The following is a 576,716-nucleotide window of genomic DNA, read 5'->3' as shown; positions in this document are numbered from 1 at the left end:
CATATTAGTTTCTCAGTACTTGCCGATGCTTATTAATTCTAAAGAAATAGTTTCTCGCCATCTTTTCTTTGCTTCTAACCGGCATTATCGTCTCGGAGAATTGTATTTCGTGCTCTAAGGGTGGGGCATGTTCTTCTAATTTTCTATAAAGTTTAACCTACAGATGAGCTTGTCACCGAATGTAGATTTATGACCCACAACGCGAAGAAAATATTAAAAGATAATTAATTCTCTTAATATGGTAAATGAACCAGTCACGATCACAGTGCTCCGCTAAATTTATCTGCCGAAAGTAAGTTTCTGGTATTAGCATTTTTATTGACATTCCACCTTCTTCCCCACAAATTATGCCTGAAGGAATAGGAGAGGGAACGGTGGTTATGTTTTCATAGTAAATGTTCTTGCGTAACTGGAGGCGCTGTTTGGATCATAAGGGACGAATATATATGCACGTGCTGTGTACAAGTTTGCTACCATAAAAGGAATGAAAGATACAATCGCTTCACAACTGGAGGAAGGGGGGGGGGAATAAAATTATACAATTCTTTACTCCACAATCACTTTCATCATCATCACGAACCATGGGCTCACTGTCCGTTGATGTCTGATGCCTGCTTCACTATCTTCTTCCACCTTTCTTTGTCCAATCCCTTTACGTTCTCACAAATCTCGGTTCCATCACACTTTCGTAATGGACTCTTCTGCCTCTCATTCACTTCTTTTTACAACGAATAGCAAGCCATGCACTTGGATCGGAAACTTCATTAGATCGTGAGCACATGTTTATTCACTCATAATCATCTAGTTGAGAGCACAAGCGATTTAATGAGAACTGGGAATGGCGAAACGAGTTCAGTGAACGATCTATTGGCGTGCATTTAATTCTCTTTGCTTGTGAGCAGACGATAATTTATTCAGCCAATAAGTTGTGTTCATTTATAAATCATTGCTCGATTTCAAGGATTTAGTTCAACTGCATTTAATGTTTTGTCACTTTATAGAAAATATTCAAATACGTTACGTTACGTTCAACAACAACAACAAAAAAAAAAAAGTCTGTGAAAGGATGTGTAGTTTTTCACAAAATTATTTCCCCCGTTTATATTCTATGAAAAGAAAATATAAAAGTAGTAGTCAGTAAATAAAAGGCGTTAGCTGATTTATTTTATTTATTTATGTTCTGAACCAGTTTTTTTTTTTGTTGTTGTTTTGTTCAAAAGCCCTTCTACCGGGTATTTCAAGGACTTTTTAATTTTTTTTTTTGATTGTTTCTTGCAGGAAAAAATTTTGAATTCATAATACGAGAATGATATCGATGTGTTTATGAGTTGTTTTTTGATATTGTTTCCTATTTATATAGGAAACAATATAAAATTATTTTATATTGTTTCTTCAGATTTCTGCACATAAAAAAAATGTAATTCTTATAGTATTAAAAAATTAAACTTGTTTTCCCTGACGGTATGCATTGAATTCTAGAATCAAAGTGGCTACTTTGAAAAATATAAACTTGTCCTATTTCACGAGGGCAGCCTTCCATGTTAATAATATTTCATGTTTCCAACAGAGTCTATCTGCGTAGAAAAATGGTTTCAGAACTATTCGCTTATTTATCAGTTGAGGGCTGTCCAGATTGGCCGATGATTTCTGCACTTTAACTTAAATTGTGCACTGGGGAAAATTATAAAAGGGGTGGGATGAAGAGAGGAGGAGTTTAAAAACAACATCATGCATAGCAGGGCATTATACTTAAGTAAAATAGGATACAAATTCTTGTGTTTTTAATCAAGCTAAAGCAAACATAAGTTTCCACATATCTGTCAACTTTAAATTCTAACATATCGACCTCGAATGACACCGTAATCCTCCAAGTTAAATTAAATTGCTAAAAGTGTTGCTTTAATTTCATAGGACAAAGTCTACAATAACAATTCAGCGACTCTTCAGCAGGACATGAAATGGAACCACCTAAAACCAACTCGAGTTGGTCGCAACAAATTTGTGTACGTCTGTGAGAGTAAAAGGACAGAATAGGGGAGCGGATGTCGATTCCATTTACACTCATTTGTTCAGAGTTCACGGAAATTGCTACTCTAGTGAGATGAGAATTTGGTCTAAAGTCCACAGTCTGCAGTCAAGAGGGAGCTGGTGAAAAAACTGCACTTGAAGCCTCACCTTCTCCAACTGTTACAGCAACTATCAGCTGCCGATTAGGTCTAACGGACGGGGTTCTTTGAGGACATAATCAATAGATTTGAACTTCATGGGACACTAGATGGCAACTTCGTTTTCAGCGATTTGGCTGCTTTCCCTATTGGTCTATCTGTGGAAAAGTAAACAAGTAGAATGCTTACATCTGGAGACTGAGCATCCGCTTTTCGTGGTGGACGTTGTGTAATATGGCAAAAAGCAATGCTTTTATGAGCTGTCAAACACAAAATTTCTGCTCCTCCTTACTGTTACATATATGAACACGATGAACAATGTTCATAATTCCAGGTGATGGAATATTTCTCATAGTTGTTCCATTTCTATCTTTCATGAGATCTAGAACGCATGCAATTGCATGCGATCTGGGTAGTAGCAAGCACCCATTACTTGCAACGTAGATCAAATCAAAGGTCATGCAATTTTTCTTTGAGAATACATCAAGTATACTAAATGTTGATGCCATAGTCCTGAATGAGTTTGGAAAACGAATTTTCGCTTACATGGGAAGAATTCTATTAAAGTTTGAATTTGTACATTCGAATCACATACTGAACATCAGTCTATTAAACTTGGTGCATTTGCAGAAGTTTTGTTTATTCTGCACCAGAATTTGTAGAATAAACCCTCGAAAATGAACCCCATTTCTTATTGCTGAAATCAACTACAATAACTCTCTCTTTGTGTGTGTGTGTGTGTGTGAGAGAGAGAGAGAGAGAGAGAGATCTTCATAAATTCTCTGTTTTTTTTTATTCCCCATGAGAGCAGGCAGTACTTCTTAGTCCCCAACTTTTATCGATGATTAGCAGCCGATCTTCACCTATGTCATTGGAAGATTAGTGCGATCTCTGGCGGACGTGCATGGATAAAATCTACACAAGATTATGACTGACAACTGCTGCCATCTCATCACGTGTCGCTAATCCTAACTGGTATTAATTGGTATTATTATTATGTGAATCCATGAGTTCTGTCGATTTTTCTGAGGTTTAGGAGATTTAGACGGTTAAAAACTTTAGTTGATGGAGGATTAAACCATGATATTTGCGCGAAAAAGTTATCCTGAGGCTATATAATTACCCACTCACCCATACAATCCTACAAAAAGTTATGGCACAAAATCATTTAATGTCTGCTAATAATATTATGCGGGAAGATTTGTGATAGTCCGATGTACTGTACGCACGTGCTATTGGGCAGCAGTTAAACATTTCCAGCACCACTCATGAGCCCCGTTTACAACCAAGAAGATCTAAAATGTCAACTCACAGGTGTTCATGCTCTGCGATAAGCCTGGTAAACTCATGTCACTCATTCATCAAACAGGAATTTCTGTTTGGAGATGGGAGTAGCCACAAGCAATTTCCTAAATGTTTCCACGACACGTAAAGAACTGCATGCCATGAATTTTAGAGAAGCGTTGCAGTCCACAAGGTTTCTTAACGACAAAAGCTTATGTTATGGGCTGCATAATACACACCATCGGCTAGCATTGATCAAGATATACAGAACTGTGGAGCAGTGGAAATAACCATGGAAGAACAAATCCTGTTACTTCCACTTTCACTTCCACTCTAATGGACGACTTTGAGTATGGAGGATGCCTGGAGAATTCATGTTACTCGGCTGTATTGTCGTAACAATGAAGTTTGGGCGGTAATGTAATGATATGAGGTTCTTTCTGGTTGTGTGGATTATGTCCATGATCTTAATGTGAAATCATGACTATCTATGATTACAGTCTCTCTTGGACAGGCTTTTCACAAAACAACGATAAAATGGCAGTCAGTTTCCAGTAGCGAAATTGGACACTCTCAACCAATGTTCTGACTCTCTTCCCCAAGGCACTCTATAGTGTGAAGGTCGAAATTCAGTGCACCTCATTCTAAACTTCACACTTCTATTTCCTCAAACCATGTGACCATGTTTCTTGGTATAGAATGGCGCCCGATCATGTTGATACACAATTAGGTTGTTTTCATGAAACCGCGCCACACGTAGACAATATAAAATCCTATCAAATGTCAATATAACGTAGAATTCATATTTCCCCCGGTCATAATAACAAGGAGATCCGAGTGCTAAAGTAGGAGAACATCATAGGAATACTCTATTATGCCACGATATACTCTGGTAAATAATATTCTGGCGATAAAATGTCATTTACCATTAGGTAGTAATACCTTCATCTGATTTGAAGTGTATCCTGACTCGGCACTCCTTGCCACAGTTTTTCATGTTTACTATCCAATAAGCTGAACTATACACTACTCTATTTGAAACTAAACATAGTTTCGGATAATGTTGGGCATGTAAAAATTGGCCCGTCTATAGAAACTATGGCCATGGATTCAGTTTTATAGCCTCAATTTATACCAGAGCAGCTGTGAATATCTTGAATTCCTAGCTGTGTGTGTGTGTGTGTGTGTGTGTGTGTGTGTGTGTGTGTGTGTGTGTGTGTGTGTGTGTGAGAGAGAGAGAGAGAGAGAGAGAGAGAGAGAGAGAGAGAGAGAGAGAGAGAGAGAGATGCGCCACTTTTCCTAGCACTCCCTCCTAAATGGCTGTTTCCTTTTGGCATCATGTTTCTATTTTTAAATTACTTCAGCCACAATTAAACTTGGATGCTTCAGTTGTTTCCCCAATATAAGAACAGTCGTTTAATGTTGCGTTTATCCACTGCTATACTACGTGATTTATATTGTCCCAAATTATTGAAGAAAAATGGGAGGGATCCGTATATAATTTTCGAAACGTTATTTTTTTTAACACGTTGAAAAATGAAATCATTTATTTTTATATTTATTGTCCTCATATATGACCACGAACTTGTGTGAAAAATCTCCATATATATTTTTTTCTTTGTGTCTATTATAGACTCTGAAAAGACTTGTGGATTGACGAATACCAGTAATGGTTACTTTAAATGAGTTGAATAAAAATCGTTATTGCAGTATTTTTTTTTTTAAAAAGGCCCAAAACCGAAATTTGGATTCAAAATATTAAAATGATATTAACATTAATATCATTTTCTTAGTATTAATATCGGAACATCTTACTGAAAACGTAAGCCTAATTGAGTATAATGAGAAAGACCAGACAATTTGTATCCATCCCAATTTGCGATGCATACAAATTTTAAAATACCTTTAACAAGAAAAAATGAAACAGAAACCAAAAGAAATGATCCACATTCTTCAATGACATTTTTTTCTTTCCTCTAACTGAACATCTTAGGAAAAAAAAAATAAATAAATAATAAACAAAAACACGCTAATTATACGGTTTCTGCAAGAGGGTAGCTGGTCACAGCACACGCGTAAGTTGGGTTCCTGTCAATTAAGATTAATATATACTTTATCCTGTTAATGAAAAGGTATTAGTGACAAATACAGCGCTTGCTACGTTCATGCTATGCATGCTATTTTCATATCCATGTGTGTATGTGTGTGTGTGTGTTCCTCGGCTAGCCTGTTATCGGCAAAATGAGAACTTCACATTCCTGTGAAAAAAAAAGTAAAAAAAAAAAGTTGATTTTCTAGGCTATCTTGACATTGACCGATTCAGCTGAATTGGCAGCTACAATTCCTGCCAGGTACGGACCTTTCGTTACAAATCGGTCAGTGAGAAGGGAAAAAAAAGATAAAAAAAGTTGTCGAACCGGTCAAGTATGTATTACAACTAATCATTTGGCCCCATCCATAACTGATGCGTGTGAGTATTAACTGGGTGTCATCGGAGAGGGAGTTAAATCGGTTTTCGGGCTGTACCACAAGTAAAAAGCTACGTATCTTGAAGGCTAGTTTACAACCATGTGAAGGAGAAAAGAATATTAAAGGAGAAGCCTCGCAAGTGCATTAAAAAAATAAATAAAAAGAGAGAGAGAGAGAGAGAGAGAGATAATATTCGAGTCTATAACACACCTTTTGATTACGTAGAACACTGGACAAAAATCTGCTGCAAATAAAGACATTAAACAAAGGGGGAAAAACCTCCAAACGTGTATAGAGTGAGTTGAACTTAGAGCTAATAAAAAATTTCTGAAATCAACCATGAACAGCTTAACACCTCTTAAAAATTACGTGTGTGAAGTCCAAATCGGATAATCTTTTAATTTACAATAATACGCTTACTTTTGCTAAATCAACAACTTTACCTCCCCTCTCTTTTTATTTTAGAGCAAATCATTCGCAATCTTGTACTTATGATTACACTAAATAAAGAAATATCATTCTGTTTAATAAAATAATACAATCTTTCTGCTTATATGATAGCGCTGGTATAGTTCACATTTAAAATATTTTTCATATCTTATTATTTCAAAGACAAATTCATTTTAATATTTCAATATATATATATATTTTTCCCCTCCCTTATATATATATATAAGGGAGAAAAGAACTAGTTGGAACTGTAGTATATTTTAAATTTTATTGTTTTATTAGAAAATTCATGTCCTATTCGGTATAAAGTAATGAAATGTATGTGGCTTCCCCCCCTCCTCTATTGCAAAGACTTTCCGGCTGTGTCAATAGTGAGCAAGTACCATATTAACAATGGGCGATTAACCAATAGTATAACTAGGACATCAGTCTCTCTCTCTCTCTCTCTCTCTCTCTCTCTCTCTCTCTCTCTCTCTCTCTCTCTCATGATATTACCCACGATTCAATGCGACAACTGCAGTGTTTGAACGACTTCCATTTCCTATGAAATAAAATCGTGCCCTGATCAGTACTGAATTTTAATCAAAGTCATCTTTGAAAATAATTACTAGATAATAACCGTAGCATCCGGGATACTTCTGTAATAATTTATTCATCTTTACGTATGTTGTAAAGATGAATAAAGGATAAAATACGTGGCATTTTCCAGAAATAGACATGGACTTTCCTGCTTAAACGTTTTTTTTTTTCCTGTTTAGTACACGCATTCTCCAACAGATACTGTTTTTTTTTTTTAGTTTAAAAATGGTATAACTTCCTCGTTCCAAAGAAATACAAGTACACAGTTTGTATCAAGTTAGTCAAATACAATTTAGATCTTTCCACATTATATCATTGTAAATGTATTCTTTTATTCTAAAAACTTTATAATTAACACAATAACACATCTAACATGTCTTAATATGATGGTTATGAAAAAGTTCGTGGATTTTTTATAAATAATATTTTTGTAATATACATTACAATACTATGGAGTATATTATATGCATGATATCATCTTTTGTTTATTCACAACGAACATGGTCACCTTCTAAATATTTCCCGTCGGCATTCACACATTTTTTTCAACGCAGGTAGAGAATCTACAAACAAGTTTGGAGGAGGGTTTTGTGTGTGTGTGTGTGTGTGTGACCTCTCGAACAGCATCCGTTCATTTCAGAGGCCACCTTTTTCATTGATGATAATCGACCACTTGAGGTTTTCATTTTTTGGAAGAAAAAGAAGTACTAGAGAGAGAGAGAGAGAGAGAGAGAGCTATGGAGTGCGGATGATGTTGCAAACATGTAACACCATCTTTTTTCACGTGTGATGACCCAAGTAATAACCTGTATATACTAAAGAATTGTTGCTGCAATAGCCAGTACTGGACTGTTTCGTCATACAAAAATTTCTTAAGATGTTCGGAAACACTTTGTACCATACATACCACGTCTCTCGGCGATCGCTCTTGAAAATTCGTAATGACAGTGTCTACTGAAGACAGAAAGAATGAAATTTATGTCTGAACGTTAACTACAAAATTTTGCATGTGGTTAAAAATCTTCATTCTGCTATAAGAATATTTGTTTGTTTGTCACCCACATTTTAAATTCAAATATATTCTTGAAATGTTTGAGAAAATATTTCCTTCTCTGAAGTACATTATGCTCAGATCGTACTATATATATAAATATTGTCGTCTGTTCGAACAGACGTTATTTTTGTTAATCAGGGTTAGTCACTCTTACACTACCCTAAATACTGAACTCGATAAAGTGTTCAAGTTCGCTTGCAGCTGAACTTAATATAGAGAGAAGTAACTTGTCTTAGTCATTTTGTGTTGACAGTAAAGACTTACGTTCGAATTCCCCTCCCCCCCCCCAGAATTGAAAGAGCCTTTATAAGGACTTTTCAACTGAAGAGGGGTTAGTCTTATAGGAAAGTGGAAGAAGATTTTACTCTGGAAACTATGGCTTTTCATCTTGCAAACAAGTGAAAAACACTTGCAATTAGCAGCATAAATATACTGGCCTCGCAATAAGAACTCATTTTATGATACTTATTGTTATTACATTCTGAAATAACCTTTCTTCTCCGGTTCTATTGATCAGTTTTCATTTATTATTATTCTTCATCAAACACGGTGTTCTCAAGAAACCAACTTCACTTAAAAGTCCTTTAACTAGAATATGGACCTGTCCAAAACACACACACACACCGTGCAATTAATTTGCAAAAGGTACGAGGGTATGTCTAACTGAACCTGGAAATGCATTTATATTTAAATACATTTCCAGGAAGTTTCTATATACAAATTAAATTATATATATATATATATATATATATATTGAAAGCACAGTTCATCGTACTGTGCTTTTCATCAATATATTCACGGTCTCCGCATTCACCACACTCGGCCAATGCATTCCAATCAATAACCACTCTCCATGCAAATACCTGTTCCTCACTCCCTTACTCATCCCTTATACAGCTTTTAGGAATGACTTGTTGTTCTCCCCAGTTATCCCACCCACATTCTATGAAAAACTTCCTCCACATTAATCTAGTAATAATCCCTTAACAACTTATATGTCTCAATCATATCCCCGCCTCCTCCAACTCCTCAGATCCACCATCAATTTCTGTAAATTTCATTTTTTTTCACTCTGTCTTCATACTCAACATTTCACAGACCAGAAACTACCTTAGTGAATCGTCTTTGGGCTCTTTCCAATGCTTCTCCATCCTTTTGAATACCAGGAGATATTTTTGCACAGTAATCTATGTGTGGCTTGATCAAAGCCTTATACAATGGAGCCATCATAACATCCTTACTTCTGTCCACCAGTGTCCTCCGCATCATTTCCATAATGGTCTGCACTGTCCTCAAAATTTGAGCAATGCGTCTCAGAAATTTTAGATCCCTGTCCACAATCTCTCTCCGCTATGTCATCCCCTCTACTTCCTCTGAGACATTCCGCCATTTGTATACTTTGCATCCTGTCTATGCCTCCCAAATTTTAAAACCTTATACTTTGCAACATGAGACTGTTAACCCCACTTATTTACTCATTTAGGCAGTGTATTTAAGTCCTCTTGCAAAGCCACAGCATCTGCTCTACTTCTTCCCAACTTCTTCATTGGCAAATAACTGCATATAACCATTCAGAACTGTCCCAGTATCATCCCAAGTAAATTGTAATAAAGTCATATGAGTAAAGTAATAAAAAATATACAATACACCTTTAAACGTCTCATAAAGTTTAAAGGTGTATTGTATATTTTAGGAAATATTTTAAATATATAAGAGGCTTTTTCATAATTTTTAAGTAAAATATAAGTTAAATTATTATTTCATAGAGAAATAAACAGATGAGTTTGGAGAAAAACTGAACGGCGTATCTATCATCAATCATCAAAACCTTGTTTTCGATATATACTGTATACAGGGTGTTCGGGATAAATTTGACATATTTATAATTAATTATATTTTTCCGTAAGTTACATGTATTAACACACACTTCTCTTCATTTAAAAGTTTGGACCCTTCTTCATTCACATACAAGATGTCAGAAAGGATGGATAGCTGGAACCCACCTGAATCATGGAAGAGAATAACTTGTATCATGATGATTCGTGCCCGCCATCAAAATAAGGATATTACGACTGCTGCCCAATGCTCCCTGAATACAGTAAAAACAATCAGGCATGAACTAGAGACTTGCAATGGTGACTACGAGGATGTAGCAAGAAGAAAGATCCCTAGCAGACGATCTGATTGCGTTTGTACAGCAGAATTCCTCGCAAATCTGCAGGAACAGGTGTTGAAGAACCCTGGCATTGGAATTCGGGCTTTGTTCGTGGAGTTGCTAACTGTAGTCAAGCCCTGGATAACAAGGGTAGCCAATGGTAGGCCGTATGTATGGCAGCAGGATTCGGCCCCTTGCCACACCTCTGGGAAAAGTCAAAAATGGTTGTCTGAAAATTTCTACGACTTCACCAGTCCAAATGTTTGGCCTCCAAACTCCTCAGACCTTAACCCCATGGATTATTTTGTATGGGGCGCAGTTGAAAAAGACACCAATCGCACTTCCAGTAATACAAAAGCCCAGTTAATGGATAAAATTAAAACAGTTTTTGCGGCCCTTCCCAGGGAGACTGTAGCATCAGCTTGTTCGAGGTTCCGAAGCAGAATTGAAGCTGTGATCGATGCTAATGGTGGTTATTTTGAGTAAATCTTGTTGATAGTATTGTAATTAACTCTGCCTGTAATGTTTTTTTGTCAATTCATTAAATTTAATAGATACAAAGAAGATTTTCTTTTTCCTTACGAAACTGTCAAATTTATCCCGAACACCCTGTATATACGAGAGAGTATTGATGCATGAAATCAATAGAGAATACATTAAGATGCAATTATATTTATGTTACTTGTATATTCTCGTATATACCGTTACACTTCTGAATCCATACATTGAAGCATTTAAACTGATGAAGGGAGACCGGAAATCACAGGTGAGTAACCTCCGTAATTTCGTAGTGGTGTGGAAGTAATGGGCGGTTGTCTCTCAACTCCTGGTACTAGTTGGATGCTTGTTTACTTTCATTTGGTTCCGAGTGCAGTGTACAGTCGCTGCCAGTTCCGCCCTCTTTTGCTGTGTGAGTGAGAAAGCATTATCTGAAAGAACAAAGAATTTTTGTAGATGTTAGAAAGGTGTTTGGGTCAATCCAGAAACATTCTGGCGTTCCGAATATATATATATATATATATATATATATAGTTCATTCTTGCTCAGTCATTAATGCGATACAAATGTGTTCTTACGACCTCGATAATAGCATTTGATAAGAGAGAAAGAGTTTTCTTTATTTGTTTCAGTTGTCCAATTCTTCAAAGACGCTAGTGTTCCATATAAAAGTGCCTTACCAGTTAGGTTCAGTTGCGTAATGGTTACATTTATGTAGAAGTGGCTTATTTAAACTTTTCCGGGGGAAAGTGGGTATGTGGTGATGGTGAAATGCAAATTGTAAGAAATTAATAAACTAACAATAGATTTTGTTTTATACTGATGATACACATTACTTAATCAAAGAAACGCTGTACATTGAAAGTGTGGGGGCTATAATCATAACATGTTAAAAGGAAGTAAGAAAGACTAAGTGGCATATTTCAGTATACAATTGTTTAGTTCTATAATGTAGGTCGCTATTCATTTACTTGATACGCCTATGGGAAATGTCCAAGTGGTTCATAAATAGGCTCAAAACAAACCAGCTCTTCACAAATAATCAGGCAACTAAAAAAAACCCAATATATTAACTTTTGATATTCTCTCTCTTTCTCTCTCTCTCTCTACATGCGTATCTCCTATATTTACGCGTTGAGTACACTGTTTAGAATTACACAGTTGGTTTCCAAAGGTTTAATACTCCAATTGGCACCCTGAGAATAAATAAATGGAAACTTAATCCAGAATATCAACAGTCTAGTCTTTGATCAAAAAGTCCTCCTCACTCTCTTAAACAAAAAAAAAGTTATCTTTTTTATCTGATAAGTAAATTAATAAATTAAGTTATATTTCCGTTTAAATCTTATACATGTATTAGTTATAATAAGAGAAGACCATCGCACCTTTTAATGGAAAGCTGAAATAGCTTGAGAAAGTTCCATGTTTGGTCTCTAGAAAAGAGTTTCCATGTAAAATAAATGTAAAAAAAAAATTAAAAATAATTTTAATAATAATCAATTAATAAATAAGTAATACATTAAAAATAATTTTAATAATAAATTAATAAAAGTAGAAAAATCCTTAGTCCATCACGGTACTAATATACTATAGGCTTATAACCTTCAGCGAGTGAGTGTCACATAAAAAAACGACAGAAAATATCCCTGCACATAATTAATTGTCTAATGAAGTTCAGTACGATGGTATTTCAATATTTTAGCCAGCACAGTGTAAATATTAATGAAAAAAAAAAACTTAATGAAGTTTAAATTAGGGAAAGATTTGGAATATGAGTATACATCGATATTTATCTATACATATTCTGAGAACTCAAGAAAGAAGTTTTTCTTCGTGAAATGAAGGTGAGCGGCACAGAGAATAACCTATGCAATAATAACGAAGGCAAGCACTGAGTTTTAGGGGAAACTTGCATACTATAAGGTGGGCATTAACTGGTTAGACGTATGGGTCAGCTCAACCCCGATGGTGACTTTCTTCGCCAGATGCCTTCAAAATACACCTTTAGGCTTCTTAAGAATCCCCATTTCTCCATTAAAGGGTGAGCTTTTAAGGTGCAAATGGCGCTTAATGACAGCGGAAGGCGGAAGTAGAGGTGTTATTGTCGAGCCATACGTAAGAGTCTAGTGATGTAATCATGATAATTGCGGTGACACTTACAGTTATCGAGCATGATTAACTTCCACCCACTTCCGCAAAGATAGATAGATAGATAGAGAGAGAGAGAGAGAGAGAGAGAGATTGTTTGGAAGAAAAGGACCTGTTCATAATGTGGTAAACTTTCTAAGGGTGGGTCGCGAGGTAACGTTCCCTCCATTCATGTAAGAGCCCATTTTCGCTGCACCTGTCCCTCTATACGCTTGTGGTCAGATTTTTTATTATTATTCACATCTTTGTGAGATCATGATTAGGCTCCTTAGAAGTGATTGGTACACAATAAAATGCTTCAATACTGTCTAGAAACCAACAGACAAATTTGCTTACAATTCTAGTTAGTTACGAGTCTGTGGAGAGATCTTCACAGAGTCAAAAAAAAAGTTCTCCCCCTTATGATCACTTTCTCACTCACTCACTGTCTCCCATGGATGATTATAATTATAATGGCATCGACCTGTTCCCACTATGAAAATATATATCACCAAATCATTTGATTTACATCAAACATAATTTTAGTATATAACTATTATATAATTCAATTATTGTCATATTTCATAAACAATCGAAATCTTTCTTGATGTAGCCGAAAATTTCAAAAATAAAGGGAAAAATAAAAATAAACCCGCAGTTAAAAATCCTCAAACGTCTATTTTTTTAAATAACATTAATAATAATACTTATCATTTTTGTTGTGTTCCATTCGCCTAATTAATTCATTCGATCTGCAATGAATGAAAAGTGAAAAGAAAACAGTAAAAAAGAAATATAAAATACGGCCTGAATACAATGCAGATATGTAGCTTTTAAAAGAAACCCTTAAATAGCACATAATTTTTACATTATAGCTATGTGCACGCAAGCGTATGGTCACGATAAAGTCAACAAATGTAGGCTATTTATTTATTTAAAGAATGCAGTTTTAATGTAGTTCATCGTTTGCTTACACCTTTTATTTCATTCTAGCTCAATATTTCATTCTATTTTTGTTTATTTTTTTGCATTTTTGCACAGCTTTTTACGCACACAAATGGAATTCAGTTCTTCATCTTAATAACTAAATAAACCTAGATTGTGCTGAAAGCTAACAGCAAGTTCTACGTCTGCGCAGATACAACAACGTCTGGGTAAAGTTAAAAAGAGAGTGTGGGATCGTCTGGTATTTTTAAATATAAAAACAACAAACCAAGTGATCGATATAATAATATTATTGATAAAAATATTCCAACTTCAGAATCGAATAGATATGTTAACATAGGGCAGTTGTTTTTTAATTAGGTTCAGTTAATTAAAACTAAACATAAAGACGTAGATCGAAAGAAGGAAAAGACAGGTAGAAAGAATTGAAATTTATGCAGCTACCAAGGAATAATTACCTGAGTTAGCATGTGATGGAAGATCCCAGAGGTTTGAGACTGCAAAATATTGTGACAGTATCAATTATGATGTGGCTATAACCAAGGTGGCCGCATTGCCATCAACAGAGATCATGCGGTCTTTGCATGATCACTGTTGATGGCACTACTCCAAGCAGGAGAAGTGCCATGACATAAGAAACCGAAAGGGTCTGATGCTTGTAGGGTATGGAAAATAGTCAAGGGGTCTGAAAGAAGTAGTCGTAGAAGGATAAATCAAGGGAATTACATGGACGAGTAGTATCAGTAAGCAGGAATTACAAAAAAGAAAAAAATATATGGAGGAAATTTAAAGAGAAAGGCGATCAACAAGCTCTGAGCTGTGTGAAGCACAGAGTACGAGAAAGAGCAACGGATAATTGCACAAAGTCAGTTCTTTCGGCATGTGACAACTAAAGGGAAGAATGGATACGCTTACATATTCTACCGTTACTCAAATTCAATATTTCTTCTGCTCCAGTCACCTCCCTACCATAAGCATATGAAATCATTGAATTGCTGAGTGATCACTTCATAGGTCTAACATCCAGTGGAGATGTTACAATAACAGATGCAATAAGGGCTGATGTGGAAATAGATGTAGATGAAGTGCAGGTGTATAGGATATTATAAGAACAGTGATTGCCCCTATGGGGTTAAATGGGATATCACCTCGCAGTATTATTGAGAAGGCGCTAGGGAATAGTCAGCATTTGACAAGATTGTTCAATAGGAATCTCAGTTCTGGTAGGATCCCAACGAAGTAGAAATAGGAAAAAATGGTTCATTAAATAAAAGAGGCTCCAAGATAGAGGTAGCAAATTATGGATTGATGAGCGTCTCGAAGTTTTGGCCAAGGTATTGGAAAAGTTGGTTAATGCCAAAATTCAGGAATGGATGGATAGGATAGGATAGTATAATGTTGTATGGGGAGCAGCACTTTTTTGTGAAGGGTTAGACATTTATTCACTGTTTTTTAACAAAGTAACAGCTGAGTTGGATAAGGGGACGGATACACACACTAATACTGCTGGATCTCTGTTATACAAATTGGAGCAAACGAGTGTGGATGTGGATAAGCGGGTGGTTGGTGGATAGTTACCAGAGAATAGTTTATGGAAGTGTAAAGTCTAGGCGAAGGTGTGTGACTAGCGGTATGCTGCAGGGTTTTGTACTCGGGCCACTGCTATTTAACTTGTACATTGATGATATAGTCCGCGCGGTTAGCCTAGTGGCTATGCGCTTCGCAACCATATGCTTGGGGAAGGAGTGTCCTAGGTTCGAATCCCATCGACGACGCGAGGAGCTTAAGGATCTGCCATAGCCAAGTTAGCCAGTCTTGGGCGTGGACAGCAGGTTTTTTTCCCGCCAGTTTATCTGGGATTTTTCATCCCGCAAGCAGGCAAACCGGTCCAGTGAACACACACGGATTACAGTCAGGAATGCTGACCCAGCCATACGTCTGATTCGTCAGCTATGCCGGTTCCGGCGCCCGGATAAAATTTGGGGGGGGGGGACTGAGATGGTGCCGTACCTCCCCGTAAAGGGGACTCACAGCCGTGTATCATCATACGATTATTATTATTATTATTAATGATATAGAAAATAATCCGGGACGTAACATTTAGTTGTTTTTTTTCTGCTACTGCTGATGATGATGACGACATAGTTACTAAAGATGATGTATAGATCTTGCAGATGATTTAAATAGACAGTATGGGCAAAGGAGAGGGACTATCAGTGGCAAAGTGTAAGGTTATATGCACTTTGGACGAAAAGATCACCAGCTTTTTACTACGTTCGTGGAAGTGTACTACAAGAGGTTATTTCATCCCAAAATGCTTATGGCTATGTATTTTGGGGTGAGAAGATTTCCAGCTTTGTACCGTATTGATGAAACTGTACTGCAGGAAGTTAATGAGGCTAGCGATTTGGCCATAGCGGTGAGTAAACGTTCAGAGGACGTATTGCCAAAGCGGCTATGATAGCTCACCTTTTTGGCTATTGTATACAGATCTGATCACCTGAGGTTACTGGGTAATGAGGGGAAAGAGAATGCATGGAGGATCCAGAGATGAGTGACAAGATGGTGACAGATCTATGGGATACTTCTTATCAGAACAAACTGATTTGTAGATTACAGAAATCGATTGCATAGCGAAAAAAGGGTTGCTATTACAGAGATATAAAATTTTATAAGACTGTTACAGAGAATTTTTTCAGTACATACTGGATGAGAAGTAAGGGGTCATCCCTGGAAATTGAGTAGTAGTGTAGTTAGCTAGGACGTGAGTACTTGATTTTGCTTGGAAAGAGTGACGAATAAGTGGAATAGTTAGCCAGAGTCAGTTGTGAGTAGTGGGCCTCTCTCCCCATGACTCTATTATTACACGGGCATCTTCCATGGAAGATGCCCGTGTAACAATAATAATAATAAATCCGTATTTGTAGCCACGCTACTGCAAACCAAAGGCGTTAAGAATTGCAATTTGTGATAGCATAAATAAATGTCGAGAACTTGCCGATTCAGCAAATGAAAGTGTGCAGAAATATCACGCGACAAAATTGAAAAGATTTTCATTGCATTTTTATTGCGTTTCAAATCGTTATTAATAACTGATTTAATAGTTTTTTTAATGAGTGCAGTTTTTGTATTTGTATTTATAATGTGATTTTTCTGTTGAAATCGTTTTTTTTTTTTTTCAAATCGCACTTATTCGATGTATGATAAATGTCTGCACATTTATTTATTTTTTTCGTTATTATTACGCTTTTTTTAAGGTGCTTGACTATCTTTAGAATGGTTAAAGAAATATTTAAAAATTCAGGCTAAAACGAGAATGATGCGAAACTTTTGAAAGCCTCTGCAATTTCATCCATCAAACGGGAGGTTTATTTTTAAACTAATCTGTACACTATCTTCAAGCATTCACCGAAAGCAGCAGCAAAAATAAAAAAAAAAAAAATAAAAAAACTCACGGTGTGAAAGTGTCTTTCACGGCGTCTAAGATATCGTTGTTCTGGTTTACGGTGCAACAGACCGTCCGTCTACCTGTAGATGTCAAGAATAATTTAATGTTCAGATAATCTGACATCGTGCATTTAGGAACTGTAATCTGAACTTTGCAGAATGGCTGTAAGATGGAAGTACTGGTGTTTGTAATTTCCACTAGGTGGGTTAGAGAAATTATATAAGTCTACGAGTTATATATATATATATATATATATATATATATATATATATATATATACATAAATGTATTTTTTTTAAAATGTGGCTCTCATCCACGAAAGGTTAGTTTAACGTACCTGTAGTACGTTAGTACCGTGGGTAGGTACTAAGATATTTCTAATGATTTATTTATTTATTTAATTTATTATTATTTTTTTTTGTATTTTTATTTTATTTTAATGAAATTCATCTCTCACCTAAAAGCAAATATCCATGCCCAGGGCGGGATTCGAACACTCATTGATAGTATACTATCACGTGCAACACTCATGTACTAAGAAATATGTGACAACAGTAAATATGTTTTTATATATCAACAGTTGAGTTTACTGTAGTAAAAAAAAAAAAAGCACAAACATTAAAAGAACATAACCAACACTTTTCGCTACTTTAATATCATAGCTTCTTCAAGAAGACAGTCATACAAAAATAAAATATAAATAAATAAACAAACTAATAATATAAATTTTAAAATGAGGCATGATTACAAACAGTATAAATAATATAAACAACACAAGTCTCATCTTGCAAATGTTATATTTGTCATTAGTTTCCTCATATTGCTTTCCGGTTACAAAGTTTATGAAGTTATTTAATAATAATCAAGTGAAAAACTTCATTAGATTTTTTAAAGCGAATTGATAAGAAACGTTTCTCCATTGTAGCTGTATTTCTCTCCATATGCGGTTTGTAGATGAGGCGTATGCAGGTAAGCTGACTTTTCGTTTCGACGATCAGTGATATCACTATGATGTGCTTTCCCTAATCGACTTTCTACTGGTCTGACTGATGAAAGTGCAGAAGTAGTGAATTTTCCAGATAACTGGATATTTCCATAAAGGGCTATTATCTTTTGGAGATCTCAAGAGGCTGCTTAGTTTCTGGATAAGCAACTCTAATATTTAAATAATAAAGCGAGCGATACGAATAAAAATTCCACCTACATATGAATGGTTGATACCATTGAATTCTGATAAATTCCACCTACATATGAATGGTTGATACCATTGAATTCTGATGCAAGTGTATTAAAACGTGGCAGTTTATCTGTATACAATAGTTTAGAAACTGATATTTTAGATATCCATTAATGATAAAATTGCTTATGTATGATGACTTGCTTTCTTATGAGGCAATAATAAACTGATAATGATGATGCTAGATTTTTGTATAACGTGAGGTAGAGATTTATCACGAAGATAGCAACTAGTTTAAGTAAGTTTATTTCTATTTCTATGCGGTCTATTTCTTTCTCCCCCTTTCCTATTCGATTTTAATATTATTTTTGATAACGTTAGCTAAGGAAATGAATATTAACATATGTAATATATTGCGTGTATTCTTCTGACCTGTTTGCCTGTTTTGCGAGAAGAAAAATCCGAGTTTCCGAGAGGATAAAATTTTCTAGGATAAAATCCTGGTAGAGGTTCGTCGAATTCAGTGATTCGAATTCAGGTCTTTCCATCCAAACGACTATATATATATTTATATAGACAACAGGTCAAATTTTAATTTTCGCAAACTATATGCGCACTTTTTGTAGCGAACATATTCCTAGAACTGAGAAACTTATATCAAGACAACAAATGTCTTCCCTTCAAAAGCAAGGAAGATTTTGCATGCGAAACCGAACAAGATAATCAGAAATTCAACAAATCATTCCCATTCCGATATGCGTCTCTGTCGACACAATGTTTGTATGAAGTTTACCGGAAGAAGAAGAAGAAGAATAAGAAGAAGAAGAAGAAGAAGAAAAAAAAATGAATAAAAAAGTCTTCGGCGAAGCCAAAATCCCGTTTGTTCACTAAGCACTTTTCCAAACAAATAGAAGCCAATTTGATTTGATGGGGTCAGTAAATTAGCATACCTCTTTTGATAACTGAATAAAATTTACGTTGATATAAATGTTTTTACGGACGAATTGCGTATGCATTTCTGACAGATAAAAACACATAAAGAAATGTGGTTCTCAGTCAAAAAGACGTTCATAACAAAGAGTTGCGCATCTAAAGGAAATCCACTTGAATTTTGAAATGGCTGCTCATAAGACAATGCGAGAAGTATTTCAGGATTGAGACAGTGCGGGATTCCGTTTCCATTTAAACCAAGCATGCTTCCGTCATATCTAAGAGAGAGAGAGAGAGAGAGAGAGATTGTTCACTAAACAATGAAACAAGCTTCTGGTTAAGGTTTTTTTTTTTTTGCTAAAAAATTAAGCCTTACGGATTTGACAAATTTCATCGAAGCTTACTTTTCCTTCTATGGGCAGAAGAGTCATCACACAATTCACAAGTGGCCTTGAAGCCTTTCATTCAAAGTAATTGTCAGTTGTTAGTAGTCATCGAGATTATAATAGTGATGTGTGTTGTTGGAGATTCAGTCCACGTCTAAAGACGAAAATTTGCAGTATTCAAAAGAATGTTCAAAAATAAAACTAGAAGAGAGTAAGAGCGTAAAAAGTGTCAACCACTCATTGACAGCTATGGTAAATATAAAAGTCATCATAGAGACTTTTTTGAAGTATCCGGGAAGTTTTTTTTTCCTAGAAATTTGTAAAGTTAACTTTAATAAGTCGGAGGACATATATGGTGACCATTCTCTCTCTCTCTCTCTCTCTCTCTCTCTCTCTCTCTCTCTCTCTCACACACACACACACTTGCAGAATTGAAGGGTATTGCTGATGGGTTCTGTTCAGCTGTGCCCAAACGTGGTCTCTATTTAGGCACATAGCATTATCCAAATGTGTTATTTATGTTTGGACGTTGTCCTTTTGACTATTCACTTGACCTTTAACAAACTCATATAGTTTTAGCGAGCTAAAGATCTAGTAAGGTATTTAATAAAATTTATTATTTTTTTTTTACATTTGTTATATCTTTAAAAATTTTATGTACGAAATTAAAGTTACACACGATTTAAAATAAAAATTAATTACTCGAGTCCTTCATAATTTGACGAAATACATAACATACATAGCCTTCGCGTCTCATGTGTCAACTAAGGCACTGCTAACAATAATGGTTGTTAAGCCTCGATGTGAGACCATCAATCTCCTTACTGGACGCATGAAGTGGCTCAAAAAGAATTCCAGGTTCACACGTTATGTCCAGTTTCAACCATTCAGTGTTGAAATTAATATTAAAAATGCCAATGATATGATTTTCCCACCAAGAACGTATTTCCCCCAATTACATTATTTAACTCTATGGAAATATGTCATCATTTATGATTTGACTATTTTCCACACATGCAATCTTCCTAATCTTTTTTTAAATTCATTATTAGAAATAAATATTGTATTTGAAAACACAAATGATTTAAAAACAAATTCAGATTCATATACAAATTCTTTTAGTTGATATTGGGCTTAATGATGTTGGCAATAAGACTTACTTGAATCATTGTATTACAATGTATTCAATTGTGGTTTGCACTCAATCTGAAATAATTACGAGTTCCGCACCTCTGCATCGCCACAATAAACAATCGAGTCAAAAATAAAGGCTTTCTTATCTTTATCTGAGATGAAAAATTTTTTTCATCTCACAAAAAAAAAAAAAAAAAATCTTAAACGCTCTAGACGTTTAAGACTGATGTCTAAATCCTTGGCAACCACACCAAAGAATCACTGTTGTCAACTACGTGGGAGAAGTCGCAGTTGTCGTCTTCAGTTGATGATCGTGGTACCGATGAATAATAGTTTTTTTGCGCCCACCAGGTAGCGCTTCTTCAGCAGTGAACAGTTAAACAGAAATGATATTATTTTATTTATTTATTTTTTTGGTGTTTTTGTAGTCTGAGAATTCCTGAAATCCAGGCGTTGTTCAATATTAAATGTACTAGAAATGGGAGTGGGGGAGGAGGAATATCATCAGTGTATTTAAATAGCTACGCTTCACTCTACTTTAGCAGTTAAGACGCACCTAAGATCTATATATAAAGATTAGGTTCATTTGGGTTTGTTGCAATTATCTTGACCTCCGGGAGATGTAAACATGCACTTAAATGTAAAAAAAAAAATTAAAAAAAAAAAAACCAGCATGGCAGTGCTTCCTGCACTGAGACCAGTACTCACGAAACATCCGTCAAACTGACTCGCTTTACTCTCGCCGGTCACATCATTAATCAAGCAGAGAGACGTAAACAAACATGACGTCACACTGGGGTGTTTCTACTTGTGATGGCGAACGGCGTGAGTCACCAATTATATATACATACCTGGTATATCGATAGGCGAGTCTGATGACATGCAAGTATCAAGAGCGAGATTATCTCCAAAAATAGGCTTTTCATCTTATTAAATTTCTTTATGATTTCACCGTATTTACATGGTTTCTCTTCCTACGCTATTTTTTTCTAATTTAGGAAATGTGATATATATATATATATATATATATATATATATATATATATATATATATATATATATAATTGCTTAATGTTGTTGCAAGCTCATTGATGACTGGAGTTTGTTACTGACCGACTGAATATTCCTGGTAGAAATAGCACATAATTTCCGATTTTTCTTCAACAATTGAGAAATAGCATAGGATTTATCTCTTCGGGTCCTTGTGATACATCAATTCTGTGCAGGATGTTGTGATGATGTGACTCGCATATGGTTATCTGCTAGTAGAAAAATAATTAAAAAAAAAAGTAATGTTGTGTTGTTGTCGTTCGTATGGTTCCGTGTAGAGATTTGGCAAGCTAAAATTTCATGGATGAATTTGGACCAAACCTTTTTTATATTCATAAATGAGTATGGAAAAAAATATTATCTAGACGGTACTGAAATAAGTTCAGTGGATCGTAGAAACAGTATAAAAATACAAATAAAAAAAAAAGATAAAAATACAAAACCAACCAAACAAACAAACAGAGATAAGAGTGTGTGATAAGGTGTGCAGAATCAACCTTTTATATCTGCTATTTAGCTTCACTTTAGATCTTATTAATATTCTTTCTATAATCAGATTTTAAACTGCAGTAATTCTAAGCATGACAGTAACGATCTGATCGTAGGCCATTATTTAAAAATAAATAAATAAAAAAGAAAAGAAAAGAAAAAGTGTTATTTTATAGTGACACCATTCTTTGTCACAAAAACTGAACAACACTTAGAGCCTTTTTTTTTTTTCATAACGAAAACGCGAGTTTTAATCTAGCCGTTAAAAGAAATCGATCGTAGAATGCTTATTATTTCAGAAAATATTACGAGTATTAGAGTTTAAGATTACGAGTTGGCGTCAATCGTCTATCGTCTTCTCGTTCCACTGCTTCTAAAATCATCGATAGCCATGGGCTCGGTCTTCGGTGACGAAAAGGTTGAGACGCCTTGTTCGAGATTTCCAAAAAGTTAGGGCTAAAAAGAGCTCCAACTTCTCCCTTTGAAGAATAAAAAAAAAAACTTTAGAGGATTTATTCATTTATTTTTCTGTACGAACAGTCATGAAATGCATGAAATATGCAAATTTAAAGCACTGAAAATAAAATTAAAAAAATAATAATAATTAAAAAACTATGACTGTTAAATGTTTGCTCATGCTTCAACTTTGCACGTTTCATTCTTGGCATAACGCCAGCAGAATAAACAGTAACAGCAATGGTAGAACTACGGTTTTATTTAACAGAATTAAACTCACATGATAAATATTTGTGCAAAACGTTTGATTAAACAAACCAATCTAAAGAAATTACTGCAAGACAATAACGGACAGACACAGTATCCTCCTTCGCTAAACTAATACCTGATACTTTGCTGTTATGAAATATATGGATCGAAAATACAAAACTGATTATTCGTTACAAAAGCAACAAGAAGACTTTTTTCCTTGATAATTCTAAGGGTGTAGGGGGGGGGGAATTATAGATAACCCTACTAGACAATCATGCAAATATTAGAACATCTGACTCTCTCTTGACACGTCTATCTGTAGGGCTACCTGCAACAGGTCCACAGAGCCGACGAGGTGGAAAAGGAGAATTGCAAATGGCGCATGTTTAAAGCCACATTCCTGCACGTTGCTGGGCGACCAGATTCACAGAGTGCAAATGACTGTGGGAGGAACTCCCTGAATTCTATAGTCCACTATCAAGAGTGGGTAATTAATATCACAAGATGCCAACGTTCTGTTAGTTGTTGTTGGTCGATAATAACACGTGCAGCTTATCGACACAGATAGATCATAGTCAGGGCTGATTAGGGGATCAGAGCCGACGTTTTGACAGTTTCACCTGTGCTATTTTCCATAAACGCTTTTCCCTCCTCACCCCCTACTTCGTGTGAGACAACAGGTTGTCGTGTTGCTGCCTGTAATTCCATGAGAACTCAGTGAACTAACTGTTTGGTTATTTGTCTTCGTCCGCCTATACCTGATCACAACGAAATATTAGCAAATGGACACTTGTCGATTAGGTGAATACCTTAGAGAACAGACGCCCGGAAGTCGCCATTGTTTCTGTCTACGATTCTCTGAACAAGTGCACATTAATCATAAATGCATCGAACAAAAGTTATAGGACTGGTAGGTTATTTCACTTTCACCTGCCATATTGTTAGTATGAGTAATCTTTTTCTTTTTTTTTTTCTTTTTTGCTTAGTCATCGGTCAAGTTATTTGAATTTTTCAGTATGTAGGACCCCATATGAACAATTTTCCATACACTTATATTCTGCTTTTTAACTGTTTCTAGCATGCTGGAGATTTCTCTAAGCCCATCACCAAACTTTGCCTTTCCGTCCAACCTGCGAGCCAGGAGGATAATAATTATATACCACTGCATTTTTTTTTGTATAAATTTAATTAAGAGAAGACTCAAGTGCATAGCAGTAGACCTAATTAATTTGCTTGTTACAACCTCTTACAAATCAATCATTTTTGGTAGTTATTTTTTCGAACCCAGGCTTGATGTTTATTGAATGATGGTTTAGGTTCTCTCATGTTGACTTATGGCAGAAAAGTGCAATTTTTTTTTTTTTTAGGTAGCATCCACAGCTAGAAGTCATCTTAATTTCGATGCATCTTTACCATTAATAATTATAAAAACTAAGTTTATACTAAAATTATCATTTTAATGAATATGAAATTAATTTTTAAAACAAACTAACCTCGTAATAATTAAAATCATCTGAATTCGCCAATTTAGTAAAATGAAATTTTAATTTATTGAATCAATTTTTTAAAATCAATTTTTTAATTCATAGTTTTGGAATGAAATTTATAAAAGGCTACTTCAATTCGGATTATTTCCAGTCAGAGGGCGGACTGTCTCATCATTCTTCCAAGTGTATTGCTGCTGTTGCTGCTCCTTCTCCTCCTATTAATAAGAATGTGTGCGAATATTATCACTCAAGTTGAACAGAGGTAACACTGTAACAGCAATATGAGCCATCCCTGTAATTAGATACACAGCTGGGATGACTGACTGGACACAAGCCGATTTGGACGCACTTGATCGTAAAACACGAAAATTAATGACAGTGAATCATGTCTTGCACCTACGTAGTGATGCGGATCGGTTATACGTAGCCAGGAAAAGTGGAGGACGTGGTCTTTTACAAGACAAGCAAACAGTAGAAGAAGAAGAAAAGTCAGCGTTGAATGATTACATCAAGGAGAGCACAATTGAAGCTCACAAAGAAAAAATAGTGAATGTAGTAGATTCAAAGAAACAGCACATGGAGAAAGAATGGTAAGAAGATCAGAAGGTTGGAAAAATAAAGCATTCCATGGACAACATTTGAAAGATATTGAAGGGAAGGTTAACAGTCGTTTAACTTGACAATAGCTTCACCAGAGCAACTGAATCGCCAAGTCTGTAGCAACGCCCACCATACATTTCATTTTGTTAGCTTCCACTTCGCACCAGATAGCTTCAAACTTATTGCTACGTGGGACATTATTACCATCAATGTTTTGTTGCATTTTTATGCTAACTGGATCGTCTGATATCATTAGTAGTACTCTCCTATCTCTTCTGTCATTCTTAAAAATAGTATTCCCATTACACTCGATCCCAGTTACCAAAACTGTTGAATACATCGTATTCAACAAAAGCAACGAATTCACAACCCCATTTGTTTGTGATGCTGCTGGCATCTGTGTATGGACATAACAAATTACCACCTAGCATATTCTTATAAGCTAGATATGCACTCTGTTTTGGCCTTGTTGCAGAACTGTCTCTTTTACCTTCCCAGGCATACTCAAAGATCAGAACCCAAAGCATATTTTTCCACCCTTCGGCAGATATATAACCATGTTCTAAGCCATTCACATCTTTATCATGTTTGCATACCATAGCTGAACTTTGACACACACACATACACATTTTCTCCATTCCTTCCTTGATCATGTTGTTTCCCTGATTTCCGCATTAGGTCTCATACCAATAAGTAAGTTTTCCGGGCTCCTGATGCCAAATGCATTCAAGTGCAGGCCTTCCCCTCTTAACAAGTCTTTTCTGCCATCAAGCACACCCCACACATCTAAAAACTCGCATCCATTTCTTCGACACAGCTTGCACGTGGAACTATTTGCTATCATTTCCCTCATTAACTCAGTACTATCATATCTGGGTAGCAAACCTACAATTTTTATTCTTTCAAATTTCTTTCTCGCTTCTTCCAACGGACCTTTCATATCGTCTCTGATACTATATTTGTCGCTACTTAAATTTTTACCAGAACTACCATCTCTTTTACTTTTCTTTTCTGTTTTTCAATTACGTTTGTCATATCTTTTATTTTCACCCCCGGGAAACTAGAAGTAATGACTCCCTCGGCAAGCTTAAATTTTAAGATTGAATCGCCACATCACCTATTCTTTCTTTATTTTAATTGACATAACTGCGTAGATGCAAAGCATTATTCATTGTCAATTAATGTTCGTGTTTTATGGAACACGTGCATCCGAACCAGCTTGTATCCAGAGAATTATTCGTGCTATATATCTGATTGGGACGATGCATGTATTTATTACTGTTAGTGTTGAGGTTACTCATTTGGACTCGAAAACTTTTCTGACTCTTTTCAGATATTCATAACTTTTTTTTTTTTACTTCACAAAATGTTGTTTGTCTCAAGAATTCCTAGGTACGAAGGTGTGCTGAAAAGTTGTGATAATCACCATGAAAGAATTGAGGTAGAACAATATAATTTACACATTATTTTACATATTCCCGACAAAGTGTTCTACACTTGTAACAACACTGCTGCATCATTTGCAATCCTCTGAGAAAAAAGTCTTTCCCTTGTTGCACAGACCGGTAAATTTTGTTCTTTTCAAGTGTTTCTTTAAATTTGAGAATACGAAATAGTCAGATGGTGCCAGATCTAGTGAATAGGGTCGGTGAAGCAGACATTGAGAATTTAAGTTGTGCATTATCTGTTGGGTTTCATGAACAGTGGGAGCAGGTGTGTTGTCTTGCAAAAGCAACACGCTCTGCTCAGTTTCCTACAGGATTTTTCCTTCAGTATCTCCTTCGATTCCTTCAGCACTGTTGAATAAACTGCTACTGCAACAGTTTCACCTTTTTTGAGGTACTTCGTAAGGGATTACACCATCCATATCCCGAAAGACAATGGCAAGAACCTTCCCTGCTGACGTTTGGGTTTGGAACTTCTTTGGCCATGGAGAACCTTTGTGTCTCCACTCCATTGACTATTGTTTGTTCTCTGGGTCATAGAGATGAAGCCATGTTTCATCAACAGCCAACGAGCCTGATTTCTCAAAATAACCCCAAATCCCTTGAGATAACAACACACGTTCTCTCCTTTGGTCGCATTCAAACATTTGGGGACCTACTTCACTGATAGCGTGTGCATGTCCAGATGTTGGTGAATAATGACCCCAACTCGTTCCCTGGATATCCCCAGAGTCTTTGCAATATTTTGGCTGGTATTCGTCTATCATCAAGGATAATGGCATTCACTGCATCGATGTTTTCTGGTGTGATCGCTGTGGAAGGTCTTCATGACCTGGGAGCATCTGTTATCTCAGGATGCCCAGTTTTAAACTTGGCAATCCATCTCACAACTGCTGAATTTGCTGAGGTACAGTCCCCTAAAGTCTCACACAAAGTTTAGTTAATCTTAGTTGCGGACTTTTCTTGCAGCACGAAAAACTTGATGATGGCCCGCACCTCTGTCTTCGAATTTCTTCAAACCTCTGACATATCTTGTTATATATCCTAAAAGAAAAAGAACAAATTAAAGGGTTTTAAGATATGTTCGTTCTTTTGGCTATATCAGTTGCTTTAATATCATTTTTGTTCTAGGTGTTTATCAGAACTTTTCAGTCCCCCCCCTCCTCGTATTTGTAGGATTTATTCTGAGACATATTTTTGATCTTCTTTCCATCTACAAATGTAATTGCTTTGATGTCTGTTATTTTGTCTTGAACTAAAGAGAGTGTTGCACATTTATCAAGTCCAAATTACGTACAAATGTTTCAATGAAGCATTTAGATCCCATGTTGAGCGACCCAGTTTCTCTAGGTGATTTTATATGTCGTTTAAGATCATCCATGTATGACAAATGTGAAAAATATCACATTCGTCATACTTGTTTTGATATTTCATATTCGAAGTCAATTTATTAATAATAATTCATAGTTATTAATAATGTAATTCATTAAGTCCCCGGTTTTTTATTGTTGTTGTGCATTAAAATTCAGACAGACATCTGTAACATAACATAACATGCCAGACACAACTCTAGTTGAACAGCAACATGAATGGTTAATTCACGTAGCAATACCAGAAGATAGCCGATTAGAGAAAAAAAAGTCCATGAAAAATTACTAAGTATCGAGATCTGTAGATTGAAAAAAAAATCAACGATTATGGAATAAAAGGGTAACAACAGTTCCAAATATCATATGCGCGCTAAGAGTAATAACAAGAGTATTTATGAAACATCTGGTAAAGCTGTCTCCCAGATATAACACCATCTCAACTCCAGAAAAACACACTTTAGGGACATTTCACATTTTACAACGATATAACTTAGTCTATTCCTACGCCTTTGGATAAGGCCCGAATTGGACCCATTTGTTAGTCAAAGATTCGATTATGCCGTTAAAAGTTTTTTAACAACTTAAAAATCTGGTTACTTAAGAACAAAGAATGGCAAATGTGATTTATTTATGTTATGGGAAAAATTAACACATAAAATAAATTCAGAATAAATAAATAATAAACATAACGATGAAAATTTAATAAAGATCTACTCTCCTTTTGGACAGCATTACTGAAATTGCTACTCTTGAAAGCAATTCTAAATAAAAAAATGATAATAAAATATTGACTACCGCCAGCGTTTGGCAAAAAATAATAATAATAAAAGAAAATAAAAGAGAGGGATGCCACATTAGCATTCACATCTCTCCATCCTCTCATCCTGCACCTTTAGTCTTCAGTGTTCACAAAGAAGACGTGACCAATTCTTGACGGTAGAGACTTCTCTTTCCATTCATTTAAGAAACTATTAAAGGATCTGACAAGATAGTTGTCATCTTTCATTAAAAACTATGAACACTTAATTTCTGCCATCAATAACATCGATCTTGATGATATCATAATGAGTTTTGATGTAGTGAATTTGTTCAGCAACGTCCGGGATGATGAACTTTTCACGTTAGAAGTAAATGTTCTTAAAAATAGATTCCTTAAACATTGAATAAGGTGGATATTTTAAAGACAGTTACATTCCATATACAAACAGAACTCAGAACTAACTCCTGAGTTCTGTTTCGCAGGATTGCCACTCTTTCTCCATTATTAACTGGTCTTTATATGGAAACATTAGAGACGTAAACCTTAGAAGAGTATTATTCTCTCAAAAATAAAATATGGGTGAGGGATGTCAATGAGGTTTCCCTAATTTAGATCCACGGACAGTAATCACTTATTTCGTTTTTTTAGTTTTTCTAGCTCAACAACAACAACATCTTAAAATAAAGTGAATTAGAGGCAGATAGTTCGCTTCCTTTCTGATTTAAAACTAACGAAAGGATCCAGAAAAATCAAAAATTTCTATCCTCATAAAACCGATTTGTACTAATAGAAATCATCATATCTCTTCATGCCACTCCAAACCTCAAAAATTAGGCATTATCTCGACATTAGGAACGAGAGCTCGCTGTCTTATTAATGATGAGAAAGATTAGCCAGACTCTTTTGAATCATGTTTTCTCATCATCTTCAGTCCAAATTCCAATTACTAACACTTTCTTACATGATCTGTAATAAAAGCACCATCTCTGGATTCTTTGCTAGTTAACGAGTTCAACGCGCCGAACAGATGAGGAAGTAAAAGATTTTATTTCTCTTCGCTATTTTGGCTCTATTTCAGAAATTAGTCAAAATCTTTGAGGAGTACCAAATTAAAAGTGTTTTTTTCCTTTCTTCCGAATCTGGTCACTATTTCGATCCGTTAAACCTGGACATAACCCTCCGAAATATTCAGTTTATCGCCTGTGGTATGGTGTAACTACAATTCCATTCTACGGACAGACAGAGAAATCTACTGAACAGCGCATCGAGGACAACTCTGTCATCATACGTGTTATCTTTAACTAATCCCACACAATGCCTCTAAAGAAAAACACTAGGCTTCACGGAATGAATCAGAAATCTCACACCGCTGTTATGACAAATCTGGGAGTCAATGAAGATGTACATCTTGTATACAATACTGTAGTTGATTATAAATATCAGCTGAATGTTTCGTAGCTATGGTCAATCAAATATGCAAACAAGATTTCAACGTGCACAACAATGGGTACATGCTCACCAATCATTTGAATTATCGCAGTCCAACATAATGCCGTATTTGCTGTTACCATGTTAATCTTTTACTGTTTGTAAGATTGCCTCTTGATATTTTATGTTTTTTTTTTTTTTTTTTTTTTTTCACACGCGAAGTCTCATGTAAACGAAACTAGTAATAGTTTTAATACTTAAGTTGTTTTGTGTTTATATGAACACATCACCAAGTTCCTTCTCTTTTTTTCAACATTTGTACATTTGGCAATCTTGTATTATAAATTTTAAGTCTTTTGTTATGTCAATCCGACATGAGTGGGTTGATATAAAAATAAATAAATGAGAAAGGAAGCTGCCCGAAAAGGAATGAATAGAAAGAATGAATGAACAGAAAGAAAAATTTCTTCTATGAGTCCAGACTTACAGAAATTTGATCTGGAAAAGATTGTTGAATAGCTGCTGGTTGCTTTTAGGGGCACTACCCTAGTGTGAGAGTAAATTCAGTGGTTATACGGATTTGTGATTTGCATAATGTTAATAGTTCATAATTAAAGTGATGCCTTGAGGGAAAGCAAAAACAACTAATTTATTGGATGGTGAGAATGCGATACTTATATGTTTATGCCCAAGAAACAATGGAGGTCCGAATTATCGTAAAGAAAGAATTTTTGTCTTCTTCAGGGAGTTGGGGATTGTCAAAAGAGTAAGGATCAGAGATTATAATTTGTATCCGATTTCACTGAACATCACATAGTATAGCTCAATAATTAACTTTTATAAATGAATATTAAAACTTTCTCTCTCTCTCTCTCTCTATCGGAGATGCTCATGCAGTTACCGGTAGATCTTTCAGGTTTAAGTTTAATTCACCGAAAGTAAACCGTCTGCCATCTGTGTTTGAGTACGAGATGTGTATTCGTACGTTCCCACACATTCTACTCTATTCACTACAAGTTCGTAAATGTCGATTTTTTTTCCTCTTCTCGTATCGTGTCGAAAAGCAACCCATCGGATGTACAAGTGTGAAAGGTTAATTCAATAGAGTGCCGTCAAAATAATTAAGCTTAGCTAGCACGTTAAACAGGTTATTTAATGGTGGCAATTTTGCGTGAGTGTACAGCCATATTATAACCCAGAAGTGGAAGAACAAATCGCTGAGGCCAGTTAGCCAAAGTTCTTTCTGGGGTGGAAGTTACTGCTCGCTCAGGTGGCTGAGATAAAGTCGTTGCCCTTAAGATACCCACCTGCACTTCGCTAAACGTGGGTTTACGGTGGTTGTAAAGCGGCGGTAGATGAATGGCTGGGAATGTGAATGAAAGGCGGAGATATTCTTTCCCCCTAACCCCCACTTGTCCCTGTTAAGGGGGAAGCACGATTGCCCCTAGGTTAGCCCCCAAGGCTTACGGCCAAAGACCGAGATGTTTGCGGTATTTCTTTGAAAAATGCCGCGCGCCGATGCGTTTTCCCCCTCTCGCCGCAAGAGGGCACGGACATGACGGCAGTATTTATGGCATCCGTTTATAGGAACTCAGGAAACAATGTATCACAAGCGCTGTTCGCAAAATCTCGAAACTAGTTTCGGAGGGACACTGACAGGGTTAGCCTGGGGAACGCCTAAATACACGAAACTATACTGAACCTGAGAGAGAGAAAATCTCATTTGCCTTCCCCTGAAAAGGAAGCTTCTCCCATGTACTCGTGTATGACTCAAGTGCTAATCGGATTATGAGGAGAAACAATTTTTAAAGGAGAAGACCAAAGGCCTTCACCAATTAACATTCATTTTCACATCTTTTATTGATTCCTTTAAAGCGTTTCCAAAGATAAACTAGCACGTAATTTTTTCACGTAAAGAACTTTAAAAGCTCACGAAACTTCGCCAATCAAAATCAAAACATAAAATTGGGCCTCCAGTGTTGCTAACGGAAATGGGAATATTTTTGTCATCACTCCCTCTTTTCTTCCCCAGGTTACTCTACAAAAGGATGTTAAACTGTCTGCTGCAAACCTTATTATGAAAACAGGAAGCCACCCTGGCATTTCTGACCACATTCCAGACATAACATGATCTAAGTTCCTTCCGAAGGTTTGTCCGACGTTTCTACTAAAATTACTCCGTCTTGTGTTTTATGTTCATATACAATACTCAACATTAAGACATAAAATGCATCCTCAACTGAATAAAATAAGCTGTTTTAGGCATACCAGAAATGAATTCTCTCCTCGGATATTATCGGCTTCGCATTTTTTTAAATTTGTTTAAATAAATTATTTTTATAAAATAAATTGTTCTGGAATATTGCGCTACCTTCTCAAGTATTTAAAATTAAGTAATTTTACACTTTCTAGATTTTAGAAAAACAAGTATTGTTTAATGCTTCAAAACAATATTAATTAGAACAGACAATGTTTGAGTTCAGTTTAATAAATTTCTGTATTTTTAGATTAACAATAAAGATTTAGTATTGCTTTTTTTTTCTTCGAAAGACGAGAACAAATAAAAGAGATTTATGTTACGTGAGATGATAAAGAAAATCTACCCTTCAGAATTAAAAGGTAGATTTTCTTTCAAGTGAGGGGATTTAAATTAAGGAGGGCAAAACCCGGTCCTTCGTAATTAAAAATCTGGATGATTAGTCCACTAAAATGAATATAAATACCATTTTCAGTTTAAACAACAAAAAAAAGTCGGTTTTCTGACCCATTTTTTCCCCTGAGAATGAACTGCATGCCATTGACCCTCGCCTACGAATAGGGATAACGGAGTTCAACTTCTTCCTGGAATCGTTTAAAAAAAAAAAAAAAACGTCGCAGCACGAATTCTTTATAACATGTGATTTTATTCTGATCATGTCTACTTAATTCCTAGTTTCAAAATCTGAAACAAAAATAAAAAAAATAAAACAATACAGAAAAGGTTGACGTTAATCGCTTCAGCTGAAACTGAATAAAACAACAGACGGAGTATATACATTCATCAGATTAACACTGATTGATAAGTTTACATTTCACATTTCACTCCACCAGGGGGAAAAACTTAAACTTACAACCGTATGCAAAACAGCTGGCTGTTAAACAGTAGCAGCCTGTACAACTCTTGCACTTAGTAATTGTTAAATCCAATTTAATTTGTTCCGATTAATCGAAACGTTATTCATTTTTCCTTCTCTCTCTCTCTCTCTCTCTCTCTCTCTCTCTCTCTCTCTCTCTCTCTCACACACACACACACACAAAATTATTAAAAAAATAATAACCATCAGTTACCGTGTAATGCTTTTATTATACCATATACCATATATCCACATACGATATTAGCGATTGCAAAATTCTGTATTCAAGTTGTAAAATTATCGTTATAAATGTTAGGTCTTGAAGCGGATTATTCGAAAAGAATGACCTTCCATATCCCAAAACCAAGTCGCTGTGACCAGAAGTGGGGACCGGCACTTACAAAGAGATGGCGCAATACCCTTTAGGTCAAGGAATCTATTATTCGTTTAACAGGTGGAAGGTTTTTTTTTTTTTTTTTTAAGTTCTTAACAAATTCATTAGCCAATAAAGATAAAAATAAAATTGCAACTGTATAAAATACAACTACAATTTTAGAGCCACTTGACCACGGAAACTACCCTGACCTTTTAAACTACTTTTTAGTGTGAGTGAGGGAAGAGAAAACCCAATGCATTTCTTTAACATCTGGAAATATCTTCGTAATTAGCTAGTAACATTGTAAAGTTATCCTATCTATGATATGACGCAGTAACTGCAGTCTATCATAGCTTCACAGTCGATGTAAACAAACAGCTACAAGCTCGGATCGTTTGGAAAAATTATTTAAAAAAAAAGTTTCGTTGTTTACATCATACGAATGTCTTTGAAATAATTAAGGGAGAGATTAACTTACTTTAAAATTTTCAGTAAAAATTCCCCAGTTTGTAAGTATCCCCGGAGAATCTTGAATCATTACTTCACAAATGAACTTAATTCTGTGTCATTCTTTCGTTCCTATATTTACATTGTACTCGCTTTGATATCCTAACAGGGAAACATTCTTTTTATTTTTAACTTCAGCTGACTAATACAGATAGCAGGGTGTCGTGCCGGGAAAAGTAATGACCAATACATAAACCAGTGACAACAAATTGCTACAATAACGAATCGTATCTCCGTAGTGACACCTGATTAACGTATAAATATTAAACAAACAGGTTTTTACTTGGAGCTACCAGTTTCGTGCATTTGTCTATCTTTATTAGTTATCCCGATATAACAGGTATAGCAGACGAATCTCATTTTCATTCAATAATAGAAAGTTGACGGCTAATACCAGTCAGTGATTGGGTTAAATGCAATAATTGCTAATACCAAAGTTTTGAAAAGGCAAGTGAATAAAAACATGAATGTGAAGTGTGTGTTTACATCCACTTAATATCTTCAAATAAACAACACTTCCTTTTGTATTGGGGGGGGGGGGGGATGAGGCGCGAATGTTCCTTTAGTAACTTGGATATTTAATGTTATAAAATCTGGTCTAATATGAGCATATTTTCTATTGCTCTTTGGTAACTTACTGTGTATATTTGGTTTCTCAGCGCCCTCTTTATTTAGATCAAAATAGTCAACATATTACTTAAAGAGTGATTACTTTTAAAATCCCCGTCTCCAGCTGCAAGAGAGAAAAAAATAGTTTATGTATATTAATAAAAAATATATTAATAAAAATCTTAATATTGTTAGAAACATATCTAATTATTATTATATTGCGTCTCTAGATATATGCAGCCTAAGCATTCGCCTCTCCAGAAATTCGTCACGAAAAAATATGAGACTGAACATCACGTAATACTGATACTATATCTTTTAAAACGCTGCAATGATAGGGCTATCACTAATACGAGAGATTTACATGCCAAATATGTACTTTAGGTCTGTACGATCTATTAAATGAAAGCTGATCCCTTTGTAAGTAAGTGTCTTATACCAAAATATGTTTCGTCGACCGTCTTTAACATAAAGTTGTTTTATGATTAACGACCTCATCTTCTAGGTGGAAATGTCTAGGTTCAAAAATTATCCACCAGGTGGTGAGTGGACTTTAGATATTTCAACATATGAAAATATGATTAAGGCGAACAATCACAAGAAACGTGATTGTTGCTAAAACGAAGTTTAAAAAAAAACATTCAATTTAGAAAAGAGATTTTATATTTTTCCTTAATTAGTGAGGGAAAGAGTTTAAAAAATTTCGCTAATTTTAATTATACTCTAATCAGTATCATTAAAAGTGAAAAACAAAGAACGCAATTATTATTATTTTAAAAAAAATAGAAAAAAAAATATCAAAAGCTATTATCATTAATAAGCAACTCAATTATAATAAAATATATATTAATTAATATTTATTAAATTAAAAAGTTAAATACTTTTTAACGCAGACGCTAGCCAATATAATTTTGTACATGACGAGTTTAAATAAATAAAAGCCATATAGTTACTTTAAGGTTGTTACGGTAGGTGGCATCATGCTCATGGTTTACTCATTATCGGCTGTAAATTATCCACGTAGTTAGCAGAAAACATTTTATTTATTGATGCGTTGCCGCATTCCTAACCTGTCGTGACCCCTTACGGCAATTTGCGAAACTCAAATGATATTGTAATATGCAATAATTATGTAGCCGAGATTACATAATTTAACGAACTTCTGTAAGAAGAATCGAATGAATAATTGCAATATTTTTTATGCATTTATCAAGAACAGAATGGAATAATAATGGAAATGAGTTCTCTTTAAAAGACGTGTGATTTCTTTTAACTTCCCTTTATTATTTTTTTTTATTTGTACTTCCTATTAAAGAAGCCTCAAGCTTAGTACATTGTTTTTTTTTTCTTGTTTTTTTTTTTACATTTTTTAAATACCAAATAATGGCAATGACATCATAGCGGCTTTTAATTAAGTTTATTTGTTCTAATTAGCTTACATGTTCGTAGCATGATTATAGAAGTCGGTAAGACCTTGTTGACAACATACTGAAAAATTATAGATCTAAGAAAAGAAATATTGAAAGATGAAAATTGGAGGGAGCGGGGAGGATATACAAGTATTGGAATGCTCAGACAGTGTGCTTCTGTATCTGTTTATTTTTTCTTTTTATCAAAATTAGCAGCCTTCTTCAAACCATTTAATTCTGGGTAGCATTTCTCATTATTTAGCTATGTATCAATCCTGTCCTTGAAAATATTTATGGGCTCTGCGTTCACTATTGCCTCGGGCACTGCATTCCAGAGCTCACTCCAACTTGATAAGGGGGGAGGGGAGGGATAGAGGAAACTCTTTTTTGTCATGAATACGAATGCAGTCACTGCACAATTTATAGGTGTTCTTCTTGCCTCTTTGTGTTTTACGTCTGCGCCAAATGTTATGGATATTTCGCTGTCATACTACTGTTGTAGATGTCTATCAAATCTCTTGAAACCTTCATTGTATGCTTTGGATATGTGACCGTCAGCGCGCTTACATGGAAGTATGTGGCCTAACTAACTTTAATAAAGTTAATCGAAAAATTCAGTAGATGTAGAGATTGGGGAGATTTTAGGGGAAAGAAGAGGTGGTTTCTGTTAAAAGTTGCCGAAACAGGAAATAACCATCAGAATTCTTTTCCGTATCTAAAGGGGGTTTGGACAAAAAAATTATGAACATTGCAACAAATTAAGCTGTCGTTTTTTTTTTCTTTTTCGTTTAATAGTGTGCGAAGGGAGGGGGGGGGATTGAAAGCCATGGCATTATCGCCACATTCCCGAAAGTGATCAACAATTCAAGAAAAGTTAAAATTATCGTGAGAAGTGCGACTAAACTACATAAATGTTTAATTTACGAAAATATTAACATCCTCATATCGGCGATTGGTATATTGTATTAATTGGGTTGACAGTGACAGCTCTACAGAGAATCGAAACAGTGGCTTGTTGCTAGTGCTGAATATCACGGATCGGTGAAATTATTTGGATTTACTGATTAATTTTATAGTATTGTAATTGTATTCTGGCACATAAGAAAATATCCCCTGCCAACCAAAATATCCTAGAGATATTTAGGGGGATTCGGGTTGTGCCGTTCCACTTGACGAAACAGTATCCTCACTGATTTAAAAGATTCTTTTAAATTGGATATTCAGTACCGTTTCTTGTACGGAAGAGTTAGAATAGAAAGACTGATTGCACAGAAATACCCACCGATACAAGTGGTTCTTGCCGATACATAAGAGTTTGTGTTGTTAGAAAATCTCACTGCTGCAAACTGTTGCCGTCCACCGATGATTCTTTCTACACTTTTATGATTTTTTATGGTTAAAAACAAACAAACAAACACGCAAATGCTTCCCTATGCCATGTTTACAGGCTACACGTAACCTCATAAAGGATAAATCCTCAATGACCCATTGTCCGTAACGCATCGAGGAGTTATAGTGGTCATTATTGCTTTACAAGACAGGCTATATGGAATCAATTATTATGCTGTTATCATGAGGATGAAAAGTGGGAGTGATATTGCTGAGCACTCAGAGTTTAAAAAGCTATTCATACCATTTGTACATGAATTCTGATTATACAATAGTATAATCAGTGTTTACGATTTTCAAATGACATTGCTAATTGGTAGCTAAGCTGCATCTTTTACTTGTCACTTGAATTAGCTATCTCTTCTCTAGCGAACCGTTCAAGATTGAATATATATACACTGCTTTGAAAGAAGTCAACGGACACCCCCCCATGGGCAAGGTGCATCGTACCATGTAACGAGTCACGTGTTTGTTACAGGTATAAATTGGAGGAATACGATGCTCCTAAGTCAGTGCAACTGTGTCAACAGGTCAATAATCAGTGATACCATACTGAGATGGAAGCGCAGGGAGACAACTACAAATGCTACCCGCAGTCGACGACTAACCATACTCACAGAACTTGATCGTAGGGTGTTACGAAGGATAATATGTAAAAACCGCCATTCCTCGGCCGACACGTTGATTTCGGAGTTTCGGGAATCGACTGCAACACGAATCTAAGTAAAAACATTCAGAACCGAGTCTCACGACATGGGTTTCTATGGTAGGACCACAATATGTAAGCCCCCACATTACCTAAACCAACATGTAGCGTCGTCTTCAGTAGTAAAGAGCGTGTATAGTGGGACATGGAAGTTTCGAAAGTAGTGTTATGAAGCGACGAATCACGCTACACCCTCAACCGAACAGATGGATGTGTGGGAGTTGCGGATGTCCGGTGAACGTTAATTACCAGAGTACTTAACCCCAACTATGAAATTCGGAAGTGTAGTGGTATGGTCCTGTTTTTCCTGGTTTGGCCTTGGACCTCTGTTTGTGGTGTCGCTCCGAACTGAACTCCGAGAAGAATCTGAACATTCTGGATAATGTACTGCTTCCTACTTCGTAGCGTTTCTGAGGAACGTTGTCTCTTTCAGCAAGAAATGCACCGTATCACAAGGCTGCTGCTTTGCGTGGTTTGTGGAGATAAACGTCACCACACTTGACTGGCCTCCACAGAGCCCTGATCTGGACCCCTATTGAACATCTATGGGATATACTTGAGCGTTGGGTGAGATCAACGGACGTCCGCCCCACAACAGTCCAGGACCTCATTACATGACTACAAGAAGAATGGCCCAAAATTCCCAATGATCGCTTTCGTATGCTTGTGAAAAATATTCTCCGTAGGATTGCTGTAGTAATCGCAGCGAAAGGAGGTCCTACTTAAGGTGGACGCTATGGCTGTTTGTTACTCACAGAGTGGTTTCCATTGACTTCTTTCCAAGCAGTGTATAGAGTTACTTCATGAACTTCGATGATGTATTTCAGCATTCATGTATTAAAATTACTTATGTCAGTATGTTTAGAATTTATGACGTTTAGCCATTTATCATTTTTGTTTATGATTTAAGTAAATAACGCCATCAAGAACTACACAATTTATTTCCTTCACTTATTAAAGAGAAACCAAAATGTGTAATTCATACATGGCCACATTCGAGAACTTTGGGGATAATTTGGGTTCCTCTTCTCAACGACGTTGGGGAGAGGAACCCAAATTCATCAGTGCAGCGGGAATCCAAACCACAGGCTGTTGGTCGGAGAGAAGCGACGCTATCCTCTCGTCCAGCTAAGCCAACGAAGTGTGATGAAGAAATAAATAAAATTAAGTAATGCAAAATTAACGACTTTCGTCGAGATTTTTTTGAATTATTAATAAAAAAATTAACGTTTTCCTACATGTCAGCTTTGATGTACCCTCTCATGAATAAGCTATTAGAAATTTAAAAAAAATAATAATAAATAAAAATTAGGTTGTAATTTTTTCCCCAGAGTGACGTTAATGAATCCGTAAAACACGGCTTTATTTCAGATTAGCATCTCTGCCATTATTAAAAGTTCCAAACTTAATTTCCTCCTTACAATTTGTTAATTTATATTCATTGAAGAGAAATAATCGATAATATTTATACCATCTCCTATTTTCGTCCCATATAACAGACAAACCATACATGGAACACACACGCAAGTTATCAGATAATATATAACTTTAGTGGCTTCGAACGTGATCGTTTCTTTCTTAAGTAATTGCACGAGTAATTAAGTAATTGTATGAGGTAAGTAATTTATAAATATTTGTTAAAATAATTATGAACGACTATCGAATTTACATCACTATTTTGAGTACTCCTGGTCTCTGGAGTCCAGGAGTACCATGTCACTGACCTCATAAGAGCCGCAATACGATTGCTCGTGTGCGCACATACACAAACTTCATTTATTCAGACAACCAGACAGCAGACCCAAGGTAATCGAAGTATTCTGGGAAAGATTTCTACGAAAGAGGCCAAGTTTCATTTACATTGGTATTGTATTTAAGAACTGCTCTTAACTGTACTTGACTTTGCCCAATGACGATCTCAAAGCTTCATAATAATTGTTGTATTAGTAGCACGTGTTTTTCTTCATACATAATATGTACCGGAAGCAAAGAGCAAACTCTTATTTTACGTGTCAGTAATTGAGGATGTTCATTAATCCAGGAAGTCTGCGAAGAGCTGGCAAATGACACCTGCACGGCGTGACGTTTTGTGTGTGTGTGTGTGTGTGTGTGTGTGTGTGTGTGTGTGTGTGTGTGTGTGTGTGTGTGTGTGTGTGTGTAGATTGTTAGCGTGTTATATTTCGGTCCTGTATTTGTGAACAGGCTGTGGCTAATGATTCTCGCAAATAACATTCCTGTTGGAAATTTTTGTAGCGTTCCCACATTCCTAAGCAAGGTGTGGTGTTGACCGACTTCCTGCATATTTGCAATTCCACAACCAAGTAGGGGCGTCGAAAAAAAAAAAAAAAAAAAAAAAACTGGGAGTTTTTAAAATTTGAGAAAACGTTTAATTCCGAACAATAACTGCCGCTTAGTTCCCTAATTATCAGCGCCATCTACATTTGGAACGAAATACGGAAATGTGCTTTGTAGAAAATAATGCCGAAAAAAAAATCGTATACTAATCTTTAATGCTAGTCTTCGGCACAAACTAAAAAAAAGCGTTTAATTATAGTGGAGTATAGCAAACATGTGAATCAATGAATGAAAATTTTCAATTATTTCATGAGTGACATCAATCGGTCGGTGCGTTCAATGTATGGCACTATCAGTGAGCAATCCCGCTGTTAAAGGGTACTTTCCTAGTTGGAGGAAATACTAACTATACCTACTCAGGGTAGGTGATATTTCGCCCAGTGAAAGACCAACATTTTATTTACTGAGGACCTGAAGTAACTAATGCTATGTTTGGTCCCAAGAGCAAAGGTTCCAGCTCTTTCCCACCAATCTTCTAACATTCAATGTCAATGTACCTTTCAAGAGATGCCAAACACACTGCAGAGATCCTTTAACTCCCCCTCATCTTCGAGAGTACAGCAGTAAAACAGTTCTGCAGGTTGGCGCCAGATAGTGTACGGGACCGAACTTGGTGATGGCATTTAGGTGGCTCTCCCGATTAACTGGTGAATAGTCTAGCTGACGTTTGCACTACCAAATCGTGTCAAGAGGGAAGCCGTATTCCGGGGAACTATTGAGGCCACATTATAGCATGGAGATTGGATAATCTATGTATGTGCAATATGCGAGTGTCTGTCTCTTCTCACTGTATGTTTCCCTGCTCTTTTTCTCTTTACTTCTTAAAGACTAACATGACAGTAACGCAAACAGATTTAGTGTTGATTGAAATAAAATAAAAAAAATCCAAAACGTCTTCAAAATTAAAATAATAATAATAACACTCAAAATCTTACAAAAAATATATTCCATATTCATTTCAACTTCACGGCGTAAACGTCAACTTAAAGGATGCGCATCACCTACACACATCCAAACCAGATCTCCCGATTCATTCCAAATTACTGCCACAACACTTACAGTCCATCTTAAGTGTCCAAACTATCTCTGTTCCTTCCGGAACCACCAGAGGATTCCCAGTCTTGATTCTCCTCTTTTTGATCTTCTCTGGCTTAAGAATTCTTTGCTACATTTATGTACGATTCAGTGGCGGCCGGTGAAAATTTTAAGTGGTGGTGCTGCATACACAAAATTAGAAAAATAATTAATTTTTTCCTAATCAGTAACCAATTTTTTAGTAAGTAAATTTACTTATTAAAAAATTGCTTTGTTAAAAATATTTCATCCTCACCGCGAACACACACCACTAATAAAAGTTTCGTATCTCACAGAAATAACGCGCGCAAGCATACAATTTATCTGTAGCGACACTGCTCAACCAGCAGTGTCGGATTCACTTGTTACGTGAAGTGACGAGTACAAACGAATATCGGCGAGTCTAGCCGGAACTGACCGAACGTGATAATTCAAACACTGCGTTAGATCGCAGTGCATTTGTTTCGTAATCTAAAGCGTTAATCGAACAATTCCAATTATTAACTATTCAATCAATGTCGAAACATAAGTTGTAACTTTTAACATGTATTGCATTTATATAATGTTGTATGGATTGTTATTATTTATAAACACAAACGAAATTTATTTATTTTTTCCCCTTGGGGGTGTTGCGGTGGCGCAGTGCTATGTACAAGCCACTGAATCCAAATCACAAAATTTTGCTTAATTTTATGATTTGGATTACTACTAAAAGGCAGAGAAGAGTTATTCATTTGTATTCTATCGAAGTGTTTTGTCCCAATTTTGCCACTCCAAATAGTGCGATATAAACAACTTGGAGATGGCCCTACCAATTTTAGTATGATCCAAATTACCAAAATATTCAATGTAATCTGTCCAACTAAAGAATGTTATTTATTATTTATTTGTTTTATTTCAAAAGAAAAACTTTCACGTTCGTTTTAATTCCCAAAGACAGAGTGAGCAGGTGGTACTTTCTAGTCCAAACTTTTTTTTGGGAAATGAGCAGCTTATCTCCACTTTCTGCATTGCCAGAGGAGGTGAGTGCATTTTCTAACTGGCGCGCTGATAGACGTCTTGCTATGCTTAACGCTTGAAAAAAAAAAAAAAAAAAAAGCTTTGGGAAAAAAAGTTATATCAGAGACTGAAATAGATTCTATAAGGTTTTCTTTTTACCAATCTATCATAACGGAAGCTACAAATGAGAATGCCCAGCACTTCTCCCCGTCTTTTTTTTTTTTCATAATAATAATAAATATTATTCAAAGATGATTCCTTGTCACCATTGCTCTTCAACATTTCTTTGTCTATGATTCTGAAGAAAACAAACCTTGGATATGAAATTCCTAAATGTAATATTAAAATTTCCCATCTCTTGTGTATGGATGACTTGAAGTTATATGGAAAATCGGCCCAGCAAATAGACTTTTTACTGAACACAATTCGTATTTCCAGTTCAGGACATCAAAATAAAGTTTGGTTTCGATAAATGTGCAATTTTATCTATTAAACGAGGAAAAATTAATGATGATTAAAATTTTTAATTTTGATCAGGAGAAATATATAAAAGCAATTTCAGCTAACAAACTTTGTAAATAACTAGGAATATTAGAAGCCAGTGATATTCTCCACTCGAATGTTAAACAGCAAGCAGCAGCAGAATATGCCAAAAGAGTCGGAAAAATTCTGAAATCATAATTTAAATCAGAGAAATGAACTCTTGAGCTATACCAGTGATCCGGTACACAGCTGGCATAATAGATTGGACAAAAGAAGACCTGGATAAATTGGACTGCAAAACTATAAAATTAATGACAATGCATCATGCATTATATCCACAAAGTGATGCTGATCGGCTGTACCTACCAAAGAGAATAGATGGACGGAGTCTGCTGCAAGTGAGACAGACTGTGGAAGAAGAAATTAGCTAAAAAGTTACATCGACAAATGCTTCAAGCAGTTACACAAGAGGGTCTTCTAAAAGCAACAGGAAACAAATCCAATTAGAAAAAGGAACAGCAAAATAAGCGATATGTGCACTGGAAAAATAGTCCTTTGCATGTCTAGTTTCTTCGAGATACTGAGGACAAAATTGACGTGATCAAGACGTGGCGATGATTACAATATGGATATATTAAAAAAGAAACAGAAGGATTTATTCTAGACGCTCAAGAACAGGCATTACAAACTAATACAATGAAAGCAAAAATTTTGAACATCAGTAATAACAGCAAATGCAGATTATGCGATCATAAAGATGAGACTGTAGAACATCTCATCAGTCCCTGCAGTAGGATAGCTGAAACTGATTATAAATTCCGCCATGATCAAGTGACCAAAATAATTCATTGGCATGTATGCAAAAAATATGGCTTTCCTACTTCTGATAACTGGTGGCAGCATAAAATAGAGATAGTATTAGAAAACGAAACAGCAAAAAATTCTCTGGGACTTCAGAATACAAACTGATCGGCATTTGGAACACAATAGACTTGATATCACAATTATCGAACATCGACAGGTTTGGATTATTCGCGGTACCCATCGATAACAACAGCATCAACAACAAAGAATTGGAAAGAATCACTAAATACGGCTGAGAAGTTGAATAGCATCGTGCAGAATTTTATCTGGCTGTACCATTTTTATTTGACTAGCGAGCAACCTGAATTTAATCTATATAGAGTGAGTGATATGACATCGAGATCACTCTGTACCGTTTTGTGCCAACGTTTCTAGTTCTAGTCCACTAATTAGAGAAAAATGGCGGATAAGTTGGTGTTTTCCTCCTGGATACCCTTATTTTTTTACCCAGCAACTGTAAAGCGACCATAAAACTTGCACCATTGCACACATTCGGGTTTAAGATTTCAAAATGACAAACGTTTTCTACCCTACTCTCTTGTCAATGTCTTCCAACTCTTCGCTAGCCAAGAACTCAACTATCGGTGATGACTATGGATAGATATCGGCTTCTTACTGATTTCCATAAGTTGGTGAGTGCTAAAAGAATTCCGCCTACTCCTTTTGAGGAATAAAAGGCTTTAGAGGATTTGCTTTTCAATTGTTTAGTTAACTCATTTAGAACTATTTAATTACTTAGTGTCATCAGTGGTGGACTAAAGATCTAAAAATGAGTTATTTTCATTAATGGATCATATTTTAATAACATCTCCGTGTAAAGTTATAAATCAAATTAAGTTGAATGCGGTTTTCAGTAGGAATTAAAATGCACGTTCGCGTTAAGCTCATGGTCATCAATCCGTATACAAGTGAAAAACAAAGTAAACTATAAGATTTAGCAAACCATAAGCATTGCGTTGAAGAACTGGGTAGTTTTGTAATTATCATGCATTGTATTGCGCATATAATTCTCAGAACACGAAGTAAGCTCCCATATTTTAATGCAGGATGTGCTTTCTGATGATATTTTCAAAGGTTAAAGAGGAAATGACTTTATCACGAACGTTGAAGTCCTGTGTCATTTATCACGAAAATTTTCAGCGAGACGTGTTTAAAAGAGCAAACAAACAAACAAAGAGTTGAATGTAATCCGCCATGAATGTCTGCCACAAAAATAATGTGACAACAGTAAGTCAACATACGGGGGAATTGAAGAAGGCTGTTAGCAGTCACAGCTTCAAAGGTGTTAGTGACAATAGCTTTGTGCTGTTGGCGAGTTGGGTCAACAGTACCGGACGTGAGCAAGGAGTTCGCAATGAATTGTTGATCTTTGTAACAAAAAAGGAATGTGTTTTATAGCACACAACATTATCTTTTTAGCAATCTTATTTTAGAGAAATTCCCCTCCTCCTCCCTTCTTTCGTCTGTACTTGGTAAATACGAATAGTCAAATGTTATTACAGCTTTTCTCTGTCATTATTTCGTTCCAGTGGGATAAGTTTACACTACAAGATCTTATTTAACAAACATCTGCCATCTTATTGTCCACTTCAGACGCAGCAGTCGACCTTTAAAACAAATACACAGTTTAAGAGCCTGCACACCTGTAGTGGTGTGTATACGTGTGTTTGTTTTCGCTTCAAATCTACCTCATGGAATAAATTATTCAACATTTATCGACTTAAGTTCCACCCCTCTCTTTAACACGTTTAACCAACTATTAAAAGCTCACGTTCCAGAACATATTTTTAAGTGTTCCAAAGGGAATAAAAATGATGTTAAACTTGGTTTATTATCTAGATATACAATCTAAACAGTGTCGTTTAAAACCAATCATAAAGAAAATCAGCAACCATACACGTACTTGCTATATAATACTACTTATGCAATTTCGTTTTATTTTTTATTTTCATTTATTTATTTATTTTTAAATTCCCTTCGATTCAAAAGTCGGCAGATATTCATATTGGTTCTCAAGACTCAAAACTTACAGTGCATTCGATATATATATTTTTTTAAAAAAAAAGAAATACCAGCTCAGCTATGGAAAGCTAGAGGCATTTTCTTTTCTCACCAATCAGCACTTACTCTTATTCCCAGCAAACACAATCAACAAAAATGATTGGAGCAATCATAAAACGATGGGGTTCGTAATAGCATTTTTATACAATAACAATTTATTATAACCTAGAGTTTTTCGTTGAGCTTAGATTGAACTCGGAATTTTTCACTTGTGTACTTTCACTTGTGAAAGACATATTTTAAGAGTAATCCTAAAATACTTAACTTCATTAAATCCTATTCAGACAGAGCGAAATTATTATCAGCTCGAATCATTTTGCCGTCACCAAAACTGCTAGAAGAAAATCCGATATAAGTTCGATCGTAACTGTCGACTGGATGGCCTTTTTCCAGTTAGTTGATGCTTAATACGGCAAGGTCCTACTTGCCGTATTAAGGGGTATTAAAAATCAGGTTTTTAATCCCGCATCTCAAAACTTCGGCCATAGAACCTACACTACACGATTGCAGACAATAATACGAGTGTTAGGAATGAGGACAACGAGATGACGGCAGTTGTTTGCTGTGCTCTTTATTTCTCCTGATTCACTGATAGCTTGAGCTCACAGTCAGTGAAGACTGAATAATGGAAAATGGCTGCCCCTCCGTTTTCAAAAAGTTAATTGGGACTAAAGGATCACCCCATGTTTGGGAAATAAAAGGCGTTAAAGGATTTATTTTTTAACCGTTTTGGCAATTAAAACGCTTTTTTTCAACTATTGAAAAAACCAAAACTGAACTACATGGACATATTTGTGAGTATGTATCCTAAACCTGTCATTTCATTAAATTCCTTAGAACCACCAGTATGAAGTACTTACTCTATATACATTAGTCCCATTTTGCCCCTGCAAGTGGTCCGATTGAGAGATTGAAACCGAAACTGAAAAATTTAGGATAAATTTGAGGGTTCTAAATACCAAGTTTAATGAAACCCATCTGACCAGTCAGAGTCTCGAGATACCTATACATATAGGTATTCTGGAAAAAAAAAGAAAAAAAGTCATGTGACCGATATGACGTTACTGATACAAATTCAAATTGTAAACTGTTAAGGAGCTTTATAAACGTATTTAGGGACTTTGAAAAACATTATTAGTACCAAATCGTATGACTTAAAAACCTGCTTATCTCGAACTTTTTTCCCAAAATCCTTAGTACCTCATACATTCATATAATTATTTTTTTGTGTTTTAAGTGGCATTCTTTTCGTACATGAACTTTTTTTTTTTTGTGTGCGTATGTTGGGGAGGTGGGGGATTATGACATACAGAATACAAAATACTTCCCTTATTTTGAATGTGAACTGTATTTAAAACATTTCTCATGTTCATCTAGATTCTAGAGGTTTAAAAAAGTTATTGGATCTAAACAGCAGCCAGTAAGCCTAGTAAATATGCTGTGATTAGTCTTAGTAATAACAATGAGCTGATCGCTATCTTCCATTATAGTCCAATTACACTAACGAACTAAAGCTATAATTAACACAGAAGGAGGTAATTAGTGAGTGAGTTAAGTTTCCTATGACACCTCTCCGACCAGTACACCATGCTAAGTAGCCATTCTCGTGTGAACTATTACGGAAACACGTAGCAAGGGCAACGAAGGATGACTGATATGAGAAAGGCTAGTTACCAATAAGTTATCGGTGATATAGATGATGTTCTTAAGAGAACCAAGTTTAGAGTCTGCTCACGATTAAGAAGCATGAGTATAACATGTTTATACTATTCTTGGAAGATTAAACTGAGACTCGTTTTTTATATATATTTTTTATTTTATTATTTTTTTTTTACATTATTGGAATTTGTTAATTAGCTGATTAAAAAAATTAGCCAGTCATGCTATTTTCCCAAATGACATTTAGCGACTTTTATTCCCTACGTAGTCCACTTTTTTTTCCCTCTTCTTTTTTTTTTTTTTTTAATTTCTTAAATGCTGGTTCTTGTTTGGCGAATATGTCAATGATCAATATCTTCTCCAACAGATAGGAAGAGATAGTTTCCCACCTTGTATTTCTACCTCTCATCTCCAATAAAAGGCGATTTCACTCTGCACTTTTTATAGCAATTCTACCCCCACCCCCAAGAAAAGTTGGAAATCTTTTGTTGGGGGGGGGGGGGGAGAATTGCTACAAAATTGCTATAAACCCTGCTCCAGACTAAGCATGGAACTTTTGCAAACCACTTCAGGCTTCCAATAAACAGTCGCGCACTAGGAGACGATAATTGGCAAACTTGCAAGCTTTCCTGGTAGAACAACCCTACGTTTTTTTTTTAATTTTTTTAGTTTTCCTGGGAGTTTTTCTACTTTTTTTTAGTAGAGTAAAATTATATTATCTTATTTTCTCCTATATAAAATTAGCTTATGGAAAGAAATAGAAGTGTATTATTTCTTCCGAAGTTTGTTCTAGAACACAATCTACAGGTGACCAAATCAAATTATTATTATTTTTTAAATTACTTTTCATAAAAGCCGTTAGCGGATTTTTCATAAACATAAATATTTACGAATCTGTCATAAAGATAAAACAGCTATGACGATATATAAAATCATATCTTTAATTATTTTGAAAGAAAAAAAAATATATGATTTTGATTATAACACTAGAGGTCACTGTTCTTATTTAAATACTGTAATGTCTTATCAAGTGATAGATATGCATCAGTGTATAAAATAATGTTGCAAATTTCGTATCTATTTAATGTTCGTTGGAGTGGGTGCTTGTTGAAGAGAAGGCATAATTGAAGCAAAAACAGTAAATATAATTAGTATAATTGTCAAATTCCTTACTTGTAATTATCATTTTGTGATTTTACTTATATTACTAACGGCGTAGCAGTAAGACTTTTCTGCGCCGATTAGGCCTAAGGATGTACTACTACTTTTAATGTGTATGCGTTTTTCTTAGTCGCCTCCGATAACTGTTAGCTAACGATGATTTTTAAGGCATTCGAGCGAAAGTACCGTCAATTGTTCTGATACTCTAAAAAAAAAGAAGAAGAAAAAAAAAGCACGACCTTTCGTTACGGAAAAGATCGATTTTTTCTGCCTTTTATCCAGATATCGACTAACTCAGGAACTGACCGCTAAAAGGCTTAGAAAAAGATATTCCTGGGAGGTGATTAGAATCGAACCTGTTACCTGGTTATCTAGCATTGCGCTACCGATATACCGTTACTTTTGCCATAAAATAACACAGGCATAGTTTTTAATGATGTAAATAACAAATATAATTAGTTTTACACATATTATGTTGTATTTTATGCATTAATCTTCTTTGTATATCTTAATATTTATTCCCAATATGTATTAATTTATAAATATATTTTAGATGAACAAAATAATTATTATGATAATTATTGGAAAACAACTATTTAGAGGATCTGAATGAAATTATTGTTCCTAAGAGAAACAGGAAGATGATGATGATGATGATGAAGATGTTGCTACTAAAATGTATGGAAACGATTGATCTAAGGCAGTGATTTTCAACCATTTTCATAACACGGCACACCTAGACTAATTATTAAAATTCTGCGGCAAACTAAAAATATATTCTTTTAATTTTTTTGATGATCTGGCAAAAAATAGGCATAATTTTGATTGATTTGCACACACAAGAAGATGGAAGACCAGACACTAATAAATAAATGCGCAAATTATGACATTATTTCTTTCAATTAATTTGTTTTCATAAATTTCGCGGCACGCCGGTTGAAAATCGCTGATCTAAGGCTTAGATCAGTCGACAGACCAATGGCTTAGATTCTAAGCCATTGGTCTGTCGTGTTGGGAGAAGGATTACGCCACCGGAAGCAGTGGCCTGCATAGTAACCTGTGAGATTATTTGCGTTCATGGAGCATTTATTATTATTATTATTATTATTATTATTATTATTATTATTATTATTATTATTATTATTATTGCACCTTCATAGAGTCTCAGGACTCATTGCTGGAGGTATAGCTGCTTATTATTCCTCCCCCATATCTTTATATGGAAAAATGATATGTAAAAATATGGGGAGGGGGAAAAGAGATTAGAGTCAAATTACAAAATTTGCAAGTTTTGTTATTCAAGGCATTAAAGTGCGTAATTCTTATCGAAGAATACCTTATTGCAGATGCATTGGCTTAAAGGGTTACTTCTCCGAACAATTTCTAGCATTTATAGCTGAACATGCACCAAAGTCAGATAATATCAGAAAAGATCTCAAAGAGGTTCAACGTTCCCCATCGCCTCGTTGTTAGTCCTTTTCGTGTTTTTTTTTTTTTAATTATTTTTTTTCAGATCTGTTTCCTTGTCCATGGAAAGCGCATTATGGCTGGGTCATTCTCCTTCAACAACCTTTCATTACTGGTCACTTTACAACCCAAGGAAATCTCGTCGGCAGTACCAGGAAGTGGATTTAGTTTCCCCGTTGAATTCGATGTAATCTCAATAAATGGTTCATTCAGATACCACCCGATGGAAATCATTATCCTCTATTAATTATTGGGATGTCAAAGTGCACATTTTCCCCTTTACCAGTCTACCATCATCTTTTAACGATGTGCTATCCTCTTTTTTGAGTGAGGGGTGGGGGGAGATGTTTTGAGAATCCAAGTTAGTTTGTGTTGTTAGGTCAGTCTACAGGTATATATATTTGGTAGTGTAATAATAGTTCGACGAATCTTTATGGTTATTTAATTATGTTTCTGCATTTACATACAGTGATTTGCGTTGTATTCGGTTTTATTATTGTACCTGCGCATTATTGTACTGTGTGAATAAATAATTCTTATTATTATTACTGCTGACAGCATTAATATCTTTATATTGTAATATCATATCATATAATATCAATTTATTTACATCATATTCTCAATGCTTATCAACCTAAGAGAGGTAAAAAACTTTTAGGAGTAACTCGTCTAGTTCACACAATGGCTGTAATACATCTTAAAATCATTCTCTGGTATTGTAGTCACTACTCTCCTGGTGACATATTCCACTCGCCACAAATAAAATCTGCTCTTCACCCCATTATCTATTTTCTCCTAGTTCTTCTCCCCCCCCCTCGCTCCTGTCATGTATTGAAATATTTTTCCCTTGTATAACTCCCCCTCACCAATGTCTGCAAAAGCAACCCTGAGTTTCATTAATCCAAAGTATTCTGTGATTAGGCAGTTAATCTTTGCATAGCTTGCTGTTTGTCAATATCTGTATTCTCCGGTCAGTCTGTTTTTGAGGGGTTTGGGAGAAATCCAACCAAAAATACATCTAAGTCAGAATTTGGTTGGGGAAGGTTTTAACACCAATAACAATTGAATGACTTAAACTCAAGTTGACCAGCCCTTATAATTTTTTTTTTCCTAAATGAGATTTTAACTTACGTTTTTTTTTTTTTTTTTTTTTTTTTTTTTTTTTTTTTTTAAAGCAAAAGAAGACAACACCGTTCTTGCGTCTGTGCTATGAAGAATAATTTCATCTTGTGGCAACCAATTTGAGAACAGAGTTTATGCTGTTGTTTGGGTGCTATTATAAATTTTATTCTTGGACTAATAGTGTTTATGTCTACGGTAAAGAGAATCATTAGATGAGTAGTTGTGTTAATTTGATTAGTCAAAGGGGCATCAGTCAAAATTAGAAAATATATACAACAGTAATAATTTATAGTTGTTAAGCTTAATATAGGGAAAAACGGCTAATGAAAGTTGCAGTTTCATTAAAGTCAATTCTGAGTAGTTAACAAAAACTTATTTTTCATCAAAGCATTTTTTTTTTTTGTTTGCTTTAAACAAATTGCTAGTCCTTGTTTTTAAAGAAAGCGTATTTCATGACAGTGAATGAAAACAGCCAAATTCTCGTGAACTAATTATCACATCTAGCAGCAAAACTACTGAATCATTTCGCTAGGTATATTTCCATAATTACACACATCTTTCATTTTTAGATTATTTCGTCTCATATAGAATGAAGCGATTAAGGTCTCCTATTTGGTATATCCCATTAGTCTTACCTGTATTTTGACATACAAACATAAAACAAGTCATCATGGAGGCCTAAAGTGACTTGACTATTAGCTTAAACGGTATTAACATTTAAAAAATGTTTCTTAAATAATGCAAAGATGGAAGACAAAAAGTTTTTAAATTTTGTAAATTTTCACTGAATCAGTGATTTTAAACTAATATAAAATTTAATGGCACATTATTTCAGGTTTGATTCCGGTGTGATATTTTTAATTAGTGTTCCACACAAAACAAATTGCTAATTTTTTTCTTTCTTTTTCTTTTTCTATTTGATTTCATCTTTCTTTTCAAAATAGGTGGGGGGAGGGGATTCCGTTTTCCGATGAATAGCATGAAAATCCTTTCTTATTAATACATCCAAGAAAACTTTACTTCAGCTGAAACCAAACAAATTACAGCATATTAATCTTTCTTTTGTGAGTTGCTACAAATTGAATGAGTCAGAAAAGGGTTGGGAATCACGTAGAGACCACCCATCGAGGGTGAACTGTAGCACTAGTTAATTAATGTGTCGTACAAAGATATGAGTGGGGAAAAATTAAATTCCTTTGGTGTTTAAATAGCGCCCGGTTCATTATCTTTTGTACCGTTCTTTCGTATAGTTTGTATGTGAATATCAAGTTTTGCCTGCCCCTGGTGATATATGACTCAATTAGCTGGCGTTGGGGTGGTGGGTCTATAGTTGAGCAATAAGTTAAGTAAATATCTTGGTAAGTTTACCGATCTGAAGAGTGAAGGTAAATATTGAATTTTTTTTTTTTTTAATTATTATTTCCTTTAGGGTTAGGAACCGATCTAGTCGCATGTTAAGTGAGGGTCGTTAACCTGAAGCACTATATAAGAAGAGAGAGAGAGAGAGAGAGAGAGAGAGAGAGAGAGATTTTTATTCGCCGTCGCTGAAATAGCGGTAGTATAGGATGAGTGAGTGTGGTGTGGTTTTATATGTTACTAGGGGGGGTACGTCCCCCCTGGCGCCTACGGCGCCGAACCTCCCGTGTTCCGGACTGGTAGGCCGGTTCTCCTTGAATTCTGATGACTCGAATTTTGAAAACTCGAAAGGAGGTCCCCCCAGCGTCAAACCCTCCAGTTCCGAGCTGGTAAGCCGGTTCTCTGAGCTGGTAAGCTGGTTATTTTTTGGATCAGATGCTCGGAGCTTGCTCCACCTTTGCCGCGAGTTGCCCCTTCTTGTACTATTTCCGAGTCGCCTTGTTGTTGCACTACTTCCGAGTTGGCCTCATGTTGCACTACTTGCTAAGACTTGAAAACAGCCATTTTTGTTCAATATTAGCTTTGTCGTATATATCTATAAAAATAGCGCAACGTTTAATATTTTTCTATTTAAAAAAAGATATATTATTTTCCTCAAATTTTTTATATAAAAATAATTACACTACCCACACCAAATTATTACTATTATTAATTACTATTAAATATATATTATATTAAATATAATAAGAAGCCGGACAAAAAACGTGACACAAAAATGTTTCATAAAGATAAAAATGCTTATCATTTTATATGTATAGGGTAGATTAGAGAAATTTCCCTTTCAGTATAGAGGGGTACCTAACTTCTTTTTTTTTTTTTTTGGATACCGACCAATGTGTGTGCGCGCGCGCTCGCCATTTATAGATTTATTATATAAAGATTGGAAAAAAAAAAACGACACGGGATCATAGAAGTGATAAATAAAGTGGACAAAAATATAATACAGTATTAGTATTATATTACACTCCCAAGAAGTCCAAGACATCATCGAGGAAGGTTTTTTATTCTACTAGATCTACTTCACACACAGTACCGTCGACAGGGTGTAACATAGAAGCAGCCTGCCTCACGGCGCGGCTTAATAAGGGCGCTCGTTCAGCCATATTGCGGTAGGTGCCGTCGCTACGCTAACAGGAATTGTTAGCGTAGTTAGTGTAGCAAGTGCGGAAAGACGTTTTTTTCAAGCTTAAACTGATTAAAAATTTTATGCGAACAGCAATGATCCAAGAAAGATTGGTCGATCTAGCAACTATATTGATAGAGGTGGACATAGCTTATACTTTAAATTTAGAAGAGCTTATAAACACAGAGCAAACATTTAATTAATATTATTATGTAATCGTTTTGCATTAATGTTTCTCTTGTAATAAAAGCAAAATAGCAATTGTAGATTTTCTTATATTTTTGTCTTATAATTTTTGTCTTATAATCAGGGGAGATATTTAATTGGTTGCCTCAGGGCGCAATCTAATCTGGTGACGGCACTTCACACAACACACCGCCTCCACCTTACTTAATCCACCAACTACACACAACGCCATCTACAACCGACCACCAGTAGTGTTCTCCTGGCCAGTTTGCCCTGTATGCGGAATGAAAAATCAGTACTTCCGGGAGAAAAATCCCTGCTACTTCTGCATTGTAATATGTAATTTATATATTGCATTTATAACATAATAATTATAAAATAGAGGCAATGAGGAATTTAATTATAACATATTTAGCATAACATTCCGATTAAAAAAAGATTAATGTGCAACTTTTGCTAGAATTTTTTTAAAATTTCAGTACATTGGATGGGACCGTAAATTGAATATACCTGATACACATTCAGTTTAAATATATATATATATATATATATATATATATATATATATATATATATATATATATATATATATATATATATATATATATATATATATATATTTGAAAAAAATAGATTTAATGACTCATGGACCGAGATAACATATAAAGATTTTAATGATAAATACTACTAGTTTCGGCATATATCAGCCTTCTTCAGGTATTTATAAAGGAAAGGAATACTAATAAACATTGAATTATTTAAACAAACTGTAAATTACAGGTACAAATTGCCTCACATAATCGATACATAAACACGTTGTATTTTTCAAGTTGTTCCAACTGGCGTGCCATTGTTTGTTGCAATTGTGCGTGCAAGTTCACGTGAACGTCAATATTGAATAACTGCAGCATGGCTATCTGGGATGTTATAACGTAAATTATTATTTAAGTGGACCGGGTTCAGTAGGATTTCCCTTGATTCTACGATTTTCCTTTCAAACTCATCTTCACAGCGAAAAATATTTTCTGATCTATTCCAGCATACAGAGTGGCTTTGTTGGTCATCATTAGGATTATTTGAAAAAAGAACATGACTGGATAACGCAGTTGCATGAGATATTTTGTATGAGATGTCTCTCTTATGCTCTTCTATGCGTTGTTCAATAGATTTGTTAGTTTGACCAAAGTATGGGATATTGCAATCACACCACAATTTATATACTCCAGGGTACTTAAGGTTGTGATGAGTAGGTTTTGGATGGCTGATTAGAGAGCGGATTTTTGGAAGTGTGGTGAAGAAGGTCCTGATATTATATTTTTTAAGGACTTTAGCTATTTTCTTAGAGACTGTGCTAATGTATGGAATGGAGATGCTACCTTTAAAATTAATAGTCTCTGTTGTGCACTGCTTAGGAGGGTTCAGAAGAAATTTCTTAATTGTTTTTTCAGAGTATCCATTTTGTTTCAAAATAAGAGTGAGGTGATTCATTTCTTTTTGTAGTTCATCTTGTTCATTTAAGAGAGAACGTGCTCTGTGTCCTAAGGTAGATATAATTCCAAGTTTTTGTGGTGGAAAATGATGAGAAAGATTATGCAGATATCTATTGGTATGCGTAGGTTTTCTGTACATAGAGATTTTTAATCTTTCAGAGCATCGTGTAAGCATAACATCCAAAAAAGGTAAAGAGTTATTATTTTCTATATCAGCAGTGAAATCTATGTCGAAATATAAGCTGTAACCTTTAACATGTTGTACCTGCATTTATATAACGCTGTAAGCATTGTTATTATTTATAAACACAAACAAAATTTAATTTTTTCATTTTTTCCTTGGGGGTGCTGCAGTGTCGCAGTGCTTATGTATGGGCCGCCACTGCATATTTACCAAGAAGAACATACTGTATTTATTGTACTCATGTTGAATTTAAGTTTTATTGTTTAATATTGCTTTGGAAATGCTTCTGAATTAGAGTAAATTTCAATTTTTGTTCCCTATTTTATGACTTTTCAAAGTTATAAGGGGAAAAAATCTGTTATTTATTTTTCTTGCGAAATTGGTTTACTGTAATAATATTTTTTATGTATATAAATGTACTGACGATTTTTCAACTCTATCTAATACCGATTTTACTGGCTATTATTATACTCCTAGCAGTTTGTAAAACAAGCCTTTATATTTAGCATATTAAAAAAATAGCCATCAAACTATTGCTCCATTTACCTCATCTCAAACATTACGAAAACAATGGATAATATCATAAACAGTTAACTTCTTCATTGTCTGAAGGCCCACCAATTAGTGGTCATCAATATAAATTTGCAGTTCTCCTCCACAGTAGATCTAGCCAACCTTGCCCACCTTTAGACATAAGCTATGGAAATGTTTGGAGAAAGTCATGCGGCTGCTCTTGAAATTTCCAATGCATTTGATCCTGTCTGGCATGAAGGTATTCTTATCACATCTCCTTCTTTTGGTCTGCCTTCTGCCTTTGCAATTGCCAGTGTCTTCTCTGATCGTTCACTCGTGTTATGATGGACGGCTTCCTCTCTTCGGATTTCTCTATCAACGCAGGAATATCCTTAGGTTGTGTACTTTCACTCAACTCTTCCTCTTATACATAAATCACCTCTCACTAACCTCAAATCCTATTCATAGTTTTGCTGATGACAGTACGCTCAATTCCGTTTCTTCAAACATTCTAATGTTCAAACATTCTATTGATTCAATGCCCTACTGATTTTCTTGCCATTCTCCAATGAAGTGAAGACAACCTGGTAAACTTCGATAGTATCAAAACAGATTTGTCTTGTTTCTAGTAGGAGAGATCTCACTTTACTTCCCCTTACCTTTTGATATTATACCTCCACTCAAGCTCAAGATCAGATTTCTGTTTTCGGTACTCTTCTAGCCATTTTGCGCTTATTACATCCATAGCCTTCCCAGCATAATAATAATAATAATAATAATAATTCTAGATGCTATCATTTTCTCATCGACTGCCTGTTTATTTAATTTAATGGCATTTAATTTTTTCTCTCTTATACTTTTTCTATAAGTATTTTCATAGACTCTGGTCCACTTAACTATGCTACTGTTCGTTTACTTTTCTCTAAGCATGTGAACACACAAACACTACTGATGCTCATGTTTGCAATAAGGCCTTGCGGCTTCTCGTGTGTGGAAGTGCTATATAAAAAAGAGAAAAGTGGCCTACCTGCTCATGACATTGATAAAAGATTACAATCCTCAAATAATTTTTTTTTAATTTTTACTTTTTTTTTAATTTTAATAATAATAAAAATTTTTATTATGATATTATTATGATACATACATTACATGCATTTGATTACATATGCTGCATACTTGATTACATATTTTTCTTTTAAAAAGAATTCAATAATTTTTTATTATTAAAATTACGATTAATATTGTGATTACATATTTACAACACATAAGATTACCCATTTACAAGTTTAAATCTGTTTTTTTTTTCTGTACCAATGAAATTCGTACAGGTTTTTTTTTCTTTATTCCCCCCCCCCCTATATAATCTATTAATCATCATCATCATACGTATCAACGTATCAAGGATTTAGGCCTAGCATGGCCTGTTCCGGCCTTAGAAGTCATCGTTGAATCGTTTAAGAGGACGTCCTGGTTTTCTTTTTCCTAATGGCTTGTACTTTAAGGCTTGTTTTGGTAATCTTTCTGTTTTCATTCTTTGAACGTGTTCCATCCATTTATGTTTATATTTTTTAATTTTTTCTATTACTGGTTCTTGGTTTAATTCTTTCATAATATCTTCGTTTCTTTTGCGATCAAATAGGGTATACTTCGCAGTTTTTCTCATAAACTTCATTTCTGCTGTTGTTAATCTTTGTTGTTTTATTGTTGCTTTGTTGTTAGTCTTTTTGTTTTATTGTCCAGATTTCGCTTCCATACATTAAGACCGGTAAGGCTAATGTATTGTATACTTTTAGCCTGGTTTGTTTTTGAACTAGGTTTGGTTTAAATATAGAGTTAATTACACCTGTTATTTTTAAATATTTTGCAATTTTTACGTTTATATCTTTTTCATATGTGATCGCACATCCTAGGTAGTTAAATGAATTCACCTGTTCTAAGATCTTGTTATCTATTACTATTTTAGTTCTTGCTGGATCTTGTCCTTTAAAGGCCATAGTTTTTGATTTTTCAGTTGATATTATCATACCATAATCTTTGGATATCTCATTTAGATCTAAAATAGCTTTCTGTAGTTTATCTTCAGAATTTGTAATTATTATTTGGTCGTCGGCAAAGAGGAGAGTGTTTAAATTAACTGTAGGAGGAAGTTTAATTCCTTGATGTAAATTTTTATTCCATTTTATTATTATTTCATTTAAGTAGATATTAAAAAGAGTTGCTGAGAGGGGACATCCCTGTCGGACCCCTTGGTTTATCTCTCTCGTATATGATAGCTCGTGATTTAATCTTATTTGTATTTGATTATTTTCATATATACTTATGATAGCTTTTAGGATATTATTTGGTATCTGATCAAATAGGGTATACTTTGCAGTTTTTCTCATAAACTTCATTTCTGCTGTTGTTAATCTTTGTTTGTCTTTTTGTTTTATTGTCCAGATTTCGCTTCCATACATTAAGACCGGTAAGGCTAATGTATTAATTAATGCATTAATTAATATTAATGTATAATCTATTAATAACAATAATATAATACAACATTTATCCGTTTAACAATGAGTTATATATATTTACAATTTTTATTTTTTTATTTTTATTTTATTTTTTAGTATATTTAAGCGCTGTAACTACAGTACTGAAATGTGATATATATGGGTTTGGATTTCTTTTTTTTTTTATATATAATCTTGGATGAGATATAATTTCGCACCTTTCATCCTCGAAGCTTATTTATAAGCTTATCTGAAGATGAAACCAGTTAGTTAGTTATTATTATTTATTGGTTTGTTTGCTGTGTTGGGAAGTTACGAAATCAAACCTATTACACTGCAGCCATTGATTGAGAAATTCGCGCACGCCACACACACACACACACATGATGACTTGGAATGACTTGATGCATCTTTCAACTGGAAGCCTGAACGAATATATTGTGTTTCATTAAGTTTGTATGGTATTTTGGGTGCGTGTTTCTTGTTCATAGTAGTGGCGCACCCAGAGGGGGGAAAGGGCTCGGGCACCCCCCAAAGAAAAGGAAAAAACACTAGAAAAATTTCCAAAAATCTTTTCCTAATTAAAATTCATTTTTTTATTTATGTTGTGTGCTACTTATGAATTAGCGATCACTGCAGATGCTCAGTTATAGGTCGTATGCGATGTGTAGTGTGTATTCACAAAACGTCTACTCAACTCTCTCCCCCCCAAAGGTTAAATCCTGAGCGCTCGGCCCCCCTCCAAGATTAAATCCTGAGTGCGCCACTGGTTCATAGTATGTCCTTGGAGCTATTTTCAGGCTATTGTAGTTTGTAAGGTTTCTGTATTCAGAAGGTAATTTGTTTATCATGTATGGGATTGTAGAAGTTTCGTGTGGACTTTCCCTAGTGATTATTGTATTTATATGTGATATAATTTAGTTGTCTGAGGTCTTGTTATACGGTATATATTTCTGACTGTCCTGTAGTTGGCATCGAAATAATATTTTAGCAAAGCTGCATAGTGACATAAGTGTTTTGCTGTCAGTATTTTGTGTTCTGACATTGCAGTGTATATAAAGTCGTTATTGTCTCTTTGTTCCCAAAAGATCAGTTTTATCATTTTGTACTGTAACGACATTAATCTATTTAGTTTGTAGGGTGCACAGAAAGCATACGTTGTTATAGCGTATCTTAGTATACTTTGGCATAGTGCTTTGTATATTAGGCATGTGGGAACTGTCTTTTAACCTGTAGAGTTTGCCAGTTATTGTTCGGAGTTTGTTGTGTAGATGGTTTATATGGTTATTGCAGTTCATATCTGCATCGAAGTAAATTCCAAGGTATCGTATTCTTTCAACCCGAGTGATTGTAGTGGTTTTACTGTTCTGTATGTTTTTTATGTTGGAGAGTGTATGTTGGATGGTTATATATTTGTTATCAACTGGTCGAGTCAGTGGATTTCTGAATATCATTAATTTTGTGTTATCTCAGTTTAGGTGTATGGAGTTTTTGGTGAGCCACTCTATGAGCAGATTTATGTCATGTTGCATATTTGTTTCGGCTATGCTTGCGTTATTATGGATGGATATTATCGCTGTATCGTCTGCGTATTGGAATATCTTACCTTTGAGAGATAGCTGATTAATATCGTGCGCATAAATGTTGAATAGAGTTGGGGAGAGTACAGCTCCCTGACGCACTCCACAGGTTACTGGTAGCTCTCTGCTTCGGTTTGACCCGGTATGTGTAATATGCTTTCTATTTTGAAGGTAGTTTGTAAACCATCTGTACTGAGGCGCATCTATTCCAACATGCTTCAGCTTTTCTAACAAGGTTTGATGTGTGAGTGTATTAAATGCTTTAATTAGACCAATAAAGACTAGCATGGCAAAACCGTATTGTGTTTTGGGGATAATATGAAAGTTCTCTGTATATGCTGTGAGTTTCTTCAGTACGATCCGCTCCATAATTTGATTGATAATTGCTAATGTTGCTATGGGTCTGTAATTGCTGATTAAATTTCTTTTTCCATGTTTGTATATGGGTGTGATTATGGTGGTCTTTAGCATACTTGATATCTGTCCTGTTTTAAATATTTTATTTATTAATTTTAGTAGGATAGGGCCTAAGCTAGCTGCATGTTGCTTGATATCCTTAGGTCTTATACCATCAATTCCTGGCCCTTTATTTGGTTGGATTTGATGTATTATAGAGAGAAGTTCTGCTTCTTTTATGGTTGGGAACCATAATGTCTGTTTTGATTGTGGTCCAAGTGGAGGATCACGTTTTGTGATTGGGGGAATATTTCTGTGCAGTTCTTGGATGGAGTCTGCAAAGTATTGGTTAAAGTCATTTGCTAGTTGTTGGATGGGTTTTGCGTCTTTCATGAAGCTGTGTTTTATGGTTTCAGAGGCGCTGGTGTTTGGAGCACAATCTAGCATCTCGTTGATCAGATGCCAGGTTTGTTTCATGTTGTTTTGTGCAGAGGTTAATTTGTCTCTATAGTAGTTTCTTTTTGCATTTCTTATTTGTGTTGTAAGGCGGTTCCTTGTTATCTTATATTCAGTTTTTAAAGCTGCGTTATTTGTATATCGCTTTAATTCTTTCTACAGAGCGTCTTTTCTGTGTATTTCTAGGATTAAGTTTTGTGTTATCCAAGGATTTTGGGTTATTCTTGAACGAATTCTGACTTTCTTTGCAGCTTTCTTATATATTTCCTCCAGTGTGAGTTTAATGTTGTTGTATAAGATATCTGCTGAATCTGATACCATGTGTTCCCAGTCGGTTTTTCTTATTTCGTGGTTGACTATTTCTTCGTCTATTATTGTTTTGTGTTGCTTTTCATCTGTGAGGCATTGCATGGATATTGTCTTAGTGTGCAGATTTAGAGCCATGAAGTAACGATCTGCTACTTTGCACTTTATGACTGATGCAGTGTAACTGTTTGGTTAGGTTATCCTACTAAAATGCTCGGATGTTTATATGATCTAGACAGGAGGCAGTGATAGTATTTCCGAATATTTCTTCTCTAGTACATGATGTTATTGTTGGTATTAGGTTATACATGGATAGTGTGTCTAGGTATTGTACAGTGTTGTTCTGGTTTTCATTTGCAATATTTATGTTTATGTCTCAGATTATCATTAGGTATTCGGTTGAGCATATTTCTTGGCGTGAAAGCCAGCAATTGAGTTTGTGCAAGAATTTTATCATGTTTAAGTTTGGTGGCCTGTAAATAGCACTTAGTATTATGGGATGCTATCTATTGGTGGTATTAGTGATTTCGATGCAAAGGGTTTCAGCTTGCTCAAACTAGACAATTTCTTTTGCTGTTAATTTATGTTCGATAAATATTAATATTCCACCCCCTCTTTTTGTTTGGCCGCATGATCTATGTTGTTGGAAGCCTGGAATTTGGAAAGCAGTCGCTTCGTCATTAGTTATGGATACTTCTGTTAGGACTAATATATCAATAACACCGGTGTAATTCCTCAGATAAGCCTGTAACAATAACCAATGTTTTCGGATGCTTCCGAATAATAATCATCACAATAATTTTTTAAATATTTATTCTCTTTCAAATAAATTATATGTATACAAACGTAGATAAATATAAATTAACACTGTAATACAAACGTTCTTTACTATAAGTAGAAATTGATATATGTAAACAATAACAATAATAATCTTATTGGTTTTCGAGAATAGTTCACACCGTGATACAAAAGTTTCATTGTTAAATACTTCGTTTTTGTTACGGTAAATATAAGTAATGCATGTAATTAATTAATAATAATATTATTATATATTTGTTTTGACGGTGACAAAGTTTATTATCCTCATCACACGTATAGAATATTTACAAATATACAATTCAAGTATTACTATCACTTTTCTGTTCACTACAAATATTTAGTACAGAATGTTAAGTAAATAATGTTATATAAATATGCATAAATATGGAAAATAATAATGTATTTTCCATATTTTTCACATATTTACAATTATTCATTCAATGTGCTAAGAGATGTCGTTTTCTTTTTAACGATATTGATTATGGAATACTTTTATATAAATATACATAATTTTTTTCTGAATTTCATCATTTACATTTATATTTCAATTTACAGTTTTCATTTTATTTCACAATTGATATTTACAGTTTCTTTCTTTAATTAGAATAAAAAGCCAAAAGGCTAGTTTTCTGGCAATTGAATAGATATTAAATATCTATTCAATTGCCAGAAAACTAGCCTTTTGGCTTTTTATTCTAATTACATAATACAAGCACACCTTTATGGCATTCGTATAGTGAAGGTATGTAAGTTCTTTTCACTAAGTTTTGATATTTTCTAGGTCTACCTACTCACTGATGAGACCTCAAAAAGGGTTGAAACCGGTCTGGGTAGTGATCTCCCCTCATAATGTAATGACAGTATTACATCTCCTAGGAGCTGTGTCTTACATTATGAGAGAATATCAAGAATAGTGAGGGAGCTTGCTCCACCTTTGCTTCGAATTGCCTTCGCCGATAGTTTTTCGGCATTGAAACTCATAGATCGTAGTTATCGATCTTGAGTTTCACTTACTGGCTATATAAAAATATAAGATTCTTATCCATTTAATATAGTTTCTTTCTTTGTTAGCAGCAGAGAATGCTGAATGGATTAATTTCACGTTTTTGCATTGCCATTTTTTTTTAAATATATCGATGATGATGATAATAATTATGTGTTCGTACAGACTATATATTTATACAATTCACATATTGTGTTTTTTGTTTAGCACAAATATATATTATAAAATACATTTTTAGATGAATGCACATACTATCAGCAACAGAAGTAGAAGTAATAATTTATCGTTATTATTAAGAAAATGAACATGTAGTAATCAAATTAGACGTTAATAAAATATTAACGATAAGTTTAGTTCTAAAGAATGCTTATAATTGTGGACTAAGACAAATTGTATTATCATGTGCGCAAAGGTGAGTGAAGTACGTATATATAACAAGAGATGAGACTTATTCTCATAAGAATAAATAATATCATTAAGGGTCTAGTACAGGGATAATGTTCTATAGATGATATCAGTTAAGGTAATGTGATCCTGATCGCGATGACGTCTTGTGGGAGGTTTTATGTTTTGACTGTTTGTTTCATATTGCCATTGTCTGCAGAAAATTTTGTAGTTGGTTTCTTGTATGTTTAAATAATAATAATAATAAAATACAAACTGATCGGCATATGGAACACAATAGACCTAACATCACAATTATCGAAAATCGACAGCTTTGGATTATCGATATCGCGTCACTCACCGAACAAAGAACTGGGGGAAAAAATCACTAAATATCGAGATCTGGTATTCGAAGTTGGCTGGGTGTGGCTTAAACACACCAAAGTCATCCAATAGTTATCGGTACAGTTGGTGCAATTTCATAGAAGCTATCCAACTATTTACAGCAACTAAACATCAACGAAGCGACCCCATATAATCTACAAAAAACAACATTACTTGGAAAAGTCCATATTTTACGGCGCTACCTGACAGACTGTGCTTAGATTCTTCGGTAGAATCTGAATTGTTCTGTCATCAGTCAAATTGTTGTTTAAATGCTATTTGTTTTGACTGTGTATCAGTTATGTGAATAAAGTAATAATAATGAGCATTAGCATAATAATTTAAAAGTTTAAAATCAAGTTATAATATGTAATTTCAATTATATTCCTTGCTTTTCTATATTGCTGATTATGCTAATATTTATTTATAATCAAAGAAATTATTCTTGCATACTGTCGTCTTACTATGATTATATTTAGAATAATTGCTACCCATCCTCTCAAGTCTTTTATTCTAAAAGGAGTAGACAAGGCTCTTTTAGCCTTAACTTTTTGAAGATCAGTAGGTCACCATCTCCACTCTTAGTGTGACTGATAACTGACTCAATGATACCAGTGATTTCATAGGCATCAGGGAAGAGTGTACTGCAGGTAGTCCCTAACCCTAGTACTGTCTATTACTGTTTGAAGTAGTTTAGGAAAAGATGATTATTGATGATTGAATATTTTTTTAAAAAAAAAGGGTGAACAAGAGCAAGGAAGCTGAGTCATCTCGGCCATTAACAGGAAGTGCCATATAAATCTATTGCAAATTTTCTTTGGTAAATTTCACGATATGTTTATATGACATTGTCCTTTAAAGAAGAATTTTTACAGATTTAAAACAATCAAACAGATCAGGACTTCCGATCGAGTCTGGTAGACACGGTGTTTTTCTAAAGTGAACCCAAATAAATACTGTTTTCACTTAATTGGAGTAACACTCATGTTTACAAGAAATCTAATAATTTTATGAATGATTTTATATTCATGAGTTATCTGTAAGTAGCTATTATCGTCATAACCGTGCTAACGTAGTTTTAAGTTAATCGAGTTCATTTGGCCAGTCAAGTATACTAATTATCCGAAAATGAATTTCTTCCAATCTGTTATTTCATTCATTTTTTTTTCTCTTACCATTTTCTTTATTTAATTTCAGAGTTTTCGATTTGACATTACCTTGGCTTAGTAAATATAACACTGTAATAAGTTACATTCCATCAAAGAGCCCTCATAAATGTTCTTCGTTCTAGACAGGATTCAAACCCGGATATTTTCTATGAAATTGTATACATTCATCTTTAATTTAATTCCATTAAAGCATACTCTAATTAATGCCACATAATATTATCCATGCATGTTTCAATTTCCATAGCATTTTTATTATCCTCTTTCATCTTCAATAAATTCAGAAGAAAAGTAGAATAGTCGCTTTTTTTGGATAATAGTTGCATAGGTTCATAACAGAAAGTTAAACCGTTCTTCCTTTGTGTGTGTGTGTGTGTGTGTGTGTGCGCGCGCGTGCGTGCGTTCAGGCTTTACACGTGTCCTTTAAGTTTATGAAGTTGTTTTCAATTTATAATAACATTCCTGCTGCTGATAAATCAGCAACGTGACCTTCATACTATCAGCATGTTTCATTAGATCAAATGACTGGTACAGACAAAAATAAATGATATTCTTGTATAATGTTCAGTAAAGGAGTTCTTTCTTTTTTTCTCCCACCTGCTATATTTACTATTTTGCTTTTTTTTTCTTTGTGAACGTTTCTTCATTTTTTATTGTTCTTTCAATTAAATATTGTCCATTATTTTTCTAGAAAAAAAAAAGATTTTTGTAGCCCACCTGTGATTATTTCCAAGCCATTTCATTAACTCAGCTGCCTGAGACTTTTTTAAGTTATTCCCAGATAAAGAACAACATCATAAATATTGGTTCCTGTGAGGCACCTCTTCTCACCGAGGTCGAGACAAATATCATGCACAGTGGGGCATGTTTTAGCATTCTTAAATGCAATGGTGTTGGGAATCATTATACAAAAACATATGGTAATATGTTATGGCAATAAAGTGCTAATTGTAATGTCAAGAACGAAGTTACAATTCATCAAGTATTGAGATCAAATAAACGCTAATACGTTATGTGAACAGGAAAGGAGCTGTTTATAGTGCTGCACACGTACCAAATCATTTGATCTTTGGCCTTGAGGGATAGCTTTTCTTAACTACAAAATTAAGGTGTATCTTCCCAATCAGGTCTCTCTCTCTCTCTTTCTCTCTCTCTCTCTTTTCATGTTTTGAATGCTTATTCCTTTTTTTGTAACCCAATAAGGTATAATTACAGCGAAATAGAGGGTGTATCTGAAGTATGGGACTGTCGATAAACATAGTAAGAACACAGCTCCTTTTACTGTATTTGTTGGCAAGCCTACAGAGAATGGATAGATGAGCGACAACACCCAGCACCGTCACACCATAAATGGTGAGAATCGGAATAATTTGGGTTAACTCATCGGAACATTTGAAAAAAAAAAAAAAAGTAATCATAAACGAAAAAAAAAAAATTCCCTCGCATGACTTAACTGTTCCTAGTTTGATTAATGACAGAGAGTAGAGAGAGAGAGAGCTTATAGCTGGTTGGATTAGTGCCGAAGTAAGTACGTTAGTATGTATGTGTTCCTAAGGCATCCAATTATCAGACGACAGATATCTGTTTCTGTTTTAAAACAACTGTGTGTAATTCATTTTTAACATAATCTAATAATTGAAATTGTTCTAAATGTTATGGAAAGCCGAAATAATAAATTTTAGTTAACGTTATTCTAAATAGCCTCTGTAGCTCCCTCGTTAACGGTGATTTCCCCTTCTTTGGAAAAAACACCGGTTCGAATCCCGTCAAAAAAACGTGAGGGGTATCTACATGGATTTTTCAGATGAAGGCAAGTTTGTCTTATACTGAGGAAGTACGTTTCCTCAAAATTTATTATTATTATCATCATCATCATTATTATTATTAAAGTAATAATAACAATAAATTGAGTATAAATGCCATGTTAGTTTAAAAAAAGCTATCTGGGGAGATTTATCTATTTAGGGGAAGAGGGAACGGAAATAATCGTGCCTTACCACTCCTTCAAAAATTGCGTTATGTCCAAAACAGGGAGACAAAGTGCTGCTGTTTTATATATTTATCAGCATTTCTGGTGTATATCTTAAGTTATTATGATAATTCAACACAATTATTATTACTAATTTTATTAGATAGCTTATATTGATATTGGTAATTATGTCTTTATTACTATCTGTTTTCAACAGATATTTTATATTATTATATAAAATAATATATAATTTTATTTTATATGTTTTATATTATATTATTTAAATTATGTTTTTTATTATTAAGTTACTGTTAAATAAATAAAATACAATAAATAAATTCCCTAAGTAGTTTTTTGAAGATCGATATGCAGCCAAATTCCACCTTTCCGTCACTGATAGTTATTATTGATAAATTCATTGGCTATCAAAGATTTCGCTGGTATCTAAGGAGAAGATTACGCCACACAACTGCTACCATTTCCTGATTCCTAACCCTAACAGTGCATGCTATTTTCTGAAATAATGTGAGATGTATAGTCGATTTTCTTGAATTGCGGCGTTGGGGTGGGAAAATCCTACCTGTTCCAAAGATTGAAAAACTCGTCAGCCGACAAAAAACAAACAAACAAAAAGCCATAGAAAAAGTTCATGTAGTCAGCGACTATAATAGTACTTGTAACAGTCTTTCTTCTGTGTGTCTAGCGCTGGAAATAGGTGTCTGAGCAGCCTGAAAATGGGATTTGTTTTCAAACACCATTTTCAGGCTGCTCAGGCACCTTAAGTTCAGTTAAGTTTTTCACGCGAATTCCTTTTACAAAGGTTTGTAGATCTATTGCACATTTAGTGGAATAATTGGAAAATCCGTTTCCTCAGTTCTTAAGACCAAACGTGGAACTTTTTCAAGCCAGTTCATCTCTCCAACAAACGGAAATGATGGTCTCACACTGAGTGATGAAAATAGTCTGTACATTTTAAGACTTTCCTAAACATTTGTGTCACACCGGTATTCGAACTCAGATCCTGTTGATTGGCGAGTAGAAGCACTGCTTATTTGGCCAACCAGGCCAGTGCAATATTTGTATATACGAAAACCATACTTATATGTGGAAAATATGACTTCTACATTGGATAGTCTTCAATAAAGATCAAAACCGGTCTGGTGACCCATCCCATAAACTGTTACACAGGGTTTCTCAAACTGTGTTCCGTGGAAGGTGAATAAGTGTTCCGCGAGAAGTTCTGGCATTTGTCATTTAAGTTTTCTAAGCATTTTTCATGAATAAACATTTTATACTGGAAATATTCTGAGGAGAATAATATTTGCGAATATGTCGAAAAGCTCAGACCCAGAACGCCTAATAACATCTGTAACATCTGTGTATCGTTAATTTTCACACATAGAAACCTTTCAACATTTGGGAAAAGGGAATACCGCCGTTTATGACCGGTCTTAAAAATTGCCTGCAAGCGGATTATAACAATGGTGGCATATCCTCTGTTCTTAAAACTGAAGGAAATGACTTCTGTGTAGCAAATGTCAGTAACCAAGCGCCATATTTTTAAATGTGGAAATTCGTGGAAATATTCACGAATTATCGTTAATTTTCACACATCGAAATCTTTCGACAATCAGGAAAGAGAATACTGCCGTTTATGACCGATCATAAAAATTGCCTGCAAGCCGATTACAACAATGTGCGGCGTGTTCTCAAAACTGAACGAAATAACATCTGTGTTGCAAATGTCATGACCAATCAGCAAGGAAGTATAAAGAAAATTTTTCCACTGAAATTGAAGATCAAGGTAGTCTGTATCCGGTTCTCATATCTATTAATACTGAATACTTTCTTCGCAAGTTCGTATTGCAGTGTGCAAGTACTTGTTCTGAAACCGGAGTGCCGTGATTTTTTTAAAAGTAATAGGAATACAGATTTAAATTCTAATATGAATAAGAGACAAGGCACTTTGTTTAATTTTGGTATTAAGAAATCTCTTATTGAAGGTGTTTGTGACGGAACAGATAGTGAGTCATCAACCTCAAGCCTACAAAGCGATCTCCAGGATGTACAAAAGGAGGGGAAAACTACCAGCACACAGGAGAAAAAGTCTGCATTCACTCGTAAGTACTTATAATAATATTATAAATATATTTGGTGATCAGAATAGGATATGCAATGAAAATCAGCACAAATTAATTTAATGATGGCTTATTGAAGCTTTAATTAAATCAATTAAATTAAAGTCTAAGTGATGTTTAATTAATTATTAATTAATAATTAATAATAAAACTCAGCTAAATTACCAATTAATTATTAATTAATACATTACAAAATAACCAAGATGTTTCGTGAAATTTTCAGGATTTGTGAAGTGTTCCGTCGTAGGAAAAGTTTGTGAAACCATAACACATGGCAGTATACACGTCAGAAAGGTGTTGTGTTGTACTTTTATTCGAAGTATTATGAAGATACTTCACACTTTTGTTTGCTCACGCTTCGGCTGTTCCTGTCTACGTTGAAACAAGAATATAATTTCATGACAAAAACAATATATTGGTGAGAAAGTAATGATCATCACAACTCTAAGAGCAAATGTCCCTTATCCTATAAGCTGTTTCCCAATCATTGCTCCCTGAGTTAAAAATCTCCATAATTATCACTTACCTGTCACTCACTAATCCTCTCTCTCTCTCTGTTTTGTTATAGGGCAGGATTTCCTGCCCTATAACAAAACACCATTAAATATCTGCCTTCGTCATATCAGAAGATTGTAACCGTAATTTGACAATCTTATGCTATAGTAATGCTTCTTTGTTTGTTCATTTTGATTCTCCTATATGCGATTCTTATCGGGATCTGGTGCTAGTTCTAATCTTTGTCCTCAGACTTCTTCAACCCATGAGTGGGCCTGTTTGTTGTTCATTAAGTAATGTTCTGGCACAACCCTATAACAGTTGTGAATGTCCTGAATTTCGGGTTGGGAGAACTTTATCCCTTTCCGTCAGCTTATGTCATGCAACATAAGTAGTCTACCTGACTGTTTATTGGGTTTCTTTTCACCATCACGTTTCCGTTTTTTGATGTCAGCCACTGTTGACCCCTTAAGTTGTAAATGTGCAATTGACAAACTGATATAACTAATACAGTACCATGATAACACCTCTATGTGAGTGAATTAAATATAAACTCATTGTCGGTATTGTGCACAATTACAGACTTTTAACATACTCTACATTTGTTATAACTATGTAATTTTTCAGTAGAGTGGATATTTTTTTTTTTTTTCAACATAATAGTGTATGCATGTACTGTATATTTAAAGACTCCGTCCCCTGATTGCAAGGCTCTGTCCGTCCTGCACATGTTTTGACATGTTGTCTCGATCAAAGGTTGATCAATTTTTGCTAATACGTATTTTCTTGATATTTGAAGGTACCAGTGGCGCACCCAGTGAGGGGGGGCAAGGGGCCATGCCCCCCCCCCCCCCCCAAGGTGAGATTATGGTGGATTTTTGGAAACTTTTTTAGAAAAGTTTCCAAAAATCTTTTCCTAATTAAAATTCATTTTTTTATTTATGTTGTATCTTCTATTTCTATACTGTGTAATAACTATGTTATAAATAAATTATAAATTCGTTTTTTCATTGTTAAACCGAGAACTTTTCAGACCACCCTCGTATATATGTTGTCTCCATCTTGAGTAACCTTAGAAATTCATCGAAAAATTAATGGTGAACTGGTTTTTTAATCCGTTTCGTTTGTAATGAATTATCATACAATGAACTGTAGTTCGAGAAAACGTTTTATTAACCATAATAAAATAATAACCATAATAAGTGTTAGTACCAACAGAATATGATAGCAATACTTGAATTTTATTTTGTAACATTGTACTGTGCATTGAATTGTATTGTGAAATATTGTCATAATTATACAAGTTGAATAGTATTCTTCTTCTACGCGTTATTCCCGCTTCCTATGCAGGGTCCGCGTGTTACTTTAGATGCGACTTCTTGTTAGTACTACTCCCAACCGATCCGTCGCCTGGTCTGCCGCTGGGGGGGGGGTATATTTTTGACTGTAGAGGCGTATGTTCACGGGGCCGGTTTGCCTGTTTGCGGGATGAAAAACGCCAGATAAACTGGCGGAAAAAACCCTACTGACCGCGCCCAAGACCGGCAAACTTGGCTATGCCTGAGGAAGATCCTCAAATTCTCACGTATAATTTATATACGTGATGTGAATAATAAACATTAATAATAATAATAATAATAATAATAATAATAATAATAATAATAATATTTCTATACTAATTATCATGTATTGGCGATCACTGCAGATGCTCAGTCATAGGTCTGCGTAGTGTGTATTCGTAAATCGTCTACTGAACTTGGGTCCCCCTCCAAGATTAAATCTTGAGTGCTCCCCCACCCCCAAGATTAAATCATGAGTGCGCCACTGAAAGGTACTCATGTTTTTCACAGCGTATTCGATCTTTCTTTTAGTATTTAAATTTCTTGTTCTTGGCTCTTCTTCATTTTTGTCTTATCATATTTTCAACAGAACGTCTCTGGCGTTGATTTTCTTGTTTTAAGTTGATATTCTATTATGCAAATGAATCGATGCGATTCTTTTGCATAATTTTATGGAGATGTTTTCATTTATATGGGCATCGTTTTCGCATCGTTTTTACGGTTTTTCTTAGGTCATATTTTCAATTCACCTACAAAATCGTTTTTATCGATAACGCTTCGAGACGCTACGCACTGTGATGACTCATTTTGCAACTGTCAATACTCGTATTATGACCGACTGTTTGTTGGCTATAGCGCGTATAGTTTACATACTCAGGATCGTCTTTTATTTTTCACCAAACATTTGACTAGAAAATTGTGTTCGAAATCCTTATTCAAGACTCGAGATTATGGTGGGTGTAGTGAATGTACGATTCAAGCTCATTATGCGGTGGAAACATAATGAACTTGAATATATAGGACATATATAGACAATAAAGTTTGTTGTTATCTGAATAATCATATTTGCATCAGTATTCGAATGGACTCTCCAAAATAATTTACATTTCATTTTCTTTTCTATTATTTTTAATATATGAAACTACACTATGTTGACAAAAGTATTTGGACACCTTACGTGCCATGCAAATGTCAGATCCTACCACGTGCAAATATTCAAGGAGTGTCTGCTTAAGTCTGGTAATAAAAAGTGAGATGTTCTGCATCCTGGACAACTGTACATCCTCCTATTATCTGTACATCCTAGACAACTTCATGCTTCCGACGTCGTGGAAGTACTTAGGCAGTGATCCTTGCATGTTTTAGCACGACAATGCTCCGTGTCATACTGCACTGCGTATCCGAGATAGGTTTCCACAAAACAACGTTGTACTGTTGGACTGGTCAGCTCATAGTCCCAACCTCAACCCCATCGAACATCTCTGGGACAAGTGAGAACGCAGAATTTGTTCCAGACCACAGCGGCCGTCATCAGCATCAAGAAATAGGACAGCTTTGCGTGAGGAATGGAAGCATATTCCTGTTGCGACGTACCAGAAATTGGTTGAAAGCAAGTCCCGAAGAGTCATTGCTGTCATTCAGGCCAAAGGTGGTCCCACTCGGTACCAGAAATATAATAATTATAACGCTTTTTTTTTTATCACAACTAGGTGACCAAATACTTTTGTCAACATATTGTATGAGCTTTTAATTCATTACACACGCGTTTTTCATTATATTCTGAAACTAGTGATATCAACATTTCGCCATGTTTTGATGTTCATGAAAACATACATGCAGCACATGTAAAGAGACGTTCTAAGAGTTGAACACAAATTAGGGTTAATTTCTTTCTCTCTCTCTCTCTCTCTCTCTCTCTCTGTCTCTCTCTCACGAACCTCTCTCTCTTTCTCTCTCTCATGAACGCCCCTCTCTACACACACACAAGCACGCACAACGTTATTTGACTTCTGTGAGAAAGATTTTTTTAGCTCAAGATCCGACAAATCACTTGCCTTGAGCTAGTTTCAACTACTTCTGACCGGATAGTAATCCACAACGCACAATACGTAGCACATAAAAAAATTCATAGAATTCCTCAAGTCTTTGTAATGAAACAGATATATATATATATATTATTTATAATCAAAACGAGTGATAAAGATGCAAAGACTGGCACAGTGTTACGAACAAAATAGACAGATTAGCAAGGTATTAATCAACCATCGTTTCAAACCTAAGTCTAACATTCTCGGACTAACTTGAATTTCATTTCTGGTAAACTCTCTTAAAAAAGAGTGTTAATCAAGGATCTATATCTTCAGGATAACATTGAAATTCTAATCGAATCTTGCATTTAAAAAAATGAAATAAAACCGTGAGATACAGAAAAAATGAAAAAATGTTGTAAATCAGTTTGCTATAAAAGGTAGCAAAAAAAGTTCATTGCAATATACAAAACCTAGTACAGAGAGAAGAAAAACAAACAAAAAAGTTTTAATTTCTCCTAAAAAACCACAAACTTTTAATGAAATACAGATAGCCAAAACTCGATCAAACTTTTTAGCATGGTAAAAGCTAGAAACATGACAAGCAGCGCCACATGATAGTTGCGGCCGAACTGATAATTACAGACTAAAGCATTACAGTAGCTAACTGATGAGTGAGCTACCTTGATCGCAGATAAGAGAGGAACTAATGGATGAGATGCAAGCTGCGAATGCGTAATTTTTAGTGCCAGGTGTTTCGAATGCTTTGGGGTAGAAATCATTAAAATGGGAGGGCAGCTGATCCTCTTTGTAAAACTGATAAATTGCTAATTAGAAGGAAAGCATAGTTGCAATGTATAAATCAACCATTTTTTTTTTTTTGATAACCTGGTATCTTACAGTTTAGATAACTCTATTCTTAGAATACCTTGAACTTCTAAAAGTCAAGGTTTTTTGGATAATCGGCATATTGCTGATTCACTAAATATTACATGGCATCAACTAGAACATTAGTTGAAGTGAAATCTACTCCAGAATACTAAACATGGTTATAAAAGAAATGAATCAAAAATTTCGCATTTAATAACTAAATATAGAAGTACACTTTAACATAAGATAACTAGATATTTCTCTCTCTCTATTTGTAGTACTGACAGATATGATAAAGACAGATAGTTACACTTAAAGGGTTTTATAGGATTCATAGAGGTAATTTTCATCAGCAAGTGTGTGGGAATTACGTTTTTTTTTTTTTTTTTTTTTGCTTGGAGAGTAGTAAATGAATAGAATGGGTTGTCCGAATCAGTTGTGAATGAATTCAAAGCAAAGTGACAGGTATTGTGCGAATAATGGTTAGTGTTTGGTGATATGTTACTGGGTCTCCCACGATGAGTCTACGAAGTCATCGCGATGGATGCCCGTATAATAATCATAACAACAACAGCAGTAATGTTACCAGTGAGCTATTATGCTCTGTTTATTAAATAAAGCATACTATTATTTCGCTTCGTAAGTATATTATTGCTCTCATGGGAACATCGAAACCTAACGTCACACTAACCTTAGTTTATACACACTGTATTTCGTACACTTGCAGAGATGGTCCACCCAAGCATGACGCTACATACATTTAAAAGGATTTATTATTATTGTAGAGAGAATAAAATGCAATTTAAATATAAGTTTTATTTTTAGAAGGTAAGGGCTAAGTTTTCTTTAGTAGATGATTTGATTCAATCTGATTTTGTGGACGCTCGTAATATCTGAGGATTTTTTTTTTTTTTTGGCAAAAGAAAAAATGTTTGTTTTTTTTCTCATTTTCTCCTGCTCTTAGTATAGCAACATATTCATTTATCATGTAAAAAAACCACCGAATCTCGTAATTATGCAAAATTCACCTTAAGGCTATGTAGCCAGTGTAATATTAGGTGTATTAACTGCATGTTCTCCTGCCAGTTTTCCTATTTTGCGGATCGAGTACTATATCCTTTGTCACTATATGAGACCAGCTCCTCGCGTCCTAAACGCAATTTTAACGCCAGTGGGGGGGGGGGATATTTAAAAAATTTACATAGCATTTTTAAAAGAGAATTTGATTTTTCAGATTAGAAACTGCGACACTAAAAATGTACTGAATTTCACCACCAAAGACAACTTTAATACTTAATTTTTGAATTAATTTCAGAATGTAGTAGCATGGATGGTATTGATATTATTTGTAATTTGCAGGGGCGAATTCTCCATGCTTGCTGCGCAAGCTCATTAACTGAGAAAGAAGTAATATTTATTTGTTAATAAATGCATGCATTTATAAGCATTCCATTTAGGCTTTTATTTTTGTAGACAGAAGACGTCTTAAGCATCCGCGGCAATAATTGAGCTTTGCGTTGTGTATCGAGGGCCGATGCTTGCTGGTCTGGTTAAAGTTACTTTGGCTTGTTCGGTTGTCGGAGCTTCCAGGTCCTCGCTACAGCACTGTGATTTCATGCGCGAGCATAGCCATTTCCGCTCCCTTCACGTCGTCTTAAACTCAAGGACATACGCAGTCAAAGTAGCTCTAGCCAGCGAGCTTCAGCTAGCCTTTACAAGTGTGCGTGTTGCTTGGGAAAATTAAGTTCCAACCAACTTTTTATGACGATGTTATTGACCGGTTCATAAAGAAGAACCGTAGAGTAGAATTTGTATTCAAGTAGCTAAATTGAAAAAGATAGAATATTATTTGTAAAATAAATGTATTTGTATGATTAAATGTATACATAAATTTCTAACTATACAGTTTTAAATGGTCAGTAATTCATTTTTCCACTAATCAGACTTCAATCACACCTCTCACTCCCTGAATGATAACAAGAGCAAGCGTGAATTTCAAGATCAGCATTCGCCCCTGGTAATTTGTCATTTCTTGAAATAACCCTAGACAATAATATATTTTTAATGAGACTTTACTAAATATTGTAACTTATAATGTATTAATACTTATGAGTTAGATAATATGCGAGTCAAAACTCTACAGAGCCAACACAGAAGTTTCGCAAGCTTCTTCTGGTTTACAATAAGCGGGGTAGTCGTCTTACCCGGAGGACGATAATATTTTTTACCTAAAGTTTTTCTTTTTTTTTTTTTTTTGATTTTCGGCCGAAGCAACTAAGACCATTAAGTAAGTGATTGTCTGTTAAATGCGTGTGTTCTTCTGGCCAATTTTTGGTTTTGTTATATGAACCCGCGTTTTACGGGAGGTAAACCCCTGCCATCTCCGTATGAGACTGGCTAACTTACCTTCAGTAGAAAAGCGCCCACCTAAAGACTTTCATAAGTATTCACATCCACAATGAAAGTCGAACCCATTGTCTATGGGTTTAGCAACAGAGACACTTATCCACTTTGCCAACCAGGCAGGCAATATGGAAGTATGGCAGTAATCCTGTACAATAAAAATCTACATTCGCAAACGTATTATTGTTCAGTATTGTCATTATTATTATCACAGTATTAGAATCTCGAGTTTTTAGGTAGTTTCGCGATATGCGTAAGCACCAGTGGCGTTGCTTGCCCATTTCGGTTGGGTGTGCTGTCGTGTGGCTTATGCAACCCGCGCTACAAAATTCACGTCAATTTAACATTTTTATGATTGCATTTTTATTGATGTGTGAATGTTTTAAAAGCGCATAGGGCATCAGCGCTCATCTTAATTGGTCTAATGCAATTAATTTTAGGATAATTTGAATATTTTAATGTATCAATTAATTGTCATAACCCAATCTGAGTGGGGAACAATGTATTTGTTTCTAAATATATTAGAAAACGACAATGAAAGAGATCCTTAAAGTCTAGACATGAATAAGTCAAATTTATGATGGCATTGTTGGATCCTACTTCTTCTCAATCTATACTTTGGATCCCACATGATTACTATTACGATGTTCTTAACTAATTGATAAGTTGTAAGTTGATTTCTAACTCAAATATAAAGAAAATTTATATTTAAAGACTATCTATCCCAATGGCTTTAACAGGCCTTTAAGGCCCACAACCTTCCAAGCATGCTTGGATTTCGTAACCGAAATACGAGGATAGAATGGTCACTCCTATGCCTCAAGGTATTCTTGACTGTATCCCTGTGTGTTCAAGGGTCCGGTTTGCCTGCTTGCGGGATGAAAAACACCAGATAAACTGGCGGAAAAAACCCTACTGCCCGCGCCCAAGACCGGCTAACTTGGCTATGGCTGAGGAGGATCCTTCAGCTCCTCACGTCTCCGACGGGAATCGAACCTAGGACACTCCTTCCCCAGCCATATGGTTGCGAAGCGCAAAGCCACTAGGCTAACCGCGCGGACTATATTTAAAGACTGCGCCACTTTATATTTGAATTAGTTCAAGAATTGAAGATAAACCAACTCTCAACTACCCTTCCTTTATATGTTGTTATTATATATACTGGCCGAGTATATTTAACTTACTTAATTCACCCGCTTTGGTTCGAATATTTAATGAATGGTGCAGTAAAAGAGATTCAGGCAAAATACAACTTTAGATAAACAAAAACAAACATTTAATTTAGAATCACAAATAGCTAACTTAAATTTAGCTAACTTAAATTCAAATCAGTAATTAAGATATTACAAACATTTTAACTCCTCAGGTAAATTCGATCATTCAACTCATACAATGGTAAATCTGTTATCTCTATAATACAGTCTTCTCACAGTTCCTTAAGTTCCAAATACAACAAAAATTGCAGTAATACCTCTTCACAAACAAACACTTTTAAATTTACACTTTAGCTAACTTCCTCAATAGTTATTGTTGGTATAAGGAAATTCTAGGATGAAACTTTCACACTTTTCTGTATAGGAACAGTAACGTTTGGAATAATCTTACCGATAATCTTTTTCTTCACCTACTTCTCATTAAAATAATCCTTCTAAGCAATAACTGAATTAATCATCGGTCACAATACACATAAACAAACGTTGTTGCATAAAGTACTACTGATCACTCATGAAATAAGGCAACACACAATAATTCCTTAACTTGAGGTTTTATATGCACATTTGTTCACTCTTCCGGCATTCAATTATTTCTTTAGACACTACAATTCTAAACCCAGCTAACGATAAACTTCAATTTTACAGGCTCTATTATTCTCTAGTTACTCGATGCTTTATTTCAAGATTCTGTGTGTCCTTGACAGGTCGGCCCTGAAATTATATCTCAATTCAAGTATCGCTAATTAATAGTCTCTCAGCTGTTTTCCGTAGCTATAATTGTTATTCTACAATTTATTAGCTAACTGCTTCTCGACTAGTAGGCTTTATTAGCTGCTTGAGTGACTTGCCGACTCGCTATTATCGCACTGTGATTCCCGAATGCCGAATGCTCCGATTCCAACCTAATGCCAATCCTCTCCTTTCTCTCTCTCTCTCTCTCTTAATCTATCTAATCTCTCTATATTTTCAGCGTTCTTCCCTTTTTATATCCATTCTTCCCGCCTAAATTATTCTCGTGATTTCTTTCTAAAACTCATAATTAAAAAAAAAAAAAAAAATTACGAGGAGAGGAAAAGAGATTTGTTTTGTTTGCAAAGTATAAATAACTAACCAATAATAAACAGCCACTATTGGGGGGGGGGAGAACTAATAATGTTGATCAGATGATTCTCTGGTGTATTTATATCTTGCTTCGTTTTCTAAGACTCAGTATGCATTTTATGCAATCATAGGATACGTAATATCCGATCATTATCGAAATTATCCACACTTTCGGGAATCCTACATTCATTAGGTTTTTTTTTTTTTTTTTAGTGTCAGCGGATCTTCCTTCTTATCAATAATGGATACCTCACATATGCTAATATTTTGTTGTAGATCAGCAACTTCTTATAATACAGAGAAGTGTTAATTTTAATTCAGGAATAGATAAATTTTTACTACGTCTGTTGTTTCTGAAGCTTTCCAACCTCAACAGTTGCTATACTGCACAATCTAGAAAAAACAAGTCACTTTATTTATCACTAAATACACTAAACAGACATTTAACATCTGTGCTATATTTAGGAACAGTTAGTGTAATTAGAGACAACTCGAACGACACACGTAATGGAAAAAACACTCCGCTCCCGCAGACTGGTCTGCACATGCGTCAGACTCAATAACCAATCACAGCCACTAAGTGCTGTTGTCTCAGCGCTCACCCTACCTCGCCTTCTGATATGGTTTTAAAATCACTGGAACGCTAAGAATTTGATCCGCCAAGGAATCACAATTGTTGTGACAGCAATGTTTAAGCGTCGAAAAGTGTCCTGTTCATGAAGAATTAGTATATCGTTTTAATTTTAGGAATCACGCGAAGCCAGAAAATTAGAGGAGTGTCTTTATCGGGAATAAATGCAGAAATATAATATCGGTGATAGTGCTATTGAGTGGATGTGCACCACACACCTAGCACACCCGGAATATTCGTCTCTGGTAAGCAAGCACCTATTGGATGCATTTTATTCACATCTAGTTGAATGGATTTTATTGATTGATCTTTGGAATCCTTACAGCTCCAATATTCAAGAAGGTTATAGTTCATTTATTGTCATTGTAACATCTAATTTAGTATCCTAATTTGTATTTTGTAAATTGGTCCATAAACAAAAATTTTGACAGTTTTACTTTATTTGTCAAGCAAAATTAATGTTGGGAATAACACTGCTGTTCTATTGGCTAGCTCTTAAAACATAAATTATCGGCTAATGAAGTTTTTGCCTTAACCAATTTGTAGCATGAATTAGATTGCCATACGTTTAATTGGTCTTTAAATTATACTTATCCTGCATTGTTCATCACGTTGTGAATTTTAATTATACCTTTGTAACTGACTGGGCAAGGATTTAAAGTATGCTCTCCAGAATGGTTATTATTCAGGATCAGGATAAGCAAATCCAACGTGAACAAGGTGAGACAATACTGTTGTAAAATTGCAGTCTTGAAATAGGTATAAGAGTTTGCGCTTTGAAAGCGGAAAGCAAACGATACATTGAGCATGCGCGAACTACGTCATGTCAGTATCCAATTGCTATTTGTTTTGATCACCTTGCTACTGTTTTTATTGTAATTGGTTCACGTACGTATACAGTATATTGTATCTCGTGCGCTTTACCTTCTGTATAAGAATATTGTTTCTTTCCGAAGTGTACAAGTAACCGAAAATTAAGATAATTTTTATAATTTATTGGTATGTTTATATTTCTAAGATGTACAGTACATTTCAGCCCGCATTAATTAGATACAAACCATAGCCCTAGCTAAAATTATCTTTTGTAGCATCATATTTTGTAATTTGGAAGATTGGTGGTCCTAGGTTATCATTTCACTCAAATAATTTTGAAATTGCGAATAATGGAAACATAATAATTGTAAAATAAAAACATTTTTTGTTAATTATCGTTAGAACGGTTACAAATGAAAAATATTTCAACACAGTATCTCAATCAAACGATAATCACTCTGAGTTAACAGCTGATATGTTTTGTATTACACGATTCAATGCTTGTGCCAAACGATTCTAGTTTTATGCGCATGACAATTGATTTTTCTATATCATTTTGTTTCAACGGCGCAAAGACGTGAATTTCTACAGTCCAATAGCGTACAATGCGACATCTTTATTTGCAAACACAGGCTCATTGTATGTCTTACGGGCAATGCCTGAAGCAATAAGGAAGTCAACGAAACCATTTTTTTTACCCCTAGACGCTACAATATCCTTTTGTTGGTCGACAATAATGCTCGTTAAGTTCACACAACAGGGACTGCTTTCTTGCTAATTAAAGTACTAACAACCTATTCTCTGATGCTGAAGGGCCTATTTTTTCCCCATAGAAATAGTCCTTTTTTTTTTTTTTTTTTTAAATTGGATCTGTTTTCTTTACAAGCGGGGAGGTCTTTTCTAATTTTAATTATGAAAAAAAATTAAAAATAACATAACAATTTCGCTGTAATGGATAATAAAGGAAGTGAGTGACACGCTTAATTTTACTATTCGTCTCCAAGAGACTGAGAACGTAGGCTGACACACCGAATAAATTGGTATTTCACGTTCGATTCTAGTTTACGGGAAAAGCAAGAGAAACGAAGGTATGCCGGGTGGTGGAAGAGGTTGGGGGGGGGGGATACCACTGAAGAATTTGGCACTGGAAAAAAAAATATTCCTATAAAAGGGAGAATAATTACGATATGACATGCTCACAGTTCGATGGTACGCGGATGGCTTTGACCGTATGATGTTCCGAAGCATCTTGCTCTTCAATTTCCAGGAAAGCAGATCATCACCAGGTCAATCGTGTTCATGAGGGAGAGAGGCGAGAGTTCGTGCCACACCCAACGCTTCAGTCAAGAAGGTCATTCTTTTATCAGCTCGGAGTCATTCCAGTATACGGAGAGGCTGCGGTCGTGTCAAGTCGTAGGTCGATATTTCTGTGAGAGGGTGATGTTACGATCTTATCTGTTTCCCCCCCCCTTTCTCCCCGCTATTCTCCCTGATCCCTGTCTGCATGGGCGTGCCATTGGACAGTCATCCTATGGCATGTAATTAGGGCCGTTCCGATGTTGGGTAACATTCCCCTGGGTGTCGGCGACATGCATGGTATGCGGTCGCCAAGAATACGGAGTACGGGAGCTGCGAGGGGTGGCCACCTATATGAATGCGTTGGTAATGACAAGTATTTGTGTAGTGAAGTGGGGATTGGTGAAAATGCGTGAGATGCGCAGATGTCGTTAGAGCCGCTTTTTATTTTTCTTTCTTCTTTTTTATTCTTTCTTCTTCTTATTATTTTTTTCTTTCCCGAAGTCTAAACGCCACTTCAGCTCAATGGAAAGCAAATGAAAGGTGTTTAGAGTTGTTCAGTGACCTTGATGACCCCTACCGCCATTTATCAGAAGCAAATCATGCGAAACAATAATTAAATCGAGGGCACGTAGCAATGCTGAAGTCAGTCTTGCACCGAATGGTTGAAAATGGTCGTGGGATTAAAATAAAGGTGTGTGTGTGTGTGTGTGTGTGTGTGTGTGTGTGTGTGTGTGTGTGTGAGAAGAAGATGAAGTGGATAGTGGTCTGCAGTATGACTAGGGTTAGTGATCTCACAGATCACTAACCCCAGTAATCTGTTATTTATTTTATTAATTTAGTGTACAGTTTTCATTCAAAAATTGACTTCTTATCGATAAGAAACCATTTTTCGACAAGAAGACGTTCGATTACACATTCAAACTAAAATCTTGAAAGTTTTATCCAAAAATAACAAAACAACAACAACAACAACAAAAAAAAAAAAAAAGACCTGGGTTCGATTCTGGTTGTGACGGGGAATCCTTATTATGAGCTTTTTCAATTGAAAGGTGAGTTAGCCGATTTTATACAGTAGTAACAGGGTTTTTCATTCCGCGTACAGATAAATCGGCCTTCAGAACACACGCAATTTATAGACAAAAAAAAATACTGTTGGTGATGGTGATGATGGGCGATAGATGGCGTTGATGATAGTAGTGTCGTAGTATCAGTGGAGAGGGTTAGATGTATTTAGCGAAGTAGAGTAGAATGGCCTCCCAAGATGAGTCCTTGGACTCCCTGGAAGTGTCACGTAATAATGATAATAATATAATAATTTTGTTGAACTACTCAGAAAAATTGTTAGTTATTCATCTAAAAATTTAAATATGTATATACAGTGTATATATATATATATATATATATATATATATAAACATACTATAGGTTTTTATTTTCTTCTTTTTCCTCCTTTTATTGTTCCTGTTTGGAAGACGTTCAAGAAAAGCAAGCCAAAAGGGTGGGAGAAATATTTCACTGCAATCAGCTGACTCGAGATAAGTGTTTTTCTATACGCTCCTCTAATTTGTTACGACTCTTGGCAGTTCTTATTTCTGATTGACAGCTCAAAGCTATAGCCAAGACCTATATCGTGTCTCATAAGGAAATAAATAACAAAACACGCTATTAGAATGTTAATATGGAAAATAAAACGTGTTTTTTTTTTTGTTAAAACGCGCCAGAAGTAAAATAGCTTAAATATAATGTCAAACTCATAAAAGAAAATTTAATGCCGAGAATGTTTCTTATGCGAATAATAGAGCAACTCGAGCACATTTCTTGCGTTTGGACAAATGTTGATTCTCCTTTCTAGAAAAGATGGTGTTTATTTCGGTGTGAATTACAAAATAATAATAATAAATAAATAACAAATAAATAAATAAATAAATAGAAGTTATATTCGGTTTCTTAATTCGTCTTAAAGAAAACTTAACCGCCATCTATCGGGATGCAGCGAACTACTACAGGTTTTTCTATTTTAATTCACTACTTATCTTTAACAATAAATAAAAATTCGACTCCCCCATTTTTTACGGTTATGCCAAAGCATGGTTATCTTAATGTTGTTCATTGATTAAAAAATGTCAATTAAAAACGTTAAAAAAAGAATATGAACTGCCAAAATTCAAGTAGTTGCCTATTTTGTTATATTTACAATATGTAAAAAAAAAAAAAATTAAAAATGCACAAACATCTAAAAGTACTTACATCGTTTCCGCTTGAGTGCCGTTGCATGTGTTCTTTTTGGAAAACCAATAATCTCCCTGTATCGATCCTCGATTACCATGATGGACAGTGAATAAATTCACCCTGCTCAATTACTCCCCGCACCAAGAAGTTCAGATGCAAATGAAGGAAGTGAATGTTCAGTGATATCCTAACCTAGTATTATGGTATACACCGCAACTAGTTTCTTATCATTCTGGGCTCGATTTTCGTGCCCCCCCCTTCCTAAACTATTGAATGTCGAAATTACTTTTCAATCATCACAATTCAGCAATTTTCCTTGGATGTGATTATGTCCATCAACTTGGATATATTTTCAAAAAGTCTCCTTCATACCACTGAGTATATGAAAAGTATCGAAGGCTTCTTCTTCTTCTTATCCTTCTTCTTCTTATTATTATTAACAGACTTTTAGGAAAGCAAGGACTCATCAGGTCGACCACACATCACTCACACCAGCTGTCGTATCTTGTCTTACACTCATTCACGCTAGGTGCACTCAAAAGGCAAGCTGTTCCACTCACACACTGCTTTGTGAGAGAAATTCTAGCTCTCACCACTTTCTTAACTGCACACAAACTCAACTTGCACAGATGTCTACGTGTCCTCTCCCCACCTTCCATATACCGAAAAATTTCATCAACCAATATACCATAGCATCCTTCGAAAAGTTTATAGTTCTCTATCATATCACTCTCCTTCCCCTGCTTGCTGGTGTTTATCTGCAGTCCGCATATTCACAATTTCTCGTCATAAACACTCCGTAAACACAATATTATCTTTATAGCTGTTCTCCGCACCTTCTCCACAACCTCTTCATCTTCTCGAAAGTTAGGAGACCAAATCTGCACACAGTAGACCAATCAATGTCTTGTAAAGAGACAAAATAACTCCTTATCCATATCCGTCAATGTTCGTTTCATCGTCGCAATTATCCTCTGAGTTGAATTTGCAAGCTTTGCTGTGTGACCTTTGACCTTTAACTGCTTATCCACCATAACTCCGAGATCTGTAGCTTCATCAGTTTCCGTAAGTATAATCTCACCAATATAATATGCCGTTGGAAATCTCATCCCACACCATAGCGCATCCTTTGTACACTAACTAACATTGAAATGACAACCCGTTATTATTTACCCACAGTTTTCCGGCCTATTCGAGTCATTCAATAAGTGCTATATCAATACTATCCCTGATTACCCTGCCTATTTTGCATCGTCAAATAACAATCGAACATCTATCAAATCCTTCCCAATGTTATTGACATAAAGAAGGAATAACAATGAACCAAGGACTGATCCCTGAGAACATTAGATCACCTTACATCTGGTAGACTCACATACTCCATATGCCACTTTCTGATACCTGTCCATCAGCCACACGTTTATCTAAGTCAATAGTTTATATTCCAATCCTATATCCTCCAGTTTAGTCAGTTTAATAGCCTTTCGTGTTTTTATCCTGTCAAATGCCTTAGACTTTGTTAAGGCATTTGATAGGATACAACATGAAAGCTGTATTATAAAATATGAGAAAATTGTCAGGCATGACCTCCCTTTAGTAAACATATGCTGCTCATTGCAAAGTGTGTGTGTGTGTGTGTGTGTGTGTGTGTGTGTGTGTGTGTGTGTGTGTGTGTGTGTGTGTGTGTGTGTGTGTGTGTGTGTGTGTGTGTGTGTGTGTGTGTGTGTGTGTGTGTGTGTGTTGTGTGTGTGTGTGTTGTGTGTGTGTGTGTTGTGTGTGTGTGTGTGTGTGTGTGTGTGTGTGTGTGTGTGTGTGTGTGTGTGTGTGTGTGTGTGTGTGTGTGTGTGTGTGTGTGTGTGTGTGTGTGTGTGTGTGTGTGTGTGCCCTCTGCATTTTTAATGAAACAAAACTACTTGTAAGGTTGTTTTGAAAGAGCTCAGCACGCTATCTTTCGACTCATGAGGTAATTTATTTTTATTAAAAAAACGTCTTTTTTCATGGCAGTAACAGATCTTTTTTTTTTTGTCTTAAAATATGAATATAGTGTTTTGTTTCTATTTCTAAATGCAGAAGTGCTTGTTCCTGGAGCTAATAAATTATATTGATAACTTCGTAATTGCTTTCATCTGATGAAGATGACTTCCTTCCAGGCTAGAAGCAGAAGGTTAAATCATCCGTGAATGCCGCAGATGTCTTGTACTGATGTTTGAGCAAATGCTCAAATCTAAAGTGCGAGGCACTAATCTTGTGATAAATTTAAGTTTAGGTATGAAAGCAAATGCTTTTTAATATTTTCTAAAAAAAATCCAGATACGTTCGTAGCTAGATTTTAATACATCATATTATACTAATAATAATAAACAATGTAATAATAATATAAATAAACAATAAATATAATAATAATAATAAATTAGAATGAATAAACCAATCAATAGAGATTACCTTACATTGCCCTGGTAGACCAAGGATAAACTGGATCACCGATATTAAGAAAGCTGCTAAGATCAACAGCCTTCAAGATCTTTCAAGAAAGACTTTATTAAGAGAAGAGTGGAGAAGATGGACTCATGAAGTGCTCAACCTGTCTTGACGGAAGAAGAGAATCAATCAATAAATTAGAGAAATGAGAGAACCTAAGATCTGTGAGTGTAAGAACTCTAAGAGACAGAATTTTTTTACTTGATATAAAATAGCTTTAATCCCCATGTCTTCATTCATTCTCAACCTATTGCTGATACCTTGAGTTGCAGTAGTAGCAAAAAAGGGCAATTCAGTGACAATAATTGAAAATTTTAGTGTTATTATGAATTGTTCATTATAAGATATTCCAAAAATACTTTGTAAAGTGTACATATACATAATATATATATATATATATATATATATATATATATATATATATATATATATATATATATATATATATATATATATATATATATATACAGTATATATATATATAATGTTTTTTATTGGAACGTTCAGTTCCAATAAAAAAAGATTAAATTTGTTGATAATATATGAAAATAATATGAAAACGATATGGTTTCAGATGAAACCATAACGCCATCTATTAGTCACGAGGCAAACTATTATAAATTTTTCTACGTATGATGCATAAAAATGCTTCGGTGTTTTTTAAAAGTATCAAAGTATCGTCATAGAAAAACTGTTTTCGATAAGCCTTTTTTTGATACCTGAATCATTTGGGACATAAGTTTGATTTTTTTTCTAGAAAATATTTAGGCTTTAAACCATGCCACTCAATAAATTCAACTTTAGAATTCCTAAAATTATATATAATACTTTATATATAATTTTACAAGGGTAACCTAGATGCCGATTTCCAAACGGTTTGTGTAATCCTTTAAACGCCTTTTATTTCTCAAAGTACACGTGACACTTTTTTAACTTAAACTTCAAGACTTCGGGAACGAGAGCGCGGCAAACAACTGTCGTCATTTCGTGTTCCTAAACCTTAATTGACATTTTTACTAAAATAAAGAGCCAAAAGGCTTCACCTCGGCGATGAATTATCTAAATTGAGCGGATATTAAATCCAACATCATTTCAAAGCCGAATACAGAAACTATAAAATTTTAGTGCGAAAATTGACAAAAGAGCTTGCGGGAATACATCGCCGCCATACTACGAGTTGCCTTAGGCCAGGGGTGGGTAACCTATGGCGCATTGCATGATTAGAAGTGGCGCACTGAACCCCACAGAAAAATTTAAAAAAATGTTGTATTCGATTTATATATATATATATATATATATATATATATATATATATAAACACACAATTAACCTACCACTGAATTCTAGAGTGCGCACTTATTATACTTGTTTGATCTTGAAGCAACAGGCACTGGCAAATGCTGACATGCGTCACCAGTTACTCAATCAGTTTACAGCTGACTCTCTCATAACGTTCGATGAATTTCTGATTCGATGTGAGTGAACAATTCTGTGTTTTCGAACTTATATGTTTTTATTAATAGTTCTTTAAGTTTAAGATAAGATTTCTGTTTTCATGAAGGCTTAATATAGTTCTGTAAATTTAAAAATATTTTTTTTCATTTTGAACGCGTATGTCAAGTTCTTGCCCGCTCCCCTAATTTGCTGATTACTGAAACCTGCAATTATTCGGTGTATTTGTATGTGTGTGTTTTTATGTTGTTTTTTTTTAATACAATATCTTTCCTTTTTATTTACGTATAGTAGATTTATTCCTAAAATTTAACTGATCATCAGCAAAGCTTTCGTAATGAGGATGTTTGGGTTGTGTGTGTGATTGCCAGCTGATCGACTGTTTATCAGTCAGTTTATCAATTTTATGGCAGGAAGCGATCTCATATTTCATTGGACATAATATATTACAAGAGAGAGAGACGAAAACACTCTATGAAAAAATATATATATAATATTTTTAAACTCATAGAATTGCATTAGGCCTTCATGAAAACAGGAATCTTATCTTAAACTTGTAGAACTGTTTTTGAATGTTCATAATGTTTAAAACCATAAAATAATTTAAATAAATTATTTAATAATAAGCTTTACTTTTTGAAATATTTTTTTTTTTTTACAGTCAGTTACCCATTACTTTGCAAAAGAAAATGAGTAAAAGAAAAGCAGAAGGTGATAGCAAACGCCAATTTAATGAACTGTGGGAAAATTAGTTCTTATTTAAGCACTCTCTCAGATGATAGAAGACATGATCTTAACAGACACTATAGAAAACATCAAGCTGAATTAGAAGAAAAACTGAAGTTAGTTTCTGGGTCTGAGTTGCGGAAAGAATAGGTGGTTAAGAAAAAGGAAGAAATAAAAAAGAGGCAAAATATATTTGTGAAACGAAGTTGTGAAAGTGTGGCAATGCTGGAGGCGTCTTATGAAATTGCCTTTGTGTTGGCTAAGCCAACACAAAGGCAATTTCATAAGACGCCTCGAAAAATTTGCAAAATGTCTTGGTGATAAGATTGTTGTAAGAAAAGTAAACCAAATTGCTCTGTCCAAGCAAACAATTACAAGACGCATCGAAGAACTTTCCCATGATGTTACTGAGCAATTAAAAGACCATGTTCATGCTTGTGCTTTCTTTTCTTTAGCCTTGGACGAATCCGCTGACATATGTGATGTAGCCCAATTAAGCATTTTTATAAGAGGAATTGATGGTAATTTTAACATCTTTGAATAACTTATCTGTCTTGAGTCACTTCATGGAAAAACCAGAGGGTCAGACATATTTGACAAAGTAAAGTCATGTCTACAGAATCAACAACTAGATTCTAGTAAGCTCATCAGTGTTTGCACTGATGGAGCACCCTCAATGATCGGTAGAGTTTCTGGGACTGTAACTTGAAAGGTTTTTAGGTCGTTCTCTACTAAAGTATCACTTTATTATACATGAAGAATTTCTGTGTGGAAAAACTCTAAATTTGAGGCATGTGATACCAGTTGTAAAGTGTGTGAATAAAATTAGAGCAAGAGGGTTAAACAGAAGAGAATTCAGAGAATATTGTGAACTGCTAGATATGGAATATGGTGATCTCATCCTTCATTGTGAGGTGCGCTGGCTTTCTAAAGGACAAGTTCTCAGTAGAATTTGGAAGCTGAAAGAAAGTGTTTGTAATTTTCTGGAAGAGAAGGATGAGCTGCATGAGGAAAAAGCCCTGTTGTGTGATGAGAAATGGCTATTTGATTTAGCATTTTTAGTTGATGTTACCAGCCACCTCAGTTATCTAAATTTGAAACTGCAGGGCAAGAACAAATTGCTTCCGTAAATGACATCAGTGCATTCAAAATGAAACTAAAACGGTTCATCTCCCAGTTAGAAAATGAGGATTTAAGTCAATTTCCACATTTAAAAGAACATAGTGAATCTGTTGAAAATAATGGCAACTTTACAGAATATACTGAGAAACTCAGATTATTACAAGAGTCCTTTAACATTCGTTTTAGCGACTTTGCCGAAGAAGGAGACTGCATACTTGCATTTATAAATCCCTTTTCACTTACTGAACAAAAAATCTTAACGATGCCTATAGTAACACACAAATGGAACTTATTGATCTCAGAACCAATTCTTTATTGAAAATGAAATTTAATGAACTTCCATCACTCCCAGATGCTTCTGATATAATTAATTTCTGGCGATCGTTGCCCTGTGAACATTTTCCAGAACTGAGAAAATTTGCTCAGAGTTATGTCTGTCGTTTTGGAACTACATACAGATGCGAACAAGCATTTTCATTAATGAAAATGATTAAGAACAAAGTACGGTCGCGACTGACTGATTCAAATTTGAAAAACTATTTGATGCTTTCTGTAACCGATTTAACTCCAAACATTACAAACTTAGCAAAAGCAAAGCAATTTCAAAAGTCGATAAAATAATTAATGTTTATCTTGTCTTTATATGAAATCCTTTTATTTAAAACTGCTAAAAGTGTCTATATTACCATATATATAATAAATCATTTTATGCATAACTGTTAAATATATCCATATTACCATATTTTAAAAGCGCTGAAAAGTGGTATAAGTTTGTATGACGCATCTTAACTAAAAAATGAGAAAATTGACGATTGAACTATAAAAGGTTGGCCACCCCCTGCCTTAGCCGAATCTTATAGGAGCGACGAACACTCAAAGTGCCCGTATATTTGCCTGCTATTAGTTCATTTTGATAAGGTTTCACTAGGCTCACAGCTGTTTCAAACCCATTGCTTAGTTTCTGACAAAAACCAATGACTGGTTTTCGTCAGAAACCCCAAGTTCTTCACACACTGCATACCTCTGCTTTATACATTTTTCCAATATTCCATCACCATGAAAGTTAGCGTAACAAATTATAATATCACAGCAGTTAAAATTTCCCACAAAAACCAAGAAAAAAATTCAAAAAATATCAAAAATGTCACAAAAATTTGAAAAAAAAAAAAAAAAAAACTACACATAAACTTCACTAATATCCAGGGTCTCAATTTTTTAGCATAGTGATGTTCATCGCCACCTACAGGTCATCCTAACCAATTGTTATTCATCATGGAACCTCATCTAGCATCCTCTACAACTACATTATGCATGCTGCCTTCTGTAAGAAGGACGAACTGTTGCTTTTGTCAGGTCTGATATCTCATGACAACAGTTGTCGCACCTGGAATCCCGTTTATATGATCTGCATTGGTGTAAGATATTATTGCCCCACTTTGTTAGCTTAGTTTCCCATCTTTTGCAATTCTCCTAATTCTCATGGCTATAATGAATTTTTCATTATTTATCTCGAAAAGAAAGTTTATTACATACAGCCTAATTACCCAATCAGTGAGATCAGTGCTGTAACGAGAGTGGCGTGACGAAAGAGGCGCCCGGCACGGGCGCAACTAGATTTGGGGCGCAAAACGTATAACATTTTTGTCATTTTTAGGTTAGGGGAGGTGCAAGTTAGACACTTGCCACAGGCGAAATTTCTTGGAAATTTCAAGAAATGAAATTTCCAAGAAAGACTATCTCACTCAGTAACGTAACCAAGGTATGAAGTGAGATAGTCTTTCTTGGAAATTTCAACATTCATAATTCATGTTGGCTCCCCCTCCTCTAACTTCCTAGACCAAGCTGGAAGAGAAGTTGAATTGTTTGCCGTCAGTTATGATCTAATGTAAATCGTGTAGCAGTCTGTCAAAATACCAGATAATCCTCATCATTCTCCCGACACCCTAGACTTTTTCTTCGCCAGCTCTATCTCTAAATAACGCTACTGTTGACGAGTTTTCTTCTTGGCAACTCTGATAATGACCTTATCATTCTTTTTTTTTTTCCTTTTCTGTTTTTGTTTTGCTTAGTTTTACAGCTCCTCCTCCAGGCCAATCTTGGCCTCCTCTTCTGGTGCCAAATGGAACGATCATCAAGATTTCTGTGCTTCTTTTCATGGTCTGATTATCGTTTTCTCCTGATCCATGCACTTGATCAGATTAATTAACTGAAATTATTCTTGCTGGAATGAGCGCATTTAATCTTCACTTAACCCCCAAACCCCTGCTCCTTATCCTAGCCCTGAGTTTCTAATAAATGTGCCAAATCAGCTCAAAATAAAAATTTAGGTTAAAAAATTAGCTTCTCACTCAGCTTATACTACAGCCCATAAGAACTTTAAAAATAAATAAATAAATAAAACAAATCCAAAGCAGACTTCGTAAGAGTTAAATACAACAAGGTTGCCTCCTACTCAATGGCAGTGCCTCCTGGTCCCTTGACAAGGCTGTTGTGCAAAACTTACGATACCATGCTTGCACCTCTTTGTTATCCTGATTGTACTGTACAATGTAACGTCTCCTAAAGGTAGGACACCTCTTGGAATCAGTATTTTCCTTCTGGTATTGAGGCCTTCTCTGCAAGCTGCTATCTTACGATCTCCCTCCTATTCTTTGTGATTGGATTGCCAGTGTCCTCACTAAGTGTCGTGGTGGATGGCACTCTTCACATTTCTTTATCAGTACTTCACAACTCCATCGATGTTGGGAAGAGCTGTGAAGAGTGATAAGGATGTTGTGACTCTGTGAGGAATGGAATAGCGTGCCTATTTAGATCATATGGTGGATTACCAATTCAATTTTTGAAGTGTAAGGTTTAAAATTTGGAAAACGAGGATGGGATCTGTTTGTGATATGATATTTTGTAGGAGATGTACCTGGAATGACTATAGGTCAGAAATTAAAACGAGTCCACATTAAAAAAAAAATTCAGTACAACTAATTATGGTAATGATGAGAACGATGACATTGCCATGTAGAAAAAATAGGTTATAGCCTAGATGGCGAACCTATGGCACGCGTGCCAGAGGTGGCACGTCAACGATTTACAGGTGATATCCTTTTATACGTTTATAAATTATTCAACTTTTTGTAAATTACAATACGTACAAGTTAATTTTTGTTTTACATGAGACGTGCATATGATTGGTGCGTTATTAACAAAAGATCACGCGATCCAAAGACAAAGGCAACCGACAATTGTCGAATTGAGATGCTAATTCTCTTCAACCGAATTCCATAACGTCTGAAACTGTCATAACAAAAGTCACTATATATTTTTTAGTTTTAATACATTCACGACGGGGTATCGTTTATCGTTCCGACAGAACTTCTCATTACCTGCGGGCTCAACTCACACCAAGTTTCAACCCTTGGTTAAATTTTATGGTTGCTTGTTTGCGTTTGAGCCGGCAGGCGAACTGACACACTTATTATATGGCATGTTTCAATTCGGGGTAGAATTTTATTTGAAGTTAGCCTTTGTGAGCTGTCATAATGACATCCAGAATTTCAAATGCAATCAAACAAACACTTATTTCATGTAATTGAAAAATTGGAGAATAGCTTTTAGTTAGATACTGTGTTTTGGTGCAACATATACTTTTGCTTGAGTTTACACAACATAGTTTCTGTGGGAGGGGACATGTGATTCATTAGTTAGCACCGTTTTTATTCCACCTGTCTCTAATTGCACTATTTGTTGAGAAATATATTACACAAACTGCAAAAGCTTCTGTACCTTATTTAGGGATACAATAAAACTACACTTGTTTTTCTTGCATCTCCAGTATAATGGCTGTTGGGGAGGACGTGTTGTTAGCCGCAGGGATCGAGTTACTATCGCCTCGACGTGAACATGTTCAAACATTTTTCGTGTGCGAGGTATATGCAAACTTTTTAATCTATTTTTTTTTATAAAGTAAAATCAGGGGTGCGAGTTATACGCGAGAGCCAGTTATATTCGAGTAAATACGGCAAGCATTTCGCCGACAAGTTGACATCCTTCTGCTGCTTCCCCCTGCTCAGCTGACTTCTATGGTGAGTTACAATGCAGAAATATTTTTCTCACTACCGTTTTTTTTTTTTTCAAACCAACATCGTTAAAATCAATTTAATAATACAATAATCAAATTTACACTGAATAATAATATAAATTTATATATAAATAAATATTATAAATTAAATAAAATATTATTTATAAAATTATAAATAATTATATATAAAATGTTATATATATATATATTATAAATAAATTAATTTTCTATTAATTTACTCGAATATAACTGGCTCTCGCGTATAACTTGTAAATTTTTGGCATGTGCACGCGCACATAAAAAGGTTCGCCACCGCTGGGTTATAGGATTCAGATTATTTCCTCAAGGTTATAGTTCTACTGTATTAGGACACATATGGTCTGTTTTGTGCGGATTTTATTATTGCATAACACCCCTAGGGAGTCCAAAGATTCATCGAGAAAGGGCACCTGCTCTACAGCTCTCCGTCTCCACCAACTGCAACTACATTCATCATCTACACCAGCGCCATCTACTGCCGACTACCACCACTCTTTCCACAGACAATCACTAACATCCATGCCCACGGGGGGGGGGGGAGATTCGAACCCGTAGACTTTCGGCTGGAGGGCGGATACGCTAACCACTCGGCCAACCAGGCCGGCAAGATTTTACAAAAAAAAAAAAAAAAAGGTGAAGAAATTTTCTAAAGGATTCAGAGAAGAGTTAATTAAGGTTTTTTATATGAATTCTATCCATGCAAGTCTGTTAGCCTGTAGTTAATATTGTTTGGTATTAGTGATGAAGCAGCTAAGGTTACGAGACTATTGTATTATATCTCTGTTAATTGAGTGTGTATTCTATTAGTCGGGTTGCCAGCAGAATACACACTTGTATTTTGCTGGCAACATTACTTGTAGTTACGGCGTGCTTTTCCTTCTGAGTAATGTACTGGATAATCTTGAGCTGATCCTGTGGCTTCCTCTCTTGAGAGGGTTGCAGCTGATTACTAGGGAGATAATGACGCAAGGTGTTTTTCCGTTGCCTTCCTTGCTGTATTTATGACTGTGTACTGGTACGTCCTATGTTTTTCTTATTTATATCTTCCCTTTCTATCTTTCAATCACTATTTTACTTCTTCAGATATCGGGCCTAATATATTTACCTCTAGGATTGTTTCCTCTTCGGATACTGGCAAATTTATATTATGCTACGCCAGCCAGTATCCTATAGCAGAAAAGATCCTTACTCAGGGAGACAATACTAGATTCTGAGGCGCTCTTACACAATGTTTTACTTTAATACGGCTGTATAGATTCCGACATGATATTCCAATAAATCATGTTTATTGGAATATCAAAGCAAAATACACTAAAGAATTTTATGCATTCAATTCATCTTAATATTAAATAAGGAAACTCAAAATAAGGAAAATATTTAATTTTTTTTTTATTTTACAGTTATCATTAATTGATCGAATCTGAATTCAAATCCATTCGCTGATTAAACTTTAATTGATTTTTTACCATAATATTTTTTCATATACCGTAGAGACGAGTTTTGAAAACAAGAAATAAGAAAAGCGTGTATTCTATCCGGTACAAAGCAGCAGAATAGGACAAGATACATTTCTACGTAGCAAGGACTTAAAAAACTAAGAATGAAAGAAAGAAAGAAAGGTAGAATAGAAATAAAGAAAAAAAAAACGCACCTATAAGTTGAGCTGAGTTTTATGAGTCAAGTGTAAGGAGTGCTACCCGGCAAAGTATCCGTAAGCATTTTCAGTTTATTTATGGACTGTGCTTGCTAACAAGACATGGCGTGTTTCTTTTAATATTTACATCTTTAGACTGTAAAATATCTTAGAGATAAAAATGATAATTAACTTGGTCATAACAATAAAGCGACTGTTTAAACATAAACAGATGTTGGTAAAAAGTTTCTCTGTTTTTCTAATACAACATCGCGAAGTGGCAACTGAGAAAACTGCTTCTGCCAGACTATAAACCAGTAACTAAGTTGGGAAGTAGCACCCAAAGAATGATGTATTGTATACATCTAAATAACATGCAGCGCTATCTTAGAACCATAATTACAACTTGCCGCTATACAATTAGGAGTCATTGGGTGCTTCATTCTCCTCCTTCTCGTGCCGTCACGTTTGACGGAGGTCAAATCGCATTGGCCACAATGAAATGAGCAGAATAATGGCCTTAAAGTTTTTTTTTTTAAAAAAAAAGGAGTGAAAAAAAGGAAAACAAAAAATTAATTTTTGTATGTTGGTTGACTCTAAGATAACCCCGTTTTCTGTTCTTATAATTCATCATTGCTTAAATAAATAATCTTAATCTTTGCCATTGACGTAGTTATAATTGACGACATGCAAGGTTGCTGACTTTTGTTTTGTGGTTTGCAATTGCTCTTTTGATTTAAGAAAACAATCTAATTCTTCTTCTTCTTCTTCGCATTCCCAAAATTTCCCAGAAGAATAGCATATGATTCCAATGCTTTTATAGATTTCGTAGCATAATCTCTCCACGCTAAAATTATAATTAACATTTATTAGTTGATTTACTTATTTAAAATTTGTTAATTTACTACAATTTGCGTCGTTGTATTCCTTTCAGATTTTTATTCATATGCAAAGGTGTTACATTTTACTTTTTCTTTGGATTTTATTATTTGCATTGCAGATGGTGTGTGTGTGTGTGTGTGTGTGAAGTGCAATCGTCTATTGAAAGGAACACATTTAAAAAAAAAAATCTCCTTTTCATTTGAACCATTTAAAATACTTTTCGTCCTCATTTTGATTTGTGTATAATACTGATTTTTTTTCCCCTTTCTAAATGAGATTGTTCATGTCTGTAGATTTTTATGTCCCGGAATATCTAAAGATGCAGTTTTTACTGGTCAAAACCTAGGACCATTGATTTTGCTGCACAAGAATCAGGATTATTTCTCTGTCGCAGTTCATGATGCAACCTTGCTCTCACCCCCCCCCCCACCTCCCTCCCTTGTAGACCTGAGAAAAGGAAGTGTATAAATTGCACTTATCTTTTTTTTTTTTTTTTTTTAAATAAAATAAAAATAAAAATTGAACATTCCATTCTTTATCAACTTTTCTACTTCTAGAAAAAGTTGTTTGAACTTTTTCTGAAAGGATTTCAGGGTGATTTCAGGTTAGCAGCAGTAATTTACCTTCTACAAAAAAAAAAAAAAAAAAAAAAAAAAAAATTCTGAGTGTGATTTTCAAGAAGTAGCTAGCGACAGGACTTTTGTCTCCTAGTTCTTAATATTTTTTTGTTTCCTAATAAATTAGCAACAGTTTTTCTTACTTTGCTTTTTTAACTGTCTGTGCAATTATTCCAATGTTAAATTATTTATATAATCTGCCTTGAAATGACTTCCCTCATAAGAATATCAGGCAAGGAAGAAGCATGGCAAGGATTGTATTTTCATACATCGAAAGGCAGAAAAGCGACATCTTAATTGGGGAAAAAAAAAAAAACAACCGTGTATAAAAATTTTGTTCCCTTCCCCTCAGATTTGTCCCATGCCTAGCGCTAAATTCAGATATTCCTCGAAAGAGGTGATTTTTGCCAAAAAAACCTAGTTATTCTTGTAAATATTAACTTTTTTCATGTCGTTTTAAACATCTTTAAGCTGACGCCTGTTGCTCTCAAGAATAATTCTCAAGAAATATTTAAATTGTTAAATATTTCTCATTCTTGAATTTAGGAATGAGAATTATATAGAAAATTTTCACTTTCACGTGCGAACTTATTAAAAAATAAACGAAATAAAGTGCTGCCATCTGGTGTGTATTAAAGAAATATATGACAATTGGAGTTGTACAAGATTTTATCACAATGATCGTTATTATCGTTAACGGATATAACCGTAATATTTAATATAACATATAATACTGTATTATATGTTATATATACTGTATCATTGCTGTTCCAAAAGTATCTAAAGTTTATTTTTAAAATTAAAATAGCTGCTTATAGATCGCTGGAAAAAAAAAATTAATACTATTACAGAAAAAAATAATAATAATTTCGCTATATATATAAATAATTTCGATATATATATTTAATAATATAAAATGTATATCTGTATGCATTGTAAATAAATTTACTAAACTAAATTCATGTAAAGGACATAAAAGCTAGTCGTATTCAGAGCCGTAACGAGGTGGAGTGAATGAGGCTCATCCTGAGGGGACATAAAGTTAGAAGTTTAACAACTTATCCAAAAATGATAAAATATAGAAAATAAAATTGATTTATAATTTTTTTAGGTATTAATGTTTAGGGATGCACCGTTTTTGCATACAATCCCTAAATAGAAATAACTGAGAGATATTATTCAGTTACAAGATGTGTACAATTATCATTTACTTATGGAAACAAAAATATCTAGTTGCACAGTTACGATTAAACATTTTGTGGAAATTCCTTTAACCACCATCACCCATAAATTATGTTAGACTTTTTTTTTTATTAAAGAACTTTTGATCCCTTTTTTTCACATCTGCTAAGTATTATAGAACATCGATTCTTTCTTCCTCCCTCATGTCAGAATTCTTACTTGATGATGATGATAATAATAATAATAATGAGTTTGATGAAAATATTTTCCTTTTAGATATTTAAATAATTAAATTAAATTGACAAATGTCCTTCAAACAACTTGCCTTCACTATCACTAGTTTAAGCCTGGCACAGGCAAGCGGGTTTTTTTCTCCAAAGAACTCGAGGTTTTTGTCCCATAAACTCAAGAAAATCGATCATAGAACCCACACTATTTCAGACATTAAACATATTGTGTTAAGGTTAGGAATCACGAGATAGCGGCACTTGTTAGCCGTCTCTTCACTGCGTACCGTTTAAATTAGTGACAGCCTTAGGCCAACCATCTGTGATTGGCTACCAGTGGAGATTGAACTGCCAACTCAAGCTCCAAAAGTTAGATGGGGCTAAAACGGTCTCGCCTACTCCCTACTCAAAAGCCAAACACTTGTTTCATTGTATGTAATAGTGAATTCTATGGTGAAATTTTTGAGATGAAGGATTAAAAATCCTTAATGCCTGCGCCAAAGATCAACTACATTACTGTCCGATCACATGCGAAACCCGCGGCTGGCACTGTGCCAAAAAGAGTCAATTGATGTTGAAGGGGAAAAAGGAATAAGGCAATTTACGAATTCGTTACTAGAACGCGAAATCACGTGCTTTATACATAAAATTTTCTAACTGTTGTACAAGCAAAATAGTTACCACTTTAAAAACTAGAATTTTCATAAAAGAAAAGCTAATTTTCCGACATAATAATAATAAACACTTATCGTCACACATGAAACGCATTGATTACCCTATTATCCGAATGGGTTCGCCTTCTGCCATGTGCAGACGTGTCGAGGGGTCTCGCATCTGTGGTCGCACAGTAACTTGGAAATTGACCGAAAAAGATCCAAAAATAATTCCTCTAGTTGGAGACACTATAATAAAATGTGTAATTTTTCCCTTTGTACGGCACAGCACTGTGGAATGTCATTTCCACAGTGCTAGGCTTCACTGGCACTCTTTTATTTCAAACAATCCCTTATAGGGAATAGACGAGGCCATTTAACCCTATCTAGCTTTTGGAGAGTGAGTGAGTGGGCAGTTCAGTCTCCACTGGTAGCCAATCAGAGAGAGCTGACTCATGACTACCACTTATTATAAGCGGCCACCGATGAAGAGCTGGGCAAACAAATGCTCCCATCTCTTGGTACCTAACCCTAACAGGATATGTTTGTTTGAAATAGTGTGGGTTCTACGGCCGATTTCTTGAATTTCCGGGGATGTTGTCCGAAGGGAAAATCGCTTGCCTGCATACTCCCATTGGAGGATAAAATGTATTAGAGAAGGTTGATCATTTATCAAATATGTAATTTCCCTTCGGACAACCCCCACGATGCAATATAAAGAAAAAAGTTTCTTATAGGTTTGATTCTAGTCAACTAGGGATACTTTAACAAATGAGTTTTTAGTTTGCAGAATGAATGAATGAATGAATTCTCGATTTTAATTAACTCAGAAAAATCCATCGTATAACACATCATTTTTATAATAATATAACTTAGGATAGGACCACGATATGGCAACTGTGTTTTGGTTTAACTTTTGTCTATGTATCTTGTAGGGATTGCATTAATATCTTTAAGAACGTGGAGACCAGCTGATGAAGGTTTCCCATCAAGCAGTTAAGCCTAAAGATTTCCACTTACTCTGTTCTGGAAAAAAAAGTTAAATTACATTAATAAAGTGTAGAAGACATCGCTATATGGCCAGGAGTGCGGGCCGCTCAATTGTTTAGCACCTTTCCTCCTATTTTTTTTTCCATTTTTCTTTAGGGTAGAGGCTAGTATTGTGTATAGTTTTAAACTTTCTGTGAGCTATTTTTATTTTAAATTTCGTATATTTGGATACAGCAACGTGTTTCTTATGACAATGTTAGTGATTCTTCCCGGCAACCTCACCCAGCCCAACGGCTTCGATGCCATAGTTTTTCCTTGACTTTAACTCTTTGTGGATATCTGGACTTTTCCCTGATTATTGCCTGCAAGCATACAGCGTCACCACGTCAACTGAACAGTTAATTTCTACAACCAAAATGGAAGACAAAGGACTCCCTGCCTATCATACTATTCCACTGCAAGAAGGAAAAGCAATGGCCTTGGAAATAGCAATAAGATCAGTAACTCTCCCTTTTTGTGTGAACATAGTAGTTGATGTGAAGCTAATATCTTGTCGTTGGATAAAACAGTGTTTCAACACAAAAACCCTGCCTTAGAGAATATGAAACCAAATAATACTTCAGAGTGGCACACTCAGGATTTAATCTTGGATAGGGAGGGGTAGTTCAGTAGGTTAGTTATGTCGTGTCTTCTTTTTCTATACTACTTATGAATTAGCGATCATTGCAGATACTCAGTCATAGGTCGTATGCGAGGCGTGATTTGAGAATACACATTACGCATCGCACACGACCTATGACTGAACATCTGCAATGATCGCTAATTCATAAATAGTATAGAAATAGAAGACATGACACAACATAAATAAAAAATGAATTTTATGAGGAAAAGATTTTTGGAAAATTTTCTACTGTTTTTTTTTCCTTTTTTCTTTGAGGGACGCCAGGACTCCTTGCCCCCCATCCTGGGTGCACTACTGTTTCAGAGAGAGAGAGACTAAGACTACCACAGTGACCAACATTACATCACGAAAAAACGTAATTGTTATTTTTGCCACAAAAGAAATGGATATAGATTTCAGTCTATATGTGGCAAAAATAACAATTACGTTTTTTCGTGATGTAATGTTGGTCACTGTGGTAGTCTTAGTCTCTCTCTCTCTCTGAAACAGTAGTGCACCCAGGATGGGGGGCAAGGAGTCCTGGCGTCCCTCAAAGAAAAAAGGAAAAAAAAACAGTAGAAAATTTTCCAAAAATCTTTTCCTCATAAAATTCATTTTTTATTTATGTTGTGTCATGTCTTCTATTTCTATACTATTTATGAATATATATATATATATATAGACTGAAATCTATATCCATTTCTTTTGTGGCAAAAATAACAATTACGTTTTATTACAGTCTATATATATATATATATATATAAAACCATTCACGAAATTCTGCAGTCATCAAATAAGTCAACAGAGACCACTCAAGATCAGACAACTCGATCGACTCCATTTCTCAGAAGAAAGCCCTCCATATCAATCTATCCCTCAGGCTATACAAGCACCAAGCACTTGAAACACAACTATAGAAGCCCTACTCAGATAACGGCACACAAAAAATTAGTGGAAGCATCTGATACAAATATCATACGGTTCCACTAAATATGCTGGGAATGTTTTGCTTCAAGATATGAGCTGGCGTTTCGTTCATCTCGGTTATCCACTTGCAAGACTGCAGCATTACAGAAGACCCAAATGAAATTGCATTTGAAGTACTCGGGGACTCCCATAGAAGCCATGAGAATACTCAAAGGAAAGGAAAAAACTCCAACCATCTAGGAAACCTAGAATATAAGAGCTGAAAACAGTCACTACCAAAAAAAAAAAAAAAAAATCCCCAAGTTGGATGAATTGCGTCAGAGCTCTTTCAGGTGCTCTAGGAACAAATTGGACCACCTCTTCTAGCACTGACTGCAAAATGATTTCAGAAATCATAGCAAACCCAATGAAGCCAGCCTTACCCGATGTTGTTGGTTACTATCAAATTTACTCCCTTCTATGGCATTCAACCCATGATAACTTGCATCTAATCAAGGACCTCATCCACATTACTAATATTCACAACAAGAACCTTGCAATAATTAGTCCTGACCAAGAAAGAACTTTTGACAAGCTTGAAGAGTATTCATTTGAAGTCTTCAGATCATATGGAGACAGTATTGTATAGACTGGCAACTTATTGTATAGAGGAGCATTCTTCTGTTGAAAGTAAATAACCATCTAACTCACAGATCTTACGTCTAAGGGAGAAAACAAGGCTGTCCTCTTTTAGGACTCCTCTACATATTCGGAACTCTTCCTGGAAAGATTATACAACAGTTTGTTATCCAGGTGAAACCAAGTACTGGAGCTAAACTGGATAATTACTATAACAGCCTGGTTAATGATGATGTTACGATAGTAACCCAACACAAGGAAGAAATAAAAAGCATTATTAAAACACAAACTGCAGACAAAAGCCCTAGGAAAATAATTAAACTCAAGAAAAATTAAAGGATTATGGATAGTGAACTTGAAATTCAGAACTAACTCCTCCATCAAATGGAACTGATCAAGTGAGAGGCAAAAATACGTGGAATCTACCCAGGCAACATCCCACCAACAACATTTAGAACAGAACAGAACGACACAACTGCTTCAACAGTCTTGGAGAAATGTCAATATTTATAGGCAATATCTTAACTCGGGGAAGAGCGATTATCATAGATAAGCATTAGTAGCACGCATCGAAAATACTTACACCATCTGAAGACTTCTTCCATCAAATTAAATCAGCACTTACACGTCTCGTATGGGACAAAACAAATTAAAACTCCTGAAAACTATAGGTCATCCCACAAATATGATCATGGCTTAGTCTCTCTTGAACCCAAAATTAAAGATTTCAGAATAATCTTTTTCAAGACTCTGCAGACAACACACACCTAATTACTGTCAAGTGCTGGAAAAGATACGATGTTCACATACTAAAAGGCTCATATCCTCCAGATATACTCACAAAGATTCCTTCTCAAATAAACTTGATATACACCAAAACTGGACATGATATTCACTTTGCTGCATGGAACTGGGCATGAATCAGAACCATTGGAAAAACCTAGTGGAAATCCTTGAACATTTACCAATAAACAACTAAAAAAAATGCAGAGCATCAACAAGAGAAAGTATGAGCCATTAAAACCTTTCCTGTCCTCACAGCTGCGCAAGGCATAAAAATTTCACACCAGCAATTACACTTGCCTACATCTCCTTTCCAACTGAAATCACCTGGCACCTCTCTACTTCTATATCTACCAACCACAGGAATATATATCGCTCGATGATTTCACTGCATCCAACCATCCCATCTATATCTGCTTTTCTTCCACCATCTGTTCCCTCAAATTTCTGGTGGAACCTCCCATATGAGAATGCAAGCACCAAAACCGATATTGAAATTAAGTCTGCAGGAGAGGCTGCAGCACAACATTCTGCCAACGCCAACCAAGTTGCACTAATTCAAACTTATTGACTCAAATCATTGCATTTACCGCAACCCGTGCGAAACACTTGACTACACATACCTTGACTTGTTCTGCAAACATGGGTATTATCAGATATTCCCTGGATTCATCCTCTACTACCTGCAATCAGTCACACGATCTAAAAACTACAGGCGTTTGCTCCACACATACTGCAAGTAATACAGATATGCAGCTGCCACTTCATTCCTTTCCTATAAAAGCCACATCTCCAGTTTCTATCTAAAATACACAAGAAACAATGACCATCCTTCACTCACAAAAAAAAATCAGCTAACGCCTTTTTGTTCCGGTATAGGGAGTAGGCGAGTCCGTTTTTTAGCCCTATCTAGCTTTTGGAGACTGAGTGGGCAGTTCAATCTCCACTGGTAGCCAATCAGAGATAGCTGGCCCAAGGCTGTCACTAATTAATCGGCACGCAGTGAAGAAGGCGGCTAGTAAGTGCCACCATTTGGTGGTCCCTAACCCTAACACAATATTTTTAATGTTTGAAACAATATTTTTAATGTTCGACGGCCAATTTTCTTGAGTTTACAGGACGAAAAACCCGAGTTTCCGGGAGAATAAACCCGCTAGCCCGTGCCAGAGATCGACTAACTCTGGAACCGGTCGAGAAAAGGCTTAGAAAAAGTTCCTCTAGTCGGCGACTAGCTTCGAACGCCTTTCATCGTGCAGTCAAGCGCTGTAGAGTGCAAACGTCACTTCTACTGAGCTACACATTCAGGGAAAATCTCAAGTACAGCATATGAGGAAAACTGCACAGCAGACGCGTAAAATGCCACTACCGCGGCCGGCACCGCCACCACCACCACCACCACAGAGAATGAGGAACTCTATCTCGGTTTGCAGGAAAACGAAACCCAACTGTCATCCTTTTTTTCAACATCGAAGAAGGCGATACGATCTTCATGCAGCGAGCCCATCATATACAATCACAACGAAAATCATAGTTCTCATAAAAAAATCGGTTTATCCATAATTAAAATTATATTTTAAAAACTAATACATTTAAAGGAAAAAACATGTAATTTTGTATATATGTAATTAACCTTTTCAGGAATATGTTTCCTTGCCAAATATAGATAATCCGTTTCGCTACACCTAACCAGACTGTGTATTTTAACAAGTTGAAATAAAACCTAGCGCTATGAATACAAACGCCATTTTCTCAAGGCTGCAAAGCATACACTATCTATCAATGATTGTTCGGACACTTTAGCAATTTGCAATTGAGACCAGTCCTCCTAGCTCAGTCGGTATAGACGAAGCCGTTTGGTCGGAAAGACTTAGATTCGATTCCCGCCAGTGAATCGAATCTAAGTCTTTCCGACGTGAGGAACCTTTATCTGGTCGAATGTGAAGAATCTTTATCTGGTCTGTCTCTTTCGACGAAAGGTGAATTAGTCGGTCTCATACGTAGGTAGGGGCGTTTCACCCGGAAACTCGGGTTTTTCGTTCCACCAGAACAGGCAAACTGGCCCTGTGAACACACTCATCTACAGAGATAGGACACATTGGGAGGCATAGTGCTAACCACCTTATCCTCGGGACGGGTATGGTTTAGAAGGGGCTAAGGATAGTTCCGTAACAGGTCAATTGAGACCAGCAGGCGAACCCTAATGTCGGGTATGTCCGCCTTTGTATTTGATCACCTCTTGCACCCTTTGAGGGAGATTTTCCACCAATTTGCGGCAGAAATCAGGTGGAATTTGTCTCCATACCTCCATCAAAGCAGCAATGAGTTCTGTGACAGATCGAGGACGTGCTGCTCTTGACCTCAATCACGTCTCCTGTTCCCTTTGAGAATAAAAGGTAGAGGATTTATGTTTATTTTTTTATCTACTTTTATATATAGATTTGATGTATAGATTTTTAAATGAAAATTCACTTTTTTTACTTTGTTTCTTCTGGATGTTAGCTGCTTCGGTCCTCATTGAATCCTGTATAATATAAAATTAATAATAATATAAAACTCGTATAGCAGAGTACATAAGTTCTTTTCGCTGTACACTTTGGTATTAATTTGGTCTAGCTACTCACTGATGAAGCCTCAAAAAAGGCTGAAACCGGTCTGGGTAGTGACCTCCCACCATAATGTAATAACAGCATACATTTCCTAGGAAATGTGTTTTTACATTATGGAAAATACCTAAGAATAGTGATCAGAACTTTACCGACTTTGCTGCGAGTTCTCCGGTATTGTACTACGTACTAGGGTCACTTGCATTAGCTCACGTTAGTGGTCGCCGATACTTTATAGTTTACTATTTTCGGCATGAAACTCTCTGATTCCAATCTTTGAGTTTCTTATTCGGTTTTAAAACAATGTGGGATTTAATATTCCCTTAATTTAAATAATAATATAAAATCTTTTTGAAAATACTATTGCACCCGAATTGATAGCAAATACGATGTAAACATTGACTGAGTCGCCCTCTATATTTGGGATCCTATCCGTACATATATAATTTTGTTGAGCTCTGGTGCTGGTATTTATGTTTTAAATGTTATAGCAATTTTCGCTACTTCCGAAAAATCCTTAATATTGCACCTGGTGTTCTAAGCAAGATTAAGTCTCCGGGAATATGAAAATTCGAGTGCTATATAGCTTATAGAAGTTAGGTGGTTGTGAAAGGTGTTCGCTTTATTTTATGTCATTTACCATAAAATGATTTCACGTAACATTTTACGGTGTATACATATTCGTTTATGCGATTATCGTTTTTCTAAGAGGTATAGTAGCCTCTGCAGTGGTTTTACGATAATTAGATTTCAGGATGGGCTTGATCAAAATATGAAATACACTGAGCTTGCTCAGTGTAGTAAGCCATTGGGATCATGTGTGTTTAAATTTTTAAACTCGAGTTTCATTTTATCAAATCTCACTTTTATTGATAGGAATGCTCATGTTTCCTGGCCTTTATACATTTCGACTAGAAATCGCAAATTTGAATGGCGTACATGGTCAATAGATAAATTGCCAATCGAGTGGACAAGACGGCCGAAGCAGACACACTATTTGCTTTCAGGTATACTCAGATAAATGCATTAATAAATGTTGGTTATAATTTGAAGATGCTTTTTTTTCCTACTTTCTCTTCTATAGCACAATTCTGTGGTGTAAATTTTATTACTATTACATATGGGCACTTCAATGGGGTCCATAGAATGATTACAGGAGGTCCATTACATGAACATTAACCATCAATACCTGTACAATACTTCTCATATTTTGACTTGAAATCATTTACTGATAAAAGCACACGCAACTTACTCTGGCAATCTATTCACCACTCTCGAAGCAATAAATCTTAATTTATTGAATTTCCATGAATGGCCTCTAGTTTTACTCTCATTATTCATGCACTGAAATATTTTCTCCACATCAATCCTCTGTCCTAGTGGGATCTTCTGCTGTCTTTCTGGACAACATTATATCTGCACTGATCCCACTTCACAGCAAAGCTGTGTGCAATAAATTTTGCACTAAAGATTCTGCTACTGCCAAAGGTGCATGAATATATTCCTACTTGCAAAGTTCTCTTCAGGCATTCTAGAGCTATAGCAACATCTGGTACTGTCTCAAATTCGACACCTCCTCTTTGAGTTATGGAAGCTGCACTCTGATGTGTGTGTGTGTGTGTGTGTGTGTGTGTGTGTGTGCATGCGCGCGCGCTTCTGTTGGATTCTGAGCCATGTTGGGAAGGAAAATGAAGCTGCAGGTACTGTGGGGGAGGCCAGCTCGTTTCTCAAACATCCACCATCTGCCTCTACCATACACAGATTATTGGTAGATTATCAGACAAAAACTTCTATCCCAGTGGCAGCTATCTTGGAACAGAGAGAATAATAATAAGCTCTACAGAATTGAGCCTGAAATTAAATTATGGCAGTCTAGCCTGAGCAGGAGTTGAACACAGGAAGTTGTTCTCAGGGGCGAATTCTCCATGCATGTTGCACAAGCCCATTAATTGAGAAAGAAGTAATATTTATTTGTTAATAAATGTATGCATTTCTAAGCATTCCATTTAGGCTTTTATTTTTGTAGACAGAAGACGTCTTAAGCTTGCGTGCCAATAATTAAGCTTTGCGTTGCGTATCGAAGGCAGATTCTTGCTCGTCTAGTCAAAGCTACCTTGGCTTGCTCAGTTGTAGGAGCTTCCAGGTCCTCGCTACAGCACTGTGATTTCATGCGTGCGCATAGCCATTTCTGCTCCCTTCACGTCATCTTAAACACAAGGACATACGCAGTCAAAGTAGCTCTAGCCAGTGAACATCAGCCAGACTTCAGCCAGACTTTACAGGTGTGTGTGTGTGTTGCTTAGGAAAATTAAGTTACAACCAACTTTTTGTGACTATGTTATTGACCAGTTCATAAAGAAGAACCTTAGGGTAGAATTTGTATTCAAGTAGCTAAATTGAAAAAGATAGAATATCATTTGTAAAATAAATGTTGTATTTGTATGATTAGATGTACATAAATTTCTAAATATATAGTTTTAAATGGTCAGTAATTCATTATTCCACAAATCAGACTTCAATAACACCTCTCACTCCCTGAATGATAAAAAGGGGAAGTGTGAATTTCAAGACCAGCGTTTGCCCCTGGTTGTTCTGCCTTTGCTCCTCTTAGGTCATAGTCATCTCACCTGCTCCTTCCTTCTGAGGGGTGATGACATGCCTATGTGTGAGTTTGGCACTGTTGACTATTCACTTATATTTTAATCAACTTCCCTCGTTTTGCCAATCAGTGCAGTCATTATTTTAGCTACTTTTATAATCTGTGTTCATACATACTCGGGCAGATTTTATCAAACTCATCAACTGTCAGCCTGGTTAAGTTTTTACAGAGTATTAATCTTTACCACCTCATATAAAGTATATACTTTTTAGTTTAAGTTATTGTAAATGTTTTTAAAAGTCATCAGATTTATGTACATTAAATGATTTTTAATATGTTTATACTTTTTTTACATCTGTTTTATACACATCTTTTACACTTGTTTTTCTGCACTGATTTTATGCTGCTTATTAAATAGTATAGATTCTAAAAAAATGTTTCATTTATGATTTTTGCTATTATTTCAACTTTCATATATAGTTTAGGCCAATGGAAGTCCCTTATTTATTACACATGTTTTTGGCACAGTATGACCATAGCAGCCCTTTTGCCATTAAGCCTAAAAACAAACAAACATCAGTCCTATAACTGCTCCTCTCAACTTATGTCTCTATCATATCCCCCCCCCCCCTTATCTAATGATCAATCAGCCTCTCCTCATATGGAAGCATCACATAGACCTGCCACCATCTTGATTGCATCTCTGTCTCTGTGGTAGAGTGGGGGCAACGACTTAGCAGAACACATTCCATTGATTTGAAACGCTGCCCAGAGCCTTGGTAAAACACTGTGAGATTCCAGACTCTCTGGCAATGTCAGCAAATGTGCAGTCTTTTTCAAGCTTTCCAATAATTCTTTCCTGCCTGCATGAAATCATCTAGATGTCTTTGAGACATTACAGGACGTCAAGTTTGCAACTTTATTCCTTCACGAAAATAGCTTTCTTCAAACACAACTCACATAGCACAGTATTTTGCCTTTTATCCTGTTGAGTACTACCACATGACCCTTTTGCGTGTCAATAGAAAAATTGAATATGTACCTGCCTTCTACTCGAAATCATCAGTTATACAAATTGCCACAGGCTGATTTGTTTGAATTTATGGTTGTAATCTTCAGAAATAGTGTTCGTCCTTGGGTTTTGGACACCAGTGTATTATGGAAGCAGGTATTTAGAACAGCCCCAAATGATTTTTTTTTTGTTAGTACATTATGTACTAGAAGGTTTAATTATTCTGTAATAAAGTAAAAGTAACTGTTTACTAGTAAATTCTCAGCATATCCAGATAATGTTTGAGTGACTGAGTTGACTGATTACTGATGAAGTTGGTTGTGGGAAGGAGGTTACTAGCTATGTCACAACTTGAAGACAGGTTGATCATTGAAACATTCTGAAGTAGTATTATTTCTTCATTATTTAGTTATATTTAGAGTGAAAATTTAATGGCTTGCAGACAGTGATATACAGATTATATAGCCCTCTATATTGTGCCAGTAGTAGCATCAGCAGAAGTAAGTAAATAATAGTAATAAAAAAAAAAGCATATCAAGTTACTTAAATATAAAGAGCTAATAAGCTTCATTTCGGCAATGAAAACATTACTTAAAATAAGGGGATATTAAATCCCACATAGTTTTAAAACCAAATAAGAAACTCAAAGATTGGAATCGGAGAGTTTCTTGCCGAATACAGTAAACTATAAAGTATCGGCGACACTAGCGTTAGCAAATGCAAGTGATCCTAGTACGTAGTACAATACTGGGCAGCTCGTTGCAAAGGTGGAGAAGTTCAGATCGCTATTCTTAGGTATTTTCCATAATGTAAAAACACATTTCCTAGGAAGTAAAAACACATTTCCACACATCCTAGGAAATGTGTTTTTACATTATGGAAAATACCTAAGAATAGCGATCTGAACTTCTCCACCTTTGCAACGAGCTGCCCAGTATTGTACTACGTACTAGGATCACTTGCATTTGCTAATGCTAGTGTCACCGATACTTTATAGTTTACTATATTCGGCAAGAAACTCTCTGATTCCAATCTTTGAGTTTCTTATTCGGTTTTAAAACTATGTGGGATTTAATATCCCCTTATTTTAAGCATATCAAGTATTGCATAGAAATGTAGAAAAATCCTTATCTACCTAGTATACTAATTTGTGGTTATGAATTCTTTTGACTTCTCATCCTCCTCCCCCATTTTTTTTTTTAAATCATAAAACACCTGCTTTGAGTTCAAATTCTGTTTATTTATTATATTTTTGTTTTTAATTAGGTGATCAAGTGGATACACTTGGACCTGTAGATTTAAATTTGCCAAAGCCAGGTTTTGAACTATCCAAAGAACTTAAAACGTTGAGTATAAAGTACATTTATTGAAAATATGAAAATTTCCATTTATAATGACACATCAGCTACACTAACCAGTTCATTATATCATTATTATTTAATGTGGTTGCTATTCTGTAAATTACATATTTATTGTGAATTAATTGCATATTAACATATGATGTTTCTTCACAGAGCAAATGAAGAAGTAAAGAAAATTTTCACCCTCCATACAGCTTCAAAGGTGCATATAATTTCATTACTTTTTTTATAATTTACCATTTATAAAATGTTAATTTGTAAAAATGAAATGTAAATTTGAAACACCATGAGTCTAAAAAGTAAAATTGTGCAGATATAATCTAAAAAGCAACATATTCATGTCTCACGTGCTGGCCTAGTTGGTAAGGTGGTTAACATATCTGCTCCCCAACTAAAAGCTAAAAGGCAGCAGGTTCGAATCCTGCCATGAGTATGGATGTGTGTGTGTGTGTGTGCGTGCGTGCGTGCGTGCGTGCGTGTACGCGCGCGCGATTCTTTAGGATAGGATACTACACAAAAGCTTGTTGCATAAACGGGAAAATATGAGAGTGGAATATGACATGTTGAAGTGGTATCAGAAAGTGGTATATGGTGGGGGGGTGAATATGCCAGAATTAAGGTGACCAATGGTGTACCCCAGGAATCGGATTACCCACAGGAATGCTATTGATATACAGCACTTGCAGATTGCTTTGAATAGGCTATAACTGGATAAATAATGGCTGTGATTTCATTGTTAGTAAGTGTAAAGTTATGCATTTTGACATGATGAGATTTTGAATGCCATATTATATTAGTGGGATTATGCTTGGAGAAAATTTAATGTAGTTAAATATCTCTGAGTTATGGTGGATAAGAATTTGAAGTTTAAAGTTTGCAAATACAACTCAGAGGATAATTGTGATGCTGAAGTGAACATTGGCATGTAAGGATAAAGGAAGTCATTTTGCCTCCTTACAAAGCCTTGAAATAACCATACCTGGACTACTGTGCACATATTTGATCAAAGATGATATTGGGATTATGGATGAGGACAGTAGAAAGAGAGGTGGGAGGGTGATATGATAGAGAATTATAAACTTCTGAAGGAGTATTATAGTTCAACAGTTGAAGTTTTTCATCATGTGAAGGTGAGAAGATGGCAATGAACATCCATGAAAGTTTGCCTACAGTTAAAGGGGTAGCAGCTGGATTTTTCTCTCACAGAACATTGAGTGAGTAGAACAATTTGCCTGTTGAAGTATCAATACATCTAGTGTGGATGAGTTTAAGAGAAGGTAGGACAGCTAGTGTGGGTGATGTATGTTCCCCTCCATCCCTCTCAATGAGTACTTGACTCTCTGGAATTCTGCAATGATTAAATTATTCCACTCATCATTATCCCAATGCATTTACAAGATACTATCAAATTTTTATTTATATTTTAATGACTATCCTAATGCTGCTCAGAATGTTAGTAACCCATAGCATATTGTTATCAGCACTTACAAGTGCTGATAACAATGTGCTAGGTTTTTATGTAGTTGAGGTCTCTGTTAAGTACATTGTACAGTGGCGTTTTAACTTGGTCATCTTGACAAAGTAGAACTTTTCTTCTTGGCCACTGAAGCCAACAGTGATGGCAGTTAATAAACCCACACTTTCTTTAAATCACCTGGCAATTTGCAAACACAAAATGTAGAGCTACTAAACAACCTACAGTCTGTGTTGTGTGGCAAAACTTGAATTTATACTTAAAATGATATTACACATCATATGATTAAATGGAATGAAGAAAGAAAAAAAAAAGCTCGTGTAAATAAAACTAAGAGGATCTTTTTCTATCCCCTGTTGCAGGAAATTATTTTATTACATTACCCTTTTATGACAGTTTGGAAGTCGTAAAGGTATTTCAAACACTACATATATAAATATAACATTAGAATTGCTACGAATGTTATTTTGTCTGTAGTTGGTGGGATTAGTGCGAGGTCCGCTATTTCTGGCTACCCATTTTATGTGTTTTTAGTTTGGCTCCTCTGCTTCTTAAGAAATAAATGTCTCATTTCTCATGAACCAGTCCATGTATGAAGTGAAAACTTCCACATTTCTGATTCACATACTTTAAATCAATCATAGTTTGGATCTCATTTTTGTGATAAATTTCAGGAGATAGAAAGATCAGGAAAAAAAAAAAAAAGTAGCTATAGTTTCAACACTAAACATGAAGATATATGTTAAATAGTTATGTTTAACATTAAAATAGTTATATGGTTACTATTTCAGAATGAGGAATTGAACATCGAAACTTATTTGTGCCTGTTGTCCCAGAGAAGGTTCTACTAAGGAACCTTTGCGGTGGAAGAATTTTTTGAGTCATTAGAGAAGGCAGTTGACATAAAGTGAAAAACTTGTCCTTGGAGATTTAAATAGCAGAGTAGGAAATTAATATCAAACATATAGCAATGTTTTGTGAATATGGAGAAAAAAGCCAAAGCTACTAATATGGTAAGTACTTGCTGGATTTATGTTCAAGACTTGGAGTAGTCATTACTGATAACATTTTCGAATATAAAGATGTGCACATATTCACATGGAGAGAAGACACAAGAACTATCTTATCGATGGTTGATGGTGGTATCTTCATGCTGATTCAGAATACAAGAATCACTTCCTATTTGAAATAGGAAGTGATTGCCATTTGGTTTGAAGCAGGATAAAAGTGAAGATCATATAGAAAAGAAAAAAAAAATTTTAATTAAAATATTTGAAAACAAGAACCAAACCTTGCAGTGACAGTGGCAAATTCTGAAAAAAATATTGATTCAGTCAGGAAGGCATGTGGTGATGTTTGTAGTGATAGAAAAATCCAAACTTCGGGATTGAATCAAGAAGTTAGAGATGGTCCTGTAAAAGGAGAAGAGGAAGAAAGCATATCAGAAGTTCTTGCCGAGTAAGTCAGCAGAATTCCTGAAAGAATATAGACATTTTTAAAGCTAATAAATGTGGCTAAACAGAAATCACAGGCAGACAGACAGTTAGAATACAGATGTATATATTACGAAAGTAGCAAAATGTTCTTGGGGAAAAAGCTTAGAAATGGAGAAAATAATATTGTAAAAGGCAATCGAGATGATAAAGATAATATAAAAAGATGATAAAGATTATATATTTTGAATGATTGATAAATGAAAAGGATAGTGATGGAACGGTGGAAGAAAATATTCAAGAGGAATGCAGTTTGAAATACACATCAGCACGCGAGGTGGGAAAAAAAAAAAAAAAAAAAAACCTCGTACAACTTAAAGATGCAGAAGCAGAGTAGATTATTGCTATATTCTTCATGGCACATAAGACCAAGATCTGTTTACTTCCAGATAACTATTCTTGTTCTGCTAATTCTGCTTCTCCCCAGGTTTCCCAAATGGCCATTCTTCTTTCCTTTTATTTTCTGCCAAGTTAATTTAACTTTTTTCCTTTTGGAATTCATGTCAAAGCTACTCTAGGAATCTCTGCCATCCATTCTAATGTTGGATCCTACTTCTTCTCAATCTATACTTTGGATCCTATATTTAGTTATTATGATGTTCTTAACTAGTTGACAGGTTGCAAGTTGATTTCTAATTCAAATATAGAGAAAATTTATATTTAAAGACTGCGCCACTCTATATCTGAATTAGTTCAAGAACTGAAGAAATACCAACTCACAACTATCTCTCCTTAATATATATACTGGCCGAGTATATTTAACTAACTTAATTCACCCGCTTTGGTTCGAATATTTTATGAATGGTGCAGTAAAAGAGATTCAGGCAAAATACAACTTTTGATTAACAAAAACAAATATTTAATTTTATAATCACAAATTATACACTTAAGATCAAAATACTAAATAAGTTATTATAAACACTTCAACCTTTCTGATAATACTGTCATACAAACTCAGACAATGGTAAATCTGTTATCTCTAATACAGTCTTCTCACAGTTCTTTAAGTTCCAAATACGACAAAAATTGCAGTAACACTTCTTCACAAACAAACACTTCACTTCAGCTAATTTCTGAAATAGTTACTGTTAGTATAGGGAAATTCTAGGATGAAACTCGCACACTTCTCTGTATAGTAATATTAATGGTTGAAATAATCTTACCGATAATCTTCTATCTTCATCTACTTTTACACTTTTTACAACTGTAAACACTTTAAACAGTAAATGGCACTCATTAAATAAATTCTTCTAAGCAATAACTGAATTAATCATCGGTCACAATACACATAAACAAACGTTGTTGCACAAAGTACTACTGATCACTCGTGAAATGAGGCAACACACAATAATTCCTTAACTTTAGGTTTTATATGCACAGTTGTTCATTCCTCTGGCATTCAATTAATTCTTTAGGCACTATAATTCTAAACACAGCTAACGGTAAACTTCAATTTTACAGCCTCTACTATTCTAGTAACTCCGTGCTTTATTTCAAGATTCTGTGTGTCCTTGACAGGTCGGCCCTGAAATTATATCTCAATTCAAGTATCGCTAGTCTAATTAATAGTCTCTCAGCTGTTTTCCGTAGCTATAATTGTTATTCTACAACTTATTAGCTAACTGCTTCTCGACTAGTAGACTTTATTAGCTGCTTGAGTGACTTGCCGACTCGCTATTATCGCACTGCGATTCCCGAATGCTGAATGCTCCGATTCCAACCTAATGCCAATCCTCTCCTTTCTCTCTCTCTTAATAATCTATCTCTTAATTAATAATATTTTCAGCTTTCTTCCCCTTTTATATCCATCCTTCCTGCCTAAATTGTTCTCGTGATCTCTTTTTACTAAAACTCTTTTCAATAAACCTTCTCCTCACGTTCTGTTCCAAAAACATGCTCGCTCACTCACATACGTCTCCATGACAACGAAACAAAATATAATAAAATTGAGGTATTGCATAACGCTAAACTTCTACAAATAGGAATAAATAAAGAATATTTACATTTCAATTAATGCGCAGTTAAATTATCAAATACAAACTCTTATAATATTAACATAGTAATAATTAAAATAGCTTAATAATATTTAATACAGTTTTTTCATTATTAATACATATCTTTGATTAAATAATTAGATATTAGACAAAATTAAAGTGGTTATATGAGAATATAAAACTGTAAAATAAGTTGTTTACATTAAATAATATTTACAAGTCTAGCCTTTGTGATGGAAGATCATGTTGGATTCCGAAGCAAATAATAATTACTCCAATCTCTATATATTCAGAATCCAACACTAAGCACATGCGATAGCTTAGTCCACGTATGTAATTCATCATTTGTTATATGTTGGGCCAAAATAATATAGCCTTAACATTGCTATTGAAGATCTTTATTTTGATTTTATTATAATATAATATTTGGATGATTTCCATATATTCAATTTTCTGAAAGCAATATTTGCTTTTGTCAATCTTTGCATTATATATCTCTGTCAGTTCCACCTTCAGTATCAACATTAGCTCCATAGTACATATATGTCGGTGTATAAGATGACTCTCAAATGCTACAGAAAAACACTCAAAATCATGGGTCGTCTTATATGGCAAGTATAAAAAGGGAAGCCTAATTTCTTGGATGAACATTTAGATAGTTACAATATATTGTTATGTAAGAAAATAGGCAGTGTTTATAAGCAAATCAGATTAATTTTTTGTTACATCAATTTATTTAAAATATTACAATAGATGTAAGTCTTAAAAAAACAAATAATAATTATTAACCTCAATTTACATATTAATTTTCTTCATCTGTTGAAAATAGTTCTTCAGATTCATTGTTTAAATGATCGTCATATGGATCCCAGTTCAAATCCGGTGAATTGATTTTGGTTTCATTGTCATCAGTATCCCACAACAGATCATCTTCCATACCATCCATAAAATTAGAGATACCACACTTTTTAAATGATTTTATTACAGTCTCTACTTTTACTTTATTCCATTCTTTGATCACAAAATTGCACAACATATCAAGTGATGCAGCACGCATAGATCCACTGTTTGTAAATGATTTTTCAGTCAACATCCAGTTATTCCACTCTTCTCGTGTGTGATCTTTAAATGGTTTGTTCAAGTAGACGTCTAGTGGTTGCAATATAGAAGTTAAACCACCTGATATAACAGCAATTTTTATGTTATTTTTTTCTAGAAGACTTTTAGTATCTTAGTTAAATGACTACGAAACATATCCCATACTAATAAACTGTGTTTTTTCATTATACTGCCTGGTCGCATGTTCCACACATTTATCCATAATTTCACACCATTTTTGTCCATTCATCCTTTTTCATGAAAGGTTTAGTTTTACGTTTGAAGATGATCGTTGGTTTTAACTTGGTTCCATCAGCCAAACATGTTTGGCTGATGGAACCTTGTTTTTTCATTGATGGAACCTTGTTTATTCATGACCTGTACTTTGAACTAGCACACTTTTACTATCTTTAGACTCCACTGTTTTATTGCTTATCATATCAAAGCTCATAGGAGTTTCATCCATATTTCCAATATTTGACAGTAGAAATTTATGTTTTTGTCTCAACTAAATAATAAATTTATGGAAACCGGTAAGTTTGTGGTCAAGATCTGCTGGTAGTTTTTGAGCAATTTTTGTTTTTTGTCGTATTACCAGATTTTGTGTGTTCATTTTGAAATTCTATACTTTAATCTGGTTAATGTTGACCATTTTAGTGCATATGCTCTAATCATATTTCTTGTAACAAGATAACCATTCTGCCTTTGTTCGAATACCTGAACAAAGTGATTTTCCAGTTGCGGCCATCGAGTAATCTCCATTCTCATCGCACATTTTTCCTTTGGCAATTTTTTTAAAATATCTTCTTTCTTCCTCCATTCTCTTACCATCTTCTCGGTTCTGTCAAACTTTCTTGCAGCAGCACAGTTATTAGTTTGCTTTGCCATTTCAATTACCCTTATTTTAAATCGAGCTTCATACTTTCTTCATTTTGTTGCTGGTTCTTTGATTTTAAATGATAACAATTTTAATAATCCTAAAATTTAAAAAAATAAAAAATGCAAAATTCATAATTAATTAAAATTGGAGCTAATCACTTTTAATTAGGTTAATTCACGTAAATACTAAATCTATGCTATGCAAAAAAAAAACAGATATGCATAGATATAAAAATAATGGATATAACAACAATACCTAACATTGCATTAATACAAGAAAGAAGAAATTGGGGGTTTGTCTTATACAACTAACATAAGCTTAAAACCTAAAAATGGCCTAAAATTTAGACCTCCTCTTATACGCCAGTCGTCCTATACGCCGACATATACGGTATTTAAAATTCTTAACTTCTACTGCATGTTGATCAATTTTTATTTTTATGACATTTGCTGTTCAATTTAAAAACTTTGGTTTTAGTATATTTATTTTAATACCAACTTTCTGCATAATCTAGATCTTCCAGCTGTGATTGGATTCTGTTTAATTCCATATGGAGGTATAAAAGTTTCATAGTGGCTGCACTGCATAATTCAGAAGGCATGCTCAGAAGCTAGAATTCCAGGTGATTAGAACAAGGTTCCCATTGTACCCATTTCTAAAAAAGAAAAATAAAAGAATGTGAGAATTGCAGAGGAATTTCCTTACTGAGTGTTCCAGGTAAAATTTATGCAGGCATACATGAGAAGCATCAAAAAAAAATTGTGGAAAGGAAATTTGAAGTACAGGCTGGGTTCAGGGCCAAATAGGAGTTGTCGAGATCAGATTTTCATTTTAAGACAGACAGTCAAATATAACAAGGATCTGTATTTAAGTTTTGTAGATCTTCTGGAAAAGTATATGACAAGGTGCCAAGAGAAAAGCTTTTCAAAATGCTACAGTTATGTGGCCAGCCTGGTTGGCCAAGCGGTTAGCATACCTGCTCTCCAACCAATAGGTTGTGGGTATGAATGATTGTGATTGTCTTTAGGTGGACAATGAACTTCATTGCCCAGTGTGAGACCACCACCCCTACTTATTGGAGGCCTGAAATGGCTTGCAAAAAATTCCATGTGTGGTCTCTAGAGCGGGGTTTCTGGACCTGGTAAAAATAAAATAAAAAATATTACAAAAAAAAAGTATATACATAAAAAAAAAATGGGAAAAAAAATCCATAGACCACCCACAGTACAAATGTACTACAGGTTTAGAATAACCTTTGTCGTGAGTGGTAACCACATAAAGGAACATATCAAGTAATAGGTAGTACATGTTTCAGTTGTAAGTCAGCAGTTCAAATTGAAGGAGGTACAGGAATTCAGTTTGATGTAAAATCAGATGTAAGACAAGAATGCACATGATGTCTGCTTTTATTCATCATCTTTATGAATGACATTATGAAAGAAAGTGATATCAGAATTGGAAATATTCAACTTAACTCTTCATTTTATGTTGATGATGTTATATTTCTTCTATATAAATCCACTTGGAAGTCTTCAAGATTCTTTAACTAGATTGCTGATTGCTGTAACAAAATTTGGCATGAAAATCAGCAATAAAAGAAAAACCATGAAACTAGACATGGAAAACATGCTTTATAAGGTTTTCCATCTGTGGAAAACTTTATAGAACAAGTAAAATATTTCAGCTATTTAGGCACAATTTTTAGTGAAGATGGTCCATTAAATATGGATCTGGACAATAGATTTAGTAGAGATGGTATGGGGGAGAGCCACTTTCATAAATTTATATGGAGTAAGAGTGAAATTAGCCAAAGTACTAAACTAGCAGAATGCAAGATGGTATTCTAACTAGTTTTAACTTCTGGATCTGAGAGTTGGGTTAATAAAGCAGTTAATCAAAGACTGGAAATGCACACTTGAGAATTATGAGAAATGGGAAGAGATGGGTGATATGGATGTTAGCATAATGGACTTCAGCAGCAGTATATCAGAAGCAAGTGAATGCTGCCAGCATATTTGGAAGGTGATGATTAGATGAGTGAATGGCAAGCAAGAATAGGTTCTCTGAGAAGGGAGAGAAAGAGAGTGGTACTGAAAGAAGTGGAACATATAAAGAATGAGTTCAGAAGCATGAAAGAAGAGATTAGGAGACCTGGCAAGTTTAGCCGATGTAAAGCAAATAAGAGTTAGAGTGAGAGAGAAAGATTCATGGGAATGGTAAGAGGGGAGAGAATATCAGAAGGAAGTAGAGAGAATGAGTAAAAGAAAAGATAGTGCAGGAGTTAGGAATGGAGAGATGACAGGAAAGCAGGTAAGTGAGAATGCAAGGAGAGGGATTCAGGTGAGCAAGGAATGAACGAAGCAGTTAGAGGTATAATGTGTGGATTCAGTGATTTGTGGAGTGCAAAGTAGGATGCCAGAGGAGTGCTTGCCTGGAGTAACAGTAGACAGTGCAACCTTATAAATTAAAGATACCAAGAAATTATATACTTGGTTTAATCCTTTATCCAAGTGCAAGCAAACAAAGTTTGTACCTGAAGTATTTTCAGGACTTGGGCAATTCGTATATAGAGGCAATGACTTCACATCACTTGCCTTAGTATCCCATAATGCAAAGCACATATCTTTGCAGACATGTATAATGCTATCCATTATGGAAAGGGTCACTACTCAGACTGATTTCAACCATCATTGAGGTCTCATCAGTGAGAGCCAGACCCCAGAGGTGATACTAAGCTTTAAGTAATGTAGAAGTCATATTACAAGTTGTCCTCTATATACAAGTTGTCCCAGTCCTGAAAATACTTCAGACAAAAATTTGAACCTTGATAATGTTTGCTTACACTTGGATAAAGGATTAAACCAAGTATATAATTTCTTGGTATTTTTAATTTATAGTATAACCAAGTGGAAAAACTTGGTCATAATTAAACTCAAGTCTTATATTAAATACCATGGACTTGCAGAGCATGTGATCAACACTAAGCATAGAGTTCACTGGAACAAGACGAGGCCTTCATAAAAGTCATTTTCTCATGGAACGTTGTTATAAAAAAACGTGAAACCTTACTCTATTGTCCTAACTTAAACAGAGCCGATGGTCTATGTTTAACCCCTTTATGGAAGAGTACAGTTGACCCTTGAACAACACGGGATTGGGGGGGGGGGCGCCAATCCCCTGCCTTGTTTGAAAATTTGCGTATAACTTTTGACTCCTCAAAAACTTAACTACTAATAGTCTAGTGTTCACCTGAAGCCTTACCAATAACATAAACACTCAATTTAACATATATTTTGTATGGTATGTATGTATTATATACTATATTCTTACAATAAAATAAGCTAGAGAAAAGAAAATGTTATTAAAGAAAATCATAAGGAAGTGAAAATACATTTACAGTACTGTACTGCATTTATCAATATCATAAGTTTACATCTGTTTACAAGATGAATTGTATGTCTGTCAGTACCTACATCAATATTTTTTTATATGATACAAAACACTGTAGATATTATACGTATTACTAACACTAGACATCAAAAATGAAAAGATAATGTGAAAAAGAACTTATTCATATTTATTTACAGGTATAATGGTTTATGCATTGATAAGGAAGATGCAGCTATATGATTGCTTTATGGTAGTGCAATCGATACAATTGCTTTGCAGTAGCCTAACCTATATATATATATATACTAATGAATGAATTGTTATAATTTTTTATTTTATGCAAATTAATTAAACTAATTAATAACAGTTATTTTATGCAGTTATGCAGTGGCCATGTATGGTCTGTAAGTGTTTGAGTAAGTTTTGATACATTTTAACTTTTTTTATAATAGATTTGTGTATATTTTGTGGTAGTAAATGATAAAATAATAATAACAATAAATATACATGGACATCTGGGGTGCTCAAGGGTCAAAGCTGTATAACTGAGAGGAGACCCCCACTGAGAGAAATGTGGAGAACCGACCAGGGCTTCTGACCTAATGTCCAATCACCTTCTCGTGGTGCATCCTGTTGGGTATCTACTTGGATACTGAACGAACGAGGATGGGCTGGCAATTTGGGATTTAGCTGACCAAATTGTATTCTTATTGGTTAAACAAAAATAAAAAATGATGGTACAACATGACAAAATTTCATGCTGGCTGGGGCGTCGCCAAGTTAAAGATCGGTACTATCAACATAAGAAGCCTGAATGGCAAAGAAATGGAGCTAGCTGAGGAATTAGATAGGTACCAGATCGACATAATAGGGCTGACTGAAACAAAAAAGACAAAAACTGGTGTGATCTTTCTGAACAATAAATACAAAACGTTATATTCAGGCAATGACAATCAAGGAAAAGAAGGAGTAGCCATAGTATTCAACACAAAATACGAGGCTAATCTTCTTGAATGGCAGGCAGTTTCAAGTAGAGTGATGTGGGCAAATATGAGAATGGGGAACTGGACAATGAGACATATTTGTGCCTATGGTCCCACAGAAGGTTCGACTAAGGTAGAAGTGGAGGAATTTTTTGATGCTTTAGAAAAAGCAACTGACACAATGAAAGAGGAAAAGTTGGTCCTTGTTGGGGATCTGAATAGCAGAGTAGGAAATGATTGTCAGACATACAAAAATATTTTTGGAAAATTTGGAGAAAAGAGCAAAGCCAATAATAATGGTAAATGCCTGTTGAATTTCTGCTCAGGAAATGGACTGGTTATTACTAACCCCATGTTCCAACATAAAAATGTGCACAAATTCACATGGGAGAGAAGAAGCAAGGAATAAGAAAAGTCTCATTGACTATGTTATTGTTGATAGTGATGTTTTCTCCCTGGTGCAGGACACCAGAGTGTACAGAGGATTTGAAATTGGAATCGATCACTATTTAGTCTTGAGCAGGATAAAATTGAATTCCATATTGAAAAGATTAACATGTAAGAAAGTTTTAAAGCAAATAGAAGTTCAGCAGCTCTCAGATGTGAACTGTAGACTAACATACACAAAGATTATTGAAGGAAAAATGAAAGAGTTTGAGAACAGGAACCAAACCTTGGAGATTCAGTGGCAAGCTTTGAAGAAAACCCTGATTGATTCAGCCAGAGAGGCATGTGGTGAGGTTGTCTACAAGGATAGAAAAATCAGAACTCCATGGTGGACACAGAAAGTTAAAGAGGCAGTGAGGGAAAAGAAGAAATCATATCAAAAGTTCCTGGCAAATAAGTCAGCTTTTGCTCTTAGAGAATACAGAGACAAATGTAAGAAAGCGAAACACTGTGTAAAACTAGCTAAACAAAAGTCATGGGAGGACTTTGGCAAGAACATAGAAAATAAATATCAAGAAGGTAGTAAGATATTCTGGAGGTTGTTGAAGAAGCTTAGAAATGGAGGAAAGAGTGCTGTAAAAGGAGTTAGAGATGATAAAGGTGACATGAAAACAGGAGAAAAAGATATCCTTGAAGTATGGAGTAATTACTTTGAAAAATTGCTAAATGAAACAAGCAGTGATAGCACAGTGGTAAAAAAACACTCAACAGGCATACAGTCAGGAAAACATATCTATACTTGAAGTAGAAAAATCCATCAAAGGCTTGAAATGTGGAAAGGCAGCAGGAGTAGATGATATTTGACCAGAAATGCTGAAGTATGGTAGTATAAAAGTTTTACAGTGGCTGCACTGCATAGTTCAGAAAGCCTGGACAGAGGGACAAATTCCCAATGATTGGATTTGAGTTTAATAGTGACCATATATAAAAAGGGAAATAAAACCGAATCTGAGAATTACAGAGGTAATTCCCTACTGAGTGTTCCTGGCAAGATCTATGCAAGTATACTTGAGAAACAGTTGAGAAGAATTGTGGAAGAAAAGCTTGGTGAAGAACAAGCTGGATTCAAGCCAAATAGAGGCTGTTAGGATTAGATCTTCACTTTACGACAAATAGTCGAGAAAGTATGGGAATATAACAAAGATCTGTATTTAAGTTTTGTTGATCTGGAAAAGGCATATGACAAGGTGCCAAGAGAGAAGCTATTGAATACGCTACAATTATATTGTGTCAATGGGGCATTATATCAAGCAATACTTGGTCTGTATTTGAGTTGTAAGTTGGCATCTGGTGTGAGACAAGGATGTACATTATTCCCTCTGTTATTCATTATCTATATGGATCACATTATGAAGGAAAGTGGTATTAAACATTATATCAGAATTGGAGCTGTTAATATTCGCTCTTTGCTTTATGCGGATGATCTTATACTTCTGAATAAATCCGCTACAAGTTTGCAAGATTCCCTAACTAAATTGAATAACTGTTGTAATAGATATGGTATGAAAGTCAGCATTAAAAAGACAAAGACAATGAAAATAGGTAGAATTGTTGAAAATGTCAACTGTGCTGTGAACAAGGAACCTGTGGAACAAGTAAAACATTTCAGCAACTTAGGCACGATTTTTAGTGAAGATGGTAAATTAAATATGGAAATAGACAACAGAATCAACAAAGCTGGTAGGAAGTCAATTGAATAAATTCATATGGAATAAGAGAGAAATTAGTTGGAACACTAAATTAGCTGTATACAATCAGTGTTCAAACCAGTTTTAACTTATGGATCTGAGAGCTAGGTCAGAAGTAAAACACTTGACCAAAGACTAGAGACCACAGATATTAGAGTCACGAGAAAGATTAGAGGCGTGAACAGATGCCATCAATGGCAATATCATATTAAAAGCGAGGATATTAGGAAAGAACTTGACATTGTCAGCATCCAGGAATGCGTTAGCAGAGCTAATCTCAGGTGGTATGGTCACTTAAACAGAATGGGCGAGGAAAGATTAGCAAAACAAGTGTTCTCTGCCAGGTTTGCAGGAAAACGACCCACCCAGAGGAAGACCAAGATATAAGTGGATTGATACAGTACAATGTACCTTAGACGATAGAAATATAAGATCTGATAATGATAATATTGGAGTCTTGACAAGTAATAGACTGATTTAGAGGAAAATTGTAGATAGGAAGTTAGTAATGATGCGATTTTTTTTCATGTAGTACTATCATATCCTGTACCATGATGATGGACATCTGGTAATATAAAGAACTGCATAGACTATATCATCATAAACAAACAATGGAAAAGATCAGTAAATAATGTACGAACATTAAGAAGCTTTGATTTCAACACTGACCACGAAATATTAACTGCCAAAGTGAAGATAAAATTCAACAGGAAAAACAATATCAGAAAAGAAGAAAACATCAACCTATCAAAACTAAAAGATAGCTCAAGCAGAAGTCAATTTTTAGAACAGATGTGCTTGAAATTAAAACCCTCCATCTTCCACAACAGTGGAAAATACTGGGAAGAAGGAAAAGAAACGGTGCTATCAATTGCAAAAGACACTCGAGGTACCAAATCCAAAATAAACAAAGAGTGGATAGCCCAAGAAATCCTAGCTACAATAGAAGAATAAAGAGAGGCCAAGATACTTACAATTACAGAGCACTATTATTATAATTACTATTATGATTACTATTATTACACTATTATTATAATTACAGAGCACATTAAAATACAGAGCACTAAAAAATAAAGTTGATAACCTGTGCAAAAAAGCCAAAGAAAAATGGTGAAGAAAAAGCTAAGAAATGCCAAGAAGCATACCAACAAAATAACCTAAAAAGTCTTCCATGACACTATAAGAGAAATTACAAAGGAATTCTCAGCAAAAGCAGTAACAATGATAAACAACAAGATGACTGAAACTGGGAATATTGAAGATATAAGAAAAATTTGGTCAAACTATTTTAAGACTATCTTTCACCAAGGAAACAAAACTATATTACCAACAATAGAAAATATCAACCACCCAAAAATTTTACAAGAAGTTAGATATGCAATAAAACAGTTGAAAAACAATAAAGCACCAGGCATTGATACTATCCCTACTGAACTGTGGTCATATGGAGAAACACATCAATAGAATATTTAACAACCCTATTCAATAAAATTCTCCAGTCATCTGGGATCTCTCTCCTGTTTGTAGTATTTTATTGATCATCCCAATATACAAAAAAAGGAGACAAAAGAGACTGCAGAAATTACAGACCCATCAATTTACTCTCCCACACCTATAAAATATTCATGAGAATTATACAAAATAGATTTAAAAAAAAAGAAGCCTGGAAGATCTTGCTCAAGGGAAGACTCAACCCATCTTCCTAACTTTTTCTTAATTTTTCAATATTTCTAAATTATGTTGTTCATCTGAGAGTTTTTTCAAATTATCGAAATCTCAAAAAAAAAATTTCCAATATATTAATTTAAAAAACTGCGTATAAGTGGACTTATGCAGTTCAAACTCACGTTCAAATGCCAATTGTACTTTTTAAATCTATTAATCTTTCTTAACTTTATTTTGTCTATGTATGAGTGGGTGTGAAAAGCTCTGATAAACACCTAGATATAAACACCTGATATTAAAGCAACTGACGTAATCACAAGAAAGAATGTACAAGAATATAAGAACATAAGTTATCTTCAAAACTCTGCTACTAGTATGTTCTTTCTTGTGGTTATATGAGTTGTTTTTAATATCATTTTTGTCTAGTGTTTATCAGAACTTTTCCAGATCCCCTCCCCTTGTATGCGCACCCGCACGCACGTGTGTGTTTTTAATAAGTTAGGAAATTGACCTTCTTAGTTATCTTACATTAGCTACTCAGGTGGTGCTTTTTTAGAGTTGCCTTTCAGTGATCTTGTCCTGATGATGCCTATGATGCTTAGGTGAAAATTCTATGTTAATAATGTTTTTTTATGAGTTTCCTCTATTTTCATAATTCAGTTTAATTAATGATGAGGATAATATCTGTGAGGGTCAGCATGGATTAGTTAAGGTGTGCTCAAGTCCAAGTAATTGCCTTTTATATTAATGTAACAAGAGTGATTGATGAGGAAAAGGCATATACTGCCTTTTTTTTTTTTTTTTGAGTTTACAAAGGGCATTTGACTGGGTGCCGTGTGATAAAGCTAATAGTATATGGGTTTAGATGTCAGGATAGTGAAATGGATTGGGTGTTGGCTCTCTGATTAGATATCAGTTGTGTACGAGGGAGCAGTATTAAGGGAGCTGAAAGTTTCACAGGGCTCAGTATTGGAACCTGTATATAAATAACATTGTCAGTGTAGTGCAGGAGAATATTCAATTGTTTTCTGATGATGGAGTTGGGAGTTGGAAAGAGTTATTAATAATTGCGCAGATGTAGTAGATCAGGAGCCCTTCAGGAGGATTTGAATAAGATGGATAGATGGGCAAATGAATTGGGAGGTATCATTTAATTCAATTAAAGGTAAAAATCTTGATGTTTGGGATCCATTGATAGGATGTTGCATACTCTATTGATGAAACTGTACTAGAGGAAGTGGAGGAGGAAGAGGAGGCAAGGGGCCTTGGGGTGATTATTGATAGAAAGTTGAAACTTAGGGGACATATCAGTGAACATAAACCAAATGATTGCTTCAATACTGAGAAGGACTCTGACCAGCAGTGGTAGAAAAGTGGCGTCCTGATCAGACCTTATCTGGATTATTGTGCTCGGGTTTGGTCACTGAGGTTTGAAGGGAATAAATTAACCTTGGAAAAGATAGAGGCAGATAACAAAAATGATAAGGCTAAGGGTTTGTGACTGCAAAATTTTGGTAGATACAAGAAGAGGTGATATGATTGAGACATTTAAACTGTTGAGAGGTAGTTACAAGGTTGACACTGGAGAGTTCTTTCATATGAAGAAGAAAGGAAAGGAGTGAGAATCCTTCCCTGGAGTTTATGAATGAAAGTGCTAAGTAAAAGGGTGGAGATATCTTTTTTGCAAGGAGGGTGGTTAGACAGTGGAATGTATTGCTTGATAGGATAGTAGGAGCATATGCAGTGAAGAAGTTTAAGGAGTGATAGACTTTGTGTTCTATAGAATGAGCCTCTCATGATGATGATGATAAAAATTAGAAGGAATTGATGGCAGAATTATATTAAAAAATGAAGATATTAGGAATTCTACATATTTGGGATGCATGATTTCATATGAAGATGAAAAGGACAAACATGAAAATTATGAAATACCTAAAATTAACAAGTGTAATAATTCTGTGCTTAAACCTAAACTGGCACAAAAACAGACTTGACTTAAAGCTTATAATATACTAGCTGTACCAGTGGTGCTGCTCTATGGAAGTGAAATAAAACATTTAGATAATGAAACAAAAAGATAAGCAAAGATTAATAGCAACTGAAATGAAATTTATGAGAACAGCAAAACATATCCTGTTCGATCATAAAAGAAATAACGAAAGAATTAAACCAGGAACCAATAATAGAGAGAGAAATATAAATACAATTGGATTAAGTATGTTAAAAGAATGCAAATGGAAAGATTACCCAGACAAGTTCTTCATTATAAACCATCAGGAAAAAGATCAGGTTGTCCATTGAAGAGACATGCCAATAGTTTCTGAGGCCTGAACAAGCTATAATATACCCTAATCTTTGAAGAACATTATGATGATCATAAGAAAGGAAGTTGACATCATTTAGCATTCAAGAATGTGTGAATAGAGCTAATCTTAGGTAGGATGGTTAAACAGAATGGGAGAGGAATGTTGGAAAAACAGTTGTTGGATGAAGATGACAGGAAAAAAAGGTCCAGGGAAAGACAAGAATCTAGGTGGAATAGTGCAGTAACAAGTATGTTATAAGACTCAAATATAAGATTTCATGATAATAGTCCTGATAAATAACAGAATAATCTGGAGGAAAATTGTTGATAGGAGGTTAATAATAATGTATACTTAATCATATAATACTGTCATATTCTCTACACACTTTGGGAGTACATATTAGGGAAATCTGATGTTGATAAAAAGAAATATAACCATTATATATATTATGATATATATGGTTATAACCATTATATGCCCACATGGCATGAAAGCCTTTTTGGACGGCACTTGGGGAATTTCTTTTGCAATTATATGGATTTATACATTTCTTACTTATTTATAATAAATTATTATATTTCTATAATATACTAGGCCATTATGATTTGATTTGTGCTAGATTTTAAAATTACTTTCTTTAAATTTCATTTTTAATTCATTGATTATATTTCAGAAAGAAATGTACAAGGTGAAAGAAAATGAACTGATTGCACAAATTCAGCGTCATCCTTTAGACTTTCACTCTCCGGAAGTTAAAAGTATGTATAACATAAGCAAATTTGCAACTATAGAAGACTTCTTTAATGAACTAAAATTTTTAGTATGTTCATTTTTGTTTTGTATTTCATCACTTAATAAAAAACTCAAATTTTAATCTTTTTATTCATTGACCAGATATTAATAAATGATATACACAAATTGTCAACACATTTCACCAGCTATCTATTCTGTCTGGCTTCTTCAGGACAAGTATGACGGTACACACTAATGTTTGGTAGTAAAAAAGAAGAATGGAGTAACACAGTCAAATAAATAAAAACTGACACGTAACATCATAAGCATAGAGCGTGGTGTCTCAGTCATTGTTTATTGAGCGTGTTATATAGTTTTTAGCGAAATGAAATTCTGGTAAGCTGAGTGAATTTATTAGGCTTTTCCAGGTGTCTTTCAGAATCATTCCTTGATTTCTGTTTAGATTTTATTCCGAACAGAGTAAAACTGTGGCTTCTTCGAAGTTTCTACGTTAAAAATCATCTTCTATATAAGGCATGGAGCTGTTATCCCAATCGATGGTGTGGTTAGAGATCGAGAAGTGATGGGCTAATCCTGAAGTATCTGTTCTGTTGTTCACGTCCCCTATATGTTCTATTTTTCGAATTTCCAGGCTTCTTGATGTTTGGCCTATGTAATTAAATCCACTGGAATATAGAATGTTTTATACACCTGCGTATTTGAGGAAGGCATTAATGTCCTTAGGAGATCTTAAAATGTGGCATATGGTTTTGACAGGTTTGAGAGCAATTCTGACATTGAAAGACTTCAGGAGTTCGGCTATTTTTGTTGAAACTCAGCCTGCATAAGGGATGATGATGAGCGGTGTATATTGCCTGACAGGAGGTTGTTGCTGTGGAGAATCTTTTTGATTATATTTTTTGGGTAACCATTGTTTACTAGTGTTTGAGATAAGAGAGTGAGTTCATCAAGGAGATCTTTTTCTTCTGAGATAATATTGGTCTCTCTATTTTTAAGCATATGTATTATGCTGAGTTTTTGCGCAATATGGTGAGACGATTTGAAGTGCGGGTAACGTCCAGTGTCTGTTGGTTTTCAATAGATTGTGAGCTGGATTTGTCCATTCTCTTGTTTCTTTATTGTGTATCTAGAAAAGGCAATTGGTTATTCTTTTCTAGCTCTAACGTGAACTTTATTTTTTGGTGGAAGGAATTTATTTTTGTAAGGAAATCAAATAAGGTAGTTTCTGTGCCTTTCCAAATTATGAAAACATCATCTACGTATCTCCACCAAACTAACGGCTTTGGATTTACTTTGGAAGGATGTCAGCTTTTAGTTTTTCCTTGAACAGATCAGCACAGGGAGGTGATAAGGGACTGCCCATGGCTAAGCCATCAAGTTGTTCATAAATTGTGTTATTCACTTTGAAATAATTCGATTTGAGACAATGGTGAAAAAGCTGAACTGTGTCATGTGGATAGAGATTTTCTATGATCTTGATAACTTCTTCAACAGGCATGTTGGTGAATAGCAAAACCACATCTAGATTAGGCTTGCAAGGATGTCTGTTTTTAAGATGGTGATGCCTTTTAATTTTTCAGTGAAATGCTTAGATTTCTTTATGAAGGAATCTGATTTTTTTTAATATCTTTCAAAATACGGGCTAGATATTTAGCTAGTAGATATGTAAGAGAATTTCTTCCGTCAACGATTGGGCAGAGCGAACTCCAATTTTGTGCACTTTTGGTGCACCACATAAGCATGGCGTCAGTGGGTGTAGAGATTTCAGGCTTCATTGCAAGTCCGAAGACCACCTAGTCATGTTCCGTATTAGGATATTAGTCTCTTTTTGATTTTTTAAAGTTGGATTGACATCTAATATGCGATAGGTAGACATGTCTGAAACTAACTCAGTGATCTTTGTTATGTAGTCTTTGGTGTTCAAAATAAAGAAGTTGCCTTTTGGATGATTATATCTTTGTTCTTCTTTAGGTTTGAGAGGCCTTGCTTCTCAGGAGGAATTATATTAAGTTTTGGTGGTTTTGAAGTTGAAAGGATGATAGTGCTTTTTAATCGGATATCATTTGCTACTGTTTTCAGAATGAAGAAAGTGCATTTTCTATGTTGCTAATAAAATCAATCTTTGGAATGTGATCTGGAGTGATAGCGAAGTTGAAGCCTTTCTACTTCTAAGCCCTTTCTTTAGTATGTCGGCTTCTGGTTTTGATAATGTGTAGTCTGAAAGATTGAAAATAACTTTTTCATCCGGGAGACTCGGTCTTAAGTTGTATTTTCTTTTAAAGTCTATTGAAATTTTTAATTTGCGATTTTTTACTAGTTAGAAAAACCTTGTTAAAACTATTACCAGAATAGCTTACCAGAATTGCATTTCGCTAAAAACTATATAACGTGCTCAATAAATAATGACTGAGACACCACGCTCTATGCTTATGATGTTACGTGTCAGTTTTAATTTATTTGACTGTGTTACTCCATTCTTCTTTTTTACTAGCAAACATTAGTGTGTACCGTTATACCTGTCCTGAAGAAGCCAAACAGAATAGCTTGCGAAATTGTTGACAATTTGTGTATATCATTTATTGATATCTGGTCAACGAATAAAACAAAGAAAAAACTCAAGTTTTAATCTTTTGTGTGTGTGTGTGTGTGTGTGTGTGCGCGTGTAAAAATATAAATTTTTCCCTTTTAAATCAAATCCCTAATGAGATATGATTGTAATATTTTATTTAAATTTAATTATATTAAGTATTATAATTGTTATATACTTAAAAGAATGAGTACTATAATGTATAATATAATGTTTAAAATTTTAAATAAACTTTTATTATATGATTGCTGTTTTATACTATCAAATGTTTTGCTGCTTTAAGTGAAATGATGTCAAAGACCACTTTGATATTACATAAGAAGCATTTATATAAACGTTTGAAAAGCACTCCATGAAATTTCACTCTGTAGTAATTTTTATTATGTCAGATCTTTCTGAATCTTTTGAGATTTGTAGCTCGACAATTTTTACATCGGTCCACACATGAGAGTGCTGTGTGTTGGCAAGTGGATAAAAGAAGAAAGGACTTTGTTAATGTGTTTCTTGTTAAGACCTGAGGGTTGTAATCATTTGGGAAACTATGGGGAAGATTGTTCTGTAAAGTTCTAGGGAATGAAGGGGAGGACGAGAAATTGGTTTGGTGAGTTTGATGCTGAACTGTGTGTGTGAGAGCCAGAACTGCTCATGTTCATATGTGATTAGAGGAAAGTGGAGGAATGGTAGTGGCCAGTTCAGTGTGAATAGTGCCCATGGAAATACCTATAGACATTAAAAGAAAAATGTTAAAAGAAATTTTACAACAGTAATTTCAATTTTGTTGCTTGGATTACTGTTGGTGATTGAAGCGTAAAAATGGCATCCACTGCGTGAGCAGCATGAAAATTTTCAGAACAGTTTCATATGCCAAATGTAAAGGATTTGTGGACTATGAGGATGAATGAAAAGAATGAGAGTGTTAGGGTATGTGAGAAGTGTGATAACAGATGAGGATTCAAAAAAATGAAAATAGCATGAAGCATAACAGAAGTAATTAAAAAAAAATGGTAAAACTATTAGTAATGAAAATGGAGCAGTACTTAGGCAAGAGCTGATAAAAATGAAGAGTGAAATGAAGTGTGTGTGTGTGGTGGACGAATTGAAAATTAAATACCTGATGTGGAACATTTTCCACTGAAGAAGCAATTGACTGGTGTGAATGGGAAGGGAGAAATTATTAAGATGAAGACATTGTCAAAGAAAGATTGTCACATTTTGCCTTCTTACATATGTTTAGATCAGTGTTTCTCAATGTGGGGTGTACGCCCCACATGGGGGCAATTAGAAAATGATGTTGCATTCGTCACCTCATCACTGATATACTCAAAGCATTCACCATTGTCGGCGAGGGGGGCATCAAAATCTTTGAGGCGTTGAGGTGGGGGATGATCCAAAAACATTGGGAAATACTGGTTTAGATGAAGTGTCAAGTTTTTACTCATATAAAAGTAAAGAAGCTGAAAAAAAATAAAAATTCAGTCAGAATTAATGTATGGGGCAGTGCACAAGACATGTTTGCCAGTGGGAAGGCAGATCACTGAGGTGTTGCATATCAGAGTTAGTGGTAGTTGTGTACATGAATGACTTGGAAGGTGAAAAAAAAACAACGTGGAAAGGGATCTGAGGAAATTTTTGCAAGAAGTAAAGAATAATAGTTGCTGGAAAAGCAGTATGTTTCCCAGATATGATTATGATGAGTTGGGAAGGTGAGCAGAGATAATGAATATTAAGATGGCTGAGTTGTATGAGACAGAGGATGTGCAATTTGTGAAAGTATGGAGCACATTTGAAGGGAATTTGGAATGATTTAAAGTTGCATGGACTGCATTCCAGCTTCCCTGCAACTTCACTTTGGTGTTAGTGTTGGATATTTGAAGTAATTGCTGTTTGCTGAGAGTGCACAGACATGACAAAAGATGATAAATTAAAAATGCCAAGAAAGTATATTCTTGGTTTCATCCTTTATCCAAGTGTAAGCAAACAAAGTTTGCACATGAAGTCACTTCACGACTGGGCTACTTGTATATAGAGGCTTATGACTTAGCTGCCTTAGTATCCCATAATGCAATGCTTTATCCTTATGGACGTATAATGCTAAGCATTATGGGAAAGGTCACTGCCCAGGACGGTTTTGACTTTTATTGAGGTCTCATTAGTTGGAGCCCGACCCAGAAGTGATACCAGGGTTAAAGTAATGCAGAAGTCATATTTCCTGGTCGTGAAGTGACTTCGCATGCAAATTTTGTTTGCTTACACTTGGATAAAGAATGAAACTAAGAATATAATTTCTTGGCATCTTCAATTTATAGTATAACCAAGTGAAAAAAACTTTCAATCCATCTCTAATCCAAAGTATTTTAGTAATAAGGTGTGATACCTTTTCTACTTGTATATGGAAATATTATATATATTATAAATCAGATGTTTAGTCAATAGAGCTCAAGTATGTTTTACAGATTCTCTTCTAATCAAAGAACTGTTTACTATCAGAACTACCTTTATCTATAATAGTTATAATGCAAAAACTATTGAAAAAATAATCAGTAATTATGGAAAAGTATTAACCTTTGTCTTAACCTGCCTCAAGAAGAAATTACCAGAATTTGTATTCTATATGTTAAAGGACTTTCAGAAAACACAGCGACCACTTCAACAAATTCACATTACAAGTCTCTTTCCATCCAGTTCACAAACCTAATACCTTCCTTATCTCACCTAAGGACAAAATATCCTCCCCTTTCTTATCCTAAGTTTTACAGAATCCCCTGCTCTTGCAGTTTGTTATTATGGGCAAAGTGGTCGTTCTGCACAAATTCATCTTGAAGAACATCAGGAATACGTTTCACTTAAACAACCCAACAAATCTAGTTTAACAAGCCACATATTTGAACAAAACCAGTGTTTTACATAAAAAGTTATTTTCTTCTGGAAAGACTAATCAGGGAAAGTTGTGAAGCACACATTCACAACCCAAACATGAACAAAAATGATTGCCTAAAACTTTCTCAATTTTGGGATATTATCATGATTGATACTTATTATTCATGTGTTCCTTAATTTGTAATTAATTTTTTGTTTATATTTAAAAATAATTTAACTAAATTTTATTGTAATTTATTTTGAATATCTATTAATGCAGATAGAGTTGTTCTCCTGTACCCGATAGTGCACATAATATTACGTGCTTTTTCAATTGAATTGTTCTTTTTTTTTGTGTGTGTGTTCCTATAATTGTATTGATAATGGCTATGAAACTTAGCTGAAAATTTTACAAATAAAGACATTTAAATTAAATGTGATTCCAGTAATAATATTTTATGATGAAGGATCTTTCTTTTATGGATCTTAAAGGCATTTAATAAACATTGCCAGTGCTTAAGAAGTTCACATAGTATGTCTTTTGCTGACTGCTGCGAAATAAAATACCTCATGAGAAACAGCTAGTTATGAATGTGTTACTCTCTGTACAAAGCTTGTAATTTTATAATTACAAAGTAATTTCCTAAACTGTATTAGAAATTAATTTTTTAAATATAATAAAAAAAATGCTCTTTTGCAGTTGCACGTAAAACACTGATGATTCGGAAAATGAGAGATCATTTGGTGGAATTTCCACATGTAAGTACTGTATCATAATTTTGTAGAGTTTTATCTTCATAAGTTGAGCACTATAAATTCCTGATTATAATGGATGCTCAAATGTTAGGTTCATTTTCAAAGTCCATAATAAAAGATAAACAATTTTTGGAATATACTTGAGATATAATTGTATCCTTATAAATTTTGTAACATGAAAAATGTACAAATCAGGTAAACTTTAATTTTGACTATCCTTTCCATTTAATGGAAATATAGTATTTCCTTAATTCTAACCATCTTTGAACTTTTTTTATTTTTTAGCTCCATCTTAGTTCTTCTGTGACTTGACTAAATAAATGCTAAATTTAAAACTTTAATTTACAAAATACTTCTGTAAATATAACAGAACCATATTTAATAACTTGCATTTTGCCTTCTTACATATGTTTAAATGAAGTGTCAATTTTTTACTCATATAAAAGTAAAGAAGCTGAAAAGAAAAATACATAAAAGTTCAGTCAGAATTAATGTTAAAGTGAATTTATCCTTATATATTTTATAATAATTTCAGAGTAATGCACAAATAAAAATAGTTCTGAACTTTGAAAAATATTTATTGATTAATATATTACAAACTATATATTGCAATAAATTCTTAGAATCTATTCTATTAATGAATTGTGGTAGATGTAACTGCAGAAATTCAGCCACCTGTTATTTGGAGTACAATCAAAGAAAAGAAGAGGTGGCCGAATTTCTGCAGTTACATCTACCACAATTCATTAATAGAATGGAAGACTTATACTATGAGATTGATTGATGATACATTGAATTCCTATTCAGAACAGGAATTCAAGACAGGTAGTGCACAATAAGCATGGCTGTTGAAGATGGGAGTCTCTTACCATAGTGGAGGAAGTAGTGATAATAATATGGGTCTATTACAATAAGCATGCAGTATAGCGAACACTATGCTTACGAAACATTAACGAATTACTGAAAAGTCCCTGCATAAGTCCAATAGAACCAATGATATTTTAAGCTAGTTACTATAAGCAGTAAAATCATACTATCATATGACATCAAACAGTCAGTAGACAAAGGAAATTCTGAGAAATTATACATTGATGACAGAACTTTTTTTTAATATACCTCCTATCCACATAATGTTGTAAATCTATAGTTTGAGTGTTAAGGATTTTTCTATTTTTTATTAATTTTATATATATTTTTGTATTTTTATTTATTTTTTACATAATCCAGAAACCTTGCTCTAGAAACCAACCATGGAACTTTTTCAAACCACTTCAGGTAGCCAATAAGTGTGGCATTGGTTTTGCATCAGGCAATGAAATTTATCTTCCACCTGAAGACAATCACAAAAACATCATGCCACAACAGGACTTAAACCTGCAGTCTGTTGGTTGAGAGCGAATACGTAACCACTCAACCAACCAAAACAGAAGAAAAATGGTGGGAAATTCATACACTGATGACAGAACATGTAGAATTAGCGAGAACCAAACATATAGAACCAACCAAAGTGAAAAAAAGTACAAATATGCAAATGATAATGGGAGATGTATAAGAACTAGAAGATTGTGATATAAAAATGAAAATGCAGACATATATTATTATGTCTATTATTATTATTATCATAGTATTGTACATGTGGGATATTAGTTGACTTTTCAGCAGTTTGTTATATTGGTGTTTGCTATAGTGAGAGTTGACTATGTGTAGACTGTGCCATTAAAATCAAAAATTTAGATTAAAAAAATCGTAGTTTTATTCCTAATGGATAATAGGTCTTTCAAACTCAAAATGAACTGTTATCCACACAATTAAAGAAATACTGTATATTATGCTACGTTTCTTTAATTTATGGTTGCCCTCTAGTTGATAGAATAATGTAGGTAAGGGAAGTCGGCAAGATAGATCCGTAACCTCAGGACAAGGATTAGCTCTGAAGACCGGGTTGGGGTCCTAAGTGGGTATGGCACTGCACTACTATTGGACGAAACTGTCAAGTAATGGAGCAGTTGAGCCTGGACCAATGTTGAGGTGTTCTCATGAAATGCATCAGCTGTGCAGCATGCCAGATGGCCTGTCTGGTGCGACCATTTCAACCAGCAACTAACAGCTGACTCAGAACTGGCACGGACCAGGGGAATCAGACTATCTAATTAAAACAAGGCAATTTGATGGGCGTCGAGAGGTGTTGCTGCCAATGTGCTTTCTGGCCAGTGGCTTGAGTGTTTAAGTGAAAGAATATTATTCAAGGTTGGGGCATACAGTGGGAGTAAACATGACAGTCCTTGAGGTGGACATTTCTCAGACATGTCAGGTAAAGCCCTGATTCTGTTGGTTCAATTAAGCCTGTGTCTGGAAATTCTGGTGGATGACAAGGTCTGGACTGCCTCATTGAGGGGTTCTGTAGAGAGAATGCTAGAGTGCTGCTCTTAGAAACGTGGAGTTGGTAACCCACCCTGGCTTACCTGTGCACATCACGGGAAAATTAAGATCAGTGCTGAGGACTGTTATGGTTGGGATGAGGTGGAAGTGTGCCCATAAAGATTCTCGCTGTGCCTCTATGCACGAAATCTTAGAGATTTCTTTCTGACTCTCTAGCAATGGTGAACTCGTTGAATTGTATTGGTGGACATGACGGGATGAGCCCACCACAAATGAGTTACTCTGAAAATTATGTTTATGCTCTGAAAGTAATATTCCCAAATAGGAGTAGGTGGGGATATAGCAACTAGAAATAAGATAGATTAAGATGAAATAATGATCATATGCTTGGTAAATTAAGAAAGGTACAGATAAGGTGCAAGTTCAGCTGGCCAAATCCATGGCAGCCCTATCTGGCACTGAGAGAATAATATCAGTTTATGCCAGCTGTCCATCATTAGGAAGCTGACTTGTTTACATCAGCTGTGCCAGTCTCTTTTCCCTTCTCCTTAATCAGAATAATACTGGCTAATGTTCATCACTTGTATTCCCTCCTTTGTAATTGGAGGAGACCAATTATGACTGGCTGCTGAAGTTTTCAGGTTATGTTTGATTTTAATAGTACAGCCTACACATACATAGTTTATTATGAAGATTTTGGTAAGTTACAGTAAGCTAACAACATTTTGAAATTTAAATGCTAATTCTGAATTTTCTTTTTTATAATTTCATTATTTTGTCTTTTTTTTCTTACATATCCTATTATTGTTTACATTTGTACTTTTCATGTCATATTGTGTGCTTTTTATGTGGTTCTTGCTAATCCTTTGTTGTGTTGTCAGTGTATGATTTTCTGCTATTTCCTTTATGTATGGTTATTGACAAATTATATTCTTGCACTGAGAGAATATCAGTTTATGCCAGCTATCCATCATTAGGAAGCTGACTTGTTTACATCAGCTGTGCCAGTCTCTTTTCCTTCTCCTTAACCAGAATAATACTGGCACAGCTGATGTATTCCCTCCTTTGATAAGAATAAGATAAAAGAGAGAAGAATTTAAGAGAGATAACATAAGAGGCATAAAAACTTTTGTACCTATATGTGTCAGCATACTTGGCACAGTCAGCAACCAGATCCATTAAGTTATTTTGTCCACTTTTCCATTATGTGCTCTGAACAATTTTCCTGTCATACATAGCTTGTAGTCTTTTCATCCCAAAGTACTTAACCTTATGTTTTGCCATGCTTTAACTGATAACCATTATTCATTGTCCACATTATTAGTCTAATCATCCTGTAGGATCAATACATAATTTTTAATATCTGGCCTTCCCAGTATAGCACATAGCAAACAACTAGATTTTCCCCCCCCATTCATTCTCCATGGCATTCTAAATTAATCAATAGATCAAGTATGGAGTCCTATAACATTCTGTTAGTTATCTGCCTTCTCCTTGATTTTACACCTTCATACAGTAATATAGGATGGAGTAAGGCAGCCATCCTCTTACTCCATACATTCAGCTTCATATTCATACCCATTGGCTGCATTTTGTTTAATGGGATCTGTGTGGTATCTTGTCAAATGCTTTTGCAAAGGCATGTATTGTGGTCTAGATTTAATTTACTCACTTCATTATAGAAAGTGAGTAAATAGGCAAGAGCTACCTTTTAAAAATTTGCTTTCTCCTTTTAGAGCATCATATTCCACTGATTCCTGAATTCTACCGTTAAAAATTTTTTCCAGCAACTTAATTATTACTTTAGAAATACTGATTGGGCTATCATTTATTACCTCTGTTTTGGAGTCTCCTTTATATAACATCCTCTTTTTGCCCCCTTGCAACTCTTCCAGTGCTGAGACTGTAAGATTCACAATAAAGTAGAGTGGACTAAGGTTAGGGACATTCCACTTGCTGTGACATTGGTTGGTATCGCACAAGCAGTGCTTGTGGATTTGCTGTCAGTAGAAAACTAGTGAACATAACCATGCGTCACTCTAAAACTCTGATGGAAAACATTTCATTTTGCATAAAGAACATTTAGAAACAGGTACATCATTGTACACTGCATCTCTACATCATTGCAACTAAAATACTTGATATGATTTTCTGCAGATTTTATTAACTAAGCATTGAGTAAATGAAAAGTTTTGCAAAACTGATAAATGCATTTTGTTTATCATTACTGAACTGATTTTTGCCGTTTCTGATACCTGGCTGTCGTGATGTCGTCAACCATGCTTTCACAGTGATTGAAAATACGGAGTAGTCTATAGTGTAGTCTGTAATGTGTAGAACAGCTGATGGATGTGGGAAGAGAAAAAGGCCTTATGTGAAGTTAAAAAGAATAGGAATGTGTGAAAAGAAAAGGAGTGTTTTCAAGAATTCATACAAGGAAGGAATATTGTTTTTCTGTGTTTTACACTGTTATTGAAAGTTCACATGGAAAAATTAAATTACCTAAAGTAGTAAATGTGATTTTGAACTTTTGTTGTTGATACTTGAAAAATCATATAATGTTATTTAGATCTAGCACATAGAAAGACAGGAATGTTCTAAAATAATTGTTCTTCTCATTCATCACTAGACAGTTAAAGCTTATGAGTACAGTTTGTTCTGCTTGAACTGTGTAAACATTTGTTGTTGTTTTGAGTTTTCCTTGAGAAACCTCCACAAACAGATTGCCCAAGAATTGTTTTGATCTGGAGAATCTACATTTTAAAGTTTAAGGTCAAGATTTAACTATATAAATTTTCTTCTCAGACAATTTTATAAATATCGTTTACTTTCACTATAGCAAACTTGTATATACCACAGGTATACAGTCAGTCCTCTATTATGACGTATGCAACTTACAACCACTTATACTTAAAGCAGTCCCATTATAATGTTTACTGAATATCACCTCACTCCTATAATACATGGACTAGGGTGTTATTGTTGCTAACAAGGCATATTGTTTAAGAAATACTTTTACTCAGGCTAGTGCTGCTATTGAGGAGGGGAAAACTTTCATATATGGGAGTGAGTGTGTGTGTGTGCGAAACTTTCAATTTTTTAAGCACCTATATTTTATATAGATATTTTTAAGTATAGTTATAAGTTATTTTAGTTTTTGAAGTAGTTATGTGGGAAAACTTCAGAATGGGGGAAATGGACAATAAAACTTATCTCTGCCTATGGTCCCACAGAAGGGTCTTCTAAGGAGGAAATAGAGGAATTTTTTAATCATTACAGTAGGCAGCTGACATTAAAAAAAATGGAAAAAGTAGTATTTGGAGATCTAAATAGCAGAGTAGAAAATGAATCCCACCAGGCATATAGGAACATTTTGGGAAGTGTGTTCTCTATTTGGCCTCATGGCCCAGACACGTTAGACTCCTTCCTCAGTCATCTCAATAGTCTACATCCAAGAATCCAGTTCACTATGGAAAAGGAAAAGAACAATTGTTTATCCTTCCTAGACACCTTAGTCACACGCCTGCCTAATGATACTTACCTTCACCGTATACAGAAAACCCACACACACAGGCAGATACATTCACAAACTCTTCCACCACCACCCCTCTCAACAATATGGCATTATTAAAATTGTGGGCTCTCTTACCAAGAGAGCCCACAATCTTTGTTCCAGTGGAACCGCCCTCACTAATGAGCTTAACCACATACACAGCACTTTCCTCTCCAATGGCTACAGCGATCACAGTATCAAAAAAATAATCAACTCCTCCCCCATTCCCCTTCCTTCTCTTCAACAAGATTTTAAAAATGCCATCACCATACCCTACATCCGTGGCACATCTGAAAAAATAGCCAAGATACTAAAACAATACAATCTACACACAGCATATAAGCCCCACCGCAAACTGGCTACCCTTATCCGTTCTACGAAAGATCAGCTCCCTCCTCTCTCTCTGCCTGGAGTTTACAAAGTACCCTGTTCCTGTAAGCTGGCGTACTTTGGACAGACAGGCAGATCAGCATCCATCCGTCTAGAGGAACACAAGTCTTACATCTTCAAACACAACTATGGCCATTCAGGCTTGGCTGACCATGTTTTGGACACCACCCACAGAGTATCATGGAAGAAAACCACCATGCTCCACCACAGCAAATTCAAGAAAGAGAGACTTTTCTTAGAAGTAGCAGCAGCTCTCAAAACCAACGAAATCTCAATAAATATGGGTGCATTAAGCTTCCGAAGATTTGGGAAACACTCATCACCAGAGTTCCCACCTTACATTCCAGGCCACCTACTACTGCCCTTAGAGGGCGCTCTACCTAGATAGGACTTTAGTGTCACCCACGTGGTTGGGCTTAGTATTGTTTGTTATTTGTGCATATGTTACATTAATTTTTTTGTAATCCCCGTAGATGTCCTAATGACTAGGACGAAATATAGGAAGTATTAAAGTCTATTTTAATTCTTTTTGAGTGTTGTAAAAAATCCATTAAGCCTCCAACATGAGGAATGCAAAGAAGAGTAAATATTAATACTTGAGGTAGAAAATGTCATCAAAAACTTGAAATATGGAAAGGCAGCTGGAATAGATGATATTCGACCAAAAATGCTAAAATGTGAAGGTATAAACGTTTATAGTGGAACAAATTGGCAGAAAGTATTTGCCTCTATTAATGAAATTTTGTTTGTGGAAATGGAGGTTTGGATGTGATTTAGCAAAAGTAGGCAGAATGATGCAAGCTGCAATTGCCTGTTATTAATTTATGCAGAAAAGAGAAGATAAACTGTGCAGACTAAGTTGGATGTAATGCACAAATTTTTAAAGAAACCTATTCCTGCTCTTATCTTGGTCTCCAGAAGATGAGTCCAGATCTTTCATATAGTATGGTGAAGAATAATTTGTTGTTGACCTGGTTTTCTCTGTCTCCTCTAGTAATTATCCAATCAATAAAGTTGCAATTTGAAGAATTACTCTTGCACCATGTGTTTCCAGATGATTATTTTATTGGTGAATGCAGAAAGCACTGTACACTCATGCTTCATTATTTATTATATGTAGTCATTTTATGTTATAATTTGTACATTGTATTTTTTACTATAAACAAAGGTAAAATCAATTAAAAATATAACAAAACAGACCTACACATTTTGGCACTCATGCATGTTAATATATCCTTATGGTTCATGTAGTGATTTTTAACTTGTGGGAGGATTGTTGGAACAGAATTGTCATAAGTTGAGGACTGACTATAGTTTTAGATAAATTTTTTTAGCATACGAATGTATCTATTAGTCTTTCATCAAGAGTAGTTTGTTATATGAAAATTTCTGTATGGAGTGTTCACTGTAATATCAGAAGATATTGTGTAGCTTGGTGAATAAAGGGGTCTTATTCTATATAATTACATTTTTTATACTGCATTTTTACACATATACACACTATAATAATAAAATGCTAAAAGATGACTGAAAATTTATCCTAAGTTGCAAGTGTGTACACACTGAAACACCAGATACATAGGCCTGGGGGATAAACACCTGTTTAGTTTAAAAAAAAAAAGAGGGGGGGGGGATTGATTTTCTAAAATATTTTTTCTTCACAAATGTTAGTAGAGAAGGGGTAATTAACATTTTGATGCAAGTGCATAGCAGGATCTTTAATAGGATTTAACACTGACCACTCAGCCAAATATTCACTCAGGATTATAGTCAATCATAAAAACTGTGTGTACATGACTCTTTTCAAGACCCCTCAAGGACTTTGTGATTGTCTTTAGGTGGGAGATGAATTTCATTGTCTAGTGTGTGAAACCACCATCCTACTTATTGGAAACCTGAAGCAGCTTGAACAGGTTCCATGTTTGTTCTCTAGAGCAGGGTTTCCAGACCATGAAAAAAATGTATACATAAATAAATATACAAAAAAATACAATAATTTTAAAAATAGGGAAGGAAAAAAAAACAGCTTGCTCACAATATGAATGTATTGTAGATGTTAAAACAAACTTTGAGTGGAAGCTACATGAAAAAAAAAGTTTAACCTAGAGTTTTTGGTATAATTTTTTTTCTAATTTTGTCATCAAAATGATCTTCAATTGAAATGACTGGACAAATGTTAATAGTGATCCTAAATATCAAATTCCTTTAAGACAGAGAACATTATGTTGCTAATAAAAATGCTTCAGCTGCAGGAGGGAAACCTGCAATGAAGCTTACTGAATTATTTTGCAAGTAAAAAATTATCCAATTATAGTTGGAAAGTATTTCAAATTTTGCTAAAAATGGAATCATAATGAGAAAAAGAAACACCTTATCTAACACTCTTGAACATTGGACTAATACTACCTAACAAACTTCTGTCCTACACTAAGCATTATGCCAAATGAGCATTAGAGATAGTGAACTCTTACAATTGCTTAAAAATTTTAATCTGTACCATATATATTTATAGTATGATTAAAATTGTTCAGAGTAAAACTTTTTATTGTCCATATTTCCATATTCACAATTATGCTGTCTGTAACAGTGATATTCAAAGAACTCCAGTAAATAGTACCTTGTAAAAAATCTGTCAAGTTCTTGTTTTATTAAATACTGACACATAATTTTGACAAAATGAAATTATGTTTTTGACATAAATTTTGTCTATATTGAAATGACTTGAGTAGTTTTTATAGATCCTAAATACCAAATTTCAAATAAATTCTACTCAGCCAATGTAGAATTATTAGTTTGAATCATTTGTTAATAGAAATATGCTGATTAAAATAAAAAATGAAACAGACATCTTGTACATATCCTATGCCAACAATTTTTTTTTTCCCCTTTGTGCTCCTTGTTTATCAGTTAACACTCAAATCCTGACATGGCTTGCCACTTTAATTTGTTAGTTAACTATAATCATGATGATTTACACTATTTGTATAAGGTTAAGTAATCCTGTTATGGATCAAGCCGTATTAGATAAATATCTATTGCCAGCCTGGCTGGCCGAGTGGTTAGCGTTGGTGGATTGTGAGTGGTGGAAGCAGAGCTGTAGAGTAGATGCCCTCCCTCGATGAGTCTTTGGACTCCCTGGAGGTGACAAATAATAATAATCTATTTCCCTTAATTTTACAGGTTCTATGGCCTATATATTTGGCCCTAGGTGTATTGCATTTGATGTTTCACTATGCTACATATTTGAAAGGTTTCTTTCTCTTTTTATATATGTATTTTATTAACATGGAGTTAATAAAATACATATATATAGGTAGTATACCATCATAATATCCCGTACACCCCTTATATCAGGAATTTGATGATATATTAATACCCATGAGTTCTAAACAAAGTGCATTCAGTAATGGACAGAAGCCTAAAAAGGCCAAGAAAAATGATTTTTAACATGTGGTTCAATGAAAGTATAATACATAAGGAAACAAGAAACAGATCAGAGGGGCAGTGCAAACTGGTGGAATTTTTAATACTAAATACATGGCTTATATATATAATAAATATGGAGAATGAACTGTTCATTTGGATTGAAGAATGGCATAAGAAAAACTTGCCTCTGAACATTGGTATGATTTCTGCTAAGGGGCTCTCATTCTTTACAACAGATGTAAGCAGCAAATCCCTCTGGATCAGCACCACAGAAACCACTTTCATTCTCAGCAGAGGCTGGGTCCAGAAATTTGAGAGGCATTGTTACCATAATGTAAAGATTACTTTGCATTAAAGCCTACCCTGGTAACTCAAGGAGCAGGAATATAAACCTTGTTTTCGATGCTGATGAGACTGCATTATTTTTGGAAGAAGATGCCTCAGCATACCTGTCTAGCCATCAAACAGAAGAAGGCCAAACAAGAAGTCTTAATGTCAGCCAGTCCTGCTTCTCCATCCTTTAAATCCTACCACTGACAAGTATTGAATCCTGTGGCGAATACTAAGGTGCATGCCTTGTTCTTAACTATGTAATAAGATTTTGATACAGTATTTTCAAAACATGGATCTAAAATGTTACTCAATGTTACGCAGTTAAAGCCTGCTAAATGCATTTAAATATTTTTCTGCTAATCGTAAATGGTTGCATAAGTGTTTAGAAAACATTTTGGGCTATTTGGACAAGAGTATAGATTTTCTTGAAATTTCATGTTTCGGAAGAAGTATTGACACCTTCGAATATGGAGACCCAACTGTGTGTGTGTGTGTATACAGTATATATATATATATTTTTTTTAAAATAATTTTTTATAATATATATATATATTATTACTTTTATATCTGTTATCATTGGTGTTATTCTATTCATTACTATTGTATCATAATTTCATTTGTACTACTTCAATGTAAATAAATTTCAAGCTATCTTTAAAAAAAATTTGTATTAAAACTATAGTGATCCTTCTACTCTCTCTCCGATACATATTTAAAAACCTTAAAATATTGGGTCAAGTCTGTTCCAAACACTACAAAATGTCTTCAAAGGCAGAAGTTAATATCTGTTTTACATATATGTAAAATTAAATATCTTAACCATGTCAATCAAATGGTTTGATTGAAATAATAAAATTAGAATGGCTTGACAGATTTTTGTAGGAATTCCAAATACCAAATTTTAGAAACCTTGGTAGCTTGGTCATTTTATGAAAAATTACACATGGAATTGATTAATGATTTTGGATTTATCATTCGGTGATGCTTGATCCCATGACTGCAAAAACTTGACACATTAAATATTTTAGATTATATTATTTGTGTATTAATTTTATACTAAGATTGTGTTTTTTCTTTTCCACCTAGGATAAGAAAGTGAAACATGCGTTGAATACTTTGGTAAGTAAACGAAATAAAGCTTTGAGATTAATGAGAATGCACAACATTGACAGATTTGATTGGCTGATTAAGGAGCTTCAGATAACATATACACCTCCACCACTTGGAATAATTCCTGTTAAATATACCCGCAAAGGTGAGATACGTCGTTTAATACAAGAACATTGTGATAAAATAAGAAATGATAAACTGAATGCATATCGTGAAAAACTAAAAGCACAACAAGAAGAATTTTTGAAAGAAAAAGAAGAAACATACAAATGGATTGCAGAGCAAGAAGCGGCTCTAGGCCTGACTGAAAATAAAAATTAACATGAAAAGCTGTATTATAGCAATAATAAATTATTACTCTAAATCAGTGTTTTTAAACTTTTTTTTGACTGCAAACCACAATGAGAAATACATTGTTGTAACCTGGTACACAAGTTTCATGAAACAATACATGCCCTTATTACTCATAAAAACAAAACATATCAAATGATTTTATTAATATTTAAAATACAACATAGGGGAAAAAAATTCAATACAAAAACAAATTTTTCTATTGCTATTGCCAATAAGTTTTCTTATTTCTTACTTCTTTCCATGTGAATTTGTGTGCATTTTTATGGCGGAACATGGTGTTAATAACTAGTCCATGTCCTGGAAATTCAACAGGTACTTATTAGCTTTGCTCTTTTCTTCCAATTTTCCAAAAAAGATTTCTACATGTCTAACCATTTCTTACTCTGTTTAGATCTCCAATAAAAACCAACACTGCTCCTTTTCCACAGCCATTTATTTGCCTCTAATGCCTTGAAAAATGGCTCAAGTTCTTCTTTGATAGTATATTTCACTACCTTTCTGATGTTTATCTGGAAGATAAATATCAGGAAGGCAGTAAATCCTTCTGTTGATCCATAGGCACAAATAAATCTCATTGTCCATTTCCCCATTCTGATGTTCACCTACCTCGCTACTGCCTGCTATTCAGGATTATTCTCATATTTAGTATTGTCTGCTAGATATTCTTGTCCCCTTTTCATTCCATGAATATAACATCTTTGCTCAGATAAATCTCACCTGTTTTTGTCTTCTTTGTTTTGGTAATGTCTATCATACCAATCTGGTACTTATGTCCAATTCTTCTGCTAGTTCCAATCTTGAACTCTGCTGATGTTGAGTTGGAGTTTGTTCCAGTAAGCTGACTTTTCACCCTGGTGCCTTTACAAAAGCAATGGGTAGGAGGTCTTGTTTAACCAGGCAATGCCCCAGCCATCATGAAATTCTGTCATGTTATACCATCATTTTGGTTTAAGCCAATAAGAATACAATTTGGTCAGCTAAATCCCAAAATAAAATCTACTAATAGGATACACCATGAGGAGGTGAGAATTGGACATTAGGTCTGCAGCCTTGGTCAGCTCTCTGCATTCTGCTTGAAATTGGTGGCACATAGGATATATTGATGTTTATTGTTGTTTCAGGTATGTGGCTACAGATATATTCACTATACGGTATATAAGTTGCCATATAGTAAACAGACAGGTGAAACAGACAGGCTGACCTTACCTGGTGTGAGACCATCTTGTTTTTTAAAGTTCTTGGGAAAGAAATCGAAAAACCAGAATGCAGAAACCAAAAACTAGGTTCCAGATTTCAGAGATTGCATTCAGTACTGCCTGCAATAGTCCATCTCAAAGGGAGATTCTGGCGGTGACACTGGTTGTGTATATTTTCAGAAGTGAGGAAACTAGGAACTCTGTAATCTGCAACTAAGTAAAGCCGATACTTTGTTTTACAACCAATCTAAGAGGTTACTAACATTGGGAATTGGCTTTATATCCTGCAGTGTATTTTGACACTCCCCTAATGTATGATATGCTAAATCCTATGACCTCTTCTGATCTTGAATTAGTAAATTTGCATTGGTTGATTGTTTTTTGAACAAAGACTTTTATATCCATTATTGATGAATCATCATCATTGAATTCCTGTTATGTACTCTCAAGGGGTGTACAGGATATGATAGTACTACATGAAAAAATTACATCATTACTAACTCCCTATCTACAATTTTCCTCCAAATCAGTCTGTTACTTGTCAAGACTCCAACATTACCAGATCTTATTTCTATCGCCTAAGGCACTTTTTACCATATCAATCCACCTATATTTTGGTCTTCCTCTAGGTCTTTTTCCTGCCAATCTGGCAGAGAATACTTGTTTTGCTAATCTTTCCTCGTCCATTCTGTTTAGGTCACCATACCACCTGAGATTAGCTCTGCTAACACATTCCTTAATGCTGACAATGTCAAGTTCTTTCATGTCATTTTTGATATAACATTGCCATTGATACCATCTGTTCATGCCCCTAATCTTTCTCAGCACTCTCATATCGGTAGTCTTTGGTCGAGTGTTTTACTTCTGACCCAGCTCTCAGATCCATAAGTTAAAACTGGTTTGAACAAACTGGTATACAGCTGATTTAGTGTTCCAACTAATTTCTTTCTTATTCAATTGACTTCTTACCATATCAGCTTTGTTGATTCTGTTGTCTATTTCCATATTTAATTTACCATCTTGGCTAAAAACCATGCCTAAGTAACTGAAATGTTTTACTTCGACCACAGGTTCTCCATTCACAATGCAGTTGACATTTTCAGTGATTCTGCTTATTATCTTTGTCTTGTTATTGCTGACCTTCATACCATATCTATTACAACAGTTATTCAATTTAGTCAGGGAATCTTATAGCGGATTTATTTAGAAGGGTAACATCGTCTGCATAAAGCAAAGAGCTAACATTAACACCACCAATTTTGATATCAGGTTTAATACCACTTTCCTTCATAATGTGATCCATATAGATAATGAATAACAGAGGGGATAATGTACATCCTTGTCTCACACCAGATTTAACATTAAACCATCTTCCTGTACATCCTTCAATTCTAACTGCCGACTTACAACTCAAATACAGACTAAGTATTGCTTGATATAATGCCCTATTGACACCATATAACTGTAGCGTATTGAATAGCTTCTCTCTTGGCATCTTGTCATATGCCTTTTCCAGATCGACAAAACTTAAATACAGGTCTTTGTTATATTCCCATGCTTTCCCAACTATTTGTCATAAAGTGAAGATCTGATCCTGACAGCCTCTATTTGGCCTGAATCCAGCTTGTTCATCACCAAGCTTTTCTTCCACAATTCTCAACCATTTCTCAAGTATACTTGCATAGATCTTGCCAGGAACACTCAGTAGAGAAATACCTCTGTAATTCTCACATTCAGTTTTATTTCCCTTTTTATATATGGGTACTATGAGAGCTCTACTCCAATCATCGAGTATTTGTCCCTCTGTCCAGGCTTTCTGAACTATGCAGTGCAGCCACTGTAAGACTTTTATACCTCCATACTTCAGCATTTCTGGTCGAATATCTATTCCTGCTGCCTTTCCACATTTCAAGCCTTTGATGGCTTTTTCTACTTCAAGTATGGATATGTGTTTCTGACTGTATGCCTGTTGAATGTTTTTTACCATTGTGCTATCACTGCTTGTTTCATTTAGCAATTTTTCGAAGTAATTACTCCATACTTCAAGGATATCTTTTTCTCCCGTTTTCATGTCACCTTTATCGTCTCTAATTCCTTTGGTAAATCCTTAGAATTTTCCCCTAATGCAAAGCATATTTCCTTGCGGAGATGTATGATGCTATGCATTAAGGAAAACCCATACCGGTTTCGACCTTTATTGAGGTCTCGTCAGTGGGAGCTAGTTTCTGGCTCCCACTTACGAGACCTCAATAAAGGTCGAAACCGGTATGGGTAGTGACCATTTCCTTAATGCATAGCATCATACATCTCAGCAAGGAAATGTGTTTTGCATTAGGGGAAAATTCTAAGGAAAGTGGTCAATACTTCACCTTTACAATGGGTTGCCTAGTGTTGCACTTTGTGCAGCCGCAAACTTGACTTACTTGGAGAAAAAGGATTAAAAACCTAGCTTATAAAATTGCTTGGTATCTATAACATTTATTTTCTATGTTCTTACCAAAGTCTTCTGATGAATTTTGTTTAGCTAATTTTACAGTGTTTAGCTTTCTTACATTTGTCTCTGTATTCTCTACGAGCACAAGCTGACTTATTTGCCAGGAACTTTTGATGTGCTTTCTTCTTTTCCTTCACTACCTCTTTAACTTCCTGTGTCCATCATGGAGTTCTGATTTTTCTGTCCTTGCAGACAACCTCACCACATGCCTCTCCGGCTGAATCAATCAGGGTTTTCTTCAAGGCTTGCCACTGAATCTCCAAGGTTTGGTTCCTGTTCTCAAATTCTTTCATTTTTTTTCTTCGATAATATTTGTGTGTTTTAGTCTACAGTTTGCATCTGAGAGCTGCTCAACTTTTATTCGCTTTAAAACTTTCTTATATGTTTTTCTTTTCAATATGAAATTCAATTTTATCCTGTTCATGACTAAATAGTGATCACTTCCAATTTCAAATCCTCTGTACACTCTGGTGTCCTGCACCAGGGAGAAACCATCAGTATCAACAATAACATAGTTAATGAGACTTTTCTTATTCCTTGCCCCTTCTCTCCATGTGAATTTGTGCACATTTTTATGTTGGAACATGGGGTTAGTAATAACCAGTCCATGTCCTGAGCAGAAATCCAACAGATATTTGCCATTATTATTAGCTTTGCTCTTTTCACCAAATTTTCTAAAAATATTTTTGTATGTCTGACAATCATTTCCTACTCTGCTATTTAGATCCCCCAACAAGGACGAACTTTTCCTTTTTCGTTGTATCAGTTGCTTTTCCTAAAGCATCAAAAAATTCCTCCATTTCTACCTTAGTAGAACCTTCTGTGGGACCATAATCACAAATAAGTCTCATTGTCCAGTTCCCCATTCTGGTATTTGCCCACATCACTCTACTTGAGACCGCCTACCATTCAAGAAGGTTTGCCTCGTATTTAGTGTTGAATACTATGGCTACTCCTTCTTTTCCTTGATTGTCATTGCCCGAATATAACATTTTGTATTTAGTGCTCAGAAAGATCTCAGTTTTCGTCTTTTTTGTTTCAGTCACCCCTATTATGTCGATCTGGTACTTAACTAGCTCCATTTCTTTGTCATTCAGGACTCTTATGTTGATAGTACCGATCTTTAACTCTAGGGATGTTGAGTTGGGACGTGTTTTAGGATTTGTTCCAGTAGCTGACTTCTCGCTGGTTCCCTGGTGAAAACAATACCTTGTTTAACCGGGCGACGCCCCAGCTGGCATGAAATTCTGTCATGTTGTACCATCATTTTTTATTTTGGTTTAAGCCAATAAAAATACAATTTGGTTGGCTAAATCCCAAACTGCCAGCCCATTCTCATTCGTTCAGTATCTAGGTAGATACCCAACAGGGTGCACCACGTGAAGGTGAGGATTGGACATTAGGTCAGAAGCCCTGGTCGGTTCTCCGCATTCCTTTAAAGGCTATGTGGAGGTCTCCTCTCAGATATACAGCTTTGACCTTTAAGCACCCCCTATTGATGAATCTTGTATTTTATTTTATCTATTTATTTTTTGCAGTACTAAACTATTAATAGAAAATTATTTCCACGCTATATAACCATACACTCTAACATTAAATAAAGCCACCTTAGCATCTCAAGTATGCTTCAACCTTTGTGATTGCTGAATTATGAATTATGGCCAATACCCATTTATGCAATACTGCACTTACTCATACAGTGGTTTCAGTGACAAGATGCTGCTTTAAATTAAACTATTTAATTTAGTTTTCATAGATGCAGCTTGCCTTGCATCTCTCTGTTTCATTGTTTTGCTATGAACTGTTTAGCAACAACAACATAAGTTATGATTGCAGATAAAAACCAAAGTAAGAATACTGATGCATCTAGTGAAAAGAAAACTCTTAAACCTGTTATGTTAGATACTAAGGTCAAATTAAATTTTGTGATGATAGTATATTGACGCTAAGATGTATGGTCCATTTCACTGCTGTTGTTTAAAAGAAAGATAAAGTTCTTAGTGAAGTGAAAAGTGCTACACTAGTTAACTTCCCTACCAGCAGGTGGATGAAATAGTGAGACCAAATTGCACTTCTTATCCATGTTATTCAACGGGTGTTACAGAATCTTATCCAGATTTAGCTGGACATCTATAGACGTCATGGCCAGCTGGTGGGTTAATACTGTGGTTATCCATAATTATATGTAACAATCTTATTTCCAAAATAAGAGATTTTCTATTTCGGTACAAGTTTTTGCAAAAATTATTCTATATTTTTCATTTGTATAATGACACAAATAATTTTTATGATGTCAGTTGCTCACATACTGTATGTGATTGCTTAAAAATGTTACCTGAAATGGGTAATGGAAGAAATGATCTGTTAGATGACAGTGGTAAGAACCTAATATGCTGTATGACTGGGTGTGCCTGTATGTATTTACATGCTCAGCATCATGAATGACCTCAAATACTAGAGATCACATCAGCATTACCTGAGTCTATCATCTCTTTATGATAAAGAAGACAGCAAAAGAAAACCAATATCTTGCTGCCATATTCTGGGATGAACAGGATTTTATATACACACAGACATACATGAGGGTGGTCTGAAAAGTTCTCAGCCTCGACCATAGATGGCAACATTATTGGCAAGAGATTTTTTATTTCTATGTTGGTACATCTGTCATAAACATCCATGTGAAATTGCAAGTCATTCTATCAAGTAGTTTGTTTTATACAGCTGTCTGAAGCAAAAGTGTTGTCTATATCCCTTGAAATGGATAAAATTGAGTATCGTGTGGTTATAAAATTCTTTGTAAAAGAAGGTTTAACACCAAAAGAAATTCATTTGAAGTTCATAAAAGTTTATGGACACTCTTCTCCTTCATTTTTGACAATTAAGATATAGGCTGCAGAGTTTAAATGTGGCTGTACCAGCCTTGAAGATGATCCACGTGAAGAACGTCCAAAAAGTGTAACACCACCACCAGAATCATTGATCAAGTGCACGATACGGTATTTGATGACCGGCAAGTCAAAGTGCGTGAAATTGCTGAGACTATAGGCATTTCAAAAGAATGTGTAGGATATATTTGCATGAAGAATTGCATATGAAAAAGCTTTGCACAAGATGGGTGCCATGCTTGCTCACAGCAGATCAAACTTGCATGAAAATCTCTGAACAGTGCTTGGAGCATTTTAACAAGAATAAAACTGATTTTGTGTGTCAATTTATTACTATGGAAAGACTTGGATTCACCATTACACACCAGAATCCAAACAGCCATCAAAACAGTGGACAGAAGCCGGTTGTTCAGCACCAAAGAAGACAAAGTCGGTTATATCAGCAGGAAAGGTTATGGCACCGGTGTTTTGGGATGCTAAAGGCATTTTGTTTATTAATTATCTTGAAAAGTTTAAAACAATAACCGGGGAATATTATTCTGATCTTTTAACCAGACTAGATGAAAACATTCATGAGAAAAGATCTGGTTTGCAGAAGAAACAAATCATCTTTTTTAGCAAAAAATCAAGTGTTTTGGCAATGGGAAAATTAAGGGATCTGCAGTATGAATTGTTGGAACATCTACCCCATTCCCCAGATTTGGCTCCCTCTGACTTCTATCTCTTCCCAAAACTAAAACTCTTCTTTGCTGGTCAGTCTTTTTCTTTGAATTAAGAGGTGATTGCAGCTGTAGAGGGGTATTTTGGAGATCTTACTGAGAACCACTACAGGGATGGGATGATGGTGCTGGAATAAATGTATTAGTCTTAAGGGAGATTATGTTGAAAAATAAAAATAATTTTGAAATCATAAATTCGTTTTTTCATTGTTAGGCCGAGAACTTTTCAGACCACCCTCGTGTGTGTGTGTGTGTGTATATATATATATATATATATATATATATATATATAATCTGTATACTGGAGGTAAAGGGCACTACGTTCATTTTTTTTACAGAATTGAGTTTTAGGTATATTTTAATGTTTTGTTTCATGCTCTTTTCAGTTGTGCAAAGCACTATCACCTGTGTGTAATAATAAGTGGATTAGCTAGTTGGAAAGGGCACGGCACTAAGTGGACAAGTAGCAGTTTACTTTGGATGCATAAAAAAATGGACATAGTGCCCTTTACCTCCGGTGTACAGATATATAAACTGTTTCATTCAGCCATGCTGTAAAACTAATAATCATGAAATAAAAGGACTTTGCTCTTCCCCTTATCTTCATTACAGAATCAGCAAAATGTCTCAAAATTAAAAACCACCTTTGTGCTGGTAACCAAAGTACAGTCCTGAGGTATCCAGGTATTTACTGACTTTGATATAATTGTAATTCCATATTACAAACAGAATTTCTTAGAATAACAAATGGATCAGATCAAGCTTCATGATCTTAAGCAATGATCAGTCTAGAAAGCATGAAGCGGAATGTGCCTCAGAGATCTTGCAGATATTAGAAATTATGCTCAATCCTACCCATTTCACCAGAATCTTAGCAGTAAAATTGGTTTATAACTCAGCAGTGATTCAGTTAATAGCATATCATATACGTACTCAACAGTGCCACAAACACACAACAGTTTTGTACAATATTCTTATTTGCAATAATCATGGTTATTATATACAGGGTGATTATAAAATAACATGTTCAGAGCCCTCTAGCGAGTAATGTATTGGACGAAACACAGCAATATTCGGTAGACGTACACAGTGGAACATGGGGATTCAATTTAACGAAAAAAAAGAAGTACCAAAAATCAACAAGGGAAATTTTGATGCTGTTTACCAAGCAAAATGCATTAATTTGCATTATCGCGTTTCTTGTGAGCGATCATGCAATAAAAGGAAAGCCTGTGAGATTTCGAAAAGCAGTTCGTAGACGAACTGCTTTTTGATGCCTTACGTGAGCATGCTTTGTTAGTCAAACTTTATTATCAACGGAACAATAATGAGAGTGCTTGTTTTCGTGATTTTTGGCATACGAAAAGGACTGATTAGCATAACAAACTTACAAAAACTGATTTGGCGATTTGAAACTACTGGAACTCTAGCAGTGCAGGTAGGCAGGGGATGCAAACCAATCAATCAACAAGTTGCAACTGCTATTGTGGAACAGATGATGAATGTGCAGGGTACCAGCAGTGCACAAGCAATATCCCAACAAACGGATATCGCATACATAACAGGGTGGAAAATACTACATCAGATGTTGAAGTTTTACCCCTATAAAATCAAGTCATGTTCAAGAATTGTGCCCACATGAATCGACTTATCTTTGAGATTCTTAGCACGCATGGAGGTGGATGATGCATGGCCGTGGCAGATTTTATGGAGTGACGAAGCACACTTTTATTTGAATGCCGATATTAACACACGCAACTGTCACATTTGGGCTGCAACTAATCAGCACGTGTCTGCAGATGTCTATCCACTCGCCCAAAGTCACAGTGTGGTGTGGATTTACGGCATCTTTTATCATCGGTCCATACTTTTACAAGGAAAATCACATAAATGGACCAGTGACCTGTTCTGTCAATGCTAACAGGTATGCCAATATGCTACAGAACTTTGTGGTTCCACAACTGCAGCAAAGAGGATGTCTCGATTCAACCATCTTCATGCAGGATGGTGCACCACCCCACATCAGACTTCAGGTACAGCATGTTTTGTGACATTTCTCTGACAGAAGAATCATTAGTCGTGCATTTCCCACGCCATGGCCACCGAGATCGTCTGATCTCAATCCTTGTGAACTTCTGGCTGGGGGGATTTCTTAAAAGCATTGTGTATCAAGGACATGTACCTGATATTCCAGCTTTGAAAGATCGAATGTTACACGTGAGACAAATCTATTCCGATATGTTGCGAGCCACTTGGGAATTTTGCAGTTCCCAAGTTCCTGGAACATTAGAATGGTGGTCATATTGAACCTCATTTGTAATTAACAATAAACATCATGAAATTGATGTGCTGTCTCTCATTTGCCATTTAATCATTCATTAGTCACACCTACAAAAATTTGGCAGCACCAAAATTTCCCCTGTTGGCGACTTTTGGTACTATTTTCCCCCCGTTAAATCGAATCCCCACGTTCCACTGTGTACGTCTACTGAATATTGGTGTGTTTCGTCCAATACATTACTCGCTAGAGGACTCTGAACACTGAAGTTATTTTATAATCACCCTGTATATAGTTTCAATCTGTATTTTTCTGAATCTTATTTTCTGTAGCTGAAGTCCTTGCATAGAAGGACAAAAGTTACTGTTGCTGTTAAAGTAATACTTAATTCTTTTATAGTGTTTGGCATTAATCAACTACATAAACAAAAATGACAGGAGGAGGGATACCTCTGATAAAAACAATTGTGGCATGAAGGCTGACTATATATTATATATATTGTTTATAGGCTTGAGGAGGGATGTAAATGAAATGTAATGAGTAATTATTATGGAAGATTTTAAACTAACCAAACAAAAATTGGAAACAAGGAAGATGTGGACCTGAAGTTTGTGTTTCAACAAGGTAATCACTATGGGAGAGTGATCATATAGCTTTAACTTGGAAGGTAATTGAGTATATGGATTACAGAGCAAGTAGTGTTATGACAAGATATGGATTTTTGGTTGAGAAGGGATATGTAAAACTACAGAGCAAGTAGTGTTATGACAAGATTAGAAGGGCAGCTTGAAGCAATACAACAGTTGCAGAAACTGTATGGGAAATGATTTATTCTTCAGAGCTGTCAATTAAGATGGTTATCAATAACTTTTCTTTAAATTTTTTTCAGATATGAAAAATATCTTAATATTTTAAATAATTTGTAGTAATACATGGAAGGCAAACTATTCTATATATACTGTGATGTGAATCTTTCCATATCAAATAAAAAATAAATATCATTTGTTGAATGTTCAATTAAATTCTTTATTTTTCAGATAAATTTCCCAAAAAAAGTATTTAATTGTAAATTAGACAATTTCAAAACAACTTAAAATTTCTGCATTTTACAGATGTCCCTCTAAAATAGATGTTAAAAGAGTAAGCCCATCTGCTCTCTCGTGTATACAAACAAAATATTAGAACTTGCAAATAATACATTAATGACTGCACAATGGTTTATATACATTTCAAGTTGTTTTACTTTCAAAAATCGGATAAACATGGATATCAAAATAATTTTCAGAAATATAACTTGTTTTACAACTCTTTGTATTAAAAACTGCATATCTAACAATTTGCAAATAACACAGCATGTTAAAACATTTAATACTATTTACAACATTCTGTATATGGCCATGCAAACAATTGTCAAAATTAACATCGGTATAGATATTTTTTGAGTTCTAAGTTATCACAGAGTAACTCAGTGAGTGACATATTACCATGGAAGTGTGTGTTTGGAATGCATATTGTGAGATAGCATTTACATCCCTTGTAATTTGATTTACAAATCCAGGAATACTTTATTTATAAAGAACTAACAAGCACCTTCTGAATAGTTTCAAACATTATTTATCTAAATGTGCTAATTAGCAACACTGTACATATTGCCATTTCTTATATGCAATAGTGTACACAATCATCAACACCCTAATTCTATGCTATGCACTTTGAATTAAAATTGCTTTAAAATTCATTTTTTAAAGACTAGACTAACATTTCTATAATATCCAGACATTTTGTATACATATTTAAAATATAAGCAGTGATTAAATGCATAATTATTTAATAGAAAAAAAAAAAGTTATATACAAGTTATATATATCTGCTGCTCTTGTGTAGTATACATAACTGAAGGCCATTTTATGTTCTTTATCCCAAAAAGCTTAATTTGCAAATTATTTTTCTTAATGTTTATATGCATATTACATTCCAGTATTAGCCATTCAAACACCTCTTTTCTTAAAAGATTTTAGTTTTGATACCTTGATTGAAAACATCAAAATAAACAAGCCACGTATGTTTTTTTTTATGTTGAGCCCATACATGAAAGGTTGGTTGATCAACCTATAGTACATTAGTACCATATGTATAAATTAAACACGTGTTATAATTTCCGAAAAAGTAATAACTTTTTCTTCTCTCAAAACTTCAAACGAGATTAAACTTTAAATTTTAGCTATTTATAGTACAATTTGCTTGAACAAGTAAACAAGCTGTTTACTTGTTCTTGGAATACTAAGAAAATGATGGAGTGAGATTGATAGGCCACTTGGAAAGAAACTGAATTATGCATGGCCGTAATTGTTTGAATAAGCTACAATTAGTAGGTATCTACTAATGCTCATCTAGTCCAATCCTTTTAAGGATTGATGTGGTACATTAACTGTGCCACAGAATGTACTTTTAAATTAAATTAGTTTGGCCACTAACAGAAAACTGACAGGCTGTTCCCCCCCCCCCCCCATACAATTTAATTAAACTCCAGTGGTTTTTATTACTTCAGATGTTCTAAAATAAAATACTGTCACTCCTCCCACCTTGAAGATTTTTTTTTAAAGATTTTAAGCCTTATCAGTGTTATGGGGGAAAAAAGGTTGTTTACTTGTTCTTGGAACACTAAAAAAATGATGGAGTGAGATTGATAGGCCACTTAGCATATCAATCCATAAGAGAAAGAAGAAAACTTATTAAAAAAAAATTATTATTATTTATAGTTAATTTGAGGATTTTGTGTATCACAGTTTCTTAGTGCTGGTTTGATCATGTCATTTTCAACTTCTAAGCTGTTGTAAGCTTTATCTGAGAGAAATATGCAGAGGGTCCAGATTATCTACAACATGAGCTGAAATTGATGAAACATAACCAGATTCTGATAGCATACATTTTTCTGAGCCATATGAGCTAAGTATGTGAATGGCTCAGCAAACTTGGCTACAGTTTGCATTCAGTGCATGACTGATAGCTGTGTATTCAACTGTCTTATGACTATTCAGTAATAAGATAAATAATCAGGGAGTAGGCAAGGCCTTTTAACCCTATCTAGCTTTTAGAGACTGAATGGGAAGTTCAATCTCCACCAGTAGCCAATCAGATAGTTGGACCATGACTATCACTAATTATAAGTGACAACCAATGAAGAGATGGGCAAACTGCCAGGATATGTTACTGTCTGAAATAATGAGAGCTCTACAGTCGATTTTCTTGAGTTTAAGGGATAAAAAAAATCCGAGTTTCCAGCATAGAAAACCTGCTTCCCTGTCTCAGAGATCAACTAACTTGGAAAATGGTCGAAGAAAGGCTTAGAAAAAGTTCCTCTAGCCAGCAACTAGACTTCAACTTAAGTCTTTCTTCATGTGTCCTAGCACTATAAATGCAAATGTCACTTCCACTCAGCTAACAGAATATGTTACTATCTGAAATAATGTAGGTTCTATTCGATTTTCTTGAGTTTACAGGACAAAAAACCTAAGTTTCCAGCACAGAAAACCCACTTACCCATGCTGGAGATCGACTAACATGAGAACTAGTTGAAAGGCTTAGAAAGTCGACAGTAGGACAAACTTTAGTCTATCTTCATGCAGTCTAGCACTACGAATGCAAACGCCACTTCCACTCAGCTACACAGGTCCTTTTTTTTCCCCCCAGTATTAACATATTCTTTTTTTATTTTTTTAAGTGGTTCCCACCCACAACATGCAATTTTTCGCTTCCTGCATAAAACTCACTAATGCCAGCGAATCTTAAAAACATTGTCATCTATATCTTATTAATTGTATATTCCATTATTTCAACTTTTTACCATCAGAACATTGCCCACCTTTGAATGAAAGAACAGTTTTATGACAGGTATGTAAGTCATAAAATGGTAACTGCAAATATTAGTAAAACTTAGTCCGAGATGCTTGCAGACAGGTGCTGATTCCTAAATGTAATTATAAGGAAAGTCCACACTATATAATGTTAAGTCTAATAATGGGGGAGCTCCATATTTGCAAACATCGTTACGTGCCCTTGGAAGAATTTTATGTGATTTCGAATACTTCAACAAAATGTATTTTAAGAAATTGACTGAAAAATGTAAATATCTCCTGTTCTATTTAAGAATGAATGTATGATGCCATTTTGAGAAAGTAGCTTTCATAGCTCAATTGATATCAAAAAGATGTCCTCAGCTGGAAAGACTTGGATTCAAATCTTCTCTGGAACACAAAGAACCTTTATCAGAGCATTCAGCTGAAAGTGAGTTAGCTGGTCTTGTATAGGCAGTTGCAGGGTTTTTCCCTCTCTCAGAAACTCAGGTTTCACCCCACAAACCAGCCAGAACACGTACCATTTACAGACAGGATTGACTGCCCAATTGTAAACAGGTTTAGAATAAAAACTGGGCTCTGACAGGCCATTGAGCCTGACATCCAAGTGAATGGGATGGGAGAAAATAGCCTTTGAAATATAATTGATTCTAGTACACAAAATTGAAATGAAATTATTAATATTAATCTAAATACAGTATTTAACTTCTGCTATAATGAGTTATCACTACACCAATAGAAAAACCACATTGCTGTGTATCAGGTGAACATTATTTATTTACTGTGTGAATCCATCAACATAAGACATGTATTTGTTTGATTTTGGTTTATTGATTTTTTTTAATATTAAATTTATTGGTGCTCTGCATTCAGAAATTAGATTTTAAAGTCTTCTAGTCCATAAACATAATGGAACGAGTATAATTCAGCCAGCTAAAGAGCAGAATTAATATAAACGTAATCCATGGGATAACATGGATTACGTTTATATTAAAACTTTCTTAGCACTTAAAGGAGTTCCACAGAATATAATTATTTTAAAATTTCTATTATTTTTACAGCTATTATCTGGTGACCCCCACAACAGCAGCAACTGAAGTTAATATAAATGCAAATTAAAGTGCAACTCAGCTATCTCTGAATGGTAAACTGAGTACCGAAGAAAAAATACCTAAAGATTACATTGAAAAAGTTAGAAATTCAGAAAATAATCTCTTTGTAGCACCATTTACTAAAAAGGACCTAGAAGAAGCCTTAAAACCAGGAAAAACCACTGGTATAGATGATATCAGAAACGAGACCCTAAGGAATTTGGGCAAAAAAACAACAGTGGTTGTTTCCGCTTTTGTTGGAAATTTGCTAAAATACCCAGCATATGGAGGCAAAAGTAATACCTATCCTGAAACCTGGTAAACCTGCTGAAGATCCAAAGAGCTACAGGTCTATAGCTTTCCTGTACTCAATGCTGAAGCTGTATGAGAGGTTAATTTTGAAAAGATTAAGTCCAGAAATAGAGAAAGTGCTGATAAAATAACATGCAGGGTTTAGACCAGGAAGATCATGCACTGGACAAGCATTAAACTTAACAGTTTAATGAAGATGGCTTTGAAAGGGGGATTAGCAACAGGAGCTATATTCATAGATTTGACAGCAGCATATCACACACTAAATCTTAGAAGGCTTTTATATATATATAGTCAAAATTTATAGCATGACAAACAGCTATCAGTTAGTGGAGATATTTAGGTCGCTGCTGTTTAGCAGGAGATTCTTTGTTGAATTTCAAGGAAAAAAAGAGCAGATGGCATATCCAGAAAAATGTGCTCCCCACCCCCCTCCTCTTCAACATATATATATATATATATATAGGTTAGTCGTTATTAGTATATATATATATATATATATATATATATACTAATAACAACTAACCTATAAACCCACAGTCAAGAACCTTATATGAAGATGACTAGGCAATAGCTCATCAAGCAAAATCCTTTGATAACATTGAGAAATAGCTCACACAAGAAACTTGACACTTACTATAAGGAAAACCAAATCCCAATAAAACCCAAATGTGTCTTTTCCATCTCAATAATAGGGAGGCAAGGAGAGTTGAATACAGAATGGAATGGTGTGAAATTGGTCAATTATCCATATCCAACTCACTTAGGTGTTACACCAGATAGGACCTTAAATTATAAGCGACACATAAAGAAGACAGCAGCTAAAACTCAAATACATAATAATATTCTGCACTGATTAACATCATCTTGGTGAGGTGCAAGTCCACAAGTACTGCACACCTCTGCACTGGCACTTTGCTTTTTGACAGTCGAGTATGCTAGCTCTGTTTAGAAAAGATCATCACATATCAAAATTATTGACAAGGTTCTTAATGAAACATGTAGGCATTACTGGCTGCCTTAAGCCTACAAAAATTGAATCTATACTCACTGTTTGGTATTAGACCTCCTCACATCAGAAGGACAACACAGAGTAGATATGAGCAAAAACAACAACTAAATGAACAGTATCCTTTGTATGGACATATTGCAGTACATAGGAGGCTAAGATCAAGGAAAAGTTTTACTCACTCAGTGGTGGTTGATTCCATAAAAGTTACAAGGTCAACAACAACAATGTGGCAAGAACAATCTCCAGAGGGCTCTGAACTTAAACAAATCTCTTCCTTTGGCTTACATCTAGGCTGGAAAAGACGGAACACATTGCATAGACTTCGTTCCAGAATGGGCAAATCAAAGAAGAATATGATCAGATGGGGCTATACAGAAATGACAGCTGCTCATGTGGTGAAACACATGGAATATCTTCTGCAACTGCCTAATAGACATTAATATGTACCCAAGAAGATTTAATGCAGTGTAATGAAATAGCTTTAAAGTATATTAGTCACTGGATGAGTGAAATTTGACAGTTTGTTTTTGTGTAATATTTTATGCAAGTAGCATATTTATGTCACTCTTGTTTTTTTTATGTCTATTCTTTTAAATGTATGCTTTTAATTATTTATATATATGCTCTTAAGTTTTCTGTAGTTCACACACAAAATAAATAAATTTATCCTTTTTTTTTTTTGCATGGGCATGTGCTTCAGTTGGTTAGGTTCTGTGGTTTGAGTGGGCAAGACTTACTGAAATAGAATATTTTTCAGTAAATGGGAAAATCATTACACCTAACTAGTCCTATCTGGAGAGCTACCAACAACAGATGATAAAGCAGTTCTGCATAAGTTACACAGACACAGTCAAAAAATTGTTTAAGATAGATTAACTACAAATATTTCAATTCACATATAGTGACCTTTAATGAGAAAGAGTTTGGCTATTTCTGAAGGCGAACAGCATAATGTTTTGGAGATTAAATGAGATTGATAAGATTGTTTAGTGATGACCATATGCTAGTCGGGCAGGCTAGGTGGATATCATACCCACTCTTCAACTGACAGGATGATTTACTCCTCGTATTTGTATATTCATGATATAAAATAGTATCTTAGAAAAAGGAAATGCAAGATCTTGCAAAATTTGTATCCTGGTGAATAATTACTTTGCAAGAAATTAATAATAAGTTACAATAATGTAATCTATGCAGTACTATCATACAGTATAACCCTTGAGGGTATATATATTAACAGGATACATACCGGAAATGATTATATAAAACATATAGAAAATTAAGTGTATGAGAAATTCACATATATTTTTTTTCAATATACGTGAATTGAAATATTTGTAGTTAAATAAATATAATATCAACATTATCAGTGGTATTTTTGAAGACAAAAGCAGATCAAGATATTACATTTACTTGTGGATTTTGGTATCTTGACCTGTTTAATTCCCTCTGAGGAGGAGGAGGAGGAGATGAAACGGAACAAACTTCTGAATTAATGTAATTATAGTAGGTCAAAAATGTATTACTTAACTGTACAATAAATGAACAGTAGTTTTATTTTTAAAATACAACTACAGAAACTAAAATTTGGTTTCAACTTTCATTTTATTAATTACAGTATTAAGTATTTAGACAGGTCAGCAGTAGTCAATTTTTCTCTAAAATCTAGTTATCACAATTTTAATGGGAGTAAAATAGATGTGTGTGTGTGCATAACAGGAAGTTCTAGAAAAGTAAGCATTAAATTTTGTTAGATCATTAAAACGCTTTTAAAGCAAAAAAAAAAAAAACATTAACAAATTAAAAATGGTTTGGTGAGTTCTCCACCTGATAACCTTTCAAGATTCACTTCTCTATTTGCATATAATTTTTTTTTTTCATTCTGTCAAATACATTTTGGCAGAATGTTTTTTTCTTGCTGATGAAGAAAAAAAAAAAAACCTACTTAACAGATCCCAAAATAATTCACTGAATTATATTGCTAATAAAAACAGAATCATAAGAAAGCAAATTATAGATAGTACTCCCTAGACAAGAAATATTTCCTTTCCTGCATAAGTATAGTAATTAAAATGTCAAGAAAAATCTTTCATCAAGACAGCATTTTATTTTTTTTAATGTGAATCCCATCCACAAATGGTCGAAAAAAATACCATACATTAGTACTGTAGGCAAGCTTGTTGGTTGGTAGAATTATTTACACACAATAGTTAGAAACTGTTCAGAACTGAACTATCAATGTCTGCTGGTTTTGCTAGAACTATCACAATGTCTGTGAAAAAACTGACATGGTTCAAAGAGCTCCTCCAGTGACTGACAATATTCTCAAAATCTGAATGTTAAGTTATAGTACATTTATGAAATTTTTAATATATTTTTGCTTATGTATTCTAGACATAATTTTGTGTTTCCTAATTTTGTCACCACACTTGGTTGGACTTAGTGAAACCAAAACTGAAATAACTCAGTTGATTTAAATGCATTCTAAATACCACATACATTTCATTAAATTTCATCAAGCCAGCGTAATTATCAATTTAAATTCATCTGCTAAATTTTGCAAATAAAAAAAAAAAAGATCTAATCAGAACAAAAACTGAACCACAGGGACACTGCCTTTTGTATCCTTGCCAATTTCAAATGAAGCAAAATTTCCACCTCTTTCTGATTTGGAGATTCCAAATGTCAGTCAAGTCCAGCCAGTCAATCTCCAAATAATTCCTACACTTTCTTAATACTTGTGATTTGATCCATCAAATGATAGAAATCACAGGTATTAATTATCTGTAATAACTATCAGTATCTTTAAAATGCAGCTACTGATATACATGCAGCATGTTGATATATTTATACCCAACTTCTTTTTTTTTTATTATTATTGAACATATCAAAGTCATGAAATCAATGTATTTATGGTTAAAACATGAGACAAAGAGTCTGGGATGTAGACTAGGCTAATTTATTTTATTTTTTTCAAAAGTCTTTTTGCACTTGACTCAGTCTGAAAATCATAAATTTGCCTTGCTTTCTGCAATGATTGAATTCAATTTTTTTTTTGTTTTGTTTATGAAACAGACCCACACAGCAGTATTAAATAAACTGTGCACTTATTAGCATTTTCTGACTTTGTTGTGAAGTTTCCTAGTGAACAGTGTCAATGCAGATGAAGCAGAGTGCAGTGATAGTTTCAGAATAATTTAACCAATTAACATTTATTAGCAAATGAAAATTGTTTATGGGAATGAGTGGTCAACATTGATATGGTTCACTGTTTGGGAGGATGTAATTCTTGATACTACTTTCTGAATGTATCACCATTAACTCAGAGTGCTCCATTCAAAGCTGCAAAAATGTCAGAGTTCATGAAGACATTCAGCAACTTCCTCCAACACAGCATGCACAGGCTTTCCCAATCTCTTCAAAGATTTGTCATGAATTTCACTGTCTTCGGTGCAGCCTAGACTTGGTTTCATCTGACTTCCATCTCTTCCTGAAACTGAAGGAAAATTTGAGAGAACATTGCTTAAATTATATGAGACGAAGACTGTAACTATCTGAATGTTGAGAAATAATTGTATAAGAAGAATGAAATTTAAGGAGATTAACTGTTTGTTTAATGAAATATCTAATTTCATTTCCAAAAAAGAAAAAATATTAGGAGGCTTCTTGGCTCCTCTGTTAGAATTCAATCCACTTAGCTTGCAGGTATATAAAAAGTCCTAAACAGGTTTAAAAATCAAATTGTTAGCCTTTTCTCTCTATATATTTTTAACATGCAATCAACTCACTGCAGTAAATACCATTATAGCAAACTTGTTCAATCTCTGTATACATTTAAAAAAAAAAAAAAAAACAGAACTACTAGGCTGGTTAATGTTTTAACCTTAGAACATAATAGTTGTAAAACTTTTTCTGTTACAAATTAAATTACACTTGACAAGAAATTATATGCTTATTTAACCCTTTTACCCAAGTATAAGCAAACAAAGTTTGCACGTGAAGTATCTTCATGACTAGGCTACTTGTATACAATCCCATAATGCAAAACATACTTCCTTTTGGAAGCATAGATTGCTACGTATTATGGAAAAGATTACTATGCAGACCAGTTCACCTTTCATTGAGGTAACATCATTAGGAGCTAGACCAAGGACGATATTGGAGTTAAATCAATTCAGATGGCATATGTTTTCCATATTCAAAAAGTAAAAGTGTATCACCATATTATTAAAAGACTCTGGATAAGAGACAGATTGTAGAAAGTTTTTTTATGATACATGATGTGCAAACTTTGTTTATTTAAAAAATATAATTTCTAGTTTGGTATAATTTACAACGAAGTGGAAAATCTTTCTACAACTGTCTCTGATCCAGATTATACACTATCTTACTATTTGGATATGGAAAATATAACTTCATTAATATCACTATATCTCCTGTGGTCTAGCTTTCACTGATAAGACCTTAATAAGGTTGAATCTGGCCAGGTAGGAGAACCCTTCCCACAATGCATAACAAATACATACCTGAAAGGAAGAAGTATGCTATACATTATAAGATACTGAGGCAAATTGAACTGAAGTCAACAAGCAGTCTTGTCATGAACATGCTTCACACACAAACTTTGTTTACACTTACATAAAGGATTAAAACAATATAACTTGTTTAGTGTATGTTAACCAAAACAAGAAGTGTGCAATGGCTAGACTGACTTTGTAGAGATTGATCCTATTCATTTTTCTTTAGTAGTCAATGTTATTTACAAGTTTTTTAGTCAAGTGCAACAAGACTGTTTTTCTGAAAATTTATGAAACCATAAATTGTATATGTGTGTGTGAAGGAGGGAAGACAAGACTGAAGAATTTTTTTTTAATCAATTCATGTATAGCATGTTAGCAGAATTACTAAACAACAAATGAAATGATACAGCTTGAAAGTGTTTAATCAACATAGTTCAATCCAGGTGCCAGCAATCTGGAGTAAGCGAGATTCTATATATAGTTTCTTTGAACAGATTCATTTGACTTTACCAGTAATACTGATAATACATGAAAGTGCATATGTTGTCTAGAGAAATACAATTTATAAAGAAAGTGCCAAAAAGGCTTCAACTTGGCAATAAAAAGGAAAGATAATAAATATTATTTTATACTAAGTAGGCAAGCAATGTTCATCTTTGAAAGTGAAGACATTTTAAGAAAGGGCACTTTTCTTCCTTAGTTATGTTTTACACAGCGAGTTCACTGAAGAAAAATAAATATTTTTCTTCAAACACAGGGTATATTATATGGATTCCACTTGTCTGACCAGAGATTTCTAGATCAAAAGCAGTAAAAAGGCAAATAGATGAGCTCATGGACAGAGTTCATGTCTTTTAAGTAGTCCAATACCATGGCAATTTATGCTGAAAGTTGCATTTAGTAAGGCTTTTGATTTGTTTCAAAAGTAAACATTTTCCCCCTCTAAAGCTATAAAATCCACAGCTTTGAAAAGTGTTTTTTCTTTTTTTAAATGCAATAATTAAGTCAAAGGATATGGTTCATTTGATAGTTCAATAATAACAGCCTATGAGATCAATGAATCCTTAATCAAAAATACTAATAAAATACAAATATACAAATTCTTGGGCATGCCCATACTAGAAGTTGGTGCATTAACCAACTTCTGGTATTGCATTATGTAAGTTTATCTTCAGTTAATCAATAGCTAGACTGACTTTGTAGAGATTGATCCTATTCATTTTAGAGGCAATGAAAGCAACTCGGACCAAATGCAGAGGTAATATACAAAGGCAATGAAAGCAACTCGGACCAAATGTTATATTATCACAAGTACTTGACCACTTACAAAACTTTTTGTTTCAAAACCAAACAATGTTATTATTATTATTATTATTCAGGCCTCCATGGAGTCAAAACTCATCGTGGGAGGTCTTTCCTAAGAAACAAGGTCTATCAAGACTCATCAAGGGGAGGTCCCCCCCCTAAGAAACACAAAGTCTATCATACCACTCCTTAAACTCATTGACCGTTCTCGCTCTCACCACTCCATCAGGCAATGCAGTCCATGGTTCAACTACCCTCCATGCAAAGAAACCACTCCTCACCCTCTTGCTCACAGTTTCCTTTCGTAACTTCCAGGGATGGCCTCTTGTCATCACTCCTTCTCACTGTTCAACCAAGCAAAAGAACTTACCAGTGTCAACTGTGTAACCACCTCTCAACAGTTTAAAAGTCTCATGTTTGCCTACTTGATATAAAATAATATATATTTAGTATCCTTTCTTTTAAGAAAATGAATATATTAACAGCAATTAATGTATCTCCATTATTGCTTGGCACAACTATCAACTACTGAGAAGAAACAACTGCACCTGGCCTCTTTGCTTCATTTATGCTGTCCCAGATGGACAAGCCAAGTATAGTGATATCTCTATTTAACCTGCAAATAACTAAATCTTCAATTAACTGACCTCTTGAAAGAGTTGGTGCATCAACCAACTTTTGGCATAGCACCATGTAAGCATACCTTCAATTAACGTAGGCAATCATTTGACCAGGAAACTAATTTCCATCTGCAGTCAGATTACTGCCATTACAGTGTGTGTGTGTGTGTGTGTACCCAATATGTATACAAGCACAGGATTTCAGACAGTATTTATATCCATGCATGCAGTGCAGCCAAGTCCTGAGAAAATGTCCCTAAACATCACTGCCTTTTATAAATAATACCATCAGTGGTATTATTTGTAAAAATGCCTCTCTACTTCACCTATTATTGTTGTAATGGTGTGGTGAAGAGGAATATAAGGAAAATGTCCAGTGAAATGCACCACTAGAATGTCTTTTGAACATTGAGAGTGTGAGAGTCTGATGTGTTGTTCATTGTGCGAGACTTCCCCCAACTCCATGACGTCACCTATTATTGTTGTAATGGTGTGGTGAAGAGGGACACATGGAAATTGACAAGTGAAATGCATCACCAGAATGTCTTGTGAACACTGGAAGTTTGAATGAGTTTGAGATGCAATATGCGTTGTTCATTGTGTGAGAACTCCCCTGACTCAATGAAGGTTGTTGAAATAATATATCCTTAGTATGTGTGCATAGAACACTGTGCTTATATCTTGCAGCTAATTACAGCCAACATTAAAATCAGATGCAAAAATCTGTCATTTTCAATAATTAGCTGCCATTCGTTATGAGTGCAGACGTGAAAATGTCATCAAGAAGAAAATCTTTTTCTGTTTTTTCACTCAGTGAACTATGACAACCATTAAGAAGAAAAGAGCATAATGTGGGACGTTGTAGAAGTAGAACATTAGAGCAGGAATTAATTTATATCTTTAAATTTTAATATCACTGCATGCAATTCAGATGGTCTGTATTATTTTTTTTTCTCTTAAAAGCCTTGTGATGCAAAAAATTACAAAATAAAGTTTGACAGAAAGAATATGCAGCTGTTAAATTAATATAACAAACATGTATATGAATATTTCAAAAACCAAGTGAAATATTTTCATAAATTAAAATAAAAAAATCATCAGCTTACCATCAAGGCAATTAAAATACATGGCAGTCTACGAGCAGCATTTTTCTACAGCAATCAAGTAACGTAACTTCGTTAGAAGTTACACAACAGTAGAAGAAATATGCTATCTTTTTCACTCTGTCTCTCAACTTTAAGCTTAACTCAATGTATTTTAATATTCATTACTTTGGATAGATGTTGGATACTTGTTTGACAAAATAATCACACACCTCCTAACAGTGTGAATTAAATGAAAACAAAATTTAATAAAATTAGAATTATTATTTTTTTTTTAAGAAAAGTGAATAACTAATTTAATATGAAGATTATTAATTTTAAATTAAAAAAATTTTGAATTTTAAGCAAAAAAAATGTGCCAGCATTCTGTACTGTTGGGTATTACCAGATAATATGTAGCATATAGCAAAAATTCATAATCTGAACATTTTTCAAGACCTTTAATTTTTAGAGGTAAGTTAATAAATTTACTTAAAAAAAAAAGCTCTTTCTGAAGAAATTGCAATATATATTTTTGATCTGGGTCTGGAAAAAAAATATATATTTCAGCAATTTTTTCCTCAAATATATATATATATAACATATCAAAACTACATTAATACAGCAAATAAAGAATTAAGTGTTATGTAATTATTTTCAAATAATTTTTATATCACTTGTTTAGTTCAGAGGGTTTGGCTTAGAGACAACAAGAAAAATGGGTTAACATTAAATTTATTTTATGAAACAGCACAATTTTATAGATCTCAAAATAAGCAACAAAATCATTCAACATATAAAAATCTTACATAAAAAGATGTACCCTTGGAAGTTTTCTATAAATTATTTTTCTAACCTCAAAACAAACATTAAAAATCTGAAATGGAAATGTTATATGTATACCACAGCTCCTTGTGAGATTTTTTGCAAATGCAGCAGCATACAAATGCATATCTTATATACTCAGCATAAAATTTTCATAGGTGTTTCATAATAGAAATATCTATGAAAGCAGTGTTGTTGAAAGTATAATGTTATTAGTATAAACACATTTAAGTGAGTTCCATATAAAAAAATTGTCTTATATAAAAATAGTTGAATGTACAAACTATTTATTGGCAATTCAAGCTTTTTTTTAGCATGAAATTAAAGTTAACTTAAAGTGAACTTTAACCAAATTAAAAAACTAAAAAAAAAAAAAAAAAAAAACATTTGTGCACACAGAAGTTTTTGAATAAAATATTCACTGGGATCTAATCTGAATAATGCATTCCTGTAAACACATTTAATATCATCAAAGAGCAGGAACTATGTCGATATAGTTTTAATGAAAATTAAAAGTACCACCCATTTCATGGATGTCTAAAATTGAAAGGAAGAAACTGCAATTTTTCTTTTTTCTCCTTAAACAGTAAGAGTCAAATTGTTTATTAAACTATTAAGAAATAATTGACCTCAAATGAAAACTGAGTCCAGAACTATGCTCCAAAATAAAAACTTAGAAGGTTTGACCATATAGAGAAAAAACATTAAATGCATTAATTTTACATTTGTTTGGTATTTCGTTGGGTTATATATAATATTAAACTAAATAGCAGTAGATTTAATTAGATCACTGAACTTGACTTACAAAATACTATTTAAAGAGCAAACATTTTAAAACGAAAATAAAACATTCAATAATAAGAAAATTTATTAGTCATTAAAATATGAAAAATATACCTACTCATTTCACTGGCTAAAATAATGATGGCTTCACCAGAGCTTAATAAATATCAAAAATAAATAAATAGTTCTCAAAGTTGACTAAACATTGAAAAACTTAAAGGAAAATAAATTCATCTAACAAATAAATGTAAAATCATGTGGCACGCATTAGCTGTCTGCAGTTAAGTTAACGACAGAAAGTGATTGTTGGCAAAATTGAAGTCTTTATTGTTAAAAGATTTAATGAACAATTTCCATATGTCACTCAGATTTAAATAAAAACTTTCTTCTATGGTTGAAATGCTCTAATCAATTGCATGGTGGTTGGTATTAAAAGTTTGGCTGGCCAGACCAGATCTAACTAACTTTTCTTTTATGCTCAGCACCTGCAACATGTTCTATTCCTTCTTTCTCACTTCAAATCCACAGCTTGTCTGTCTGTAGGCTATACCACAAGCACATGGAATTCTATATATATCCCTGGATATTTGTAGAAAGGTGTGCTATTTGAAAAGGGATACTATTTTAATCAATAGACTACCAATATATGGAACTGTGATCGAGTCTCTATACTGCAATATTCTGGTTATTGAGAGAGATAGGATTCAAAAATAAAACCCGTCAACTGTTTTTTTGGGATAGCCACTGAGAGCAAAAAAATTTCAGAGTCTAAAGATCTTAATTTTGTATAATAGAAACTGCTTGCTTCTTTAGGGTGTGGATTATGCTTAATATTTGAGAAGGATGACAAAGGGATGAGGCATAAAGATAATGTCCTGTATGTATAGGCTTACAATACAGTTCAGGAGTAACACCACTGTCTGACTTTTGAGTGACATACAGAAATCACTTATTAAATCTTTTAACATCAGAGACTTCAACTTCTCCAAAATCATCTTCTGTCATTAACTGCAGAGAGCTAATGCATGCCACGTGATTTTATGTTTATTTGTTAGCATGCATTTATTTTCCTTGTAACAGTCTTGCAGTGTTTAGTCAACTTTGTGATCTATCTATCTATATATTTTTAATGTTTAAGCCCTAATGCATAACCAGTAGGTGTATTTTTCATATTTTAATAACTATTAAATTTCCTTATTGTTAGAAAATGCTAATTTTTATTTATTAAAATAAGCAATAACTGTTTATGTACTGATAGGACGGCCTTAAATATACACCTACTTTGTTTAATATTATATATGTGCATAGATATTAATGTGTGCACACACATTATATAATTGATGCTAGTCAAGAAGGAAACAGTTAATTATAATTTAAATTAAATTCAAGACTATTTCTGAAAAAAAAAAAAAAACAGCAATTAAATGCAGATCAGCATATCTTGTCTATAATACAATACAGTTAGTTGCTTTATGCAATATATACAGTGCAAACTATGCAACATGTCATTATTTAATTAGATTTAACATATGCTTCTCCCCTCCTCATAAACAGAAATAATCACAGCTAATTACAGACAAGTAGAATATTCAGTATTATTTTCATGATTATTAAAGACAAAATTTGAGATATATGAATAGGATTATCAGAAAGATAATATATATTTTACTGCTTCTGAATTGGAGTAGTTATTTTTTGTCCTCTCTTAAAATATAAAACAAATTAAATTGGTACAAAAGGATATGATACATAGCAGCTATTTAATATAATTTAAAACCAATCAAGAAAATATTGAATATGTTTTTTTTTTTTTTTTTTACAGATAATAATGCTGACCTCTGTTAAATGAATGAGATTGAACTTGATTATTCAGAATGAATTATTCAAAATAATATTTATTGTTATATCAAAATTTACCTTAAGTAATTTTAAATATATTATTCTGCATTTATGAAACCAAATATAATACTTATGCACGGGAAATATTTTATGTAGACATTTCCAGTTGCAATTAGTTAACTTAGAAGTTAATTCTACATGCAGACAAATTTCATTAAATTTGGTTATGCTGAAAGATGAGTTACCTGCTTAAGAGCACTTGGATTTGAGCAAATATGGTACTCATTAATGCACTTTGCTATTCTTTAAAATTATAGCAAAATTCTTTTCCTGATATGATAAAATGGTAATAACATCAACAGGTATTTAATGTAACTGTACTTGAAAAGCACATTTTTGCAATTATTCTGATGTTTTCTTTGTAACATTAAAAAATGGTTCACTTGTTTCTTTTTAATATTATCACACTTAAATTTTAATTTATATGCAAATTAATTTTGATAAAACTTTGTTTTGATTGACATCTTTAGAAGTGTTAGTTTAACCAGTCATTTCTATAGTAATGCATTTTCCTTCCACATTTATCCAAAATACATATAAATATTAAAAATAAGTTACCAAGATTCACTTTTAATTGATGAATTTTACATAAAACATTCTATGTTCAAAATGGCTTCTTTTTAATTTTCAGCCTCTCCAACTTTGACTTTTTGAAATTAAAAAAAAAGATTACATGTGAATTTCCCATAAAACAAATTTCTTACTAATGTTATGAATTAAAAAAAAAAAAAAATTATGCTGAGAGAAAACCCAGTAAGAAACTCATCCAGTAAGGACTATTTATCATGCAACAAGCAGTTGTATATATTATCACTTAAAGCTTCAAAGAAGAATTCTTAGTGTACTGCATAACAAGTGTTTTATTTTAAGCTGTAATAAAAGTTGAGTTTCATGCATAAAAAATATACATTGCAACAATTATTTATAACCAGACTATAAAATTAGAACTAACAAAGTTATCGGGCTTTCTAAGCTATGAAACCTAGAGAGCTGTGTCTAACATATTTTGTATAGGAAACATGTTATTAAAGTTGTAATTTCAAGAAAGAATTTTTAAAAAAAATCTGTCATCTTTCCTGCAGTGATTCAAATACCTTGCAACACACCTCACTTGAGTATGTCTCCAGTTTTGATTGATAATTTTTAACGTACAAAAAGCATCATCACTTCACAAAGAAGTCATTGCTGGAGGACGGGCATATGCTTTAGGGATAAAACCATATTTTCTAGTTTTGGGAGCATAAGCCCACAACCAACCATCAACTGTCTGGTTATTTAAGTCAGCATACACCCAGTCACCCCTTCTTACACTTAAATCATCTGGTGCTTGAGCTTTGTAGTCATATAACATTACTAATTCGCTGCCATGGAATCTCAGATCTTCTGGAGTGGGTGCATTTGCATGATGATTCCCATTACCAGTTGCTGCTGAGTGATTCTGGTTGTTGGCATTTGAAGGCTGAGGATTGACATGATCTAAAAATAAATAAATAAAATAATGACAGATACTTTTCATAATAAGCCACTGTCATCACAACTTTTGTTTTTTGAACTAAATGACACTTATAAAGATTAAAATTTAAGAAAAAATTACATGAGATTTAGTAAACATTATTTTTTTTAAGCTATAGGTGGTTTCAAGTTTAATAAATAGTATAATATGAATAGAATCTGCTAACAACAGGCTGTACTTTCTTCTTGTCCACTGTCTTCTTGAGGTTTTAGTTAACTATAATCACCTGGTATGAGAATGCCACCTTGCTTATTGGAGGCCTGAAGTAGCTAGCAAATGATCACATTTGATCATAAGTATGTATGGGTGGGCTACCTGTTAGCCTACTCACAGTATTAATATATTATAGATTTCCAACCTTTGGTGGGTAGGATAGTCATTATTGTGAGATAAAAGTGCTAAATGAAATTTATACTTAATGCATGTACTAAAACATAACAGTTCACTTTGCTATAATTTGAAAAAGTATGGTCATTGGGGAGTACTTATCCAATAAGCACTCTTATCACTTGAAATAACTGTTGTGAAACAAGTTTTCATGGCACTATTTGACACAGCAGAATAAACTGTCTTAAGCTTTGCAGGAACATGAGTGAATGATGATTGCATGAGTGAATGTATGATCAAAGCAAGTACTAATATTTTGTCACCTAATCTTTTCACACTCTCAAAAGAAGAATAGAATCCTTTTATGCCAAGTTGTATGATGACTCCCAAGAGCCCAAATGGAATAGGAAGACATATGTCCTGATGTTTTAAAAGAAGAGATTCAATATACAATGGGTAGCATGAGTAATCGAAAGACACCAGGTGAAGATGAATTACCAATAGATGTTCTGAAAGCAGGTGGTGTACCAGTCATTACTATGCTAAGTAATGACTGATACATCACCTAGCATGTTAAGTAAAATTTATACATGCCTAAGACAGAAGAGAATACTGAAGACTTGGAACAATTCTATCCTTATTATAGTTTTTAAAAAGGAAGACAGAGAAGATATTAAAAATTACCACCCTATCAGTCTCCTTTCAACAATATACACAATTTTTACAAAAACCATTAGCAATAGAATTCAAAACAGTCTAGATTTTTGACAACTTCCAGAATAAGCAGGATTCAGAAACAATTTACAGCACCATTGATCATATGTAATAAGACAATGGAAAAGACAAATGAATACCAAAAACTCTTACGTCTAGCATTTATTGATTTTGAAAAGGCATTTGATTCAATCTCAACATGCTATTATAGAAGTGCTTAAAAATCAAGGAATTGAAAAAACTTACATTGATGTATTTAGTCATAAATATAAAAATTCAACTGCCTCTTTAAAATCAGGAGCAGATATGAAATTTCCTATAAAAAAGGGGGGGTTAGGAAGATGCCATTTCACCTAAATTATTTACAGCAGCCCTAAAAAAAATTTTAAAAACCTCAATTGGAAAATAGAGAAATTATGGTAAAGAACTAAATCATACAATTTACTGATGACATTGTTTTTTTTAGGAAACTCTGTAGAAGAACTTCAACAAATGATCACTGAATTGAAATGCAGAAAGTAAAAAGAAAGGACTAAATATAAACAAAGACAAAACAAAAATAACATATAATAAATACATTACCAAAAAGCTAGTACAAATGGAATACCAGGAAACTGATATAGTAACCTCCTATGTTTATCTAGGACAAAAGATCACAGTAAAGGGTGACAATAAAGAAGAAATTATATGTAGAATTCAACTTGGTTGGGCAGCCTTTGGCTTGTAGCACTGAAAGGAAATATCCCAACTTGCCTTCGACAGTTGTATACTTCCAATCAAGATATATGGAAGTGAAACACGGACTTTGATTAAAAAAAATTGACCAAAAAGTTGAGGAAAATGGAAAGATCATTACTAGGCATTACTGTTCTAGATAAAAAGCACAATACCAGCCATTAAAAAATCCAAATGGCAGTAGGCAGGTCATATTGCAAGAAGTAACACTCAAAAATGGACAAAGTTGATATCAGAATGGTATCCTAGAGATGGAAAGAGAGCTACAGGAAGACCAAAGAGAAGGTGGGAGGATGACATTAAAAAAGATGGCAGGAATTCAGTGTCACAGAAAGGCTCAAGACAGGAATGAGTGGAGGACTTTATCCAGCAGTGGGCAAAAAATGGCCAATGATGATGATGATGCCAAGTAAGTGGCATACTACCTGCCACTAAGTGGTGGTTAATGTATTCATTCTTCAACCAAAAGGCTGTGGGTTCAAATTGCACCATGAGTATGGATGGTTGAATTGATGTCAGGTGAATTTCATCATCAGGTATCAGACCACTGTCTACTTAATGGAGGCCTGAAATGGCTAGAAAAAGTTTCATGTTCGATCTCTAGAGCAAGTTTCTGGACTTACGAAAAAAATAATTAAATAAGCTTTAGCCACTTTGGTACAAATGTACTATAGGTTCACAATCTTTTGTAGGAAAATCTAATAAATTTTCCATTTCAGTTAGCATTAATAGCATAATGGTCTTATCTGCAATTTTTAAGATTTCTTTGTCTTTTAATTGGTTCGTGAAATGCAGCAATGCATGGGAATCTTTGAAAAAAGTGCTTAAATGAGGTGGTATCTGAATGTATCCTTAAGTGTTCAAAGAATAAATAGGTTGGGAGTGAAATGGATGTGCAACCTTATTAAGCAAGAGATTCACAAGAAGTTGATGTGGAAAGAATATTGTGAGAATAAGAGTGAGAAGAGTTATGAGATTTATAAAGCACAGGCCAAAAAAGTAACGAGTACTATGAAAAAAACTAAATCAGAGTACAAAAAGAAATTGGCTATGCAAACTAAAGGCAAACCAAAATAATTTTATCATTATGCTGCAAGCAAAAGAAAAATTGAATGTGGAAGAATAACTTTACTGAATGCAGATGGTACTTTAGTATAAGAAGCTAATGAGACTGTTTAATTAATGAGTGCTCACTTTGTTAAGATATATTAACTAGGTGTATGTAACATGGTGCACAGTGCTACTGCTACACTGAATGAAGAGTTACAGGTGCATGAAAATGAGGTTGAAGAGCTGTTGCACAGCCTGGATAAAAATTTGTCAATAGAGAAAGATAATATCGCACATTTGCTAAAGGAATGTTCAACCGAATTGGCTAAGCCTTCCTCATGTTTGTATAACTTGAGTCTCAGGTCAAGAATGATACCACAGGAATGGAAGGAATGTATGAGAGTTCTATTGTACAAGGGTGGTGCAAAAACTGATGTGTCTGACTACCAACCTATCAGTATCTCTGGTGTGGTAGTCAAGATTTTAGAGAAGATGGTAAGAATTTGCATAGAGAAATGGGTAGACAAACAAGCTATACTACTCTGCAAGGAGAAGCATGGGTTTACTAAAGGTCATGTTTTAGCAATTTGTTCATATTTTATAAATTTAACAATGTTATGGCCGAGATGGATAAAGGGAATGGATACACTATGATAATGTTGGATTTTGCTAAGGCATTTCACAGGATATCACAAGAAAAGCTGTTGCATAAGCTGGAGAATATGGGATTGGAATATAAACTCTTAACTTTGATCAGTGGCTGGTTGACAGATATCAAAAAGTGGTATACAGTGAGTGTGAATCTTCCAGATTTAAGGTGACCAGTAGTGCACCTCAGGTTTCAATCCTTGGGCCATTTGTTGTTCAATCTATACATTAATGACATTAGGAAGGGTCTAACAGGAGATGTGCAATTGTTTGCCAATGATGCAAAGATAGACAGGGCAATTAGAGATGCTACTGATATCAAGTACTTTCAAAATAATTTGAATAGGCTGGAAATTTAGGCAAACGAAAATGGTTATCAATTTAATGTTAGTAAGTGTAAAGTTATGCACTTTGGCATGATGAGATTTCCAGCAGCATATTATATGGCAAGTAAAGCATACTATATATATCACCCCTCTGATATGACAGAGGTCTATAAACTTCTAAATGGGTATTATAGGATATCATCTGATGAAAATTTTCATTATATGGAAAGTGGGGAGGCATCCATGGAAGTTAAGTTTGTTTGCAGTCAAGAAATGGATAAGAACTAGGTTTTTCTCTCACAGAGCAGTGAGAGTGGAATAGTTTGCCATTAGGAGTGGGTGAGTGTATCTCGTGTGAATGAATTTAAGGGAAGGTATGATAGCTAGTTTAGGTGATGACTTAAATCAATGAGTCCTTGACACCCTGGAGGTCTCAGGTAATAATAACAATAATAATATATATTGTGCATTTACAAGGTGGACAATAATTCTTTGCAGGAAAAAATAAATAAATACACACACACATCTAATTTTTTGCACCATATTATAATGAGTCTGCATTAGAGTTTTACTATAACATGTTACTATAATGTTGTAGATGATAATTTTTTCAAAGTTGCTCAGAAATGCATCACTGATGGTCAGATTGATACACGAGATAAAACCAGCAATGAAAAATGAATATTGCAAAACCACACAATCTTATTAAACATTTTACTGTATTTGCTTTTCAGTAACATGTTAATTCTTCTTCTTCTTCTCTTTCGTCTAAGACGGGTTGAGTCTTCTCTTGAGCAGGATCTTCAGTCTTCTCTATTCCTTGCTGTTCGAAAAAGTTCCTTATATGTTCTGCATCCTGTTTATTAATTTCAGCCAGGTAATTCTTGGTCTTCCAGGTCTTCTTTTTTCAGTTGGAAAAGTATTGATTAGGATGTTAGGAAGTCTGTCTGCATCCATACGTACAGTGTGTTCAAACCATCTCAGTTGTTTTCTAATTTTTTCTATTATTGTCTTTTTATACAATAGTTCTTGTCTGACTGTGATGTTTGTTTTCTTTTCTATCCAACTTGTTCTATTTATTTTTCTTAAGCATTTCATTTCAAATGCCAGCAGTTTTTTCTCCTCTCTTTTTTTAACTTTATAAAGCGTTGTTTATTTACCTTTATAAAGCATTGATACTTCCACATTTGGATTACTGTGCTCAGGTCTGGTCACCTGGATTCCTTGGAGATGAGGAGGCTGTGGAGAGGGTTCAGAGAAGAGTGACCAAGTTGGTGAGTGATATAAAAAATGCTCCCTACATTGATAGATTGAGAGCTTGTGGATTGCAGAGATTGGTTGATAGGCGAAGAAGAGGGGATATGAAAGAAACATTCAAATTACTAAAAGGTTTTTATAGGATTGATGCAGGGGAAATGTTTCAGCTGTGTGATAGTGATGGAAGAACAAGAGGTCATCTCTGGAAATTAAAGAAGAGTGTGGTTAACAAAGGTGTCAGAACAAGGTTTTTTGCCTGGAGGGTGGTGAATGAGTGGAATTCATTGCCTGACTTAGTTGTGAGCTCTTCGTCTGTAAATGAATTCAAGAAGAGATATGACAGATATTGTTTTGCTAGTTTGGGTCTCCCGCGATGAGTCTACTGACTCCATGGAGATACCCGTAATAATAATAATAATAATAATAATAATAATAATAACTGTCCACGCTTCTGCTCCATAGATGACTGTTGGTATAATTATTGCTTCATATAATTTGATTTTGGCTTGCTTCGATATCCTGTTTGTTTTCCAGATTTTCTGTAATTTTCCCATGGTGGTCCATCCTATCGGTATTCTGTGTTTGATTGTTTTGAGTTCATCTATTGTTTCTGTTAGTTTTGATCCAAGGTATATGAAGTTGTCTACTTGTTCTATTTGTTCTCCGTTTAGGGTGGCTGAGATGGTAGTTCTGCTTTTTTTTCATCATTTCCTCCCTATTTTCATCACTTTTGTCTTTTGTATATTTATTGTCATGTCATATGTTTTACAGGTTTCGTTTAGCTTGTTGATCAACTTTTGTAGTTCACTTGGGGTTCTTGAAAGAAACATGTTAATTACCCAAGGTAACTGGGGGAGATGCTAGAACATGGATAATTGAAAACCCATTTAATCCAAATTATGTTTTATTGGGTTAAACACACAAAAAAAACTATAACATCCTTGTAGTCTGTAAATATGAAACTGAACATTTTTAAACTTATTCAGATAAAAAGTCCATGATTTTTGTTTGTTTTCTTTGTAGCATTAATTTTTGTTTTATTTTTCTTATACATCCATGAATAATGCAATGTTATTTAAAATATTGTAGTAATGACTTCTGTTATTTTATGAATCTATTTGCAATTAAGAATTAAAAAAAAAAAAAGAAATTTGTATGCACTACAAGGACCACAGTTAATCTGACTCCATGGATAATTGAACCCCAAACAATCAGCATTTTACTCTAACTACACTTACCTTGGACAATCAACAAATATTAACAATAATATTTCTAATGGAAGTAGCTGTGACCTGAATTATTTTAAGCATATCAAGATAAAAATCATTAAACATAATTTTCGTATCAAGAAAGATTAATTTTTTTAAAGTCATGTCCATCTATCTAATTAAACCGACCCCAGGGATAATTGAGCACCAAACAATCAGCCCTTTACCTTGTAACTACGCTTACCTTGGACAATCAATAAATATTAACAATAATATTTCCAATGGAAGCAGCAGCTGTGACCTGAATTCTTTTAACCATATCAAGATAAAAATCACTAAACATAATTTTCATAATTTATCCAAATAAGATCAATTTTTTTAAGTCATGCCCATCCATCACTACAGCAGAAATTGGAATATACCAACATAATACAATATAAAGAAGATATGCAATTTAAGAAAAAATTAATCATATATAACATACAAAAATCAGGGAAAACAGATATGCAATATAAAATATTTATAAAGGAGTAAGTTTTATCTAGCAATGGCCACTACTTAAGGGCCATTGCTAGATAAAACTGGGAGGAGAATTCCATGTGGCCTTTTAATAACCTTCTTATCTCTATTTGTTCATGTGCTCAACACTCAAGTAACACTTGGAGCTATTTTTTCAACTTTTGCAATATGCTTTTTGAGCTTCAACTCTCTGTTCACCATCAATATAATATACAGTATGCAGTCTTTTCATCAAGCCATAACCATACATTTTGTCACATTAAACTGACAACCATTATCCTATGTCCTAATAATAATATAATAAATTTAGTTTAATCCTTTATCCAAGTGTGAGCAAACAAAGTTTATGCCTGAAAGTATCTTCAGGACTGGGGTAAGGTGGTACAACACCAGGGCAATTCCTTGCAAAGGTGGAGCAAGCTATCATCACTCCTATCTCAGTATCTCCCATAATGCAAAACACATCTCCTTGCAGATATGTCTAATGTTATACATTAAAGGAAGGGCCACTACCCAGACTAGTTTCGACCTTTATTGAGGTCTCTTCGGTGGGAGCCAGGCCCAAGTGGAGATACCAGCCAGAAGCATTAGCAAGGTCATCTCTACCTATAGGAGTTGCCAAATGGTGTGCACCTTTTTAATAAATTACTCTGGATTTAGAGAAAGATGTTGAAAGTTTATTTTTCACTTGGTAGAATACAATAAATTTAGTTTAATCCTTTATCCAAGTGTGAGCAAGCAAAGTTTGCACCTAAAAGTATCTTCAGGACTAGGGTAAGGTACACCAGGGCAATTCCTTGCAAAGGTGGAGCAAGCTATCATCACTCCTATCTCAGTATCTCCCATAATGCAAAACACATCTCCTTGCAGATATGTTTAATGTTATACATTAAGGGAAGGGCCACTACCCAGACTAGTTTCAACCTTTATTGAGGTCTGTTCAGTGGGAGCCAGGCCCAAGTGGAGATACCAGCCAGAAGCATTAGCAAGGTCATCTCTACCTATAAGAGTTGCCACTTGGGCCTGGCCCCCACTGAAGAGACCTCAATAAAGGTCGAAACTAGTCTGGGTAGTGGCCCTTCCCTTAATGCATAATATTAGACATATCTGCAAGGAGATGTGTTTTGCATTATGGGAGATACTGAGATAGGAGTGATGATAGCTTGCTCCACCTTTGCAAGGAGTTGCCCTGGTGTTGTACCACCTTACCCCAGTCCTGAAGATACTTTCAGGTGCAAACTTTGTTTGCTCACACTAAGAATCTCCAACTTATAATAATACTGATGAAGTTCTCATCAAAGACAACAGGCAAAAAGTCTTGGTTTAGTGTCTTAAGTTTGGGGAAGATTTTTTTGAGCATGTTTTTTTTTTTTTTTCCCCCAGGGCCCAGCAAAATTGGTCTTTTAATCACATGTATGGGGCAGTAATTCATCTTTCAAACTTTTTTTTCTTAAGCCACTTAAACAAATTGTTATCTTCAATGCTTTCAGAAGCAGTGGAGTCCAGGGATTTGCAATGATGTCTTATCCCAATTAGTCACCAGCTGATATTAGGTATCCTGCATGTGATCGGAGTCGGACAGTTGAGGCAAACAAAGGGACACAGAAATGGCTTCTCTTTGCAAAGGCCTCTCAATGAAGCAATGCTTATTTCATATCCACATCTATAATTACGCATATAACCATTTAAAGAGAGATCAGTTTGTGAGCATTTTTAATTTGCAGCTCCTGCTTATATTGCTAGTCATCCATTTAATCATTACTCAGTTTATCCTCCTGACCCTGAATATGCAATCTGATAACTACTTGCTCAAACAATCCCTGACCACTTCAAATGCACTAATGACATTCATTCTATGTAGTTTCTTATGCCATGGCACTGCTCCAAATTGCCTCCCACATTTGTTATAATCGCCAGCTTTAAAGTTCCATATAAACCCTTTCTTGACTGAAATTTCCACATGCTGAGCAACCTCCCAGGACAAGACTGCATTGGCACTTTCCCCACTTGGAGGTAATGTTACTACTGTAGCACTGTTTCAGGTAATTATCCCTTAGTAACTGTATAAATTCCATTTCTATTTTGCCATGTGATCTTTCCTCTTTTCAATCTGTATCACCATAGTTGCAAACTATTTCCTTGAATCTGCTTGCTTTTACCATGGGAGACAATTCTAAGTATCCCATGGTAATTGCTCAGCCTAACTAATTGTGCTAATCTGTCAATACATGTCATCCACATCTTCTGGATCCCCTAGTCTATAGCAGCAACAACAATATATCCTGTCCTATTGGCATCTATCTCACACCAGACAACCTCAAATGAACCATTTTCCTTAGATCTACAATATTCCTTTACTTCTATTTTTGTTCGTTGAAGTTTGGCTATCATTAATAATACCCCTCCTCTTGCCCTATTTCTTCTATATTCTCTGAAAATATAATACCCATTACATTCTATCCCTGTAACTATATCATTTTCTGACAACCAGGTCTCACTGATGCCAATAATTTTTAGCCAAGTTGAGCTGGGCAATGCTAAAAACTCCTCTCCTTTATTTCTGATACTTCGGGCATTAATGTACATGCATTTTGACATCCCCTTGGACAGATAGTTACTCTTAGATAATGTCATTATCTGCCCATTCAGATTCAAAATCTGAGAAACTACCCAGCTCTTCATAATTATTCCTGCACTCATATTCATCTATCCTAGAATGGACTATTTCCTATACATAAACTGCAATAGTCCTTTTGGCCCATAATCTCCCTCACACCTTGTGTTGTGTAGCCTACTCAATATCTGAACCTCAGGGGATACATACAGCATCAACTGATTATTCTTTCACACATGTGCCTCAAGAATGACTATATCCACTTGTATGGGTCCCCCTTAAAACCATAATTTGAATGACTGATCTTCCAAACTGTCACTTTATTTATTTTTATGTGGTTCCCATCCTATAGCACATTTGCACTGTGGGGTGGGCTAAGGACTTTTTTTTTCTATTTTAATAATTATCACACACACACACACACACACACACACACACACACACACACACACACACACACACACACACACACACACACACACACACACACACACACACACACACACACACACACACACACACGTGTGTATATAATTTTTTTATCTGGTCTGGAAACTCTGCTCTAGAGAATAAATATGGAACTTTCTTTAGCCACTTCAGGCATCCAAGTAAGTGGGCAGTGATCTCACAAACATCCATAACTATGACAGGATTCAAACCTGCAACCTGCTGGTTTGAGAGCAGAACAATATTTTTTCAAAACAACTAACTCCAAATCCATTCAAGTGCTAACCATGAGTCCTTTCATCCATCACACTCATTCCTGACATCCACAAACTCCACACATTCCTTCTGCACCATCTATGTAATGTCATTCACAATCATGATCCTTCTTCTCAACTCACCTCTATTGTGCTGTGGTAGCACATCTTACAATCCTTATGCTCTCATTCTTCTCATTTGCTAGTGCCTGAAAGTCTTTCATATCTTCTTGCATATACCACACTTGTTGCCAGCTGGATCATTTGTATCTGCCAATATAATAATGTCTTTTACTTTCTCTCTGCATCCTAATAGCATCACTAACATACTTGATATTTGTCCAAGCAATATAGTTTTGCCACACTCTCCTTACACATCCTCCTTCATGCTGTGTTTTCTTCCCCTTGCACCTCATTCTTCTTATACTTCACTTCCATGCCATACCATCTCACAGTTTGTCCTGTCCAGGATTTCATGTAAGCACACTATTTTTTTTTTATTACCATCTCATCATTATCCTCTTCTACCTTTTCCTTCATATTTTCATTCATAATTTGTTCACCTTCACTTGCTTCTACCACCTTACTTTCAACATCTTGCCAATATTCAATCCTTTGTTGTCATACTCCTTACTCGCTACACTTCTGGCACTCATTCACTCTTAAAACACTTTCTGCACATGTACTCACCAATTTCACTCTCTTTCCACAATTCTTTCACCTTTCAAAGCAAATACAGCACAATGTAGTGAACAAAATCCCACATAGCAAATTCATATTTCACACCCAAAGTAATTATTATCATTGTACGAGCACCTCCATGGAGTCCAAAGACTAATTGCAGGAGACTCAAACTATCCACAAAATCTACCATACCTCTCCTTGAACCCATTAACAAACAAAGCACTCACAACTGACTCTGGCAACTCGTTCCACTCATTTACAATTCTCCAAGCAAAAAATCTAATTTTTTGATTTGTTCTGGTCCCTCTAGCCAAGTGCTGAAACATTTTTCCTCCATCAATTCTATAAAATCCTTTAAGCAACTTAAAGGTTTCTATCATATCACCTCTTTTCTCCTATCAACACAATCAATTAAATAAACATAACAAAACAAAAATAACACTATCAACATAATGAAAGCATACAATCCTTGAAATCTGACAAATTATGTGTTGTATTGCTACTGAGTATGTGTAGATAAACAAAGTGAATAACAAAAATAGTCTGTGCTTGTTTAGCCTCTAACTTTTAAATGTAACAATCATAAAGTAAAGAAATGAGAAAGTTATTCAAAGATGTCTGACCATAAGTGAAAACTAATACTTATTATGGTATTCTTTGATGTAAAGCAAATACTAACATGTTCAAACCATGCCTCAAACTACTTGTGGAAGTCACAAACAGACTAAAACCTTATAACTCTAGGACCCCCCCCCCCCACACACACACAAATATATGGACTACCAAAAATCCATAAACAAAATGCGCCATTATGTCCCATTGTGGATGGCACTGATTCACTCATATACAAATTAGTCAAATTTGGCCAAAGTGCTCACTCAATACACTGGCAACACACCTTCACAGATAAACTCAGTCCACTTTAAAGCCAGTATAGAAAACCTCACACTACAACATACTGATATAATGGTCAGTTTTGATGTCTCCTCTTTATTCACTAATGTCCCACTCAAACATACCTTAGACCTCATCCAAGCCATATTTCCTCCCAATACCTCAGCCCTGTTTCAGTTCACCATGAACTCAGGCTATTTCATTTAGCAAGGAAAATTCTAAAATAGATAGAGGGGACAGCCATGAGTACTCTGCTTTCTCCACTCCTAACCAACTTCTTCATGGAGATCTTTGAAGAAAAAGCCTTAAACTCTGCCCCAAATAAACCCACTGTCTGGCTATGCTACAAAGATTATGTGTTCTTGTGGAAATTTGGACACATGGACTGGATACGCTCCACAATTTCTTAACACATCTAAACAATCAACACTCCAGGATCTGGTTTACCTTAGAAAAGGAAAACTACAAGTCTCCATAGACACTCTGATTACATGCCAGCCTGATGGATCCCTGACATTCTTTATTTACAGTAAACCTATACATACAGGTAGATACACTCACCAGCAGCCACCCCCCCTCCCAACAATATGAGATTATAAAAACTCTATATAACAGGGTAAAATTAATCAGTTTAGTGCCCTAATGACTGAACTTGACTATATCCTCAACACTTTCTTAGCCAATGGCTACAACTTCCAAAAAATATCAAATCCTGTAACCACAACCGTTCAGATGGTTGCCTTTCTTCAGCATCATTTGCTCAGTGTAAGTGCCTGCATGCACATATCATTTTTTTTTGTTGAGGTCCTTGATGATGTCAATGTAATGTTGCCAAAATATAGGAAAGTATTAATTAAAGTTTTTATAATTAATATTTTAGTATACATTGTTATTCCTGAAAAATAATACTTGAGTAACCAAAGTATAAGTCTATCTACCAGAATTACATGGCCTTAAATAGTCATAAAATCAATTAAGTGAAAATATTTAGAATTTTCGGATTATTACTGACTAATTAATAATAAAATACTGAATTCTAAAAATTTATTAAAAGTGTACATATCCATGAAAGGAAATCCTTGTATGATTATTTTAATGGATTATAGATCTAAATTCAGCACCTTGAAATACATGTGAAGATCACATACCCAAGAAATTTCAAGCCATTTCAGGCCTCCTATTGGGGGGGGGGGGGTTGTCTCCCACTAGGCAATGAAATTAATTTCCCCTGAAAGATAATCACAAACATCCACGTCCACAGCAGAATTCAAATCTACAATCTGTTGAGTGCAAATACACTAACCACTCAGCTAACTAGGTTAGTAGGAATAGCATGCATTATTGCCTTAACTGATTTTACATCATCTTTCTATCTGATGCATCTTTTAATTCTAACTGTTGCCTTAAAACTTTAGTATAAGTTATATACTGTTTCTGTATAACGCCCCATTTCCACCACATAATCATAGATAACATTTTGAATAGCTTTTCTCTTGGCATCTTATCGTATGCTTTTTGATAAACCAAACACAGTTCCTTGACCATCCTTAATCCCTATTTAACCAGACATAAAACTATTCTTCCCCAAATTTCTCTTTCACAATGTTATCTGGAACACTCAGTAGGGAAATTTGTCTGTAATTTTCACATTTATTTTTCTTTTGAAAGTTTATTTTTCACTTGGTTAGACTATGATAAATTTAGTTTAATCCTTTATCCAAGTGTGAGCAAACAAAGTTTGCGCCTGGAAATATCTTCAGGACTAGGGTAAGGTAATACAACACCAGGCAACTCGTAGCAAAGGTGGACCAAGCTAACATCACTCCTATCTTAGTATCTCCAATAATGCAAAACACATCTCGTTGTGGATATGTATAATGTTATGCATTAAGGGAAGGGCCACTACCCAGACTAGTTTCGACCTTTATTGAAGTCTCTTCAGTGGGAGCCAGGCCCAGAAGTGGAGATACCAGGCAGAAGCAATGACGAGGTCATCTTTACCTATAGGAGTTGCCACAGTCCTGAAGATATTTTCAGGCACAAACTTCGGATTAAACTAAATTTATTATAGTCTAACCAAGTGAAAAATAAACTTTCAACATCTTTCTCTAAATCCAGAGTAATTTAATAAAAAGGTGGCACACCTTTTGGCAACTCCTATAAGTAAAGATGACCTCGCCATTGCTTCTGCCTGGTATCTCCACTTCTGGGCCTGGCTCCCACTGAAGAGACCTCAATAAAGGTCAAATCTAGTCTGGGTAGTGGTCCTTCCCTTAATGCATAACATTATATATATCTGCAAGGAGATGTGTTTTGCATTATGGGAGATACTAAGATAGGAGTGATGTTAGCTTGGTCCACCTTTGCTATGAGTTGCCTGGTGTTGTACTACCTTACCCCAATCCTGAAGATATTTTCAGGTGCAAACTTTGTTTGCTCATACTTGGATAAAGGATTAAACTAAATTTATTATAGTTTTACTTTTCTCCATTTCTAAACTTTTTTAATAACGTCCAGAACATTTTTGCTATTTAGTCATATTTATCTTCTATATTATTTTCAAAGTTCTTCCTTTGAAAAGGGGAACTGTTTAGAAACTTCTACATGTAACTTCACTTTCTGAAATTTTTCTCTGTGTTCTCTCAAAGTATCTGCTGACTTATTCACCCAGAACTTTTAATATAATTTCTACTTTTCCAGGATTGCTTCTTTAACTTTACTATTCACCATGAAATGATTTTTATATCCTCACAACTTCCTCATCTATCTTCCTGTTAAAAACTTTCTTACATATATTATTCTTTTCAATATGATATTCATTTTTAATCTGTTCAAAGCTAAGTTTTAATTTCTTTCTATTACAAAGCTTCTGTTTATTCTTGTATCCTGAATACTCTGAAGATATCACTATCAGCAACAACATAGTCAATAAGATTCCTTATTCTTATATCTCTGCATCAGTGAATTTATGCATATATTTATGTTGAAATAGTGTTAATAATAACTAGTCCATGTCTTGAACAAAAATTCAGAAGGTATCACATTTGTGTGGCAACATATTAAGGAGAAAGAAGGAATCTGTTGATGTGTCTTCTGAATAGCTGGTCTTTGGGGAAGATAGAGTTGAGGAAGGTTGTCAAAGAACAGAAATGGATGGAACAAAAAAGAGGATAAGAAGTTGGTTCAATAAGCTTGAAGCTGGACAGTAAATGGTTATTAACCAGTTATTACATCCTCATGTTATTACAGCCTTGAAAAAAGTGAAGAAATGATTGGCCAGTTCAAAAGAACACTATCCATATAAATACATACACAAAAGAGACAAAAGGCAGAAACATCTAGAAAATGGTTGGAGAATCTGTGAGAGAGGAGTCATTAATCAATTGGCTGTTTCTGGATACCATCAATCATTGTTAGATAGTTTTCCAAGGTTGGAAAGATTTGGGATTTATACATACAAGGCATTACTTCTCACTTATACTCCAATACACTGCTATACTGGTGAGAAATGATATTGTTCTTTAGTACAGAAGTATTGCTTTTTTTTTTTTTTTTTTTTGGACACCCAAGAAGTTATGACTTAGATGTATTTGACAGGAAAGACTAGAAGTGTAAATCAGCCGAATATCTCACAGTTTGGAAAGCATGTTTGCATGTTGGGTCAGACACTAAGAGTGGTAAAACCACAACACCAGGACCTCACACCACTTTGTACATAAAGGTTGCAATTGAAACATTTGGCTGGACTGATATTCCCCATTCCACCCACAGCCCAGATTTGGTACTTCTGAATATTAGCTGTTTGGCTCTGAGATCAGAGTAATGACTTTAATGGAGTTGGCATACAGTGTCTCACTCAGTTGTGGTAGAAGTGTATAGGGAATGATGGAGACTTCAAAAACAACAACATGCTTGCCATAGATGAATTAATCTGCCAAAATCCATTGTTAAATAAATTATATTTTCTGAAGAAAAGAAATCAGATGCATTATTTTCATACTGCACCTCATAATATCTAATACTCAGGGAAAATAAGGCAAAAGAATGAGGCGAATGTGCTAAAGATTTTGTGATTTTTGATTATTACTATTGCTATTATATTACAATTATATTACTATTGCTAGCAATAGTAATTACAATAATAATTACTATTGCTAGCAATAGTAATTACTATTGCTGTAATTACAGCAATAGTAATGGATGGGATATTAGTGCATGCCGAAGGAATGTGCAAATAAATTGGTAGTACTTTTGATACAATTATTTGAGTCTCATTACTGATGTACTACCAAAGGAACAAAGAAAATAAGACAATCCCACTAAAGATGATGCCAAAACACTCAGTAAATCACAAGCCAGTTTGTTTTCCAAGAAAACAAAACATCAGGTCACACTTAGTATCTGAATATCAATCAATAGTGGTTGCTGCTGCAATAATCAAAATTAGCATTAGTAATTAATAATTTCCTAAAAAATGCAAACAGCAGGTCATCCAGTCCAATGTCAGAAAGTTCCTTCTTTCTCAACTTTTTGTTCATCCATAATACTACTGTACTACATGATGAACAACCTCTCACAAGTAGGATTACCATAAAAAAAGAGAATGTATCAGAAGAATAATGATTAGTGTTAAGATTATGGAGTGAATTTTTAAGGAAATGGAGCTTCCGTAGCACAGTGTATAGATGAAGCCCTTTGGAAAAATCGGGGTATGAAATCGATCTAGGATGTGAGGAACCTTTATCAGGACTTTTCAATTACAGGTGAGTCAGCCAGCCTTGTATGGAAGTGGAAAGGTTTTTACTGTCCAGACACTCAAGTGTTTCATCCTACAAACATACAAACCAACCTTGAGAACACACGTCTACAAAAAAAAAAAAAAAAAAAAAAAAAAAAAAAAAAAAAATACTTAGAGTCAGCAAAGGAATGGCATGCGGCTGCATTAAATTACCTAATATCCCTAATCAAGGGACTCAACCAGTCTCTGATCAATGAGAATTAACAGCTATAATATATAATACACAAGTCATACTCTGAGTCAGTCTGTGATTATACTAACATACTGACACATTTCTGAACCAAAGATATCACTTTTTTTTTTTTTTTTAATTACAAAGGTTTATCAATATAAATCAAATACCACGTGATGATCTTATTTTATCTAGGTACTTGAAATTTGCAAATGCAGTGATTCCTACTATAGTTTAGAATAGATTAAATTTCTTAAAGATATGTTTTATTTCTCAATATAGCATTTATTAAACAAGTGTTCCTGAACTAAATAAGCAATATGCAAATTAAAACTACCTTAAACTTCAGCTATTTTGCTAAGATGAAGAGAGAACTGTGTGGAATTGCATCATAATCATCACAAAGCTTATATTATATCTCAAGCATCTCAGGTACATATATTAGTAGACAAATTCTTCACAGTTGAATTTTGCAATCAGGTATCTATTAAAACTTGGGCTAACTGAGAATGGTATATAGAAGAGTAGGGTGGCAATATAGATGTTTGGTGAGTAGTTCACAGGAAGAAACATTTAATGGAATGCTGCTTGTAAGTCAGAAATGTTCGTGAAGGTGATTATACATAAAATATATCTTTTATGCTGAAATAAAAGATACATCCAGCACTATCACTATGGCAAGTCGGCCTAGCAGACCATGCTTTGAATACCCCTCCACACAGGACCAACTGGAAAAAAATAAAAGTACTGCACAGAAGCTTTTACAAGTCAGAGAGATTGTTCTTAGAAGCAACAGAAGCCTTGAAACATACTCCGAATCTCAACAAACATAGCTGTATAAATTTGCCTAAGATTTGGGAGACAGTCATCTTAAGACATAACTAGTACCTGCTTTCTCTGTTTTTTTTTAGATAGAGAGCGCTGTCCGAACGGTTAGCCTAGTGGCTTTGCGCTTTGGAACCATGGTTCAATTCCCGTTGAAGACATGAGGAATTTAAGGATCTTCCTCAGCCATAGCCAAGTTAACTGGTCTTGGGCACGGGCAGTAGGGTTTTTCTGCCAGTTTATCTGGCGATTTTCATCCCACAAGCAGGCAAACCGGCCCCGTGAACATAAGCTACTACAGTCAAAAATATATCCCCCCCCCTCCAGCGGCAGGCTAGGCGACAGGTCGGTTGGGAGTGGTACTAACAAGAAGCCGCATCTAAGTAACACGTGGACCCTGCATAGGAAGCAGGAATAACGCATAGTGAAAGAAGAAGATAGAGAGCGCCTAATTAAGACTTTAGTCTTTGTGTTGTTGCTACAATTTTGTTAAACTAGTCCCTTTGTTACACCATGATGTTGTAGTCTCGTGTACTGTGACAAACTGTGTTTTTGTTCTCTGAAGATGCTGGTTACAACACCAGCGAAATATCAGCAATAAGTCAATAAATAATTATTTACTTATAATTCTGTTCTGATATATACCATCAAAATTAAACAACATGATCTACTTCTCATGCAGAGGTTTCTGTGGTTAAAAAGTTCAATCAAATTATTTTGGTTTTTTGACCACATTTACAATCAAAACACCTACTAGTTCCTAGAATATATGGAGTTCCCAAAATTCATAAATGAGATGTACTACTAAGACCGATAGTAGATGGAAAGGACTCTCCTACCTCAAATCTGGCAAAGCACCTTACAAACTTGATTTTACCACATATAGGAAAAACACCATCATTTAACATTCATTAAGAATAGCACAGACTTCATAGAGAAAGTAAAAGATACACATCGATCTTTCAGACATATTAGCAAGTTTAGATGTGGTCATCCTTTTCACAAAGATTCCAAGAAATGAAACAGTAAACATCCTAGAAAATCTCTTCCCACCAGAAATTGTACAGCTCTATGAACATTGCATAAAAAACACGTTCTTCCTTTACCAAGACAAACTCTGGGAACAAAAAGGACTAGCAATGGGTTAACCCCCTCTCACTAGCTCTAACAAACCTCTACATGGAAAATTTTGAAAATAATGCTCTACAAAACTGGCACATCAAACCAAAAATTTGGGCTCCGCTATGTGGACTTCTTCATCATTTGGCCATGAACAGCACTAGAACTGACTACATTTAAAGACTATCTTAATAACTTACATCCTAACATAAAATTTACTCTGGAACTAGAAGAAAATAAAAAACTTGCTTTCCTAGACATCCTTATAGAAATAAATGAAATAAAAAACAAATTATCGTTTTCCATTTATAGAAAGCCGACAAACACAGGAAGATTCCTTCATGCTACCTCACACCACCACCCCAAGCAAAAAATAGGCCTTAAAAACCTTAAGGTATAAAGCATACAGCATCCTCAGTACAGAAGAAAAGCGGAAAGAAGAAATACAATACTTAACACAGATCCTACAACTGAATGGTTTCAAAACTAAATTAATTAAGAAAATTCTGAATACAGCACCTACAAGAAACTTAAATAAGCAAGACTTCAAGAATGCAGTCATCCTTCCTTATATCAAGAATGTCACAAATAAATTAGCCTAACTTCTCTACAAGTACAACATAAAAGTGACTTTCCTACCACTTGAAAAGATATCAAAATCTCTTCATCCTCCGAAACCTCCACGTCACCCAATGGAAAAAACCATGAATTTACAATATTCACTGTTCCTGTGGCATCTGCTAGTAGGCCAGACGGGGAGATCGGGAGAAATCCTCATGAGCAAACATCAAAAGGACGTACAAAAAAAGAGAGAACATAAGTCTGGTTTGGCATTTCACACAACTTCCACTGGTCATGATGTACTCTGGGACAGAACAAACATGTCCTACATTGATAAAAACTGTTTAAGAAAATTCAAAGAGGCAGCAAATATGATCAAACTTCCTACACAATGCAATAAAAATCGAGGCTTGATTTTAAATCAAGTTTGGTCAGTGTTTATTAAAAATTTACCCAGTTCAGACCTCGGACAGAGAGAAAGTGAACCACAGAACGCAACATCAAATAGAATTGTTTCCAGCTAACACGTATTAATGGTTGTATAGATCTGTTCGGTTTTTTAATGAACTTTTTTGATGTTCATAATACCAACAAATGAACTTTGTTTTTTTTCATAATTTCTTATAGTATGTGCTTTAAACTATTAGTTATCTTTACCCCTGAAGATATTAGTCTGAGACTAACGAAACTTGTCGAGTTTGTTTTTTAGTACTTGTTTAGTTTAAAAAAAAAAAAAGTCTTTTTTAATAAAAATGTGGTCACAAAACCGAAATAATTCGAATAATCTACTTCTGTTTACCAAATCATTGCATCTTCTAGAGCCTCTGTAGCTCAGTTGGTGAAACCCTTTGGTCGGAAAGACCTGGGTTTGATTCCTGTCCATGACGTGAGGAACCTTTATCTGGTTCTTTTGACTAAAAGCGAGTTAGCCAGTCTCATACAGAGGTGGGAGTTTTTTCTCCCAGAAACGCAGGTTTTTTGTCCCTCAGAATAGGCAAACTGGTCACATGAACACACCTCTACAGACAAAAATACCCCCCCCCCAAACATCAGGCTCTGCGACAAGTCAGTTGGGATTGTGCACATAAGGTTGCATCATGTTAAAAAAAAAAAAAAAAAAAAAAAAAGACCGACCTCGAATAGATGGGATAAGGCACAAGAATGCTACTGCATCTTCTCCAGTCAAGAAAAGTGTTCATTCCAAAGAAGGAAGATGCATCTGCACCCTCTAAATTACCATCCAATTACAGTTTTTGTCTCCATAAATTTTTCACTATGAATGCTGACCACTGTGTAACCTTAAAAGAAATAATTACAGTTACTCCTCTTATGTCTTTTTCATAAAGTATTAGCTAAACGTCTTCATCCATTCAGCATGATTTTAGGCAGAGCCTTCAATCTCTATGCAGATGGCTGTGCTGAGAATATCTTCATTCTTTCCTCTCTTCTTTCTAATCCTGACACCAACTTTTGTCTCTTCCTGGACTTCCTGAAGGACTTTGACAGCATCTCCCTTCAAGCTATACTTTAAGCACTATCTACTGTAGGATGTCCAAAAGTTTTCTTCATCAGCTTTCCATGTTCCAGATTAATGTCTATCATTTGGTATTCAATCTCTACTAGAGACAGCTTGCAGGAACTTCTCAACAAAAAAAGTCAATTTCTTTTAAGTTTGAGGTCTGAATATGAATGGAACAAAGTTGAACATGCTTTCTCTTGTCCTTTTGAGCAGAGACAAGAAATTAAAGGAATGAGACCTTAGTTTTCCCTGCCTAGCACATCCTTACATCATCATTATTATTATTTATATGGGGAACTCAATGGAGTAAAAAGACTCATTGCAGGAGATCCACTCTATTCATTAACATAATACCTATCATACATCTATTTAAACCTATTGACTGATGGGGTGCTCACAACCACCTGTGGCAACCCATTCCATTCATTCACCACTCTCCTAGAAAAGAACCTAGTCAGCACACCCTTACTAACCACACTCTTAGCTTCCAAGTGTGACCCCTTGTTTTCTACCTACTCCCCATGTACCCCCCTGAATTTCAAATCTATCCACCATCACCCCAAGATCCCAAGCCTCAACAGTTTCCTGTAAACTAGTACCATCCATATGACACAAAGTGTTTAATCTTTTCATTCTGAATTGCATTACCTTACATACTGAATTGACAACCTTGCCTACACTGCCAATTTATTAAATCCTGCTGTAAGATATTTACCGTATTTGCCGGCATATAAGATGCACTTTTTCTTTGAAAATAGTTCTGAAAAAACAGGATGCGTCTTATACGCCGATACTCAGTTTTTTATTACTTTCATTTCTGGAAATTTTCTCTGTTCCGAGTTACGCTATTTCTTTCTTGCTTCCTTGTGGTATGCGAGAGCATTCCAGTTACGTTAGTTATGTATTCCAGTTATGGATAGATAACATTTGGTCTAGGTGCTCTGGCAGACTGTTGAAGAAGCCTGACCTGCTAGTATGGGATCAGTTTCGTTCTCATAGAACAGAAGATGTTAAAAATAAGGAATTGAAAACTCAGTTAGCTCTACTTCAAGGAGGTCTAAGTAGTCACCCTCAACCTTTAGATGTCTGTATTAATAAACCATTTCAGAGATTTATGAAGGAGAAGTGGAACACTGCATCCAGAAGACTGCTGGATGCAGTCTTCAGATTTTAAGGTTATGCCATCAGGAAGAAGGAAGAGGCCTAGCATTTCGCAAATTTGTGAGTTGGTCAAAGCTTCATGGGATGCTGTGAAAACTGAGACAGTGGTTAAATCATTTAAGTGTGGAATTAGTAATGCACTGGATGGTACAGAGGACAATTTGTTGTACGAGGACTCAGATTCTGATTTAGAAGAAGTTTCAAGTGTCTCTTCATTTAGCTCTGGAGACGAATTTCTGGGTTTTGACAAAGAAGATTAAAAGGTGGGTACGCTTTTCTAGTTAGATTAGGTATTTGTTGAAAGTAGACCTACTTATTACTTTATATTTGAAATACTGTAAATTCATTATAATATTCAGTGATAAAGTTTTTTTTTTCCTAAAAAATGTATACAAAAAAAAAAGGGGGGTGCGTCTTATATGTCAGCAAATACGGTACATCAATTTTATCAACTATTACCCTCCTGAATTTTGCGTCATACGCATACAAATGAATGTCCTCCTTCAAATCTTCTGCTATACCATTAATCATCCTCATCAAATTCCTGCCATGTATCCTCAAGGAGTGTACAGGATATGATAGTACTACATGAAAAATTTACATCATTACTAACTTCCCATCTACAATTTTCCTCCAAATCAGTCTGTTACTTGTCAAGACTCCAACATTATCAGATCTTATATTTCTATCGTCTAAGGCACTTTGTACAGTATCAATCCACCTATATCTTGGTCTTCCTCTGGGTCGTTTTCCTGTCAAACTAGCAGAGAACACTTGTTTTGCTAATCTTTCCTCGCCCATTCTGTAAGTGACCATACCACCTTAGATTAGCTCTGCTAACGCATTCCTGGATGCTGACAGTGTCAAGTTCTTTCCTAATATTCACATTTTTAATATGATATTGCCATTGATGCCATCTTGTTCACGCCTCTAATTTTTCTCAGGACTCTCATATCTGCGGTCTCTAGTCTTTGGTCAAATGTTTTACTTCTGACCCAGCTCTGAGATCCATAAGTTAAAATTGCTTTGAACACTGTCTAGTATACAGCTAATTTAGTGTTCCGACTAATTTCTCTCTTATTCCATATGAATTTATTCAATTGACTTCCTACCATACCAGCTTTGTTGATTCTATTGTCTATTTCCATATTTAATTAACCATTTTCACTAAAAATCATGCCTAAGTAGCTGAAATGTTTTACCTGTTCCACAGGTTCTCCGTTCACAATGCAGATGACATTTTCAACGATTCTGCCTATTTTCATTGTCTTTGTCTTTTTATTGCTGACCTTCATACCATATATATTACAACAGTTATTTAATTTAGTCAGGGAATCTTGCAGACTTGTAGCTGATTTATTTAGAAGTATAACATCGTCTGCATAAAGCAGAGCGCTGACATTAACATCTCCAATTTTGATATCATGTTTAATACTACTTTCCTTCATAATGTGATCCATATAGATAATGAATAACAGAGAGAATAATGTACATCCTTGTCTCCCACCAGATTTAACATTAAACCATCTTCCCGTACTTCCTTCAATTCTAACTGCTGACTTACAACTGAAATAAAGACTAAGTATTGCTTGATATAATGCCCCATTGACACCATACAACTGCAGCGTATTGAATAGCTTCTCTCTTGGCACCTTGTCTTATGCCTTTTCCAAATCGACAAAACTTAAATCTAGATCTTTGTTATATTCCCATGCTTTCTCAACTATTTGTCTTAAATTGAAAATCTGATCCTGACAGCCTCTATTTGACCTGAATCCAGCTTGTTCTTCACCAAGCTTTTCTTCCACAATTCTTCTCAGCCGTTTCTCAAATATACTTGCATATATCTTACCAGGAACACTCAGTAGGGAAATACCTCTGTAATTCTCAATTTAGTTTTATTTCCCTTTTTATATATGGGTACTATGAGAGCTCTACTCTAATCATCGGGAATTTGTCGCTCTGTCCAGGCATTCTGAACTATGCAGTGCAGCCACTGTAAGACTTTTATACCACCATACTTCAGCATTTCTGGTCGAATATCATCTACTCCTGCTGCCTTTACACATTTCAAGCCTTTGATGGCTTTTTCTACTTCAAGTATGGTCCTGCCTGCATGCCTGATCAATGTTTTTTACCACTGTGCTGTCATCACTGCTTGTTTCATTTAGCAGTTTTTCAAAGTAATTACTCCATACTTCAAGGATATCTTTTTCTCCCGTTTTCATGTCACCTTTATCATCTCTAATTCCTTTTACTGCACTCTTTCCTCCATTTCTAAGCTTCTTCAACAACCTCCAGAATATTTTGCCACCTTCTTGATATTTATTTTCTATGTTCTTGCCAAAGTCCTCCCATGACTTTTGTTTGGCTAGTTTTACAGTGTTTAGCGTTCTTACATTTGTCTCTGTATTTTCTCAGAGCACAAGCTGACTTATTTGCCAGGAACTTTTGATATGCTTTCTTCTTTTAGTGGTCCTAATACATAGCCATGAGGCACTCCACTAGTCACTCTCGTTCACTTTGATTCCACTCGCCTTTGCAAAGTCCAGCAGTATCATGGTACCATTTCTTTTAACAGCATTTTTAACAACATTTTAACAACATTTCTTTTAACAGCAGTACCATTTCTTTTAACTAATTTTGCTGTCACCTTATTACAAAATGTGAATAAATTACTGAGGCAGGACCTACCTTTTACAAAGCCATTCTGTCCATATAGATTATCATATTGCTATCCACCCATTCCTGAATTTTACTTTTAACCAACTTTTCCAATACTTGAACCACCACTCCAGAGATACTAATTGGTCTGTAATTTGCTACTTCTGTCTTGGAACCACCTTTATGTTATGGAACTATCTTACCCTCTTTCCACTCCTCCCTTGGAACTTTTCCAGAATTGATTAAACAACTTCATCAGAGGCACTGCCAGTTCATTTGCACTTTCTTGTAGCATACAGACAAACATATAGTCTAGGCAAGCTGCTGAATTCGTATTCATATTTTTCAATATACTGAGTACCTTCCAGTTCATCTACCTCAATTCTCACAACAGTCTCTGTCATATCAATAACTGCAAAGTCACCCCCCCTAGATGATATACCCTTGCAAAATGATCACTCAGTAAGTTAACTATTACTTATCTTCTTTCATTTTCCTACCATCAGCAATAAGTAAAGTTATCCTTCTATAATCACTCTTTCTCTTACTTGCTACGTAGCAAAAAAACTTGTTTGGCCTGCTTGTTTAAACTTGTTTAGCTAATTTTCTCTTAAAATCTGATTTAGCTTTCCTTTCCATACTAGTTACCCTTCTTGTTGATGCTTTATATTGCTTGTGGATATGCTGATCACCTTGTTGTTTATATTCCATCCACAACATTTTCTTTTTTTTGCAGCTCCTGCTTTATATTGCTAGTCATCCAATTAAGTATTACTCAGTTTATCTCCTGATATGCAGGAGGATATCATTCCATGTAGTTTGCCATGGCACTGCTCCAAGTTGCCTCCTATGTTTGTCACCAGCTTTGTAGTTCCATGTAAACCCTTTCTTGACTGAAATTTCCACATGTTGAGCAACCTCCCAGGACAAGACTGCATGGTCACTTTTGAGGTCGAGTTACTACTGCAGTTATAGATATATCTTCTAATGCTATTACCAGATCCAACACTCAAACCCCTGGTCCCTTCCATCATATGCTGTTTCAGGTAATTATCCCTTAGTAACTATATAAATTCAATTTGTATTTTGTCATGTGCCCATTCCTCCTTCCAATCTATATGACCATAGCTGAAGTTTCCCATGATAATTGCTTGGCCTGCCTTCATTGTGCTAATCTGCCGATATATGTCATCCACATCTTCTTCTGAAACCCCCCCCCCCCTGGTCCGGAAGAAGATGTTGCAGCAACCAACAATATATTTCATGCTATTGGCCTCTATCTTACACTAGACAGCCTTAAATGAACCATTTCTCTTAGATCTACAATCTTTCTTAACTTCTATTTTTGTTGGTTGAAGTTCAGCTATCATTAATAATAGCCATCCTTCTGCCTTATTTCTTCTATCTTCTCTGAAAATACAATATCTATTACATTCTACCCCCGTAACTACATCAGTCTCTGATGACCAGGTCTGGCTGATGTCAATAATTATTGGCCAAGTTGAGCTGACCTATGCTAAAAACTCCCCTCCGTTATTTCCGATACTTCAGATATCCATGTACATGCATTTTGACATCCCCCTTGGGCCCACAGTTACCTGTGGGCCCAAGGTAACCTGCCAATTCAGATTCGAAACCTGGGAAACTGCACTCAGCTCTTCATAAATCATTCCTACACTCATCTATCCCAGGGGTTGCTAGACACATGCTTGATTGTTTCCTCTCCTAATATCTCTAGTTTTCCTGGTTTTGCACTTCCAACCTCTCATTGAACAACACTTTCTCCAAGCACCTAATTCTAAAACCATTTAAGTGCAGTCTATCAGGCATATACAGGTCCTAATGTCCATCAAATTCACTCCACATCTATAAACTGCATACCATTCCTCCTGCACAATTTTTTTTTTTTTGTCACATTGCACACATGGTGTGACAGAAAACATTCCTGTACTCATCCATATGTCCCAGCCTGTGTAAGTATCTTGTAAAAAAAGAAATGAGAAGTAATATTTTGCATGGAGAGAGTTAGGTTAGTGGAATGTAATACCAGAGCATGATGGTATGAATAAATTCAATCAATTCAACAGTGAATAGAGAATGGGTTAAAAAACCAAAGGCTGAACAACAGCAGTAGTACCCCACTACTGGACTAACATTGGGTGACCACTATATGGGGGGGGGGGGGAAATGAAGGATAGTTCCTAGTTCCTCACTATCCTCCATTGTGAGGAAGTGCTTATTATGCTGAAACCAAGACCTGGGTCAATCACCTTCCAGAACTCCACCACATTGTATCAAAATTTACCTCTGTAAACGTGGAATGTTGCCTGTGATTGAGAAATTGACAGCCCAAGAGGATGTCAATTTCAGAACTTGAGGGGGGGGGGGGAATGATAAAGTTAGTGAAAAGAGTTTATCAAATGGATGAAAAGATGATGTTGCAGTGAGTTTAATGTGGAATAAAGGATTATCTCTGGATTATAAAATAGGCCATATGTCTTAAGGTCATTTATGTTAATAACTTTTGAAATAGTCTTGAGACATATACTTGTGTAAGCATCTTGTAAAGAAAGAAATGAGAAATAACATTTTGCATGGAGAGAGTTAGGGTAGTGGAATGTAATGCCAGAGAATGATGAGCATGATAGTATGAATAAATTCAATGCTAGGTACAGCAGACACCATGGCCTACCAAAAAGACTGCGATGAATGTTCTGAAGCAGGTTATGACCCCACAGGAGCCTGGAATAATACTCCAAGTTCTATACATCATGAGATTTTATCAGTGAATTCTTATTTAATCCTTAACTGCAGTGTAAAAGGTGAGGTCCAAATACAGATGCATGCGAGTCCAAATGAAAAACTGGAAAATTTTTTGTAATACATGAAACACTGGAATCCCCCCATATCCTATGAGAAGATACAACTGACTTGCACCACAACAAACACCATTATAACAAACTAACTCCCAAACTACCAAAAACTTCCCAACCAAAGCTTCATGGACATGCTATTCTACAGGAAATTCACTAAAGCAAACTATTTTGTGTATTCTACAGGAAATTCACTAAAGCAAACTAATGATTCTCATTGTAGCAGACTCTATGAGTCTGCTACAATGAGAATCAATAGTATTCTGAAACTTTTCCTCTTCTATATGATGTAATGTTTCTATGGCAATAATTGGCGATGGCTTGCAAAGGTTTTGTTAACAGGGAAGATTCCATAGTACTAGTAAGATGGATACTATTACTTGATATTTTGCACTGAAGTATAGCTTATTTCAAAAATTTTTAAAAAAGAAATTAGAAATGTTTTAGTGCAGCGGAAATGTGCCAAATGTTTTTTTTTAAAACATTACTAAGAAGTTTAAGAAACAAAAGATGCATGTTAAAAACTAGACAACACACACACACTTTGCTTCAATTTGATATATATAAATATATTTTTTTTAAGTTGACCTTCATTACATAACATCCTGATACTTCTCTTATTATGAAGAGCAGGGTTTCTCAAACTGTGTTCCACAAGAAGTTCTGGAATTTGTCATTTTAGTTTTCTAAACATTTTTCATGAATAAATATTTTATAGTAAAAATATTCTGAGGAGAATAATATTTGTGAATATGTCGAAAAGCTCAGACCCAGAACACCCAATAACATCTGTGTATCATTAATTTTCACACATCAAAACCTTTCAACATTTGGGAAAGAGAATGCCGCTGTTTATGACAGATCATAAAAATCACCTGCAAGCCCATTACAACAATTGGTGTCATATTCTCCGTTCTCAAAACTGAAGGAAATGACATCTGTGTAGCAAATGTCAGTGACCAAGCGCCATATTTTTAAACATGGAAATATTCATGAATTATCATTAATTTTCACACATCGAAACCTTTCAACATTTGGGAAAGGGAATACAGCTGTTTATGACCGATCATAAAAATTACCTGCAAGCCAATTACAACAATGGGCAGTGTGTTCTCAAAACTGAATGAAATAACATCTGCGTTGCAAATGTCAGTGACCAATTAGCAAGGAAGTATAAAGAAAATTTTTCCACTGAAATTCAAGATCAAGGTAATCTGTATCCGGTTCTCAAATCTATTACTACTGAATACCTTCTTCGCAAGTTCATATTGCAGTGTGTAAGTGCTTGTTCTGAAACCGGAGTGCCATGATTTTTTTTAAAAGTAATAGGAATACAGATTTAAATTCTAATATGAATAAGAGACAAGGCACTTTGTTTAATTTTGGTATTAAGAAATCTCTTATTGAAGATGTTTGTGATGGAACAGATAATGAGTCATCCACCAAAGATCTCCAGGATGTACAAGAGGAGGGAAAAACAACCAGCACACAGGAGAAAAAGTCTGCATTCACTCGTAAGTACTTATAATAATATTATAAATATATTTGGTGATCAGAACGGGATATGTCAATGAAAATCAGCACAAATTAATTTAATGATGTTTGCCTGAAGAAACTACGACATGCTACAAGATTTCATTAGTCCATTAGTCCAATTTAAATTGATAACTAATTTAAATGTAATTTATATTTGTCAACATGCTGCGCTGTATACATAAGTGTACTAATACTCTTTATGATTATGCCATAATTAATTATTAATACTTATGTTAATGTATGAACTTTAAAAATTTTGGAAAGGTATTTACAAGTAAATTTATTGGGACTGGGCCCTCGGAAAAAAAAAAAAAAAAATCGGCTAACGCCTTTTTATTCCCGTATATAAGGAGTAGGCGAGGCGGCTTTTAAAAAAAGAATTCTTACTGTTTTAACTAATTTTATAATTAATATCTGATTTATTTCGAACTTTTAATTTTTGTTACTGAACATTTTATCAAATCATTCTTATTACAATTGCATTTACATTATTTGATACGGTTTAGTACTTTTCTTACAAGTATTGTTACAATTCATATTTACTTTTGTGTATTGCAGTCTTTTTTTTACTATTTTGCATTATTCATTTACTTTTATATTATCCGACATTTCTTATTTATAATCTTATTGTTTTTCATACTAAAGTTACCTTTACAACACAATTCTATTTGTTTTTATTATAGCTCTGACAAATATTGGAATTTGAATATTATTGAAAAAATACCCATGGATTCTTGTTTAAAGACAGGAACTTTAACACAAGGCGGAGCTAGTACTTCTGTTGACACATCTACTCGTATGACTGGAGAAGATATGGAATTGCAAACTGTGGTTTCTTCAAAAGCTAATATTAAAGAACAAGAGTCATCTAAGAACAGACCAAAACGGAAGTACCATGAAAGTTATTTAAATTATGGATTTACGTGTATAGGCAATACACATGCTCCTGATGCAATGTGTGTTTTATGTAATAAAATACTAGTAAACAGTTCTTTGGCTCCAGCTAAACTTCGTAGGCACTTCAAAACGAAACACACTGATTACAAAGGAAAATATATACAATTTTTTAAGAGACGACATGACTCGCTAGAAAAATCTAAACTTTGAATGGCTACAATTGCTACAACTGAAAATGCAACAGAGGCATCTTTTCGCGTGACTTACCGCATTGCACTTCATGGTGAAGCTCATACAATTGGTGAGACGCTCATTAAGCCTTGTGTGAAAGACATTGTATCATGCATGTTAAACGAGCAGGTTGCTAAAAAATAGATGCAGTACAATTATCAAATGATACTGTTTCCCGCTGCATCAAAGATCTTTCTGCTGACATAGAAAAAGAGCTAATTCATCGACTTAGACTTTGCAGTGAATATTCATTGCAAATGGATTAATCTACAGATGTCGCAGGACTCGCTGTATTACTAGTGTTTGTTCGTTACATATTTGATAAAAGTATCGAAGAAGATTTACTCGTGTGAATATCTACAAGAAAAAACTACCGGAGAAGATATATTCAACTGTATTAATAATTATATTATAAAACAGGAAATCGGTTGGGAGAAGTGTATTGATATTTGTACAGATGGTGCTCAAGCAATGGTAGGAAAGATGAAGGGAGTTGTAACACATTCCTGTAAGTAGCTACAAGAGCCACCAAAAGTCATTGTGTTTTGCATATACAAGCACTAGTAACAAAAAGAATTCCTACGTATTTAAAAACTATTTTGGATGAAGCCGTAAAAATGATCAACTATGTAAAATCTAGACCACTTCAATCCAGATTATTTAAAATTTTGTGTGATGAAATGGGTAGTGCACATAATGCACTTTTATTACATACTGAAGTGAGATGGCTATCCAGAGGAAAAGCATTATTGAGGCATTTTTTGAACTTCGTAGTGAATTAATGGTCTTCTTGATGTCACATAATTTAGGACAAAATTTTATTGAATTATTAAGAAGAAATTCTTCATGGCTGATGAGTCTTGCATATCCGGCAGATATTTTTACAAAGTGCAATGAAATTAACTTATCATTACAAGGAAAGAATATTACAATTTTTAATACAAGAGATAAAATTGCATCTTTTGATAGGAAGTTGCAATTCTGGATTTCTACAGTTGAACAGAATAATTTTGATCGTTTTCCCACCTTGCATGAATTTTTGACTGAAATAAATTCTAAAGTGAATGAAGAAGTATCTAACGTAATTTTAGAACACTTGCATGACTTGCAAATCAACCCTTTTGCAATATTTTCCAAAATCCAGTGAGGACAATTCCTGGATTCTGAAGCCATTTACAGAGACAGCTGAGCCAGCAGGCTTTAGCACAAGTGACTATGAAAATCTAATTGACTTTTTGAATTTTTGACTGAAATAAATTCTAAAGTGAATGAAGAAGTATCTAACGTAATTTTAGAACACTTGCATGACTTGCAAATCAACCCTTTTGCAATATTTTCCAAAATCCAGTGAGGACAATTCCTGGGTTCTGAATCCATTTACAGTGACAGCTGAGCCAGCAGGCTTTAGCGCAAGTGACTATCAAAATCTAATCGACTTAATTAGTGACTCTGATTTAAAACAAAAATACAAGGAACTGCCAATAAATGATTTCTGGACAAATTTAACAGAAGAGTACCCCAGCGTGTCAAAACTAGCTATTCTTGTTTTACTTCCTTTTACAACGACATATTTATGGAAGGCAGTATTTGCATGTTATGCTGCAACCAAATCAAAGTCCAGGAACAGACTCGACGCTACACCAAATATGAGAATTCAACTTTCTAATATTGTGCCTGATATCAAAAGAATTTGTAATTCAAATAACCAAAAAACATCGTGGTCATTAAGAACTTAATTTGCAATATATGTATTTTACTATTTTTATGTGTTTTGTTTTTACTAATTAACATTTGACAATAAATGATTGTTTTTTTCTTAATGCTTAGATTTACTCATTTATTTTATTTATATTTACCTACCCTACAAAACCAGTACACAGGAGAAAAGTCTGCATTCACTCGTAAGTACTTATAATAATATTATAAATTTTTGGTGATCAGAATGGGATATGTCAATGAAAATCAGCACAAATTAATTTAACGATGGTTTAATTGATGTTTAATTAATTATTAATTAATTGATTATCAATTATTAATTAACAATAAAATAAGCTAAATTACCAATTAATTATTAATTAATACATTACAAAATAACCAAGGTGTTCCATGAACATTTCAGGATTTGTGAAGTGTTCTGGTAGAAAAAGTTTGAGAAACCCTGATGTAGAGAATAGGTAAAAATCCTGAATTACCAAAGTTAATTATATTGTTTTTCTAACATTATTCATTAAAAAAAATTGAATATTTTGTAATGATGTCAGCCCACTTTATGCTTATTTAAAGATGAAACCTAGATATAATCATTCTTTAAATAATTTCATATATATAAAATATAATAACTAAAGGAATAAATTCCATAAAGAGGTTATCTAAATTAAATGTCTAGTATCAGTTTCTTGTTAGACACCTCTCCTAACAGTATGTGTGAACAATAAATCTAAAACAAACATGATTGAAAATAGTTTTTCAATCACATTTGCAATTAAGAATCAAAATTAAAATCTAAATAACATTTAGAACGATGTATCTGTGATAGCCATTATTCACCATAAGAAATACTAACCTATGTCTGTACGAATTTAGTATTATATCTCATAGTATCTTACAGATGTAGGTTAGAAATACTAACCTACGTCTGCAAGATACTATGTAATCACCATTACATAACATTAATGGTAATATGAAAACTGATTTTAAAATATTACATCATCAGTATGCTCAAATAATGGTATAAACATTCTGTAGAACTAAAAAAACTTAGCAACTCTTTATATAATTAAACATTAAAGATCAAAAATTTGCAATAAATCTTTGTGAAAAGGAGTAAACACACAAAGGATCAAGTGCGAGTTTTTTTGCTTCATAAAAATTATATACACACACACACCAACCACTGAATTAGAAACTTCACAAAAATCAGTGGTTTCTGTCTAAGCATGCGACTGCCAATACCAATCCTCTTCAATGCCTTGTGCATATTTTTGTGAGAACAGTCTTCATTAAATGCTTTGGTCAATTGCTACACACAGGAAGTTCTGTTTGTCCACAAAAGCCTTCTCAGGTGACGGTGATCACGTTCCTGACACTGTCTTAGGATCATATCACAGTTATGCCTCTTAGACAAGCAAGTGGGTTATTTGTCATTGATTAAACATTCAGGATATCTCACCTTTCAAGAAATCATTCAGATCTACTGTTTACAAAATCATGGCTAAAGCAATAAGCCCTTTATCAAATTCTGAAAGATCCTTTGTTTTTCCCATTGTGATCAACACTATTAATAATTACTGCTGACCAGCATCATTCTTAAACAGTTGCCCAGAACATGTGATGATGCATATGACTAAGTATTTTGCATATATGCCATGTAAGTGATATTTACATACATCTGCATATAAGGTTTCTATAATTCAGTGGCTGGTATTTTATATAACTTCAGTAAGCTAAAAATGAAAATCATTTTTAATATTAAATGGCAAGATATTTTACCTTGAATCACATCAGCAGGATATACAAAAGCACTTGGAACAAATCCTTCCTGTCCATCTGAACGCACAATCCAAAACCAGTCTGGATCTTCACGGTTCAAAACAGTCACAAATTCTCCCCTCTCTACACTTACATCATTCTCATCACGAGCTATAAATGTATACAGAACAATATACCTCCCTGCTGGATCTTTAAAAAATGGATGTACATCAGGTAAAGAACTCTGCGATGATGAGCTTGGATTCTGATTACCAGATAAACCATTATTGGCACATTTTGTTTCTGGTGGACCACCATAGCTTTCTGCATCAGAATGTTGTCCACTATCAGCAGACTGTGTTCCTCTAGATGAATTCTGATCAACTTCTTGTTCCCTTTCATTTCTTGGAAGTTTTTTGTGCTTCACATTTAAGGCTAGTTCTGCTAATTGACTACCATATGGAGCACAATATGAATGAGGAATAAAACCCTCTTGACTACTTTCTGCTATGACATAAACCCAATCATTTTCCTGGTAAAGAAGATTTACAATTTGGCCTCTCTTCACTTCTAGTTCATCATCAACACATGGAGTAAAATCATGAAGCACCACCATTTTAGAATCAGGAGATAATCCATTTTCTTTTTCAATGCCGACTCGGACTAGTGTCTCAATGCTGGCACTACCTGTAATACGGCCAATACTTGGTGTACGACTTGATAATTTTTCTCCATCTGAAAAATAAACAAACACCACAGTATTTGCAAAATTAAAATCAATGTTTGTTTCATGTTTAAATAAGAATATACACAAATATTTCAGAATGATATATTGATGAGATATTTTCAGGATTACACAGATATTGAACAAATATTTCATCATTTTAACAGGATGATGAAAAAAAAGTCTTATGCTGATTATCCAAAACTAGTGTTACGTAAATATTTAATAAAATATGCATAGTAATATAGTATTTGCAATCTCTAAGTAAAAATGAATAAAATGAATGACTGTCATCACTTTACAAATATTCATTAATCAATTACTTGACTAGTGTGAGCTGACTACAGAATATACCTGAACACTCTGTCTTGTCTTTTAAGTTCATAATATTATTTCAAATTCTAGATTTTCAACAATGGACAAGTGAAGTTTTCAAAATCATCTGTGAGAACAGTATGACCAAAGAAAATTTTAACATTATTTATCATTGCAATAACTACAACCACTTTTTGCACTGCATTATCCAATAAAAACATACAATATTAGATATTTTGAATTTTAATATGGTGGGAATATCTCTGGATTTACAGTTATAACTGAATTTATTTACTTATGCAGTAAAACCAGATGGTATTATATAGCTTTTGTTATTCTATTGTAGAAATAAGACTCATAAAAGAAATTTAATTCTGACATCACAAGTCTGTAAATTTATATATCATTTTATTAAACTGAGAATTCAGCATACCTACCAAAAATATTAAAACTCCTATTAGAACACTGAGATCCTCCTCAAAGAATTTGCAAAAATGAACAAAAAGATAATAAATTACTTTTTTTCCTTTCTTTATATATATATATATATATATATATATATATATATGATAATATTTTATTGTGTGCACACACACATTATATGACTCCCACTCATGAAAGTACTTGACTAATTCCTAGAAATTCCCTAGACCTCCATTTCTAGGAATAATACCCAAATTCTCCATGCACTAATTGAATACTGAAAAATTTCTTCTATATTAATCCTATAAAATCCTTGAAGCAACTTAAATCTCTTATCATCCCGCCTCTCAGTAGCTCAGTCGGTATAGATGAAGCCCTTTGGTAGGAAAGACCGGGGTTCAATTCCCATCCATGATGTGAGGAATCTTTATCTGGTCTCTTTCAACTAAAGGTGAGTTAGCCAGTCTCATATGGAGATAGAGGGTTTTTTCACCCAGAAACTCAGGTTTTTCATCCTTCAGAACAGCAAACTGGCCCTGTGAACACACACAGATCTATAGTCATAAAATACTTAATCCCTCATTAGGAGGGCTCAACCCATCCTAAAGGATGGGGGAGGATGGGAGAGGGGAACCCCATATAAAATAAAACCACTTCTACAATCCACAAATCTTCAATCTACTGTGGAAATTCCCTAGACCTGCCATTATCTTGGTCACTTGGTTCTGAATCCTCTCCATCTTTTTGACATCTCCAAGAAACCAGATGACCAGATCGTTGCATGTCCTGATGAGGCATATTGTAGTCTAATAAAGAGGGATAATAACCTCCTCCCTGTTTCTCCTGTCAGTGTGTTCGTCAAGAACCAATAATCTTATGAGCTATTTTGACTACCCTTACAATATGACCTCTGAACTTCAAAATTCAGTCCACAAGAACCCCTAAATCTCTGACTCATCAATTTCCTGTGGTCCAATTTCATCAATGTTTTGAATACATATTGGAATACATATTGCATTCTAAACCGTATCTGAAAACATACAGATTAAGATTTTAAAAAATATTTATTTACTAATAAAATTCTCTTGCAGCTCACTAGTGGGCTGCAGACCATACTTGGAGAAAGGCTTGTTACAAAGAAACAAGCTCCGTTACAATATACATAGACTACTAAAGTCAAAACTAAAAAAGAACACAACATAAAATTTAACAATTTTGGTAAATCAGGCCACTCAGATCATGGTTTTTGACACCTTACACTAAACTGATTGTAGAGGTACCAGTTCCTTACATCATACAAAAACCTGGTATGAATGCCAATTTAAGCAAGACTGTGGAATTTTAACCACCCCAATTTAAACAAGCATAAAATTCCAAGAATATGAATGGCATGCACAGCTTCTTTTGAAGTTCTCCAGCATCCATCACTTCACGACTAAAAGTAATATTTCATATTGAGCACCATCAATACTGTTTTTATTCTAAATTCATCTGTGAGAAATTTCTAACCAAACAAATAACAAGACTCTTTAACTTCGATGTAGTAAAGTTTCCTCCACCCTCACTGAAGGTGAGGCCAGTAGTGTTAATGGTCGACCAAATTAGTGTGACTGTAGCATGCTATGCGATCATAATATAGCTTGCTTCTTTGTATATATGTGTATACTCCAGATGATAATCTTGATATGAAAGTCGAAACATTGGTGATTATTTTGATTTATATTAAACTGAATTTTTTATGATAACATGGTAGCTGTCTCCATAATTTTTAAAAATGAATGCTGATCACCATGTAACTATGAAAGAAAAGAATTTCATCAGCATAGTACATAGCTGGTAATTTCTTCTTTCAAAAGTGCATAACCTTATACTTTGTTACATTAAACTGATAGCTATTCTCACTTGTCCACAGCATCAGTTTATTTACATCAACTGCAAGATTTCTACATCTTTATTAACTATTGCTCTAGCCAGTTTTACATCATCTGCAAACAACCGAATCGCTGTCCTCAGACTATTATTTCCCGTGTCATTAACTAACATACAAGTTAAATAATAGTGGCTCAAGCACAGTCACAGGAGGACTCTGCTCCTCCATAAACTATTCTCTAATGGTTATTTATTGGCCATTCTCATATCTAAGTCACCAACTTCATATTCAAACCAATTTGCTCCAATTTATGCAACAGATTTTCATGTGTTATCCTATTAAATGCTTTTCTTTCAAAGTCCAGCAAAACAACTGTGAAGACATTCCCCTTATCCAGCTCAGTCGTTACTTTATATATATAAAAAAGTGAGCAAATTACTGAAGCATGATCTACCTTTCACAAAACCATTATGTTCTATACAGTATCCTATTCTTATCCACTGTTTATCCTCATCTAACTTCTTCAATTGACCACCACACCTGAGATGTTGATTGGCCTCCTCTGTCTTGGAGTCTCCCTTATACAATGGAACTTTCTTACCCTCTTTTTACTTCCTTGAGACCATTCCAAAACACTAAGACTCAAACAATCTGATCAAAGGCACCGACATGTCCCAAGCACATTCTCATAATACATTAATTAAGTTGAAATCTAAGTTAATTACGTTGATATCCAATCTAATCCTATAACTGTATTTGAATCGAGGTTTTATAATATCCTACGCATCCCTACTTATCTATTTGTTTCAATAATGAAATACCGTGAGTAGGCATATTTAAAACAATTATAATACTGGATCAAAACTCATCTAAAATATTTTATTACCATAGAATTTTTGCCTAAGTATCATAGGCATCATCAGTACAAGAACACAAAATACATTTTTGTTTATTATTTTAATGGTATAATAGAACACAGAAACTAAGTAAATAATTAATTTATTAACTTGATGCTGATATTTCGCTGGTATTATAACCAGCATCTTCAGAGCACAAAAACACTGTTTGTCACAATGCGCGAGACTAAAACAACATGGTGTACATTAACAAAATTGTAGCAGCAACACAAAGACTAGAGTCCTGATTTTGGCGCCCTCTATCTGGAGAAAAAAAAAAAAAAAAAAAAAAAAACGCTATCATATATTGCTAGAGTCCTAGAAAAGTGCTAGTTTTTCCTTAATATGACTGTCTGCCAGATCTTCGGCAAGTTAATACAGCCATATTTGTTGAGATTTGGGGTGTGTTTTAGGGCTTCTGTAGCCTCTAAGAACAATCTCTCTGATTTATATGGGTTTCTGTGTAGTACTTTTGTGTTTTTCCAGTTGATCCTGTGTGCAGGGGTATCCAGAGCATGGTCTGCTAGGCCCAACTTCCCATAATGATATTTCCGGACGTATCGTTTATGTTCGCTGATGCAGATATTCACAGTTCTTCCTGTTTGACCGTAGTAGGCTTGATTGCATGAGCAGGGTACTTGGTAGACTCCTGGATGTGATAAAGGAGGAATGCTGTCCTTGGGTGAGCGGATGAGGGTGGCTAATTTGCTACATGGTCTGAATGTAGTGCGTAGTTTATGTTTAATGAGAATTCTTGAGATCTTTTCGGATGTGCCTTTAATGTAAGGGATGGTGACTGTTTTGTTGTAGTTCTCTGTGGTGGATGGTGGGAGGGGTTTCTTAGGAGTGTTTAGTATTTTGTTTGTTTTTTGTGGATTGTAGCCGTTAGCCAAGAAGGTGTGGCGTAAGTGAGTCAGTTCAGCAGTAAGAGCCTTGTCATTTGAACCGATTGCTCTCGCTCAATTTATTAATTATTTACTTAGTTTCTGTGTTCTATTATACCGTTAAAATAATAAACAACATGTTCGACGAACACATAAGTCTGTCCACACAAAATACATTAATAGACAATTCTAAAAAGTGCCACCCAAGTAGCTAATGTAAGATAATTAAAAAGGTCAGCAAATTTTCTAACTTATTTAAATATAATATATATATATATATATATTTAGACAAAATAAGTTAGGAAAGAATAACTGATTTAAAAAGTACTATCTTCCACAAAGGGGATAGATGTAGACCATCGGATCTGTTTAAGTTAAGAGAGAGAGTGGCATTTCTTTATAAAGCTGTTCCACGAGGAACCAACTTTTATGAAAAACTTGTCCCTGCTACTAATGGCTCACGCAAAAAGTCATGGTTAGTAGTTGGAAGGGAAGGGGATCAATTGTTCGATGCTGTTGGCACACTCTCCCTTGACGAGTCTTTGGACTCCCTGAAGGTGTCAAATAATAATAACTAGTGTTGATAGTATGATCCACAAGTCCGGACTGTTCAGGATCTAGGTATTTAATATATGATTTGTGTTCTTCTAGATGAATAAAAGCAGACCTTCCTATTCGTCTGAAATAAGATAACCCACATACTGTATGGGGACAGCATGGGTTATCTTATTAAACAAGATATGTGGATGATATTTTGGCTATCTGGAATGGCTCTTCCTCTGAGTTACAGCAGTTTCTTTATAAATAAAATGCACTTCATCCCAGGATCCAATTCACCCCAAAATAAGCAATTAGCCTTTTTAGATCTTTTAATTCTTCATCAATCAGATAGTAGCCTACATTTCTCAGTTTTTTGGAAGAAGGATACAGGCTGTTATATTCATGCTGAATCTCATTACCATCCCAGTTAAAAGGCTGGAACTATTAAAACAGTTAATCAGGCCTACTCCTTATGTTCTTCAGATAAACTGTTTCTTCTTCTTCATGTAGCTTCCTCATTGAGAGGGTGCAGCACCATGTCCTTCCAGTTCTCTCTGTTGGTGGTTTTCCTTTTTTTTCTGCATAGCCATGTGATCCTGTCCATGATCTTATATCCTCAAGCCATGTCCTTAGTTTTTTACATCTTGATCCTTTTTCCATAATTTTTCCTTCTAAAACTGTTAGTATCCTCTGTCCTGCTGAACCTCTCAGTACGTGTCCTGGCCAATCTAATCTTTCTCTGGATCATTTTTTGTAAAAAAAAGATCTCTGTGTTCTCATTCTCTGTAGGACATCTGTATTTGTCACATGTTCTGTCCATGGAATTTTCAGAGCTCTCCTATAGCACCACATTTCAAAGGCCATTATCTGTTGCCTTACTCTCTTCTTGAATATCCAGGTCTCACTTCCATATGTGAAAATTGGCCACACTAATGTTCTTATCATTCTTTTCTTTGTCTCGATACTCACAGAACTTCTGGGCAGATCTTTATTTTTCCAGAATGCATCTTTAGCTATGGCTGTTCTTATTTTTATAATCTTGCTTTCCATCTGCAGTAAAGCAGGTGCCTAAATATTTGTAATCTGTTGTATGTTCAATTTTCATATCGTTTATGAATATTTCTGGCTTAGATCTGCTTTCTTTTGAGATGTTCATAAATTTGGTCTGTTTTGCATTTATATCTAATCCAAATTCTTTACCTTCTTCAATTAGTAGCTGCAGTAATTTGATTCTGTTTCTGCTATTAGAATGGTATCATCAGCATATTTAAGATTGTTGTATTTCATACCATTGATACCAATTCCTATTTTTTGTTTTTCAATCTTTTTCATCACTGTCTCACTATAGATATTAAATAGATTTAGTAAAAGAATACAACTTTGTCTAACTCCTCTTTTTATTTTCACTACAGAAGTCTCATCATTAAACAGCTGTATTTTCTGTTTGGCATAAATCATTTTTATACTTTTAAGTACATGATCTTCTATGACTAATTTATCTAATATATTGAACATTTTATTATGTTTTACCTGGTCAAAAGCCTTCTGAAAGTCTATGAAGCATATGTAAATGTTCCTATTTCTTTCAAGTGATCTTTCTATTAGTATTTTTAGTTTCAGGATAGCATTAATGGTTCCCATTCCTCTTGTGAAGCCTTTCTGTTGGAAAAGCAAAATGTACACAGAAAGGCTTCAGAAAACACTGCGTATGGCTCTTTCAATTTGTTTGTTAACAATGGTTAAAATAATTTTAGATACATGGGATATTAGGCTCACGGTTCTGTAATCCTTGCAATTTTGTGCATTGTTTCTTTGGAATTGGTATGCAGATAGATGTTGTAAAAACTTCAGGTAATTGTATTGTTTTATAGATGTCCTGAATGGATTTCACTAAATAGTTATTATTGCCAGTCAAAGCTTTCAGCAGCTCAGTCAGAATATTATCACACCCAGGGGATTTATTATTAGGAAGATTCTTAATTACGTGTTCCACCTCCTTTCTTGTGGGTAGAGTGGTATCTATTGTTACATTTAACTTAAGGTGTCGTGAATCATCTAACATGTTACCATTATCATCATCATAGAGATCTGATAAGTACTCCATCCATCTTCCATTTATCTTTTCCTTATCAATTAGTATGTTTCCATCTTTGTCCTTGATGTAATTAGACAGTGTACATTTTGCTTTTCCATTAAGTTCTTTCACTTTCAGGAATGCTTCTCTGGTTTTGTTCCTATTTTGTAATTCTTCTATCTCATTGCACTGCCTATTTATCCAGTTTTCTTTCAATGTTTTACATAACTGTTTGATTCTTTTATCCAAAGTTTTATATCTTAACCTTTCTTCTTCATTTGCTCCTCTTTTCCATGTTCTTCTTTCATCAATAAGATTGATTACCTCTTGAGTTATCCACGGTTTTTTCTTTCTTTCTTCTTGTTTATTGATGATTCGTTTTGCAACTGTGCAGGCAGCAGATAGCGAAAGTTTTAAAACATTTGAATATTTTTGTTGACTTTAAAATCCTACACTTTTCTTGCTTCTCCTAAGGAAAAGCTTCCACCTCTCAATTATCTAGGTGCCTAACAGATTCCTTGGTCTTCTAGGTTATCTTATTTTGGACAAACAGGAAGATCTGCTTTTATTCGACTAGAAGAACACAAGACTTTTATTAAATACCTTGAGCCTGAACAGTCTGGACTTACGGAGCATGCTATAAACACTAGACAGAGTTCGTTGGAACAAGACAAGAGTTCTTAATAAAAGTCGGTTCCTCGTGGAACGGCTTTATAAAGAAACGTGTGAAACTTTACTTCACTCTCCTAATTTAAACAGATCCAATGGTCTACATCTATTCCCTTTGTGGGAGATAGGAATGATTAGCTGATTTAAGAAGTACTAACTATTTTGTTTAAATATATATATATATATATATATATATATATATATACACACAGTAAACCCTCAATTTAACAAACTAAAAGGGGCTTGAGGAGCAATTTTATCAATATTAGCACTGTAATAACACAAAAATTGTTTTGCACATCATTTTTAACACAATTTTCACGCTTTTAGATAAGTTAATGTGAAGTTAATGTTTGATGTTGAGGCACTTGGTTTAGGTAATCCTGCTTTGAAAAAACTATCAAGTTTTTTTTGAACTTTTGAATTCTGCTGTTTATTTATAATTAACTCCCTAAAATTACGAAAATGTGTGCAATAAAACTGCCGCAGAAAGTCATGCCATGAGACAAAAGAACCAATTACAGTGCGATTGGTGTGTTACATCCTAATCATTCGCTGAACATGTTTTATGAGCGGTGACTCATTTATGTTGTCTAAATTACTACAGTGTTTTTCCAACATATGGCCTATTCGCCAAAATTTGTTAAAAATAACAGGAAATTAATGACAAAAAATAACCTGTTAATTTAATTACAAGCAAATCTTGGTTAAAAGCATTTTAAAATTAACAGGGTGTTAATTTCCACATGTGACATATGGACTGGAAATTTTGTCCATTAAATCGAGGGTTTACTGTATACAGTATATGTATGTGTGTATATATATTTAAATAAGTTAGGAAATTTACTGACCTTTTTTAGTTAGCTTACATTAGCTACTTAGGCGGCACTTTTTAAAATGGTCTGTTAATGTTCAATTGCCATTTTGTGTTCTTGTACTGACAATGCTTATGATATTTGGGCAAAAATTCTACGCTAATAAAATATTTTATATGAGTTTTATCCAGTATTATAATTATTTTAAACTACTTCATCTACTGTTGTTCTTCATCTACTAATGTGGAAACATTAGTCCCTGTCACATCTGTTAATATGCAATATTTCTACTTGTATGATAAACTTTTGCAAAATGCTCACTCAGTATCTCAGTTCCAATCTCTACTGGTTCAGTCACCTCCCGACTATCCTTTTACTTGCCACATACTTAAAAAATTTTTTAGGATTACCCTTGGTGACTCTGCCAATTTCCTCTTGTACTCTGATTTTGTCTTCTTATCACACTGGTTACCTTTCTAGCCTATGCTTTATACTGCTCATGGGCTTGCTGATCATCTCTTGCTCCTTAAATTCCAATCCCCCTTAGTTGATGGATGGGAACCTGTGCTTGTGAATGATTTGCTGTTAATAAACAATGGCTCCAAACTAATATCCTGATGCACTTTTAGTGAGATTGGTTCTGGACTTTCTGATGGCAACTGATCCTTTGTGTTACCAAATAATTTCCTCCAAGACATCCTATTTATTGGTGGCAAATCTGCACTGGGCTGTTGTTGCAAATCCCTAAAAGATAAGCTTTATGTACTTAAATTTTGTTCATATCTTGCTGCACAAATAGAGCATTCTGATGCTCACCTGCAACCACTGGTAGATTGTCAATCTTTAGGGTTTTCGCTATTTTAAGGAATGGCAGTCCTCCAATACAGTCAGTTCACCATCATGAAGTCTACAATTGCCTTAGATCTGTATTTCAAAACTTCAAGATCTGGTTCAGTCACCTCCCGACTATCCTTTTACTTGCCACATACTTAAAAAATTTTTTAGGATTACCCTTGGTGACTCTGCCAATTTCCTCTTGTACTCTGATTTTGTCTTCTTATCACACTGGTTACCTTTTTAGCCTATGCTTTATACTGCTCATGGGCTTGCTGATCATCTCTTGCTCCTTAAATTCCAATCCCCCTTAGTTGATGGATGGGAACCTGTGCTTGTGAATGATTTGCTGTTAATAAACAATGGCTCCAAACTAATATCCTGATGCACTTTTAGTGAGATTGGTTCTGGACTTTCTGATGGCAACTGATCCTTTGTGTTACCAAATAATTTCCTCCAAGACATCCTATTTATTGGTGGCAAATCTGCACTGGGCTGTTGTTGCAAATCCCTAAAAGATAAGCTTTATGTACTTAAATTTTGTTCATATCTTGCTGCACAAATAGAGCATTCTGATGCTCACCTGCAACCACTGGTAGATTGTCAATCTTTAGGGTTTTTGCTATTTTAAGGAATGGCAGTCCTCTAATACAGTCAGTTCACCATCATGAAGTCTACAATTGCCTTAGATCTGTATTTCAAAACTTCAAGATCGCAATAGAATGATTGGAAGAATTTTCAAGAAATAAATTATAAAATAGTATGCTGGAGGTAGATAGCACCAATTTTTGAACCCTTTATGAAGCCATTACAGGCTAATGTGACAATTAAAACAACAAAGTCCTCATTAGTAAACATACAACCATAAACAGTTAACATATTGTTCAAGTGATCATTCCATTTTAAACAAATCTACTGGAATCCTATTTTTATTGACTAAAACCAGCTATCCATATACATATATATGATACACCAATAGTAACTAAACCCATAATAATCTATACTGATTAATCCGCATATATCAAAACACCCAAAATTATTGATTGACATATAAAATTGCAAGATTAAAAGCAATTAGACAGGGATTTAGAAAAAGTCAAGAAATTATTATTATTACCATTATTATTATTACACAGGCACCTCCATAGAGTCTGAAGACTCATTGTGGGAGACCCAATCTATCATACCTCTCCTTGAACCCATTAACAGAAAAAGCACTCGCAACTGACTCTGGCAACCCATTCCACTCATTCACCACTCTCCAAGCAAAAAATCTAGTCCTCACACTCCTACTGACTACACCTTTATTCAACTTCCAGGGATGACCCCTTGTTCTGGTCCCTCTAGTGAAGTGATGAAACATTTCACCTGCATCTATCCTATAAAATCCTTTAAGCGACTTAAATGTTTCTATCATACCCACTCTTTTTCTCCTATCAACCAACTTCTGCAATTTACACACCTTCAATCTATCATCTTGGTCACTGGCCTCTGAATCCTCTCCACCACTTCCCCATCCCCAAGAAACCCAGGGGACCAGACTTGAGCACAGTAATTCAGATGTGGGCATATCAAAGCCTTATAAAGAGGAATAACAATTTCCTTATCTCTACTTGTTAATATGTTCTTCAATAGCCAAGTAATCTTATGGGCTACCTTAGCAATATGTTTTCTCTAACTTTAACTCTCCGTCTACCACTATCCCTAAATCTCTAGTTTCATTTATTTCCTGGAGTACAGTGCCATCAATGTGATACACAGCTTGTAATCTATTTATCCCCAAACGCATAACTTTACGTTTCTCGACATTAAACTGACACCCATCAACTTTTGCCCATACTGACAATCTATTTAAATCTTCCTGCAACCTCTCCACATCACCTTGATTAACTATTACTCTACCTAATTTTGCATCATCAGCAAACAACTGAATATTTCCTTTCAGTGAAATGATAGGAATATTTCCTATCATTTATGTACAAATTAAACTGCAATGGTCCCAGCACTGAACCTTGTGGCACACCACTAGTCACCTGTTTTTGAAATGCCAATCTCAGACAGGATAAGAAAAACAGAGATTAATAAGAGGCAGGAAAGCATGGAAGTTGGTAGGTTATCAGTGAATAAGGTAAGTCAATTAGAAAATAAGAAAAGGAGAAGTAATATAGTATGGTGATTCACTAATTAAATTTGTGCTTGATTACAAAGTCACTACTTTCAAGTTTTTTAGGAGCAAAAAAGGGAGATGTGACAAATGCAACAGAGAAACAGAAAATAAAAGTAAAAGAAATGGTAGTGCTTGTAGGTGCAAATGATTTAAGTAGTGATAAACATAAGAGAGGATATGTAAGAATTGCTGGAAGATATGAAAAAGAAAAGTAGAAACTGTTAGTTTATTACCAAGATGTGATAGTACTGAGCTGAGGAGGGGATATGATAGCAAATGATTCAATGTACAGGCTGATGCGAGTTTTTCAATGTGTAGAGTGAGTATGGTGGTAGAAAAGACTTATATAAGAGGGATGGCTTGTACTTGAATGGATGAAGCCTAGAGAAATTATTTATTACGGCAAGACATAATGCAGCAAGTCAGGGAAACTTGATCATCTTAGGAGGAAAGCTGAGAATTTGATGCAAACATGATAATGATACTAATGTCATTGAATCTGGTGAGGGTGTGGGCCTGAACAGTTTGGGTTCGTACTTTGAGTGTATGGGGACATAAAAAGAGACAGCTGCCCAACCAGGCAATTTTTCTTTTCTGTCTCCTTATATGAAAATATGTAAAATATATGAAAAAAAAACCAGGAGATAACTTGTTATGCCTACACAAATGTTAGGAACAAATGGTCAAGTTTGTTGCTTGAACACATTACGGGCTAAGATTGTTGGCATTAATAAAACCTTGTCTGATATAGGAACTGAAATCATGGTATTTTTAGCAAGGACAAAAGAGACAGGAGAGGGGAAGGGTACTACTAATGATATCAGAATGATCTCAGTCTAGTTAGGGTAAAACTCATGAAAACAACAGTAATAATGTCCCATGAGCAGTGAGTGTAAGGCTATCTGGTGTAAAGTGAAGGCTAATAGGATTAAATATATGGCAGATGTTGCTAGAAACCTGGCAGTTAGTTACTTGGGACAAGGAAATGCATTACCCTGATGGGTACTAAACAAATAATCATTATGGGTGAATTAAATTCTCTGAACATTTACTATGAGTTTTCTCTGCTATCCAATCAGAATGAAGATGAATTTACTGCTGTTGAAAGAACTTTCTCAAGCAGCATGTAAAAGAAGCAACTCAAGGCCAAAGAGTTATATTTGATCACAGTGACAGAAAGGGGTCTCAGTTAAGAATGTGACTGTGTTGCCACCAGTGTTTTTACCATACTGAGCTGGTAAGTAGTTAAGTATAGGGATGTTCCAAATAGGAAAAGTTACATGCTCAACTATAAAGCTGTAAATTATGAATTCAGGAAAATGCTATGTTTAGTCCTATGGTATCAGTTACTGAATTGGAAGGATATATCAGCAGTGTGAGAAGCTTTAAAAAGATGCTTAAGTATCGTGGTATTTAAATGTGTTCCTAGAATTAAGAACAAATAGGGTGAGAGAAAAATAGATATGCAACCTTATTAAGCAAGGGATCCATAAGAAGATAATGCAGAAGGAATATCATGAGAATAAGGGTGAAAGGAATTATGAAATAGACAAAGTGCAAGCCAGAAAAGTTATGAGTTGTACAGAAGGCTAAGTTGGAGTATGAAAAGAAATTGGCTGTACAGGCTAAAGGGAATCCAAAATAATTTTATCATTATGCTACAAGAAAGAGAAAGAACCCATGTGCAAAAATAAACTTTGCTGAATGCAGACCGCATCCATATGTCAGAAGCAGATGCAATTGTTCAAATAATGAGTGCTCACTTTGCTAAGATAATCAATCTGGTGTATGTAGCATAGCATCCACTACTGGATGAAGAGATAGAGGTGCATGAGGAGGTTTTAGAGCTGTTGCATAATCTGAATAAGAATCTGGCAATAGGGACAGATGGAATATCAGCATGTACTAAAGGAATGCTTGGAGAAGTGGCTAGGCCCTTTACATGTATGATAATCCCATTTGCACAAGAGTGATGGAAACACTGCTGTGTCTGCTATCAACCCATGAGAATCTCTGGAGTGGTGATAAAGATTTTAGAGAAGTGGTAACTCACACAGAAATAGGTAACTATACTTTGCAAGAAACAGCATGGGTACTCTGGCTATGATACTCTTGGACTTTACTAAAGCATTTGATAGGATACCACACAAAAGGCTGTTGCATAAATTGGAGAATATGAGACTGGAAAATATAAACTATTGACTTGGAAAAGTGGGACAGGTGGACTGGTTGGCTGAGTGGTTAGTGAATCTACTCTCCAACCGAAAGGCTGCAGGTTCGAATCCTGCCATGAGCACGGATGTTTGTGACTTGTCTTTAGGTGAGAAATGAATTTCATTGCCCAGTGTGAGACCACTGCCCTGATTATTTGAGGCCTGAAGTGGCTTGAAAAGGTTCCATGTTTGTTATGTAAAGCAGGGGTTCCAAATTATGTAAAAAATAATAAAAATGTATATTAAATTGATACAAATAGAAAAAATCTTTAGCCCACCCACAGTACATATGTATTACAGGTTTCTGCAACATAACTGAGCCACATAAAAAAGTGATATGGGAGAGGGATAATCTATCATCTGTCAAGGATCACTCCAAGGCCTGAAGTACACCACATATTGTGGTGTACTTCAAGGATCAGGCCTTGGAGTACATCACATTGTGTTTGATCTATATATTAATGATACTGGGAAGAACCTGACAGGAGATGTTTTTTTTTCTGATGAAGCAAAAACAAGTATGGCAATCAGGGATGCTACTGATATACAGCACTATTGCACCATTCAGTCATATTATATTGGTGGATTATACTTAGAGAAACTAGGGATCAATGTTCTCTTTAAGACATGCAAGCGTGCATGCACACACACTGCTCAAAAAGGAATACACACCTAGCAAATGCATGCACAAAATTTTTGTGCTCAAAATTTCTAATTTAGTCAATTTTTGAGCATACTATAAAAGTAAATATACTTATCACTTATATGTCCACGTGGTTAGTCTAGTGGCTATGCGCTTCACAACCATATGCCTGGAAAAGGAGTGTCCTAGGTTTGATTCCCGTTGACGATGTGAGGAGCTTAAGGATCTTCCTCAGCTATAGCCAAGTTACTCGGTCTTGAGCATGGACAGCAGGGTCCCCCCTCCCTCCCCAGTTTATCTGGGGTTTATCATCCTGCAAGCAGGCAAACCAGCCCCGTGAACACACATGGATACAGTCATGAATATTACCCTTAGAGGATGCAACAGAGGAGTGGCGAACCGGCTGCATTAATCTGCCAGTAATCCCCTCCCCCCTCATCAGGAGGGACTAAACCCGTCCTAGACACATGAGAAAGATAGAATAGGAGGATCACTTATATAAGTGCATATTAAATTTCAAAGCTGAATGTAGAAACTATGAAAGTTTTTTAAAGTAAGTTGACCAGAGTGGGTGTGCTTAAGGGTCAAAGCTGTATAACTGAGAGGAAACCTCCACATAGCCTTTAAAGGAATGCGGAGAACCGACCAGGGCTTCTGACCTAATGTCCAATCCTCACCTTCTTGTGGTGCACCTTGTTGGGTATCTACTTGGATACTGAACGAACAAGGATGGGCTGGCAATTTGGGATTTAGCCGACCAAATTGTATTCTTATTGGTTAACCAAAATAAAAAATGATGGTACGACATGACAAAATTTCATGCCGGCTGGGGCGTCGCCCGGTTAAACAAGGCCCCCGTTGTTTTCGCCAGGGAACCAGGGCGAACAGCGAAAAGTCAGCTACTGGAACAAATCGGAAAACAAACCCCAACTCAACATCACCAGAGTTAAAGATCGGTACTATCAACACAAGAAGCCTGAATGGCAAAGAAATGGAGCTAGCTGAGGAATTAGATAAGTACCAGATCGACATAATAGGGGTGACTGAAACAAAAAAGACAAAAACTGGTGAGATCTTTCTGAGCAATAAATACAAAATGTTATATTCAGGCAATGACAATCAAGGAAAAGAAGGAGTAGCCATAGTATTCAACACAAAATACGAGGCTAATCTTCTTGAATGGCAGTCAGTCTCAAGTAGAGTAATGTGGGCAAATATCAGAATGGGGAACTGGACAATGAGACTTATTTGTGCCTATGGTCCCACAGGAGGTTCTACTAAGGTAGAAGTGGAGGAATTTTTTGAGGCTTTAGAAAAAGCAACTGACAGAAAGAAAAAGGAAAAGTTGGTCCTTGTTGGGGGATCTAAATAGCAGAGTAGGAAATGATTGTAAGACATACAAAAATATTTTGGGAAAATTTGGAGAAAAGAGCAAAGCTAATAATAATGGCAAATATCTGTTGGATTTCTGCTCAGGACATGGACTGGTTATTACTAACACCATGTTCCAACATAAAAATGTGCACAAATTCACATGGAGAGAAGAGGCAAGGAATAAGAAAAGTCTCATTGACTATGTTATTGTTGATAGTGATGTTTTCTCCCTGGTGCAGGACACCAGAGTGTACAGAGGATCTGAAATTGGAAGTGATAACTATTTAGTCTTGAGCAAGATAAAACTGAATTTCATATTGAAAAGAATAACATGTAAGAAAGTTTTAAAGCAAATAAAAGTTGAGCAGCTCTCAGATGTGAACTGTAGACTAAAATACACAAATATTATTGAAGAAAAATGAAAGAGTTTGAGAACAGGAATCAAACCTTGGAGATTCAGTGGCAAACTCTGAAGAAAACATTGATTGATTCTGCCAGAGAGGCATGTGGTGAGGTTGTCTGCAAGGATAAAAAAAAATCAGAACTCCCTGGTGGATGCAGGAAGTTAAAGAGGCAGTGAAAGAAAAGAAGAAAGCATATCAAAATATTCTGGAGGTTGTTGAAGAAGCTTAGGAATGGAGGAAAGAGTGCTGTAAAAGGAGTTAGAGATGATAAAGGTGACATGAAAACGGGAGAAAAAGATATCCTTGAAGTATGGAGTAATTACTTTGAAAAACTGCTAAATGAAGCAAGCTGTGATGACAGCACAGTGGTAAAAAACACTGACCAGGCATGCAGGCAGGAATACATATCCATACTTGAAGTAGAAAAAGCCATCAAAGGCTTGAAATGTGTAAAGGCAGTAGGAGTAGATGATATTCGACCAAAAATGCTGAAATATGGTGGTATAAGAGTGTTACAGTGGCTGCACTGCATAGTTCAGAAAGCTTGGACAGAGGGACAAATTCCTGATGATTGGAGTAGAGCTCTCATAGTTCCCATATATAAAAAGGGAAATAAAACTGAATGTGAGAATTACAGAGGTATTTCCCTACTGAGAGTTCCTGGCAAGATCTATGCAAGTATACTTGAGAAACAGTTGAAAAGAATTGTGGAAGGAAAGCTTGGTGAAGAACAACCTGGATTCAGGCCAAATAGAGGCTGTCAGGATCAGGTCTTCACTTTACGACAAATAGTCGAGAAAGCATGGGAATATAACAGAGATCTGTATTTAAGTTTTGTCGATTCGGAAAAGGCATATGACAAGGTGCCAAGAGAGAAGCTATTCAATATGCTACAGTTATATGGTGTCAATGGGGCATTATATCAAGCAATACTTCATCATTATTTGAGTTGTAAGTCAGCTTTTAGAATTGAAGTACAGGAAGATGGTTTAATGTTAAATCTGGTGAGAGACAAGGATGTACCTTATCCCCTCTGTTATTCATTATCTATATGGATCATTATGAAGGAAAGTGGTATTAAACATGATATCAAAATTGGAGATGTTAATGTCAGCTCTTTGCTTTATCCAGATGATGTTATACTTCTAAATAAATCCTCTACAAGTCTGCAAGATTCTCTGACTAATTTGAATAGCTGTTGTAATAGATATGGTATGAAGGTCAGCAATAAAAAGACAAAGACAATGAAAATAGGCAGAATCATTGAAAATGTCAACTGTGTTGTGAATGGAGAACCTGTGGAACAAGTAAAACATTTATCACTCTGCAAAATCACTGAATTTCATCACTCTTTGCAGAGTGATGAAATTCATCTAAAGACATTCACAAACATCCATTCCCATGGAATTCAAATCCACAGCCTGTTGTTTGGAAAGCCAGTATACAATCTGCTCAGCAAAATTAGGCTGACATCATTCCTTTCCAATAACAGTCTCTCTCTCTCTCTCTGGTTGATTCAATCTAAATCCATCCAAATGCAATTTGTTACTGTAACTATTTCCATTCATCGTTCAAATTCTTCTCACACATTCATGAACTGCACTCCTTTCTCTTTAAGTAGCTCTGCCAATATATCAATTTTGTTCACCATTTTGATCTAATGTTCTTATCTGGACAAAGATGCTATTTTTCTTGCCACACCTAATATCCATAATAATCTCCTCATATCCACAAATACAGTGTTCTACTATCTAAACAAATCATTTGTTCCTCTTACAAGAGCCGCTAATTCTATTACGCATTCAAACGTTATATCCAAAGCATCCATCATCCTGTTTGTGTTACCTGCTGGAAGACAAACTTTGTGCACTTCCTCATTTACACCTTAAAAAAACTATTAATTCAGCACCATTCATGTCATTTTCTCTTTGCTATCTTTTGTTGATTCCTTTACTTCTCTCCATTTCACATTTCTACCAACCTTCTAATTTCATTCTGCATATGCCTCATCTTGTTGCTCATCTTTATCAACTCAACTTTTCAGTTCTGTATTCCCTTCACTCCATGCTGAGTGTCTTGTATTGTATATCTATTTCATACAGAAAGTTAAAATAAAACTGTAAGTCGATTCAATACCAATAAAAACCAATTCGTAAAGCAAATCCTAAATCAGTATCCATCCATCTATTAATAATCTCCTGTTCAAAAATTTATGACGTATTCTGATGACTAGGCTCTGCAGACAACATTCTCTCAGCCTATCTTCATAGATGGCATCTCATTGCTCAGATATGCTGACTCCCTTTTTCTGGGAGATGACACACTGGAAATATTACTTTTGTTATCTCACTCTAAACTCAGAACTCTCCAGAATGCCATCTCCTAGACATCAAGATTCTTATACTTTCTTATACTAACACTTTCTTTTCTCTAAGAACATGGGACTTTCATGTACTTCTAGTTTCCTTACCTTACAATGTCTCTTGATAAGGCAATGTATTTGGCTGTCATCTAAGTTAATTATATTTATCTGCCTTATGATTCCATATGTAGCGTTTTTTCAACAAAAGTTTCAATATCTGGCACCTTCTCAAGTCAGAACTGCATGATTACTCTCTTTTTCCAATTAGCCACATACCTGCGAGTGGGGACAAAGTGTTCCTTAGATGTTGCCACCACTTAATACTCTTACTCCAATAAGTTCTATCCATCATATGCCATTTGCAATTGCTTCTTGGTGATTCTATAAATCACTTTTATTCCTCCATATGTATGCCAATAATTAAAATCTCCCATAATGAATACACAACTGGTGTTCATCAAGCTAAGCTGCCTTAGTGGTACAGTTTAGAGGCCTCCCTCTTCCAAGATTTCAGGTCTATAGCAACACCTACATGATGAAATGTTGCAGAATTTTGCACACATATGCATTGCACCTCTTTTCCAAGTACTTACCATGCATTCCTTCATATATCTGTAAACATCTGCTTGTGCTGTCCTTCTGTCACTAAAACACACCTTACTGATTTTTAGTGGCAGACAAACATCCAAATGATACTGGTGTTGCCAAGTTTCTTCTATATGTGTGTGTGCGCGCCTCTTCTTTTCCTGTGTGAGGGTGCAACAATCACTCAGTCAGAAGAGTTTTATACTTTTAATTTGAATGACACTTATACACTTAATTGCAACATGCTTTATTATTAATAATATTAAGTTTTTTTTAATAAATTGCCAACAGATATCCCATAAAAATTTTATTGCAATGTGCTATGCATAAATTTACATTACACTATAGAATTTTCATCATTGGAAAATGACTCAGAAAGAGATATTCACTGAGGGAGGGAGGGAGACAAGCAACTGGGGGGGGGGTAATTATTCACACTGATTCCTAGTATTTTAGCATTGGGACATTATCACAACATAAGATGCCTTAGGAAAAAATGCATGCCTTAAGGGAAATGTACCGTATTCTGAAAATTTCTATACAACTGCAAAAAAAAAAAAAAAAACATGCAGTCACGAGAGAACAATTAAGGAAGTGTGTAACAACAGCACCATCCACAATATTCAAGAACAAGATTTTAAATATCTTTTCAATTTATATATTGTATTTATACTTATATAAAATATGTAAGTCTATTCCATTCCACAAAGCTGGTAAATTTATCAATATACATGTATTATGTAACTGAAAACTTTCAAATGAAATTAAAATTAGATCAAGTATTAGAAAATATCAAGATATTTAAATGTAGATAAGGGAGAAACAAGCAGAATTTTGGAGATTAAAGTGAAACTCAAAAAAATTAGAATATACTGTTAAATGTTGCTTGTTGGCTTAAATCCATCAATTTTATAATGAAAATTTTAAGTTTGTTAAAAAACAAAAATACAAAATTCCTCAAAATAAAGTTTAAACATTTTTAAGAGTAAACTTATTTGAATGCTGTACAAAGAATAATAAATCAAAATAAAATAAAGAAACATAGCTCAATAACCTTACACTATGTGTTTTCCTTTTGAAAGGATTTCTGCTTAAGATATTCTAATTTAGCCTTAAGGGCAAAAACTAGTCCTAGAATGCTTAACATATCTACAATTTCTTGAAGTCAACAATGCATAAAATTTGGAAAAAATATAAAGAATTGATGCTTATAAAAATTTAATGAAAGAGAAGAAGAAGACCCAGAATATATTTACCTATACAATGATAAAGTAAGAATACAGAAATTCATATAGTACACTACATAATATAAATTCCTACAGCACTGTCAATAGTATGTTATCAATTTAAAATTAGTATTCTATAGAAAAAGAAAATTAACATCTGTTACTATGGAAGAATATTTGTAACATCATTAGAAATATCACTTCAGAGAATAATCTGTATGTCATTTTTCTAACACAGAATTTATATCAGAATGAAATGAAAGTTTGGTATTTCCTATGTTTCTAAAACATGAAATACCAATGTTGGATTTCTAAAACAAAAAATTAATTAAAAAAATAACCAGATTACTGATTAAATAACAGGTGTTTATAAACATTCTAGATTCAACAGTACAGCGGTGCAGCCTTGACATATCAAGAGCAATTTAAAAATAAAAAAAATATATAATAAACTAATTATATGCACAAAAAAATAAAACTAAATAAAATAAATAATGTGTTTATTATGATTATTATTACAGCAACACCTCCACAGTGTCAATAGATTCATTGTGGGAGGATCACTCGACGGAACATGTCTATCATATTGAACTTTGAAATTATGTACACTCCCTGCCTTCACAATACACTGCAGCAATGTATTCCACTCATCAACAACTCTTCACATAAAAAATCTATTCCTCACACCCTTCTTCACCACATCTTTATAGAACTTCTAGGGATGGTCTCTTGTTCTTCCTATCTTAACGTCCACTCTTTTTATAAGTCTGTCTGTCTGTATTAATCTGGTAGAATCCCCTAACCAACTTGAAGGTCTATCATATCCACCAAACTATGTAATCCATATTCCCTCAACCACTCTGTATAACCAACACTCCATAATCCCCATGTCACCTTGGTCATTTGTCTTTGAAACCTCTCTAGTGTTTCCACATTACAATGAAAACTGATTATTGGATAGATGGGTTACTGTATAGAGATATGGTCATCTCTCATGGGGATGAGGATAAGCTGATTTCTGGTCTGTGGAATGTGGGATATGAAGACAGACTATAGGAGTGTCATTTGCAGACTCATGAATAGGAGGAGATATATGATTGAGACATAAAAGTTGATAATGAATTAATATGGAAGAGATTTTTCATAGAATGGAAGGAGACAGAAGTAGACAAGTCATCCCTGGAAACCATAAAGAAGGTATGAGCAAACGGGATTAGCAAGTTCTTTACACGGAGAGCAGACGCTGAGTGGGATGCAGTGCCTTAGAGTATGGTGAGTGCACAAATGTTGAATGAATTTAAGGCATGGTTTGATTAACTTTGTATGTATCAGTGAGGTCATCTATAAGTCTTTTGACTCCACAGACGTGTAATGTCAATAACAATACTAAATGCAGGAATGTGACTGATAAAACTGGAAGGACTAATACAGATTACTAAGACAGAAAAAGTTACAAACAAGTACATGAAAGAGCAGAAGAAGAAGATATACAAGGGTGGTCTGAAAACGTTCTTGGCCTCGACCATAAATGACAACACTATCGACAAGATTTTTTTTTTCTAAGTTGGTACATCTGTCATAAGCATCCATGTGAAATTGCAAGTCATTCTATCAAGTAGTTCATTTTATAAAGCTGTCTGAAGCAAAAGCGTTGTATCCCTTAAAATGGATAAAATTGAGTATCATGCAGTTATAAAATTCTTTGAAAATTCTTTTGCTGTTAAAAGAAGGTTTAACGGAATTCATTCGAAGTTCATAAACGTTTATGGGCACTCTTCTTCTTCTTCATTTTCGACAATTAAGAAATGGGCTGCTGAGTTTAAACATGGCCGTACCAGCCTTGAAGATGATCCACATGAAGGACATCCCAAATGCGTAACACCACCAGAAATCATTGATCAAGTGCATGATATGGTATTGGATGACGGCGAGTCAAAGTGTGTGAAATTGCTCAGACTATAGGCATTTCAAAAGAACGTGTAGGATATATTTTGCATGAAGAATTGCATATGAAAAAGCTTTGCGCAAGATGGGTTCCAGGCTTGCTCACAGCAGATCAAAAATGCACTTGCATGAAAATCTCTGAACAGTGCTTGGAGCATTTTAACAAGAATAAAACTGATTTTGTGCATCAATTTATTACTATGGATGAGACTTGGATTCACCATTACCCACCAGAATTCAAACAGCAGTCAAAACAGTGGACAGAAGCCATTTGTTCAGTGCCAAAGAAGAAGTCGGTTCCATCAGCAGGAAAGGTCATGGCATTGGTGTTTTGGGATGCTTATTAATTATCTTAATAAGGGTAAAACAATAACTGGGGAATATTATTCCAATCTTTTAATCAGACTAATAATGTTTGCAGAAGAAAAAATCATCTTTCATCAGGACAATGCACCTGCCCACAAAAGTGTTTTGGCAATGGGAAAATTAAGGGATCTGCACTATGAATTGTTGGAACATCCACCCTATTCCGCAGATTTGGCTCCGTCTGACTTTTATCTCTTCCAAAAACTAAAATTCTTCCTCGTTAGTCAGCGTTTTTCTTCGAATCAAGAGGTAATTGCAGCTGTAGAGGAGTATTTTGCAGATCTTACTTGAGAACTACAGAGATGGGATAATGGAGCTGGAGCATCGCTGGAATAAATGTATTAGTCTTAAGGGAGATTATGTTGAAAAATAAAAATATTTTTATACATACATCTTCAAGGCCAACCTTTCCTAATTGAGTTGTGAGGGCAGCAGCTGCAAGAGGAACTTCCAATGGTCATGATCCTCTGCCACCAAGCTCAGGTGTTCTGGTGGGATTCCCAAACGTGTCCACCGAAGGTTTTGGATATAATCTATCCAGCGAGTCCTTGACCTTCCACGTGGCCTCCCACCCTCTGGCTTGGCAAAGAGGGCCTGCTGAGGGAGCCTCTCTTGTGGCATTCTGACTAGGTGCCCATACCAACGTAACTGTGATCTCTCAACACAGAGAAGCAGCGGTTGAGTATTGAGGGTTTCCCGAATTACAGAGCTTCTGACCCTGTCGAGTCTTGTCAGCCCCGCAACCCCTCGAAGGAACCTCATTTCAGCTGCTTGGATTTGTGTCCGCATTCTATCGGTCATTACGCAACTCTCATGACCATAGGCGAGGATGGGGACATAGACTGTATTGAAGACAGCCAGCTTTGCTTTCTGGCCTAACTCCCGCTTCAATACTACCGAATGACCAAGCTCCTGCAATATTGCACTTGCTGAGCCAATTCAAGTATCTGGCTCTACGTCCCGCTTTCCATCACTCGTGAATATGGACCCGAGGTATTTAAACTTCTCTACCTGCCTCAGTGGGACTCCACTCACATGTAGAGTGCACTGAGATGGTTGTCTTGAGACCACGAATGTTTCAGTTTTGGCCACATTGATCTTCATTCCGGCTTCTGCAGAAACAGCTACAAACCTATCCAGGGTCTGCTGGAGGACATCTGTGGAAGAGCTAAGCAGAACTAGGGCATAAAAATAATTTTGAAATTATAAATTTGTTTTTTCATTGTTAGGCCGAGAACTTTCTAGACCGTCCTCGTATATATATATATATATATATAAAAAAGTAAATGAAATCATTAAAATAAAATTCTGAGGATATATGCTATGAGTGCTAAGAAGACTGACCAATGCAATCATCAATAAAATTACACACAGGTCTTTAGAGATGCACAAGACAGGAATAAATGGATAACTATGACTGTTATCCTCTGAATCAAAGAATGCATCTGAATGACTGAGTGCAGAGTAAACATGTGAGGTTTACTAATGGAAAACAAAACCTACACTTTACATCAACTTAAAAACTCCATGTGGCTGTGGGTTTTCATTGAGCAACTAGCATTTCATAATTTATGAAACCAACAACAGTAAAAAACTACCACTTTTACCACAACAAACAATTCAAACATAAAATACAATAAAAATCCAACCAAAAAACATTAACAATTCTTGCAAAAAAAAGTTTCCACATCCACTCCACAAACATTTGTTGCCTCAACAGCAATTTAAATGATGTGCACCATCTATGATTATCATCAAAAGCAGACTTGTTATTTCTAATGAAATCTCATCTGCTTCCCACAACTTCTTTCACCACAATGGCACTTGTGCATTCACAAGACCTGACATCCCATCAGAGAATAGAAAACATTGAATCCTCCTCTCTCCATTCTCCTTGCTTTGATTTAGACAAATTATGGACTCTACAACCATGTTAGAAATAATAATTTTAATTTCTCAACATTTCGACCTTCATATTAAAGTCATCATATGGATCATGCATACATACATACATACATATATATATATATATATACATACATATATATATATATATATACAGAGACAAGCTATATTACATTTCACAGTGTATACTAAAGAGACTGATTTGATCAATGGTTATTCTACTGGCCTGACCTCTAGCGAAAAATTAAATTGAATTAAAATATATGAAATAAAATAACTACATCAAAGCTATATTATATTTAAGACAGCATCAAGGAAAAAATTTTTCCTATAAATATTTTATTACAGCAAAAATGATGTCCTAATTTAACATGCGAATTGTTATATTTGATTTAAGATCCGATTACCTACAATCCTATTTATAATTAACTCTTAGGGAGAAAGGTTATGTGGGTAGAATATGTGCCTTCTATATTATTGGGATTTTTAGACCATCATTATTGTTAAGATTAGGGTGGTTGATAAGAATTTCACAGGCCTCCTTAAATTTACATCATACCATGTTTTGGTGTGATGTAAACAACAGGTGATTTTCCAGTCAATTCTATGTAAAGTATTCAGAGCATGATCAGACAGGCCAGCTTCACCATAGTTATTAAATTTAATGTGCCATTTATGTTCCTTTTGTCTGATAGGAACTGTGCATCCTGTTTCTCCTATATAGAGCAAATTAAGGTGCAGTGAATACGGTATACTCCAGGGTGAGCCAGCAGAGGAAGAGATCCTTGGATGAGAAGAGCAAGTTTTTTAATTTTGCAGGAGGTTAAAAAGTGGCTTTAAGGTTGTATTTCTGTAGTATTCTGTTTATTTTATCTGATATCCCTTTAATGTATGGAATGGTTACAGTTTTATTGTAGTCTAGTTTATTTTGTTTTTAAGTGAGGTCTTTTGTTGATAGTGAAGAATTTTGTTGATAGTATTTTGGCTGTAGCCATTTTTTAGGAAGGTATTGCTGGTAACTTTTAATTCATCTTTAAGTGCTTGTTCATTGGAGCAAATCTTCAAAGCCCTATTTTTAGTGTGTTAATGACACCTAGTTTTTGTGTTGGGTGGTGGTAGGAGTTTGTGTGTATATATGTATATTGGCCAGTATGTGTACGTTTCTGGTAAACAGTGAAGAAAAGACTACTGGAAGGAAGACGTGTGTATCTAGAAACAAATATAACTAGGCAAGTATATCTAGAAACAGAAGTGTGTTCTGCCCTTTCAATCTCAATCGTGAATTGTATGCATTTGAATTTTTTGTTTAGGTGGCTGAGGGGAAAAAAATAAAATAAATAAATAAATAAAATAAAATAAAATTATTTCTAACATGGTTGTAGGGTCCATAATTTGTCTAAAATGAATGCAGATCACCATATAACACTTATTTGCTTTGACTCAAAATTTCTTTAGCAACCCATGTTGTATTCTTTACTGTATTTGGCTTTTTCAAGAACTTATTATCTTGAAATGAGTGGAATACATGGCTGTAGAATGTGGTGAATATTAAAACACTGAATTGTTTCAAAGTAAGGTATGATATTTATTGTGGTCTGAGAGTGATTTTCTGCAGTAAAACACTCAAACAGTGAGATCACCTTCAATGAGGACTTCAATATCCACAACTCAAATTAGCTTCCTTCTCTGGTTGTACTGTTTATTTCCTAATAAGCTGTCTTCCAAATACACTATGGATGTCCAAGTTTCCTGCAATTCAGAACCTACACATTCTCAGTGTCATGTCTTCTGGCATTACAAGAGTACCAAATGGAATTACTTCTGTGACGTCTACTCGTCCTTTCCATGGTCTGACTACTTCTTCAGGTCTTGTGATCCAAACACCTAATCATACCAAATAACAGAAATAATTAGAACTCAAAAGAATAAGAAGACCATCTCTCACTGACTGTGTGCTGAAGAGGACTCTGCAAAGGAAGAGATAGATATCTGACCTTATTCACAAATAATGTAGGAGAAGTAAACTCCTGTACTGCTGCAAATGATGCTAAGCATTAACTAATTATTAATGTCACAAAAACGAAGGTAATGAAAGCAGGTGATAAAAATTATTTTCCTCTCTTTCTTAAAGGATCTGCTATAGAGCAAGCATCTCACTTCAGTGATCATGTAGCTATGATATTGCTGAAGCAAGGAATGAAATAATGTTAAAAAAAAATTATGGAAAGTTTGGAAAGACAAGCAGAAGAGCACTAAGATTTACAATAATCTGGTTCTCTCTATTGCATGTTATAGAACCGAGACTTAAACATTGCATAAACGATAACAAGAAACTGGATGCTTATTATTATTTCGTCACACCCCAAGGAGTCCAAAGACTCATCAAGGGAGGACACCAACTCTACAAATCTCCATTCTCCACCACTTAATTCACCAACTACACCAATCACTACTACCATCATCATTTTATTATTTTATCATAATCTACACCGATGCCAGCTACTGCCCACCACTAGTATTTTTTTCTGTAAATTGAGTGTGTGTTCTGAAAGCCGATTTGTCTCTGTATGTAGGATGAAAAACTTGAGTTTCTGGGAGCAAAAAACCCTGCTACCTCTATATGAGGTCGTCTAACTCACCTTCAATTGAAAAAAAATTATTCAAAGTTTTATTCAAATTATTCAATTAATTAATGGAGGATCTTAGGAGTGAGCAGGTCTGACTTTATGAATAATGATGGGTATGGGTGGAGGAGTTGTGAGCCACTTTTTAGTGCTATCCTGCATAAGGAAAGGAAATAATGATTTGGCCATGTTGTTAGAATGCTGGAATTTATGTGGTAACAAGATTATAGAGTAATTCAGAATTATCGAGAAAAGAGGTAAGACCTAAATGAAATGAATTGACAATATCAAACAAGAACTTATCTGAATTGGATTACAGTGGCATGATGCAGCAGATGGATAAGAAGCTGTTTCATCTGATCACACCTCCATAATCATTGGATGCTTGAGAAACTTGTCTTGGTGGAGAGGGAACTGAAGTTCAGGAGACACATCACAAAAATTGTAAGAATTACCAAGAAAATTCCTGCTATACTGCAAAGAACAATGACATGAATGGATAAGGAGGTGATAGTTCCATGTATAAAGCACTAATCAGGCCTCATTTGGATTTCTGAGCAATGATCTGGTCACATGGCTATATTGGCAATAAGGAAACATTCGAGAGGGTGAAATAGAGAGAGTACAGAGACAAATAACAAGACTGTCACAGGAATCTGGAATATTGAATGTGGTCTTCAGAAATTGGTAGATAGGAGAAACAGGGATGACACGATTGAGACATATAAGTTGGCAAGAGGAGGCTATCAGATAAATACAGCAGAATTATCATAATATGATAGCGGGTGATGTGATGTAAGAACAAGAGGTAACCCGTGGAAACTGTACAAAGCATGTAAGTAAGGAAATGTAAAGATTTTGTGCATGCAGGCAGTGAACGAGTGGAATACATGGCTGTAGAATGTGGTGAATGTTAAAACGCTAAATTGTTTCAAGGTAAGGTATGATATTTATTGGGGTCTGAGAGAGTTTGACCTCCAATTCTTGGAAGTGATTACATTAAAAAAAAAAAAAAAGTAGTACATACCTCACCGAAAGTGAATTCCTAAAAGTGATATGTAGTTTGCTTTAACCAATGAAATATGTTGGCACACCTTGTATATGACTGAAGAATATATCATTACAATTATATATGAAATGTGCAGCATTTAATGAGATCTTCACAGTGGTAGTGATAATGTCACATTTACTATACCATGAGAATGACAGAACTATTATACCATCAAAAAAAAAAAAAAAAAGCTGGAGGAATGGAAAGATGGAGATAAAGTTAAAAAAAGTCAAATAAAACCCCTCAAGAAATGAGGGGGTTGTGGAGAATATTTGGAGAGCCAAATGAGAGCTTGTTGTAGGAAAAATCTTACACCACATATGAATAAGAACATTGCAGAACAACAACAGCAAAAAGCTTCTGTATTGTTAAGCAGAGTATAAAAGTGTGCAGATGTGATATGTAGCACAGAGAAATAACTAAAGATTTAATCATGCCAATATTTTGTCTCTATCACAAAAACATCATTTGGGATGCAATGGGGAAAAAAAAAAAAAGAAAAGCACAATAACATACACAAAAACACAAGCCAATAAGTGAAGAAGTTGTTGAACTAGAAGTCTAAATTCTTATAAGGAGTACACTATGGATGCACCCCTTGTAGGGTACATTCAAGTACATTCCAAAGTAATAATCTCAAAAAAAAAAAAAAACTAATATCCAAATGATAACATTCAAACTACGAAGTGGGAAAAAAATGTTATGATTAATGCAGACCGTAGAAGTGATGTGGACGGTAGTTTGCTACACGGACCAAATGTAATACTTCCTGATCAATCATTTGAAAATATCGCTGTAAGGTTATCACCAATCGAATCCCTAAACAACTGAAGCCTTAAAAAATACTAATTATAATGAAAAATCTTGTCTTTGTTGATTTTAAACTGTGTAGCATTATCACGTAAGCCATTTAAAAAATTAAGCTGAAATCTAGAGTTCATATACTCTCGTGATATTTGTGAAAATCTAATTACTAAAAGCAATGCAAAAAAAAAAAAAAAAGTAACAGGCTAATATTTTGTTTCTCCCTTGTTTATGACAGTGTACATACAAGAGTTGGCAATACACCGTAACAAATCTATGAGATGAACTAACTCCTCAACACATTTGTATGATAAGATGCAATCACATCAATAACCCGTTTATGTATTTCAACTCCCAGACTTTCTTTGACATTTCCCTGTTACAACTTAAACTTAATAATTAATCCATTGTAATTAAAATTTACCCACCTTTCTTTCTTTTCCCCCGCCTAATTCTCACGGGGCATAGAAACGCCATGACAAGACCGGTCGGACAGCTCTACCTGTCCTACACTGTTTTGGAAGAAGTTTGGACAGCTGACAAACTTTCGCCTGTGTACCTCCAACTCTTCACTTCGTCTACCATCATCAACAACGATCGGTAAAGGCACTGTATTTGCATTATATTTACAATATGAGTGGTAAAAGCGACAATTTTCAAAAGTTAATAAATATTCCAGCGTTTCCCGTATAAAAATAGGTGCATATTCAGTCTCAAAGTTTACTAATTTTTTTTTTTTACCTTAACCTGTTGAAGTGACACCTGAAATTCTTTGTACGACTCAGTTCACTGCCACCAGAGGGTAAAGAGATATATATTTTATGTTTTATATTGTAAATACTATACATAATGGAAATTACACATATATTAATAATAGAACATTTTTATATAATACACGTAAATATTTGGAATGAATATGGCATACAACGTGTATGTTAACAAAGAAAGCAATGGTAGTGAATATATACACAATCCCAAGTAAAATTTTGTAATATCAGTCTACAGTGAGCATTTAGTGCAGGCATTGTTAAAGCAGCTTTAATTTTCAAAATAAATAAATATAACTTAAAATAAAAATCGACTTAAAAAAAGTTTAGACACCGATAAAAGTCACAAAAAAGAAAAAAAATGCCAAAAAATATAAAAAAGCAGGATAATAGAGTACCAAGACAGGGCTAATGCAACAAATAAAACGATGTAGCAAGTTTGCAGTAATAAATAATAGGTATGACTTGCTACCGTATTTACTCGAATATAACTATCACTTTTTCCCCAAAAATTAAAGCTAAAAAATCGTGGTGCGAAATATATGTGCGGATTTGGGGAAACTAAAGTTTTCAGGAAAAAACTGAAAAATAGGTATGACTTATCAAAAATCTTCTATTCGCTGTCGCTACTTCTGCCCTCGAGAGCGGTTTCCTTGTGTGCATCATGAAATCATCTACCCAAATATCATCATCTTCTTTCACATTATTTCAAGCAAAAATTACCAGTAATTTACAAGACTTGAGATACGTAATGAACAATCCTTCAAGAATGACTAATGAGAAGTGAAAGCAGAGAGCAAAACAGACAGCAATGGTATGCAAGTAGAGATAGGGCAGCTATGATGACGTGCAAATGATTGGTACGGTATTAACAAAAGATCGCACGATCCGAAGACAAATGCAAGCCGACAATTGTTGAATTGAAATGCTAATCCTCCTCAACTCAAATGCAATTAAACAAACACCTATTTCATGTAATTGAAAAATTGGACAATAGTTTTTAGTTAGATATTTTGTGTTACCAGTGCAACATATGGTTATGCTTGAGTCTATATACAGCATAGTTTCTGTGGAAGGGGACATGTGATTCATTAGTTAGTGCAGTTTTTATCCAGTTGTCTCTAATTGCACTATTTGTTGACAAATATATTACACAGACTGTAAATATCTCTGTATCTTATTCAGTAATACAATAAAACTACTTGTTTTTCTTGCATCTGCAGTATAGAGGCTGTTAGGAAGGGCATGTTGCTTACCGGGGGAGAGCGAGTTACTATCGCTCAACGTGAACGTGTTTAAACTTTTTTACGTGTGCGAGGTATATGCGAAACATTTTAATTTCTTTCTTTTTTTTTTCTTCAAAGTAAATTAAGGGGTGTGAAGGCTAGTTATATTCGAAAAAATACGCAAATCCACAATTATATCATAGAAAAGAATCTTCGGTCTTCTATCTAGATGGTAAAAATCCAGATAAAAGAATAATCAAAAAATAATATTTAGGAAATAAGTGAAGTTGAAGTCGGACAAAGTTTAAAAGAATGCAAGCCAGAAGCCAGTATTTTTTGTTGTTAATGTCTCACTTACTATAAATTCAAACTCAGTATAGAAAAACTTTCACGGAAAATTTAGAGATTGCAGCAATGATGATTCGTTACTATAAACAATAAAGAAATAATCAGTAAAGAGATTAATGGACATTATCATCATTTGAATCAGTAATCAAATCTCCAAAAACTAACTTATTAAGAAACGTATGTTTATGGAGTCTGAAAAGACCAGAAATTTGATGGGAAAGAGATTACTTTTTGAAAGTGGAGAAAATTGAGTAGCATTCTTGGTAAAATGACTGCAGTCACTTCTTAACCTGAAGAAAAAAAAATCCAAGAGGATGCAAATAGGTGAACTGCTTGAATGAAAGTTTCATAAAAAGTAATGTATTTTCAGAAGAGAGAGAGAGAGTGAGAAAAATAAAACGTCGCATTAAACAGTATATAACTACACGAAGGCAAAAACTAGCCTTCGCATAGTTATATGTACCCTTAAGAGGATTTATAAGTAATAATGAAAATGACTGGACAATAGAATCACAGTGTAAAAGACGATTGGTATGTTCAACTCTATCTTAAGAGTTGAGTTCAAATTTTGTCCTCTTTCGTTAGTGCAATTCAAAATTATATATTTCTGCCATAAGCAATATACTATTTTTTTCCGAAAAAAAATCTGAAAGTTGAATAATTCTACTTACAATACTGAGCAAACTAAACAAGAATTTCCAGCAACTGCGATTCTTCATTGCTGATTTGATGGCAATTAAATTGAATAGCTTCCCTTTCTATGATTCACGAGAATCAATTACTAAATATCAAATGTGACTAAGAAACAACCACAGAGCCAATATAGATAGGATTAAAACATTAAAATGGAAAGAATTCATAGGCAAGTGACCAAGATGATGAGTTCCCAGTGCAATGATCCATATGAGGATAGATTGACAGTGTGTCGATTGCAGAAGTTGTTTGACAAGAGAAAAAAGAGATGGTATGATAGAAACATGTAAGTTACTTAAAGGATTTTATAGGACAGATGCATTGGAAATGTTTCAGCACTTCACTAGTGGGACCAGAACAAGGGGTTATCCCTGGAAGTTGAATAAAAGTGTGGTCAGCAGGGGTGTGAGGACTAGAGTTTTTGCTTGGAGGTTGATGAATAAGTGGAATGGGTTGCCAGAGTCAGTTATGAGTGCTAGTTATGATAGGTGTGAATAGATTGGGTCTCCCACAATGAGTCTTTAGACTGCATGGAGGTGCTCATATAATAATAATAATAATAATAATAATAATAATAATAATAATAATAATAATAATAATAATAATAATAATATGAAAGATATAATGGACCTATCAATATTTTATAACGAAATATACAAATAAAATTTTTAAACGTTTCGAAATTCACCAAAGAACTTATGAGAATATAATCATCAGTATCAGGGTTGCCTTAGTGCAGTACTTAAAGGACAATCTATACGGCTACTGGACAGAGCTTGTGTCTTTACAAGTATTGAAAAAAATCAGCCAGAGCCTTTTGCCCTAATAGGAAGTAGGCGAGGCCATTTTAGCTATCAAACTTTTGGAGACTGAGTGGACAATACAATCTCTGCCGGTAGGCATTCAGAGATAGCTGGCCCAAAACTATCAGTAATTATAAGTGGCATTTGATATAGAGACGAATAATGAATGTAGCCATCTCGTGGTCCATAAACCTAATGTTATTGTCTGTAATAGTGTGGGTTCTATGGTCGATTTTTATCAAGTTTACCGGACGATAGCAGACGATTTTCCTTAGAGAACATCCCACCTTGCTCTTGCCATCGATAGACGAACTATGGAACCGATCGAAGAAAGTCCTAGAAAAAGTGCCGCTATTCAAAGACTTGAATTAAACGAAGTCTTTTTCGGGCAGTCTAGCGCTGAGGAAGCAAATGTCACTTCAACTGAGCTTCACAGGCCTAGTACTACAAATTATGGCAAATCTGATGCTGAAGGTTATATTTTCACCTCTCTAGTAAATTTTCGAAACTTTTTGAAATTTGTTGTTATATTTTGCTATAAGATATGAAGGGATCCATAATAGAGTTTATTTTAATATCTTGCTTAAAACAAACTAAAGTATTTTAGCCCTATACCAGGGTGACGAAGTGTCCTATGCCCAACATCCAGATATGGCGAGTCGCAAGATAAAATCTATCACAAAAAAACACACGTACTAACCACAGTGATAACTTTTAATACATAAATATTTCATCCAAAGTATCTTGGGACATCATCAGTACAGTAATTGAAACAATAGTAGGAATAACATACAGTTAGGGCGCATGATTACAATGAATCTCAATATGCGTGCAGTAACATGTTATGGAATTAAATTAAAAATATAACTGAACAAAAAAAATATACATGTATGAAGATTATTTTAAGAGCCTGTGTAGCTCAGTGGATGTGACGTTTGCCAACCAGGGCGCTTGGCCGCACGAAGGAAGACTTGGTTTCGAGTCTAGTCGGCGACTAGAGGAAATTTTTCGAAGCCTTTTTTCTACCGGTTCCCGAGTTAGTCGATCTCTGGCACGGGCAAGCAGGTTTTTCCTCTCGGGTTTTTCGTCCTGTAAACTCAAGAAAATCGACCGTAGAACCCACATTATTTCAGACATTAAATATATTGTGTTAGGGTTATGGACCACGAGATGGCGGCACATTTGAGCCGTCTCTCTTCACTGAGTACCGCTTAATTAGTGATAGCCTTGGGCCATCTATCTCTGATTGGTACCAGTGGAGATTGAACAGCCCACTCAGTCTCCAAAAGTTAGATAGGGCTAAATGGTCTCGCCTACTCCCCGTATATGGGAATAAAAAGGCATTAGCTGATTTTTTTTTGAGCTGAAGATTATTTTACACAATTTTATATGACAATTTCCCATACTTTAGGAATAGTAAGAATGTCGTTTCGGTTTAAATTCAGTCTGTGTAGTAGGGCTTCAGTACTTTCTTATGTAAACGTTCATGTTTATGTAAAGATCTATGTAAAAGTTTCGACTTTTTCAAATTGATCCTATGGTTTGGATTTTCAACTCGGTGTTGAGAGAGAGACCAGATTTCTGCAGTTTGAAAAGACGAATGTGGTCTTGATGTTCAGAGATGCGTTTCTGGACAGATCTACCTGTCTGTCCAAAGTAAGACAATTTGCAGGAGCATGGGATCTCATACATGCAAGGTTACATCAGGGGTGAGAGTTTATACTTAGGAGAAGGTAACAAGTTATATATTTGGTTGATGGTTTTGCAAGTAGTGGCAAAATTGTATTTCTTCATAATTTTTGAAAGAAGTTCGGAGATGCCTTTGACGTAAGGTATGGGAATCCTATGGACTTCTTCTTGTCTAGGTTGATGTGTGGGGAAGTGACTAATCATTTTTTGAGTTGTTTTAAGATTATACCCATCTAGTATAGCTGTATTTTTGATTATTTCTAGTTCTTGGTTTAGAGATTCTTCAGAGTAGCAGAATTTGTGTCCTCTGGAAACTGGTGATTTAATGATGCCAAATTTCTGAGATGGATGATGAGTGGAAGAATTGTGAATGTGGCGACCTGAAAATGTATGTTTGCGATAGACAGACGTGCCGATGTAACCGTCTTCTTTTCTTTGAATGTGTAAATCCAGAAAGGAGATAATACCATGTGGAGATTCTTTTTCTAGAATAAATTTGATGCGAGGGTGAAGAAGGTTTATTTTATCTAGAAACAGTTGTAATTCCTGTTCGGGATGATAACAGACTGTGCAAATAGGTCTTCGACATATTGTAGCAAAATTTTTGGCTTGGGTTCAAAAGTGAAAATTTTTTATTCCAGGTGTTCTAGAAACAGATTTGCTAAGTTTGATGATAAAGGAGACCCAAATGCTGTTCCTTCTTCTTGTTTGTAAATTTTACCTTTCCAGGTGAAGTAACCGGATGTAATAACAAATTTGAATAATTCAACTATATCAGAAGGAAATGTTTGAGTTAATAATTCTACTGTTTCTTTATGGGGAAAAACAGTAGGAACTGGTTATCTTCCACTAATTCGAGCCCTACCCAAGGGCCTATGAGTTCCGGAAATACTTTCTTAATATAAATGCTGTGCGAACAAAGCGACCTATTGCATCTGCCCGATTTTTAATCCATCTAACTCGAGTGCTTCTAGATGATTTTTCAATGTTTTAAGGATAGCACCTCAAGCACCTATTATTATGGAAACACTTTTCATTTTCTTTTCACAGATACGTTCAACTTCGACTTGCAACTCGTGATACTTTGTAAATTTTTCAGTTTCTTTGTCGTCAATCCGTATATCTCTTGGAGCTGATATTTTGATAAAATGAACACCCTTGTTTTCAATTTTTCAACGACTGTTATATCGAATGTATTACATTCCAAGCTTTTGTAAGTCTCGAATTTGAAATCCCAGAGTGTTTTAGCTTTTTCATTCTCAATCACCTCTTGTTCAACTTTATGCTTCCAATAGTCTTCAGATACTTTAAATACTTTTTACATAAATGCCAGGTTATCATGCCTTTTACGGTACTCAATTTGTGTGATTTTGCTGCACCCACTTATAATGTGGTCTACCGTTTCTTTCTTTTCTTTGCACAATTTGCATTTACTGTCCTCTTGAATTTTTTGTATTTTTGCCTTCATAACATTGGTTTTAATGGCCTGTTCTTGTGCCGCAAAAATTAACGATTCTCTTTCTTTCTTTAGTGCTCCATCTCTCAACCATTGCGAGATCAAGTTGCTGTCAGCACTGTCCTTTATGCTTAGAAGGTATTGTCGATGCCATGACTTATTTTTCCGTCTTTCAGTTCTCACTTTTAATTGATTGGTTTTGGATTCCAATTTTGTCTCCATGGGTATAAATAAACCCACTTTCCTTACCTCGATTAGAAATTTTTCCGCCAGATAATCATTCAGATTTCGTTTTTCTTCTTCAAGAGCCTGTGTTGCTCAGTGGATGTGGCTTTTGCACATCATGGCGCTTGACCGCACGAAGGAAGACTTTGTTTCGAATCTAGTCGACGAGTAGAGGAAATTTTTCTAAGCCTTTTTTCCACCGGTTCCCGAGTTAGTCGATCTCTGGCATGGACAAGCCGGTTTTTTCTCCCAAAAAAACTCGAGTTTTTCGTCCCGTAAACTCAAGAAAATCGACCGTAGAACCCACACTATTTCAGACATTAAATATATTGTGTTAGGGTTAGGGACCACGAGATGGCAGCACTTGTTGAGCCGTCTCTCTTCACTTTCTTTCTTTCACTACGCATTATTCTCGCTTCCTATGCAGGATCTGCGTGTTACTTAGATGCGACCACTTGTTAGTACCACTTCCAACCTACCTGTCCCTTAGTCTGCCGCTGGGAGGATATATTCTTGACTGTAGAGGCATATGTTCATGGGGTTGGTTTGCTTGTTTGCGGGATGAAAAACGCCAGATAAACTGGCGGAAAAACCCTACTGCCCTAGCCCAAGACCAGCTAATTTGGCTATGCCTGAGGGAGATCCTCAAGTTCCTCACATCTTCGACGGGAATCGAACCTGGGACACTCCTACCCCAGGGATATGGTTGCGAAGCGCAAAGCCACTAGGCTAATCGCGTGGACAGCAGTCTCTTTTCACTGCGTGCACTTAATTAGTGATCCTTGGGCCAGCTATCTCTGATTGGCTGCCAGTGGAGATTGAACTGTCCACTCAGTCTCCAAAAGTTATATAGGGGCTAAACGTCCTCGCCTACTCCCTATATGGGAATAAAAAGGCGTTAGCTGATTTTATTTATAATGTGCTTTACTTGTAATAATCCTGTGCCTCCTTTTTTGTGTGACAGATAGAGCCTGTCAATGTCACTGCAAGGATTGAGAGCATGGTGCGTTGTCATTAATTTTCGATTTTTTCGATCTAAATCCTCCACCTCTAGCTGGGTCAATTCAACAATGCCTGCTGAATACCTCACAACAGGAATGGCCAAGGTGTTAATTGCTTTTATCAAATTGCCAGCATTCAGCATTGACTTAAGGAGTTTACTTAGTCGCCTTATGTATTCTGCTCTAGTTTTTTCTTTGATATTATTGTGCAGAATTTCTGATGCTTCTGAATTTCCCAAATATTTGTAGCTATCTTCGAATTTTATTGACTTGATTTTTTCACCATTGATTACCTTGATTTCGCTCAGATCTTCAAACTTTACTCTTGTTATTCCAGCAATTGCGCATTTGTCTAAGCTGAAATCCATTGATATACTGTATCTTGATTGAATATGTGCACAATATTAAGCAATGATCCGAGTTCATTCTCTGATTTTGCGTCCAACTTCAGGTCGTCCATGTATAAAAGGTGAGATATCTTTGCACTTTTTTTGCACAGTTTGATAACAATGAGCAGTTTTATTTAAAATTCTAGTTAAGGGGATCAATGACAGGATATACAATCGAGGAGATAATGAGTCTCCTTGAAAGATACCCTTTTTAGGTTTACCTCTCCAATTTCTTCTCTATTAAGAACTAACGTCGTTTTCCAATTTTTCATGATGGATTGCAATGTTTGTATGTTTTCGCTAATACCGAATAGTTCTGTGCCTTTTAAAATCCAACTATGAGGCCATGACAAATGCTTTTTTGTAATCTATCCAAGCCATATGAAGGATGGGTTTTCTACGTTTGCAATTTTTCAGAATCATTTTATCAATCTGCAATTGGTCTTTTGTGCCGCTTGAATTTTTGCTACTAACTTTTTGTTCAATTGGGAAAAGAAAATTTGCTTTAAGATACCTGTATATTTTGTCAGCTAGTATGTTAAAAGTTGTTAGTGGGCAGGCTATTGATGTGAAGTTTTCTGGCTTTGGGACTTTTTCTTTATCCTTTATGTTTAAAAACGTTTTCCCTGTTGTGAGTCACTCTTCTTTGCTTTGTCTTCCTAAAACATCATTAAATTGGTGAGCAAGTCTTTCATGTAAGCCTGCGATATATTTCCACCAGTAGCCACGTAATTCATTCTTCCCGTGCGTTGATAATTTTTTTATCCTTTTAGCTTCATTTTGAACCATTTCAGTTGTTATTCTCAGTCGGTCCATATTGGTTATTGAGATCGGTTCATAATTTGTTCAACCCACTTAGCCTTGTTATTGTGCATCTTAGGGTTGTCCCATAGGTTTTGCCAAAATTTAAGTATATTTCTTTGTTTGTATTTTCTTTAAGATGCTCAATCCTGCAACAATCAATTTTCTTGGAAAATTGGTGCTGATTCCCACGAAGCATCGAATTTTGCTTTTACTGTTCAATGCGTGCGCTGTATTTTCTTATTTTAGCTGCAACTGCAACTATTTTTTTTTTTGGTTCAGTTCGTCTAATACTTCATCAATAGATCGTGTTCCAATATTCTATCTCTTCATGAGGTTATTTCGGATTTTCGTGTTTTTTTCAGTTCTTTTCCTTATGGTTTTTCAAATTGCTCACGTCTGCTCTGCGTTTAAGAATTTTATTTTCTAGTCGATGCTTCCATTTTGGTTACTGAGCCTTACTGCTTTTGGATGCACTAATTTTATTGAGTAATTCAGATGTTGCGACATAGGTTATTGAGTACATAAGTTGATTCCTTTATCCAATAGTTTCAGTAGGGATTGCTCTTGCAAATTTATTGACTTCTTGTAGGAGGTCCTTCAGTTTTTGTTGAGGTACTTGTCTCAATTCTGTAAGCCTGACTCGTTCTAGGTTGCTGTTCATTTGCTCGCTAATTTTTATTGCGAGTCCTTGTTCCTTCTCTGATAGTTTCCTTTCAACCATTTGTATATTTTCAAGATTTTCAGCATTCTGCACGTTGGAATCTGGTTCTGCTCCATTCATATTCTTCAGGGTCCGTACATTTCCTTTTACAGCTTGAACTATCAGTGCTTCTAGCTCAAGTTCACTAAATATCTTGCATTTGATAATGAAGCTGCGCTGCTGCATCTACATTTCGAATGAAAATTTCGAATTTGGGTGTCGTTCAAGCCAAAGTTGGAACATTTGTTTCTGAAATACACTACTGAGGGGTTTGAACCGTAGAAGCACTGCATGACTTGTCGATTTTCATCCATGCTCCACTTTTTCCTAGGAATTACTTTCAAGTTTTGTGGATCTTGCTCCTGTATCCCACTTGTCACTGAATGTCCAGGAATCCTAACATCCAGCGCAGTCTTTGGTAACCCACTCGACGGCCGATGCAGTATAGAGTTCTCATTTGTCTTCACCATTTTTAACTAGGGGTGGGCAGGTACCTGAGGAGAAGGTAGACTCCCACTGTGTGAGGTGGAAAAATAGGAAAATAGGAAATAATCACCCCTAGCCCTCGAATACTCTAATATGATTGGGGGAAGGAGCAAGATGAAAAGAAATATAGAGGGACAGAAGAGGAGGAACCAGTCTACAGATAATATAACAGGTGTATATTACATGAAGTAAGGCGTGGTCCATCTTTAGGTGCCTCGGGTTGGCAGTGCTCGTATTCACTAGAGTGAGCCCTTGAGGATTATATATATATATATATATATATATGACAGAATGATCATTGACTCGGTTAACATACATAGTTTTACGAAGAATTAAATAACTAGAACCGAGATTTAAGTAAAAAAGTTTTAATATAAACACACTACTACTTTCGGCCTGTAACCGCCTTCTTCAGGTGACATTATAAAAGAAAAAAACACTAAACATTGAGGGATAAAAGACTATGAACAACACAGTCCTTATACATAATTAGCATGAAAACGTTGTAGTTGTATTTGAAGCTGTTCTTTTGTTTGTTGCATTGTTGGGAGAGTGCGTGTTTGCTGCATCACGTGAACACCAGTACATAATTACAGCTTAATGACTATCTGGGAGGTTATAGCTTAAGTTGTTATTTAGATGAACAGGATTGAAGATGATTTCTCTAGATTCCACAATTTTTCTCTCTATTTCGTCACTGCAACGGATGATGTTAGTAGATTTTTCCCAGCAGACTTTGTGACTTTGGTTATCATCATTAGGATTAGCCGAGAAAAGGATATGACTTGATAATGCACTCGCTCGCTGTCTCTTGTAAGTAATGTCTCTCATGTGTTCTTCCATACGCATTTCGACAGATTTGTCTGTCTGCCCGAAATAAGGAATATCGCAGTCACATTAATATTTTATATACACCAGGGTATTTGAGTTGATGATGACAAGGTTTTGGGTGGCTAATTAAGGAACGGATCTTTGGAAGTGGAGTGAACAAGGTTCTGATATTGTATTTTCTTAGAATTTTTGCTAATTTGTGTGAAACAGTACTTATGTAAGGAATAAATATATTGCCTTTGAATCTATTTGTTTCTTCTGAGTGATGTCTAAGAGGATTAAGAAGGAATTTGTCAATGATTTTCTTGGAATATCTATTAACTTCGAAAGAAGTTTTCAGATGGTTTATTTCTGTAAGCAGTTCATTTGGGTTATCAAGAAGAGAACAGGCTCTATTTCCCAAGGTGGAAATTATTCCAAGTGTTTTTAATATATATATATATATATATATATATATATATATATATATATATATATATATATATATATTAATAACACATATACATACATAATTAGTGCTAACAGAAGGCTCATGCAGATTTGTGTGGCTGATGCGATGTGATGGCAGGATAGCATGAAGAAGTTCTGTCAGGCGTTTGTTTTTTAAGAGCAACACGAAGGTTTGACTTTACAAACTTCATTACTGACAAGAGAGCTTCACAGCAATGAGGTGTTCCAAATACTAATTTTAAAATAGGCTTAGTCGTCATTAGCTTAGAACTTCACATCACAAAGGATCTCCGCTTCATTATAGAAATATAATGCTGATTAGTAAATAATTTATTCATAATTTATAATTTTTTCAGTATACCAAAAAATGAACAGTATTGTTGCTATTATAGACTATTTTCGAATTCTTCTTCGTTTACTTATCGTAAAAAAGCAATTCATCGCAATCCTTGTCTCTCTGAAGGTCGGTATAAAAATAATATTTTTTTTATATTTTATATGCGCTCCTATTCTCGGAATCAATCATTTACGAACGAATGCGAATTCTTATTCTTGGAAGTTAGCTCTTCAAATCAAATTACGAACAAATGCGTACGAACGGTAAGTTCGCAAATTGGAAATTGTTACTTAGTTATAGTGGAAAATGAGATAAAACTGATTAGCTAATACGTATTTGGTTTATTGCAAGCTACGTGGTGTAGATACTAGATTTCACCAGTTTTGTTTCTTCCTTTTTTTCTTTTTTTTTTTTAAATTGCAATTGGATTGGTTTGCTTTCAGGGTTTTATATCGATGTGTATGAACTTGTTAAAGTGAGCAACAGTTTAAGAATAGTTTAACAAATAATTATTTTGATTTAAAATGTAAGGGAAATTAGGAACATACTTTGCATAACATAATTTACAGATAAAAACAATCTATACTAAACAATTTATATCAAAGCAATCTGAATTATGTGAGTTAAATAATTAACTCACACAATGTCCTTCATGTGAATAAATTTTTGCTTAGAAATTAAAAATGGAAAAGGAGTTTTTTACAGATATTTCTAGGGCAATTACATCTAATCCAGATTTTATAGACTACAAACCAGAAACTATTCTTAGAGATATTTTTACATGATAAATAATTGCTCTAGAGAAGATCATTTAGCAGGCCTAAGAGGGTAAAAAATGTTCGACGACCATGCTTCAAAACAAACTCTTCCTTAAACTGCTGAAGGTGACAAGTTAGAAGAAGCGATATTGTTTCTGAATTTGTAATGCTGAAATCATCAAAAAAAAAAAAAAAAAAATCAGCTAACGCCTTTTTATTCCCTTATATACAGGGAGTAGGCGAGGACGTTTTTAGCCCTATCTAACTTTTAGACACTGAGTGGGCAGTTCAATCTCATGGATAGGAATATTGTAAATAGCTTGGATCAACAATTTTTTTTGTTACAGATTTCCGGCCTATGTTGCTAAGTGGAAAATGCTTTTAATCCCTCTGCGCCAGGCTGCGCGAAGAATGACATAGTTATGATTCTAGTTGTCGATCGCTGGCACGAGCAAGAGAGTTTTTTTCCCCAGAAAACTTGGGTTTTTCTCGTAAACTAAAGAAAATCGACAGTAGAAATCACACTATTACAGACAATATCATGTTGTGTTAGCATTTGGACCACGAGATGGCGATACTTGTTAGTCACCTCTTCACTGGATGCTACTTAAAATTAGTGATAGTCTTGGGCCCCCTAACTCTGATTGACTAGCGGTGGGGATTGAACTTGCCATTCAGTCCCAAAAAGTCAGGTAAAATTAAAATAGCTTTGCCTACTTCCTATAAGAGAAAAAAAAAAGCATTAGCTGATGTTTAATTTGCCATCTTGTTTGGTTGAGGGGTTACCATGTATACTATTGAGCAAAGAAACGGTAGGTTCGAATCTCGCTGTTGGTGTGGATTGTCATTTGATGTCTCACTGTGTAGAAAGGGGATTCTTCGACCTTATCCCTTTTTCCAGAAGAGGGATTCACTCTCAAAATCCCATGAGGAATGGGAATGACCAAATGGCATCCTGTAATGTGAAATGTGAATAACGTACTGTAATATTATTTATTAATTTCATTTATCTCTTTCAAACAACAAATTCCTTTGATATTTGTTTTCTTCTCTTTAGGAAACATGAATGAAAATAATGCCTTTTGTTTTCTAGATTGTTATTGCTACAAATGTCAAAAATAAGTATTTTTTAATTAATAAACGTGAAAGCATGTATTGTGATATACATGTAGCATTTTATGTACACTTTTTGATGAACTTCAAAAGCTGGTAAACTAAAAATCTGCTGTCAACTTCTAATAAGAAACAGCTCAACAACTTTTAAATCTTTCCATGATCGTCATAACACGCCCTTCAAATGAGTTGAGAGTACTGCTGGATACCGGTGAGTGACGATTGTTATCACATTAACTATTGGTGTTTTTAAAGAAGAACAAAATGGAATTCGCATGATGTTTTATGATTAGTTCAAATTTATTTCTTATAATAATATTTCTTTGTATTATTGTCGAAAATATTACATGAAACCATCAGCTAAATCAGCTAACTCCTTTTTATTCATGTATAGCGAGTAGGCCAGGCCGTTTTAGCCCTATCTAACCTTTAGAGACTGAGAGGGCATTTTAATCTCCACTGTTAGCCAATGAGAGATAGCTTGCCCAAGGCTATCACTAATTAAGCGGAACGCAGTGAAGAGGCAGCTCAACAAGTGCCGCCATCTCGTGGCCCCTAACCCTAACACAATCTATTTAATGTCTGAAACAGTGTGGGTTCTACTGTCGATTTTCTTGAGTTTACGGGACGAAACACCCGAGTTTTCGGGAGAAAAAACCCGCTTGCCGATGCCAGAGTTCGACTAACTCGGGAAACGGTCGAAAAAAGGCTTAGCAAAATTTCCTCTCGTCGCCGACTAGATTCCAAACACCTAGTCTTGCTTCATACGGTCAAGCGCTCTGGTGTGCAAACGCCACAACTACTGAGCTACACAGGCTCCTTACATGAATTCATAGGTATTGTATTTTATACATTTTATTATAGCTGTGGAAATTATTACACAGGATATCCCAAAATTCACGCAAGATTTAAATTTAGCGCCATTTGTGCGGTAAAGTGTTGCCAACGAGAAAAAAAAAAGAAGACAGCGTGACAGCTGACAGTTCAGGATTATTAAAAATGGAGCGCTACACGAAAGAACATCGCATTTTCATTGTTGAGCAATATTTTAAAATAATGAAGGTTTGGTAGCTACAGTTCGCAATTTTCGTACAAAATATGGTCGGAATAGTGATTTAACTTCATCAACTGTGAAAAGATTAATTAAAAAATTCAAGGAAACTGGATCAATTAGTGATCTTTTACACTCTGGCCGTTCTTCAACAAGTTGTTCAACAGAAAACATCGAAGCAGTTCGTGAGAGTGTTGCTGAGAGTCCAGGAACATCAATTCGGCACCGTGGTCTTGAATTGGGCATTTCGAGAAGCTCTCTACAGCGTATTCTCACGAAAGATTTGCATCTTTATGCTTACAAAGTTCAATTGACTCAAGAACTGAAGCCTACTGACCACACACAGCGAAGAGAGTTCGTTGAATGGATTATGGAACAACAACAAGTGGATGCTTATTTTTCGAACAAAATCATCTTCAGCGATGAGGCTCATTTTCCTCTTGATGTCTTCGTTAATCGACAAAATTGTCACATTTGGAGTTCAGAAAATCCACGAGTGATTGTTGGGAAACAAATGCATCCACAACGTGTCACTGTTTGGTGCAGATTTTGGGCTGGAGGCATCATCGGTCCATTCTTCTTCGAAAATGCGGCTGGTAAGACTAACAGTTAATGGTGCTCGCTATCGCGACATAATAATCCAGTTTTTTTTATTTCCTAAATTGCAAGATATGGATGTGGACGACATGTGGTTTCAACAAGAAGGTGCCATATGCCATAGAGCCCGAGAAACAATTCAATTACTGCATGAGTCATTTCCTGGTCGTGTGATTTCCTGTTTTGGTGTTCGGAATTGGCCACCCAGATCATCTGACTTAACGCCGTTGGACTTTTTTCTTTGGGTTTTTTTGTAGTCTAAGGTTTATGCCAACAAGCCCACGACCACCCACGCCTTGAAGGAGGAAATTGAGCGCTGTATCAACGAAATTCAGCCACATTTATGCAAAATGGTCATGGAAAATTTTGACAAAAGAGTGCGTATGTGCCAGCAAAGCCGTGGAGGCCATTTACCCGATATACTATTCCATGCATAACACTATACTGTATACTTTATGAATCAATAAGAAATTACAATTTTTAATTAAAAACCTGTGTTTTCTATCAAAATTACTTCTTGCGTGAATTTTGGGACACCCTGTATATGTATCATGAATTTTTGTTTGTTATCACAAATACAATAATACCTCTAAATTATTTAAAAAATTGATCAAAGAGAGCTATGGGCAGAAATCTCGAGAGCGAGAGCTGGAATTTGGCCAATGCTACAATTTAGTAGTCAAAAAAGGTTTTTTAAGTTGTTATGTCTGAACAGAAAGGGAGAATGAGATGTTATACAACTTTTTAAATTCCACTGCTGGCTACAATGTAATAAGCTTATAAATAAGACATAATTTACTAGTTCAAAAGAATGATCACAATCTTCTTTGCTATTTATGATTTGAAGTACATCTTCATACTCTATCTATTCATTCATGCTACATATTTAGTCTGTGTAGTGTTGTGGCAATAGTGTTTTCATAGTGCTAAATCACGCTAAGAGAGAGATTGTTATGTCATATTCTAGTTAGCGACTAGAGAACTGTTCCTAAGCCTTGCTTTTACCGCTACCGAATTAGTTGATCCTTCGCACAGGAAAGCAGGGATTCCTCTCGGAAAGTCAGGATTTTAACTCCGTAGCTTAAAATATTGACAATATACATCACACTCTTTCAGACATAATATATACATAATATAATAGGACTCGGGATCACCAGATAGCGACACTTCTTCGGTCTGAATTCTTTCTTGAAAGTTTTGATTCATTGATAGTGTTTGATGCTATTTAAAAGTTTTGATTTATTGATGTATTCAATGATTTTTTAGTTTTGATTCATGTATAATGTTCAATGATTTTTGAAAGTTTTATTTCATTGATAGTGTTCCTTAAGGTTTAAAAAACGTTTGATTCCTTGATAATATTCGATGATATTTGAAAGTTTTGATTCGTTGTTAGTGTTCAATGTTATATATGCTCAATTCAAGTGGTTGATAATGGAATTTTTATTAGATCTTTTTTTTTGAGCATGTTCTCAAATTAATCGTTCTTTCTCATATCCAAATAGCGTTTTCCTGTAAACTCTAGTTAATAATTCCGCAACTCAAGAAAAATTGACTATAGAATTTATACTATTTCAGACAACAATGTATAATGTTAGAGTTAGGGACTACGACAGAAGTCTACTCTACTGTCCTCCCATGATGGCAATTAAAATCATTGATTGCCTTGGACCAGCTCTTTGTGATGGGTAAGGTGAAAGTTGCCTTCCTCCATCTTTATCGTCATAAAATCAATTTGGTCTATTTTCAGGTTCCTATGGATATTTTGTATCGTCTTGGATGGTTTTGAACAAATTATTCAATTGTTTTTCTTACAATGGCGTATCCGTTTTCCATGCCATTAGTTTGTTTCTTTCCACCTTAAATTATCCATTATTTTAAATTGTACATCTATTATAGCATTCTTGCAGATTCGTTACTATCAGCAACTAATCTCATTTTGCCTTTTTTTAAAAAATGTTTCCTATATCTTTTCGTATCATCATTTGGATGAGTCGGAGATAGGAGTACGCATTTATAATTATAATATGCATAAATTGAATGATGTGGCTTTAATTTAATTCTAATTTGTCTGAGTTGAATCAGCAGTTTAGACAATTTTGAAGTATAATCGACAATCAATATTTCTATCTGATTTTTCTTCTGCATGAATAAACTAAAGTGTAGATAGACTTTAATTTATTCTCATCTTTATCTTTCCACATCGTCTCTATTTAGCTTTACTGATGCCCACAAAGGCAATTTCTTGTTTAAAATATTTTTGTAATTTGTCATTTTCAAATAGATTGCTTTACGTATAGCAACATGGAAGGTGTCTATACATAATGCAGTTTTCTTCATTTTTAAAGTTACATCATTGGGTGGTAAAGCCCCGAAATATTTATATCAATCGCGTGAATTTTGCGACTTCACTTCTCGAGGTAATCACGGCTAGTTTGGAACAGATGAAGTCACAGGATATTTAACCTAATCTCCATCTCATTTTTATCATGGTGCTCTTGGATAATAAGATGATTTCTGGCTCCTTCGACATGGGTGAGTGTATATCACGAAAATATTTTTCTCATAGGAGAGATTCCTCATTTTCCGAGGAACACGGCCTAGAATTAGCGTTTTTCATGGTTCCTTATAGACCTTTTGTACATAATATCTCAGGGAACTTATCCGCCAGTCTAGATTTGCGAGTTTTCATTGTTTTATTGTACTTCTCCCCTTTCCCAACGAAATGAAAGGACAAATTTTTTATGAGAGAGGACTTGAAAGGAGTGTTAAGGGTAGCAAAAGAAAAGAGTGACAGAGTTAGGATGGTCAGTCTTCTTCCGCGGTATAACAGAGAGGAGTTTAGGAGGGTGATAATCGCAAATGACTTTATGTGCAGGTTATGCAGACGGTGTGGTATGGAATGAGTTTGATGGGCGAAAGGATTTATACAAGATGGATGGCCTGCATTTGAATGGATTTGGTGTGCGGAGACTGGAAAAAGTGTTGCTGAATGAAGTGAAAATGGATGTGCAGAACCAGGGAAACTAGAACTACCAAGGGGGGTGGTGGATATGCGGACATCAGTGAGACAATTGTGTGTAAGAATGCATATAACGTACCCGAGCCAGTACTAACGACAAGAAATCGGAATAGGATAGTTAGAATAACGCATCAAGATAGGGGTGGGACAAAGGAACCTCTGCATTTCATGTATCCTGGTGTCAGGAGTATTAGGCAACAAGAAGGAAGAATTTTTGGGCTTGATTGGCTCTTCCCGGCCACAGGTTATTGGCATTAGTGAAACATGGCTGACAGAAGATGATATAGTTAGTGGGATAGAATGTGTAGGTTATAGTGTGTTTAGGAGAGACAGAGAGAATAAAATGGGGGGAGTGTAATTGATGATAGCTGATGAACTGCAGCCAAGGAGAATTGAAGTTTTATTGCAGGATAGTAAAAAGAGCTCATTTTAGGCTATTTGGTGTGAAATTGAGACTGGCAGAACAAAATATACGGTTAGGTGCTTCTATAGACCAGGTGATGGAATAGATGGTGGAGATGGTATGCATAAACAAATTGATGAAATGAGTGGAAGGAGGATAATTATTATGGGGATATCAACTATGGTAACATTGATTGGAGGAGGAGAGGATACATGTGAGGAAGGAACTGGATTTTATTCAATTATTAAGGGATAACTATCTGAGTCAGCATGCAATTGAAAATACTAGGGGTTTGAGAGTGCTTGACCTGGTAATAGCATCTGAGAATTTGACTGTAAAGAATATGACCATGTTGCCACCTATTGGTGAGAGTGATCATAAAGTCTTGACCTGGGAGGTGGCTAAACGTGTGGAATTTTCGATTAAGACAGGGTATATGTGGAATTACCATGCTGGCAAGTATGACAAGCTTAGTAGATTGCTTGGTTCAGTGCCATGGCATGTAACATTGCAAGGGCTGGATGTCGATAGAGCATGGGAAATCGTCAAGGAGCATTTACAGGAGGTTATGGCTGATTGTATACCTAGGGTCCGAATTGTAAAACAAGTAGGGTTAAAAGGATGAATAACACCATTAAGCTTGAGCTGCAAAAAAAAGAAACAACTGTGGAGGGAATTTAAAGAGAAAGGTGACCTGCAGGCACACGAACGGTATAAAGTGCAGGCCAGAAGGGTAATTAGCGTGGTAAAATAAGCAAAAGTAGATTATGAAAGGAAACTAGCTATGCAAGCTAAAGAGAATCCCAGTTCTTTCAATATGCTGCAAGCAAAAAAAAAAAATTTAACGGTAGAATGATTTTAAGGAATGCCGATGGTAAGGTCACTGAATCAGTCGATATAGTGGAATTACTGAGCGAGCACTTTGCAAGAGTATATCACCCAGGTAGTGATATACTGGACACACTGAAAGAATGAAGGAACCATTAGTTTATATGGAAATTGTGATGAATGAGGTGGATGTGAATGTTCTACTACAGAACCTTAATGTGAATACATCTGTGGGATTGAATGGTATACCGGCACGGGTCTTGTGTGAAGCGGCTAAAGAATTATCAGTGCTTGTTTAATCTGAGTCTTAAGTCTGGTTTAGTCCCGAAGGTGTGGAAAGAGAGGAAAATAATTCCACTGCATAAAGGAGGATCCAAGACTACTGTTGAAAATTACCGACCGCTCAGCATATCAGGAGTCGTTGTCAAGGTCTTAGAGAAAGTAGGCAAGGGAAAAATACGGGAATGGATTGATGAAAATGAGATAATGTACTGGACACAGCATGGCTTTGTGAAGGGTAGATCATGCCTCAGTAACTTGCTCAAGTTTTATAACACAATGACGGCTGAACTGGAAAGTAATGGGTTTACTCTGATACTGCTGGACCTGGCTAAGGCCTTTGACAGGACACCACATTGAATTCTAAACCATAAACTACAACATATGGGAATGGATATAGGTTTGATGAGATGGATAGATGGGTAGCTGATGGAGAGATATCAGAGAGTAGTTTATTCAGGAGTAGAGTCCAAAAGACGGCCTGTGACTAGTGGTGTGGTGTGCTGTAGGGTTCTGTTCTTGGACCACTGCTGTTTAATTTGTTCATTAACGACATAGGGAAGGAACTAAGAGGAACAGTTCATTTGTTCGCTGATGATGCAAAGTTGGGTTGGGCAATACTGAATGCAGAAGATGTCAAAATCTTTCAGGATGACTTGGATAGATTGGAGTTCTAGGCTAAGGATAATGGATGTCAATTTAATGTGACAAAATGTAAGGTTATGCATTTTGGGGTGAAAAGATTAGCAGTATACCACACTGGTGGAACTGTACTCCAGGAGATTGATGAGGCCAGGGACTTGGGAGTGTTGGTGGATAGGGAGATGAAGTTTAGGGGCACATTGCAAAAGTGGCTAAATCAGCTCATCAAATTACTTGGTTGTTGAAAAATACTTTGACAAGTTATTGTTTCTCTGTACCGAGCCTTGATAAGACCTCATCTAAACTACTGTGCCCAGATTTGGTCACCTAGGTTTCTTATGGATGGGGAGGAGGTGGAGAGGATCCAGAGGCGAGTGACCAAGATGATGGGTCCATGGAATGTACCTTATGAGAACAGGTTGAAGATTTGTGGGTTGCAGAAACTGATTGATAGGTGGAAGAGGGGAGATATGATTGAGACATTCAAATTGCTGAAGGGTTTCTATAGGATTAATTCAGAGGATATTTTTGAGATCAGGACTGGTGGTGGGAGAACTAGGGGACATCTATGGAAGGTGGGCAAGAGTGTGGTTAGCAAGGGTGTTAGAGCTGGGTTCTTTACTTTTAGAGTGGTAAATGAGTGGAATAAGCTGGCAGTCTGTTGTGGGTGCTATGGCAGTGAGTGAGTTCAAGGCAAGATATGATAGATACTGTGACAATGTCGAATAGTTGTGTGGACATGATGTTTAGGGCCTCCCTCGATGAGTCTAAGGACTCCCCTGAGTCGCCGGTAATAATAACAATAATAATAATAATGATCTTTTTTGAACTGTGGCCGCTAGAGGACCACTATGGCTAATGTCTTCCGGAGTATCGCAATGCTCAACGAATGATAAATATCCATTGTGCACCAACTTTTAGATACAAAATGCGTGCAAATAAACCTTCTTTTGAGTACTCGCATTACGAAGCAACGAGTTTTAGCGAAAGTTTAATTAGCACATAATAACAAAAAGAAATAGCGCACAAGAAAGTACAGACACTTTCCACTGAATCTAACAGGGGAGAGTTTCGTTCATTGATAGCTACTGCTCTTTTTCGTTTGCGACTAGCAACCTTTTAGTTCTTGAATAATAAAATCACAGCTAGATAAGGTTTGTTGTTCACACAAAGTGTGTGTGTGTGTGTGTGTGGTTGGGGGAGCATTAAGAGTTCATGATAAAGATAACGATAACCTAAAAGCCAATGTGTACAAGTAACTAAATAAAACTTATGAAAAGACTGGCATTGAAGCTTAGCAAAGCATGAAAAATGAAATCAGAGATGACAATAAGAAAAAAAGATATACATTTGTAATTATTTTGAATGATTATTAAAGGAGGTGGCAGGACAGAACTGCTCAAGAGAAATACCATCAAGAGCACATATTAATGTATCATCAAATTCTTGATATGTACTTTCAAGGAAGTGTACTGGATATTATGATAGTAGTACATGATTAAGTTAACATACTATAAGCAATGTTTTTCCAGATTCATCCACTGTTTGTCAGGACATCCAGTACTGTCAGATCTTATATTTTGGTCTTCTAACTGCATTATTCACCTACATCTGTCTTCCTCTTTTTTTTTTTTTTTCTGTCTCGGCATCACACACTAGTTTTTCTAGTCTTTCTGTTGAATGCTAGAAATGGATATTAACAAAGTCAAGTTCGTTATCTTAATTTTTCATATGTATCTGACACTGATGCTATCTGTGCACTTCCATAATTTTTTCTGGAAACTCGACTCTGTGCTCTCTAGTCTTTGATCAATGGCTTTATTTCTAATCAACCTCACAGATTCATACGTTAAAATTAATGTGAATACTGTCCAGTATATAACTAGTTTAGTGTTTTCACAAATTTCTCTCTTATTCCATATAAATTTATTCAGTTGACTATCATATCAGCTTTGTTTATTCTGTTGTCTATTTCTGTACTTAATTTGTCATCTTCACTAAAAATTTGTGATAAATAGCTGATGGAGTTAGCAAGGTTTTTCATCCTGCATACAGACAAATCAGCCTTTAGGACACATGCAATTTACAGACAAAAAAATACTAGTTGTGGTGTGCAGTAGATGGCATTGGTGTAGATGATGTAGAGTTGTAGATCAGGGGCCCTCCCTCGATGAGATGTCACGAAATAATAAATAATAATAATATTATTATTATTGTACTTGTTCTATGGGCTATCTATTGAGAATGCTATGTTCCTGCCTATTTTCATGCCAAATTTATTACAGGCAGTTATTTAAAGAATCCTGATAATTTCCACAGGATTTATTTAGAATTTTAACATCTGCATTAAATTAAAAAAAAAACAACTAAGCTTAAGATCTCAGGATTTTATTATTATGGTTGACATAAGACTTCAATGGACTCAAAAGATTCATCATGGGGGGGAATCACTTATCATCCCCCAGATCCCTCCTCTAAGATATCCCCACCAACTGCATCCCATCTTTGCATTCCAAATTTTAAAATCTTACACTGCAACAATGAACTGGCAATCTCAGTTGCCCATTCATCTGGTCTATTCATGTCCTCTTCTAAAGCCACATCATCTGCTCTATTCCTCTCAGTTCTTTCCAATTTTATGTCATTTATAAGCAACTACATATTACCATTCACATCAAATCTATCTCAGTATCATTAACACACAAGTTAAACATCAATGGCCTCAAAACAGACCTAGTGACTTTCCTTCTGGAACATTGCTCTCCCATACACAACTGCTGATATCTACCAGAGACAGTCATTCTGAAATCCAGCACAAAAAATCTGTTATTTGACCGTATCCACTCCAGTTTAATTATCAGCTGGTCATGTGATAAGCTATAAAATATCTTTACAAAATCTAAATATAACACTGTATGCATCTCCCTTGTCCAATGCATTTTACACCTTGTCATAATAGGAAGTAGATAATTTTGATGCTATCCATTAAAGAGAATTCTACTGTTGTCAACTCAATCCAAGTCTGTATCTTGATCTTCACTAACCTCTCCAACCCTTTACCAGAACTCCAGACATACAGAATTGGACAGTATACATATAGAATTTGAAACCTTAGTCTTATAATCTCCCTTATGATATAGAACTCTTTTGTGATCTTTCCATTCCTTTAGAATTTGGTCCAGTGTAAGGTACATCAAAGTTGTTAACTCCCCTGGAACATTTCCTCAAAACATGCGGTGATATATCATCCTGCCACATTATGAATATGAAGTTTATCAATTCACCATATACATCTTGCTCGCTCACAGTCAGTCTTCTCTCCTCCTTCTACTGCACTACCCAAACTTTGCTTGATGTCAAATTCACAAGGAAGATACCTTTAGTCATATTCTCCACAGTGGTTGTTCTTTTATAATTTTACCACATGACATTTTTATCAATATCATTCTTCCATAATCATTCTTTTTTTTTTTCTACAGGCTCAATCAAGAATCTCCTGGAATTTTTCTATTTATTTATTTATTTTTAACCTAATTTGCTAACTGCTGATCATACTGCACATTCGCTACCCTTACCAAGCAAGCCACTGTTCTTGCTCACTCTTTATGCTCCTCACAAAACTATTATTGCCACTTATTTTATTCTGCCTTCATAATATCTTCTTCCAGAGGCCATGCCTAACTTTTTCATTCTTCCATTTCACACCTCTCTTATTTAATTTCCTAATCAGTAAGATAAATTCCACTTTCCTTCATGATGCAATCCTTATAGATGATGTGCATCCTTGTGTTACACCTGATTTTATATCAAGTCATCTTCTAGTATATCCTTTAATTTTAACTGCTGATTTACAACTTAAATTTAGACATCTATTACTATGTAATGTTCCATTTACCTTATATGACTAGTAGTGTTTTGAAAATGTTTTCTCTTGGCATTTTCTTGTATGTAATTTTCAGGTCTACAATATATAAATAAAGAACCTCGTTATATTCCTATGATCGCTCATTTACTTATCTTAAAGTGGAAATTTGTGCTTTCCTGAGTTTCTCTTCCACAATTTTTCTTTGCCTCTTAAGTATGCTTGCATACATCTAATGTAGAACACTTTTAATTTTTTAAAAATAAAAATGACAAATAATTAAAAAAAAAAAAAAAAAAAAGACCTTAGCAGATATTTAGGCCTATTTGTATACCCACTGGGAAATTTCCAGTAGTCTGCCCAGCCAGTCTGTCCCTGTGTTTAGCCCTAACTTTTGTAGACTGAGAGGAAAGGGGGAGGAAGTATCCCATACTTAGCTAATCACAGATAGCTGGCTCAAGGCTATTAATGATTTTTAATAGGAAGGAGAATATGACATAAAACTACCACCATTTCATGGCCCCTAACACTATATTATTTTGTTGTTTGAAATAGTGTGAGTTTTATGATCAATTTTATTGAGTTGTGGGATTAAAATCTCAGATTTTTAGGAGTAAAAACCCCACTTGCCCATGCTTGAGATAAACTAATTCAGGAACAAGTAAAAAAAAAAGACTTAGAAAAAGTTCCTCTAGTTGACAACTGAATCAAACTTATGAGTCTTTCTCTGGATGGCCTAGCCCCATGGATGCCTACACATTTTCCACAGGGCTATACAGGTCTTTTCCATAAAAATTTATTCCGTAAAAAAAAAAAAAAATCTTAATAAGGATCTATAGTGGGGTAATCTTTCATAGTGCTGTCAATACTCCATTAAACTTCCAACATGATGATTTTCAACACTTAAGCTTGACACAAGGATGTAAGTCATTTATTGACTCCATCATCACAAATTTTAAATTAGCTGAGTTAATCCTAGATATAAGAGCATACCAGGGCTTTGAATCAAACTCTGATCATTATATGGTATTGGCAAAAACACAGATAAAGTGGAAAATAACTATCAACCAAGTTACAAAATTTCTTCATTACAAGATCTCTGTACTAGGTAACAATATCAGAAATGCACTGATTTAAAAACAGAAACCATAGATGAATCAAATGATATAGAAGAGGAGTGGGAAGATCTGAAACAAATCCTGACAAAAGCAGTAATAGCAAGCTTAGAAACAAAGAGTAAATGGAATAGAAAAATAGGACTACAAAACTCGAACAAAGAAATAGAAAAGATAATAAAAACAAAACAACAAAAAAAGTTTTACCAGATGTGACTAAATTCTAAGACAATAGGAGTAAAAATAGAGTACAAAAGAAACAATGAAAATGCAAAATGGGAAGTAACAAAAAAAAAGAGAGAGAGAGATGGAACAATTTTGTAACAGAACTAGAAAAGGATATATCTAAGTCACAACCAAAAACTTATAACATAATAAAATACATAAACAAAGAAATAAAAGAAAAGATAAAAATACAAGCAATAGATTTAAAAAAATGGTTAACTTATTTTCAAAATCTCTGGACTGATGATGATAATAAAGAAGTAAAATTTTATACACAAATAAAAAAATATTCTAACAGAAAATATTATGTCAGAACTAAAAAAATGCACTAAATAAGATGAAAAATAGGAAAACACCAGGAGAAGACAATAGAAACATGGAACTGTACAAAAAATGCAGCTGGAAAATTTAATGAAAGACTCCTGAAATTCTTTAATATAGTCTGGATTTTGGGAAAAACTCCAACTCTTGGGGGAAAAAAAGCAGTTATTATGCTGTCCTGGTTGGCCGAGTGGTGAGTGTGTATCCGCTCTCCAGCCAAAAAAGGCTGTGGGTTCGAATCCTGCCGTGGGCATGGATGTTTGTGTTTGTCTGTGAAAATACTAGTGGTGGTGGGCAGTAGATGGTGTGCATTGGTGTAGATGATGATGGTAGTTGCGGTCTGCTGTAGTTGGTGAACTGAATGGTGGAGACAGAGAGTTGTAGAGTAGGTGCTCTCCCTCGATGAGTCTGAACTCCTTGGAGGTGTCACATAATAATAATAATAATAATTATTATTATTATTATTATTCCAATTTATAAAATCTGAAACAAAAATGACTGCAATAACAATAGGGGGATTAATCTACTAAATGCAGGGTATTTATATATGCATGAATATCAAGGCCATTGCCACATTAGATCGTGCCCTGAGGCAAACAATTAAATATTGCCCCTGATGGATTACGACAAAAATATAAAAAATATCTCCGATTGCTATTTTGTTTTTATTACAAGAGAAACGTTAATGCAAAACGATTACATAATAATATTAATTAAATGTTTGCTCTACGAGGATATTGCACAATAAAACTGTTTATAAGCTCTTCTAAATTTAAATTATAAGCTATGTTTCTCCTCTATCGATATAGTTGCTAGACCAACCAATCTTTCTTGGGTCATTGCTGTTTTCGAAAATAATTTTTGATCAGTTTAAGCTTGGAAAAACTTCTTTCCGCACTTGCTACGCTAACAGGAATTGTTAGTGTAGCGACGGTGCCTACCACAATATGGCTGAATGAGCGCCTTATTAAGCGGTACCGTGAGGCAGGCTGCCTCTATGCTACACCCTGTTGATGGTACTGAGGAATATTAAAAGCAAAACTAAACAATGTTATAGAGGGCAAACTACGTGAACAGAATGTATTCCGAAATGGCTAGTCTTGCATAGACGCAATTTTTACTCTAAAATTATTAATTGAAAAGAGAAGAGAAGAGAATTTCAAAAAGAAACACATGGCCTTCATTGATTATGGAAGAGCTCTTGATAAAATTAATAGACAAAAATTATTTAAAATATTAACTGATCTAAATATACGGAATCAACTCTCACACTCTACTCAGGGAATAAAATAGCAGTCAAATTAGAACAAATATCAGAATGGAATAACATATCAAAAGGAGTATGGCAAGGATGTACCTTATCACTTCTACTTTTTTGATATATACAGTATAAATTATTAGGTAAAGTTGGATTTTAAATTGTGTACTTATTTTCTTGTGAAATTAAAATTTTTCTTTAAAATGTGAATGTTCGGGTTAATTTGTTCACTACTGTACATTATGTTGCCAAAAGTGTCTGGACAGCAACTGTCTGTATTTCCTGTCACTACAGCGTTGCTGTCAATATGAGGTCAGACCGCCTTTTGCTGCTATTACAGCCATTAACCTTCGGGGTAGGCTCTCCACTAAACTGCTGCTGGAATTCGTTTCCATCGCTCCTATAGTATGGCAAACAGCTGATGAGTATTAGTGGGGGTGAGTAGGTCTGGCATGCAACTTTTCCTCCAGCTCATCTTTAGGAGGAGCTGGAGCGAAATCCTAAAGATGAGCCCAAAGTCCCAACCTCAATCCTATTGAGGTTGGGACTTTGGGCTAGCCAGTTTAGTTCTTCCAGCTCAATTTCTTCAAACCACAGAGCTAGGCCCTTGCTTTGTGAGCAGGTGTGTTATCGTGCTGATACAGGAAAGGGCCTATTCCAAACTGTCGCCATAGTGTGAGAAGAACAGAATTGTCCAAAATGTCATGGTAAGCATCAACATTTAAGGATCCAGACAAAACCAATAGGCCCAGTCCAAACCAGGAAAAACAGCCCCAGATCATTATGTTACTGCCTCCAAATTTTATGGATTGCTACACGACATTCCTGAAAGTATCATTCACAGGTCCAGACATGTCCACTGGATTGTCAGATCATGTACCGTGATTCATCACTCCACAGGACCCTCTTCCATTGATCCACAGTCCAGTGATAGTGTTTGTTTGCACCAGTCCAAACAATGCTGGTAACTGGCAGGTGTAATCAAGGGCTTGTGAGCTGCAGCATGACCATGAAATCCAGGAGCAAACACCTCCCAGCAAATAGTTCTGTCACTTGCATCTATTGTAGAGCTCATGCATCATTTGCAATGGTTGCTAAGGCTGACTGATGATTTACTGTAACAACATGATTGAGAGTTCACCAGTCCTGATTTGTCAGTTTCTTGAGCCTACAGTTGGTGGTTTCATCACATTTCCACTTCACAGTAACCTTGCTGACAGTAGACTGGGGTGCATTCAATGTGGCAGAAATCTCTCAGACTAAATGAGCCATGTGGTTACATAGCATTGTAAACATGTATCTGTGTCATACAAGCAAGGCAACATAGAACTATAGAGATGTCCAGACACTTTTGGCAACATAGTGTATATATAAATAAAATTATAACAAGCTGAAAACAGCATAATCCATTTGGTGTACAAATAATCCCATTAATAAAGACAGATACACTATTATTTGCAGATGATCAAACTATATTAGCTACGAGGGTGGCCTGAAAAGATCTTGGCTTAACAATGAAAAAACGAATTTATAATTTCAAAATTATTTTTATTTTTCAACATAATCTCCCATAAGACTAATACATTTATTCCAGCAATGCTCCAGTGCCATCATCCTGTCCCTGTAGTGGCTCTCCGTAAGATCTGCACTAACATTACTTCACAGATTGCAGCTGTAGAAGAGTGCCCCTCTATCACCCCTTTGATTCGAAGAAAAACGCTGACCAGTGAGGAAGTTTTAGTTTTGGGAAGAGATAGAAATCAGAGGGAGCCAAATCTGGGGAATAGTGTGGATGTTACAACAATTCATAATGCAGATCCTTTAATTTTCCCATTGCCAAAACACTTTTGTGGGCAGGTGCATTGTCCTGATGAAAGATGATTTTTTTCTTCTGCAAACCAGGTCTTTTCTCATGTATATTTTCGTCTAGTCTAGTTAAAAGATCAGAATAATATTCCCCGATTATTGTTTTACCCTTTTCAAGATAATTAATAAACAAAATGCCTTTAACATCACAAAACACTGATGCCATGACCTTTCCTGCTGATGGAACCGACTTTGTCTTCTTTGGTGCTGAACAATCGGCTTCTGTCCACTGTTTTGACGGATGTTTGGATTCTGGTGTGTAATGGTGAATCCAAGTCTCATCCATAGTAATAAATCGATGCACAAAATCAGTTTTATTTTTGTTAAAACACTCCAAGCACAGTTCAGAGATTTTCGAGTACATTTTTGTTCTGCTGTGGGCAAGCACGGCACCCATCTTGCACAAAGCTTTTTCATTTGCAATTCTTCATGCAAAATATATCCTACACATTCTTTTGAGATGCCTATAGTCTCAGCAATTTCATGCACTTTGACTTGCCAGTCATCCAATACCATATCATGCACTCGATCAATGATTTCTAGTGTTGTTACACTTTTTGGACGTCCTTCACGTGGATCATCATCAAGGCTGGTACGGCCACATTTTAACTCGGCAGCCCATTTCTTAATTGTCAAAAACAAAGGAGAAGAGTGCCCATAAACTTTTAGGAACTTCAAATGAATTTCTTTTGGCGTTAAACCTTTTACAAAGAATTTTATAACCGCACGATACTCAATTTTATCCATTTCGAGGGATACAGACAACTTTTGCTTCAGACAGCTGTATGAAACAAACTACTTGTGAGAATGACTTGCAATTTCACATGGATGCTTATGACAGATATAGCAACTTAGAAAAAAAAAAATCTTGCCAATAGTGTTGCTATCCATGGTCGAGGGCGAGAACTTTTCAGACCAACCTCCTAAGCATAACAGTTGATTTCTTTGTCTATAACCATTCCTACTCATACTGCCCCACATATGCATTCATTACTACTTTCAGAATCCCTACATTTTTTCAGACCACCCTCCTACATCAGAAGATGATCTACAGAGATCAGTGAGATCATTAAATGAAATTTCAGAACAATACAATATAATATGAGAATATCAGAAGTAAAGACAAAAATAATGGCTTTCAAAAAAGAAAAACCCAGTAAGTAAAATAGTGATAGATAAGAAAATATTAGAGCAAATAAATACTTTCAAATGCGTGGGATGTGACTTATCATATGAAGATGAAAAAGATATAGACATTAAAATATCAAATTTTGTTAAAATAAATGGCATAATAAACACTATATTTAAGCCATCCTTGGTACAAAAATACACCAGAATCAGACTATATAACATTCTGTCTAAACCAACTTTATCATATGGAAGTGAAACATGGACCATAAAAAAAAAGAATTAAAAATGGATTCAAATCGTAGAAATGACATTTCTCAGAAAAACAGCTGGAAGTACCAAGTGGGACCATAAAACAAATGAATTTTACAATTCCTGAATATAAAACCAATTAACTAACTTCCCATGATGAGTCTCTGGACTCCATGAAGGCTTGGAAGTAATACTATAATACTAATACTAATAAACAGAAATGGTTAGAACATCTAAATCGAATGGACAATAGCAGACTACCAAAAATACTATACGGATATAAAATAAATGAAAAAAAAAGAAATTGGAAGACCAAAAAAGCGATGGCATGAGACCAGAACAGGCCACGTGGCCTAAAATAAGTGATAATAAGAAGTTAATAAGTATAATTAATAATTAAGAGTGATAAAGAATTTCTATAAAATATTTTAACTTATCACTAAGTTGAAACACAAAAATCAGTATTCCATATATTTTATAGTTGCCTCTGATTTTATATCTTGTCCAACCTTTAGAAATGTTGGTATTATTTAACTGTTGGGTACAAATTATATCTTGAATGTTGTTTTATTATGCTTGCTATGCTTATTATGAAAGCCTTTCAACCATTCTTAGCAATAAAACACCACTAAAATAAAACATCCTTAGAAGCCATAAAAAAAAAAAATTGTATATCAACAGTAATAATTGCTAAAATACATCCAGAAGAGGTTAACGTAATTATTATTATTATATTATTATTATTATTATTACTTGACACTTCTAGGGAGTCCAAAGACTCATCGAGGGAGGGTAAGCAATGTTTATGTATACGATCTGGTCTTTGGAGATACAAAACTCTGAAACATTTCTACCAAAAGTACCAAAATTAATTTTTTTTAATGACAATTTTTCATTTGCATAAGGTTTGAAAATCTACAGTACACTAGTAATCATGAATGGAGAAAGGACTGGATGAGTCATGCATTCTTCCAATCAGGTGGAAGCAATAGAAATCATCTTCTACCTTGCTTGAAACTACATAATTCACTGTGAAGCTTAAACCTAAAATACAGGATTTGTTTATGTATAAACAGTATTTTAGTACAGACACTGAAGTTGAAAGTTTTTCCACTTGGTTATACTAGAAATTAAAGATGCAAAGAAATTATATTCTTAGTTTCATCCTTAATCCAAGTGTAAGCAATTTGCATGTGAAGTAACTTCACAACTGGTTACTTGTATATAGAAGCTAATGACTTCACATCATTTACCTTAGTATTCCATGATGCAATGCACTACCTTACGGACAAGTATAATGCTATGCATTACAGGAACCATGCCACTACCCAGAAATATGACTTCTGCATTACTTCAACCTTGGTATCACTTCTGGGTCTGACTTCCAGTGATGAGACCTCAATAAAGGTCTAAACCAGTCTGGGTAGTAGCCCTTCCCATAATGCATACCATTATACTTGTCCATAAGGATATGTGCATTTATTAAATATATTAGCCTCTATATTTAAGGAGCTTATTTGTGAAGTTACTTCATGCGCAAACTTTGTTTGCTTATTATTATTATGCGATACCTCCAGGAAATCCAAAGACTCATCAAGGGAGGGCTTACTCTACAACTCTCTGTCTCTACCATTCAATCCACCAACTACAACAAACCGGAACTACACAATGCCATCTACTGTCCGCCGCCACCACTAGTACTTTCACAGACAATCACAAACATCCATGCCCACAGTGGGATTCGAACCTGCAGCCTTTTGGCTGGAGAGCAGATACGCTAACCACTCGCCCAGCTACACTTGGATAAAGGATGAAACCAAGAATATAATTTCTTGGCATCTTTAATTTATAATTTTTAGTACAGACAAGACTAAAATGCATTGCATTATCAAGTTAATAATAAAGTTTAAAATTTTTTTTTTTTTTTTTTGTATTAAATATTTTCTCTTTTGGTACATATCACTTAATCATTCCTAATCTACAGAAATCGGTATTGATCATTTTAATAATTCAGCTGAAATTTCATAGACTTTCTATGAATACAACATTTCCGGTCATTTATACTGTTAGTTTTTTAATACAAATACTTCCATTTACAAAAGGCTGTACGCCTATTTATTTACTGGATCTTTATAGAGACAGTATAGCTGATGAAACCTGATATCTGGTGCAAGCTCTGCAACTTCATAACAGCTATCTGGAATGATGAAAACAGCTTCTGAATATGGCACATTGGAATAAAGTTTCCATTTTCTGTACATAACATAAAATACAAATATTAAGATATCCTGCATTTGCATTTTTTTTCTTCACACATGGCTGTATCATGCAGCTACATCTACAATATGCATAAGTTCATTCATTCAGTTCTAGAGGTACTCATATCATCTGAAGAACTTCATTGTTCATATATTGCTTTTTTTTTTTAACTTGCTCACTTAATGATGAGTATTGATGCCTTTTAATGATCATGCATGCCGGCATGACGGAGGATGTATAAATGCACTAAGCCTAACCATAAATAAAGGGAGGGTCAAGAAAATGATTCATGATGAAATAAAAAGTGTTCACCCCGGAGACAAGATCTTTGGCAAAGTTTCTTTACACGGTGCCTTAATAATGGAGGTCCACAGCAAAAGACTCCCACTTGGATGCTGGAACAGAAAAGTAATTATATAATATAATATTTATGGGGTTTACTAGAATGCTCGTCATACAGGTAATAACAACAACAACACACACTAAAAAAAACTCATTAAATAGGTGGAGATATATCACATTAAAAGAATGTTGATGATGTGGACAGACTTATGTGTTCGTCGAACATGTTGTTTATTATTTTAACGGTATAATAGAACACAGAAACTAAGTAAATAATTAATTTATTAACTTGATACTGATATTTCGCTGGTATTATAACCAGCATCTTTAGAGCACAAAAACACTGTTTGTCACAATACGCGAGACTAAAACAACATGGTGTACATTAACAAAATTGTAGCAGTAACACAAAGACTAGAGTCCTGATTTTGGCGCCCTCTATCTGGAAAAAAAAAAAAAAAAAAAAAAACGCTATCATATATTGCTAGAGTCCTAGAAAAGTGCTAGTTTTTCCTTAATATGACTGTCTCCCAGATCTTCGGCAAGTTAATACAGCCATATTTGTTGAGATTTGGGGTGTGTTTTAGGGCTTCTGTCGCCTCTAAGAACAATCTCTCTGATTTATATGGGTTTCTGTGTAGTACTTTTGTGTTTTTCCAGTTGATCCTGTGTGCAGGGGTATCCAGAGCATGGTCTGCTAGGCCCGACTTCCCATAATGATATTTCCGGACGTATCGTTTATGTTCGCTGATGCGGATATTCACAGTTCTTCCTGTTTGACCGTAGTAGGCTTGATTGCATGAGCAGGGTACTTGGTAGACTCCTGGATGTGATAAAGGAGGAATGCTGTCCTTGGGTGAGCGGATGAGGGTGGCTAATTTGCTACATGGTCTGAATGTAGTGCGTAGTTTATGTTTAATGAGAATTCTTGAGATCTTTTCGGATGTGCCTTTAATGTAAGGGATGGTGACTGTTTTGTTGTAGTTCTCTGTGGTGGATGGTGGGAGGGGTTTCTTAGGAGTGTTTAGTATTTTGTTTATTTTTTGTGGATTGTAGCCGTTGGCCAAGAAGGTGTGGCGTAAGTGAGTCAGTTCAGCAGTAAGAGCCTTGTCATTTGAACAGATTGCTCTCGCTCTATGGGTTAGCGTTTTTAAAATGCCATATTGTTGAGAAGGATGATGGTGTGACTGTTTGTGTAAGTATCTGCCTGTATGTGTGGGTTTTCTGAAAACTGAAAATGATAAGGAACCATCTGGGAGACGTGTAATGAGTGTATCCAGGAAGGGCAGACAGTTGTTGGCTTCCGGTTCCATAGTAAAGTGGATTTTTGGGTGTTGGCTATTTAAATGTGCTAGGAATGTTTTCAATGTCTCAGGGCCATGTGGCCAAATGGCAAGCACATCATCAACATAGCGTAGCCAAAGTGTTGGTTTGAGAGTGACTGTATTGATTGCTTGTTTTTCCAGGTGTTCTATGTAAAAGCTGGCTAGGGGGGGAGAAAGGGGGGAGCCCATGGCTGTCCCATCAATTTGTTTGTATATTTTCCCTTTCCATGTGAAATATCCTGCATGTATTGTGAATTTGAATAGTTCAAATATATCAGGGGGGAAGTGTGACTTCAGTAGATTGAGGGTTTCTATTAGTGGTACTCCAGGAGTCTACCAAGTACCCTGCTCATGCAATCAAGCCTACTACGGTCAAACAGGAAGAACTGTGAATATCCGCATCAGCGAACATAAACGATACGTCCGGAAATATCATGATGGGAAGTCGGGCCTAGCAGACCATGCTCTGGATACCCCTGCACACAGGATCAACTGGAAAAACACAAAAGTACTACACAGAAACCCATATAAATCAGAGAGATTGTTCTTAGAGGCGACAGAAGCCCTAAAACACACCCCAAATCTCAACAAATATGGCTGTATTAACTTGCCGAAGATCTGGGAGACAGTCATATTAAGGAAAAACTAGCACTTTTCTAGGACTCTAGCAATATATGATAGCGTTTTTTTTTTTTTTTTTTTTTTTCAGATAGAGGGCGCCAAAATCAGGACTCTAGTCTTTGTGTTGCTGCTACAATTTTGTTAATGTACACCATGTTGTTTTAGTCTCGCGTATTGTGACAAACAGTGTTTTTGTGCTCTGAAGATGCTGGTTATAATACCAGCGAAATATCAGCATCAAGTTAATAAATTAATTATTTACTTAGTTTCTGTGTTCTATTATACAGTTAAAATAATAAACAACAGAATGTTGATGATATTTAGGGATTGAACTGAATAGCAGAAGTACGCAGAGATTTTTGTGTATTTGTTTGTGAAAATCTGTGTAAGCACATGCATGCATTATATTTAAGAACTATTTTAAAGTGCATGATGATGGTTTCTCATTACATGGTTATAATTAAAATATTTACTGTTCAGTGTTAAAAACCAAATATTAAAAACCAAAAAGGACAGTTACCAGAAATGGCTAAATTCCAAAACAATAGAAGCAGAAATAGAGTATAAAAGAAATAGTGCAATTGCAAAACGAGAAGTAAGGAAAAAACATAGAGAAAGATGGAACAATTTCGTAACAGAACTAGAAAAGGATTTATTTAAGTCACAACCCAAAACCTATAAAGTAATAAAATACATGAATAAGGAAATAAAAGAAAAGATAAAAATACAAACAATAGATTTAGAAAAATGAGTGACCTATTTCCAAAATCTCTGGACAGATGAGAACAATGAATTAAAATTTTATAAGACAAAGAATGACCTAACAGAAAATATCACAATGTTAGAACTGAAAAATATAATAAAGAAGATGAAAAATAGGAAAACGCCAGGAGAAGACAATATAAATATAGACCTATACAAAAATGCAGGTGAAAAATTTAATGAAAGACTTATGAAATTTTTTAATATGGTTTGGATGTCCGGAAAAACCCCTAACTCTTGGAAAAAAGCACTGGTTATCCCAATCTATAAAAAAGGAAATAAAGACAATTGCAATAGTTATAGGGGAATTAGCCTGCTGAATACAGGATATAAAATATATGCAGGAATATTAAAAGAGAAACTAAGCAGCATTGTAGAAAACAAATCACTAGAAGAACAAAATGGTTTCCGAAAAGGCCGATCCTGCATAGATCCAATTTTTACTTTAAAATTATTAATAGAAAAGAGAAGAGAATTTCAAAAATAAACACACATGGCCTTTATTGATTATGAAAAAGCCTTTGACAAAATTAGTAGACAAAAATTGTTTAAAATATTAACCGATTTAAACATACCAAACCAACTTTTACAATCTATTCAAGAAATATATATACAGGAAATAAAATAGCAGTTAAATTAGAACACACCTCAGAATGGAAAGATATATCAAGAGGAGTACGACAAGGATGTACCCTCTCACCTCTGCTTTTCAATATATATATAAATGAAATATTAACAATCTGGAAACAGCATAACCCATTTGGTATACAAATGACCCTGCAAATGAAGATAGATACCCTACTATTTGCAGATGATCAAATAGTATTAGATCAGAAGATGACTTACAAAGATCATTAAAATCATTAAATGATATCTCAAAGCAATATAATATGACAATAATCTGGAAACAGCATAACCCATTTGGTATACAAATGACCCCGCAAATGAAGATAGATACACTACTATTTGCAGATGATCAAATAGTATTAGCAACATCAGAAGATGACTTACAAAGATCATTAAAATCATTAAATGATATCTCAAAGCAATATAATATGACAATATCCAAAGAAAAAACAAAAATAATGGCATTCAAAGGAGAAAACCCAATAAGAAGTAAAATAGTGATAGATAATAAAATACTAGAACAAGTAAACACTTTCAGATACTTGGGATGTGATCTATCATACGAAGAAGAAAAAGACATAGACACTAAAATATCAAACTTTGTCAAAGTAAATGGCATAATAAATAATATATTTAAGCCATCCCTGGTACAAAAACACACTAGAATCAGACTATATAATGTCTTGTCAAAACCAACTCTACTATATGGAAGCGAAACATGGACCATGAAAAGGAAAGACGAAAAACGAATTCAAACAGCAGAAATGAAGTTCCTCAGAAAAACAGCTGGATATAAGTGGGATCACAAAACAAATGAAGAAATCTTACAATCCCTGAAAATAAAACCAATTAATTACTACATAAGACTGTATAAACAAAAATGGCTATATTTAAATCGAATGGACAACAGTAGACTACCAAAAATATTATACAGATACAAAATAAGTGGAAAAAGAAGAATTGGAAGACCAAGCAAGAGATGGCATGAGACCGGAACAGGCCACATGGCCTAAATTTCCATGTTAGGAAGAAGAAGAAGAAGACTGTTCAGTGTATAGCATGGCAGATGTGTATTCAAAGTAGTTACTGCTTTGTCTCTAGAATTCAGTGTTAATTTCTCTTAATGTGTGAACCACCACAAGGTTCGCTATATGTATTCACTTGATTATGTACGTGGTCTGTAGCAGTTTATGAAACTGTTTCAGACTACTTATATAAAATTAATGCAGAGCTTATGGTAGACAGGCGAAAAAGAATTGGCTGTTTGGATTATGCCCCCCAAAAAACTAAGGCTAGTGAGTATATCACATTTTTGTATATAAATATTCTTGGTCTGGTTTGCATATAGAATGATAAATCTATAGCCATTCTGGAATATGACTGGCTGAAAAACCTTATAAAATTGCATAAAATCCTTGTACAATGATGAGAATTCAGAACATGTATTCTCAGCAAAAATGTGTTCACACTCTGTACCATGGTTAACTGGCAACTCATGGTGAGTGAAAGCATAAGTACATTGTAGTGAATACTGTGAATGGTGAATTCATCAGTAGTGAATGAATATTGATGAAATTTCCTCAAAAGGCAATGAACAAACATATTATAACTGAAGATAAGTTTGCCAGTCCCATATCGAACAGGCTAGGTCACTTTCAGGCAACAAGTCCTTTAAATATAGAAGAAGAAAGTAGAAAATGACTCAAGAATAGTACTATAATGGAGATTCTATCATAAAAGGTGTGGTGGATGAGAAGGTGCACAAGGTCTGTTTTCCAGGAGAGAGAATGAACAGAGTGATTGAGATACTTGGTATGAGAAGCAAGAGTGTGTGTGTGTGGGAGTTAGTAGTTATGGTTACAACAAATGATTTGGTTGGGAATAGAGAGTATGTAGGATAGATATCAGCAGAGAGCAAAGATCTTGAATGGAATGTTAATGGAAATTTGTGAAGAGAAAGGAGTGCAGTTTGTGAATGTGTAGGATGAGTCTGAGGAACGAATGAAACTGTATAAGAGCAATGGATTGTGTTGGGTCGGAAAAAAGTGCTGATTCACTTTTGATGAGTCATCCTTTTTCCGACCCAACATAAGGTTACCTCAGAAGGAGTGGTTAAGGACATGCTTATGCCTCCAGGCAGAAAATGTGCTTATTTATGACCTAAAAACATATATATTAAGATTTGTAAATTGTAAGCATTGCTATACTAGCCCATAAACTAAATAGAGAATGATTGTAAATGAATTAAAATAGAAAATCATGCATAAATTCCATAAAAATATGTATAAGCTAATACAAGTTTAAGGCATGCCAAAGCAGTTCGCGGCAACGGCGTCCAATCGGCAGTCGCCGTGTGCGTGACGACACCGCCGAGTGAGGGACCTGTTTTGAGGTATAAAGGTTTTGGCGGGGATTCGAATCGCTCTCTTGTCTCTTGTCTCTGGGTTTCGTCGGCACCTAGTTTCCTGTCAGAGAGCTGTGTAGGGCTTGCTGCCACATGTAGCAAGAATTCCCCCCCCCCCTTGCTATGTATGCTACGTGGGCCAAGGCTGCAACTACAATGTATTCAGATCGATAAGAAGAAAGAGCCACTGATGAGATCAACATCAGTGTTCAAATCTGTGTATGAGTGTTTTCGGTTCGTATGGAAACAAAGGAATAGCAAGGCCGCCATCAGTGAAGATACTGTAAGCAGACCAGAATATCCAGTTCAAGGCAAGAACGGTAAGCGTAAGATTTTCTTATGTTAAATGTTGGATTAAAGTAACCGTGGGGTAAGGAAGCAGAAGTTAAGGAAACATGCTATTTCCATGTGGTGCTATAAGAACAGTCTGCGATTTGGACACTTTTGTTTGCGGTTGAGAAGAAAGCATATTAGGCTCCAGGCGAACAGGAGGCCGAGGCCCGAACTGTTTGTGTGATTTAGGAACAGTAATATTATATGGTCAGAACATAATTAAATGTTAGCTAAAATTTTTGGAGGGAGGATTAAGTAAGAATAAGAAGTATTACCCTAGAGAAGTTCATGTCAGAATTATTGAGTTGTCTTGTGTATATATGCAATATTACATGTGTGATAATATTAGGTAACTTAGTTATAAGAGTCTGAGAATAGATGTACGTATAGAAGTGAGAAATTTATGTCAAGTAAGGGACTATAACATAGAAGCTTTGGATGTGATTAATTGAGTAAAGGGAACCCAGACTCTTTTAAGATTAAGGATTTGATTAACATGTATACTTGTCTTTGTGCCATAATAAATGTGTTTCTTTATATACAATCAAATGAGTTTGTCATTCTTTCTGTGGATTGAGCTACCGTTTGAAAACTTACATACCGTGCATTAAGGGGGAAACCAATAGTGGTATAAGAATCGGCACCATGACTGCATGCCTCATGATCCCTACATTTTCTTTAAGTATTCTTGGATAATGTATCAAAGTTTAGTTGCCGGCTGGCACAGTCTTTAATCAATACAAATTTGTCGGCAAACAAATATCTGATATTAAGTGATACAAAAAAAAAAGGGAACTTTAATGTTAACTTTAAAGTTAAAGTAAAGACAGTTAGAGATATAACAATAAGGCAGTCACTTAGTCACACAGACCACAGACAATAAAAAAAAAGAATATAACAATTGCATCTGAATGACTTTGGAGTGAGAAATTTGTGAAGCGAAAGGAGTGCAGTTTGTGAATGTGTAGGATGAGTCTGACAGATGAATGAAACTGTATAAGAGCAATGGATTGCATCTGAATGACTTTGGAGTGAGCCATTTGGAAAGTTTGCTGATGGAAGGAAGCGTAATGAGTGATTCAAATAAGGTATCAGTGGAAGTCAGAAATGACGTAAATAAGAAGGACAGTGGACCAGGTGAGACTGATGTGGTTGTGAATGCAGAGGAGAATGTGAGAACAGGAATGCAAGTTGGACATGGAAATGGGGTGGGCCAGGAAAAACAGGACTGTGGCTCCACACTGTGGACACACACAGTGTAAGAAGAATGGATTCTGAAAGCAGTAATGAATGCATATGCATGGATGATCAGCACAGGAATGGAATGGCATGGAATACATGGGGAGGTTGAGTCTGGGGGTAGGAGGTATATGGGCCACAAGATGAGCAAATAAGAACAAGTGAGAAGTCAAAGGTTGTGGGGCAATATAAGTAGGAATGGTTATAGACAAAGAAATGAATTGTTATGCTTATTTACATATGCTACGAGTGTCAGAAATAAGGGAGATGAAGTTGCATTGATTGAGTTCATGTGCCTGAAAATAGTTGGAATAACCGAAACATGGCTGGATGAGAATGACAACTTGATGGGAATAGAAATGGAGAGATATAATGTTTTTGTGAAGATAGGAAAGGCAAAAAAAAAGTGCGAATGCTGCTGATGATAGCAATAGCAGGGGAATTATGCCCACATAAGGATGAAATACAAGGGAAAAAAGCGGCAGCAGTTTTGAAGCAGTATGGTGCGAAGTGGAGGTTGGAGGAATGAGATATTTGGTGGGGTGTTGCTACAGGCTAGAGAATGGGGAAGGTGCAGACAAAGAAATGTATAGGCAACTTGGTTTAGTGAGTAAGTGAAGGGTGATTGTTATGGGTGATTTCAATTATGGCAATATTAACTGGAATGAAGAGATAGCATAATGGAATAAACAGAATTTCTTGAGTTCTTAAGGGATAGCAATTTTAAGCAATATGCAATGGAGGACACACGAGAGTTAAGAGTCTTAGATTTGGTTTTATTATCAGAGGATGTGATTGTGAATGGAGTGTCTAATCTTCCACTGGATGGTGAGAGTGACCATGAAGTGAACCTGGGCTGTGGCCAGTCATGTGAGAACTTCTCTACAGAAGGGACATATGTAGAATTACAAGGCTGGTGATTATGAAAATCTTAGGAGACAACTGGGAGCTATAGTGTTGGAAGAAGACAGATGCTACATGAACATTGACCAAGAGCTATTCAACTGCAGTAATGTCTGGATGTATTTCAAAGGAAAAGAGGCTAAATAAAGTAGGAGTAAAATGGATGAATGAAGAAAATAATTATGAAATCTGGAAGAAAAGGCAGGAGCAAACACAAAATGAATGTTCGTAATGATTGTTTTTATGAAGAGTATACAAAGAGCAGGCCAGGAAGGTGACTTGGTTGGTAAAGACAGCAAAAGTGTAATATGAGAAGAAATTAGCCAATCAAGCTAAGAAAAGTGAGTTCTTTTGATATATGGCAAGTAGAAGGAAAACTGACTATGGGAGGATGACACTAGTTGATAACACTGGTGACATCATGAGAAGCTGGTGTGTAGAGGGTAGAGGAGGACTGATGGTGAATGAGCAGGAGGTATATGAGGATGCAATAGGACTTGATGATATATCACCATATATCTAGAGGGAATGCGCTATGGAATTAATGGCACCTTTGGTACACCTGTTTAACATGAGTTTTGCAACAGGACGAGTCACCCAAAGGAATGGAAGGTGGGAAAAATTTGTTCCACTTTATAAAGTGGGGGATAAGACTTAGGCTACAAATTGTAGGCCAATCTGTCTGAGTTGTTGTTGTTAAGGTGTTAGAGAAGTTGGCAAGGACTAGCATTTAGAAATGGGTTAATAATAACAGATTCCTTATGATGGTCAGCATGAGTTTATTAGAGGGGGAAAGTCATGTTTTAGCAATCTGCTAAATTTGACAAGCTTGTAGCTAAACTGAAATGGATGGGATTGGATAAGAGACTAGTGAATTGGATAGGTAACTGGCTGTCAAATAGTGGCAAGCAGTTTGTATTTTTTTTTTTCAGTATCCCAAAACAGGAAGGTCACTAGTGGAGAGCCACAAGGATCTGTTTTGGGACTATTATTGTTTAACTTGTACATTAATGACATTGAGACGAGCTCAAATGGAAATGTGCAGTTGTTTGTCAACGATGCAAAGTTGGGAAGAAATTGTGAGGAGCAGATTAGATGTGGCCTTGAAGGAAGATCTGAATAGACTATGTGAGTAGGTAAATGAGTAGTGCTATCAGTTTAATGTTGCAAAGTCTTCAAATTTAGTAGGCATTGATGAGATGTAGAATATACAATTAATGAAGAAATTTTGAAAGAGTTTTAAGAGATGAGAGATCAGAAAGGGATGGGGGACAGAGACTTGAAGTTTAGGGATCACACTGCTAAAATTGTAAGAACATCACAACAGATTATGCCAATAATGAGGGGGACATTTTGACATGCAGAAGCAAAGAGGTTATGGTTCTTCCCTTGCATAAGGCTTTGATCAGGTGACATATGGACAATTATGCACAGATTTTGTTTGTTTGTGCACAGTAATTGTTAAGATCTTGGAGAAATTAGTTAGCGACCATATACAGCATTTGGCAGATGAGGGTAATGTTATCTGTGAGAGTCAACATGGATTTGTGAAGGGGCGATCTTGTTTTAGTAATATGCTAGCCTTTTATAATAAAGTTACAAAAGCAGTAGATGAAGGAAAAGCATATACTGCCATTTTCTTGGATTTAGCAAAGGCATTTGATAAATCCAAGAAAATGGTGCCACATGATAAGCTGATAATTAAGTTGTGGCACATTGGTTTGGATCAGGTTGGTCAACTGGATTCAGGATTGGCTGTCTGATAGGTATCAGAGAATTGTGTATGGTAGGCAGTTTCAAGGAGGCAGAGGGTTACAAGTGGGGTCCCACAGGGCTCAGTACTGGGAACTATATTGAAAGTTTCTCACTTGGTTAGACTATAATAAATTTAGTTTAATCCTTTATCCAAGTGTGAGCAAACAAAGTTTCTCTAAATCCAGAGTAATTTAATAAAATAGGTGGCACACCTTTTGGCAACTCCTATAGATAAGGATGACCTCGCTATTGCTTCTGCCTGGTATCTCAACCACTGGGCCTAGCTCCCACTGAAGAGACCTCAATAAAGGTCGAAACTAGTCTGGGTAGTGGCCAATCCCTTAATGCATAACATTATACATATTCGCAAGGAGATGTGTTTTGCATTATGGGAGATACTGGGATAGGAGTGTTGTTACTTGGTCCACCTTTGCCACGAGTTTCCCAGTGTTGTACTACCTTACCCCAGTAAGGTAGTACAACACCATATTAAGTCCTGAAGATATTTTCAGGTGCAAACTTTGTTTGCTCACACTTGGATAAAGATTAAACTAAATTTATTATGCACGTGGATAGGCTTATGTGTTCGTCAGATGTTGTAATAGGATCAGGTTGATCAACTGGATTCAGTTGATCGGTATTCTCTATTGGATATACTCTTCATAAAAACAATCATTACAAACATTCATTTTGTGTTGCTCCTGCCTTTTCTTCCAGATTTCATAATTATTTTCTTCATTCATCCATTTTCCTCCTACTTTATTTATAAACTGTATTGATATGAACACAGATGGATAAGAAAATAACTATTTATTGACTTAAAATCTAATATTTCGCTGGTATTATATCCAGCATCTTCAGAGCACACAACACAAAGTTTGTTACAAATGCAAGACAACCAGAATTCGGTGTAACAGTGGGGCTAGTATAAGTAATTGCAGCATGCAACACAAGTCCTAATAGGGTGCCATCTAGGATTAAAAAAATAAATAAATAAATAGTTCAAAATTTTGCAATAGTAGTCCAAATAATAGTCTTAGAAAGTTTGAAAAAATAAAATAAAATAAAAGTAATAAATATTAATTTCTTAGGATGACTGTCTCCCAAATCTTTGGTAGATTTATACAGTCATACTTGTTAAGGTTTGGAGTATGTTTTAAGGCTTCTGTTGATTCCAGGAACAACCTCTCTGACTTGTAGAAGCTTCTGTGCATTACTTTTGTTTTTTTCCAATTGATCCTGTGTGCAGGGGTATCCAAAGCATGGTCTGCCAGACCCAACTTGCCATAGCGAAAGCGTCGGATATATTTTTTGTGTTCACTGAGGCGGATGTCCACAGTTCTTCCTGTCTGTCCATAGTAGGCTTGAGGCAAGAACAGGGCACTTCACAGACTCCTGGATGTGATAAAGGAGTGCATTTGTCCTTAGGTGAACGGATGAGAGTTGCTAATTTTACATAAGGTTTAAATACTGTGCGTAGTTGGTGTTTGTATAGCACCCTAGATATCTTTTCAGATGTGCCTTTAATGTATCGGATGGTGATAGTTTTGTTGTAGTCTTCTGTGGTAGATAGAGGGGATTTCTGGGTAGCATTTAGTTATCGATCTTATGGGGATTATAACCATTGGTTAAGAAGGTGTGATGTAGGTGAGAAAATGATACCCTATTAGGACTTTAGTCTTGTGTTGCATGCTGCAATTACTTATGGTAGCCCCACTGTTACACCGGATTGTGGTTGTCTTGCATTTGTAACAAACTTTGTGTTGTGTGCTCTGAAGATGCTGGATATAATACCAGTGAAATATTAGCTTTTAAGTTAATAAATAGTTATTTTCTTATCCATCTGTGATCATATCAATACTATTAAATCTATTGCAATATAAATTTATTATGGGAACTATATTTTTTTAACCTTTATATCAATGACATTGTCGGTGGATTGCAGGGTGATATTCAGTTGTTTGCGGATGATGTGAAGCTGGGAAGGTTATTAGTAATAGTGCAGATGTCGTAGCCTTGCAAGAGGATTTAAATAAGCTAGATGGATGGGTAAATGAACGGGGATGTCGGTTCAATGCAGCAAAATGTAAGGTCTTGAGGTTTGGGACGCATCAATGGGATGCTGCATACTCTATGGGAGGAGCTATACTGGAGGAAGTAGGGGAGACAAGAGATCTGGGGTTGATGATTTATAGAAACCTGAAATTCAGGGGACATATCGCAAAGGTGGTGAAGATAACACAGAGGATTGCTGCAATAATGAGAAGTACGCTGACCTGCAGGGATAAAAGAGGTATCATTCCATTGTATAAGACCCTGATCAGACCACACTTAGACTATTGTTCTCAGATTTGGTCCCCAGGATTTGAAGGGGATAAATTAACTGTGGAAAGGGTGCAAAGGCAGATAACAAAGATGGTTTCAGGACTGTACAATGTTAGTTATAAGGATCAGTTGAGGGAATGTGGACTGCAGAGTTTGGTGGATAGAAGAAGGAGAGGTGATATGATTGAGACTTTTAAACTGTTAAGAGGTGGTTACAGGGTTGACACTGGGGAGTTCTTTTACTTGGTTGAACAGCTGGAAGGAGTGATGACAAGGGGCCATCCCTGGAAGTTACGAAAGGAAACTGTGAGCAAGAGGGTGAGGAGTAGTTTCTTTGCATGGAGGGTAGTTGAACCGGAATGCATTGCCTGATAGAGTGGTGAGAGCGAGAACGGTCAATGATTTTAAGGAATGGTATGATAGACTTTGTGTTCCTAGGTGGGACCTCCCATGATGAGTCTTAATAGACTTTGTGTTTCCTAGGAAGGACCTCCTGCGATGAGTCTTTTTACTCCATGGAGGCCTGAATAATAATAATAATAATTTAGTTGCCTGGTTTTCAGAGGGGGAAGAGGATTTATTGGAGCGGGTCCAAAAAAGGTTCACTAAGGCAGGTTTATTATGTCGGTGTGAGGTATATGGAATGTCAGATACAAGGAAAGATTGAGGGAATGCATCTTACAGAGCTTTGTGAATAGAAGAAGAAGAAGGAATATAATTGAGACATATAAGTTGGTGAGGGGGTTGTTACCAGATCAACGTGGAGGAGATTTTTCATAGAGCAGAGGGAGGCAAGTGTAAAACTAGAGGCCATCCCTGGAAGTTGTACAAGGAGGATGTGAGCAGGGGAATGAGAAGCAGGTTCTTTCTTTGGAGGGTGATTAGTTAGTGGAATGCATTGCCCTGAAAGCGTAGTGAATGAAGAAACTGTGAATGGGTTTAAGGCATGGTTTGTTTATATTTTTGCATGAGAGAGAGTATAGACCTCTGGTAAATTTCACTCCATCGAGGTCAGATGTTAACGATGATGATAATAATAATTATTATTTGGTATCCTACATATGATTCAAGCCCAGGTCAGTTTTCCTAAGCAAAGGAAAAAAGGACATCCAAACTGCAGAGTTTTGTGGACAGAAACAACGAAGGGAGTACATGATTGAGACATTTAAAACTATTCAGAGGGATTTACAGAATTGGTATAAAGAGATTTTTCATCTAATAGAACAAGGGGAAGAAGCAAGAACAAGAGGCTCTCTCTTGAAATTGCAAAAGGAGATGATGAGTAATGCAGTGAGAAATGGCTTTTTTGCATGGAGGATGGTTGGATCATGGACTTCATTGGATTTAAGGAATGGTGTGATAGATTTTGTGTTGTCTAAGATGGGCCTCACATGATGAGCCTTGTGACTTCTTGGAGGTTCAGAATAATTTAGTGCCTCTGTAGCACAATTGGAAGGACGACTGTACGTTGCGCCCTGCGATTAGATAAGGCCTAAGTTCGATTCTTGTCATGAAGGGAGGAATCTTTATATGGACTTTTTCAATTGAAGGTGAGTTAGCCGATCTCATACGGAGGTAGCAGGGTTTTTTCTCCCGGAAACTCAGGTTTTTCATCCTGCATACAGACAAATCGGCCCTTTAGAACACATGCAATTTACAGACAAAAATACTAACTGTGGTCGTAGTGGTTGTAGGCAGTAGATGGTGTTGATGTAGGTGATTGATAGTAGCGGTTCGGTGTAGTAGTGAGACGCAGTGTTGTATAGTAGGTGTTCTCCCGCGATGAGTCTTTGGACTCCTTGGAGGTGTCACGAATAATAATAATAATAATAATAATAAAGAAAGATTATGACATGATGAAAATTGAAAATATATTATAAAGACAAATTTCAATGTAACTCCACTTATTTAATAAGCATATGTAATGGTGAAAGCTTAATGGAAATGGAGCTATCCCTGTATAACCAATTAGTATATTTACTAATTAAAATTTAATATTAGAATACTGACAAGAAAACATACCTGATCTTGATGGTAAAGATGACTGTCATGTTTGTAAAAATTATTATTGCCTGACATCTCCAGGGAGTCCAAAGACTCATTGAGGGAGGGCATGTACTCTACAACTCTCTGTCTCCACTACTCAATCCACCAACTACAGCAAACCACATCATCTACACCAACGCCATCTATCTCCCACCATCACTAGTTTTTTTTTTTTTTTTACAGAGACAACCCACAAACATCCATGCCAATGGTGGGATTTGAACCCACAACCTTTTGGCTGGAGAGCAGATATGCTAACCACTCCCACTCGGCCAAACAGACCAGCAAAAAGTACTTGCAGTTGACAGGATTTTAATAATAATAATAATAATAATATATAATAATAATAATATATAATAATAATAAAATATAATAAAATAATAATTTAATAATAAAAAATAAATAAGAAATTAGGTGCATCAAGTATTTTTGTCTTACTTTTTTTAGTATTGAACTTAATAATGAAACCAAAAATAGCATGAGATTGGAAAGTAATGCTAAAGATGAACTAATAATTGTACAAAAGAATATAAACTAGCAGGAATAAAACATGAATAAAATAAAAAGACTAGAAATTAAAAAAAGAGACTATAAATGAATTTTAAAAAAGGCTAAGAACTAAAAATTACGTAGTATAGATGACAAGCGAGCATTAGGAACAACAGTGTGCTGACTGTTTTGGTAAATTCATCATAGAAGATGAAAACTAGTTATGAGTATTTATCACAAAATTAGATATTCAATTTCATGAATATCTAATCTCTTGAGCCACATGGCAAGCCCATAACTGGTTTTCACCTTCTATGCTCTGAATGTGAATTTGCTGAAATGCTCAGCACACTGTCATTCATATTGTTAGCTTGTCATGTATATTAGAGGTTTTTTTAGTTCTTAGTCTTTTTTTTAATTCTTAGTATTTATTTTTATTTTATTTGTATTTCATTCTTACTATTTTATATTCTTGCTTATTATTGGTTCTTCATGGTCAAGCATTATTTCCATTGTCATACTATTTTTGGTCCCATTATTAAGTTTGGTACTAAAAAAAAATAGGATAAAGAATAAAACAAAAATATTTGATGCATCTAATTATTATTATCAAATCTACAATGAACTGCAACTACACCAACACTATCTACCACCAACCACTAGTATTTTCACAGACAATCATAAACATCCATGCCCACAATGGAATTCAAACTCTTTTGGTTGGAGAGCAGATACGCTAACCACTCGGCCAACAATTTGAATGTTTTTTTACAAATATGGCAATTATCTTTACCTTCAAGAATTTTCAGTATGTTTTCTTATCAGCATTCTTTATAATATTAAATTTTAATAAGTAAATAAACAATTAATAGGCTAGTGATATATATCCTCTCCCATCCAGATCAACAACAATTTCTTGTTTCCACAAATAGGGCTCTGGAAAGATGAATATTGCCATCTTGAAATCATGCCTTCTCTAATTGGAGGAAATGCCAGCTAGATTACTGAGTAGTAGATGACTTCCATTATCATGTATATTAAAATTTAATATACATGATATATTAAATATACATGGAACACTACTGCCTTGCTTATTGAAGGCATGAAGTAGCTATTGTCATGTTTTGTCTCTAGATTAGGGGTCCTAATTTTTGTCCTCTCCATTTCATGTTACATTCAGTGCAGGTCATATGCTCTCCATACAATAATTTTTGAACTAACTTCCTCCATTTGATAGCAAAGTAGTAAAGCAGTTTCCATAGACTGGTTATCAGATAGTACACAGGAATAAACCTGGTGAAATATCGCATGTTTGTAACACTTTTTTGGGGGGGTAGGGTGGGTGGGGGGTTCCCTGATCAGCTGGAAAATAATCCTGCTGCTGCTACCTACTCTTCCAGGTTGTGCCCAGAAGGAGTCTAAATGTAAGTAGCTTACAGGAGGAACTATCGTGCCATCTTGTGTTGAGGTCTGGGTACTCCCTGTGTAGGAGATATCCATAAGTCCTTCAGCCCTATTACATGCCTCTACTCTATATACTAACATGAAAAAATGTATTAACATAAAAGATAGCATAAAAAATCATAATGTTATTGCATTTAAACAAAATCTCACAAAAAGCAATGAAAATTTCAAATTATATCAAAAATACAACAAAAATTGCAAAATAAATAAATAACTAAATAATATAAGCACATAAACACAAGAAAGATATTTAATTAACCAAATATTTCGGTCTGGAAATAGCAGACCATCTTCAGTGGCACTACAAGAACAGTTTAAAAAAAATACAAGGTGGAATACTAACAACAGATCATTTAAAAATAGAACAAGCAGTGTGATGTTATATCACTAAGTATTAAAGGGAATATTTTTAAGCAGAGACATGATTGAAATAAAGATATTAATTAATAATATTAAATAACATAAAATTAATATGAATTAATGAATAAATGAATTAATTTATAAAACTATTTGATTTCGTAATACACTCTGGATATTTCTTATGTCAAAACAAATTTTACAGCCAAGTAGAAGGAACAGCCATGGAAAGTCCTCTCTCTCTCCTGCTTTAGCCAACTTTTATTTAGAACATCTAGAAAAAGTACTCTTCTCATCTATTTTCCCTCAACCATCCTTTTGGGTAAGATATATAGATGACATCTTTACTGTATGGCCGCACAACAAAGATTCCTTACTTTCTTTTTTAAACAGTATCAATTCCTTACATCATCGTATAAAGTTTACTATGGAAACGGAAGAAAACAACCAGTTATCTGTTTTAGATGTTCTCCTCATTCGGTCACCTTCAAATACTGTTACAACTACAGTTTACAGGAAACCAACGTTCACAGGTCGTTATATTCTTAAAGAATCAGCCCATCATCCTTGTCAAAAAACAGGAATCATAAAATGTCTAATCAGAAGAGCCAAAACTAATTGTTCTACTTCTAATTTTCTACAGAAAGAACTTTCTACTATCCAACAACACATGAAACTCAATGGCTTTTCTGAAAAGAGTACTCAACATCTTCTCGATTCTTATAATCCACTACAAAACAACAAAGATTCAATACGTTGAGTTCCAATTCCATACATCTCCGGGATTTCAGAAACTATCGCAAGAATTCTGAAGAAATATGAGTTAACAGCTACGTATTCACCTATTAACAAATTATCTTCCCATTTTCCTTCTCCTAAAGACAAACACTCAACTATGTCTCTTTCTGGAGTTTATCAAATTCCCTGCAACTGTGATCTCTCCTATTTTGGACAAACTGGACGTTCTCTTGAAAAAAGAATCCAAGAACATCAATCCTCCATTCATCACAACAAACCTGAAAAATCTGGATTGGCTCGGCACTGGATTGAAATTAACCACAACATCCTTTGGTCAAAAACTCGTCTCTTACATAGATCCCGTTATAAATTTGAACGTTTATTCAAAGAAAGCGTAGAGGCCTTACTCCATCGTCCTAACCTGAATTGGAATGACTGTATATCTATATCAAAAATCTGGGAAGTCTAATCAGGATAACTCATTAATTCATATTAATTTTATATTATTTAATATTATTAATTAATATCTTTATTTCAATCATGTCTCTGCTTAAAAATATTCCCTTTAATACTTAGTGATATAACATCACGCGGCTTGTTCTATTTTTAAATGATCTATTGTTAGTGTAGTGCCACTGAAGATGGTCTGCTATTTCCAGACCGAAATATTTGGTTAATTAAATATCGTTCTTGTGTTTACGTGCTTATATTATTCAGTCTTTATGTCACAAGTATCCTTAAAACATCAAATAAATAACTAAATAAAAACATATCCAAAAAATATAACAAAACAACAACAACAAACAAAAAAATCTTCCAAAAAAAAAAATCTTTACCAACATCCAGGAGCTTAATATTAACATCAACAATGTGCACCACTACCACCACTTAGAGACATCCAAATCCAATCTGTTATTCATCACTGGACTTCAGCTAGCATCCATGACCACAGTTCACATAAACTTGCCACAAGGCATCATGCCATACCATTATCTCATGACAAATGTTAAGAGACCTCGAATTCTCTATTATATGATCTGCTTTGGCTTAATATTTCCTTGCTTCATTTTGTTGTTCTCATGTTTTTACAACTCTCCTAATTCTCATTATAATGACCTTTATGATTATCTGTCTCTGAAAGTTGATCACATGCAGAGTCTAATCCCCCATATGAAATAATCTTCTTGCAGATTTCAATGTTTCACAATTCCAAATGGTTCCTGTTTTCTAACTTTACAGATCAAGATGGAAGAGAAGCTGTATTGTTTGCTGTATAATGATCTAACAAATTATTAACCTACCTACCAGAGTTACAGATAATAATAATTATTATTATTATTATGCAATGCCTCCAGGGAGTTCAAAGACTCATCAAGGGAGAGCACCTACTCTACAACTCTCTGTCTCCACCACTTGCAACATACCTTCATCATCTACACTAATGCCATCTACCACCGACCACCACCACTATTATTTTCACAGACAATCACAAACATCAATGCCCACGGAAGGAGGGGGGGGGATTTGAACCCGAAGCCTTTGGCTAGAGAGCAGATATGCTAACCACTCAGCCAACCAGATAACTGTGATAACAACATTGTGACAGATAACAACATTGATAACTGTGACTATAACCATGTCCACAGTTCTTTTTTTTTTTCCATATTTCTTTTCAATTTCAGTCTTATATCCTATGGCACTAAAATAGTTCCAATTGGAATGACTTTTGCAATTTCTATGCATCTTTTGTACATTCTGATTATTGCTTCCACTCTTCTGATCCAAGCACTTTCTCTGATCTCATAATTGAAACTATTCTTACTGGGAAAAGTGCCTTTATTCTCCATTCCACTCAAAATCCAAGCTTTGGTTTTCCAACAAATGTGGCAAAAAAGTCCAGCATACACTCAATGCTCAAACTAAAAACTCCAGCCTCACACTCATAAACTAAGGATGCCAAGAAATTATATTCTTGGTTTCATCCTTTCTTCAAGCGTAAGTAAACAAAGTTTGCGCAAGAAGTAACTTCATGGGCTACTTGTATATAGAGGCTAATGACTTCATATCAGTTGCCCATAATGCAAAGCACATTATGGGCAATTACATATCCTTATGGACATGTATAATGCTAAATAATAAAGAAACACGTAAAAACCACAGTGATATCTTTAATTAGTAAAAGGACAGATATTGCGTACTAAAATTAATAGTACATCTTCAGTGTCGTGTCTGTGACAGTAATAGGAATGGAATACAAGCAAAATGTTCGGTAGATCACCAATTAAAATACAATTGTTGCCACGTGCTAGGAAATAATAGAAAATAATAAATTAATCTATTAAGATAAATAGTTTTTTTACATAAGATAAAAGTCTCTTAGATCTTTGAGAGAGAGAGAGAAAGGCAGTAATTTCTATTTAAATTCGGTCGGTGTAAGATAGTTTCACAACTTTCTTTAAATAAGCGTTCATATTTGAATCTGCATCTATGGAGGAGAACAGCTTTATCCCACTGGACACTATGAATAGAGTCAATACTGCGCTGCGCCAGACCAGACTTCAGAGGTTTGTTATATTCAATATAATATTGATGTTCTTTTATTCTTTTTTCCAAAGAACGGCCAGTTTGTTCCAAAATAAGAGACATCACATTCACAAGGTAGTTAGTAAATGCCAGCCAAAGATAGAGAAGACAGTTTATCCTTTGTAGAAGGTAATAAAGAAGAAATTTTGTTGATAGGAATATATGTTGGAATCAAATGATACTTTTTCAGAATTCTACCTATAGTCTCTTCAGTCTATATAATATATGTTGATTATGTATGTTGATTCCAACATATATTCAACCTCTGTACTCAGTTTGGAAAAAACTAAAACCTCTGCATCTGACTATAAGAGAAACCTTTCAGTCGTAAGACTAAAAATTAAATAATCCCATGATATAGAAACAATTCTATGATATGGCCAAAAGTAATCCCTTAATGCACTCCAGCCTCTCACTTAGTTTACACTACAGTCCATTACAACTGAAAAAAAATAAAAATAAATCGAAAGCAGATTCTATAGGGGGCTATATTCACTAGGACTGCCTCCTGTTTAAATGGCAGTTGAGTCTTTTGGTCCTTTCAAAGGCTGTTGAACAATACTTTATTACTTTTGCTGTTATGTTTCCACCTCTCTTCTCAACCTGATGGAGTGATAGCAACATCTCCTAAAGGTAAGGAAAAACCTTCTGGCAGTCTTCTCCTCCAGCTCTTGTTTAGATAAGGCAAATCTCCCCTTACTATTCCACAAACCACATTCAATATGCCTCCTCTGATCTTTCATCAAAAAAAAACAAAAAAAAAAAAACAGTAGGCTAGATACTAATAAGTGCTTCAGCCTAGACTGCTTATGTTCCAGAATCAACACCCATCCTGTATTGCCTTTACAAGCATCCTACTTTCTGGTATTTATCTAACAGCATGGAAGCAAGCCTACTGATAAAAAGAGAGAGAAAGTCAGACATCAAGCTACTGTTCCATTACCCTCAGCTTAATACTCTTAAAGGTGATGGAGAAAGTTAGTGTCTAGATAATGAAAAAGCTGGTCATCAACAACCAGCTTTTTCACTATCTAGAGACTCATAATTTAATTAGCAATCACCAATACGGATTCAGCAAGTCTTGTTTGACAGCAGATCTCCTTGCTAATTCACATTTGGACATACATCATGGAAAGATTTAGAGAATCTTATATAATCATTCTTGGTATTTCCAAGGCATTTGATCAAGTCTAAAATTGCTACTGTCTTTCCGAGCAGTTATCTTATTGTCTCCCTCCTACCTTCTTTGAGTGGATTGCCAGCTTCCTCTCTGATCATTCATTGCCTGTCATAGTGGATGGTTCCTTTATCTGATTTTAGTGACAGTAGTAAATTCCATTCATCTAATCCTCGGATGACTCAAGCTTCAAGATATTCTATGGTCGATGGTTTACACACCAATCTTCTAGTAATTCTCAAGTGGAGTGAAGATAATTTAGTAAATTTTAATGCTATAAAAACACAATCTTGCCTTACTCCCCAGAAGAAAGACCATATCTCATTCTCTTTCTCTCACTTTTGATAACATTTCTCTCACCAACTAAGATCAGTTTTCTCTTATTGATCTGACTCTCATATTTAGCCTATCCTGCCATAAGCACATCATGTCTATGGCCTCTTCAACCTCTGAAAATCTTGATATTCTTTTTCATTCTAGGAATTACTTCTCTTCTGCTCAGTTCCTAATATTTTGAAATCTGCCCGAATACAAATCTGCCTGACCTTAGAATACTGTTCTCGCATCTGGGTTGGCACATCAAAAAACTACCTTAGAATTCTGGATTGTATCCAGAAGAGAGCTGTTCTCACTGACTAACTTGCTTTGTTTCTGCATTATGTCTTTTATATAGATATTGCTATGAACCACTATTCCTTCTAATCATGTACAAATGTAGACAGCTGCTGGTCAACATCTATATGCTATTCAGCTCTGGCTCTCTGAACCAACTTCTCATCCTTTTCCTTCATTTCTCATACCTCTGTCCTTTGGAGGTCTTTTCCATTCCATTTTCCCAAAGCATACAACCTCCAACTCTTCAAGAAACACATTAAACAGATTCCTTTCTTCTCTCTAATTACCATGCGCATCACTGTTGTGTTATAAGACTTGGGACCTTTCATATGTAGGACTGATAATATATATATATATATATATATATATATATATATATATATATATATATATATATGTCTGTGCGGTTAGCATAGTGACTTTGTGCTTCGCAACCATATGCCTGGGGAAGGAGTGTCCTACGTTCGATGTCGACGGGAATATAGTCAATGTCGAACGTTGATTATATTCCCGTCGACAACGTGAGGAGCTTTAGGATCAGCCATAGCCAATATAGCCAGTCTTGGGCATGGACAGCAGGTTTTTTTTTTTCTGCCAGTTTATCTGGGGTTTTTCATCCCACAAGCAGGCAAACCGGACCCATGAGCGCACAGGCTACAGTCATAGAAATACGGCAAGGAAGGCAACAGAAACCACCATGTGTCATTATCTCCCTATTAATCAGCTGCAACCCTCAAAGGGAGGAAGCCACAGGATCAGATCATATATATGTGTGTGTGTGTATATTATTGAGTATATATATATATATATATATATATATATATATATATATATATATATATTTGAGTTACATGATTATAATAAATATTTAAATAAACCATGAATATAGATACATTACTTTTGTTAATCAGAAAGTGAGAAATTATAGGGTGTTTTGAAATTCAAATTTTTTGTTGGTTTCTAATTACGCTAAAAATTTCTATTAAAGATTTTATACTGAATTTAATATAGTTTTGAATCATAACTCTGAATAACTTATAATGCAAATGTATTAAGTTTTTAGCTTCCTATGCAATTTCCAACCATTACTCCATAATATTTGTTATTCAGATCATAATAACAGTGTATTTGATATAATTGAAGTAATATGAGTATATATTTTGATATACTCATATTTTTAAATTATGAAAAATGCATATTTACCCTTTATACCATGATTCCCATTCAGAAAATACTTGTGCCCAGCATGGTCGGCCATAATGTATTCTTCTTTCCAAGAGGCAGTAATGTGTACCTAGTGTTTCCTGACAAAAAATAAAATAAATTAAAAAAAATGCATACACTGTAATAAAATAATGCACACAAGAGTTATTATTAAAAAGATATTCAGAAATGAATTTAATACAGGTATATTATTAACAAAGATTCTAGAGTAATATTTTTGCATTAAACATTCATTATTTATCTTGTTGTGTCCTGAATAAGCTATGAAATGTTTATTATAAAATATTCAGGTCAAACCTTAAATACAACTAAGGCAGAGAATATGGAACGTTGGCAATAGGATAAGTGTAAGCTGTTTACAAGTACAAAGCACTTAAAATTTAGGAATTTCATGAATTTGTATAGTAAGCTTTTATATTTTTATATATAATCTGTATTAAGTGTGAACCAGATATAGAGATCCATGTAAGCTGGCAAATCCATTTGAAAAGCCAGTCTCTAGTACTAAATTAACAAGGCCTATGAGTCAGGGTTCAAGGGTCACTTTTGCCGTCCTGCATTATGAGAGAGAGGGGAGGGAGAGAAGTATTGGAAAAGGAAACCTAAGCATCTTCCAAGAAAGGAAGGCAGACACACATGTGAAAAAAAATAGAGGGAGCTAAGGTGATCGACGTTAGCACACGTGACTGCGTTGGCATGAATTGTGAAGATCGAGATTTGCCGAGAGGAAAGAGTTAAACAAAAAGGCCTTGCAAGCATGATGCCAGATCTTTTTTCCTGGATTCCTGGTTCCTGATCTCTCGGACAGTGATCGAGCTCGTCATCGGGGAAGTTTCCTGGCCAGTCGTGGAAGGCATTTAGTTCGTCTGTCATAGCATTCGTATTGGGCCAAGCTATGTCCGTGCTCTAGGATAGCTGTGCGTTGTCGTGCGACGGAGGAACTAAATTGATGCCGTCCATTCAAGGCGACGTTACCGTGCCACCTCCCAGTCTTCCTGCGGAGATTCTACTCGCACAGATCTACAGAAGATATCCTCTAAAGCAACTACATTGAAGGCCTTGATGACCAGACAAGGCAGGAACAAGTCTTAAGAATTCAAGGACAGAGATGGTAATGTAGACTTTTGAAATACTAATTCCAGTTATAGAAGAGAGTGAATTCCCTGTGAGAACATTTATATTGGACTGAACTTAAGGGACTGTAAGAGTAGCCAACAACTAGGCATAGGTCTGAAACAGTGTTAAGATTTGTTTGCCCACGAGGCCGAGTAGATATCTGATTATGTTAAACTTAATGTGTAAATTGTGCTATTGTGTTAACTGATGGCCACGTGTATCAGAATGGCATGATGATGACCTATGAATTTTATACTTTATGATTGTATTAGTGTTATTTGCAATTTAGTATGTGTGATTAGTACAAATTAATTAGAGCCTTTGAACTAAATTGAGTGCTACCATATTAACCTGCTTGAATTGTATTATTGTGTATCACCTTAAAGCTCATTAAATTGTTTCATTCATGTACTTGCCTGATCTGCTTATGTTATATGAATTCAAAACTACCGCTCATAAAATCATCAACGAACTAAGCGGGATAAACCCATGAGAATAAATATATTAAGCGAGCCACGACTGTGAGAAAGAAATAAGCAAGCGGAGGGATAAGATTAATCTTGATCAAATTATCATTGTCTCTCTGAAGGGGTCACACTGAGCAAAAATCCTTTCTATCCTAGGTATTAGCTGGTGCAGCAAAAAAAATAAATGTGTTAATACTTATAGGGTGAACTCCATCAGATTGTTGTGTGATAAATTGACGTTTAGAACATAGAGAGGTCAATAAGACTGCAAAGATCCTAAGAAATAAATTAGTTTGATAAGAGACAAAAGACTTACGTGCATGTGTGAGAGAGAAAGAAAAATTAAGTAAAGATTAGTGGTAAGCTTGCTATAAGAACTAGAACGAGGATTGGAAAAACCTATAACAATCTCGTTACTCAGACTAATTCATCTTAGCTATCTCTAAGGCATACACATTAAATTAACCTGTATATGAGCTAACTCACTGTACTTTCTAATGTTACCATGCTACAGTCCTGCTCTAAATAAATCAAAGTCCTCGATCCTTAATGTCTCTTAATTTCACTTATCGTAACACCATGATAAGTTACACACATAACATAGACAAAGGAAATTTTAATGTTACCATACACTAAGGCTTTTCATACTTGTTTTCCTTCAATTTGGACTGCCTTCTTTCGGTCGATCTTCCTTCTTGTTCACTTAGTTGGTGAGGTACCTTGGATTCTCAGATCATTCTGTGATTGCTCACGATTCTGGCATGACTGACATGTTCCAGACATAATTGTGGCATTGGGCGATTTCTCCTTCACGATGTCTGCTACCTAGAGTTTCCAAGGGCTGCGGATACACGAGCGGAGATGTACTCCTTCATTATAAGATCAGGAGCTTATAACTTCGCCAACACTTGGATGGCATTTCCTGCTACTGCTCACCGGCCTCTGAACCTAGCTTACCGCTCCTCCATGCAACTTTCTACCTGCCAGACGACCACCAGCCAAGGAAAAAAATTTACGAGAGCAAGGGCGGGGGTTCCTAACCCTTTTATATCTATCTCCCCTACCGGTAATCACTGCAACCTTCGTAACTCACCCAATGCGTAGCACTTCACCCACATGGGTTTCGCTTCATACCGTTTGTTTCCGATTTTCTTCTGATCGCGCTCCGCCACGTGCCGTGAGCACGCTACTGCCTGAGGCCACCTCTCCTTCTGTTGGTGTGCCTTTGCCCTCTGAACCTTTTTTCACAATATTTTATGCAAGTCATTCCTCAGACAAGTATTACAAATTTTAGTAAATCTTTGTTCAATTTATACAGTATTAACTGCCTTGCACAATCAAAAAAATTATTATTTCCTCTAACAACTTACAATCTCTTTTCTTTATGCTAACATAATTTTATATTACATCACATGTACATAGCACATACTTAGAAGCAAGCATTTTCCTACAAAAAATTTGTATCTTAGTTTTCTATCTGCTAAACGATAATAGATGTGGAATTCTTTAGGATTCCCATTTATCAAGGTTTAACACCTTATATAGAGGTCCCACTACCTCCTAATCCCTTTATGTCAATGTACTTTTTATCATAGCAGCAATACAATGTGGATCTTTGCAATGCAATGTGCCTTCAGAACTTTAGTTCACTGTCTACCATCACCGCAAGATCCGAATCTTATCCACCAATCCAGTACGTAGCCTTATATCTCTGCACCCCAAAGTGTAACACCTTGCATTTATTAACATTAAAACTACAACCCCACTCATCTGTCCAAGATAGAAGTCTATTCATATCTTCCAGCAGAGAATTAACATCAGCAATACTTTTGATAATTCTATCTAACTTCACATCATTAGCAAACATTTGAAGATCCCCAGTCAATCCACATGAAATATTATTATTATTATTATTATTCAGGCCTCCATGGAGCCAAACGACTCATCGTGGGAGGTCCTTCCTAAGAAACACAAAGTCTATTAAGACTCATCGAGTGGAGGTCCCCCCCCTAAGAAACACAAAGTTTGTCATACCACTCCTTGAACTCATTGACCGTTCTCGCTCTCACCACTCCATCAGGCAATGCATTCTATGGTTTAACCACCCTCTATGCAAAGAAACCACTCCTCACCCTCTTGCTCACAGTTTCCTTTCGTAACTTCCAGGGATGGCCTCTTGTCATCACTCCTTCCTGCTGTTCAACCAAGCGAAAGAACTCCCCAGTGTCAACCCTGTAACCACCTCTCAACAGTTTAAAAGTCTCAATCATATCACCTCTCCTTCTTCTATCCACCAAATTCTGCAGTCCACATTCCCTCAGCCGATCCTCATAACTATCATCGTACAGTCCTGAAACCATCTTTGTTATCAGCCTTTGTACCCTTTCCACAGTTAATTTATTCTCTTCAAATCCTGGGGACCAAATCTGAGAACAATAGTCCAAGTGTGATCTGATCAGGGTCTTATACAATGGAATGATAACTGTTTTATCTCTGCAGGTCCATGTCCTTCTCATTATTGCAGCAATCCTCTGTGTTACCTTCACCACCTTTGCAATATGTCCCCTAAATTTCAGGTTTCTATCAATCATCAATCCCAGATCTCTTGTCTTCCCTACTTCCTCCATAGATTATGCAGTGTCCCATCGATGTTTCCCAAACCTCAAGATCTTACATTTTGCTGCATTAAACCGACACTCCCATTCATTTGCCCATCTATATAGCTTATTCAAATCCTCCTGCTGGGCTGCCGCATCTGCACTATTACTAATAATCCTTCCCAGCTTCGCATCATCCGCAAACAACTGAATATCCCCTTGCAATCCACTGGCAATGTCATTGATATAAAGGTTAAACAATATAGGTCCCAGTACTGAGCCCTATGGGACCCCCACTTGTAACCCTCTGCTTCCTTGAAACTGCCCCACCATACACAACTCTCTGATACTCTCCGACACTCCCATTCATTTGCCCATCTATCTAGCTTATTCAAATCCTCCTGCTGGGCTGCCGCATCTGCACTATTACTAATAATCCTTCCCAGCTTCGCATCATCTGCAAACAACTGAATATCCCCTTGCAATCCACTGGCAATGTCATTGATATAAAGGTTAAACAATATAGGTCCCAGTACTGAGCCCTATGGGACCCCCACTTGTAACCCTCTGCTTCCTTGAAACTGCCCCACCATACACAACTCTCTGATACCTATCGGACAGATAATCCTTAATCCAGTTGACCAATCTGACATCCAGACCCATGTGCTGCAACTTAAATATCAGCTTATCATGTGGCAATCTGTCAAATGCCTTCGCTGAGTCTAAGAAAATGGCAGTATATGCCTTTCTCTCATCTAATGCTCTTGTAACTTTATCATAAAAGGCTAGCATGTTGCTAAAACAAGAGCACTCCTTCACAAATCCATGTTGACTCTCACAGATAACATTACCCTCATCTTCCCAATGCTGTATATGGTCCTTCACTACTTTCTCCAAGATCTTACTAACTACTGATGACACAAACTGGTCTATAATTAAACACTTCCAGTCTGCTACTGCCCTTATGCAATGGCACTATCTTACCTTCCTTCCATTCCATGGGCACCTTTCCAGCAGCCAGATATTCATTGAAAAGCCAGGTCAAAGGCACTGTCAGTTCCATAGCACATTCTCTCAAAACCTGTGATGAAATACCATCCAGTCCCACAGCTTTACTGACATCCAGAGTACTCAGTATTTGAAACACACTCTCCTCCTGTACCTCTAAACCTCAAACCTGCCCTATCCCTCTAGCATTAAAACTGATTCCCCCAGGATGAAATACTCCAATAAAGTGTTCATTGAACAATTCTACTAGGTCCTCTGCATCAGTGACACTCTATTCCCATTTTTATCCCACAATATCATCTTCCACAGTCATTTCTCCTCCTACTGGCCACATATCTAAAAAATTCCCTAGGATTTTCTTTGGATCTTAGGGCTAATCTCCTCTCATATTCCAGTTTCGTCTTCCTTATCATACTAGTCACTCTTCTGGACTGTGTATTATACTTTTCATGCATCTTCTCTTCTCTTCTCCTGTCTCCTTATATCTCTTCCACAGCCTCTTTTTCGCATGCAATTCCTGTTTAATATTGTTTTGGCATCCACTTTACTCAAAATTGTGTCCTCTTGTTCACTCGTGGTATACAACTTACCATTGCTGCTAACAAATATTCTTTCATAATTTCCCACGCACTAATGATATCCCGGCCTTCCAATTACTCCCTCCACGAAACTTCCCCAAGTTGACGTCTAAGACTATTATAATCACCTACCTTATAATTCCACATAAGTTCCCGAATCTTTGATACTCCTGCATGTCTCTTCATTTTCCAAGTCAAAACCATATGGTCACTCTCTCGAACTGGTGGGAGAGATGTCATCTCAGTTATCATCAACTCTCCTGATGCTATAACCAAATCCTTTTGAACCTCTTGTTCCTCCTATTACATGTTGCCTAAGACATCTGTCCCTCAAGAATTCTAGAAATTCCATTCCCTTATTACTACATGCATCTTCTTGTCCCCAGTTTATACTACTGCAGTTAAAATCTCTCATAACAATCATTCTTCTTGCACTTGCCAAACTCAACTGTCTAAACATTTCCTGGTCCCCATCCTCTGTACTCCTGGGTCTGTAGCAACATCCCCACTAAATATCCTGTCTTGCCCACCTCTACCTCACACCATATGCTTTCAAAATCATTAGTGTCAATGCCTTCCAAAGTCTCCACTCTTAGAGGACATAGGTCGTCACCTATCATAAGCAGTATTCCACCACCAAAAAATGCTGTACCCAGTGACTTCTATTCCTGTTATTATATCCTCTTCTGTCAACCACGTCTCAGTGATCCCAATAATTTTTGGCCAGGCTGATGCTATCTGCACCACCAATTCCTCTCCCTTATTCCGGAGACTCCTGGCATTAGTATAAAACATATAAATGCCATTGTTTCTATACCCAGCATTATCCCTTCTAGACTCCACTGGGCTCAGTGCTATCTGGCATCGTCTCCCTTCTCCCAAGTATCCATTCCCACAAGAGGCCACCCCCTCCTACCATCCTCCCTGGGACACACTGACTCGTTCAGAACAGCAATCTCTCCAGATGCCTACGTTCTTCCTCATTGAAATGTAAGTGGTCTCTTGCATACAATCCCTCTCTGTCCTCAAATGCATTTCAAGTATCCACATATTCCAGTCCTCTCTTGTCACACATTCTAGCTATTATGTCATTCAATATTACTGCTCTTCTGCTCAGTTCGTCATTATCATACCTAGGCAACACACGCACTATCTTTCCTCTTTGTGTCTTCTTTCGTACCACCTCAAGCAAGAATCTCATATCTCTCGCTGCCCTATTTACACCACCACTCAAGTCATTTGTTCCCACCATCACAATCATCTCATCCACCCTTTCACCTCTCTTAACTGCCGGCAAACACTCCTCACGCATCCTATCTTGAACACCACGGATCATTGAGTCCCCATACATTATACCTCTTACCATTCCCTCTCTCCTATTGTTTCCATTTTCTCCTCTTCTTTCATTCCCATACCTCTCTCTCATTCTATTGTCTCCTCTTCTAGCACTGCCATACCTCTCTCTCATTCCTTCTCTCCAACTGTTTCCATTCTCTCCTCTTCTAGCATTCCCATACCTTTCTCTCATTCCCTCTCTCTCTCCTGCTGTTTCCATTTTCTCCTCCTAGCACTGCCATATCCCTCTCTCTCATTCTGTCTCTCCTACTGTTTCCATTCTTTCCTCCTCTAGCACTTTCATACCCCTCTCTCCTTCAATTAACATATCATTAACAAATATGTTAAACAGTAGGGACTCAAGAACAGAACCCTGCTGCATGCCACTGGTCACCTTCCTTTTGTGAGACACTGCTCCATCATGCATAACTTGTTAGAATCTTCAATCCATTTAACCATCTGTTATCCAATCCCCTTTTGTGCAGCTTATACACCAATCTGTCAAGTGATAATATATCAAATACCTTTGCAAAGTCCAAGAAAATCACTGTATATGAATCTTCTTTAACCAATGCACTTGTGACCTTATCATGAAATGCAAACAGATTTCTAAAACAAGACCTGCCTTTCACAAACCCATGCTGACCATCATAGAGAATCTTATAATTAAACCAATCCTGTATTCTATTCCTAACCAGTTTCTCCAACACTCTGACCACAACTGCAGATATACCTATGTACAGACCATTCTATAATTAGAAACTTCTGTCCTAGAACCATGCTTGAAGAGAGGTACTATTTTGCCTTCTTTCCACTTCATAGGAACCTTTCCTTCCCCACTGCATGACTTTCATTAAATAACCAGGTTAAGGGCATGGCTAACTCTTTTGCACATTCTTTAAAAATATGTGTTGAAATGTCATATATTCTCACAGCCTTATTAATATCTAACCCAAGCAATACTTGATATACCTCTGATGCTCCGAATACTTGTCTCCCTTATACATGTTGCGCAGCATCATTCACAGCAGTATGATATACACTGATGAAGTGGTCATTAAATAATTCCACTATATCATTTGCTATAATTACTCTGCTACCATAACTATCCACCAGTGTCAACTTGACATAATTATTTCCCCGCTTGCTTGCCACATAGCAGAAAAATTCACTAGGATTATCTCTGACCTGACTTGCCAATTTAATCTCATATTCTACTTCTTCATTTTTAACCATGCTTGTTGCTTTTCTGGCCTGCAGTTTATATTCTTCACACATCTGTTTACTACAAACTGTCTTGTACCTCTTCCATAACAACTTCTTCTGATACACTGCTTGCTTGATTTCATTCATCTTATTCCTACTCTATTTATTCACTTAACTCTTGGTATGCACTGTTTGTCAGATACTGCCTTAACATTTTCCATGCACTGTGAACATTTTTTCTGCACAACTCATCAACCCAATGTATTGATGCCAGTTGACTACTGAGCTTTTCATAGTCACCCGCCTTATAGTTCCACATAATATACCTTCTTAATAACATCCTCTTCCTGTTTGACTACCTTTCAAAACAGTTGATATCTCATTCACAACCACATCCTGTGAGGACAAGATGAAATTCAATACCCCAAAACCTCATCTTGCTTCCATCACTTGTTTAAGATAGTTATCCTGCAGAAACTCAACAAATTCACTCTCTTTGTTACCATATACTGTCTCTTCTTTCCAATTCACATTCCTATAATTAAAACCTCCCATTAGGATTGGCCAACTAATTTAGCTAAACATTTCACAACCAGTGTGCTCCACATTCCCTAGCCTATAACAACATCCTATTAGATAAACACTATTCTACTGATCTGAACTTCACACCAAATAGCTTCAAAATCTTCACAAGTAATACTATTTTACACTGTTGAAGGGCACAATTCCTCTATCATTAATAGAACTCCACCCCTCCTCCTTTCTTCACCTTCTTATCCTTTAGAGAAAATTCTATATCCTACCATTTCTAGTCTTGACAGTTATCATCCTCAGACAACCAAGTTTTACTTATACCAGTTATCATGACTCGATCAATGCCACAAATCATCCTTTTATTTCTGATACTCCTTATAATAGTACAGTATACAAACTTAATAATTCCTAAATCTTTGAGGCCATCACACCAGCACCATCATGCCATACTCTCCTTCTGCTATAGTACACCTCTCTCTCTCTCTTCAATCTGACCATCTCTGTTTCCCTAATGCCGACTCTGATTTTCATTCATATCCTTATCATTTCCACATTTTGTGCACTGCATCACTATCACTATGCTCTGCCATAATAACTTCCTCATCTTTGTATCCATCTTCTTCCTGTTATTCCACAACCTGCTTCTCAACTTTTCTCTCTCTCTCTCTCTGACCGTAGCAATACTAATTTTGTATGACCCTGTATATGCTTAGCAAACATCTCCCATTAGTGCATGAGAGATACTTAAGAAAAAATTGTTCACAGCAATGACTAATTGTATACCTCGAGTGAAAAGATAAAGCAATTTGAAGTCAAATGGATGACAAGACAAATAAAAGGGGAATTCTGCAAAAGAAAAAGAGATGATGGAAGAAATATAAAGAGAGAAGTGGAGAACAGTTGCAGGAAGAATATAAGGCTCAGGCTAGGAAAGTGACTAATATTGTATGGAGAGAAAAATTAGAATATTAGAGGAGATTGGAACTGTAATCCAAGGAGAATCCCCAGGAGCTTTTTTTGCCATGTGGTAAGTAGGAGAAAAAATGATAGTGGATGTATTACCTTGCTCAATGGAGATAGAAATTGGGTGACTAAAGCAGATGACATAGTTGAGCTATTTAATGATCACTTTATGCAAGTGTTCCATCCTGGTATAGCAGGCTTTATTCCTAGAAGGATAATGAGTAGTGAAGTGTCTACTTCATTCACTTCATTCTCAATACTGAGTATGCTAAACGTCAATAAGGCAGGGGGACCAGATGGAATTTCGCCATGTGTTTTAAGGGAATGTGCTATGGAATTGACTGTACCATTAACTTGACTGTTTAATGAAAGTTTTGCAATGGAACAGGTTCCTGGAGAGTGGAAGGAGGGTAAGATAGTACCATTGCATCAGGGTGGTGGTAGAATGGAGATATTAAGCTATAGGACTGTTTGTAATTTTTAGAGAAATCGACAAGAACTCATATACAGAACTGGGGAGATGAGGGTAATATTATTTATGCAGACCAGCATGGATATGTTAAAGAATGCTCGTGTTTTAGTAATCTGGTTACCTTTTACAACAGAGTGGTGACAAGAGCACTAGATCAAAGACATACACCGTTACAAGTGGATGTTCAGTTGTTTGCAGATGATGTGAAGCTTGGGAGGGTTATTAGTAATACTGCTGATGGTTTGGCTCTTCAAGAAGGTTTGGAGAATACCTGTTTAATGCAACTAAATGTAAGGTTTTAAACTTTGGGATCACAGATGGGATACTTCATACTCACTTGGTGGAGTCTGGAAGAAGTGGAGAGAGAGCAGCATCTTGGGGTGATTTCGGATAGAGATTTGAGGTTCTGAGAACATATTGCAAAAGCTGTGAAGACATCTCAAGGAATTGCTGCAATGTTGAGGAGGACACTGACCACAAGAGATAAAAGTGTAATTATCCCATTGCACAAACCTTTGATCAGATCACGTGGATTTCTGTGCTCAGATCCGGTCACTGAAATATGAAGGGGATGAAATAACCTTGGAATGCAGAGAAGGGAAAAAATGATATTAGGACTGTATAACATTGATGAGGATAGACTGAGGGCATGCAGACTGCGGAGTTTGGTGGACAGAAGATAAAAAAGGGAATATAATCAAGACATTTAAGGTCATTGAAGAGTTATTATTGTATTAACACAGAGGAGATTTTTCATATGAACAAGAGGAAGGAGCAAGGACAAGGGGGCCATCCCTGGAAGTTACAAAAGGAAGTGATGAGTAAAAGAACAAAAGGGTAAAAAGTAAGTTTTTGAATGGAGAGTAGAGGAGCATGGAATGCATTGCCCAAAAGAGTATTGAATGTGCAGACAGTGGATGAGTTTAAGGAGTGGCATGATAGACTTCGTATTGACCTCCCAAGATGAGTCTTGTGACTCCATGGAGGTCAGGAAAATAACAATAATAAACAATTGCTCCAACACCAAACTCACTGAAATGCAAACCATCAGCTTTAAACTATTCTAACTTCCCTTCAAATTCACTCTATATATTTAAAAAGTGAACACTCTTTGCATGATACAATTCAGCCATCTTGTCATTCAGTATCATCATTGCTTTCCTCAGTTCCCCACTATCATATCTGGGAAATAAACTACTTTCCCAATGATACTATTATTATTACAAAGAAACCACTCCTCATCCTCTTGCTCACAGCTTCCTTTCATAACTTCCAGGGATGGTCCCTTGCGCTCCTTCCTTCTCTCTGTTGCACCAAGTGAAAGAACTCCCTAGTGTCAACCCTGTAACCATCTCTCAACAGTTTAAAAGTCTCAATCATATCACCTCTGCAGTCCACATTCCCTCAGCCGATCCTCATAACTAACATTGTACAGTCCTGAAACCATCTTTGTTATCCACCTCTGTACCCTTTTCCACAGTTAATTTATTCCCTTCAAATTCTAGGGACCAAATTTGAGTACAATAGTCCAAGTGTGGTGTGATCAGGGTCTTATAAAATGGAACAATAACTCTTTTATCTCCGTAGGTCAGCGTTCTTCCTAGTATTGTAGCAATCCCCTGGGTTACCTTCACCACCTTTGCAATATGTTCCCTGAATTTCAGATTTCTATCAATCATCACTCCCAGATTTCTTGTCTCCCCCTACTTCCTCCAGCACAGCTCCTCCAGTCAAGTATGCAGCCTCCCATCATCGATGTATCCCAAACTTCAAGACTTGACATTTTGCTGCATTAAACTAATATCCCCATTCATTTGCCCATCTCTATAGTTTATTCAAATCCTCTTGCAGGGCTGCAACATCTGCACTATTACTAATATCCCTTCCCAGCTTCAATCATCTGCAAACAACTGAATATCCCCCCCCCCCTGCAATCCACTGACAATGTCATTGATATAAAGATTAAACAATACAGGTCCAAGTACTCAGCCCTGCAGGACCCCTCCTTGATATTGCCCCACCCTACACAACCATCTGATACCTATCAGACAGTCAATCCTGACTCCAGTTGACTAAACTGAATTCTGGATTCTAAACCCATATGCTGCAACTTAAATATCAGATTATTATGTGGCACCCTGTCAAAAGTCTTTGCAAAATCCAAAAAAATGGCAGTATATGCCTTTCCATCATCAACTGCTCTTGTCACTTTATCCTTCACCTCTTGTAATAACTTCCACAATCTTTGCTTCACTATTTAAGTTATTTGTGCTCACCACCACTACTAATTCTGATGTCCATTCCTTCCTTTGCAGGATATCAGATATTCATTTTATTGTGCCATATGGAAAATATGTCTTATGTACCTTCCTTTCATCTATAGATACTTGCTTCTTTCTATTAACTTCCTTTTTATTTAAATCCATTAATCTCTTCTTTAAACATTCAATTTCCTCCTCTATACATTTAACTTTACTCTTCATTTTCATCAGCTCTTATCTAAGCTCTTCTACATTTTTACTATCATTGCTAGTACTTCCATCCTTTTTCTGATCACTCCTTTTACTATCATTACTAGTACTTACATCCATTTTCTGATGGAAATACTAAAAAAGTGACATTCTAAACTTTCATCACACTTCTCACATACTGCAATATGTTCCTTCTTCTCATTTAACCTAACACTCAATAAATCTTTAACATTTTTGTATTTGTCTTGAACATAAATCTTTAACATAACTTAAAAAAAAAACGGACAGAAATGTTGTCTGGCTGTAACCTTTACACCGTCAAGATTCTAATAAACTATAAAAGGGTACTGTTTTGTATGCTGCAATAATTTCAATAAATAATATTATACAAAAAAAATTTGGCTTAGAGTACTGTAATAAAACATAACATGAGATGTGATGACAAGAATGATAAATAAAATCAGCATTATTAAATAGGTGGCCAGCAGTGCACTATACTTGAGCTTCTGCTATTTAATTTTTTTCATTAATGCTATAGGAATGATTTGAGTGGGAAATATCCAACTGTTTACTGATAATGGAAGATTAGAAGGTAACAGTTAATAATGGTGATGTAGAGATCTTGTGAGATGATTTTCATTGACTGGCAGCATTGAGAAAAGATAAATGGCTGTCAGTTTAATATTACAAAGTGTAAAGTTATGCACTTTGAATGAAAATATTACACCCTGCTTATGTGTATTACACTGATGGAACTGGATTGCAAGAAAATGATGAAACCGTGGATTCAGGCGTGATGATGGACAAGGTATTGAAATTCAGAGTATATTGCAAAAGTGGACAAAATAGCTCAAAGGATCATTAGAATGTTGGAAACACACTGACAAGTAGAAATAAAGAGGGTATTATTTCTATCTATAAGCATTTGATAAGACTACATCTGAACTAATGTACTAATTTAGTCATGAGTATGTTCCACTTTTGTATTTGCCATATTTCACCAAGGACAGTCTGTTATTTTCAGATGACTGAAATATCTATTATATTTTAATATAGTTATTATTATTAAACATATTTTATGTTTATGTGTATCTATTATTCATTCATTTAGTCATTTTAAAAAAAACATTTAAACTGTTTGCTCTCTACTTCAGTGGCAGCTGGTAAAAATTTTAAGTAGGGGTGCTGCATATATATATATATATATATATATATATATGTAGAAAGTATTTTTACCTTGGGTATAAATATGTATGTTAAAGATACCAAGCAATTTTAAACCTGGTTTTACTCCATTTCCCAAGTAAGCAAACAGACTAAAAGTCAAGTTTGCGCCTGCAATTGATGCAAGTCTAACTGATCCCACAGGTAGTGCAGGACCAGGGCAACTCGTGGCAAAGGTGGAACAAGCTCCGATCACTAATCTTAATATTTACCCTTAATGCCAAAACACATCTCCAAGAAGGGGATGTAAGATGTTTTGTATTAAAGGCAAGGGGCCACTACCCAGACCGGTTTCGACCTTTATTGAGGTCTCGTCAGTGGGAGCTAGGCTAGAAATACCAAGATTTAGCAATACAGAGCTTGTAAGTATTTCGCCAAAACAAGTTACCATAAGGTGTTTTAACCTTATTAAATAAAAATCTCTGGAGGAGATATAAATGTAGAAAGTATTTTTACCTTGGGTATAAATATGTATGTTAAAGATACCAAGCAATTTTAAACCTGGTTTTACTCCATTTCCCAAGTAAGCAAACAGACTAAAAGTCAAGTTTGCGCCTGCAATTTGGTATCTTTAACATACATATTTATACCCAAGGTAAAAATACTTTCTACATTTATATCTCCTCCAGAGATTTTTATTTAATAAGGTTAAAACACCTTATGGTAACTTGTTTTGGCAAAATACTTACAAGCTCTGTATTGCTAAATCTTGGTATTTCTAGCCTAGCTCCCACTGACGAGACCTCAATAAAGGTCGAAACCGGTCTGGGTAGTGGCCCCTTGCCTTTAATACAAAACATCTTACATCCCCTTCTTGGAGATGTGTTTTGGCATTAAGGGTAAATATTAAGATTAGTGATCGGAGCTTGTTCCACCTTTGCCACGAGTTGCCCTGGTCCTGCACTACCTGTGGGATCAGTTAGACTTGCATCAATTGCAGGCGCAAACTTGATTGACTTTTAGTCTGTTTGCTTACTTGGGAAATGGAGTAAAACCAGGTTTAAAATTGCTTGGTATCTTTAACATACATATTTATACCCAAGGTAAAAATACTTTCTACATTTATATCTCCTCCAGAGATTTTTATTTAATAAGGTTAAAACACCTTATGGTAACTTGTTTTGGCGAAATACTTACAAGCTCTGTATTGCTAAATCTTGGTATTTCTAGCCTAGCTCCCACTGACGAGACCTCAATAAAGGTCGAAACCGGTCTGGGTAGTGGCCCCTTGCCTTTAATACAAAACATCTTACATCCCCTTCTTGGAGATGTGTTTTGGCATTAAGGGTAAATATTAAGATTAGTGATCGGAGCTTGTTCCACCTTTGCCACGAGTTGCCCTGGTCCTGCACTACCTGTGGGATCAGTTAGACTTGCATCAATTGCAGGCGCAAACTTGACTTTTAGTCTGTTTGCTTACTTGGGAAATGGAGTAAAACCAGGTTTAAAATTGCTTGGTATCTTTAACATATATATATATATATATATATATATATATATATATATATATATATATATATATATTTGTATAAAGAGAATTTAATGACTGAAACCGAGAATAATAGTAAGGTTTTAATGGTATAACACACTACTAGTTTCGGCTTTTGACAGCCTTCTTCAGGTGTCTTTTAAAAAATAGGAAACAGCATTAAAAACACTGAAGCTTAAAAAACTGAGATTGTTCTTTCAATTGTGGCATTGTTTGGTGAGTGCGTGCTTGCAGTCTCTTGTGAACGCCAGTACTGAACAACAGCAGAATGGCTATCTGGGAGGTTGTAGCTCAAATTGTTATTTAAATGTTCATGATTAAGGATGATTTCTCTAGACTCCACAATTTTTCTTTCAAACTCATCATGGCAAGGAAAGATGTTTTTGGATCTATCCCAGCACACTGAATGACACTGGTGTTCATCATCAGGATTGTTTGAGAAAAGAACATGACTAGACAAGGCACTGGTGCATGTTCTTTTGTAAGAGATGTCTCTCTTATATTCCTCTATATGTAATTCAATAGTATCTGTTTGACCAAAATAAGGGATATTACAGTCACACCATATCTTTTACATGCCAGGATATTTCAGATTATGATGATGAGGCTTCGGATGGCTTACTAGAGAGTGGATTTTTGGAAGTGTAGTAAATAAAGTCCTGATGTTGTATTTCTTAAGAACTCTAGCTAATTTTTGAGAGACTGAACTGATGTATGGGATAGAGATATTACCCTTAATATTAATTATTTCTTCAGTGCGATGGCTAGGAGGATCTAGAAGGAATTTTTTAATGGTTCTATCAGAATATCCATTTTGTCTAAAGACATATGAGAGGTAATTAATTTCTTTTTTGTAGTTCATCTGGGTCATTTAGAAGAGAGCGTGCTCTATGTCCTAAGGTAGAAATAGTTCCAAGTTTTTGTGGAGGAAAATTATAGGACTGACTATGAAGATATCATGAACATTTAACCCCTTAACATACAAAGACGTCTGTGACATGTCTTTTGTTTATTGCACCAAAATTAATTTTGAATTTTGGTTTCATATATAAATACAACTGAATATAGATGCTAGACAATCTTGTGCCTATTTCCTTTCAGCTGAGAAAAGTTGCCAACGGCGTGTATCGACTATTTTGTTTGCGTTCGCACAAATTCATCATTATTTTTCAAATAATAATGAATTTGATCCAGCAAATCACCCTCGCCCAAAAAATTGGCAGAAAAACGACCGCTTTCTGATTTTTAATTGGTACATTAAGGGGTTAAATAACAATTTGAGCTACAACCTCCCAGATAGCCATTGCTATTGTTCAGTATTGGCATTCACGAGAAACTGCAAGCATGCACTCACCAAACAATGCCACGATTGAAAGAACAACTTAAATGTAACTACAACGTTTTTTCATGTTAATTATGTACTGCAATTTTTTTTAAGCTTCAGGGTTTTTAATGCTGTTTCCTATTTTTTAAAAGATACCTGAAGAAGACTGTCAAAAGCCGAAACTAGTAGTGTGTTATACCATTAAAACCTTACAATTATTCTCTGTTTCAGTCATTAAATTCTCTTTATACAAATGTATCAAAACAACCAAGCCAATGTTCCTCAACACATATATATATATAAACTTTTTTCCTATTCAGTAACGAATTTATTAATAAATAAATTTACATATTAAACATTGCTTTATTAAAAATATTTAATCCTCACCACGAACAAACAGCAATAATAAAAGTTTCGTATCAATAGCAATGACAAGCGCAAATGAATATCAGCAGCAGATCACAGTGCATTTGTTTCGTGTAACGATAATTGAAAAAATATAATTCTTTTCATATTTTCAACGGTGACACTCATCATAATTCAGCCTTGTATCTATAATAAATAAATAATTATATGTTATTTTAACAAAATAAAATAACATTTACAAAAAATAGTTCGCCACGCACATGCACCAATAATAAACATTTCATATCTCACAAAAATAAGGCTTGCAATAATAAGATACACTGCCCAGACGGCAGTGTATCTAATGACGTACGTGCAATGACAAGCGCAAACGAATATCAGCATTAGATTGCAGTGCATTTGTTTCGTAATTTAAAGCGTTAATCAAACAATTCCAATTATTAACTATTCAATCAATGTCAAAACATAAGCTGTAACCTTTAACATGTTGTATTGCATTATTATAATGTTGTAAGCATTGTTATTATTTATAAACACAAACAAAATTTATTTTTTAAATTTTTTTCCTTGGGGGTGCTGCAGTGTCGCGGTGCTTATGTACGGGCTGCCACTGCTCTACTTATACTGAGGACGTGATATAATGCATTTCTCAAAATATTTGCAATCTCTATTAATTAATTATTAACTAGTTTTCATTTTTTACTGTAGCAAATATGCTTCACCATAAAAAAAAAGTCTTATTAAAATTGTGGTCTACAAGTCCACAATTTTTTTTAATAATAATTATTAGATAGATGCAATGAACATGTAAACTGCTGGCAGACAAAAATTTTTTGAGTAGGCATACAGAAGCTTGCACAGCTAGACCAAGTATATTCAATACTTTGTGGGGAGGGGAAGATGTATTGAGAAATGATGCATTTTGTAGGTTCTGTATTATTGATATGCTAATTTTAATAAACACACTACAGATCAATGCAGCTTGGGGGATTTTCAAAAACTATTTAGTAGATGCAATGTCTAAATGTATTCCAAGGGTGAGAAGGTTAAATAAGGTAGGTGTGAGATGGATGAATAAAGAGATTAAGCATGCGATACAGAGAAAAAGGGCATTGTGGAGGCAGCATAAGAAAAGTGGAAGTAACCAATTTCATGAGGTCTACAAAGACCAGGCAAGGAGGGTGACTTGGTTGGTGAGAGTAGCTAAAGAGAGGTATGAACAGCAGTTAGCTAATGAAGCCAAAAAGAATCCTAGGGAGTTCTTTCGATATGTAGCCAGCAAAAGAAAGAATGATTATGGAAGGATGACATTGATTGGAGGAAATGGTATAAAGACAGCTGTTGCAGAATGTGTGGTGGAGATACTTAATGAGCAGTTCATAAAGATCTTTCAATCTTGTGAATGTGACTTCATGGAGAGATTGAGAGCAGTTGATGATGGGGAGGAGAGACTGACTGTAAGTGAGCAAGAGGTGTTTGGGGAGTTGAGTAACTCCCCTGCCTTGACATATTTTTTTAATACGAGTCTTGCACTTGGTCAAGTTCCTAAAGAGTGGAAGGAGGGAAAGATTGTGCCACTTCATAAAGGAGGTGATCGAACTCAAGTATCAAACTATACGCCTATCTCTGTGTCAGGTGTTGTGGTTAAGTTGTTGGAGAAGCTTGTGAGAAACTAGGATCCAGAGTTGGGTTGACAACAATGGTATAATCTTTCATGGACAGCATGGATTTGCTAAAGAGAGGTCATGTTATAGTAATCTACTTACTTATTACAATAAAGTGACTGCTTCCTTGGACAGAGGAGAAGGATACACAGTAATATACTTGGATTTCGCAAAGGCTTTTGATAGAGTACCTCATGATAAGTTGACAGTCAAACTAGAGCAGTGCATTGGATTGGAGACTGGCTATCTGATAGGTATCCACAAGTTGTGTATGGGGGTACGATATCCAGGAAAAGGAAAGTCACTAGTGGAGTGCCTCAGGGATCTGTTTTAGGGCCATTACTATTTAACTTGTATATTAATGATATTGGCAAAGATTTGGATGGAGATATTCAGTTGTTTGCAGATGATGCAAAGTTGGGATGAACCATAAAGAGTAGTGAAGATGTCGTGACCTTGCAGGAAGACTTGAATAAATTGAGCGATTGGGCAAGCAAATGGGGATGTGAGTTCAATGTTGCAAAATGTAAGGTTTTAAAATTTGGAAAACAAAGATGGGATGCAGAATTTATGCTTGGTGAGAATATATTGGCCACATCGCCAAAATTGTGAAGACAACACAAAGACTTCTGGGAATGATGCGGAGGACACTGACGCGTAGAAGTAGGGAGATTCTTGTTCCATTGTATAAAGCTTTGATTAGGCCACACATGGACTATTGTGCCCAGATTTGGTCACTGGGTTTTCAGAAGGATGAAGAGATGTTGGAAAGGGTCCAAAGGCGACTGACTAAGGTAGTTTCTGACCTCTTGAATGTTGAATATGAGGAAAGATTGAGAAGATGTAATTTGCAGAGTCTGGTGGAGAGAAGGAAGAGGGGAGATATGATAGAGACCTACAAGTTGGTAAGGGGTTGTTATAAGATCAATGGTGGAGAAGTTCTACAGAGAATAGTGGGAGATCAGGGGAGAACCAGAGGTCATCCCTGGAAACTGTATAAAGAGGGGTGTGAGTAGGGGAGTGAGAGGCAGGTTTTTTTCGTGCAGAGTTGTGAATGATTGGAATGCCTTGCCTGAGAGTGTGGTGTCTGCAAGGAGTTTGAGTGTGTTTAAGACACGGTATGATGAGATGTGTGTGATAAAAGGACCTCCCAGATGAGTCTTTGACCCCATGAGGTCTTGGGAAATAATAATAATAATAAGATGCTTTCTAACTTACACGTATGTTACTGGCTCTATCCATTTTGTTTTTGTTATTAACATAAAATAAAAATAATAGTAAATCCACATTTTTTTAAAAATTATTTTCAGGACAAAATTATAATTTACTTTATTACCACCAGGCAGGAATGAGTCACATTTCTTGTAACATAGAGTTGAATGTCTAAAAGGTCTGGTTTATTGTTGTTCCACAACTATAAAGAAAGAAAGAAATAATCTGAAATGATATGCTAAAACATACATTTTCTGTAAATATTATTATTATTATTATAGAATACCACCATCATCATTATTATATACTGAAATATTCTCTTAATGCATACAGGATGTTACTGATAATACTATATAATTAAGTTTAGACTTTGGAGTACATCACAAGAAGAGTATATAATAATAAGATACCATGAATGCTTTTCTTTCTTATGATTTATGTTTCACTTTTATTTATCTGACAACATCATCAAGATGAATATGCATAATAACTGGAAAGCACAAGCGCAAAAATCTGCTATAATTCACATAAAACAGTTATTAAAAAAATCAGAGCTGAAAGCAACTTATAGTATTTAACACATATGCAACTCACTATTTTGTTTAGCTCAGAGGTAGTTGTTTAGCATAGTAAGAGTCTGATGTACTGCAAAGCTGGATGAACAATTTACAAAAAAAGAGAAAAACAAGATAAGATAGGACATTCAAAACTAAGGAATAAGCTATTTTATGATTTTCTGCAAAGACATGAGCAGAAAACCACGGTGTTTATCTGAAATCTTGTAATGAGGGAGGGCACCTACTCCACAGCTCTCTGTCTCCACCAACTACAATTACTACCATCATCTACATCAATGCCATCTACCGCCCACCACCATCACTAGTATTTTCATGGACAATTACAAACATCCATGCCCACGGCGGGATTTGAACCCAGTCTTTTGACTGGAGAGTGGATATGCTAACCACTCAGCCAACCAGGCCAGCACTATGAAGCCTTGCAAAGGAATAGTAAAATTTTTTATAAGATATTCTTTCTGGAAAGGACTACTGTTTTATTGTAAAAAGTTCTTAAGTATATAAAGTGTATAAGAGACACCTATAACTGTGCCTTGTAGTATAGATGCTAACTGTCTTGAAGTTACACCTAAGTATCGTAGCGTCCCTCTATCTGAAGTCTAATGGCACATGGCAGTTTTTCTCCATCAACAATTTATTATTATTATTGTTATGCGACACCTCCAAGGAGTCCACAAACTCATTGAGGGAGGGCACCTACTCTACAGCTCTCTGTCTTGCCACTCAATCCATCAGCTACAATTAACCACAACTATCATCATCATCATCATCTACATCAGTGGTTCTTAACCTTTTTTTGACTGGTTCCCCCTTTCAACTATTTGTATGGCCTGGCACCCCCTGTTCAATTTTACACTAAGTTAATGACTCAATAAGATAATTATGATATATTATTAGTCAACTATATTACCATTAACATATTTGAACTAATAATTAATTATAAATTAATGACTTTCATAGAAATTAATTTTTACTCAAAAAAGATGTAAACTTACTGTATTTAATAAGCCAATCATTAATGGCTACCCTGAGCCTGATGATATCCTGCTAATTTTTCAATATCAGGTACAATGTTCAACAAACGAAGTCTCAAATCTCCTCATTCACTTATTTGCAATCTATTTCACTGCATAGCTAACAATGGCAACACAATGCTGAATCCTTTCTCGACCAAGTATGAAGAAGGAAAAGCAATGAGAATAATAATTTTATTTCTTGCTAAAGCTGAGGATACTTGCATTGCATGTTTGGCCAGAATCTTTCATACCCATGCAGTTGAAATTATACTTGAGCTTCAAAATCATTTTTAAGTCAATAAATTCTTCACACAAATTTGGATGAACAGAAGTGACATCAGAAAGAAGTGGATTTATGACTTGGGTATTTTAAGCTCATCAAAGTCTTTGAATTTGATCATCAAGTCTTCTTTCAGTATCAGAAGATGAGAATAATAACAATCCAAATCTGCATCTAATATTAAATCATTATCTATTATTTGTATACTCGGGAACTGCAGAAAATCTCATCTTGCAATGCTCTACTTGTAAAATGTTAATTTGCTGATAAAAGCATTTACAATTCCATTTGCTTTAATAAGATATGGCTGTCTGATAGGTATCAGGAGTTGTACATGGTGGGGCAGTTTCAAAGAGGCAGAGGGTTAAAAGTGGGGTCCCACAGGGCTCAGTACTGGGACCTATATTGTTTAACCTTTATATCAATGACATTGTCAGTGGACTGCAGGGGAGATTTTCAGTTGTTTGCGAATGATGTGAAGTTGGGAAGGGTTATTAGTAATAGTGCAGATGTAGTAGCCCTCCAAGAGGATTTGAATAAGTTAGACAGATGGGGATGTTGGTTTAATGCAGCAAAATGTAAGGTCTTGAGGTTTGGGATGCATCGATGGGACACTCCATACTCTATTGGAGGAGTTTTACTGGAGGAAGTAGGAGAGATAAGAGATCTGGAGTTGATGATTGATAGAAACCTGAAATTCAGGGGACATATTGCAAAGGTGGTGAAGGTAACTCAGAGGATTGCTGCAATAATGAGAAGGACGCTGACCAGCAGAGATAAAAGAGTTATCATTCCGTTGTATAAGACCCTGATCAGATCACACTTAGACTACTGTTTTCAGATTTGGTCCCCAGGATTTGAAGGGGATAAATTAACTGTGGAAAGGATACAAAGGTAGATGACAAAGATGGTTTCAGGACTGTACAATGCTAGTTATGAGAATCGGCTGAGGGAATGTGGACTGCAGAGTTTAGTGGATAGAAGAAGAAGGAGAGTGGATATGATTGAGACTTTTAAACTGTTGAGAGGTGGTTACAGGGTTGACACTGGAGAGTTCTTTCGCTTGGTTGAACAGCGGGAAGGAGTGATGACAAGGGGCCATCCCTGGAAGTTACGAAAGGAAACTGTGAGCAAGAGGGGTGATGAGTGGTTTCTTTGCATGGAGGGTGGTTGAACTATGGAAACCAATGCCCGATAGAGTGGTGAGAGAGAACGGTCAATGATTTTAAAGAGTGGTATGATAGACTTTGCATTTCCTAGGAGGGACCTCCCACAATGAGTCTTGATAGACTTTGTGTTTCCTAGAAAGGACCTCCCACGATGAGTCTTTTGACTCCATGGAGGCCTGAATAATAATAATAATAATAAAAAGATTCATGTTGCTTCCCTGCAATTTGATGTTAACCTCATTTAATTTGGTGAAAATATCGGAAAGATATGCAATGTCAAACTACTTCCTTTTTTAGAACATTACACATGTTCTCATCACATGAATTAAGAAATTATTTCAAAACAGCATCATAGAGATCATTAAAATGTTGCAGAGAGTTTCCAATTGAGAGCCATCTAACTTCAGTGTGAAGCAAAAGATGTTCAAATTCTTCTTCATTCTCATGGCAAAATTCCCAAAAAATATGGATATTCAATGACTGGGCTTTTGTTTTATTCACTGTTTTAATAACATCATCCAAAGTCTATGTAGTTTACCGCTAAGATGCTTTGCAGCTAAGTGCTGTCTATGAAGAATGCAATGAATTGTAAAGATATTTAGAGCTGCTTCTTTTAAATGTGCTATAAATCCATGGTGATGACCAATCATAGATGGTGCTCCATCAGTTGCATATGCAAAATTTGTGAGAGGAATGTTTTTAGCACTAAAAAAAAAAGTCCTTAACAACTTTAAAAATTGTAGAACCTCTTGTATCAGTTTTCAGTTGTTCAGCAAATAGAGATTTCAATAATTTCTTCATTAGTATTAATATAACGCACATAGGCCATTAACAAAGCTTTGTGGTCACATGAAGTTTTCTCATCGAGGTGCAAAGAAAATTTTATGGTTTTTAAATCATCGCAAAGTTTTTTTCTATGTCCTTTGCCATTTCGTCAGTTCTTCTTGATACTGAACTGTTGCTGAGAGTAATTGACAACATCACATTATTTTTACCTGGGCCAATTGTCATATCTAAAACTTCATTTATAGTGGATAAGATGAGAGTTTTGCCAATAGTATGTGACTTTCCACATTTGTCAATTAATTCTGAAAGTTTGTAAGACACAACAAGTCCCTTCTCCTGTTGGTTACTTTGTTTGGCAAACAACTGTTTAAGTCCAGGATGATTTTTAAATTTAGTCTTAATTTTCAAAAGCACTCCTCATCCTTTTTTTTTGCTTTATTTGGATGCTTTATTCTTAAATGCTCAATCATTCTTGAAGGTTTCATTCCTTTGTTTGAGAAATTTTTTTCACATATTAAGAACATTGGTAACTGCTCATTATTTATAGACAGAATAGTTCCATATTTTAAATATTCACTTGAATATTGACTACACTTTCTTTTTTCACTCATTTTAATGAGCTACATAATATTGCTACATAATATCGACAAAGTATACCACACGATACCATGGGCTAGATGTAAACTGCAAACCAGTGTTGTCAGATATATGTTAGGAAAAGTAGCAGGTAAAGCTTATTAAAAGTAGTGGATTCTGCTAAAATAGCCCAAATTAATTATTTTCTATGTAGAAAATTCAGACCAAAAAGTAGCCCAATTACTTAACTTTCAATGTAAAAATTCTAAAAAATAAATAGAGAATAAATTTGAACAGCATTGCCAGACATACAATATTCTGAACAGTGTTGCCAAACATACAATATAAATAGGGATGCTAGATTAAATATGGAATTTTTTGCTTTTATTATATTAGTAGTATTATAATGCTTACATCCCTCCCCCTCAGCACCCCAGGGGAGGCGGACTACTGCACAGGTTAAGAACCACTGATCTACACCAATGCCATCTACTGTCCACCACCAGTACTAGTATTTTCACAGATAATCACAAACATCCATGGCTATGGAGGGATTCGAACCCACAGACTGGATAGCGGATATGCTAACCACTCAGCCAACCAAGCTGGCAAAATTATGAAAGATTATTATTGTTATTATTAGTACGTGACACTCCCATGGAGTCCAAAGACTCATCGAGGGAAGGCATTTACTCTACAACTCTCTGTCTCCACCACTCAATCCACCACCGAACCAGTGAACCACATCATCATCTATACCAACACAATCTACTGCCTACTACCACTACTAGTATTTTCACAGACAATCACAAACATCCATGCCCACGGCAGGATCCGAACCTGCAACCTTTTGGCTGGAGAGTGGATACACTAACCACTTGGCCAACTAGCACTTATATGCGACACTCTTTGGGTTAATTATTTATTTCTTGTAGAGAAACTCAAATTCTTTTTTCTTCTTATCTCAGCCTCTCCTGAAATATGGATAGCACTATTGTTTAATGTGATAATGATGAACTTTTGTCAGTGGGTCATCTATAGACATCAAATGATACATTGCCTACTGCATTTTTAATGATTTACATGTTTAGAAAGAGAAGCTGTTGTTTCTATTTCGATAATGAACTTTATTTGAAATGGGAAAATCTTAAAAATCTACAGTGTTGTAATACTATGGTATATAAAGAGAACATATCAATAACGTAACAGACTATAAAGGCTATTTATTTTATTTTTATTATTATATTTTTTTTGTGGGATCCCTCCACTTACTCAGAAGTGAATATCAGTCCTACTTGGTCCATTTGTAAGGAAACAAATGAACTTATCTACAATTTGTTTGGCAAGGTAATCCAATAATCCATAATTGTAGATTATAATCTAAGCAGGAAAAGTGAAGACAGTGCTTAAAAAGTACTGTTCTATCAAATCTATATGAGAAATAGCACTTCTGTTACTGCATTCATAAATATTATTATTATTTTTATCACTATTATCACATCTCCATGGAGTCGGTAGACTCATCGTGGAAGGTTCATTTAACTGACAACAAGCTTATCTTATAGAACCTTAAAATTCCCTGCATTCACAGCATGTTCCTTATTCACTCACAATTATTCATTTAAAAAATTTACTCTCACACATCCTTCTTCACAGCACTCTTACAACTTCCAGGAATGGCCTCATTGAGAGTTTTTGTACTCTGAGAATTTTTTATGACAGAGTCAGTATGGCTAATATGTAAATTCTTTAAAGTCCAAGTACTTTAAGAGGACCTAAGTAGGATAACTCAAGTCATCCACTCAAAGTACTTATCTAGACTTAGTACTTGGAACTGGTAAAACAACCTGCCATTCCAGCTAGTTTGGGTGTAAAATGGTTATTTATGAATGTACCAGTAGCAGAAGATATTTTTCATATAGAAGATTTGATAAAACAGAACTTTTTAAGAACTGCCGTCACTTTTTCTAGTTGTTTGGTAATGCAAGGAAATATTGAGGTGAGAGCAATGGGATGATAGTTTGATGATTGACTTTTGTCACCCTTTTTTATAGGCTGAATAAAGGTTTATTTTTATGCTGTTGGGAAGATGCCCGATGAATACGATAGTTAGATAAATTATTATTACTTTACTGCCATACCTTCAAATGGAGCAGATACTGCTTCCTAGTTCAATAATAATAACAGTGTGATGAGCATACTTAGAAAGGCTTACCTGCACTGCATGTGTGAAGAAAGGGGAACAGAAAACAGAAACTGTGTTTTTAAAAAATATATATTTACATAAAAATCCACTTAGGTAAGTTTTCTAATTATATTGACCCCAATGATGATGATGCTAAATTAGCAAATCATGTCAGTGCTTTCATTTAAAACAAAATAATCATAATGAGAGTACTCAGTATCTAATAAGTTTAGATTATTACTGGTTTCCTATCAACAATTTTACAGAACATGTGATATGCTATTTTACTTACCTTCTCATAGAGATCAGTTAGTAGTTCTGCAAACCAACAAAATGATTCAATCTCTCTGCAAACCCAGAGGAAGTGAAGTCTTTTCATCTTCTCAAATTTCATGACACCTGTTCTACAACAAAATGAACAGATAAGAAAATTGGCAGCAACAATCTGATGTATAGTTTGCTTTTATTTTGGTTCCCCAACCTGCTCCTGTCCAATAGATTTTCTAATTATTAGGGAAGATATTGAGTGCAATTTTGGCAACAGAGAAAGGTCACAGAATAGATGAAATGATAAGTGTTAGTTGGTACAAAAGATGTAAAAAGCACCAACTGAGCAGCAAAAGATTTAAGCTTGTGTATCAGAGGAGTGAGGTAGGGAACAGTGATCACATTGCCTCAGTATAATGGTGAGAAGTGATAATGAATGACATCACAGCAAGAATGTTGTGTAAAAGGATAGTAGCTCTGGATAGTATATGATACGGTAAAGCAGTGATTAGTGAGAACAAGAAGCATAAGTAATAGGAATAGTGCAAAGTCACTGCTGTGCTTCTATAAATCTATAAGTATAAGAAATGGTTGGGGGTGGATAAGAGTTCATGGCCTTGAAAGATTCAGCTTGCCTGAATATGAATAACAGAAAATGATATCTTGTCAGAAAAAAAGGATAAAGTGATAGAGCATATTCATGGAGGATGGAGGAAAAGGAGTGTGTGTGTGTGTGGGTGGGGGGGGATGTTACTTATGATAGTAGACAAGGTGTGTTCACTCCTTGAGAGGAGAGAACAAGAAGAGAAAGTGCCAGTGGCTTTGGGAATGCATTGTGTGAATTGGAGGTAGATGTTGCTGCAAGTGTAGAATGTTAGAGGGTGAGAATGAGTATCATCTGTTTAAGCAAATTAATTTAGCTAGTATGCAGGACAGGAAATTAAAATGGGAGATTTCAATTATGATAACAGAGACTGAAAAGAGAAATTGTCTTCTCATATGGTAATGGACTTTCTGGAATTTTTGAGAGACAATGATCTTAGGATATCATTATGAATGTGGTGTCATCACTGCTCTTATTTGGAGAGAACAATAACATGGTCTCTTGACTTGGGAATGAGAATGCATGTGCTAGTTCCAAGAAGAAAGGAATTCATGTGGATTACTATGCTCACATCCGAATAACTGTGCTGAGGTCTGGTCACCGGGGTTTCTTAGGGATGAAGAAGTGGTGGAGAGGCTCCAGAGGCGAGTGACCAAGATGATGAGTGGTTTGTGAAATACTCCCTATGAGGATAGAGTGAGGTTTGTGGGTTGCAAAAGTTGGTTGATAGGTGAATAAAGGGGGGATATGATAAAAACATTTTACTTAAAGGATTTTATAGATTAATACAAAGGAAATATTTTAGCACTTAGCTAGAGATGGCAGGGCAAGAAGTAATCCCTGGAAGTTGAGTAAGAGTGTGGTTGGCAAGGGTGTGAGGACTAGATTTTTTGCTTAGAGGGGTAGTGAATGAATGAATGGAATTAGTTGCCTGAGTCAGCTGTGAGCGCTTTGTCTGTTAATGGTTTCAAGGAGAGGTACAATAGTTCTCGTGTTGATAGTTTGGATCTCCCACGATGAGTCTTAGGACTCCATGGAGGTGCCCATACAATAATAATAATAATGTTAAATTACAGGACAAGTAATTACAATAAACTTAGGAGCCAGCTAGGGACTATATCATGAATAGAAGAAATTGTAGGAACACCTACAATTACACCTACGATCAAGGAAGATACATTTTTGGAGTGAAATGAATAACTAGAGGATCAAAGAGGCAGAGGTACAAAAAGAGAGGTCAAAAACAGCTGTAGGATCTAAACTCAGTGAGCGACCTGAAAGGATCACTAAACTCATCACTCCTGACCTGAATCACTCCAGGACAGAAAAGCAGGTGGTGGCTCCATTTAGTGATGGGCAAAGACCTACCACCAGTGGTGAGCTATAAGGGGCTCGCGTGAGCCCTTTGTTAAATTTTTCTCAAATTTGTGAGCCCTTTGTTCTTCTTGTTTACCTTTTTATTTTTTCAAAAAAAAAAAAATATTTTTTTAAACATATTAAGCAACAAACTCATATGGTAACCTAACAAAAATTAGTCTATTTGCAGTGTATAGATTATTTGGAATTATTGTTTCAACTTCTCTATAATGAATGTGCCCAAGTTTGAAAATAAAATAAGCTCATGCGCCTTTATCCTTCTGCCTTCTGGTAGCCAATCGTATGGCAAAACCAGTAGCCCATCAAAAGCTTTATAAAATATTATAAAAGATTTCATTCTAATTATATTTTGATAGTTAAAAAATGTTTTTCTTATGTAAGATAAATTAACACAGATGATTGTGTGCAAATATTTCATGTTTAGATCATGAAATATTTGTTTAAAAATGATAGCCTTTAGAGGTTGATTGTTCTTTCATACTTTTTGATTGGAATTTGTACACAAGCTGTATTAATAAAAGTTTTTGTGTGAAATACAGCTTTTTTTGTTTTTTTCTCATAGGAAGTAAGACCAAAGACCAACATTATAAAAATGCCCTCAGTGAGAGTCAGACCCAGGAAGATACAAAGTTGACTGCTCTGGCATGATTGATTGGACCTGTAGTCTTTTATCCCTTTTTCGGATTTGTACGAAACTACTGATGGTGATGATTACAGAGCACTTGGCTTGACTATTGTGGGCTATTGATTACTAGTAAGTTTTTTTTGGGGGGGGGGGACATTTGTTTGTTTTAGTCTACAGCTAAGTGGTAGACTAACAAACTTGGCTTGTCCATTGGGGGGGGGGGCTATTGACTACTATTAAGTTTGCTTTGTTTTGTTTTTTTAAAAAAATACCCATTTGGCATGTTTTTTTTTTTTTTTGAGATATTTAGGCAGTAGACTGTAATGAACTTGGGATATCATTGAGACTTTGTCTTGCCCATTTTAGGCTTGTGGCAGTCAGTTTAAAAAATGTACCTGCTCAGCATAGTTTTGGAAAGTTTGTTTTGCAGGATCTTGCTGCCAGGCAGATAAATAGGTTAGGGGATAATTTGCAAATAATTCAAAGCCCTTTCGCATAAGAACTGATACCAAAGTTAAATCAATGCAGAAATCATATATTTCCCCATATATAAGTAGTAAAAAGGTGCATCAAGTTATTTTTTAAAATACTCTGGATCAGAGATATATGTAGAAAGTTTTTTCACTTGGTTATAAATTAAATTAAAGATGACAAGAAATTATATTCTTCATTAATCTTTTATCCAAGTGTGAGCAAATAAAGTTTGTGTGTGAATTACACTGGTGTCCATAAGCTAAGGATTAACTATATTTTTGCTTTCTGTGATTTTGTTAACGCATACTTTATTATTTTTTTAATAAAAATTAAAAAGACAATATATTTTCATATATTAAAAAGGCGTATATATTTTAAATTTTTCTGAGACCAGCTGATGTAATTTAAAACAGTAGGGGGCCTCTGGATTTTGTATAGCTTAGGGCCTCAGCAAGTCTAAATCCGGCCCTGGCTGTGTCTATCCCTTTCAAGAACATTCTTGTGATGGTAAGCAGTGCCACTTTAATGTCACATCAAGAGTCATCTAGAATCAAAGGAAAGACTAAAACGACTGTCATCTGTAAAGAGTACATTAGCCCATTTGTGTCTTGTACAATTTTTATGGGTACAATACCACTGATATACAATACCATGGGTACAATGAAAACATGATCTACAATAAGTTATGGATAAAGGGCTGCAGACTACAGGCCATCAAGTATACAGGCCTACTTGTCACAAGTGTCTTGCCACAGATTGTCAAGGTATCTACATGCCTATGCTCGAATGGAACCGACTCGTAAGCTGACCTGTTGTGGGTGCATCAATTACATTTTGCTGTTATAACCAAAAATCTGTCTTCATGCTCCATGGTAGAGAGAGGGCAGCCTCCTAGCAAACATCTGGAACACATTCCATTGATTTGAAACATTGCCAAGAGCCTGGATACAACACAATGTGAGATTCCAAACTCTCTGGCAAGCAATATCATTCTGTGGCCTTCTTCAAGCCTTTCAATAACTCTTTCCTGTGTGAAATCATCTAGATGATTTTGAGATGGTACAAGACATCCAAGTTTGCAACTTTATTCCTTCACGAAAAGAGCTTCCTTCAAGTATAATTCTTAATGCAGCCTTTTGCCTTTTATCCTGTTGCGTGCTACCAGGTGACCCTTTTGCATGTAATTCAAAAATTTGAACCCACTTTCTACTCGATTGAAATTGTCAGTTATACAAATTACCACAGGCTGATTCGTCTGAATTTGCAGTTGCAATTCTCAGAAATAGCGTTCATCCTTAGGTTTTGGACACTAGTGTATCTTCATGACTAAGCTACTTGTGTATATATATGCTATTCACATAAAATGACTTAGTATCCCATAATGTGAAGCACACATCCTTTCAGATATGCATAATGCTATGCATTAAGAGAGGGATATTACTCAGGCTGGTTTCAACCTTTACTGAAGTCTTTTCACTGTGAGGCAGACCTTGGAAGATACCAAGGTTTAAATTAATACAGATTTTCCATATATTTTCTTCTGAAGAGACAAAATATACTAATGAGGTTTTTTTAACAGCTTTTTGAGCTACATGAGAGAGAGTGGCTTTTTTTTTTTTTTAGGTCATTAATGAGTTTTTGGGATCCTGAGGACACTGAACCAATAAAATCCTCAATAAAAGTTAAATAAAGGTTGAAACCGGTTTGGGTAGTGACCCTTCCTTAATGCATAGCATCATTATGCATGTCCTTTTTTACATGCATAATGCTATGTGCTTTGAATTATGGGATATTAGGGCAACTGATATGAAGTCATCAACCTCTATATGCAAGTAGCCTAGTTGTGAAGATACATCACCCAGAAACTTTGTTTTACTTCACTTGGATAAATGATTAAACATGAAGATAATTTCATGACAAGTATAATTTATCTTATAACCAAATTTAAAAAAAAAAAAAAAAAAAAAAAAAAAAACCCTTTCTACATCTATCTCTGATCCAGAGTGTTTTAATAATAAGGTGATACACCTTGTATATGGGAAATATATGACCTCTGCATTAATTTAACCTTAGTATCTTCCTGAGTCTAGTCCCCACTGATGACATTTTTAATTGTTTGTCTGGGAGTTGCCCATGGAGGGGGGTCTTCTCCCATTCTCTAGTGGAGCATTGGGCCTTTGAATGCCATTGTCTTGACTGCTAACATGCAGAGCCAATGTCTGGTGTGTAGTAGGTTTTTTGCTGTTACTGTATGGGGCTGAGGCTTAGCATGTTGGCAGGCTTGTCTACAGTTGTGAAAAGCTGAGGTTCAGCATAGTTTGGACAGAGTGAAGAGATACTAATGAGGTTTTTTTAACAGCTTTTTGAGCTACATGAGAGAGAGTGGCTTTTTTTTTTTTAGGTCATTAATGAGTTTTTGGGATCCTGAGGACACTGAACCAATAAAATCCTCAATAAAGGTTAAAACTGGTCTGAGTTGTGACCCCTCCTTAATGCATAGCATTAAACATGTCTGAAAGGATGTATGCTTTGTATTATGGAATACTAAGGCAACTTATGTGAAGTCATCAACCTCTATATGCAAGTAGCCTAGTCATGAAGATACTTCATGCACAAACTTTGGTTTCTTACATTTGGATAAAAGATTAAATAACAATATACGTCCTTGGCAAGTATGATTTACCTTGTAACCAAGTGAAACTGTAAGCTTTCTATAAGGCTTTTCACACAGTTCAATACAGAAAACAATTTGGCTGGCAAAGTCCAAAGCTGTCAGCCCATCCTCATTTTTCAGTATTCAGGTAATAACTACTAAAAAGTGTGCTATGGGATCATATCTCTTACTCCCTATAGGCAGGAGGTCTTCTCTTAATTAATCTTGAGAAGTCCCAAAAGTGACTCTGCATTCAAACAACATATGTATACTGCAATGCACAGAAACCTTTTGACTGAACTATCAGAGAAATTCTCAAAAATATAGTAACATAACTGTTACTATATTCATTCAGTATGCAATGGTAGAATGAGAGGAAGAAAGGAACAAGGACAAGGTGCCATTGCAGGAAGTTGCAAAAGGAAGTAGTAAGAGGGTAAGAAATAGGTTTTTTTGAATTGTACATGATAGCAGAATGGAATGCACTGCCAGAAAGGGTGGTAAAAGGAAAACTGCAGATGAATTTAAAGAGTAGTATAACAGACAGTGTTGTCTAATGGCGACTTCCCACAATGAGTTTTATGACCCCATAATTGATAGCTGGCTTGGTTGGCTCAGTGGTTAGTGTATCTGCTCTCCAGCCAAAAGGCTGCGGGTTCGAATCCCACCATGGGTATGGATGTTTGTGATTGTCTGTGAAAATAACAGTGGTGATGGTGGACAGTAGATGGCGTTGGTGTAGATGAGGCAGTTTGTGGATGAAGTTGAGTGGTGGAGACGGAGAGTTGTAGAGTAGGTGCCCTCTCTCAATGAGTCTTAGGACTCTCTGGAGGTGTCAAATAATAATAATAGGAAAAATAATAAATACCATCAAATCAGACATTCATCACTCACCTCAAATAGTTAAAGATAGCAGCAAAAGGAGTGATGCCAATTCCACCTGCAATACAGATGCTAATTCTATATTTCAATATATCTTCAGTGCTGCTACAGAATGGTCCATCAACATATAACCTATAAATAAAAATTATAATAGCTATACTCTTCAAACATGTATTCATTTTTTAGATAAAATTTGTCTTAAGCTCTAAAATATGAACTGTAGCTTATCTTCTGCTTTCAATTTACAAATTTAAAAAAAAAGTGGTTTTACTTAGTAAAGAAGTATAAATTTCAGATTTTACTAAACGTTAAAAGAATTTTTATAGAAAATGAAAAATGTGATATTATTAGGTATGTTACACAATAAACACTATAATGCAGATATAAAAAATCATGTCTTTATTGAGCAGGATTCATAGCTGCTTTAATATGTCATGGAAGACGCTATTGATTTCTGGTAAAAAGCTGGTAGTATTATGCTCCATTCCTCCTCCTCCTCCTTAGCTCAAGTTCAAGTTGTACTGATGAATCTTGGTCATATCCTAATTCCAAATTCTGGTTCATACTCTTCATATATCTATATCTGTAGGATGAATTCGGAATTAGGATACACTAACCACTCAGCCAACAGTGTTCCAGTGTTATTCCCTTCAGACTATATATTTACATCATTGTTTTGCAACATGGAGTATTATCACAATGGAAGATGTAAGGGCTTGCGCCGTAACATTAATACAATATAAGACACGTCAGATTCTCCAGAACATCAATGTGAGATCTAGATGTAAGATATAATTTGTTAAGTGCATTATGACAAGTGAAAACCTAACAATCTAGCAATCCCTCACATACTAAAATAAGTGAAAGGGATAAAAGTAACAATGCGGATGCAGTATCACTCGGCCAACCAGGCTGGCAAAAATGAATTTGGAAAAGAAGAAAAAAATGGAATATAAGCAATATATATATATATATATATATATATATATACAATGCAGCATGGATCACTGGAGAAATATCAGAACTAATGACACAAAGAAGAAAGCACAAAAAAGCAAAAAAAACCAAGAGGAGCATAGAAAATATAGAAACATGATGATGAAAGAGAAGCCTAAAAAAGTAAAAGAATAATAGAATGAAACATGTAAAGCAGTGGATATAATCAAATATAATGATCAATCAAATGTACATAATTGGAGAAATTCCAACAAATTTTGAGCAAAGTATTATGTTAGCAGTACTGAAAAATGCCTGAGCACAAGCATTGAAGATAACCAAATGTTAAGCCTACCCTAGAGTCTTAAAATCCTAACTAGAGTAATCTATTGCTATATTAAAAAGAAAAATAGAAGAGCATTTACCTGATGACCAATTTAGCTTCAGAAGAAATGATATAGATAAGGAGGATTTAGGTGATGTAGGTTTGGGTCTTCCATGATGAGTCTTTGGACTCCGTGGAGGTGCCTGTATAATAATAATAATAAATCCCCAGCGTCATCAATTTCTTATAATTCAGTTCCATCACTGCATGTTGATCCTATGCTTGGTGTGGGCATCTAAACAGCACAGGTTTATTGAGAAACAGGATTCCAATGCCCAAGCCATCCACCAATTCAAGCCTTCATACATTGGATTATGGAAATGCTGGAATTCTCATAATAATATTTTAGTCTGTTAAAAAAAAAAAAAAAAAAGCCAAGTCCTTAAAAAATTATGAAAAAAAAAAAGGTAAAAAATAATGCTGCTCACTTGGTTATCAAACTATCAGTGACTTTAGAGTCCTGTGTAGATTCAACTGGAATTTTCATTTGATGTTCGAATTCCATCAGGAGACGATCTTCCAAGCTTTCTATAACCAACCAATAAAATAATAAAAAGTTAAATATAACTACTGTTATATAAAAAAAAAATAACAAAACAACAATAACAACATTAGCTGTATGAACTAATCTACAGTATGTATGAACATAGATTAACTCATACAGTTCACTATTTATCCTTCTAAAAATTACTGATACTTTGCTATAACCAACAATACAGTAAGCCTAAATAAATTTGTGCTGTCTCAGCACAAAATTTCAAAACTGTCTCAGGTTTGAAATGCCTAGTGATAATGAAAGTGTTACAACTGAAGAAAGAAGGGTATAGTTCGCCCACCGATTTGAGGTCCCTCGAAACACTTCTGCGCATGTCAGAAAAAGGAGAATCCATTCCGATAATAGGGTAATCAGTCTGTCTTCTGGGATGTGATAATAAACAAACTGAGTTTGTTTATTATTACAGGTCGGAAAATTTAGCTTTTCTTTTATGAACATTGCTGCTTTTAAAGTGTAACTATTTTGCTTGTATAACAGTTGGAAAAATGTACATAGAGTGTTAATACGTGCAAATACTGCGTTCTACATAAAACAATGTCACTTCGCTCCATGATAAGTTTCCTTTCATTCTGGGACTTTTTAAAACAAAATCCGATTTCATGAAGTATTTTCCTTAAAGTTTCTCTTTTCCAAGGAAAATTAATTTTTTCTTTAAGCACAGGAATCAATTTCGGAACAGTTGGCACTCTTTTCTCGACCACGTAAAATTCGTGAATAGCTCTTCTTATAACGTCTACATCAAAATTATTCAAAGCTACGGTTTCGATGGTTTTCTTTCTCTGGCGCTTTTTTTTAGGAGATTTAAATTTTGGCTTACCTTCATCTTTTGATTCCCTACAAATTCTTTTAACAGTCGACCCCGATATGCCCACAATTGCACTTGCACGTTTTATGACTTGAGAAAGGGGAACAAGAAGACGGCCTTCTGACGATTCTTTTTCGCAGAATGTCAGCACATTATTCAATATTCTTTTGCAAGAGCAACTGAAACGTGTAACAATAGAACTTGTTGACTGTACTGGATCCATCATACAAATTAATAATAAAAAAATAATGCAAAAAGAGAACAACAAAAATCAAGCTAGTACTAGTACAGCGACAGACAAGCACATGATTTCGCATGTTGGCAACCAATTCGTACATCCTTCATTTCTTTCTCCCCTTCAGCATGAATCGACTATTCTTGGCACCATGCCAAGAAGGGATCTAGAAATGGTGGGTGAACTATAAGTGCTGTTGCATAAGGGTGGTGGTAAAATGGAGACAATAGTTTTATTTGTTTAAGTTAAGGGATATTATATCCCATATCGCTTCTTAGCCGAATAAGAAACTTCAAGAGTTTCATGCTAAATATAGTAGAAACTATATAAAGTTCGGCGATTTCAATATAGTTTCATGCCGAATATATAAAGTTCGGCGATTCCAATATAGTTTCATGCCGAATATAGTTTCTACTATATTTGGCATGAAACACTTTGAGTTTCTTATTCGGCTAAGAAACGATATGGGATGTAATATCCCTTAACTTAAACAAGTCATATGTCGCTGAATTGAAGCCTTTGGCTCTTCATATATCTAACAATAGTTTTATTTTTTCTGCCATTGTTAAGATTTTTTCTGAAAAATTAAAAGAGCATATAAACAGCAGAAGTAAACAGATGTAGGTAATATTATTTATGATAAGTAGTACAGATTTGTTCAGAGATTATCTCATTAAAGTAATATGGTCACCTTTTATAATAATGTAACAAGAATAGTTGATGAGTGGAATGCATATCCCATAAATTTATGCCAATCATATTGTTGCTAGACTGAACAGATTAAGTCAGAAGACTGACTTGAGTTATTGGAGGTTGTGAGTCATATCTGCTGAAGATACAGTTGAAATATTTGGCATTGTTGGTATATTTCATGTTGTGGGAGTGCGCAGTAGTATTAAATACAATCAGGAAGGAAGAGGAGAGACTGACCATTATGAACATAAAGTGTTTAGAATTAAAGGTCAGCTAGAGTTAATAAGGCTGTGCAGTGCCATAGCTAGAGCTTTTGCTGCCCGGGGCAGACCCTGAGTTTACTGCCCCTCTCAATACACACCAAAAATACTACAAAAAGTCAAAACGACATATAGGGAAATAAATTAAAACACTATGTTCATTTTTGAAGTAAAACTTTAATTCCAACATTCTAAAATGTTATTTTTCTTGCTTTTCTGTTAGCAAAATTGTCGATGACATTGCCGAAATCTATTTCATCACTCAGTTGCTGTTCTATAGACAGTACAGCACGATTTCTTAAAAACAAAGTGCCAGGTGGCACTTTGACCCCCCCCCCCCCCAGCTACACCATTGAGGCTGTGGGAGCAAGTAGTGAAATATAGTCATATATTAAGGGAGTGGGCAAAAGAACTAACAGTGACTCTTACTGTTCAAAGATATGAATAAACAAGAACAAGAAGTCATTGAAGAGTGGAAAGAAGGAAAAAATAAGACCATTACATAAGGGAGAATCTGTGTGGTGACAACTACATGTCAGTTTCTGTAACTGATGTGGAACTGAATAAGTTAGAAAGACTGCTTAGAGATAGAATACAAAATAAGACTGATTGGAATAGTAATCTTAGGAAAGTTCTTGCTTTAGAAACTTAGTTGCATTTTATAATAGAGGTGACAATTGTACTGAACAGAGAAGATGCTTATACAGAAGATGCTTTTTATAGATTTTACAAAAGCATTTGATAGAATATTACATGACAAACTACTGCTACAATTGAAAAGAACATCGGTGGATAATTAAATGACAGCCCAGAGAAACCAGCAAATTGTGTAAGGGGTTGCAAAGTAACACCCAGACATACTGCAGAACTTTGCTCTGTGGATGCTGTTTATTTTATATACTGATGATATCAGTCAAGGTTTGAGAGGTAGTCAATTTTTTTTTTTCTGATTATGCTAAATCAGCAGGAGTAGTGGCAGAGGGCTTTGATATGTTGTTTTTACAAGAGGATTTCAAATGGTTAGTGATTGGACAGATAAATGAATGGAAGATGCCAGTCTAATTGCCAAGGGTAAATTATGCACTCTGGCCAGAGGAGATGGAATGAGGTGTGCTGCACTGCTGGAACTTTGGAACTTAACTCCAGGAGGTGGAGGATGCAAGCAGTTGGGTAGGACACTTGGAATGGAGAGAGAGAGAGAGTTAAGTTCAGAGATACATTGCAAAAGTTGTAAAATTGCCAAGAAAACTGCTAAATTGGCAAGTAAGAATGAGGAGGTGATAGTGCCACTGCATAAGGCACTGATTAGGCCACATCTGGAGTTCTGTGCACAGATCTGGTTACCATGAGAGAGAGAGAGAGAGAGAGAGAGAGAGAGAGTGTAAAGAGTTCACAGAGTGTACACAGGTGAGTAATAAGATTATTACTACACAGGCATCTCCATGATGTCCCAGACTCATTGAGGGAGACACTAAACACTTCACCAAGCACTAACCAACGTTTTCACAGTATCTATTATACTTTGCTTTTCACAGCAAAGTATGATAGATATTTTGGCAACTCATTCCACTCATTCACCATCCAAACAAAAAATCTAGTCTTTGCATCCTTGCTCAATTTCTAGGCATATCCTCTGGTCTCCCCTTCCCTATCCACACTAGTCATGTACTGAAAAATATCCTCTGTATCAATCGTATAAAAAGTACACTCAATGGACAAAACATTAGAAATGCTTAGCTAACAGCATGTCGGTCCTCCTCCATCATGAATAACAGCCTGTACTCTCCAAGGCATTAACTCCTCCAGAGGTAATTCCAGCCATGCCTGTTGCAGCATTGTCCATAACTGACCTTAGACATCACTCTTATGGCATCAGAGAAATTCAACTGGATTTAAACCTGGGGACTTTGGGACCAATGGATGATCCTAAACTTGGATGAGTGTTCCTTGAGACATGTCTGGGTGGTTGTGGCTCTGTGGGGCAGTGCACTGTCCTGCTGAAACAGACCATCAGCTGAAGGATGTGCGAAGACCATGAAAACGTGTAGGTGATCACCTAGCTCATTCTGGTGGCTCACAGCATTTAATGACCTCTCTAGACACACTAAGGGACCTAATGTGTCATATGAGAAGGCTCCCCCAAACTATCACAGAGCCACCACCTCCTTGAACAGAGTTGACCTGGCACAACGGGATCATGGCCTTGTGCTGTCAATGCCGCATCCTCATCCTCCTGTCAGCTCGGTACAACTAATAACAGGATTCATCAGACTATACAACTCTAGTCTACTCTACAGAGGTCCAGTTTTGATGGTCTCGACACCAGGAGAAGCACAGTGCCCGATGATGAGCTGTCAACAGTGGTACACAATTAGGGCATCAGCTCCTGTAGCCCATAGTATGCAGGAGACGCCATACCATTCAGTTGCTGATGCTGCTTGGACTTCTGACATTGAAACTGGATGGGATTTGTGCTGCTGCTGCTGTTGGTCTGTGCAAGCCTGGAAAGTCTGTCAACCACACAGTCATCAATGGGGTGTAATCGGCCACCACTTGCTCGCTGGGTGCTGGTACATTCATTGATAGTATACTTGCAGTAGATCCTTGACACAGTTGCCCTTGAGAACTCTAGAGTTCTTACCATTTGGTCAATAGAATAACCCATCTGTCTTGTGCTAATAATACATCCACAATCAAAGTCACTAAGATCACCAGATTTACCCGTGTTTGTCGATTGCGATACATTGTTGGAAAGCCCTGATGTCTGCCTATTTACCATCTACATTTGGTTTGGATATGTTTCACTCTGCACGGGGGATGGTAGTGTCACTTCCCATCACCCCTTTCTCTAATGTTTTGTCCATTGAGTAATTTATCAATTGCTATCATGTCTCCCCTTTTTCACCTATCTACCAATTCTTGTCATCTACAAATCTTCAACCTATCCTTAGACATTCCATAGACTTGCTACTATCTTGGTCACTCACATCTGGATCATCTCCACCTATTCCTCCTTCCCAGGAAACTTGGAAGAGTTTGGAAGTTAGTAGGAGCAGTTTTATTTTATTTTATTTTTTTTTGTGAGTCACATCCAAGAAAGGCTCATATACTACATCAGTATCAATACCAGACATCAACACACACGGATCTACAGCCATAAACACTTTACCCCCCATGAGGGGGGGGCTCAACTCGTCCCAATAGGGACGGGGAGAAAAGGGAGGAAACTCCGTATGAATAAAATAAAATAAATACCAGAAATGGACTACAGTTAATCCACGGTATTGCTCTAGCGACCAAACATGAAACTTAGTGAGATATGAAGATGTATAAGTCCGTGAGGAGAGCCTATTCAATAGACAGAGGGAAGTAATGAATGGGGTAGCAGGCAATTAGAGAATGAGAGTGTCATCTCTAGAAACGTTATAAAGTCATATGAGTAAGGAAATAAAACATACGTTTTTTGCATGGAGAAATGGTGTGAGTGGGATGAAGTGATGGAGTGGGTGATGAACAGGCCAATGCTGAATGTGTTCAAAGCATCATCATCATCATACTTTTCAAGCATTTAGGCCTAAAGTGGCCTGTTCCGGTCTTAGAAGTCATCATTGAATCTCTTTAGAAGATGTCCTTGTTTTCTTTTTCCTAATGGTCTGTAATTTAAAACTGGTTTTGGTAATCTTTCTATTTTCATTCTTTCAATGTGTTCCATCCATTTATGTTTATATATTTTTATTTTTTTATTACTGATTCCCGGTTTAATTCTTTCATAATTTCTTAATTTCTTTTGTGATCGAATAGAGTATACTTTGCAGTTTTTCTCATAAACTTCATTTTGGCTGTTATTAATCTTTGTAGAGCCTCCATAGCTCAGTCGATATAGACGAAGCCCTTGGTCAGAAAGACCTGGGTTTGATTCCAGGTCTTTCTGACCAATTAATTTTGAAGGAGGAGAGGATATAAGGAATGATGATATAGAGGCTAAATGGAAAAAGGTAAAAAAAGTCCTTAATGATACAGCAGAACATATTTTAGGATATGCTAAAAGAAAGAAGAATGGTTATCGATGGAAACGTGAAGATTTGTGGGTGAAAGGGGAAAAAAAAAAAAAGCTGAAATTATGTGCAAGAAATACTCCCCAAAGGGAAAATGAACATGAACTTAAAGACAAATATAAGATTTAAAATAAAAAAGTTAAGAGAAGTGCTAGAAAAGATAAACGTAAGTGGTTTGAAGAACTGGCATCGAGGGCACAACAAGCTGCAGACAAGTATAACATATAGAGCTACACAGTATTATAAGAAGACAGACTTTCTGGAGAAGCCATGCAAAAGAATGTCCCGGTGAAGATCTTAATGGAAAAATTCTAGTGTCAACAGAAGAACAATTGGAAAGGTGGAGACAAGATTTTAGCCAAATCTTGAACAATAGCAGTGATAGAATACAAATGGAAATAAAAAAAGGAGTAGATGAATTAAAAATTGATACCAGCCCACCATCTAAATTTAAGATAAAAAAAAGCTATTAAAGAAATGAAAAATGGGAAAGCGGCAGGACATGATGGTATCATGGCAGAGGTTCTAAAATCTGACATGACAATAATCACAGATATGCTCTACCTACTATTCCAAGATATCTGGGAAAAAGAGACATTCCCTAGGGATTGGAATACAGGAATAATAGTAAAAATACTAAAGAAAGGAGATTAGGAAATTGTAATAATTGGAGGGGCATAAACCTGCTATGTGTTATTATTATTATTATTACTCTAAAACCCCCCATGGAGTCAAAGACTCATTTAGGAGGTCCTTTTGTTATATACACAGCTCATTGTACCTTGCCTTAAACACACTCAAATTCTCTGCAGACACCACGCTCTCAGGCAAGGCATTCCAATCATTCACAACTCTGCATACAAAAAAACCCGCTTCTCACTACCCTGCAGTTTTTGCAATAACTGTCCTTATACAGCTTCCAGGGATGATCTCTTGTTCACCCACCATTTTCTGTAAAACCTCTTCAACAATGATCCTATAACAACCCCTTACTAATGTGTAGGTCTCTATCATATCACCCTTCTTCCTTTTATCCACTAGACTGTAAATTACATCTTCTCAACCTTTTCTCATATTTGACATTCCAGAGATCAGAAACTACCTTAGTCACCTCTGGACTCTTTCCAACATCTCTTCATCCTTTTAAAAACCAAGTGACCAAATCTGTGCACAGTAGTCCATGTGTGGCCTAATCAGAACCTTATACAATGAAACAAGAACCTTATTTCTACAAGTTGGTGTCCTCTGCATCATTCCCAGAATTCATTGTCCTCACAATTTTGGCAAGGTGTCCTCTAAATTTTAGATCCTTATCCACTATCACCTCAAGATCTCCTATTTCCTCCACCTGCAACAGTATAGCCCCCACCAAGCGCAAATTCTGCATCCCATCTTTTGGTGGCTTAATATTTCCTTGTCTCATTATGCATCATTCATCTGCTGTCTTTACCACTTCCCCAATTCTGAAATTTATTTTGACACCTCTAACTTCTTATCCCAGATGCTTGATTCCTGCAATCCAGCTACTCCCACCCCCTCCAAAAGTGAAATTATCTGTTTCTTTCATGATTTTAATGTCGACAACTCCAACTCCTATTTTCCAGTTCTAATGACTAAGCTGAAGAGAAAGTGAAGTATTTGCTATCAGAAATGACTAGAATACCTAACAACCTTCTCAACTTGCCCAACACTATGGACCTTTACTTAACCAGTTCTCCTTCCATGTAAACTGAGATAACCCAGATCATCAGCTCATACAAGGTTCATCTCTAGTGGAATGTTGTTGCAAAATTATTCTTTCAAGAATCTTTAATATTTTAGATGAGGGCATGAGAAGAGAGCAGTCTGGTTTTAGGACAAATAGATCATGTATAGACCACATTAACACCTTAAGAATAATAATCAAACAGTCTGATGAATTTAACCCTCCTGTCGCACTGATTAGATCGTCGGCTTGTCGAGAGCTCCTGAAAAGATTAGTAGTGTTTTGTGTTAACATTAGAAATTTTACTATAATTTTAAGTAGTATTGTTTGCTTTTTGTTTCTTGGTGTGTCTGTGCAATTTTTGCGTGTTTTCTGTTATTTTAATTATTAATTTTAAGATAAGATAGCGTACATATGGCACCGATAAAGAAAAATATGGCGGCCAGGTCACCATGTTTGTTTAAAAGTTTTGATGTAAACGAATTTATGCAATGTGCTGTCTGTGAGATGTATGCCTTGCGAAGAGCGGCGGGAGTCTGGTTAGAAAGTGATAGTGGAGTTAATATGTGCAGAAAATGTAAAGAGAATGAGGATTTCAAGAGTGTTTCATGTGGCAAGAGTGATATTGTTAACGATAGTCAGAATGTAGAAAATGGCGGTGTGCTAGAGAATTGCGTGGTAGTGCTAGATAGGTGTGAGAGCGTCGTTGAAAGTGTAAATGAAGGTAGAAATACAGAACGAATGGATGATTTGATTGATAATGAAAATGGTGAGATAAATGCGAGTAGTGAAATTGCTCGTTTGAACGGTGCGCTAAAAGGCAACTGGAGCGTATGGAAAAATGTGTGCTGAATGTACCGACAAATAACTGGCGAAAGTCTGCGACGGCAAATAATAGAATGTTCGTAACCATCAACAAAATGAAGGAGCGAGTGCTGTATGGGGATTTGCTATTAAGAGGTGTAATAGTTGAGAGTTTAACGAAGTCATACCAGCCGGGTGCAAACATAAAGGACGTCAGCGAATCTATTCGACTGCAAAAACAGAAGGTGAAAGAGATGATAATCGTGGCAGGAACAAATGATTTGGAAGAGGACAAAATGGAAATGATAGAGGATGTGAGGGAATTATTTGAGGTAGCAAAAGAGAAGAGTGAGAGAGTTAGGAGGTGAGTATCTTACCGTGGTATGACAGCGAAGTGTTTAGAAGGAGGGCCATAATTGCCAATGACTTTATGCGTGGGTTATGCATGGAGAGTGGTGTGGAATTTGTGGATGTGTGGAATGAGTTCGATGGGCGAAAGGACTTATACAAGATGGATGGGTTACATTTGAATGGAGTTGGTGTACGGAGACTTGAAAAAGTGTTGATGAATGATGTGGAGGTGGATGTACAGACTCAGGGAAACTTGATTTATTAAGGGGGGGGGGAAGTAGATATGCAGACTTTAGGGAGGCAGTTGAGTGTATCAATGAGTATATTATGCCCGAGCAAGTATGAAGGACAACAAATCAGAATGGGATAGTTAGTATAAGGCATCAAAGTAGGGATAGGACAAATGGGCTTCTGCAATTCATGTACACTAATGCCAGGAGTATTAGGAACAAGAAGGAAGAGTTTTTGGCCATGGTTGGCACTTCCAGGCACAGGTTGTTGGTATTAGTGAAACATGGCTGACAGAAGATAACGCTAGTGGGATTGAATGCGACGGGTATAGCGTGTTCAGGAGTGACAGGGTGAATAAATTGATGATAGCTGATGAGCTGCAGCCAAGGAGTATAGAAGTTGAACTGCAGGATAGAGAAAAGAGCACATTTGAGGCTGTTTGGTGTGAGATAGAATCTAGCAGAACAAAATATGCAATTGAGTGCTGCTATAGACCAGGTGATGGAATAGATGGTGGGATAGTATGCATAGGCAAATAGAAGAAATGAGTGGAAGGAGGGTAATTATTATGGGTGATTTCAATTATGGTAACATTGACTGGAAAGAGGAGAGGGCACATGGGAGGAAGAATTGGATTTTATGTGGTTATTAAGGGACAACTATCTACGACAACATGTAGTGGAAGATACCAGGGGGCAGAGGGTGCTCGACCTTGTAATTGCAACTGAGAATGTGGCTATAATGAACATGACCATGTTACCACCAATTGGTGAGAGTGACCATAAGGTCATGACTCGGGAGGTGGCTAAAGGAGTGGAATTTACAATTAAGACAGGGTACATGTGGAATTACCGGGCTGGTAAGTATGACAAGCTTAGGTGTGTGCTTGGCTCAGTGCCATGGCACGTAAAACTGCAAGGGCTGGATGTTGATAGTGCATGGGAGGTGGTTAAGAACTGTTTGCAGGAGGCAATGGTTGACTGTATACCAAGAGTCCGAATAATAAATCAAATAGGGGTTAAATGGATGAATAACACTATTAAGCTTGAGCTGCAAAAAAAGAAACAATTGTGGAGGGAATTTAAGGAGAAAGGTGACCATCAGGCACAGGAACAGTATAAAGCTCAGGCCAGGATGGTAACAAGGATGGTAAGAAAAGCAAAAGCAGATTATGAAAGAAAATTGGCCATGCAGGCTAAAGAGAATCCCAAACAGTTTTTTCAATATGTTGCAAGTAAAAGGAAAAATGCTCATGGTAGAATGATCTTAAAAAATGCTGAGGGTAGGGAGGTAACCGAATCAGTCGATATTGTGGAATTACTGAGCGAGCACTTTGCAAGAGTATATCATCTAGGTGGTGACTTTGCAGGAATGGAAGAACCAACAGCTTATACTGGAATTGCGATGAATGAAGTAGAGGTAACTAGTCTATTACAGAACCTCAATGTCAATACATCTGTGGGATTGGATGGTATACCAGCTCGTGTCGTATGTGAAGTGGCTAAAGATTTGTCAGTGCCCTTGACCATTTTGTTTAATTTGAGCCTCGGGTCTGGGTCAGTCCCAAGGGGGTGGAAAGAGGGGAAAATAGTTCCGCTGCACAAAGGTGGTTCCAAGGCTGCTGTTGAAAATTACCGGCCAATCAGCATAACAGGAATCATTATCAAGGTCTTAGAGAAAATAGTAAAGAGGAAAATACAAGATTGGATAGAAGAAAATGGGATACTGTATCGGGGACAGCATGGTTTTGTGAAGGGTAGGTCATGCCTCAGTAACTTGCTCATGTATTATAACACAGTGACAGCTGAACTGGATAAGGGTAATGGGTTTACAGTGATTCTACTGGACCTTGCTAAGGCCTTTGACAGGATACCACATGGAATTCTAATCAGTAAATTGCAGCATATGGGGATGGACATAGGGTCGGTGAGATGAATAGAGGGTGGTTGACGGAGAGATATCAGAGAGTGGTTTACTCAGGAGTAGAGTCCACAAAACGGCCTGTGACTAGTGGTGTGCCACAAGGATCTATTCTTGGACCACTGCTGTTTAATTTGTTCATTAATGATATAAGAAAGGATCTGAGAGGAACAGTTCATTTGTTTGCAGATGATGCGAAGTTGGGTAGGGCAATAGTGAATGCAGATGACGTCAAAATTTTGCAGGATGATTTGGATAGATTGGAGGTCTGGGCTAAGGAGAATGGATGTCAATTTAATGTGGCAAAATGTAAGGTTATGCATTTTGGGGTGAAAAGATTGGCGTCAGTTTACTGCATTTGTGGAACTGTGCTCCAGGAAATTGATGAGGCACGAAATTTAGGAGTGCTGGTAGATAAGGAATTGAAATTTAGGGGACACATTGCAAAAGTGGCCAAATCAGCTCATCAAATCACTTGGTTGCTGAAGAATACATTGACACGCAGAGACAAGCAGGTTATTGTTCCTCTGTATCGAGCCTTGATAAGACTCCATCTCGACTACTGTGCCCAGATTTGGTCACCTAGGTTTCTTCTTGATGGGAAGGAGGTGGAGAGGATCCAGAGGCGAGTGACCAAGATGATAGCAGGTCTGTGGAATGAACCTTATGAGAAGGTTGAGGATTTGTGGGTTGCAAAAATTGGTTGATAGGTGGAGGAGGGGAGATATGATTGAGACATTCAAATTACTGAAGGGTTTCTATAAAATTAATTCAGAAGATATTTTTGAGAACAGGGCTGGTTGTGGGAGGACTAGGGGACATCCATGGAAACTGGGCAAAAGTGTGGTTAGTAAAGGTGTTAGAGCTGGGTTCTTTACTTTTAGAGTAGTGAATGAGTGGAATGCGCTCCCTGAGTCTGTGGTGGATGGTGTGACAGTGAATGAGTTTAAGGCGAGGTATGATAGATACTGTATGAATGTTGAATAGTTGTGATGAATATGATTTGGGGCCTCCCTCGATGAGTCTAATGACTCCCTGGAGTTGCCCGTAATAATAGTAATAGTAATATTTGCTGTTTGTGGATTATAAAAAAGCCTTCGATTTCATCGCTAGAGATTATGTGTGGAATGCCACAGAAGATAATAAACCTCATACAGGAAGGATATAACAAATTCCAATGCCAGATGATGCATGATGGATACCTGTCACAACCCTTTCAAACTGTCTGGAGTGCGACAGGGATGTCTGCTATCTCCCTTATTATTTATACTGGTGCTAGATCAAGTTTAGAACAGACAGCAATGAAACACGTCAAAGGAATATCATGGAAAATAAATAAAACTTTGGGTGTATGGACTATGCAGATGATGTATGTCTAATTGCTCACAGACATGCAGATATCCAAAACAAACTAACCATGTTACAAGAAGAATCACTGAAAGTAGGTTTGAAAATAAATACAAACAAAACAAAAGAAATGAGAATCAATGTGAACAACAAGACACCCAGTACAATTGAAAATGAAAAAATCGAAACTGTTTCACATTTTATATATCTCAGCAGTGTTTTATCTGCAGATGGAGGGGCAATTAGAGATGTTGACATAAGGATTCAAAGGCAAGGAGTGCACATGCTAAATTTAATAGAGTATGGAAAATGAAAAATATTCACACAGATACAAAAGTAAAAATATTTAATGCATGTATTAAATCAGTTCTTTTATATAGATGTGAAACATGGGTGTTTTCAAAGGAAATACAAAGAAAACTAAAAACATTCGTAAACGATGTCTGCAGAGCATACTTCGAATTATTACTAGCGAAGATCATTGGAAAAGAACAAATCAGCAAAAAGTTAACTTTGAAATCAGAAAATGAAAATTTTCTGATTTCAAGACATACATTTAGGAAAGATCATGAAGAAATCTGTCACACAGCTCTGGAATGGAATCCACAAGGAAAGAGAAAGTGTGGCAGTCCTAAAAATACATGGAGGAGATTGACTTTAATAAAATGTGAGAAGAGCAGGGCTAATGTATTGCGAATAGCGGGAAGGAGTGATGACAAGAGGCCATCCCTGGAAGTTACGAAAGGAAACTGTGAGCAAGAGGGTGAGGAGTGGTTCTTTGCATGGAGGGTAGTTGAACCATGGAATGCATTGCCTGATGGAGTGGTGAGAGCGAGAACAGTCAATGAGTTTAAGGAGTGGTATGATAGACTTTGTGTTTCTTAGGAAAGACTTCCCATGATGAATCTTTTGACTCCATGGAGGCCTGAATAATAATAATAATAAAAAATAATAATACTTCATAGGTGACCAACAGCAGGCCCGTAACATGATTTTGTGTGGCACGCGACAGGATAAAAACTATATTAAATTATATGTATTATCAATTTAGCTATTAGTTTCGACCGCAGATTTTATGATTGATATACTTGTTATATTCATTATTTCTGATGACAGAAACAATTTATATTCTCAACACGGAATCAAAATTGCTTCAAAAAGATTACTCGATTTATAAAATCTACTACTTCTCTGTGCGAATTGTAGTAGTGGGAGTGGTAGATTTCTATACGCTCCAGAGTAACGCATCATTGAAAGTCACTTGCTCTGCTCTGCTCTAGTTACAGTGATCAGTTTCAGAGACTCAGTTTTACAGTTAACAATGTTATTGTTGCAGTTTGTGTCCCCTGGTCAGTTACTTCAGCCTTTGTGTACTATGAGTAAGAAACTTAAGATCTGTGAAGAAAACAAGTCATTTCAGGAGAAATGGGAAAATGAATTTCTGTTTATAAACAATAACGTTAAACAACAAACCACAGTGCCTTGTGTGTTTGCAAGTACAGTGTTGTCTGTGCACAAGGAATATAACCTCAAACACCACTACATGCAGCACCATGCTGCTAAATACCAAAATTGTACATAATTTGAAGAGAAACCTTAGTGCTCAGAAATCTATTTTTACTATACCAACATCAATACAAAAAGCTCACTCTTGGCATCGTTTGTTGTATGTAAAACATAAAACAAAATTTATTTAAATTCTGTCTACAAATGTGGGGACCGTGACACTACTACTCATCATATATTGGCCCTCGTATAGAATGAAGTTGGTCATGCCTGGTATACTTTTAGTCTAGTTTTGTTTTTGAATTAGGTTAGGTTTAAAATATAGAGTTAATTCAACCTGTTATTTTTAAATATTTTGCAATTTTTTGGTTTATATCTTTTTCATTTTCATATATAATCATACATCCTAGGTGGTTAAATGAATTCACTTGTTCTAACATCTTGTTATCTATTAGTTCTTATTGGATCTTGTCCTTTAAAGGCCATCATTTTTGATTTTTCTGTTGATATTATCATCCCATAATCTTTGGCTATTTCGTTTAAATTTAAAATATCTTTCTGTAAGTCTTCAGAATTTATAATTATTATTTGATCATCAGCAAAAAGGAGTGTTTTTAAGTTCACGGTAAGAGAAAGTTTAATACCTTGATTGAAATGGAAATTTTTATTCCATTTTATTATAATTTCATTTAAATAAATATTAAAAATAGTTGCTGAAAGGGGACATCCCTTCCGGACTCCTTCATTTACCTCTCTTGGATATGATAGTTAATAATTTAATCTTATTAGTATTTGATTATTTTCATATATACTTATGATAGCTTTTAGAATATTATTATTATTATCATTAGTTGAATGAACCTCCCACAATGAGTCTGACTCCATGGAATCAGACTCATTGTGGGAGGTTCATTCAACTGACAACATATTTATCATATAGAATCTTAAAATCCTTAACACTCCTTGCATTAACAACACATTCTGGTAATGCATTCCATTCACTGACAATTATCCATGTAAAAAATCCTCCTTGTATCTCTCTTCACCACACTTTTACATAACTTCCAAGAATGACCTCTGGTTCTTCCCCTCTCACCTTCTACTATTTTTATAACCCCCTCTGGATTAATCTGATAAAATCCTCTTACTAACTTAAATGTCGCAATCATATCACCTCTTTTCCTTCTATCCAGCAAACTCTGCAATCCACATTTCTTCAACCTCACCTCTCTCCATAGCCAGAATTCCCAAGTCCTGACATTGTCTTAGTCACTCACCTCTGCACCCTCTCCAATGTCTCCATATCACACTGAAAACCAGGTGACCAGATCTGAGAACAATAGTCCAAGTGAAGGATAAGAATTTGTTGTTTTAAGGATACTTGCGACATAAGACTGAATGATATAATCACGTAATCACAAGAAAGATATTTATTTAACCAAATATTTCGGTCTGGAAATAGCAGACCATCGTCGGTGGTATTACAAGAACAGTTTAAAAAAATATACAAGCTAGAATACTAACAATAGATCGTTGAAATTAGAACATGCCGCGTGATGTTATATCACTAAGTATGAAACGAAATATTTTGAAGTAGAAACATGATTGAATTTGCTATTAAAAAAAAAAATAAAATAAAAAAAAAATAAAAAAAAAAAATAATGAGTAATCTTGATTAGGCTTTCCCAGATTTTTGATATAGATATGCAGTCATTACGATTCAGGTTGGGATGATGGAGCAAGGCCTCCACGCTTTCCTTGAACAAACGTTCGAACCTGTAACGGGATCTATGTAAGAGGCGCGTCTTGGACCAAAGGATGCTGTGTTCAGTTTCAATCCCGTGTTGAGCCAAACCAGACTTTTCAGGTTTATTGTGAAGAATGGATGATTGATGTTCTTGGATTCTTTTTTCAAGAGAACGTCCAGTCTGTCCAAAGTAAGAGAGATCACAGTTGCAAGGAATTTGATAAACTCCAGGAAGAGATAAAGTTGAGCGTTTGTCTTTAGGAGAAGGAAAATGAGAAGACAATTTGTTAATAGGAGAATACGTAGCTGTTAAATCATATTTCTTCAAAATTCTTGCGATAGGTTCTGAAATACCGGAGATATAAGGAATAGGTACTCGACGTATTGAATCTTTGTTGTTTTGTGGAGGATTATAAGATGTAAGAAGACGTTGAATACTTTTTTCAGAAAAGCCATTGAGTTTCATGTGTTGCTGGATAGTAGAAAGTTCTTTCTGTAGATAATCAAAAGTAGAACAATTAGTTTTGGCTCTTTTGATGAGACATTTTATAATTCCTGTTTTATGACATGGATGATGGGCTGATTCTTTCAGAATATAACGACCTGTGAATGTTGGTTTCCTGTATACTGTAGTTGTAAGAATATTTGAAGATGATCGGATGAGGAGAACGTCTAAAAAAGATAACTGGTTGTTTTCTTCTAATTCCATAGTAAACTTTATGCGATGATGTAAGGAATTAATACTGTTTAAAAAGGAAGATAAAGTGTTTTTACTGTGAGGCCAAATAGCAAATATGTCATCTATATATCTTACCCAAAAAGATGGTAGAGGGAAACTAGATGTGAAGAGGACTTTTTCTAAATGTTCTAAATAAAAGTTGGCTAAAGCTGGAGAAAGAGGACTTCCCATGGCTGTTCCTTCTACTTGGCTATTCGATTTCGTTATACTTCTGGTTATTTCATATGTCAAAACAAATTTTATAGCCAAGTAGAAGGAACAGCCATGGGAAGTCCTCTTTCTCCAACTTCTTATCATAGCAGCACTACGATGTCGAGCCTTTGCAAAACTAGCAATATGCCTTCTAAACTTCAGTCTACTGTCAACCTTCACTCCTAAATCTCCAATCTCATCCACTTCCTGCAGTATGGCACAATTGATATAGTGCACAGCCTTATATTTCTGCACTCCAAAATGCAACACCTTGCACTTATTGATATTAAAACTATAACCCAACTCTTTTGTCCAAGTAAAAAGTCTATTTAATCTTCCTGAAGGGAATTAACATAAGCAGTACTACTTATAATTCTTCCCAACTTTGCATCATCATCAGCATATAACTGAAGCTCTCCAGTCAGTCCACATGATATATCATTTACAAACAAGTTAAACAGCAGGGGCCCAAGAACAGAACCCTGTAGCAAGCCACTGGTTACCCTCCTTTTTTGAGAAACTGTTCCATCATACACAACCTGCTGGTATTGTTCAGAGAGTAAATCTCTGATCCATCTAACCAATATATTATCTATTCCCATCCTCTGCTTGTATATCAACTTATCATGTGGTAATCTATCAAATACTTTTGCAAAGTCTAAGAACATCACTGTATATGATTCTTCCTTATCTAACGTGCTTGTCACCTTATCATAAAATGCAAGTAAATTACTAAAGTAGGACCTGCCCTTTACAAATCCATGCTGACTATGACTATCATAAAGAATGCTATGTCCAGTGGTGAGCTATAAGGGGCTCGCGCAAGCCCTTTGTTAAATTTTTCTCAAATTTGCAAGCCCTTGTTCTTCTTGTTTAATAATCTTGTAGAACTAGAAAATACCACCGTGAATGTATACATACTACTATTATTGCTACTTTAAATTCATATGGATTTTCTGATAACTATATAAAAAATCATTTCATTGCATTTTGTTCTGATGGAGCTAGTGTAATGTTAGGAAATAAATCAGGTGTTGCAATCAAACTTCTACAAAAATTTCCCAACGTTGTGATTTGGCATTGCACTCATCGTTTACACTTAGCATTAGATGATTCAATAAAAAAACATTAAAGAAATAAATCATTTTGAAATACTGTATTTATGGATAAATTATATGATCTTTATCATCAATCACCAAAAAATCAACGAGAATTAAATACGATTGCAAAAGACCTTGGTATCGAAATTTTAAAGATCAGCCATGTTTTTGGACCACGATGGGCAGCTTTCAGTTTACGAACGGCTCTTGCTTTGTGGAGAAATTACCCAGCTTTATGCAAGATCGAACGATAAATATAAGGGCATTTTAAACCGACTTCTCAATTTGGAATTTTTAAAAGATCTAGCATTAATGATTGATATCCTACAGGAATTATCACATCTGTCAGAAGCTCTACAAAGTTGCAATATAAGTATTATAAGGGCTAAGTTAAGCCTTTTTTTTTTTGCTCAACGATGCGAGCCCTTTGTTAAAATTTCCATAGCTCACCACTGGCTATGTCCATCAACAATTCTGTATTCTATTCCTTACCAATCTCTCCAACACCTCAACCACAATTGCAGTTATACAGACTGGCCTATATTTGGAGACTTGTCTTAGACCATGCTTGTGGAGTGACTATTTTGCCTTCTTTCCACTCCTTAGGAACCTTACCCACTACATGATTTTCATTAAATAACCAGGTCAAGGGCACAGCCAACTGTGGTGCACATTCCTTAAGAATACGTGGTGGTATGTCATCCATTCCCACAGCCCCTTATTCACATCAAACCCCACCAACATCTGATATACCTCTGTTTCTTTCATTTCCAATTCTCCAAATACTTGCTTCTCTTCTATATATTGCACCAGATCATTTACACCAGTATGATATATGCTGATAGAGTGCTCATTCAATAATTCCACTATATCCTTTGCTGTTAGTCTGCTGCCATGACTATCCACCAATGTTAATCTGCTATAATTATTCTTCCACTTGATTGCCATGTAGTACAAAAATTCCCTGGAGTTAACCTTGGCTTGACTAGCCACTCACCTCTCATATGCACCTTTTCTTTCTTTACCATGCTCGTCACCTTTCTAGCCTGCACTTTATACTCTTCATGGATCTGATCACTACCAACTGTCTTGTCCCTCCACCATAACATTTTCTCTTCCAGCACAGCTTGCTTGATTTTGCTGTTCATCCATTTCACTCCCACTCTATTTACTCGCTTAATCCTCAGTATGCAGTCATACATTGCTTTTGTCAGATACTGTCTTGTGAGTTTCCATGCATTGTCAACACCTTTTTCGCTCAGCTCATCTACGCAGCGTACTGATGCTAACTGACTACAGAGCTTCGTATAATCACCTGCTTTATACTTCCATGTGTATCCATTTTTGGCAGTGACCTTTTCTTGTTTCATCACTTCCCAAAAAAGTACCTCATGGTCACTCTCACCAACCGGCAGCAGTGTGAACACTTCATTAACAACTACATCTTGTAAAGTTATCACCAAATCCAAAACATTAAAGCCTCTAGTTGCTTCAATCACATGTAGCTTAAGATACTTATCTCTCAGAAATTCCACAAGCTCGCTCTCCTTGTTCCCACACACTATCTCCTCCTTCCAGTCTATATTCCTGTAATTAAAGCCTGCCATCAGGATCACCTTCTTTTTACATGCCCAACTAATTTGCTTAAACATTTCACAATCAATATTCTCTGTATTCCCTGGCCTATAACAGCATCCTATCGGATATACTAACCTGTTATTTGGTATTTGTCTTTCTTTCAATATGTTAAATAAAATTCTTCTTTTAACTTTATCAAATGCTTTTTCAAAGTCAATAAATGTAATATGTGCTTCCAAATAGTATTCTCTTCTTTTCTCTATTAATTTCAGACAAAAGGTTGAGTCTATACACAATCATCCTTTTCTAAATCCATTTTGTACTTCTTCGCTTAACCCTCTTATTCTTATGTAAAAATAAAGCTTCAGAAAATTTTATTAGTTTGTTATTTAAAATTCTGCTATATATTTTAAAACAGGAATTTAGAATACTTATACCTCTATAATTTTTAGGGCTTCTTTAGTTAGTTTCTTTTCATTTTTATTAAACATTTGCCAGTTATCTTTTTTAAAATATTTATCTATTCACAATGCTGTATAGAAATCCTCTAATTTCAATTCATTGTTTAATTTTATGCTTTCTTTAGTATCTGTTCTTAAATGTTTCAAAATCTTATATTATTTTTAGTATATTATTATTATTATTACCCCAAGACCTCATGGAGTCAAAGACTCATCTGGGAGGTCCTTTTATCACACACACACACATCTCATCATACCATGTCTTAAACACACTCCTCCTTGCAGATACCACACTCTCAGGCAAGACATTCCAATCTTTCACAACTCTGCACTAAAAAACCTGTCTCTCACTCCCCTACTCACACCCTCTTTATACAGTTTCAAGGAATGACCTCTGTATTAGTATTAGATCTGTATTAGATCTCTATTAGTATATTATAGTGTAGCATCTTTTCCAGGCATCTATTTCCACAGATGCCTGGAAAAAATACTAATTCCAACTAATAGTACAAACAGCATTACTTACTTGACCAGTCACCTCTAGTCCTGATATGAATGGTAAAGCTTGGATCTTCTTCACTGGGACACTGTCAAAACATTTGTAAACACTTAGAATCAGAAAGGAAAAAAGTTCAAAAGTATGGAGAAACAAAGATATTTATTATTATTATTATTATTATTATTATTATTATTATTCAGGTCTCCATGGAGTCAAAAGACTCATCGTGGGAGGTCCTTTCTAAGAAACACAAAGTCTATCAAGACTCATCGAGGGAAGGCCCCACCCCCAAGAAACACAAGGTCTATCATACCACTCCTTGAACTCATTGACCGTTCTCGCTCTCACCACTCCATCAGGCAATGCATTCCATGGCTCAACCACCCTCCATGCAAAGAAACCACTCCTCACCCTCTTGCTCACAGTTTCCTTTCATAACTTCCAAGGATGGCCTCTTGTCATCACTCCTTCCTGCTGTTCAACCAAGCAAAAGAACTCCCCAGTGTCAACCCTGTAACCACCTCTCAACAGTTTAAAAGTCTCAATCATATCACCTCTCCTTCTTCTATCTACCAAACTCTGCAGTCCACATTCCCTCAGCCGATCCTCATAACTATCATTGTACAGTCCTGGAACCATCTTTGTTATCTACCTTTGTACCCTTTCCACAGTTAATTTATCCCATTCAAATCCTGGGGACCAAATCTGAGAACAATAGTCCAAGTGTGGTCTGATCAGGGTTTTATACAATGGAATGATAACTGTTTTATCTCTGCAGGTCAGTGTCCTTCTCATTATTGCAGCAATCCCTCTGTGTTACCTTCACCACCTTTGTAATATGTCCCCTAAATTTCAGGTTTCTATCAATCATCAACCCCAGATCTCTTGTCTCCCCTACTTCCTCCAGTATAACTCCTCCCATAGAGTATGCAGTGTCCCATCAATGTTTCCCAAACCTCAAGACCTTACATTTTGCTGCATTAATCCATACTAGTCACTCTTCTGGCCTGTGTCTTATACTCTTCATGCATCTTCTCTTCTCCTGTCTCCTTATATCTCTTCCACAGCCTCTTTTTTGCATGCATTTTAGATAGTGAAACAAAAAAAAAAAAAAATACAATGCATAATAAAAGTAGGGTGGCAAAAGAACATTCTAAAACAAAAATTTACAGAAAGAAAAATCCAGTTTGGGCTACTGGAATATTGTTCTGCACAAACTGTGAACAGATTCTGCTTATGAAACTGAGACATAAGAAAGCAAATATCACTATCATTATTATTTGGCTATCTCTACAGGGTTTCAGGACTCACCTTGATTGACATGGCAATCACCACTCTTACAAGCAATTCAGCATTTGAGGTAGAATGTCAGGCAACTGTCATATGAAAAACTAAATTTCATCCTCCTGTTAACCACACTCATCATATCAGTAAAGGAATATATGATTTCTGCATTGATTTAATCTTGGTATCTTTCTGGATCTAGTTCCCACTGATGAGATCTCAATAAGAGTCAAAACCAGTCTGGGTAGTGATCCTTCCCATAATGTTTTTGCATGATAGAATATTGAGACAATAGATGTGAAGTGAGCAGCCTTTATATACAAGTAGACTAGTTGTGAAGATACTTCATGTGCAAACTGCTTACACTTGGGCAAAAGATTAAAATGAGAGTATAATTTCTTGTGAAATATAATATACTTTATAATTCAGCAGAAAAATATTCTAAAACTATTCACAAGGTAAAGGTATGTTATAGTAAGGGAAACAAAATTCACTATAGCAAATTTGCCACTACAAAACTCTATTTCTTTGGGCCCCACGTTTGATACACTCAATAATAAGAATTGAATGTATCAGCATGGAGTTGAATAAAAATCAAATAACAGACTAAGGGAAAAAGTTTAATAACAACAGACATAATAATTGGGATTATTATTCATCATAAGAAACTAAAATAATAATATTGAATACTTACTGAAGTTACAGTAAAAGGATGCCATTCAAATGTTGAAATAGATGGACACTGTAGAAGAATATACTATAATGACAAAAATAAAAATCAATATAAAAACTATGTATCTAATATTTAACTGAGCTATTTCATTTAAACAATTTACTAAGACACAATGGTCAGAATTAATAATTTCATTGAATTTCAATTAATGTCATTTAGTACCAAGTCAATACTGAATAATATTACATGCAGTCTTGCATGCAGTATGATCACTGTCTCTCATCTGTTAATGATTTTTTGCTGATCTATCAATTATTTTGGCCAAATGTCTACATTTTCTACATTAACATTAGTTTTCCACTAATCATGGAGATCACTTAAGTATCTGAAAACTACATTTCTAGTTCAATAATTCCCAAGTATATCTGGCTATGAAATTATTATTATTATTATCCAGGCCTCCATGGTGTCAAAAGACTCATCGTGGGAGGTTGTTTTTAGGAAACACAAAGTTTGCTGTTTTAAGGATGTGACATAAGACTGAATGATATATGCATGTAAACACAAGAAAGATATTTAATTAACCAAATATTTCGGTCTGGAAATAGCAGACCATCCTCAGTGGTATTACAAGAACAGTTTTTTAAAAAAAATACAAGCTAGAATACTAACAAGAGAGCGTTAAAAATAGAACACGCCATGTGATGTTATATCACTAAGTATGAAACGGAATATTTTGAAGTAGAGACATGATTGAAAAAAAAAAATAAAAAATAAATAAATAAATAAATAAAAATAATCAGTAATCTTGATTAGACTTTCCCAGCTTTTTGATATAGATATACAGTCATTACGATTCAGGTTGGGACGATGGAGCAAGGCCTCCACGCTTTCCTTGAGCAAACGTTCAAACCTATAATGGGATCTATGCAATAGGCGAGTCCTAGACCAAATGATGCTGTGGTCAGTTTCAATCTTGTGTTGAGCCAATCCAGACTTTTCAGGTTTGTTGTGAAGAATGGATGATTGATGTTCTTGGATTCTTTTTCCAAGAGAACGTCCAGTCTGTCCAAAATAGGAGCGATCACAGTTGCAAGAAATTTGATAAACTCCAGGAAGAGATAAAGTTGAGCGTTTGTCTTTAGGAGAAGGAAAATGAGAAGATAATTTGTTAATAGGTGAATACGTAGCTGTTAAATCATATTTCTTTAAAATTCTTGCGATAGGTTCTGAAATACTGGAGATACAAGGAATAGGCACTCGACGTATTGACACTTTGTTGTTTTGTGGAGGATTATAAGAATTGAGAAGATGTTGAGTACTTTTTTTTTCAGAAAAGCCATTGAGTTTCATGTGTTGTTGGATAGTAGAAAGTTCTTTCTGTAGATAATCAAAAGTAGAACAATTAGTTTTGGCTCTTCTGATGAGGCATTTTATAATTCCTGTTTTTTTGACATGGATCATGGGCTGATTCTTTCAGAATATAACGACCTGTGAATGTTGGTTTCCTGTATACTGTAGTTGTAAGAATATTTGAAGGCGACCGGATGAGGAGAACGTCTAAAAAAGATAACTGGTTGTTTTCTTCTATTTCCATAGTAAACGTTATACAATGATGCAAGGAATTGATACTGTTTAAAAAAAGAAGGTAAAGAGTTTTTGTTGTGTGGCCAAATAGTAAAGATATCATCTATATATCTTACCCAAAAGGATAGTTGAGGGAAAATAGATGAGAAGGGGACTTTTTCTAGATGTTCTAAATAAAAGTTGGCTAAAGCAGGAGAAAGAGGACTTCCCATGGCTGTTCCTTCTACTTGGCTGTAAAATTTATTTTGACATACGAAATATCCAGAATGTATTACGAAATCGAATAGTTTTATAATGTCTTCAGGAAAGATGTCAGCGAGTAATTTTAAAGTTTCCTTGAGAGGTACATTGGTATATAAAGATTCTATATCAAAGCTAACCATAAAATCTGTAGGTTGTAATGAGACATTTTTTAATTTTTCTAAGAAATCTGAGGAGTTTTTTAAAAAAGAATTGGAGTTGTCAATGTAAGATTTCAATAATTTAGCTAGATATTTGGCTATATGGTAAGTAGAAGAATCAATACAATCTACTATTGGATGAAGAGGATAGTCACCCTTCTGGCTGATACCATTCTTGATGTTATGTCCCTCACTGCATTCCACCTTTCATCTAATATTCACTCCTCAGTCTCAACTCTCATTTAAAACCCAGCAGTTCATTAAAATATCACACTTTCTACAACATCTTATTTCCCTTATTCAATCTCTTGACAAACAGATCTTTCATATTCTCCCACACACGTATAACACTCCTGACAATGAACCATCTTTAAAAAATGGATGTAGATTATTACATTTGATTTTCATGCCATGCATCTGGTTGTTCTCACTGCCATGCTGCCATAATCAACTGTAAGCTATAACTCAATATTCACTACAAATTCTACTAATAACTTTGATAATTGCTACAAATTCAATTTTAATTATCACTACTAAATTTTCACCAAAATGCATAGTTTTTCATCAATATTACATAAAATAAAACTTAGTTTAGCAGAACAGTTTTAGAAGCACTCTACTTCTGATGGCTCACAGACTCAGTAACATCTATCTCGAAGAATATAAAAACTACATTTGTGATCAATTAGTTTGGAAGTCTGGACACTGCTTCATGCATACAATTGTTCTTCATAGAAGTTTCTATTAGATCTGAGAGACTATTTTAAAATCAGCATCAGCTATGAAATACATGCATAACTTCAATAAAGAAAATAATAGTTGATAGTGTGGAAGGCGTGAGTGACTCTGAAAGTTTAGGAGATGGTTTTGTTTGGGAGAATGAATTTAGATTAAGAGTGACTGACCTGCAGAGGGAGATAGATGAGCTGAAAGAGGAGGTGGAATGTCTTGTGAATGAGAGCAGAAGTATGAAAGATAAGATTAGGAGAATGGAAGAGATAAATGTAAGCCGAATCAGCGTGGAGGAGAGAGAGAAATTTCGGAGTGTTAGAAGAGGAGAGAAAGGAAACAGAAGAGAGGGAATGAGTGAGAGGTATGTGGGTGTTAGAAGAGGAGAGAATGGAAACAGTAGAAGAGAGGGAATGAGAGAGAGGTATGGGAATGCTAGCAGACGAGAGGATGGAAACAGTAGGAGAGATGGAATGAGAGACAGATATGAAAGTGCTAGAAGAGGAGAGAATGGAAACAGCAGGAGAGATGGAATGAGAGAGAGATATGGGAATGCTAGAAGTGGAGAAAATGGAAACAGTAGGAGAGAGGGAATGAGAGAGATGTACGTGAGTGCTAGAAGAGGGGAGAATGGAAACAGTAGGAGAGAGAGAGAGGTATGGGAATGCTAGAAGAGAGAATAGCAGTAGAAGAGAGGGAATGAGAGAGACCTATGGGAATGAAGGAAGAGGAGAGAATGGAAACAATAGGAGAGAGAGAATGGTAAGAGGTATAATGTATGGCGACTCAATGATCCGTGGTGTTCAAGATAGGATGTGTGAGGAGTGTTTGCCAGGAGGAACAATAGAAAGGGTGGCTATGGCAGTTAAGAGAGGTGAAAGGGTGGATGAAATGATTGTGATGGTAGGAACAAATGATTTCAGTGGTAATGTAAGTCGGGCAGCGAGAAATATGAGATTTTTGCTTGAGGCTGTACGGAAGAAGACAGAGAGAGGGAAGAATAGTGTGCATAATGCCTAGGTATGATAATGATGAACTGAGCAGAAGAGCGGTGATATTGAATGGCATAATAGCGAGAATGCGTGACAAGAGAGGACTGGTATATGTGGATGCTTGGAGTGCGTTTAAGGAAAGAGAGGAATTGTATGCGAGAAACCGCTTACATTTGAATGAGGAAGGACGTAGGCATCTGGAGAGATTGCTGTTCTGAACGAGTCAGTGTGTCCCAGGGAGGATGATAGCAGGGGTGTGGCCTCTTGTGGGAATGGATACTTGGGAGAAGGGAGACGATGTCAGGTAGCACTGAGCCCAGTGGAGTCTAGAAGGCATAATGCTGGGTATAGAAACAATGGCATTTATATGTTTTATACTAATGCCAGGAGTATCTGGAATAAGGGAGAGGAATTGGTGGCGCAGATAGCATCAGCCTGGCCAAAAATTATTGGGATCACTGAGATGTGGTTGACAGAAGAGTATATAATAACAGGAATAGAAGTCGCTGGGTACAGCATTTTTTGGCAGGATAGGAGGGGAAAGCGTGGTGGTGGGGTACTGCTTAATGTAAGTGACGACCTATGTCCTCTAAGAGTGGAGGTTTTGGAAGGCAGTGAGACAAATGATTTTGAGAGCATATGGTGTGAGGTAGAGGTGGGCAAGACAGGAGATTTAGTGGGGTGTTGCTACAGACCCAGGAGCACAGAGGATGGGGACCAGGAGATGTTTAGACAGCTAAGTTTGGCAAGTGCAAGAAGAATGATTGTTATCGGGGATTTTAACCACAGTAGTATAAATTGGAGAGAAGAAGATGCATATAGCAATAGGGGAATGGAATTTCTAGAATTCTTGAGGGACAAATGTTTTAGGCAACATGTAACAGAAGGAACAAGAGGTTCAAGAGTTTTGGATTTGGTTATAGCATCAGAAGAGTTGATAATAACTGAGAAGACATCTCTCCCACCAGTTGGAGAGAGTGACCATATGGTTTTGACTTGGAAAATGAATAGACATGCAGGAGTATCAAAGAGACGGGAACTTATGTGGAATTATAAAGCAGGTGATTATAATAGTCTTAGACGTCAACTTCGGGAAGTTTCATGGAGGGAGGAAATGGAAGGCCGGGATATCATTAGTGCATGGGAAATTGTGAAAGAATATTTCTTAGCAGCAATGGTAAGTTGTATACCACGAGTGAAGAAGAGGACACAATTTGGAGTACAGTGGATGACAAACAATATTAAACAGGAATTGCATGCGAAAAAGAGGCTATGGAAGAGATATAAGGAGACAGCTGAAGAGAGGATGCATGAAGAATATAAGACACAGGCCAGAAGCGTGACTAGTGTGGTACAGAAAGCGAAACTGGAATATGAGAGGACACTGGCCCTAAGATCCAAAGAAAATCCTAGGGAATTTTTTAGCTATGTGGCCAGTAGGAGAAATGACTGTGGAAGAATGATATTGTGGAATAAAAATGGGAATAGAGTGACTGATGCAGTGGACATAGTGGAATTGTTCAATGAACACTTTATTGGAGTATTTCATCCTAGAGGAGTCAGTTTTAATGCTAGAGGGATAGGGCTGGTTCGAGGTTTAGAGGTACAGGAGGAGAGTGTGTTTAAGATACTAAGTACTCTGGATGTCAGTAAAGCTTTGGGACTGGATGGTATTTCACCACGAGTTTTGAGAGAATGTGCCAGGGAACTGACAGTGCCTTTAACCTGGCTTTTCAATGAAAGTCTGGCTTTGGCAAAGGTGCCCAAGGAATGGAATGAAGGTAAGATAGTGCCATTGCATATGGGTGGTAACAGACTGGAAGAGTCTAATTATAGGCCAGTCTGTGTGTCATCAGTAGTTGTTAAGATCTTGGAGAAAGTAGTGAGGGACCGTATACAACATTGGGCAGATGAGGGTAATGTTATCTGTGAGCGACAACATGGATTTGTGAAAGGGCACTCTTGTTTTAGCAATATGCTAGCCTTTTATAATAAAGTTACAAGAAACATTAGATGAGGGAAAGGCATATACTGCAATTTTCTTAGACTTAGCAAAACATTTGACAGGGTGCCACATGATAAGCTGATATTTAAGTTGCAGCACATGGGTCTGGATGTCAGATTGGTCAACTGGATTCAGGATTGGCTGTCTGACAGGTATCAGAGAGTTGTGTATGGTGGAGCAGTTTCAAGGAGGCAGAGGGTTACAAGTGGGGTCCCACAGGGCTCAGTACTAGGACCTATATTGTTTATCCTTTATATCAATGACATTGCCAGTGGATTGCAAGGGGATATTCAGTTGTTTGCAGATGATGCAACGCTAGGAAGGATTATTAGTAATAGTGCAGATGTGGTAGCCTTGCAAGAGGATTTGAATAAGCTAGATAAATGGGCAAATGAATGGGGCGTCAGTTTAATGCAGCAAAATGTAGGGTCTTGAGGTTTGGGAAACATCGATGAGATGCAGAATACTCTATGGGAGGAGTTATGCTGGAGGAAGTAGAGGAGATAAGAGATCTGGGGTTGATGGTTGATAGAATCCTGAAGTTTAGGGGACATATTACAAAGGTGGTGAAGGTAACACAGAGGATTGCTGCAATTATGAGAAGGACACTGACCCTGCAGAGATAAGAGGGTTATCATTCCATTGTATAAGTCTTTGATCAGACCACACTTGCACTATTGTTCTCAGATTTGGTCTCCAGGATTTGAAGGGGATAAATTAACTGTGGAAAGGATACAAAGATGGATGACAAAGATGGTTTCAGGACTGTACAAGGATAGTTACGAGGATCGGCTGAGGGAATGTGGACTGCAGAGTTTGGTGGATAGAAGAAGGAGAGGTGATATGATTGAGACTTTTAAACTGTTGAGAGGTGGTTACAGGGTTGACACTGGGGAGTTCTTTCGCTTGGTTGAACAGCAGGAAGGAGTGATGACAAGAGGCCATCCCTGGAAGTTACGAAAGGAAACTGTGAGCAAGACGGTGAGGAGTGGTTTCTTTGCGTGGAGAGTGGTTGAACCGTGAAATGCATTGCTTGATGGAGTGGTGAGAGCGAGAACGGTCAATGAGTTTAAGGAGTGGTATGATAGACTTTGTGTTTCTTAGGGGGGGATCTCCCCTCGATGAGTCTTGACAGACTTTATGTTCTTAGGAAGGCCCTCCCACGATGAGTCTTTCGACTCCATGGAGGCCTGAATAATAATAATAATAAAGTGTGGCTCATTAATTTGTCAAAGATCTGAGAGATAGTTCTTCTAAGACTATATTTAGTCCGACTTCTCTGAATTAACTTTGCTTTTATGTGGTCCCGTAGAAAGTACCATGACAGGACTAGTTACTTTTCAATAACAGTTTGAATTATATCTGCAACAACTTGTTTTAGTTCTTCTGCATGTTTTACAACTCTTGTAATTTTGCTATCAAGAGGCTGGTTAGAAATCCAGAAAAATATTAATAACTCAATAAATTTATTTGTATTATTCCTCTGGTGTTGTTTACACCATGAAGCTTTGCTATGAATAACAGCCAACCCCTAAGCCTATCATTATGTTTATAAGGGAGAAAAGCAACTATGGACTTATTAAGAACTCTTCCAGAGCTAGAGACACAGGTATTGTATGACCACTGAACAACTGAAAGTAACCTCAGCATTAGTCTCTCTCAAATATGCAAGACAGATAGGGAAATTGGAAGAGCCAAAGTGAAGAGGAGACACAACATGAGAAAGGTCGGTGTCCAAAAAGGAACTGAATGCCTGTGTAGACAAGAAAGGAATGGGATGGCCTGGAATGTAGGGGAAACAGTTAGGTTTGAAGAGGATACTGGGATAAGAAATGAGAGAGAGGAATTACTTGAGAAGTCACATCCAATAAGTGGTGTCAGGGAAATCTGTTATAAATCTAGAAATGAACTGTTATGTTTGTATACGAATGCTAGAAGTATCAGAAACTAAGGGAATTAAATTGTTGCATTGATATGGATAATAAGTAATCTGTTTACTTATTACGATAAGGTGACAGTTGCACTGGACAAGTGAATGGATATACGGTAGTGTACTTAATTTTACAGTCTTTTGATCGATTGCTACATGATAAGTTGATAGTTAAAACAGACCAAATGAGGTTGGATATTAGATTAAGTCACTGGATTGGAGATTGACTGTCTGATAGATATCAGCAAATTGTGTGTGGGAGAGCAATATTCTAGAGAGCAATATTTTGCAACTATTTGCAAAAGATGGAAAGTTGGAAAGAATTATTAGAAGCAGAGCAGATGTTGTGGCTTTACAAGAGGACCATAAATAGACTGATTGAATGAGAACACAGGAGTGGCATCACCAGTTCAATGTTGCAAAATATAAGTTTTAAAATTTGGAAAACAAAGATGGAATGTAGAGTATATAGAATGTAGAGTATATAGAGCGGGGATATATTAGGGGAGTTGGAGGAAATAAGAGATCTGGATGTGATGGTAAATAGGGATATAAAATTTAGAGGACACTGACTTGTAGAAGTAAAGAGATTCTGGTTCCATTGTATAAGGCCTTGATTAGGCCATATATGGACTACTGTGCATAGATTTGGTCACCTGTTTTTCAAAAGAATAAAATATTGGATATTTTGATGCTTTAGAGAAAGCAACTGACACAATGAAAAGGAAAAGTTGGTCCTTGTTGGGTATCTAAATAGCAGAGTAGGAAATGATTGTCAGACATACAAAAATATTTTGGGAAAATTTGGAGAAAAGAGCAAAGCTAATAATAATGGCAAATACCTGTTGGATTTCTGCTCAGGACATGGACTAGTTATTACTAACATGTTCCAACATAAAAGTGTGCACAAATTCACATGGAGAGAAGAGGCAAGGAATAAGAAAAGTCTCATTGACTATGTTATTGTTGATAGTGATGTTTTCCCTGGTGCAGGACACCAGAGTGTACAGAGCATTTGAAATTGGAAGTGATCACTATTTAGTCTTGAGCAGGATAAAATTGAATTTCATATTGAAAAGAATAACATGTAAGAAAGTTTTAATGCAAATAAAAGTTGAGCAGCTCTCAGATGTGAACTGTAGACTAAAATACACAAATGTTATTCAAGAAAAAATGAAAGAGTTTGAGAACAGGAACCAACCCTTGGAGATTCAGTGGCAAGCCTTGAAGAAAACCCTGATTGATTCAGCCAGAGAGGCATGTGGTGAGGTTGTTTGCAAGGATAGAAAAATCATCAGAACTCCATTGTGGACACAGGAAATTAAAGAGGCAATGAAGGAAAAGAAGAAAGCATATCAAAAGTTCCTGTCAAATAAGTCAGCTTGCGCTCTTAGAGAATATAGAGACAAATGTAAGAAAGCTAAACACTGTAAAACTAGCTAAACAAAAGTCATGGGAGGACTTTGGCAAGAACATAGAAAATAAATATCAAGAAGGTGGCAAAATATTCTGGAGGTTGTTGAAGAAGCTTAGGAATGGAGGAAAGAGTGCTGTAAAAGGAGTTAGAGATGATAAAAGTGACATGAAAACTGGAGAAAAAGATATCCTTGAAGTATGGAGTAATTACTTTGAAAAACTGCTAAATGAAACAAGCAGTGAGGACAGCACAGTAGTAAAAAACACTGACCAGGCATGGAGTCAGGAATACATATCCATACTTGAAGTAGAAAAACCCATAAAAGGCTAGAAATGTGTAAAGGCAGCAGGAGTAGATGATATTCGACCAGAGATGCTGAAGTATGGTGGTATAAAAGTCTTACAGTGGCTGCACTGCATAGTTCAGAATGCCTGGACAGAGGGACAAATTCCCGATGATTAGAGTAGAGCTCTCATAGTACCCATATATAAAAAGGGAAATAAAACTAAATTGAGAATTACAGAGGTATTTCCCTACTGAGTGTTCCTGGTAAGATATATGCAAGTATATTTGAGAAACGGCTGAGAAGAATTGTGGAAGAAAAGCTTGGTGAAGAACAAGCAGGATTCAGGTCAAATAGAGGCTGTCAGGATCAGATCTTCACCTTACGACAAATAGTGGAGAAATCATGGGAATATAACAAAGATTTGTATTTAAGTTTTGTCGATTTGGAAAAGGCATATGACAAGGTGCCAAGAGAGAAGCTATTCGATATGCTACAGTTATATGGTGTCAATGGGGCATTATATCAAGCAATACTTAGTCTTTATTTGAGTTGTAAGTCAGCAGTTAGAATTGAAGGAAGTACAGGAAGATGGTTTAATGTTAAATCTGATGTGAGACAAGGATGTATATAATCCCCTCTGTTATTCATTATCTATATAGATCACATTATGAAAGAAAGTGGTATTAAACATGATATCAAAATTGGAGATGTTAATGTCAGCTCTTTGCTTTATGCGGATGATGTTATACTTCTAAATAAATCCGCTACTAGTCTGCAAGATTCACTAACTAAATTGAATAATTGTTGTAATAGATATGGTGTGAAGGTTAGCAATAAAAAGACAAAGACAATGAAAATATTGGCTGAATCATTGAAAATGTCAACTGTGTTGTGAATGGAGAACCTGTGGAACAAGTGAAACATTTCAGCTATTTAGGCACAATTTTTACTGAAGATGGTAAATTAAATATAGAAATAGACAAGAGAATCAGTAAAGCTGGTATGGTAGGAAGTAAATTGAATAAATTCATATGGAATAAGAGAGAAATTAGTCGAAACACTAAATTAGCTGTATACAAGACAGTGTTCAAACCAGTTTTAACTTATGGATCTGAGAGCTGGGTCAGAAGTAAAACACTTGACCAAAGACTAGAGACCGCAGATATGAGAGTCCCGAGAAAGATCAGAGGTGTGAACAGATGGCATCGATGGCAATATCATATTAAAAACGAGGATATTAGGAAAGAACTTGATATTGTCAGCATCCAGGAATGCGTTAGCAGAGCTAATCTCAAGTAGTATGGTCACTTAAACAGAATGGGCAATGAAAGATTAGCAAAAAAAAGTGTTCTCTGCCAGGTTGGCAGGAAAACGACCCAGAGGAAGACCAAGATATAGGTGGATTGATACGCTACAAAGTGCCGTAGACGACAGAAATGTACTGATAATGTTGGAGTCTTGACAAGTAACAAACTGATTTGGAGGAAAATTGTAGATTGGAAGTTAGTAATGATGTAGATTTTTCATGTAATACTATCATATCCTGTACACCCCTTGAGGGTACATGTCAGGAATTTGATGATGATAATATAATAGAAAGGGTCTAGAGGGGATTGACTACTAAGGTGTTTCAGTCTCTGGAATGTTGAGTATGAAGAGAAGTTGATAAGGAATTATTAATTTAATGTTGAAGAGGTTTTTCATAAGAATAGTGGAAGATGAAGAGGGGATAAAAAGAGGTCATCCCTGGAAGCTGTACAAGGAGGATGTGAGCAAAGGAGTGAGAAGCTGAATTTTTTGCATGGGAAGAGGAATAATAGGAATGTATTGCCTGAGACTGTGGTGTCAACAGAGAATGTGAATGTATTTAACACCTTTGAAGCCATGGATGTTTGTAAATGTCTTTAGAAAGGATCAAAAACTAGTTTCAAATAAATAAAGTTATACATTTATCTCCAGAGCAGCAGGATTTATGAATTACCTGACCCTTAACTCAACCATGATACTAGTACAATGGGTTTAGAACCTTCTGTGAGTGGGATTCACTTAAAAAGATATTTTCTATGAGAAAATATGCCATCATATATGTGTAGTGCTACCTACCTGACCAGGATTAACTTCAAATCCACTTTTAAACAAGCAAATTTCCAACACAGAAGTTTCATGAGGTGTCACTTTTAGAATTTTAACTGGAGAATGGCGTCTTAGCAGACGGTAACAAATGTCAATGCTATACACAACAAGAGCAGCTGTAATCCACTTCCATGTCTGCAAAACAGAACAAAGTCATCACAATAAATTTTTAAAAAAATGAGGTAATGGTTCATCTAATGCTTCTTTAAATTGAGAAAATTTTGCTATAAGTAATGACCTAACGCAAATCATACACCTACTTGCCTGAATTCCTAATAACTTTCTCTTCCTGCTCCCCATAGCCTTGATCTCTTTTTAACCAGTTCTCCTTCCAGATACACCAGAGTGTTTACCTCTTCTCTCAGTAACTCAGATCACAATTGTACAAGTCACCCTTCATACATAAATCCCTCCTTTCAATCACACCCAATTTCCCAATGTTTCCTTTGGCACTACAAAGGTACAAAGTGGGATGACTTCCAGAACTTCTACTCTTCCTTTCCATGATCTGATTACTGTTTCTGCTCTTCTAACCCAAACACCTGCTTTGAGTGAGTCACAGAAATTATCTTCACTGACATAAAGACCTTCATTTCCCATTCTATCTAAAATCATCATCCACTTTGCAGGTACTAGTTCAGCAGAAGGTGTATCAAAGCAGTTTGCAGAAAAACTCAGCTTAGTGCCTTGAAACAAGAACTCTAGCTTCAATGCTCAGTCTATGCTGAAACACGCCACAAATACAGAACAACCATCGGCAAATCTAAATCTGACTTAATAAAGGTCAACAGTAGAAAACTCACTTCATGTCCGAATGGAAGTCATGTTCTGGTTCCTTGCAAAGACTATGAAATGCAATTTCTGTTCATTTGCACTTCCCCCACTCTCTCTCTCTCTCTCTCTCTGTCATCCAAATGACAACCACTGTTATAACATCTAAAGATAACCTGACCTCCTGGTATCATTTTTTTCTTCCAACTCCTGCAAAGAGATGACCAAGGTCTCAAACCATACCAGAAACTTAGCACCATATGCCTCCTTGTAAAAAAGACACAGCAGAATACTAAAAACTTCTTGTCCTGCAATACATTCCTGCAATTGCACTCAAATACTGTTGCTCCATAGCTAATACTTGGGCTGTATTGTCTCTTCTATACTTAGCTGATGCTTATCTCAGTATGTAGAAGCAAGCATATATCCAATCTGTTCCAAAAAAGGGAGATAAAGGTCTGTTATTAAATTACCAACCAATTGCTATCATCTTAATCCTCTCAAAATAAGGGGGAAAAAGTCATCAACAGTCAATCTCTCCATGCACCACTCAGAAGCCTAAAGGTTACTCAGCTATTACTGGTATGGATTCCACCAATCAAGATCCATGGCTGATCTCTTAGCCTGCATCATCTACCACTGGACACATTGATATGAAAAGGTTCAGAGAAATGTGCTGCACTCTTGACATTTATGGAGCTTTTGATTGTGTCTGACATCAGGGCCTGATAAGCAAACTGCTATCCTTTGGCCTACCTACCATCGTCTATAATTGGATAGCTAGCATTCTCTCTCTGGCCAGTCACTGCATGTCATTGTGGATAGCTCCCTTTCTTCAATTTTTGCCACCAATGCAAAAGTGCCACAAAACTGTTCTCTTTCTCCTATACATAAATGACTTACTCTTGGTCACCACAAATCCTATTCATAGCCCTGCTATGGACCAAGAGTAAGCCAACCAACCATGAAGTGCTCAGACATCTCCCAAGCTTCAAAATCACCTCAACTAGTGCCTTAAACATTGATCTCCATATCATGATTCAATGGGACAAGAATAACCTAGTCAACTTCATTTCCAACAAAAGGGATCACAGTTCACCTACCCTTATCATCAATACACAAATCACAAGACAAGATGATCAGATCTTGTCTTGTGATCTGCTTGGACTGACATTTACCTCCAGCTTCTGCTGGCATAAACATATCACATCAATAGTTTACTCAGCCTCTAAAAACTAGACATTCTCTTCTGCTTAAGAACAACTATCTTTCTTTTCACCTGTCCATCTACTAACTCCATACAAATCCCAAATTTGCCAATCCTTAGAACAATGCTCCAAGTTGCGGGTGATGTAAAAACTCTCTAAAATTTCTTGATGTCTAGAGGAGAGCAATTTGGCTCATAGATGATCCCTCCCTAACAGACTCACTTCAGCTTCTATCTCACAGATGCAATGTTTCAGCTCTGCTACAGGTACTTTCATGGTCACTACTGCACTGAACTGGTAATCATTATCCCCCCCTCTTTCTGTTGGACCTGTTAAAACAGCAGAAGCCATATATTCTTTTTCACTACAAATGCAAACATACCTAACCTGTTTCTCTTCTTCCTCTTTTATTATATCTGCTTCTGCTCTGGAACAGCCATCCTTATGAAGTGTTCCCAAACAACTAAACCTCCAACTATTAAAGAAAAATGTCAACAAACTTCTTTCCTAACCCACACTTGTATTCACATATAGCACTAGTGTGCTTTTAGGTTCTTCTGCCACTCATGTATATATAGGAGCAATATAAAATAAATAAATAAAAGTAAAGAAAAACAAGTACTACTAAGAGCATTTCACAATAGTATTGATTATATAGTCATTAGCAAATTAACAAACATTTTTCAATTAATAAAATTTCATTCACTCTTAATTCATTGTAATTAGTTCAATATAAAATTAGTAATGCATAAGAATACTGTATATAAAAGCATATAAACATATATTCTTAATATATGTTAGCTCTTTTCAATAATAATGAACTAAGTCTCAGATCTGGGTTTAGCATTAATTATTCATAATGAAATTTAAATTTTTATGAATGAAAGTATAAAATGTCACAAAAATTTGTATGAAACCATTATACATTCTTAAAATATTCTAAACAGCATAATATATTTATATTATTATTATTATTATTACTAAGTTACAATTTAACCAAAAGTAGTTACCAAAACAAACAAGATAATTCACAGGTGGTTACTGTATTTCTTTGATTCTTAAGACACCGCTGATTGTAACATGCACCATTATTTTTGGTATCACTAATAAAGTAAAAAAAAAATTATTACAACAGGATTTAATCCTTTGGCACCAGTCTCAGTAACAAAATATAACATAGCTTTATCTACTTGTGGGTATCTTTCTTCTTAGGTCCCATGAAGTGCTTGGTTATTTGCTTCATAAGAAAATATGTTTCTTCAATTAACACACACACACACACACACACACACACACACACACACAAAAAAAAGGATAAGTAATACTATTTATTTAATGCCATATATTTCAGCCTGAATATCATAGGCCACCATCATTAGTGGTGATAATAGTTAATTACAAAGTAGAGCGAACAATGGATTGATTTGAAAAAATAAGAGCTGCATGATGTTATACATAAAAATAATGCAATGGCATAACTGAGGAAATATTGCAATATTGATAATTTGTAATTAGCATCATCATCATCATCACCAAATTCCTGACAAATACCCTCGGGAGGGGGAGGTTGTACAGAATCTTATGATAGTACCATATGAAAAGTTACATCATTACTAACTTCCTATCAACAAATTTCATTCAGACAATGGTAAATGCTCCCCAAACATTCCAGATGCCCAACATACAATGCCCTCTATATCCTTTTGCCAGAAAGAAATCAGAAAAATACTCTCCAAAATACTGTCTTTTTTTGTGGCCAAATCAGAGACAAAAAAGTCTCCTGGCCCTGATGGCATTTCTCCAATTGTCCTGAAAGTTTGTGCACCAGAACTTACTCCTATCCTATGTCGCCTGTATATACTCTCTTACTCCACTGGTATCTATCCCACAGCCTGGAAATTGGCCTATATCCAACCCATTGCCAAAAAGGGCGACAAGTCACTGCCATTCAACTACTGCCCTATCTTGCTCACCTCAGTCCTGTCTAAAGTAATAGAAAAAATCCTCAATTCCCAACTCCTACACTACCTTGAAGGCACTCACCTAATAAATGCTTGCCAGTATGGATTCCATTGTTGCCAATCAACAGGAGATCTGCTCACATATGTCACCCATCTCTAGACAAATGCCCTGGAGAAGTTCGGCAAATCTCAAATGGTTGCACTTGATATCTCCAAAGTGTTTGACTAGGTCTGACACAAAGGCTTGCTAAGCAAACTACTATTGTTTGGTCTGTCTCAGGACATTTGTAGTTGGATTGCCAGCTTTCTGTCTGGATGCACACCATGTGTGGTGGTGGTGGATGGTTCCTTATCTTCTCATCATTCAACTAATGCCAGGGTTCCACAAGGTCTGTCCTCTCATCAACCTTCTTCCTGCTATATACTAATGACCTACTTCAGTTGATCTCCAACTCAATACACAGTTTTGCAGATGACAGTACATTGCACTCCTCTCTTTCATTTAATAAACCTTACTCTACACAACTCACCTCAACCTACAGAACATGAACCACCATGGCCCTCAATTCTAATCTCCAAGCCATCCTCCAATAGAGTTCAGATAACCTCATCAATTTCAATGCTAATAAAACCCAGTTCTGTCTTAATTCTTATAAAAAAAAATCATTTTTTGCTCAGTATTATTTTTGACAATATCCAAATTTCCAGACAATTTGAGATTTCTCTTCTTGGAATTACCCTGACATCAAGACTCTCCTGGCATAAACACTACAACCATTACATCCTCAGCTTCTAGAAAATTCTAGGATTTCTCTTTTGCTCAAGACATTACAAATTTATATATACTTATACAAGTACATATACTTATATTATTATTATTATTATTATTTCGGGCGACTCCAGGAGTCCTTTGACTCATCGAGGGAGGCCCTAAACATCATGTCCACACAACTATGCGATTGCATTCTCACAGTATCTATCATACCTTGCCTTGAACTCGTTCACCGTCATAGCACCCACAACAGACTCTGGCAGCTTATTCCACTCATTTACCACTCTAAAAGTAAAGAACCCAGCTCTAACACCCCTGCTAACTACATTCTTGCCCAGCTTCCATAGGTGTCCCCTAGTTCTCCCACCATCAGTCCTGATGTCAAAAATATCCTCTGAATTAATCCTATAGAATCCCTTTAGCAATTTGAATGTCTCAATCATATCTCCCCTTTTCTGCCTATCAACTAGTTTCTGCAACCCACAAATCTTCAACCTGTTCTCATATGGTTCATTCCACAGACCTGCTATCATCTTAGTCACTCGCCTCTGGATCCTCTCCACCTCCTCCCCATCAAGAAGGAACCGAGGTGACCAAATCTGGGCACAGTAGTCGAGATGAGGTCTTATCAAGGCTCGGTACAGAGGTACAATAACTTGCTTGTCTCTGCTCGTCAAGGTATTTTTCAATAACCAAGTGAATTGATGAGCTGATTTAGCTACTTTTGCAATGTGCCCCCTAAACTTCATCTCCCTATCCACCAACACTCCCAAGTCCCTGGCCTCATCAATCTCTTGGAGTACAGTTCCACCAATGTGGTATACTGCTGCTAATCTTTTCACCCCCAAAATGCATAATCTTACATTTTGTCACATTAAATTGACATCCATTCTCCTTAGCCCAGACCTCCAATCTATCCAAATCATCCTGCAAAATTTTGACGTCATCTGCATTCACTATTGCCCTACCCAACTTCGCATCATCTGCAAACAAATGAACTGTTCCTCTCAGATCCTTTCTTATATCATTAATGAACAGATTAAACAGCAGCGGTCCAAGAACAGAACCCTGCGGCACACCACTAGTCACAGGCCGTCTTTTGGACTCTACTCCTGAATAAACTACTCTTTGATATCTCTCCATCAACCAACCACCTATCCATCTCACCAACCCTATATCCATTCCCATATGTTGTAGTTTACGGATTAGTATTCCATGTGGTATCCTGTCAAACGCCTTTGCCAGGTCTAGCAGTATCACTGTAAACCCATTTCCCTTATCCAGTTCAGCCGTCACCTTGTTATAAAACTTGAGCAAGTTACTAAAGCATGATCTACCCTTCACAAAGCCATGCTGTCCACTGTACAGTATCTCATTTTCATCAATCCATTCCTGTATTTTTTCCTTGACTACTTTCTCCAAGACCTTGACAACGACTCCTGATATGCTGATCAGTCAGTAATTTGCAACCGTAGTCTTGGATCCTCCTTTGTGCAGTGAAACTATTTTCCCCTCTTTCCATATTATATACTTATACAAGTACATATACTTATATTATATACTTATACAAATCACAAATCTTCCCATACATGGAGTGGGATCCCAAAATGCTTGAATCAATACAGAGAGCAATTAGACTTATTAATGACCCATCTCTTACCAACTCCCCCCCCCTGCAGACACTTGGTTTCTGCAATATGTGTATTCTGCAAATATTTCCATGGGAAATGTTCACCTGAAACAGCATCAATAATTTCCCCACTTACTACTAAGCTCATTGGAACATGTGCAGCTGCTGCTCAACATCCCTTTACAGTGCACTTTGAAACCCATGGAACTAGTTTCTTTTCCTCCTTCTTCATCCCTGCAACTGCTGTATTGTGGAAAAGTCTTCCCCCTGTTGTGTTTCCAAAGGAATGCAATATACAGTCATTTAAATGAAATGTAAAGAAGTTCCTCCTTTCCCAATCAACTACCCATACACAGTACTAATGTACTACAGGTTGATCAACCAACTTCTTGTGCAAGGGGCTCAACATTAAAAAGAAAGACCATAAGTTAAGATTGGTTTGAACACTGTCTTGTATACAGCTAGTTGAGTGTTTTGACTAATCCCTCTCATATTCAATATACATTTATTCAGTTGACTTCCTACCATACCAGATTTGCTAATTCTGCTATGTATTTCTAAACTTAATTTGCCATTTTCACTAAAAATTTATTTTCATATTCATAATTTGATAATTCATTAGCTATTAAAAAATTATTCATATGTGATTAAGATAAGCCTTTACCATATTTTAAATATAAGGAGGAAGACATTTTGATATAAGTTCAGATGGTGAAGTAAGGCCTTAGCACTTTCTTTAAACAAGCGTTCAAATTTATACTGACATTGATGAAGTATGCATGTCTTAGATTATAGGATGTTGTGGTCTGTACCTATTCTATGCTTTTCCTAAACAGATTTTTCAGATTTAATGTTGCTAATGTAACATTAGTGTTCTTGTATTCTCTTTTCTACATCAAGTACATCGATTCCAATTCCTTACATTTCTGGAATTATTATTATTATCATTTGACCTTCATGGAGTCAGAGATTCATCATGGGAGGTACACACCATTGCACACAATGCTCATCCAACCGCACCTTAAACTGATTCAATGTGTCTACATTCACAACATACTTAAGCAATGAATTTCACTCACCAACCATTCTCCATGCAAAGAACCTCTCCTTACTCCTCTGCTGCTCACGCCCTCCTTATACAGTTTTCAGTGATGGCCTCTTGTTTTACCCCCCCCCCCATTCTTTCAAAAATCTCTTCCATGTCAACCTGCTAACAAGCCCTGACTAGCTTATATGTCTCAATCATATCCTACCCCCCCCCCTCTTCCTCCTATTCATGAGGCTTTGCAGCTTACTTTCTCTCAATCTGTCCTCGTACTCCACATTAAAAAGACCACTGACCACCTTTGTGAATCTTCTCTGACCCTTTCCAACATATCCTCATCACCATGAAAACCTGGCAACCAAATCTGTGCACAATAATCCATATGAGGCTTGATCAAGGACTTATACAATGGCATTAATGTCTCTATTTCTGCATGTCAGGTTCCTCCACATCATTACCATTATCTGATGTGAGGTCTTCGCAACTTGTGCAACGTGGTCTTTGAATTTCAGCTCCTTCTCCACTTACTAATTTTTCGATACTTCTAATTTTTAAGCAAATGATAATGTAAACTATATTATTAATTATAAAAACCTTAATTAATAACTACCTATATTTCGGCAATGCTACATTGCCATCTTCAGGGATTACAAAACAATAATATGTGTATGCATGCACTAACAATAAGCAAATGAGGCTGAAGAAAGGCAACTGAAGTTGGTCCTAGAGTTTGAAAGGTGCCCCCCCCCCACCTCGTGGGCTAAATTGGGTTGGCTTGATCTTAGAATGTATGAGGGTGGTCTGAAAAGTTCTTGGCCAAACAATGAAAAAACAAATTTATAATTTCACAATTATTTTTATTTTTCAACATAATCTCCCTTAAGTTTTATACATTTATTCCAGCAATGCTCCAGCACAATTAACCCATCCCTATAGTTGTTCTCAGTAAGATCTGCAAAATACCTCTCTACCACTGCAATCACCTCTTGATTCGAAGAAAAACGCTGACCAGCGAGGAAGAGTTTTAGTTTTGGGAAGAGATAGAAGTCAGAGGGAGCCAAATATGGGGAATAGGGTGGATGTTCCAACAATTCATAGTGCAGATCCCTTAATTTTCCTATTGCTAAAACACCTTTGTGGGCAAGTGCATTGTTCTGATGAAAGATGATTTTTTTCTTCTGCAAACCGGGTCTTTTCTCACAAATTTTTTCATCTAGTCTGGTTAAAAGATTAGAATAATATTCCCCAGTTATTTTTACCCTTTTCATGATAATTAATAAACAAAATGCTTTTAGCATCCCAAAATGCTGATGCCATGACCAGGGCTGTCACCAGATTAGATTGCACCCTGAGGCAAACAAATATCACCCTTGATGGATTATAAGACAAAAATATAAGAAAATCTCCAATTGCTATTTTGTTTTTATTACAAGAGAAACATTAATGCAAAACAATTACATAATAATATTAATTAAATATTTGCTCTACAGGGATATCGCACAATAAAACTGTTTATAAGCTCTTCTAAATTTAAATTATAAGCTATGTCCACCTCTATCGATATAGTTGCTAGACTAACCAATCTTTCTTGGGTCATTTCTGTTCGCAAATAATTTTTAATCAGTTTAATCTTGGAAAAACTTCTTTCCGCTTGCTATGCTAACAATGCCTGTTAGCGATGGCACCTGACACAATATGGCTGAACGAGCACCCTTATTAAGCCATGCTCTGAGGCAGGCTGCCTCTATGCTACACCCTGTCGACGGTACTGGCCATGACTTTCCTGCTGATGGAACCGACTTTGTCTTCTTTGGCGCTGAACAACTGGCTTCTGTCCATTGTTTTGACTGTTGTTTAGATTCTGGTGTGTAATGGTGAATCCAGATCTCATCCATAGTAATACATTGATGCAAAAAAACCAGTTTTATTCCTGTTAAAACGCTCCAAGCACTGTCCAGAGATTTTCACGCGAGTGCATTTTTGATCTGCTGTGAGCAGGCGGGGCACCCATCTTGCGCAAAGCTTTTTCATTTGCAATTCTTCATGCAAAATATATCCTACATGATCTTTTGAACTGCCTATAGTCTCAGCAATTTCATGCACTTTGACTCGCTGGTCATCCAATACCATAATGTGCACTTGATCAATGATTTCTGCTATTGTTACACTTTCTGGATGTCCTTCACATGGATCATCTTCAAGGCTGGTACAGCCACTAAACTGGACAGCCCATTTCTTAATTGTTGAAAACGAAGGAGAAGAGTGCCCATAAACTTTTATGAGCTTCGAATAAATTTCTTTTGCTGTTAAACCTTCTTTTACAAAGAATTTTATAACCACACGATACTCAATTTTATCCATTTCAAGAGATACAGACAACACTTTTGCTTCAGACAGCTGTATAAAACAAACTCCTTGATAGAATGACTTGCAATTTCACATGGATGCTTATGACAAATGTACCTACCAACTTCAAAAAAAAAATCTTGCCAATAGTGTTGCATAATACAAGAAAACAAATAAAACTGAGTTTTAATTGGTCAGAGATTTCTACAGAGATATAGCCTACTAGTTTTGCCAACTTGACTGTTGGCTTCGTCTGGGCACATAAAAAGTAACAAAACAGCTTAAAACAGAACAGAAACAAGTTAAAGTATCAGGTTAAAACATAACCGAATGCTAAATATTATCAAAATTCAAATGAAATGTTACACCAAATGCATGAAGTGTGTATGTTAGCGGTCATTGTTATACAGATGCATTCTATAATTGACTGCAAAGTTGAACTCTGATGTATTGAATGATCTTATGAGTGTTTTCCAGATGTCACCAAGGATCATCCCTTGGTTTCTGTTAAGGCTGCCTCTTGAATGGATCACTACTGCAGCTTCTTTGATGTTGCAGGCATGAAAATATTCTTCTAAGTACAGCATAGTACTTTTATACCATTGAATGTTGTGACTGGTATTAGAAAAATGGAGAGCTAAACCGGAATTGTCTTCTCTCTTGTTGTTAATGTCTCCGATGTGTTCTCTGTTGTCTTCGCTGTTGTTGTTAATGTCTCCAATATGTTCTTTTTGTCTTATCTCTAAACTTCTAGAAGTTTGTCCTATGTAATTTAAACCTCAAGAGCAAGGAATGTTGTATACTCCAGGATGTTTATAGAGAGCAATCTTGTCCTTTGGTGACCGTAACAAGTTGCAAACTGTCTTTATTGGTTTGAAGGCCACTCGGATCTCACGAGGTCTTAGCAGGGTTGCAATTTTCTGTGAAACTGTGCCAGCAAAAGGAATGGAGATGGAAGTCCTTTAGTGAGTTTCCTTGGTTTGCTGTCGGGAGGGGTTGGAGAAAAGAATATTTTTCATCAATTTTTTTTGGATAACCATTGTTTGTTAAAGTTTTGAAGATGAGATCTAATTTGTCTATTAAAATTTTGTCATCTCTTATGATGCAAACTGTCCTGTTTTTCAGCATATGTATAGTGCTCAACCTTTGTGAAATATGGTATGATGAAGAAAAATGTAGGTAAAGGCCAGTGTGGGTCAGCTTGCAGTAAACTTGGATGAGGACGAGAACTTTTCAGACCACCATCGTAAGCTTCCCAAATTAAAGGCAGTCTCATGCACCCAAATTTGTTGAGGTTTGGGAAGTTTTTCAGAGCTGATGATGATTCAAGAATAATCTTTCACACTTGTACTTGCTGAGGTGTAATAAAGTGGCCTTCTTCAAGCATATTTTGTGGTGGGTGTCCAATGCATGGTCAGCAAGTCCTGAGTGGCTGTATTGGTGGAACCAGATATAGTCCTTGTGTTTGGATATCTTGATATTGGCTGTCCTGTCTGTTTAGACATAGTAAGACAGTTTGCAACTGAAAGGGACCTGGTATACTCCAGGTAGGTCTAGGGGAAGTGGCTGGTCTTTGGTGGAACAGGTAAGGTATGCCAATTTCTTATGTGGTTTGTAACTAGTTGTGAGGTCATATTTTCTTAGAATTTTTGTTAATTTTTCGGACGTTTTTAACTAATGTGTTTTTTTCTATATTGACATATGGCTGTGAATCATGGACACTAAATGCAAAGGAAATTCAAAAATTCTAAATTCTAAAAGAACAAAAAATGGAAAACATCAAACGTATTTTCAGTGGAGAACTTATAGAACAAGTAAAACAGTTCACCTATTTATTTTATTAAAGTTAGCATATTAAATATAGAAATAGACAACAGAATAAGCATAGCTGGTATGGTTGGGAACCAGCTGAATAAATTTATATGCAATAAGAGAGAAATTAGCCAAACACTACCATTAATATGATAGTGTTCAAACCAATTTTAATTTATGAATCTGACAGTCAGGTTAGAAATAATGCAGTTGATCAAGGACTAGAGATAACAGACATGAGTTGTGAGAAAAATTAGGGGAGTGAATGAACAGATAGCATCAATGGCAGAATCATATTAAAATTTAGAAATTAGGAAGGAACTTCACACTGTTGGCATTCAAGAATGTGTAAGCAGGACTAATCTAAGGTCATATATATATATATACACCCTCTGTTCAAAAAGAAACCGAACTTTTTGAAAATAGAAGAAACTAGTGGCACCACCTGTTGTATCTTTTTGTTGTTGAAAGTGACAACCTTCATTAGTATTGTCAACTGTTTATGACATTTGTTTCATTAGAAGCAGAGTTACAGTGCAAAGAGTAACAGTGTGTTTTGATGAATGGTAAGAAAATGAGTTTCAAACAGAGAGCTGCGATACTTTGGTTAAAGTTGGTAAAAGTTTTACTGAAATGCATCAAATGCTTCAAAAAGCATACGGCGATGAATGCATTCAAGTTTACAAGTGGTTTAAGCAATTTCAAAATGTTTAAACCACTTGTAAACTGTTTAAGTTTACAAGTGGTTTAAATTTCAAGTGTCGTGAGATGCTTGCAGATGACAAAAAGCTGGGCCATCCAAAAACTGAATTGAGTGAAGTTAACATCCAAAAAGTGCATGATTTCATCAAAGAAAACCCCAAATCGTCAGTGAGATTGATTGAAGATGAATTGGGGATTCCAAAATTAGAACTGAGTTAAAATTAGAAAATGAGTCATCAGAAAGTTTAATTAGATTCTAGTTTAAACTGGAAAACAATTCCCATTACAATATCCCTTTGTCCACCTTCAAACTATTGATCACTTCTTTTTATAGTCAGATCTGACACAACAGTGTTTGTATCTCCTATGAGTGTTATTAACCAGAGTTTTTCCTAGCTTTAAAGGAAAAACTTTTTTCCTGCCTTTATAATGTTTCTCCCATCTGAATATCTATTGTATCTCTGAATATATAACATCCTTCATTCTTTCTAAGCTTTTGTGCAAAATTCTGTGCCATAGTTGTGTGTGTGTGTGTGTGTACACACACACACACACACACACACACACACACACACACACACACACACATATATATATATAGAGAGAGAGAGAGAGAGGAGAAAAGTGAGTATAGAAAAAATGACCACCTCTGATTTTTGCGGGACAAACTCTGGTTCCTTCCAACAGATGTTAAGATCGTTCTTTTCAAGATAGCTGACAGCAGAATTCCATAAGCTTGAATTTTTTGGTTTACAGCCAGGAATATGTATATCAGTATTCTGCTGCTCTTTTAATACACCACTGAAAACACAGAAACAGCTTTAGAAATGGTATATATATTTCATTAAAAATTATAGTTAGATAAATAGAAAGAATACTGCAGAATTGTTGACAAATACATGACAATAATCAAATTAATTATTATTATTATAACTACTACTACTACTATTATTATTATATGGGTATCTCCCCGGAGTATCGATTAGTATCTCCAATGCCAGTCAATAATCATCATCATCATAATTAGTATTATTACATTTTTTTTTTCATGAGAGCGAAATTAGTTTGCCACAGTGGATTTTATTTCCTTTTAAGTTATGAATTGAGTAAAATTTGTACAAATTTAAATTTTACAAAATGTGTTTTAAATTACATCCAAGAAACACTAATAATGGCTTATCACACACCATTTTCAACTGAGCTTTCCTAACACAACACTCATTATTCATGCTTTCCTATAAAATATTCACAATCTTGTGTTCCCTATCCTTGACTTGGAATGTATGCATCCCGGCAGTTGTATATGTGGCAGTGAGAGAAGGGGAAATACGTATATGCGCAAAATGCAGGCAATGAGAGGAACTTGGTGAGTTATAGATGACTATACCTGACCTTGTTGAGACTATAACTGACCTCATTGAGTCAGAGGCAGGAGATTCTCCATGTAGAGAGATGAGTGGTGTGGTAGAGGGTGAGAATAGCGAGAGAAATATGAATGAAAAAATGAGAGTAGGAAGTGTGGAAAGGTTGAATGAGTGTGAAGATTTCGTAGATGGTCTCAATTGGAACGGCAAACAGAGTGGGTGACTTGCAGAGAGAGAGATAAATGAGCTGAAAGAGCAGGTGGAATGCCTAATGAGATGAGGTATGAAAGATGAGAGTAGGCAAATGGAAGAGATGAATGCAAGGCGAATCAGAGCAGGAGTGAGAGAGAGAGTTATGGAAATGATAGAAGAGAAGAGAATAGGAACAGTAGAAGAGAGGGAATGAGAGAGTTATGAGAATGGTAGAAGAGGAGAGGAGAGAATAGGAACAGTAGAAGAGAGGGAATGAGAGTTATGTGAATGATAGAAGAGGAGAGAATAGGATCAGTGGAAGAGAGAGAATGAGAGGGAGTTATGGGAATGATAGAAGAGGAGAGAATAAAAACAGTGGGAATGAGAAGAATGCGAAAGAGCGCTGGAACCAGGGATAGAGTGATGACAGGAAGGCAGGTAAGTAGGGGGAACACAGAGAGAAAGTATTAGAGAGAGAGAGAGATGCAGGTGAGCAATCGAGGAACAGGGTGGTAAGAGGTGTAATGTATGGGGACTCAATGATCCATGGTGTGCAAGATAGGATGCATGAGGAGTGTTTGCCTAGAGGAACAATAGAAAATATGGCTATGTGGAAAATGTGGATATCAATTAAGAAGAGTGAAAGGGTGGATGAGATGATTGTGATTTTAGGAACAAATGACTTGAGAGGTAATGTAAATGGGCAGCAAGAGATATGAGATTCTTGCTTGAAGATGTACAAAAGAAAATACACCACAGTCTACCAGTATCTTCTAGAATTATTTCTATTACATACCACTCTCTGATGTCTGTCTCTCAGCCACCTGTATTTATCCATCCCAATTTTCTCCAATTTAGCAGCCTTCTGTGTGGTATCCCGAAGAATTCTTTTACAAAATTCATGTTTGCTGGATTTTGGAAAGGCATTTAGTAGGATTTTTATTATCTTATCTGTTTCTAGTCTCTTCAAAAGACAGGATGGTAAGCTAGTTGTTTATTCAGGAGATGACTCAAAGTATTATGGGGTAGCTGTGACACTGAAGATAGTTCAGGCAAGAAAATTATAATCCTGTTAATGACAGCATACTTTATATTAGACTTAAGGCTCATTCTACTAATGTGTCAATCATGGTAGTTTATAAACCTCACATGGATATGCCTGATGAAGAAAGCAAGGAATTCCATGAAAACTTACAGACTGTTTTGGAATCCATACCAAGGAGAGGTAATTTTCATCTTAAGGGACTTTAATGAAAATGGGAAAGAGTATGAGAGTTAAGCTCGAATGCAGCATTTTTGGTCTGGGTGAATGTAACACCAGTGATGAAAGACTATTGGAATTTTCCCTTGCTAACAGATTAGTTATTACCAATACCTGCTTCCAGAAACACCATGATGGACCTAACTTGAACATAGATACGGTCAAGCCACCAAACTAACTACATCCTGGATCTTCAATGATGGCAGACAAGCACCTCTATGTGCATACTTATCATGGAGTAGACAGTGGTACAGACCATCAGCTAGTAAGAGCCAAAGTAAAAACGAAACTCTGAAACCTTCCAAGTTAAGCCTGTCTCACTAGACTGGATTTCAGAGTAATAATGGGTTATTTTTATTTTATGATATTTTATTATATATTTTATTATGATATTTCTACTGTGAAGTCTAATGGATTTACAGCAGAAATATCAACTTAGTTGGATAATCTTCTGGGGACTAGTGAGGAGAACTCACCTGAAATGCTCTGGGAAGGAATCAAGGTTATAATATAGGATACAGCAAAGACGTATTTGGCCCAATCAGAAGACCAAGAGATCCATGGATATCAGATTCAACATGGGATCTAATTGAAATATTGTGGTTGGAGAAACAAAGGGACACAGGGACTGAGGAATATAAGAGATGTAAGAGATAGAGAAATCAGAAGAACCATCAGGCAGGACATGGAAAAATTTTATACTAATAAATGTGAAGAGATAGAGTTCCAGATGAGGAGGCAGAATCATTAAAGAATGCTTTGTTTAGTTTCTGACCTAAAGCACAAGTTTAAGTTCAAATTGAATGCTATCAATGACAAGTATGAAGTAGTACTAACAGAAGAATTGTAAATCAAAAACAGATGGAAAGAATACTGTTGGGAACTATATAGCAGAGAAGATAAGGAAAATTTGGAGGAGCCCTCTCGCCAGGAAAATTTTGATTTGGAACATCTTCCACTTAAGCATGAGGTTGAAAGAGTAGTTAAACAGCTTAACAACAATAAGGCTCATTATTATTATTATTATTATTATTCAGGCCTCCATGGAATCAAAAGACTCATTGTGGGAGGTCCTTCCTGAGACCATAAAGTCTGTCAAGACTCACTGAGGGGAGGTCTCCCCTAAGAAACACAAAGTCTGTCATACCACTCCTTAAACTCATTGTGACCGCTCTCGCTCTCATCACTCCATCAGGCAATGCATTCCATGGTACAACCACCCTCCATGCAAAGAAACCACTCCTCACCCTCTTGCTCACCGTTTTCTTTCGTAACTTCCAGGGATGGCCTCTTCTCATCACTCCTTCCCACTGTTCAACCAAGCGAAAGAACTCCCAGTGTCAACCCTGTAACCACCTCTCAACAGTTTAAAAGTCTCAATCATATCACCTCTCCTTCTTCTATCTACCAAACTCTGCAGTCCACATTCCCTTAGCCGATCCTCATAACTATCATTGTACAGTCCTGGAATCATCTTTGTTATCCACCTTTGTACCCTTTCCACAGTTAATTTATCCCATTCAAATCCTGGGGATCAAATCTGAGAACAATAGTCCAAGTGTGGTCTGATCAGGGGCTTATACAACGGAATGATAACTGTTTTATCTCTGCAGGTCAGTGTCCTTCTCATTATTGCAGCAATCCCTCTGTGTTACCTTTACCACCTTTGTAATATGTCCCCTAAATTTCAGGTTTCTATCAATCATCAACCTCAGATCTCTTGTCTCCCCTACTTCCTCCAGTATAACTCCTCCCATAGAGTATGCAGCATCCCATCGATGTTTCCCAAATCTCAAGACCTTACATTTTGCTGCATTAAACTGACACCCCATTCATTTGCCCATCTATCTAGCTTATTCAAATCATCTTGCAGGGCTACCACATCTGCACCATTACTAATAATCTTTCCCACCTTCGCATCGTCCGCAAACAACTGAATATCCCCTTGCAATCCACTGGCAATGTCATTGATATAAAGGTTAAACAACATAGGTCCTAGTACTAGCCCTGTGGGACCCCACTTGTAATCCTCTGCCTCCTTGAAACTGCTCCACCATACACAACTCTCTGATACCTATCAGACAGCCAATCCTGAATCCAGTTGACCAATCTGACATCCAGACCCATGTGCTGCAACTAAAATATCAGTGTTCCATGTGGCACCCCCTGTCAAATTCGCTAAGCCTAAGAAAATTGAAGTATATGCCTTTCCCTCATCTAATGTTCTTGTAACTTTATTATAAAAGGCTAGCATATTGCAAAAACAAGAGTGCCCCGTCACAAATCCATGTTGACTCTCAGAGGTAACATTACCCTCATCTGCCCAATGCTGTATACGGTCCCTCACTACTTTCTCCAAAGATCTTAACAACTACTGATGACATACAAACTGGCCTATAATTAGACACTTATGCAATGGCACTATCTTACCTTCCTTCCATTCCTTGGGCACCTTTGCCAAAGCCAGACTTTCATTGAAAAGCCAGATTAAAGGCACTGTCAGTTCCCTGGCACATTCTCTCAAAACTCGTGGTGAAATACCATCCAGTCCCAAAGCTTTACTGACATCCAGAGTACTCAGTATCTGAAACACACTCTCCTCCTGTACCTCTAAACCTCGAACCTGCTGTATCCCTCTAGCATTAAAACTGACTCCTCTAGGATGAAATACTCCAATAAAGTGTTCATTGAACAATTCCACTATGTCCTCTGCATCAGTCACTCTATTCCCATTTTTATCCCACAATATCATTCTTCCACAGTCATTTCTCCTCCTACGGGTCACATAGCTAAAAAATTCACTAGGATTTTCTTTGGATCTTAGGGCTAATATCCTCTCATATTCCAGTTTCGTCTTCCTTACCATACTAGTCACTCTTCTGGACAGTGTCTTATACTTTTCATGCATCTTCTCTTCTCCTGTCTCCTTATATCTCTTCCACAGCCTCTTTTTCACATGCAATTCCTGTTTAATATTGTTTGTCATCCACTTTACTCCATATTGTGTCCTCTTCCTCGCTCGTGGTATACAACTTACCATTGCTGCTAACAAATATTCTTTCACAATTTTCCACGTACTAATGATATCCTGGCCTTCCAATTCCTCCCTCCATGAAACTTCCCGAAGTTAATGTCTAAGACTATTATAATCACCTGCTTTATAATTCCACATAAGTTCCCGTCTCTTTGATACTCCTGCATGTCTATTCATTTTCCAAGTCAAAACCATATGGTCACTCTCTCCAACTGGTGGGAGAGATGTCATCTCAGTTATTATCAATAATGCTATAACCAAATCCAAAACTCTTGAACCTCTTGTTCCCTCTGTTACATGTTGCCTACGACATTTGTCCCTCAACAATTCTAGAAATTCCATTCCCCTATTGTTACATGCATCTTCCTCTCTCCAATTTATACTGCTGTAGTTAAAATCTCCCATAACAGTGATTCTTCTCGCACTTGCCAAACATAACTGTCTAAACATCTCCCGGTCCCCATCCTCTGTGCTTCTGGGTCGTTAGCAACACCCCACTAAATCTCCTGTCTTGCCCACCTCTACCTCACACCATATGCTCTCAAAATCAATTGTTTCACTGCCTTCCAAAGTCTCCACTCTTAGAGGACATAGGTCGTCACTTATCATAAGCAGTACCCCACCACCACGCTTTCCCCTCCTATCCTGCCAAATAATGCTATACCCAGCGACTTCTATTCCTGTTATTATATCCTCTTCTGTCAACCACGTATCAGTGATCCCAATAATTTTTGGCCAGGCTGATGCTATCTGCGCCACCAATTTCTCTCCCTTATTCCGGATACTCCTGGCATTAATATAAAACATATAAATGCCATTGTTTCTATACCCAGCATTATCCCTTCTAGACTCCACTGGGCTCAGTGCTATCTGATATCGTCTCCCTTCTCATAAGTATCCATTCCCACAAGAGGCCACCCCTGCTATCATCCTCCCTGGGACACACTGACTCGTTCAGAACAGCAATCTCTCCAGATGCCTATGTCCTTCCTCATTCAAATGTAAGTGGTCTCTAGCATACAATTCCTCTCTTTCCTCAAATGCACTCTTCTCTTGTCACACATTCTAGCTATTACGTCATTCAATATTACTGCTCTTCTGCTCAGTTCGTTATTATCATACCTAGGCAACACGCACACTATTTTTCCTCTCTCTGTCTTTCCGTACAGCCTCAAGCAAAAATCTCATATCTCTCGCTGCCAGACTTACATTACCACTCAAGTCTTTTGTTCCTACCATCACAATCATCTCATCCACCCTTTCACCTCTCTTAATTGCCATAGCTACCCTTTCTATTGTTCCTCCTGCAAACGCTCCTCACGCATCCTATCTTGAACACCACGGATCATTGAGTCGCCATACGTTATACCTCTTACCATTCCCTCTCTCCTATTGTTTCCATTCTCTCCTCTTCTTTCATTCCCATAGGTCTCTCTCATTCCCTCTCCTCTACTGCTATTCTCTCTTCTAGCATTCCCATACCTCTCTCTCCTACTGTTTCCATTCTCTCCTCTTCTAGCACTCCCATACATCTCTTTCATTCCCTCTCTTCTACTGTTTCCATCCTCTCATCTTCTAGCATTCCCATACCTCTCTCTCATTCCATCTCTCCTACCGTTTCCATTCTCTCCTCTTCTAGCACTTCCATATCTCTCTCTCATTCCATCCTCTCGCCTGCTAGCATTCCCTCTCTTCTACTGTTTCCATTCTCTCCTCTTCTAGCACCCCCATACCTCTCACTCATTCCCTCTCTTCTACTGTTTCCTTTCCCTCCTCTTCTAACACTCCCAAAATTCTCTCTCTCCCCTACTCTGATTTGGCTTGCATTTATCTCTTCCATTCTCCTAATCTTATCTTTCATACTTCTGCTCTCATTCACAAGACATTCTACCTCCTCTTTCAGCTCCTCTATCTCCCTCTGGAGGTCAGTCACTCTTAATCTAAATTCACTCTCCCAAAGAAAACCATCTCCTAAACTTTCACAGTCACTCTTGCCTTCCATACTATCAACTATTATTTTCTCATTCATATATATATTTTTTTATTCTCTCCTATCACACTACTTGTCTTCCTACATTGATTCCCCATTCCTGGAGCAACAAAGTTGGATATTGACATTTCTAATGCACTTATTTCCTTCCACTGCCTGCATTTTGCGCACATACGCTCTCTTTCACAAGCCACATATCCAATTCCCGAGGCACATACATGCCGCAAGTACTGCATGCCACAAAGTCCCTTATGATATTGCTTATAATAGAGTTCTTAAATGGCGGAGGACTTGGTGATACGCCACTTGCGACTGCAGTTGAATCCACCACTATTCCTTACTGCCGAGTAGCGTAATTGTTAATTATTCAATTAATAAATTCTGTTAAATAAATAAGAAAAAAGTACAAACAATTACAAGCAAAACAAAACATTTAAGTACACTAAATATAATTAAATAAAATGAAATATAACTAAATACAGTAATGAAAACTTAGCTTCGTTTTGTCTTCCACCGTTATGCATTCGATTCCAACAGTAACCAAAATATATTATATCCCGACAGCAACTAACTTCCAAAAAACAACCACTGAAGTACACTCGTATTCAGAGAAATAATTTAGCACTCAAAAACGTAGAAAAACGGGAAAAAAACTTACTATTCACCACCACGTGCAGATGGAATCCAATCAGTGTTAATTAAGGTCACAGGGGGATGGAGGGATTAGGAGTGTTTCATACACTGATTACAAGGATAAGGGAGACAGAATCATTGCCTAGAGCCTGGAAGAAGTCGGTTTTCATACCACTACACAAAAAACAGAGATATGAAGAGTTTTATCCTTTATCCAAGTGTTAGCAAACAAAATTTGCACCTGAAGTACTTTCCGGACTGAGGCAACTCGTGGTAAAGGTGAACCTACTTTCAGGACTGGAGCAACTCATGGTAAAGGTTCACCTTTACCATGAGTTGTCCCAGTTCTGAAAGTACTTCAGGTGCAAACTTTGTTTGCTAACACTTGGCTAAAGGATAAAACCTAATATATAATTTGTAGCATAGCCAAGTGAAAAAACTTCCATAAAAAAAAATAATAATAAAGGAGATATGAAGGATTGTAAATATTATAGAACTATTAGTTTAATTGCTCATGCAAAGACGATTTTATTAAAGATCATTCTAAATAGGACTGAGGCCAAAGTTGAGGCAGAGATGCCTAAGAAACAAGCAGATTTTAAGAAAGTTAAGAGAACCAGAGATCAGATCCTTTGCCTTAGACAGATCATAGAAAAGTATAAAGAATTTAGACTCCATATAGTAATGTGTTTCACAGACTACTCTAAAGCTTTTGACTGTGTTCAGCATGTGAAACTGTAGGAAGTAATGAAAATAATGAGTTTTCTTCAACACACTATCAAGTTGATAGCTAACTTGTACAGTGAGCAAGAAGCCACAGTAATAAGTGTTGGATTAACTGATTGGCTTTTGGTTAGAAAGCAAGTTAGGCAAGGATGCCTACTTTCTCCTTACCTGTTTAGTATCTGTGCTGAGGACATGATGAATGTAGCATTAGATGAGCTTAAGACAGAAATTAGGATGGGGGTTGATCCAGGGGTGCACCAGTAGTGTCCACCACCTGTGTGCAAAACTTTAGTTGGTGCCCCTATCCCCCCCCCTCCAATAAAAAAAAATCACTATAAAGTATCGGCGATCACTAAGCGTCCGCTAAATGCAAGTGGCCCAGCACGTAGTGCAATACCGGAAATCTCACAGCAAAGTCGGTAAAGTTCTGATCACTATTCTTAGGTATTTACCATAATGTAAAAACACATTTCCTAGGAAATGTATGCTGTTATTACATTATGGTGGTGAGGTCACTACCCAGACCGGTTTCAGCCTTTTTTGAGGCTTCATCAGTGAGTAGCTAGACCGAGTTAATACCAAAGTGTATAGCGAAAAGAACTTTATACTCTGCTATACGAGTTTCCGAACAGGTGCAACCATTAAGTTACTTAAATATAAAGAGCTAATAAGCTTCATTTCGGCAACAAAAACATTATTTAAATTAAGGGGATATTAAATCCCACATTGTTTTAAAACCGAATAAGAAACTCAAAGATTGGAATCAGAGAGTTTCTTGCCGAATATAGTATAGTAAACTATAAAGTATCGGCGATCACTAAGCGTCTGCTAAATGCAAGTGGCCCAGCACGTAGTGCAATACCGGAAATTTCACAGCAAAGTCGGTAAAGTTCTGATCACTATTCTTAGGTATTTACCATAATGTAAAAACACATTTCCTAGGAAATGTATGCTGTTATTACATTATGGTGGTGAGGTCACTACCCAGACCGGTTTCAGCCTTTTTTGAGGCTTCATCAGTGAGTAGCTAGACCGAGTTAATACCAAAGTGTATAGCGAAAAGAACTTTATACTCTGCTATACGAGTTTGTTTAGCACATAAATGTGCTAAACACATTTCCTAGGAAATGTGTTTTTACATTATGGTAAATACCTAAGAATAGTGATCAGAACTTTACCGACTTTGCTGTGAGATTTCCGGTATTGCACTACGTGCTGGGCCACTTGCATTTAGCGGACGCTTAGTGATCGCCGATACTTTATAGTTTACTATACTATATTCGGCAAGAAACTCTCTGATTCCAATCTTTGAGTTTCTTATTCGGTTTTAAAACAATGTGGGATTTAATATCCCCTTAATTTAAATAATGTTTTTGTTGCCGAAATGAAGCTTATTAGCTCTTTATATTTAAGTAAAAAAAAAAATCACTTTAAAAAAACGTTTTTTTAAAGTATTTCTTCCTCTTTGGTGCCTTTACTATCCCCAGCACCTGTGTGCCGGCGCACCCATGGGTTGATCAGTAATCTTAGGTACACTGATGATAGAATACTCCTTTGTAACGACAAGAAAGAACTAAGACAAATTCTTGACAAAGTTAATGAGATCAGTAAGAAAAAAAAGGAGTTCAGCTCAATCCTAGCAAGACAAAGATTATGGTTCTCAAAGGAAATACAAACATGGAGGTTCCTGAGAAACAAATGTACCATAATGGAAAAAAATTGAGGAAGTCAGCAAGTTCAAAAAAAGTCAATAGAAGATTAGGAATAGCTAAAACAACAAGAGATTTGTCAAATCTGGAAGAATAGATCTACACAGGAACAAAGTTGAAGATTGTGGATGCAGCTGTTTTTCCAACAACAACTTAAGGATGTGAGACTTTTCTTATCAGACTAAGAAGTCTAATAATAAATTTAGTTTAATCCTTTATCCAAGTGTGAGCAAACAAAGTTTGTGCCTGAAGATACTTCAGGGCTGAGGTAACTCGTAGTAAAGGTGGACCAAGCTCTCATCACTCCTTGTCTCAGTATCTCCCATAATGCAAAGCACATCTCCTTGTCCTGAAGTATCTTCAGGCGCAAACTTTGTTTGCTCACACTTGGATAAAGGATTAAACTAAATTTATTATAGTCTAACCAAGTGGAAAATAAACTTCCAACATCTTTCTCTAAATCCAGAGTCATTTAATAATAAGGTGGTATACCTTTTGGCGACTCATATAAGTAAATATGACCTCTCCATTGCTTCTGCCTTGGTATCACCACTTCTGGGTCTGCCTCCCACTGCCGAGACCTCAGTAAAGGTCGAAACCGGTCTGGGTAGTGGCCCTTCCCTTAATGCATGGCATTATACATGTCTGCAAGGAGATGTGCTTTGCATTATGGGAGATACTGAGACAAGGAGTGATGAGAGCTTGGTCCACCTTTACTACGAGTTGCCTCAGTCCTGAAGTATCTTCAGGCTTGGATCCTGAATCTCTCCGAATCCCATTCACCACTTCCCAACTATCACACTTGGATAAAGGATTAAACTAAATTTATTATAGTCTAACCAAGTGGAAAAGAAACTTCCAATAAGAAGTCTGATAAGAAAATGATAGCTGCTTTTGAGATGTGGTGTTACAGAAGGCTGTTGAGGATATCATATACTGAAAAGTGGACAAATGGGTGTTAGAGAGCATTGCTAGAACTTTAAGTCTCCTTAGGGATAGTGATAGAAGAAAGTTGAAATACTTTGGATACATTGAAGGGATGGAAGGAGGACTTCTAAAAACTAATAGAAGGTAAAGTTCCTGGAAAAAGAGGAAAGGATGGACCATCAATGAGATGGTTGGATGGATGGTATATCTGGAGTTACTGATCATCAGAGAGTTGACACTTCCAGAAAAGCATACAATAAGACTACCTGGTGAGGACTACTGTAGCACATCACTGAGCAACCAAGTGACCATACTGCATCTGATGATTTCCAATGAATGTATGCATGGTTTCTAGTCTCTATTTCTATTCTCTCTTTTCTTTATCAACCGAAGGTAAGTTAGTTAATCTCACTAAACATCTATTCCCATCATAAGTCACTGTGTTATTCTTTCTCTTCAACTTTTATCTATCTATATTAGAAGTATTGCCACTCTGCCATATTCAAAACTATTCCCTTTCTGATTACTCTTATTTTCAATATACCATATCTTATTATTTAGACAGGCATCCCCATGGAGTCAAAAGACTCATTGCAGGGAACCAACACTGCCCATTATTCATGGAATACCTATCATACATCTCCTTAAACTTATTCTCTGTTGGGGCATTTACAACCACCTCTGGCAATCCATTCCACTCCTTCAGCACTCTCCAAGTGAAGAACCTAGTCTGTATACCCTAACCACACTCTTAGACAACTTCCAAGTGTGACCCTTGTTTTCCCCATACTCCTCATGTATTTAAAAATTTATTTTGTGCCAATCTTATAGAATCCCTTTAGTAACTTATAAGTTTCTATCATATACCCTCTCCTCCACCTGTCAGCTAAATTTTGCAACCCCCCATACCTTCAATCTATCCTCATAAAGAGCATTCCACACACACACCTGTCACCAGCTTCGATCCTGAATCTCTTCGAATCCCATTCACCACTTCCCAACCACCAAGAAACACAGGTAACCAAATCTGTGACACAGCAGTCAACATGCAGCTGAATGAGAGGGATAATAACCTCCCTATCTTTACTTGTCAATGTGTTCTTCAGCAACCAAGTAATCTGCTGAGTTATTTGGCCAATCCTTACAATATATCCACTGAATTTCAAATCTCTATCCACCATCATTCCTAGATCCCCAGTATCATCAATTTCCAGTAAATTAGTACTATCAATATGATATGAAGTATGTAATCTTTCATCCCAAAGTGCATTACCTTACATTTTACAATACTGAATTGACAACCATTGTCCTTTTCTCACACTGCCAATTTATTTAAATCATCCTGTAAGATATTTATATCACCTTTATCAACTATTGCCCTCCCTAGTTTTACATCATCAGCAAACAACTGAATACCCCCCCCCTTCAAATATTCTGCTATATCATTAATGTACAAATTAAAGGGTAGTGGTCCCAGTACAGAGCTCTGGGGTACTCTACTAGTCGCTTTCATTCACCTTGATTCCACTCAACCATATGCCACCCTCTGATGTCTATCAGCCACCCCCCCAATCCCTCATCCATGCCAACAGCCTTATTATGAAATGTGAATAAATTACCGAAGCAGGACCTATCTTTTACAAAACCATGCTGCCCCTATAAAGTATGATATTTCTATCCACATATTCATGAATTTTACTTTTACCAACTTTTCCAATACTTGAACCACCACTCCAGAGATACTAATTGGTCTCTAATTTGCTACTTCTATCTTGGAGCCACCTTTATGTAATGGAACTATCTTATCCAATTCCTTACAGGTTTGCAGAGCTTATACTTAGATCAAACAACTTTATCAGTGGAATAAATCATCCTGTAAGATATTTATATCACCTTTATCAACTATTGCCCTCCCTAGTTTTACATCATCAGCAAACAACTGAATACCCCCCCCCTTCAAATATTCTGCTATATCATTAATGTACAAATTAAAGGCTAGTCGCTTTCATTCACCTTGATTCCACTCAACCATATGCCACCCTCTGATGTCTATCAGCCACCCCCCAATCCCTCATCCATGCCAACAGCCTTATTATGAAATGTGAATAAATTACCGAAGCAGGACCTATCTTTTACAAAACCATGCTGCCCCTATAAAGTATGATATTTCTATCCACGTATTCATGAATTTTACTTTTACCAACTTTTCCAATACTTGAACCACCACTCCAGAGATACTAATTGGTCTCTAATTTGCTACTTCTATCTTGGAGCCACCTTTATGTAATGGAACTATCTTATCCAATTCCTTACAGGTTTGCAGAGCTGATACTTAGATCAAACAACTTTATCAGTGGAATTGCCAGTTTTGTTGCATATTCTCATAGCATACAACTGATATACTATTCAGGCCCACTGTTGTTATTCACAATGTATTTTTCAATATACTGAAACCTTCTAGTTCATCTACCACAATTCTCACATCTGTAACTGCAAAGTCACCACCTGGATGATATACCCAAAGTGATCACTTGATAACTTAATTATTTCTTCTTCTTCTGCCACTTTCCTACAATCAGCAGAGTACAGTTATCTTTCCATAATCATTCTGTCTCTTACTTGCAACATAATGATAAAACTCATTTGGATTTACTCTGGCCTGCTTAGCTAATTTCCTCTTGAAATCTGATATAACCTCCCTTATCATACTAGTTACCCTTCTTGCTTGTGCTTTATTCAGCTCATGAGCATGCTGATCACTTTTCTGTTTATCTTTTTTCCACGATGCTTTCTTTTGTTGCAGCTCCTTTATATTGTTACTCATCCACCTAATCTCTACTCGGTTTATCCTCTTGACTCTGAGTACGAAGTATGATACTCCGAGTTGCAACCTCAGTCTGTCATGATTGCTAACTTTAGTGCCACATAAACCCTTTCTTGACTGAAAATTCCACATGTTGAGCAACCTCCCAGAAGAAGATTGCATGATCACTTTTTCCCGATTGGAGACAGAGTTGCTACTGTAGTTATAAATAGATGATATTCTGATACTATTACCAGATCCAACATTGTCAAACTCCTGGTCTTCTCCGTTACATGCCGTTTCAGGTAATTATTCCTTAGTAATTGTATAAATTCCATTTCCATTTTGCCATGTGCCCTTTCCTCCTTCTAGTTCTATATCTCCATAGTTGAAGTCTCCATTGATAATTGCTCAGCCTGCACTCATTGTGCTAATCTGTCAATGCATTTCATCCACATCTTCTTATAGCAGCAATCAACAATATATTTTGTACTATTGGCCTTTATTATTGCTCACCAGACAACCTCAAATGAACCATTTCTCTCAGATCTGCAATCTTTAACTTCCATTTTTCTGGTTGAAGTTCTTAATTATCATTAATAGCAATTATTAATAATATTAATAATATTAATCTATCATTAATCATTAATGATAGATTAATAATATTAATCCTATTCCTCCTCTTGCCCTATTTTGTCTGAAAATACAATATCCATTACATTCTATAACTACATCATTTTCTGTCAACCACGTCTCACTGATGCAATCTTGACTCAGCTATGTTTGCAATCCATATCTCATGATGTCATATAACATTTCATTTCCCTAGTTCAACACATTTCCATTATCAGACATCAACAATCTTTTCAAATGCCTAATTCCAAATATATTTAAGTGTAATCCATCCAGTTAATACAAATCCTTTCTCCCATCAAACCCACTCCATATATCTGCAGACAATACACAATCCTTCTGCACAACCTACTCATCCAGTCATTTGCTATAAAAACTCTTCTTGTCAACTAACTTTTATCATACGATGAGAAGAAACCCAGAATCTTAACACTCTCTCTCTCTTCTCTTGATTAGCAATATTTTCACCTTCTTTCATACCTTTTCTTCCCTTTCAAGTTTTCTCTTTCACTTGCTCTCACTGCATTTTTATGGCTTGAGTCATATCACAAACTTTTGCTTCATTTTTTAAGAAAAGTTTTTGTCATTCAGTTGTCCAGCACATTCCTAATCAACAACTCTCCATGTTATGCTACATCCTTTCTGTCATACTTATACTTCATTCCTTCCTCTTTATATCCTTTCTCCCAAAAATTCTCCAAATGTTTATCGATCTCACAAGTTTGAGTTAATGCTTTTAATTATTCCATTCCATTCTACCTTCTCTAATGCAACTACTATCTCTTTTAAATTCCCCCGTTTCTCTCCATTCTCACCTCATTTATTTCATCCTCATTCTGTTTCATTACTTTACTTTCATATTCCATTATTAATATTACCTTTCATATTTCATACCTATGATCTTGCATCCACTTGTTTTTATCTTTTACATGCTCTGCTGTAATCGTACCTTCTCACAATCTCAGTCTTTTTCATACTGTTACTCTTTTATGCTTCTAATTTCACTTTCAATAATTGTCATTCTCTACAAACAAAATCTAGATCCTTCTTATGTATGTATTTTGCTGTTAACAAGGCCATATACACACACACACACGTGCATGCACGCACACACACACACATATATATTATTAATAGTAGACCTCCATGGAGTCAATGATTCATCACAGGAGGGCCTCCATCACACACGCAGCTCATTATACCATGACTCAAATGCATTCAGTCTCTGCACTCACCACACTTCCAGGAAATGTTCCAACTGCCCACAACTGTGTATGCAAAAAATCTACTCCTCACTCCCTTGCTCACAACTTCTTTATACAGCTTCCAAGGAAGGCCTTTTTTCTTTCCCTTTCTGCACCCATTCTATGAAAAATCTGATTATCACATTAATATGGTAATAACCCATTAATAACTTATATACTTCATTCATATCCCCCCCCCTTGTTCTTCTATCCACTAGATTGCAATTTGCATTCTCTCAAATGCAGATTCACATTCAAATCACATTCCAGAGACCAGAAATCCTTAGTCAATAGTCTTAGTCAATCTCTAAACTCATTCCAACATCTCTTCATCCATTTGAAAACTTAGTGACCAAATATGTCCATAGTAGTCAATATGTGGTCTGATCAAAACTTTAGACAAAGGAATCATAACATTCTTATTCCTATGTGAGACTTCTCTGCATCATTCCCATAATGTGCTGTGCTATCCTCACAAGTTTAGAAACATTTCTGAAATTTCAGGTCCATATTCACCACCACCGCCCTCAGATCCCTCTTCTCCTTCACATCCTCTAAGATATCTCCACCAATCTTATACTCTGCATCTCACATTTGCTTCCCAAACTTTAAAACCTCACTCTGTGACACTGCACTGGTAGCCCCATTCATTTGATATACAGTTGTTTGCAGATGATACAAAGTTGGGAAGAACTATGAATCACCATTCAAGCCCTTCCCAATATCATTTACATACAAATCAGAGAGCAAAGAACCCAAAACAGATCCCCTGGGGGCATACCACTCGTGACCTTCCTCCTCCTCTGGAATATCACTTCCCCCATACATAACTTGCTGATGCCTATCAGAGACTATCTCCAATCCAATGCACTAATTTACTGCCCAACCCTGTCTGTTCCAATTTAATTACCAGCTTGTCATGTGGCAATCTATGAAAGGTTTCAGCAAAATCTAAATATACCATCATATATATGCATCCCTTTATCCAATTCACCTGTCACCTTGTTATAGTAAGTAGCAGATGGCTAAAACATGATCTTCCTTTAATAAACCCATTCTGTCCATCAAAGAGAATATTGTTATCCACAAAAAATTCTGAATTCTGACTCTCACTAGCCTGTCTAACACATTTACCACAAGTTGGTCTGTAATTTAAAGCCTTAGTCTTATTACCCACTTTAATGAAGCAGAACAATTTTGCCTTCATTCCACTCCTCTGAAACTTTGGCAAGTCTAAGACTCAAGTTAAAGAAGTAAGTTAGAACTGTTGTTAACTCTATGGAAATTCCCTCAAGAAACATGGTGATATACCATCAAGTCCTATGGCTTTACTGACAACAAGTTTACTCCAACTCCTGATATACCTCCTGCTCACTCACCATCAGTGGCTCTTTCTCCCTTTCTACTCTCAAGTTCTGCATGATGTTACTTTCACAAGGATGAAAGACCATTGTGAATTGCTCATTCAGCATCTCTTCTATATCCTTCTCAGTAGTTATCATTCTACCATTCTCTCCAAACAGTATCATCTTTCTTTCTTCTACTGACATTGTATCAAAAAAACTCCCTAGGATTCCTTTTTCATTAGCTAACTATTGTTCATACTGCACTTCTGCTACAATTACTCATCTTATGCAGTCTCCTTCTTCTTCTTCCAAACTACATGCATCACCTCTTCATTCATCCATTTCACACCACCTTATTTGATCTCTTAACCTTTGGAATACATTCAGACATTGCCTCTGCCAGACAGTTCCTGAGCAGGTCCCAACAACAGCACTGATCTCCTTCCTTCCAATTCTATCATTCCATGATATCATGTTAGAGGCTTACAGCACTCAGAAAGGATTAAAACAGAATATAATACTTCCTATATTTCGTCTCAGTCACTGAGACATCTTCAGGGATTACAAAAAAAAAACTAATGTAACATATACACAAATACCACACAATACTAAGCCCAACCATGTGGGTGACACTAAAGTCCTATCTAGGTGGGGCGCCCTCTAAGGGCAGTTGTAGGTGGAATGTAAGGTGGGACCTCTGGTGATAAATGTTTCGCAAATCTTAGGAAGCTTAATGCAACCGTATTTATTAAGATTTGGTTGATTTTTGAGAGCTGCTGCTGATTCCAAGAATAGTCTCTCTTTTTTGAATTTGCTGTGGTGGAGCATGGTGGTTATTTTCCATGAGATCCTGTGGTTGTATCCAAGACATGGTCAGCCAGGCCTGACTGACTATATTCATGATTGCAGATGTATCACTTGTGTTCCTCCAGGCAGATGGTTGCTGAACTGCCTGTCTGTCTAAAATATGTCAGCTTACAGGAACAGAGTACTTTACAAACTCCAAGCACTGAGAGAAGAGGAAGCTGATCTTTTGTAGACTGGATAAGGGTAGCAAGTTTGCGGTGAGGCTTGAATGCTGTGTGAAGGTTGTACTTTTTTTAAATCTTGGCTATTTTTTCGGATGTGCCATGGATGTAGGGTATGGTGATGGCCTTTCAAAACTCTTTCTGAAAAGAAGACTGGGGAATAGGGGAGGAACTGATAATTTTTTTAATACTGTGATCATTGTAGCCATTGGAGAGGAAAGTGTTGTGTATGTGGTCAAGCTCAGTTGTAAGGACAGTTCCACTGGAACAAAGATTGTGGGCTCTCTTGGTAAGAGTTTTAATAATGCCATATTGTTGAGCGGGGTGGTGGTGGGAGAGTTTGTGAATGTATCTGCCTATGTGCATGGGTTTTCTATATACAGTGAAGGAAAGTGTACTGTTAGGAAGGCGTGCAAGTCTAGGAAGGGTAAACAATTGTTCTTATCCTTTTCCATTGTAAACTGGATTCTTGGATGTAGGCTGTTGAGGTGACTGAGGAAGGAGTCTAATGTGTCTGGGCCATGAGGCCAAATAGAGAACACATCATCTACATATCTTAGCCAGATAGAAGGTTTGAGAGGGAGCTGAGTCTATGGCTCATTTTTCAAAATCTTCTATATAAAAATTGGTGAGGTGGGGGTAAACCCATGGCGGTTCCCTCTATCTGGTTTTTTTCTTCTTATTTTGTTCTTTCAAGAAAAATAACCAGAATTGATGGCAAAGGAAAAGAGATCTAAGATGTCAGAAGAAAAACGTTATCTAAGAGTGTTAAGGTATTAAGGGAATATTGGTAAACAATGAGATGTCAAAGCTTACCAATATGTCTGTGTTATTTAAGGTTAAATTTTCTATGAGGGTTTTAAAATGGGTAGAGTTTTTTATATAGGATGCGGAAAGTCCAGTGAGGGGGGGGGGTCAGAGAGCTGGCCAGCTGTTTTGACAGTTTGTAGCAAGGTGCATTAGTGGCATCTACTATAGGTCTTAGTGGGGAATTGGGTTTGTGGATTTTTGGTAAACTGTTTGAGTTTTTTCGTGATGTCCAGGAGGCCAGGATGATACTTTTTTTAAGTAAGTTTTTTAATTTTTTTACTTGTGTTTTTGTGGAATCGTGTTCTAGCAGGATGTAGGTACAGCGATCTCGTGGGATAATCTCCATTTTTCGATTGTATTCCGTGGCATACACACGGATTCCTTGATATAGCTGCCAGCTGTTGGCTGTGCTTTTCATAATCATCAGCCTTATAGTTCCACATATATCTCTTTCTCACAGAAGTCCTTGTATGACTGGCTACCACTCAACTAATCACCTCACGGCTACTCTCACCAACTGGAGAGAGATTCAATACTTCTATAGCGTCTCCTTCTTCTTCTTCCAAACTACATGCTTCACCTCATCATTCATCCATTTCACACCACCTTATTTGATCTTATAACATTCTCTGATGAGATAATCAAATCCATGACCTTTGATCCATGTGTACCCTCTGTTACATACTGCTGTAGGTAGTTGTCCCTCAAAAACTCAAGAAATTCATTCTCTTTGCTCCCAGATGTGGTCTCTTCATTGCAGTCTATATACCATAATTAAAATCACTCATAATGATCACCCTTTTCTTAGTAGCTAGACTGATTTGCCTATACATTTCCTTCTCACTGCCTTCCACATTACCAGGTCTAAAGCAACACGCAACTAGATGCTTAATTCTGTTCACATCCACCTCACACCATACTGTTTCAAAACCACTGTTGGCTTCATTCATCTCCACCTTTGTTGGAGATAACTGCTCTGCTATCATCAACAGCACTTCTTCCTCACTTTCTATCTTGCATATTCTCATGAAAAACATCATATTCATTCATTGCCATTCCTGTCAGAATGTCATCCTCATCTAACCATGTCTCACTTATTTCCACAATTTTTAGGTGACTATACTCTATTAATGCTACAGTTTCATTTCCTTTATTTTGAATAGGAAAACAATTGAATATTTCGTATCAAATCATTTCCTATATGACTGATGATCAAATTAAACAACAGAGGACTAAGTACTGAGTCCTGTGGTACACCACTGGTCACTTGCCTTCTCCTAGACTCAACTTCCCCATAAACCACTCTTTGTTATCTGTCCATAAGCACCCTCTAATTCAAATAATCAGATTCATTTTAATCTCTATTTGTTCAAATTTATGCAATAGAATTCTATGTGGGATCTTGTCAAATGCTTTTGAAAATCTAGCAATATCACTGAGTAGATTTCCTTATCTAACTCCAGTGTCACTTGATTATAAAAAGTAAGCAAATTACTAAGGCACTTCACAAATCCATGTTGTCCCTTATAGCGTATCCTATTCTGATCCACCCAATCTTGAATGTTGTCTTTCACCAATTTTTGCTTAATGAAACTATTCATCCATCTAACTCCTACCTGATTTATCCTTCTGACTCTAGGTATATACATTCTGATACTGCTTTCTTAAACACCCCCCCCCCTTGATCACCTCCCATGCACCATCAACATCTCTTCTTTTCAAATTCTTATGTCATAGCTCTGCTGAAAGCTGACTCCTCAGCTTTTCATAATCACCTGCTTTGTAATTCTACATATATCCCTTCTTAACAGAAAATTCTGCATGTATGGGAATCTCTCAAGTCAAGACTACATGATCATTTTCTTCAACCAGAAGGCAGAGTAGACAGATTGGTTAGTGTTAAATTCTCTGATGCAATGATCAGATGAAGCACTCTTGAACCTCGTGTCCCCTCCATTACAAGTCACCTTGGGTAATTATCTCTCAGCAGCTGTATAAATTCCGTTTCCTTTCCTCACTGGGACCATTCCTCCTTCTAATTTAAGTCTCCATATTGAAATACGACATCGTAATTACCTGACCTCCTCTCACTGTGCTAATTTGGCAATGCATGTCATCTATATTCTTCCTTATACTCCCTGGATTATATAGCAGTGACCAATTATATATTTTGTCTTGCTGGCCTCTATCTTACACCACAAAGCCTCAAATGAAATGCCCTCTACATCCTTGTCCTCCTACGTACTTTTACTCTTTTTGGCTTCAATTCCTCTGCTATGGTTAGCAAATGGTTACCGTCTCATATCCTGTTTCTTCTGTCCTTTTGAAGATACTATCTTTATCATTGTATTCTAACCCTAAGTCTATATCATTCTTGGTTATCCAAGTCTCACTGCCAATCACTTTTGGCCAAGTTGAGCTAACCAATGCCAACACCTTCTCTCCCTTATTCTGAATATTTCTGGCATTAGTATACAAGAACTGCAATACCCCTTCATCTCCCTTACACATTGTGTTGCTTATCCCACTAAAATTAAGAACTTGGGATGCCACATTTAGCATTATGCGATCACTTTCCCACTTACTAACCTCTAGGTTGCCAGGACACAAACATTCTAGTTTCTCTGACTCTGCACTTCTGAACCCTCAGTGAGCAACACTCTCTCAAAACTCTTGACACCAAATCCTTTCAAATGCAAGCCATCCATTTTAAATAAATCCTTCCACCCATCAAACTCACTCCACACCATTACTCCTGCATAATCTGCACACTGACTCATTCACAATCATATCTCTCTGTCTCATCTCACCTCTTTTGCACATTGGTGCCAGACTCACAACTTTTACCTTCCCACTCTTCATTTTGCATACACTACCAATTCTTCCATGCCATCTTGAATACCACGCTTGACACTTGAAACATTTGCACCAGCCAAAATAAACATCTTTCACCTTCACTCTCTGCATCCTTACAGCGTCAATGACATCCTTAATGTTAGCACCAGGAAAATATTATTTCATTCCATTCTCTTAAAGCAGTCCTCTATCAATGAATCATCATACAAAATGTGCTCCTTATTCTGATGCTTTCACTCTTTCATACTCTGCTTTCTGTGTCCTTTCGACTCTGTGTCATACTATTTGCGAGGTGATTCTCCAACCACTCCACAGAACAAAACATTTTCATGTTTTGTTCTGTGGAGAACTCCATGTAAGTGAACTATCTTTTCCATTACAATCTGGTCATTCTCATCAGAGTCATTCTCATCATTTTCCACCACATCATTCATGCACTCACTCATACCGCTTGTAATACTAACTATGCTAATTACATTATTATGCATTTTCAGCTCATTGCTATAATTTTTCTTACTTTCTTCACACTTTTTGGCATTCACTCATGAAACATTTATGACAGACACATTATCCAGTTTTATTTCACTTTCATAAATCTCTCACTCTACAAAGGCCATACATTTCACACAATCTGTAGCAAACATAATCATGCACATTAAAATAGTTCGCCACTGTTTTGCACATCGGTGCCATGATACACAGTAAAGTTTACAAGAAAACACAGGAAGGATGGTAGCAGGGGGTGGCCTCTTGTGGGAATGGGTACTTGGGAGAAGGGGGACGACATCAGGTAACACTGAGCCCAGTGGAGTCTAGAGGGGATAATGCTGGGAATAGAAACAACGGCATTTATATGCTATATACTAATGCCAGGAGTATCCGGAATAAGGGAGAGGAATTGGTGGTGCAGATAGCATCAGCCTGGACAAAAATTATTGGGATCACTGAGACGTGGTTGACAGAAGAGGATATAATAACAGGAATAGAAGTCGCTGGGTACAGCATTTTTCGGCAGGATAGGAAGGGAAAGTGTGGTGGTGGAGTACTGCTTATGATAGGTGACGACCTATGTCCACTAAGAGTGGAGACTTTGGAAGGCAGTGACACTAATGATTTTGAAAGCATATGGTGTGAGGTAGAGGTGGGCAAGACAGGATATTTAGTGGGGTGTTGCTACAGACCCAGGAGTACAGAGGGTGGGAACCAGGAAATGTTTAGACAGTTGAGTTTGGCAAGTGCAAGAAGAATGATTGCTATGGGAGATTTTAACTACATTAGTATAAAATGGGGACAAGAAGATGCATGTAGTAATAAGGGAATGGAATTTCTAGAATTCTTGCGGGACAAATGTCTTAGGCAACTACATGTTGCCTAAGACATTTGTCCCGCAAGAATTCTAGAGGGAACAAGAGGTTCAAGAGTTTTGGATTTGGTTATAGCATCAGGAGAGTTGATAATAACCGAGATAACATCTCTCCCACCAGTTGGAGAGAGTGACCATATGGTTTTGACTTGGAAAATGAATAGACATGCAGGAGTATCAAAGAGACAGGAAATGTGGAATGATAAAGCAGGTGATTATAATAGTCTTAGACATTAACTTTGGGAAGTTTCATGGAGGGAGGAATTGGAAGGCCGGGATATCATTAGTGTGTAGGAAATTGTGAAAGAATATTTGTTAGCAGCAATGGTAAGTTGTATACGACGAGTGAACAAGAGGACACAATTTGGAGTAAAGTGGATGACAAACAATATTAAACAGGAATTGCATGAAAAAAAGAGGCTGTGGAAGAGATATAAGGAGACAGGAGAAGAGAAGATGCATGAAAAGTATAAGACACAGTCCAGAAGAGTGACTAGTATGATAAGGAAGACGAAACTGGAATATGAGAGGAGATTAGCCCTAAGATCCAAAGAAAATCCTAGGGAATTTTTTAGATATGTGGCCAGTAGGAGGAGAAATGACTGTGGAAGATGATATTGTGGGATAAAAATGGGAATAGAGTCACTGATGCAGAGGACCTAGTAGAATTGTTCAATGAACACTTTATTGGAGTATTTCATCCTGGGGGAGTCAGTTTTAATGCTAGAGGGATAGGGCAGGTTTGAGGTTTAGAGGTACAGGAGGAGAGTGTGTTTCAAATACTGAGTACTCTGGATGTCAGTAAAGCTGTGGGACTACATGGTATTTCACCACGAGTTTTGAGAGAATGTGCTAGGGAACTGACAGTGCCTTTGACTTGGCTTTTCAATGAAAGACTGGCTGCAGGAAAAGTGCCCATGGAATGGAAGGAAGGTAAGATAGTGCCATTGTATAAGGGTGGTAGCAGACTGGAAGTGTCTAATTATAGACCAGTTTGTGTGTCATCAGTAGTTAGTAAGATCTTGGAGAAAGTAGTGAAGGACCGTATACAGCATTGGGCAGATGAGGATAATGTTATCTGTGAGAGTCAACATGGATTTATGAAGGAGTGCTCTTGTTTTAGCAATATGCTAGCCTTTTATGATAAAGTTACAAGAACATTAGATGAGGGAAAGGCATATACTGCAATTTTCTTAGATTTAGCGAAAGCATTTGACAGGGTGCCACATGACAATTATTTATTTTTTATTATTATTCAGGCCTCCATGGAGTCAAAAGACTCATCGTGGGAGATCCTTCCTAAAAACATAAAGTCTGTCAAGACTCATCGAGGGAAGGCCCCCACCCCCAAGAAACACAAAGTCTATCATACCACTCTTTAAACTCATTGACCGTTTCTCGCTCTCACCACTCCATCAGGCAATGCATTCCACGGTTCAACCACCCTCCATGCAAAGAAACCGCACCTTATCCTCTTGCTCACAGTTTCCTTTCGTAACTTCCAGGGATGGCCTCTTGTCATCACTCCTTCCCGATAAGCTGATATTTAAGTTGCAGCACATGGGTCTGGATGTCAGATTGGTCAACTGGATTCAGGATTGGCTGTCCGATAGGTATCAGAGAGTTGTGTATGGTGGGGCAGTTTCAAGGAAGCAGAGGGGTTACAAGTGGGGTCCCACAGGGCTCAGTACTGGGACCTATATTGTTTAACCTTTATATCAATGACAATGTCAGTGGATTGCAAGGGGATATTAAGTTGTTTGCAGATGATGTGAAGCTGGGAAGGATTATTAGTAATAATGCAGTTACGGCAGTCCTGCAAGAGGATTTGAATAAGCTAGATAGATGTGCAAATGAATGGGGTGTCAGTTTAATGCAGCAAAATGTAAGGTCTTGAGGTTTGGGAAACATCGATGGGATGCTGCATACTCTATGGGAGGAGTTATACTGGAGGAAGTAGGGGAGACAAGAGATCTGGGGTTGAAGATTGACAGAAACCTGAAATTTAGGGGACATATTACAAAGGTGGTAAAGGTAACATAGAGGGATTGCTGCAATAATGAGAAGGACACTGACCTGCAGAGATAAAACAGTTATCATTCCGTTGTATAAGACCCTGATCAGACCACACTTGGACTACTGTTCTTAGATTTGGTCCCCAGGATTTGAAGGGGATAAGTTAACTGTGAAAAGGGTACAAAGGTGGATAACAAAGATGGTTTCAGGACTGTACAATGATAGTTATGAGGATCGGCTGAGGGAATGTGGACTGCAGAGTTTGGTGGATAGAAGAAGGAGAGGTGATATGATTGAGACTTTTAAACTGTTGAGAGGTTGTTACAGAGTTGACACTGGGGAGTTCTTTAGCTTGGTTGAACAGCGGGAAGGAGTGATGACAAGAGGCCATCCCTGGACGTTACAAAAGGAAACTGTGAGCTAGAGGGTGAGTAGTAGTTTCTTTGCATGGAGGGTGGGGTTGAACCATGGAATGCATTGCCTGATGGAGTGGTGAGAGCAAGAACGGTCAATGAGTTCAAGGAGTGGTATGATATACTTTGTGTTTCTTAGGAAGGGCCTCCCATGATGAGTCTTTTGACTCCGTGGAGGCCTCAGTAATAATAATAACAACAACAAATATTAAACCTTTGAGTTACTCAAGAAATACAGGGTGATCAAATGAAAGTATCCCTGTTTAAGGCCTTGCAGAGCGCCATCCAATTATCCAAATGCTGCAAAAGTATGCAGAAATATATTATGCATTATGCAGAAGCAATGTCTGAAGAAAAAAAAAAGTAGTTCCAAAATTCACCACCAGGGCATTGTACCAAATACATAAAATTTCCATATCATGCAACTTGGCAGGTGCCATGAGGGTTTAAAAAGATGAACACGGGATTTTCCCCTGATTCTGGTTGTTAATATTGTCCACAGTGGCTCTTACCCTGCTTGAACATGATTTGCTAGTGAAGCTGCATTACCTAAACAATTGTAATGCTATTCCTATACTCTCCAAATTTCATCACTTGAACAAATGTTGATGAGTTCAACTATCTCCATGTGCTCTTGGACAAATGATTAATTGGTTTGAAGAAACAAGATTGTTGGGAGTTAGACTGGCAGAGGTTGCAAACCAATCAGTTCACAACAGGTGAATAAAGGTTGCTACTGCCATTGTGGAGCAGGCCATGAATAACAGCATTGGTTCCTGTAGTGCACATGCTGTATCAAGACACATAGATGTACCTTACACAACTGTTTGGAAAATTCTATGGAAGATTCTGCATTTCTACTCATTCAAGATAACCCTGACAGAGGAGCTGCGACCACAGGACTTTGAAAGTCGACCAACGTTTACTTTTACATTCCTTGCTTAGTTGCAGTTAGATGCTGTGTGGCTGTGGATGATTTTGTGGGGAGATGAGACTCACTTTCACCTGAAGAGCTGTGAATATCCAAAACAGCTGGCATGGGCTATGCAAAATCTGCATGCAATCCAACAAATTCCTCTGTATTCACCTAAAGTTACTGTTTGGTGCAGGGATTTAGAGTCTTTATCTTTATTGGACAATTCTTTTTTGAGGACATTCACCAGTCAGCTCCTGTGAACTGCTCAGTTACTGCCAAGAGGTACTGTGATGTGATAAACAATTTTGTTATGCCACAGCTACAGCAGTGCTTATGCATGGATTCAGCATTTTCATGTAGGATGCCCCCCCCCCACACACACACATTGGTCGATCAATACAGGAGTATCTTCAAGAGCATTTCATGAATACCAGAGTAATCAACCATGCATTTCCCACTGCATGGCCACCTCATTCACCTGATCTTACCCCTTGTGACTTCTGGCTCTAAGGATTTCTCAAAGACAGGGTTAATTGGGATCATCCTGATAACTTTCCAGCACTAAAAAACAGCATAATGTAGCATTTGCGCAACATCAGTCCCAACCAGCTGTGTTCTACCCTAGAACACACTATGCAAAGGATGTAATTTGTGGCATACCAGGAATCGCGACACATTGAACTTGTACAGCCCATGAATGCATAATGGAAGTGAATAAAAATGTATTATTTATGCTTGAGTCATTTTTCTCCTTACACAAACAGAAAAATTACTACATCTACATTTGATATACATCATACAGTGCTCCAGGTGGTGAATTTTAGAAATACTTTTTTTTCCCTCAGATACTGCTTCTGCACATGATGCACAAGCATTCCTGCAAAGTACTGCAGCATTTGGTTCGTTGGGTGGCACTGCACAAGGCCTTAAATAGGGATATGTTAATTTTGATCACCCCCATATTTGAAGAGAGAATGATAAGCTGCACACACCAAATGAACAGGATAAATAGGATTCAGATGAAATAGTTAAATATGAAAATCAAACAGCAACTGCAAAAAAAATTAAGAAAAAGGTATAAAAAATGAGATGATGATGATGACCATTTGTATCAAGAGTATAAAGTAGGCCAAAGGAAACCTTGAGAAAACGTTTTTCATTATATGGCTAGCAGAAGAAGGAATGATTATGAGAAGAATGATCTTAATGGATAGGACAGTAGGATAGGGTGACTGGAGGGGGATACAGTATAGCTGTTTAGTGATTGTTTTTTGAGAGTATTTCATTCTAGTGATATTATTATTATTACTACGGGCAGCTCCAAGGAGTCCTTAGACTCATCGAGGGATGGTCAACATCATGTCAAGAACTATTCAACATTCACACAGTATCTATCATACTTCACCTTGAACTCATTTACAGTCATGGCACCCACAACAGATTCTGGCAGCTTATTCCACTCATTTACCACTCTCCAAATAAAAAACCTAGCTCTAACACCCTTGCTAACCACACTCTTACCAAGCTTCCAAGGATGGCCCTAGTCCTCCCACTACCAGTCCTATTCTCAAAAAATCTTCTGAATTAATCTTATAAAAACCCTTCAGTAATTTGAATGTCTCAATCATATCACCCTTCTTCCACTTATCAACCAATTTCTGCAGCCCACAAATCTTCAACCTGTTCTCGTAAGGTTCATTCTATAGTCCTGCTATTATCTTGGTCACTCGTCTCTAGATCCTCTCCACCTCCTCCCCAACAAGAAGAAACCCTGGCACCCATATCTGGGCACAGTAGTCTAGATGGCGTCTTATCAAGGCTCGATACAGAGGTGTTAGGATGTTTGTCTCTGCTTGTTAAAGTATTTTTCAGCAACCAAGTGATTTGATGAGTTGATTTAGCCACTTTTGCAATGTGCCCCATTAAACTTCAACTCCCTACCCACCAACACTCCGAAATCCCTAGCCTCATCAATCTCCTGGAGTATTGTTCCACCAATGTGATATACTGCTGCTAATCTTTTCACCCCAAATGGCCCTCCTCCTAAACTCTTCACTGTCATACCGTGGCAAAAGACTAATCATCCTAACTCTCTCACTCTTTTCTTTTGCTACCTCAAACAATTCATTCAGGTCCTCTATCATTTCCATTTTATCTCCTTTCAAATCATTCGTACCTGCCACAACTATCATTTCTTTCACTCTTTGCTTTTGCTCCCTAATCTATCCAAACTATTATCTGTAGTTTGGATAGATTATCCAAACTATAGATAATAGACTCACTTATGCCCTTAATGGTCGCACCAGGTTGGTACGATTTTGTCAAATTCTCTACTATCACACCTTGTACTAACGAATCTCCATACAGCACTCACTCCTTCATTTTGTTTAGGTTCACAATCATACTCTTATTTTTCCTATCATACTTTTTTTTATTGGCTGGTATATAAAGCCTTCATACTGAAGTTAAAGCTTCTGTAGTTCTTCAGTTGAAAACTATTTCTTAAAAAGACCTAAGTTCAAATCTCATCAAGGATGTGAGGAACCTTTATAAGGTCTTTTGAACTAAAGTTAGCCATCCTCACATGGAAGTAGCAGTTTTTTTTTTCTTCTTCTTCTCCTCAGAAATTCTGGTTTTTCATCTCCAAAATAGATAAACAAGTCTGAGAATACACACAAGTTGACAGAGATAATAGACTAAGGAATTAATTGTCCTATCAGAGCATTAATTAGGTTTGTATGAAGCCAAGTTACCTGGTTGTGGACTTAACATGTTAAATGGATGATGAGAAGGTGAAATAAGTTTCATCCTTGGGAAGGATTAGAATTGGAATTGAATGAACTAGGGACTGTTTACATTTTTCAAAAATAGATTCTTACTGGAACATCTGAGAATTTACAAATAACCTCTCCATAGCATACAACAAATTTATTTTATGCATATATCAAGTGCTAAATTTAAAAAAAATACAGCTTCAGTATAATATGTACACTAAAATATTGCTACTTTATAACATCATTTATTGATGTTATAAAGTAGCAATATTTTTTTGGAGATAAATTTGGAGATAAATTTCATTGCCCTGATGTGAGATCACTGACTTTCTTATTGGTGACTGAGAAAACGTTCCATGTTTGTTTTCTAGAAAAGGGTTTTTTTTTCGATTATGTAAAAAAAAAAAAAAAAAGTAATTTCAAAAGCCTCTTATCCTGTCCCTAGTACTGATGTACCAGGTCATTGAAACACAAAAGTATAATGTCCATTTTAAGCCTGTTGAATACCGTGCACGGTAATATACAAGAAAAATGAAATATAGAAATAAAATATAAAAATAAAATACAAGAAAAGCAAAAGAAATATAGAAGCATAAGATCATTTTGATCTTAAGCAAAAAAAAAAAAAAAGATAATAAATTTAATTTTGATTAATACTGAATCATGTTAGTGCGTTATGCGATAAGTGGGATACTAGAGGACTCTTCATACTAGGAACTGTTTATTCGATGTATATATAAATGATGTGGTCTATGGAGGGGAAAGAGATATTCAGCTGTTATTAATGATGATACAAAACTGGAAATGTAGTTGACGTGCAGCTCTTCAAATGTATTTAAATCAATTAGTACTATGAGTACATGAGTGGGGATGTCAGTTCAGTGTATTTAAATAAAAAATTTGGTAGTATTTTGGAATTCAGAGATGGAAGGCTGCATTTGTATTGATAGGGCTGCATTGCAAGAAATGGAGAAGGTATCTTGGAAAAAGTGCTGAAGTCATGAGGATGCATTAGAAAAGTGGTCAAAAGAATTTAGAGGACTGGTGCTATGTTAAGGAGGACAATCATAAGCAGAGACAAGGACATTGACTGTTCCCTTGTATAGGTCTTTGATCAGACTTCATGGGATCACTGTGCATGGATATGATCATTTAACTTTGGTTAGTTGTGATATAGAAGTCCTAGAAAAGGTGAAGAAATGGATAGTTAAAGTAATTTCAAACTGTGGAATATGAGTTATGAGGGTAGATTAAGAAGGTAGAAATTGCAGTGCCTGGTAAACAGGAAAGGTGATATGTGTAAGTTGTTTTTTTTTAGTAAGACTCATGTTAAAATAAAGTAAAGTTAGATTAACATATACTACTCTCAATATATGATAGTGTAATCATGAATATGATTCCACTATCTTAAATGATGATTACACTATCTTATCTTGATTATACTATCATGAATATACAGATCTTATGAGAAACAAAAATAAAAAACTACTGCTGTTTTATTGACTTCAAATAAGCTTTTGACTCAATAAACAGAAGCAAACTATTAACGTTCTAGAAAACAAAGGGTTCGACATATACCAATTAAATTGTATCCAGAAACACAAGCAATAGTGAAATACAAAAACATAGAAATAGATCAAATAGCAATTAAAAAAAAAAGGAGTTATGCAAGGCTACCCAATGTCACCATATTTATTCAACCTGTAGCTAAAAGAAGTAGTAACGAAGGGCTACAGATGCGTGAAGACATAACTGTAAATGGAAGAAATATAACGCATTTAAAGTATGCTGATGACAATGTAGTTATCACTATAGACAGCCAAAAAAAATTAGAAAATATCCTGACCAAGCTGCATCAAACAAGTAACAAATATGATATGATAATCAATTTGAGTAAAACAAAACTAATGGTAATAGGAAGAAAAAGGGAAGCAATCCAAATGAAAATAGGAAACAATAATATACATTACAAGTAAAGAAGTTCACTTATCTAGGATCAATGATCACTGAAGATCAAGACTATTTCGAAACCATCAAACACAGAATCAATAATGGCTGGATAACAATGGGCAGACTACAAAAATATGGAATAATAAAAGATTAAGCAAAGAACTCAAATTAAAGATATATAAAACAATGATAATTCCCACAGTACTCTATGGCTCAGAACGCTGGATCTTAAGAAAAAAAGAAAGGTATAAACTCAATGCTTTTGAAATGAAATGCCTAAGAAAAATCAAGAGAACAAACTAGACAGAAGGAAGAACAAATGAAAAAGAGAAGAACTTAACTTTAAAGAAACAATAATTACAGCATTAAAAAAAGAGCCAGCTAAGCTGGTTTGGACACGTTTCAAGAATGAACCCAGAAAAACTACCAAACATATTATTAAATGACAGAATTGAAGGACAGCCTAGCAGAGGCTGTCCTTCAATTTAATGTTGTCAATCCAAGAAAGAAATGGATTGACAACATTAAAGAATGCACCCACTTAAACTCCATAATAGAACTTCATAAAAAGACAGTAGACATAAAGAAATGGCAAAAAAAAATCGTCTTTGAGGAACTGAACCCACCATGAACAGAAGAAAAGAAGAAGAAGAATCATGAATATAAAACCATTTGTAAACATATGTAAACTTTTGTCTGCATATGCTTTGTATAATGGTCAGTGGTCTTTGGAATATGGAGTATGAGGAGAGATTGAGAGAATGTAAGTTGCAGAGCCTGGTGAATAGGAGGAAGGGGGGGGGTATGATTGAGGAATATAAGCTAGTTAGCGGTTGTTATCGCGTCGATGTGGAGGAGATTTTTCATAGAATAGGAGGGGAGGGGTAGGACAACAGTGGTTGGAAACTGTATAAGAAGGTGTGAGCAGAGGAGTGAGGAGTAGATTCTTTGCATGGAGAGTGGTTGGTGAGTGGAATGCACTGCCTGAGTGTTTTGTGGGTGTAGACACACTGAATCAGTTTAAGGCACGGTTGGATGAGCATTGTATGCAATAGTGTGTAACTCTCACGATGAGTCTCTGACTACATGGAGGTCAAATGTTAATAATAATAATAATAATAATAATATGAATGAAAACAAAAGTTTTAAATGACCTACAGCATACTAGAACTGTGGTGGACAAGGAATCCTTTACTAAAGACTAAACATTTTCTTTCACAAAAGGTTCCTTATCCTTTTGAAATTCTTTATGAAAATTCTTTACCATCCCTAAGGATTTTATTTATTTATTTATTTTTTTAATTCTAATAAATTCCTAAATCTGGAGGAAAAAGTTCTAAAGCATTGCAGTGATATTTCAAACTACACCCAAACCAAAGCTTAAGCTTAACCATCAGTGGCCAATAACTATTAACCAATCAAGTAAAAAAAAAAAAAATTCACACAGTCTATATTTTTAAAGAAAATCTGAATACACTTTCCAAAATTTGTATAGGGATTTAAACAAATATATAGTTGAATAATGCCTAGAACAAAAGAAAAAGTGCAGCTTTTCTGATACCATGCAGAGAAACATTTTCTTATCTGGGAATCTGAATGCTATCAAAGTAAAATGAAACAGAAAATTCTGTATTCTGCAAGAAATGAAGCATAACTGAATTCTGGACTGAAGTCAAGCAGGTTATCCCTCTCACCATCAGAGAACGGTGTGAACATTAGCATTTAAAGAGATGGTTGTATACTGACTACAATCTACAGTCATTTAAAATAAATGCCAATAATTTTTACCTGTTGATTTAACCCTTGAGGTTTTCAACCTTTTGTGAGTGGGGCTTCTATAAAAAAAGAAAGAAAAAAAGATATTCTTAGAGCCTTGCTTGTTGACAGTTTATTTTTTAATGATAATCTCAAACATGAGAAGGATAGAGTTCAAAGAAAGAAGAAATTGCATACAAACTATTCCAAAGGACAGTAGAGCAATGAAAGAAGGGGGGGTCCAAAAATTACTGATGCAATTCTATAAACAACAACCCATAAAATATCTGTAGAAAATGAACAGAGTAGACTGAATGCTTAAGCAAAAAAAAAAAAAAAAAAGAATGGAGTGATCAATGAGAGATGGGTCTATGTTCAGCCCAACCTCTCTAGCTCTGAGCCAAGAATTTTTCTGGCCACTCTTAGGGCTCTATTCCAGATCTGTGGTTGGATGCATTTCTGATTTATCTAGGATTCAGATTTAAGATAACATCTAGCAATGAAGGAATTAGTTTAATGGAAGTCAGTCCCTGAACAGTCAATACAAGTAATATTTTTATGCCTAAATAAAGACTGTGATTCAAGCTGCCCAAGTTTATAAAGTTGCAGAAATAAGAAGGAATGTAAAGTACTGTCATCTGTAAGGTAATGACGGCACTCTGCATTACTTTTCAGTGGCACACATTGATAAACATGTGAAATATTTATTCCAGAATTTCTGGGTAGGTATGACAGCAATCTTTGCTGAGAACCCTTGAGTGGTTATAATGAGAATAAAGAAACAAATTCTGCAATAAATAATTCATATATTTTCATTCGGATTAATTTCTGGCACTACTGAACAATTTTTAATCAGAAATTAATAAATTAATTCATGCACTCTAAGACAATATGATCAAAAATAAAGGTTTGGAACAGTTGCTACCATGCCAGCTAATTTAAATTAATGCCAGAACAATAAACAGCATTAATATTTGATGAAACTGAAAAGGCTAAGCATAAGAATGAATAATGTTAATAAACTATTATTTGCATTATTCAATGCTTAACACTGCCATTGGTAGGGAATTTGTTTGTTTTGAAATAATATCACTACATGCATATTAACAATCAAAGAATACAAGATAAGGAATGACCAAACCAATAATGATGTTAATGAAGTAGATGTAAGTCATTTAAAGATAGCTACAAAGATATAAACATCATTGTAAAAATTATGGTTAAAAATCCATAATAAAAAAGTACAAATTACTGTATAAATTAACATATACAAAGCAATGGATAACAAGATCCATTGACAACCATTATGCTTCACCCATAATCACTACATATATATCCTAAGCCTAATCCTACAGCCTCCTCTCTTTGAGAGGATCACAAATGATTACTAGGGAGATATTATTATTATTATTATTATTATTATTCAGGCCTCCAAGGAGTCAAAAGACTCATCGAGGGAGGTCCTTCCTAAGACATAAAGTCTGTCAAGACTCATCGAGGGGAGGTCCCCCCCTGAGAAACACAAAGTTTATCATACCACTCTTTAAACTCACACTGACCGTTCTCGCTCCCACCACTCCATCAGGCAATGCATTCCACGGCTCAACCACCCTCCACACAAAGAAACCACTCCTTACTCTCTTGCTCACAGTTTCCTTTCGTAACTTCCAGGGATGGCCTCTTGTCATCACTCCTTCCCGCTGATCAACCAAGCGAAAGAACTCCCCAGTGTCAACCCTGTAACCACCTCTCAACAGTTTAAAAGTCTCACTCATATCACCTCTCCTTCTTCTATCCACCAAACTCTGCAGTCCACATTCTCTCAGCCGATCCTCATAACTATCCTTGTACAGTCCTGAAACCATCTTTGTCATCCGTCTTTGTATCCTTTCCACAGTTAATTTATTCCCTTCAAATCCTGGGGACCAAATCTGAGAACAATAGTCCAAGTGTGGTCTGATCAGAGACTTATACAACAGAATGATAACCCTCTTATCTCTGCAGGTCAGTGTCCTTCTCATAATAGCAGCAATCCTCTGTGTTACCTTCACCACCTTTGCAATATGTCCCCTAAACTTCAGGTTTCTATCAATCATCAACCCCAGATCTCTTATCTCCCCTACTTCCTCCAGTATAACTCCTCCCAGAGAGTATGCAGCATCCCATCGATGTTTCCCAAACCTCAAGACCTTACATTTTGCTGCATTAAACTGACATCCCCATTCATTTGCCCATCTATCTAGCTTATTTAAATCCTCTTGCAGGGCTACCACATCTGCACTATTACTAATAATCCTTCCCAGCTTCGCACCATCTGCAAACAACTGAATATCCCCCTGCAATCCACTGGCTATGTCATTGATATAAAGGTTAAACAATATAGGTCCTAGTATTGAGCCCTGTGGGACCCCACTTGTAACCCTCTGCCTCCTGGAAACTGCTCCACCATACACAACTCTCTGATACCTATCAGACAGCCAATCCTGAATCCAGTTGACCAATCTGACATCCAGACCCATGTGCTGCAACTTAAATATCACCTTATCATGTGGCACCCTGTCAAATGCCTTCGCCAAGTCTAAGAAAATTGCAGTATATGCCTTTCCCTCATCTAATGTTCTTGTAACTTTATTATAAAAGGCTAGCATATTGCTAAAAGAAGAGCGTCCTTTCACAAATCCATGTTGATTCTCACAGATAACATTACCCTCATCTACCCAATGCTGTACACGGTCCCTCACTACTTTCTCCAAGATCTTAACTACTGATGACACACAGACTGGCCTATAATTAGACACTTCTAGTCTGTTACCACCCTTATGCAATGGCACTATCTTACCTTCCTTCCATTCCCTGGGCACCTTTGCCAAAGCCAGACTTTCATTGAAAAGCCACGTTAAAGGTACTGTCAATTCCCTAGCACATTCTCTCAAAACTCATGGCGAAATACCATCCAGTTCCACAGCTTTACTGACATCCAGAGTACTCAGTATCTGAAACACACTCTCCTCCTGTACCTCCAGACCTCGTGCCAGTCCTATCCCTCTAGCATTAAAACTGACTCCTCTAGGATGAAATACTCCAATAAAGTGTTCATTGAACAATTCCACTATGTCCTCTGCATCAGTCACTCTATTCCCATTTTTATCCCACAATATCATTCTTCCACAGTCAGTTCTCCTCATACTGGCCACATAGCTAAAAAATTCCCTAGGATTTTCTTTGGATCTTAGGGCCAATCTCCTCTCATATTCCAGTTTCGCTTTCCTTACCACACTAGTCACTCTTCTGGCCTGTGTCTTATATTCCTCATGCATCTCTTCACCTGTCTCATTATATCTCTTCCATAGCCTCTTTTTCGCATGCAATTCCTGTTTAATATTGTTTGTCATCCACTTTACTCCAAATTGCGTCCTCTTGTTCACTCGTCGTATACAACTTACCATTGCTGCTAACAAATATTCTTTCACAATTTCCTACACACTAATGATATCCCGGCCTTCCAATTCCTCCCTCCATGAAACTTCCTGAAGTTGACGTCTAAGACTATTATAATCACCTGCCTTATAATTCCACATAAGTTCCCGTCTCTTTGATACTCCTGCATGTCTATTCATTTTCCAAGTCAACACCATATGGTCACTCTCTCCAACTGGTGGGAGAGACGTCAACTCAGTTATTATCAACTCTTCTGATGCTATAACCAAATCCAAAATTTTTGAACCTCTAGTTCCCTCTGTTACATGTTGCCTAAGACATTTGTCCCTCAAGAATTCTAGAAATTCCATGCCCCTATTGTTACATGCATCTTCCTCTCTCCAATTTATACTACTGAAGTTAAAATCTCCCATAACAATCATTCTTCTTGCACTTGCCAAACTTAGCTGTCTAAACATCTCCTGGTCCCCATCTTCTGTGCTCCTGGGTCTGTAGCAGCACCCTACTAAATATCCTGTCTTGCCTACCTCTACCTCACACCATACGCTCTCAAAATCATTTGTCTCACTTCATTCCAAATTCTCCACTCTTAGAGGACATAGGTCATCACTTATCATAAGCAGCACCCCACCACCACGCTTTCCCCTCCTATCCTGACGAAAAATGCTATACCCAGCGACTTCTATTCCTGTTTTTATATCCCCTTCTGTCAACCACATCTCAGTGATCCCAATAATTTTTGGCGAGGCTGATGCTATCTGCGCCACCAATTCCTCTCCCTTATTCCGGATACTCCTGGCATTAGTATACAGCATATAAATGCCACTGTTTCTATACCCAGCATTATCCCTTCTAGACTCCACTGGGCTCAGTGTTACCTGACATTGTCTCCCTTCTCCCAAGTATCCATTCCCACAAGAGGCCACCCCTGCTATCATCCTCCCTGGGACACACTGACTTGTTCAAAACAGCAATCTCTCCCGATGCCGAAGTCCTTCCTCATTCAAATGTAAACGGTCTCTCGCATACAACTCCTCTCTTTCCTCAAACGCACTCCAAGCATCCACATATACCAGTCCTCTCTTGTCACACATTCTCGCTATTATGCCATTCAATATCACCGTTCTTCTGCTCAGCTCATCATTATCATACCTTGGCAACACGCACACTATTTTTCCTCTCTCTGTCTTCTTCCGTACAGTCTCAAGCAAAAATCTCATATCTCTCGCTGCCCGACTTACATTACCACTCAAGTCATTCGTTCCTACCATCACAATCATCTCATCCACCCTTTCACCTCTCTTAATTGCCATAGCCACCCTTTCTATTGTTCCTCCTGGCAAACACTCCTCACGCATCCTATCTTGAACAACACGGATCATTGAGTCGCCATACATTATACCTCTTACCATTCCCTCGCTCCTATTGTTTCCATTCTCTCCTCTTCTTTCATTCCCATACCTCTCTCTTCTACTGTTTCCATTCTCTCCTCTTCTAGCACTCCCATACATCTCTCATTCCCTCTCTCCTACTGTTTCCATTTTCTCCACTTCTAGCACTTCCATATCCCTCTCTCATTCTGTCTCTCCTACTACTGTTTCCATACGCTCGTCTTCTAGCATTCCTATACCTCTCTCATTCCGTCTCTCCTACTGTTTCCATTCTCTCCTCTTCTAGCACCCCCATACCTCTCACTCATACTCCCTAAATTCTCTCTCTCTCCTACTCTGATTCGCCTTGCATTTATCTCTTCCATTCTCCTAATCTTATCTTTCATACTTCTGCTCTCATTCACAAGACATTCCACCTCCTCTTTCAACTCATCTATCTCCCTCTGCAGGTCAGTCACTCTTAATCTAAATTCACTCTCCCAAACAAAACCATCTCCTAAACTTCCAGAGTCACTCACACCTTCCACACTATCAACTATTATTTTCTCATTCTCTCCTATCATACTACTTGTCTTCCTACATTCATTCCCCGTTCCTGGAGCAACAAAGTCGGATATCGATATATCTAATGTACTTATTTCCTCCAACTGCCTGCATTTTGTGCACATACGCTCTCCACTCTCTTTAACAAGCCACATATGTAATTCCCGAGACGATATATATATATATATATATATATTCATTTTTCTAAATTAACTGACTTAAACCCGAGAATTATAACACAATGACATTTATTTGAAAAAACGCAACATGTTTCGTCAAGAATGACTTCTTCAGGCGATAAGAACATAGAAAGATAATAAAAGACACTTAAATTAACATTGACACACTCTAAAGCTATACAATTATAAAGCCATAATATTTGACTGTAAATTACAGTTATTATGAGCTTGAACTACAGTCCGAGTTAAAGTTCTATTGTTGTACACCTGTGCGTGTGTGGAATCACGTGATCTCTAGTATCTAATAGTAGAGTTGAAAGAGTAAGGCAAATTATAGCTAAGATTATTATTCAAATGAAATGGGTCTAAAGTGATTTCCCTTGACTCGACAATGCGGCGCTCTATTTCATCATGGCAGATGTGTAGGTTTGAAGTCAACGTCCAATTTATTTCATGTTGGTGGCCTTTGTTGTTCGTGTTTATTGAAAGCAGGACATGGCCCGACAGAGCAGTTGCTCTGGTTCTCTTATAAGCAATGTCTCTCTGATGCTCTTCGAGACGTAGTAAGATAGATTTCTCTGTCTGCCCATAGTAAGGCTTTCTGCATTCACAAGTGACCTTGTATACACCTGGGAATTGTAGAAGGTTGTAAGGTTGTTTATAGTTGTTGAAGCGTGATATTATTTTTGGCAGAGTCGAGAAGCACGTTTTTATGTTAAACTTCTTTAGAATTCTACTCAGCTTTTTGGATAGTGTGCTGATATATGGCAAGACGATATGACCTTTGGAGTCGTCCTGTGTCTCTACGTCACTACGTTGACGGCGGGATAATTGATTTTGTCTCTAAAATAAAGGACCTAAAACTAAAATCTTCTGATAACATGGTGAGCTTTGACGTGGTAGCACTCTTTACCAACGTTCCGACACAGGACGTTCTCCATATTTTAAAAAACAAGATTTCAATTAAAATGTTCTCTCTGTTATCTCACTGTGTAAACTCTAGCTATTTTGAATTCGAAGGTAAACTATACAAACAGGTCAAAGGATTAGCTATGGGAAGCCCTCTCTCTCCTGTGTTAGCCAACATTTTTTTCGAGGACTTTGAAGAAAAGGCGATCTCCTCTTTTACTTTAAAACCAAAAATTTGGCTTAGATATGTGGACGATATATTCCTCATATGGGAGCATGGTACTGAGAATCTTCACAAGTTTCTTGACCACTTAAACAACCGCATTCAAGATAATAAAATTGACTATGGCGATTGAAGAAAATAGTTCCATCTGCTTCCTAGATGCTAAACTCACCAAGACGCCTGAATCAATTAAAGTCTCTATTTTTAGAAAGCCAACACACACAGACAGATATTTGCATGCGTCCTCCCATCACCATCCAGCGCAAAAGTTGGGTATTATATCAACTCTAGCGAATCGTGCAAGATCTGTACTGTCAGATGAAGAAGAACTGAAAAAGGAACTACAACATCTTAAATGGACCTTTAAAAACAATGGCTACTTTCTAAAAAGTATCAACAACCAATTATCCCGCCGTCAACGTAGCGACGTAGAGACACAGGACAACTCCAAAGGTCATATCGTCTTGCCATATATCAGCACACTATCCAAAAAGCTGAGTAGAATTCTAAAGAAGTTTAACATAAAAACGTGCTTCTCGACTCAACTCTACTATTAGATACTGGAGATCGCGTGATTCCACACACGCACAGTTGTACAACAATAGAACTTTAACTCGAACTGTAGTTCAAGCTCATAATAACTGTAATTTACAGTCGAATATTATGGCTTTATAATTGTATAGCTTTAGAGTGTGTCAATGTTAATTTAAGTGTCTTTTATTATCTTTCTATGTTCTTATCGCCTGAAGAAGTCATTCTTGACGAAACATGTTGCGTTTTTTCAAATAAATGTCATTGTGTTATAATTCTCGGGTTTAAGTCAGTTAATTTAGAAAAATGAACATATCCCAACCCCGAGTTAATAGTACGTTTCATATATATATATATTATTATCACAGGCAAATCCAAAGAGTCCTTAGACTCATAAAGGGAGGCCCAAAACATCATATCAAGAACTATCCAACATTTGCACAGTATCTATCATACTTTGCTTTGAATTCATTCACAGTCATGACACCCACAACAGACTCTGGCAATCTATTCCACTCATTCACTACTCTCCAAGCAAAAAACCTAGTTCTAACATCCTTGCTAACTACACTCTTACTCAGTTTCCATGGATGGCTCCCTATATCTCCCACCACAAGACCTGTTCTGAAAAATTTCCTCTGAATTAATCTTGTAAAAACCCTTGAGTAATTTGACACATCACCCCTTTTCTGCCTACCAACCAGTTTCTGTAACCCACAGATCTTCAACCTGTTCTTGTAAGGTTCATTCCATAGACCTGCTACCATCTTGGTCACTCGCTTCTGCATCCTCTCAACCACCTTCCCTCATCACCAAGAAACCCTGGTACCCAGATCTGTGCACAGGAGTCAAGATGGGGTCTTAATCAAGGCTCAATAAAGAGGAACAATAACTTGCTTGTCTCTGCTCATCAAAGTATTCTTCAGTAACCAAGTGATCTGATGAGCTGCTTATCCCACTTTTGTTATGTGTCTGCTAAATATTTTAACTCCCTATCCACTAATACTCCAAATTTTCTGGCTTCGTCAATTTCCTGGAGCATAGTTCCACTAATGTGGTATACGGCTGGTAATCTTTTCACTTCAAAATGCATAACCTTATACTTTTCCACATTAAACTGACATCCATTCTCTTTTGCCCACTCTGCCAATCTATCCAAATCATCTTGCAAAATTTTGACATAATTTGTATTAACTATTGCTCTACCCAACTTTGCATCATCGGCATATAACTGAACAGTTCCTCTCAGATCTTTCCCTCTATCATTAATGAACAAATTTAACAGTAGCGGTCCAATAACAGAACTCTGCAGCATGCCACTAGTCACAGGTGCCTGCTTTTGGACTCTACTCCTGAATAAACAACTCTCTGATATTATCTCCATTCACCACCCTCCTATCTATTTCACAAACCTATATCCATCCCCATGTGCTGCAGTTTACTGATTAGAATTCCATGTGGTATCCTGTCAAAGGCCTTTGCAAAGTCCAGCACTGTAAACCCATTACCTTTATCTAACTTAGCTGTCACTGTATTATAAAACGTGAGCAAGTTACTGAGGCATGACCTACCCTTCACAAAACCATGCTGTCCCCCCCCCCACACACACACAGTATGCCATTTCCATTTATCCATTTATGTATTTTACTCTGGACCAACTTCTCCAATACTTTAACAACAACTCCTGATATGCTGATGGTCAGTAATTTGCTACATTTACTTGGAGCCTCCTTTATGCAATGGAACTATTTTCCCCTCTTTTCACCTGCTCAGGACTAACACAGAGCTGATACTCAGATTAAACAATATGGTCAAGGGCACCAACAATTCCCTTGCCGATTCACATAAAACTAAAGCTGGTGTACCATCCAATCCCATAGCTGTATTCACTTTAAAGTTCTGTATTATGCTATGCCCTCCATTTCATTTACCTCAGTTCCTATACAAGCCTTTGGCTCTCTCATTCCTGCAATATCACCACCTGGATGATATACTCTTGCAAAGTGTTCACTTAGTAATCCTACTATATCAACTGATTCAGTTACTTCCCTACCATTGGCATTAATTAATGCCAATGGTAGGGAATTCTCATTCTGCCAAATACATTCTTTCTTTTACTTTCAGCATATCGAAAGAACTGTTTGGGATTCTCTTTAGCCTGCATTGCTAACTTCCTTTCATAATCTGCTTTTGCCTTTCTTACCACACTAGTTATCCTTCTGGACTGTGCCTTGCACTGTTCATGTGCATGCAGGTTACCTTTCTCCTTAAATTCCCTCTGCAATTGTTTCTTTTTTTTTTTTCAGCTCCAGCTTAATGATGATATTCATCCATTTAACTCCCACTTGATTTACTCTCCTGACTCTAGGTATGCAATTTGCCATTACCTCCCTCAAACACTCCTTTACCATTTCCCATGCTATCAACATCCAGCCCTTGCAGTTTTACATGCAGTGGCACCTCACCAATTGGTGGCAACATGGTCATATTTGTTATAGACAAATTCTCAGATGCAATTACTAAATTCCATTTCCTTCCTCCCATGTGACCTCTTCTCATTCCAATGTATGTTCCCATACGTTAGTAATTCATTAATGAGTCTATTTATCGATGCATACTATCTCGATCATCTTTTCCATCCCCTGGTCTATAGCAGCATCCAACTGTATATTTTGTTCTGCTGGCCTCAATCTCACACCAGATAGCCACAAATGTGCTATATTCACTTGCCTGCAGTCGAACTTCTACTCTCTTTGGTTGCAATTCATCAGCTATCATCAATAACACTCCTCCTTTTTTCTTTTTTCTCTCTCCTACCTGAACACACTATATCCTTCGCATTCTATCACACTAACTATATCATCTTCTGTTAGCCATGTTTCACTAATACCAATAACCATTGGCCAGGATGTGCCAAAAATTCCTCCTGCTTGTTCCGAATGCTCCTGGCATTCGGAAACAAAAAAGTACAAAATTGTACAAAAAAGCCCCTTAGAACGACTGCCATCCTGATTTATACTAACTATTCCATTCTGGTTTGTTACCAGTAGTACTAACTATTGGTATATTATACACATTCTTACATACTCAACTGCCTCACTGATGTCTGCATATCCACTCAAAAGCTCCCCCCCCCCCCCCAAAAAAGCTGTAGTTTTTCCTTATTCAGCATATCCACTTTCACTTCATTCAGTAACACTTTTTCCAGTCTCCGAACACCAAATCCATTGAGATGCAAACCATCCTTCTTGTATAAAGTCAAACTTGTTCCATTTCTCCTGCATAACTTATGCATCGAGTCATTTGCTATTGTGGCCCTCCTTCTCAGCTCTACTCTGTCATACTGCGGCAACAGACACACTATCGTAACTCTCTCTCTCTTTTCTTTTGCTACTTCCAGTAAATTTTTCATGTCCTCTCTCTCACACATGCCATACTTCTCTCCTTTAAAATCATTTGTTCCAGTCACTCTGATAATTTCTTTCACCCTACCCTTTCGTGCTCTGCTCTAATAGCCTCACTGACATCATTCAAACTTATCTGTTAGATTGATCTAACAGATCCTAAGCTTATCTGTTAGATTGATCAGATCTTATGTAAGTCTTGTAACATGCTACTGGCTGCTTCAATCCACCTGGATCTTGGTCTCCTCTGGATCTTTTTTCCTCCTTGCAATCGAATACTTTTTGCTCTATTCTATTTGATGATACCACATTTCTTTCTAATATACTCAATTTTACTATCATTTTGTCATCTGTTCACTAATCCAATTTCTCTCAGACTTCTCCTATCTGTGGTCTGTAGTCTTTGAGCAACTTATTTCTAACCTAAGTTCATAAGTTACAACTGGACTAAACACTACCTTGTATATTGCAAGTTTAGGATTTTGGCTAATTTCTCTCATATTCCATATAAGGTAACTGAACTGGTTCTCAAGTTTGCTTATTCTATTATCATCATCATCAAATTCCTAACATGTACCCTCACAGGGCATATTTACAAATTTAATTTGTCATGTTTACTAAAAATTGTGCCTAAAATAGCTGGAATGTTTTACTTTTTCATAGATTCTCCATTGAGAATGCAGTTCATATTTCTCATTCCTGTCAATTTTTACAGTTTTTGTCTTTTTACTGCTGATGTGCATGCTAACTTTGTTACAGCAGCAGCAGCTATTCAATTTAGTTAAAGAATCCTGACAATTGTAGTGGATTAATTTAGGAATATATCATCTGCATTAAGCAAAGAATTGAGGTAATATCTCTGATTTACATTTAATTTAATGCCACTCTCTTCCATTATGTGATCATGACATTATGATGAATATCAAGGAAGGTAGTGTGCATCCTTGTCTTCCTGAGTTTACATCAAACCATTATTTATTATTTATTATTTTTACGGGTATCTCCATGGAGTCAGTAGACTCATTGCAGGAGACCCAAACTAGCAAAACAATATCTGTCGTATCTCTTCTTGAATTCATTTACAGACGAAGAGCTCACAACTAAGTCAGGCAATGAATTCCACTCGTTCACCACCCTCCAGGCAAAAAACCTTGTTCTGAGACCTTTGTTAACCACACCCTTCTTTAATTTCCAGAGATGACCTCTTGTTCTTCCATCACTATCACACAGCTGAAACACTTCCCCTGCATCAATCCTATAAAAACCTTTCAGTAATTTAAATGTTTCTATCATATCACCTCTACTTTGCCTATCAACCAATCTCTGCAATCCACAAGCTCTCAATCTATCAATGTAGGGGGCATTTTTTATATCACTCACCAACTTGGTCACTCTTCTCTGAACCCTCCCCACAGCCTCCTCATTTCCAAAGAATCCAGGTGACCAGACCTGAGCACAGTAATCCAAATGTGGAAGTATCAATGCTTTATAAAGGGGAATAATAACCTCTTTATCTCTGGATGTCAGTGTGCTCCTCAACAACCAAGTAATCCTATGTGCAATCTTGGACACCTTTGTGTCCTCTGAACTTCATCTCCCTATCTACCAATACCCCTAAGTCCCTAGCCTCATCAATCTCTTGGAGTACCTTTCCATCAATGTAGTACACAGCTGGTAATCTTTTAATCCCAAAATGCATGACTTTACACTTTTCCACATTGAACTGACATCCATTATCTTTTGCCCATTTTACCAGCTTATTTAAATCATCCTGCAAACTTTCAACATCAGTTTGATTTTTTATTGCGCTATACAACTTTGCATCGTCAGCAAACAACTGAATATCTCACTTTAAGCCATTTCCTATATCATTTATATACAAATTAAACAATATTGGCCCAAGCACAGAGCCCTGAGGCACACCACCTGTCACCTGCCTCATTCTGGACTCGGCTCCTCCATACACCACCTTATGGTATCTCTCCCTGAGCCATTCTCCTATCCATATCACCAATTTAATATCCATTCCCACCTGCTCCAATTTGCATAACAGTGTTCTATGGGGTATCCTGTCAAAAGCCTTAGCAAAATCCAGAAGTACCACTGTGTAGCCTGTTCCTTTGTCCAACTCAGATGTTATTCTATTATGAATAGTTAATAGATTGCTAAGGCAGGATCTACCTTTAACAAAACCATGTTGGCCTCTATAGAGTATCATATCCTGATCCACCCATTCTTGAATTTTGTCTTTAACCAACTTTTCCAATACTTTTACCACTGCTCCTGAGATGGTGATTGGTCTGTAATTAACTACAACAGTTTTAGAGCCACCCTTATGCAAAGGAACCACTTTGCCTAACTTCCACTCCCTAGGGACCATACCAGAGTTCAAACTTAAATTAAATATCCAAGTAAGTCATGCAACACCCGAGCTGATATTCCATCTAAGCCTACAGCAGTGTTTGCATTTAAATTTTGCAATATATTTAATACCTCTGATTCTTTAGCTTCAATTCTCACATTAGGTATTGCTACAGGTATAGAGATATCCTCACTTGGGTGATAGACTTTTGAAAAGTGATCACTCAGTAACTCGACTATTACATCTGATTTTGTCACCTCAATACCATCAACACCCATAAAGTTATCCTTCCGAAGTCATTCTTCCTCTTACTTGCCACATAGCGGAAGAACTCTTTGGGATTACCCTTGATCTCTTTGGCTAAGGTCTTCTCATAATCTGATTTAGCTTTTCTTACTATGCTGGTAACCTTCCTAGTTTGAGCCTTGTACTAGTCATGGGTGTACTGGTCGCCTTTCTCCTTGTAAATTCTCCATAACATTTTCTTTTTTTGCAGATCAGGCTTGATACTACTGCTCATCCATCTAACGCCAGCCTTGTTTGACCTCCTGACCATGGGGACACAATCTGATATTGCTTTCCTCAGATACCCACTGATTTTATCCCATGCACTGCTAACATCTTTCCCTTGCAAGATGTTAGCAGTGCATGGGATAAAATCAGCGGGTATCTGAGGAAAGCAATATCAGAATATGTTCTGCCATGGGATGGCTGCAAGCTCACTCCAAAGCTTGTTATAAATGCCTAACTGTAGTTCCATATATACCCCTTCTTAACAGAAAAATCCACAGATTTTGCAACCTTCCAAGTCAATACCACATGATCGCTTTCACCAATTGGAGGTAACGATGACACCTTACTTATGCATATAACCTCTGAACCAATAACGAGGTCCAACACTCTCACACCACGTGTCCCTTCAGTTATGTGTTGTTTCAAGTAATTATCTCATAGAAGAGGTATGAACTCGTTTTCCTTTTTGCTACGTGATATTTCCTCCTTCCAATTGATATCACCGTAATTAAAATCCCCCATAATAATCACTAAGCCTTCACTCATTGCACTAATTTGCTGATGCATGAATTCAATATCTCCACCTGTACTCCCTGACCTATAGCAGCATTCAACTGTATATTTGGTTGCATTGGTCACTATTTCACACTAGACTGCCTCAAATGAACTCTCATTCACATGTCTATCATCTTGATATCCTACTTTCTTTGGCTGCAACACATCAGGCTATCATCAACAATACTCCTCCCCCCGTTCTATCTTCTCTATCCTCCCTGAAAATACTGTACCCATCACATTCAATTCCAGTGACCACATCTTCTGCTGACAGCCAAGTTTCACTAATGCCTACAACTTTTGGTGAGATTGCACTGACTAATGCCAAAAATTCTTCTCTCTTATTTCGAATGCTTCTAGCATCAGTATACAAAAATTGAAGATTCCCTCTAGATCTTGTACCAGCTTTAGAACTGATATATAAGTCACTAACTTCCGTAGTCCCATGCCGATTTTTATCCCCTCTCTTCTGCAATTTATTCTGCATATAAGGATCAATAAATATACAATCAGTGCTAAAGTTTCTCTCTCTTACACTCAACCTTTTCAATATTAGTTTCCCTGCCCAATAACTTCAACTTGTTCAATCGCTTATGTCTGTCCACGTTATGATGCAGTCCATCTCTAGCATACAACTGCCTTTTTCCTTCAAACACACTCCAAACATCAACAAATTCCAGACCTCTTTTTTTTGTACATTCTTGCAATCATATCATTCATTATCTTTGCTCGTCTACTTAACTCATAACTCAAAACAAGGCAGCACACACACTATCCTCCCATTGACACTTTTCCTCTTCACAATATCTCTGTATATCCTATTCAATTGTAACTGTTGATATTTGGAATTTTATTATATGTCTACAAATACATAATCTATAACTTACAAATATAGAATCTATAAATTATCTACAAATACAAAATATACAAATCTACACATTAAACACCGATATTATTAAACACCAATCATCCCTATTTTGTTTAAACCAGCTTGTTCTCCTTCCTCATGTAATTTGATGTAATTACATCAATAAAAATTATTGATGTAATTACATCAATAATTACATCAATAAAAATGATGTAATTTTTTCATGTAGTACTGTCATATCCTGTACACCCCTCGAGGGTACATGGCAGGAATTTGATGATGATGATGATGAAAAGTTGATTTAATATTTTTTGGCATTTCATGTTGAGAGAGGATCCACAGTAGATTTGAATGCAATTAAAGGAAAAGGGAAAACTAGCAATTGAAGTATTTTAAATTTTAAGTTAGCTTCACATTACTAAGGATGTGGAAATAATTTTTTTTCTTTTGTTGTTGGTCGAACTCTTGTTGCTGAACAAGTGTGTGGCAACAGGAACAGTTTGTGAAGAGTAAAATGAAGGAAGGCAAAATAGTAACCTTACATTTGGGAGAATGCAAGTCAGTGTTTGAAAATGATAGCCCAATATTTGTATCAGTAACTTTTTGATTTAGTAACTGGGTTACATTTTATAATAATCACAAGTATTGGACACAGGAGGGAGGTGATTTACAGTATTTTTTCTCATCATCATCATCAAATTCCTGCCATGTACCCTCGAGGGGTGTACAGGATATGACAGTACTACATGAAAAAATTACATCATTACTAACTTCCTATCTACAATTTTCCTCCAAATCAGTCTGTTACTTGTCAAGACTCCAACATTATCAGATCTTATATTTCTATCGTCTAAGGCGCTTTGTACCATATCAATCCACCTATATCTTGGTCTTCCTCTGGGTCGTTTTCCTGCCAACCTGGCAGAGAACACTTGTTTTGCTAATCTTTCCTCTCCCATTCTATTTAAGTGACCATACCATCTGAGATTAGCTCTGCTAATGCATTCCTGGATACTGACAATGTCAAGTTCTTTCCTAATATCCTCATTTTTAATATGATATTGCCATTGATGCCATCTGTTCACGCCTCTAATCTTTCTCAGGACTCTCATATCTGCGGTCTCTAGTCTTTGGTCAAGTGTTTTACTTCTGACCCAGCTCTCAGATCCATAAGTTAAAATTGGTTTGAACACAGTCTTGTATACAGCTAATTTAGTGTTCCGACTAATTTCTTTCTTATTCCATATGAATTTATTCAATTGACTTCCCACGATACCAGCTTTGCTGATTCTGTTGTCTATTTCTATATTTAGTTTACCATCTTCAGTAAAAATTGTGCCTAAGTAGCTGAAATGTTTTACTTGTTCCACAGGTTCTCCATTCACAACACAGTTGACATTTTCAATGATTCTGACTATTTTCATTGTCTTTGTCTTTTTATTGCTGACCTTCATACCATACCTATTACAACAGCTATTCAATTTAGTCAGAGAATCTTGCAGACTTGTAGCAGATTTATTTAGAAGTATAACATCATCCGCATAAAGCAAAGAGCTGACATTAACATCTCCAATTTTGATATCAGGTTTAATACCACATTCCTTCATAATGTGATCCATATAGATAATGAATAACAGAGGGGATAATGTACATCCTTGTCTCACACCAGATTTAACATTAAACCATCTTCCTGTACTTCCTTCAATTCTAACTGCTGACTCACAACTCAAATAAAGACTAAGTATTGCTTGATATAATGCCCCATTGACACCATATAACTGCAGCGTATTGAATAGCTTCTCTCTTGGCACCTTGTCATATGCCTTTTCCAAATCGACAAAACTTAAATACAGATCTTTGTTATATTCCCATGCTTTCTCGACTATTTGTCGTAAAGTGAAGATCTGATCCTGACAGCCTCTATTTGGCCTGAATCCAGCTTGTTCTTCACCAAGCTTTTCTTCCACAATTCTTCTCAACCGTTTCTCAAGTATACTTGCATAGATCTTGCCAGGAACACTCAGTAGGGAAATACCTCTGTAATTCTCACATTCAGTTTTATTTCCCTTTTTATATATGGGTACTATGAGAGCTCTACTCCAATCATCGGGAATTCGTCCCTCTGTCCAGGCTTTCTGGACTATGCAGTGCAGCCACTGTAAGACTCTTATACCACCATACTTCAGCATTTCTGGTCGAATATCATCTACTCCTGCTGCCTTTCCACATTTCAAGCCTTTGATGGCTTTTTCTACTTCAAGTATGGATATGTATTCCTGACTGCATGCCTGGTCAGTGTTTTTTATCACTGTGCTGTCATCACTGCTTGTTTCATTTAGCAGTTTTTCAAAGTAATTACTCCATACTTCAAGGATATCTTTTTCTCCTGTTTTCATTTCACCTTTATCATCTCTAATTCCTTTTACAGCACTCTTTCCTCCATTCCTAAGCTTCTTCAACAACCTCAAGAATATTTTGCCACCTTCTTGATATTTATTTTCTATATTCTTACCAAAGTCCTCCCATGACTTTTGTTTAGCTAGTTTTACACACTGTTTAGCTTTCTTACATTTGTCTCTGTATTCTGTAAGAGTAAAAGCTGACTTATTTGCCAGGAACTTTTGATATGCTTTCTTCTTTTCCTTCACTGCCTCTTTAACTTCCTGTGTCCACCAGGGAGTTCTGATTTTTTTATCCTTGCACACAACCTCACCACATGCCTCTCTGGCAGAATCAATCAATGTTTCCTTCAGAGTTTGCCACTGAATCTCCAAGGTTTGATTCCTGTTCTCAAACTCTTTCATTTTTTCTTGAATAACATTTGTGTATTTTAGTCTACAGTTCACATCTGAGAGCTGCTCAACTTTTATTTGCTTTAAAACTTTCTCACATGTTATTCTTTTCAATATGAAATTCAATTTTATCCTGCTCAAGACTAAATAGTGATCACTTCCAATTTCAAATGCTGTGTACACTCTGGTGTCCCGCACCAGGGAGAAAACATCACTATCAACAATAACATAGTCAATGAGACTTTTCTTATTCCTAGCCTCTTCTCTCCATGTGAATTTGTGCACATTTTTATGTTGGAACATGGTGTTAGTAATAACCAGTCCATGTCCTGAGCAGAAATCCAACAGATATTTGCCATTATTATTAGCTTTGCTCTTTTCTCCAAATTTTCCCAAAATATTTTTGTGTCTCACAATCATTTCCTACTCTATTATTTAGATCCCCAACAAGGACCAACTTTTCCTTTTTCATTGTGTCAGTTGCTTTTTCTAAAGCCTCAAAAAATTCCTCCACTTCTACCTTAGTAGAACCTTCTGTGGGACCATAAGCAGAAATAAGTCTCATTGTCCAGTTCCCCATTCTGATATTTGCCCACATTACTCTACTTGAGACTGACTGCCATTCAAGAAGATTAGCCTCGTATTTTGTGTTGAATACTATGGCTACTCCTTCTTTTCCTTGATTGTCATTGCCTGAATACATTTTGTATTTATTGCTCAGAAAGATCTCACCAGTTTTGGTCTTTTTTGTTTCAGTCACCCCATTATGTCGATCTGGTGCTTATCTAATTCCTCAGCTAGCTCCATTTCTTTGCCATTCAGGCTTCTTACGTTGATAGTACCGATCTTTAATTCTGGTGATGTTGAGTTGGGGTTTGTTTTCAGATTTGTTCCAGTAGCTGACTTTTCGCTGTTCGCCCTGGTTCCCTGGCGAAAACAACGGGGGCCTTGTTTAACCAGGCGACGCCCCAGCCGGCATGAAATTTTGTCATGTTGTACCATCATTTTTTATTTTGGTTTAACCAATAAGAATACAATTTGGTCGGCTAAATCCCAAATTGCCAGCCCATCCTCGTTCGTTCAGTATCAAAGTAGATACCCAACAGGGTACACCACGAGAAGGTGAGGATTGGACATTAGGTCAGAAGCCCTGGTCGGTTCTCCGCATTCCTTTAAAGGCTATGTGGAGGTCTCCTCTCAGTTATACAGCTTTGACCCTTAAGCACCCCTTATTTTTAGTATTTTTTCTAGTTTTTGCAAAGATGCTCGATGGCATACTGCATGATAAATTACCATTAAAATTGAGGAAAATAGAGATGGACAGTCAATAAAAGACTAGGAATGGTTGGCAAAGTCCCATATGGATGCACAATGTCTGGAAAGAGACAGGCAGTGTACAACAAGGTTATGTTCTGAGATCATTGTTTATATGTTGATGATATAGTCTAAGGCTTGTGACCATGAGAGGGCAGAAATTGGCACATGAAAGGAAATTAGCTGAGGTCTATTAGGAATGGACTTAATAGTCCTCAGCAACTCAATTCTGTTCATATAACTGTGGAATTCCTAAAGAATTCCACAGTTATATGAACAGAAAAAGAAAAAGTGAATACGAAAGGTTGATTTTCTTTCATATTCACTTTTTCTTTCTGAAGATATAGTAGAAATATTCAGTAAATATGTTGTCAGTGTCTTTTGTTTATGGGAGAGAGAGAAAGTAGTGATGAATACAATTGGGAAGGAAGAAGTGAGACTAGCAGTTCGCGAATATACAATGTTTGCAATTTTAAGATAAGTTTGATGTTTGTCTTTACACTGAACAACTACAAGACAACATCCTCAGTACCTTCTATCAAATTTTCAGTTTGACAGAAAGTACTGAGCGAGTGTGTATTTCCATTAAACATGCACACATACAAAGACAGCAAGCAGAGCCTGACCTTACCCAATGAAACAGTTATACAAATTTCAATAATACTATATATAAAAAGATGTGATAGAATAGAAATAAGTGTGACACAAAAGACTGATAGCACTTTCTTTCCCCACCCCAAGAACAAACGAAAAACATCAAAGATTCTCACCAGCCAAAACACACCACACTACATGCAAAACTGAAATATCCAAAAAATAGAGAGCCATCATAATGGTAAAAATGGTCGCACCAAAATCAATCATTTCCCTGTGAAATCTTTAGAAAACAAGACCAAGTGCCTTTTTCTTTCATTTATGTCTAGATCTGACTATGCATAGAGTATTTTAAAAGGAGTATGTCTGTTCAACCAATTCACTCCTTTATTACTCTGCACGAGTCTTCATGTCTATTCTTCTTCCTCCCTCTCTCTCTCTCTCTCCCCCCCCCCTCCCTCTCTCTCTCTGGAGTATCCACAGCTCCCCACATATTGATGATGCTGTTTGGTTGGAAAGACCGGTTCAAATCCCATTTAGGATGTGAAGTATACCTTTATAAAGGTTTTCACTGAAGGTGAGTTAGTTGGTCTCATATGGAGGTAACACAAATTTTCATATTGGAAACTCAGGTTTTTTCATTCTGTGAAACAGGCAAGCCAGCTGTAAGAACATGTGCAATTTACAGACATAATACACTGTCCTCACTGCTTTACATGCTTCAGCCACATATCCAACTCTCTCTCTCTCTCTCTCGATATATATATATATATGAAAATCAATTTAACTGACTAGAACCCAAGAAAGTATAACAAAAACCTTTAATACATCACGACTAGTTTCATCGGTGCTCCAACTTCTTCAGGTGAGAAATAAAAAACATAAGATATAAAAATAACAAGGTAAAAAACATGGACTTTCCAGCTTAATAAAAAGCAGAATAGTAACAGTCATATTTGAATAGTGCTACCATTAGCATAAGTTGAATGTGTGCGACAGCTAATTTTAGAGCGCCAGTACTGGATTACTGCACTATGGGAATCAGGCAAATTGTAGCTTAGATTGTTGTTCAAATGTGAAGGGTCCAGAACTATTTCTTTTGATTCAATAATTCTTCTTTCGAATTCATTCTTGCATATATATAAATTAGTAGTGTGTTCCCAGTCAACTTGATGTGGCTGTTCTTCAAGGTTAGAGTTTGCTGAGAAGAGGACATGACTGGAAAGGGTGCTCGCTCGTGTTCTATTGTAAGAGATGTCACGTCTATGTTCCTCAAGACGAAGTGAAACAGATTTAACTGTCTGGCCAAAATAAGGTCGACCATAGTCGCACAAAACTTTATAAACACCAGGAAAATGCAGTTGGTCGTGTTTTGGTTTTGGTCGACTCAGAAAAGAACTAAGTTTTGGCAGAGTAGTATAGTCGGTCTTTATATTGAATTTCTTCAAAATCTTAGCTAGTTTTGGGGTAAGAGAGCTGATAAATGGTAACTGTATATGAGTGATAGGGTTGGAATCGTCTTCTTGTTGAGGATGTTGGCGTGGTCTCAAACGTTTAGTGATGTTACGAGACGAATATCCATTATTTAAGAAGGTGTTTTTCAGGAAGTTAAGCTCTGTTCGAAGGTTTTCTTCTGTGGAAGTGAGACATCTTGCTCGATGGGCGAGGGTGGAGATGATGCCCAGTTTCTGAGGTGGGAAGTGATGAGAAGAACCACAAAAATATCTATCAGTGTGGGTGGTTTTTCGAAAAATTGAAAATTTAAGACAGTCAGGTAATCTGTTGATCTTTAGATCCAAGAAGGGTAGAATGCCATTAATCTCTAGTTCTGATGTGAATTTAATGTTCTGATGTTGGTTATTTAAATGGTTTAGAAAGTTTTGCAGTTCCTCTAAACTATGTCCCCAGATAAGGAAGACGTCATCAATGTAGCGTAACCACAGTTTAGTGCGAATCGATTCTTTGAAATCTAAAAACTTTGGGATGACAGAGTGAAACATGCTCATAATATCTATCACAAGGCTAAACTTGATTTATTATATGAAAGAATCGCAGATACCACGTCCACATTAGCTTCTTTGTTCTGCAAAAGAGATTCTTTAGAAAATAACTTAAGTTCATCTTTAGATAACAGGTTCTGGATTGATATTAAAAACACGAGCTCTCTCCGTGCTTCTAGTTCGCAACTCTCCAACAAATTGATTCTTATCAGAAAATTCAACCAACTTAAACAGGAACAAACTCGCCAATCCCATATCAACTCACAAAATTTAAAAAATGTTGTGATTAACAAATCCTCTCACACACTTTCTCCTGCAGAACTTAGTGTGCTCTCAAAGGGCCTTAACTTCGTTCCTTCTCCGACCTTCATTCCTAAAGAACTCTTTCTTACGAAAGTTGAAAAGGCAGCTGCACAATTACCAAAACAAACTGCGAATCTACTTAGGATCGATGCCATCTTTACCATAAACAACAGTCGTCATCCTACAGATAATCTATCGCCGACAGAAAGGAAAGCAATACACCAACTTCGTAACAACAATGACATTATTATCTTACCTGCTGATAAAGGGAATGCAACAGTAATCTTAGACAAAGCTGACTACCATTCAAAGATTAACAACTTATTAAGTTCTAATACGTATTCTATGCTAGAAAGTGATCCCACAAGAGAACTTCATAACCGTACAAACAATCTGAAATCAACTTCTGAACTTCATAGACACACAAGACTATCTCTCTCTCCGCTCTCTCCATCCCCCTCATTCCTCGGTTGTACGGCTTGCCTAAGATAAATAAGGCTGACACTCCTTTAAGACCTATTGTGGAAGGGATTGACTCACCTACGTACAATCTGTCTAAATATCTTGCAGCTTCTTTAAAACATTTAGTTGCCAATTCCTCCTCCTTCATCAAAAACTCTAAAGATTTCATCTCAAAAATAAAAAATTTGAATCTTTTAGACTCTGACAGAATGGTGAGTTTTGACATCGTATCTCTGTTTACAAATGTACCTACAGAAGAAGTTCTGACTCTTCTTAAGGACAAGGTTTCTAAAAAAATGTTTGCTCTTCTAACTCACTGCATCAGTTCCGGCTATTTCTGCTATGAAGATAAAATATACAAACAAACTAGTGGTTTAGCTATGGGCAGCCCTCTATCCCCAGTCTTAGCTAACATTTTTCTAGAAGATTTTGAAGAAAAAGCTATTTCCTCAGCTACTTTGAAACCTTAACTGTGGTTATGCTACATTGATGACGTCTTCCTTATCTGGGGACATAGTTTAGAGGAACTGAAAAACTTTCTAAACCATTTAAATAACCAACATCAGAACATTAAATTCACATCAGAACTAGAGATTAACGGCGTTCTACCCTTCTTGGATCTAAAGATCAACAGATTACCTGACTGCCTTAAATTTTCAATTTTTCGAAAAACCACCCACACTGATAGATATTTACATGGTTCTTCTCATCACTTCCCACCTCAGAAACTGGGCATCATCTCCATCCTCGCCCATCGAGCAAGATGTCTCACTTCCACAGAAGAAGACCTTCAAACAGAGCTTAACTTCTGGAAAAACACCTTAAATAATGGATATTCGTCTCGTAACATCACTAAACGTTTGAGACCACGCCAACATCCTCGACAAGAAGATGATTCCAACCCTATCACTCATATACAGTTACCATTTATCAGCTCTCTTACCCCAAAACTAGCTAAGATTTTGAAGAAATTCAACATAAAGACCGACTATACTACTCTGCCAAAATTTAGTTCTTTTCTGAGTCGACCAAAACCAAAACTCAATCAACTGCATTTTCCTGGTGTTTATAAAGTTTTGTGCGACTATGGTCGACCTTATTTTGGCCAGACAGATAAATCTGTTTCACTTCGTCTTGAGGAACATAGACGTGACATCTCTTACAGTAGAACACAAGCGAGCACCCTTTCCAGTCATGTCCTCTTCTCAGCAAACTCTAACCTTGAAGAACAGCCACATCAAGTTGACTGGGAATGCACTACTAATTTATATATATGCAAGGATGAATTCGAAAGAAGAATTATCGAATCAAAAGAAATAGTTCTGGACCCTTCACATTTGAACAACAATCTAAGCTACAATTTGCCTGATTCCCATAGCGCAGTAATCCAGTACTGGCGCTCTAAAATTAGCTGTCGCACACATTCAACTCATGCCAACGGTAGCATGCGGTCACCTATTCAAATATGGCTGTTACTATTCTGCTTTTTATTAAGCTGGAAAGTCCATGTTTTTTACCTTGTTATTTTTATATCTTATGTTTATTATTTCTCACCTGAAGAAGTCGGAGCACCGATGAAACTAGTCGTGATGTATTAAAGGTTTTTGTTACACTTTCTCGGGTTCTAGTCAGTTAAATTTATTTTCATAAATATATATATATATTTCTTTAACATCTAATCCAGTAAGAAAAAATATGTAAAAAACAAATCAAAAATACAAAAAAAAATGAAATTGATAAAAATAGAAAAAAAAATCCTTCGCCTGCCCACGATACAAAATGCACTAGAGGTTTGCAAATAACCTTTCATGGGTGGGAGCAGCTTAAAAAAAAAAAAAAACGATCTCTCATACTATTCTCGTTTAAACAATGGTCTGCCATTCCGAGAAAACAGTAATTTAAATATGATAATAATTAAAAAAAAAAAGGAAAGAAAGAAAAAAGAAGATAACAGACTAATTTCACAGTGCTAACGTTATTTAACAATGCACCACACTAAAGTAATGGCTAATAATACAGTTTTATACATGGAATTTATTCCAACAAAATACTCAGATTTTGTACAACCTTTTGTGGGTGGGAGTCACCTAAAAAAAAAGCTTTTTTTTTTCTTTTCTTAAAATCAAACCATTAACAGCAAGTAATCACATAAAAGTAATTCACTGATAGTTATATATTAACTATACAGTTAATCTATAAGACAATTTATAAGGTAATTTATGGAAAATTAATGCTTCTACTTAAAATTATAGTGATCTTTCAATTATCCAACCTCCTTCGATTGGTAACTAAATCCCCCAGAATTTTAGATGAAATGCTAACCAATCCTTGAGTAGGTTAGCATTTCATCTAAACTTCTGGAACAACAGCAGTATGTAATCATACATGCAGTTCAGTTCAACCAGTAAATTAATTTCCCAATTTGATCAGATAATTGAGAGATCACTGCACTCTATATATGTTACTTCATATAAATTAAAATTTCTCATATAATCTGAAGATGTTTTTTTATTTATGGCTATACTGTACCTCAAAGGATGGCACACAAGCAACAGCAAAAACACCAGAAACAACCGATGACAATACCAGAAAATATCATAACAAGATGTTCTAAATAATAATGAAAAAAAATACTGTTAGCACCCATTATCTAAAGTGGATAAAACATTTATAATGATAATTAAAATTACATAATATAACTTACCTGACATACTTTACAGAAGATGTAGCAAGAAGACATAATACCACAACCATCATTACTCCAGTGACTCCAGGCACTAAAAATAATGTATGTAATAATGTAACCAAACTTTTCATGTCAAATAAGTTCATTGATAAGTGAAGAAATCTTAAACAAAATTAGCTATTAACTATTAGTATTATTCTAGGCCTTCACAGTCACAGGATTCATCACAGGAAGTCCTCATATCAATCTTCAACTCATTAAACACTGATGCATTCATCACCACACAAAAAAGAGCATTTCTCTCTCCATTTTTTGCATCAACTACTCTTAAAGCAAAAAATTTGCTTGTAATTCAACTGCTCACAATATCATCATACAGCTTTCAGTGATGATCTCTTGTTCTTTCATCACTAATGTGATGAAAGAATCCCCTTTCTCCTAATATCAAGCTATGTAATTATTATTCACTTTATCTGTCTATCACAGTTAACATTCCAAAATCTCAATAGCATTTTATTATTATCCTTGGAGTCAAAGACTCATTGTGGGGGGGGGGGAGGACCTAGTCATACACACACCCACAGCTCATCATGCCATGTCTTATATACATTCACATTCTTAGGTAATGCATTCCAATCATTCACCATTCTCCACGTAAAAAACCTACTTCTCACTCCTCTATCCACACTCTTATTATACAGCTTCCAGTGAAGTCATCTTCTTCCTCCTCATCTCCCACAATTCTACGAAACTTCTTCAACATTAATCTAATAAGTACCCCTTACAAACTTACACCTATCACATCATATCATCCTTTCTCCTCCTCCTCCGATCCACTAGACTATGTAAACTGCATTCATACTTAATATTCCAGAGACAAGAAACTCCCTTATTCAATTGCCTCTGGACCATTTCTAATAATGCTTCATCCTTTTGAAAACCAGGTGACCAAATCTGTGCATAGTAGTCCATATGTGGTCTAATCAAGACATACAATGGAACTAGAATCTCGAGTTCTAAAAGTCAGTGTCCTTTGCATCACTTCCAGAATTCGTTGTGTTATCCACCCAATGTGTTCACTAAATTTTAGATCCTATCTGCCATCACACCTGTGGTGGTCTGAAAAGTTCATAGCCTAAATATAAAAAAACGAATTTATAATTTCAAAATTATTTTTATTTTTCAACATAATCTACCTTAGAAACTAATACATTTATTCCAGCGATGCTCCAACACCATTATCCTGTCCCTGTAGTGGTTCTCAGTAAGATCTGCAAAATACTCCTCTACAGCTGCAATCACCTCTTGATTTGAAGAAAAACACTGACCAGCGAGAAAAATTTTTAGTTTTGGGAAAAGATAGAAGTCAAAGGGAGCCAAATCTGGGAATAGGGTGGATGTTCCAACAATTCATAGTGCAGATCCCTTAATTTTCCCATTGCCAAAACACCTTTATGGGCAGGTGCATTGTCCTGATGAAAGATGATTTTTTTTCTTCTACAAATGTTCTTTTCTCACAAATTTTTTCATCTAGTCTGGTTAAAAGATCGGAATAATATTCCCCGTTTATTTTTTCAGCCTTTTCAAGATAATTAATAAACAAATTTATTTTTATAAATTTGTTTATTAATAAATTAATTAATAATAAAATAAATAAATAAATACATTTATTAATTAATTTGTTATGTCCACTGTTTTGACTGCTGTTTGAATTCCGGTGCATGCTGCGGAATCCAAGTCTCATCCATAGTAATAAATCGATGCACAAAATCAGTTTTATTGTTGTTAAAATGCTCCAAGCACTGTCCAGAGATTTTCATGCAAGTGTGTTTTTGATCAGCGCAGCACCCATCTTGTGCAAAGCTTTTTCATTTGCAATTTCTTCATGCAAAATATATCCTACAAGTTCTTTTGAAATGCCCATAGTCTCAACAATTTCATGCACTTTGACTTGCCAGTCATCCAATACCATATTGTGCACTTTATCAATGATTTCTGGTGTTGTTACACTTTTTGAACGTCCTTCACATGGATCATATTCAAGGCTGATATGGCCATGTTTAAACTCGGCAGCCCATTTCCTAATTGTCGAAAACAAAGGAGAAGAGTGCCCATAAACTTTTATGAACTTGGAATGAATTTCTTTTGGCGTTAAATTTTACAAAGAATTTCATAACTGCATGATACTCGATTTTATCCATTTCAAGGGATACAGCCAACACTTTGGCTTTAGACAGCTGTATATAAAAAAACCTACTTGACAGAATGACTTGCAATATCATATGGATGCTTATTACAGATTTACCAACTTAGAAAAAGAAATCTTGCCAATAGTGTTGCCATTTATGGTCAAGGCAGAGAACTTTTCAGACCACCCATGTAATTCTTTTATTTTCTCCAACAATATATCCCCACCAAGTGCATACTCTACATTCCATCTTTGTTTTCAAAATTTTAAAACTTTACACTCTGCAACATTGAACTGTATATGCCACTCCTGTGCCCATCCATTCAGTCTATGTTGTAAAGCCAGAACATTTCTACTTCTGATAGTTCTTCCCAACTTTGCATCTTCTGAAAACAACTGAATATTCACATACGAACTTTCCCCAATATCGTTAATATATAGATTAAACAGCAATGACCCTAAAACAGACTCCTGAGGCACACCACTAGTGACTTTCCTCTTATAGGATATTGCTCCCTCATACACAACTTGCTGATAACTATCAGATAGCCGACCTCCAATCATCCATTCCAGTTTGACTACTATCATGTAGTAATCTATCAAAAACCTTTGTAAAATTGTAAGTGCTTTACTGTATCCATCTCACTTGTCCAATGCAACTGTCACCTTAATGCAATAAGTAAGCATATCATTAAAATATGACCTTCCTTGAGTGGAGGTTTTGTACTTCCCTCTAGCTGACGAGAGTGATCATGAAGTGATCACCTGGGTTGTGACTAGTCGTATGAACACTTCCGCGAGGAAAGGATATATGTGAAATTACAAGGCTGGTGATTATGAAAAGACTGAATAGAGTAGGTATTAAATGGATGAATAAAGAGATTATGCATGAAATATGGAAGAACACAATAATGTTGAGGCAGCACAAGATGAATAATGGTAGTAATCAATTGTATTAGGAGTATAAAGAGTAGACCAGGAAAGCGACTCAGTTGGTAAAAACAGTAGAACTACAATATGAACAGAAATTGGCAAATCAGGCCAAGAAAAACCCTAGAGAGTTTTTCAGATATGTGGCAAGTAGAAGGAAGAATGATTATGGTCAGATGATGTTAATGGATGAAAATGGTAGAACGTAATTGCTGCACAAAACATCATGGTAATTAGTAAATAATTTATAAGGGTGTTTCATCCTCATCAGGGTGAAATCATGAAAAACTCAAGTGTAGAGGACATAGGAGAGCATAGATTAAATGTGAGTGTGAGGTACATGAGGAAATAAATAAGCTTAGTATTAATTAAGTGATAGGATTTGATGACATACTACGACGTCTTAAGGGAATGTTTCAGGGAGTTGGCAGTAGCACTGACATGCCCTCTTTAATAAGAGTTTTACAACAGCACAGGATCCAAGAGAGTGGAAAGAAGCTAAAATTGCTCCACTTCATAAAGATAGTGGTAGGGCTGTGGTTACAAATTATAGTCCAATCTGTATATCTGGAGTTGTGAAATGGGATGATAACAGCGGTATTCTCTGTGGTTGTTAGCAAGGGTATATTTGTATGGGTATACCACTGCATTCTTTTGAAAACCAGGTGACCAAATCTGTGTACAGTGGTGAGTTGGATTGGTGACGATGTCAGATAGGTATCTGAAAGTTGTATTATGTGAGGGTGCAGTATCCCAAAACAGGAAGGTCACCAGCAGTGTATTGCAGGGGTTAGTTTTGGGACCATTGTTCAGTTTGTGTATTAATGATATTGGAATGGGTTTAGCTGGTGATATGCAGCTGTTTGCAGATGATGCAAAATTCGGGAGAACAATGCAGAGTCAAGCAGATGTTATGGCCTTACAGGAGGACTTGAATAGATTGGATGAATGGGCAGCTAAGTGGAACTATCAGTTCAATGTTGCAAAGTGTGACATTTGAGATTTGATAAGCAATGATAGGATGCAAAGTATACACTTGTGGGGAAACTTTAAAGGAAGTAGACGAGATGAGAGAGAGAGAGAGAGATCTGGGAGGGATGGTAGACAAGGACCTGAAATTCAGGGGCCACATTGCACTAGTTGTGAAATTGTCACATCAGATAATAGCAATGATAAAGAGGACCTTGACATGCAGAAATAAAGAGGCTATGATTCCATTGTATAAGGCCTTGATCAGGCCTGATATATGGATTACTATGCACATATTTGGTCACCTGGTTTTCATGGTGACAAGGATATGTTAGAAAGGGTTCAGAGAAGATTCATAAAGGTGTAACTTGCTTTGGAATGTGGAGGATAAAGACAAATTGAAAGAATGTAATTTGCAAAGCCTCATGAATAAGAGGGGGAGATATGATTGAAATACATAAGTTAGTCAGGAGTTGTTATCAGGTTGACAGGGAAGAGATTTTTCATAGAATGGGAGAAGGGGGTAAAACAAGAGACCATCACTGGAAACTGTATAAGGAGGGTGTGAACAAAAGAAGTGAGGGCAGGTTCTTTGCATAGAGATGGTTAGTGGAATGCATTGCCAAAGTGTTGTGACTGCAAACATATTAAATCAGTTTAAGGTACACTTGGATGCGCTTTGTGTTTGTAGTGTGTACCTCCAAAGTCATTGACTACATGGAAGTCAGATAATAATAATCCCTTGTGCTCACTTCAGTGCTCTCTAAAGTGAAGTGAGCACTGAAGTGAGCACAAGGGATTACTTCAGTGCTCTCTAAAATATCAGAGGTCATTAGCAGTCAACTACTTCATGACCTGAAAACCCACAAGTATGAATTCAGCCATTCTATCTGGACATGTACAATGACAAGGTAGGAGAAAGACACGCAGTTTTCTCTCAAAAAAAAGTCTTTTTTTTTTTTTTTTGAGATGTTACCTGTCTAGCTTATAAATATGTACCAATCCACCAAAAATTTACATTTGTCTTTCCATATTTGAATAATGCACGAAAAACCTTTCAGGCGATGCTACAAAGGCATGTTCAATCCAGTTATTTACTATAAGCTAATTCAATCCAGCAAATTAAAGTGAAAATGGTTTCATTTGGGTATTACTTTTTCAATTTCTTTTTTTTTTTTTTTAAAATGCTTTTTCATAGTTCAGACATCATTCATAAAAATTAAAACAATGGTATTTGTATATATAATATACAAAATAATATTTAAGAACCACTCCTACAATTTACATTTTTAAACTTATTGAAGTATAATAATGAAGTACTAAATTTAAACTAGTTTAAATAGTAACACAGAATTTTAATTCATTGTTTTTCTGATCCATATTTGAAACATTACCCAATTACATTTTGGTTGTAGGGATAAGTTTACAAAAATATGCAGAAGGAACACAGTAAATGAACTATTCATTTCCCATGGAGTGCTATATTGGCAATAAAAAAACATTGGAGAGAGTGCACAGGCAAATAACTAATAATTTTTCATGGCAGGAGTACAGATTATGAGGACAAATTGTGAAATGTGGAAATGCAGTCTGCACAGTTTGATAGATAGGTAGAGGAAAAGTGATATGGTTATATTATATATACATACATATCACACATGCATGTATATATACATACATACATATCACACATGCATGTATATATACATACATATCACACATGCATGTATATATACATACATATCACACATACATACACAGCGATATGCATATGAAAAAATTTTCATGACCACAGCCAAATGTGAACATAAATTTATTGCCACATACTAATAAATTATATTACACAAAAAAAAAAAAGTGTTATAATTGCAGGCATAGACTTCTGTGGCTAATTGGTTCAAAAGACATATTTCAGTGATTACACCACATTTTTTATTATTCAGTTATACAATATATACTGAAATAATAGTTCCCGACAAGTTTCGTAAATCATAGGATTTACATCTTCAGGGGTAAATAGTATAAGTTTAAACAAGAGAAATTAATAAATACAAATCATAACCATCTGGCTATTCATAAACTCAAATAACAGAATGCAGATATAAAACGTTATTGATGTTGAACAACAATACTGGACGATGTCACGTGTTCTTTCTCGTTCATACAGTCCAAGCTCAGATTGAGGTAGATTTTTTTTTATTAGAGCTGACCACACTTGATGGAGAATTAAACCTTGATTTTTATTGCATTGGGTTGGGTTTTTCAGCATATTAGCAGCTTCTTTAAATTTTCTTATGTAGCTGTTGTTTTCTATGTATGACATCGCGTTTTTTGCCAGAGTACATCGTGTCCAGTGGAAGTGGTATGGAAAGCAAGACCTGTTTTTTGTTCTCTTTTGTATTGTATGTCTTTTTGGTGTTCAGCAATGCGTATTTCTCCAGATCTTCCTGTCTGTCCTACGTAACAAATCCCGCAAGAGCAATAGATTTTGTAGACTCCTGGTTTTTTAAGGGGATGATGAGGTGGTTTTGGTGGATGTAGGAATTTTGAGATTTTTTCCATAGGAAGGAAGGCTACTTTTACGTTGTGTTTGTTCATTAATTTGGCTAGCTTATCTGTAACATTTTTGATATAAGGAAGCGAGATTGCGTTTTTGTAATCCTGTTTTATTATGTTGTTTTTTGTTTCATACCCATTCTGTTGGAGGATTTGTGTTAAGTATTTTAATTCTTCATTACATCTTTCTTGTGCGCTGGAGATATGCTCTGCCTCAAAGAGTTTTAATTAAGCTTATTTTTTGTGAAGTATGGTGGTGTGAGGCTGCATTTAGAAATCTTCCTGTGTTTGTCAGCTTCCGATATACTGAGAAGGAGAGTTTATTTTCTTCATTAACTCTAATAGAATATCTTGAAAAGGAAGTTTTTTATTTTCTTCTTGTTCTAAAGTGAATTTTATGGTGTTGTGAAAATTGTTGAGATAATCTTTGAAATTGATAAGTTCATCTGTTGTTCCATTCCATATGATGAAAATATCGTCTACATAGCATAGCCATATTTTTGGTTTTTTATGGTAATTCTTAAGAGCATTGTTTTCAAATTTTTCCATAAATAGGTTTGCTAATACCAGTGATAATGATGAACCCATGGCCAGTCTTTTTTGTTCCCAGATTCTGTCTTGATAGGTGAAAAAAGTATTGTTTATACAATGTTTAAAAAGATCTAAGATGTCCGGAGGAAAGAGGTCTTCTAGAAGATTCAAAATTTTTGTCTCAGGACGTTTGTAAATAAGCTGATAATGTCTAGACTTGCTAAGATGTCTGTTGGACCAATATGTATTTCTTTAACTTTTTCTATGAAATGTACTATTTTTTATGAAGGAAGATGTTTTTCCTATATGATGCGAGATCATGTTGGTGAGGTATTTCGCCAAGTCGGTGAATCTCTTCCATCTACTATTGGTCTTAAAGGTATATCTGTCTTGTGGATCTTTGGAACACCATAGATTCTTGGTATCAAAGGATGTTTTGATTGTAAGTATTTTTTAATTTCTTCCATCCAGAGAGGCACTTTTTTTATGAGACCATTTGTTTTTTTGTGTGTATGCCAAGTCGGGTCTCTGTCTAAGGGTTTGTAGGTGTTTGTATCTTCCAGGAGACTTTTCATTTTGTTATCATATTCTGTAGCATTTAAAACGATAGTTGCGTTGCCTTTATCTGCTTTGATTATGACAATATTTTTGTCATCCTTTAATTTTTTTAAGGCAAGTGTATTCATAGTAAGGTAGATTCCTACGAGGTAATCTGCTTTTTAATAGTAAAGCTGTACTCTCTATACAGATAAGATCTGCTGTGTTGTCTGGTAGATTTCTAATTCCTTTTTCTATTTGTGCTATGATATCAATTTTTGGTAGGAAACGTGGAGTTAAGGCGAAGTTAAAACCCTTAAGTAAAAGGTTGTTCTCTTCTTTTGTAAGGACTCTCGAAGAAAGGTTAATAACTACTTTTTAATGATCTAGTTGTTTTTTATGTATTTCTTTCTTCTGAAGGAGTAAGTTGAACTTATGAATTAATGTATGTTTAAGTTCTTCCATCCTACCTATGTTGTTTCATAGGTAGGATGGAAGAGATGTGGCCAGTTCATTATGAAGAGAAAAAGTGTTATTACTAATTAATGCGAATTCAGCTCTAGTGACTGTAATTCTTTCTCTTAAAAGAGCTACTTCCATTTTATGATAAATTCTGGAGGCCTTGTTTGTATAGAATATGCGTTTGATTTTGATGAATTTCGGGATAACATCGTTATCTCTGCATCGGATGAGGAAAATTAGACGATTAATGAAGTTGAGATGTTTAATGCGTAGTTTCTCTAGTTGTATAATGCCAAAAGCACTCACAGTAAGTTTGTAATTGCAGGCATAGACTTCTGTGGCTAATTGGTTCAAAAGACATATTTCGGTGATTACACCACATTTTTTATTATTCAGTTATACAATATATACTGCAATAATAGTTCCTGACAAGTTTTGTAAATTGTAGGATTTACATCTTCAGGGGTAAATAGTGTAACTTAAAGTTTAAACAAGAGAAATTAATAAATACAAATGGACTGTATGAACGAGAACAAGAACATGTGACATCGTCCAGTATTGGTATTGTTCAACGTCAATAACGTTTTATATCTGCATTCTGTTATTTGAGTTTATGAATAGCCAGACGGTTATGATTTGTATTTATTAATTTCTCTTGTTTAAACTTTAAGTTATACTATTTACCCCTGAAGATGTAAATCCTATGATTTACAAAACTTGTTGGGAACTATTATTTCAGTATATATATTGCATAACTGAATAATAAAAAATGTGCTGTAATCACCGAAATATGTCTTTTGAATGTGTTATAAATTTTGTGCAAATTGAATTGCAATACGTTTCTGTCAAAAGTTACAAATTTCCTAAGAACGTGGTTAAGGAATTAATGGACAGTGTTTACAGAAAATTATGTGGAGAGACATTTCAGCATGGAATATGTCAACCCTGAACTGCGATGCAGCTCTCACAACATCGTACCATGCTTAACACCAAGTGATTCAGGAGTTCTTGAGGCAAACTGGTACACTCTTCCTTCAGAGCAAAGACAACACCTTGTTTGTTTCTGGAGGGTAATTTCCAGCAGTAATGCATCTCCCTATTACATCCCAAATGTGTTTTATGGGGTTGAAATTGAGGAGCATGCTGACCACTAGATTCCAGAAGAATCTCCATTGCTTGTGTGCAATGTGGTATGGCATTGTCATCCATAAATATGAATTATTTGCCTACCAGAGAACAATTGAACATCATGTTGAAGAACTTTGTTGCAATATCGTTTCCCAGTCATAGTCCCTTTTTCCAACACTTGTAGGTGGATTAAGCATTATGCCTCCTAGCACCACCATATCTATCCTTTTTAAGAACATTCTCACGATTGTAAACAGCACCACTTTCATGCCAGATCAAGTGTTGTTTAGAATCAGAGGAAAGACTAAAATGACTCATCTGTAAAGAGTACATTAGCCTATTGGTGCATTGTTCAATTTTTATGGATACAACAGCACTGGAAACATACTCTACAATGAACTGTGGATCAAGGAATGCAGACTACAGGCCTTCTTGTCACAGATTGTTGAGATATCTGATCTGCATACCTGTGTTTGAATGGAACCAACTTGCAAGCTGACCTGCCATGATGAGTCGATTACGTTTTGCTGTTATAACCAAAAATCTGTCTTTGTGCTCTGTGGTAGATCAAGAACAACCTCTTAGCAAACATCTGGAACACATTCCATTTGGTTTAAAACACTGCCAAGAGCCTGGATACAATGCAATGTGATATTCCAAACTCTCTGGCAATATCATTCTGTGGCCTTCTTCAAGTCTTTCAATAACTCTTTCCAGTCTGAAATCATCTGGATGATGTCTTTAAGACGTTACAAGACATTCAAGTTTTCAACTTTATTCCTTCACGAAAAGAACTTCCTTCAAATACAATTAACTTAGTGACACCTTTTGCCTTTTATCCTGTTGAATGATACCACGTGATCCTTTTGCACGTAATTCAAAAATTTGAATGTGAACCCACTTTCTACTTGAAATTGTCAATTATACAAATTACCACAGGCTGATTCATCTGAATTTGCAGTTGTAATCTTCAGAAATAGTGTTCATTCTTAGGATTTGGACACCAGTATATAAATTGGAGAGAGGAACCTATCAAATATACACATGGTAATCACTGAACAGGGTGATGTGCAAATGAGAAGTCATCCCCGGAAACTGTATAAAGGTTATGTGAGTAGGGAAGTGAACATCTCCAATGCTGAACATCTTCAAAATGACAGATGACAGTTATTGTGATCTGTAATTGTTCAATCTTCCACGATGAGTCTTCAGAGTCAATGGAGGCTTAAAAGTAATACAAATACTATAAGTGCCTCTGTTACAGCACAATTAGAAGAATGATAAGACACTGCACCAATCAAATGGAAAAGACCCAAGTTCAATTTTCATCATGATAAGAGGAATCTTTATATAAACTTTTTCAATTAATGGTGAATTAGTGAATCTCATATGAAGGTAGCGGAATTTTTTTCTCCTGGAAACTCAGTTTTTCATTCCATGTTTAGGCAAATCACTCAAGAGAACATACATAATTTACAGACAAAAAAATACTATAGGAGTGTGTAAAGAGAAGGGGGGGGGTATAGTGCAGGTGGTGGATAGTGCCATTGTGTGTAGACAGATGATCAAATAATGGAGAGAGAAACAGTGGATTGTATGGAGTGGACTGCACTCCATGATGAGTCCTTGAATTCAGAGGTGTCATGTAATAATAATAATAATAATAATAATAATAACTGAAAATATAACTAGTATTTTGGACTCATTATTATTATTATCTCAAGATCCCATGGAGTCAAAGATTCATCACAGGAGGTCACTTTGTTCTATGCACAGCTCATCCTACTGTCCTTAAATACATACATTCAAATTCCCCGCAGACACCACATCGCACCACACTCTCAGACAATACATTTCAATCATTCACAACTTTCCATGCAAAAAACCTGCTTCTCACTCCCTATCAGACAGTAAATCTCCAATCCATTGCCATCTACTCTAGTTTGACTATCAACTTATCATGTGGTAAATCTACCAAAAGCTTCTGCAAAATGTAAGTATACACTATGTATTCATCTCCCTCATCCAATGCAGCTGTCATCTTATAACAAGTAAGTAGATTATTAAAACATGACCTCTCTTTAGCAAATCTGTGCTATCCATCAAAGGTAATCTATCAACCCAATTCTGGATCCTGGTTCTCACTAGCCTTTCCAATACATTATGAAATATTATGGAGATAACTACCATGTTAGATTAATATAGTTTAATTTAATTTAGTTTAATATAAACCAAAATGAACATGATGTTTCGACTTTCATATCAAGGTCATCATCAGGAGCATACATATATATACAAAGAAACAAGCTGCACCACAATCTACATGGTTTGCTAAAGTCACTAACCAACCGTTACAACAATTATTGGCCTGACCTCTGTCGAAAAAAGAAAAAAACCTTTACTACATCAAAGCTAGAGTCCTATTATTATTATTATTATCTATTAAGTTACAAAATTAAATTGGGCTGGAGAGCAACATGTTTATATACATATATATAAAAACTGTGATTATACATATAAATTTCAACCAATTGGTATGGAATAGTTTCCAATAAAAGCTGAAAATTGCTTAAGTCCTCAAGTATACTGGAAACTAAGTAGGCTAAATATGTGTCATCCAAATTCTTGGAATTTTTATGTCACCATTATTGTTGAGATTAGGGTGGTTAATCAGAATTTCACAGGCTTCTTTAAATTTTCTTTCATACCATGTTTTTGTATGATGTAAAGAGCAGGTATACTTTTCCAATCAATTTGGTGTAAGGTGTTAAGAGAGCGTGATCTGAGAGGTCTGCTTCACCAAAATTTTAATATTTAATGTGTCTTTTGTGTTCTTTTTTTGCATATAGGGATTGTACGTCCAGTTTCCCCAATATAAGGTAAGTTACAGGTGCAGTAGATGCAATAAATAAATATGCCAATGGGAGGAGAGGATCCTTAGAGGAGTTTTTTTCACCAGAGGTCAGGCCAATAATTGTTGTAACAGTTGGTGAGTAAATTTAGCAAGCCATGTAGATTGTAGCTTGTTTCTTTGTGTGTGTGCTTATGCTCCAGATGATGACCTTGATATGAAGGTCGAAATGTCAAGTGTTTGTTTTGGTTTATATTACACTAAAGTTTTGCTCTAACACAGTAGTTGTGTCCATAATTTTTCATAATGTATTCTGATCACCGTGTAAGCATGAAAGAAAGGAGCCTCTCCAATACTTTAACCACAACACCTGACACATACAGATGCTTGGTACAATCTTCCCTTCCTTCCACTACTTTGGAAGTTCACCTTGGCATATTTATTTAATAGCAAGACTGCTATTAAATAAATATGCCAAGGCAGATGTCAACTCCCTGGTACATTCCTTCAAAACACATGGTGATATATCATCAAGTGTGCTCAATTCCTAATATACCTCTTGCTCACTCACAGTCAGCCTCTCCTCCTTCTCCTCCTCCTGATCCACTGCTCTCAAACTTGTTCATGATATCACATTCACAAGATTGAAAGACCCTTTTGAACTGCTCATTAAATGTCTCAACTATATCCTCTGCAGCAGTTGCCCATATACCATTTTCTCAAATCAATGTCATTCTACCTCCTTAGGGTTTTTTTCTTGAATCAATAATTAACTGGTGCTCATACTGCACTTTTCCTAACCTTACCAACCGAGTCAACCACCTTGCCTGTTCCTTGTACTCCTTGTGAAATAAATTATTACCACTCATTTTGCCTCCATAATGCCTTCTTTCTCTGTACTGCATACTTAATCTCTTCATTCATCCATTTCACACCTACCTTATTTAACCTTCTGACCCTTGGAATACATTTAGACATTGCTTCTACTAGATAGTTTTTAAATAGCATTTTTAAATTGCAAATGACCCAAGCAGCACTGATATCCTTTCTGCTTAACTCCTAAATCCATGCTACAGCAGTAAGCTATCTCCCAAGCTTCTCATAATCGCCAGCCTTGTAGTTCCACATATACTCCATATACTCTTTCCTCACAGAAGTCCTCACATGACTGGCAACCACCCAGTAATCATTTCATGGTTATTTGCATCAATTGGATGGAGACATGACACCTCTTTTATAATGACATTCTCATGAGATGATGAAATCTAACAGACCCTCAATTGTGTGCCCTCTTGCATACTGTCTGAGGTAGTTATCATTCAAAAACCTGAGAAATTCATTTTCTTAACTTCCAGTTGCTATTTTATCATCCCAATCTATATTGCAATAATTAAAATAACCCATAATGATCATTCTTTTCCTATTTGCTTGGCTAATCTACTCATATATTTCACAATCACTACCCTCTGCATTACCAGGTCTATGGCAACATTGAACTAAGTATTTTATTCTATTCACCTCTATTTGGCAACATCCAACTAAGTATTTTATTCTATTCATGTCTATCTCACATCATACTGCCTCAAAACTACTGACACTATTCCTCCCTTACATCTTTACTTTGTATGGCCATAACTCTTTTTCTATCATCAATAGCACTCCACTTCCCTTTTTACCTTTTCTATCTTCATGGAAAAAAAGCATACTCTTCCATCTCTATTCCTGTCAGGATGTCATCCTTATCCAACCATGGCTCACTTATTCCAACAATTTTTGGGTGATTGAACTCAATTAATATAACTGTTTAATTTCCTTTGTTTCTGATAATTCTAGCATTCATATACAAACATAACAGCTCATTCCTGAATCTACAGCAAGTTTCCTTGATACCACATTTTAGATGTGACTTCTCCATATCTTCCTCAAGCCATTTCTTTTTCTCCTTACCTATCCCAGAACCCTTATCAAGACAATCACAATCACCGGATTGTGGTTGTCTTGCTTTTGTAACAAACTTTGTGTTGTGTGCTCTGAAGATGCTGGATATAATACCAGCGAAATATTAGCCTCTAAGTTAATAAATAGTTATTTTCTTATCCATCTGTGTTCATATCATACCATGAAATCTATTACAACATTGAACTGATAGTTCCACTTACCTGCCCATTCATGCAATCTATTCAAGTGCTTTTGTAAGGCATTAATATCCACTTGACTGTGCATTGTTCTCTCTCTAGTATTGCATCATCTGCAAACAGCTGGATATCAATAGTTAAACCCAACCCAATATCATTAAACATACAAATTGAACAACAACAATGGCCCTAAAACTGACCCTTGCAGCACAGTGCTGGTGACTTTTCTCTTTCAGGATACTGCACTCCCCATATACAACTTTCTGATACCTATCTGACAGCCAGTTACTGATCCAACACAGAAGTCTGTTATCCAATCCCATCAGGTCAAGTGGCAGTCTATCAAAAGCTTCTGCAAAAGCTAAGTACACCATGTACATGCATCTCCCCTGTCCAAGCTATTTGTCACCTTGTTATAGTACATAAGTTAGTGAAACATGATCTCCCCTTAATGAGCCCATGCTGATAATCACAGAGAATATTGCTGTTATCAATTTCTGTATCCTACTTCTCACCAATCTCTTCGGGACCTTTAAATCAACTCCAGATACACGGACCAGCCCATAATTTGAAGCTACACCTTTATCACCATCTTTATGCAGTGAAACAATTTTACCCTCCTTCCACTCCCTTGGAACTTGTGCTGTTGTAAGACTCTTATTAAACAGCATGCCAATGCTACCACTAATTCCCTGTAACATTCCCTTAAGATGTGTGGTGATATGTCATCAAATCGTATTGCCTTATTGACATCAAGTTTATTTATTTCCTCAAATACCTCCTGTTCACTCACAATTAAGCCATCCCCTCCTATGTCCTCTGCATTTAACTTCCTTATGATTCCCCTAAGGATGATCAGGATGAAACACTCTTATAAATTGATCACTGAATACCTCAACAACGTCTTCTGCAGCAGTTACCATTCTACCATTTTCATAACTTAACTTCATCTTACCATGATCATTCTTCCATCTACTTGCCATATAATCTAAAAAACTCTCTGGGGTTTTTCTGTCTGATTTGTCAATTTCTGCACATAACCGAGTCACTCTCCTGTCTTGTTCTTTATATTCTTCATGTGACTGATTATTACCATTATCGATCTTGTACTTCAAAGTACTTTCTTTTTCCAGATTTCATGCTTAAGCTCCACATTCATCCATTTTAAACCTACCTTATTCAGACATTTGGCCTTCAGAATACATTCGTACATTGATGCTGCTCAACTCCTCGTTCCATGCTATAGCTCCTAGCTGTCTCCTAAGCTTGTCATAATCAGCAACCTTATAACTCCACATATATCCTTTCCTCACAAAAGTCTGCATATGACTAGCCACAACACAGGTGATTACTTCATGATCACTTTCACCAATTGGAGGAAAATGTGAAATCCCCCTCTAACAATTACATCCTCTGATGAGATCTAGACACTTGATCCTCGCGTACCCTTCTTTATGTGCTGCCTCCTGAGATAGTTATCTCTTAAGAACTCGAGAAATTAAGTTTCCTTATTCCCAAATGCTATTTCTTCATTCCAATCTATACCACCATAATAAAATCACCCATAATAATTACTCTTCCCTTGTTCACTAATCCAAGTTGTTTATGCATTTCTTCATCACCACCTTCCACATTCCCAGGTCTATAGCAATATCCAACTAAATATGTCTTCCTCTTAACCTCCTCGTTACAACAAACTGCCTCATAACCATTGCCACTATTTCTCACTTTCATATCTACCTTATGTGGACTTAATTCCTCTGCTATCATCAGCAGCACTCTCCCTCCCTTCCTGCCCTATCTATCCTCGCGAAAAATACTGTACCCTTCCATTTCTATTCCTGTTACGATATAATCTTCATTCAACCATGTTTCACTTATTCCTGATTTGGGGGCAAATAAACTCAATCACTGAAATCATTTCATCCTTTTTATTTCTGATACTTCTGACATTTGTAAACAAACACAGTAGTTCATTTTTAGGTCTATAGCCAGTCCTATCCAAGTCATATGTTGGTTGTGATTTCCCCCACTACACCTGCCCAATCACCTTCATCACTGCTTACCATATCTATATGCTCAGTCTCAACTTCTTCACCCACATTACAATATACTCCATCTTCACACACATATTTACTGCCACTTTCAACATTCACTCTCTCTATGCCATGTCTACCTGTCCACCCGAGCTCCCCCCCCCCGTTTCCCTGTTCCTCTTGTATTCCCGGTACTCTCTTCCTCTCTCACACACTACTACTCTTTCCACTGCCAAGCACTTCGGTCTCTTCAGTAGTAGAAATTAAGAGGGAGAGTGCTGCTGATGACAGCAGGGGAATTAAGTCCACATAAGGTAGACATGAAAGATGCAGATCTACAATTTTCTTCATTTCACTCCACATCTGTTTCAGCTCTCTTGCCTCATTTTCACCAACTTAGCTTTCAAATCTTGCATCATTTTTTCACTATCATTCATTGTTGCTATCTTACTGTGAGGCACATAAGCTTTTTTTCTGCCAACCCTGCTTGTCTTCTTTTAATTGTACTCTGTTTTTCAACATCATTATCACATGCTTTATTGTCAATCAAACTCTTTTCCTTGCTATCACTTCCACACACTTTCTGAACATTTGCACAATTTTTCTCAACTACCATTTCAATTATGATGCCATGTTCCCTACTCATTTAAAATGCCTCATGGTCCATTAGAATACTGCACTTCCCATACCCACAATCTCTCCTTTCTTTTCTTCAGCCTCTCCATATAAGCATTCATGACATCTTCCCATTTATATATGCTACATTCAAGGCACCATACCATTTGAAAAAATTACATCATTCACTTTACTTGTCTTTCACACTAATCTATGCAAAGATCTACCTTTCATCGCCATATTGTATCAAAGCACTAACAAGAAACATTGGTTGAAAGTAATTAAATCATTTAAAGTAATAATGTCTTAGAAATTCAACCAAACACTGTGTTCCACATTCAAATATTTCACGGTAACACTCGATCTACAAATTAGACATCATCACACATTAATATAAGCTAGATAAGTAAATATAAAATTATATAAAAATTATATATAAATATATAAAATAAAAATATAATATAAAATATATAATATAAAGAAAAGGTAAGTAAATATAAAATTTACTTATCTTTTCACAGCAAACATGACAACTAATGTATAGCACTCACCATCTAGTGGCCGAAGTCTCATTATGGGAAAAAGGTTCATCTAATTACCATTTGTTATTGTTGCTTGGTTGGTCAAGTGGTTGGTTAGCAGACATATTCTCTGACCACTAGGCTGTGGGTTTGAATATCATTATGTACATAGATATCTGTGAACATCTTTAGGTAATAGGTGAATATCAATGCCCAGTGTTAGATTATTGTTGTTGTTGTTGTCTTGTCCTTTGAAGAGTCTTAGATGTTTCCGTGTGCTCCTTGTACTGCTTTGGCTATGTCTGTGATTTTGTTTGTATAGAGCTGTTGTTCAGGATTAGGATCTATTTCTTGCAAGGCTGCTGTAATTGCTGAACAGGTAAAGATGTGAGTGGGTGTCAGTTCAGTATTGGGGCAGTTGTTGCAGTTTCTATATGTTCTCGTATCATCTGTATTGATCTTTATTCCTCTATAATGTCCTGTTCGTAGTCTTGCTATCATGGTGGATGTCCTTCTGTCAGCATTGATCTCAGGAATTTGATGTTGTATCACTGATTTCAATGGAATTAGTTTAGCTTTTGCTAGTGCATTGGCATCAGCAAGAGTTATCATATGAGTTTCTTGGTTGAGTTCTCTGGCCTCTTTTGCTAATTTATCAGCTGCTTCGTTGTGATCAATGCCTACACGAGCAGGAATCCATTGTAAAATGCAACTTTTACCTAAACACTTTAGTTGATTTAAGAGTTTATGGATGTCTTGTGTGAGCTTGGTATTGCCATTTTTGATTGCCTCCATAGCTGATCTTGAGTCACTGTAAATTATAATTCCTTCAGATTGTTGAGATGATGATAGATTTAAGTAGGCTTCTAGTGATTTATTTATTGCGTAGAGTTCGCTGGTAAAATTGGAAGCGATTCTCCCAGATCCAACTTTTATTGAAAGTTTTTCACCTTTCGGGAGTAGAAGGAGAACACCAGCGCCTCCATTAATCATATTGGTGTCTGATGATCCATCAGTATAACAAATAACCTGTTTAGAGGATGAAAGAAGGTTGATGGTATTTAGGCCTTTTTCTTTAAGCATTTCTTTTGGTTCTTTTTTTGTACAGAGTTTGGTAAGGATTAGATTTATGGAGGTATTTGAAGGTAAAGCAGGTCAAGCCCACATTCCTGTTGGGCTCTGATGTTGTTAGTGGATGAGACTGCACCAATGATAATCTTGGATGCTTTTGATTGTATTTTGTCTAGTTTTTTCTTTACCTATGTCTGTGATTTTGTTTGTATAGAGCTGTTGTTCAGGATTAGGATCTATTTCTTGCAAGGCTGCTGTAATTGCTGGACAGGTAAAGATGTGAGTGGGTGTCAGTTCAGTATTGGGGCAGTTGTTGCAGTTTCTATATGTTCTCGTATCATCTGTATTGATCTTCATTCCTCTATAATGTTAGATTATTATCATGCTTATTAGGGATCTGAAGCGTTTAAAAAAGTTGTGTTTGCTTTTAAAGCAGGGTTTCTGTTTTATATTAGTTCATTTGCCATATTGTATCATTGTTTCAATATCAATGTACTATATAGGCTTATAACCTTTTGCAGGCAGGACTAACATATAAAAAATAATAATAAAAAAACCCACCCTATATTTACTGTCTGCACACTTGTTCTCATCTAACTGACAATATATTTCACTTCACATAAAATTGTACTGCTCACAAGCATATTCTTATAAACAGAAAATTTTTAAAAATATAAAATTTCTGCAGTTGTTCTGGATATATGTGTGTCTATTGTGTGTACTGTACAATTTAGGCTTTCAATCAATATAGCACTAAATTACGATTTCTGTTCTATGATGTGTTTCAAATTTATTAAATATAAAAATAACAAATTGAATCATATATATTATATCTGCTCATAAAAAAAACAAAAACTGATTCCAGAAATAATACTTAAAATTATTTTGAATTTTTTAAGCAGGCAAACTGGCCTTGAGAACTCAACACTACAGGCCATAGGATATGCCGGGGCATAAGGCTGACCACCTTATCCTGTAAACGGAGTGAGGTCCGATGATCAATGGACCCTCGACACCGCAAGGTAAAAGAGAGTATAAGGAAGATGAGATGAGATGAGAAATTTTTATTATAACAGCACACTGCTATTAATATAAAATAATCTTACCTGTGCTAATTACCATCACTAAAGGATCCTGAAATAAAAGTAACATGAATGGAATTAGAGAATAATCAAAATATTTTACACAAACAGTTACATAACTTACAATTTAAATCTTGTTTAGAAAACAATATACAAATAAAATAATCTGCAATACTTATTATTATTATTATTACTCAGGCAACTCCATGGAGTCTGTAGATTCATTAAGAGAGACCCTTAACATTATGCATAGCAAAAACCTTTCAGTAATTTGTTTTGATAAATTATGGAGATTCCTATCGTGTTAAAAATAATTACTTTAATTTCTTGATGTTTTGACCTTCATATTAAGGTCATCTGGAGTATATATAGAGATAAGTTACATTCCAATTCAAATGGCATGCCAATGTGACAATGATTTGATCAACTGATATTCTACTGGCCTGACCTCTAGTGAGGGGGGGGACCTACATCAATGTTTCACATATGATTCATTATCTTCTTTCTTATTGGTTCTTATTCTTATTTATTATCTTCTTTTCTTACTGAAAAGAGACATAAATAGATCACATCTCTTTTTGATTATTGGATATATATATATATATATATATATATATATATATATATATATATATACCCAATAATATCTTAATCTAGTCCAGCACCAAATACCTTGTCATCACTTCCTTCAAAAAACAAATACGCAGATATTTCTTTTTAATACGTTTTTAAAATAGAAAAAAATAATTAAATAGTTACCTTAGGTTAAAAAATAGGAGTAGCTCCATTACCATAAAAGTTTACTATTTTTTGTTAATTGTGGAATATGCTAACAGTCTGAGAGAAAACTTGTGTAATACAGGGTGATAAAATTAAATTATCCCTCCCTATTTAAGGCCTTGTGGAGTGTCACCCAGTTATCCAAATGCTGTGAAACTTTGCAGGAATACACTGTGCATCATGCGGAAATGATATCTGAAAATAGCCAGCCTGCTTGGCTGAATGGTTAGTGTATCCGCTCTCCAGCCAAAAGGCTGCGGGTTCGAATCCCGCCATGGACATGGATGTTTGTGCTTGTCTGTGAAAATAGTGGTGGTGGTGGTCGACAGTAGTAGTCGATGGATTGAGTGGTGGAGACAGAGTTGTAGAGTAGGTGCCCTCCCTCAATGAATCTTTGGACTCCCTGGAGGTGTCATGTAATAATAATAATAATAATAGTAGTAGTTCTAAAATTCACCACCAGGGATACTGTATGATATACTGAATGTAGATATAATAATTTTTCTATGTGTGTGAGAAGGAGAAAAGCAACACAAGTATATCGGTGGCTTCCGTTATGCATTCACTGGTTGTACTGTTTAATGTGCTGCCCTATTTTGGTATGCCACAAAATGCATCCTTTGCATTGTGTATCCAATGGCAATTCTGCCATTGGACATACTAACTTTCAGTGTCTTTCAGTGCTGGCAAGTTATCAGGATAACCCCAATAAACCATGTCTCTGAGAAATCCCCCAGAGCCAGAAGTCACAGGGGTTCAGATCAGATGAATAAGGTAGCCATGCAGTGGAAAATGCAGCATGGCTGATACTCTGGCTTCTATGAAATATTCTTGAAGAACCTCTGTATGGATCAACCAATGTGTAGAGAGGATCCAATTATGCATGAAAATGACTGAATCCATGAACAGGTGCTGCTGTAGCTGTGGCACAACAAAATTGTTTATCATATCATGATACTTCTCAGGTAACTTAGCAGGTCACAAAATGGGACTGGCAAATGCACTCAAAGAAGAATGAGCCAATGATAAATGAAGCTGTAAACCCACACCTGACAGTAACTTAAATGCAAATGAATTTGTTGGATTGTATGCAGATTTTGCATAGCCGATACCTGGTAATGGGTATTTACAGCACCGTTCAGGTGAAAGTGAGCCTGATCTTCCCACAAAATCATCCACGACATGCAGTGTTAAACTCCACTTGAGCAAGGAATATTAAAACGAGTGTCCATCAACTTTCAAAGTCCTGCAGGTGCAACTCCTGTGTCAGGGTTATCTCAAATGGGTAGAGATGCATAATTTTCTGCAGAAATTTCCAGATAGATTGTGTAAGGCGTATTCATGTGTCTTGATACAGCACATACACTGCAGAAACTAATGTTGTTATTCATAGCCTGCTCCACAACAGCAGTTGCAACTTCATTCACTTATTGTGAATCTGATTGGTTTGTGACCGCTGCCAGGTCTAACTTTCAATGATCTAATTTCTTCAAAACGATTAATCATTTGTCATAGAGCATATGGCGATCATTTCTTCACCTAAACAAATGTCAACAAGGTCGACATTTGTTTAGGTGACGAAATTCATGGAGTGCAGCAACACCATTGCAATTGTTTCGGTAGTACAGCTTCATGAGCAAAGCACACTGGGGCATGGTTAGTGCCATGACTGTATTAACAATCAGAATGAAGGAAAAAAATCCAAGTCCATCTTTTTAAATCCTCCTGGTAACTGGTCTGGGTAGTACTCAAATTTTGGTATCTTCTAAGTTTGAGTAATAGTCGAAAGAGAGGAAACATGACAGAATGCATAAATTGATAAGAAGATCCAGCGTAGATAAACACATGAAATTTTACACCTAATGGCAGGTGGAAGAGGAAGGGAACTCAGGTTTAGTTTAGCCCTGGAAAATAAACAGAGAGGACATGTAATGAGTGAAATGGGTTAATAGTGGATGTTGTGAGTTTATCTTTAGTGAATGTTTTTAAAGAAAGATATAAGGATATGGAAGTTTTTTCACTTGGCTATGCTACCAATTATATATTTGGTTTAATCCTTTATCCAAATGTAAACAAACAAAGTCTGCATCTGAAGTATTTTCAGGACTGGGGCATGTATAATGCTATGCATTAAGGGAAGAGACCTCAATAAAGGTCGAAACTGGTCTGAGTAGTGACCCTTCTCTTAATGCATAGCATTATACATGTCAACAAGGAGATGTGCTTTACATTACGGGATACTAAGGCAAATGATGAGAAGTTATACCACCTTATCCACGAGTTGCCCCAGTCCTGAAAATACTTCAGGCACAAACTTTGTTTGCTTACACTTGGATAAAGGATTAAACCAAATATATACTTAGTAGCATAGCCAAGGGAAAAAACTTCCATCAACGTATCTCTAATCCAGAGAATTTTAATAATAAGGTGTGACACCTTTTGGCAACCGGTATATGGAAATATGACTTCTCCATTACTTCTGCCTTAGTATCAAACTTTTGACCTTTATTGAGGTCTCATTGGTGGGAGCCAGACCCACCTCTGGGTCTGGCTCCCACTGATGAGACCTCAATAAAGGTCGAAACCGGTCTGGGTAGTGACCCTTCCCTTAATGCATAGCATTATACATGTCCTCAAGGAGATGTGCTTTGCATTATGGGATACCAAGACAAGTGATGAAGTTATACCACCTTTGTTACGAGTTGCCCCGGTCCTGAAAATACTTCAAGCACAAACTTTGTTTGCTTGCACTTGGATAAAGGATTAAACCAAATATATACTTAGTAGCATAGCCAAGTGAAAAAACTTCCATCAACTTATCTCTAATCCAGAGAATTTTAATAATAAGGTGTGACACCTTTTGGCAACTGGTATATGGAAATATGACTTCTCCATTACTTCTGCCTTAGTATCAACCCTTCGACCTTTATTGAGGTCTCATTGGTGGGAGCCAGACCCACATCTGGGTCTGGCTCCCACTGATGAGACCTCAATAAAGGTCGAAACCGATCTGGGTAGTGATCCTTCCCTTAATGCATAGCATTATACATGTCCTCAAGGAGATGTGCTTTGCATTATGGGATACCAAGACAAGTGATGAAGTTATAGCACCTTTGTTACGAGTTGCCCAGTCCTGAAAATACTTCAGGCACAAACTTTGCTTGCTTACACTTGGATAAAGGATTAAACCAAATATATAATTGAAAAATATAAGGATTTAGGTGATGTGTAATTATGGAAGAGGGTCTCCTCAATGAGCCCTTGATCCTTTGGAGTAGCCTGAGTAATAATAACTTGTTAAATAGCGATGCCAAGTCTGCAGTTATCTCCTTTGAACATTCTCTTAAGATGTACAGCAACATGTCATTGATTCTATTGCCTTATTTACATCAAATTTACTTAATTTGTCATATATCTTGTCACACTCACCAGCAGTCCATCCTCTCCTATTTCCTCCATGCTTAATTTTCTCACAATATCACACTCATAAGATTGAAATGCTAATGAACAGCTCACTGAATATTCGACTATGACACTGCAGCAGTTAACAGTCAACCATATTCATCTATTAACATCTTCTTAAAATAATCATTCTTTCTTCTAGTTGCTACATATAAAAAAATCTGGCATTATTTTTACCCAATTTGCTGATTTCAGCTCAAACTGCACTTTCTCTGTCCTTACCAATTAAGTCACCTTTGTGGCCTGCTGTTTATACTCTTCATGTAATTGGTTATTACATTATTATTATTATTATTACCCCAAGACCTCATGGAGTCAAACACTCATCTGGGAGGTCCTTTTATTACACACACATCTCATCATACGTGTCTTAAACACACTCAAACTCCTCGCAGACACCACACTCTCAGGCAAGGCATTCCAATCATTCACAACTCTGCATGAAAAAAACCTGCCTCTCACTCCCCTACTCACACCCTCTTTATACAGTTTCCAGGGATGAACTCTGGTTCTCCCCTGATCTCCAACTATTCTCTGTAGAACTTCTCCACCATTGATCCTATAACAACCCCTTACCAACTTGTAGGTCTCTATCATATCTCCCCTCTTCCTCCTGTCCACCAGACTCTGCAAATTACATCTTCTCAATCTTTCCTCATACTCAACATTCCAGAGGTCAGAAGTCGCCTTTGGACCCTTTCCAACATCTCATCATCCTTCTGAAAACCAGGTGACCAAATCTGGGCACAGTAGTCCATGTGTGGACTAATCAAAGCCTTATACAATGGAACAAGAATCTCCCTACTTCTACACGTCAGTGTCCTCTGCATCATTCCCAGAAGCCTCTGTGTTGTCTTCACAATTTTGGCGATGTGGCCCCTAAATTTTAGATCCTTATCCACTATCACCCCCCAGATCTCTTATTTCCTCTACCTCCAACAATATATTCTCACCAAGCATAAATTCTGCATCCCATCTTTGTTTTCCAAATTTTAAAACCTTACATTTTGCAACATTGAACTCACATCCCCATTTGCTTGCCCAATCACTCAATTTATTCAAGTCTTCTTGTAAGGCCACAACATCTTCACTACTCTTTATGGTTTGTCGCAACTTTGCATCATCTGCAAACAACTGAATATCTCTTTCCAAATCTTTGCAAATATCATTAATATACAACTTAAACAGTAATGGCCCTAAAACAGACCCCTGAGGCACTCCACTAGTGACTTTCCTTTTCCTGGATATTGCAATGCCAGAATGAATAAAAGATGAATCAATGACAGAAACAACAATAACAAAAGTGAGAATAAACCTAATAAAAATTAGGTTTATTCTCACTTTATTTTCATTATTAAAATTATTATTTTTAATAATGGTTTCACAGATGTAAAGGAAGCTATAATTTATTACATACTCATATATATTTTGCTCGGCATGACATGAGTATCATTCATGGAGAAAGCAGAAGAACTGGCCACAACATTTAAAATATGAATACAAGAATGAGTCATATAGCATGTATATGCTTGATTGCTCAGCTGCAACTGAAACGAGTGGAAGTATCCGCATGCTCCATGACTCATTCTTGTATTCATATTTTAAATGTTGTGGCCAATTCTACTTTCTCCATGAATGATGCTTATGATACACTGAGCAAAATATACAGTAGTATCTAATAAATTCTAATTTCCTTTACATGCATGAAAGCATTATTTAAAAAGATAATATTATGTCTACCATGCATGTTTCCATTACATTACTGGTAACTGACAAACTAAGAATAAACCTATTGCAAATGAAGTTACATATAATCTGTATAGGGCATGCAGTCACTTGGTATAGTATGCAACTATCTTCACACTTACATAATATTTTGGTATAGCATGTAAGTGTGAAGATAGTTGTATAAACTTTGGATGAATCGATGTACAGTGGACATGAACCCATTCTATTTCCAATGCATAATCAGTGAAGAAAAACTTAGTAATGAGTGGTTCCCAAAAAAATGAAAAGCCATTTGAGTCCTATATATAGTCATCAGGTAAAGACAAATATTTTAGACATTTGCTGTCACTGGAATTAAAAACAAACAAACAAAAAAAAAGATATGAGTTGTGAAAATAGCAGCAAAATTTATCCTCACACCATAATTGAGGATTTAATTTTACCTGTCTTCAAAGAAACAGTCAAATTATTTATACATTTACTTTTATCTCCAATAACATTACATCCAAAATTTCATGACACACCTGGTGAAACTTATGGTACAACAACTGCTCTAGAAGTATCTAAAAATTATGAAACAAACTCACCTCTCCACAAAAGGTGGCAACATTAATTTCTTTGAACTGATAGTTGTAGTAGTGTGAGAAGTTCTGGGCATTTATCACATGAGAAATAGAATGCAGCACTGAAAACAGAAATTTGTATATATTATTATTTTTGCCTTTATGAATTCATATTACATATTACACAGATTAGAAACATTCAGAATATGAATAGCTGAAGGTATGTTTGAGAAAGATAGTAAAATGAGTGACTGAGGCTGTCACTTGTGTACAGCAGAGGAAATGTGTGTGCATAATTCATCGTGCTGACTGAAATGAAGGATTTATGAGGAGGAGCAAAAGAGGTGCAAATGAAGCGGAATGCAATTAGAGAGCTAACAGGAATAGGAGAATGGATGAGAATAACAAGAAGACTTCAATGTGATGCCAGGATGTGATAATAAGAAGCTCTAAAGAAGGAGACTGATTATGAACTGAATGACAATTCTTCTTCTTCTTTGAGTGCCATCTCCTATTGGTGGTTAGCGACCACCTTGGAAAATTTTGAGCAATCCTCAGCCACTCTGAAAAGTCCCTCAGAGCTCATGCCAGTCCACTGCCTGATGTCTGCTAGCCCAAGATTTTCTTTGTCTTCTTCTTCCATTTATTTTCCCTTTTATAATCAATTGAAATATCTTATATTTTTCATTACAAAGTAAGTGATGAAGATATGCAGTTTTCCTTCTTTTTATTATATCTAAAAGTTCATGTGATTTCCCCATTTGTTCCAGTATTTCTTGATTGGACGTTTTTGCTGTCCATGGGATTTTTAACATTTGTCTGTATAACTACATCTCAAAGGCTTCAAATTTTTTTATTGATGTTGTCCTCAAGGTCCAAGTTTCTGCACTGTACAGCAGTACAGACCATACATAGCATTTAACCATACATATTCTAAGATCTAAATTTAAATAGCAGTTACACAGTGTTGATTTCATCAGGAGAAAATTTTTTCTTGCCATTGCAATTCTAACTTTTATTTCCATTTCTGGATTGCATTCTTCATTTAACCAGCATCAAAGACATTTAAACTTTGTCACTCTTTCTATTTGTTTCCCATTTAAAGAAAGTACTGAATTATGAATTAGTTTCTTGCTTCTTTGTCTTCCTTTACATATTAGGTCAAATGGCCTGTTATGATTCGAAACTGGAAATCCCACAGAATAGGTCAGTCAATCCTTATTCCAGGAGTGTCCCATGTCTGTAGATGCATGTGTTCACAGAGCCAGTTTGTCTGTTCTTGGGGGGGGGGGGGACTAGTTTCCAGGTGAAAAAAACTCCCATTTCTTGCTTATGACCATGAATTTAGTTTTGGTGATGTTTATTCTTAATCCCATTTTTTCACTCTCTTCATTCACTAGTTCCAGAAGATTTTGAAGATCCTGAAAATTGTCAGCCAGGAGAGCTGTGTCATTAGCATATCGGATATTACTGATGATTTCACCATTTACATCAATTCCTTCCTCTCTTCGTTTTAAGAGTTTTTGAAATGTGGCTTCTGAGTATATGCTAAAAAGAAGAGGCAACAGCACACATCCTTGCCTTACTGCTAGTCTGATGTTAATGGAGTCTGTAATAATGTCATCAACTTGAACAGATGCCTTTAGGTTCCAATATAAGGTTTCGATGATCCTGATTTCTTTGCCATCTAAATCAATTATTTTTAATAATTCAATAATTTTAGTATGTTGGACTTTGTCAAATGCTTTCTCAAAGTCGATGAAGCAAATGAATACTTCCTTGTTTTGGTAACCACATTTTTGGAATAAGATTTGAGAACAGAAAAGAGCCGCTCTCTTGTTCCCCAAACCGTTTCTAAAGTCAAAATGGGTATCACTGATAGTGTCTTCACATTTTGTGTATATTCTTTGCATGACAATTAAAATGTATAAAGGACAGTCCTTGGGTGCATGAATGAATATGATAAATTTGATGGTAGGAGAGATATTAGCTGGAGGTTGTCTGTATCTGAGTAGCAGTATGAAGCTAGGTAGACTGCTGCTCAGAGGAGTGTGTATCCAAGCAGGGAAATGAAATTATATGACGGGACTACGAGTATGGAACTGTGAATATGATGGAACTGCTGATGATAGCAACAGATTATATCCACATAAGGTAGACATGAAAGAGTGAAATAGTGGCAATGATTATGAGGCAGTGTGGTGTAATGTGGAGGTTGAGAAGACATATTTAGTTGGATGTTGCTATAGGCCTAGAAATATGGAGAGTAGTGATGAAGAAATGTATAAACAATTTGGATTAGTGAACCAAGGAAAGGTAATTATTATGGATGATTTTAATTATGGTGGTATAGATTGGAATGAAGAGATCACATTTGGGAATAAGGAAAATTAATTTCTTCAGTTCTCGAGGAATAACTATCTCAGGCAGCACATAAAGGAGGGAACACGAGGACTAACAGTTTTTTATCTGATAATGTCATCTGAGGATGTAATTGTGAGTGAGGTTTCACACTTTCCTCCAGTTGGTGAGAGTGATCATGAAGCGATCACCTGGGTTGTGTCTAGCCATATGCAGACTTCTGTGAGGAAAGGATATATGTGGAATTATAAGGCTGGTAATTATAACAAGCTTAGGAGACAGCTTGGATCTATAACATATAATGAGGAGGTGAGTGGTAAGAAAATAAATAGTGCTTGGGAACTGACAAAGAAATACATAACAGCATCAATGTGTGAATGGATTTCAAAGGCCAAAAGACTGAATAAGGTAGGTGTAAAATGGAAGAATGATGGACTTAAGCATAAAATCTGGAAGAAGAAGGTGCTTTGGAGGCAGTACAAGATGTATAATCGAAATAATCAGTTACATGAAGAGTATAAAGAACAAAGCAGGAGAGAGAGAGAGAGACTCAGTTAGTAAAGAAAACAAAAGTGCAGTATGAGCAGAAATTGGTAAATCAGGTGAAAAAAAAAACCTAGAGAGTTTTATAGATATGTGGCAAGTAGAAGGAAGAATAATCATGGTAAGATGATGTTAATGGACAAAAATGGTAGGATGGTAACTGCTGCAGGAGACATTATTGAGGTACTCAGTGATCAATTTATAAGTATTGTTGTGTCGGAAATAACTGGCCCACTCTGTGACCGCCATTTGTTTCAGCCACAACATGAGAAATTACTCACTTAGGATAAAGATATGCTTGAGCTCTCAAGAGCAAAGGCATAGAAGCAATGAATAAAGTGTAATTTGAGAGTGTAACAATTTAATCAATAATATTATTGTAAGGTAATCCAAAAGCTATGTTATAAATCATGCCCGATACAGGGAAAGTTATGTTAAGTGACTTCAGAGTTGTTAACCAATCAGCGGAGGGTCTCATCATTACGTATCAGTCCATGACTCAGCAGAAAAATCCGAGATGTCATCCAGTAACCTCGGCAGTAAGGAGTTCGATTAAGAAGGCCGCTGAGTAAAGAACGTAACTGTATGAGACGAATCAAAGACGGCTGTATGAGTGATGTCGATAGAGAGAGAGAGAGAGAGAGGGCGCTTGCTGCCATGATATAAGCACGGCACGCTCTTCAAACGCTCTCTTGTTTCCTGCATTTTTTTTTTTCCTGTGTGCCAGTGAGAAGGGCTTGCCGGAAATTTTTTCCCTTATAGTTACTTTGTTGGATTTATTGTGTTTTTCTTTTTTTCTAACATTTATACTACCTTTGTTGTTGTTTTGGTACTAACCATTAACTTGCTGGTAGCGCTTTTTAGCGCTACGGGATTATTCTAGAGTCTTCGGACTCTAATTCTTTTTTCTTTTACAGATGCAGAGACTAAGATGAGTAAGGTGATCCTTGTCCCCCCCCCCCAGGACCCGGACCCTAGGAGTGGAGATTCCAGGGTTGGAAGACCCCAGAGTATTAACGAAAGTTCTTAAGGAGACCGTAGGAGCACAGAATATCTTCTCCTTCACCTCCTACAGAGGGGGATTTCTGTTCGTCGTGAAGAATGTGACGACGAGGGACAAACTGTTAGAGGCGCGCGGCTTCCCCATGGAATACATCGAAGCTGGAGACAACGTGCTCATCCAAACATTCAACAAGTGGGGGAAGGTGAGCAACATCAAGAAGAGCATCTCCCAGGAAGACCCTGCCTGGTTCTCCAGTGAAGTTACATTCACCATGGATATGTGACAGCCCGTACCAAATTTCATAACCATCGGTACGTTGCGTGTCCTAGTACAATATCCCGGAGTGCAAAGACAGTGTCTGCGGTGTGGCTCCATTGAACATCTGCCGAAAGTGCTCAAGCACTGACCATACTGTTACATCTTGCTTTCTGCGCACATTTGCAGAGAGGGCAGGGGTGCCCATTGAGGCACTATCCCCACAGCCTGCAAAAGACGCCAGTCAATTTCCGGTACTCTCTAATACCATCGGGGAGAAGACTTTCTCACAGACTGTCTTGGGGAAAATCAAGAAGCGTCCCATTGCAACAACATCAGCAGAAGAGACTGCTCCCCCCCCCCCAGCAAACATCCGCTGAGGAAACAGTCCCCCCCCCTCGGACAGTTCTATTGTTCCACCACCATCGGAACAAGAACAACACACAGTCGAGGGGGAGTGCAGAAGAAGCTATGGATAGCGTAATATCAGCTATCCTCCCCCCCATCAACACCAGAAAAGGCTTCGACTGCAGACACTTCACAAGCCCCCCCCCCCGTAGTAGCCAGCATCCCTCTCCCTTCAGAAGAAAAAAGACAGAGGAGGGGTTACAAGATCTTCCACCTCCCAAGGAACTCCCTAAAAAAAGGAAGGAAGCGGCTTCCCCTAAATTAGAAAAAAAACATTGAAGCTGCTCTAAAAGAAGCACCGACTCGACAACATCTGAGTCGGAAGTGGAGGTGGAACCCTCCTCGCATTATCATCATCATCACGAACGCTAAAATTAAAAAATATACCAGCTCCCAATTTAACCTTTACGATTATAAAGTTGATAAAAACAACAGACTTACTAGTTTCAAAATCAAGAACATTTGCCACGAGTTCGAGATCCTCTCGAGCTCGTGTGTTAAATTGAAAGCCAGTCTGCAGGAAGCGGGATATTCTACCTCCCCCTACAGATTGACAACTTAATAAAATGCGTAAAACAGCTGCGTATTAAAGATCTAGGCTGGCCATAAAAACATCACAATGCCGCCACGCCCCTTCTGTGTTGCCTCCCTCAACATCAGAGGGCTCTGTTCACCATCCAAGCAACAGGAGGTGTGGAATCTTATGCTAGCCCATAACATCCGGCTCTTGTTCCTGCAGGAGGCCCACTTCTTCCACTATCGGGACATGCAGGAACTGAGTCATAAGTACCCCGTACAATCGTGTTGGAGCTTTGGAACAAGTCACAGTGCCAGGGTACTTATGCTAGCCCCCCCCCTCTTCGGAGCCTTCCATAACATCCAGAGGGATACAGAAGGGAGAGGCCTTGCCATCGACTGGAAGTACTAGGGCTGTACTACCAGGTATATTAACATCTACGCCCCAGCAGACCGACCATCTAGGCCTGCATTCTTCCAGTCGCTACATAACTACCTATATGGCGCCCATCATGTCATCCTGATGGGGGACTTCAATTGTATGGCGGACCGGGCCTACGACAAAGTAGGGGGAAATCCCAACACAGGTACAGCTGGCTACAGGGAATTGGAAATCCACCTTAGGAACCTCCACTTGACAGACATCTGGAGGGCTCACAACCCCTACCATCGGGATTATACTTGGATAGGTCAAGGCATCGGCACATGAATCGATCGCCTCTATTTGTCACCATCCCTTGTCTCCAGAGTCGAGACAATAAGGCACGTTCCAATTAATTATTCCATCTCAGACCATAAATTAGTCGTGCTCAGGTATCATCCCTTAGAAGCTGTAGATGTTGGTCTGGGCCCCTGGAAGTTACCATCAGACTTCCCATCCCTGTTCTCGGCCAAGCTTAATCAACTGTGCTCCACTTGGAGCACCGCTAGCTGGGACTGGGATGCCTAGGCATGACTTAAACTTACCATCAAAGACAACATGAAAAAATGGGGCCAGGAACGTGCCTTCCTCAAAGAGCTCGGCTCCAGGACCTTTACAAGGAAAGGAGCTGGTTCGTGGCCAGCCAACGCCAAGGCTTTCCATGTCACAATGCCATCCGTGACATTAATCTCAACATTGAAATGGAGAAACAAAAGCAGGTGGATAAAAAGAACATCGAGATCCATCTCCACCTCTGCTCGGAAGACAGACAATCAGCCACCTTCTGTAACAGGCATTTCGTCAACTTCCGGCAGGAGCGAACCATCATTAACATCACTGAAGGCAGGTGTATCAACACCACTACACCTAACATCATGAACGCCTTCTGGGGGTACTACAGTCAACTCTACCAAGACAACAGTAACCCCCCCCCCCAGGATTACTCCTGTTGGAACATTGACTCCTTCCCTGCGCACATCCAAGCAGGGTTGGATGCACCTTTTACAGCGGCCGAAATAACATCAGCCTTGAAACAATGCCGTACAAAGAAAGCACCTGGGCCAGACGAATTAGGCACGGAACTCTACCGAGAGGCCTGGGACCACATCCTCCCCATTCTCGTGACAATCTTCAACACCTTCCTTACCACCGGAAACATGCCACGGGAATTTCTGGAATGCCATACCGTCTTCATCCCGAAGACCAACAGAGACCCTTCCAACATCAAGAACTGGTGTCCCATCAGTCTGTCGAACACGGATTACAAGATCCTCACCCGTGTTCTCAACAAAGACTGAAGATAGGGATGAGGTACATCATCAAAAGTACACAAGTGTATGGTGTTCCTGGTCAATTGATGCAGTTCAATCTCATCCTCATCAGAGAAGTATTACGTCTGGTTAACATCAAGAATTACTCTATGGCATTGTTGACTACTGATTCTCAACTGAGTGTTCGACAGCGTCCGGCATTCCTTTCTCTTCAACATCCTGGAGAAAGTCGGGGTCAGCAGTGGACTCCTCAACATCATCAGAGGAGGCTACAACAACAGCTCTACTCGCCTCCTCATCAACGGACACCTATCTGACTCCATTACCATCCAGAAAGGGGTTAAACAAGGGTGTCCCCTCGGTCCACTGCTCTTTGCTCTAGCCCTTGAACCATTCCTGCGGGCTGTCAACAATTCTCATGTGGTTACAGGAATTCTACTTCCTCTCACCACGGATGATTCCGAGGTAATCGCCTATGCGGATGACGTGGTGGGCACTCTTAGGGACAATGACTCCGTATTAAACTTCTTTAACATCCTAGAGAAGTTTAAAGTGTCGGGGCTAACATCAAACCCCGACAAAACCAAAATCAAGTTATATGGAGTCTGGGAGCTGAATAACATCCCTGTAGGTCTTGTCCCTACTGCCGACCCCCTCACCTTCTTGGGGGTCCCATTTGAAGAATAGCCCATGCTCAACAAAGAACACCTTGACAACATCACTGTCGAGAAACTCAAGGACTGGAAAAATGGACAGCTGTCACTCTCCTCCAGGGCCACTGTCATCAAGACCATCATATGCCCTGCGCTTCAGCACGTCCTGAACATTACTAACATCAGCGAGGATCAGGAAATCCAGCTCTACAGGAAGCCCCTGAAGTTCTTCTGGGGCAATCTACGCCAGGAAGTTGAAATCAAGATCCTTCAACTTCCACAGCAGTTTAGATGTTTAGTTAGTAATACCGCTTTCCATCTACCCTGTTTAGATGGAAAGCGGTATTACTTAGGTATCTGATGTTAAAGGAGGGGAGGTTGAAGCCCCCCCCCCCCACCAAATACCTAAGTAATACCGCTTTCCATCTAAACAGGGTACTGCAGACCACACATCCCTGCAGTTATCCTGTGCGGTATTTCTTAGGTTTCAAGCTTCCCCTTTTTGGGATCCCAGTCCACCAGGGTCCCAAGGTGGACATTGTTCCAGAGGACTACAACAGACTGTGCCAGCTAATGCAACAACTCCGCTCGTCGGATGTGAACATCGCCGCGATCCGGAACAGTTATACATGGCACGACCATTTCTTTAACATCCTTCGTACCGATGTTCTGGATCTGGGGATCAATAACAATGAGATCCTCTTCGGCCACCTCTCCAAACATTGAGACTACCCGTTGAGAAAGGACCTGGCATGGAGGATTGCGTACGGACACCTTCCAGTCAACATCAACATCTGGCGGTTCCACAACACCTGGAACCCCTTTTGTGACTTCTGTGGGAGCCTGGACAACGTGAAGCATGCCTTCTACCAGTGTCCCATTTCCATCTACATCTGGAGGAGGCTAAGCGTCAAGCTCCGCATCCCCTCCTACTGCAGGAGCAAGTCATCTTCCTGCAGTCTGCTCCCCCAGCCAACAACAAGCAGAAGTTAGTGGTATTTATAATTAATGAGCTCAAATACCATATCTGGAAGGTAAGAAAGAAATTTTCTAATCCTACTAATCCTCCCAATCTGTTGGATCTCTCTCAGATTGTTCTTTACATGTTCTACAGTTCCTTAAGGAGGTTTTTACATCTCGAAAGGGAGGCTCTGGGTGACACTACATTTAAGATCAAGTGGTGTTTACTCCAATCCTGTGCAATGTCAGACACAACACCAAGTTCTGCCTGCTGCTGCTTTAAGATCTCCATCTGCAGCAGCAGCAGCTCCACTTCTAGTCATTTCCTTGGTCTCTGCGTCCCCCCTAAGGTCTGTTTTGTTCCCTGGTCTCCCACGGGGGTAATTTGGAGGAAAACCCCAGGCAGCACAGACCTACTCGAGGCGGGCTGCCCTGAAAGGGTGGGGCACCGGCTACCTCCGTGGTCTTTTCGATCTTGTGAGCCAGGAAGTCGGCTGGGGTGAAAAGATATCATCTGATAGCATGGAGATAGAAAGATGTGAGGTATGAGCTGAGGCCTACACTTCCTTTTCCTACTCCCCAACCGCCCTTCTCATCCTATTCCTTCTCCTCTCCTTTTCCCCTTTCCCATCCCCCCTCATTCTCCACCTCAACCTCACTGTCACTTCCCTTCCCTTCTTTCTCTTTTCTACTGGGGCACTCTGACCCTGCCTTTTTCGTAGGTCAATAATGAGATTCCCCCCCCCCCCTTTACTTTCACCTCAGCCGTAAAGGCTGAGGATGCTTGTCGCAGGTTTCCAGCAACCCTCCTGTTGCAGTGGGTTCCATTACGTGCTAGTCATCCAACTGTACAATGAGGAACCAGCAGACAGGTCCATTGGTGAGTTACTACCAATGTAACTACTTCGAAGGATTCAATACTTAGAAAGATTTGAGTAAAGAAAGACAGCGGAAACGACAAGGAAGTCTTGCCATATCCTAGGAAAGATCAGCCATAAAACCAAGGAATAACTTTGCTAAGGAGATTAACCAGTAAGGCAAATATTCCTTACCCTAAATGCATAAGAAGTGCTGTATGAACTAGCGTGAACAAAGAGAAAGGGGGAAAACCTTAAGCATAGCCTTGCTTGGCCCGACTAGGAGATCCGTTTAGGACTGAACGTCTTGTGGGGACCTTCCTGCCGTGACTTATGAAAGTGTATGTATACTTGAACTTTTAATGGAACAGTTCAAGAAACGAATATGAAATGCATTGATTGAAGGTACTACTCTGTACATTGAGCATGTGAATTGCATAAATTCTATAGCAAGGAGATTAACTCTCATAAGATTTGTAACTAATAAGATTGAGCGAAAATATCATGTATAAATTTAAATAACTTAGTATTGTTAGAACTAACATAATAACAGAAGTATCATTCAATCTTAGAGCAAGCCACTAAAGTAACATTGATTAAATAATGCTTCTGAGTTAGGATTGCATAACCCTGTATTTAAGAGTTACGTAAGAGAGATTGAATAAGCTCATTGCATGTATGCAGAAATGTATTTTTTGTATATTAATACCATTGCTTGATTTCATGTATATTATAATTAGTAGTATTAAAATGCATTGTTTTAGATCAAAGTTTGTGTGTTCTGTTAAGCGAGGCTGACTTACCACTTATTAAAATTGCGAACCTGTGTAACATTTGTGTAAGAAAAAGGGGGGGATCTGCGACTGCATACCATGTGTTCCCGTTACTAAGTTATTATTGTAGAGGTAGTCATTAAAGTAGACCTGGGAATCAGGAATTAGTCACCAGCTGGTGCAGTCGTTTAAAACTAAATAAATATGCCGGAACTAACTCTTGGTACAAGTAGAGATAGAAATAGAAGTAAAGAATAAAGAGGATGCAAAGAAAAACCAAATACGAAACAATGGAGAAGCAGTCGACAGGATGTGCTTGAACAAAAAGAAAAACATAAAGCAAGCACAATGAATGGTCTCAGTCTCACACACACACAGAACAAAAATAAAAGATTGAAAATTTATAAAGAGAAAAATATCCCATAACAAAGTGTAACTTGAAAGAGCAAGTATGTCTTTACCTACATCCCCTGAATTAAGCGATCCTGAGTTTCTTAAGAGTATAAACCCATATCAAATTTTCCCTCAGTTCTCAGGTGAAGATACCGAAGATGTGCGAGCTTTCTTCGATTATGTAGAGGAACTTAGAAAGATAGGGCGATGGAGTGACTTCCAGTTACTCATACTGCTTCACAGTAAACTGGTTGGAAAAGCAAAGAGCTTTCTCTACTCCTCACCCTTATTGAAGGAAACTTTGGACTACCAGAGGTTTAGACAAATCCTAACCTCCCAGTTTTCTAAGACAAAAAATGTAGGGCTTAACCTATGGAAGCTCCAGAGAATAACCCAGAAGGAAAAGGAAAGTGTCTCTGACTTTCACAATAGGCTGCTGACCTTTGCAAACACATTAAGTGTGCCCGATGAAGAAAAATGGCATCTGGAATGGGCTATATTACAGCAGTTTAGAGTTGGTTTGAGACAGGAGCTAAGGGAGACTGCATTTGGGAAGGGAATATCAAATTTAAAGGAAAGCTATGATGCTGCACTTGAAAGAGAACAATTGTTGGGAGATATTTATCCCGGAACCTCTGTCAGTCCTATTAATGTTATTAGAGAGAACATGGACACTAACAGGAACCCAAACCCTGTGAGGGAGGGAATAGAAAAGAAAGAGAAACAAAAAAAGGTATTGAAAGACTCTGAAGAAAACAACTTTGAGTCAGTCTACAGTGTCGCAATAGGTACTTGTGATTTCAACGAAGTTCGATTCGTAGTCAGGCAAGAGGTAGAGAAGCTACAAAAACCACTCATGGAACATCTTGATGCCGTGATCAACCAGCTAACAATTGATCCATCTAAAAATCAAATGCTCACCTCTTTGCAAGAAAATAGAATAAAGAAAATTGTCAGCAACGAAGTTGAAAGACTACAGTAACCTATGCTAGAGAGAATGGATCACATGATGAGGAAGCTGCAAGAAATGTCTGCAGGCTGTAGAACGGAAACCCTTTTGTCCTCAGACGGAGAGAATGGGAAAAATCACCGCTGAGAAATTCCCAGGTGCTTCAACTGTAGCAAGTCAGGGCATATTGCTCGTAATTTTTTTATAGCACCGAGAGACATCAGAACAAGATATCGACCAGAGACAACATCGCTCACGTGTGCCAGATTACCTGGTAAAAAGGGGGGGGGGGGACACGGCAATGTGAAATTCCCCAGAATGGTGGTGAAAGGAAAAATCTTCAGAAGAAATTTTGAAGTACTAATTGACACTGGTTCCCAAGCCTCTATAATGTCTGAAAAACACATCAGTGAACTTGGGCTTTATGTAAAGCATAGAATCAAACACTTCAGGAAATCAATTGGGATCTTAGGGATATCCCCTTCTCCAACACATGTTACTAAAGTAGTGAGATTGAAGGTGGGACTGCCTGAGTTTGGATTGTATGCATGGCAAAATTTTTTGATCCTACCTAAGAGCTCCCTCTCCCACATAGGGCTAATCTTAGGGGAGGATTTTCTGGGGAAGAATGGATTCTCGTGCGACTATCCCAAAAGGGAGATTAAGTTCCTTCGAACAAAGGAACCTAATCTGTGTTCTTATTGGATCCTAAAAATGCCAATAAGAACACTGAAGATCGAAATGAAAGGGACAACCCTTTGCACGACAATCCTCAATGCACAAGAAGAAATGGTGAGCTTACGAGAAAAGGGAAAGACATCTCTTTTCACAAGGATGGAAAACCGAATACAAGAGACACTCTTAGGATCGAGGAGATACATGGTAAACATCATGGGTAAAAAGCTGGGCAGTACCTGTAAAACGGCAGCAAATGAAGACCAAACTAATTATAAATGCACAGTTCTAGGTAAACAGAATGTGGAGAACAAAGCCACTTACATGTGTTAAGCAACTAATGAAAACTGATGAAAAAAAAGGGGGGGGAACAGATAAAATGTACAAAAAAATTTTCTGTAATTTCATTAAAGTAAAATTTGAGATAAAGGGGGGGGGGGCTTTGTTGTGTTGGAAATAACTGGCCCACTCTGTGACCGCCATTTGTTTCAGCCACAACATGAGAAATTACTCACTTAGGATAAAGACATGCTTAAGCTCTCAAGAGCAAAGGCATAGAAGCAATGAATAAAGTGTGATTTGAGAGTGTAACAATTTAATCAATAATATTATTGTAAGGTAATCCAAAAGCTATGTTATAAATCATGCCCGATACAGGGAAAGTTATGTTAAGTGACTTCAGAGTTGTTAACCAATCAGCGGAGGATCTCAACATTACGTATAAGTCCATGACTCAGCAGAAAAATCCGAGACGTCATCCAGTAACCTCGGCAGTAAGGAGTTCAGTTAAGAAGGCCGCCAAGTAAAGAACATGACCGTATGAGACAAATCAAAGACGGCTGTATGAGCAATGTTGATAGAGAGAGGGCGCTTGCTGCCATGATATAAGCGTGGCGCGCTCTTCAAATGCTCTCGTTTCCTGCATTTTTTTTTTTCCTGTGTGCCAGTGAGAAGGCCATAAAGGCTGAGGATACTTGTCGCAGGTTTCCAGCAACCCTCCATGTTGCAGTGGGTTCCATTACGTGCTAGTCATCTAACTGTACAACGAGGAACCAGCAGACAGGTCCATTGGTGAGTTACCGCCAATGTAACTACTTCGAAGGATTCTATTTTTAGAAAGATTTGAGTAAAGAAAGACAGCAGAAATGACAAGGAAGTCTTGCCATATCTGAGAAAGATCAGCCATAAAACCAAGGAATAACTTTGCTAAGGAGTTAATCTCCTTAACCAGTAAGGCAAATATTTCTTACCCTAAATGCATAAGTGCTGTATGAACTAGAGTGAACAAAGAGAAAGGGGAAAACCTTAAGCATAGCCTTGCTTGACCCGACTAGGAGATCCATTTAGGACTGAATGTCTTGTGGGGACCTTCCTGCCGTGACTTATGAAAGTGTATGTACTTGAACCTTTAATGGAACAGTTCAAGAAATGAAGTGTTATATGAAATGCATTGATTGAAGGTACTACTTTGTACATTGAGCCTGTGAATTGCATAAATTCTATAGCAAGGAGATTAGCATCATTTGCAAACTGCTGCTCACTCAAACTTTTCCTGCTCTTACTAAGCAAGTCATGTGATTAACTCTCATAAGATTTGTAACTAATAAGATTAAGCGAAAATATCATGTATAAATTTGAATAACTTAGTATTGTCAGAACTAACATAATAACAGAAGTATCATTCAATCTTAGAGCAAGCCACTAAAGTAACATTGATTAAATAATGCTTATGAGTTATGATTGCATAACCCTGTATTTAAGAGGCACGTAAGAGAGATTGAATGAGCTCATTGCATGTGTGCAGAAACATATTTTTTGTATATTAATACCATTACTTGATTTTATGTATATTATAATTAGTAGTATTAAAATGCATTGTTTTAGATTAAAGTTTGTGTGTTCTGTTAAGCGAGACTGACTTACCACTTATTAAAATTGCGAACCTGTGTAAGTGAAGGGGGGAAACATTTGTGTAAGAAAAAAAGGGGGGGATCCGCGAGTGCATACCACGTGTTCCCGTTATTAAGTTATTATTGTAGAGGCAGTCATTAAAGTAGACCTGGGAATCAGGAATTAGTCAACAGCTGGCGCAGTCGTTTAAAACTAAATAAATATGCCAGAACTAACTTTTGGTACAAGAGATAGAAATAGAAGTAAAGAATAAACAGGATATAAAGAAAAACCAAATAAGTAACAGTATCATCTTGATCAAGGTGGAGTCATGAGGAACTTAAGCATAGAGGACAAAGAAAAGGATGGCTTAATTGTGAGTGAGGAGGAGGTATTGAGAAAATAAATAACCTTGATATCAATAAGGTGATAGAATTTGATAACATATCAGCACACAGCATAAGGGAATGTTCCAGAGAATTGGCATGCCTGTTTAATAAGTCTTACAATGGCACAGGTTCCAAGAGAATGGAAGGTGGGTAGAATTTGTTCCACTGCATAAAAGTGGTGATAAGGCTGTAGCTTCAAATTATATGCCAATCTGTATATCTGGAGTTGTGGTGAGGTATTGGAGAGATTGGTGAAAGTAGGATGCAGAAATGGGTTGATAACAGCAGTATTCTCTGTGATTATCAGCATGGGTTTGTTAAAGGGAGATCATGCTTTACTAACTTAGTTAGTAGAAGCTGTTAAATAAATTAAAACAAATGGGACTGAATAACAGACTTCAGAGTTGGATCAGTGACTGGCTGTCAGATAGGCATCTAACGCCGATATTCATTTGTTCTTGTCATTGCACGTTACGTCATTCCCAGCTGAAACTGCAGTGTATTTTTAGTATGCTTACGTGCCTTATTTCTGTAAGATATGAAATGTTTATTATTGGTGCGTGTGCGTGGTGAACTACTTTTTGTAAATGTTATTTTATTTTATTAAAATAATGTATAATTATTTATGAGGGCTGTTCAATAAGTAATAAGACTAATTTTACTGTTGCGAAACCACTCATCACAATATTAATTTCTGTGGAATAAAGAAATGTTGCTGTCTGTATGAGGTTGATAAATGGCATATACGGGCTGATGTGCCAGAGTGTCATGTGACTAAATGGAAGCTTGTTTTGGCACGCCTACAAGCCACGACCAGTCGTCGAAATGGAAGCGTCCTTGGAACAGCGTTATGCGATTAAATTTTGTGTGCGTTTGCAAAAATCGGCATCAAACACTTTTAACATGATATGCAAAACTTTCCACGATGAAGCAATGTCGAGGGCAAGTGTTTTTCGCTGGCATAAAACTTTTAAGGAAGGAAGGCAAAATGTGGAAGATCTTGAACGTGAGGGAAGGCCTTCAACGTTCATCACAGAGACAATGATCAACACAGCAGCAATTATCGTCAAGGAGGATCGCAGAATTACAGTATGCCAGTTGCATGTTGTCCTGAATATTTCAGTGGGAAGTGTTCACTCAATCATGGCTGAACATTTGGGACTGAAATGTGTGTTAGCGCCCGATGGATTCCCAAACTCTTGACACCAGAGCAAATGCAGCATCGAGTGGATGTGTGTATAGAATGGAAAGAAAGACTGGAACAAGAAGGCGACAACTTCTTAAAATGCATCATTACAACAGATGAAGCTTGGTTGTATCACTATGACCCTACAATGAAACAACAAAGCAGTGAATGGAAGCATCCGTCTTTTCCTACTCCCAAGAAAGCCAAAACTGTAAAATCGGCTGGTAAAGTTATGACCATAATGTTTTTTGACTACGAAGGCATTGTTTACCAACACGCTGTAGAACCTGGGAATACTGTAAACGGCTCATACTATGCGGATGTTTTACGGACAATGGTACAGCACGTCAAAAGGAAGCATCCATTGTTGAAGAATGGCTTCTTATTGCACCACGATAATGCAAGGCCACATATTGCTGGTGGTGTAGTGGACGTTTTGCAGAACAACAACATAGATATCCTACCATACCCTCCGTACAATCCTGATCTCGCACCATGCGATTTCTGGCTGTTTCCTCAGCTCAAGAAACCACTAAGAGGCCACCAATTCGAAAGCAACAAAGCATGTGTAAAAGCTGCAGAGGCGGTTTTGAAAGAACTCTCAAAAAACGGACTTTCACATGTGTTTAAGAAGTGGACGCAACGTTGGGATAAATGCATCGCGTCTCACGGTAGTTACTTCGAAAAAGACCATGTAAATGATGACGATTAAAAGTAATCTGTTTACTGTATAAATATAGTCTTATAACTTATTGAACAGCCTACGTATTTAGTATAGATACAAGGCTGAATTATGAACGAGTGTCACTGTTGAGAATATGAAAAGAATAATATTTTTTCAATTATTGTTACACTAAACAAATGCACTGCAATCTAACGCTGATATTCGTTTGCTGTCATTGCACGTTACATCATTACATATACTACCGCTTGGGCAGTGTATCTTATGCCTGCACTCATTATTTCTGTGTTCGTGGTGAACTATTTTTTTGTAAATCTTATTTTATTTTGTTAAAATAACATATGATTATTTATTTATTATAGATACAAGGCTGAATTATGACGAGTGTCACTGTTAAAAATATGAAAAGAATTTTATTTTTTAAATTATCGTTACATGAAACAAATGCACTGTGATCTAACACCGATATTCGTATGCACTTGTCATTGCTATTGATATGAAACTTTCATTATTGGTGTTTGTTTGTGGTGAGGACGAAATATTTTTAATAAAGCAATTTTTAATATGTAAATTTATTTATTAATAAATTCGTTAATGATTAGGGAAAAAAAGTTTTTTTTTTTTTTTAATATGCAGCACCCCCACTTAAAATTTTCACAGGCCGCCACTGGTAGACACACTGAATCAGTTTAAAGCACAGTTGGATGAGCATTATGTGCAATAGTGTGTATCTCCAACAATGAGTCTCTGACTCCATGGAGGTCAGATGTTAATAATATTAATAATCATATTAACACATTCACTGGCATGGGAGGGGGGGGGGTCATCAAGTCTGATCCCAGATACCATGGTCTGTAAACTACTTCATTCAATAGGAAAATGAGGAATTGGCCAAGGGTGGGGAAAGTGGTGAACACAAACAGATAGAGGGGACAGCCATGGGTTCACCACTTTCCCCACCCTTGGCCAATTTCTTTATGGAGACATTTGAAGAGAAAGCCTTAAACTCCGCCCCACAAAAACCCACTATTTGGCTTCGTTATGTGGATGATGTGTTTGCTATTTGGCCACATGGCTCAGACACACTCCACTCCTTCCTAACACACTTAAACAACCAACATCCCAGAATCCAGTTCACCTTAGAAAAAGAGGAAAACAACACCCTCCCCTTCCTAGACACTTCAATCACCCGCCAGCTTGATGGATCTTTGGTTTTCTCTGTTTACAGAAAACCCACCCACACTGGCAGATACATTCACCAGCAATCCCCCCCCCCTCACAACAATATGGGGTGATAAAAACACTATATAACAGGGCAAAATTAATCTGCTCAGATGACAAGGCCCTGACTATTGAACTAAACCACATCCTCAACACTTTCTTAGCCAATGGCTATAACCCCAAGAAAATCCAAAAAATACTAAAACCTAATAACCACAACCCCCCTCCCCCCCTCCACAATAAAGACTACACCAAGTCTATCACTATCCCCTACATCCAGGGCACCTCTGAAAAAATAACTAATATCCTCAAAAAATATGACCTTACTTCCTGTTACAGACCATATAAAAAGTTGGCATCCCTTATCCGCGCTACCAAAGACCAACCACTTCCCCTAGACCTACCTGGTGTATACCAGGTCCCTTGCAGCTGCAAATTGTCCTACTTTGGCCAAACAGGCAGAACAACAAATATCAGGATTGCAGAACACCAAGACTACATCCGGTTTCACCAGTACAGCCGCTCTGGGTTGGCAGACCATGCCTTAGATACCCACCATAAAATTCGTTGGAAGAAAACAAAAATAATCCATCGCAGCAAGTTTAAATATGAAAGATTGTTCAAAGAATCTTCAGCAGCTCTAAAAAACGTTCCTAACCTCAACAAATTTGGGTGCATGAAACTGCCCCAAATTTGGGAGACTTTCATTATGAGAACTTCAGCCCAACGGCCAAGACTACCAAATTAGCCCACAAGAGGGCACCATTAGGACTTTAGGAACAGAATTAGTTTATCACTTTCTTCCTCATTTGCTTTGTTAGTTCCTTAGTGCACATACCATATCTTTATGTTCCCGAAGATGGCAATGTGACATTGCCGAAATATAGAAGTGATTCATTAAAGTATCTTTAATTAATATACTTCATATGCGTTGTGAATTCCGTAAATTAATTACCAGTTAATATAACAACTGTCATGTTAAAAATAAAACATCATTGTTACTGTAAGAAAATTATCAATATGAAAGAATATTTCTCCCATGTTATCTTAAATAGAATTTAGTTTTGATGTAGTTTCTAAATATTTAATTAATTTTTAATTTTATCTGTATCTTTTTTTTTCACTAGAGGTCATGCCAGTAGAATAACTGGTGATCAAATCATTGTTTCTTTAGCTTGCTGTGTGAAATGTAACTCAGATTGTCCTTGTATATTTGTATATACTCCAGATGATGACCTAGATATGAAGGTTGAAACATCGGGAAATTAAAAATAGTTATAACACAGTTGACAAGTCCATAATTTCCAAAATGAATGCTGATCACCGTAAACGCTTTTTCCTTTCTTTTAGTGTTGAAGAAACTAAAAGAAAGGAAAAAGAGAAATAGAAATTTATGTGAATATGAGTGAATCAGATTGGGAGGACTTTCTACAGGATGCTTCATATGTCGATGAAAATTATCAGCCGTCAGATGCAAGTACACATGCCTTATGCGTGGAAGAATGTTTCAAGAAATATCATGCATAAAAATATTTTATATACTTCTTTGCTACTAGAAAACTTTTAGTTGAAAATGTGAATGTTTTTTATTTTCTGAATAAATCCATTTTATTTACAACTTGCTTCATTTCCTGCCGCCATCAAGGTTTTGAATGGACTTGCCACAGATGCCCAATACACACATAGTTAGCACATATTTGCTATGAGAATATTTGTAGTTGGTGTCATAGATTGTTCCAGACACTACGAGTTATCTTGTAGTTGGCAGTCAATGTATTAATAATAATAATAAGCTAACATCAAGGTAAGCATGAAAGGTATGTGGTATGAGAGCTGAAGCTCAGTGGAAGCAGCAAAATTAAATAACAAATGGAAAAATATCAAATATTATCAAATACAGGATAAGAAAGGGTAGTAAAGAAAGGTAAAAAAAATTGATAAAAAAGAAGATCAAGGGCTATTTGTTTATATACTAACATGAAGAATGTTAGGAATAGAGGAATAGTGTGTGGTCATGATAAAATTAGTTGGTCTCCTAATTATTGGTGTCACTGAAATCTTGTTGACTGTAGGTGATATACTGATGGGAATTGAATATAGTTTGATGAATATAACATTTTTCAACAAGATAGAAAGGATAGAAGATGAGCTAGAGTACTTGATAATCTCAAAGAGTTATGTCCCTTCCAAGTGGATGGCCAAGAAAGCAGTAATTATAGTGGTTTTAAGGCCATTTGCTGTGAACTTGTGATGAGCAGAATTTTAGATATTTCGTGGAGGATATTAAAACTGGGAGGAAGCCCTGTTATCAAACAGCTGACTAAACTCTTTAATAAATGCCTAAAACAGAGAAAAATTCCAAAAAATTGGAACAATTCACTTCTAATATTAATTTTTAAAAAGGGCAATAAGGAAGAAATAAAAAACTACAGACCTATAAGCCTACTCCCCACTATATATAAAGTCTTCACAAAAATTATAAATAATAGAATAAAATCTAAACTAGAGAGAATGCAATCCTGTGAACAAGCTGGATTTAGAAAGAATTACAATACTTTGGGCCATATTCACACATTAAGACAGCTTATTGAAAAATCAATTGAATAAAATACCTTTTGTCTGGCCTATATAGAACTATAAAAAAGCATTTGATTCAGTTAAAACATCTGCAACACTAACAGCACTTGAAACCCAGGGAACTGAGAAACCATATATTGAAAACACTAAAACATATTTACAATAATGCAACTTCTGTAATTAAATTATATAAAAACAGTGAAAAGTTCCCAATACAAAAAGGCATCCGGCAAGGCGACACTATATCTCTCAAATTATTTACAGCTGCACTAGAGAACGTCTTTAGAAGCCTTGATTGGGAAACAAATGGAATAAGCATAAATGGAGAAAGGCTGCATCATCTGAAATTTGCAGATGATATTGTCCTAATAGCAGATAATCTTCAAGATCTTGAAGAAAGGCTAAATCAGCGCCTCCAGAGTAATTGGATTAAAAATAATTAGAGAAAAAACAAAAATAATGATGAATAAATACATAAACCATAGAACTATCAAAGTTGAAACCATGAATCAGAACAAGTTACTTCATATGTATATTTGGGCAAATTGTTATCCTTTGAGGATTGCCAAAGAAAAGAGATTGAACAAAGAATTCACCTCGGATGGATGGCTTATGGGAAAATGAGAGACATATTCAGAAGTAACATTCCTATGAGTCTAAAAAGGAAAGCTTTCGACTAGTGCATACTTCCTGTCCTAACATATGGAGGAGAAACATGGACTTTAACAGAAACCCTAAACAAAAAGCTCAGAACAACACAACATCTCTCCATGCGAAGTATGGATATTGTAAAATACATTAAACAGGCTAAGTGGAGATGGGCTGGCCATATTGCCAGATGCAGTGATGAGAGATGGACTAGAAAAACAACAGAGTGGAGACCACTGGATGGAGCAAGACAAAGAGGAAGACCGAGAAGAAGGTGGAGGGATGAACTGGAACAGATTGCAGGAGTGAGATGGATGGGAGAGGCAGAAAACCGAGTGGTCTGGAAAATCATGGAGGAGAACAACAAAACAAGACAAATACCTGGATAAGATCTCAAACAGGTGTCATGGATATTGTAAAATACATTAAACAGGCTAAGTGGAGATGGGCTGGCCATATTGCCAGATGCAATGCTGGGAGATGGACTAGAAAAACAACAGAGTGGAGACCGGTGCATGGAGCAAGACAAAGAGGAAGACTGAGAAGAAGGTGGAGGGATGAACTGGAACAAATTGCAGGAGTGAGATGGATGGGAGAGGCAGAAAACCGAGTGGTCTGGAAAATTATGGGGGAGACCTTCGTCCAGCAGTGGACAGAACCAAAAGGTTGAAGAAGAAGAAGAAGATTAATTTGAAGAAAGAAACAGCATGTGTAAGTAAGAGAATGTCCTTGAACCTTGGGGATACCACAAAAACATAAAACAGAAGCAATATGCAGGACATGCATGTTAAATTTAATGTCTCATACAGTGATAGCATAAGAAGTCATCATGATGTTACAGTTAGTAAGATTGATCATGTGGTTTTTACAAAGGAGTGGCTGGTCAGGAGGTGATATGATTGAAACAAATAAGTTAGTGAGAAAAGCTTATCAGATAGATATAGAGGAAATCATGCATAATATATAGTGGGAGAATGAGAGATTATTTTCAGAAACTGTATAAGGATCAGATAAGTAAGGAATTGAAAAGCAGATTTTGTACATGGAGAATGGCAAATGAGTGGAATATATTGCCAGAGCAGCTGTTAAAGCCTCCAACAGTGAATGTGTTCAAGGCGAGGTGTGATATGTGTTACGATCCATATAGAATTTAGTCTCTCACAATGAGTTCGTGACTCCATGGAGGTAGAAATACATTAAACGGTCAATTCTATAGAAGCCTTAGAATTTCATTCCAATACTGTAAATCAAAATTCTTCAAAAAAATCAGACATAAAATAACATTACTCTGAATGTTTTTTCACATGGCCTACAAGGTCAATCCTGGATTTTCAAACATTCCGTTCCAAAAGTGAAAACTGAACAAATGGGGAAAATAATGATATATAACATTTACTAAAATAAGAGCCAAACACTTCAGTTCGGCGATGCAAATTATAAAAATCAATTACACTGGATATTAGGCCAGTGAAAGCAGCTGTCAGGCCAGTGAAACCTTATCAAAAATGGACTAATTAGAAAGCGAATATATGGACACCTGGACAGCGTTCGGGTTTTCTAAAGTAGTCTGTGTAAGAGCAACTCTGGTCAACTTATTTTTATGAAACTTTCAGAGTTTCTACATTTGGCTTTGAAATAATGCTGGATCTAATATCCACTTGATTTTTATAATTATATAACATTATTTATAATTTACAAGTCAAGAAGTATCCTCAATATATTCATCATATAGATGAAAAGTACAGTGTACAGCAATACAATAACATAATTTCTCTATAATGTTCCTCAGGTTTTGAATATGCACTTAATACAAGAGTGCATAAACTTTCTACATATAAAGAAAATTTTTCAGGAAAGCAATAAGTCACATATGCACTACCTCCTACACCTCTTGATGACAGGAAAAATGACACCTAATGGTGAGAGTTGAATGCAGCGAGCTCTGGATAATCTCTTATATGAAGGATGCCAAAGAAGTACAATCCATTATGTCTGAAGTGTTTCCAACAGTAATTAACTCTAAAACACTGCTTCAGCTTATCACCCAGCATCTTGCTAGACTGTGCAATGTTTACCATCATCTCCTTTCCTGACAATGTTCAAGGATCAGCCCTTATGAATCTCAGAAAAGCAACATCATTTTCTCGCTAAAATGTTGTGATTTGAACTTTTTTTTTTTTCCTGCTTGATAGGAAACATTGTGTGTTCCATTCCAAACCCTGTCATTTGTCTCCAGCTCACAGGGGTTAGCCCATGTTTGGCCATTAGTAATCATGTGCCTCATGAAGACTACTGTTTCCCCTGGTATCAGTTCAAAAGGTGGTTACAGAAGTATAAACAGTTTTGCTTCTAATTGTTTATGAGTTAGAAGCTGCATATTGTACAAACTTTATGAAAGTGAAGATTGATATGGATAACTTTATGCTGCCACTACAGGGTGCTGTAAACCTTCAAAGAATGTCATCTGAGCATGTGAGAACTTTCAGCCAACAAATTCTGCTCCTCCTTCATGGACATGTAGCATCAGTAAGGCGGTATTATTCAAGTTGAATGATCCACTTGTCCATTATGACTAGTCAAGATCAAGAATATCACTGTTATTCAGGTGCATTTACAGTTGTATGTATTCAGAATGGATTAATTCTCATATATATATATATATGGAGTCATTAAACTCATCATGAGAGGTCGGCTTCAGACACCACACCATGTATTGTACCACTTGAACTCATTCAATGTTTGCACTTTCACTACCCTCTCAGGCAAAGCATTTTAATTACCTGCCACTCTTCATGAAAAAGTTATATCTCAATCAATTTTCAAGGATGACACCCTTGTCTCTTCTCCTTTTTCTACCCTTTGAAAAATCTCTAGTGTCCACTTGGTAAATTCTCTCGAAGTGATATGATTGATACTGTTAAGCTTATATGTATCAATCATGTCACTCCATGATTGTCTATCTTCTGTAACTGCAAATTACATGCTTAATCCATTTTGTCCGTGCGGTTAGCCTAGTGGCTGTGCGCTTCGCAACCATATGCCTGGGGAAGGAGTGTCGTAGGTTCAATTCCTGTCGACGAGGCGAGGAGCTTAAGGATCTTCCTCAGCCATAGCCAAGTTAGCCAGTCTTGGGTGTGGACAGCAGGGTTTTCCCCCCTCAGTTTATCTTGTGTTTTTCATCCTGCAAGCAGGCAAACCGGCCCTATGAACACACAGGGATACAGTCATGAATATCATCCTTAGGGGATGCAGCAGAGGAGTGGCGAACTGGCTGCATTAATATGCCAGTAACCCCTCATTTAGGAAGGGAACTCAACCCGTCCTAGATGGATGAGAAGGATAGGAGAGGATAGATAATCCATTTTAGTCAAATCCAGAGTCCTGATATTATTTTTGTTACCCACCTTTGAACCTTCTCTCAGGTCTCTTCAAATCCCAACAAATAGATCTGAGTGCAGTAGTAGTCTAATCAGGAATTATAATGGAATCACAACCCTATCTAAATATCTTCCACAGTATTGCAACAATCAAATGTTGCAATTGAATATGCACTATCTATCAATAATTGTCTCCACACTTTAGCAACTTACAATTGATACCAGCAAGTATGTCCCCCTTTCTCTTTGATCACCTCCTGCACCCTTTGAGGGATGCTTTCCACCAATGTGTGGCAAACATTGAAATTTGTCTTCATTCCTCCATCAAAGCAGAACTGAGTTCAGTGATAGATTGAAGATGTGTCACTCTGGACTTCAATCACCACTCCAATTTGTTCCACAGGTGTTTGATGTAGTTGAGGCCAGGACTCTGTGCAAGCCAGGGTAGTCATTTAATACCCATCGCTTCATACCATTCCATAACAGCTGAAGCTTTATGGCATGGGGCATTATTGTCTTCATAGTAACACAGGTCCATTCCATAAAAACTCCACAGTGTAGGCAGCGCCTTATAATGCAGAATATCAAGGTACTGAGCTGTCTTCACGGAACCATGGACAACAACACTAGTTGTCCCACTTTAAACTAGCTGGATGCACCCACACCATTACACGCATTCACCAGGCTGCCTCCACACCCTGCCATCAGACTGGAAACAGGTAAACCTGTTTCCAGTCTGAAATTGCAGAGTACTGTTTTCCAATGATTAATTGTCCAGTTCACACGCTCTTTGCATCAGGCCAGACAAGTTGCCTTTTTCGTTGTTGTGATGTTCAGCTTGTGTGCTGTTGCTCTTTCATGGAGACCCAGTAAATGGAGTTCTTTTTGTACAGTATTAGTGCTCACAATAGTGTTACTGTTGCTCTGGAACTCCTCATGGATGGTCTGTCTCTGTCAGTCATTTTTGGCAGCCGCCTTGGGTGTTTTCCTGCACTAGTGATGCCAGAACATCTCCATTTATTGATCATATTGCCAATCATTGATTTTGGATGCTCCAGTTGAGCAGCAATGACATGTATGGAAAGAAAGACTATGACCAAAATGTCACCAATATGACAACCCATGATGATACTTCTCTCAAAGTCACTAAGTTAACGTCATGTGGCCATACCACCTGTATTCAACTGCTACAATGAAATACTGCTTCCTACTATCTGTACACCGATTTTTATGTTATTAAAAAACCAGGAATGTTCCATAACTTCAAATAACAGGGGTGTCCAGACAATTATTGGTAAACAGTGTATCACCTGAATTTTAAATTTATATTGACTATCCAAAAATATCATGCTTCTATTCATGGATGTCAAAATCTATATACTCTTACAATCTGTCATCTGTCATCTATATGCATTTTCTCACCTTTCTGGCCTATTTGAATTCTCCTGAAGGACTAAAACCTTAGCAGCATTACTAATAACCTTTCCCAGCTTCAAATAATTGAATATATCTAGATGCAAGAGGTTTGAGGTGAGCACAATGTTAGATACGCTATCTTCTGCATACTGTCTACATTCAGTAGAATTATTCTTTCTTTTACTTGCAGCATAACAATAGAATTCTTTTGGTTGTCTTTAGTTTATAGAGGCAGTTTCTTTTCATACTCAGACTTAGCTTTTCATATAATAGTTGTGACTCTTCTGGTATGCTCCTTATAATTTTCATAACTGACATCATCCTTAAGGAGACAATATTCCTTCCATATCATCTTTTTCTTATGAATCTTTTGCTTAGTAAGATTACAGATCCATTTCACTCCTGCACTATTATTCTTTGAACACTAGGGACACATTCCAATATTGCATCATTTAAGGATTTTTTAAAAGTTTCCCATGATTACTGATATCCTTCCATATCCAACAACCAATACCATGATGCAGAACTAGCATAACCCTCAATTGGTCATAATTTCCAGGTTTGTAATTCACCATGTAAATTTTTCTGAATGGAATATTCATATTAGCCACTTCCCAAGTCAGTACCACATGATCACTGTCACCAACCAGAGGCAGAATAGTTAGTTACGTCTTTAATTGAAGCCCTCTTTGACACTCATTGATCCTGAGTTCCTTCTGACACATGCTGATTGAGGAAGTTGTCTGCAACAGCTCAATACATTTAGTTTATTCTTCTGATGAGATGTCACTGTTACCCAATCAATGTGTGGATAATGAAAGTCTTCCCATTATAATAGGGGGAAATGATGGGAACTCATTTTGCACCCATCATCTCCATTTGGTAATGCATATTGTTTTCAAAGTTCATAATTTTCAATAACTACTGATCAAATACATAGTGGAGTGTTGTTATAGACCTAGTGGATTGGTTGCTAGTGACTTCATCTCACACTAGATGGCTTCAAAATCACTGCCACATGAAAACCTTGTTACTAGTATTGCACTCATAGGACTCAACTTTAACTAGTTTAATTGGATTCAAGTCATCCAATATCATTAGTGGCATATCCACTCCTCTCTTATTCTTCCTAAAAATACTGTACCCTTTACCATCGATATCAGTTAGTATATCTATCTCTGATAGTTAGGTCTCACTAATGCCTACAATCTGAGGCCCCAACATATTCACCAATTCTTATATCCCTAGCATCCATGTAAGACATAATAAATTACCTGATTGCTTTTTTTTCTATACTCTTCTCTATAGTCTCTGCGACACTGTCAGATAACTTGCCGATCTCTGTTCTTATTCAGTGTTGTATTTATGTGAATATCCTTGCTCATGCTTAATAATTCCAAACTGGATGAACACAAAATCATTCTCTCCTCATTAATCATATTTATGATAATTTCCCATCATTAACACAGTTATATAATATTGTTGCTCTTAGATACCCCCTCATCATAATTTAGTTTCTCTGACTTTCTGTGTTAGGTCTCATACCAATTGATACCAAATTCATTCCGCATACATCCAAAAAAAACTCACATCTATTTTTTCCTATAGTATATCCTCTCTCATACTGAAATTATTAGTAGTTAAGTTGTTTGTATGTATTAGAATTACCATCTCTTGATTATTCTTTTCTGTTTTTCAAATGCATGTGCTATATGAAAAACAGAAAAGAATAATCAAGAGATGGTAATTCTAATACATACAAACAACTTAACTACTAATATGGCAACTTTATCTTAATACTGCTGATATGGCAACTTTATCAATGGCATGTTTTATGATAAAGTTGCCATATCAGCATGTTATGAAGGAGATTTTTCAGTTCATGATAAGTGAGGGGGGGAGGGGGGGGCTCATCCTTGGAAGTTTGAGAAAGGTCTAGGTTTTTTTCATGGTAGTTTCATGACGGATGATTAGATTAAATTGCCAATAGAAGTTGTGAGTGCTTCTTCAGTAAAAACATTCAGAGAAAATAAAAAAGTGTTTAGGTGTTGTGTAAGTTAGATGTCATGCTCAATGAGTCCTGGGACCTGGTACTACCTGGAAACACCAATATAATAATAAAGTATGGCAGTCATCAAAGGAAGAGTCATATGGCCTAATTCAGTGCTGTAAAATAAATAGAAATAGGAGGATATTACAGATCCAACCTTATTTTAAAGCTGAAAGTATGTAGAAACTTCGAAAGTTTCAAAAATTTGACCAGAAAGCTTATGAGAATACAATCTTCAGCATCAGAGTTGTCTTAGCTAGCACTACTTAAGACACAAGTGCTACCCAGATACCCATATACTTGTCTGTTATTAGTGCTTTGGATAAAGGGCTCACTGGCCTGGCAGCTGTTTCAAACGAGTTGGTTCTCATTAGAGACCAGTCAAAAACTATAAAAGGGCATTTTTGAAACTTGCCAAGTTCCTAGATATATATTGAATATTAAAATAAGTTTGGATCTTTAATATCCCCCATTTTTACTTTGAGCTCTTTGTTGAACAGAAGACGAATGAAAGGATGGACATCAGGCAGTTATTGAAGAGAGTGAAAGATAACAGTAGAATAAGAAAGATTGCCAGTGTACTGCTGATGTACAACAATGATGAGTTCAGACAGAGAGAGCAAGAATCATAAATGGCATGCCAGCTGTGTGAGGAGAAGAGAGTACAATTTGTAGATGTATGGCATTTATTTGAAGGAAGAATGGAATTGTACAAAAGTGATTCGAATGGCTTTGGAGTTTGTTTTTTTTTTAAAGATAAGAGGAACAGAAGAAAGGAGATGGCTGTTCACATTTTGCTTGAACAGCTGAGGATTATAATCTCTGGGGAATGCAGAATAGAGGAAGACTGTTCCAAAGGACAGAAGTAGATGGAATAAAAGAGGAGGCAGTGAAGTTGGTTCGGTGAGTTTTAATATGGATTGTAAAAGGGTGTTAGTGGCTCTTGTTTTAATGATTTGGGGAGAGAGTGGAGGAATAACAGTGGGCAATTCAGCAGAGCACTGTCCATGAAAGTATCTGTAGAAGAGGCACAGAGCAGAAACTGAACATCTATGAGAGGGACTGAATTGGGTCTGTGAGAGAGGGATCATTAATTAGCCAGATTGTCCTCTTTTGGATAGAGTCGAGCAATCTTAGAGAGGATTTTGGTGCACCACCCCAAAGACGAGAGCAATATTCCATGGCTGGGCAGATCCGGGCTTTGTATAGAGTAAGCAGCTGTGACGGTGTGAAGTAGCGGCTTGTGCAAAAAAGTACACCAAGTTTTTTGGTGGCTGCAGAAGCGTAGGGTGAGTGAACTGGAAATATTGTTGCTAGATGGAAATGCAGTGGGTGATGCAAGCCAGGGATCAGAAGTAAGAGGTAAAGTGAAAGATCAGGAGAGTGGAATGGAAGAAAATGAAGTGGCAATGGAATTAGTAGCAGTGTGCAAGATGAAGAGGAATAGGAGGAAAACTGGGGGACATGAGTGTTTTTTTTTTACATGTGGCAAGTAGAAAGAAGAATGATTATGGCAAGATGATGTTAATGGATGAAAGTGGGAGATTGGTAACTGCTGCAGAGAACATAGCTGAAGTATTTAGTGTTCATCAGTTTTCATCCTCAGTGTGCAATCAGAAGCTCAAGTGTAGAGAATGAAATGAGAAAAGATTTAATGGTGAGTGAGCAAGAGATATATGAGGAGTTATGTAAGCTAGATGTCAATAAGGCCATAGGGTTTGATAACATATCACATGTCTTAAGGGAGTGTTCCAGGTAGTTAGCATCAGCTTTAGCCTACCTGTTTAACAAGAGTCTTGCAACAGCACAAGTCCCAAAGGAGTGGAAGGAAGAAAATAAGAGAAATAAAATTCTTCCACTTTACAAGGGTGGTAATAATGCTAAAGCTACTAATTATAGGCCGATCTGCATATCTGAAGTTTAAGTTAAGGTATTGTAGAGGTTGGTGAGAGACAGAATACAAAAGTGGGTTAATAACGGTGGTATTCTCTGTGCTTGTCAGCATGGGTTTGTTAAGAGGAGGTCATGTTTCACCAATTTGCTTGTGTACTATAACAAGGTGACACATGTATTGGACAAGGGAGATGAATATACAGTAGTATACTGATTTTGTAAAGGCTTTTGATAGACTGCCACACCACAGTTTGGTAAGCTAAGCAGATGGAACTGGATGATAGATTAGTGAGTTTAATAGGCAGTTGGCTCTCAGATAGGTATCAGCAAGTTGTGTATAGGGATGCAGTATCCTGGGCTATATTACTTAATTACGTAACTTATACACAAACATATATTATCATTAATTTGTATATTAATAATATTAGAATGGGTTTAAATGGTGATAAACAACAGTTTGCAGATGATGCAAACCTGAGGAGAGTAATGAGAAATCAAGCAGATGATGTAGCCTTACAGGAATACTTGAATAGATTGTATAAGTGGGCAACAATATCAAACTGTCAGTTCAGTGTAAGGCTCTGAAATTTGGTAGGCAACAATGAGATGCAAAGTATGTATTTAGCTGGGAAATTCGGGAGGAAGTTGAGGAGACAAGAGACCTTGTAGTGGTGATTGACAAGGATCTGAAGTTCATATTCTTGTAGACCACATTGCTGGTCACATTGCACAAGTTGTGAAGTAACTATATAAGATTATGGTAATGATGCAGAGGACCTTAACATGCAGAAATAAGGAGGTTCTGGTTTCAGTGTATCAGGCATCATATGGATTACTGCACACAGATTTGGTGCACTGGTTTTCATGGTGATGAACATATATTGGAAAGGGTCCAGAGAAGACTAACTAATATGTTAACTGGTCTTTGGGATGTGAGGAGATTAGTAGGTAAAGGATTATTAACAGGTTAATGTAGAAGAAATTTTTCATAGAATGGAGGAAGGGGGGGTAGACCAAGGGGGACATCCCTGGAAGCTGTATAAGGAGCAGGTTCTTTGTATGGAAAACAGTTGGTGAGTGGAATGCATTGCCTGACATTGTGGTGAATACAGATACAGTGAATGAATTTTAAGCACAGTTCAATAGGCTTTGTATGTAACAGTGTGTAGCTCCCATAACAATGAGTCTTTTGACTCGATGGAAGTCTGGTGTTCATATTAAGCAATTCTGCTTACTCAAAAAAATCTGTGGTCTGAGCACTCATGAATAGCAAAAGAAAAGATTAAAAAAATTATCAAGATAGATATGCAATTTGTTGAAAACAAAAATACTAATAATAAATCATCAACATAAAGCAATATCCAGTTGTCAGTACTAAATCTGTTTTAATGAAAAAAGTAATTCACTACAAAAAAAAAGTTATATAAAAAAAGTTAGCTTTTATATTCAAAATTAAGGAAAACTTCCTTACAATTAAAAAACAACTCTACTTACCAGCTGCAATCAGAATAGTTCCTGCACACATTATGTGGAAACCCTTGCTAGCATCTATCCACCATCGAATGAACGACATAGAAGGCTGTTTGTAAGATATGCATTAATTAGATTTAGTGCCATTTAAAACAATAATGTGTATACAATTTAAAAAAAAAAAGAACAATTTCACGAATTTATTTATTTATTATTCATGTCCTCAAATGAACATCATAATAAGACATTTATAAAGAATTCAAGGATCAAGTTTTATTATTTTATACTTGGTGATGTATTATACTTGATATTTCAGTACATATTTCATGTGTACTGAAATTAATATGTATTAATTTCAGTACACATGCTGGCTTGTGTTGGTTGGTTAGCTGAGTTTGGGCATGGATATTTGTGATTGTCTGTGAAATTACTAGGACTGGTGGTTGGCATTGGTATAGTTGTGGTAGTGGATTGAGTGGTGTAGATGGAGAGTTGAAGAGTAGGTACCCTCCCTCGATGAGTCTTAGGATTCCCTGGAGATGTCACATAATAATAATAATAATAATAATAATAATAATAATAATAATAAGTACCTGGTGATTAAAAAAAAAAAAGAAAAAGAATAAACATGACTTTCTCGATGGATGACTGTGTCCTAACTTGTATCTTAGGGACTGGATGTTTCTTCTATATGCTAAACTTTGACTTAAGCTCAAAAAGACAAATGGCATGTCTTCATCAGACACTTTGCTCTGGATTACCACCTGCAGCAAGTTGCATCAAATTCTGCAGGGAGGACAGTTATATATGTATGACTTCTCCATAATAATTTAATCACTAATGTAAACAGGCTGGTGGAGCAAATGATAGCATAATTGTGGGTGCAAAAGAGAGTGAATCACAGAATGAAAGTGAGTGAGCCTGTAGATGTGAAAGAATGTATGAATGATGACATAGAAGCAACTGAGACTGTGGATGTGAAAGAAATATGAATAAGTAAATGAAAGTAATCGAGACTGTAAAAGCAAAAGGAAGGATTGACAGAATGAGAGCAAGTGAGACTGCCAGAGTGACAGGGAATGTAATTTCCATGAGGCAAGATTCAATGATTGATCAGAATGAGAAATGAGATGAGTAAATAAGATGAGACATTTGGTGGATAGGAATGAAAGAATGCAAAAGGAAAGGGCAGTTTTTCATAGAGTGGGAGAAGGAAGTAGAATAAGAAGATGTTCCTGGAAACTGTATAAGGAGGTGTGAGCATAGGAATGAGAAACAGGTTCTCTGCATTTGCCACATTGCTAGACAATACATTTTACTCTCCATGCAAAAGACTCCAGGTAGTCCAAAGACTCATCGAGGGAGAGTGTGCCAACAGCATTGAACGATTGGTTCCCCTTCCAACTACTAGCCACGCTCAAACTAGCTTAATTTTTTGCAAGCCATTAGTAGCAGAGTCTCTACCAATCGACCAACCTTTGCTGGCAACGGTTGCCAGCAAAGGTTAGTCGATTCTATGCACATTGAATCAGTTTATAGCACAGTTTGTTGAGCTTTGTAAGTGACAGTGTATACCTACTGCAACAAGTCTTTTGACTTCATCAAGGTCTGGTGGTAATAATAATAATAATAATTTATGATATTGTTCAATTTATTTTTATCATTAATATAACAGACATCTCTTAAGGCTCATTGCAAGAGGCCAACATTAACCTATTATTTATTATAGTGTTCATCATGCCCTCCTTAAACTCTGTTGCTAACAAAGTATTCACAAGTACTTATGGCAGCCCATTCCACTCATTCACCACTCTGCAAGAAAAACTAGTCCTCACACCCTTGTTAATCACACTATCTGTTGATAAAACTTCTCTGAATGCTGTGCCAGCTCATATAATCAAACGTTAAAGAAAGAAACAAAAGGCTTCTTCTTGTCATCGAAAATTTTAAAATAAGAGGATAATTCACATGGACATGCTGAAGAAATATGAGAAAAAGAGTATTTAAATTGGCTCCCCATGCTTATCAGCAAACAGCAACTATAACTTTATACAAAGACAGATTTTTTCCTCATGAATTATTGGTCTGCTCAGAAAAGCTAGAAGAAAATTTGTTCAATAAAAAAAAAATCAATTATGCTTTTTTTTTTGAAGAATGCTTTGTTTATTTTTTCTTATTATTTTCATTTATTTTTATTACTGCTGGAAGCATGATTACAAGTCGACCAGGTCTCTTTTGACTTCTAAGAATAGCTATAACCAAATACCACATGGATAAGGTCACTAAACATTCACTCCACTTTTGACAAAGTTAATCTGTATTAATTAAAATATCAGACAGCAATACATATTACAAAACTGACAATTTAAGGTATACATTTTTTTTTAAAAATTTCAATACTACATTTGTTAAGCTTACCTGTATGGACAGGTTACGAACAACTGAAGTTAAAGTACGACACATTGGTAAAACAACAACAAAACAGCTAAAGTTGAGTACAGATGCAGTTCCTCTGGATAAACACAGACCTGACTGATATAAACAAAAATATGATTCTGTAAACTATAAACTGATACAACTAAATAAATAACCTTTACCCAATAAGAAATGGAAATATTATTATTACTATTGACATCAGACCTCCATGGAAGCAGAAGACTCATATTGGGAGGTCCCCACTGATCCACACACATTATCACTAAACCATGTCTTAAACCAGGGATGGCCAACCTTTTACATTCTATGCACCAATTTTTTTTCACATATGAGTTCAGATGCACCATACAACTCTTGTATCCTTAAAACTCCCAGTAAAAATTTTTAATACAGACATATTAATATGTCTGTATTAACAATTGATATGTCTTTTATTATGTGAGAAAGTGTTTTCACAAACAATTATTATTATTATTATTATTATTATTTGACACCTCCAGGGAGTCCAAAGACTCATCGAGGGAGAGTGTGCCAACAGCATCGAACGATTGGTCCCCTTCCAACTACTAACCGTGCTCAAACTTACTTAACTGAGCCATTAGTAGCAGAGGCTCTACCAATCGACCAACCTTTGCCGGCTAAATATGCCGGCAAACAATGCACAACGGTTTTTCTGATGGTTATAAATAAGAACTCATTTTCCTACTGTTCACTGAATTCATGCTTACTGTCACCTGTTTTTCTTTTGTACTGTGATGGGTAACTGAATGTAAAAACAAGGCTTAATTTTCGAAAAAGTATAAAACTGCATATGTTCACAAAAGACAAACAACACACAACTCCGTGGTGCACAAGTATCAATTGTAAACAGACTGAAAAAACCTGCAATGCACTGCTGTTGCTAATGCTTGGTGCTTCAGGATCAAACAAGTGAATGTGCAAAAGATGTGCACAAAAGAATAAAATTGCTAAAAACAATGACTAAGTTTTAGTTTTTTCCCCCCTACAGATTGGTTTTGGTTAATACTTTTTTGCACAAATAGGCTTACTTTTTTATTATCATTGGGATTCAATGTGCTACTTCTAATCATCCAATGCACCACTTTTGATACATGCACCATAGGTTGTAGCCATCCCTGCCTTAAACTCATTCACCACTGTAACACAAAGAACTGCATTAATTCTAATTTTACTACTATCTACTTTTCACTGAAATATCAAACTAAGGAGCACACATCTTCATCAGAGAAATAAACACAGCACAAATTAATGGAGCTGTCAATTCAATTTAGAAAAATTGTAAATTTGAAATGGGATTCAGAGTATAAGACTGGCACAGATATCTTGTAGGGGGATGGAGATAAGGAATCTGGTGATGGTGAAATGGGACCCAAAATTCAACGAACATTTTGTCAAAATTGCAAGGCAGCTCAGCATTTTATGATAAAGATGCAAAGGACACCAGCATATAGAAGTAAGGATGTTATGATTCTATAGTGCTTTGATCAGACCACATATGGATTACTATGCACAGAGTTAGTCACCTGGTTTTCAAAAGGATGAAGAGATGTTGGAAAAAGTTCAGAAACAATTGAAAAGGTCTCTGAACTAGTCTCTTTGAGGAAATGGAAATTGCAGAGTCAAGCAGACATGAGGAGAGGGATACATGTTTGATACATAAGTTGGTAAGGAGTTATTACCAGATTAACGTGGATGAGATTTTTCATAGAGCATGAAGAGTGGTAGGTGATTGGAATCATTGCCTGAAAGTATGGTGAGTGAAGAGACAGTGAATGAACTGTGTGTGTGAGAGAGAGAGAGAGAGAAAGAGAGAATGGGGCTTCCTGTGATGAGTCTTGACTTGGAGATCTGATGATGATAATAAATGATTTTACTTCCAACTAAGTTGGGAATTCTTTGAAACAGCTGTCAAAGTATTCCATTTAAAGTCACATTTTTGTATATGGGCTACAGGTATTTTTCAATGCAACTGCTCCAAAAGTTTTTGTTGTTATTGAAGTGACATTATATGAGTACATTATACAATTTACCAGGTTCACTACCCTGGATGTAGTGATCCTCATTCACTATATCCAAGTAAAAACATTTCTTTCAGTATCATTTCTAAAACTATACTCGGTAAACATTATTTTACCACTCTTTTTTAGCTTTTTTTTTTTTGCAAATAATTAAAAAAAATGTAAATAGGAAATAAATGATAATTACTATCATTAAACAGAATTAAAATTCCTCTAACTATTTTTTATTGAAGTAGGCAAACTCTTTTAACTAACTTTGGAAGTTAGTGGGCAGAGATGCTGTTCAGAATGCTCTGTTGTTATGGCAAGAATACTAATGCAAGTGATATGTTAGGAATATGACATCTCATATTTCTAACTCCCCAACTTGTATATTACTGCGTTAACTTCAATGGATGATTTTTCATTATTGTGGATTAAAAATTCGAATTTCTAGGCGGAAGAGACAAAAAAAAAAAAAACATGCATTATAAGTACAATATAAGTACAAATCATTGGCAGAAACTTGTAAAATTAATTTAAAATACTGGTTCAGGAATTCTTCACTTATAGTGTTTAAAAAGCAGTGTCATATTTCTCTAATTATTCAACACAATGCAACACAGTGACGCACCCAGAGGGGAGGCAAGGGGGGCCTTTCCCCCCCTTTTTTTTTCAAAGAAAAAGGGGAAAAAACACTAGAAAATTTTTTAAAAAATTTAATTTGGAAAAGATTTTTGATTTTTTTTATTTATGTTGTGCTGTGTCTTCTATTCTATGCTATTTATGAATTAGCGATCATTGCAGATACTTTGTCATAGGTCGTATGCGATGCGTAGTGTGTATTCTCAAATAGTCTACTCAACTCGTCCCCCCCCCCCCCCCCCCCAAGATTAAATCCTGAGTGCGCCACTGATACAACAGGAGCAACGAAGGAACGGGACACACTGCTCTGGCTACTGAAAAATGACTACACCTAGGTATATCGAAAACCACGTGGAATGCAAAGAGAACAGTCAAACGCACCGAATGGCGCTGTCCACAATGCCATAAAAAATAGAAGCACACGAAAACTTCAAACGCAAAAATGAACTGCGGAAAGGGCTAAAGTCTCAAATGGAGCATTTACTACAAAAGAACGAAAAAAAAAAAACCTGCAAATAGAAGGCATATCAAAAGAAAAGACAGAATATTTAAGCTCTGTAATGCAACCGATTGGCACTACAATCGGCGTTCTAGTCACAACCACGAACATCACTTCTGTTAATCGAGGACCACAAGAAATAAAAGGAGAGAGAGAGACCACCAATAACCATTGCTCGTTTTACCAGCAAAAGTCTGACGGACTGTATTCTAGCAGCAAGCAAGAAAGCAAAACCGCCAACATCGATCCTACATATTCGACCCACAACTCCAATTTACATATATGAACATTGAACCCACTACTTTAAAAACTTACTGTTCAAAGCAAGGAAGCAAAATAAAAAATAATAATAAAAATAAAAAAAAAACTACAAGTTTCTGTGGATTAATGATTCACATGTATTTTTGATACAGGATGAGAATACTCCAGTTTATGTAATTTCAGGTTAATCACTTAACCAATCTACCAATATAGCACTAACCAAGGGGCGCGCTGGCCATATGTGCAATGTGTGCGACGCACACAGGCGCCAGGATAGTAAAGGCACCAAAGAGGAGGTAATACTTTAAAAAAAAAAAAACGTTTTTTTTTTAAAGTGATTTTTTTATTGGAGGGAGGGGATAGGGGCGCCAACTAAAGTTTTGCACACAGGCGCAGGACACTACTGGCGCGTCCCTGTATTAACTCTTCCTCTCTCCCGTTCTTAAGAACAAGGTTTAAAATTATTTCTAACAGTTATAGCATGGTGATATGAAATCTGGGAACATAACCAGTCGGGAAATAGAAATTTCAAAGTTTTTTACTCTTTGAAGTGGACAGACAACACTTGCACAAATTCCGACCTTACCATCCTACACACACACAAACATAAGCATAAAGAAACACTGGCTAAAGAAACATTCACGCTGCTGAATAACACCTTGACAGACATTGATGTACTGATCCTAACCGAAGTTGACATAAACGACAGAAGCTTCTGCGGGTAACATTAACTATAACTAGCCATACACCGTGTAGACTAAACAAAACAGGAGGCGGAATTATGGCATTAATCAAGGGAAAGTAGAGCTTGGAGGAATTCATTTCGAATAAGCGCAAACGTTAATTTTGGAAATCACCACTTACGAAGGACATAGCCTCAAATACGCGGTGAATATAACATACACCAGATAATAAACCACACAGCTTTCTGCACGATTGAGAAACATGGCTAAGCGGAATTGACATCAGTACAACACATCATCCTAATAGGAGACATTTACATAAATAACTTTGACCATGCTTCTTCAACCACTAACAAATACCTCAGTGGCGTAGCTAGTGGGATGCGAAGGGAGCGACCCGCTCCGGGCGGCACTTTGAACCTTTTTTGAACTTTTGCAGTTAATTCTAAAATACAGTCTCGAGAACTCGGTTCCAAATATTGTAATACTACTGCGAATTTTCCTCACAATTGCTGTAAGTGTTGCTAGTTGTGAGAGGAGTTTTTCTAAATTAAAATTGATTAATAATGACCTGAATTACTATGAAATAGACTTCGCCAATCTCATCGACGATTTCGATAACAGAAAAGCAAGAAAAATAACATTTTAGAATGTTGAAATTAAAATTTTACTTCAAAAATAAACATAGTGTTTTAATTTATTTCCCTATACGTCGTTTTGACTTTTTGCAGTATTTTTGGTCTTATTGAGAGGGGCCGCAAACTCATTTTTTTTTAAAAATGAGTTTAAAAAAAAAAAAAAAAAAAAAGCTACGCTACAATTCATCACCCGAGCCAGCTCTAGCTACGCCACTGATTGACATACTAAGTCAGCATAACATAAACCCTACCATAAACTCCACAACAAGAGAAGTTAGTTAAATAACTGCCTCCGTAGCGCAATTAGAAGAACGACTGTACATTGCGCCCTTCGATTGGAATAGGCCTAAGTTCGATTCACGTCGCGATGGAAGGATTATTTATCTGGGCGATTTCAGTCGAAGGTGAGTTAGCCGATTTCATACGGAAAGTAGCAGGATTTTTTCTCCCAGAAACTCGGGTTTTTCATCCCGCATACAGACAAATCGGCTCTTCAGAACACATGCAATTTACAGACATAGAATACCAGTTATGGTGGTGGTGGTGGGCGGTAGATGGCGTTGATTCGTAGTAGTGGTTCGGTGTAGTGGTTGAGACAGTTGTAGGTATCCTGCCGCGATGAGTCTTCGGACTCCTTGGAGGTCAGGAATAATAATAATAATATTAGTTATGAATTTTAAGAAATTATATTAATCGTGATTAATTATTGACGGTAAGCGCAGATGCTTCCCTGCAGAATGGCGATTAATGTAAATTTAAATTACCAATTTTAAAAAAAGCTGGTAATTTAAAAGATTGTCTGCTACCGATCGATTATTCCACAGATATATTATAAGTACATCTTGATAATTATTTACGAACGTTTTAAAGTGCACAATGTACTTGCACACACACGCGCGCACGAACGAAATACTTCCAGCATGAAAAAGAAAAAAATCTGTTGATAATCAACAGTGACAGTATGGAAACACATAGATATAGAACACTCTGCCATGGGTAACCTAGTTTGCTCATTAGTTTTAATAAATGGAACTAGACTTTATGTTCTGCCTGCAATTACTGCCACTTCGTATAACAAAGCACTTGTCTGGATGGAATCTAACATCGTCTGACTAAGCTCATGCGAGTTTGTTGAAATGCTGCATTATGATGAAAGGGTGCCGCTTTTCCCATTATCTGGAGAGTTTCGAGTTGACCCATTAATCTGCAAGAAAGAATAACATATGGTCTCTAAAATAGAAAGTGGGTTTCTATAAACAGATGCGAATGTGCCTGCAGATGTCATGGGAGTTAATTGGTTATACAGATTCATCCCATATAAACTTTCAAAAGCACTGGTGTCCCATTAAATATGGGCAAAGAACCAACACTCGTATATCAACACCCACGGCCATTCGTAGAAAATCAAACCAGTAATTTGCGTGTGTGCATGTGTGTGTGTGTGTGTGTGTGTGTATGAGAGAGAGAGAGAGAGAGTGACAAAAAAATAATTTCTGTTCTTGTAAATGAAAAAAATATCCTGAGTATATTTTTTTTTTACTTTAAATTTACCAGTCTTGTTGGCCAAACTAACTGATTGGCTTCAGGTTGGAAAAGGTTGTTTAGGTTGGAAAAATTAGGCAAGGATATTTACTTTCTCCTCACTTGTGTGGTATATATGCGGAGGACATCATGCGTGAAGCATTGGATAAATTCAAGACAGGAATTACGACAGGTGGTAGATTGATCAATAATCTGAGGTATGCTGACGATACCATACTCCTCTGTAATAACAAGGAAGAACTAGGACAAATTCCTGATAAAGTTGACAAGATCAGTAATAACAGAGGACTTCAACTCAATCCTTAAGGATATTAACAGAAGAAAATTAAAATATTTTGGACATATTGAAAGAATGGAAGAAGAACTTCTCAGAACAGTAATAGAAAATAGAGTTCCTGGAAAAAGAGGAAGGGTAGACCGTTAATGAGATGGATAGATGGTGTGTGTGTGGATCCCAATGATCCCAAAATTAGAATGAATATCTTTTAGATGAGAGATGAATTTTGTTATCCACTACCGATCTTATTGGAGACCTGAAGTGGCTTGAAATGCACTAAAAGATAAAACTTAATAACAAATAAAAAGAACCAGAAACACCTTAGTCGACCCGTACTACTAATTAATATAATATGGGCATGTTATATATTCAATTATGATATGTTCAAAGAGGCGATGTGTGAAGAATTTTCAGTTTAAAAAAAAACTTCTGAATTGTAGCCAGTCTTCAGTATAGTAAGAGCGTCTTAAACTATGTGAAGAGCTTTTATAAGGGCTTTTGCTGATCTCATAAGGGGGGTAGAAAGATTTTTCCTCTCCCGAAACGGACACTCGAATTTTAATCACACAAAATCCATCAGAAGAACACATCAGTTAACAATATAACAGATTATAATAAAAATATAATTATATGAATCCGTTAACGCCTTTTATTTCACTAGAGGGAGTAGGCGAGACCGTTTTATTCTAACTTTCTAACTTATCAGACAACCCTATCTAACTTTTGGAGACTGAGGAGGCAGTTCAATCTCCACCAAGCTAATCAGAGATAGCTGGACGAAGACTATCACTAATTAAACATGGCGTCCTGTGAAGAGACGCAACTGACAAACGCCGCCATCTCGTGATACCTAGTCTTAACACTACGTTTAGCGTCTGAAATGGTGTGGGTTATACGGTCGATTTTCGCAACGAAAAACCCGTTTATGGGAGAAAAAACCCGCATAGTCTAAATTTTCCTTGATAAAACAATAACGCGCCCCTTTTCTTTTTTTCTATTAAAATATTCTTAGTTATTAGTTGGTTATTTTGGATTTCCTTCCGAAGCAATTCAGGCTGTGAGGCTAGTGTGTTATGTCGGTTAACTACGTGTGTTCGTATGGCCGGTTTATTTGTTTTGCAGGAAGGAGAAACCCTTTAGCCAACGCATGAGACCGGCTAACTCCCCTTCACTTGAAAAGTCTTGATCAAGTCCTGATTCCTACTATTAATTGGAAATAATCTTCACACATCGTCTCTTTGAACATATTGTAAACTGAATATGTATTATACCTATAGTATATTAATTAGTACCTTGGATTAACTTGTTAGGTGTGTTGTTGTTATGAAGTACAGCTGAATTTTGGATCGGAAATTATATTTAAAACAAAACAAATATGGCAGATAACTAACTACTTTTAAACTGCAGTCAGCCTCCTGATTTCTCACCATCTGGTTGATATTTTTACATTCGCCATGTTTATATCGCTTTATTGACATATTTTTTTTTAATAAGAAATAGATAAAACAGTCGAAGAATAAGTGGAAGAAACCGATTTCCTCATCTTCATCTGCTCATGTAAAGATTCCACTTATGAAGTGGAGAATGGAACTCACGTCTTTTCTAATTGAAGGGCACAATGTCCCGTTACAAATGCATTGTATAACTGAGGCTTCCAACGATGGTTATGTAATCCAGTACTGACGAATACGTCTGTACTGTTGCTGTACCTTGGTGTAAATATGTGATTCAAAAAAATAAAATAAAATAAATTACAAAAATGAGGAAGAAAGTAAGCTATGGGTGATAATACACAAGTAAAAATTAAACGAAAATAGCAAAGAAAATGTCTAATATTTTTAAAAACGATTAAAACAAGCATTTGAGAGAATGAAAGAGAAGAAGAAAATTAGCTATGAGTGAAAATACTTAAGCGAACTTCAGGGCTGCCCCTAGGAATTTTGCCGCCCCTTCCCCCTTATTTTTCGTATAGTTTATGCCAAGGAGCCTGTGTAGCTCAGAGGATGTGGCATTTGCACACCATCGCGCTTGGCCGCACGAAGGAAGACTTGGTTTCGAGTCTAGTCGGCGACTAGAGGAAATTTTTCTAAGCCTTTTTTCGACCGGTTCCCGAGTTAGTCGATCTCTGGCACGGGCAAGCAGGTTTTTCCTCCCGGAAACTCGGATTTTTCGTCCTGTAAACTCAAGAAAATCGACCGTAGAACCCACATTATTTTCAGACATTAAATATATTGTGTTAGGGTTAGGGACCACGAGATGGCGGCACATTTCAGCCGTCTCTCTTCACTGCGTACCGCTTAATTAGTGATAGCCTTGGGCCATCTATCTCTGATTGGGTATCAGTGGAGATTGAACTGCCCACTCAGTCTCCAAAAGTTAGATAGGGCTAAATGGCCTCGCCTACTCCCGTATACGGGAATAAAAAGGCGTTAGTTGATTTTTTTTTTTTGATTAGTTTATGCCAACTTTGCCGCCCCAAAAAAACTTGCAGCCCCGTGCAAATGCACGTATTACACCGTCTGTGGAGCACGCCCTGGCGAACTTATAAGTTGGCTTGTAAGCCGACGAATTGAACGAAGGTATTGTTAGGCGTATTTGGTCAAAACGGTGATTCAATAGTATATTGTTCACCTGCTATTCGTTTTATTTATTTTTTAGTCCTCAGCATCAAGTGAGTGTTGGTTTCGTACTGTGCTGTTTCCCTTCAAGTGCTTCCCCCCCTCACAGATGTAAAACCTACCTGGCTAGGTAAAAAATACGAATTTTGGAAATTTGTGAAGTTCATTCATGCCGTTTCAATCCTAGATGAATTTAAATTTCTTAGTAGTGAAAGGTTAATAATAATAATAATAATAATAATAATAATAATAATAATAATAATAATAATAATAATAATGGGGATAGTAATTTATTGAGTAACTTCATGGTAGTTATTTTAAGTAACACGCACGTGAACCTACTTAAACGGAATAGATCCATGGATTTCATAATAACATCACAAGAAAATTACCTAGAAACCCTACGTGATAATAGTCATTTGACCTTGATAGAGTAATTAAGACTAAATGGGAGAGTAATAATTAGGAAGCATCAAAAGGGAATTTCAAGAAAGATGTTTAATGGAAGTGCCACCAATGTAAAACTGATAACACTCAGGGACATCTTGCATAGTTTAATGCCTAATTAATTCCAAGAAGTAATTTTCATAATTCTGGGGTCAGCTGAATGAATAATCATAAGTTCTCAAAAAAAAAAAAAAAAAAAAAAAAAAACTTCGTAAGAGTTACGATTTGATAAATCAGCTGTTAAATATAAATAAATATATGAATATACAAATTGTGGAAGATATGAAGAAATATTTGCCATAAGCATGGTCTGATGCAAGTCATCTGCCATCGAGAATATCAGATAATCCTTTCCATTCACTCTTAATATTTTCTTAACCAGTTTTCTTTCAGAGCATGCTCTCGAATTTATTTCTCTTCTCAGCAAATCAAACCTCAGTTAGTAATGGGCAAGTGAAGTGCAATGTACAGTCTTCCCAGTCAATTGTTAACTCGGTTTTTCGTGATATGAGTAGACCAATGATCACTCCATTTTTGAACATGTGACATTACCCCTTATTATTATTATTATTATTATTATTATTATTATTATTATTATTATTATTATTATTATTATTATTATTATATATAAGATACCTCCATGGAATCAAAAGACTCATCGCCAGAGACTCAACATTGACATACTAACTGTTATTCACCAAATACCTGTCATACTTCCCCTCTAAACTCATTCACAGATGAAGCATTCACAACCACCCCTGGCAATGCATTCCACCCATTTACAACCCTCCAAGCAAAAAATCTAGTCCTAAATAATAATCTCCCATGCACCATCAACATCTCTCTCTCTCTCTCTCTCTCTCTCTCTCCTTTAAATTCTCATGCCATAGCACTTTTGAAATCTGATTTCTCAGTTTGTCATAACCACCAACTTTGTAATTCCACATATAACAATTCTTAACTATTCAGCACATAATACAATCTCCCAAGTCAAGACCACATGATCACTGTCCCCAACCGGAGATCTAAATTGTATCTAAATTACTTACTGATATGTTCTCCGATGCTATGACCAGATCTAACACTCTCATATCTCTTGTCCCTTCCATACATGTTGTCTCAGATAGTTATCTCTTAACAATTGTATAAACTCCAATTCCTTTGTTCCTTGAGACCATTCCTTCTCCCAATCTATGTCCCCATAGTTTAAATCAGCCATAATAATTACACGTCCTCCACTCATCTTAATAATTTGCCAATGCATACCTTCTATATTCTCCCTTATACCCCTTGGATTATAGCAGCAACCACCTGTTGATTTCTATCTCACACCAAACAGTTATCCTCTACATGCCTGTCACTTTGAGGTACTTCTACCATTTTTGGCTTTAACACTTCGCCTATCATTAGTAAAAAATTCTGAGTGCAATGAATCCCCATATCATAGTAATTATTGACCTTAGTACTATTTACAGCTAACTCTACTTTCCTGTCATTATTGCTGACAACCATCCTCGCACCCCTCCCATTCTCTCTTTTCGTTTCCCTGGTCTAAACCCCCATGTGTTCATTAAACAGTAACTTCTGTAAAAGCTTACTCCCGTACTTATTCAAATGCAGACCATCTTCGGCATATAATTCTTTTCTCCCATAAAACTCCTCCCATATATCCACATATCCCACCCCTCTTTTCCTACACATCCTAGTAGCATTTCATTCATCATCAATGCCCTCCTTCTCATTTCTCGACTATCATATCTGGACAGCACACTGACAATCCTAAACACTCTTATTCTTAAACCCGCAATCTCTAACATCTCCCTTAAATCACTTGCCACACGATTTACGCTGTTTCCCCAAATCATTCGTCCAAGTCATTAAAATCATTTCATCTACACTATCACCTCTCTTTACAGCTCTAGTTACATACTCTCTATCGTACCTCCCGGCCAACATTCTTTAAAGACATCTCCGGTTTTTATTCTACGAATCATTGAATCCCCTATTATTATTTTCTTAACCTTACCCATCAACTTAACCTTTCTCTGTCTATCCATCTCAACCAATTTCATCCTTTCCATTCTCTTATCCAACACCCCAACCTCACTCTGTGCGGTCTGCGGTGAGCTCCAGAACGCCCTAAATCTTGCAAAAATCTCATTACCGCACTTCCGTTCTTCAGTCATTACAGAATCATTCACATTTAGATGCACATTCTGGCTTATGTTTTCACATATCATTTCTTCAATTAGTTTACATATATATATATATATAAATCCTCCTTAACTTCATACCACATGTTTCACTGAAAGCCTGAAGCATATATTAAACAAACATAGCATTTACCGTTGTTTCTAAACACCATATCCTTGAGTACTGGTGGACGAGAAAAAAGAGATGCATTAACAGTTACTCCAATTGTCAAATTTTGTTTACATTCGCTACAGTCATTTGCATTGCTAGACGTTGACTCTGTAATTCCTTGTGCACAATCAGTCTTACCTACGCTAAAATAGCATCCCTAGAACTGGAGGTCCTCTTCTTTTTACTATCAAGGTTTTTCGTTTTGTTTACCTTCTGTCTCTTCCTAATAGAAACACACGTTCTCTTGCAAGTTTCCCTCGCAAGGTCTAAATCCTCGCTGTGGATCTGTCAAAGGAATCGATACTAGAATTCGTAATGATAATTACGGCCTGTAATATATAACTTTTCACCTGCATTCGCGTAACAAGATCCACTGACTTTATCTGTTAACAAAGCATGAACAACTTCTTCTGACTCCGAAGATATTATTTGTTGTTCCCCACCACCAAACACAGACTCCTTCAACAAGGCGACAAAGTAGTATCTACTTCAACATATGATTCCTTTTCCCCCATTAGCGATGAAATTTGATAACTTATAAACATTATAAACATTGGACATATTGGCTGGATGATCATTCCACTTTAAAAGCAACATTGACTCCATTCTCATACCTTTACAAATAATGCTCAACGAGAGATAAAGGCAATACCTAACAACAACTATCCACTACTTACTCATCCACAAACCAATACAACCAATATACAATTCATAAATATCCACATACAATTATGTTTATGTATACAAAAATGTGTAACATAAATTACATCAGAAACTTGAAGAAGCATCCAAATAGATATCTAACGCAATATCAACACATATTTATAAAATGTCACTGAAATACTTTTAATATAATCGGATAATCATATCGGATAAATATTTCTTCAGTAATTTTTGACATACCAATAATAAATCATTTATGCAAACAATCAATGTAGATTGCTTAAAATAACTCACAAGATGGATTATTTGCATTGAGATTAAAGGATACATCTAGTCGGCAACAATATCAAATAGATTGTCTTTTAGACATCATGTTTCTGATAGCTTGCAGTGTTATAGGTCTGATATCGGTGTTCCTGTTTCTCATGCATCCATTGCTGCTTGCTTTCGGTTGACAGACGTTTCACTCCTGTCAATTGAAACTGAAATGAAACTGTACTGTAGCTAAACTATACGTAACGAAGTTGAGGCACTATACATTCCGATATGCTTTGCCAGACACTGTTATATTGAGTATAAAAATTATAAGAATTATTAAAATTATTAAAAAAATTATACTCATAAAATTATTATGAGTATAAAAATAAATATGAGTATAAAATTATTATCAATACTTTATCAGTTAGTTTTTCCCTTTCATTTTTTAGCACTATCGTTTTGTTTTATGAGCAAGCATGTTCTTCCAGATTCAGCGGGAAAACGTGCTTGTCAGCAATCACTTGCACTATGTACTGGCGTGAGTTCACCAACACTAGAGAAAGTGAATTCTGTAACACTGATGAGTTAACACGAATCAGACTAGTCTTTTCAAGTCTTTCCTAATGACCATTTAGCAACATGTATCTGAATCTTGTATTATTTATAATGGCCCAATAAATTCCAGCTTCTAAATTTAAAAACCACTCTTATTCACTTTCAGTATTACTAACCTCTTTTTCAGCGATTGTTAAAGTAACAGCAAGATTAAGGATCTATCTGACACGGAATTTTAAATGCCTCAAGCATCTAGACTCTATAATTAGTTAACTAACAGTCTGTAAAAAAAAAAGAAGAAAAAAAAACGGAAATAAGATTTACGATCGTTCATCATATTGATGGTCTGACAAAAACTCTGGTGTCTATTCCAGCAAACAACACCTATCAATTTATAGCTATTTTCATCAAGTATTATTACAAAATTGCTTATTAGCTTGGTTATATTGATCACAGCCATTTTGTTTTTTGAAGCACATAAGTATCAAAAAAAAAAAAAATCAGCTAACGCCTTTTTATTCCCGTATACGGGGAGTAGGCGAGGCCATTTAGACCTGTCTAACTTTTGGAGACTGAGTGGGCAGTTCAATCTCCACTGGTACCAATCAAAGATAGATGGCCCAAGGCTATCACTAATTAAGCGGTACACAGTGAAGAGAGACGGCTCAAATGTGCCGCCATCTCGTGGTCCTTAACCCTAACACAATTTTCTCGAGTCGATTTTCTCGAGTTTACGGGACGAAAAACCCGAGTTTCCGGGAGGAAAACCCACTTGCCCGTGCCAGAGATCGACTAACTCGGGAACCGGTCGAAAAAAAGGCTTAGAAAAATTTCCTCTAGTCGCCGACTAGACTCGAAACCAAGTCTTCCTTCGTGCGGCCAAGCGCCGTGGTGTGCAAACGCCACATCCACTGAGCTACACAGCACATAAGTAATGGATCATAAAGCCAAATTTTATTTAATTATATTCCAGAAGATAATCTTTTAAAATAACATCTAAACGTAACAGGAGCTGTTTATGCTTAATATAATAATAATAATTATTATTATTATTCCTGATACCTCCAAGGAGTCGGAAGACTCATCGCGGGAGGACACCTACAACTGTCTCAACCACTACACCGAACTTCTATTACGAATCATCTCCATCAACGCCATCTACCGCCCACCTCCACCACCACCACAACCAGTATTTTTTTTTGTCTGTAAATTGCATGTGTTTTGAAGGGCCGATTTGTCTGTATGCGGGATGAAAAACCCGAGTTTCCGAGAGGAAAAAACCCTGCTACCACCGTATGAGATCGGCTAACTCACCTTCGATTGAAATCGTCCAGATAAAGATTCCTCCCGTCGCGACGAGAATCGAATTTAAGCCTATTCCAATCGAAGGGCGCAATGTACCGTCGTTCTTCCAATTGCGCTACGGAGACGCTTATTCTTGTTCTTAATGTACATTCCCGTTGAGCAGTAACACACACACACACACACACACACACACACACACACACACACACACACACACACACACACACACACACACACACACACACATGTTACTCATTAAAAAAATATAATATTCATTCAGGTTATTCATCTTAACAAGACATGACTCATTGGCTGCGTTAATTAACTAGCTTCATATTATGTATATTTACCTCTTGAATACCAACGCACTATTAATTCAATTTCATTGCCAACACTCACTTAACAAGATAAAGGTATGTTAATACTCCATATTCGTTATACAGCCTCATAAAAATATAACAAACGCTAACAAGTCTGAAAAGAATCGGATGGAGAAAATCAAAACAGTGTTTTCTAATTAGCATTCTTGTATAATAACACCGCTTATTATTATAACATTTGAACGTGAAGTCCTTTTTTATTATTTTTTTTTACTTTTTCATACTGCAGAGAGTTTATTTATTCTTATTCGTAACCTATAACTATGTCGTTTGGCTTAATTTTGTCTTCTCCATAAATAATATGATTTAAAGCAAAACTGAGATAACAACAAATTTTAATAAAGATCCCAAATATCAAATTTCATTCGTTAAATTAATTTAATTTTTTAGATGAAAACTTTCAAGCATCTTTTGCATCTAAAATATTCAATTAATCTATATTAAAATAAAATTGTAGCCGATGACAATCATGCAGCCATTTTTGTACTTTGGGATCTCAAGTACGTCCAGCTTCATTTATTAGTTTGAGATCAAAATTTGAGTTAAGCTCAAATTTTCCTAATGTACGTTTTCCTAATATCAGTGTTATGGCATTTAGTTAATAAAGGTAATATGACGACGGATACATGAAAATCAATACCGGTTGCAAGTGTGTGACTTCTGAGTAAAGACTTCGAAACATGTGGAATCAAATATCAGCAAATACACACACACATGGCAGTTTTAAACAGGTTTAGGAAATGTAATACAACAACAAATTTTTCCCTGTTCCGACCTCCGTAAAATAATCAGTTTCTCCGTTTGATAAATGCTATTCCCGAACCGATAGTAGGTGAGGTAACTTACAGACTCGTGAAACTTCGTCAGCAGTTCACAAATGTGCTTTTAAAACAGGCCTTAAGAGCTTCTACTTCTTCCTCTTTTACAGCGCTTTTATCCAGTTTGGTGCAGGGCCCCGCTCTAATTATGCTACCGTGGGAAATTCCAACCTACTTGGGCGGAGTGAGGGAAATTTTATGACTGTAGATGCGTGTGTTCACGGGGACGTTTTCCTGTTCTGGGGAGACGTAAAACCCGAGTTTCCGGGTGAAAAAAACTCTACCTCCGCTAACTCACCTTTTAGGTCGAAAGACGCCAGATAAAGGTTCCTCTTCGACGGGATTCGAACCCAGCTCTTTACGCCCAAAGGGCTTCGTCTATACAGACTGAGCTACGGAGGTCTTGTAGATGTAAATTTGTCACTTTGACTTTAAGGACGATCACTAAATTGTAGTCATCATACTGGAATCGGGAAAAGTAAGAATAAAGTATAAACCATGCTAAAAATAAAGACACAGCTTACGTAGCTATTAAACAGTATTATACATGGGAATGATTTTTTTTTTCTTTTTGACGGAACTTCAAGTTACTTTTACAATCCAAACTTATCCGCCATTGAAAAAAAAAAGAAAGAAAGAAAGAAAAAGAAAACAAAAAAGTTTGTACACTGCACATTTAACCCAAAATGTTAACTAACTCTAAAATGCAAGTCAATCCTTGCGGATTAATTGAAATTATAATTGCGAGACACACGCAGTTCTATATACAGTGTGTGTGTGTGTGTGTGTGTGTGTGTGTGTGTGTGTGTGTGTGTGTGTGTGTGTGTGTGTGTGTGTGTGCGTGCGCGCGCCGGTCTGGTTGGCCGAGTGGTTAGCGTATCCGCACTCCAGCCAAGAGGCTGCGGGTTCGGATCCCACGTAGGCATGGATGTTTGTGATTGTCTTCCACCTTCATACATTCATTCATCCAAGTATAGATACACTCTCCCAATATGGACTGGCTCACCATGGGAGTAGTAGACCCCAAACCTCCCGCAATGGATGAGGCCTTCACCCTGCAGTGGGTAGAAAATAGGCTGCTCACCATCATATCATATAATATATATAAATTACAGATAAGGAAGTCAGTCTGAGCAGATCTTGCATGAGGAACGTTAGGTTCTCAAGGTTCACGCGAATTATTATCATTCTATGAAAAAGTTCTTAAGAACGCATTATTTGAAAAGAACGCTGTACATTAATTATATAAATTAAGTGGATATTAAATCCAACATCATTTCAAAGCCGAATACAGAAACTATAAAAGTTTTGCGAAAATTGACACCAGAGAGCCTCGGGAATACACCGCCGCTATACTACGAGTTGCCCTAGCCCAGCATTTCACAAGCTGTGTTCCACGAAAAGTGAAAAATTGTCAAAATTAATATGAGCCTGGAATGATTTTAAATGCTGCGACAAGTTCAAACATGTTTGAAAATCAGGCGCTCCTCACTTTGCACGCGGATTGTGCTATTAAGGGCAGCGCGAGCTAGCCTTGACTCAGTCGCCCGCGGTTGTCGACACTTTCGAGTACAAGTGAAGTACGGAGGTATCTATTCTAAGCAACGTGGGGTTACAAGCAAGGTCAATGCAATGCGCTGAGGCCCGGCACGCCTGTAGTGATCGCTATCACATTTTTGCGATGCGATACGGCCTGCCGCGGAGATAATGCGCGCTTAGCTTGACATCGAATACGAGACCGATGATACTCGACTCTAACCAAGGTGTTCCGTTAAAATTTCAGAATTTGTGAAGTGTTCCGTCGTAAGAAAATTTTGGGAAACGCTGCCTTAGCCGAACCTAATAGGAAAGCATGAACATTAAAAGTGCCCTTATATTGCCTTCTATTGGTCCATTTTGGTAAGATTTCATTGGCCTGGCAGCTTTCAAATTCATTGGTTTTCGTAAGAGACTAGGCCAGAAACCTAAGAAATCTATATTTAGTAAGAGAGCAAAAACTCTAAGAGACTAGGGAATTTGAAGCGTCGGAGAGGTGTATTTTCCGTAAGCGAACTCTCTTTTAACGCTTTTAACGTTCGTGCTTTCCTATTAGGTCCGGCTAGGGCAACTCGTAGTATGGCGGGGATGTATTCCCGCAAGCTCTCTGGTCAATTTTCGCATGAAACTTTTATAGTTTCTGTATTCGGCTTTGAAATGATGTTGGATTTCATATCCACTTAATTTGTATAATTTTGCATTGCCGAAATGAAGCCTTTGGCCCTTTATTTTAGTAAATGCTGTACAGTAATTTTAATTTGTATAATAAACCAACGTTCAATTAAGAGTGCTTCATAAGTAGTATTTAAATCATTTTCTCCTAGGGAGTATTATGATTCCAAAAATAAGATTAGTAGTATTTTCCACAAAAATGAAAAGGTATAAATGGATGTTAATGATGCCGTGAGATACCATTAATCTGTGGTTCCGCATAAATATAAACAAGTGTTGGAATCCAAAAGTACAGAAATACCTAAACAACATACAGGCATACTCCAAGTCATATGACACGTTAGTTTCAGGACTATTATCGTATAGTGACTCTCTCTCTCTCTCTCCCTCTCTCTCTCTCTCTCTCTCTCTCTCTCCCTCTCTCTCTCTCTCGCTACTTGTAGATGCATGTAATGGTTTATAACGTTTTTAAGCAGTTATATACGTGTTACCTGACGTAACGAAGCATTCAGTTACGTGAGATACGCAAACGAAAAATTTAGAATAATTTTCTCGAACAAAAAAGTTATTCTGAATAGCTTGGCTTAATGACCAACCAGTTTGGTCATCTGTCTACATTATTTAAAAGTTTCCCATTTCGATAATAACATTGTCAGGTTTACGAATAATTGTAGTATTAACTAATGTAGCACTTTTCACTTGACTTAGAACTTTGTTTTTACAAGAGTTAAGTTTCACCTGCAGTCTCTCTCAATATTCGATATACCATTGTCAATAAATTAATAATTTTAATGTTAATATTTAATGTAGTCGGTTTACGCGTCTTCTTCTTTTCACTGGAGCAATAGCTCCCTGAATTTTATCTGCCATTAACAACAACAATAAAATAAAACAATAGTTATATTATAATAGTTATCAGTTCGTCGGTGAATCAGTTTAAGGCAGTGGTTCTTAACCTGGGGTGTGTGTGTGTGTGTGCACCCCTGGGGGGTGCGAGAGAAGTTTCTAATTTTTCGATGGAAACTACCGCCTGACCGCCTGTGAGAAACTAGCGAACGTTACGTCGACTTTTGGGACTCTTACTCCTACCCTCTCTACCTTTGCCTCAGCGCATCGCACTTACCAGCACATGCAGTACAATAAGAAACTGGTTGATACGTGCACGTGTTCGCATACTTTACGAACGTTAACGAGGTGGTTTGACGCAGAAACTAATACTAATTTTCTTTAATTGACCAACATTAATCAGTGACTAAAGCCCATACCGGATACGATCAATTGATTACATAAAAGGTTTCTGCAAATTTTGAAAAATTATAATTATTATTTTATCGATTGTTGTAACCCTCGTTATGTCGAAAAAACGCCAATGGAAAGACGATTATGTTGCTTATGGATTCACTTGGACAACAGAAAAAGATGGTACGCAACGACCACAATGCATTTTATGTTGCAAAATATTTTCAAACTCCAATCTTAAACCGTCAAAGATGTTAGAGCATTGCAACAATCAGCATGGTGATGAATCTGCAGGACATACTCTTAACATCTTGAAGTCTAAGAAGGCACGATTTGATACCAGCGGTACTATCACAAAATTTGACGTTCCGGCAGTTCAAAAGCCCTTGTTAGAAGCTTCTTATCAAGTGGCATATATGTATGCTAAGAAAAGGTCATGCAATAGCTGTGGAATCGATAAAACCATGTGCACTTGAAATTGCAAAAATTGTATTGGGTTCTGAAGCACAAAGGAAGATTCAGCAGATTCCGTTATCGAACGATGTGATTCGTTCTCGCATTCAAGATCTCAGTGTTGATATTTTACTGCAAGTAGTAGAAGATATCAAAGCCAGTCCTCTAAAAGTGAGTATTCAACTGGCCGAGTCAACTGATGTTGATAATTGTAGTCAGTTGTTGGTATTTGTGCGATACATTAAGGAAAAAGAAATGTTGGAAGAATTTCTATTTTGTGAGCGACTGGAATTGACGACAAAAGGAATTGATGTTTTCAATCATATTAAATTTTTTTTTTTGAAACATCAAATACCCATGAATGTGATAGACTCAATTTGCACTGATGGTGCCCCTGCAATGTTGGGCAAAAATTCTGGATTTTTTTCATACATCAAGACAGAAATAACGCAAATTACAATAACGCATGTTGCACCGTCATGCTCTTGCATCGAAAGCTTTGCCAGAGAATTTAAAACAACACTTAACTACTGCAGTAAATGTAGTCAAGTATATCCGAGGACGAGCACTTAATCATCGTATCTTTTGTGCTTTGTGCGAAGAAATCGGTGCTGTTCATACTGTGCTTCTTTATCACACTGAAGTACGGTGGCTCTCCAAGGGACACACGCTAAGCAGGGTTTTTGAATTGCGCGAGGAAATTATACGGTTCTTACTAACCAAAATTGTGATTTAGTTAAAGCTTTTGAAAAAAGAGAAGCAATACTTCGACTAGCCTACTTAGCAGATATATTTAGCCACCTGAATGAATTAAACACATCAGTGCAAGGATTTGGTAAGAACATAATAACAGCTAGTAAAAAATTATCTTCATTTATTGAAAAACTAAAAATTTGGAAGAGAAATATTCGCAAAGTTCAGAGATGGATACTGGATCCATTTCTATTTGACCCAGATTCGACGGATGACAGCTATTTAATAAAAGACGATCTTATTGAAATACGAGCCAATGCACGTATTCAAATGGAGTTTGAAAAACTGGACTTAAAACAATTCTGGTGTATAGTTAGAACCTTATCCACAGCTGGTAAAAGCAGCATTGCAGACACTTTTACCATTTGCCACCACCTACCTGTGTGAAATGGGATTTTCATCACTTTTGCACGTAAAAACAAAAGCCAGAAATCGCTTAAATGCAAGTGATGACTTACGCGTGGCACTTTCAAAAAAAAGAGCCTCGTTTCAAAAGTATTATTATGAATAAACAATAACATAGCCATTAAAATTTTAGATATTGTTTTGTATGTATATGTAAATGTATGTGTTTATTTTTCAATAAATAAATTATCTTGCAATAGATGTAATTTCCTAAATAAAGAAATAGAAACACATTTTTCAAGGGGGTGCGAGAACTTATTTTTATATTCAAGGGGGTGCCGATCACTAAAAAGGTTAAGACCCACTGGTTTAAGGAGAGGTGTGATAGGCACTGTGTTAATAATGGTTAGTTTCTGAGCTACAATCTGAAATTTTGGTTGCATTGTGGGAGGTATGATAGGTATATTGGGTGCGATGTTTCTGGACCTCCTGAGATGAATATTTGGATTCCGTGCAGATACCTGTTAACAACAACAACTGCTTATAATTCACAGCGGAACACCCAAGCACAGAGAATGTAGCGAGCAAGAATGTCGTAAACGAATAGTTCAGGTTTGTTTAGAAAGTGAATATTAATCAACGTCATGTCGCTAAAACTGTCGTATGAGTGAATGCAGCGTCGTATAAATAGGTGCTGGTAGTAATTTGAAAAGCGTCGTATGAGCGGATCGTTGTAAAGCGAGGCGTCGTATGACGGGGGTATTGCCGTGCAGTATATTAAAATATAAAACCACTGGAATTCAAAACTCTGAATAAGGATTTTTATACAGATGGTTCGGATCCGACCTGAATCACAGATATAAATCAGGAATCCATGTTTACTTTTCAACTTTCATAAATGATCACTTTATGAATTTGAATTCGCTTCAGTTCAACCTATAGACTATAGTGATAGTGTGTGCTTTAAACCTACACGTGCATTATCTAGAAAGACAGTAAATATATTAAATAAACTTAGCAAATAAATAAATAAACCTATATATGTTTGATAGTTTCATCTCCATGCAGACAATGCTCATTTTATAAGCTGAAACGAGAGAGGGAATTAACATGCTACCGACAACACTGTTCGCTGTCGAGATAAGTACTTGCTTATCAGAGCATTAGAAGTAACCTTGGAAACTCGGCAAGAGAGAGAGAGAGAGGGAGAGAGTGGGCTTCATATAAGTGAAACCTTATCTAAGGGTCAACGCCCAGTGAACGAGGGTATAATACCTTCAGAAAATGATGTAAAGAGATCAGAGTTTAGCAGTTTAACACATTTTACAAAGCATGGGCGTCTATCTTCGTCTTTGGGGACAAAAGAAGATAAAGGGAGAAAGGGAAAGATTCATTCTTAGTTACTGCTTGAAAGGCCGTCATCAGGGCACTTGGTATAGGTATAATAAAATGCATTTGTCTAATGTTGTACTTATGCACAGTCAATCACCCTTCCTACTTAACCGTATGGAACAAACAAAACTCGATCAGTAGATGATAACCTTAGCGATGCTCTAAATTGCTTGATTCAGAACATGACTTCAAGTTCGAGAAAAATCAAATGCTTTACATTAAAGCAGAGAGAGAGAGAGAGAGAGAGAGAACGAGGGACTTGGAATAGAATGCTAGCGTTCTCTTTTGAATGTGACTGCAACTCGGAAAAAAAAAGTGATGTATTATTTCTTTATTCGTTTATGTTATAATTCAATTATTCAATTTTAATATTCTTTCCACAAAACATATATAAGTTACATTTATTTAATATCTGTTTACTAAATAAGAACATAATATACAGATGCAAATATTTACCAAAAATTTTCACGATGACATTTTATGATTTTATAAATAAAATTATTATAAATACAAACTAATGCTGAAATAATAACTTAATTTTTTTAAATTCTATGTTTAAATTATGCACAATTATTATATTTATGAGAACCAAAAAACCGTAATTACGAGAATCAAAAGCTTAAATCCTACATTAATTTTGATTGCAAAAATCACTTTGGTCTATACAGGATGGGATAGAGTGAAGAATGTTATGCGAAATACAGAACTATGCACACCAGATAATTTTAAAAGTTTTTTTTTATGTTTCAATTAGTACAAAAGTACTTATTTAACAGAAAACTTACTGTACACTAAGTTTTAATTATATTTATAGTGTATAGTTAAAACAGCGTCATAAAACTTAGTGTATAGTAAGTTTTAACTTGCTTTTTTTAACTTATCGGGCTTATCACTTATTTTAAAATTATCATTTATTTATATGTTATTATTTTTTGGTGTGGTTAGAAAGGAAAGTGGGCATCTAGTAAGAACAGAATAACGATTATTTATAATTTTTTTTCTTAGATGGCGCCTGTGCAGCTCAGTGGAAGTGGCGTATGCCATTCATGGTGCTAAATCGCCCGAAGAGAGAGCGTCATAAGTTCGACTAGAGGAACTTTTACTAAGCCTTTTTTATCGACCCGTTCGGGAGTTAGTCGATCTCTGGCACGGGCAAGCGGATTTTTCTTCGCAGGAACTCGGGTTTTTCGTTCCGTAAATTCAAGAAAATCGACCATAAAACCCACACTGTTTTCAGACAGTAAACATTGTTAGGATAAGGACCACGAGATGGCAGCACTTGTTAGTCCCCTCTCTTTACCGGTCGCTATGTATAATTAGTTATAATCTCGGGCTAGCTATCTCTGATTGGCTAGCTACCAGTGGAGATTGAACTGCCCACTCAGTCTCCAAAAGTTAGACAGGGCTAAAACGGCCTAGCCTACTCCCTATACGGAAATAAAAGGGGTTAGCTGATTTTTTTTTTGTTGTGTTATAGATGAACGTACTAAATGGTGATATTTTGTTTAATTAAAAAGCATATCGTAGAGTTGCAGTGAAGCACACTTTTCACATTTTTTTCCCGTTTTTAGAAGGGTTTTGTAAATTCATAATGCTAAACCCTCAGAAGAAAGACTTGATTTTAGTTTCCGATTAAAAGGAACTTTTTCTTTCCTTCACGTTTTTTCGCCCGATTTTAGAGTTGATCGATCATTGGCGCAAATATTAGCTTTATCCAGGAAACTCGGATTTTTAATCCCGCAACTGAGACAAAGCAACTAGAGCTCATGTAATTTCAAAGAACAACACGATGGGACAGAGACACAGTTCATTCGAAGTAAATATTGGAATAATTAAATATTAGTTTTAATATTTTCTCAATGATGTTTCACTCCATTAAATTTCTAACAGTTTCAGCACTAAAGTCTCAATCTCGACAAACCGAGTTGCAATTTAGGATCATGAAATTGTCTGTTGTAGCCTGGCCTCCCATGTTTTCTAGATCATAGACAGCCGTGAATTCAGCTTTGGTAGGAAAGCTAAGGGCGGGGACCGGTTGTTCACCGATTTCCAAAAAAAAAAAAAAAAAAAGAAGAAAAAAAAAGGCTTTTACAGGATTATCTGCAAAATGAGAATGCTATTATTAAACATTCTCCAAATTCTTCAAGTAATTTCTGAAGCTGATGATAGCGATATTTCAGTTTTTATTTTAGGTATTTCTGATAAATACATAAAAAGTTCCTAAAAATGCTCAAGTGTCGCTATCATTGGTTGCAGAAATTACTTGAAGAATTTGGTTATTTTCGATAAACCTTCTCGGAACTATTGTTAATCTGATCCCATGTCACTTATGGGCAGTTTATACATTAAAAATAATATAAAATTTATTCTGTAAAATCAAAGAACTTAAAATAAAAATAATTCACAAGAAAACCAACGATAGAATTTAAACATCGTGATTGGATTTCGCATACACCTAAAACTTTCGTAACTAAAGTTGAATCAGGTCGCTCTTTTGCATTTATCTGTTAACTGGCATATTCTCAGATCAAGCACGTCTCAAAGAAGGGAGGGATAGTACGAAGCATCCAACTGCTGACCTAGTTCTCTTATCTCAGTGCCCTCCAATATATGAAGAAATTCGTTAACACCCAGCTTTTGCACTAACCAGAAGATTTCTGCTTAATCAGCGATTATCGGCAGGAGGAATATCCACTTGAAATGTAGCTTATGCCACCTTCACTCTCTTTTGAACAAGCGATAAGGAAAGGTCTCGAGAAACTTAGATTGTCAATCTTAATATTTTCAGGAGTTTGATCCGTTTTAGCGCAAAGTTATCATGAACAAACTATCACTATTATCTTTAAGACGATACTTCTCATCTGAACAAATACTCTATTGTTGTACAGGCTCAAGAACTTTTACTCCGGTTTTACTAATATACTCAACTCCCTCTCAGTCTCTGAATTAGTATTTGAATATCATCTATCCGTGTTTCTTAGGAACCGTAACCTATTAGCTTTCAAAAACTTATTCCGTAATTTTTCATAAATAAATTTACTCTATCCAAGCTACTCTTGTCCACCCACCGTCTACCAGTGTGCTTTAGTCAAATTTGCGCGGGTTGGATTCTATAAAAAAAAAATGAAGGTGTATGCATCACTGAGTTTTGCTTTTTGTTTACTTAATCTATTATATTAGTAATAACTAAATTCTGACATAAATACATGTATGACACAGCAGTCGACTTTGATAAATTTTCAATATATTCGCCAAGGATATTGACGCATTTGTCCTACCGTGGCACTACAATATCGATCCCTGCCTAAAATAAATCGGTGCAGTCTTTTCCTTCAGCAAACGACAGTATACTACCGTATCCTGTTGCAAACAGTGGCTCAGAGACGAAAATTGCTGGGTGCAAGATCAGAACTGCGGCGGGTGCTCTAGAAATTACTTGAATGGCTACGATAATACGATAACCCAAATTGACTAGCCGTTACTGATTCAGCATGTTACAGTAGTGTTTAACATTTCCTTGCTAAACAAGTTGTGAGTTGCTTTGGCATTCACCAAACACAAGCTTATCTATAGTCAAGATGGTCAGCGATGCTGCTGCATGCTATCCAGCAAGATATTAAGCTTATGAGCAATTTTATTCAGATATATCCTAGAAAATTGGTATACCTTAGGTTCCAGAGGCCTTAATTAGATAGTAATTTCATGAAGGCCTCCGGAAAACACTGTAGTCCGTGTAGGATGCCTTTAAGTATATACTCATCTCGGACACATCCAAATATATTTCCCTGGCCTGACGTCGCTTCGAACATTTATAATCGGATCATACTGCAAGCCTATGACATGTTTATGGTGTCCTACCATCTAATAACTGATTATGCGAATGCACAATACCCATGGGACGCCATTTCTTGGTCTCATGAGAAACTCCATTCATCGATTTCACCCCTACACGAACGATGCATTTTCACGAGCTAGGTGGTACTTTATTTTTTGAATAGCCATCGCATTCAGATTAGTTGTTAATATGAGATGGTCATTGGTTAAAAAACGTCTGGTTTCGAATGCAGAACTTCTATAAGAGATTTTCAACTAAAGACTCATACAGAGTGGCAGAAATTTCTTCCTGGAAATTCGAGTTTTTCATCCTTTAAAGACAGACAGATATACAAGCCAGAAAATACATGCGGTTAACAAAAATAGCCGACTGTGAAAATAGGATTAACCATTCTATGGTGGCATTCATTAAGTTTCTACGACACCAAGTTACTTGGCGATGACAGATCATTGAATTTAACATGAAAGGAAAATGGTTGATCATAATTTTCCATGTAAAGATAACGAAAGAGTCCGAATGAACTAAGTGTGTGTGTGTGTGTGTGTGTGTGTGTGTGTGTGTGTGTGTGTGTGTGTGTGTGAACGTTTCAATGGCGGTTTCCATCCGAGAAAAACCTCTGAGAATCGGTGAGTTTCCGAGTTCCTGGAGGTTGCTCTTTAATAATAATAATAATAATAATAATAATAATAATAATAATAATAATAATAATAATAATAATAATAAAGCGGCTAGCCCCTGCAAATAGATTAAAGAAAAATAAATTCTTGCGACACAACGAAGTGGTCGCATCGCATCGCTGTTTCTACAATTGGTATGCCTTAGCTTTCTTCTGTGTAGACCGATCCTGACATGTGCAGGATTCGTAACCGAGAGTAGTTGACAGTATTTTATACAATGAAAAACATTAAATGTGTTAACAAATTTCCTAATATATTACGTATAAATGTATGTTGCTAATACTTACTCCAAGCATTTGTCGAAGATAATAGTATTTGGGATCTTTCTTGTAAGTGCAGTAAGTTGACCAGAAGATGGCGCTGTTAACACAAAACCAAGCGATCTGAAATTAGAAATGTTTATACAATTACTGCCATTTATTTTATTTCCAAGTGTCCGATTATAGTAACTAGAATTTGATGGCTGAGATAATTTGGCAAATAAAATAATGACAATAAATAAATACATATATTGATAGTATTTAGCCTTACGGCTGTTTGGGGTTAGCTATGTATGCCACCATCTAAGGAAATTATTTTTTTTCATCATTTCCCTAGATGGGCAAGGTGGTTTCCCGTTGCCTTCCTTGCAGTACTATATCCTATGACTGTAGCCTGTGTGTCCACGGGGTCCGTTTGCGGGATGAAAAACCCCAGATAAACTGGTGGAAAAAACCCTGCAATCCACGCCCAAGACTGACTAACTTGGCTATGGCTGAGGAAGATCCTTAAGCTCCTCACGTCGTCGACGGGAATCGAACCTAGGACACTCCTTCCCCATATGGTTGCGAAGCGCAAACCCACTAGGCTAACCGCGCGGACAAATGCATATATATATGCATTTATTTATATATAAAAAAAAAAAAAATATATATATATATATATATACATATATATATATTAGGGTTACCAAGTAATTTTATAAACTTGGTTATTTTATTCCTAATCCCAAGTAAGCAAACAATTAAGTTTGCGCCTGAACGTAGTTCAGGTCTAAAGGTAGTGCAACACCAGGGCAACTCATTGTAAAGGTGGGTATAGCTCTGATCACTATTCTTAGAATTTTCCATAATGTAAAGCACATCTCACTAAGAGATGTATACTGCAATACATTACGGAGGGTAGATGTATACTGCAATACATTACGGATTATTACAAACACAAAAGACCTTCGGTCTTTTGTGTTTGTAATAATCAGTCTCATTGTAATTGACAGCTTGTACGATTAGTGGGTTTGAATGTGAACTTGACTTCACGAAGAATTTTTCTGCAAGATTACGAAGAAAGGAGGAGATATATGGAATGCCGGTTTCTCGGTGAATCTCTGATGAACCACCGTGCATCCAGAATCATCCTAAGGCATTTGTTTTGGATTCTTTGGATTCATATATATATATATATATATACATATATATATATATATGTATATATATATATTACTTGCAGCAACCAAAGGAAAATTTTCTAATTGAAGTAAAGAAATAGGGTTTATTTAAACCTATGGAGACAAAATTGAACTACAAGACCAACTAAGTAAAAGTGAGAACTGAAAGATGGAAAAATAAGGCATTGCATGGGAAGTAACTTCACAGCACAGAGGACAGCGCTGACAGCAACTTGACAAGGGTTGAGAAATGGAGTACTAAAGAAAGAAACAGAGTCGGTAATTAATAAGTGGGTGCACAAAATCGCAGAAATTAAGTACCGTAAAAGGCACGATGATGTAGCTAAGATAATTCACTGGCATTTACTGGTAATAATTCACCGGTGATCATTTTTATCAATGATAATTCACTGGTAAAAAGTAAGGGTTTAAAGTATCTAAAGACCATTGGAAGCATAAAGTTGACCAAAAAGTGATTGAGAATGAAAAAGCTAAAATACTTTAGGATTTCAAAATCCAGACTGACAAAAGCTTGGAATGAAATACATCCGATATAACTGTGGTTGAAAAAGTGAAAAAAAGAAACTGAAAAATCGCGAGTTGCAAGTCGAAGTTGAACGAATTTGGCAAAAGAAAACGCAAGTTGTTCCCATAATAATAGGTATTTTAGTCGCCACTCGGAGATCCATGGATATCTGGAAACTCATCGCGGAAAAAATTCCTTTGCCGAAACCCGGGATCGAACCAGGGACCTTTAGATCTTCAGTCTAACGCTCTCCCAACTGAGCTATTTCGGCATGCATGAATACCTCGGGAATTTAAAAAAGGATACACAAAGAAAGCAAACATATGTGCAAAGACAACGACAATTGCATATTCACAAAAAAAGTTGTTCCCATAATAATAGGTATTTTCGTCGCCACTGGTAAATATATATATATATATAATATTTTATTTATTCGTGTGGGGTTCGTTCCTTCGACCGCCCTTTAGACTGATCGAGCCTTCCTAATGAGGGATTAAGTATGTATTTTTCACTGTAGCAGTGTGTGTTCGAGGGGCCGGTTTGCCTGCTTGCGAAATGAAAAACCTCAGATAACCTGGAGTGAAACCCTGCTGTCCACGCTCAAGATCGGCTAACTGGTCTATGGCTGAGTAAGATCCTTAAACTCCTCACGTCGTCGACGAGAATCGAACCTAGGACACTCCATCCCCAGGCATAGGCACTAGGCTAACCGCGCGGACTATATATATATATATATATATATATATATATATATTTTTTTTTTCTTTATAATCCATCTTTTTTCTTTATCATCCCCCCCCCCCCACACACAACTTTTTCTTTGTGTGCAACTCTTTTTGCTGCTTTTTTCAAACACCCATTTGACCACTCCCCATGCGCTACTAATATCTCTTCTCTCTCCAAATTATTATGCATGGCTCTTCTGAAAGCTGACTCCTCGGCTTGACATAAATCTCCTGCTTTGTAATTCTACATATATCTCCTGTTAATAGAAAATTCTGTATGTCTGGCAGTCCTCCAAGGTCAAGACTGCATGATCACTTTCTCCAAGCGGAGGAAGCTTAGCTAGATTAGTTAGTGTTCAATTCTCTGATGCCATGATCAAATCCTGCACTCGTGAACCTTGTGTTCCCTTCGTTACGTGTTGCATCGGATAATTATTGCTCAGCAGCTGTATGAATACAGTTTTCTTCCCAACTTGCGACCATTTCTCCTGACAATCTATGTCCCAATAGTTGAAATCTCCCATAATAATTACTCAACTTGTATTCTTGCTAATTGTTGAGTACGTGTCATCTACATTCTCCAGTATACCCTCTGGATTATAACAGCAGCCAGTTACATATTTAGTCCTATTGCCTCTATCTCACACTAGAAAGCTTCAAATGAACTGCCCCCTGAATCTCTGTCCTGATGTACTTATACTCTTTCTGGTTTTAATTCTTCCGCTATCATTAGCGAAACCACTCTCCCCGTCCTGCAAAATATAAGTATTAGAAAATCTTGAATTGAGTATGTTAATTTTGATGAGGCTCTCAGATATCTAATTTCAAAAATAATCCGTTCAGCCAGAGTAATTCTTCTATATGTATAATGTTAGAACGAATAATGTTAGAATTGTCCTTACGTACATAAGGTTGCTTATAAGTAGCTACAATGTTATAAAACGCACGTAAAATGAATGGTTGTACATTTCACACACACACACACACACACACACACACACACACACACACACACACACACACACACACACACACACACACACACACACACACACACACACACACACACACACACACACACACAAGACAGAAGAGCTACATAAATAAATAAATAAATAAATAAAGACACGAACACAAAGACAGGAGCAAGGAACACCCACAAAACACAGAAACACATAGAGGGGGTCAGAGAGAGATTATATGGTCCAATAAAAGTGCACGGGTTTCCTATGAAACTACAAAATAGGTCATCTAAAGTCAAAGGACCCACTGAAAGCTTGTTGCACACAGGCACAAAAGCATGATGGAGGAGGTAAGAAATGTGTGGTTACCCTACTGATATAAAGAAACATGCAAAGATCAATGCTCATTCATAAAATAAATAAAAAAAGAAAAATAAAATAAATAAAAAAATAATAAATAAATAAAAATCATCATCGGAGATCCATGGATATCGGTAAACTCATCGCGGAAAAAATTCCTTTGCCGAAACCCGGGATCGAACCAGGGACCTTTAGATCTTCAGTCTAACGCTCTCCCAACTGAGCTATTAATATTTTATTAACCATAAAGCATCTACATGCATTCCAAATAAATATATATACATTTGTACATAGAATGCTTATTTTGATTTACATTCTTGATCTTAATAATATATTATGTACAATTTATTTTTCCTTATTTTTAACATCAGTAATCTGCTCAGTGTCTGCTTCTTCCTACAGTCCTTTTTACATGAGTTGAGCAGTATTTTTCTTTTAATGTAACATAACTTAGCCCTTTGTTATGTTTGACTTGACACTTTTACATTTGGCTGTGAACATTTTGGATTGTACATTATACATTTGGATTATACAGTTTGGATTATACAGATTATAGTTTGGATTATACAGTTTGGATTATACAGATTATAGTTTGGATTATACAGATATAGTTTGGATTATACAGATATAGTTGGGATTATACATTATTAATTTATCATGAAGTGTTAAGCGCTGTTTACATATACCTTATCACTTTCAGATTGCAAATGTCTATATACATATGTAGTATTTGTTTTAACATAGAAGGAGAGGGTTACATTTTGGCAGATATTTGAGTTACCCACCGGATCAGCAAAATGTCATCGACTTCTTCCACTATATAAACCGTCATTGACATTTTTTGATACATAAAACTAAACTACTACCTCTATAATTGTTCAAATATTATGCACAGAATTACAACTAATTATAGCATAAAGCAATTAATGTACAAGTGGTTATACAGCTTAATAAAGAAGTTTACAATATGCTTTTCTTTCGGTTATGTATATTTTATCGTGTATATGTTTTTTTTTTTTTTTTTTTTTTTTTTAAATTTATGGTGGGTCCTTTATTTCTATGATTTGCAGTTGTTCTTCGAATTCTGAGATGAGACCTATTTGTCGCCATTGGTGTTTTGTTATTTTGTTTCTGTTTATGGTATCTGTGATTGTTTCTTTTAGTATGTTGTTTATTTTTCTGAGTATGTCTGGTCCTGTTTCCCTTCCGTAAATTTTGTCGCATCTGTATGTCCAAATCGAGTACATGGTTGTTATAATAATGATTGCTTTAGTTGTGCTAATTTTCCCTTCGTGTAACCAGTATAATGTGTGTTCTGTAAAGGGTTGTTTGTGTTTTATGAATGTTTGAACCGTGTTCCATATTCGGGAGGTGTGAGGGCAGTACATCATTACCTGATGTACTGCCCTCACAGAATATATTTTACTTACGACAGAATCGTAAGTAAAATATATATCACATCATAAAACTCTGTAATGTAGACCTTCCAAGGGGGGCCGGCTAAATTTTCAAAGAGGCCAGGAGTTTGATGAAAGTGCTCATGAACTTGACAAAAGCTTATTGTGAGCCCAACGGTTGTAGTTCTGTTACTGAAAGAAACAAAGATAAAGATTTCTATAGTGCAGACAAAAAAAAAAAAAAAAAAAGTAGAGACACTCCCACGATCATCAACCAACAATGAAACAGGAATAGATATACAGAGGAAAAGAAAAGAAATAGTTCTAATATATAGTGGTATATGTAAAAGAGAGAAATTGAGAATTGAATCAACGAAGCAAATGAATGGAGGAGGGATAACTGGGCAATCGAGAAAATCATTTTTCTCAGTTGAGGCTCATTGCGTTTCTCTGTATTCATAACACAATAACAACAGAAGGGGAAAAGTAATAAAAGAGAAAAGAATGATGTAAGGAATAACATAATAATAATAATAATAATAATAATAATAATAATAATAATAATAATAATAAACTAAGAAGGTTGCTATTTTCTCGGTCTAATGCTGAACTTTTTTTTTTTTGACCATTGCAAAAAAAAAAAAAAGTTTCCAATTTGTAATTCACGGAACTCACAATATTAGATACGTTAATTAAAAATGAACAAAATAAAAAATAATAATAATAAACAGTAATACATTTCATGATCATCAATCAAATCCTCTGCTGTGACCGCTGTAACGTGGAAAATTTCATTTCATGAAGTAACAGCTTGATCACGTGAAGGTCCAAGATAAAGTAGCCTACACAGTTAAATGTGTTTTCTTTTCGGCAATTTTCTGCAGACAAAAGGGAAAAAAAAAACAAAAAAAAACACGAAATTATGTTTTTTGCACGCATAGTCTCACCGGCAGGCACAAAGGCATGATGGATTTCAGGTGGCCGCTACACACATACGCACACAAAAAAACTTGTTTGTTTTCTTGTAGGATGAAAAATTAATAGGTCCCAATGGAGCCTGGTGTGTGTGTGTGTGTGTGTGTGTGTGTGTGTGTGTGTGTGTGTGTGTGTGTGTGACACAACGGTCTCCATTATATATATAAAGCTCTGAAAAACCAGTGTTTAAGGATAGGTGCCGCTGGATAACAAGAAATAAAATAAAAATAAAATAATAATAATAAGAAGAAGAGAAATTATTGCAGAAACTCATTCTGTTTCGCTAATAGCATCTAGTATAGAGACGGCTATTCATTCATTATATCACAGCAACTGAAGTACTGTGAACCATTCTGTTTCGCCTAATTTTGTGATTAAAACAAAATGATGATCCGAAATACAAATTTTGATGATTCTAAATATCAAATTTCACTAAATGACCATGCAACCAGGAGGGAACTATTATTATCACCAGTTTGATGTCGATTTGGAAATTACAACAGTCCAATTATAGGACAAACAACAAACACGGTATTAAAAATAAAAAATTAAAATAATAATTAAAAAACCTCTATCAAGAGGTGGTGCTTTGTAAAACTGAATAAATGTGTTAAAAATTATAGGGAATTTATGAAATATCGATCCGTTTTAAGTTTACTGCAAATGATCCGATTGAAACCAAAACTGAGATAGTCCAATGACAAAACATAATTGTTATAGGCATTTTGCGAAAAACACACCTAAAAAAGAAAACTTATTAATGTTGAACTGCTAATAGCGGAAACACAATACGCAAGCACAACTTTTATAGTTTTCATGAGAACATAGAAGCATAGCGTCACATCCGTTTTCGTGTTTATGTTAGTTTCTAATGTCTAGTGACAGAAACCACTGTTTTTGTCAGTAGATATTAGAAACATTTGAGTGGTTTATAAAAATGTGTTGAAAATTACCTGTCATTTTGAGAGATTTGCCATCTACCCATATTCACTGACATGAACACTGATCTATAGCAAACACTTTTTTTTCTTTTCTAAAAATCATTGTAATTATACGGAACCAGTGGCGACTCGTGGCTTGAAATCGTGAGTATTATTAAAAAAAATTAAACACGAAAAAATATTGAAAAAATTAATTAAAAGTATAATTATAATTAAGTTTGGAATAATTTAAAATTACTTAAAAATAAAATATATTCTTCTTGTTTTGTTTCATGAAAAAATATTGTTTATTATCGATAAAATTATACAGTTTAGTATAACTCAAAATTACTTAAAAATAAAATCCATTATCATAACTCCAATAATGTTCTAAAATAAAAACTATAACAAATGTTGTGTCTTTAATTGTAATGTCCACGTATTTAAAGAGACGGAGAAAACACGATAAGCACTACGAACACTACTACTACTGGCGCAAACTGCATATAAACAGCAGTGGAACTGCGCTACGGACAGTGCCGCATTACGCTAATAGCTCGCTTCTCACTATGACGTGTATATGATTGGGCGCGTAGCAATATGACACTGTGGTAAACACAGTGCTGCTAGCGTCCTTCGCCCTCTTAAGTGCTACAAGATGGAATTTTATTATTTTTTTATACGAAATAAGAGAATTGTGCAAGATTGTTGATGATAAAAATAAATATTACAAGCAAATATAAATAAATTCATAAATATATTTATATATCGAGAAAAATTGGGGGCGCTGCAGTGCCTATGCACGAGCCGCCCCCTGTATGGAACATAAATACGTATATCATGAAGGCCAGTGCAATACTCGGAAAGATTGGATTGTAATTTTTTTTTTTTTTTTTTTTTTTTTTTTTGTACACTGCAAAGTTTTTGTAAAGCATGCTATTATTTTTCGATTTACTTTGATTAAAAGTGTCTGAAAAAAAAAAAAAAAGACAAATTCTTAGCATCATATCTATAAAACCTACTTAGAAACAAATTTGGTAATCGCAGTGTGAGTGTAAAAATGTAAAAAAAAAAAAAAAAATGTTTCAGAAGAATTTTGGAACGGAAATGGAGTTCTAGATGAAATGATTCACTTTAATGACTCAGGAAATGTCTAAAGACGACGACGTGTAGGATGATGAAAATGCAGGGTGTTTACTTTCTAAAGAAAGATAACAGATGTAGACATAATGGCACTAGTGTTTGTTTTGTTGTGTGCTTACTGGTACCATATGAAATGTATCGGATATATATATTGAGAAGTATCCATTCCAAGAAGTTTGCTATCTCCCCATAACATTTGTCTACAACAAAGAATTTTTTTCTAAACTACGTCATATGAATACGCAAAATTAATTATTAAACATCACAAATTTGAGCTAAGCCAGGGAACATGTCTCGGCAGAGTGGCTAATCCCCCCCCCCCCCAAAAAAAAAGAGAGAGAAAAAGTTGGTATTTTACATCTTACTAATGGATACCATCAAACGAAGTCTCTTTGGTTCAATTCAGTTGATTAAAGCAGGAAAAAGTGAAATAAAATACGGTCATGGAATCATACTCGAACTCTTATTAAAGCTCGTGCAATGCATATTTAATAGATGTACAAATGCGAAGGAAAATTTAGATCTGTATATACGAATGAAAGTTCAGAAATCTCATATAGTTTCCTAGCAAGAACACCTGTAATTAATAATTGAAGCATGAGAAAAATCTAATATGTCCGGTTCATTGGAAGTGATGCGCATAGATCAATGATACATTTAAAATTATATCTGTCGATCTTACCATTGGCCTTTGGATAGTGAAGGCCTCTTGGTTCCGTTTCCTAAAAAGTTATATGCTGTTATATGTCTTCCAATATTAACATATACCTAAATATCCATTGTTAATCAACATTTCCAAGGAAGATGGAGAATTCTCCATTCTTTTTCCTAATATACAGACGGGATGTAAGAAACATCAATGAGATTTACAAGCGTACTACACTTCATTCATAATCACTTAGTTGTTTTGGAGTAATCTAAAGCAGTGGTCTCCAAACTTTTTTGATCGCGTACCTCCAAGACAGAAAAAATAAATAGCGCGTACCCTCAATTGATTGAGCAAAAGTCTATTGTAATAAGTATTATAAAGAGGAAATATGTCTTGTATCATCATATAATAATTAAAAAAGCTAGATATTTTTTACACATTATTTTTATTATTAACAGCTTACAAACATATTTATTACAATATTTAATGAGAACAATGACCTTGCGTTTTTTTCATAATTTCTTGAAATTCTGGTTTGATGGCTTCTGATACTGCGATACGAATGTCTGGTTCCAAGTTTAATTTATTTCGATATTTGGTTTTAATACCTGCCATTGCAGAAAATGATACCTCACATAAATAAGTAGAACCAAACGGTAGGAGTGCATCATTTGCTGTACTTACTAAATTGCTATACTCGGACTTCAGTCCCATCCACCAATTGTGAAGAAATTTCTGTTGAAATTCGTTTTTCAAAGTTGTGTTGTATCTAATGTCAATTAATTTATTATAATATTAATATTAATTCACTATTTCTAGTGTAAACGTAAAAGTAAGCACAAAAAGGCGTTGGAATTGCACAGAAACAATATATACTAAAAAATCATTCGACTTACTACTAATAGTCAAATAATTAATACACCTGTGGTGTCATCTGTAGATAGCAGGATAACTAAGCAATTTTCCTTCTCTAGTTGGGCTTGTCAACACTAGGATGCTCTACAAACAATGGCAATGATAAGCAGTAAGAGATTTACTCCCTAGTTTTAAAAAACATGACAGCTTTACCACGGACGATTATGTGCAAAGTCGCCCAATGTGCGCTACTCGCAAATTTAAATTTACGGGATCTTTATAACGTCTTTGTCTATATTAGATATATGTTTAATTGATGAAAGAAAGTAATATTCTTTATCTTTAATTAATTACTTAATTTTTTTTCTATCAATATAAAACTTTTTTGACGTACTCCCACGTATCGACTCGCGTATCCCCCTAGGGTAAGCGTACCCCACTTTGGAGACCACTGATCTAAAGAACCAGCCATAACCTTAGCCTTAAACTTTTCATGTTGCAGTGCTCCAGATTATACTTGCAACATACAAAACAATAATAAAAACTATGGACTCTAACTTTGGTTACTGTCTAGAAACTAAACCTGTTTAATGGCAAAATGAGGTCAACTTTGCATGCCTTTAGTGACCTTAAACTTCTGCTCTTGCTGACTTTCTCTAAAGAACACATCTTGACAACACACACTAGCGTGTAGTTACAAAGAGGATAAAGAAAAAAATGGATTCTGATTGAAGCTATAATGCGAAAGCTAAGTCATTTTTTGGCTTATTTGATTTGCTGTAATGTGCCTATTTTTTTAGTTCCGTCATTATAAGAAGTAGTTGATAACTGATAATAAGCCAATTTATTTACATTAGACGATATATTTCATTGAGCCTTGATATTATCTGTCTTTAGTAAGGGCGGCGATAGACAAGAAAAACAATGAAGGATGTGCTATATATGAAAATAAATCAATGCGATCCAAAGACATCTAACGCTCTAAGCAGTTAATTCTGGGTAAACATATTGCGTGTAATGTCCTTGATAGAAATGGAATGAAGAATGCTGTAACAAGAGCGACAAGTTATTTTGGAAGCCGATTTTTATCAGCAGCTTCCGCTCATGCCAAAAATCAGACCAAGTGTAATCGCTCTACCTTATTTTGAATGAAACATTGAGGTTAAGGTCTTTTTCACTTCTGGTATATCCTCTAAAACTATGCATCACCACGTAGATAAAATATTTTACATAAATATTTAAAGTGCCTCTCAACTAGATAAACAAATAAATACGATGAAGAACCAATCTGCAACTCGAAAGAAACTACTGATATCAGTTATTCTATTTTCCTTCAGTTTAACCATTAAGGGAAGAAAAGAAACACCATGTTTCAAATGATTAATTTAGCTTTCCTTCCCAGAAAAACTGCGGTCAAAGCCCCATTATGAAACTAAAGGACGCCAGCTTCTGGGAGCTACGCTACCCTCCAGTTGCATGCCTTTTCGTAACTTTCATTATTATGATTCGTCACACTGACATCAAAGAGGGAAACGCCCGATGTGGGACGTGCACCCTGACCTCAGGCTAGAAATGAAAACAATTAGAGTCAAGTAATACTTGTAACTATGATAGAATCTCTTCACACGCCAAAACTCGTCGTGTATAGCCAAGTATGGTAAATGGTTGTGTTAGATCTATTAACCTCAGAAAAATATTGTGACATTTTAGTCAGTTCTCTTTGATCGAATTTATCTCCTTACTTATTGCCATTTCCTCTGATTCGTTCAATTGTTCTGCACTTTGTGACAGAAGCGATCAGAGTATTATAGAGATTATGAATTTGTGTTATGAACAATCCTTTTCATGTGACAGGTTTTATCGCATTGGAGGAGTATAGTGGAGTGTACGTAGTGTAGAGAAATAATATCAAGACATACAAAAAAATCAAGAATAGCATGAAATTAAGTATTCTTATAATTCTAATATGCAATAAAATAAATATTTACACTATTCTAATCAGAGAACGAAAACTAAAAAAAAAAAAAAAAAAAAAAAAGAAAAAAAAAAGAAAAGAAAAAAATCATGGGCGTTCTCCAACATCTCATCCAGTTAATACGTCAACTTTACAGCAATAACCAAACTGTAAGAATTGACAACATTATCAGACTGGTTCTGTTTACCAAAAGGAGTAAGACAAGGTTGTATACTATTTCCTGGACTCACTGTTCGAATTCTATGGTGAGGAAATCATCAACAGATCTATGGATAACTGGAATAGAGGCATATTGATATGCTCCTGAAGAATCGATAACTTAAGGTATCCTGATGACATGGCACTAATAACAGAAAATAAAAAAAGGACACTCCACGAATGAACTCCTCGGAAGAACAGAATAGCATAGTTTGACATATGGACTCAAGATGACGATCCTAGATAGGAATCATAAAAAACCAAGCTGACGATCCTAGACAGGAATCATAATAGGACTGCTTACAAGCGTAGAAACAGCTGATCAGTTTATCTATCTGATCAACTGTTTCTATGCTTGAAATTGTTTCTATGTGGGCTCAATGCTATCGGTCAATGAGAGGCATATGGATGAAGTAAGAAGACGGATTTCAATGGGAAGATCCGAAACTTTCCGAGGTCTGGAAAAAATATATATCAACGCAAAGATCAGACTGGCCATATACTTGGCCTTCTCTGTGGTTCTTTATGGCTCAGAGTCTTGACAATGAACAAGCCAATTAAGAAGAGCAATGTTTTTAAAATGTGGGCCTGGAGAAGGATGCTTCGAGTTAACTGAACAGATAAAAGAACCAATCTGAGCATCAGAGATCAATTAAATCTTGAAACGAGTCTGCAATATGGTGGAGAGAAGAATCCTCAGATATTTTGGAAACATCCGAAGAAAGGGGGAAAACATTGGAAAACCTTTTGCGTAGGACAAGATACCAGGGGGTAGAAGAAGAGGCAAGCCGCATGGGAGAGGGCTAGATTAAATTAAATTCCTGTTCTTACTGGACTAAGGCTGGAGGATGCACTTAGAATGACAAAATACAGAGACAAAAGGGTGATGTCTGATACATTGAGTTACAAGTCCTCTGCCATGGGGAGATTAGCTAGAGAGAGAGAGGGAGAGAGAGAGAGATCAAAGATATAATTTATATATATTTTTACAAAAAAAAAAAAAATCATCAATTCGTTTATTTTTAAGGAATATAATATATTTATTCACTAAAGTAATTCATAATTTATGAATTTTATATTATGATTTTTATTAATCTTAATGCCAATGTATAATTCAGATAGCAGTAGAGCAGCTGTTCTGGCAAAGACATCGTAATATTTTTTCTTCAGTTAGAAAGACCTGGTGGATTTAAACCATTTTAGGACGAGAAGAAGGTTTACAGAATTTTCAAATAAAGGTGAGTTGGGCTGGTCTCGTACGACACCATAGGATTTTTCCTTCCACAAAACGGACACCCACCAGAAGAACATCGGCAATTAATAAGAGCCTTAGTTGCGTCAGACGTAATTTCAATAACTAACCCCCCCCCACACACACACAAAAAGTGTTCTAACAGGTTAGTTTTTGCCATATGAAAATCCCGAATCGGGATTTTGATATGGGAATCATTAAATAACTTGGACTTATAGGTTCAATTCTAACAGCTGACTATAGAAACTTTTTATACATTTTTTCCAGCCAATTCTCGAGATTAACTCGAGAATTGGCTGGAAAAAATGAGAAAGAAACTCGAATTTTGAACCTCAACTTTCGTGTCGAAATTAGTAATTCTAGTCTAGCTCGTTGCATAATTGCAATCAACTACAGCGTGAAGATAAATTGAGACCAGCTGCCACCGACTAATTTCCAAAGGGCGTTAGAGAAGTTATTTCATTTATAAATAATTTAGATATACGTTTATTGGTATAATATGATGGGTTTGTGGTCTTCCATGACGTCATAAGCAATTTCTTAAGATTTATTTATAAATTTCCTTCCTATTTGTATGAACGCACTTGGAATGCGTTGCTATTAATGCTTTATTCAGAAGAACATTCTTTTAGAATTCTGTTACAAATCAGAGCCACATTTCTCCCCTTTTCCCTTCGCATCCGATCCCACATAAAGATCCGTTGTGAATATTCTTACACTCTACCTTTGACCACGTAAACACTCGCTTGTGTGCTTCTTGGTTCTAGCAGATTACACGGCCCGACCTGCTTCCTAGCCATTTCGCTCGTTAGATAAAGTAAATGCTTGTCGGTTTCATCAGACGGGGCGAAAAGCTGCAGACGACGGCATCTATAAATCAATGGAAGTGTGTCGTCGTTCGGCAAACAGCGACCGTGGGCGAGTCGACGTACACGTGACGAACAAGCAATTGCATTTTCCCCTCTTTCCGGGACCGTAAATGCCTGCTGCACTTGTTGGGGCGTGACATCCATAGAAATAGGTGCGCGCACACACACACACACACCAAAGGGTTCTGGTTCTACTCAGAACAGCGTTAGCCACTTTGTACCGTTGTGAACTTGAGAATGTCATGGGTCTGAATATTATTTATGGAACATTATTTGACAAAGTAGACATCGTTATGATTTTTATTACTTAATTAATAGTCTCGCTAAAAAAGATGACACGTCACGCGTTGAATGTATAAGAATCGAAACTTAACAGCCTTGAACTGTACATTCAAGTCAGGGTCTGTAAGATCCTTTCTCCTTACTAGGAAGAAAAATAGACAGATACGTCATACGGACATTTATGTACTCACATCATCAATCAAGGCCAGGTTACGTGATAATGGCATACTATATAATAAAAATAACATATTATGAAAGGGATTACGGGGGGGGGGAATTCCAGTGGATGAAAAAAAAGGGGGTGGGGGGGATCACAAAAAGAATCATGCACATACTAAAGAAAGGCGTAATGAAGTTTTATGTATTCAAAATATTAATTAGTTAATATTTTTGAATTGCAGCAAATATATATAAAAGATTTCTTACTTTCTCTCTTCTTGCGACTAAACTTAGAGTAGTAATTTTATTTATTTATTTATTTATTTCAATTAACGAATTCTTTTCACATTGCTCAACTGCATCACCGACAGTTACAGGACACGAAAAAAAAAAAAAAAAAAACACGCTATCAGTCTTGACATGCAAAACTAAGTAAAATGAGTAAGTACGTGATGCCTTGTGTTTAATTTCATGCCAAATACGGATGAATTTAACGGGCTGAAATCAGTTCTGACCATCGTTTATTTTACTTTTGAAAGTATAAGAAAAATCTTTTGGTATTTTCTTTATTGCTAATTTTCGTTTGAGTCAAATGGACGAATTGCTACTCGTTAAAAAAAAAAAAAAAAAAAAACATTCTCAACTGAATAATAATTACCCAGAGAAAATAAGGTTACTCACACAATTACGTTTAGACTTAATGCATTGGGTATCATTCTTTAATGCATGACGCATTATTCCTATTTAAAATGCATTGAATAACATCGGGAATTAGGCTACTTGATTTTAACTGTCGTGAGCATGCGCTGAATTAAATTTTTAGAAGACTACATAGTGACCTTGATAGTTGTATCATATTTTATCACTTTTTTTTTTTATTGTCTTTGAAATCTGCTAGTAAAGAACATGTTAATAAAATTCTTATTCAGTTAGGTCTTATTGTTTATTCACAACGGTTAAAAAAAAAGGGAATGAAGGATACATACATCTGTACTGTTTTGAATCGTATTAAACTGTTTGATTTGTTATGTTCGATGATATAATATTTCCATTATAGAATTATGTTAACATTTTAAGTTCATAAGTTCTCTTCTCTTTCCTGCTTTTTTTTTTTTTGTGTATATCATGGCAATTACAACTTCGATTCAAGTTTATAGGGTCAACAAATTTATGATTTTACTTAAGTTACTTATTTTAATAAAATTAAACTAAAGCGATTAGATGGAAAATATAATAATAATAATAATAATAATAATAAAATTAAATTACTTCATTCTTGGAATTATTTTTAATTAAAATTTTTATTTCGTTAGGAAAGGAAAATATAGATTTCGATAAAATCCAGAAAACTAATCTCTAATTAAACTAATCCACCTCTCTCTCTCTCTCTCTCTGTTCCGCAATTAGAATATATTAATAAATGAAATTTATTATAATGAAAATCTTCACACAACGCACTTTAAACAGTGTATATTTTCTAAAAATATACAGAAATTCCAATTATAAATCTTTACTAAGAATGAACATGTTCTTATTAAAATTTCAGTTAATGTTTAAAATACTGCATTTTTTTTTCTGTCAATAAAAAAAAAAAAAAAACTTAACTGCACATTTTATATTAAAACAGGTTCTGCCCCTCAAAGCATATTTAACAAAAAGAAATTAAACAGTTTGAAATAACTCTTAAAAAAATAAAATAAAAAGTTAAAATTTAGCTTCGTTCTGTTAATGTGATTCATCAAGGAAGTGCTGACATCAACTCAGAGAATTCGTTTTGTTTTGGAACTCCCAAGTAACAGCCATAATTCTTATTTAAATAATATTCAATACAGGGAATTCAGAAAAACTACCAAGATAAAGAAAGAGCTAGCAAAGCAGGCTCAATGCTGAAGTAATATTTGCAGTGATGTCGCTGCTCGCATGACTAGTCTATAGGAGGAGAGAGAGAGAGAGAGAGAGAGAGAGAGAGAATCACCTGTCTTGTTTATGTCCAATCATTCCATTTTTAGCTTGACTTATATCGGGTACTACTTACCAGCAGCGCATGGCGCCGAAAGAAAACCTTGCAGCGACGGCGCAGACGAACGCTGTTGCCCATTTCTTCTCCAGTGTGCGTCTGTCACCTAGTGCTATTAGCGGCTACTGTGGACCGTCCAATGGAACTGTATTTTGAGACCAAAAACCGCGATTTTTTTTTAACTTAATTTTTACACCACTATATTTTCAGTAGAACAGCCAACTCTACGTACACTTCCTCTACCACACTTTCCTTCCGGAAAAATGGGAAAAGAGGAAAAGCTGGAGAAACCCCAATCATATGGTTCTCAATACAAATTGCCGCACAAACGACAAACTTTATTCATTTGTTTATTTTCTTTATTTTATTTTAATTTTTCTCCAGAAGGCAAAACCGGGACACTTTGCTCCACTACCTGTACTGTGTCGGACGCCTAGTGCCCTGAATCCTGTAGCGCAATACTGGAAAACGTGCACACTCTTATCAGGCTAGGAAAACCTTAGTCGTCATTTTCGGCTGCATCATACATCGCTGTGTTTTCTGTACACGCCAGAAAGAACCTGCGTGGTGTTCCGTCACTACAGAACAACTCACGAGGCAGGCAGACGAGTTGATCCCCCTGTTCGAGCAAGCGGAAGCACACACACTCACTTCAGCTGCCAGACGGCAGAGTACAGACTCCCAGAGACTCTCGCTTAGCGAACACCCTGAGCCAAATGTCAGCTGCTTTTGACGACTCCTCCCACTAGTTCTTTGAGGTTTGAGGGGAGAAGGGGGGGGGGAAATGGGACGGTACACGATAGTGTATGAAATAAAGATTTTTGCTACAGCTAGAAGACCAGAATAGCTTGCAACAAAATAGTGAACGTAATGTGAAAGGTCATGCCAGCAACTGCCGTGGATACCGAAATAGTTATTCAATTAACAAGGCATGAAAGTTGTAATATTCTTTTATAGAATTGTTGAAAAACAGAATATATTAATCTCTGTTTAAACGGAGTATATGTGAACAAAATAAAGGAAATTTTCACCCGGGGATTCTTTTTCTTAATGGACACATGCATGTATACATGCGCAGTTATAATACTGTGCACGACTTCGCTAAAATAAAGCAGAGTCGAAAACTAAAGAAACAACTTATTATAAACTTCAGCAACAATAACTCATGAATCATTAATCATTTATGCTCTGTCTGTGACTTTTAAAGCTGCAGCTAAATCTGTTCTGTAGATTTTTTTTTTTAATTCTTTGAGATAATGATTATGTAAGTGTTCTAAGAATTCTGTTGGCTAACTATCAATGAGCTTAAAAGTTCTTCAATGGTTCGAGGAATGAGACCACGAATAGACTCGTTCTTCCAGTGTATCAGAAACAAATGTGACATAAGATGGAGTATCGAACAGGAGAATGGAATAACTGCCCTGTTTTATATTCCAAAAGCAGATCTTAAATGCGATTTCTTAGATACTCATGTAGTGCTCAAAGTATACGCAAGTTTGATAAAGAGCCAAGAGGCTTTTTTTTTTTTTTTTTTTTTTTTGGCGACATAAATTAAGTTAAGGGGATAGTAAATCCCGTATTATTTTACAGCCGGGTACGAAACTCGGAAATCGAAATCTAAGAGTTTCATGCCGAAGAACTATCGGCGAGTCCAAGCGTAAGTCATCACTTGGGTAGTACAACACTAGGACGACTCGGAGCAAAGGTGGAGCAAGCTCCGTCACTATCCTTAATATTTTCTCATAATGTAAAACGCAGCTCCTAGGAGATGTATTAGTGTTTTACATTACCGAGTTTCGTACCCGGCTGTAAAATAATACGGGATTTACTATCCCTCTTAGCTTATACACAAGTTTGTTTCATCTTGTGAATGCTGATTGTCAAACGAAGTTACGTAAATGACAGACGGTTATAAGACACACACACACACACACACACAGAAGAATGTGATTATATAGCAGGTCAGCTGCTAAATCACATTTTTTTTTTTTTTTAATTTCTGCAGCTAGGCTTGAAGCAACATAGGTATGTGTATTTATTTTTAGTTCTGTCTTAGCACAAATCTTCCAGCTACTTACCAGAATATTCAATAACACTCGCCATCATTGATCTTTCCTCGACCAGTTCTTATGCTACGTATAATGTACAGGTCATGTATCTTCTTGATAACCTGGATCATCTTGTTTGAATTTTCTTTTATGTAGAATTCACTTCCCCGAGGGAATCTCTGAAACTGGCGCTCTTTGGCATTAAAGGTACCAAAAGGATGAATTTTGTGATTTTTAAGAAAATATTGTGGAGGAAATACAAAGGAAGAGGTGATCGGCGTACTCATGAGCAATACAAAGCGCAGGCAAGAAGGGTGATTGCATAGCAGGAAGCGTTAAATCAGATTATGAGAGAAACTAAGCTAAGTAGGCCAAAGAAAATCCTTAAGAGTTTTTGCGTTATGTAGCAATCAAGAGGAATAATGATTATGGAAGGATAGCTAATGAGTGCCGATCGTCAGAAAGTGACAGAAACAGAAGAAATGGTGCAGAAATAGAGAAAAAAGTGATTAATTTGCAAGAATATCCAGGTGGAGATTTTGAACTTACCAATGTGAACGAGACTGATGTGAGAATTGAAGTAGACGAACTGAAGGTGTTCAGCATATTGGAAATACGTATGAATACAGCTGTGGGATTGGATGGCATGTCGGTGAGTGTCTACAAGAATGTGCAAGAGAACTGGTGATGTCTCTGAAGAAGTTATATAATCTGAATCTCGACTTTGGTAATGTTCCAAGGGAGTGCAAAATAGGCTAATATAGTTTCATTACTACGATAAAGATCCTTAACTTAACATAGTTTCATTACATAAAGATGGTCTAAGACAGAAGTAACAAATTCAAACCAATTAGTATCTCAGGAGTGATTATGGTGTTGGAAAAGTTGGTAAAAGGTAGAATTCATGAATGGGTAGATAGGAATGAGATACTCTATGGTGGTCAGCACGGCTTTGTAAAATGGAGATCCTGCCTTAGTAATTTACTCACATTGTATAATACAGTAACAGAAGAATTACATAAAGGAAATGTTCACCCTGGTACTGCTGGACTTTGCAAAGGCATCTGACAGAATACCGTATGGAAAACGCTTGCATAAGTCATAGCAAATGGGAGTGGATGTCAGACTGGTGTCATGGATGGGGGACTGACTGACACCACATCAAAAGAGTGGAATAAGGTTGGGGGGGGGGATCTATTAGAATGGGGTAACTAGTAGACTGTCTCAAGGTTCTGTACTAGAACAATTTGTAGATTAATGATACAGGGAATGATATGAGGCGATATTCAGTTGTTTGCTGATGATGCAAAGCTGGGATAGACATGGTTGATAAGGGTGATGTAGACATTCCTCAGGCTGATTTAAATATATTGGTAGTGTGGGTAAAAGATAATAGTTACCAATTTAATGTTGCAAAATGAAAGGTAATGCACTTCGGGATGAAAAGACTACATGATTCGTATCATACTGATTGTACCATATTACGGGGGGGGGAGGTTAAGGATCTAGGGTTGATGGCAGATAGAGATTGGAAGTTCAGAGGACAAAATGCAAAAGTTGGCAAAATAGTTCAAGGAATTGCGTGGCTGTCGAGGAACACATTCGCAAGTAAAGATGGGGATTATTATCTCTCTTTGTTTTGATTTAGTCACCTGGGTTTCTTGGGAATGGAAGTAGTTGAGAGGGTCCAGAGACAAGCTGGCAGTTTAGTTAACAAACGGAAGAGAGGGGACATGATAGAAACTTATGTTACTAAAGTCACTAAAGCAGTTCTGCAAGTTTGACACAAATGAAAATTTTCAATACATTCAGAGTAGAGTAGAGTAGAGTAGAGTAGAGTAGAGGAGAGGAGAGGAGAGAGAGAGAGAGAGAGAGAGAGAGAGAGAGGGAACCAGGGTTGCCACTCCTGGAAGTTTGGCAAGATGTGATTAGTAATAGTGTCCGGACTAGATTTTTTAGTTGGAAAATAATGAATGGAATGAATTGCCAGAGGCAGTTCTGGGTGAGGAAGAGGTACTGTATGACAGACATTCTGTGAATAATGGTTAGTGTGGATCTCCAGCGATGAGTCTTCTGACTCCATGGAGATAACAATATAATCATGAATAAATAAATAAATGACATTACCAGAGACCAGTGTAGTCCAGTGGAAGTGGCGCTTGGTCGCTTGAAGTAAGTTTTATAGTTTCAAGTCTAGTCGACAACTGGAGGAACTTTTTCTAAGCCTATCTTCGACCGGTACTCGAATTAGTCGATCTCTGGCATGGGAAGCGGATTTTTTGATCAGAGAAACTCGAGTTTTTTCGTCCCTTAAACTCAAGAAAATCGACCATAGTACCACATTAGTGTGGATCTCCAGATGAGTCTTCTGACTCCTTGGAGACAACAATATAATAATGAATAAATAAATAAATGACATTACCAGAGGCCTGTGTAGCTCAGTGGAAGTGGCGCTTGCCTCCTCTGCGCTTGGTCGCTCGAAGTTAGTTTTATAGTTAGATTAGAGATCCTTCGACATTTCTGCGCATGTCACAAAAAGGAGAATCCATTCCGATAATAGGGTAATTAATCCGTATTGCGGGATGAGTTGTTTATTATTACACGGCGGAAAATTAACTTCTGTTTTATGATCATTGTAGTTAACTATGTTGCTTGTATAACAGTTGGAAAAATTTACCTATAAAGCCCGTGATTTCGCGTGTTGGCGACCAATTCGGACGTCCTTCATTTCTTTCTCCCCTTCAGCATGAATCGACTATTCTTGGCAAGTTTCCAAGTGGAGATCTCAAAAGCGTGGGCATACTGTATCATGTCATCAATAAACCTGCCTGAGGAACTGGATTGGACTAAAGCCTGCATTCTACAGTGCGACCCAGCTGGCACTCCATACACCGAGGAAGACATAATAGAAAGTCTCAAATCTAAGGTAAGAGGTTCAGATGTCTGGCACCTCGGTGCCCTCGAATATAATTATATTTTCCTTATTAGCTTTAAGACACTTGCTGTGAAAGAATCATTTGTAAATTTTAAAGAATTAGATGTATGTAAATTAAAATGCAAAATTTTACCCATATCCAAAAATCGTAAACTTGATATTATTATACACTGGTTACCCCCCCCCCCCCCAAAAAAAAATCCCAAACAGACTTGTGTCAATGCACTTCGAAAAATTCGAAAGATAGAAAGCATTGAACACGTCACCAGTAACACGAGGGATAAAGATTGGGCACATGTCCTTTCTAACAAAAGAAAAGTCACCATTAAATTGAATCTAGGGACCAAAACTAAAGAAATATAGTATGTTATAAAAGTACAAAAAATGACTGGATTCGTCATCATCCCAGGACGTCCCCCTGCATGCTTTCGATGCAGGAAGATTGGCCATTTAAGAAAAGATTGCACTGCACCGAAATGTGAGCAGTGTAATCGAATTGGCCATAACATGAAAGAATTTCCTGGGAAGACATACGCATCTATGCTAGTCAAACAAACGGCAGTAGACCAACCAAGTGCCAATGAGCTAGAGAAAGCAGACGATGTTCAAGATAACAACTTAGAAGAAATGCAGCTGAAGGAAGAAAAAACACCCGAAAATATTAGCCAAAAAATACCACCAAAATCAAATAAGATGCAAGAAGAGGGAACACCCTCTGTTACCTCTGAAGAGGATAGATGTAGAGAGGAAGAAAAGGAAAATGCCGGAAAGGCTGAAGATGAACTGCAAGAAGAGAAAACACTCTGCATAACCTCTCAGAAACAAAACTGTAGAGAGGACAATGCTGAAAAAAAAAAAGAATATGTCAGGAAGAATGATGAAGAAAAGCATACAAGTCCTGAAAAACTGGGGGAAAACAAAAAAAAGCCCAGATGCATTCACCCCAGTTAGAAGGAACAAAATTAAAATTACACCTAATGTAAAAGCAAAAAGAGATAAAGATAAAGTAAACACACAGAGAGGAAAGAACTGCTAATTCCAAAAACTATGACGAAATCAATTAATATAATGAGCATTAACTGCAATGGGTTAAACAGCCAGCAGTCATAGAAATTATTAAGCAACACGATACATCAGAACCACACAGACATTGTAATGCTACAAGACACAAGAATACACACAGACTCAGAAACAGGAAAAAAAAAAAAAATCACAGAAGCCTGCAATGTCATTACCACATCGTTGGCGACCCAGCCTAAGATAATGGCATTACAGGCTTATTAAAACTCATAAGAAAAAGAAGCAACATACAAATAATATCCCACAGCACCATAATAGAACACAGAGCGCTCGAGGTTGAAGTGGTCTGGGGAGATCAAATAGTGTCATTAATCAACATCTACGGCCCTGCTGATCACTACAACAATGCCTCACTAATGTCTCACGGCCTCAGAATATACATAAGCCCGCATCTAAAGTCCACTGTTAAGGAAGTTTGCCATATCCCCTAACCTTTAGTGACCATCATTTGGTCAAGGCTAAACTGTCCCTTGAGACCTTAGACAGCAACCCATATACTAATAGAAACTACCCGCTATGGAAACTAAATAACATCATTATTTAATGCAGAAGTGCAACACAGACGGAACACTCCCAGAAAATAAAATAGCCATCAACGCAAAAGCAAAACTAACACAAATTGAAATAAAATAGGCTGAAGGGGCCTGGGTTCACGCTAAAATCAAAACAATGGAACAAGATGAAGGAAGGACCAAAACAGCGTGGCTCTTTGAACAACAACAACAAAAAAAAAAAAAAAAAACAGAAAGCGACTTTTAATAAAATAAAACACGAGGGGACAGAAATCGAGGGCGATGCAAATCTTTTCCGATTCTTCCACTCACAGTACACGAATACGTTCTCTGAAAAAGAAAATGACGAAACAGAAACACAAAACTTCTTGAAACAACTACCAACACTCACAGACAAGGAAGCAGAAGACATTGACTCACCAATCACACCAACCGAATGCAAGAAAATTATAAAATCTCTATCACAACACAAATCCTCGACGGCCTCACCGTGGAGTTTTACAAAGCGTACTACCCCCTGTTTGAGACACTATTTGTGAAAATGCTATCCGAAATACACAATTCGGAGGGCATCCCAGAACATTTCAACCTCGGCTACATAGCATTAACACCAAAAAAGAAAGACACAGTAAACAACGAAGAGATACAATGGAGAGGAATCACACTCCTCAATACAGACCAAAAAATTTTAACTAAAATTATTTCTGAAAGAGTACAGAAACACATAACCCAAATCATATCCAAATCCCAAACCTGAGGAATAAAAGGCCGAAAATTAGAGGATACTATCCTACAAATTCGATGTATATACGAGCACTACCAGGCACACAACAACCATGCTTATTGGTAGTTCTCGACATTGAAAAGGCCTTTGACTCAGTGAATCATCGTTACCTAAATGAAGTCATTAAAGCCTCAGGTTTTGGGAAAAAATTTCAGAATCTGATTTCAAATATTTACACTACAGCAGAGTCGCGCCTAATCATAAACAAGAAACTGTCTGCACCGGTCAAAATTAAATGCTCGGTCAGACAGGGAGACAGCCTCTCTATGATCTTCTTTGCTCTCGCCTTAGAACCGGTGATACGAGAAATATCAAAACATTCCGGCATAGCGGGCACTCACATAGGAGGATCATAGAGAGCACTCAAAGTAAACCTTCACAAGTGCTATACGATGTTTGTCGGCAGGTGGGTAAAAAGGCCTACCATGCCGAACGACATAAAAATAAACAAACACTTACCACTTCTGGGGATCGTCATAGGGGAACAAATTCAACACAACACACAATGGGAGCTTGCACATACAAAAATAACCAAGAAAATTACACAGATGAGACAACGACAACTATCACTAACAAGTAAAGCTAAAATATGCAATCAATACTTATTGTCTAAGATATGGTACCTCATGAACAATACTAACTACAATGGTCAAGAAGTAGACAGAATACACAGAGAGTGTGCAAAATTCATCTGGGGTTCCAAATACGAACACATCAGAAGATCCACAATATTCCATGACATTGAGGCGGGAGGACTCGGCTTAATAAACGTACACCTAAAAATTCTAAGTGCGAGAGCAAAAATCATAGAGAGAGCTTACACAGAGGAAAAAGCGTTGAGCGCATATAAAATATATATTATGCAGAAGATAATGCTTGACAAAGTAATATGTTCCCTTCCGCATTCGAGTGGCAAAACACCAAGAATGTTCCACGAGATTGCGGAAGGCTACAACTTTATCAATAAATACATAGGAATAAACGAATTCTTGAAGATGAAACCTAAAGCAGCACACATCAAACTCACGCGCACAGTTATACCACCACCACAACACCGGGAGATTGAAAGAGGGACATTAAGACTATCAAACGCACTAAAAACAAGCTTTCAATCTGCCCATAAATCAAAAATTAGAAACCTTCTACTACAAAGTACACCACGCTTGTTTGCCCACCAAAATACGGTGCACAGCGAAAGGGATCCCACTTCAAGGCACCGCCAGATGTCATTTTTGCCCCCAACCAGAAACACTTTACCACTTAATGATGTACTGCCCTCACACCTCCCAAATATGGAACACGGTTCAAACATTCATAAAACACAAAGAACCCCTTAACAGAACACGCATTATATTGGTTAAACGAAGGTAACATTAACACAACTAAAGCAATCATCATCATAACAACAATGTACTCGATTTGGACATACAGATGCGACAAAATCTACGGAAGGGAAACAGGACCAGACATACTCACGAAAATAAACAACATATTAAAAGAAACAATCACCGATACCATAAACAGAAACAAAATAACAAAACACCAATGGAGGAAAATAGGTCTCATCTCAGAATTCGAAGAACAACTGCAAATCATAGAAATGAAGGACCCACCATAAATAAATACATAAGCAAACCCATACACGACCTTTTGTAGAACGCGAAAGGATAAAATATATATACATAAGCGAATGAAAAACATATTGTACACTTTTTCATTAAGCTGTATAACCAATTGTACATTGATTGCTTTATACTATAATTAGTTGTATTTTGTGCATAATATTGGTCAACTATAGAGGTCGTAGTTTAGTTTTATGTATCAAAAATATCAATGATAGCCTATGCAGTGGAAGAGTGTGACGACACTCTACAGATCCGCTGGGTAATTTCAACTCTCTGCTAAAATGTAACCCTCTCTTTTATGTTAAAGCAACACTGCATATGTATATACAGAGTTGCAATCCAAAAGAGATAATAATGGCGGAATAAACCATGTAATGACGTACTGCAAAAACAAATTTTAAAGTAATTATGTGTAAAAAATATATATGATATGTAAAGTAATTACCCAAAGAATGGTGAAGTAGTCTAGATGGAAATAAACACTGAGCATGTTATAGTGTTGTTACAACACTATTGTATATGAAAATAAAATATCAATGTAAAACCATTGTATATTTATTTCCTTAGATGAGATAATAGCATTGTATCAAATCAATATGTAACTTATGCTGAATAAAGAGAAATGACTGCTCAAAGAAATGAAAAGGACTTTAGGTGGAAATATCCTCTGAGCATGTTATAGTGTTGTACATGAAAATGAAATATCAATGTAAAACGTGTAAAACTGTAAAAAAAAAAAAAAAAAAAAAAAACGTTTTTTTTTTTTTTTTTTTTCCTTCTAAGTTATCAGCATCAGTTGGAGGTGACATGACTAAAAGAAATCCGAAAACGGCAAGCTCGCTCATCTCCCTTGAATGAGCAGACATCTGGAGGAGAGGGAGGGTGGGAAAGATGTAGGCTGAGGGAGCCTTGCAGGGAAGACCACTGTTCAACCTCTCGACTACCCTTTCACCTCCACCACGTAATGCTATTTTTTTTCCCCATCCCCACAATTTCGGACATCTGCAAATGGCGAGATCGTTCATCTCATTGGTTATCAATTTGAGGTGACATCACTAAAAGATATCCGCAAATGGCGAGCTCGCTCATTTTCCTTTGGATGAATTCGAGCATGTTTATGGGGAATAAAATGTAACTCCAATCGTCCCTGAATTATAGTATTTTATTGCCTTTCTGTTTAATTAACAATATGATTCTAAGGAATCAGTGAGTGTTGAGTGGTTCCTCACGAATAGTCTATTTTATGATCAATAGAACTTATGCGATACTTCCATCTGCCTCTCTTTTTCGTCTTCATCGCGTGTTGCATTGGCTTTACGTTGCCAGGTTTTGAAATCTTTGGAAAATGTTAAGAGTGTAAACTAAATATTGTGAAATATTTTTAGGTAATTACAAGGTTCGAATTTTTTTTCTTTGTAAATAATATTTCAGTAAAATAAAATATGAATTTTTAAACTTAAACGAACAAAGATGTGTGTTGTTGTGTTTTCCACAGTGAAATTTTTACTCGGTTATTCAGTTTAGAATTTGATATTTAAATCCATAACTTTATACTTTAATGCAATTCTGTTTAGTTATTGTAAAAAAAAAATAACTACTGTGAAATTAATGCCAGGAACATGGGAAATCTGATATCCTGTAATTAATTATTTAGAAATTTGTCTAATGCTACCTATTGACATTGTTTGAGTTATCTGAAAACATTCGTTCACATAATCGAAAATCCGATCTGTTAGAATTTGGTGGTTTTACAGAGAGACAGCAGATAATTTAACCCAAAACGTGACTTAAACTCTTCAAGTTTGTTATAGAAAAAACGTGTGTACTCTCCAGATAACACAAATACAAATTTTACCTTTTCTCACACAAAGAGAAGAATTTGGTTATTTTACAGAGCGACTGCAGATATTTTAACCCATCACGTTACCAAACTCTTACAAAAGCTTGGTGCAGAAAAGAAAAGAAGGGACATTTTTTTTCTTTTCAAACATTTGTACATGACAAAAGTTTAAAAATATATGAAAAAATATGAATGGCAGTCGAAATTTTTTTTTTTCCAAAACTTGACAACACATGCTATTTCATTAGGAGAATGAAAAAAGAAAAAAAAAGACACATGTGATAGCAAATTATGTAATTGTGTTGTTTGAAATGAATAAAGTACAAATGAATTTTTTTTCTCAATAGATTTTTTTCTCAGCAGATAATTTAATCCAAAACGTGACTTAAACTTTTAAATTTTGGTATAGAAAAAAGGTTTGTACTCTCCAGATAACACAAATACAAATTTTACTTTTCCCCACACAAAGTAAGATAAGAATTTTACAGAGAGACTGCAGACATTTCGTTCCCATACTCGAAAATCCGATCTGTTAGAATTTGGTGGTTTTACAGGTAGACATTAGATATTTTAACCCAACATGTTACTAAAACTCTTAAAAAGATTGCTGTAGAAAAAAAGGCATCATAGTGTGCAGATAAAATCAAGTGAATCAACATGCAGATATCAAATAATACTTGTCATTGGAAGAGAAAAAAAATTAAAAAAAAAACGTTAACGAACTTAACAGCCAGACCCGTTCTTCATTCAAATGATACCAAATGATGAAAACAATACGTGCATGAATTTCAAAACTTTGAAAAAGCTGATGAATTTCTTGTTTGCTATGATCATAAATATTTATTTGAGGGTAAACATTTTTTCTCTCTTTCTTTCCTTCTTTCTGAGCTAATTTTCATTTGAAATAAGAATAAATAATTATTTATTTGTATTGGAAAGAATATCTAATAGAATAATTGTGTTAAAATATATATATAAATATCCCTACAGTGAAATAAATGTTGGGCTGAGAGGACAACAATCAATTGGGACTAATGGAAATGAGTTTTACATAGTTGAACTATGTAAAAACCATAGTTCAACTTGTTTTGAAATGTCACATGGAGAAAAATCATGTGCATTACGTAAGTACCAGTGGCAAATCATACACTATGAACATCAGTGCAAATGTTAAATCAGAAGAATAAGAAAAAAAAATACTGCCTTTTTTCACTTTATTTAATTTCTGTATGTTAAATGCAGTAAATACAATTTGTTAATAATATTACAGGCAAATAAAAGGTAACATAAAAATTAACAAAGTATATATTACAGAGTATATATTACAGAGTATATATAACAAAGTATATATTACAGAGAGAGCCTGTGTAGCTCAGTGGATGTGGCGTTTGCACACCACCGCGCTTGGCCGCACGAAGGAAGTCTTGGTTTCGAGTCTAGTCGGCGACTAGAGGAAATTTTTCTAAGCCTTTTTTCGACCGGTTCCCGAGTTAGTCGATCTCTGGCACGGGAAAGCAGGTTTTTCCTCCCGGAAACTCGGGTTTTTCGTCCTGTAAACTCAAGAAAATCGACCGTAGAACCCACATTATTTCAGACATTAAAAAATATATTTGTGTTAGGGTTAGGGACCACGAGATGGCGGCACATTTGAGCCATCTCTCTTCACTGCGTACCGCTTAATTAGTGATAGCCTTGGGCCATCTGTCTCTGATTGGGTACCAGTGGAGATTGAACTGCCCACTCAGTCTCCAAAAAGTTAGATAGGGCTAAATGGCCTCGCCTACTCCCGTATACGGGAATAAAAAGGCGTTAGCTGATTTTTTTTTTTTTTTTTTTTTTTTTTTTTTATATTACAGAGGTAATATTCATTTGAAATAAATTCCAGTTTCCTAGCTACACAAAATGTAAAACAAACAAACAAGCCATCTACTTGAAAACAATGAGTGTATAAAATCCTTAATCAGGAATGAATAAGTTAGGATATGTGTCATCACAATCATGTGAATGCTAATCACTTAGTCATATGTAAGTATTTGAGAAACATCCAACCGTGGGAAACTGATACCTTTTGAACAATACTGCAACTCATATATTACAGGATGTGATTAATAAAAACAGACTGAACTACAAACTAAGACTGGAAATAAATGAGATTAACAGAAAGGCAAGCACTGAGTTTACTTTTCTTCCATGATGTCGGTAATCAGAGAAGCTCCAGAAGCGCAGGAAAAAAAAGTGGGAAATTATAATTATGAACAATACTGCAGGTCATCTAAGACAGGATGTGATTAGTTGTATACAAAATGACTAACTATAGTTCCATAGCCTGAAAAGATGATCGAAAACTAAGACCGGAAATCTCCAAGAAAACGAACAGAACCAAACAGGTTGAAATTTAAATGATGTAGTCAACTATATTTTCTGGTTATTTAAAGAAATATTGTTCTGTGTGAGCATTTGTGCTGTGCTGTGGATATAAAATTCAACTATTTTGGAATATCTTTTTTTGGAATATTCGCATTTTGATGAGCCATTCTGGAAAGACTGTAAGTAATTATCATTAGAATTTCTAGAAAGAATTCCCATAGTCTTTAGAATATGAATATAGAATATAATATGTATGAGGTATGGAACAAAAAAAGTGTGTGTTTGAGGGACACCAGCATATAATTAAATTATTCAGAAAAGCCTAATCTCAGCCGCCATCACGACTCTACTCTAAGAATTCCCACCCTTTAACACGAAAGAAATACCCCAAAATGTATTGGAAAATTAGTACTGCCATCTATAGACAACCAAAGACAAAGCATGACGACAATGACAGATGTGTGTCACCCTGGGAAAATTCCAAGATATCTTATCTCAAAAACATCGCCCACAATTCCATAGGCAAACCAAAACACTGTGATATCACAGAGAGACATATGTTCCCCAGAAATTTCCAAGTACATAATGTCACGATTCTTATCTCTAAATAACACCCACAATACTATAGGCGAACCCAACATACCACGTGATGTCCCTGACAGAAGGGGGGGAGGGCCCAGAGAAATTCCAAACATTCCAAAATTTATCTTATCACTATCCATCACCTATAATGCTATATGCAAACCATTTACTTATCTACAGCTCATAACAATACACATTCAAGACACAGACGTCCCTTCCCCCCATTCACCCTACCCTATTTTGTTCATAATATCCCACCAATCACGACACGAATCCTTATCTACTAATAATATCTTCCTTCTCCATTCAAAACAATAATGTCACTTATTTACAACTAACAATTACGTCACTTATCTTCATCTGAACACAACACACATACACGTCATGACTCCTTATCTTATCTTGATCTTGTTCTTGTTAGAAGTGTCCCACGAATCACGACACAAATCCTTATCCACTAATATCTTCCTTTTCCATTCAAAACAATAACGTTACTTATTTACAACTAACAAATGATGTCACTTATCTACATCTAATAACTACAAACATCCACGACACGATTCCTTATCTTATCTTATCTTGATCTTGTTTAAACTCCCCCACCAATCACGACACGAATCTTTATCTCTAACATCACCCACAATGCCTACGCTAACCAAAACACAAGAACTGATGTCACTGACACATCTTTCCCCAGGGAAATTCCAAACATTCCAAACTCATCACGTCACTCACAATGGCGTCATCATCTCAATGACGTCACGATTCCTTATCTTATCTTGATCTTGATCTTGTCAGAAGTGCCACCCCTACTACTGACATCGTTGTAGTGAAACAAGAACAACATGTGTAGTTGCTATTCCACTTACCAGGGAATATCAAAGTAGAAGAAAAAGTACATGAAAAATGACCAAGATAGAGTTCTGGATGAAACTTAAAGAATTTGGAACAAAAGGCATCAACAATTCCAGTTGTCATAGGAGAAATATCAAGGGTATTTAAAAACCATTTGGAAAAGCTGAGCATCCCAGATATAGTTTATGATCATCCATGTTTAACAAATATGATATTTTCCTGCTTATTTTTGCATGCAGTACAATGTTTTAATGTTAAAAATTTTTGATTTTATGTTTTATAAATAACACTATTTCTATTCCATAAAAAGCACTATTACGGACATCTTGGCGATTCCTGGCCTTTGGATAAGGCCTAAACTGGATTCATCTGTCAGTCAAATATTTGATTATGCAATTATCTGGTTCTTATCCCTCTTTTGTAATAATTATTAAACGATTAGACATTAAACTATTGCATTAATTATGTCTGGCCGTTCGTACGCATAGCACAGCTGTTCTCACTGATGGATTTTACTTAAATTTGGCATTTGGAACCCTCCTAAACTTTTTCAGGTTGTGTCACTTTCAGTTTCAATCGAACGATTTTTAGTGCCAAAATTAGAGGGGAAAAAAATCGAAATGGTGTAAAATTGTTATGTTACAAATGGGACTTGTACAGTTCAGATTGCTACTGAATGTTAAAAAAAAAATAAAACTTCACCAGGTCTTCTTGTATTGAGATTTTTCTTTGGCTGGTTCTGGTTGCTATAATGGTTGCAAATGGGTCCTCCACATTCTTGGAATGGTTAGACCAGTGGCGAATTCCCCATGCTTGCTATGCTTGCTGCTCAAGCTCATTAATTGAGAAAGAAGTAATTTGTTTGTTAATGAATGCATGCATTTATAAGCATTCCATTTAGACTTTTATTTTTGTAGACAGACGTCTTAAGCTTGCGCGGCAATAATTGAGCTTTGCGTTGTGTATCGAAGGCCGACACTAATCAAGCTACCTTGGCTTGCGCGGTGTGGGCGCATCCAGGTCCTCGCTTCAGCACTGTGATTTCATGCGCGCGCATAGCCATTTCCGCTCCCTCCACGTCATCTCAACCTGTTGCTTAAACACAGGCCATACGCAGTCAAAGTAACTCCAGCCAGTGAGCTTCAGTCAGCCTTTACAAGTGTGCATGTTGCTTGGGAAAATTAAGTTAAAACCAACTTTTTATGACGATGTTATTGACCAGTTCATAAAGAAGAACCGTAGGGTAGAATTTGTATTCAAGTAGCTAAATTGAAAAAGATAGAATATCATTTGTGAAATAAATGTTGTATTTGTATGATTAAATGTACATAAATTTCTAAATATATAGTTTTAAATGGTCAGTAATTCATTATTCCACTAATCAGACTTCAATCACACTTCTCATTCCCTTAATGATAACAAGAGCAAGCGTGAATTTCAAGACCAGCATTCGTCCCTGGGTTAGACCGTTATTTTTGTTCAGGTGGGTGGGACTTGGTACCATTTCAATTTGGAAAAACCGGCCTTTCAGACCACGCACTCCAGACATACCACAGAATTAATTGGAAAGGTACCAAGTCCCTGCCCCGCACCAAAACCTGGTTCGAGAGGAAATTTAAAGAAGCATGTGAAATGCTCAAAACACAATCCTAACCTGAACAAAAATGATAGTCTAACAATTCCAAAAATGTGAAGGACCCATTTGCAACCATTACAGCAACCAGAGAATAAGCCAAAGAAAAATCTCAATACAAGAAGACTTGGTGAATGTTTTTTTTTTTTTTTTTTTTTTTTTTTAACATTCAATAGCAACCTGAACTGTACAAGTCCGGAAGAAAATCTTAGTAAGGAGGACTTTAGCAGAGTTTATTGCAGTTTTTTTTTTTAAATTTTGTTTTACCACTAGAGTGTTTTGTGTCCCTAAATTCGTAACTATGAATGCTGATCACCGTATGACATTAAAAGAAAGAGTTAATGTAATCTTATTACTGTTTTCTCAAATATAAAATTGAATAACACGCTACATTACCCTTCGCCTCTGTAGGCGACAAAATGTCTTGCAGCCGTCCGGTTTCTGCTTATAAGTTTATTCTCCGTTTTAATTACAATTCCCAGAATAATTCAACGGTACATAATTGGTGGACGCATTTAACCTAATTATCTGTAGCAGTTTGTGGAACTTTCCCGTTCATACTTACACAATAAACAACGTTACAGTGGTTGATAAAAACGATTAGTTTTATATACCTAACAACTAACCGTTTTTATCAACCATTATACGCACTTTATAATGTGATCAAATACACACGTGCGTATATTTAATGAAAATATTCTTCACAATGAGAGAGAGAGAGAGAGAGAGAGAACGCATTAACTGCTTCATCTTACCAGAAAATCAAGTCTGTAAATCTGAACGCAACACTAAAAGAGTGTTCGATGCGGTTCATTAGAAGAAGTGTCAAGGCTCCACAGCAACAAAAGTTTGCACTAATGACTGTGAATCATGTAATTGTTTAAAAACTGGCATTAAGTCTCGTCCTACTTACAAAAAGGTCCTTGAATTATAAGAAATGTCTAGCTTAAGAAAGTTTAATCTAACTGAGCATAAGTCATTTGCTCGGTTCTCACATTTAACTTGTTCAAATGTTTTTAGAACACACTGTAGACATTGCGCTATTGTCGACGTACAAGTATTAAACTGAGTAATGGCAATGTTTACAACATAAATGCAAACTACGGAGCCCATGTGAATACACGGCTAGGAATGAGTTATTCAGAATCAGTGTTGAGACCATCGGAATGTGTGTTCTTACATGAAAATTCAGATTGGCTCACCTATTTTTCAAGAGGAAAAATGCGGGAGAGGTGTAAAGATAAGTAATTCATCTTATAGGGAGGGGAAAAAATCCTTTCCACACTATTTCTGCTCGTGATTAACATACCCAAGCTTCAGTTCTTCATATATTCAGGGAGATCGTATAGAATAGAGAGATCACAGTTCCAAAATAGAACAAAATTTATAACAAATTCGGAAGCTGGAAGTAATGGGACACTAGATAAAGGTTATTTACTTAAATGTGGTGGATTGAGCACTAGATGAAGTGGAAAGGAAAAAATTACCAGTTTGGTCACTTACAGTAAGATTCAAATATTATCTACCCATTGACAGTACTAATGTGCTCCTGGTTTATTACCTCTCACTGATAGGATTATCATTAAAAATTGTATCCATAGTTAGAATGCAGATAAGCCATTGGTTTAAAATTAAGGACAGCAAGCAAGCAATAACTCTGCTTGGGAAGAGGCATTGATATTTTATGCATGAAGGAGTATCAAATTTCGTCGAAATTGAGCAAACTAACTAATAGCTCTTTGAAAGCAGACTAACTGAGAAAGAAATTATTGGCGTCAGTTCAGTCTATAATGGGAAAACCAACAGAATTAGCAAAACAAGGCGAACTAGGTGCAGGAAATTCTCTTAGACACATCGTGTAAAATTGGGAAAAAATGAATTGTTCATCTATTCTACTATTACTGGTTACAAAAATCAACAAACAGAAACAGATGTACAATAATTATTCAATAATTTAAATGATTTCTGAAATTAATTTTCTGTGATCGGCTGTGACAAATCAAGAGCATCCATATATGTCAGCGAATCTAACGAACAGTAAGAAAGCTTGAAACACTGGCTTTAGGTTTTACGGATTTTCAGATGCTGGTATGATACCAGGCATGATAATAGCTTGACCATTGCAGATCATAGCTAAAAGTTACAAAGACTTCAAATAATAGCACATATACCTCAGACTAAAAAAAAAACAAAAAAACCTGAATCCTGTGCTACAGACTAGGAGAAAACTGCAACAAAATCCGCGGAGATGCAATTTGCCGTGATTAGATATCCAATGTCGTATTATATTGGTGGGATTATGATAGAAGACTCTGATCAAGCTAGGCATCTTGGAGTTTTAGTAGATAGGGAGTTGAAGTATGGACATGTAGCAAATATTGCAAATACAACTCAAAAGATAATTGCAATGCTGAAATGAATTTTAACATTTAAAGATACGGATGTCGTTTTTCTGCTTTACAAAGCCTTGATAAGACCTCACTTGGACTATTGTGAGCATATCTAGTTTCCTGGTTTCCGTTGTGATTCTAATGCAGTGGAGAGAGTACAAAGGAGGGGGGTTATAAATGATATCAGGATGTGGAATGCTGAGAGTGTGAAGACAGATTGGGAATTTGTAGACTGCAGACATTAGCAAACAGGAGAAAGAGTGGTGATATGATTGAGACTTCCAAACTTCTGAAAGGTTCCACCCTCAATGAAATATAATTATATTTCATGAAGGGTGGAGAAAGGACAAGAGGGTATCCTTAGAAGCTGAAAATGAACAATGCTACTAAGAAAGGGTGAGATCTAGATTTTTCTCTCATAGAGTGGTGCATGATTGGAATGGATTGCCATTGGAGGTTGTGTGTGCACGCAGTGTGAATGAGTTCAAGAATAAGTATGATAGCTGGTGCGTGTAGTATGTGGCCTTCCTCGATGAGTTCCTGACTCCCTGGAGGTCTCTCTTAATAATAATAATAATAATAATAATAATAATATACCAATGTTGTAGATTCCTTCCTTCTGAATAATTGAAACCAATGCACAATACCAAACTCCTCCATGACAACGACCTTACTCAACGACTTTGTAAAAGTATTTATAGCCAACTGTTGTCCAAATATAAGGTCTGTGTAGCTCAGTGGAAGTGACGCTTGCGTCCTCTGCGCTTGGTCGCTCGAAGTCAGAGTTCAAGTCTAGTTCAAGTTCAAGTCTAGTCGCCGATTGGAGGAACTTTTTCTAAGCCTTTCTTCGACCGGTTCCCGAATTAAATCTCTGGCATGGGCAAGCTAGTTTTTCATCCTATAAACTCAAGAAAATCGACCGTAGTACCCACATTATTTCAGATAGTAACATATCTTGTTAGGATTAGGTACCAAGAGATGGCAGCACTTGTTTGCCATCGTCTTCATCGGTGGCTGCTATAATTAGTGAGAGACATGGACAGATATCTCTAATTGGCTACTGGTGGAGATTGAACTGTCCACTCAGTCTCCAAAAGCTAGATAGGATATGAAGGCCTCGCCTACTCCCTATAAGGGAATAAAAGGTGTTAACTGATTTTTTGTCCACATATTTGATAATTATCAAAAAAAAAAATAATAACAACAACAATAATAATACCAATAACAAAAATAACAATTTCAGAAACCCGGCAAATTTTTTTTTTTCTCTTCCATGCCAACATTAAAGCTGGTGCTGTAATGAATATTTTATGGCATAATCAGGATTAAAAAAAAAAAGAAAAAAAGTTGGCTCTTGTAAATATTTTCGTGAGTAGCACGAACGCATGTTGAACTTGGCTGCATCAATGGAACCATTATTTGAACAGCGACGGCAAGTAAATGCCATTAAATTAGATCGAGAGATTGAGAAAATAGAATCCAGAAATTTTCCGAACCCAAACTCCTTAAGTACAGTCTTGAATTTCATTATGCATGGAGATCTCAAATGCTTGAAAATGTTTTGGTAGAAAACAATGTGGTGAAGAATGCGATCAACAGAAACGTCTTTACAAATGCTAACATCATGCGCAAAGAAAATCACACGGAAAGTGCAAAGATATGGATAAGGATTTGCAAAAATGGTTTGTAGTCAGTAAATGATTTTCTGCACAGCTATGCTAAGCTCTAACTAAATAAAACTCTTTATAAACCATATATTTTCTATGTGTAACATGATGGTTTGTTAATATTTGAAACACGAAATTAACTAGAAACTATCTAACGGCTTTGTTTCATACAGGTCACACTTTTGCCTAGAAAATTAAGATGCTAATCTGGTTTGATTAACAACAAACGTAATCCTCCCCCCCCCCCTCAAGGAGAGAGATGATCTTTCTACATATCTGAAATGCATACAGGACAACCGTACTTGATGCTTGGTACTTTTTGGAAGATCATCATCGCCTGCTAAACAGCGTCATCATTCCCCACCCCCCTCTTTTTCTGCTTATCTCTCTCTCTCTCTTAATCTGGTCCCCACTTCATCCAAATCACTTATCTTCTTCCATGTTGTACAATCCTTAAATAAGTACGGTATGAAAGTATAGAAGTTGTTAGCATGAAGTGGTAGTCATAAACAATGAGCCAGCTGAAGCGATGTGAAAATAAAACTTCCTCCACTCCAGCAAAGGAAGCTCTGCTTGCCGCTTGCTTGAATCAGCAAATCACTCTTTCTTTCTGTTCTTTTCTCAAGCTAAGTAATATGTCATTGTCCAAGGCAGTAAACATTAATTCCATAAGTGGGTATACTTCGCTCTAGACAAAGACTCTCGCTGTATATTATCTCATTGCGATCTAAAAATTCCAACAAGCAGGACTAACAGCGACCTCTGTGTCCCATTTCTTGTATCCGTTCAACGTTCCCATGCTGCTTCAATAAACACGCCCATCCTTGTTATTGTGAAACAGCGTGAAGGTCGCAGACTATAAGAAAGTGGAAACTTGCCGTTATTCTCACTACATGACTGTGTGCTCGCCTCTTGATAGATTCTTATATCCACACCCTCTGTGGGTGGATATATATACACATAGCGCATGTAAATTAAATAATTGCACTGATTTTTCGTTGTTCAGCCAGCCGAACGACAATATCTCGCAGTAACTATTGTTAAAAGAAAATCAAAATGTATTTATGCTTTTTTTTTTTCTACATAATTTATACATACAACATTTTTACAAAGATTTGAACAGCCATGCTAAAAGTCCTTTTCTTTTCTTCTTCTTCTTTTTTTTTTTTTTTAAATATAATCTCATTCTATGAAAGAGTTAGTTAAATTGTAATGGTTTCATCGTGACTTTTTAGGTGGTAGATGACTTTCATTTCATATACTAATATATTACAGGAATCGGGAAAAAGAAAAAAAAAACATTTAGCTCAGGAATAATTTTCAAATCAGTTAACTCTTTAGCATACCCATGGTACTAATATATCATAGGTTTACAATCTTTCTGGCGAAAATGTCATATATATATTAATACTTATTTATATATATCAACACATTTTATCAATACACTATGTTGATAAAAGTATTTGGACACCTCACTGCGGTCAAAAAATGCGTTTTAATTATATTTCTGGTGCAGAGTGGAACCAATTTCGGCCTGAATGAACAGTAACTGTCCTTCAGAATATGCTTTCAACCAATTTCTGATACGTCGCAACAGGAATATTCTTCCATTCCTCGCTTCGGGGTTCTAATTTGTTCCCAAGATGTTCAATGGGATCGAGGTCTGACCTCTGAGCTGGCCAGTCCAACACTTCAACGTTGTTTTGTGGAAACCAAGCTCGGACACGCAGTGTAGTATAGCATGGAGAATTGTCGTGCTGAAACATGCTAGGGTCGCTGCCGAAGTACTTCCACAGCGTCGGAAGCATGAAGTTCTCCAGGATATTCAGATAGCCATCAGATATACCATGATTTTGGGCACGTACATAAAGCCCCATCCGACTGAAACACTCCCTGCACCAAACGTGACAGCTGGAATGATGCAGTCCTGCAGCAACCGTTTCCCCGGGTAATCTTCATATCCAAACACGACCATCAGAACATTTGGAAGCGTGATTCTCACTCCACAGAACCCTTTTCCATGTTGATTGCGAAGTCCGCCGCGACTGAGGGCGTGCGGGATGCTCGAACATTACGAAACAGAGCTCGTCGATCTCGGTCAGCGACTATGGTAGCCCCACAGGGCATTTTTCTGCTATGTGGGCCACTACCATCGTTATGCTCAACGAATGACATCAACAACAGTGGAGTTCAATATAGTAAGACGATTATAATACACGGACGGAAAGACCACTGATCACGCCCAACTAAAATCCCACGTTGGCAGTCTGTCAGTTCAGCTGAACGAGGCATCTTGGCATCGAGTACAGTACAAAACATGCAACACGTTTCACTTTTTATTATCAGACTTACACAGACAGTCCTTGAATATTTGCATGTGGTAGGATCCAAAATTTGCATGGCACGTAAGGTGTCCAAATACTTTGTCAACACACACACACACACACACACAGTCTTACAAATTAGTAAGTGATAACTGGCTTGTGTTTGTGGGATTATATCATTCCACGAAAGAGACGAGATTAATACACAGTAGCGCACATACACACTTCCACACTACGTTGGATTTATTGAAAAATTATGACTTCTCTACGATAACTGCTAAATTTCTAAATCTTTTTCTTTTTACTCCTCTCCATTAACTCCTTATTTTAGTCCCTCCTTTCCTTCGATTATTACACTGGTGTCCAAAAGCTAAGGACGAACGACATTTTCACCTCTGTATGAAAAAAAGAAAAAAAAATCACGACTACAGCCAAATGTGGACATAACTTTATTGCCAGCATACTAAGAAATTATATTACACAAAATTATAAATTGCAAATTGCAATTACAATTACGTTTTTGGCAAAAATTACAAATATCCTAAGGACATAGTTAAGGAATTAAAGCACCATGCTTACAGAAAACTATGCAGAGAGAGAGAGAGAGAGAGAGAGAGAGACATTTCAATATGGAATATTTACATCCCGAACTGCAATGCAGATCTTACAAAGTTGTACCATGCTTAGTACCAAGTGATTCAGGAATTCTTAAGGCAGACTGGTATATTCCTCCATCAGAGTAAGGATAAGCAGTGGCGTAGCTGGGGGGGGGGGGTGCGAAGGCGGCGGTCCGCCCCGAGAGTCACTTTGAACCTTTTTGAACTTTTGCAGTTAATTCTAAAATACAGTCTGGAGAACTCATTTCCAAATATTGTAATCCTACTGCGAATTTTCCTCACAATTGCTGTAAGTGTTGCAAGTTGTTAGAGGAGTTTTATTAAATAAAATTTGATTAAGAATTACCTCCATTACTATGAAATAGACTTCGCCAATGTCATCGACGATTTTGTTAACAGAAAAGCAAGAAAAATAACATTTTAGAATGCTGAAATTAAAGTTTTACTTCAAAAATAAACATAGTGTGTTTTAATTTATTTCCGTATACGTCGTTTTGACTTTTTTGTAGTATTTTTGGTGTGTAGTGAGAGGGGCAGAAAACTCAGGGACCACCCTGGGCGACAACAGCTCTAGCTACGCCACTGAGGATAAGGCTTTGTTCGTTTACTGGAGGAGAATTTCGAGCAGTAATGAGTCTCCCTGTTGCGTCTCAAAGGTGTTCTATGGTGTTGAGATCTGGGGAGCGTGCTGGCCACTCGATTCGATTATTATCCTCGGTCTCCAGAACTATCCACAGTGCTCGTATACAATGTGATGTCCATAAAAATGATTTCTTCCTCTGCAGCACCACGGAAGAATCGAACATGACGTTCAAGAACTTCGTTGCAATATCGTTCACCAGTCATGGTTCCTTTTTCCAGCACTTGTAGTTCGATGCATTCATTAAGCATAATGCCTCCCCACACCATGACCCCAGCACCGCTGTATCTATCCCCTTTCAAGAACATTCTCGCGATGGTAAGCAGTACTACTTTTACACCAGATAAAGTGTAGTCTAGAATCAGAGAAAATACAAAAACGACTCTCATCTGTAAAGTGTACATTAGCTAATTGGTGTCCTGTCTAATTTTTATGGAGACAGCACCACTGAAAATGTGCGCCACGACGATGAGCTGTGGATAAAGTGATGCAGACTTGCATACTGACCTGGCGTGGTGCGTAGATTACGTTTTTTTTTTGTTATAAACCCAAAAATCTATCTTCATGCTCGTGGAAGAGCGAGGGCGACCTCTTAGCAAACGTCTGGCACACGTTTGTTTTCGTTTGAAACGCTGTCTAGAGCTGTCTACAATGTTATGTGAGATTGCAAACCCTCTGGTAATATCAGTAATTCTGCGGCCATTCAAACTTTCAAATAATTTGTGAAATCATCTAGATGATTTCTTTGAGACATTACACGACATCCAAATGTGTTCATTCGCGAAAAGAGCTTCCGTGAAACACAATTCGCTTAGCTCAGCCTTTTATCCTGTTGAGTGCTATCACGTGATCCCTTTCCGAGCGATTCGAAAATCTGAATGTGTACCCGCTTTCTACTCGAAATCATCAGTTACACAACTTGCAGCAAGCTCATTCACCTGAATTTGCGGTTCTAATCTTCAGAAATAGTGTTAATTCTTCGGTTTTGGACATCAGTGTATGCATTTATTCTAACGTGCCACCGTTTTCAAGGCATACTTTATGAAAATAGCACAATATCAGAATATCATTTTTCTAATTAGATCTATGTGTTGATCATCCTCTGTCTGTCTTGAATATTTTGATTTACTGATCATCAGAGTTTTAAATGATCATGTTTTATATATCTTGTAGTTTCAGCACTAGTTACAACGAACGGCAATGTCTTACTGAAATCGGCCTGTTATCAGTTAGCAATATATTTCTGCAGCATCGTAACCGCTGTTGTAACTGGCATACTGACTTACAGATGTCATTTCCTGAGAATGTTTTCTTAATGAGCTTTTTTTTCTTTCTTTTTTCTTCTGTGGTTGGGAGAGAGACAGATTAGATCATTTCATCCTTCACATCCGCCTAAGGAGTTATCTCAGCATCACTGGTTTCCTTTTACACTGTGAATCTTTTTTGTCAACTCTCCTTGACCCTATTACGTCATTAGACATGTCTTAGTGGTGACGTTGTGCGTGTGTGTGTGTGCGTGTGTCACCTACTTTACAGTTGTATTTCAGAGAGGTTATAGGGTCAACAGTCTTTCATCATCGCCCTCTAAATGGAGCCTAAACTGCTTTGCATTGCAGTTTCCACTGAGGGAAGGCCGAGCCAAAATCGAATTTGAATTATTTAGGCAATAGCGAGGATAGCATGCGGGATAAAGGCAAGATAGGTAGGTAGGTAGGCTTGGTCGGTGAATGATCTCATAAGCGGCTTCCTCTGCTATGAGATTATTTCTGCAATCGCTACCAGTAAAATAAAATTGCTTTTGATTGCTATAACCATTAATCTGTCTTCAATATGCTCTTTGATATCCATTAAAATACTTTCTGATTTTAATTCAACCCCTCCTCCTTTTCTCTTTCTTTCTTTCTTTCTTTCTTTCTTTCTTTTTTTTAAGTTGACAGTTTTCAATTTAAGTACAGCTCAGTTTATCACCCCTTACTCTTGATGCCAGAAATAAATTTTACAGTTCTAGTGAGCGACATTTGCTGTCAGTAATAAGCCTAAACATAATTGTAACATAGCAAATTTTACAAGCGGGGATATGGCGTTTAGTAGTACAGCACAGGTGTTTTCTAATGATGGAATAAAGAATAATAAGAAAAATTGCTGTCCTCACAAAATTTTTCAATGCAAAAATCATCAAGTTTAGTTGATTGAAATTTTTTAATCGTCAGTCCCACTCATATATGATTAACGGAGGTAACGTATGTAAGGGGTAACTTAAGTTACTGCAGCCAACGAGATTATTAGCAGTTCTAATAAATATCCAAAGCAATTAAAAAAAAAAAAATGCATACCACAGTGGAATTAGAAAATTTAGACTGTGGGACACCAAAGCTTTCCATCAAAGGGATGCAAGCGGATTTAATTTAATACCACTAAAATAGCAGGAAACAGAAAATTACTCGCAATTAGAGGACAATCACTCCATTAATTTGCAAGGATAGCGAGCAAACATCCCTGGCATGTCCTCGATTAACGGAGATAGACGATTTGGATTAGACTACGTTAATTTGATTTACAGCCGAATCAACTCAGGCTACGAAACCAGGGCATTATGTTTGTTATTTACATGCGTTTCTATGGCCGGTTTGTCTGTTTTGTGGGATGAAAAACTCCAGTTTCCGGGAGGAAAAACCCTGCCACCACCGTATCAGACCGGCGGAGATAGACAAAAGAAATGAAAAATTTCTGATGTTTATGAAGAACTAGAAGACTTGCATTGGCAGATCACGGTAAATGTTCACAGATCAAAAACCAACTTCAAAATTTAGATAAATTTAGGTATCGTTAGTTCATAATTGAATAGCAATACTCATTACACAGCATTAATAAATAATGTTTTCGTTAATGCTATTATTCCTTAAAAGCTAATAAAAGGACTTAAAAAAAATAAATAACATAAGTCCTCTAATGTTTTTTATTTCCAAAGGAAGTAGACAAAGCTCCTTTGGCTCTAATTAACTTTTTGAAGACTGATAGACAGTCAGGCTTCCTCTCATTGATATCAGCTCAAGCTATTAATGAATCAAGACTGTCAGAGAAGAGATTATGACAGACAAGTGTTGTTTTCTCTGGCTCTAAGCCCTCACAATATATTGTCCAAATATGTGAGTTCTAGTCAATGTTTTTGAGCTATGGGGGTTAACTCCCTGAATTTCTGGATGAAACCTTTCATGTCTATGCCCAAGATCGGCTAAATTAGGACCCGCCCAACAAAGAACTAGAAAATGTTCGACTAAGCTTTTTTGGGAATGTAGAACTCTACGTAATTTTTTTTTTTTTTTATTGTGGTACACTTATGACAATATTCGTAAAAAATATCGGAAAGGAATTATGACAATGAACTGTTACCTGAAAAATATTTAAATCGAGGAAATAGGCATGAATAGCCCTGTTGAAATTGCGTTTGTATCCACATTACTGGGTCACCAGAAGAAAGACCGTTCTAAGTTCGATTTTTAGTCTAAGCCTTTCTTCGACCGTTTCTGGAGTTAGTCGATCGATCTCTGGCACAACCAAGTGGGTTTTCCCCTCCTGGAAACTTGGGGTTGTTTTTATCTAGTAATCTGAAGAAAATCGACAGTACAATTCACACTATTTCAGAAAATAATTTATTTGGGGACCAGAATATGGTTGCAGCTGTCTGTCATACTCTCATTTCCGTAAAAAAAAAAAAACAGCTAATGCCTTTTTACTCCCGTATAGAGAGTAGGCGAGGCCGTTTAGCCCCATCTAACTTTCGGAGACTGAGTGGGCAGTTCAATCTCCACTGGTAGCCAATTAGAGATAGCTAGCCCAAGGCTATCCTAATTAAGCGACACGCAGTGAAGAGAGACGGCTCAACAAGTGCCGCCATCTCGTGGTCCCTAACACAATATATTTAATGACTGATATAATGTGGGTTCTACGGTCGATTTTCCTGAGTTTACGGGACGAAAAACCTGAGTTTCCGGGAGAAAAAACCTGCTTGCCCATGCCAGAGATCGATTAACTCGGAAACCGGTCGAAAAAAAGCTTAGAAAAATTTCCTGTAGTCAACGACTAGATTCAAAACAAATTCTTCCTTTGTGCAGTCAATCGCCATGGTGTGCAAACGCCACATCCACTGAGCCATTTTTTTTTTTTAAATTTAAAGAATATACAGTTAATTATATTTACATACCATATATATAATTATATATCACACTTATTATATATTTAACAATCTATATATTCTACAAGATAAATCATATATACATCTGTACAGCGAAATAACATTCACATGCAATGAAGTAGGAGCGCACTCTTTTTTCCTGCGGTAGGAGATCTGTTCCAAGTGACTCAGGTGCTGTTTCCTCTGATGGAGGTGGAGAGTTAGTATTCTTCCGAATTTACGTCCGATTTGTCCCATTTCCACTAGGAGTTATGAAGGTGTCGTTCTGTTGTTGGTTGGAGGGTTCATCTGATGTAAGGTTGAAGGTTAAGTGTGTCCATTCTTCTGTAGTCATTCTTCTGGACTGGACTGAATTGGTGATCTCCTCCTGGATGTAGTGATGTAATTTCGATATTGTTCCGGGACTATCTTCCCTTCCATACGCTTGGTCGCACCTGTGAGCCCATATTGCGTACATCGTTAGGATTAGAATAATTGTTTGCACCCTGTTTATATTTTCCATTTAGCCAGAATAACATTTCTTCATTGATTACTTTGATTTCGGGAAGCCATCTTTTGACGGCTTTCCAAGTTACTTCTGCTTCCTTGCAATATAACATTAGGTGGTATAGTGTTTCCAGTTCCTGGCAAAACTGACATGTTGCATGCCCTTCAAGGGGTACACCTTTAGCCACTATCCACATCTTGGTTGGTAGGCAGGCATGGTGCACTTTAAAGAAGAAGGTTTTATACCTTGGATGTATTGGGAGCTTGAAGATATTGTTTAATACCGGACTGAGTGTGATTTGTCCTCTTTTTAATTCTCTATGTTGTGGTATGGGAATGGTTGTTCTGCTTAGTTTATAGTATGTTGCTTTTGTTTTTTGACTTAAGGTTTCAGTGTTGATGCACTCAGTTACAAACACCTATCCCTCCGCCATCTCTGTAAACATTCTGGGAACTCTTCCGTAAATCTCTGGCATTGTGCTGATTATTCTGTGTGGAAGGCATTTCTGTAGGAATGCTATTGCATATTCGTGGTATGATTTAGTGTTTGCTGTTTCTGCAGTCTTCGCTCTGTTGATAACTGTTTTTAAGTGAATATTAAGTAGACCTAGACCTCCGGCTTCTAATTCATGAAAGAGCGTTGTTCTCCTCATCGGTTCGTACCGGGAGCCCCAGATGTAGGTGGCGCACAGCCTGTGGATCTTGTCTGCCCATTGCCCATGGTACGGGATGTTGTTCACTTTGTACCAGATGCGAGAGGATAAATATATGTTGCATATTCGCGCTTTTCCTCTTACAGATAGTTGTCTTGGGCGCATGGTATTTATTTTCCACGCAACAGCTGCGTGGAGTTCTTTCCACTGTTCTTCATACGTTTCTGGGCCGCCTATTTTAACTCCCAGAACAGGTAAGTATTCCAGAGCTCTTATGCCTTGAGGAATCTCAGGGTTCTTTTCCCATTTTCCTATTAGCCTGCAATGAGATTTATTTAGGTTTACTTTCAGGGCAGAAGCTCTTGAAAAGGCGTCTAGTAATTTCATTGACTCTTCAATGGATGCTTCCGTCTCTAGGGTTAATGTGATGTGGTCAGCATATGCCAATATTTTTGCTTGGCTCTCCCCGTGAATGTTTGTTCCCTTGATTTCTTTGTTGGCGTTGATCGCTCTGATGACTGGTTCTAGTGCAAGGACGAAGAGGGCCATAGAGAGGGGGTCTCCTTGTCTCACTGAGCATTTCATTTTAAAAGATGTGGATAGCTTCCTGTTCACGATTACTTGACTTTCTGCATTCTCGTAGAAAGTTTGCAGCCAGTTCCTAAATTTTGGGCCAAATCCCATTTCCTCTACAACTTTGAATATATATACGTGGCTTATGGTGTCAAACGCCTTTTCTACATCCAAGCCTAGTAGGACACTGGGTTTTTTCATTCAGATTGTAGTACTCATATACTGATCTTAAATGAGTAATTGTGTCTGCTATGTTTCTGCCCTTAATTGCACAAGTCTGTGCGGGAGATATTAATTTCTGTAGGTATTCTGTATTCTATTAGATAGGATTTTTGAGATGATCTTGTAATCGGTGTTTAAAAGAGTTATCCCTCTCCATTGCTTTATGTCTTTTAATTTCTCTGTGCCTGAAGTTTTCGGAATAGCCAGTTAAAATTACTGATCGTCTCAGACCATTTTGTGACAGTTAGTCAGGGTTAAATGGCCTCGTGTATTCTGTTTGAGAAATAAAAGGTGTTGGGGGAAAAAAACATATACATAATATTACAAATAATGAAGTAACATACCTGTTCTAGAAATAAGTTATATGAATACAAATTATTATTTCCACCAATTAACTGACGATTTTTTTTTTGAGACACTACATCTAATACAAGTTATAAATGTCTGTATGCTCTGGAGAACCCCTACAAATTTTCAGGAAATCCCCGTGTTCAGCGGTACACAGTTTAAAAAAACACAGCTGCAGTCGGCGACTAAAATCAAACCTATAACAGCGTTTCTTCGAGGGGTCTAGCAATCATGCAAACGTCAACTCGGAAAATCCATTGGAGGTATATTTTATTTTATTTTTTATATTTACCCCACAAGACCTAAAATACAACAGCACTGTGTGTTTGTGTTATAGTTTTGCTATTCATTTCCTATGAATTGCAAAATAGATCACGCGGAATGTTAAAAAACAGACAAAAAAAAAATCAACATCCATTTTATATACTTGTAGTTCATAATTGAACGCCATATTCTGGGAAATCAATTACTTTCGTCAAACTAAGCATCTGAATTTCATGCTAGTAAGGTAATTAATTTATTTGTTTGCATATACTGTACTGTATATCAATATATATATATATATATATATATATATATATATATATATATATATATATATATATATATATATATATATATATATATATATATATATCAGAACAGAGCAGCGCACACGCGAAGACAAACGACAAATTAATGCGCATAAAAAGCACTGATTTCTATGTTTATTTAAATATGTAATATTTTCCCTTAGATTAAATGGAAAAACTAAATGAACTGTTTATTAAATGAGATTACATCTCATGTGCATCAAAAACTTTAATCCAATGTTTATTTAAATATGTGATTCGCCATTTTTATTTTAATGAACAAATGTCATCGGGCGACTAGTTTTATTAAATTATTTTTGATAAAATTATAACTGTGAGTTACATACTTTATGTAATTGAATTATCAGTGGTTTAATTTGCAAGTTGTAGCGATTAATAAACATATACTTTTCATTCACAAGTCTTCTCTTGCGTAGATGTCTATATATTATTTTACACTAAAAACTGACATCTGCTGCTTGCTTAAAGATGACATCACAATATTAAGCTCTGATGGCCTAGTTTTAATGTATGTTATTATATCCGGAACGATTCTTGTGTCCGAATAAGTCATATTATTAACAAAGACTACTTAGTAAACAAGCATTCATATCTTGTAACAAATGGTTTATAGTAAGCTCATGTTTACTTAAAGCAGCTTTCAGGAAGGTACAACGCTCCCCTATTTCTCAAGCTTAATTATATCACAAACTGCCAATGAGACGCATCTGCAATTTAAACCTGAAAAGAATTGTATTTTTAATCATTTAATTTACGCTATCTAAACCTGAAATACTGTAGATTATGGGGTTTCTAGTTCAATCATTCAGCAGCCTTTGAAATATATACAGTAGAATCCAGGGTTAGTACAAAAATATTTTGTACTAACTTATGCAGAAAAAAGGTACTAGATCTGAAAAAAAAAAGTAGTAAATTTTTATTTGCTTTCGTTGCACTCTATTTAGGGCATTTTACGATATTACTACATTATTATCATAGATGAACTCAATGTAAAACCGCTGAATTAACACATACAACAAATATAAAAAGAAAAAAGTCAAAACTTACCTCACTGTAGTCATCTATGAATCCAAGAGCTACAGTTGTCAATTATCACAACTGAAGTCCTAATTGTAACTGTAGCATTTCACATGTATCATTTTACCAAAAAATTTTAGTCTCATTTTAGTGTTTAAAATAAACCTGAATTTGAATCATAACTATTATCACTTTCTCTTTTATCTGAATTACTTGTGTCAGAAGTGGTTTCTTGTGAGTGGGAAGGGCTGGCATTGAGATCTTCACTTTCAATGGCTCGTTTATGTACTTTAACTGGCTGAATGCACTACGCATTTTCCCCTGAGATTTAGAATCAAATTTAAATTTAGAAAGTTTTTCTTGCCACTTGTCTATGTTTAAAAGAAAAATCTAAATAATAATATTTTCGATGAAGAATTAAACAAGTTTTTGTTAATAAAAACACTGCACTTCTTATAACGCGCGAGAAGTGTTTGAACAGCGAAGAATATATTTTCATTGGCTAATACCAGTCGGATTGCGTGAGTACGGGATCGGGGGGGGGGGGGAGAAAAGGCTAGCGAACAGTGAGAGGGGTAGGAAAAAAAGAGAAATCATATTCTTGTGTCACTGGATGTGACATATGGGGAGGTGGGAGATGAGAAAAATATTAAACTCATCTGTCTGACTCTCATGTTAGACTACAAATTTATAAAAGTACTAGATCTAGTACGAAAGTACTAGATGTGGTAACCCTGGTAGAATCTCTCTTAACCGGCAACAACAGGACTTCGCCGATTCCGGACACGAGATTTTGTCGGATAATTGAATACATATTTCGAGAACTTACCTGTTCCTGTTTTGAGATGCCATCTGTAGAAATTGCAGCATGCAAAGTTCGTTAGTCGTGTTTTTCGATCTGCTGGCCATAATTAAATAAATAACATCAAAAATCGTGCGGATTTTTAAAAATTTAAAGCACATTACATATAATTTTATATTTCACAAAATCAAATTTAAACAGTATTTAAAAAGTACAGCACGTATTATCACATGAAAGTTGTTGTGAATTTCTTAGAGTGTGACGACATGACATAACTTATTTAATAACTAATTTAGACCTTCGAAATGTCCGTTGTTTTGATTGCCGGTTAATTGGGTGCCGGTTACAAGAAATTTTACTGTGCTTAGATTACTAATACAGGGATAAGAAAAGAATGAGAATATACATAAAAATAAAAGACGAGACACCCATTTTCATTTGCTTTTATCTGAAAAGCAGACGTGAATAACTGCAATTGCTACTAAATTCAAAATAATAAACATAGAGCGCTTTGTAAAAGAAATTAGAATTGCAGTTCGTCTAGCTTTTTTTTTTTGTTGTTGTTGTTATTGTTAATCTACTCTGATATGATATTAAATTTGATTTATTAATCAAAAGCTTCAGAAGTTTTTTTTTTAGCGCCTCAGTAGCGCAATTGGATGAATGACGGTACGTTGAGCCCTTCAATTGGAAAAGGCCTAAGCTCGAGATCCTGACGTCTCGTCATGACGGGAGGAATCTTTATATGGACTTTTTCAATCGATGGTGAGTTAGCCGATCTCATACGGAAGTAGCAGGGTTTTTTCTCCTGGAAATTCGAGTTTTTCATCCCGCATACAGAAAAATCGGCCCTTCAGAACACACGTAATTTACAGACAAAAAATACTAGCTGTGGTGGGGGACAGTAGATGGCGCTGATGTAGATGATCGGTAGTAGCGGTTCGGTGTAGTGGTGGAGACGGAGAATTGTACAATAGGTGTCCTCTCACGATGAGTCTTCCGACTCCTTGGAGGTGTCACGAATAATAATAATAATAATAATAATAATAATAACTTAATAGTTATTATTATTATTATCAATCATTATAGGAACGATGATTAATTTTCAGAATATTTGTCCTCCCTCTCTTTCACCAAGCCAGAAAGCTTCTGAATTTTTCTGTTTAATAATAATAATAATATTTAATATTATTAATATTATTTAATATGATTAATTATTTTTAAGTACTTTAAGTATTTTTAATTTTTAATTAATTTAATTAATTATTAATAATAAATTTAATAATAATAGTAAATTATCATCATCAATTAGTATTATTATACATCATGATGCCAGACTTTTTTATTTTGATATATATATGTGTGTGCGTGCGTGCGTGTGTGTGTGTGTGTGTGTGTGTGTGTGTGTGTGTGTGTGTGTCAGAATATTTAACTTCCTCTCACTATTTTTATTGTTATTATTACGCGGTCTTCATTGAAGAGGTGAGAAGTCTGTTAGATGCATAACTGGAGGTACACACTAACTATTATTCACAAACTACCACCATATTTGCTTTAAATGCATTCACTTGCAAAGTACTCAGAAGGCCTCTCACAATCCGTTGTTCCGATATATCTACAGCAAAAAATCTAGATCTCATCCCGTGCTAAGTACGCTCTTAAACAACTTCTAGGGATAATCCCTTAGTCATTCTCTCTTCCTGTCATGCATTGAAAAAAATCCCTCTGCATTTATCCTATTAAAGATATTCAATGTTGTAAAATTCGATGTAGCTTAAAAATACCAAAGCGCTTTACATCGATTTTTACAGAGGGCAAGTCCCATGAGAATGTAAAAATAACCGTGTTTGTCTCTGTATATTTTGTGCTAGATACTATTGTAAATAACCATTTAAAAATTAACTGTATTTACTCCTTTAACAAGAATATTTTAGAAAGTCAAACACAAAGGCAATGTTTTGCCACCAGAACATTGTGCAATAGCTCTCTATGAGGGCATAAGAAAAGTTGTTTACGAATTTTGTGTGTAAGAGAAAGTGCTTACAACTGCTCATAAACACCTCCAAAGTCAATCTGAAAGGTTCAAACAACTTTCCGCTGTCTGGCAACTTACGATGAAAAGAGTTCATGGAAGAGAACAAAGAGCGGGTTGAACTTAAAAGAAGATGAACGAGTCATGCCGAATTCTTAGGGGGGTTACAACCCTTCGTGCGAGGTCTCAGAGAAGGCGTAATAAAAAGGGACAGAGCCGAGCAGTAGGGGCTTGGAGTCGCCGCTTCCAGATCTCCAGAAAGGAGCTTCCAGTCGCTGATGAGATAGGGAACCTATTTGGCAGTCAAAAGAGAGAGAGTTGGCGGCAGTTTCAGTTATTGGAGGTGGCAGTTTGAGCTACTGGAGACGGCAAGATTGAGGAGCCAGTCGTCCAGGCATTACGGCGAGCACAAGCAAAAGGAGAAAACCCGATGTAAATGTAAATAACCGAAGCAGCTTTGCTCGGAAGGTTTTCTTTTCGCCGTGGGAGAACAACCTTTTGTCGAAGCTGTACGAGTACCACAGGTCGCAGTCCACAGCCCGCTATTTTCCGGACGAGATACTGCTGATGCCAGACATTCTTGAGGAAGCTAAGATCTGAGATGAAAAAATGTCATAGAACTTCTTGTACAAGACTTTTGACTGAATGTGCAATACAGAGCCTTTGTAAGTTCTATACTTTTGTACAATTCCTCTTATAATATGTTATAGATGGACTATTAAGAATTAGTTTAGTAGTAATAAGTGTCCATAAGAGAGTCAATCGGCATGTTAGAAGTTGATATCAAATTTGTAAAAATAACTTAGCAGAAAGTTAGCTAACCTCTTTGGGAGTAAACTAGAAGTCAAGTCAGTTGAATTTGTCAGTAGAGAGCAAATACGTTTTTGAGTTAAAGAGATTATTTAGTGTTGAAGTAAAAGGGTTCTAATTTTATGCTAAAGATTTTATAGATGGGTAGAAAAAGCAATCTCCCTGTCATTTGATTCATGTGTATTTCATATAAATGTAAATAAATGTCTTTTAATTATTTGATAAAAAGGTGCTGCCTGATCCTTTATTTTATAATGCACTGTTTCTGAAAATAATTAATCGGACTTGTGAGCGTGAGACAATTAAGGCATTAAAAATGCAGTTTAATTCCTTAAGAACTACGACTGTTTATGTAAATTTTGTTGAAGGAATTTACGCTAGTAAGAGAGAAAGAGATCTACTGGACATTTTATTGAGTGTTATGCCGAATATTGATGTATTGGATGGCACAGTCTAACAAATAAATTTTCCAGTGTTCATAGGCATACGACTAGTAAATACGAAGATCGATAAACATAATATGCAGTAAAGTAAGTGAGAAAAGTTACGGGAGGAAAAGCGCGCACTGCTAATTAGAATAGAATAAAGATATTACAATAACGCAGCAGACAGTATTTGTCACAATGTGGTATTTATTTAATTATTAATATAATATGATAATTTAATTAGGCATTAAATGGATAGCCCTCATCATCATCATCAAATTCCTGCCAAGTACCCTCAAAAAAAGGTTTACAGGATATAATAGTACTACATGAAAAATTTACATCATTATTAACTTTCTATCTACAATTTTTCTCCAAATCAATCTGTTACCTGTCAAGATTCCAGCATTGTCAGATCTTATATTTCTATCTCCTAAGGCACTTTTACCATATCAATCCACCTGTACATTGGTCTTCCCCTGGGTCTTTTTCCTGCAAACTGGCAAAGAATACTACTTGTTTTGCTAATCTTTTCTCTCCCATTCTGTTTAAATGAGCATAGTTGGTAATAAACGTTGGTAATTATTGCTTCTGATTTGGTACGCGCTGAAGAAAATTTTGGTTCATAAATTTTATTTATCAATGTCGACAAGCAATCATTTGCGCGAAAACTTTGGCCATGACGTACAGTATGATAAGCAACAAGGGCTTCAATTGCTGCAATTTTATCTCTTTCACTATCATGTCTCACCATAAATGAGCTGATGTTTTTAACTGAAGCCAGAGTCTTTTCAGCATCTTAATGTTTCTAGCTACGTGGATGTTGTTTGATGTTGCTTCTGTCTCCATGAGCAACGGAAAAATGGACATTACAATGTTGGCATACCGCTTTTGTTCCATCACTACACAGCTTGTCCAGTTTAATCAATTCGAATTCTTTCTGGGGATCTTCTTTAAAACTGCAGTTTCTCCTCTTTGACATTGCAAGGAGAGACTTAAAGTTTTTAAAAATAAGACTTAAAACTTAAAAAAAATATGAAATTTAAAACGCCAGCATTGAATAACAAAGCCACCGGTTAGCATACAGGCAAAACAAAAATTACGCTACAGGAGAACAGGCGCCGCATCTGAGACTGCTGTGATTCCATGGTTATACAAATTACTGATATCTTTGATATTGATATACGATTATAGGTTATAAATAATAATTTATGATTGACCAATATTAAAGCATATTTACAGTTTTCATTGAAAACGGGACAAAACTGACATTTTAGTTAAAACGACGGGGCGCCCGGGAAATATGAAAAAAATCATACTGTCCCGGTACGTATGGTCACCCTAGGTTTAATGCCACTTTCCTTAATAATGTGATCCATATAGATAATGAATAACAGAGGGAGATAACATACTTCCTTGTGTGACACCAGATTTAACATCAAAAACCATCTTCCCGTACTTCCTTCAATTCTAACTGCTGACTTACAACTCAAATAAAAACTAAGTATTGCTTGATATAATGCCCCATTGACAACTGTAACGTTTTGAATAGCTTCTCTCTTGGCACCTTGTCATATGCATTTTCCAGATCTATGAAACTTAAATACAGATCTTTGTAATATTCCCATGATTTCTCAAGAATTTGTTGTAAAGTGAAAATCTAAATCCGCGCGGTTAGCCTAGTGGCTGTACGCTCTGCAACCATATGCCTGGGGAAGGAGTGTCCTAGGTTCAATTGAGGAGCTGAAGGATCTTCCTCAGCCACAGCCAAGTTGGCCGGTCTTGGGCGTGGATAGTAGGGTATTTTCCCCAGTTTATCCTGGGGTTTTTCATCCTGCAAAGTAGGCAAACTGGCCTTGAGAACTCAACACTACGGACATAGGATACACCGGGCCGTAGGTCTGACCACCTTATCCTGTGAAAGGTTTGAGGTCCAATGATTAATAAATCCTCGACACCGAAAGGTAAAAGAGGGAAGAAGGAAGATGATGAGTGAAAATCTGATCCTATTTGGCCTGAATCCAGCTTATTCTTCACCAAGCTTTCCTTCCGCAATCCTTCTCAACCATTCTCAAGTATACTTGCATAGATCTTACCAGGAATACTCAGTAGGGAAATACCTCTGTAATTCTCACATTTAGTTTTATTTCCATTTTTATATATGGAAGCTCTACTCCAATCATCTAGAATTCGTCCCGCTGTCCAGGCCTTCTCAACTATGCAAGTGCAGCCACTGTAGGACTTTTATACCTCCATACTTGAACATTTCTGGTCAAGGTTAGGCATGGATGTTTGTGATTGTCTGTGGAAATAGATGGCGGGCGGTAGATGGCGTTGGTGTAGTTGCGGTAAGTCGTTGTTGGTGGACTGTGGAAACAGAGAATGTAGAGTAAGTGTCCTCCCTCGATGAGTCTTTGGACTCCTTGCAGGTCCAATAATAATAATAATAATAATAATAATAATAATAATAATAATAATAATAATAATAATAATAATAATGTGCTATATCTAAGCTGAATTTAAAATTTCGCTGTGTATACATTTTTAGATATTTCTATTTTGGCAACATTGTCTGCCATCCTAACAAAATTCCAGATTTTCAAACCCCTCCCTTCCTTGGAATGTTCTCTATCATTAAAGCACAGCACCTGGAAATAGGTGCCACTGGTATATTCTTATATTCACAGCGAAATGCGCTTTTATTCAATGATGAAAAAACGTGAATCCCACTTCGGGTGACAGGAGCTAACAGAACGTTCATGACTGTGTATTCAGCTACTGAAATGCGTTACTGTTGTCTTATATCTATTTTGAACATTGGTTTTGCACATATTAAACTTAATAAAAAATAAACCTTGCAATGCCTTTTATGTCTAATGGATCTCTATTAGCCCTAACTACTTTTTCGAAAGTGATATGAGAAAGAAACTGGGCTTCCCTTGGCCATAACTGATAGCTGAGAACAAAGTTATCGATGATTTCATAGTGAAAGGAGAGAGAG

The 576,716-nt window shown here is 36.0% G+C and overlaps 3 protein-coding genes and 1 non-coding gene across 13 annotated transcripts; 1 reads left to right on the top strand and 3 right to left on the bottom strand.

Moving 5' to 3' along the window:
- Window positions 1-106,021: 106,021 nt before the first annotated feature.
- Window positions 106,022-146,495, top strand: bonsai (28S ribosomal protein S15, mitochondrial). Its single transcript, XM_090404108.1, has 6 exons — window positions 106,022-106,591; window positions 110,462-110,540; window positions 110,710-110,758; window positions 128,648-128,732; window positions 134,871-134,929; window positions 146,094-146,495. Exons 1-6 carry the CDS (start codon window positions 106,231-106,233, stop codon window positions 146,436-146,438), a joined length of 978 nt encoding a protein of 325 aa, XP_090260234.1. The 5' UTR covers window positions 106,022-106,230; the 3' UTR covers window positions 146,439-146,495.
- Window positions 146,496-173,991: 27,496 nt separating this feature from the next.
- Window positions 173,992-238,706, bottom strand: Dlish (Dachs ligand with SH3s). The gene is made up of 3 exons (XM_090404116.1): window positions 238,504-238,706; window positions 208,385-209,098; window positions 173,992-174,825 (listed from the first exon to the last, which is right to left on the bottom strand). Exons 1-3 carry the CDS (start codon window positions 238,550-238,552, stop codon window positions 174,518-174,520), a joined length of 1,071 nt encoding a protein of 356 aa, XP_090260242.1. The 5' UTR covers window positions 238,553-238,706; the 3' UTR covers window positions 173,992-174,517.
- Window positions 238,707-269,868: 31,162 nt separating this feature from the next.
- On the bottom strand, window positions 269,869-538,350 carry LOC150099360 (NADPH oxidase 4-like). Of its 10 annotated transcripts, none has more exons than XM_090403808.1 (18): window positions 537,682-538,350; window positions 521,264-521,359; window positions 494,086-494,199; window positions 491,692-491,776; window positions 460,855-460,952; window positions 454,322-454,349; window positions 434,704-434,776; window positions 434,529-434,609; window positions 376,523-376,676; window positions 363,599-363,763; window positions 352,170-352,232; window positions 350,219-350,279; window positions 329,836-329,935; window positions 328,099-328,218; window positions 321,497-321,608; window positions 314,739-314,816; window positions 294,568-294,668; window positions 269,869-271,654 (listed from the first exon to the last, which is right to left on the bottom strand). In XM_090403808.1, exons 1-18 carry the CDS (start codon window positions 537,742-537,744, stop codon window positions 271,534-271,536), a joined length of 1,713 nt encoding a protein of 570 aa, XP_090259934.1. In that variant the 5' UTR covers window positions 537,745-538,350; the 3' UTR covers window positions 269,869-271,533. The 10 variants fall into 10 exon arrangements, 7 of the variants coding, with proteins under 7 accessions (XP_090259934.1, XP_090259936.1, XP_090259935.1 ...); XM_090403810.1 differs by having other exon boundaries at window positions 269,869-271,197; XR_016549355.1 differs by having other exon boundaries at window positions 271,622-271,654; window positions 314,731-314,816.
- TRNAF-GAA (transfer RNA phenylalanine (anticodon GAA)) lies at window positions 523,124-523,196 on the bottom strand. Its single transcript has one exon. It is a non-coding gene; the product is annotated as a tRNA-Phe (tRNA).
- Window positions 538,351-576,716: the final 38,366 nt, after the last annotated feature.

The sequence above is a fragment of the Typopeltis vanoorti genome, chromosome 14 (genome assembly GCF_054136105.1).
Source record: "Typopeltis vanoorti isolate ZY-2024b chromosome 14, IOZ_Tvanoo_1.0, whole genome shotgun sequence".
NCBI classification, from domain to species: Eukaryota; Metazoa; Arthropoda; class Arachnida; order Uropygi; family Thelyphonidae; genus Typopeltis; species Typopeltis vanoorti.
This window is presented reverse-complemented; position numbering and strand designations above follow the sequence as displayed.

Excerpts from the sequence above, each read along its gene's own strand:
- bonsai (XM_090404108.1), top strand. The coding sequence starts at position 106,231 with ATGATTTCACGTAACATTTTACGGTGTATACATATTCGTTTATGCGAT. Across the intron at positions 106,592-110,461 it reads GACACACTATTTGCTTTCAG|GTGATCAAGTGGATACACTT; the intron begins GTATACTCAGAT and ends GTTTTTAATTAG. Across the intron at positions 110,759-128,647 it reads CCCTCCATACAGCTTCAAAG|AAAGAAATGTACAAGGTGAA; the intron begins GTGCATATAATT and ends ATTATATTTCAG.
- Dlish (XM_090404116.1), bottom strand. The coding sequence starts at position 238,552 with ATGGCGTTTCTATGCCCCGTGAGAATTAGGCGGGGGAAAAGAAAGAAA. Across the intron at positions 209,099-238,503 it reads GCGGGGGAAAAGAAAGAAAG|ATGGAGAAAAATTATCAAGT; the intron begins GTGGGTAAATTT and ends TTTATTTTTCAG. Across the intron at positions 174,826-208,384 it reads TCCTGCTGATGTGATTCAAG|ATCATGTCAATCCTCAGCCT; the intron begins GTAAAATATCTT and ends ATTTATTTTTAG.
- LOC150099360 (XM_090403808.1), bottom strand. The coding sequence starts at position 537,744 with ATGGGCAACAGCGTTCGTCTGCGCCGTCGCTGCAAGGTTTTCTTTCGG. Across the intron at positions 521,360-537,681 it reads TTCGGCGCCATGCGCTGCTG|ATCGCTTGGTTTTGTGTTAA; the intron begins GTAAGTAGTACC and ends TTCTAATTTCAG. Across the intron at positions 321,609-328,098 it reads GCTATCTTTAACTATTTGAG|AACAGGTGTCATGAAATTTG; the intron begins GTGAGTGATGAA and ends ATTTTGTTGTAG.